Source organism: Malaclemys terrapin, chromosome 1, assembly GCF_027887155.1.
Source record: "Malaclemys terrapin pileata isolate rMalTer1 chromosome 1, rMalTer1.hap1, whole genome shotgun sequence".
Classification (NCBI taxonomy): domain Eukaryota; kingdom Metazoa; phylum Chordata; order Testudines; family Emydidae; genus Malaclemys; species Malaclemys terrapin.
In genome coordinates this window covers 13,476,671-14,049,249 of record NC_071505.1, presented here as the reverse complement: position 1 = coordinate 14,049,249, position 572,579 = coordinate 13,476,671, and the positions used below count along the sequence as shown (strand labels likewise).

The 572,579-nt window shown below is 42.1% G+C and overlaps 1 protein-coding gene across 11 annotated transcripts; it reads right to left on the bottom strand.

The window, feature by feature from the left end:
* Positions 1-125,276: 125,276 nt before the first annotated feature.
* On the bottom strand, positions 125,277-564,265 carry CELF2 (CUGBP Elav-like family member 2). 11 transcript variants are annotated; one of them, XM_054016397.1, is made up of 17 exons: positions 563,955-564,265; positions 482,233-482,268; positions 271,302-271,498; positions 233,501-233,583; positions 211,122-211,170; positions 202,235-202,369; positions 191,267-191,296; positions 189,332-189,411; positions 184,838-184,996; positions 183,135-183,198; positions 172,246-172,380; positions 169,356-169,487; positions 145,460-145,591; positions 138,491-138,688; positions 135,266-135,409; positions 130,900-131,071; positions 125,277-129,538 (listed from the first exon to the last, which is right to left on the bottom strand). In XM_054016397.1, the coding sequence occupies exons 1-16, from the start codon at positions 564,005-564,007 to the stop codon at positions 130,944-130,946; spliced, it is 1,755 nt and encodes a 584-aa protein (XP_053872372.1). In that variant the 5' UTR covers positions 564,008-564,265; the 3' UTR covers positions 125,277-129,538; positions 130,900-130,943. The 11 variants fall into 11 exon arrangements, with proteins under 11 accessions (XP_053872372.1, XP_053872365.1, XP_053872358.1 ...); XM_054016390.1 differs by lacking the exons at positions 482,233-482,268; positions 563,955-564,265 and adding an exon at positions 425,160-425,268 and having other exon boundaries at positions 138,491-138,670; XM_054016383.1 differs by lacking the exons at positions 482,233-482,268; positions 563,955-564,265 and adding an exon at positions 425,160-425,268 and having other exon boundaries at positions 145,472-145,591.
* Between the last annotated feature and the right edge of the window lie 8,314 nt (positions 564,266-572,579).

The window sequence follows — 572,579 nt, the reverse complement described above, 5'->3', positions numbered from 1 at the left end:
CCATCGAATGCCCACCTTTTCTTTTCCAGCAGTGTGCAGTCTGCTGCCAGTACTTCAGTGAGAAAAAGACCCTTTTTATAGTTCTGTAAACATGGCATGCTTATGAAGATCTGTGAATGTAGCATACTTAAAATTTAACAACATTTTAACCTCCGTAGTTTCTTAGCATTTTCCTTTTAGGGGATGTTAAGCCAACACAAATGCTTTTCAATACACTGTCACAACGAGGAGATAGCTAGATTAGTAACAAAAAATCTGAACCATGATGGCAGTAATTTGAACATGGCCTTTAAAATGGTTGCCACATCTATCAGGCATGAGGAAACTGTTTTGGGGCTTCTTGGTGCCAAAAGGAATTTTTTCCCGGAACAAAGAACCTGAGTTTCTTCGTCCCTCCACTGCCTAGCATTGACTAGTTTTGTTTGTACTTATATTGTAATGCATCAACAGAAAACCACTCATGCTTTTTACGGGTACAAAAACTAGAGAGTTTGAATCTTCTGAGAACCAACATTTCATCCTCTGGCTTTTGACACTGATTTTGAAATTGGTTTGTTCTGCTTATGTTATTTGGGTAGGTCGGAGAAAACTAAGCTGTGCTGTACTTCATTATTCTTTTCTCCCTTCATTCTGGTAACCTCCCTTGACCCCTTCTCTGGAGTTTCCTGAACAACTGTGTTCCATTCCTCCCCATCTACTGCTATTCATTGGTAATGGCTGTTAAGATGGTTAAGACAACAGAGGTTATCATGTGTCTCTTCAGCCTTTTCCAGACAATGTCCAAAGCAAAACTGTATTCTGTGCATTGAATGAAATTTATCCACAAGCTTTAATGGTAAAAGTTTACTTAGGGGCATGGTTACATATTATACATGTTCTAAGCCTCTTTGTTGTGGAAACTTTTTTTCAAGGGGGTTTTAAAGGCTTTCTTAAGTGTATGTGAGTAAGAGAGAGTGATATATTGGTGCTGATCTCTGAAGATACAGTTACACTTCAAGAATACAAAAGGGGTAGGGACAAATTCTTTCTTGGATATATATGCACATTTCCCTTCACCACTCCATTTATTGTCTGTCTCATCTTTTTGCCTTCCTCTCTCGCCACTTTAGCTCTGACTGAGATGCCGCTTTGTCTGCTTGCTTTGTCCAAGAACTCTTTTAGAACAGTGGCTAAAATGATGCTGCATAGGGAGACAACACATTAGAGCTGAGATTGGAGTTATGGAAACTGCTAAGGATATTATCTGAGTCTCTCCCGCCATATTTTGCAATGCAGGTGCAATTCAGAAGGAGAATCTACTAGATAAAAGGTATGTCAGCCTTCTTAATGGATATTAAGATATTCAGTATAGTCTGAATTTGCAACACCTTTTCTTTTGGGAAGATATGTGTTCAAGATAATTATGAACAGGTGTCTTCCCCACCATGCTCCAAATGCAGTCAACGCGACGGTTATTTTTATTCACAAAAATAACTCCAAATTCAATGAGACAAAATCCATGTCAAGCCCATGCTTGTGTATTCCTGGCGTTTCCTCCCAAGGGCTGTTCAGCCCACACCCTCGATCCTCTGTTTTAAGAGCCACATCCGCCTCTGCTAGCCGTTAATGAGCCATCTGCAATGGTTGAATCAGAAAACCACACTTCAACTTTTTCCATAATCATCACCACCACTACCTACTAGGTAGGGAGGGGCTTTGAGGCAAACAGCCACCCTGATATACAAACCTTGTAACGATTGATCCAGCACAAGCATCAGGGGAAGTGGACACTTAGTGAAGATTATGCCTGAGTACCTGCAATTATTTGAGTTCTGATCATAAGTTGTAAAGAAGATGGCCTGAATTTTCAAAAGTGACTAGCAATTCTTGGTTGCCTTCAATTTTTGGGAGCCCAACTGAAGACACCTTCTGGGGACTTGTTTTTCGTAACATGCTGAGCACCTACTCTCTGAAATCAGGCACCCTGATGTGCAGGATCATTCACTTAATAATAATAATAATAATTGGGCAGTGGGTCCATTTTGGAACCCATGGGAGTGTAAGAGCTTGTCTAAACTCAAAACACTTCAGTGGTGCCGCTGTAGCATTTCAGTGAAGACGCTACCTACACTGACAGAGGAGTTCTCCCATCAGCGTAGGTACTCCACCTCCCCTAAAGGCAGTACAGAATTCTCCCATTGACCTAGCACTGTCTACACCAGGGGTTAGTTGGCTTAATTGCATCACTCAGGAGTGTGGATTTTTCACACCCCTGAGTTGCATAGTTACACCAACCTAATTTCCTAGTGTAGACCAGGCTTAAGTCAGTAGTGTCTGGCCTAATAAATGTGTGCATAGTAAAGGTTTTCAATATCAAACTGAACACCATGGATTTTAACCTGAAAACCTATCAGCTCGAAGCTTCCTTGAAAGCTACAAATTAACTCCTCTGTAAAGAAACTAAGGGATTTTCTACACTACCGCGCAGGGTCAATCTGAGATACGCAACTTCAGCTACATGAATAACGTAGCTGAAGTTTGATGTACTTAAGTCTACTTACTGTGGTGTCTTCACTGCGGTAAATCGACAGCTGACGCTCTCCCATAGACTCCGCTTGCACTTCTCATTCTGGTGGCGTACCGGAGTCAAAGGGAGAGCACTCAGCAGTCGATTTATCGCATCTATACTAAATGTGATAACTGGCCCCCCCCCCCCCGGATCGATCGCTGTCCACCGATCCAGCGGGTAGTGTAGACAAGCCCTAATTGTGTTACAGCAGATTAACCTGACACCAACTAATTAGGCAAACACTCCAGACACTAGATTTAGTGCTTCCTTTCAAATTCAAGCTTCTTGTCCTAACCTTGAATGCCCTTCACAACTCTGCCCCTTTCAATGATTTGTCTGCCTGCCTTGTTCCATGAGTTCTGCCACTGCTGCCAGACCTGACCTGCCCACCTGTGTGTCACGCCAACAAATATCTTCTCTAGCTTCCGGATTATCACCTTTTCAATGATGTACCCTGCCTGCATTGAGCCTTACCTTGAAGCTCCTCTTCAAAACCCACTCCCACCACTGACTACAAGAAATCAGCCAATCTGCGACAGCTGGGCTGAAGGGCAATTGGGGAAAGTAAATCTCTTCAGGTGATTATCAAAAAACCCAAAATGTATACATGAATATAAACATGTATTAATGGCTGCTTGAAAATACATATAGCTAATGGTCACCATCTTCCCCACCTCTTCATGTGTTGCTTGTCATCAAAGGCCACAGATCTTGCAGAGACTCGGGCACCTGCTTGACTTTGTACACTGTGGGCAGTCCCATTGACTGACCTGCCTATGGTTTTGCATAATCAAGGCCTTGGGTTGTAAGATTTTTGGGTCGGAGACCTTGTCTACCTTTTTGTGTTTATATAGTAGCTGGCACAGTGACGGGGGGGGAGCAACTGTGACTCGGATAAACCGGGCACATTGCCACTGTGGAAATATTTAATAAGTAGCCGCAAGCTCAGCAGGCGATAAATAGCCTATTTTAGCTGTAGAATTAGCAAGCTCCCTGCTAGAGTAAGCAATTAATTTGCAATTAAGGGAGTTCGTCCACTCTTCATAATTGTACCTAAACCTTTGTTGCTATAAAACATGATATTGCTACATAGCACACTATTACAAAATGCGTTAATAGCAGCATCATCTGGTGCTCTTTCTTTGCAGCCAAACTACTAAGCTGGTAACTTTAAGTTCCACTTCCAGCAATTGTTTTACCAGGCTTGCCCAATGAGAGTTGAAAACACTATCTTCATAAACAATCAAATGAGTCCCTTGTCCCTTGTAAGCATTCATGGCTATTCAGATAGTAAATTTTCTTTTTTTATGGAAAGGCACAAAGAGGTATTCAATTTTAATCACTTCTTTCCTCCACCGCCCCTCCTTGGACAGTCCAAGTTTTGCCAAGGCATTAATGGGAAGGGTAAAACTGCTGTTGAATGCTGCATAATTCCTCCATTATTTTAACTTTCACGGGCTCTAAAATGGCTGAATCTGGTACCGTTCTGTTCTTCTGTGCCCCTCGTGGAATAAAATTCTGTCAGAAGGAATTGTGGAGAGGAAGAAAAGAATTTAGATTCTTAAATAACTTTATAAAAGAGCATGTATCGGATGAATCTTACAATCATAGAAATGTAGACGGGAAGGGACCTCAATAAGTCATCTAGTGCAGCCCCCGTGCACTGAGGCAGGGCTAAGTATTATCTAGACCATCCCTGACTGGTGTTTGTCCAACCTGTTGTTAAAAATCTTCCATGAGAGAGATTCCACAACCTCCCTAGGTAATTTTTTCCAGTGTTTAACTACCCTGACAGTTAGGAAGCTTTTCCTAATATCTAACCGAAATCTCCCTTGCTGCAAATTAAGTCCATTACTGCTTGTCCTGTCCTCAATGGAAAAGGAAAACCAATGTATCCTCCTCTTTCTAGCAACCTTTTCCGTACTTGAAGACTGTTGTCATGTCCCCCTCTCAGTCTTCTCTTCTCCACACTAAATAAACCAGTTAAAAAAAAAAAACTTTTCTCATCAGTCATGTGTTTTAGAACTTTAATCATTTTTGTTGCTCTCCTCTGGACTTCCTCCAATTTGTCCACATGTTTCCCGAAGTGTGGTGTCCAGAACTGGACACAATACTCCAGTTGAGGCCTTATCAGTGCCAAGTGGAGTAATTACTTCTTAATGTCTTGCTTACAACACTCCTGCTAGTATATCCCAGAACGTTGGCTTTTTGTGCAACAGTATCACATTGTTAACTCGTATTTAGTTTTTGATCCATTTTCATGTCCTTTTCTGCAGTACTCCTTTCTAGGCAGTCATTTCCAATTTTGTATTTGTGCAATTCATTATTCCTTCCTAAGTGCAGTATTTGGCATTTGTCCTTATTGAATTCCAGCCTATTTATTTCAGGCCATTTCTCCAGTTTGTCAAGATCATTTTGAATTCTAATTCTAGTCCCCCATTACCACCAAGTCCTGTGCTTTGGATGATTTTGTTAGTTGTTTCAAACAAGCCTCATCCACCTCTTCCTGAATAGGTGATGTATAGTAGACTCCAGCATAACATCACCCTTGTTTTTTACCCCTTTTATCCTTACCCAGAGACTTACAACAAGTCTGCCTCCCATTCCTATCTCAACCTCAACGCAAGTGTATACATCTGGTATATAAGGCAACACACGCTCCTTTTATCCTGCCTGTCCTTCCTGAACAAGCTGCTCCTTTCTATACCAATATTCCAGTCATGCGAATTACCCCACCAAGTCTTTGTGATGCCAATTATGTTGGGTACTTACTGTACACTGTGCACCCATTTAACTTCTTAAAAACTATGTCTGAAGTACTTTTTGAAATGCTTTCAAAAGTTATGACTTTGGGCACAAAAAAAAATGTAGCCTGGGGAGGGTATAAGCAGGTCACTTCCAATGTATGACTCTTATCCTTAATACTTTTTGTCATATATTTTTTCCCTTCTCATCTAAGGGGTTTCTTACAGAGGCCGTCAGCCTCCAAAATAACATTTTCAGCCCTGGTAATAACTTTAATATGACCTCTCTAAAGGTAGATTCACCCATCCTCTCTTTAGACATGAATCATGGTCTGGTATATAGAATCTCTCTAAATTGGGGCTTCATAATTTCCTTTTCACTTGGATTAATGGATCTCGAAGGAGGGGAGTCAAAAACTTCCAAAATTTGATTCATTCCTGATTGGAATGATGAAGGAAAAATCCTACCTACGAATGGAGTGCTGGATTAGTGGCCAGACTTATAGAAAGGAACACGCGTCATACGCAATTTGAACTACCCAATATTTTTAAGTCTCCCACGTTATGGAAGCTAAAGGCAGTTTTTGTTTGATTCATTAGGTTTTGATTTTATGTGCGGGGGGAGGGTGCCAATAGGACTATCTTTGATACCTTGGTCACTGAGCACACAGGAACTCAGGTGGAAGAGATAATGGAGGGAGGAACTGAGCTACCCAGGACCCCCTTCCCACTGCAGGCTGTAAGGCTGAGTCAAAGGTCATAGTAGTCGGTCTCTCCACAGGTTTCAGTGAGCTGTGGATTAAGCCCTAGGATGCGGAAGCTGGAATACTCCACAGTCTGTACTGCTATCCTGAAATTCCTCTCTTTACTGTTGAAAATATGTAAAATCAATTGTCATGGGTTTATAATTGCTTCTATCCACAGAGATAATGCTTTGCACTTACTGAGCACTTAACCAACATTAATGCTCACCACACCCCCATATGGTAGTTATGTATTATTATTCCTACTTTTAGTGTACCAATGACTAAAGGAGGTTAAAAAGGTTGTGTCTGATTTTTCAGAGAGCTGAGCACTCACAGCTTCTATTGACTTCAATAAAACGTGGGGGCTCAGCATTTCTGCAAATCAGGCTCTAAATGACTTACTAAGAGCAGAGAGAGAATCTTGGGTTTAAGATTCAGACGTTCCCGTGATGCTAAGAACCCCTCAACGCCAACTGGTAAAGGTTTCACTGTGTTGTAGCAGTACCTCCTGACAGGCCTGACAAACTCACCACACCCAACACATTGCTTTCATAGTGTTTATCCACAGCGAAGCAAGTGAGGCATCTAATAAAAGCTGATAGCGTATCAATTCTCATAATTGTTACGAGATGGATGGATGATATTTAAGGAGTTGTATATATGTACTATAATGTTTTAAAATCTGTATCCAGAGCAGAGCTGACAAACAGGTTTTGGGTCAGACAAAGGATGTTAATTCACCTATCTGTTGGCCATGTCAATTAAGAACTGTAGGCCAACACAGTGGAAGCTCCAAGTCAACAGGGGGATGGGAAGTCAACAGGAGATAAAACATGAGAGAATAAACCCTGGGGGGGAGGGGAAGGGGGATCATCCTCACTCTGGGAGATGAAACAATGCACTTTGGGGCTATAAAAAGAAGGTGAAAGGACACCGTTTTATCCTTTTCTGAGGAAACAAAAAGGCCGCTTTTAGCATTCAGGAAAGCGAGATCCCTACCACGTTGGTTGGAAATCCTTTAGGTGAGGGAAGCTGCTTTGGATAAAGGTTTTCAGCCTGTTAAAGTTAAGTTTAGAGGCTAAGAAGCTTTATGATTTTTGTGTTTTATATATAACCATTTCTGGTTCCATAATTATGCTTATTCATATTTTTATGCTTTCTTTTCACTGTAAATATATCTCAGTGCTGTGATGTTATCTTGGAGCGCATCCTCAGTTGAGCTAAACAAGCGGGTGTGTGTGTGCACTGTTCCTCTGGGGACAGTGTACCTGGTAATTTCCGAGTGTTCAGTGATGAAGGGCTGGACATTGCCAGGGTATGTGCTCTGAGGACGTGGGGATTGGTGTGTGTCTATCACTAGCCTGCATGGAGAGGGTGAGCTCTGCACATACCTGAGACCATACATGCTTGTGTGGCCCATGGCTGTTGGTTTCAGGGAGCTGAGCTACAGCAGGGGCAGACAACATTGCTTGTGCTACGGGCAGGTGGTGGTGAGGTACTTCGCAATCCAGGGGGGGCATCATAGTTCCTCGTACCTGGATCCCTGCTCAGACCAACAGAGATGCCCAACTTTATACTAGGCCATAGTTTTATTTTAGAATAATATATTTAACAAAGCCTCCTAATCTTGCATTTTCTAAATTATACTTCAATTGCAATGCAGTTTGTAATGAAAATCAGCTGGCACTTTATTATAACTTATGGTACAGCTTAAAACGTTATGGTAACTTCGTAAATGAATGGTAATAAGTTTAAGTGACAAAGGAGGAGTGGAATTTTCCCCTTCATTAGGAAAGTGATTGTTAGTGAGCTTAAAAGGACCCTGAAGAAATTTAACTTGCTTCCCCCAAAACTGTATTTTAACATTTTCATTCCAAAAATCCTCACTGCAGTGCTTCTTTTTGTCTAGCAGTATTTATCTCAAAATATTTCTCATTCCAATGCTTTTGATAAACTAGTTCTGCTCTTCTGTCTGCTTGTCTTTCTGGCTTGAGGTATATTCTTTTGTAGTTACTGGCCACCATGTTTCTCTATCAACTCAAATTGATATTTAAATATTAGATGTACAGTATATATTATTATAGGATCAGTTCTGAATGGCTCCCTTTGTTTGCCTTTTACCATTGTTAACTTTTCAACTAGTGCCAAAGATGGAAAAAATCAGTCTAACCTGGGGAGCAGAACAGATCTGTGTTAAAGTAGGAAAGACCACTGCAGGACAAACTTGAGAATGAACTCCCCAACCTCACTATTCCTAGCGTGTATATTGTCTTACACCATCATCCTGCAAATACACAGGACTTGACTTCAGTGGAACTACTTGCATGAGAAAAGGTAAGCACGTGTATTACAGTGCTTGAAGATTGAGTCCAATGGGAGTGAAGCTAGATATTTCCATCAGTGCTTGCAGGTTTGGGGCTGTAGTTTATAGACACCTGGGAGGTGTTCCTACCTCATCGTAAATCTCATGCAGTGTTGGCAACATACAAACAACTGTGTTTTTCTGCCCTCCCATTTAAAAAAAAAATATTTCTTGAATCTTCTATTTCATTCAGTTTATTCTGTTCTTAATTAAAAAAAAGGTGACGCTTTTGTGTCCATTTAAAAATGCAGGATCTGAGCTCTGGTTGATGCTGAGCATTCTTTATACATTCCCAAATATTTGGGTCTGCTTTAGTTGTCAGACAAACCTCTCGCTCTGTGCGCTCATTGTTAATCCATCCTGGAAAGCATTTTCTACTTTTTTTTTTTTTTTTTTGCAGTGGCTTTTCTTTCTTTAAAGATATTGTTTAAAAGATGCTGTTTGAAATGAAATTGCATTGTACATGCTACAGGATGCTCAAAAACCTCATAGCCTTGACATCTGAAGTCGTCCAGAACAAGTTAAGTGGGCTCCGTGTTTGAAGTGGCAATACAATGCTAAGATGTAGCAGAAGGGAAATGAATCACATGAATTCTAACAGACTTCAAGAAACTTACTGCAGCTCTGCAAGTTCTTTACAGCTTTGGTTCAGAGGTCCTTGGTATAAAGAAGTGTTGAAATCAAGGACAAAGATGCAGACAAAGACTGCTGGAATATGGAGGGTTTACGGCAGAACTTGTATGAAAGCTTCGTTGCTTCATTGTGACTTCTTTCAGAATTTAAAAAAAACCTTCAACAGCTCTGAACACAAAGGCTGAACAAGCGACACTGTCTTTGGCCTCTGAGACTAAATGGATTCTTCATTGATAATTACGTATAGCAATGGACCAATTGTGATACATGCTACAATCTTATCCCCAAGGTTAAATTTTATTTAAACTGGAATTTGGTAGGCTAGCAAACCCAGAAGTTACCAGCCTAAATTCAAAACCTAAGTTCGTTTAAAAACAACAACTAGACAGGTTTGGATGAAGAATTTTTTTTTTAAGCACTGTTCAGAATCACAGCCCTGGGGTGAAGAAGAGATGGCAAACATCCATCAGTAGGGATTATAGTTTTATACTTTAGCTCTAGGGATAGAAACAAACCAGTGGAACTTGGAAATTTTCCAACCACTTTTCTGACCCTAACATTACCAAGATCCATTGGTTTCCCTGGATCCTTTCAGCTAAAACTTTTCTTCAGACACACACCTCTACTATCTTAGTTGCTGCAAATTTCTTTTCTCTGGCCCCTTTGAAACTCATGTTGCCCTCTTCTAGTTTATTTTAAAAAAAGTTGCTAATTATCTTACTCACCCATCAGTCCAACCCCTCTCTTTGAAGCCCTCCTTGGGCTTCCCCCTATTCTCCAATGCATCAAGTTCAAACCTCTTGTCTTAACCTTGAAGTTCTGTGTACCTCTGCCTTTCCCAGCTTATCAGCTCTTCGCTTTTTTCACATTGCTTATCTTTAAGGCTCTCTTATTGGGTCCTCCCATAAGGACTCCATGCCTTCTTCCATGTCACCCATGTACATAGAACTCCGTTCTGCAAAGCCCATCATGCTGACCACTGTTCTCTTATTGTTTCCTTATACTCCTCCATCTGGGTGTGTCTGTCTATACCTCTGTTGTTTCCTGTCCTATGCTTAGATTCTGAGCTCTTGGGGTAGAGACTGTCTATTTGTACAGCACCTAGCACAATGGGGTCATGGTCCATGACCAGGGCTTTTAGGCACTATGGTAATACAAATAATTAATGGTGATAATGTATAAATTCCAGCTTCTCTTTAAAAGGAGTGATTCCAGATGGGCAGCACTGCAGACTTAGGCCAAGATTTTCAGAAGTGACCAATGATTTTGGGTGCCTCGGTTTCTGGACATGTGTACCGGAGGCACCTCAAAGGGGGCCTGACTTTCAGAAAGTGCAGAGCATCTGCCCTATGAAAATCAGACCCTTTGAGTTGCCTCCAACTGAGCATCCAAAATCACTGGTTACTCTGGATTTTCTTGGCTTGAAATCTTCTGCATCACCTTGATCTGCAGGGACAACCTCTAACAGTACCTTGAAGGTAAGTCTCTCTTTGCCCATTCAAAATATTTGTTTTTCTGCAAGAACTGCCAGTGAGGGTTTCAGTTGATTATTCCTGTCTAGAAAGAGTTGCACAGTGGGCAGCAGAACTCAGAACCTGAATTACTAAGGTAATATTTTCTTTCTTTAAACAGTACCGAGATGTGTTGTGGAACTAACATTGATCAGCAGCCTCATATATAACTGTGGGGCACATTCTTTTTTTTTTTTTTTCCTTCAGAGTTGCAAAAACCCCTCCATAGACAATGGCCTCTGAAACAGCACTGCAGAAAGGAACCATCCGTTTCTGCATTTGAATAAAAGGGATTTGACCCTAAGCACGTTGATCAACGTTTCAATGCAAACTGCATCACTGAATGTATTGTCTATCCATGTCCCTAGACACTCTCAGGCATTTGTTTTTTTTCTAAGTCGATATTGGCTGAAGCACTTAAAGTTAATTCCTCACTGTAGTTATTGCTCTGGTTACTTATAAACAACATTGATTTTGTATTTTCATGTAGACCGTTGTAGGCTTTCTCCTTTAGATAGTTCTGAAAACAACCCACTCAGCATTTATAAACATGGGATGGCTGGTGTTGAGCTCCTCTGTGCTTTGGCACAAAATGCAGTGCATTATATTCTGCTACTCTCCCTTTCTCCAATCCCCCGATCCATACAGTATTTACAAAGGAGAGCTATATTTATTGGCCATTTTAATACCCAGATAGATTTCACAATACTTGTAGTGGGTGTTTTTTCCCCAAACTTCCTCATGTTATTGCTGTCGGAGAAAAACTGAGTTCTCACTATTTGTTTAGGTATAGCAAGTCAGATGTTTTATTAACTCTCACATGTGCAGAGGGAGAGAGGTAAACAGGTCTCTCACTGATAACTAATTACAGCAAGCATTTATACCTTTCATTACAAAAATAATGAGGGACAGCAGCATTTTTGTTTATACATAGGCCATCTTGATATCTCATTTCCTCAGTTGTTTTGACTCTTGCCAACATACAATTATTTTCTATACCTTATCTACCCAAGGTCTTCTACACTTTATCTATGCTGAGGTCATCATAACTTCTTACACAGCTCTTTCTCACCCGCCTCACACAATCCTCGCTTCTACAAATCTCGCGTTATCAGGGTTACAGTTAGCCTGACTCTTGCTAACAAACGTCATGCATTACAGTTCCCTTCTGTCAGTTCTTTTCTCTGCTTCCACAACCCCCCCTTTTGTACTTCTAGTACAACAAACATTCTCAAATCTCTATTTGCATCAAGTCCTGGACTTCTGATTCTAAATCAGATGCTTCAACCTTAGGGGTTTTGATTGGATGCAATGACAATGCATGATTAGCATGAACATGAAAGGTATTACTATTATTACGTCTTTTACAACAACAATAACATAATCCTAAGCTAACTAATAACAATACAAGCAATAACATTCCCATAGCAATACTATAATGGGGTTGTTGTACAGCCTTTGTCATAAAGCACAATACATCATATTTAGTACATAAGGTAGCTACTCTATAAGCAGTGTGAAAGGCATACTTTTCTACTTGATATACATTTTGAAGCATGTGAATTTGCCCTTGTACCTCAGAGATTTTCTGAATCTCAGGTAACAATGAAAGCAAATTTTGAAATCTATCAGATAGTAAGCTAGTCCAATTAAAGGGTATCTGGAACCTAAGGGCTACTTGAAAAACTCTATCTGCAGGCCAATAAATGATATGATTGCCTGCAGTGGTAGTGAGATTAAAATGTATGTCTTGCAATGTAGTGGCTTTAACATACACACAGCTATCATTAGCTTAAAAAATAAGTGTCCTGTCAGGGTAGTTCCTTGTCCCCTACCCTCCCAGCAAATGTAGTCATGAAGAGTAACAACTTCTCCTGGCTTCAGTTTACGGATACACTGAAGCTGTGGGGGTTGTAACGGCCAAAATGTCCATTGTCTCCCTAACCCCACCCAAATGTCAGATGTAATCCCAGGAGCACTGACTAAAAATCGATTGGGCATACCAGGAGGTCTAATTTCCCAGATGTCTCGGTGAATTACCCAATCCCACATGCATCCTCCCCATGGACCCGGCAGGATTCGGTATGTGGGAGCCCACACCCCCTGAACCGGTCCATATGCTTGGAAGGAGCACTGAGAACGTCCACACTTCCACCCAGAAAGTTTCCAAGTATGTCTCCATGGCCACAGATCAGATGGTACTCCTAACGTGTCTGTAAGGGCAGTGGGCCAAGCCTGGTGCTCTAGATCATTCCGAATGGCCATTAGCTGGTCATTCAAGAAATCCTGAATCTCTGAGCATGCTAGATCCCACTGCAATGCCTTCCCAGCCTCAGTGATATTCAATACCATCTCTGTCAGCAACTTCTGGGTCATTGAACTAAGGGCAGAAATAACATGTAACTCACCAACTCCAGCCTGTACCTGGGTTAGTTGTGCTCCAGAAACAAGGCCTATGGCCTTCTCTAGTTGGCCCAATTTCTCATCATGTTCCTGGTTCTTAAAAATATTCCAGACTGCTACTGCATTATTGGCCCCATCCCACAGGGATCCGGTCAAGTCTCTCTTCTTTCTAGAAGAAATAACCCAAGCCCTCTGTTGTGCTAATCTAATGGCAGCCCCCTGTGAGCAATTTGGGTATGTAGAGGTAATCTGGAAACTGGATAAGGGTAATGAAAATTTAACAGTCCCTAGTGTAGTGTTAATCACAGTTCATTGATATCCTAATACATTTCTTTTTGGTGTAGTACTATACCACATTCCCAAGCATGGGTCCCACAAGTTTCTTCCTGCCAGTGTATAATTCTTTGTTTCTTCACCAGGGTCAGTTCTTAATGTCTCTTGTAGTCAGGAATCCCTGGACTTTGTGGTTTCAATGAAGCAAGTGTTCCTTCTTCTCTTTTCCTGAAACAGTGTGGTTTAGCATCATACAGGGGAGAGGTTACTAGCACATCACCCTGTAATGGTTTTGCTTCTTCTAGAAAAATCCAGAGGCACAGTAGGTCTGTCAGTGGACAAGGGAGAGGTTACTAGCACTTCACCTTGTCTTTTTTTTTTTCTTTCTTTCTTTTTCCTGCTGTCCAGAAGACACAGCAGAGCTAGAAGGAGAAATAGGCTTATCATCAGTCGGAGAGTCCTCCCGAGGTGGAGGGGTCTTTTTACAGTGAGAAGCATGGGTCCAGGCAGGTAGTCCTTGGCACTTCACAGTGGTGGTGGTGGTTAACAGGACTTGGAAAGGGCCTTTCCAGTGTGGAGCCAAAGCAGTCTTTCGTTGATAGACTTTACGTAGACTCAGTCTCCTTGTTTCAATGAATGGCAGGGCTGCTAGGGTCTTTGGGTAGCACTTCTTTTATCTGTGAGAAAAGAAACCTAACACATTTCATTAATGCCTGGCAGTGTTTTTCAGATCTCATAGTTGCTTGGGCACATTCAGGCCCCCCTTTTCTTGGCTATCAGCCAAGTCTTAGCTGTGGGCAGTGTCCTTGGATGGTGCCAGCATCTTATCTTTGGACTGAGCTTGCTAGCTATTTTTTTCTCAGTTAACTCATTCTGTTCTTTTTCCTTCTCCCCTTCTTGGCTTCTTTTAACCTACAAAGGAAACTTCCACTCTTCACTTATACACCTTTTCCCAACAATGAACACATACACATTGCCATTATACAGTACATTAGTCTTATTATTCAATGTATGCCATGTACACCCTTCCAGTAAAATAACTTTATTACAGAGCTTTGGACCAACAAACCAGGACAAGCACACCCACTTTTGAGGAGTCCACTCAGTACAACCTCAGGTGTCCAATAGCTTTCCTCCCTCCCCAGCCCTCTGGCTAGAAATCTGAGGTAGCCAGAAGGATCCCATGGGCAATATGGGGAGTGGGTTAACCTTCCATGTCCTTGCTTCCAAAGACTGTTGGTATGCAAATTTTAACAACAATTTTTTTCAATTAAAAAAAAATCTGGCCAATGAAGTTTTTTTTCTTACTTAAGCAACTGTATTACACTTTAGTATATCACATTTTCCTGATTTATCCAAACACTTTTTGTATTCCAAGTTGAATAAAACAAGTATCTGCTTTTTTTGATTTAACCCTTCTATTTAATTTTGAACTAGACTGTCTTATGAAAATATTAAACCCAACAATTCTGGCCACAAGACAAACACCACAAGACAGGACAAAGAACACAAAAATAATTCCTATTGTACCAGTAAATGCATGGTACATTGAATGCTGTTCAGCTGGCATCCGTTTTCTCTGATGATCTGAAAGACAAAAGAACAGAGGTCTACCCCTTCTGGGTAGTCAGTCATTGCTTAAAATATTTCCTTTATATACACACATACTCTTGTTGATTTTAGACAAAACAGAGGAATTACCCCATATTTCTTTGTATTTGTTTCATAGGCAGCCCAGGTTTCAGTGGCTTCTACCTTATTAGTTAGAAAATTGCATTAATACAGATGCTTTCTGGCTTGCTTCCAGATCCAAAGCTATCCACAGCTTAAAAATTCTTATGTAAAAAGTCACAATTAACTTTCCCAGACTTTTGATTGCCTTTTACTTCTAACTCCTGCTTTCAAACGCCCAGTGATCTGAAAAAGACAACACAACCTATATTGGTAGGTTTGCATTTCTTTTACCTCTGCTACAATATACACTGCACATGTTCTGGGGAAAATGCACATCCTATCCACAATTCAATTTCCACAACACTAGCCACATCAATTTCTACACAAGGTGTAACTGTTTCTTTTGTGCTTACAAAATCTCCATGCACCCCTAGTAAAGTGACAGTTCGACCACACCGAGCCAGGGGCACTGTCCTTCTCTCTCTTTTTACCAGATCTTTTATCTGCTATTTTGTTACCCAAAAACAAATTCAAATCTTTATTCTTTCCTGAACACCGGGTAAAGGCCATTTACTTAACATATAATCCAAAGGGCTATCCTTAGAGAGTTTTACCAGAGACCCACCCATCTGCCTGCTGACACTCTAACAGAGAATTACACAGAGAACAGAGGGAATTATGGCCTAATAGGATCCTATTACAGGAATTTCTACTAATACTGACCGCTACAGGGGACGGGACAGAAGGATCCCAATTCAACCTCAGAGCTTCATTGCACGCGATGGCTTCCACTCTGAGGAATTACGAATGAGAGGCTCAGTTCCATCCACACACCTAACACCTAAATGTATAAGACAGAAATTCATTAACCGGAGTCGCCATTAACTGTCACCAAAATATCGGGTCCACCTAGCTGAGAGCCAATAACAGCCAGACAGGGATAAGGAAGAGTTGCTTTATTCTGCAGAAGAAAGGAGAGCCTTGCACCTTGGTACAAAGACTCTGTCTTACACACATTTTACCATTTCAATTATTATCCTGGGGATTTGAAATCCCCATGCTTATAATTACTTACTCCTTTCCTTCCACTATGCCCTCAAAGTTTCCAACCTGTTCTCCAATCTCTCTATCTATTGCCTGCCCGCTTGGGCCCGATCCTGCTTTTCTCGCTGAACCGTCCCTTCCATGGGCACCAGCTTTTTCACTACCAATTTAGATAGGAGGGTGGGCTTCTTAACTAGCCCCCACCCTTCCTGGTCTCTTCTCTTTATCTTCTTACTCACAAGGCTACCCAAGTCCTCCCCCGTGAGGCTTGCCACTTGGGCAAAACGCATTGCCCATTGGCATTTAACTATTCAATTTTCTCTTGTGGCAAACACACTGCTCTTACAGCATATGCAAACACAAATGGTTAAATTCTGACAAGTCCCTGAAGGACCGGTACTTGCTTAGCCAGTGCTTCCTTTTCTGCCTGGAAGTCCTGTCTCAAGGCTTGCAACTTGCCCTGGGCGTAGGTTTGAGTTGCTGCCTGGTTCATGATCTATGCTCTTAATTGCTCAATTCTAGTTATCAAGTACACAACTCTTCCCTTTTCTCCAACTTCTCTGTTGCCCAGTCCTGCTACGACTGGGGTAGATCCACCTGACACCCTTCCCGGTCAGCCGGGGTGGAAAGAGGAATGCTAAATCCCTCTCCGGTTCTCAGACTTACTGCGGCTGAGAGTAGACACACTTTCATACTCACACACGTACGTCCAGACTGGCCACGTCTGTGTATAACGTTCAGAGAAGGTGCTGTGCAATCTCCAACTTGCTTCCTCTCTTGGGAGGGCAGTTCTTTTACACCCTGAGGTCTCCTGGGGCGTCTTTTCAGTGATTCCAGTCCAGGCCGGCTGCCTGTGGCTTCTTCAGCTTCCCCAAACCACGCCAGCTCCAGGGTCGCAAAGGCAGACTGTTGGATCTCACTGGACAGTTAAGCTTTGCAAATGTAATCTCAGCACTTTAACTTGTATTGCCTTTGGTTTGACTATGTCTATATTTTTTCACAGTCAGCTGGGGCCGAAAGCAGTTTTTCTTTATACTTAGTCTGGTCTGCATTGATTCTTGACCTTGAACGCAGATTAACTTTCTCTTTATCTCTGGACCAAGCTGAATTTCAAATTAACCCGTTCCTTTCCTCAATAGACAAATTGCTCCCATTTGTGTCAGAGGCTTTTTTGTGATTAAAAGCTCCTCTGAGATGTATGATCTTATCTAGATTGAAGGTACCTTCTAGTGGGCATTGTTTAGATGAATTTTCACGCGTGTAATGATTCCAATTCTCTAAATACCTGCAGGTTTTAGTACCATAATGTACGTACATGAAATAAGCTGGGGTACCCTTAGTGGGTGAGAGGGAATCCTTAGACTGTCCCCCACCCATTTTCCAATCACACACACAGGGAGGAGGATGCCCTGTCCGCGCTAGCGGCACATAAACTAAGGATCTCTCCCTACAGGGTATTCACACAGGAGAGACTAACGAGGATGGCCACGACCCTCCTACACCTCCCTTCAGCAAAGAGCGTCGGCTAGTCTCAGAGAGACGGCGCCGCTTACTCTGTTGCATCCAGTGAGATGATCAGACTGTCAGTGGCTCACACGGAGAGGAAAAGGGGAGGGAAGATGGGTTCACACACTCCTAGACCCAGGTAGCCTCCTCGCCGGACGATGCCAGGACGAGTTAGCCCACCGTGGGTCGGATCTCCTAAAAGATTCTCTAGTTACCGGGCTTGCATTAGAGTAGTTCTGGTCACGAGCCAAAAGACTTCGCAGAGTACTCTGGGCGTCTTCCGGTAACACTCAATTCACACTGGTGTACACACACACACAGACCACACACACACCAAGGCCTTATACCAGGTACTACTCCTGAGTACCTCCAGGTACTATTCCCAAGTACCTCGATGCATCACTTGAGGCGGTAAAAACCCCTCTTGAGGCGGTAACAACCCCTCAACACAGGTGCAAACCTTATGCACCTAGCATATGCATACAGGGGGCGGCAAACAATTCCCCTATTACGCCGCTCAGCATCTGACCTTGCTGCACAGTCAATAAGTTCGGATGGCGTGAGCCCAACAGGGGCAGACGGCCCCACGGACAGTCCTCCTCCGACACCCCAATAGAGATTTCAAAAGGTCTCCTACCTCTATTGTGGCGCCATGGGGTTCGAAGGGGAACGATCCGTAGCAGCTGCCGGTGCCTCTGCGGGCGTTGCCATCCCGGACGAGCCCCCAAATTGTCGGAGAAAAACTGAGTTCTCACTATTTGTTTAGGTATAGCAAGTCAGATGTTTTATTAACTCTCACATGTGCAGAGGGAGAGAGGTAAACAGGTCTCTCACTGATAACTAATTACAGCAAGCATTTATACCTTTCATTACAAAAATAATGAGGGACAGCAGCATTTTTGTTTATACATAGGCCATCTTGATATCTCATTTCCTCAGTTGTTTTGACTCTTGCCAACATACAATTATTTTCTATACCTTATCTACCCAAGGTCTTCTACACTTTATCTATGCTGAGGTCATCATAACTTCTTACACAGCTCTTTCTCACCCGCCTCACACAATCCTCGCTTCTACAAATCTCGCGTTATCAGGGTTACAGTTAGCCTGACTCTTGCTAACAAACGTCATGCATTACAGTTCCCTTCTGTCAGTTCTTTTCTCTGCTTCCACATTGCCAAAGGATTTGTGACCTCTTAAAAGTCTATAAGCTCTTGACTTCATTACAAGCGTTTACTGTCTGGAATTTGTTGCTGAGAGGAGCAATTCCTGACAGCGGCATTGTGGACTTTACTACTAATTGCAAAACTGCTAAATGTTTTTGGTGATTACTAGTTGTTGTTGTTGTTGTTGTTGGGGCGCTTTATGGCCCTTGTACAAGTACTATCTGCCGGGATCTAATGTACCCAATAATGGTGGACAGGGAAAGCTCTTCATTTATGTGATCTGTAATGTTGTTTGCTGGGTTTCATCAGTCGTTTCCCTCTTAATCGCTGTTACCTAGCAGCTCTGTGTTCTTGGGGAACCAAGGCGCAGTACCCAACCTGTCCAACTCACGAAACACCTTCCCCCCCCCGCCCCTCAGCTTCTGCTTGAACCAAATCTGCATCAGAAGAAAAACTTACAAAAAGCAATGAAAAGTCAGTGGGAGACACACCTAAACCTCTGGGATAAGGATGACAGGATTAAGGAAACTCCCCTAGCCTCATTTGCAGCGGAGATGGGACAAGGAGGCATCTCCATTAGCATACAGAATGGAGAACAGAGATTCCAAGGCAAGAACCACACTGAACTCTGGGACCTGAAAAGCAGGGAAGCACTGCATGATGGGGAAATCTCTGCTCCAGATGTTAATGAACCCACGCCTGCACACACCCAGCTCAGTAGTTATCAGACCAATTCTACTAATCAATCCTTTATTGGTATTCAAAATAGTGAAGCTGCCTAATTGCATTGTGAGCTCCTTCCAAGGAACTCTGCCCAAAGATCAGTTCCCATGGCCTAGTCTGAACAAAACAACTTTGGTATTCTCCCTTGTTTACACATAAACAAATCTAGTGTTCTCCCTTGAACCATTGTTGTTTCTCTACAAAGACTCCTATCCATGCTCAAATAACCATTCTGATGCCTGGATCCAAAATCTGCATCAGTTCCATTGGGACTTCATCTTCTCCTGACCGATCATACTGGGGGCTCTGCCTGTCTCCAGCACTCCGGACCCTCAGCTACCACCATCACCTGGGATCCCTGATCGATTCCAGCTTCATGGAGTGGTGAGAACCCAGCGCGCTCTCTTTCTAGGTATAGCCTTCTGACCCTGCCTTGTGTGATCAGTTATAGTTTTGTAAACCTGACTTTTATAATCAAATTTAAGTTAATTTAATATTATAACTGTTTTGTTTGTTTGGCTCCCCTTGTATGGTTATTACTGGCAATAAATAACTTTCATGATTAAGCTGGTTGCTGCTTCTCTCTCTCTCTCTCCCCGCCCCCACGTGGATGTTTTTTGGTTTCCTCATTCACTCTGCAGCAACGCTTCTTGTACCTAAGCTAAAAGATCCCTGCAGCGCCCAAAAATCCTGAGGGGTTTGCTCATCAAGTGGGTTACTACCAGAACAATTGTAATGTGTAATGGGAAATGGGATAGGGACGTGCTGAACCTGGGGCATATGAGGGTGGCAGATTGAAAGTGCTGCTCAACCCAGCCTGCTCAGGCGTGCTCTATTCTGGTGCGGTGCCCATGGCACATGAGGGTGACAGCTTGGAGGTGCTGTTCGACCCAGCCTGCTGAGTCCGCGGGCCTATGAGGGTGACAGCTTGGGAGTGCTGATTAACTCAGTCCTCTCAGACGCGCTCTGTTAGAGTGTGTGTGTGTGTGTTCGTCTGATTCTGGGGCTGGAAGAACCTAGCCCTGGGGAACCTAGGTCCTGCAGGATAGCTCTACTGGGAGGGAACTTGCAGCAGGGAGAAATAGAACTCCTTATGAGAACACAAGTGACACAAGCAGTACACTGATAGAAGTACAGAATCCCCCTCCATCCTCCCCCCCAGAAGAGTAACACTAATAAATAAGCGTACCCCAAAGTAATGGGCAAAGCTGGTAATATTGTTAAATGGTTTCATGCACCAGCCAAGGGATTTACGGTTTCAGGAAGAGAGAGACACTGCATCCGAAGGTCAGAGAGTCAGAAAAGCATCCTGCCCCCAGTACCACATTCACACTTCCCAGTTTGTTTCCAGCTCAGATATCGGCATTTAGCTGGGAGCTGGCAAAGCATTCTAAGGACACAAGTGTGAATGAAACCACAGAGCATTCCACTTTCTTTCGGAACTCCCTGTATCCCCATAGATGGAGCTTGTTAAAAAATGAAAATTTTTTGACCAATCTTTTAAACTGAAGCATAGTTTCCAGTCACGGATCCGCAGGTTCAGGGCTGTGGCCCCAGCTTTGGAACTGCCCTTAAGAGGAGCCCCTGCAATGTGCCAGACCACCTAGGGAAAGCCACTTCCTCCCAGGGAACGCCACACAGCTTCGCTGCCTCCTTAAACGGAACCTCTAGGTCTGCAGCACTCCTGCTTCACACCGTGAGCTCTGTTTAGCGAGTCCAACTGAGACAGACCCCGGATGAAGACTTGTACGCTCTCCGGGGGTTAATGCACCTCGCCAAGCCTTTGCAGTGACACTCACACAGCACTGTGGGGTCATTAGTCAGCTGGAACACAGCATAGGAAGTCTTTAGCTTAGCATGAGAAAAGAAAGTTAAAGCATAGTCCAATCTGATTAACCCAGAGCTGTGCCAAGCTGTAGTGAGCCCCTTGGTTCAAGCATAGTCTTTGGTGAGAGAGCTAGATTGCACTGGACCTGGGATAAGCAACTGGTCCTTTGAGACTGGGAGTAGCCTGAATAGTATTGTGATTTTTGGTGTATGGGGGCCATCTATCATAAAGGCAAGCTTGTCTAAGTGGCAAGATAGACCAGAGCAAGGCTTAAATTCTCATAGAGTATTTCCTGGAGCCCCCACCCCCATTCTCTGTGGGAGGCGCTGGGGCTTGGGGCTTCAGCCCTGTTGGGGAGGTGCTGGGGCTCGGGGCTTTAGCCCCATGGGGCCAAAATATTTAGCAGAGCTCTACTCCGGACAGCTCCAGCTGAATGTAAGCCCTGGACTGGAGTAGAGGAGACCTGTCTGTGACTCCATGTTAAGGCTATTACAATACTTGAGGAGTTCACACTTAATACTAGGTTGGTGAAATTTAATTATAGAACATACAACTAGTTTGGGGTTTGTGCCCTGGTTTGTAACACTCTGCCCTGAGCTGCTCCAGGGAGCTTGACAGTCGTTAGCGACTGGGAAGCAAGACTAGATTAGTACCTGTGTCTGCAGCAAGTACCTCCCACCTACCGGATGTAGCACTGTACGAATAATTGATTTTTTGATTCATTGGCCAAACTGAAAAATAAAAGTCATTTTGGATCAAGCTGTAATCAATAATTTTTGGTTTTCTTTGTGAAACAAAAAAGAGTGTGTGTGTGTGGGGGGGCGCATTTGTTTTGGATCAGACTAAACGTTCCATTTGACCTGAAACACAATGATTCATTTTAATTTAGGGCATTTAACTACTTTTTTTTTGTTAAGCAAAGGAAATTTGGAAATGCCTTTCACAAAGGAGGTGGTGGTGGTAGTGGTACTTGCCTGATGGATAGCAGGGATTTAAATTTGGGTCTCCCACATTGCAAGTGAGTGCCCTTAACAACTGGCCTATAGGGTATTCTGGGGTGGGTGTGTCTGTCTCCTGTTGAAGCTGCTCTACTTCCAGGGCCGGCTCTGGCTTTTTTGCTGCCCCAGGCAAAAAAGCCTCCGGCTGCCCACCCACCCACGGCAGGGGAGGGCGCACGGGGGCGGGGGGAGGGCGGAGGAGGGCGGCCGGAGCCCCGGGGGGAGGGCGGTGAGCCCCGGCCGGGGCTCTGCTCTCCCTGGCGGCCAGCCCCGGCCGGGGGGAGGGCAGCGAGCCCTGGCCGGGGCTCCGCTCTCCCTGGCAGCCGGGGGGAGGCGCTGCAGGGGGAGGGCAGCCGGAGCCCTGGGAGGAGGGTGGAGTGCCCGGACGGGGCTCCGCTCTCCCCGGCAGCCAGAGCGCCGCACCGCGCTGCCCCCCTCCAGGTGCCGCCCCAAGCACAAGCTTGGTGGGCTGGTGCCTGGAGCCGGCCCTGTCTACTTCATACAGATACTTAAATATTCATTGGTCCAGAGATGGAGAAAGAGTGAGCGTCTCTGTAGCCTGGGGGTTAGGGCACTCACTGGGAAGAGGCTTCAGTCCCTGCTTTAATCAATATTTAATTATTTAAACAAAGTGGAACAACATCAATAGGAGAGACCCACCCTGGAATACCCTATAGCCCAAGTTCAGAGCCCTGTTCCAAATCAGGCAGAGTGAGGACTTGAACCTGGGTTTTGTGCATCCAGGGTGAGTAGTCTAGCCATAGGATATAAGGGAGCCACTTTCACGTCCACTTCTTCCTCTATTTTGTGCATGGCACCCAAGTCCCTTTGTCAATCTAACCTGAATTTTTTTTCCGCAAAAAACTATTCAGCAGATTCACGAATAGCTTTGCTAGACCCCAAACTACATTTTTGCAGCAAATAAACTATTCATCTGAAAACGTTCACCAACTTCTGACTGGGAGATGCCCCCATTCCCATAGTTTGGCCTCCCAGCATTCTTTGCCTCTTCTCCAAAGCCAGGTCTTTCCTTAGAGAGACAAGGTGGGTGAGGTATATTTTTTATTGGACCAACTTCTGTTGGTGAGAGAGACAAGCTTTTGAGCTACACGGAGCTCTTCTTCAGGCCTGGAAAATGTACTTAGAGTGTCACAGCTAAATACAAGGTGGAACAGATTGTTTAGCATAAGTAGTTAACACACATTTCAATGGACCATTCAAGGGGAAGTGGTCATAGAAGGGAAGTTGGGGGTTAAATGGGTTTTACGTTGTTGTACTCAGCCATAAATCCAGTGTCTCCTTAGTCCATGATTTTTCATGTCTAGCAAAGTTATGATTTTAAGCTCCCAGGCTCGTCTTTTGAAAGTGTTGTGCAGGGTTCCTTTGAGGATGAGGACTGAGAGGTCAGATATAAAGTGATCGCACTGTGACAAGTGTTCACCCCCTGGTGATGTGGTGGTTTTCTTTTATCATTTTCCTGTGTGAGTTCATGCGCGAGCACAGTGATTGTCTGGCTTCACCTACACAGTTATTGGGGCATTGTGATGGGGTGCTCTCACCTCTCCGGAGGTGCATCCTGTTAGCTGAGTATGGTGCCGCAATTTTCTTTTTCTCCTGGCACCACTCTGTAGGGTGTTGGGCTCATTTGGCAGGTCTTCAGTGGCTCAGCCCTCTAAGTCATACAGTCCACAAAGGGTGAACCCCTTCTGGGGTAACAAAAGTTCTTCGTCACGTGCTTGTTCATGTCGATTCCAATCAGGTGTGCGCGTGCCCCATGCACGGTTGTCGGAAAGTTTTCCCTTAGCAGCTCCGGTCTGGTCGGCTGTGGAGCCCCCTGGAGTGGCGCCTTTATGGTGCTCAATATATGACCCTGCCGACCCGACCCCCTTCAGTGCTCACTTGCTCAGCATTGGTGTGCAACCTTAGCGCTCTTCTGTTAGTCACTCGAGTTCAAGCTAGTTTCATAGTTTAGTAGATGGGTTAGATAGGTCGGGAACAGGGTCTCTCCCCAATCCTTAACGCCCCGTTGGGCTCCAGGGCATGCCATGAGCCCAAGGCTTTAAGCCCTGCAGTGCTTGCAATAAGCCTATGGCCCTCGGTGACCCCCATGACTCTTGCTTAAAGTGTCTGGGGGAAGCGCACCGAACGGAGAGGTGCAAAATCTGCAGGGCTTTTTGGCCAAGGACCAAGAAGGAGTGTGATTTCCGCCTGAAATAACTTTTAACGGAATCCATTCTCCGCCCACAGCCGGCTGTGGACTGCCAGGACGTGGCACCGAGCGCATCAAAGTACGAAGCACTGCGGCATTGGTGCGCAACCTGGTGCCGAGGAAGGACTCTAATATAAGAGATCCTCGGCACTGGCGCTCCCCAGCACTGCAGCCAGGGACAGTGCCCTGGCACCGCTTGACGTTGCTGGCACCGCGTAAGCCCATAAGAAGGCCAATAGGGGGCGCTCACCTGCTAGAAAAGCCATGGGACTGTCAGGATGCACAGGAGCACCTCAGCACTGAATCAACACCAAAACAACACGAGCCCATGCTGTTGACTTTGGCTTCCCGGAAGGGACTATTGAGTCCGGCATGCAGTGATTTGCCACAAGGGCAGTGCTAGGTGGAGGAGTTTGAGCCATCCTCCATCTTGAACAGTTTTGAAGCCGCCAGAGACCTAATTGAAATGATGGCTTCACAGCCCCCAATTCTGAGGGACAAACCTCCAGTAGCAATACGTCCGGTACTGTCTAGGGGTAAGCCAGCCATGATGCGGTGCTCACAGTCCCCAGCTCAGCACCATCTGCGGCTCCGCTCCCCGGCACTGAGCATCAGAGCATCTCCGGCACCGGTGAGGTGCTCCCCTTCTCCAGCTCCGAGGGAGGAATGGCACCAATTCCCAGCACTGGAAGAGGACCGGCACACGGGACCGACATCGCGTCCTCGATTGCCAGCATTGGATACTTGCCAATCTATGACACCAGACTCCCAACACTGGTCTCCTTAGATTTTCAAGGGGGGCCTCAAAGGACCTGGTACACCTCATCACAAGCCTTTAGTGCACTGGGTGAGGTACACCACATGTAGTGATAGGTGTATGTAGGACCCATGGATCTTGAGGGGAGTGTTGGTCATTGCAGTGGTGGAAATATGTCTGTAGCTTTTGCATCTGTTGTTCTGGCAGGGTCTGGTGCTGCTTTGAGTTGGTTTGGCCTGCTCTGAAGGGAGCAGGCTTCTGATGTCGAGCTTAAAGAGGCTGGGTTGTTTGAAGACCAGGAGAGGGGGTTCGGGAAGGATTTCTTTCAGGATAGGGTCCTTTCCTTGTTTGTTAGCAAAAGGGACACTCATTGGTGCTTTGGCCCAGAGCGGTTCTGAGCGGGGAGGCAGTTTTTAAGGTATATGGGGAGTGTGCGGTTCTTTCACCAATTGCAGGGATGCCCTTTAGAAAAAGGTCAAACGGGTGGGAGGGGAAGTCTCATGGTAAGAGTGGTATTTGTCCTCAGTGTTCCCAGGATTCCAGATGGGGTACATATATGGATAAGATGTACATTGTATGAGGAATGCTGCAGCGCTCCAGGTCTCTATGCCAGCTGCTAAAATGGCTTGAAAAAGGCACCACCTTTATAAAGGGAAACTTAAAACTTGATGCTATTAGGTGATGAGCGCTCCCAGCACGTCTTGTGGGCTCAAGCCCAGAGGAGAGGTTTATAGCAGCTGGTTGGTGGGAAGAAACATTAAAAAGAACATTTAAAAAAAAGTGCGTATGGAGCGGAATGTAAGTTGCCCAGTGGCCATACCACGAGCTGCCAGCAAAACTAACTATTCAGAGAGAGCAACTTCACAGCAAGTAGAGGAGCAGAGTGTTAACAATCCCATCAGAAACCAGCTGAAGGCAAAGGTTGGCCAGGCTGGAAACTTCTGCCCAATAAAAGAGAACAAAGAAGCCTGAAATGGAAGGATCAGATGTGACAAAATAAAGAGAAACAAGGGGATTATAGTTTGCCTAGTAAGCCGGGCACTGCTGTTCTCAAGACCTTTGTAAAGGTTTTTGTTTAAGGATTAAAATAGCTTGTCCTACGGTATATACAGTATTCAATAGCCCCTTATTAATTTTTGATTATAATCATTCGCTGGACTCCAGGTGCTAGGAAGAGAGACTGTCCTGGTGTTGCTAGGCATGACGTTCACCATGGGTGGCAGGTATTGAAGGCCAGGGGAGGTTAAGCCTCCCCTAACCCATGCTGTGGTCCCACCCATGCTCCACCCCGAGGCCCCACCCTCAGTCCCCCTCTCCCCTGAAGCCGGCAGTCTGGAGCTCGGGGCTTGGGCTGATGGCACAGGCAGCTTGGGACAGGGCTTCTCCAGCCACAGGGGACTTGGGGTTCTGATTGCGGGGGGAGGGGAGACTTGGACGGAAGGTGCGGGGCAAGGGAGTTAGCATCCCCGAAGGGGGGTTCACCTGCCGCCCATGATGTTCACCTCTGAAGCATGGGCTGGCGCCAGCAGTGGCTATGGGCTGTGTCTGAAAGCAGCCTTTCCAGTCCTGTAAGACAATAGCTGTTGTCAGTGTTTTATTTTCTCCTTTATAGTGACCGATGAGAGTCCTATAGGTTTCCTGTGGTCATGCTGCCGGGGTTTTGAAGAGAGGCTTATGGTTGGTTCTCCCTGGGGAAGTAAATTAGGAGCATTTGACATTTTAAATTGTCCTCCAGGGAAAATTTCAGAATTAACACCCTACTGAGGAGGTATGGGGGGGGGGGGTTCTCTTCTCTTCTCTTTTCACTATTAGCCTAATTTTCCTCCTTGTGACTTTCCTCCAGGTATCTTAGCTTCTCCCCGGATCTTCTCTGTTCCTGTATAATACCGAGGACCAAAATGAGCAACATTACAGATATGAACATTCAAGTCTTTACATATTCAAATGTTGTTACAGTGGACTAGTGAATTATGCAAAGGCCTGGCTAGCAGAAATCACTTGAGTTCTAATTCCCAACCCTGGCCCAGGCTTACTGTGCATGCAGCCACAGGCAAATTATTTGAACTCTCCCTGTCTCAATTTTCCTGTCTATAAACTGCTACTAGCGACACTAGGTGATGTTGGGAGGTTTGTATATAAGTGCTAAGAATGACATCAGCATGTGCTGCGTTAGCGCGGCCAACTGGGAACCCTTCAATAAGTTGTGTTAAATATGCATCAATGGCAAAACATTTAGGACATTCCAGGCCTTTTGTCTCATTTTTTGGAAGTGACAAGGATAAATATGACAAATTATCATATGAAAGACCGTTTGAGATGAAGAGAAGTTTTTAGAGATTAGCGTATGCAGTCATTTTCTGTCACGAAACGTTAGTATTAAATTATCACCAGCATTCAGTCCAACATGGCTGCAATTCAGAACATCAGGGGTCCTTATCTCCCATTGCTCATGTAGAAATTATTGCATATATCATCGTCCAGCATAGACCAAATTGAGAAGCAGCTGTCACGCTCCTCACTTCAGCTGGAGGGATGCTATCGAGGGTGGGATGGTATGCTGTTTGCACAGTCGTGGTATTTGGTTTTTTTTTTTCGCCTTAGATATTTGAAAGGTTTTCTTTAAAAATAAATAAATAAAAATCCGTGGCAAGACTTCAGCACTCATTAATAGCAACCTTACAATAAAAAGCCAGTGTATATATGTGATGGAGAGGAAAGTTAGTAGGGAAATATTAAATTTTCAAGCTTCCAAGGGGTTGTTTATAAGCAACGTGAGTTGAATGATTTTTCTATTACTGATGTTTCCTTTGATTAACATTGCACCTTCCACGTGATGTCTTTACGCTCAGAAGGTAAGTCTTGTATCCAGTTTATCAATGAATAACATTTGGACATGCAGGGGTTTAGACCTGAAACTTGGATTTTAGTTTTTAAATGTGTGGACAAATCCTAATGTTAACCCAGTTGTTTCCGTGAGATATTTTTAAAATGCCAGCGAAAGGCAATGTTTTGTGTAGATGTAAGTATTCAGCTGAGCGGTGTTCTCAGCCAAGATATTGCAGCATTTGTGCCGGTGCATGAGCGCCAGAGGGTGAAACTGACTAGAGGAAAAAGCTGAAATTGCTTAGGGGGGCTCCTTTGCCTGTTCTGAGTGAAGTGCAGGATAAAGAATGAAAAGTAAGTTAGAAGTTTAAAGTACTTTTAATTAACACAAATTTTAAAACGTGTTTTTAACCAGATAGTGTCCCCTTTAGGGAGCAATGTCTAGGACTCTGGAAACCTGAGTTCTGTTCCTAACTCTGCCACAAACCTTTTTTGTCACACAAGGCCTAGTCCAAAGCCGATTCATATCAATGGGAATCTTTCTGTTGATGTCAGTGTGGTTTGGATCAACCCTTTAATTCCCCCGCAACTTGGTTCCCCGTCTGCAAAATGGGGATAATACTTCCCTGCCTCACAAGTGTATTGCAAGGATAAATTCATTAATGACTGTGACAGACACTATAGTGACGTGTGAGATAAGTACCTAGAGAGACCGATTTAAAGCCCTGATTCAGGAGAGCACTTAAGCACATGCTTAAATCATTGGCTTCAAAGGAATTTAAATCTGTTTTTTCAAGTTAAGCCTGTACTTAAGTGGTTTCCTGAATATGGATAATTTCCTGAATTGGGACCCAGGTGACTAGGCTGAGGACTCATAAACAGTCAACAGTGTGGCCAAGAATAGAACCTTAAGAGTTGTGACTCTCCAATCTCTCTAGCTGCTAGACTCCACAGCCTGTCAGCACCATCTTGACTAACTGTAGTGTTTGTGTGTGGTTCCCCCCACACATATGCTTCCTCAATAGAAATGTAACTTTTCCCTTTATGTGCATGAAAGATTGTTAATCTAGGAGGTGGTGCTTAATCTGAGCTGGGGCTGAGCCCTGGTGCTTCTAGGTTTAGCAGTTCATAGCCCTGGCGCCGCTGGGCTCCGACCACCTAGTTCTGAAGGCAGTGCCGCCACCAGCAGCAGCAGCGCAGAAGTAAGGGTGGCCATAGCATATCCTACCACCCTTACTTATCCATTCTGCAAGTTCTTTCGTGCGCAGAAGAGATTCAAGCACCAGCCGTGCAATGCTCCACCTCCACTCACACGCCACTCAGCTGCCAGAGGAACGTCCCTGGTGAGTAGCACTCGCGTCAGTGCTTCGCACGGTGAGCATCAGTTTTTGGTAATGGCAATAAAGTCATAAGTTTAAAAATTTAAATGAAATCATTGCTTGAGCCCCAGCACCTCGTTCATTACAAAGTAAGCACTGCTGGGAGGTGAGTGTTGGCCATGCTGTATAATGCTCTCTCGGTTTCTGAACATTTCAGCCGACTGATGAACATTCAAGGTTCTTGATTATTTCTTCTCCTGTTTTTCTCTCCAGAGCTGTTCATTTGAATAGGGGTAATTTATTGAAGAGTATATTAAAAGCCAATCACTCTAATGTCAGGAACATGAATTACCACAGCATGCACTGTCATTCGGTGGCTTTTTTAATGCCAGACATCAGCGTAATCTCAGGAGCCAGAGCGGGGGTGTTTTTTGTTGTGGTTCTTTCAATCTGTGAATGCTGTAATTAAACATTCGGTCTGCAAAAAAAAGAAGCTATTTTAAACTATTCTTCATAGAAGGTAAAACTGCAGTTTGTGATGAAGGCTTTTCAGATGAGCCATTGTTCAGATAAGGGTGCAGTTCATCCTGCATAGAAGGCCAAGCATAAGGACCTACCTACCACTTACGCCCTACTCTGAGAGCTAAGCGGTACATAGGTCCTTGTGCTGGCATCTGCACAGGGGAGAATTTCACCCTCCATGTACAAACTCATTTCAAAATTTTCCTCTGTTCCACACAATTGATACTACTGTCACCTGCTAGGAAACCCATTACATTGGAGATTACTAATGCAGTGTTTCTCTGTGGAGCAAGGGTCTGCCAGCAGCTAGTGGTCTCCAACTATGGCTCTACAAGAAAGGTTTTCTCTCTACAGGTCACCAATGCAGATTCTCTGCTAGGTCAGCTCTGACCTTCTCCTGGCAATTTCCGTGTGTCAAGTGATTGCACATTTGAACCACTGAATTTTTTCTGCAGGACGACCGTTGCCTGCAGGCATGCACTTGCACTGACTGCCTGGAGGAGTAAAGGTCAGTATTTTTCATATGGAACTATGTAGCCTCCTCTTTCTTTTCCCCCTTCCCCATAAAACTCTTTTTAAAGTTTTAAAATCTTTTAAAATTCACACACACTGCAGGCTGGCAGCTGTGCCTCTGAAAACGACAAGAAAGAGAAACTCCAAGGCAGCATCTGACAATCTTGCGAGAGAGAATTTTAATCTCATGGAATTTGTTTGTGTGCAAGGTGGGAACAGTCTGTGTCCCTGGAATGAAAAATTACAGGGTTGAAGCCAAATTCTATTTTGCAGGGTTTGAAGAACAAGCAGGAGTATGACTGAAGTAATTCTAAACTGTCTGTCTTAATCCATGTTTTAATCAACTCTCAAATGCTGGGTATGAGAGGAATCTCTGGTTCATACACAATGTGCATATACAACTCGCCCATGTTGACCTGATTCATATTGATATGAATATCAAGAATAGGTACTGGAGATTTACAATGATTCTCTTCCCCCTCCTGCTGTCTGGCCTCAATCCACTGCCTTTCCTGTCACCTGCAGATATCCATCACCTGCTCTTTGCCACCCATCCCTAGCCCCTGCCTGCCTTTTCTTTGGCTGTGCCTACACCCTACTGCCTACTCTGCTTCTTCCCTAACCCTGGCAGATGTCTTGAGGTCCCCTTCTCCTGCCTGGATTCCTCCACCTGCTGTCTCCGACTGCCTAGCATGCCTTCCATTACCTGACCCTTGCACCACCTTCACCCCATCTTTCTACTTCAGCTCCCTCCCAGTGCCCATATTCATAACCTCTATCTAGAGGATTCTAAAGGTCCACTACTCAACAAATTTGTGGGGAAAAGAGCATGCCGAATGCATCCTCCTCTTATTAAATACAGTTAGATACATTATAATACAGAGTATGATTTCTAAGCTCTGCTTACACCCAAATTGGTCTCATCCCAAACTGTGTGAGACAAGGCCCTCCCTGCTTAGATCTCACACAAGTAAAGTAACAACGGGGTCAGAAGTCCTTTCCAGATGGAATGCAGAAAATTCTTTAAAAAACAGCTTTCTGGTAAGCCAGGGGGATGGGGAACTTGGTTGATGTGAAAGCTCAATGCCCAGTTGCTAGAAGGTTGTTTTGTTGTTGCTTGTAACAATGTTTACTTGCACTATATTATTCAGCCTCTAGATGTCTCTGTGCAGCATAGAATTCTAGACAGGATGTAGTCCCTGGTAAACAAGAGGGATAAAGTTGGAACTTGAGCAGTGTGGAAACCTGTTTTTCTTTAATCAATGCCTCAAGTTTAAAAAGGACTTGGACTAAGTTCAAGTTGTGTTTTTACTGTTTTAATTAAATCTTTATAAAAAAAATCTTTCTTTCATTACAAACTGTTTTTTTTTTCTGGTTCAGCTGTCTCAATCCACCAGTGTTTACATAATGTTTGGTTCAGGCTACCTTGATTTAATGGTTAAGTCAATTTTAAAAGGGGTTTGATAAACGATGGGCAATTTTCCTTATCTTTTTAACAAATGACTGTGGAGCAATCTGATAATTGTACCAAAGAACTGAGGGTAGTTGGTGGAGAGAGGGTCTTTACATGGGGCACGAGATTGAAAGTTCTTAATTCATTTCACTTGTGACCAAAATCCAGGACTCTAGAGAAACAACCAGTCCCACTGTGACACTTGCTCTTCTTAGACCTAAGTGATAACAACACATGCACATACTGAATATCATTCTCTCTGGTCTTAAGAAGGACATGAGCCATCTTGGAAGCAAAGTTACACTAGAAAATTATGTGGAGAGAGAATATAAACTAGTAAATTCATTTGTTCCAAGTACATGAAGTCTGTCTATCCAGGTACTCATCTGGGCCCTATCTCAATAGTATCTGAGCACCTCACAAACAAAAATGAATTTATCCCCCCACTGCTTATGTGGTAGGAAATTGTCTATTCTACTGATGAGGAAAATGAGGCATAAAGAGATTAAATAACCTGTCCAAAGAGGCTCAGGTAGTCTATGCCAGAGATAGGGACCGAGGGCAGATCTCCTGGATTCAGATCTAATGCCTTAACAATCCATAATCCCTTAGCCCTGAGCTGCTTCCATGTAAATCTTGTGAAGACCCTCAACAGCCACTGTGTGCATGGACTTCTTTACTTTTTAATGGGCTTCTCCAAAATAATTCCAGTTTTTCTTGTAACACAGGTCAGCCCAAACCCTGTATTATAGAATCCATTTGAGTAGGGTTACCATCTGTCTGTATTTCCCCGGACATGTCTGGCTTTTGCATCTCTAAATTGCCGTCCGGGAGGAATTGGTAACAAGGTTAAAATGTCCGGGATTTTTTTCTTCCTCGCCTCCCTCCCTCCCTTCCATGCAGAGTACGGCTGCTGATTGGGGGGCTGGGCCAATTGAGCCGTTCCCATTGGCCTCCAGCAGCCAGAGCCCTCCCCTGCTCCCCCCTCCCTCTGTCTGCAGCCCTGTGTAACACACAAACCGACCCACTGGGCAGCGTGTTTTGCCTACACGTGGAGCCAGAATGGTAAGGGGAGTTGTGGGGGGGCAGTCAGGGAGCAGGGGAGTGTTGGACGGGTCCCCAGCCTCCACCTGCCATCTCCCCTCCCCGCGTCCCCCCTGTGAATCTCCCCCCCCCCCGCCTGCCTCTCCCTTGCCTGCTTGTACGGCCAGAGCCAGCAGCAACTGCTGTCTGCCGCCCCTGGGTCCTAGCATCCCCCATCCACCAATGGGAAGGCTGCCCTTACCCTGCCCTTCCACCCTAGCCCTGAGCCTCTCCAACGCCCCAAACCCCTCAGCCCCAGCCCTCATCCCCCCGCACCCTAATCCTCTGCTCCATCCCTGAGCCCCCTCCTGCATCAGGAACCCCTCATCCTCAGACCCACAACCCTCACTCCTGCATCCATCCTATCCCCAAACTCCCTCCCAACCCCGCAACCCCCTTCTCACACACCCCCTCCTGCCCTCAAACTCCCTCCCAAAGCCTGCACCCCTCCCTTTGCACCGCCTCCCACCCCCAAACTCTATCCCAGAGCCTGCACCCCTCCTGCACCCTAATCCCCAGCCCAGGACCTGCACCCCAGACCTCCTCCCCCCACCCAACTCCCCTCCCAGAGCCTTAGGCAGGTGTGTGTGTGTGTGTGTGGGGGGGGGGGGTTCTGGGCACCATCAAAATTTCTACATCCCTGCCACCTGTGCGAGTGGATAAGGGTCGGGGCAGTCAGGGGACAGGTAGGATCCTAGGGGGGCAGTTAGGGTGGGGGGTTCTCAGCAGGGGGCAGTCAGGGGACAAGAAGCAGGGGGGTTGGGGTTCTGAGGGAAGCAGTTGGGGTGGGAAGTGAGAGGGAGTGAATGGGGCGGGGGCAGGGCTAGGGCGGGGCTCCCCCCCAGTGTCCTCTTTTTTGATTGTGGAAATATGGTAACCCTACATTTGAGTGGTGACTCCACAGCACCACAGAGGATGGTGAAGAAGCACATGCTGTGCATTTCATTTAAATGAACCCACTCTCTCGGGTTGAAATTAGGTTTTGCAAAAATCAGACTTTATAATTTAGGTCTCCAGAGCCAAGAGGCTAATGTACCAACCCACTGTGCCACCTGGTCCTCCATCTTCCATAAAATCTCTTGCCGAATAACATTTCTCTTACCAATTGTTCCAGTAGAATACAGAGTGCAGTACAGGCAAAGGCTAATCTTTGTATATTCAATTCTTCATTTCAAGAGGTTCTTGCAAACAGCTTAGACTCAGACTGATGGAAGATAGTGGGGACATAAGAGAGAATTTGAAGGGAAAACTATATTTCTTCCCCCCTCCCCAGCAGCATTATGTTCAGTTTTTGTGTAGCTTGTAAATAACTGAACACACTGAATAAATGTTGGCTGTGAATTTTGATGAGACTAGATGGTCATGACTGAGCAGCCAACAGACCAAATCTGTCTCAGTAGAAGATGGACTGTGTTTAGTATCGCTGATGGGGATGTAGAAAAGGAAACATCAAACTCAGAAGCTAAGGATAGACACATGGGAAATCAACGAATGTTCACAGAAACCAATAATAAGCTGGAGGGGACCTGTGAAGGAACAAGATTTAGGTTTATGCCTCTTTTGACTCCTTTATGCTTTGTAGAATCAAAGGCCTAAAATGTTGTATTTAAAAAAAAAAGTATGTGTATGGGTGTGTGTGTGTGTGTATGGAGTGTGTATGGAGTGTGTATGGGGTGGGAGGTTGTATTTCTGTTTATTACATGAATAGATCATGTAAGGCTCCAGGAGGAGGACTGCAATAATCAAATCTGCTGCTCAAGCACAATGGAATCATCTGCTATAAGGGTAAAACTTGTTCTTCTTTGAGTGCTTGCTCATGTCCATTCCACATTAGAAAAGCAACAAGGAGTCCCAGAAGTGCGTTTTTCACCCACGAAAGCTTCTGCCCAAATAAATCTGTTAGTCTTTAAAGTGCCACCAGACTCTTCGTTGTTTTTGTGGATACAGACTAACATGGCTACCCACTGATACTTGATTCCACATTAGATGTGTGTGCTTGCCACATGCACCGGTGTTGGAAGTTACAGCAGTATCTGTAGGGGAGCGGCTCTTGAGTGGCACCCGCATGGCGTGGTATAATGGGCGCCGCTGGCTCCGCCAACCCTCAGTTCCTTGTTGCTGCCAGTGACGGTGCATGAAACATTGGCTGCTCTTACTAGCATTCTTGTAAAGTTGGTGTACATAGTTAGTAGTTGAGTTAGTTAGCTCTTAGCATTAGTTAGAGTTTTGTTAGTCCTGTTGGGAACTTAGCTGGGGGACGGTGCATGCCCCGGGTCCCAGGCTTTAAGCTCTGCAATTACTGCAAATGGCCCATGTCCATGAGCGATCCGCTTAGTAGCTGTCTAAGCTCGGTCTACACTATGAGTTTAGGTCGAATTTAGCAGCGTTAGATTGATTTAACCCTGCACCCGTCCACATGACGAAGCCATTTTTGTCGACTTAAAGGGCTCTTAAAATCTATTTCTGTACTCCTTCCCGCCGAGGGGATCAGGAGTACAGAAATAGATTTTAAGGGCCCTTAAATCGATCCTGCTGGGTCGAATTTGGGGTAGTGTGGATGCAATTCAACGGTATTGGCCTCCGAGAGCTATCCCAGAGTGCTCCATTGTGACCACTCTGGACAGCACTCTCAACTCAGATGCACTGGCCAGGTAGACGGGAAAAGTCCCGCGAACTTTTGAATTTCATTTCCTGTTTGGCCAGTGTGGCGAGCTGATCAGCACAGGTGACCATGGAGTCCCAGAATCGCAAAAGAGCTCCAGCATGGACCGAATGGGAGGTACTGGATCTGATCGCGGTATGGGGAGACAAATCCATGCTATCAGAACTCTGTTCCAAAAGATGAAATGCTGGAATATTTGAAAAAATCTCCAAGGCCATGAAGGACAGAGGCTATAACAGGGACCCGCAGCAGTGCCACGTGAAACTTAAGGAGCTCAGGCAAGCCTACCAGAGAGGCAAATGGCCACTCCGGGTCAGAGCCCCAGACATGCCGCTTCTATGTTAAGCTGCATGCCATTCTACAGCTACCCCACCCCTGTGCATGGACTCCGTCAATGGATTCTCATGCAACTGGAATGTGGATTTTGGGGGCGAGGAAGATGAGGAGGAGGAGGAGGTTGAAGATAGTGCATAGCAAGCAAGAAAGCAGATAAACGGTTTGCCCCGACAGCCAGGAACTGTTTATCACCCTGGAGCCAGTACCCTCCCAACCCACCCAAGGTGGGCTCCGGGACCTTGAAGGCAGAGAAGGGACCTCTGGTGAGTGTACCTTTGTAAATATAATGCATGGTTTAAAAGCAAGCATGTTTAATGATTAATTTGCCCTGAAGACTTGGGATTCATTGGCGGCCAGTACAGCTACTTGAAAAGTCTGTATGGGAATGGAGCAGAAATCCTCCAGGGACATCTCAGTGAAGCCCTCCTGGATGTACTCCCAGGGTCACCTCGTTGAAATAGGGGAATTTTATTAAGGGGGGGTTAGTTGGATTTGTGCTGCACTTGAACCCGAAAACTGCAGCCTCTCCTTTTAAATGGCCAACCCATTTTAAATGGCCAACCCAATGGGTACTTGGTATGGGAAATGAGAGCGCTGCTGTTGGAAATCATCTCCACATATTATGAAGGTTAAAGAAGCCAAAAGACATTGGCTTACCATGTCTGCCTGCAAGCCAAATTCTGTTGCCCGCTGGCCCTGCATGTGTGACCTCACACCAAACCGGCAGGCCCTCAATATAAGCGACCTTGTAAAGAAAGCACACGTGTTATGTAATGTTAACAGCTTGGTTCACCATGAAAGAGTCTACCCATTGTTCTCTAAAATGTCTTTTTAAATACTACTCTCCCTTTTTTTCCTCCCGCAGCTGCAAATTTTTCAATGCTCCCCGTATTATCTCCGTCCCAGAGGCTAGCGAAGATTAGAAGGTGAAAAAAACGTCCTCGCAACGAAATGTTCTCTGAGCTCATGCAGTCCTCCCATACTGAAAAAGCCCAGCAGAATGCCTGGAGGCAGACACTGTCAGAGTGCAGGAAAGCACAAAATGAACATGAGGCTAGGAGGCAGGAGCAAGAGGAGAGATGGCGGGATCAAGATGATCGGTGGCATCAGCGTGATGACAGGAGGCAGGAAGCAATGCTTAGGCTACTGGAGGATCAAGCTGATATTCTCCGGCGTATTGTTGAGGTGCAGGAAAGGCAGCAGGAGCACTGACCGCCACTGCATCCCCTGTGTAACCAACCGCCCTCCTCCCCAAATTCCATAGCCTCATCACCCAGACGCCCAAGAACGCAGTGGGGGGGCCTCCGGCCACCCAACCACTCCACCCCAGCGGACTGCCCAAGCAACAGAAAGCTGGCATTCAGTAAGTTTTGAAGTGCAGTGTGGCCTTTTCCTTCCCTCCTCCGCCACCCCACCCAGTGCTTCCATCCTCCCTCACCCCTCCCGGGCTACCTTGGCAGTTATCCCCCCATTTGTGTGATGAATTAATAAAGAATGACTTTATTGCCTCTGCAAGCGGAGATCAAAGGGGGAGGGGAGGGTGGTTGGCTTACAGGGAAGTAGAGTGAACCCCAAGGGGGCAGGTTTTCATCAAGGAGAAACAAACAGAACTTTCACGCTGTAGCCTGGCCAATCATGAAACTGATTTTTAAAGCTTCTCTGATGCGCAGCGCGCCCTGCTGTGCTCTTCTAATCTAATTGCAAACAGCCTGGTGTCTGGCTGCGCATAATCAGTGGCCAGGCAATTTGTCTCAACCTCCCACCCCACCATAAACGTCTCCCCCTTACTCTCAGATATTGTGGAGCATGCAGCAAGCAGTAATAACGATGGGAATATTGGTTTCGCTGAGGTCTAACTGAGTCAGTAAACTGCACCAGCGCGCTTTTAAACATCCAAATGCACATTCTACCACCATTCTGCACTTGCTCAGCCTATAGTTGAACAGCTCCTGACTACTGTCCAGGCTGCCTGTGTATGGCTTCATGAGCCATGGCATTAAAGGGTAGGCTGGGTCCCCAAGGATAACTATAGGCATTTCAACATTCCCAACGGTTATTTTCTGGTCTGGAAAGTAAGTCCCTTGCTGCAGCCATTCACACAGACCAGAGTTCCTAAAGATGCGAGCATCATGTACCTTTGCCAGGGCCCGTGCTTTGAGAGAACTCTGTGTCCATGTCCTCATCACTCTCATCACCGCGCTGCCATCGCCTCCTCGCCTGCTTTTGAAGTTTCTCATGCTGCATATACTGCAGGATAATGCGTGGTGTTTACAGTGCTCATAACTGCCTCGGTGATCTGAGCGGGCTCCATGCTTGCCGTTGTATGTCGTCTGCGGAAAAAGGCGCGAAACAATTGTCTGACATTGCTCTTATGGAGGGAGGGGCAACTCACAACATGGCTTACAGGGCTGGCTTACAGGGAATTAAAATCAACAAAGAGGGCGGGTTTGCATCAAGGAGAAAAACACACAACTGTTACACCGAAGCCTGGCCAGTCATGAAACTGGTTTTCAAAGCCTCTGTGATGCACAGTGCACCTTGCTGTGCTCTTCTAATCTAATCACAAACAGCCTAGTCAGCAAACAGCACCAGTGAGCTTTTAAACGTCCAAAGGCACATTCTACCACCATTCTGCACTTGTTCAGCCTATAGTTGAACTGCTCCTGACTACTGTCCAGGCTTCATTAACCATGGGAGCAAGGGGTAGGCGTGACCGCGCAGTGCTGCCGGCTGGGAGAGCAGAAGCCTTCAGCTGGCATGATATTCCAGGCAGGACTGAATCTTCATTAGATGAAACTTAAAGAAGAGAATGACCTGGAGTCATTCCCATTTTTGTCTAGGCGCCCCGACTGACCTCACCGAGGTCGGCCAGGAGCACCCATGTCTGCCCAGGCGCCCCCGACCAACATCACTGAGGTCGGCCAGGAGCAACCAGGATACAGCGGCAGATGGTGCAGTACGACTGCTAACGGTCTATGCTAACTTGCAAAGGCAAGGAGCTGCTGCTGCTGTGTAGCAATGCAGTACCGTGTCTGTCAGCAGCACCCAGGAGACGTACGGTGAGCTGAGCAGGCTCCATGCTTGCCATGGTATGTTGTCTGCACTGGTAACCCAGGAAAAAAGGCGAGAAACGATTTTTTGCCGTTGCTTTCGGGGAGGGAGGGAGGGGGGCCTGACGACATGTACCCAGAACCACCTGCGACAATGTTTTTGCCTTATCAGGCATTGGGAGCTCAACCCAGAATTCCAATGGGTGGCGGAGACTGCGGGAACTGTGGGATAACTACCCACAGTGCAATGCTCCGAAAGTGAAGAGAAGAATGAGGGGGGATTTGATAGCAGCCTTCAACTACCTGAAGGGGGGTTCCAAAGAGGATGGAGCTCGGCTGTTCTCAGTGGTGGCAAATGACAGAACAAGGAGCAATGGTCTCAAGTTGCAGTGGGGGAGGTCCAGGTTGGATATCAGGAAAAACTATTTCACTAGGAGGGTGGTGAAACACTGGAATGCATTACCTAGGGAGGTGGTGGAGTCTCCTTCCTTGGAGGTTATTAAGGCCCGGCTTGACAAAGCCCTGGCTGGGATGATTTAGCTGGGAATTGGTCCTGCTTTGAGCAGGGGGTTGGACTAGATGACCTCTTGAGGTCCCTTCCAACTCTGATATTCTATGATTCTATGATTCTAAGTCAACACTAGCCTCGGTACTGTGGATGCACTCTGCCGACTTAATGCGCTTAGTGGGGACACACACAATCGACTGTATAAAATCAATTTCTATAAAATTGACCTAATTTCGTAGTGTAGACACACCCTCAGGTGCCTTGATGAAGGGCACATAAGTGCTAAGAGTTGTATCTGCAAGTCCTTTAAACCTAGGACCAAGAAAGAGCGCGAGATCAGACTCAAAGCGCTCCTGATGGACTCTGTGCCCACTCCGGCCCCGGAGCAGAAGTTCCAACTCGGCACCCAGCACGCTGGCATTGACAAGCCAGCACCGATCCCCAGCCAAGAAGTCGAAGAAGACCAGTAGGGGAAGGTCTCCTACTCCCCACAAGGGGAAGGACAGGGCTGGGAGCAAGCTAAGACCCGTGCCGGGTGGCTCACCTCCCCCATCAGGAAGTTGGGCCTCAGCTCATGTCAAGCAATGCAGCCCATCCCATTCTTTGTCTGGGAGCCCAGACACAGAGGCGGGCCTTCGTCAGCTTCAGGTGCTGTCGATGCCTGACGTGCTCCAGGCTGTTCAGGAGATCCTGATGCTCCCGGTGCTGCCCACACTGGCCCGGCAGTGCCCAGACCTTGGGGTAAGCCCACCTTAGGACCTTTCCGTTCGCCATCGCGAGGGACGTCCCGCCATCGTTCACCCACTTGAAGTCGTCATGCATTGGAGTTAGGGAGGCAGACACATCGGAGCCCTCTACGTTCACTGGACAGCGGACCTTGCCGGTTACCTGGCACAGACCCATGGATGCACGCATTCCCCGGCAGGAATGTTGGGACCAGTCCTTTGTATCACCAGAAAGTTGTTACAGATCCCAGAAAAGACTGGAGCCATGGAAAGACCAGAGCTCTGGGCCCTGCCAATAATCCCTGAGATGGGTGTCACTGTATTCGGGGAGATCCCGCCAGCACCCAGCCTGCAATATCTCCAGGTCCCGCTCCTCATCCCTGTATCGGTCATGAAGCACGAGGCTTGGCTTGCCGGTCTTCTGTCATGGATCTGCCAAGTGCCGCTGGTCACTGAGGTCCCCATGCAGGTGCACGTCCTGCTCGGACAGGTCCTCCTCTATGTGCGACTGTGATTATCGCCAGGGCACAGAATCGTCGCTCCAGTGGATCCTGGTACTGGGTAGCAATCACTCCGGATATGGCTCCGGTATGGAACAAGGCTCCACATTGGTGGGGCAGCCTCCCAGATCCTCGGTGCTGTCTGCATCGTCGGTACTGAAATGTGCCCCAGGTCCAGTGGCCGGCCCCGTGGTATCCCAGGAACCTGTGGGAGTTCACCCAGCCCTCCCAGCCTGCCCTCTCAGTGTCGGGGGCCTCGGACAGGCCGGTGGCCTCAACAACCCAATTCCCTCCTGTTCCTGAGACCCCAGGGGATACGTCCATGTGGACCAAGGGGAACAGCCATCGAACCCACGGTACTGGCCTCCTCCTCATCGTCACCGGACAAGGCCATCACGGAGCCCCCTCACCCAGTTCCTCAGGATGATGCTAAAGTGCACCAGGAGCTGTTGAAGAGCGTTGTGTCCAACCTTGGCCTGCAGGCAGAGGAGTTGGAGGAGCAAGTGGACTCCCTGTTCGACGTCCTCTCCTCCACAGCCCCTGCTAGGGTGGCCCTTGTGGCAAACCCCCTCCTCTCTGCCCCCCATTTCCAAACGGGCAAAGTGTAAATACTTTGTCCCGACTAAGGGCCCAAATACCTTTACTCCCATTGTCATAAATATAGAGGAAAGAGTAACATAAAACACCTCCTTAGCACCTGTACTGAATTGCCTTACCTGTAAGAGGTTAAGCAGTTCAATACCCTAGTTGGCACCTGACCAGAAGGACCAATGAGGAAAGAAGATACTTTCAAATCTGGGGGGGGGGAGGTTTTGTTTGGGGTCTCTCTTCGTTGTTCCCTCTCCGGACAGAGGGAGAGACCAAGCAGGTACATCTCCTGAAAATATACCTGGAATAATAAATATAAAACCACAAAAATTGTAAGTAGACAAGGAAATGTATTAGGTTATCTTTTGTTTTAGCTTGTGAATTTTCCTGTGCTACGGGGTAGTTTTATTCCTGTTTTTGTAACTCTGAAGCTGAGCCTAGAGGGGAATCCTCTGTGTTTTAAATCTTTTTATTACCCTGTAAAGTTACCTTCCATCCTGATTTTGCAGGTGTGATTCTTTTACTTTTTCTTTAAATAAAGTTCTTCTTTTAAGAACCTGATTGACAGTGTCTGGTTTGTGCTCGCATTGATAACCAATTGGTTTATATATTATTCTCAAACCTCCCGGTGAAGGGGTTGGGGGAAAGATATTTTAGGGGGATAGGGATTCCAAGTGACCCTTCCCTGAATTTTTGTGTAAATCACTCGGTGGTGGTAGCAATACTGTCCAAAGATAAGGAAAGGAATTTGTCCCTTGGGGAAGCTTTTAAGCTAAGCTGGTAGAATATAAGCTTAGGGTGTCTTTCATGAGGGTCCCCACATCTATACCCCAGAGTTCAGAGTGAGTGTGTGTGTGTGTGTGTGTGTGTGTGGGATCTTGACACCTATCCTGCCCCAAATTCCCTGGTGGTTGAGGCAGTTAACCACAGGGAACGTCAGGGGCAACCTGGAGCTACCCCCAAAAATAAAGACTCTAGAAGACTGGACTTGTTTGGAAAATTTATTCCTCGTCTAGCTTACAGTTGAGGGTGGCCAACCACCAGGCCCTCCTTGGTTGCTACGACTTTAATATGTGGCAAACCGTGGCGAAGTTTGAGAATCCCCTCCCGGAAGGTTCCCGTAAAGAATTCCAGGCAATCCTCAACAAGGGCACGGCTGCTGCCAGGGATGCCCTTCAAGCGGCATCTGACGTGGCGTATTCCTCTGCCCGCACCATGGCATCTGCCGTCTCCATGCGGCGAGCGTCCTGGTTGCTCCTCTCTGGGTTGTTCTCCAAGACTCAGCAGTTGATTCAGGACCTCCCCTTCGATGGCCAGACCCTGTTTGCGGAGCAGACAGACAATAAATTACATGAGCTGAAGGACTTCCAAACCACCCTAAAAGCCCTGGGGCTCTATGTTCCGGGCCTGGCACGTAAGCGGTTCAAACCTCAACTACCTCAGGGGCAAGGGAGTCAGCCCCAGCAGGCAGGACCCACTGCACAAAACGCCCAAGGGCTATAGACAGCACACGAGCCACCCACCCCACCCTCCGCCTTTCCTTTTTCCTCCCAGCGTGGTCGGTGATAACTTTGGACTGCTGAGTCCTCAGTACAGTGGCACATGGCCAATTTATTTCCACCCCCCTCCCCGTCCCTCTTCAGGGACCCTTCTTATGAGAGTCTCCTCCAGCAGGAGGTCCAGGGTCTCTTACAGCTTGGGGTGGTGGAGGAGGTCCCGCTTCCTTACCAGAACAAGGGTTTCTATTCCTCGGTATTTTCTGATCCCAAAGGTCAAGGGTGGTCTGCAACCTATCCTGGACCTGCGAGACCTCAACAGCTACCTAAAGAAGCTAAAGTTTCACATGGTCTCCCTGGCCTCCATTATTCCCTCCCTGGATCCGGGAGACTGGTATGCCGCCCTCAACCTGAAAGACGTATACTTTCACACAGACGCTTTCTCCGTTTTCGGTGGGTTCAGCCCACTACCAGTTTGCAATCCTTCTGTTTGGCCTGGCTACAACACCAAGTGCATGGTGGTAGTCGCGGCCTACCTCAGGCGTGAGGGTATCCAGATTTACCTGTACCTCAATGACTGGCTGGTCAAAGGCAGCTCCAAGGCTCAGGTCCAACGCGATGTTGCTGTACTACAAGCCACGTGCTGCTCCTTGGAACTACTGGTCACCACAAAAAGTCCACCTTAGTTCCAGTTCAAAGGATAGAATTCATCGGGGACATGCTCGACTCGACCCGGACGAGAGCGTTCCTGCCATTAGACAGGTTTCAGGCCCTGATGGACCTCATTGCGGAAGTGTCTGTGTTTCCCCTGACAATGGCCAGGATGTGCCTGTGCCTGTTACGCCACATGTCAGCTTGCACATACATAGTCCGTCATGCTAGGCTCCACATGTGGCCCCTGCTGAAATGGCTGCCATCAACCTATTCCCAATCCAGGGACCACCTGGAGACGATTGTCACCATTCCCTCGGCGGTTCTCACCTCATTGCAGTGGTGGACTTATGGTGAGAAGATCCTGGAAGGAGTTCCATTCGACTGTCCTGCTCCATCCAGAGCTAGTGTCAGATGCTTTGGGCCTTGGTTGGGGGGCGCACCTCAGACATCTCTGGACCCAGGGGATGTGGTCCCTGGAGGAGGCAACGTTACACATAAATGTCATGCCGCTCAGAGCAGGCTGGCTGGCCTGCGGGGTCTTCCTGCCGCACCTGTCGGGCAAGGTAGTGAGAGTCCTGACAGACAATACAGCCTTGGTGTTCTACATCAACAGGCAAGGAGGAGGGTGCTCGTCGGCTCTCTGTCAAGAGGCTCTCTGTCTCTGGGACTTCTGCATTGGCCACAGCATCCATCTGGAAGCTGGTCACCTCCCCGGCATCAGGAATGCCCTAGCAGATCACCTCAGCAGGGACTTCTCCTCTCACCATGACTGGTCGCTCCACCCGGAGATGGCCTGCATGATCTTCCAGAGGTGGAGAACTCCCCAAGTAGATCTGTTTGCCAACTGGCGTAGATTGGCTGAGGCCCTGGAGGTTTTTCGCCTTCCTCCGCAGCATGGGGCAGGGATCGCTAACAGGAGGGTTCTCTGCCAATTGAAGTCACCAAGACACAGGATTTGGGGACTTCATAAGCAGAGTCAAGGGAAGGGTAGGAATGGTTTTGTGGCCTGCAGCATGCAGGGGGTCAGACCAGATGATCATAATGGTCCCTTCTGACCTTAAAGTCTATGAGTCTATGAAAGTGCCATCGGTTTTGTTCCCGGCAGGGCCTGAGCAAGGGCTCCCTCTCCGATGCCTTCCTCCTGTCATGGGCCGAGGGTCTGATGTATGAGTTCCGTCTGATCCCTCTGGTCAGCCGGGTCCTAGTAAAGATCAAGAGGGATAAAGCACAGGTTATCGTGATCATGCCTGTGTGGCCTCACCAGCACTGGTTCAGCATGCTCATGAACATGACAGTGGCCCCCCCTGGCCCCTTCCCTATTGTCTGGACCTGCTGTCACAGGATCACGGTCGGCTCCTACATCCCAACCTCGAGTCTCTACACCTCTCGGCATGGATGTTCTGTGGTTGAACCCGGGGGAGCGTACCTGCTCGGAGGAGGTCCAGCAGGTCGTCCTGGGAAGTAGGAAGCCATCCACGAGACTATCTTACCTGGCCCAGAGGGCAAGGTTTTCCCGCTGGGCATTGGAGCGTGGCATTTCTCCCTCATGTTCTTCAATGCAGTCCATCTTTGACCACTTACTGCAGTTCAGGAACCAGGGTCTGGCGCATTCTTCCATCAGAGTGCACTTGCAGCCATCTCCGCGTTCCACTAGCCGATCCAAGGTCAGACGGTGTTTTCTCATGACATGACTGTTCCTGGGGGTCCTCGAGAGGCTTTACCCACAGGTATGGGCCCCTGTCCTGCAGTGGGACCTTAACTTGGTCCTCTCCAGGCTCACCAGCCCTCCTTTAGAGCTGCTGGGCTCCTGCTCTTTTTCCTACTTGTCCTGGAAGGTCACTTTCCTGGTGGCAGTGACGTCGGCAAGATGAGTCTCAGAGATTAAGGCCTTGACCTTGGAACCGCCTTACACAGTGTCTTATAAAGATAAAGTCCAGCTGCGGCCCTACCCGGCCTTCCAACCGAAGGTGGTATCTTCCTTCCACATGAGCCAGAATGTATTCCTGCAGTGTTCTGTCCCAAGGCACAGGCATCTGCATGGGCGGGATGTCCGGAGAGCCTTGGCTTTTTACTTGGAGAGTACCAAGCCTTTCCATAAATCGACCCAGTTCTTCATCGCTACAGCTGATAGGATGAAGGGGCTTCTGTATCTTCGCAGAAGATTTCCAACTGGATCAGCTCTTGCATAAAGACCTATTACGAGTTAGCAAAGGTCCTGCAGCCACTGATTGTCAGGGCCCATTCGACTAGAGCACAGGCATCTTTGGCGGCCTTCCTGGCGCACATCTCGATCCAGGACTTCTGTAGAGCCATGACGTGTTCCTCTGTCCACACATTTACCACTCATTATGCCATCACTCAGCAGGCCAGAGATGACGCTGGGTTAGGCAGAGCTGTATTACAATCTGTGCAGCCGTGAACTCCTACCCGCCTCCACAGGAACTGCGTGGAGTCACATAATGTGGAATGGACATGAGCAAGTACTCGAATACCAGTTACGGAACAGGTAAATGTCTTTTCTTCTTTGAGGTGTGTTGCTCATGTACATTCGATGACCCGCCCTCCTTCCCCGTTGTTGCAGTTTCTGGCAGGAAGGAACATGTGGGCGCCACTTCTGAGGGCGCAAGAGCTGCTCCCCTACGGAGGGAAAGGAGGTAAAAACTTCCAGCACTGGTGCAATTGGCGAGCGCAGATACCTAATGTGGAATGGACATGAGCAACACATGTCGAAGAACACCAGTTATGGAACAGGTAACTGTCTTTTTGTGCAGGAGACAGTGCTTTCAGAGGAGGCAGGGCCAAGGCTCTATAACAGGGGTTGGCAACCTGCAGCACGTGTGCCAAAGGTGGCACGCTAAGCCGCTCAGCCCGCCGCCGGTCTGGGGTTCCTCTGCTGCCCCCACTGCCGGTCTGGGGTTCCCTCTGCTGGCCCCTGTAAATGTAAAATGTATTACTGGCACGCGAAACCTTTAAATCACAGTAAATAAATGAAGACTTAGCATACCACTTCTCAAAGGTTGCCGACCCCTGCTCTATAATAAACTACTGTGGAATTGAAAGACCACCATAAGGCTCTCACCTTCCTTTCTACGTCCATGATGCTTTTCTGTAACCTTGCCACTGCTAATATAAACAAACAGGTAGGGGTGTGTGTGCGTGTGTGTGTGTGTATTCTCAGCTAAAAGAATAAATCCCCATACAGTTTTCTCCTGGGGAGGAGAAAGGAAGAACTGCCTACAGCAGATGTTAGTCATGTCACTTAATGCTCAACTATTCTATATCATTTTTTGTACTCCAGTCATCACTTTATCTGAGCACTTTTGAGTAGTGCATTAAGCAACATGGCCACATGTCTGTTGTGTGTTGCTTGTTCTCTCCTCCTCTCCCCAGAGGGAGAAGTATATGCAGTGGAGTGTCTTGTTTTGGTTGGATGTCTTTCCCTCTCCCCCCATTGAATATAAATATGTCTGTGGCTATATATTTACATTGGAGAAGTCCTGGTCAAAAGAATGCACCTTGCACTTGGAATGAAATGTGGGGAGGTTTGTAATGGTCCTTAGTTCTGGGGAGGTGGAGTTCATCCCACAGTCTCTGCCCAGCCCTGGAGAAAGTTCCGTCTTCTTCACAAACTAACTTTACTCTTACTGTTGAGAGTTCCATTCTACCAGAGCAACATAGTTGTTGACCATGGTCTTCATCCTCGAGCTTTAGACAATCTTTTAGATAACCTAGAAGGTACTAAAGCACTAAGATGCTATGGGCATCGATGAGGGCAGTATACGAACATGAATGGAATAGAAGTTAGAATTTCAAGTCTTACTTACATTGTTTTTCCTGGGAGACACTATGATGGGGTGGAAGAGAGGTAGATAATGACATCAGAGAAATAATTCAAATAAAATATAATTGAAGAATGAAATGTGTTGGGTTTTTTAAATCAGATACTCAAAGGGGTATCTTTCTTAAGCCCCATTGAAAACAAAGGGTTGAAGGAAAAGCTCTTTTGTTCAATATTCAACACCCCTGCATTATCAGTTTAGACACACAAAGAGAAGCTTTCTTGAGTTTCCAATAAAATCCTCCAGCAAAGCAGGAAAGCTCAGAATTTAAACCACGTTCCTGATATTTCTCAGGTAACGCACACGTTTCAGGCCCTTGGTGTATATCCACGGAGAAGCAGAAAGAAATACAAACCCAAGTTTTTACCTTTACATGTCAGCTTTAACCATTTGAACAACAAGGCTGTCTTTCGATCTGATCCAAACATTTAGAAAGAAGCACTTTGAGGAAAAAAGTCAAAGGTTGAGTTGGTTTATTTTTCAAACTAAAACCATTCAGGCAGTCTCATTCTCAAGTGCTTAACTGTCAGGGAGGCTATATCAGTACAGTATTGATGATAACCTGCTGCTAGGATCTTGACTGAGACTATCAATGCATTTCACGCAAGCCTTCAAAAGAGCAGGAAGCGGCAGTGATATGACCAGGGTTGCACTTGAATCAACACTATAGAGGTGAAAGGCTTTGGGGCCCCACGAGCAATTCTTGTTGCCTTTCAGCTCCCTCAAAAGTGGACCTCTACTAAAATATTAGGAGCCATTTTTTTCAGAAGAGCTCTGGGATAGGCATCTAAATGACGTGGTCAAAAGTGTCAAGTGTTCAGGTCCGAACAACTCAGCTAAGCCAGCCTGATTACATGGCTGGAGCGTTGGAGTGGGAGTCAGGAGACCTGGGTTTTGTGCAATCTTGGGTAAGTTGCTTTACTTCTCTTTTTCCCACCCAACCTTTGTCTGCTTTGGCTGTTTAGGTTGGTAGATCTTTGGGACTGGGACTGTCTCTCACTCTGGCCATGTCTACACTACTCACTGGATCGGCGGGTAGTAATTGATCTATCGGGGATCAATTTATTGCGTCTCATCTAATTGCGATAAATCAATCCCCGAATTAACGCCAGTATCCCACCTCGGCAGGAGGAGTAAGCGGAGTCGACGGGGGAGCCGCAGCGGTCGACTTGCCACCGTGAGGACGCCCAGGTAAGTCGAACTAAGATACTTCGATTTCAGCTGCGCAAATAGCGTAGCTGAAGTTGCGTATCTTAGATTGATCCGCCCCGCCCACAGTGTAGACCAGCCCTTTGTGTTTGTTCAGTGTCTACCACAGTGGGGCTCCAATCTCACTTGAGGCCTCTTTTTTACTACTGTAATACAAATAATAAAAATCCTTCCTTCTTTTAATCTCGTTATGAGCTTGTGGCTGCTGTGCTCATTTGAAAATCGTGGCTCCACTTTCAAAAGTCTGCTCTACGTGTTGCTTTATTATTCCATATGTTCTATAGCTAGACTTGGCTAGAATCTTTGGCATATTTCTATTGGCTTTTGGTCCTGTTTACAACTTTTGCTCACAGTTTGAGTTGATAAATATCTTTAGAATGATCTTCTTTGTAATTTCCAAAGGATGGGGCCAAGAGGAAGCCAAAATGAAAAAAAAACAGAAGTTCTACAAAACTTTCAACAAACCCTGCAGATTTTGAAAAATTCCCCATGGCGCTGTCTTGTCCCCCTCATGTATTTTTGTATCAAATCATAATGGTATGACCATAATGAAACTTGGGAGAGGAAATCATTAAAGTAGTTTGCTTGATCAAATATTGCCATCCCTTGCACTTCTATATTATGTTTCTAATCCTCCTTGATTAACAGCTATGCAAATTATAACATGCTGAGCCTTGTCTATCTGTCTTTTTATTTACATTTTAAAAAATGTTTAATTTGAACAGCAACATTAGCAAGCCTTATTTAATTACACTCTTCCATTCATATTTCTAGTCATGTCAATCTAGAGAACATCTTATGGGGAGATTAAAAGCTTTTTCTTCCTCTCTCGCAGAGTGATTTTCATTTCTTTCACTATCAACAGTTAAACTATACAGTTGAATAGTTCAGCTTCCAAAGAAATGGCTTTGTTTTTTAAGGGCTTGTCTAAAATAGTGGGCTCTACAAGGGGTGTGATTTCTAAAGTGCACTAATGTGTTGACCATTAATTGGTCCAGGTAAACCCTAGTGCACTTTAAGGCAATGCAGTTTCAAGCCCTGAGCCCTGACAGTGACGTTAAAGCTGTCAGAAGACTCCACCTTGCTCTGACACTGACTTGCTGTGTGACCTTGGGCAAGTCAATTAATCTCTCTGTGCCTCAATTCTCTATTTGTATACTGTGGGCGATATTAGCCAGCATAAAAGGGTGGGGGTTGGGAATTCATGTTTGTATAGCTCCTCTGTGGTCCTTTGTTGGTAGTTGGTATATAAATTGTTATATTATTTCTTAATGACTAAGGCCCCAATCTAAGACAAAAATATGATTTTTCTGCCAACCTTGCAAAACTCAGCCTGTGATCTGCTTCTTCCTCACTCTCTCTCATATCATCACAATAAGGATTCTGCAATCACGATTTAGCCGACACTTCTGGTAATGATACAAGGTGGAATAGAATCCAGCTTAAACTTCCGTAGCTGCATGGACACTGCCGTGCTTAGCAGCACTAAAAACAAATTTTGGGCCGAATCCTCAGCTGGTGTAAACTGGCATAGCTCCAGTTTAGGATCTGGCTGCAGACAGGAACTAGGTCTCTTGAGAAAGGAGGAGCCATTTTTACACTCACTTTTAGGATTACACCTGCAGTTTAATTCTATTTATTATTTGTGTTACATGACCACCTAGAAGCCAGGGCCCCTTTGTATAACTGCACAGGCACTATGCACAGCTAGGAGTTGTATAATCACATAGTAAGCCAGTTCCCTTCCTGAAGAGCTCATGATCTAAATAGAACAGACACAGGGTGAGATGGGAAAGGGAGGGGTGAATTGGTTTGCAGAAGTTCATGCAGCAGGTGAGGGACTAGAAACCAGGTCTCTCAATTCCCAGTCTAGCACCTCATCCATTATTCCACACTGCCGCCCATGGTAAAAAGGCTATTGAAGCAGGGGGCTGCCTGAAAAATGTGATCAGCGAGCAAACTTCTGACAAGCAAGGGTTAGTGAAATGAAAAAAGAAAAAATAGCGATTCTGAACTAGTCTAGTAGCAGTAGCAGTGAGCCTGTTCCAAGACGATGCACGCAAGCTGTTCCACAGCCCCGCAAAGCCAAGAAGAGAACCAGCCAAGGCACCAGACAAGAAGCCAAACAAAGATCCAGATGCCACTGCTGGGGGGAAAAAAAAATACCAGCTCCTTCTCAGAGCTTGGCATTTGTGTCTTGCAGCCTAGCCAACTGCGCCCCATGAGAGAGCGCAGAGGTAGGCAATGCTCCTGAAGCAGACAGATAAAGAGGTTGTAAGGGGCCCACTTTCCACACAGCAATTAACAGGAAGAGACAGCACTGAGTGAATATTTCAATTGCATATACAGGAGGCACCAATATGTTTTGCCATTTTGTGATTGTGTTCTAGAGGCGGCAGCAGCGCGGTTACAGCGAAGGCTCTGTTCGCTTGGCATTTCCATTGTCATCCCAATTTTTGAAGAGGGTTATAATTCAGCTGTTTTAAATTAACAAGGGGATTAAAATTGGCACACAAGCTCTCAGGCTGCCTTGGTTGCTGTTTTTATGTTTTTTAAAACACTCTTTTAAGCCATTTTAACAGTCATTCTCTCTTTCCGGTTGTCTGTGCTAGCTTTAAATAGATAGAAATGAAATAAGGTTTGTCAGGTTTATGAGTTAGATCTGGAGAGGCCGCTGAAAAGTTACGTACCCCTAAGTAAGGACAATAGTAGCTATCTTTTGTGATCTAACGTTCAAGGCGTTTGTTACAAAAGCAGACGCTCCCCATGCACAAGATGGTTATATTAGCCATTAGCCTTTCATAGGTGTAATGCTAATAATGTGGATATAGTCCCACTGATTTTTATGAGGCCCAGATCCACAAAATGACTTAGGCACCTGACCCCCAGATTTAGGTGCTGTGATCCACTTGTAACCCCTGCCTGCTCGGTGTGGCACTCTGTTCCCCTCTAATGGTAGCTAGGCCAGCTGGACACTGTCTTTTAGCTCAGGCAGTGGAGGTTCATGCATTAAGCTCAAGAGGTTCAAGCTTTGATCCCCACTGCTGATGACTGAGGTGGTTGGTGTTACCAGTAGTGGCCCGTACGGGGAATTCAACTGGGACGTCTCTAAAACTCAAGACTGTGCTGCCCTGCCCAAGAGGAGAATGTAACCCCTGCCTATTTAGTGTGGCAATCCGTCCCCCTCTAGTGGAGGCTAGGGAAGTTAGAGATTGATAGGCCTGCTACAGCCTTGACTATGGGACATCTGTCTCTTAGCTCAGGCAGTGGAAGCTCATGCATCGAGCTCAAGGTTGTATCCCTACTGCTGATGACTGGGATGGTCAGTGTTTTGCCACAACCCCCAGTCAGCTCCTGCCTAAATGTGTAGGTGCCTACATTTCTGCTGTAAAAGTTCTATAGGGGCCTAGTTTTTTCTGTCTCTGAGCAGGTGTACTCTTGCCTCAGGCAGGAGTCTGGGCAGCTGTCTCATGCCTAAGCCCCAGCACAATCCTCAAACCAGGTGAAGATAGGTGTTGTCTCACCCATCTTGCCTGTGGGGCCCAATTCAGTAGGCATGTTCTTCCCATTCTCTTCTCTCTTGGAGTTAACTTTCCCCCAGCCATTAGGCTGTGATGGAAGCTGTGGGTATAGGGCGACAGAAATCTTTACGTTTTGCATGAGCCCACTTCTCTGCTATCCATCACGGCCAGCTTGTGGGTGATGGGTACCTATTAATGCATCAGCTTGGTGACAGGCCTCTCTGAAGTGGCAGGAGTGTGTGTGTATTAAACACCCAAGAAGGCAATAGAGATACTGCAGGGTCCATGCCTGATTTTGGCAGTGCAGATTCCACCCTTGGAACTCTCTTCATGCAATTCAATGTTGAGACAGCACCCAGAAGTCAAGCATTTTATGCAATAAGTCATGGCCTAGAACACTGGATTGGGATTTAGGAGACCTGGGTTTTATTCCCAGGTCTTCCAGTGGCCTGCTGGATGACCTTGCACAAGTCAGCTCACCCCTCTGTATCTCAGCTTCCCTATCTGTAAAATGGTGATAATGATTACTCCCTTTGTAAAGTGCTTTGAGATCTACTAATTTAAAAATTCTATATGAGAGCTAGTTGCTGGGTGGTGTTTGCCTCACCCTACGCTCTTGGTGGGAAACTCTGGGTGTTTCTCGGCCTATCTCTTTTGAAGGGCAGTTAGGCAGAAGAGTGGGGACGTGGCACTTTGGTACTTCATTGCCCACTCTGGCAATGGTTGAGGCGTTTTCCTTGTTCTGGGACTGAGACAGGCCATTTTCTCAGTAAGCATGGCAGTTTCCACTGGACTGGGTTTATTTTTCTCCTATGCCTTGTTTGCCCTTGGAGCAGTAAGTGCGCTCTTTGAAGGTGTTTGACAATCACTCTTCCTTGGTTTGCTGGGTTTGTCATTTTATGGTAGTGTGGAGGCTGGGGTATGTGTGTTTGTCAGTTGAAATTTTGCTGACCGTTTCCTTGACAGGCACAGGAATTGACATACATTTCCTGAGGAGATAGTTCCATATTCTCATTGTTCAAGTGGCTGTGACATTTCCCAACTCTGGTGGGCTAAGCCTCAGGTTTTAAGTACCTATGCTCCCTTGAACCATATCCCAACAGGGTTAATTTGACCCTTCCACCTTTCTGTGGTGGTTAAATTGAGGACTATGCAGTTTATTTACTGAGCAGAGGTCTTTCATCAGAACCGTAAAAGCTGAGGCCTACATCTTCAAAGTGGATGCCTCAGTTCCAATCCCACGCTTTCAAAAATCATGAGTCTAGTCTCTCAAAATCATCAGAATGGCATAAAACAAATGATCTACTTTTAAAATTAAAATGTCTGGTCCTTTTATTTGCCTTCTAGTGTCAGAATGTTTAGGGTTCATGTTTTTAAGCTTTTCTCTGCAACCACCTGGGCTGGAATCTTTTCTTTTTAAATGAAAGCTGAGAATTTCACATATTCACATGACTTCAGGAGCTGGGGCTGTCAGAAAAACACCAAATATTATGAGACTTATGACAAAATCATGACAGTTGGCCACAGTTGGTGTGATGTCCTATCCTTTTAACTGTTTGAGCACTCTCCCACTTCCTAGGGCAAAGCCTCATTTTTGGGTTAATTCCATTTTGCAGCCAAAACAGTAAAGCCACCACCAGAGCAAATCACTGTCTATCTCCTCCTCTGGCGGGTACAGAGAAAACATTTGACGCTGAAGGGTTTCTATCCCCTGGTGTTCAGTATTGCCTCTGCCTGAGGAAGGAAATGTAAGCAAATAATACCAGAGGCACCTGGAGGCACAAGGTGACAGACTGCCGCTTTTTGCTGCTGGGATGGCATGAACCTGCCAGCTAGAGAGGAAGGAGTAGGCAAATAAAAACAGAACAGGGGAATAGGCTGCTGCCCTGAGCTACTGCAAAAACAGCAGTGAGGGGGAAGTAAGCAGTCATATTGGTTGACCACCTGCAAGCAGGCAAAGGAGGAAAAGTTGCTTAGCCTGCACTGAAAGTCTATAGCCAGCAGAGGGAGGCCAAGAACAGCTAAAGGAAGAATTCTGCAGTCTGCAGTGTTGGCACGCAGCCAGAAGAGGCAGGCCAAGTGCAGATAGTTCAGTAACAAAAAAAAAAAAGACAGTTTTCCTGTGGCATAAAAGATGTTCTGGAAGTTGTGAAGTTCAACAGGAGAGCAGAGAAAATGGCAACTTTTGTGGCCCAGGTTGGTGAACTGAGAATCATGGGTAGTGTACCTCGAACGTTTTGAGCAATTTATGTCCTGCAACACCATCCAGATGGCGATAAGTTTCAACCTTTCTGAAAGCGATAGGACCAAAAGCATATGCGCTGCTGTGTGACCTATTGTCTCAAACTATGCCTGGAACGGTATGAATGCCACACCTACTGCAGTAATGCAGGAATATTTTTCTTCTAGCCCAACGATGAAATTTCCATGTGACCATTGTGCACAAACTATGCACTCTGACAAGGATTGCTGGGCACCCCAGATTATTTGCAGAAACTGTCAGAAGAAAGGACACATTACCAGGATCTGTTGCACAGTTCAGTGACCAGCAACACGGAGTAATCATTCAGCCAATTAGACACCTGTGAAGACTGAACCTAAGAGAGGATGGAAGTTGGGAATTCATAACTTGGAAAAAGACAAGAACTCTGACACTGACCAAAACCTAGCACTACATGTGTTATCAGAAACTGGAGTCAGAGATGGCCTCTGGGTCACACCTTTGATTGAAGGAGTTCCTACAAGAATGGTGCTTGATACTGGAGCATCTGCCTCTCAGCAGATGTCATCATAAGTTCCTCTGGAAGAGAGCTCCATGGTTTTGAAGACTTATACTGGAGAAAAGTTGGTCCCAAAGGGGATGCTCCAGGTGAAAGTTCAACTAGATGGACAATCAGGCATTTTACCCTGGTATGTGATGTAAGGAAAGTATCCACCCTTATTTAGCAGAGCTTGGGTTGAGAAATTCAAGGTGAATTGGACCGAGATCAAGGTGATCATGAAAGCATGTTGAAATCTTCAAGAAATACTGGACAGATACTCCAAAATTTTTGAACAAGAGCTTGGACAGATAACAGTGAACTTCACTAACACATTGCTTAAGTCTGAAAGCTAGCCAAAATATTGTAAGCCACAGTTTGGTGGAAGCTGATTTGGACTGATTAGTGAACATCAGAGTCTTGTCACCAATTTCACACAGTGAGTGGGCTGCAACCATCATACTAGTGATCAAGAAGGATGGCTCTGTCCAAATTTGTAGAGATTTCAAAGTGACACTGAATCCAATTATATGTGCAGACCAGTATCCACTACCTCATATTGGAGACTTGTTTACCACGGTTAGTGGAGGACAGTGTTTCAGTAAATTGGATTTGCTCAGTTCATACCTACAAATGGAGATTGATTTGGCATCTTGCAAATCTCTCACAATCAACCCACAAAAAGGCTTATTTTGTTACAACAGGTGCCTTTCAGTATCACATTGGTACCTGCCCTGTTCCAGAAAGCCTTGGAAGAGATTCTGAAGGGACTGAACAGAGTTCAGTGCTATTTGGACAACATCCTAGGATCAAGGAAAGGTTCAAGAGGATCATCTTTGAAATTTGGATGCTGTCTTGCAATGTTTGGAAAATGAGGGGCTCAGAGTACATTGAGACACGTGAGTTTTTCAAACCTTCTGTTGAATATCTTGGACTTGTTATTGATGCCACAGGCTTATGGAAATCGCCAGAGAAAGAAAAGGTGGGTCTTGAAGTGCCACCACCAGAAAACATATCACAATTACATTCATTCTTAGGACTGCTTAAGTATCTGGTGGCGGTATTGGCACTTTTACATGAACTGTTACAAGCGAAAAAAAATGGAAATGGACTAAAGAGTGGGAGTGTGCATTTAAGGAAGCAAAGAAACAGTTGACATCAGCTGAAGTTCTTATGCATTTTGATGCTTCACTGCCATTGCAATTGGCTTGTGATGCTTCGGAGTGGGAGCAGTTCTTTCCCACACTCTTTCAATGGCATGAAGAAACCAATTGTCTTTGCATCATGTACACTCATCACACCTGAGAAGAGCTATGCATAAATGGAATGAGACGTTCTTAGCATTATCTTTGGAATTCGGAAGCTCCATACCTATCTGCATTTTATGTTGCTGGTGGATCATTGCTTTCAATTTTTGGACTGAAACATGGAATTTCGTCATTAGCTGGTGCTTGCATGCAATGATGGGCATTTCTACTTTCAGCTCGTTCCTATACTATTCAGTTCTGTAAAGGGATTCAGCAAGGCAATGCTGATGGGCTGTCATGCCTGCCATGCCAGCTGTCATCAACCCAAAGAAACTTCAGATGAAGAGTTCTATCTCAATTTGATGGATAGGTTACCCATCACTAACACAGGCATTGACAAAGAAACTGCTAAGGATGATTTGCTTTCTCTTGTGAAGGGAATGGTACTACAAGGTACAGTGTTGGATCAACGGAATCCCCAGTTTGCACAATTCGTGTCAAGTCAATGTGAATTATCTGTGAATCATGGTTGCATCTTATGGTGAATGCAAGTGATCATTCCAAAATCACTTCAGGTTTTGGAAGCTCTTCACAAAGGTCATTTTGGCATTTTTCACACTCACACTCACACTCTTTAGTCCATTTCCAGATGAAGACCAGGGCCCAGAGTTGTGTCTGATGGTTGAGGACCAACAAAGATATTGAGAGGATAGTGAAGAACTGTACTACGGGTCAGGTAATTCAGCATGACCCTGGTCCATTTTGTCTATGCCCTTGGTACCAGATCCAGTTGATTCCATACCAGCCTGTTCAGGACACTGCTGCACCATCACCACCACCAAGAAAGTGTGAAATCCAGTTGGGTGCCTGAACTTCTAAATTGTCTAGTTAGTGAGTTGCTATTCTGGGGCAGAATAATACCTTGCAACTTGAGTCTGCAGTAGTCCACCCACAACTTTTAGTTAGGTTATATGTTTTATGTTAGCCATACAAACAATGTGAGAATATATTTTGGAAGTTTATTAAAGTAGGGTGGAGTAATGTGATGTCCTATCCCTTTAAATGTTTGAACCCTCTTCCCCTTAGCAGTGCAAAGTCTCACTTTTGGGTATAAGCAAATATGTGTTTTAATACAGCTAAATGTAAATGAATATATGAGGAATAAAAAATGTAGGCCATACCTACAGATAGGGGACTCTATCCTAGGAAGCAGTGACTCTAAAAAAGATTCAGAGGTTGTGGTGGATAATCAGTTGAACATGAACTCCAATGCGATGCTGTGGCCAAAAAAGTGAATGCAATCCTGGGATGAATACACACGGAAATCTCAAGTAGGAGAGGTTATCTTACCTCTATATTTGGCACTGGTGTGATCACTGCTGGAGTAGAGCATCCAGTTCTGGTGTCCACAGTTCAAGAAGGATGTTGATAAATGGGAGAAGGTTCAGAAAAGAGCAATGAGAATGATTTAAGGACTAGAAAACATGCCTTATAGTGATAGACTCAAAAGAACTCAATCTATTGAAGTTTCTATAGCCATATAAATAAGAAGAAAACAAAGAAAGAAGTGGGACCGCTAAACACTGAGGGTGGAGTGGAGGTTAAGGATAATTTAGGCATGGCCCAATATCTAAACAAATACTTTGCCTCAGTCTTTAATGAGGCTAATGAGGAGCTTAGGGATAATGGCAGGATGACAAATGGGAATGAGGATATGGAGGTAGATATTACCACATCCGATGTAGAAGCCAAACTCGAACAGCTTAATGGGACTAAATCGGGGGCCCCAGATAATCTTCATCCAAGAATATTAAAGGTACTGGCACATGAAATTGCAAGCCCATTAGCAAGAATTGAATCTGTAAACTCAGGGGTTGTACCGTATGACAGGAGAATTGCTAACATAGTTCCTATTGTTAATAAAGGAAAAAAAGGTGATCTGGGTAACTACAGGCCTGCTAGTTTGATATCTGTAATGTACAAGGTTTTAGAAACATTTTTGAAGGAGAAAGTAGTTAAGGACATTGAGGTCAATGGTAATTGGGACAAAATACAACATGGTTTTACAAAAGGTAGATCATGCCAAACCAACCTGATCTCCTCCTTTGAGAAGGTAACAGATTTTTTAGACAAAGGAAACACAGTGGATCTAATTTACCTTGATTTCAGTAAGGCATTTGATACAGTTCCATATAGGGAATTATTAGTTAAATTGGAAAAGATGGGGATCAATATGAAAATTGAAAGGTGGATAAGGGAACTGGTTAAAGGGGAGACTACAACGGGTCATACTGAAAGGTGAACTGTCAGGCTGGAGGGAGGTTACTAGTGGAGTTTCTCAGGGATCGGTTTTGGGACCAATCTTATTTAATCTTTTTATTACTGACATTGGCACAAAAAGTAGGAGTGTGCTAATAAAGTTTGCAGATGAGACAAAGCTGGGAGGTATTGCCAATACAGAGAAGGACCGGGATATCATACAGGAAGATCTGGATGACCTTGTAAACTGGAGTAATAATAATAGGATGAAACTTAATAGTGAAAAGTGCAAGGTCATGCATTTAGGGATTAATAACAAGAATTTTTGTTATAAGCTGGGGGCTCATCGTTGGAAGTAACAGAGGAGGAGAAGGACCTCAGAGTATTGGTTGATCACAGGATGACTATGAGCCGTCAATGTGATATGGCTGTGAAAAAAGCTAATGTGGTCTTGGGCTGCATCAGGCAAGGTATTTCCAGTAGAGATAAGGAGGTGTTAGTACCATTATACAAGGCACTGATGACGCCTCATTTGGAATACTGTGTGCAATTCTGGTCTCCCATGTTTAAGAAGGATGAATTCAAACTGGAACAGGTACAGAGAAGGGCTACTAGGATTATCCAAGGAATGGAAAACCTGTCTTATGAAAGGAGACTCAGAGCTTGGCTTGTTTAGCCTAACCAAAAGAAGGCTGAGAGGAGATATGATTGCTCTCTCTAAATATATCAGAGGGATAAATACCAGGGAGGGAGAGGAATTATTTAAGCTCAGTACCAATGTGGACACAAGAACAAATGGATATAAACTGGCCATCAGGAAGTTTAGACTTGAAATTAGATGAAGGTTTCTAACCATTAGAGGAGTGAAGTTCTGGAACAGCCTTCCAAGGGGAGTAGTCGGGGCAAAAGACAAATCTGGCTTCAAGACTAAGCTTGATAAGTTTATGGAGGGGATGGTACGATGGGATAGCCTAATTTGGGCAATTAATTGATCTTTGACTATTAATGGTAAATATTACCAATGGCCTGTGATGGGATGTTAGATGGGGTGGGATCTGAGTTACTACGGAGAATTCTTTCCTGGGTGTCTGGCTGGTGAGTCTTGCCCACATGCTCAGGGTTTAGCTGATTGCCATATTTGGGTTTGGGAAGGAATTTTCCTTGAGGAAAAGATTGGCAGAGGCGCTGGGGGTTTTTCCCCTTCCTCTGCAGCGTGGGGCACGGGTCACTTGCTGCAAGATTCTCTGCACCTTGAAGTCTTTAAACCATGATTTGAGGACTTTGCTGTGCAGGAGGTCAGACTAGACGATCATAATGGTCCCTTCTGACCTTAAAGTCTATGACTCGATTTAGCTTATCAGAGAGAAGATTAAGGGGTGATTTGATCACAGTCTATTGTTGTGGTTCCCGAGACCTCTTCCACTTGGTTCCCCAAGAATTCAGTCGGACTGCAGTCGTGTCAATCAGGTTCCTTCACTTGGCCTACAGCAAAACTACGCTGAGTGATCTGACTCAAGCAGCGGGGTGGGTACAAGGCATACCACACATCCAAGGTCACACAGGAAACCTCTTTCTTTATATACATTTACCCATTACATTGCATTTACTATACATTGCATCACACATTTTGGGTTTGGCTTGGTAACTTTGTAGGAACCAATCTCTGTACAGCACATGCTGTCTGTGCACAACTTACTCTTTTCTTCTTTTGCTCCAGGTCTATATTGTCCATTGTAAATGGTTCCCCGGCTGTTCCTCCTTATCTTAGCTAGTACAGACATTCTGTTTTCAGTCTGATGACCCATTTACCTCCCTAATCCTCTCTCCCAAGAAATGAGGCCTCACCCATGTCCAATTACTCATGTCAAGCCAGGCCTAAATTCCATTGCTTTTGTTTTTATATTAGCATTTGTTTCATTTGCATCATATTCCTGCTTTCTTTAAGTACACTATCCAGCAAGACCACTGTAGTTGTAATCATTTGAACCACCATGAATACTAGGCTCAAAGTATGAACCAGAGGGTGTAAGCTCACCTCCTCTGGTATAGCCCACCATGGTGTAATTTTGCATTATAAGTTTGCTTGGCCTTTAAAGCGTCTTTCTGTAATTTTAACTTTGCTTTTATTACATTATAAAAAACTGGCACAAAATATAAAAATCTTTCCATTTATCACCACAGGAAATTTAGGTGTGAAACAGAGCATAGGCCAATTAAAATAGCATTCCCTGGGTCCATACCAGAACTGGTCTTCTTCAGCCACCATACAATACATGTTATCACCAGCATAGGCAGTTTTTACTTTACCAGCATCCTAGCATCTCAATCATACTGTGCAATTTGGTGACTTCCCCCCCAGAGTGAACCTATGTGCCAGTAACACTTACTGTGAGACATTATACCTGCTCATGGAAGTGCCTTGCAGGTGCAAACCACAGTGCAAGTCTTTGGCTTTCCAGTATTAGAGGAGGGAAAACCAACTTCTTCCACATTGGGTTGCTGTGGGTTTCACCTTTAACTTCATAGTATTGGATCCTTGTTAATTTTCTTATCCTGCAACAACTGTCTCACCTGTTTTGTACCACATTTTTAACTTTTCTGTGGTGATAATACTTGCTCCATATCACTTAAGGTGGCTTTTACTTTGTATAGCATGTATCCTCCACATACTATGCATGTTATTATTAGAACACATTGACTTAATTTCATACTTCCTTAAAAGCAATTGCAACATTGTGTGTGTGCGCACGTGCACACACACACACACACACACATACACACACACACACACACACACACACAGAGTTAACAAAGCTTCATTAATGAGCCCTTGGTTATCCTCATTCTGTAGATGCAGTGCTTTTGCTGCTATGTTCTATTGAAATGCTTGGTCATGTTCCCACAGCATCTCTGTCAGCTATATACCAATTGCAAACAATTCAGTTCCTGTGCCAATCCTATTAAGTTTCTTTTGATGTGGTTGCCTCCTTGGCAGTTTTATGCATTCTCAAGTATACCTTTTGTACAGTAATTCCTTTCAACAGTTTTTAACTAGATTCTGCCAAATTTTAGTAGACACAATCCTTTAGGTAACTGCAGATTGGTAAAATTCAGTAACATTGACCCATAAATAAACTAAACATTTTGGTACAATCTTTCATGAATAGGTCTTAACCCTAATTCACTTGGACCTGTTTCCAGTCTAGGCGATTTTAGTCTTTTATTTATTTATTTTTTTAATTTACAAAACTCCACCATATAGTTTTTGTTTTTACTCCCTTAACATTTATTTTACACCACAGTTAAATGGAAATGTGGGATAAGCTGTCAGTGGTTGGAGCTTTTGTCATGTTTTTGAATGGCCATTGCACTATTCAAAGTAGCTCCACCATCCATAATTAATAACCTGTTTAAAGAAAACAAAATTTGGATGGCACTTTCGAATAGGATTTGGGTGGTTGGACTTCACCACTTATATTTACTGATTTATTCTCTTCCCTCCCCCCCCCCCCTGGTGCTGGGTTAGTTTCTATCTTCAAAGCGTGCAGACATCTGAAAAGAAAAATCACAACTTATTGTGGCTCCTTTGGAGTCTTTATAGGATTTGAATTAAGAACATGAGAACGGCCAGACTGGGTCAGACCAATTGTCCATCTAGCTCAGTGTCCTGTCTTCCGACAGTGGCCAGTGCCCAGTGCTTCAGAGGAAATGAACAGAACAGGGCCGTTATTGAGTGATCCATCCCCTGTCGTCCACTCCCAGCTTCTGGCAGTTAGAGGCTTAGGACGCCCAGAGCATGGGGTTGTATACCTGATCATCTTGGCTAATAGCCATCGATGGACCTATCCTCTGTGAACTTATCTAATTTTTTTTAACCCAGTTATAGTTTTGACCTTCACAGCATCCCTTGGCAAGTTCCAGAGGTTGATTGTGCATTGTGCGAAGTGCTTTTTTTTAAAATCTGCTGGCTATTAATTTCATTGGGCGACCCCGGGTTCTTGTATTATGTGATGGGGTAAATAAAACTTCTTTATTCACTTTCTCCACACCGTGTGTAACCCATGTGCCTAATAGGGAGGTATCTCTTTAAGAGACCCATTGGGGGGAGGTAGGAGTGAGTTGTGTCTGGGTCATTGTTGCTAGGCAGATTAAGAACTCCGCATCCAGAAGCTTCTGGAATTGCATGTGGTAGTTTTGGGGATGCTCCAGTAGGTTCCTTCTTGCTGGGGTCAGACTCCATGAGGGCAAGCAGTTAGGGCAGCTGCTTTGCAGGGGGCCAGGTGCCCTGGGTGAGTTGGGAGCAGAAAGCAGGCTGTTGTCCCTAACTCTGAAGCATTTTGTAGCAGGTTAGTGCTATTGTTACCCTCTAACGGAAGCGTGGGCAATGCTAATTATAGTAAGAGGACATTGGGAGGGAAAAATAACTTCTGTTTTAATTGTATGCTTTGAATGTTGTTTTGATTTTAGCCAAACTGTTCTAGTTACATTGTCTCAACTAGTCTGAGGCTGGGTCTACACTACCTGCCTGAATCGGCGGGTAGAAATCGACCTCTCGGGGATCAATTTATCGCATCCCATCGGGACGCGACAATCGATCCCCGAATCGACGCTCTTACTCCACCAGTGGAGGTGGGAGTAAGCGCCGTCGACGGGGAGCCGCAGAGGTCGATTTTGCCGCCGTCCTCACAGCGGGGTAAGTCGGCTGCGATACGTCGAATTCAGCTACGCTATTGGCGTAGCTGAATTTGCGTATCTTAAATCGACACCCCCCCCCCCCCCCCGTAGTGTAGATGTAGCCTTATTCACCAACGTTTCTTTAAATGTAGTACTGGGGAAAGAGTCATTTCTATTTTGCTATTCTCAGTTTTGTATTTTCTTATAACGGTTTTCTTTAAATTTCTACACTTAACTGAGTGATTGGCCAATCAGTCAGTTAAATCAGTCAGCTGTCTGGCTAGCAGGGATTTCAGCAAAGGAAAGGTCTGCATGGATTCCAACTGAAGATTCCTACAAGCAAGTGGAGGGAAGATGTCGTTTTAGACTCAGCAGACAGTCCAGATTTGGTGATGAAATACTCTGAGACTTAGGTGAACAAATCCTAAACTTCTGGGCATTTCTTTAGTTCCTTTTGGGACTTGAATGTGGGGAGGTTGATCCTGTGCAAGTCTTGCTGAAAATCCTTAAAGACTGAACTCTAGGTCTCCAGCTATTTTCTATGGCATTTGAGGTTTTTTTTTAAGGCACTGGAGATGGGAAATGAAGTGAACTGTAGTCCACCCACATGCATGATTTTACAGATTTCTATCATTACCCCCTTAGTCATCTCTTTTCAAAGCTGAAAAGATCTAGTCCTCTTAATTTCTCCTTGTGTGAAAGCTGTTCCACGCGCCTCGTTGTTTTTCTTGTCTTTCTCTGTACCTTTTCCACTTTTAATACATCTTTTTTGAGATGGCCTGTCTTGTCCATGGTTCCGTGGATATTCCCCCTTATTCTAGCTCTCTCCCAAAAAATGAGGCCTCACTCATGGTCAATTACTCATGTCAAGGCACGCCTACGTTCCACTGGTCTTGTTTTTCTTGTTTATATTTGTCTTGTTTACATTTCTTTAACTCCCTTTATTGTATACACTGCATGTTCTGAACAAATGCACACTCCTTTCACAATTAACTTCCACTTTTTAATAGGCTCTTCCCTCTAGCAGAGAAAGGTATATCACAATCCGATGGGTGGAAGTTGAAGCGAGACAAATTCAGAATGGAAATGAAGTGTACGTTTTTGATAGTGAGGGTAATTAAACTGGAACAATTTACTAAAGATAATGGTGGAGTCTCGATTTTTGACCATTTTAAAATCGAGTTTGGATGTTTTTCTAAAAGATCGGCTCTAGGAATTATCATGGGGAAGTTCTCTGACCTGTGTTATGCAGGAAGTCAGACTAGATGATCACAATGGTCCCTTGTGGCTTTGGAATCTATTAACCTAGACATTTTTGAACCATTTTTGTACCTAGTAATCTAGGGCCCAATATCCTTTCTGCTCTACCTGAATTTAAAGATCCCAGAGCACTTTTTGTAAGATTAGAGGTTTTGTCTTGGTCTCCTTGACCAAAATTTTACTTTCACCTACGTTGCTGTGCTAGTGAAACTGGAAAAGATGTTGTTGTCATTTGATGACTAAGCCTGATAAGTTTTTTAAAAATATATTTTTATTCCCCAAAGCTTACTGTTTAATCAGTAAGTTTGCTTCACTGAGAGTTTGCAAATGCAATAATTAATGAAGCAAAAACTACTGGCCATCCTGGGTAAACTGGACCATAAAATAAGACCCTGCCACTGTAGGGTATGGGCCTTTAAGGATGTCAGACTCTTGCCTCAGTTGCTGGCTGTGCTCACTCAGATGGGATCGTGGGAGAGGGAATAAGTGAAGATTCACCCTTGAATTTAGGGTGACCAGATAGCAAGGGTGAAAAATCGGGATGGAGGTCGGGGGTAATAGGCACCTATATAAGACAAAGCCCCAAATATCAGGACTGTCCCTATAAAATCAGGACATCTGGTCACCTTACTTGAACTCACACAGCATAATCTAGTAGTAAAGACAAAGCAGATTTTAAATCGCTAGAGACGAGAACTACGAGTGCAGTCTGTGGCCCTGTTCATACAAAATGTCAGAACAAACCAAGAGACCTAACTTGTCTGTGTATTATTACAGATCCAGCATCAAATGAATCCTTTGTGGAACTCCACTGAAGTCAATGGAGTTACACAAGGTATGCATTTGATTTCCAGGGCTTAGCTATCTTTAACCTAGAGAAGGCAAAGAATTTTGGGTGCTAATTTTATCAAGTAGTCAGTCCTCTGGAAAATGTGTCTAGGTCCAGTCTATGAGCTTTGGGCTGTAGGACAGTGCAGATTGATGTGTAGGCCCTTGATTTCCCTGCATAATTTCACAACCTGCTAATTGTTCCTTGTGGGGGGTTTCACTTTTTGGTGTTTGCCACTATGTCTTGAAAATCCATGCAGCTAAATGCAGGAGTGCGTATTCTGAGCTATGCAGAGATGTGAGCCATGTACCAGACACGAGAATCAGGCCTCCCATCTTTTCCTTTTAAAAAACATCTTTGAAGTATGCAGCAGCATTTATCAATGCAGCATGTGAATGGCTAATTGAACTTCCAGGGCATATTTCTCTCCTGCTCCAGTACAAATACATATATGACTTGTAGGCTGCAAATTGAATGCTTTTTTTGGCTCAGATACATTGAACTGAACAATCAGAAACTATTGGGTTTCTGTCCAAGCTGTTTTCAATTTTTGGTAGGCAGACCATTCGTCTAGTTTAAAGACAGACAGTCCTCTTTTTTTGATAAGATTTGTCCTTGTCTGGAACTGAGACAAAACCGGAAGTGATTTTATCTGGTATCATGGCTGGGAGACGCCATTTTGAAGAGCGTGCTGCCCGGTCCCCCTCTTGCACCCATGGTGTGGGCCAAGTCACGCCAGCAGGGAGCAAGGCAGTACACTTTTCAAAATGGCATCCTCCATGTGGTGTGACCTTGCATGCACTAAGCAGGTGAGGTCATGCCGATGGGGTCAGGGTCATGCTGTTCCCAGAAGTACCTGAATGTTCAGTATTCTGGGAATGTGGCAGTGGTCACTCTAGTCACTGGTAATTTTTAAAATGACATAATAATGAGGTTAGCTACTATGAAAAATACCGCCTACTCTGTAGAGATGGTCCCTTGTGGCCTTGAAATCTATGAATCTAGTCATTTTTGATAATTTGGGCCCCATGTCCTTTCCGCTCTACGAGAATCTTAAAGATCTGAGGGCACCTTTTGTAAGACTAGGGGTTTTGTTGTCGTCTCCTTGGGATCACTGTTCTTTACACACATGTGCTATTCACATCAACAAGATGGTCACATTAATGTTTTAATCATGTCTGTTTGGGAAATGTGGTTTTTTTCCTCCCAGGAAGAATTTCAATAAAAATATATAACATTGCGATTTTTTTCTCCAAAATTTTTTTGGGGAATGAGTTTCAGCAAAAAAATGTTTTTTTTTTGTTTTTTTTTTTTTTTTTACTTTTGGTAGCTGAAAACCAGCAAACTTCATCCAACTGGGCAAAACCTCTCCCACTCTCCAAACTGAAAAGTTTTACTCACTGGACAAAAATTTTCAGATGCTGAAAACAGAAAAAAATCTTTTCCAATGAAAAACCTGGAAACGTCTAGTTGAAATGGATATTTTCTGTGCAGACTTCTCATTTTTGACCAAATTTTGTTTTCACTTAAATAAAAGTTTTGATGAAGAATTTCATTCGCCTCTACATTTAACAAAAGTATCTTCAGCAGCATCCCATGCCTTGATTGGACTAATACGTAGATTTTTGGTTCTTTTAGGCTGTGCACCATGCATATGTGACCAAGGCTTTTCTCATAGGAATTGCCAGACCCCAGGTCCATCTGGTCCAGTATCCTCTCTCCGACACTGCTCAGCACCACTGGAATGTATAAAAACCTCACAATAGGCAGATGTGTGATAATCTAGCCCTCTGCCCCTATTATCCTTATCTCTAATAGTTTGGAGATTGGCTTAAGCCTTAAAGCACAAGGTTTAATATCTGTTGCAAAATGTATTATCCTTAAATATAAACAAGTGTGGATGTTCTTATCTAAATAAGCGTCCAATCCAATTTTGAGTCTTGCTAAATTTTTGTCCTTAACCAGTTCTTGTGGCAATGAGTTCCTAATTTTAACTTTGGCATGTGAAAAATATGACCGTTCATCAGTTTTCAGGTTACCACCTTTTACTTTAACTGAATATCTCCTTCTTGAGTTATGAGATAGGAAGAGCAGAAGTTCCTGTTCTACCTTCCCAATGACATTCATTATTTAATATGCTATTAACATGTCATTTCTTATTCATCTTCTTTCTAAGGTAAATAATTCCAATCATTTAATCTCTCTTCGTAGGAGTTTTTCCAGGCTCTTGAACATTCTTGTTGCCCTTCTCTGAACCACATCTAATTCTGCAATATCCTTTTGGAGGACAGGATGACCAAGAGTGCACACAATATTCCAGGTGAGGCCTCACCATTGATTTTATTATAAATAAATTATAATGCTCTCTGTATTATTATCCATTCAATGCCTTATGCATCCTAACTAGAGCTGAGTGAAGAACTGATTTTTCACTGGCAGTTCCAAAACATTGGGGGGGGGGGGAAATTAGTTTAGTTTGAACTGGATCTGAAAGGTCTGAAAAATGTTGACAAATCAAAAATGTCCATTTCGGGTCAAATGAACCATGTCATTTGACCCAAAACGTTTTGTTTCTGGGCTCTGGAGCAGGGATTTGAACAGGGGTTTAATCATCAGGCTGTTCTCTTTCTCAATCTGTAGCCCAAAGACTATTCAAGTATTTTACACACAGTGGAACAGCTTCAACAATAGAAAACAAGAAAGCCCTACTCAGAATAGCTTATAGCCTGGTGTTTAGGGCACTCACATGGGAGAGTTCAGATCCCTACACCACTGTGGGAATTCCAACATTTGTCTCCCACATCCCATGGGAGGGTCTTAACCACTCAGCTAAAAGTTATAAGGAGGGCACCTCCACCCACTCCTTCAGCCATTTTGTGAATGTAGCCCTCCTGACCCCAATGTTTCTGGCCAAAATTATTCAACACATTTGTGAATAGTCCTGGCTCCACCAATATTTCCTTTTGCGGCGAATAAAGTATTCATCCAAAAATGTTCATGCACCTCTAATCCTGACATCTTGTTAGTCTGTTTTTGACCACAGCTGCACATTGAGCAGAGGGTGTCATTGAACACTCTACAGCAGCAGTTCTCAACCCGCGGGCCGCATGCGGCCCAATTAGCACACAGCTGCGGCCCAGCTCAGCTGTGTGCTAAAGGCTGCCAGTGTGCTGGGGTCACCAGGTTCCCAGCTGCCTGGCATGGAGGGGTCAGGGCTGCCCAGTGGGGTCAGGGCTGCCGGCCTGCCCTGCATGACGGAAGTCTGGGGCTCCCGGCTCCGCGGGGTTGGGGCCCAGGGTCCAGGGCAGCCACGCGGTGGGGGTCTGGAGTCAGAGCAGTTGGCCAGCCCTGCGCGGCAGGGGTCCAAGGCTCACAGCTGAACCCCTGAACTCCGGGGCAGCCACCTAGCAGGGGTCTGGGTCAGTTGGCCAGCCCTGCACAGTGGGGGTCCAGGGCTCCCGCCCGGCACCATGAGGTCCAGGGCCCAGGCAGCCAACCTGCTGCACATGGTGGGGTCCGGGACTGCTGCCCAGCCCCACAAGCTCCGGGGCAACCAGCCCGCCCCATGTGGTGGGGTCTTGGGCAGCCGCCTTCTGTTCATGGCAGGGGTCTGGGATGGGGGTGTGGGCTGCCGCTGCCCTGCCACCTGGCTCCTGTGGCCCAGGTAACACATTGTGGGCTGTATATGCAGGGGCTCACAATGTGTAATAAGTTGAGAACCACTGGTCTCCAGTGATGCCCTGGTCCCTTTCCTGGGTTCATAGTTAATTTAGCACCTGGTAAGGTATACAAGTAGTTTAAATTTTTCTCTCCAATGTGCATTACTTTGCATTGATTGACATTGAATTTCAATACAGTGATGCCAATTCACCTAACTCCTTGAGTCTCTCTGAAGTTCTTCACAGTCATCTCTGGTCCTGAATAACCTAAATAATTTTGTGTCATCTGCAAATGTTGTTAGCTCACAACTTGCTCATTCTTTTCAGATCATTATAGGGAGGGCTGGTAGCACTGCCTGTTGTTAAGTTTGCTTGACACTTCACATTATCAGACCCTGTTTTCAGTTGCTTATAACTTTGCCAGACACATTTGGGCTGAACTTTTCTATTCTGGGGTCTGCCTCTGGCTGAATTGTTTTGAAAATTTGGAAAATAGGACTGGGAGAAACTGCCAGGGGTGGAGAAGAGACTGGACTGGACTAAGCACAGGTTCAAAGGACCGGGCAGCAGGAGTCATGCTTGGGCGGAAACAGGCAGACTAGTCTGTGCCCACTAGGAACCACTTCCCTCCAGACCCTGGGATGTCTCACCCCCATCAAGTGCTCAACAATACCGAGGATGACAACCTACTACTTTTATCAGTTACTCCACTAGTTTAAGTTGGAGATCTGTGTGGTGAACCTAAAGGTTCCCAACCCTGGTGACATACCATGTGGATGACAATATGCTACATGATGGGATTTCTGTGTTTTGCCTGCTTTTTTAAAACAGAGGAAATTAAACAGAAAAACCCACTTAAGCCAAGCTTTTCACAGTGGTTTTCCTCAATTTCTTGATGCCTGACTTGAGACCCTGAGGTCTGATTTGCAGAAGTGTTGAGCACCCACAGCTTCAACTGAAGTCAACCGGAGCTGTGCTTTGAACATGTAAAGGTCCTTAGTATCTCCAATAGGAACCCAAATGAGCAGATTCCTTTGACCTTAAATCTCTCTGTGCTTTAGCTTGCCATCTGTAAAATGGGGATAATACCTCTCAGCTCACAGGGGTGTTGTGAAGATTGATTAATGTTTAAGAAGCACTCAGATGTGATGAGCACCCTAAAAAAGCCCATGAGTAAATTAATAATTCTGTCTTCAGAGTGGGGTTTGAACAGTGTACAGTAAGTAAGGCCTGGGGCCACACACTGAAATGAGGAGAAACCAAATAATAAAAATTTGCTCCTTCAGCAAACACTGTCCATCATGTGCACTGAATGAGGTAAGGTCTTTAGAAAACATTCTATGTGATCGTGTAATTACAGACTATCATAATGCATAAGCACAGGAGGGTTGAGTTAAGGTTGCACGTGCTACCTAATGAATTCTGGGATTTCCTAACTTTTGAGTGCTTGACTTTGCAACCTTAATAATATTCTTTTAACTTAGTTTTTGAGAGTGTAATTAATAAATATATTAACATAACTGGACCTACATAAGGCACTTCACAGATAACCTTTTGCCATGATGAAAACTGACCATTACATTCTCTTCTTTTTCTGCCAGTTTTTGATCCATGACGGTACTTTGCCTTTCACTGTTCTCACAAGAACAATAATTCTAGCTTGTGTTTTCCATTTGAAATATTAGGTCTTGGTTTCCCGGGGTTTTCTAGAGGACTGTTGGCATTACAACATCACAAGAGACGGAATCATGGACAGGTGAAGGAGAAAGGGAATTTTGAGTCTGACTGATTAAAATCTTGGGCTCATTTTAACACCTGTTTAACTGAATTTGTTGGCAAACACTTTGAGAGGAAAGCTTTCTTTGGGTACATCTACACTACAGGGGGGAGTCGATTTAAGATACGCAAATTCAGCTACGTGAATAGCATAGCTGAATTCGACGTATCGCAGCCGACTTACCCCGTTGTGAGGACGGCGGCAAAATCGACTTCTGCGGCTTTCTGTCGGCGGCGCTTACTACCACCTCCGCTGGTGGAGTAAGAGCGCCGATTTGGGGATCGATTGTCGCGTCCCGACAGGACACGATAAATCGATCCCCGAGAGGTCGATTTCTACCCGCCGATTCAGGCAGGTAGTATAGACCTAGCCTTTGTGAAAGATCCAGACTCCTCCAATGCCTGTTAACTAGGGGATGAAAATGCTCCTTCTGCAGTCTTCTAGCAAACTCAGGGAAATCAAGATTTTATATTTCTGATAATTTTAAGATAACTAACAAACTACCAGAGGAAAAATCCTTATCTATAAACAAACAACTCTTTCAGGCCTTTATACATCATGAAGCAGAACCAAAGACAACCCTTTTTCCACAGGACCCCATTGGAGAGTCATTGGTTTATTGGCATGTTTCCTGAAGATGTGTAATTTAGGGCACTTGAACTGTGACAGTTACTGGCACTACTAGGTAGTTCACTCTGTTCACTGCTTAAATCTCTGTTCCTTCTGTTTAGTGGTCCTATAAATTAATGAGCAAATATTAGTTTTCTCCCTTCTTTCTTGTGAGTGTGTGAACACTGTTGAAGGTAAATATTGGAAGAAAAGGCACAAGTGGCTAAGAAATGTAAAAAGCCAAGTCCTTCACAAGTCCATTTTCATTACTTAGTATTTTCACTAATTCACCAATTGCCAACAAACAAAAATTTACATTTGGGACAAATGTTGCAGTTGTTTTCATTTCCAGGTGACTGAAATGGATGTGTGTATGTTTTGTGTTAATTTTCAGTATTTTGAAAACCAGTGATTGAAAAATAGTTCTAGACATTTTCCATTTACCGGAAACCTGAGTTTCTAGAACATTTGATAACATTTTCAAGAATTAATTTTGAAAAAAGGCACTACATTGTTCATTAAAACAATATTAATAAAATTTATTTAAAATTTCATTTGATAAAAGCCCTTTCTCAGCATAAAAAACATTGTGTTCGATAAATGACCAGTCCTGATAGGAATCTCTACTGGGTGTTTCTCAGAAGAACCATCTATGATTGGAGAAAAACGCCACTTTCCTTTTCCCATCTGAATGCCTGGATATAAAAGGAAGCGCTAAATATGCAAAATGGAATCTGACTCCCTGTCCTCCCAACTGCAAGAGATCACTTAATTATTCTGTTCCTGCCACTTCCAGGCTGCATGAGCCTGGTCAAACTGCTGAGCTCTGCTCTGACAGTGTCCCCATCTGTAAAATGGGGAAGAGGTTTCGCTTCCTCACAGGTCTTAATTAATTGTTTGCAAATGCCACCTGCCTCCCTTTAGGGTGGGGGGAAATTGATGATGAGGAGGGGAGGGAACACTTGCCAGGGACACCAGGTAGCACCTCCCTTTTTGGGAGTCTCTGGCATCCATTGTCCAGCTGGGGAAGAAGGATGCTGATTGGCCAGCATTCCCCAGCTCCCAGGATTTAACCAGAAGTGGGGGCCCTAAGGAGCCTCTTTTAGCTCTGTTCCAGCAGCAACAGGGCCTCACCATTCCAGCGGCAGCACCCACGGTGCAGAGGATGACAAGTCAGGAGTCCAGGGCCCCTCTCCCCAGGGGTAGAGGGTCCACTCTGGTGGGGGCGGGATGGAGAGGGAGGGTGTCTCTGCCCCATCATGGGGGGGGGTGTCACACCTCTGCCACCCTGCACGAGGGCTCTGCTTGCTGTCGGATATTAGGAGCCCCCTTAGGGAGGGATATCATGCTGGCTCCCCACATCCCTGCTTGAGTGGGAAGGGAGGCGGAAGACCACGTGGGAAAGCCACTGGGGCATCTGGGTCCCAAAACAGTGCACCCAGTTGGGCCTGGAACCACGGCCCCTCCACCTGGGGAGGATGCCCCGGTGTTCCTGGGTGGCCCTGTTGGGCCTGTGGCATCTGCTCCCACTTCCCTCTGCTCCTGGGGGGTGGGAAGCCAGGGATCACAGTGCCTCTACAACAGTAGAAAGGGACGCTGGGTCCCTGGGTGGCCCTGCTGGAGCTAAGCTTGTTGCTGCAGGCCCTCCCCTCCCCCATTACTCACTGGGGAGAAGGACAGGGGTCACGTAGTGCCACTGCATTGGCGGGGTGGGGGGCGGCTGTGTCCCTGGGTGGCCTTGCCGGAGCTGGGTCTGTTGCCTCAGCCCCACCACTCCCTGCTTGTGTCCTGCTCTACCCCCTCACTGCTGGCTTCTCGTGAAGGGAGAGGAAGGGCACCCGGTGCTTCAGCCCGGGGTACAGCTTGTGGGTGCCCACTCCAGCAGCTGCTTTGAGGGAGCCAGGCAGAATGCCCGGTCCCTTCCCACTCCTTGGAGCTAGGGGGCAGGAGTTGGGCTATAGGTCATGAGGGACCCAGCCCTGCCCTAATGGAGGCATTGAGAGTGGTGGCCTCACAGGTGGGCGAGGGTTCCTTTGGGCAGCTTGGCCAGGGGATTGTGGGGTTGTCCTGTGGGGAATGATGTGCTCAGTCTCCACAGGAATGGAAATCGGGCGAGGACCAGTGGCCCGCATGGGGAGAGTCACAAGACAAGGGGAGTGAGTAGCTACAAGGAAGCCAGGATCTCGGCAGGGAGAGTTCACTTTGTGGATGTTGGTGTGTTGGAAGAGTGCATTCCTCCTGGAGGGAGTCCTGAAGCCTTTATACAGAAGGTCCATGGGATAGATTCAGGGTTTGGTTTGAGGATAGGAAGGATCCAAGCCTCATTGAGGTGGTTGAGGATGATGAGAAGCTGGGGAGCAACACTGGGGCTGTGGCTACTCCTATACCTCACCAACAGGCATACTCGGGATATGACCAGCGGTGTTTTCCAGCAGTCCACAGATAACAAAGTGGGGAATTGCGAACCTTGGAGCTCAGGGGCAAGGTTGGCGGCCCAGGTCGCACTTCCATGTGACTATCTCTGGAGGGGGTTTTTGGGTGACATGGCAAAATTATTGGCACTGGTGGCTGCCTGACAAGAGTTGGCCCCTCTCAGATGAGTGAGTAAATCAGTTTCAGGTTTGGAGTGGGACGGATGTCCCGCAATGGAATGTGGAGCAATTAGGGAGGGACACTTCCCCCTCCCCCTGTCACCCAGTGGCAGCATTCCTAACAAAACACAGGCAGGAGACAAGGCAGCTAACACCCCTACAGATTGTGTGATCTGATGGCCCACTGAGGACGCATCTGTCTCAAGAGGTTAAGAAAAAGATTTGGAAAGGCGAATTTGTGAATTTTAGTTAACTTGCTGTTAAGGGAAGAAGAAACAGAGGAAGGGGGTGAAAAGGACAAAAAAGAAGAGGATAAATCCTGCAAACATAAGATACCTCAAACTCTTGAGAACTGGTCCACAGCCTTTTGCATTTGTGTGTGTATAATGTGTGAGAGGAACTGAGAGAGGTGTATTTTCTTGCTCAAGTATTAGGACTTTATAGCCAGGGCTCATTCTATGTATGGGAAGGCAGCATGACAGACAATTTAGACAGGGGGTGGCAGAGGAGTCCTGGGGTAAAATAGACCACGAACTATGGCTGCAGTATGAAACTCCTTATCACCCTGCTCAGGTGGCACCTTCAGACAGCAGGTTGCCAGTGCAAAACCTCATTTTCAAAATACAGATATAAAAGCCAACGTGCGCTTTTCATTCAACAGTGGGAAATGTTTTTGCTCTTGCGCTGGGAAGCAGGCTGCCAGCTGCCGTGTAGACCAACCCAGCTGCCGTGTATGAACACTGCTACAGGAGGCATAGGGGTCAGCAGAACGTACTTTCCTGTTATGGGGGTAAAGGGTGGTTTCAACAGGCCGGTAAAAAATGGAGTATGCAAGATCCCAGTGCTTCAGGAGATGCTACAGGGGAGGCAGTAACCATGAAAAAGGCTCCTTCTCCAATTAAGATACAGAACATAAGAACGGCCATACTGGGTCAGACCAAAGTGCCATCTAGCCCAGTATCCTGTCTTCCAACAGTGGCAAATGCCAGGTGCCCCAGAGGGAATCAACAGAACAGCTAAACATCAAATGATCCATCCCCTGTCGCCCATTTCCAGCTTCTGGCAAACAGGCTAGGGACACCATCCCTGCCCATCCTGGCTAATAGCCATTGATGGACCTATCCTCCATGAATTTATCTAGTTCTTTTTTGAATCCTGTTATAGTCTTGGCTTTCACAACATTCTCTGGCAAGGAGTTCCACAGGTTGACTGTGTGGTGTGAGAAAAAATACTTCTTTTTGTTTGTTTTAAATCTGCCTGTTAATTTAATTTGGTGACCCCTAGTTCTTGTGTTATGCAAAGGAGTAAATAACACTTCCTTATTTACTTTCTCCACACCAGTCATGAGTTTATAGACCTCTATCATATCCCCACCTTAGTCATCTCTTTTCCAGCTAAAGAGTCCCAGTCTTAATCTCTCTTCATATGGAAGCTGTTCCATACCCCTAATCATTTTTGTTGCACTTTTCTGAACCTTTTCCAATTCCAATATATCTTTTTTGAGATGGGGCAACCACATCTGCACACAATATTCAAGACGTGGGCATACCATGGATTTATATAGAGGCAATATGATATTTTCTGTCTTAACAGCTATACCTTTCTTAATTATTCCCAACGTTCTGTTTGCTTTTTTGACAGCCGCTGCACATTGAGTGGATGTTTTCAAAGAACTATCCACAATGACTCCAAGATCTCTTTCTTGAGTGGTAACAGCTAATTTAAACCCCATCATTTTATATGTATAGTTAGGATTATGCTTCCCAATGTGCATTACTTTGCATTTATCAACATTGAATTTTATCTGCCATTTTGTTGCCCAGTCACCCAGTTTTGAGAGATCCTTTTGTAGCTCTTCGCAGTCTGACTGGGTCTTAACTATCTTTAGTAATTTTGTATAATCTGCAAATTTTGCCACCTCACTGTTTACCCCTTTTTCCAGATCATTTATGAATATGTTGAATAGGACTGGGCCCAGTACAGACCCATGGGGAATACCACTATTTACCTCTTTCCATTCTGAAAACTTGACCATTTATTCCTACCCTTTGTTTCCTATCTTTTAACCAGTTACCAATCCATTAAAGGACCTTCCCTCTTATCCCATGACTGCTTTCTTTGCTTAATAGCCTTTGGTGAGGGACCTTGTTGAAGGCTTTCTGAAAATCTAAATACACTATATCCACTGGATCCCTTTTGTCCACATGCTTGTTGACCCCCTCAAAGAATTCTAGTAGATTGGTGAGGCATGATTTCCCTTTTCAAAGTCCCAGTTGAGGTGTTATGCAATTTGTTGTTGGACTACCCCAGAAAAAAAGACACAGCTTATTTATGGGATATATTGAAATCTCATATGAAGGAGTGAGGTACCACACTTGGGCAGAGAACTTTAAGTCCATTAAAGCCTTTGAGCATATAGTAAGGGAAAAGATCACCTCTGAGTTGGCAGCGGGGAGAGTAACAGGCCCCTTCCCATGCTTGCTGATGCCAGAATTGTGTGCATCTCCCCTGGGTGTGGTACCAAAGAAGACAAAGGGAATACAGGCTTATCCATCACCTGTTCTAGCTGCTAGGGCTCATTGGTAAATGACTATATTGACCCCTCGCTGTGTTCAGTGACATACTGCTCATTTGATGCTGGGTTTCACTTTGAAGGGCACTACTATTTTGATAAAGCCGTGCCCATGGGGTGCTCGGTGTCATGTGCTACTTTCGAAAGCTTCAACTCCACGTTGGAGTGGGTGATAGTGCACCGCACGACGCAGTCCGGCCTCTCGCACTAAATTACTTATTTTCAGGAAGATTGGGGACAGGCAACTGCGAGTACATGCTTCATGCATTTCAGATCCTAGCCAAGTGCCTCAGGGCCCTCCTCACCATGGGGAAAAAAACAGAAGGCCCTGCCCAAAGTTTAACATATCTGGGCTTCGAGCTAGACAAAGTTAGGGGTGTGTCTAGGTTACCTACAGAGAAGTTGGAATCAGTCAGGGCACAGATACAGGCTCTCAAAGGGGCAAAGAAAATTAAGCCAAGGGAGCTACAAGTGGTCATTGGGCACCTCAACTTTGTGTTCTGGGTGGCGGCTCCTGGTGGGGCATTTTGTGCCCATCTGGCGTCTGACTCCTCTGGAGTGCAAAACCCACCACCACCTTGTCAGAATGACAAAGCGCATTGCTACCCTTTGGGCTTGTCTTGGCAGAGATTTAGTGCATGGCAAGCTGTGTAAATCATGGTGTAAATCTACAGCGCACTAGCCTGCCATGCACTATGGCTAGGTCTAACTGCAGCTGCGAGCGTGCCTCCCATGGTGGGTAAACACATTTGTGTTAGCTCAGCTTGACCTACTGCACTACAAATAGTAACATGGATGGTGTGGCATGGGTGGCAACTTGGCCTCTCAAGCCCACCCAACCCCCTAGGTCCAAGCTTGCATGTCTAGCCAGAGCCTTCCCCGGTGCTGCAGTGTCCATGCTGCTATTTTTAGAGCACTAAGCTTGAGCCCAGCTAGCACAAGTCTCTCTTCTCGGGCTGGGAATCACGCTGCCAGCTGCACTGTGCCTGCTGCCATGCACTAAAAGTGCTGTGATATGTCAAAGTGCACTATGGAACTCTTCGTTTTCCGTAGTAGGGTCAACACAGCGACATACTGCGTGGCAGACTAGTGCATTGTATGTTCACCCCCAGGTTGCCATGTACTAATTCTCCATGTAGACAAGCCCTTTGACAGGTGCTTGGTAGCAAGTATTCTATGGCCAGAGTCACCAGGGGGCTCTGTTACAGAAAGCCTTACATATTATTTTTCTTTGTGTGCAAACAAGTGTTTAGTCTTTGAAGAAATGCTGTATTGTTGCTAGTTTTTTATGCAATAGAGCTTTGCTACCTGCAACAGCTTCTTTCAAAGGGTTTGCTTTCTGCTTTATGCTCTATATTTGGAGGCTATTCTTAAGATAGAGTAGCTTCCTGGTAACCAGGCCTGGGTGTATGGGCTGAGATCTCTGGAAGAGGGGGTTTCCTGTATGCCGTTTATGATGGCCTCTGTTGCATAACTGGTGCATGTGTGTAGATAGAGCAAGTTACCCTGAGAACATACCCAGATTCCATGTCCATAGATTTCTTCTCCACTAGAAGGCTGACTGCAAGGCCCCCAAATTCTGCTGTGACTCAGTGGAGGGGCAACAGTATTATTAATTCTTTGTCTTCAGCTGTGGGTTTCATGGGTAGGCTGGTGTGATTTTTTTTGTTTGATGTACATTGGGTTATTCTATTCCAGTCTATATAGATTTTTACATCACCTTGGTATCTGAGTATGTTTCAGCAGTGTATAAAGCGATATGACCAACATCTAGCATGCATAGTTCGTTCTTTCCTTTCTCTCATCCCAGGATAGGGTGACCAGATAGAAAGTGTGAAAAATCAGGACTTGGGGTTGGGGGGGTAACAGGCACCTAAATAAGAAAAAGCCCTGAATATTGGGACTGTCCCTATAAAATCGGGACATCTGGTCACCCTATCCCAGGAAGAGAATTGTGTTGATAGTATAGTACTTTGTTTTGGTTGGGTGTTTTTTAAATTTATTTTTAATGTACATGTGCTAAGTAAAATTTTACTAGCAGAAAAACATTCATGTCTCAATCTAGAAACTAAACATTTAAAAATAGTTGTAACCATTATTTTGTTAGATTCAAGTATTCTGCACCTTAACAGTTCAAACCTCCAATGCAGCTTTATGGGTTCATACTATCATACCATAGTCTCCGTGGTTCTCAACCTTTTCTGTACCAATGTTAGGACCCCTCTACCATTTATCCATATGGGAAGGTAGGGTGGTCATGACCCCCAAGATGAGCAACTTACTTATTGAATTGTTGTACCCAGATAGTTACTGTTTGGCTGCCGGACTGGATGGTGGAAGGTATGAAGAGTGAGACTTGGGAGGCTCTCTCTTCTAGGTGGCTAGCTTGAATTTAGCAAAAGTTGGTTGTGACCCAGAGCTGTTGCTAGGAACTGGCTCATTTTGTGGCCTATGTGCAATGAGCTGACGGGCCAATTTTCATGATGTGGACACCTGTAATGAAACACAACATCCTGAGTGTCACCAACTTGTTTTATTGTTGGCAGCTGGCTCAACGGAGACTTCAAAGAATGGGTAGGGATAAGGAATCCCATTCATCCATACACATGGTCCCTTCACTCGAGACTGAGGCCTGTTGGCTGGCCAGCACACAGGGGCTTCATGTTTGGATGATCTTTACCTTTTGTAAGTATGAAGAATAGCTAGCTTTTTAAACAGGACTTCAATGTGTTGGTGCTTCTAAGAGTCCTGTAATTGGGATTAAGGTAATCCATAGACTCATAGAACTGTAGGACTGGAAGGGATCTCGAGAGGTCATCTAGTCCAATATGGCTAGTGCATGGATATGCAATACCTTGGTACTAGATGGATTCTTTACTCTAGCAGAGAAAGGCACAAACAGAAATAATGGCTGGAAGTTTAAAGCTGGACAAATTCAAATTAGAAATAAGGCACGCATTGTGAGGTAATTAACCGTTACAATGAACTACCCCGGGAAGTGATGGATTATCCATCTCCTGAAAACTTCAGATCAAGACTGGATGTCTTCCTGGAAGATATGCTTTAGTCAAACACTACTTATTGGGCTTAATATAGGAGTAATAGGGTGAAATGTAATGGCCTGTTTTACACTGGAGGTCATACTAGATGATCTAACGGTCCCTTCTGGTCTTAAAATCTTTGAATATTGGGAGAATCCCTGGGTGGTGTACAGCTGGGTACATCTCCCTTGTGCAGCTGGGACAAGCAGTGTGGACAGAATGTTGCTACACTCCGGCTACTGGAAGCAGGGCCATAACCAGGGCAGGGCAAGTGGGGCAGCTGCCCAGGGTGCAAAGCCACAGGAGCAGAAAAATGAGGTGGAGAAATGACGAAAAAAATGGTAGGGGGCGCAAATATACTTGCTCGCCCCGGGTGCTAAAATGCCTAGTTATGGCCGGGCTGGAAGAATCACTTCAGTTTTACAGGCAGATGAGCACAAATCGGAGCCAACTTCAGGCTGCTAAAATTTACATCGGGTGCCAATCCACTTCCTGGAGGAACCCAGAGGAGAGGGAGCTGAAAGGTGACATAAAGCCACCTTTTCCCTCTTTACCCAATCCCTCATTGAGCAGAGCTTGGCTGGAACAGAGAACTGGGACCACGCTGTGGTTGAAAACAGACTGTGAGTTGCTTTTTTGATGTTTTGGATTTATCCAATGTTACTCCCCCAAAGTGTGCATATTATAAATAGATGAACTAGGATGAAAAACCTGGTATCTGTGTGAACTCCTGGCCCTCCCAACAAGGGCATAGCCCCTTTCTCAAGCCTAGACCTTCCTGAGCACTTGGAAGCTGTGAAAACGTTCCCTAGTTACTAACAAACTTACATTTACAGCTCATTAATGGCCCGATGAGTGACACAGGCGCTGCTTTGGCATTACATTTCGATGTTAGTGAAATGAATGCTGGAACTAGTGGATTAGCCCTAGCATAGTCACGTTGGGTGTGGAACCAAGACACTTGCTTTTGGCTCTGGAGAGGAATGGAGCAAGGTTATTTGGATAAAGGAGAGGCTGGAGATAAAAAGGGAGGGATGACATCACAGGGGGAAGGGTTAGGTGATAAATGATCAGGCTACCAGTGGAGAAGACAAAAGGGATTGCTGGATAAAAAGGCAATTATTTGATCAAAGGGGAAGGAGCCGTGTTCAGACACACAGGGGCACAATTTCAAGCAGCTGGGGAACAGATTAGAAAAACCAAGGTGGTGGTGGTGAACGGTTCCAAAGCAGAGGAAAATGACAAAATACATTAGTGGCAAAGACAGGAGGGAGGGGAGTAAATAACAGTGAGGACAACGGTCTCTCTGCTGCTATGTATTGCCCTGCATTCTGCTAAACCACACAGCCGTCCGCTAACCCGCGCCTAATCTCCTCGCACCACAACTGCCTAAAACGATTCCCCGTTATCTCCAAACTGGGCTCCTTACCCTTTGATTGACTAATTGGCTTTCTGTCCTTTTGATCTTTTCTTCTCCCCTCTCCCTGCTTAAGGCTTCTCTGCAGGGCCACTTGGCCCATTTTTTATTACACCCCCTCCCTTTTAACACACTCTCTTTTCAACCTTATTCTTTCTCCCCCTTTCATCTCTCTGCATAATGGCTCCCCATTTTCTCCACTGAACCTTGTTCTAGTTTTTTGCAGACCAAAGGGAAACGGAAAGGTGCAGGGTGACCTTTCCTTGTATGACTGAAAGTTCATCTCTGCTCTTATTTCCTGTGTCTGGCAAGAATATTGCGGACTTTTTTTTTTTTTTTTAAATGATGTGGTCAGCATTCTCGTATCTCCATCCAGCCTATATGGTAACCACTTGCTTTTAATAGCAGTTATATTTTACATGTCTGTTGTGCCTTTCATCCTCCGTGCTCTAGACCCTATATAATGATAACTCTTTGCATAGTGCCTTCTAGCCAAGGATCTCAGGGTGCTTTACAGTCATGAATGGATTTAGCTTGGCAGTACTCTTGTGGGCTAGGGAAGTTTCATGAACTCACACAGATGAAGGCCAAAACCTGGATGCCTTAAATTAGATACTCACAGTCCAGATCCTCAAAGGTGTTTAGGCACATAACTCCCACTGAAATTAATGCATTCGGCACCTAAATACCTTTGAGGATCTGGGCCTAAGGCCATTTAGACCCTTCAGTATATAAATAAATAAATTAATGGAGATATCCTATTTCCGAGAACTGGAAGGGACCTTGAAAGGTCATCAAATCCAGCCCCCTGCCTTCACTAGCAGGACCAAGTACTGATTTTGCCCCAGATCCCTAAGTGGCCTCCTCAAGGATTGAACTCACAACCCTGGGTTTAGCAGGCCAATGCTCAAACCACTGAGCTATCCCTCCCCTCACCCTGTTTCTTTTCAGATGTGAGCACCTATTCTCGCTGAATTCATCTGGCCCAGATTTCTGGTGTTGTGCCTTAACCATTCTCCTGTGGAGCACCACTGAACTACAGCCACATTTGGGACAGATGTTACCAGCAACTGCACAGCTGTGGGAATTGGGGTGTGTGTGTGGCAAAGCCCTCCTATTATATAAGGCCTCAAGGAATCTTCAATATTCATTAAAGGTGAAATTCACCCATGTGCAGAGGGCTAGTACAAATGTAACTCTTGTGGCCTGAAGCTCTGAGAGGTAAGGAGCTCTCTGTTCGATTGGTTTGTGAACAGTGGGAAGTATGACTAGAGAGCATGGCCGTCCCTAGGGAGGTGCGGGACCCAGGACAATCCCTCCCCCTCTGCCCCAAGCCCTGCCCCCACTCCACCCCTTCCACACCCCCACCCCGCCTCTTCCTGTCTTTTGTCTGGTGGAAAAAAAATTCCCTGGAACCAATTCTCCCCCCGCCCCATTTACATTAATTCTTATGGGGAAATTGGATTCTCTTAACATCGTTTCACTTAAAGTAGCATTTTTCAGAAACATAACTACAAAGTTAAGCAAGGAGTGAGTTACTCTCTTCATGGCTCCTATAAGCAATTGCTTTCCCTCCACTGAGCATCTTGCACTGTGGAGAGGATGCGTTGGTGAAGCCACAGAGAACAGCAGCAGAGCTGAGTGAATGCTGGTGAGACCCCTCTTACTTAGCCACTAAATAAAGCTAAAGTCACTGTGGCTTGGGTAGGCGATGGAGTCTGAGGACAGGAACAGGCAGCACTTCCCAAGGCACCGGCGACAGGCCTGCCTGAGTTCACTTCAGCGATCTGGGATGATGATACCCACTAACACCAGATTATGAGTGGGGTTTAGCAGATGTTGCAGGGGAAAGTGACTTGGTAAAGGAACATTTGTCTATGGACAGTCCACTGGCTGGTGGGGAGCAGAGTTAATGGACTCCTGCCCTAGGTAGCATGGGGGCATGTTTTATTTCACATTTATTTAGGTACATTGTTACTGTACTCACCCAAGAAGATGCTGTGTTTTCTTTCCCCCAGTAAAGTTTTCCTTGTTTTATACATAGACTCAGAACCTGCAAGTGGGGCAATATTGCCTATTAAATGTGCCCAGGGAAGATAGTTAATGATCCCAGACATTTTGGGGGGGGGGGGGCGGGGGTGAGCTCAGGCCAGTGGCATTAGTTTTCAGAGGGATCCCCTTTCTATTTGAGTGTGGCCGTTTTTGCTCTTGATGACAGCTGGCAGAAGGTTTATACAAGGTCTGTATAGCTTAAGCTCCAGCCCTTTGCACAGAGGTGAATTCCAGTGTAGAGCTGACAAAGCCTCTGGTCTTAAATCTCATCTTAAGCGCTCACACATTGTGTACTGCTGCATCTACCTATCTCAGAAAGATGGTTTGTCACTGTCTGTGGCAGGCATTTAAACGTGTAGTGCCAAGGGGTCTAGGCATGGCAAACCCAATGAGTAGATTACTAAGCTAACCACGGCTCCATATGTACCTGTGGGGAGGGGGAAAAAAAAAGTCCTCTGGATCCAAGACTTACACAATAGCCTCTACTGCTTTTATACCATGGAAGAAAAAAGTAATAGCCATTTTTTTTAAGTACATCAGAAGCAGGAAGCCAGCTAAACCACCAGTGGGGCCACTGGACGATCGAGGTGCTAAAGGAGCACTCAAGGACAATAAGGCCATTGCAGAGAAACTAAATGAACTATTTGCAATGGTCTTCATGCCTGAGGATGTGAGGTAGATTCCCAAACCAGAGCCATTCTTTTTAGGTGACAGATCTGGGGAACTGTCCCAGATTGAGGTATCATTAGAGGAGGTTTTGGAACAAATTGATAAATTAAACAGCAATAAGTCACCAGGACCAGATGGTATTCATCCAAGAGTTCTGAAGGAACTCAAATGTGAAATTGCAAAACTACTAACTGTAGTCTGTAACCTATCCTTTAAATCAGCTTTTGTACCAGATGACTGGAGGATAGCTAATGTGACGCCAATTTTTAAAAAGCTTCAGAGGTGATCCCAGCAATTACAGGCCTGTAAGCCTGACTTCAGTACCGGGCAAACTGGTTGAAACTATAATAAAGAACAGTATTGTCGGACATATAGATGAGCATAATTTGTTGAGGAAGAGTCAACATGGTTTTAGTAAAGGGAAATCATGCCTCACCAATCTACTAGAATTCTTTGAGGGGGTCAACAAACATGTGGACCAAGGGGATCCAGTGGATATAATGTACTTAGATTTTCAGAAAGCATTTGACAAGGTCCCTCACCAAAGGCTATTAAGCAAAGAAAGCAGTCATGGGGTAAGAGGGAAGGTGCTCGCATGGATTGGTACCTGGTTAAAAAGATAGGAAACAAAGGCTAGGTATAAATGGTCAATTCTCAGAATAGAGAGAGGTGAATAGTGGTGTCCGCCAGAGGTCTGTTCTAGGACTAGTCCTATTCAACATATTCATAAATGATCTGGAAAAAGGGGTAAACAGTGAGGTGGCAAAATTTGCAGATGATACAAAATTACTAAAGTTAAGACCCAGGCAGACTGCGAAGAGCTACAAAAGGATCTCTCAAAACTGGGTGACTGGGCATCAAAATGGCAGATTTTTGATAAATGCAATGTAATTCACATTGGACAGCATAATCCCAACTATACATATAAAATGACAGGGTCTAAATTAGCTGTTACCACTCAAGAAGAAGATCTTGGAGTCATTGTGGATAGTTCTCTGAAAACATCCACTCAATGTGCAGTGGCAGTCAAAAAAGCAAACAGAATGCTGGGAATAATTAAGGAAGGGATAGATAATAGGACAGAAAATATCATGTTGCCTCTCTATAAATCCACGTATCAGAGGGGTAGCCGTGTTAGTCTGAATCTGTAAAAAGCAACAGAGGGTCCTGTGGCACCTTTAAGACTAACAGAAGTATTGGGAGCATAAGCTTTCGTGGGTAAGAATCTCACTTCTTCAGATGCTAGTCTTAAAGGTGCCACAGGACCCTCTGTTGTTTTTTATAAGTCCACCGTACACCCACATCTTCAATACTGTGTGTAGATGTGGTTGCCCCATCTCCAAAAAGATATATTGGAATTGGAAAAGGTTCAGAAAAGGGCAACAAAAATGATTAGGGGTATGGAATGGCTTCCGTATGAGGAGAGATTAATAAGACTGGGATTTTTCAGCTTGGAAAAGAGACAGCTAAGAGAGATCTATAAAATCATGACTGGTGTAGAGAAAGTAGATACGAGAAGTAGTAAACAACACTTCCTTATAGCACAAGAACTAGGGGGTCACCAAATTAAATTAATAGGCAGCAGGTTTAAAACAAATAAAAGGAAGTATTTCTTCACACAATGCACAGTCAACCTGTGGAACTCCTTGCCAGAGGATGTTGTGAAGGCCAAGACCATAACAGGGTTCAAAAAAGCATTAGATAAATTCATGGAGGATAGGTCCATCAATGGCTATTAGCCAGGATGGGCAAGGATGGTGTCCCTACCCTCTGTTTGCCAGAAGCTGGGAATAAGCGCCAGGGGATGGATCACTTGGTGTTTACCTGTTCCGTTCATTCCCTCTGGGACACCTGGCATTGGCCACTGTCGGAAGACAGGATACTGGGCTAGATGGACCTTTGGTCTGACCCAATAAGGCCATTCTTATGTTCTTATGTCCTTTTTGCCAGGAAACACCATCCTGTATGAGATGAGGAATGCTGACTACATTAAGCACAGCTAATTTGCTCACTTGTTTTCATTGTAAAGTCAAGTCAGTTACAGTAGGAAGGGAGGTGAAAGACTGAAATGTCAGAAAGCCAAGCCCTGCCGTGATATTAAGCCTGACAGAGGGCCTGGAGAGGAGGCTCTGGTTTGGGATTGCAATAAAATCTGACCATGAGTGTCAGTAGAAAGGGCACAGGAGCAGTAGTCAGGAGACCTGGGCTCTTTTCCTGAGTTAGCTACTGTCCTACTTTGGGCAAGACTGTTCGCCACTATAGGCCTCTGTTTAGATTATAAGCTTTTTGTAGTCTGGACTGCCTCTGTGTGTCTGCAAAGCACATAGCATGAGGGCGGTGAGGGTGTCTCAATCTCAGTTGGAGCCTCTATGCGCTACTATAATACAAACATAAACCTATTGAACTAACGCTCCACCATGTTGTTATGGGATCCTTGGAGTGCCGGTTTTCCGAGGAGATGTAAAACAAAGGTCCTGATGACATGTGATCATTGCAAAATGGATCCCATGGCGTGGTGGGTTTTTTTGTTTTTTAAAGAATTGAGCTGTTGACTGTTGTGCCCTGGTCAAATGCCAACAACCTTCTGCCTACCTACAATTCCTCTTGGATATCATCTTCATTCTTCTTCGAGAGATGTCCCTGTGGGTGCTCCACTACAGGTGTTGGTGCGTCCCTGCGCCTTCGCCCGGAGATTTTTGCAGCAGTACTCATAGCGGCCAAAAAAAAAAAAAAAAAATTTTTCTGTCAGCCGCGGCTATGCCGGGCTCCACCGGTTTCAAGCGCTGTGCTATTTGTAAGGAAGCTATCCCATCATCGGACGGGCACTCAAAGTGTATAAAATGTTTGGGGGAAGCTCACATTCCCCAAAAATGTGCCCACTGCTGTAAACTCAGCTCCAGGGCACGGAAAGACAGGGAGCTTAAACTCAAACTGCTCCTGCTTCAAAAATCTATCGGGTCAGTTTCAGACCCAGGCATTGAAGCCGGCTCCGCCCGAGCAAGACTATGAGGCATAAAGTTTCTCCAGGCAGATCAACGATCTCTCTGCCTGTGATTCCTCGCCTCAGCAATTTCCATGAGCCAGGCTCCTCGGGAACCGCGCAAAAGCCGCCTGAGGCTTCAGCGCCGCCGAGAAGCTCCGGTGCCGAGGCATCAGGCTTCCAGTTGCCTGCCTCAGGGACGGAACCGTTCGGCACCGCGAATGAGACGGTGCCGACATTCTACAGCACGCCTCACCCGAGGCAGCCCGACATTTCTCGCCCGGCACCGACCGCGGCACCGACGCCTGCGGGGCATTCTGACACACAGATCACAGCCAGAAGCCCCGATCGCAGGAATGCTCTTGTGCAGCAGCCTCTGTCGGCTCAGCTTTCATCTCCCGCAGGAGCTGCTTTCACTCATTTTACCCAGACAGCTGATCTGCTAGTATCACCTACCTTGCAGTCTCCGCTCATGAATGCATATTCTGTTTCGATGCCTGAGTCAGGATCTGAGCAGTTTTCCTCCAGTGAGGAGGAAGCAGATCCACAGGGAGTTTTTTCCCCATATCATGACTCCCAGCCCCGGACCCAGAGCAATAAGGGCTATGGAAATACTACCTCATCCCACTCTCAGGACCCTGCCCCTTGGGGGATGAACCCCTGGATGGCACCACCTATGCCCTACCCGCCACCATGGCAATACTGGACACCATGGACATCATACCCTCGGGAACACATGCCCCGTGGCCATTCGACCAGGCGCAACACTGATCCAGTGCCGTCTCCTAATGCATATGCTAGTGACACGAGACGCCTGGCAACACAGCCACGTTCCCAGGATAAACCTAGCCCTTCTCCTGGTCCAACAGATCCGGAGTAAGCACCGGAGGAAGCATTACTTCCCCTTCCTCCCACTCCCTCTGATGAATATACAGAATTCCAGGACCTCTTTAAGAGAGTTGCTAGTGACCTGAACATTAACTTGGAAGTGGTTCCCGAACAACAGCATGAGCTAACGAACATCCTACAGCCCCCTTCTTCCTCCAGAGTGGCACTTCCAATTAACGCAGCCCTTTTAGAACCCGCTAAGTCCATCTGGCAGACTCCAGCGACAAGCCTACCTACCTGCAAGCAAGCGGACAAGAAGTATTTTATTTCTCCAAAGGACTCTGAATTCCTTTTTACCCACCCAGCACCAAACTCATTGGTAGTGGACGCTGCGAACCAGAGGGCCAGACAACAGTATTCTCGTTCTGCCCCACCTAACAAGGATAGCAAACGACTGGACCTGTTTGGTCGCAAGGTCTATGCATCCTCCACCCTCCAATTTCGCATAGCTAATTATACTGCAGTCCTGGCAAAATACGACCATAAAAACTATAATAAGTTAATGGACTTTATTGATGACATTCCAGAACAAAGAAAACAACAGTTCAGAGCTATAGTTTCTGAGGGCCAAGCCATTTCACGCACCGCTCTCCAAGCAGCCCTCGATGTAGCCAACACAGCGGCAAGATCTACCGCTACAGCGATAGTCATGCGACGGGGCTCATGGCTCTCCTCTTCCTTTTTTCCTCGCGAAGTTCAGAACACAATTGAAGATCTTCCCTTCGACGGTGACAAACTCTTTGCTGCTAACACGAATGAAGTGCTTCATTCAATGAAAGACTCCAGAACAACCCTCCGGTCTTTAGGTCTCCAGACACCTACGGCAAGAAGACGACAATATCGATACCAACCATACCACCGGCCACGTTATCCCGCATTTACACAACCTTCCCATAGACCGCAGGAACAGCAACAGCCGCAACGTCCACGACCAAGATTCCAGCGACGTCGCCCAAACTCTACAGGGGCGCCTCAACCCCCACCAGCTAATAGGCAGATTTGAAAACTTGGTCAAGGGTTTAGAAAGCAATGCCCTCACTTCAGCCGGCACACCAATCTTTGGACACCACCTACGACCTTTTTTCCAACAATGGAGGAAGATTACCTCCGACAAGTGGGTCTTAGAGGTAGTTACAATTGGATACGTCATCCCCTTCCTCTCCTTACTTCCCACCCACCCACCCTCCCCGTCCCTCTTCAGGGACCCTTCTCACGAGGAGCTACTCCTCCAAGAGGTGCAACATCTCCTTCATCTGGGAGCAGTAGAAATCGTGCCAGAGCGACACAGAGGGAAGGGTTTTTACTCCCATTATTTCTTAACGGAGAAGAAAAATGGGGGATGGCGACCAATCCTCGATCTCAGGCGGCTCAACAGATTCATCAAAAAGCAAAAGTTCAAGATGGTGACCCTCAATACCATAATCCCAGCGCTGGAGCAGGGCGACTGGTTTTCTGCCCTCGACCTACAAGATGCCTGTTTCCACGTCACTATACATCCGGCCCACAGACGTTTCCTCCGATTTACCCTTGGTTCCACACATTTCCAATACAGGGTACTCCCCTTCGGACTATCTACAGCCCCCCGTGCTTTTTCCAAACTTCTAGCTGTAGTCACTGCTCACCTCAGGAGACAAGGGGTAATAATATTTCCATACCTCGACGATTGCCTCCTCAAAGCTTCAACATTCGACGAGGCGCTCCGGTTCACACGACTCACAGTCGAGTGTTTTCTTTCTCTCGGCCTACAAATAAACAGAGACAAATCCACATTACGCCCCACCCAGCACCTTCAGTTCATAGGCGCAGACCTCGACTCTCGGACCGGGCTAGCATCGCTCCCACCCGATCGCTACAATTCCATAAAACAACTGACCACAACTATTCGCAACAGCCCTCAGGTAACTGCCCGAGACTGCCTGCAACTACTAGGTCACATGGCCTCGTGCACTTTTGTCATCCAGAATGCACGCCTACACATGAGGTGCTTCCAAGCGTGGCTGGCAACGGTTTACAAACCGAATATGCATTCTTTAAACAAGACTCTCTCCCTGCCTACTCCAGTCAAAGACTCACTACGTTGGTGGACCGTCCACTCCAACCTTTGTTCTGGAGTCCCGTTTCTTCAACAGGCTCCATCACGCATTCTGACCACCGATGCATCTATGACAGGGTGGGGTGCACATATGTCTCATCACACAGTACAGGGACTATGGTCACCAACCGAGACCTCCCTGCACATAAATGTACTAGAACTTCGAGCCATTCGCAACGCGTGCCGTCACTTCCTGCCACTAATCAAACATCATCACGTACGCATAATGACGGACAACATTGCTTGCATGTTTTACGTAAACAGGCAGGGCGGAGCTCGTTCCCATTCGCTGTGCACAGAGGCTATGAAGCTCTGGAATTGGTGCATTGTGAACAACATCCGGGTATCAGCTGCTTATCTTCCCGGAATCATGAACACCACAGTGGACGAACTGAGCAGACGCTTCCCATGGGACCACGAGTGGGAGATAGACGAGAAAACCATTCACAACGTATTCAGCATCTGGGGTTACCCAACAATAGACCTCTTTGCAACTGCAAAGAACAAGAAATGTCTCAATTTCTGCTCCAGAGCAGGACTGGGCAAACATTCCCTGGGGGACGCATTCATGATCTCATGGCACCGAAACCTATTCTATGCGTTTCCCCCGATACCAGTTCTCAACAGGGTTCTGATAAAAATACGAACAGATCGAGCCAAGGTGATCCTCATTGCCCCATCGTGGCCCAGACAACCATGGTTTCCCTTCCTCACCAGAATGTCAATCCAACCACCAATCTCCCTGCCGCTTATTCTGAACCTTCTATCTCAGCAGCACGGTCGTTTTCTCCACCCCAACCTGTCCATGCTTCACCTCAAGGCCTGGTTCCTACGTGGTTCTCCCAACGCGAATTAGATTGCTCCGAACAAGTTCAGGAGGTGCTCCTACATAGCAGAACGCAAGCTACTCGCAAGACCTATCTTCAAAAGTGGAAACGATTCACACATTGGTGTTCTGCCAAACATCTTTCTCCTACCTCGGTACCTCTTCCGTTTATATTGGACTATCTCTTGGGCCTTAAGCGATCCGGCCTTTCTTTCAGCTCCATCAGGGTCCATTTAGCTGCTATTACGACAAAATTGATGATACGTCTGTCTTTGCTCACGCTACTACGAAGCGTTTCCTCAAGGGCCTACAAACCTTATATCCAGACATTAAACAACCGACCACCCCCTGGGACCTTCATCTGGTACTGTCTGCCCTAACTCAGCAACCCTTCGAACCCCTAGCCACGTGCTCCCTTTTACACCTCTCCATGAAAACAGCGTTTCTAGTGGCAATTACTTCTGCCAGACGGGCAGGAGAAATAGCAGCTCTCATGGCTCATCCACCATATACGATATTTTTTAAAGACAAGGTTACCCTCAGATTGCATCCCAAATTTCTTCCAAAGGTTCACTCATCATTCCATATTAATGAACCCATACACCTCCCGACTTTTTTTTCCCGAAACCACATGCAAACTCCTTTGAAGCCTCAATGCATACACTAGATGTTCGCAGAGCCTTGTCATTCTATTTGGATAGAACCAAACCCTTTAGAACCTCCTCTAGACTTTTTGTCTCTGTTGCAGAGCGCTCCAAGGGCATGCCTATCTCTACCCAGAGACTCTCGAACTGGATCTCCCAGTGTATCCGACTGTGCTATCAGATGAAAGGGGTTGCACCTCCAGATGGCATTAGAACACACTCCACTAGATCTCTGGCTGCCTCCATCGCGTTCTTACGCAAAGTCCCCTTGGCTGACATTTGTAAAGCAGCCACCTGGTCATCTGACCATACTTTTGTTAAACACTATGCCCTTATTCAAGGCCCTTTATCTGACATACGCTTGGGCAGGGCGGTACTCTCGACGGCGTTCCTACCAGATCCGAAGTCCCTACCTCCTTAAGATACACTGCTTTTAAGTCACCTGTAGTGGAGCACCCACAGGGACATCTCTCGAAGAAGAAGAGGAGGTTACTCACCCTGTGCAGTAACTGACGTTCTTCGAGATGAGTGTCCCTGTGGGTGCTCCACTACCCACCCTCCTCCCCTCTACTTCGGAGTTGGGGGGCCTCCGTGGTAGAGAAGGAACTGAGGAGACCGGCCACGCATGCGTTCTATTACCCTAGAGTCACAGCGGGGGGGCAGATTCTGAGCATGCGTGGCCGCTATGAGTACTGCTGCAAAAATCTCCGGGCGAAGGCGCAGGGACGCACCAACACCTGTAGTGGAGCACCCACAGGGACACTCATCTCGAAGAACGTCAGTTACTGCACAGGGTGAGTAACCTCCTCTTCCCTGTTCTAAACTACTGCTTAATGTGGCTGTGAATAGCCGAACAGAAGCTATAGTCCACCCCTTGAGCTTGCTGAATTTTAGTGATTGAGTAAGAGCTCCCCAAGAGCCATTAAAGTCAACATTCATCTGCAATTATCACATAGTAGTAGCTCAGAGACTGCAGTTTTCAGTCCTAGAAGAGAAATCTGCAGAACCTGTGTATGTCTCTTGTCTATCACATGGGAGAGTGGTGGAGCTTTCCTTAATGTACGTGAATTGCTTACAGAGCATTGGAAGACTAGCATTATAGAAAAGCAAACTAATTTCAATATTACAAAGTTTAAAAAGTTCAAACCCACTGTAAAGTTCTGCTTCAGGATTAGAAACAGTACAGATATTGTTACATGAATCCCAACTGGGATAATGGAGCCAAAAGAGATGGACAGTCTCAGAAGCATTTTTATTTTAAGGAGGTTGTGGATCTGCTGCTGTTCGTGTGCGGTGAGAGGGAGGGAGAACAAATCACAGACTCTCTCTCTCAAATGAAGTCAATGTCATCTGAGAGATACCAGCAGATGTTTTCAACTATCTTACCATTAAAGCTGTCAAAGGCTGTGCTCTGGTCAAAGCTGACAAATTGCCAGCATCGTCTGTGGTCCATGCTCACCATCTTTGTTGTCAGCCCTCAGAGGTGTTGCTATGGTGCAACTGTGTGGGGAGACCAAAAACCCAATTAGCTGGCTGGACAGGCAATTGTGAAGCTAAGTTTTACAAGTGCCACTGTTTATATTTGAAAAAAAAAATCTGAATTTGATTAGGGTGCTAATAACTTCCCCACTCAGAGAATAATTCTTTGAGAAGTATTCTTAACAGTTCTGGAAAATAGCGGATGGTCAGGGAAACTGGTCAGTAATAGGACAAAGGGAAGCAGTACTATGGATGATTCATTATAATCAGGGCTGGCTCCAGGCACCAGCCTAGCAAGCAGATGCTTTGGGCGGCCACGGGGAAGGGGCGGCACGTTGGGCTGTTCAGCGGCAATTCAGCGGTGGGTCCCTCTCGGAGGGAAGCACCTGCTGCCGAATTCCCGCCGAAGAAGTGGCGCAGTGAAGCTGCCGCTTGGGGCGGCAAAAACCCTGGAGCCGGTCCTGATTATAATTCCAACATTGTTTCAAGTCATTCCTTATGTTATAGAGCAGGGTGCCTGGGATTTAGTGAGTGGGACGGGGAACATTGACAGTTTAGCAGGTGCAGCTTATAGCAAGATGCAGACATCTTGAAAATGGCCCCCGGGAGACAATTGGTCCCCTGCTGCAACGTTCCATCTTGGTCTAAACATCTGTTTACCCATGTCAAGATGGAGCATTATATGCATGGACTGTATCATGATAAGTGGAACTGGAGTCAGTGAGCCCATGTACCTGGAGGGACAATTATGGAGGGAAATGGAAAATGGGTGGAAGCAACTCGGCCACATGGACAGAGCAGTGCACAGGGATTACCTGCATATGGTGACAGCATCTGAGTGGTGAGTTCTCTGAAGTGCAGTGGCTGGCAGCATGAGCCATGGAATTCAGTCTGAAGCCCTGGATTTTACTAACACAAACTTACTCCAGCAGTGGATCTGGTGGAAGAAGCAGTTTGAGCTGTACATCGACTTGGCCAGGCAGGATGATGACAACAGCAGGACAGTAAAACTTATTTTATCTTATTGGTGAATAAGGCTCTGCACCCCTCCGCAGCTCACTACTGCCTCAAGAGTCACCAGAGGTGTCGATTTTTACTTTTCCCCAGGGTGCTCCAGCCCTGGAGCATCCACAGAGTCAGCGCTTCTGAGTCTCAGAAGCCCTATTTTCAAAGCAGGGCATAACTGTGGCGTGACACAGGTTTTTCATTTGGCCTAAGCTGAATGGGAGGGACCAGATCCCTATGTTAGTATCTTAAGCACATTGGCTACTACCCGTAATTTGGGGGACTTGACAGACTCCCTGATTCAGGACAGGATAATCTGTGGCACTTGGAATCACCACCAGTTGTGGCAGTGGCTGCTCCAGAAAGGTGATCTCACATTAGGCAGATGCTTAGACGAGCGGTGACTCAAGAGAGAGGATGAAAGTCCTAGGAGGTACAACAACCCAGAAGGACACATGCAGTGAAACAATAGCAAAGAAGAGCAGGTGGCCAGGGTGCTGTAGCCATAGTGAGATGAATTTTCTGTGTGAGACAGCCTGAACAGGTAAAGGAGAAGTGCCCGGCACTAGGACAGCATTGCTAGGGATGTGGCAAGTTGAACCATGTTAGCGGTGTGTACAAGAGCAGAGGAAGGACTCAGAAAGATTCATTCAGACTTGTTCAAGAAGGGGATGACATCATGACTCTCTCCTTGAGTCCAAGAGCATATCAGGTTCAGGCTGTCAGGACCGGAAAGCAACAAGGGACAATACCAACCTCAGTGCATGTAACACTTTTAATAGGGAAACAACTTGTGCAACTTCAGCTGGATAACAGGCCCCCCTGCAATGCAATGGCTTAGAATGAATTGGACCTGGACACACCTATTACAGACAGCAGGCATAATCTAATAATGTACAATGAGAGCACAATGCAGCCCATAGGAAAATGTGACTGCATAGCAACTAACCAGAAAAAAATAAGATGGTACCACTGAGTTTGTGGCGGTGAATGGCCAGAATCACACACCCCTCTTGGAGAATACAGCCACAATAACCCATGGATCTGATCAGGGTGCAGCTTCAGAGTTTTATAGCTGCAGTGCAAGAAATGAAAGGGGGAGTGCCATGGCCAATGGAGACAATTTCAAAACATACGGGGATGATTTCAAAGGTGACAGGTGCCTCCCAGGAAACCTGTGATTGGAAGTAGACCCAACAGTGGAACCCATGGCTTATCCTAAAGGAAAATCCCAGTGGCACTATATAATCTAGTATGCAAGACACTTGAAAGTCTGAAGATCAGAGGTACATTAGTTCCTCTAGAGGCCAGTACACATAGGCGCCGACTCCGTGAGTGCTCCGGGGCTGGAGCACCCACGGGGAAAAATTAGTGGTTACTCTGCACCCACTGGCAGCCAAGCTCCCCTCACCACAGCCACCTCTTCCTCCCCCCTCCCCAAGCATGCCGCATCCCCACTCCTCCACTTATCTCCCAGCGTTTCCTGCCTGGCCGCAGCCAAACAGCTGTTTGGTGACATTAGCATGCTCCAGGATGGAGAGGGAGGAGTGGGAACATGGTGTGCTCAGGGGAGGAGGCGGGGCTGGGGCGGGGATTTGGGGAAGGAGTTGGAATAGGGGCAGGGAGGGGGTGGAGTTGGGGCAGGGATTTTGGGGAAGGGGTTGGAATGGGGGCGTGGCAGGGGTGGGGCCTCGTGGAAGGGGTGGAGTGGGGTGGGGCCAGGGGAAAGCGGGGACGTCGGCGCCTATGCCAGTACAGCCTGCGTATGCAGCATGGTGGTGGTAAAGAAGCCAACAAGCAAGTTACACATCTGCATAGACCCAAAGCCACTGAACCAGGCTTTGAAAATATGCCACTAGCCATGGCCCACAATTGATAACTTCTTGCCAGAACTTTCCAAAGCCACAGTCTTTATGGTCTGTGATGTGAGGAATGACTTTTGGTTCATGAGCCTGAGTAAAGAGTCTAGCACGCTGACAACCTTTGTGACACCATTTGGTCACTACAGAGGCTGTGTGCGCCAATGGGCATAAGCCCAGCACCAGAGGTGTTCCAGAGAAGACTCACCCAAGCACTCGAAGGACTGCCTGGGCTGAAAATAATTGCAGACCATATCCTCATCATAGGTGAAGGGAGCCACAATATAGAAGCTGAACAACACCATGGCAGCGGTGCAGGGACAAGAACATAAAACTCAAACCAGAAAAAAATGCAACTCAACCAGTGTGAGGTGACGTACATTGGACATCTGCTCACAGCAGAGGGAATGAAAGCAGATCCCAATAAAATCAAGGCAGCCAAACATGCCAGCTCCAGTAGCTGAGAATGGGGTAAAAGCGCTTCATTGGAATGATACATTTTCTGTCCACACCTGGCTGCAGTAGCAATATGTCCGCTCATAAGGCATGTTGTTGAATGGGACTGGGCAGGTTCCCAATAGCAAGCATTGGACATGCTGAAACAAATGATAATGGATGCTCCTGTCCTGAAGTACTACCAGCCACAACGGCCACTGACACCCCAGTGTGATGCACCAGAGAAATGATTGGCTGTAGCTCTTTTCGGGAGCAGCTGGTTGCTTACGCCAGCAGAGCCCTGTCAGAGACTGAACAGGGGTACACCCGAATCGAAAAAGAGCTTCTGACTGTGGTATTTGGAGTGTAGTGAGTCTATCAATACACCCTGTGGCCAGCCAGTCATAGTCTTTAGGAGCTTGTGGTCTATTAAGGCAAAGCCCCTTCTAAGTGCTTCAAAAAAATTGCCGCTCATATTGATGTACCTCAAGCACTATCCGGTAGAGCTCAGATATTGTCCAGAGTGATTACTGGTGTGAACTGATGCCCTGAGCCAGCATCAGTGAATTGGGGGAAAGGGATGAGAACATTGAGTCCATTAACATTCTGCACTGTCTCCCAATTTCAATAGTGAAGCTGATGGAAAAGGACATCCAGCTACAGGCAGTCAAAAGTGATACTAGCAGGGTGGCCAGAAGACAAAAGCTAGGGGGAGCAGAACCATCCATCTGAGTGTGGACGAAGGAGTCATATTTTCAGGACAGAAAGCTGTCGTCCCCATTTCATTACGTAAGGATGTGATGCAAAAATACCTGCCTCACACCTAGGCATGGACAGCTGTCTTAGACAGGCTCAAGACTGTGTTGACTGGGTAGGAATTAATACACAACTCCATTTTTTGATAGAAAGATGACACATGCTGCTCGTGTGATAACCGCTAGCAGAAAGAGACTCGGGTATATCTCCATATATTTATTTTATAACAATCTCCTAGAACTGGTAGGGACCCCGAAAGGCCATCGAGTCCAGCCCCCTGCCTTCACTAGCAGGACCAAATACTGATTTTTGCCCCAGCTCCCTAAGTGCCCCCCTCAAGGATTGAACTCACAACCCTGGGTTTAGCAGGCCAATGCTCAAACCACTGAGCTATCCCTCCCCCCTGACCATAGGAGCTACCCACCTGACCATGGAAAAGCAGGACTTGATCACAGTGGACTACTATTCAAATCTTTGGAAGGTCAATGTCCTACCTGATGCAAGAAGCAAGCCAGTGACTGGCAAACCAAAGGCCCACCTTGGAAGATACGGCATTCCAGACACTGTGTTCATTGACAAACGGACCCAAGTTTGCCTCGGAAGAAGTCAAGGAATTTGCACACAAGTAGTAGTTTGGCCACTACACCTTCTCCTCCGCATACCCACAGAGTCATGGTAAGGTGGAGTCAGCTATGAAAAGAGCTAAGAGAATGTTACACAAGGCTGTTCCTTCTGGCTCAGACTTCTTGTTAGCATTTTTGCCACACAGGAAATAACCCATCTTAGGGGCACACCTGGGGAGGAGGGTGGGATGCCCCCATGTGTCCTAGTCTCCAAGCACCATAGACATATGGGTGGGGTGACCCACCATGATGCGGGGTAGAGTACTGATTTCTGTGGGTACAACTGAACCCATAAAATAAACCCTGCTAACGCTGCCCCTACTTTACACTTTATTTTTAGATTAAGGGTTTTTTTGTCAAGTTTCAGCTTCCAGCCATGAATTGCTGACCAATTCTTCCAACACTCTGTGTGCTTTTCAGCTTGCTCTATTAAAGACAGAAGCAGCTGCTAGGTGTATTGTAAAACTTGAAAGACTATGTTTGGTTTACTCCTAGTAGGGTTTAAGGCCAAGATTTTCAAAAGCCACTAGAGATTTTGAGTGTCTGGTTTGCAAGACCTCCAAAAGGGCCTGATTTTTCAAATTGCTGACCAGCCACCCTCTAAAAATCAGTCCCCTTTTGATTTGTCTCAAGTTGGAGACTCAAAATCCCTAGGCACGTCTGAAAAATCTAGAGCTAAGTGTTATGGCCTGATGGGTTAAACTCTGGTTTCTGTTTTTTTCTTACTGTTTCATGTGATTTTCAGGTCAGAGTTGGTAAAAGAAACAGCAAGAGCTTTGATCTATTGGAATCTCACAGGCACATTCTGTGTACCAGTGCTGCTCATGGTTGATGTAGTATAATGCTATTTTATGCTACTATTGTTAGTCAATACATATCTGCGATAGGCCTATTTGCATAGTACACATCAATATTGCATAATACCCAGCATGTGGGCAGTCAAATTGTCCAAATTATATTAGTCTTTCCCACAATGCTGTTCTCTTCTGCTCACTCTTGTCAAGGTATATATCCAACAGTCCCCTGCACAACTCAGCACTTGGCAAAGGCAGATATGAAACTTGTCGGAAACAAGACATATGAATGTTCTGCCCTGGTACAAGCTTGGGAGTTACCTTCACGGCCTCTAGCACTTGGAATGTGTTGTCCAAAACGAGAGATAAGGAAAGATACAGAAAAACAAATTAAGGTACCAGTGGGTTCAGTCTTAGGTAACATACAGAGTGCTTTGAGCTCCTAAATGGCTCTGATAGAAATAGATGTTGTTTTGCGGTCATACTTCAGAGCTTACCTTCTGTATAAGGTAAATGTATGCTGCAAGAAACAGCTTCCTGGAGACAGTGGTGGGGTACTACTTTGTTGGCTCAGTTTGGTGATTTGGTCTCTTGAACCTTTTTAATATCGAAAGTCAAGGGTAGTTAAAGCAACTGACTATACTGTTCGCTTGTGGTTTAGAAATACAGGTGCAAGTATGAACCTGAGAGTCATTTATAAAGAAACTCTTTTCTTTTACTTGGATGCTAATAAAATCCCATAGAAAGTGGTTAGCTGCAAGACCACTTGTCACTGAAGGAATAACAGTAGCTAGAGATCCATCATTCACATTCTAATCCTTATGCAGTTGGACCCACTTGACCAAACCAGGGTTGCTTACCTCCCAGCCCATGAAAGACAAAACCTAATTATTATGGATACCATACATTTGTACTCTTATTTACATAGGGTCACTCACTGTGACAAAACACAATGCACCCATAACCAAGATTTCTGGTTTGCTGGTTTTTTTAGCCAATTGCACAAATCAGTCTTCTCTGTTTTAATTCACTGCACAATACTAACACTGCATTAATTTTTTGCTGATCCTCAAGTTACTGTAGTACAGGCTTCGCCATAGTCTTTCCAATTCTTGAAGCAGCAAGAGCACGTTAAAGCACATTCTGCTCTGAAAAGGGTTTAAATAAATTGCACCCTGTCACTCAGCAGACATGTTCCTTGTGTGTATTCAGAGCTGTATATTCTGACTTTTAAAGAAAGGTGGTATGTTTCTACTACTGTCAGCCTTACTCCACCAACACAGGTTGAGGGAGAGTAAATTGGATTCTTTTCTGGTTTGTGCATCATCCACAGAGTTGATAACTAATTTCTATTTGTAGGGTCAACTATGCAACCCCATTGCCTTCAAACTGTTAAGCTCATGCAACCTCAAGGAACAACTTTTGGTGTTTATGGATGAGCCAGAAAGAACCCAGCTTAATGTTCAGATCCTTGGCCGCATTTACAGCACTGGAAGTTGGGGCTTGTGATGCCCTCTTATGTCCTCTGCTAGTTGGCACCCACGCAGAGGTGAAAGTAAGCCGGTCTGCTCCGGTATAGTATATCAGCAAGAGCCAGTATGCCGTGCTGGACCGTACCGGCTTCCGCGGCGGGGAGCCCAGAGCCCTTTAAATCCCACCCACAGCTTGGCGGCTGGGCTGGGGCTGGGATTTAAAGGGCTTGGAACTCCCCGCCGCTGCTTGGCGCCCAGGCCCTTTAAATCCCGGCCCCAGCCCAGCAAGGCTCGGGGCTCTCTGCCGCTGTGGGGAGCCCAGAGCCCTTTAAATCCTGCCCGCAGCTCCGGCAGCTCCCAGCCACAGCCAGTGCCCCAGGGCCTTTAAATCTTGAGAGGCCCCGCCTCTTCCGGTTGAGGCCACGCCTCTTCCAGTTGAGGCCACGCCCCCTCAGGACTCTGGCAGTACCGGTAAGTCCTGTAAGTTACTTTCACCCCTGCACCCATGGGTCTAGGTGTTGGGGAGTAAAACATTTTTACTAGTAAAATGATCAAATTAGCCCCCAATTAACCATTGAGACACTATGATCATGGAATCTCATGATGTTATTTTTACCAGGTCACTTTTCAGACTAAAAAAACCCAACCACACATCAAAGCTTCTGGAATTAAATCCTGAGTAAGCTGCAGACATCAGATTCCTCAGCTTAGTACAGGTCATATCTTCCATTTCTCCAATATCATTTTTTCCTTAGTGGGATTGTGTCGCTGTTGAATTTCTTCCTCTTGAAGGGTGCTTATGTGTGGTGGGCCTACTGTTTGCCAAAACAACGCAAGAGACCAGGAGCTAATGTTGAAGCTGAGTCTCTTTGAAGGAGATGTAGATGTAAAGGACTTACCTCTCGGACATTTGGCCACTTGAGCTGTAGTTATGTTAATATTTTTCAGTGTGCAGAAGGATTGTTTTTATGAAAGATTAGCCTTCCTGCTTTTCAAGGGTTATTGATTATAAAGTAAATTGTGTTGCAGCTGGCACTGGAATAGACTCATAACATTTTTTAAAAACAAAACTCGGGGATTGAGTGGATACTACATTATACCATTATTAGGGCTTCAATATTATTTTTCCTTTAACTGGAATTGCTTATTATGCATGAGTTGAAACATAAATGTGGAACAAATGACGCTGAGATATTAAATTAATGCGATCTGGTATCCCCTCTCCCCCTGTTTTGTTGCCATAACAATCTGACTCTTGAAGCAACAATAACATTAGAATTACATTAAAGGTGTTTACAGCGTGTACACTCTGTCTTCCATTATTATTTTTTCACTGTAATAAACATATTTAATATTTTGCTTTAGGACTGATCACTGCTCTTTGTTTTTTTCCTAGCCATTTCTCATGCTGCTTTCATCAACTGCTCAGGTTTTCGGAGGGGGGAAAAATACTTTTGAATTTTAAAACTGTCAGTGTCTTCTTTCCAGTTCTTAAAATCTTTACGTAGACCCTTGCGCTTAGAATGAAAGGTGATGTGGGTTTGCAAGGTGCATTTCTTTTACCTGGCCTTCTCTATCATAAACCTATAGCAAAGGAAGTGTGTGTCTGTGTGTGTTTATATTAGAAAAAACAAAATACAACAAAGCACTGCATTTCAAACACACACAGAGAGGCTGAGAGAACAAACACGTGCTGGATGTTAGTCACATTGTTTAATGCACTGCTGGAAGGTGCTTGGCTATTATGGCGATGAGCACAATGGACGAATCAAGATACAGTAAGACCAGTCTGTCTATTCTATTCTACCTCGACAGTGCTTGGTATTCTGGAACTCCTTAGCCATCCTTATGGCCAGTCTATCTCACTACTACTACTTGTACACACTTGCCATACCCTCTTTTTCCCGTGGAAATATTTATCTCATGATTTGTGATGAACTTCCCTTAAGAAAAATGGGAGTTTGTAAATATGTAGCACAATCACTTTATGCAGAGGCTGGAGCTGGGTCAAAATATCATGAGAGGATTTCCTGACCCATCCCCCAACCCTGGTGCTCTTACTCCCATTGATTTCTTTGCATTTTAGCATCTCTAAGGACTGTAGGAAACAACGATTCATGAATATTTTGTAGGATTTTTTGTCTTCAGTTGAACACAGGAGCAATAATGAAGTGTTCAAAATGAATAAATAATGACCAATAGGGCCGTGTTATTTATCCCTTCACCCAGTCCATGAACCAGGGTCACCTAATGAAATTAGTAGGCAGCAAGTTTAAAACAAACATAAGGAAATACTTCCTCACCCAATGCACAATCAACCTGTGGAACTCATTGCCAGGGGATGTTGTGAAGGCCAAAAGTATATAACTGGGTTAAAAAAAGAATTAGGAGGATAGGTACATCAATGGCTATTAGTCAAGATGGTCAGGGACACAAACCATAATTTTTTTGGGGGGGTGTCTCTAAACCTCTGACTATTAGAAGTTGGGACTGAATGACGCGGGACGGATCACTCGACAAAGTGTCATTTTCCGTTCACTCTCTCTGAAGCATCTGACACTGGCGGCAAGAATACTGTGGGAGACCGTATCAAAAGCTTTGCTAAAGTCAAGGAATAACACATCCACTGCTTTCCCCCCATCCACAGAGCCAGTTATCTCGTCATAGAAGGCAATTATGTTAGTCAGGTACGACTTCCCCTTGGTGAATCCATGCTGACTGTTCCTGATCACTTTCCTCTCCTCTAAGCAGGGCCGGCTCTGGCTTTTTTGCCGCCCCAGGCAAAAAAGCCGCCGGCCGCCCCCACCCCCCTGGGGGCGGGGAGGGTGGCTGGAGCCCCGGGGGGAGGGCGGTGAGCCTCGGCGGGGGCTCCGCTCTTCCCCCGGCGGCCGGAGCCCTGGGAGGAGGGCGGTGAGCCCCGGCGGGGGCTCCGCTCTCCCTCCGGCGGCCGCGGGGAGGGGGGCCGGAGCCCTGGAGCCCTGGGAGGGGGGCAGCTCCGCTCTCCCCCCGGCGGCTGCAGGGAAGGCGCGGGGGGGGGGGGAGGGCGGCCCGAGCCCTGGGAGGAGGGCGGTGAGCCTCGGCGGGGGCTCCGCTCTCCCCCCGGTGGCCAGGGGGAGAGCCCCAGCCAGGGCTCGCTGCTCTCCCCCCGGCAGCCGGGGGGAGGGCGCCGGGGCGGAGGGCAGCCAGAGCGCCGGGAGGAGGGCGGCGAGCTCCCCCGTGGCCCCGCTCTCCCCGGGGGCCGGAGCGCCGTGCCGCCCCAAGCACAAGCTTGGTGGGCTGGTGCCTGGAGCCGGCCCTGCCTCTAAGTGTTTCATAATTGATTCCTTGAGGACCTGCTCCATGATTTTTCCAGGGACTAAGGTGAGGCTGACTGGCCTGTAGTTCCCCGGATCCTCCTCCTTCCCTTTTTTAAAGATGGGCACTACATTAGCCTTTTTCCAGTCATCTGGGACCTCCCCCGATCGCCATGAGTTTTCAAAAATAATGGCTAATGGCTCTGCAATCTCATCCGCCAACTCCTTTAGCACCCTTGGATGCAGCGCATCCGGCCCTATGGACTTGTGCACGTCCAGTTTTTCTAAATAGTCCCGAACCACTTCTTTTTCCACAGAGGGCTGGTCACCTTCTCCCCATATTGTGCTGCCCAGTGCAGCAGTCTGGGAGCTGACCTTGTTTGTGAAGACAGAGGCAAAAAAAGCATTGAGTACATTAGCTTTTTCCACATCCTCGGTCACTAGGTTGCCTCCCTCATTCAGTAAGGGGCCCACACTTGCCGTGACTTTCTTCTTGTTGCTAACATACCTGAAGAAACCCTTCTTGATACTCTTAACATCTCTTGCTAGCTGCAACTCCAAGTGTGATTTGGCCTTCCTGATTTCACTCCTGCATGCCTGAGCAATATTTTTATACTCCTCCCTGGTCATTTGTCCAATCTTCCACTTCTTGTAAGCTTCTTTTTTGCGTTTAAGATCAGCAAGGATTTCACTGTTTAGCCAAGCTGGTTGCTTGCCATATTTACTATTCTTTCTACGCATCGGGATGGTTTGTTCCTGCAACCGCAATAAGGATTCTTTAAAATACAGCCAGCTCTCCTGGACCCCTTTGCCCTTCATGTTGTGAAGGCCAAGACTAGAACAGGATTAAAAAAAGAACTAGATTAAATTCATGGAGGATAGGTCCATCAGTGGCTATTAGCCAGGATGGACAGGGATGGTGTCCCTAGCCTCTGTTTGACAGAAGCTGGGAATGGGCGAGAGGGGATGGATCAGTTGATGATTACCTGTTCTGTTCATTCCCTCTGGGGCACATGGCATTGGCCACTGTCAGAAGACAGGATACTGGGCTAGATGGACCTTTGGTCTGACGAAGATGTCCGTTCTTATGTCTCAAAAGTGAGTCTAACAACTACTTGGCTCCTAGGCCCAGCGCCTCAAAGTTACTCACTGATTTCAATAGAAGTTAGGCATCTAAATGCCTTGGCGGCTCTGGGCCTTACTCTTGAAGGTGGTCTATCTGGATCAAGGCTAAGATAGAGGCAGTTTAGGGACACTTGCAGGGCTCCTGTTGCTTTTGTTGCAGATCTTTACCTAAATAAATGACTATCCCCCCTGGGGTTGTGAACCTGCCACCATTTACAGCATTTCACTACAAACATTTGCAGTTACTAACGAAAAAAATAGATGAGGTGAGTTGGACTATGAAAGGTTTGGAGTATAGGCCTTACTTTACATGCCCCCTGAGTAATAGGTGCTGGTTGACACACAAATATATCTTGTTCTACTTACAGGTGTCTTCAGGTGTCTCAGTGATACACAGAGCTGCTCTAAGGGTACCAGTGATTTATAACATGCTTTCTAGTTTAGGGCATGGATTTATCAAGTTACTATAAATGAATGATTAATAGTTGCCATAGGGATAATGAAGACTTGGTGTCCTTGTGCACTACAGAGTATAATACGGTTCGCAGCTTTGCTGTGAAACATTCACAGTGGGGTCTGATGCTTAGTTTTAGAAACAGAGAGGGGCAGAAGACAACTTCTAGTGCCATTTTACTGTTCTAGGGAGAGGACATCGAAAGGGAAACCTGCCTGAGCTTATTTCCATATAGGAAAGGAAAAGGCGTGCTATTCTGTAGCATTCAAACCTTTCCAGTACAAAAGACAAAATTTCAAACATTTTTTTCCAGCATGGAGGTGTTTAAAATGCAGCTGTCAGGTGCTACCTTTAGCTGAACAGCTGAGAATAAGTCCCAACCTTTTTAGGTGGACTGACATTATGCTATAGAAGAGGGGTCTATGTCCTCCCACAAAACCTGGTGCTTCTTGCCTACTTCCACTCTCCAGCAAGAAGCAACCCCAGACTTCATCCCTTGCCCACTGCAGCCATATCCCACTTATACCCTGCTAGTTAATGGGATGAGGAAGGACATCACTTAGAACCTGTGGGGAACACTGTGCATAGCAGAGAGTATTGGCGGGGTCCTGCTCCCTCCTCCCTTCAGTTCCCAGACACAGTTTGCCAGAAAATAGCAGTCCAGAGTCCAGTCTGCAGGCAATTTGATGGGTTTACTGGGGCTAAACAAGCAATCCTATTCCGAAGCCCTTCACACCAGTCGGGCTATCTCTAGATGCCGATAGAGTTTTCCTCTTCCCCTCCCTCTTCCGCTGTGATGTACGCTGATAGAACCCCGTTCTTCTCCTGACCCCTAGCTCTGCATGCCAACGGAGCCCCCCCCCGCCCCTGCTCTTCTTGGCAAACTTAATTATATTTGTAGTGTCCCTCCCTCCTTTGTACCACCCCTTCCCATATATGGTCATGTTCTGTTCTGGGGGGGTCTTGAGTCGGGGGTTGATAAGACCACCTCTTTTGTACCTGATGGGAGGGGTAAGGAGCAGGGTCACTTTCTTAGAGACTTGGCGTCTCCTCCTTACACCTTCCCGCTGCTCGATTAGCCCCTTATCTTCTCTTGTTACTGAAAGGCAAGGCTACCAGCTGGGGTGGCGGGTAGGGTGCAGCCTTGTGCTTTCACCTACATTCTCTTGCTTGCTTAGTCAGCCTGTTTAAGCTAAAAGCAAGGCCAGAAGCAAGATGATTATTGGTTACTCTCTGCCCTATTTACTTCACATTCTCCTAACAGAGAGTAGGAACATGGAGGGACCCAAAAAGGGAAGCAATAGCCAGAGATGCTTCTTACTCCCCACTGGGTCCTCTAAGAGGCCCTTCTTACCCAGACATGAGCTAGTGCCAGGCAAAAGTCACTAATCCGCTAATTTCCAAAAGGTTAAACCAGGCTTACTTTGCCATCTAGAGTCCTTTGTTGAAGAGCAGACTGGGCACTGGGGAGGCCGATTCCATCAGAAAGTGTTGCCTGGTTATGCCCGGTGGTTTGCACTGAATGATGCAGCAGATGGGTGTGATTATCAGGGGAATTTGTTGGCGGGGGGAAAGGTGTGTAAGGAGAGGGTAGAACCCAGGCCTAGCAGCTGACAAAGCTCAATTAGGCGCTTTAGTGTCGTAGGGCCAGGAAGTCCCAAGAAAATGGCAGAGCAGGGAGAAGAGAATCACTCCTCCCACACCCTGGTGCCGCCCACTGTGGGCAAAGGCTCTGTTTGCTGAGGCAATTCGCCTTAAAGGGAAAAATCAGCAGAAAGCAAATGGAAAGCTGGCACAGCGCCCCCCCCTCGAACCGGCCCTCCCCCAGAACGTTTATAAATGATACACTGATACCCAATGGGGAGAAATAGAGCAGACTGAGTGGCCATTAGCTACACTACAGAAGCTAATTAAATGAGCGTGAGTGAATTGTAAACCATCAGGACATCCTAAAGCTTTGTTTTGTTTGCTGGTATGCTGGGACATTCCAGCTGAGGAGCCAGAAGATGAAGTGATTGTGTTATCAAGCAGATTCGATAAAGCGCTGAGAAGGGAGGTCCTGTGCCAAGCTAACGCACCTGCACTATATCTTGTGGCATCAATGTACAGCTAATTGTAGCGGGGGGAGGCTCGGGGAGTAAATTAAGCGGTGAGAAACCTCCCTGCTGCTGCATTGTATTCAAGGGCTGTGTCTGGGAGTTGCGCTGAAGCATCAGTGCCCGTAGTGTAAAACTAGAGTAAAATTGTTTTTCTGCTACTTCAGCCTCGTTCGTTTGGCTGAATCGGCTGCAGCAGCAATTTTGTGGTGCTGCAGATTTGGAAGAAAAAAAAAATCTGCCTCAGCAAAAAGGGGGCAGATCAAACATTACCAAAAGCTCTGTGGTACACAAGAGGCCAGGAAAATGCACACACTGCCCGAGCTGGTGTTCCTTGTTGCTATTAGACCATTGCTCATTATTAACCAATCGGCCTCGTCTCGCCAGTGTGCGGCTGCTGTCCCCTGTTGCCGTGCAACCCCACTTTTCAAGTTCAATGGTGCCGTATCTTTGACTGCGAATTTGATGAGTCCCCAAAGAGGGCATGAGGCATTACCACAAGGAACTCAATGGGGCACCGGCCACTTTCACACAGAAAAAAGGCACACGGAGTGGTGACCTGTCAATGGCAAAGTTCATACCAATTAGGGGCACTATTTTAGCCATCACCGTGCAGCAGTAAGGTAGTGACTTCTGCAGAAAGAGCAGGGATCAGTGACAGGAATAGTAATCTACCTCTGGATGATTTACACGATCGTTCTACACTGGCGCAGGAGATCAAGTCTCCGTCAATTAACTGGCTCCACCAAAGATAACTAACCTAAATGCAGCATTTGACCTTGTTTTGTCCAAAGAAAGGCAGTAGGGAGAGGACATGGACTTTAGCCGGAATGCTGTCTCTGCACACATACAAAGTGCAGGGCAGGGCAACTCAGCTGGAAGGGGCTCAGTAAATCCACAACACGGGGTGGCAATGGCACAATCCACCTGGCACGTCACACCTTAGTCACTCTCTGAGACTTAAGACAATCCGAGTGCAAGGGCAGGGCTGGGGGAGGTTATAAATACAGGCATTGAAGCCAGTTCTGTGGACTCAAGGGCTGATCAATGCAGGACCAAAATGAATGTCTGTTGTGAGAGCTGGGTCCCAATTCCTGTACCACTTTGGGTACAGGTTACAGATTTCGCCAGCAACTGAGGACCAGTCAGCTATCAACCCCAGGGCTGGTACTCGCTCTTTGACATTGATTTGGAGCTAACAACATCTATTTATCAGGGTTTTATATATAGTAGCCCTGAAATTTTCCTCAGTGTAATCTGAAAAGCTAGCACCCTGGCTTGTGTTTCAGCAAAGAGTTAAATTGAGGTGCAGGAAGAAGGGGAGTGTGATTGTTATACAGAATATTGGCTCAGCACCCCCTATCTCCATTACAGTAGCACCCTGCTCATTGTTCATAGTTCAGTGAGTTTCTCCTTTAACTTAAGGCCCAGATCCTAGCTTTGCTGCTGTTTGTGGTGCATGTATGTTTATAGCCATAATGTGTTACACAGTTAGCTCCAACCCTCACTGTACCACAATGAGCACTGCATGTATAATTTCTGTGTAGGATATGAAACTTACAAAAGGAAAAATGGACAATTCTGTTTAGTAACAAGATGTTTTGGTTCAATCAATGTGACCTGATCTACTGTGAGGTGGGGGCCTTTAAATAACTCCCATAATTGTAGACCAGTGAATTCAAACTAAGAGGCTGATGGAAGACTCAGGGAAGACCCATCGAAGGTGGTCTCATTCTCTTCCTAGAGTCCACTTTGAGAAAGCCTCAGTTTCCTCAAAGTAAGACCGCCTTGGCAACCTCACATCCTGTCCTAGGTACCACTGAGGCTGCAGGATCTCTTAGTACTGACCCTGTGGGTGGGGCTCTGAGCTCCCCTAAGACTGATGGCACCAAACATGCCTTGGTACCGAGACCGTCCTCTGTACTGCAGAAGCAGGACACCACAGGGAAGGAGTCTAAGCACTCTACATCTAAAAAGGTGGTACCTACAACTCCCTTGGTCTTCTCAGTACCTTTGCTGACCACCGAGATGTCCTCTGTACGGGTGATATGCCACGCTTCCCATACTGTCTCAGTTCCTCCCAAGTTGTCTTCATTGATACAGTCTGCTTGTGTCAAACCAGACTTACCATAGGAACCTGTACCCTCGGATACTGACTGTGGAACATTGCCCTGTGTTACTACCGAGTAGGAGGTACTGGATGTCTATCAGTACCAAGAGTGACACAGTCACAGAGATTAATCTGTGTCACAGGACCAGACACAACAAATCCTGCATCTTTGCAAGGAGTTAGACTCATAGAACCATAGGGTTAGAAGGGACTGCAAGGGTCATCTAGTCCAGTGGTTCTCAAAGCCGGTCCGCTGCTTGTTCACGGAAAGCCCCTGGTGGGCCGGGCCGGTTTGTTTATCTACTGTGTCCGCAGGTTCGGCCGATCACGGCTCCCACTGGCCGCGGTTCGCCGCTCCAGGCCAATGGGGGCTGCGGGAAGGGTGGCCAGCACGTCCCTCGGCCCGCGCTGCTTCCCGCAGCCCCCATTGGCCTGGAGCAGCAAACCGCGGCCAGTGGGAGCTGCGATTGGCCAAGCCTGCGGATGCAGCAGGTAAACAAACCGGCCCGGTCTGCCAGGGGCTTTCCCTGAACAAGTGGCGAACGAGCTTGGAGAACCACTGATCTAGTCTATGTAAATTTAAGGGTATGTATACACTGCAAAAAAAGGCCTGCAGCAGTAACTCTCAGAGCCCAGGTCAACTGACTTGGGCTCACGGACTTGGCTACGGTGCTAAAAACAGCAGTGTAGATGTTTGGGCTCAGGCTGGAGCCCAGGCTCTGGAGACCTAGTGAGGGGGGTGGTTCCCAGAGCCCAAGCTCCAGCCTGAGCCCAAATGCCTACACGGATATTTTTATCCTATAGCATGAGCCTGAGCCAGTTGACCCAGGCTCTGAGACTGGCTGTTGTGGGACTTTTTTTGCCGCATGGATGTATCCTAGGAAACATAGCAACAGTCTTAGCATGAGCAGGAAATGGTCAAATGATAAGAAAACTGAGATAAAAGGCTGCAGTAGCATGGCAGATGGGTTTGTGATTGGACATTCAGTAATGAAAGGAGACAGCACAGCAAGGGAAAGAAGAAACCCCCTGATATTTCTCAGAGTCATATTAGGAATCATAGATGCATTCTTCTCAAATAACCTCATTTCAAGGGCTGTCGCTCATTTCAGTCCCAAAGTTACGTACCTGCTGTGCTAATTTGATGACTTCTCACTTTTGTTGTTGAAAATTAATTACATCAGAAGCAAAGAATCATGAAACTGAGGTTACAGACAGTGTTGTTTGCACTGAAAGAAAAAATCCCACAGCATTTTAAGTTTCCTGCATGAATAAATCTCTGTGTTCCTGATTTTGGAACTTGGTCACACGTTGTGTCCCACAATTGGGCCTAGAAATTAGAGATGGAACAGCCCTCTGGGGTTCTCTCTCCCTGTCCCTGCAGGACAGTTCCCTACAGTCCATTTTCAAAAGTCCTAAGGTTTGGGACTTCTAACACTTCCTCCTCAGAGTAACATCACAGTCTAACACATTTCACTATCGGGAAATATTTTCCTGTTCTTCGGCCTCAACTTTCTTTTTATTAATTCTTTCTCATTGCACCTAGCTTAGATCCCCCCTGTACCACCCTAAATAATTAATCTCCTGTGCTGGTTTCAGATACTTGTAGACTTGTAGGGACCAAGAATAAGCAAAAGAGAGCTATATCTGAATGTCTACTCTAGTCTATATAGGTTCTAAGACAGCACCCATCACTGTATCTGAGCTCCTTCCACTATGTCATTAAATAACATGACTAGGCATCTAGCACATGTAGTTTGGTCCCTCATCTTCTCCCTCGGGGAGAAGTGTGTGCAGTGGTGTCTCTTTTTTTGGCAGGGCTATAGATTTTTTTTTATTTTAATAAAATAGATTAGATAGGGGAAGGGAGGCTTTAGAAAGGTAATGCTCCGGTTAGGACACTTGGACACTGGCCTCACAAAGCTCAAAATGCGGATGAACAGTTAAAGAGATTCCATGGAGGCTGCTCTGTCCAAATTTTGACCTACATGACTCAGATTTGCATATTCCTTTGTAAAGTCAACATATACATCTTCATCTGTTTAAAACCACTCTCCCTGCAGAAAAAAGTATGCAGTCATGCTTGAAATACCAACATTACAGGGATTTACCTAACTGCCTAGGTACCGGAGTTTGAATTTTAGATCCACAAAACTACTGCTCAGCTGCTGTCTAATGACATAGGTGCCTAAATTTGCACTGGTAAAGTCCTCTAGGTGCCGAAATTTCTGCCAGTGGGCATATGCACAGCTACCTAAGTCCTGATGCCACCAAGCTCCTTAGCACCTCACCCCCTGTAGGTGTTTCTTCCCCTCCTATCTTGGCTGTGGGGTTCAATCTGATAGGTGTTCTCAGAAGCCTCCTAAGAGCATCCCTATGGGATTGGGCAATGCAAAAAAACACAGGTGCCAGTGGAGGAGGAGCCACTAGTGCTGCTGCCCTTATGCTCCCACTGTAAGGTTTGCTCATTTGGCACAGTTTCTTGACCCCGAGTCTCCCACTCCCAGATGAGTACCCTAACCCTGGGCAGGGCCAGATTAACCTTTTGTGGGCCCGGCGCCAAACATATTTGTGGGCCCCATGGAGGAAATGGAGCATGGTGCAGGGAGATCAGGCCCCGGACTGAGGGGCCAGCCAGAGGCAATGGGAAGCCCTGCTCCGCCCAATGTAAGGGCACTATTTACAAACCGGCAGTTGCCAGACGCACAGTGGCCTCCCTGACCCTGTGCTGCCAGCATGCCCCTTCCCCTTGGGGGCAGGCCCACGCCACACCACACAGCCCCCCCCGCCCAACATCCTCCCGACCCCCCCGACTCCCTATGGCCAGAGGCCCCCGGGCCCACCCACAAATACACAGCGCCCTGCACAACACCACCCCTGCACAACTGCCCAGCCCTGCCCCCCCACAAACCACCCCCACTCACAACACACACAGATCTTCCCCGCCCAGAACCCCCCCCAAACTACCCACTCACTGGCCCTTCTGGGAGGCAACTGTGTCTGTTGGGCTGAGCCAGCAGCACAGCCAGGGCTGCTCCCAGGGCCGGGAATCGCTCCGGCCCCTCAGGAGTGGCGCAATCAGCCAGGCCAGGACCTGGCCAGAGTCCCTCAAGATGCACTTGCCTGGAGGGGCCCAGCAAAGCCCTCCACACTGTTCCCACCCCACATACACTTGGCTGAGCCTGGCCAGGCTTCTGCACCAGTCCCAGGTGGCTCAGCGCCGGGGAGACAGGTGGGGCCCCCACAGGTGGTGGGAAGCACAGACTGCCCAGAGCCGGAGGTGCACTGGGGTCTGGTCAGGGGGCTGAGAGAAGCAGGGTCTGGGGCCAGGGAGCGAAGAGGAGCCCGTGGACAGACCAAGAGGAGCAAGTGGTGGGCAGGGGGAGCCAGCGGCGATCTCAGGGTGCAGTGCAAGCGGAGAGGCCAGGGTCCCTTCTGAGCATGGGCCTGGAACCACTGACACCATTGTAAACCTGGCACTGATCTTGGAGGGGGGGGGGGGGAATCTCTCCTGTTGACACCAATCCATTTTGTATAAAATAATGAAATATTCAGTCGGCCAGAACGCAAGCATGACTTGGGTCCAGTCCCTGCTGCAATGAACATTAAAGTGTTTTCTACACCATGGAACTGTATCAATAGAGGAGCTAAGGGTGCCCAACAGCTCTGTGCTGAGGCGACTTACCTGTAAGATGTGGGTCAAATCAATCGAGCAAAGTGAAGCCTTGCACCCAGGGACTCCACAGCCCACATGAGGGCTCTAACCCTCTACAGGGGGCAGGGGCGGCTCTATGTATTTTGCCGCCCCCACTCTCCCCCCCAAGCATGGCAGTCAGGTGGTTTTTGGCGGCATGCCTGCTGGAGGTCCACTGGTCCCGCACCTTCAGCGTACCCGCCGCCGAATTGCCGCCGAAGCCGTGGGGCCGGTGGCCCTCCCGCAGGCGTACTGCTGAAGGCAGCCTGACTGCCGCCCTCATGGTGACCGGCAGGCGCCCTCCTGCGGCTTGGCGCCCCAGGCACGCGCTTGGTGCGCTGGTGCCTGGAGCCGCCCCTGATAGGGGGATTGCTACTACCAGCTCCTGCTCAGTTTCTTATGAGAAAAGACTGACCTGGCTTGTGTGTCTAAAGTCTAGATGAGGGTTCACAGCTGTGACGCTCAAGTGGAAGATGGTCATTCCATCCAGCCCAGATTTAGCTGCCTAGCTCTCCAAGTGGCAGGGCTTAGGCCCCCACCCCTCTCTCCTTGGCATGCCCCATTGGATAGCTCAGGTGATTTGGCTTTTGTGACTACCATTCTTAGCTCCCTAGCTCCATCCTTATCTAGGGAGCCTGGCTGCTAGCTAGGGTGATGCCGAGCCTCAGTCCCCTTTGTGACTCTAGCTCCTGGCATGGGGGGCTTAGGTGGAGGTACAAGAGGGTCTGGGGCTGCGGCTTAGCGCACTCCGCACTCCCTCTCCGCCACTGTTGGGGTGATCATTGCGGCAGAGAGGCGGCAGCTGCACGGCAACATCCTGCACCTTGGGGCTGCTCTGTTCCCCCGGTGACAATGGCAGTAGCTGGCGCTGTGGTGGCCTCAGCTCCCTGTGCTCTCTCAGCCCACGCCTACCCCTACCCCGACCCGCAGCGCTACGTGCAGAGAAGGGGATGCCCAACTAGCTGGGGATGGGGCTGAGCTGACTGCACCACAGAGCCTGAGCCCCTCCTCCTCGACAGAGGGTCAGGATGAGAGAGGGGAGGAATGGGGGGACAGTTGGGAGGGGCCCTGGGAGAATGTGTGGGAACAGCCTCAACTGGGAAACTGGAGAGGTGGATACATCCTGGGGGGCTGGGGGAACTGAAGTGAGAGCAGAGTGGTGGAAAGAAGCTGCCGGGGCAGGGCGGGGGGGGGGGGGGGGGAGGTAATAGGGGAGAGAACCATTGGCTCTGGTAGGGGAGGACCTTGGAGAAGGGACCAGGGAAGAGTGGGGTGGGTTCAGCCTCCAGGAAGGAGCCTTGGCGAAGCGTGGGACAGCAACCTCAGGGCAGACCTTGAGACAGTGAGCTTGAGACAGTAGGAGGCGGCAATGGGACATTACACTACTGAAAATAGGCTCTGCTTGAGTGTGTACAGCGCCATATAGGGTATCTACTCTAAAGACTTGGCATGTCTTTCCTTGCCTAAGCCGTGCCTCACCAGACCCGCTGCCATTTCTATCCAGGTTAGCAGCACTGGCAGAGTCTGCACTCTATGCACTGCCGTAAGTATATGTAACCCACACACAGGGGTGAAAGTGGAAATAGGGACTTACTGGTCCAGGGCTGGGTTGGGGCCGGTTCTGGCCCCCAGAACGGGGGGGGGGGGGAGGGGGGCTCGGGCAGAAGGGGCGGGGATGGAGGAGCCTCAGAACCAGCCCTGACCCGCCCTGTACCAGTAAGTGCCCTCCCCTGTCAGGGTAGCAGCGGCAGCTGGGGGCTCTGGCAGCGGTTTAAAGGGCCCAGGGCTCGGCTGCTGCTACCGCCCCGTCCCTTTAAACCACTGCCGGAGCCCACTACCCCAGGGCTCCAGCAGTGGGGCTCTGGCGGCAATTTAAAGGGCCTGGGGCTCCAGCCGCTGCTGGGAGCCCCAGGCCCTTTAAATTTCTGCCCGGGGAAGCCTGGCTGCCCCGGTAGGGCACACCAGCTTTTGCCAGTACGCTGTACTGGGGTGTACTGGCTTACTTTCACCTCTGCCCATACACCTCCTGGGTGTGGTGTTCTGGCCCATCTAGTGGCATCAAGTCCACGTAGAGAGAGCGAGAAAGAAATGAGTCTGCTCTGCAGCTTTAGCTAAGAGTCAGTTGGCTTTTAGCTCATGCACTAAGCTCCAGAGGTCGTAGGTTTGATTCCACCTGCCGACAACCAGGCTCCGTCAGCATTACATCTAGACATAGCATGAGAGAGAAAGGCCATTTTTGTGATGTGATGGCTATATATGTGAACTGCCAGGGAGAAAGCCTCGACTCTGTTGCCTGGTTAGAGGAGCAACTGCTTCTTCTGTTTGTCTGCAATGTCTCCCTGTCCGTCTATTGTTATGGCCTCCCCCCCCCCCTAACTAGAGTAGTTAAGCATCTCGCACCCATAGATACACTTATCTTCACAGCACTCCTATGAGGTAAGGAAGTAGTGCTAGTGTCATATTACAGCTGGGACATTAATAGTATGGCTACACTACAGGGATGCACTACCCTGTGATAGCTAGGTTGCCTTAGCTATGCCAGCATAAGCCCATAGCATAGATGCCGCCTATCCCGCTGGAAGGCGTTTAGGAACACCACCTCCCCCAACAACGTTCGTCTGTTGACGTAGTGGCAGCTACACTGGGGGGCAAGGGATTAGGTTGGCATAGCTACAGTGCTCAGGGCTGTGGCGTTTTCATACCATTAACTGACATAGTAGCTACATTGACCTACATTTAAGTGTAGCCCAGGTCTCAGAGATTAAGGCCCAGAGCCTCAAAGGCGGTGGCTCTCAACCGTTCCAGACACTATACTCTGTTCAGGACGCTGATTCGTCTTGTGTACCCAAGTTTCACCTCACTTAAAAACTACTTGCTTACAAAATCAGACATACAAATACAAAAGTGTCACAGCACACCATTGCTGCGGTTCTCATCTTTACCAAGTAATTATAAACTAACTCAATGGGAATATAACTAGTGTATTTACATTTCAGTGTATAGTATATGGAGCAGTATAACCACGTCATTGAAATTTTAATTTGTACTGACTTTTGCTAGTGCTTTTTATGTAGCCTGTTGTAAAACTAGCCCCTCTCCCCCCCCCGGAAGACCTCTGTGTACCCCCAGGGGCACACACACCCCCCTTGTTGAGAACCACTGCTCAAAGGCACTTGCGTGTTGCACCCCCCCCCCTCACTTTTGCAATGCCTAGTCCCCTAGGTGGCCTGTTATCTAGTGGAATCCTTAGCTTGGCGTTAGGCTCCCCACACAATGCATGGGGAAAAGTAGGTGCCTAAAGGAATAATTTCCTGAAGCCAATCAGCTGGCTGGGGAGCCAATTAAACTAGCCAGGAGAGGCTAGGGACCACTGAGGCAAATGGCCAGGAAAGGAGATGTGCTGAGTAGCTGACCTGGGTGCACCTGGCTGACAGGTGCTTGTGATCATTAACTGTGACCCTTTCCCTAGAGTGAGGCAGCTAAGCCTGATCAGCCATAGCCTAGCAGCTGAAATCATCGCTCCCTCTTTCGATTGCTCTTGCTCACATTTTATACCGCTCTCATGCGTGCTGTACATGTCCCCAGTGGCTCTCTTTTAGATGGGTGTGTGCTGTTCCCCAACTTGTCAGTGGCCCCTGCATCTGGCTCGTCTGCTGCAGCTATCAGCTGTGCTCTGAGCACACCTATGGGCCTGAGCTCTGCTCGTGAGATTCCCATTTTGGGGGCTTTGAGTTGAATTAGGACGCTGAGCTCATTAGCTGTGGGGCAGCCTCAAGGCTTAGGTGGCTTTGCAAATGTCACCCGGTGGGGACTTTAGTCATCACTGCTCAGCTTCCACCTAACCCTGTAGGTGCCTAATATCTTTGAGGACCTGGGCCTTTGTGACCTGTCCGAGGTGTTACAGGAAATGTGTGGCAGAGCTGGGAAAGGAATGAACATCTCCTGAGTTTCAGACTGGCACCTTTACTACAAGGCCAGCTTTTCCTCCCAGCCTCCTATACACACTGCTGCTATTTGTCCACACTGGACCTCCTGCTGATCATTAATCTCCTCCTCAACGCAGGAAGCACATTCAGAGCAGACAGCTAGGGTATGGAGCTACAGTTCCTCCCTGACTCAGTTCTTAGAGTGTGACCACTCCATTGTTTCTGTTTTTCCTGCACTCAGAAGATTGGTCTGTCTCTTTCGCTCTCTGTCTGAAAGTAATTATTCCTCAAAGTAGCCATCATCTGTTCCAAACATCAGCTGAACTGAATGAGGAACAGGTTAGCAAGAAACACTGCTAGTCTTTTTAGATTCGGACTAATATTGCTTAGGGTTACCATACGTCCGGATTTCCCCAGACATGTCCGGCTTTTTGGTGCTCAAATCCCCGTCCGGGGGGAATTTCCAAAGAGCCGGACATGTCCGGGGAAATAGGGAGGCGTAAGCCAGGGTCCGCCCAGCACGATCCGCCGGGTCCGCAGCGCAGCCCAGCTGCCCCAGCTACAATGCTCAGGCGGGGAACGGGGAGGGCTCGGGCTTCCCTCGCGGGCGGGGGCCCCCCAGCCACTGGGGGACCCTTCCTGTGGCCCCATTGCCCCGCGCAGCTTGGAACCCGGCGCCGCGGGAGCTGTTTCCGGCGGGAACAGACAGGCCGGGGAACGTGCTCGGCGGCAGGAAGGAAGCTGCGGCTGGGACTGCAGGGACCCGCGCTGCCGAGCGTCTGAAGCCCTCAGCAGGCAGAGGCTGCCGGGGGAGCAGGGGCAGGGCAGGCAGGGGCATAGAGGCTGCAGGGCGAGTGGGGAGCTGGGGTCACAGAGGCTGCAGGGGCAGAGGGGGCGCAGGGGCAGGGTAGGCTGGGGGGTGCAGGGGCTGCAGGGTGAGTGGGGAGCAGGGGTCACAGAGGCCGCAGGGGCAGGGTAGGCTGGGGGGTGCAGGGGCTGCAGGGTGAGTGGGGAGCTGGGGTCACAGAGGCTGCAGGGGCAGGGGGGGCGCAGGGGCAGGGTAGGCTAGGGGGTGCAGGGGCTACAGGGTGAGTGGGGAGCAGGGGTCACAGAGGCCGCAGGGGCAGGGTAGGCTGGGGGGTGCAGGGGCTGCAGGGTGAGTGGGGAGCTGGGGTCACAGAGGCTGCAGGGGCAGGGGGGGTGCAGGGGCAGGGTAGGCTGGGGGGTGCAGGGGCTGCAGGGTGAGTGGGGAGCAGGGATCACAGAGGCTGCAGGGGCAGGCGGGTGGGGTTAGGGCGGGGCTGGGGTGGGGTGGTTAGGGTGGGGCTGGGGTAGGGAAGGAGTGTAGTTGGGGCAGGGCCAGGCCCCCGTGGAGTGTCCTCTTTTTTCAGTGTTGAAATATGGTCACCCTAATATTGCTAGCCAGGTTAACAAGCTTGTGGCAAGTCTAGAATATTTGCTATATCTTCTGACTCTCAACTTACAAGGCAGCTTATCTTGTCAGTCTCTCATGACGGAGGCTGCGTTGCAGCAAATTCTCTCATTAGACAAGCAGTCAGTTTCTTCTCAGCTGAGGTCGTGTGCCCAGGCTCTCTGTGCTTTATTAACTACCAAGGCTCTCAGAGGCTGGTTTGCAAGTTTAATGTCCAGGTTAGCATTTGGGGACATTGCCTCAAGAGCGTGCAACTGGTTTCAGCTCAGTTTGTATGACTCAGGTTTCTTCTGTTTTCCAAATGATGCTCTTTTCCAACATGTATTATATACCTGCACATTCTCCATCCCCCCAGGAAGGGTCACTGTTTTTCCACAGCCTGCTTTAAAGGAATGGATCCTTTAAACAGCACCATTAGAAATTTGTCTGATATCATTAAGTTAGGGGTGTGCTTATCCATACTAGGGTAAATGAAACCTTTGTGGTCTGCCTACCCCTGTTGATTTATACATGTGCATTCCCCTCAGAGAAATCACATGAAAGTTCAGCAGTTTAACATGAAATCAGATATAGCCATCTGTCCCAACAACAAAGTGACTTGTAAATGCTTTTAAGGGAGAGGAAGTGCTGACCCAAGCCAATATTTGATTCAGGCTCTTGTAATACACAACATTATAGTATCTGAGCTGCTTCCAGTGCTTTAAGATACGTGACTAGCAAGTGTCTACATGGTGGAAGGACTCATAGAAAATCTGAACAAAGCATATGCAACATTCACCATCCCAAGTCACTGGCAGGGTTTGAACCCCAGACTTTCATCACCAAAGCACAGAGCTTTGCCATGGGAGCATAAGGCCTTTGCTGCTTTACAGTATGCAATGTGTGCTAGAGAGTAAAACTATCAAAGTGATGAGGTGCTTTTGAAATTTTGAAAAGAGTGTGTTAATGGGGCTGTGTGCTGGTAATCAGAAATTACCAGTGTTGATTAGAAAGACTGAGAAAAATCTATTTTGGTCTCAGCAAAAATACCAACAAACCTTTGCACTAAGAGTTAATCAAAGGGTCCAGTCTCTCCAAGTTGATCTCACACGTTTCACCGATAACCCAGCAATTTACTCACATGCTGTACCTGAAGGTATTCCCAACAGCAGCGAGCTCAGACTAGGACATCACTCTCTGAAGTATTTCTTTCAAAAGGCAACAATGTCAGTTGGATGCCTGTTTGTTTCTATTACAAGGTCCACCAGACCTATAACCAACTTGTTTATGCGAAAGAGCATACTGCTATTAATGCTAATGGGGCTTGGGTGCATAAATCCCCGCTAATTGATATAGGAATGTATCCCAGAAGTGTTAACTTTACTGCTGATTTAGCTGAAGGATATAGATGTGTGTGAGAAGGAAATATTAGCATTCATGTAAAACAATTAGGCTATTAACCGTGGGCAAATGATTCAGAAAATGACTGCAACTTTCCAGATCCCTTTAGTAGAAAAAGAAAGTATGTTGATGAGAAAAATCAGAGGGAATATAAACTTGGGGTAATCACTGTTTAGGCCGAGCTGGTAGCACCACCTATTATTCAGGTTGCCTGACAATTCCCATTGTAACACCCTGTCTTCAGCTGCTTGTAACTTTGCCAGACTTTAATGTTTGGGCTGAAATTTTCCATGCTGTGCATATGCGCTTCAGGCTAAATTTTTTTGGAAAATGTCAGCCAAAGTAGTTCAGCTGTTTCTGAGAATGAGGCTAGGGAAAACTGCCTAAATTTCTGGCAACCTTTTTGTTGAACAGTTCTAGTGCACACATGCTTTGGAGCAGGGACTTGAAACATAGCCTTTGTATCATCCATGTGCCCTTTTGCCATCCCCATGAAAATCTGTCCAAATCTGACCAAGTTATCAGCCTTTCCTGCTCAGTAGAGACTTGCTAAAGCTTCACAGCTAAAAGCTCTGAAGATTTTTGTCCTCACTGAGCATGCTTGAACTTTTCACAGCTCATTGTACTGACCAGATTGCTCAGTCACCATCCCCTCACAACCCAGGGCTTCAGGGGCAAAGGCCAGAATTTCCCTGAAATGGCTACTCATGGCTTGGGGGATGGGCACTGAAACTGAGAACAGAGAGCCTACCCCTCTAGTGTTCTCAGTGTCCCCTCCCCTGGACCAGGAGGTGGGAAAGAAGTAGACTGACATAAGAACAGCCGTACTGGGTCAGACCAAAGGTCCATCTAGCCCAGTATCCTGTCTACCGACAGTGGCCAATGCCAGGTGCCCCAGGGGGAGTGGACCAACAGGCAATGATCAAGTGATCTCTCTCCTGCCATCCATCTCCATCCTCTGACAAACAGAGGCTAGGGACACCATTCCTTACCCATCCTGGCTAATAGCCATTAATAGACAACCACCATGAATTTATCGAGTTCTCTTTTAAATGCTGTTATAGTCCTAGCTTTCACAACCTCCTCAGGTAAGGCGTTCCACAAGTTGATTGTGCGCTGCGTGAAGAAGAACTTCCTTGTATTTGTTTCAAACCTGCTGCCTATTAATTTCATTTGGTGACCCCTAGTTCTTGTATTATGGGAATAAGTAAATAACTTTTCCTTATCCACTTTCTCCACATCACTCGTGATTTTATATACCTCTATCATATCCCCCCTTAGTCTCCTCTTTTCCAATCTGAAGAGTCCTAGCCTCTTTAATCTCTCCTCATATGGGACCTGTTCCAAACCCCTAATCATTTTAGTTGCCCTTTTCTGAACCTTTTCTAGTGCCAGTATATCTTTTTTTAGATGAGGAGACCACATCTGTACGCAGTATTCGAGATGTGGGCGTACCATTGATTTATATAAGGGCAATAATGTATTCTCAGTCTTATTCTCTATCCCCTTTTTAATGATCCCTAACATCCTGTTTGCTTTTTTGACCGCCTCTGCACACTGCATGGACATCTTCAGAGAACTATCCACGATTACTCCAAGATCTTTTTCCTGACTTGTTGTAGCTAAATTAGCCCCCATCATATTGTATGTATAGTTGGGGTTATTTTTTTCCCAATATGCATTACTTTACATTTATCCACATTAAATTTCATTTGCCATTTTGTTGCCCAATCACTTAGTTTTGAGAGATCTTTTTGAAGTTCATCACAGTCTGCTTTGGTCTTAACTATCTTGAGCAGTTTAGTATCATCTGCAAACTTTGCCACCTCACTGTTTAACCCTTTCTCCAGATAATTTATAAATAAGTTGAATAGGATTGATCCAAGGACTGACCCTTGGGGAACACCACTAGTTACCCCTCTCCATTCTGAGAATTTACCATTAATTCCTACCCTTTGTTCCCAGTCTTTTAACTGACAACAGGTCTGGTTAAACTGGGACTAGAGGAGGGGCAAGGGTGAGGGACTGGGATCTGAGAGTGAAGGGGAGAAGACTGGTAGCCAGTTGGTCGAGGGGGAACACCGAGATCGGATGAGGAGCTGGAGAGAAGAAACTAGGACTGGTTAGGCAAAAAGACTAGGAGAAGGGGCCAAGGAAGGGGGCAGAGGGGAGAATGAGTTTGGACAAGGGCCCAGAGAGCAAATCTAGGAGAGTCACTGAGGGGAGGAGAGAGGTAGATTGGATGAGGAGCAGGGCTTGTGAACAGGGACAGGCTGGGCATGGAGCCTAGGACTTGATGTGAAGTGGAGGCAGACTGAGACTTGAACAGCAAGACTGGAGGGGGAGATAGCACTTTATATGATCAAAGCACAGGTCCTATTGACTTCAGTTGCAGCTGTGAATGCTCAGCACTTCTGCAAAATCAGACCCTGGGGTTTCAAGTAGTATATCCAGAAAATGAGGCACACACAATTAGTGACCACTTGGTAAACGTTTGGTTTAAGTGACTTGCCCAACATCACACAAGAACTCTGTGGCAGAGGCAGAGAGAGAGACTAATTCTGCAGGGCAGCATTCAACTGCATTAACCATGAAACCACCATCCTTGCTCTTCCTGCAGTCCCCTGCCTCATTCCTGTCAGACCTTCCAACTTCTGCAACAAATGAAGCAAGGGGTTCTATAACAATCTCCTTTATTACACAACCCTGATTCATCCCCAGACAAGGTCTGTTCTGTGCACTGAATGAAGCAGAGGTCCTGTGGAAAAAATAGTATGTGGTCATGTAATCAAAGACTGTATCATAATGCACAGGCACGAGGGGGCAGAATTAAGGTTGCATGGGCAACTTTAAATCTGGCATTTCTTAACTTTTGACTGCTTGACTATGCACCTTGAATGTTCTCTTTGTGTAACGTTTGCATGGAATTTAATATCGATACTACATCAGTGCCCACGAAGCCCCACTGGGCTCAGGCTCACCTTGCTGAGTGTTGTGCAAACACAAAGACATGGGGTGCAGTCCTGATCTCATTGACGTCAACGCCCATTGACTTCAGTGGGGCCAGGATTTCATTCATGGTCTCTTCCCCAAAGGCCTGGGCACTGGATGTCGCTTCTTAAACTTACTTTGCTAATCACCTAGGACCATTTTCTAGGTGGAAACTATTAGATTGCCAGGAATTTTGATAATGATACTGGTGGATGTAAAATGAACCGAGTAATTCAGTTAAAATGAACATGCTCCTGGCTTTATCCTGCATAAAGGCTGAGATTGTTGTTAAGTTTACTAATCAGAACAAGTCTAGACATTTCCATAAATATAGGTATTCAGGTGGAGGGATTGTTTCAACTTTATGTCTTCATGCCAAATCTACTACCTTAGCGAATACACTTCTCAAAGCATTTTGCAGGGTTTTAGATGTGACTCCCATTAAAATCCATGCGAGTCACGCAGCTACAATTCCACAGAACGCTTTGAAAATTTACCCGTCATCTTTGATGATCAAATATTTCTTTTATTGCTTTTTTAAAGCTTGAATGCAGCAATATATATATGTCAAAAGACATATAAACCTGTAGAGCATTGCGTATATTTTACTTTTATATTTTACTATTTACTTGTGTATGTTTTTTTTTTAATTCTAAGCATATTCTATAGAATTATAGAGAAGAAAAGAGATCACATTCAGAAACATAATAGATTTATTAAGTGTATGGAAGGAATCTTACACTTTAACTGTTCTCTGAAGTCTGTAGCCACTGAGAACAATATTCTATTTTCTTTGATATAGTCTTAACATTGTAACAACCATATCTTGATAACAGTATTGGAAAGTGCTGACTTTTGATATTTTTTTGCTGCAAATCTCAGTGGGGATATGACTTTCCCCCAATTCCAGGAACCTACTTTTCTCTCAATTACTAAGGAATGATTAAGTATTTCGTACAATCAGTTTGCCTGGGTAGCTTTAAACTTTGTGTACCCAGTGAGATTTAATAAAACAAAAAACAAACCCTAGAAACACTTTTTTCCTTTTAATGCTCATAAAATGTTACAGACAACAGAATCCTTTCTTAATCTTTATTTAAGAAATCGATTACTATTATAGTTCAATATATATAAGACACATCCAGTATTGTGTTCCTGATAGCAAGTGCATAGATTTTGTTACGATATAATTTTTTCACTCAATAGCATGTTTCATGGTCACACGAAGGGATACTCCCAGTGATTTTGCTAGAGCATGAGAGAGAAAAACAGAACACAGCAAAGTAGTGAAACTACAACAGAGATGAGGAACAAAAACAGTCAAGCGAGCTAGTAGTACAGTCGATTCCTGATAAGTGAATAATCTGATTGCTTGGTCACAATGCTTTATTCACTTATCAGGAATGATTCACAGTACATTTTGTGGGTTAAATTGTTTTCCCTAGCCTAATACCTAAGAACCAAACTGGGCAAAGGCACACATACTCTGGCGGGGTATTTTTTCATCAGCAAGTCTTGTGACAGTTTGGTAATTTCCCATGGTGATACACATACAGCTAACAAAGAGACATTTTGCTAACACTGCAAGGTGCCTGACTTAATTGAAATTAAAAACATGCATTTAAGCAGGACAAACTGTACAGCTGCATGGCTTTACACAACTCATTTCCCCCCATTGTTGGTGTTTTTTTTTTTTTTTTTTTTTAAAGAACTGGGGATTTTTGTCCTCATGAGGGTTTTTTTTTTTTTTTAAACTGTAATATTGGATCTTTTTAATTAAATTGTGTTCAGAAGAAAAGATCTTGAACTCAACTTGATCTTCCTTACCAACAAACTGATGAGTTTCAAAAGAACCACCTATGATGACTTAAAAACAGAGGCCTCAATTCTGATCACACACTGGTGTAAATCAGGAGTTACTCAATTGAAACCACTGTTATCAGAACCAGCATCATAGACTCAAGAGATGTAAAACACCTATTAGGTCACCCAGAGTATCCTTCTGCTCCCAGTGCAGGATTGTCCCCTACAGGCTCCTGTAATTTTAGATTAAAATCAGAGCTGCATAGGAGGTGTTTGCTAGAAATTTGAACTCTGACAATGAAGCCTGTAGATGACGACTTCAGCTTGCTTGGGGCTCCAGAACTCATGCCCCACTTGCCTTTTATGCTCACAGAAGAAAGAAAAACAATGAGAAAGACAAATAAATTAAAAGCAAAACGAGGCCAACTCATGAGCCAGAAAATTTCAAAACTGTTCCAAGCACAGGAGCCAACATAGCTGCCAAAACCTTAAGGAAACACTCAGTGTGCCATGACCTTCTAATAGGATGTTCGTTTCGGGCGTGTTTGTGTGTGTGAGCCAAAGCCAGAGCATCAGAGAGACCGGAAAAGAGGATACAAGAGGGAGGAGTGTTGTTTGGGTCTCATAAGAGCACTTTTAAGTGGTCTTCGATTCCTGAGCATCAGAGAGAGAGTGGGACAAAGGGAAGGGGATGGGGGATATGGCTTGAGTTCCAGAGAACACTTCGGAGTGCTTTTTCCCCATCCCGTGGGATTATTTTACTCTCCAGATTTTAAAGTTTTATATCTGTGATCAGACAAAAGAGTGAAGAGAGACTTTGCGAACCATGACAGCATTTATTTTTCTTTGCAGATTTTATTTGATTTTATTAGACACGAGTCCAAGGGACAGTGGAGAGATTCTTGTGAGCCAATTCCTGCCCCCTGCTACCATATTTCTTTTTTGCATGGAGATTTGACGTTTTAATATGCAGCGCTGAGAAAGATCCACTTTGTAAGCACCCAAGGAAAACATTGCCCATTTGTGCACTTGGGGAAAATGTTTTACTTCTATTGCCTTTAATAGTTAAAAGCTCTGCTTGGGTGCACTTCGCTTTATTTTTATTTTTTGATATCTATACATATACTATATATAACAAGCTTGTTCACCTGGTAGATTTTTCTCAGTCTGTGATAACTCTAGTTAAATTGTGATTAGTTTTTAAGGAGTCTTTGATGAACACCAGATGCCACCAGATTACTGTACAGTTTGGAAGAAATCCCACGGCTATAGCCTCCTTTTCTTGTATGTTTCAGATGCCTCTGCAAAGCAGTAGCACAACCATTTTTTAAAAAAAATATCACTTGAATTGATCTCTGTAATCCACTTCTTCCAGACTGATTGAAACAGCAAAGCAAAAAAACTTTTCACATAGCCTCACATTTCTGTGTGTGTGTGTGTTTGTGTGTATCAGCTTTTGTGGTCAGAGGACTAACAAAAGCCATCTTTAATATGACTTTGCAGGCAGTCATTTAAAATGATCTCCTGCTCAGATTATCAAAGTGACAAAACCACTAGGGGAGGGGAAAAATGTAAAATAAACCAAAGACAGCTTAAGTGTGCAAGTCCTCTTTCACCCCCCAATCAGATATTCACTTAGGTGGAATCGACTGTATCTTTTGTACACAACAAATAGGAAAAAAATAAAAAAAAACAGGGACGTGAAACAGTGAGGTGTGTAGATGTATTACCAACACATAATGACCACCAACAATACAACACACGAAGAGAGAGACAAGTATTAGGAAAATGGTTTAATATTGGAGACAGAAGCAAAAAACTGCATCACACAATAACATACATTACAAAAATAAGTCTGACTGTTTCAACTACACGGTTATGTTCACAATGAGGACAGAAGAATCAGAAAAAACTTTGATCTAAACAGCAAAAAAGCAAACCCCTAAAGTTGTAACTAATACATTTATCCACGTAAAGTGACCGAGTACTCCTAATTCTAATTATCTTATTGTGTAACTGCACAATACAGAATAAAAAGTGAAACTTACCGCTTGTTTTTTTTAAAGACAAAATTCTAAACACTAGATATAAGCAAAAGGAAAAAAAGATAGCAAGCCAAAGTTTTTAATTCTCTAAACAAAACCAACTCTCTTTCTACCAACCAGAAATCAAACTCGAAAATCAGTCATGGTCAGGGGGCCCACAAGAGTAAGCCACAAAAAATTCCATTTGTTTTTTAATCTCCAGTATAAAAAGTTCCACTGGTACAAAATGCATAAGTACAATCAAGTTGTAGAAATAGGAAAGCCTGCTTTTTTTTTTTTTTGGCTCAAATTCCATCAAACAACAAAATCCAAATGCATCAATAAAACAGAAACAATACTCAAATGGTCTTACAGTTTCCACTAAGTTGCATTAACTTTGGCTTTTCTCAGACAATACTTAAAAATTAGTTTGTAATTCTAAACAAAATAATAGTATTGTTAATCTACAAACAACAATTCTCACAGCACGAAAAAAAAAAAAAAACCCCAAACCCAAACCCCAAAACAAAACACAAATACATAGGTTTTTTTGTATGACATTATCCAAAAGGTAATGAAACTACAGGTTTTTTTTCCTTTTGTTAATTAGCACTTAAGATAATAAAAACAGAAACAGTAATATGATTTCAGAGTAGCACAAGCCAAGGAACTGTAACCCCTATGGTGAAAGAAAGATGAACTTGTTAGTCATTTGAGGACTGCCATTTCATTGCAATTAGCTAATTTGTTTGAAAAACTACTAGTCTCTTCTTTTGATTAGAATTTTGGAAAGCAATTTCCATTGTTTTTCTTCCTTTCTTATTAGGCCCTTTGCAACCTTGCAGCTTTTTTCCTTTCAATATTTTGAAAGAGAACTGGGAGATAATTTGTCTCTAAGGAGATATAAGCTTTATTTTTATTATTATTTATAAAGGCAAACTTTTCCCCCAATGACCCACAGTCGTCACCTGGAAACACAGAAACATTCCCTGCTAAAAATGCTGGGCCAGATCCTCGGATGGTGTAAATCATGGGGGTGGGGTGGGGTGTCTTCTGAAGTCTATGAAGCCATGCCAGTTTACAGCAGCTGGCGTTCTAGGATATTAACTCTAATATTCTAACTGGACTCTAAACCTGCAGTTTGCACTGGGGCTGCTGCATTGAAGGGATCTGAAAAACCGTTGGAAATTTATATGGTGGATAAAATGAGAAGAATTAGTGAAACAGAAAAAAAAATCAGATTATATTCTCATATTATATATATATATATATATGTGTGCATATATATAATATAATGTGTGATGATACTTTGAATAAGCAAAATTGCTGCAAGAATTACAAAATAGCCCTCAAAGGGTGTAGGAAGGCCTCCGCAGTAGTAAAAACATATGAGAATAATATAGATCATTTAGTTATAAGTGCATGTGCTATAAGGAGGAAACTTTTTTGCATCACTAGAGGCTAGTCCTTTCCATCCCAGGGCTTCTACATAAACGAGCATTTAAGCAAAGTTGGGGACGAGAGACAGAGTGCACCACCTGTGTCTTTATGCTGTTCATATAGGGCTTCACTTTTCATTTTAGAGGCTTTGAATATAACCAAATAGGAATAGATAATGGAAGAAGATATGGCACTTAGTTATCAGAAGCAGGTACTGCTGCTCACATGCATTGAATTGGCAATGGAGTCTATTTTCCAGTAGTAAAGAACCAAATTTGGTCACTGGTGGCGACTCGTGCTGTAGACATGCAATCCAGTCAAATTTAAAAGGCAGTGAAAAGGCTACCAGCATCTCTTTTTGGGTTCCTTACATAGGACTCAATCCAACAAACAACCACTTAAGTCACATACATATTCTCATTGACTACTGGCACAAGTAAAGTTACTTGGGTGAGTGTCTGTAGGATTGGGCCCATATATTGTCAATACGAATAACGGCAGATAACACCAAGCATTACAGCATATGTAAACTTTATCCATAAAAAGTAGTTTAACTGCAGTACACATTGAATTTTCACCCAGGAAGATCTAGTGCATCTGATTTAAGCAAAAGTTCATTTATTTAATTACAAAAATATTGTTTTTTCTCCTCAATGTTTTCAAATGGTGGAATAACCACTCCAATCTGGGAGCGGCTCACACAATAGATAATTAAAGAATTGTTTTTTTTATTTTATTTTATTAATACTGAATAGCATATTCCAGCAGCATATTAAAAGCTCTTTAAGAAAAGACAAAAAACCCAAAATCTAAAAAGGAAAACCACAAGTTAATTACTGTTTTAAATAATTTTAGTTATAGATACAGAAGAAATTTAGACAGCAGTAAAATAATTTTTTGTCCTTCAGATCTGCCCTGTGCATTTTTCTGATTTCAACCATGTATTAAATAAACCACAAAAAACTAAGTATATATATATATATTTATATATATAGATATATATATAAAAATAAACAGCAAAATGGTGAATGTATAAAAGGTATTAACACTCAAGACAGCTCTGGGTGGAAAGGGTTAAAAGTTCAAAACTTTCTCACCTTAGAGGTTTCCATACATTATGAAGAAAATACATTGTGAGGTTTGCTTTCACAGCATTGATGTGCAGAGTGGTTAAAAAAGTGAAACATGGGCACTTATACAATGTTTTACAAAAAACATCAAAGAGAAATAACAAACAATAACAATTTCAGGCAACAAGACCACAGGATAGCAAGTTAACAAACTTTTTAACCTCTTTTTTTTCTTTAAATATTAGGGATTTATACAAAACACATAATAAAATACCCATGTTATCAAATTACTTCACACAAGAAACACACTGAAGCTCTAGGAAGAAAGTACCTTTGGAATTTGGCACTATATTTTCACTGATTTTTTTTTCTTTAAAAGAAAAACCGATCACATTTTGCTGAACACAAACACATCTAAATTGTCCACAATAAAAAAATGACATCAATGCGTCACAAGCCAACACAAACTTATTCTGGAATATTTTTTAATTTTTCACATGAAATTTTTTTTTTTTTTAAGCAAACAACTTTTTTTTAAACTCATTTTTCATTGTTGTTGTTGTTCAAGTAAACCAATTTCAAACTTGTCTTTTATAAACACAGAACACTTAAGACCATAAGACTCATGATGAAACCACAACTTAATTCACAGAAGCACCAACGTAACACATTTTACAGTAACCTTTCTCCTGTACATTGAAACAGTATAAAATATAGGTAATTTCATGTGCATTAAACCATGGATTGTCTAACTGTGAGTCAGTTCAGCAAAAGGTGACACAAATAGGTAGCATTTGCCCTAAAACAGGGTAAATATTTTCTTATACTAATCTACAAAAAGTGGTTCTATATATATATTTTAATGAGAAAGTGAGCCACCTAAAATGGCCTTATCAAAAAACTTTACACTGCCTGAAAAATGTAAAAACTATTACAGACCTCTAGAGACTTAAAATCAGACAGTTTTTTTTCTCAAACTGTTTTGGAAGTAGTCTGTTAGAAACCAACATTCTGTGCCTCTGGACACATATTGCTATTGTCACCAGTGACCAGGCAGAATGCCAATCCCTGTATAATACTTTCAAGTCTGTTATTTTATTTATTTATTTATTTATTTTTGGAAAAGGAAAAAAAAAAAAAAAGAGAGAAAGAAAAAAAAAAAAGAAAGCAAGCAAAAACATTTTTGCCACAGGTTTTTTTGTTTGTTTTTTTTTGTTGTTTTTTGTTTTGTTTTAAACCCTATCATTAATTTGTCTAATAATAAATTTCAGTCTTGCATGAATGCAGCAATGTTTTTTCACATTGACTTCCCAGAATTCATAGCTAGATGAGGTCACATGCAAATTTCAAAGGTCAAACTAGATCAAAGGTCAGTAGGAGAACCAAATATGATGTGAGGTCAGAAAGACATCAGAAACAATGACGGGACGATGAAACTTTTTTTTTTTTTTTTAGACGCCACAGGGACATGCTAGGCAAACGATGAACTAACGGGCATGGAGATGTCTAGGGAAAAAACAAGGAAGAGGAAAAAAGTTACATAGAATCTATGCAGCAGAAACAAAATCACTTTTATGGGTGCAGGAGAAAACTAATGCAAATCTTTCATCATTAGAGTCTATGAGCCATTCACATAATTTGCATTAACTTACAATACTCATCAACAACAGCACAATGAAACCCCAAAAGAATCCATCTGAAAAGAGTTAGAGAAGATGGATTCATCTTTGGGGAGAGGAGAGAAGAAAGAACTATTTTCAACAAATGTAACATAAGGGGTAGGGGGAAGAAAAAAGTCAGACAACTGAACTTTAAACTAGAAAATGGAAACTACAAACAAAATAACCAGACAAGTACAAACAAGAGGATAAAAGCATGAACTGTAAAGGGTGTAGGGTTCAACGGTGAAAAAGCGCCCATTCTTGGCACAATTACTCTAGAGACTACTTCAAAGGATCTAGCTAGCATAGAGAGCTGCTCTTTAGGTATCCAATAAGTTAACAATAGGCAATAAATAACTTCCATTATTTCTGAGGCAGTAAAAATTTTGTATAAAAATAGAAATGCTTTTTACAAATAAAATTTACAGGCCTGTGGCTTTCTTTTTTATTTATTATTATTATTATTAAATTTATCTCTCAAGAAACATCAAGTATCGTCACTCATTTTATTTTATTTTATTTTTATTTTAAACCCTGTAGCTTTAGAAACAGATCTCTAAATCTTTTTTACATTATTCCTTTCCAAAAAACTAAAGAAAACTAAAAAAAAAAAAAAAAAAAAAAGTGAAATATAAAGACGACCAGTGTAATATCAGACTAATAGAATGTTATGTTGATTTGAACCCCTAAACAAAAACAAAAAATAAAAATAAAAATCATTTTAAAAAACAAACCGATGTAGTGGAAAGACTTTTTGTTGTCATTGTCTCACAATAAGTGCTTCTGCTGGCATAAGACCATTATGTTTAACCTATAAACTGCTGGTGCCACCCTGATAAGATTGGGTCCATACATACAAAACAGCTTTTATTTCCCCTAAGTGTGCTAATGGCACCAGGGTTCACAGAGTTAAATTGCACCTTTTTTTTTTTTTTTGGTCGCTTTTAATTCTTAAGATATCATTTCTTTAAAAAAAAAAAAAAAGAAAAGAAAAAAACGGAGATAAATTATGTCGCAAAATAAAATACAGTAACACAACTCAGTAATTACTTGGCCCGGAAACAGCAGCCAAGTTTAATTGTGGTGAGTGGGGAGATGGAAGCGATAACTGTAAAAATAATTGTCTCTTGGTGAAGATTGGCAATATGTTCTTCCTTAGCCCCCCCTCCCCCCCCGCAGAAGGGCAGGTTTGCTCATGGGACTTACCCTAAGAAAGCTAAAACAAGAGCAGTGAGCATCTGGGGTTAAGATCAGTAAGGTTTGCTGTCGTTTTTGGAGCGTTTCAGCTGAACCTTCAAGCGTTTCATGCCAATCTGAAAGCCGTTCATAGCCTGGATAGCAGCTTGCGCAGAGACTGGATTGTCATAGCTAACAAAACCTACAAAATACAGAACGGAGGGGGAAAGAAAGTGAAGATAGGTTAGAACAAAAGAAGAGGGGACTGGCTAGATATACAGAAAAAAAGAGTTCGTTAGTACTTTTTCTTTTAAGTGACATGTTCATTTCACGACTTTCCTTCATTCCTTTGATTATGCTTCACATTCCTTCCCTCCTAATCCATCCCAACTCTCCCCTTATCTTGCTAGGGTTCAGCATTTTGCTACCTTACCACGTGCAGCTGGGACAGCAATCAAACAGCTGAGGTGTCCAAGAGCTGTATGACAAGGAGCAGTACAGTATCTCTCTCTCTGGTACTTAGATGGTCCCCCATCACTGCAGTGTCTGAGTGCCTCACAATCATTAATGTCTTTATCCTCACAACACACCTGGAGGTAGGGAAGTGCTATTATCCCCAGGTACAGAGAGGCTAAGTGATTTGTTCGAGGTCACTCAGGATGTCTGTGGCAGAGCAGGGATGAAACATGGGTTTCCCATGGCTCTAATAATAATGATACTTTGCACTTCTATAGCACTTGTCATCTCAGGATCCCAATGGACATTGCACACCTTAATTAATAAGTGTCATGGCCCTGGAATGGGGGTAGGCAAGTATAGAGGTTAAATGATAGGTCAATAGCAGAACTGGGAATAGAACCCCAGGTCTTCTGCCTCCCAGGCCTCAGCACTGACCTTTAGATAGTGTTCTTTTCCTGTACTGACTATGGCTGGTTTGGTTTAAATTTCTTGTCCCCTGGAGACTCAACGCACTCTTTTCATAATGCACTCTAATCTCCCTGAGCCTAGAAGCTTCAACTCATTTTCATATCTGGGCCTCCCACTCTTAATTGCAAAGCACTCCTGACTACCACTCTACCTCTGCTCTGGCTAATTACTGCATTGCAGCCTGGTATTATGCATCTACTTTGACATGCTCCCTTTAATTTCCACTTGAAATTGTCTTAATGAATTATTCTAGATTAGATTAAAGTGTGTATCCCTCTCTTACTCATCACCCTCTTTTCCTTCTCTCCTGGCACTGGCACTGAGGTTTTTCACCCACACTCTTCTGCTAACCCCTTCATCATATCCAGTTTGTGTTCACCCAGATAAAATGCTCACCCAGAGCCTCCCCGTCTCTTGTCTTGATTACTCAACTTCCTCCTCTCTGGCTTTCCTGACACTCACTTTTCCCTCTCAAGTCATTCAAAATGCAGCTGCTAAGATCATCTTCCTGATCATCGCCTCCCTCTTTGTGTCCCTTCACTAGCTTCCTTTTCTCCACCACATCAGATTCAAACTTTTACTTTTAGGGGGCCTTCCCACCTCTGACCCTCTCGTTTATTCACACTTGCATCTAATGAAATAGATCCAACCCCCTTCACTCTATTTGGTCAAGGAAGCTAGCCTTGCTCAATCATTTATTCACTTCTCCCACACGCACTTTCACAATTCCTGCATTCTGCCACTAGGCATGGAACATGGAACATTTTACCCAAATGTCTGTCAAATCGCTATCCTGTCCTCCTTCCAGTCCCGCATCAAGAACCATTTCTTTTATGTTGCCTGTGGGAATCTGGCCTCCCCTCTATTTTTTTCCTTTCCTTGTTGCATCTGTTTGTTACATCATGTCTTAAATTTAGACTGTAGGCTCTTCAGGGCAAGGACTTCCTCTTCCTATGCATTTGCAAAGAATTTAGTATGACGAGGCCCTGATCCTGATTTTTATCTCTGGGTGCTACTGTAACATAAATAATAAATATTTTAAATAATAATTAGTGCCAGTGCTTTTCTAGGGTTACCATACGTCCGGATTTTCCCGGACATGTCCGGCTTTTGGGGGCTCAAATCCCTGTCTGGGGGGAAATCCCGAAAAGCCGGGCATGTCCGGGAACATTGGGAGGGACGGAGGGAGGGCTCGGCTGGGGCCTCTTTGGCTGGGGCCGGTGCGGGGCTAGGCCGGGGTCGCGGGGCCGGGGGCATGGTGCCGGGCCGGGAGCCGGGCCGGGCGCGCGGTGCCGGGCCAGGGTCCAGGGGCGCAGTGCCGGGCAGGGGTCGCAGTGCTGGGCTGGGCACGGGGCCGGGCGGGGAGCCGGGGGCGCGGTGCCGGGCCGGGGTCTGGGCGCCGGGCCGCCGGGGGGTGCGCTGGGCCGCGGGACCGGGAGCCAGGGGGCCGGGCCGGGAGCCGGTCCGGGGTCGCGGGGCCGGGGGGTGCGCTGGGCCGCGGGGCCGGGCCACCAGGGGATGCGCTGGGCCGGGAGCCAGGGGGCCGGTCCGGGAGCCGGGGGGCCGGGCCGGGGGGCCGCGCCCGCGGGGCCGGGAGCCGGTCCGGGGTCGCGGGGCCGGGCCGCTGGGGGGTGCGCCGGGCCGCCGGGGGCCGGCAGTGCTGGGCGGGCCGGGGCCGGCACCCCAGGGCCCGAGCCGACCCAGGCTGGAGCCGCCGGGGGGCCAGCCTGGGCCGCGCCTCCTCCCTCCACACCCCCCCTTACCTGCTTCAGGCTTCCCGCGAATTAAATGTTCGCGGGAAGCAGGGGAGGGGGCGGAGACTTTGGGGAGGGGGCGGAGTTGGGGCGTGGGCGTGGCTGGGGGCGGGGCTGGGGCCCCATGGAGTGTCCTCCATTTGGAGGCACAAAATATGGTAACCCTAGCTTTTCCATCTCACATGGCAGACTTCACTTACCATTTCCCTGGTATTTCTCCCTCCCTCTTCCTTTTAGACTTTCTCACTTTTGTGAGATCAACAGCCTTGTAGACTGAAACCCTTTGGTTCATCTATACAGCAGGTGCTGCAGAGGCAGCTGCTATGAAAACTTCCTTATACCACCCCTGACCTGGAGGGACCTGTCTAGATATGAAAGGGTAGGTTCATCCTTATTCCCCTCAAATCTTGGAGCCTCTGCTGAGATGGACAACAAGAATGCAATTAGTGCCTGTGGCCACCTATCTGCTGAAAGTGGATTTTCTCTTTTTTGGAGGCAGCGTGTATCAAAGTTAGAGCACCAGACTGGGAGTCAGCACACCTGGGTTATGTTCCCAACTCAGCAAGTGATTCAGGGAGAGACCTGGGATGAGTCCCTTAGCCCCTCTATGCTTCAGTTTCTCCATCTAGAAAGGGCTTTCCCCCACCTTTATAAAATGTGGGAGATCTTCAGATTAAAAGGTGCTAGATGATTGCAAAGCATTATTACCATTACTGTTATCCCAAGTAACTCTATTCCATGCGTAATGACCAATTCTGACATGAGAGAAATGGGCTCATGAGACAGACAATCTCCGTTTTCAGGGAAAAAAGTGAGAACTCTCATTAAGAAACCCCAAACTGGCTTTTCTAAAGTCAAATAAGATGCCAAAAATGTAAAACGAAAGGGACATGCTTCTAAATAAAGCTGAGGGGCTGTGATATTTTATGTAAAACCAGCTTCTTTTGGAGACTGTCACCATCTCAGATCCTGATCATATCATTTACTTGATATATGAACTTAATACATTGATGCTGCAAACAGAGGTGTTTACTTACATTTTGTAATACAGTTTATCAAAGTATAGAGACAGGATATGTATGTAATCAAGGTATTGGTATGCATCTGATCAACCCTAGATCCTGTTTTATTTCAGAAGGGTTTAAGCATCAGACACACTTCTTCATGTGATCCTTAGTTATCTAATTTCCCTGCAGCTCAAGCATTCTACATGAAACCTGACACTGACTGTACCCCTCTTCATCCCCTGCCCTATCATAACGACAGATGCTACCTGTACAGTTGAACCTACTTGTAATACTCGTAGATGCACGTATAGACAGCAACTAGCTGTAACATATTCTGTGCTACATATGTGTACACGATACAAATACTAATTGCACAGTACTGTACTTAACCCAGAAGTACAAGTAATGGGTTAAACACAGAGAGTTTTAAAGAGGTTCGGCTATACAATAGAGGATAATTAGGTATCCATAATAAGGCAGCTTAATAGTATAGTAAATGGCATTCCCCCACACAGGGTGTAATTAGTTTCATGTACTTGACACATCCATAGTAGATGTCAGACTGGAAGGTTTTTTTTCAAATCCAGTTTTTAGTTTGAACGGCTTTGTCTGTGCATCTTTCTGTACTTTTGAGGATTACAAGCCATAGCTCTGGGATCAGGTTCACCATGTACAGTTTTACTTTTCAATTGATTAAATGTTGCTTACCAAAGCACTTGCTCAGATTGGTCTGTTTATCAATGAAGACTTTAGCAGAGATAACATTCCCAAAGGGCATGAACATCTGCAGAATGTCCTGGTCTCCAAACTCCTGGGGGAGGTGGTAAATAAAGAGGTTTGCCCCTTCTGGACCTTTAGAGACAGGAAAACCACACACACACACACACAAAAAAAAAAAAAAACACCAGTATGAAAAGAGCTATTAGAAGAGTTCTATTTCATCTATCTTTTTTGGTAATTTAGAAGGTGATGGGCAAACACAGTTCAGTTTCAGACTTTTTGAAGTAACAAAAACAAAGCAAATGGACAAAATAGCAGTGGCTTTTATAGATTTGTACTTGATACCTCTATTATAAGAGACACTGAACTGCAGCCTCCTTCCTAAACTCACGCAAGACTGCCAAGCTTGTCCTAAAGTAGGGTTATGGTTAGAAGAGTGGCTGCATGAAAGTGGCATGTCTTCTTACGACAACTCTGCTCTCTGCGTCTCTTCAAGCTGTCCAGCTCTGGAAGAGCGAGTTGAGTTCTATGCTGCCTCACACATCTTTTGTCAGCTAAACCAGAGACATCATTAGCGTAAGAGATAGAGCCCAGCTCAGTTCTAAAGATCCCATGTTTAAGCCTGCAGGGCAGGCAATTGGGGGCAGGAGGAAGTAAAACAAACCTTCCTTTGACTTACAAACTGAGCTGGCAAAATAAAATAAAATAAAAAAAAAACAACAACTGAGGGACAAAAAAAAAAAAAAAAAAGAAAAGAAAAGGAATGCTCATAATAAAATGTGTAGTCATTTTTCACAGTACACGTGTTGTTTTAACCACAAAGAATCCGGTTAGAAAGCCCTTACCACCTGGCAGGGAACTCTGTCAAAAGAAGAGCTGGTCAAGATTTTTAACTGATTTTTTTCCCCCAACAACAACAAAAATGAATTTTCCTTGAAATGGAAGTGTTTTGGAAAATCTTTTTGAGTTCTGTGAAATTTCATACGAAAATATCCATTTCGTTTTTAACTGGAATTTTTTTTCTTTCAAACTGAGTTTTGTATTGGTTTTTGAAAGCCAGTTAACAGAAATAAAATTGATTTTTTCACTGAGCTCTAGTCAGAAGTTTCTCATCATCAACTCTGCCTCCCTATTACCATAATAATCTGGAAATGAAAAGAAGAGACCAAAGAAGACTTTCCAGTGTGAAACTGGACATGTGGCCTTCCTAGTCACAGAGCATCACGGGGATTCTAAGATGCCACACGATTCTGGTACAGGCAGCTTCTGGAGTAGACTAAATGGATATTCCCTGGCTTGAGTGGAGACTAGATGTGTCTCAGATGTGCTGCATTTGATTACTGTCTAGTGGAGAAGAGGAAAGTGCAGGCCAGACACTTATGGAGTACCTTCTGCAGCAGATTCATGGAGCCACACTGGTGTTCACAATAGAGGAACCAGACTGCCTGCCCTCTCACAGCCTGAGGGGAGGGACTGCAATATTTGCCCTAGACAGGGGGTGCATGGGTTGGAAGAAAACAAAAAACAAAACAAAAAAACCAACAACAAAACAACAGGGTGAAAAAAAAAGAATTTTATAAAATGAAATGGAAAAAAAATCACCTGGCAATATGGAAGAGAAGTCAAATGAAGTTTCTTCTTACAAAAAAAAAAAAAAAAAAAAAAAAAAGTCCTCTCAACAAAATGAACTTTCTTAATCACTGAGCAAAACTGGTTTAACATAGATTGATAGCAGTATGCATAAAACAATTCACCCCATTTCATTTAACGTTTAATGCAATATTTTCCTCTGGTAGCTGGTTATCCTCCTCTAAATATTCCAGACTCCTAGCCATTCCATCAGAAGTCATATGTTGAAACACAAACACAGCCAGCAGAATTTAATAATGAAACTCGCTCACCTTAACAGTCCCCCACTGGAAAAGACAGCAAGATGACAAAGGCCTTTACTTTATAAGGGACACTGTCACATGGGGAATGATAAAAGGTACTATTGATAAAAATGCTTTTGTGAACTCAAAAACAATGAAGATAATTTAAAAAAAAATAAAAGCTAGTCCTACACTATTTGCCACCCAGTCACAACAGAGAATCAGCTTCGGTTTATGGTTTTATCCAATCTGAATGAAATGGAAATCAAAAACACAAAAAACAATCGAACAAAGCCAGGGAGCCAAAATAGTGAGAAAAATAAATGAATTTTAAAAAATTATTTCAACTTCAATCATCTAAATTGTTAATGGTAAGAAAATTATAAAATACATATTTATTTTAATTTGACAGTGTCCCTATTAAATCCCTAGCGTTGAGGGTTTCAACACTGTCTGCCTAAGAGACACCACGTTCCATAACGATTCAAGAGACTATTTTAAAAGAGGATAAAAAACTTCTTTTGATGCCATTCACTAGCCCTTGTTCCAGTGTATCTCTGGCAAGAACAGTAAGTATAATGACGACTCTTTCTTAGAAGGCATACAAAACTTTTCTAACTTCTAAAATTAGCGGAAAGTTAAGGGGGTGGGAATTAAAAACAAAACCCCAAGAAGGCTGCCGGGGGAGAGAAGAGAGAGAGGCTATCCTCATTTCGCTAAACATTTTGTGATTAGTATTAATTTATTCTTAGCGTTAACTTCCTGAGGTTTATTTTGCTCTGTTGGCACAGAAAGAGGGGCAACCAATCACTTACTTGCTTCCCCTCAAGACCCACAATTAAACAAAGAACCACTCGATGTAACGATGGATCTCGTCATTAACCTGAAAACTAAAATCTAATAGCAGCTAGATAATCATAGCATACATAGAAACCACAAGGAGGAGAGGAAAGGGGAGAGTTACCCACCTTCCAACAACACCACATTTATATATTTATATATATATAATTTAAAAAAATGCTTTTAGGATGGTTTTCATTAGCAGTGTCTTTTGTAAGCAGCAGCCAATGAGTACTTTTACATGAACAAACAATGGGTGGTAAAATACACCTTGAAGGATAGATGGCAAAAACTAAATTAAAGGATAAAACAAAAACAACACTGAACAGGAAAGAAGAAAAGGTTAAAAATCAGTGGTTAGGCTCATCACGTTTCTTCAGAAAGCATCTATGAAGAAATAAGCCAAACCCAACCAATGTAGAAAGGCTGAATTTAGCTTATCGTAAAATTGGATGTTGCTGCTTGAGACGTGTGCTTGGCGGCCCTAGCAGGTGCTGCTTACCTTCTTTCTGGCTGCCTGCAGCACTTTGTTGCTGTAACAAACTCTGACTGTACAATGTGGGCAGTGCTGTTGCAGCATACTGCTGAATTCCTGAGTAGGCCTGGGTGAGGGCGTCCATTGTGCCTGCTGTACCGTTCGTCAAGCCTGTTGCGCCAAGTCCTCCATTCAGGGCCGCCATACCTGAGAGCATTTGAGCAACTTTACAAAAAACCCAACAATAGAGAAAAGAAATTGCACTTGTTCATTAGTGCTTTCCAAAAGTAGTTGGCATTACATGACACCAACAATGACGGCAGTGCATGCAAGCCAGCACTTCACCAAATGGAACTGAAAACAACGAAACACAACTTCAGTAAAGATCACTTCGGCACAATGGTTTGATGACCAAATCTATTCACATGCAATCTGCTACTGGCAAGTACTGTAACACCATGTTTCTGAAATTCTGTTCTTCCACGTGCCCCAAGACACACACATCGGGCTACATGATCGTGAGGCTATCCAAAGACTGTAGAAAAAAATTCACTTGATCAAGGGTGGATTCCGTGTGGTATTGGCAATGGGACAGAGTGTTCACTGGGACACAGTTCAAATCAAGACTGGTCATTAGTGACTGGAAATTACTACCACATGAATGAAGTTTGCCAATTAATTTTACATAGGCCACCAATCTCAGTTACCCACATTCCAAAACCACCACCACTACAGTTGGCACCCTTCTGTGCATTGCAGAACATGGGCAAGGTAACTGAATGGGCATGGAGGCATGGCTATCCTCTCACTCCTGGTATCTCCTGATCAGGGCTGGGAAGCATTGGCGGTGTGGTGTAGGGTAGCTAGCAGTGCTGCAATCTAAGCTTTTCCTGTCTTGCTGATAAAGAGAAATCTTTGGTCTCTAGTGTTGTCATTCCCTCGCTTCTTATTGGCAGTAACATCACTTTATAAACACTGATCTGCACCCTGCTAAATAGCATATTAACTTAACTGGGATGACTGCCAGGGAGGACATTCAGGGCAAGGACTCTAAGCTATGGATAAATGGCACACCCAATCCATTTATATGGCACTGTCTGTGATGTGAGTTTTATATCTCTGAATTGATGGTTGACAGCAAAAACTTCTTGTGGCGCAGCCTTCTATGCCACTTCTTTTTCCTATTATAGTTGTTAAATGTGCCACCTGTGTCTTCAAGTGCTACAGTGAAAAGTTTTAATATTTTTTACAGCAATTCGTGGAATAAAAGTGAATTTTCTCCCTACATTTAGATATAGGCCCTGCAGTACTGGAAAGGGCAGCAGATTGGAACAAATTGAAAGAAGAGCAGTAAAACGATTAAAAGAACTAAGGGCTTGGATTTTCAGAAGAGCTGATGACCCATACTTCCAACCAAAGGCAATGGGAGCTGCAGGGACTCAGCAAAATTGAAAATCTGGCCAGATTTCAAAAGTGACTAGTGAACTTGTGTGCCTGAATTTATGGGTGCCTAACTTGAGGGAATTTCAATGGGACATGATTTTCAGAGAGTGCTGACCTGCCCTCTGAAAATCCTACCCCCTCTTTAAGGTATCTCCAGTTGGGCACATAAAAATGGAAACATCCAAAATCACTAGTTACTATAGAAAATTTAGGCTATGATGCGTAGATAGTAGCTTGGCAAAATGATGACTAAGGTGGGGCCGGGGGACATGTTAAATACCAACGGTGGCAAACCCAAAGGAAGGGAGAGAGGCATTATTTGGAGTGGGAATAAGGGGGCATGTATGTTGGAGAAAGGTGAGGAAGTTAAGCTGAGCACAATTTAGGGCAACGGTTTGAAAAAAATTAACCATTAAATCTATTAGATTGTGCAACAGTCTTCTCCAAGGAAAGTGGCAGAAACCCTATCATATGAGTAATTTAAAGATGGACTGGCACTAAGAAGTGTACTGTGGGAAGCAATCCTGCCTTGATAGAGAACGATGAAGAGGATTACTGAATAGCTCTTTTCCATCTCAACTGTATTGATCCTAGCACAGTGTATTCCTATGAGCTTCTGACAACCATGACCATTGTTCAAGTGGCACCTTCTTGCTTTTCTCTAGGGTCTATGCCAATTAGGAGGATTCTGCTATATAAATTATACCCTATGATATTAGCATAATTTGTGTAACATTAACACTGGACAGAGATGTGATATTCCGCCATCTCTGTTTAATAAAATGTCTTGCACTTGGAAGTTTTAGAACTGGGAGGGCGGCAGAGGGAGGAAAGGACGCTGATGTGGTGGGTGCCAACCCACCACATCACAAAAACGAAAGAGCCAAGCCTGTTTTGGAACACAAAATAGCCAGATTTTTTTTGGTAAGCGGTGCTGAATAAGTGTAAGAAAAACCTCATTATCAATAATGAGACACCAATATACCTCTATGAAATGTTTTCCATCCAAGAGGAAGAGCTTTTGAAAATAAGGATTCAGCACAGCAATTGTGTTAAAATAATGGGTTCGTGCTGGTTAATCAGTCCTGTCACTCCAGCCCCAATCAAGCCTGTCATAGGCAAAGTAGCTGTGAAGCCGGTATATAGTTGGGAACTGGTGGTGGGAAACCTTTTGAGAATAAAGAGCTCGGGTGTTACACCAGACTGAAATGTCCCTGACTCATTGAAGAGGGAGGCCCAGGGGCCAAATACTCACGGGCGCAGCATGAACCCCATTACAGTTTGGTATTGAAATCTAACTGCAACCCTACCAAGAGATCTGAATATTGTTTTCTGCCATTGCTTGTGTGTGTGTGTGTATGTGTGTGTGTGTGTGTGTGTGTGTGTGTCTGTGTGTTTGTTTTTGCAACACTGGTTGAATTAAATGACCCCAATAAACTACTTCTTGTCTCTGGCCCTTTTTGTACAGTGTTGAAATAACTTGATGATAGAGAAACTATTAAGATAACAAGTTATCTTCTATGAGTCATCAGCCCATTAACAAAACACTTTCTGTGTTACCAAACTCTGCTCTTGGCAAGTCCTCTTCACATCAACCTATAGCCTCTACCACCAGGCTATTTCAGATCATTAAACAGAAAGCCCTGTTTGACAGCACTGCTAGTGGGAAGGACACTGCTACCATCACTACAATAGACATGGCTAAATTTATTTCTACCTTGAGCAAAACAGATCTGAAGAAAGGCCTCTGATCCTTGATATTATTTACTCTCCTCTTCCATTGTTTTTATAAACTTTTCTATGGCCTAATAGCACTGGCTTGAGTTAAGCAGGGTATGGAGAGGCAAAGTGTAAATATCGTCACATAGCTCTACCAAAGCACCTCCACTTGTTCTGCGCTGTATAAAGTAATTATTCCATCCCGGGGTTTCTAATGAGCGGTCTTGAATTTTCCAAAGTGATGAATAAAAATAATAGATGATAATACTTAGCAGTTCCACTGCCCTCTGTCAAAGAATCTCAAAGAGCTTTACAAACATTATGATGTTAAATTTTCTCTCTGCCCCTGTGAGGTAGATCAATGCCATTTTCCGTGTTTTACACATGAGGAAACAGAGACAGAAAGGATAAATGACTTTACCCAGGATCACATGAAATGTCTGTGTCAGAGCCAGCAATAGTATTCAGATCTCTTCACTCTGAGTCTTCTTTCTAAATCACAAGACCATCTTTTCCCTCCTCCTCGCATTAGTGATTTCATTATTACACATCAGATTCTTTTCATTAGTAACTTTATTTGAATTTACTTCTTCAAAGGCCACAGTCTAACACATTATCCCACTGTGCCACCCAGTCTCCGTGAACTGGCTTTTTAGTTATCCAAAGATTTTGGGGTCTTCCAAGTTGCTGAATCTTCCTGTTCCCAGAAGAGAAACTTAATTGAAAGAAAGCCACTTCGGGATAGGTTGTGGCTGGCTGCACTTCCTAGTCCTTCCTGAAAGATTGCCTTTTACCATTGGCCACTTCAGATTCCACTTCTCAAACCTGTTTCCTTTCAGCTATAATCTCAACCATTTGTGTAAACAAATGATCAAATCTGCATTTGTCTTCAGCACCCTTTTCATTCATGGCGTGTACCTAGCTCCACTTGTGGCTTTAGAAGGCTAGCATTAATTCCACAAGCATGTATCATTGGTTCCAGCTTTTATGGGGAATTATACCATTTCACACGACTGAGAGCTTGGTTTTACTGGCCAATGATTCTATATCCCATTAAACTGCTCATGGTCTAGCCCTGCCATGGGACACAGAAGGTTCCCAACCAAATTTTCATGACTGCATGCTCCATGACAGGTTAGAGTGCAAACAACTGAATGGGAGATGGTTAGTGGGAGCATACCTGGGCCCAGAAACAGCATGTTGTCAATACAGATAGGGGATGCCTCTAGTTATAGTCTCAAAAGGGTTAACTACCATTAGTTCCACGAGTGCCAGAGGCTGATAATCAGTGTCATAGTATTTTCAAGAGAGAAAGAGGTGTCAATCACATCACAGCATATGAGAAAGCAGTGCACTTTCTGAATCTCACTGCAAAACATTTATTTCAAACTCACACACACACACACACACACACACTATTCCATGCCATCTGCAGAAACATTCACAAATAACGAGATTTTGAACCAAATCCACAGTGGTATAAGTCCATGGGAATCAAATTTAGTCCTTGGTTGTGTACTCATCAATAATACTTCAGATGTCACATGCAAATGGGATTTGTATTCATGTCATTTGAAAATACCTGTTAGGAAAATCTAAAGCCATCATCCATAATCTAGCAAGAATTGCTAAATGGCTGATGGTATGATTCCCACATGCTGTCAAGAGGTGAAACCACACAGGTGGCTTACTATGGATCAGTCTTGGTGAAGGGATGTTATCTTTCCGAGCGTGCCAATGTGCTTGGGTTCTTAGTACTTGTGAAAAGGGGTGGCATGCCACATTCTACCCTTGATGCTGTAATCTTATATGCCCTACATAACATACATTCAGTATTTACCAGGGATACGAATCTTAATATCAGCACATAGTGATTCCTTAGACATTGTTAATATCATTAATGAGACCAGATCTTTCATGAGTGCCATTTTCAGTGGCTCAGTTTGATAGAAACAAAAAGCATATGTTGCTTCAAAATCTGACAAGGGGCATTTCTGGATTTGCTTACTTTTGCTAAACTGCCCTTGAACCATATTTACTTTGAAGTTTTTTTTGTTTGGTTTTCTAGTATTTTTGTCCTTGCCAGAAGCAAGAACCGTCATACACAAGGCCCCATGCAAATGCTCACCACAATTTCACGGACATCAATGAACCCTCTCCACCCCGCAACTCCCATCAATGACAACCAGAGCTCACGTAACAAAATGACTGGATGAACAGCTAGATAACAGTGACAAAAAGGACATCATGCAGAGCATCAGAGTGAGCAAGTGATACTGAGGAGGACATCCATTCCTGCGGGTACATTATGATGGCTAATGAACTAGAGATTGGTGGTGACCAAATAGATTCCTTGCATTGTAGGGTAGATGCAAGGAACAGCAGAGCAGCTAAAAACAGCGAGGCAGGAGGGGAAAGATGCAGCCAGATGACTTTCCTCCAATGAAGGCAAAAGTGAAGTCATTGTAACAGAAAGAGCAGAAGGGATCATTGTTCTGCAGTAGAAGCTTGTGATTGGCTACTGTGGTTGATAATGAGGATGAAGGTTCTGATTAACGACTGACATCTTCCTTTTAGCTGGAAATGTCAGTGCTTGTTTTACATCACACGGGAGAAATTTACATGCTCTAGTGCTACAGATGACTGAGCCATCCTCACATACTTGCAAATTAAAAACCAAGAAATTGGTTTTAATTTTTAAGCAAATATGCAGCTCCCAAGTCAAAGGAGGTGTCCTATTCTGTCTCTATAACTAATAGAAAAGTTGTAGCAAATGGGTGTTTCTTAATAACCTAAATTCCTGAATTATATCTTGTGCTGAGGTGCTGTACCTGTTTTCACAGGTTTATGTTTTTGGTTTCTGAAATCAAAAGGAGCTTTTCATATAACCAAAACCAATCTCCAGAATTCATTCTGATCTAGCACAGGTCCTAAAATTATACGCCCTGCAAGTCTTTTCCACCCCCCAGGAACTCAACAGAATCCACCTAGGAGGGCAAGATTAATGAAACCTTAAGACTCCAGGGCTGTATATATGTAGGGCCCTACTAAATTCACAATCCATTTTGGTCAATTTCATGATCATAGGATTTTAAACATCGTAATTTTCATGATTTCAGATATTTTAATCTGAAATGTTATGGTGTTGTAATTGTAGGGGTCCTGACCCAAAAATGAGCTCTGTGTGTGTGTGTGTGGGGGGGGGGCCTTGCAATATTTGGGTGTGTGTGTTGCGGTACTATCCTTACTTCTGCGCTGCTTCAGGCGGCAGTGCTGCCTTCAGAGCTGGGCAGCTGGAGAGCAGCGGCTGCTGGCTGGGAGCCCGGCTCTGAAGGCAGAGCTGCCACCAGCAGTAGCACAGGAGGAAGAGTGGCATGGTGTGGTATTGTCACCCTTACTTCTGTGCTGCTGCTGGTGGGGTGCTGCTTTCAGAGATGGGCGCCTGGCCAACAGCCCCCGTTCTCCGGCCACCCAGCTCTAAAGGCAGTGCAGAAGTAAGGGTGGAAATACCACTACCCCACTAAAATAACCTTGCGACCCCGCTGCAACCCTTTTGGGTCAGGACCCCAATTTGAGAAACGCTGGTCTCCCCCCCGTGAAATCTGTATAGTATAGGGTAAAAGCACATTAAAGATCAGATTTCACAGGGGGAGACCAGATTTCATGGTCCGTGACGTGAATTTGGTAGGGCCCTATATATATGCCAAGAATGGAAGTTGATCAACTTTATCCGCTGTTTTGCATATTTATTAAAAGCAACAATCTGTTTATAATTGATAGTTTTCCTACAGTGATTACTGGGGAAGGCTGTCCACCACAGCAATAAATACTCACTGTTTACGGTACCTGCTAGTGCATTAATATTATTCAGTCCAACAGTGGCTCCAGCCAATCCTTGGAGAGTACCCAGAGAAGTCAAAGAATTCATGGCTGCACCAGCCGTGGAATTAGCAGTTGACGCAGCCACTAAAAGGGGAGAAAGTAGGGCAATATTAATTAAAGTAAACAGAACTTATTCATAGATTCATAGATTATAGGACTGGAAGGGACCTCGAGAGGTCATCGAGTCCAGTCCCCTGCCCGCATGGCAGGACCAAATACTGCCTAGACCATCCCTGATAGACATTTATCTAACCTACTCTTAAATATCTCCAGAGACGGAGATTCCACAACCTCCCTAGGCAATTTGTTCCAGTGTTTAACCACCCTGACAGTTAGGAACTTTTTCCTAATGTCCAACCTAGACCTCCCTTGCTGCAGTTTAAACCCATTGTTTCTGGTTCTATCCTTAGAGGCTAAGGTGAACAAGTTCTCTCCCTCCTCCTTATGACACCCTTTTAGATACCTGAAAACTGCTATCATGTCCCCTCTCAGTCTTCTCTTTTGCAAACTAAACAAACCCAGTTCTTTCAGCCTTCCTTCATAGGTCATGTTCTCAAGACCTTTAATCATTCTTGTTGCTCTTCTTTGGACCCTTTCCAATTTCTCCACATCTTTTTTAAAATGCGGCGCCCAGAACTGGACACAATACTCCAGCTGAGGCCTAACCAGAGCAGAGTAGAGCGGAAGAATGACTTCTCGTGTCTTGCTCACAACACACCTGTTAATGCATCCCAGAATCATGTTTGCTTTTTTTGCAACAGCATCACACTGTTGACTCATATTTAGCTTGTGGTCCACTATAACCCCTAGATCCCTTTCTGCCGTACTCCTTCCTAGACAGTCTCTTCCCATTCTGTATGTGTGAAACTGATTTTTCCTTCCTAAGTGGAGCACTTTGCATTTGTCTTTGTTAAACTTCATCCTGTTTAACTCAGACCATTTCTCCAATTTGTCCAGATCATTTTGAATTATGACCCTTTGCACTGTATCAATCACAAAACATCATGTACCGATTCTAATCTTAATAACTAGACTCCTTGCAAAAATGTAAGGAATCAGACCAACTTTCTCAATAAGTTCCCGTATTGGTTGCTGATGGAAAGCACTGCTGATTTTTTTAGTGGTGTGGATTTGATAGTGAAATTTAAGTAATTTGGCTTTCTTTGCAGAAATACTAAATCTGTGAACAGTTAAAAAACCTCTATCACATTCTCAAAAGTTTATCAATAAAGCACTAAGGGCTGATCAGCCAGATAGACTGCCAGAGAGGCTGCCCCTTCTTAACATGGCCATTAAGCAACCACATGTTACTCATAGGTCTTCGTATTGATATCTGAGGAGATCTGGTCTCATAAACAGTTCCTGTTCTGGGCTCAAGCAAAACCTGAATTGTTCTGTCTTAAGTGCGATACTGTCAAGGCATTGTATCTTTAGGGCACCATATAAATGGAGAATAAAACACTGAAACATGAACTTTTTTTAAAAAAAAAAAAACAAACGAAATACCAAATACAATTAATTTTTCTGTCAGCTTCCATTGTAGTATCTAGGTAGGTACTTCTGTGGCCCCATCAGCACAGTATCCAAGCACACTACAAATATGAGATGTATTTATCCCTGTTGAGGGAGGGAAGTATTATCACTGCAATTTCACAGAAGGGGAACTGAGGCACAGGAAGATTAAGGGACATGTTCAAGGCCACACATAGAATCTGTGGCAGACGTAGGATTTATAGCCATATCTCCTTAATCCCAGTATAGTGCATCTGTCTCAAGACCATCTTTCCTCTGTAGCAGCGTTATCTGAAATGCCAATATCTTATTTTAAAGTGAACGTTCTAGTTGGGCTGTGGTGAAAAGGGCATGAATGCTTTCTGTCCCTAATCCTCTTAATCCTTTCAGGGGCCGTCTCCTCCATCAGAGGCACCCCGTTGGGCAGTGAAAACCCAAGAAGTTAAAGTTTCTAGGCTGACAGGATGCAACAAAGAGAGCGGAAGACAATTTTATCAAAGACAAGGAGTTGCCTTAACAGAGTCCAAGGAAAGTGCAAGTAATTCCTCCTTACTTTAAACAAAGTCACACACACATCTATCTACCTACCTCCCCACAACTCCAAGACACCCTTAAACTTCCTTGCACCCTGCCCTAAAGGTCAACAAATTCCGAAGAGTCAACAAGCCTTCTGGCCTTTGCAATACAGACGCTGTTAGCTTGAGAGCCCTCACTGATCTTAAACCCTGCTGTCGTGTGTGCGTGTGGTGGAGACCAATGATTTCTCAGTCAGCCAGGATCCAAGGTACGTAATGCCTTGTAGGCTAAAGTCTAATTGTATCCAGAAGCAAATAAGGTGTCTGTACAGTGGCTAAATGAGTGGTGTAATAAGCTCCCTGTGGCTAATGCTATCCGGTGGACAGCTCCATGTTACATCAGCAATTCGTTTTATGAAGAACAAAACTAGAACAAATCATAAAATGTAAGATTAAAATTCTTCCTGTGTGAGAGATTAATGAGCAGATGGGTTGCTAACACATCCTTGTGAGTGAGGAAGGCAGTCCAAATCCATCTCCTCCGTAAGGTCCCAGGACCTCATTCTGGTTACTGGTGTCAGATCCACACAACTCAAATGCATGGTCAGTGACTGACCAAAATCTGGGCTAAATTTAAGTGCGTTTTCTTGGGTTCAAGTTTCGGTATTCTATCACAGTTAACACTGAGCAGGCTCCTCTGATTTTCTCATAATTTGAATTTAGAGCTCACATTATCCTAGTTTGACTGAATATTCAGGTAACTCAGAACTATTATAACATGCTATTGAGAGCAGTGAAGCAGCCCAGAAATCAGTGGTCTTGTGTTGCAATTATTTTTACTGCTTGGCAATGATATGCACTGCAAGCCTGATGGGAGGAATTAGCCATAAGACATGTCAGATACACTTGAGGGTCTTTCCTATTTTGCTGACTGCTACTTTGAGGGGCGTAGGATTGAAGATTTTACATGCACACAATATAATTTGAGCATGGAGTAAAGAGAGGGAAGGAGGACAGTCCAGTGGTCCAGGCACTAGCTTGGGACCTAGGAAACCCAGATTCAATTCCCTGCTCTGCCACAGACTTCCTGTGTGAGTCTGGGGCAACTCAGTCTCTGTGTCCCAGCTCCCCAGCTGTAAAATGGAGGTTAGAGTACTTGTGGACTTCAAAAGAGTGTTGTGGTGATAAATATACTAAAGATTGTGAGATACTACAGCAACAGGGACCACATAAGTACCATAGGTAGGTAAATAGCTGAAAAAATTTCCACAACACGCTCGACACCACCAGTAAATGAAACATGGTATTACTTACAGAACACAAAAATGTAAGAAAGGAAAAGGTAAAATACCATGGAAGCTTTATGTATAGAAGCCTGTTATCTAAACTCTTATTTCTCCTACCTGTGGTGTACACTGAAATCGGTCTCAAGCTAAGGATTACAGGAGCTTATCCTGTCTCTTCCCTCTTTTCCTTCAGTTGAAATGACCTTGCTTTAGAAACGTAATGTATGATGAATACACAGGAAAAAAAAAATTACACGGCTTGTGGTAAAGTTAGAATACTGTGCCATTCATTTGGGAAACCAGCAAAACTCTCTAGCATCAACCAAGCTCCTGGTCTCGGCAGCTGCTCTTACTAATGGCAACGGGAGCAGAACTCAGCGCCATCACAGCGTTATTTTATATTTATTGCTTTTAGTTGTCCAGGTGACAAATATCTATTGGATACCTACTGAATTTATAAATTGCTTTCTTCTGGAGCTCCCATGTCACCAAATTATAATAATAAAAAGTTTGGAACATTGCTGCTCTGAATTGAATTGCCTCACAGTAGTACCTCATAAGCAGTAGGTAGCAGTCTCCAGATTCTGAGAAAGCTTGATGTACTGATTTATAGCACTGTTAGGAAGGTTTTTCTTTATGCTGCCTTTCTACCAACATTTAGTCTAATTGTTCGAAAAACTGAAATGTACAAAACGTGCATAATGGCTTAGTCTTCCTTATGGAGTCTTGTATCCGTAGCAGTAAATTGATTATTCTTCACTTTGTACTGGGAATTTTATCCCTGCCTCCTTTAAAACCTAGACCCATTTGAGCTTCAATAAGCTACAAGGGCAGCATCAAGGAAGCTAGCTAGCTTCGCAGAGACAGATAAAAGGAACAAAGAAGCAGCTTGTGTTCTAGCCAGGTGAATATTGGGTGATTGTGAACTAATGGTAGGAGAATAGGGCTGCCCTCAGACTATGACTGAATTTTTTCACGTTTTTTTAAAGGGCTGGATCCATTTTATAACCATTTGTAACATGACAGACAAGATTCTATTCGCTTAGAAGCATTTCTACGGCACTCCCCACTAGAATACCAGTCATTGGAAAGATTGGATGTCTCTTTCTAGACGACATGCGCTAGCTCAGTGTTTCTCAATCTTTTTGATACCAGGGACTGACTTGCTGCCTTCCTAAACTGTGTCATGGAGATCTCAGGGACCTGTGCTGGACCATGGACCAGTCGTTGAGAAACACTGCACTAGCCTTCAGAAGTTATTGGGATCATTGCAGGAATTACGGGGTGAAATTTTATGGCCTGCTTTAGAGGCCAGATTACAACAGTATAATGGTGACTTCTGATCTTAAAAATTATGACCATATGAAAAACGATCTGAGCGACAAGCTGAAAGATCCAGTTGCACTTTCAAGACTAGGGGTTGCACTTGAATCCTGGGCCAAATTTTCCCCAATTCCCAATGCTGTACTCTGTTCCAGTTGTCTGCTGCCCTCTCTCCCAGAGGGGGTCTGCATTGCTCCTCTATAGAGAGTTTGTAGATCACTTTGGGACCTCTTTGGAATGAAAAGTTCTATATGTGAAAGATAAGAAGGTCAAGATGATTGTTCTCCGATTACAGCCTCTGCTCTTTAGTTCATACTGCCCCCACTGCACCTCATGCCTGGAACCATTTCTCTGATCCAGTATCTCATGCAACCACCTGGTCTGCCACCTATTACCTCCATTCCCACCCCCATTCTTTTCAATGGATACCCATGCAAATGAATAAAATCAAAGTTATCATGAAAGTGTGAACCAGGATGGGAGCATGTCATAACCAGACTAGATATGGGGTATGTGTGTACGCGCAGTCCAGACTAGAGAGGGCTTGTGTCACCATCTGCCATAATATTATTGACTAGTGAGTCATTAGTTTTCAAATGATATCGCACAAGGCATATTTTGTACAAAGAGTATTACAGTAGAGTGTAGGGTGGGAATATAGGGGTGCATTCAGTCACAGGGCATGTCACCAAAAGGAGTAACCTCATGACCGGATTGTCCCACCCTCACCTGCTGTTTTACCAGGACATATTGAATTTAAGACTTGGATCCTGTTCCCTTTGAAGTCAGTGGGAGATTTGCCATCAACTTCAGTGGGAATAGGATCTGGATCTCAGACTGCATGCTCTTTGGGCCAGGTCTATCTTTGAAGTGCAAGGCACCAGTCACACCTATAGCTGTATTCAAATAATGATGATTTCACAGAAGGCCAGAAGGAACCATTACATTTATCTAACCTGCTCTTCTGCATTAACACAGGCCACAGATTTCACCCAGTTGTTTCTGCGACAAGCTGAGCAACTGGTATTACCTCTTGGGGCTAGGATTTTTGAAGGAGCCTAAAGAATTAAAGTTTCAATGGAATCTGGGCACCTATCTCCAAATGCCAGCCTAGCAAGACATCCAATCCTGACGTAAAGACCCCGGACCATATTCTCAGATACTGTAAACTGGCGAAGCGCCGCTGAGGTCAATAGAGCGATGACAATTTACGTAAGGCTGACGCTCAGCGCTCAGGGATGGTGAGGTCTGTAGCTATGCAAGCGAAGTCAGTGATATGTGTAATATTACTTATACCCTGTTCTGCATTGTCTGAGCACTGCACAACCAGTCAGTGCTTTGGGCAAAGGGAGTACGGTAGTATGGAGCACAGAAAGAATGACAATGCTGCATGAAAACATATTAGGTAATCTTGCGGTGAAGTTACTGGACTCAAAGTCAAAAGATCTGGTGTCTTTTCCCAGCTCTGCCACAGATGTCCTGTGTGACCCTGGGCAAGTCACTTAATCTCTCTCAGTTCCCCATCTGTAAAATGGGGATACTAATATTTCCTTTCTCCTACCTTAGACTGTACTATCTTTGGGTTAGGGACTCTTTCTTCCTATGTATATTTTGTCATAGAGCCTAGAACAATGAGGCCATGATCTTGGCTGGGCCCTTACGAGTGACTGTGATACATGTGATAAAATTAGAACAATATTCCTGAGTCTGACACAGACTCATTTGGCATGCTCTTGTGCAACTCACAACGTCTTGTGCCCCAAGTTCCCCATCTATAAACTGGCTCCCGTTATCCACCTCAAAGGGCTGCGGTAAGAATCCGTTAATGCTCATAAAGCACTTTGCAATGAACTAAAGTGCTGTATAAATGCTAATTATTATCATTGTTGTTCTGGATGAAAGGACCCGTTAGATCATGCAGCCCACAACTGTGCACTGGCAGGAAGACCGACTAGATGATCTAATAGGCCTTTTCCATCTTCACTCTCTGTGATAAATGTCAGATTATAATTGTCTCCGATGACTTCTTAGTGAAGGCACATCCCACGGAAAAGTGGGACCCTAGGAAGCTGCATACCATATGCTTAAAGGTTGTCACTGGCGTCCCACCTTTTCTTGGGCAACGTGCTGGGTTCCAAAAGACTGGAGCAGATGTCTGATGACAGGACCACAAAAATAACACGATGTCGGCCTGGTCCAAGGCATAAAAAACAAATAGCAATATTCCAAATGGTGTTTTCTATGATTTGCAAGTGGGATTTATTTCTTTTTAACAATATTGTATTTGTTTTAGGTAACCCTATTTAACACCCCCGCCCCCCAGCCTTGGTTTAAAAGGAGCACAAGCGTTCCTTCTTGTTGTAAGTGGCAGAGTATGCAAGCAATGTAAGGGCAGAATTCTCCTCTCCAAGCCTCAGCAGGGGCCTCCTAGCTGCATGGAGGATCTCGCTATAGCACATTTTCGACTAGTTCCGCGTATCTGGGGAGAGCAAAATATAGGAGTCAAGATCCACTGGGCCAGATCCTGCTTTGTCCCAAGGCTGCTTTGTGATGCTCCAGTGTTTCAAAGCAACCACAATTCTGGTTTAGTTAGCAATTTAAGGATTCTTCCTACCCAAGAGATATATCAGCTCCTGCACCACCCTCAGCCCAGGACAGGGGCATGACCTGGGGCACGGCTTGGCCATCTCTATGTGCTGGTGATCTCTGATGGCTTGCAGTGATGGGCAGCTTGCATAAATTAGAGGAGCCTCTACATTATAGTGAATGGCCCCAAGATTGGTGCATCCACCCCTTCCTCGTCAGATGTGCTGAGCTCCACTCGTCCCCACTGTACAGTTCTGAAAGCAGTGCTTTGCCCCAAGAGATCCATCCATCCATCAGATGCACTGGGAAATAATTCTGATCTCATATTTAAAAAAAGGGTCTGTGGAACTGGTGTCTGTTTTGGTGCTTTCTTCATAAAGATTCATGTCAGTAACTGGGTTAAGAGCACTTGAATTCGCTGTGCACACAACCTTTCCCTTAGTGCTGTTTAGACAGTTCTCAGTTATGTTCCCCATGACTGCCCGTGTTTTACAAGTCAATACTGGTGTCGGAGACAGTTTGACACTGGTGATTTTATTTTCTGGATACTGCACCTTTGCCATGTCTAAGAATCCTGCCTGGAGACTGCAGCCAGTTTCCTCTCTCATCCTCTGCAGCAAGTTCCAGCTGGTGCTCACCAACAAACCCCCAGTGCTCACACATGGAGACTTCACTTTTGTTCTTTCTTGGTGTTTTTCTTAATGGAATGTTACTGAAATTTTAGGCTCAGCTTCCCCCTGCAAGCATGCACAGATTTCCAGCCAAGGCTCACTCTTGCTCTGGGAAAGTCTCCTCTTCTCAAAGCTACCAAGATAGACTTGTTTTTCTTCCCTTCTTGAGTCCTTGATCTTCCTCCCCAGGCAGCCCTCAACCACGAGTCTGTCTCTGACTCACCACTGCATCCACAGTCCCTTCTGACTTCAGGGAGCAGATTGCATGGGTCCTGCTTTAATCTGTTCCTGACTAAAAAAAGTGCAAGAACAGTGCAGTAATTTCCAGTTGAGTGCAAGTCATATATGAAGACCCCAGGAAAACATCAGAATGAGTGTGGGTTAGTGGTGTGCCTACTGGATTGGGAGTCTACAGACCTAGGTTCTGGTCTCAGCTCTGCCATTTATGTGCCAGGTAACCTTGGGCAAATCACTTCACCAAGCTGTGTGTCTGTTTCCATTCCTACCCTCTCCTTGGTTTGTCTATTTAGAGTGCCAGATTAGCTGGGCATGTCTTCACTGCAGCGTTGGCTTGAGTTATCTACTCACGCTAACCCGTCTCAAGACGGGCTGGCTAGAGTCAAAGATGCCACACCACAAAACAACACATGAGCAGCACAGAGTGATTAAGAACATAAGCAGTGCAAAGTATCTGAGTCCCCACTGCATTATTAGCTCAAGCACCAGCAGCACCTGAGTTTCAACCCACCCTCCCTAAAGGGCTAGGTAACTTGAGTTTAAAGCTCTGCTTAACTTGAGGCTAGAGATTTCTGTGTATGCACAGGAGTTGGGTTAGGGGCAACACTGGAGTTATACCTCGAGCTAACAACGCAGTGAAGACAAGCCCTCTGTATTTGTACAGCACCTCGCACAATGGGGTCCCAAGCTCGACTGAGGCTGCTAGGTGCTACTGTAGTGAAAATAAATAAGAATAATACAAAAGGATGTAGATGTCATTTTTCTAATAAAGTATCTAATAAAGACAGCTCCCCAGTCAGCGATAAAGAAGGAAGAGAAAATGTGCAGTGGGGTGGAAATAAGGACCAAAAGTTCTTTAAAAATCTAAGAAAGCTAATTCCGGGGAATGGAATTTACAAGTTCCCCCAGAAAGTCCCTTGAGTGAAAAAAAAAATCCTTTAATCTCTCGTTTGGTACAAGAGGGAGGACAAAGCGAAACGAGAGACTGGCTTTAAGGATAATCAAGTTAAGGCAGAGTTCTCCATTGTCATTTTATTGTTTAGCTTGTAAAACAATGGTAACTGGGTCTCTCTCTCTCAAATGTTATGTGAAGGTAATGAATTTTAGTGCTGGCAAAAGCGAGAGACTAAGGACATTGGCCAGAATTTTACATTGTTGGACAGACTCTAAACAAACCTTCCCACTCAGCTGTTATCAGCAACATACCCTGGTCTTTCAGTCCCAGCCCTCTCCTGAAGACAGAGACTAATTATTCTGAATTGTGGGCAGTTTCTTATGCAGCCTGGGACTTACACCATCCAGCTGGCGTTATTTAGGATCAGTCCTAGCTCTGACCTTAAGCATCCAAACCAACTCCCTCTCCATAGCCCCACCAACATAGCCACTGACAGGGACTGGCTGGTTTTCAAGAAGGTGTGACCAACAACGTCACTTCTAATGCATCTGTTAAACGTCTGCCATGTTACAATGAGCAGCTGAAGTGCAGTGATGCTGTGGTTTATTAAATAAAAATTATAAACATGGGGGTTGCGGGGAGGGGGAGAGGAGGAAACTGGTCGAGTCAATCAAACAGCCCACATAACACTGCATGGTGGGATTTGCGGTAATATTTCTGTCTGAAATGAGCACACATGACGGATTCTGACTGCATAAGGAACGTTCTAAAAGGGAAGAACAATTAAGCAATGACAGAGGCATCATCTTTATTAGATAATCACAACCCAGGGGCATTAGCCAACGTCGAGTGTCTCTTATCCCATGGGGTCTAATTATTCTGTGATAATAACCACACCTCCAAGTTTTAATTTATTCCTGTGAAGATTTTTTTTTTTTTTTGGTGGGGTGAAGCAAATGGGTATATTCAATATTTGTGCTGGAGGAAGATGCAATTGGCCTTTCAAAAGGGCTCATCAGTATTCTAATCTAACTAGCACATGCAACTGGCATTAAAACGTCTGCCCTTTATGGTGATCTCCAGCAAATCAGAAGATTCACTCCCATCCAAACTGGTGGTGCTATAGTCTGTGTCATGAGTATAGGTAGGCATGCAGAGATTCAATTCTGTGTCCTGGGGCAACTTTTGGCACAAAGGTTTTCTTGGGTTGGAGAGGCTGGCTTTCTGTCAGGCTGTCTAATTAACACGCCATTGACGGGCTGAAAGAAAACTAAAAACGTAAGACTGGTAGGCTGATTTCTGAAGTGCTGCCTGACAGCATGTCAAAGATCAAGATTTTAGTAAATGTAAGTGTTCTACCCACGCTCAGGATAGAACAAAGAGTGAGACAGACACCCCATGGGAAGGGGAACAAAGAGCAGGGGAGCAGTAGAGTCACATAGAAGCAGTGGAGTGACAACATAGGGAGGGGAGACAATGTAATAATAACTCGGGGATGACTCAGAGATACCAGGCCCTCCCTTTCATCGTCACATCCAGGCTGAGTGACTCCTGTAATGGCTGATCCAGGCTTGAGGAAAAAAGAGGCCAAGGATGTCTTGCAAGACAACCATCTCCTAGACAGGAGGAAGGGAAAGCAGTAATAGCTGCCACCTCAGCTTCAAATCTCCCATGTGCAAAGGAGACCAAGGAGGCCTTTTTCAGGCTGACCTTCCCAGCCCAACCCAAAGCTGTCTTAACATTTTAGCAGGAATGTCTCAATTTCTATCGGAGTTTAGCACAGCTCTTCTAAGGAGCTCTAATCAAAGCATTGCAAAGGGCTTTCCAAAGATTGATTAACATTTGGTGAGGTGCCGTGAGTACATGCTCTTATGCCCATTTTACAGATGGGAAAACGAAGCACAGAGGGGTGAAGTGACTTGCTCAAGGCTACACAGCAATTCAGTAACAGGGCTGGAAACAGTACCCAGGAGTCCAGAGCCAAAATTTTCAAAAAGCGGAGCCCAAAGTTAGACTCCTAAACAGCTGACCTGACTTTCAAAAGTGCAAATAGGATCTCCTGGGTGCTCAGCACCCCCACTCTGTGTTTGTCTTGTCTATTTAGACAATATTATCTCATTGTTTCCTTGTATTCCCCTGTCTGTCTGTATCCATCTGCTGTCTCTTGTCTTATACTTAGATTGGGGAGGGACTGGCTTTTTCTTCTGCATTTGTATAGTACCTAGCATAACGGGGACCTAGTTCATACCTGTGGATCCTAGGTGCTACAATAAATAATAATAATAATAATAATAATGGCCACTTACATAGCAGCTCAAATATGGATTTAGGAGCCAAACTTCTGGCTCCTATTTTTTTTTTAAAAGCATGGCCCTAGCTCCTAGCCCTGCAAGAGCATAATTCCTCACAGTACTCAAAGAAAAGAGGAGAAATCAGAGAACATCCAAGCTGTTGCAGAGATTGTGGAAACATGTACAAGGTGATTATTTTTTGTTGTTTTCTGTTTCACTGACATGTTTTTTCTACCACCATCGCTCTATCTACAGGAAGCCCACTCTGGTAGCAAATATATTGCGTTAAGGCCATGGGAGCCTGGGAGACTATGGAGAGGGAGAGACTGGGAAGAGCAGGTAACATATTGAGCAGGTCTGAAATTGTTACTTCTGTTCTGTTTGAACCGTACTGATCAGCAAAGATTGGCCTTCGCTGCTATAAGTTTCATTTTCCTTTCCTACCCTTTGCATAGCACTACATTGTACATGCTGTACAACGAAAACCTCGACTTTGGTCTTGCATGTACCATACATTTAAGACACCTAGTGGAATCACAAGTAGGGCACATGTACTAGCCTGGATGGAGCAATATCATTTCATGGCGTACAATAGTTCCAACTGTAATTGGGTAAAAAAAAAACCCCAAACCCAGAACAAAACAAACAAACAAACAAACAAACCCTACCATGCAAAGACAATGCTGAGCCAGTACTGAAACTTTACACGCCCAGCTTATTCAATGGGGACAAAGATTGTACCCTGCTTACTATGGGCCCTGCCTTAGGGCTTGTCTACTCGGTGAGTTAGTCCGCATGAAGGAGGGGCGTACATTTAATGTCACGCACTAAGCGGCCTGTATGGAGGATTCCCTGGTGCCCATTAACAAAGAGCTGTTTGAAAAGGGACTACATAAACATACACCAAGGAACTTCTAGTGTGTGCCAGCAGCGTCCACGCTGACCAGCTAATGCACGACATGCTAGTGTGGACTAAAATTCACACTCCTCCGTTGCGGACCACAGCACTGCATAGACAAGCCTTTAGCTAAGGTACCGGTGAGCTATACCCAACAATGGAGTTTTACCTTCTCCTTGCAGATGCAGGGTCGGCCAGAGGATTCAGGGGGTCTGGGGCAAAGCAGGGGAGCGGACATACCGGGCAGCGCTCCAAGTCTGCAGCGGCAGGTCCTTCAGTTGCTCCATGTCTTCGGCAGCACCGAAGGACCTGCTGCTGAAATGCCGCCGAAGACCCGGACCGCCGCCAGGTAAATAAAAAGGCGCCTCTGGCCAGGAAAGGGATTCTTGGCCAGGGCTCGCGGGGCTCCTGGGGGGCCCGGGGCAAATTGCCCCACTTGCTGCTTCCCCCCCAGCTCTGGGCGGCCCTGTGCAGATGTACCATTGGGCTTCTCCAATTATTTTTGTTATTTCAAACTCTTTTGACTTTGGTGGCGCTGCAGTTCAAGGATTTAGGCCTCAGTCTCACAATGAGCTCTACACAGACAGACCCCAACATACAGCCCCATTGAAGTCAATATCCGAAGTGCTTATGAGCTTAAGTCAATGCAGCTCTACTTGAGAAGGTCCATCTACATAAAGCTCTTTGTAGGAGCAAGGCCTTGGGTCATAAGGACTTCAGAGCAGGGACCTTTTCTGTGCTAAGCCATAATAATAAATGATGATCATCTTTCCATCATGAAGTGACAGTGTCCGGAGAGAGAGGCTAGACGGTGGTTTTAAGGTAAGCAATTGATGTACTTGCCACAAGAATGCTTTTCACTTATGAATGACAGGAGAGGTGGTCCCCATGATTGCAAATGAGAGGAGAGGTGTCCAGGAGACAGTGAGGTAGTCACACAATGAAAAAAATTGAGAACTCCTGGCTGATGTAATTACAATCCAGTCGGTGCAGCAGTCTGTGGATTGCGGAGTAGATTCTTGATTGAGCATGCATGGGCAGTGACATACCGGGGTGTATATCATTCACCTCTTTACTAGACAAAAAGTTGCAGAAAACTATTTGATTTGATGTAAAATTACACAACCGGTTCCCCTTGTATTGTATATAATTTTGTAAAATAATATATCAGTGCCAATTCAATATGACAATAACACTTTGCACTAACATAGCACATCTCTTCCAGAGATAGCAACGTGCCTTACAAACCTACAAAGGCAGATAAATATTTCACAGATGTGGCAAAGTCAGGAACAGAACCCAGGTTTCTTAGCACCATATTCAATCCACTAGGTCACAGTGGATAAAAAACTTTCCATGAACTTGTCCTGTAATATACCACAGACTATCAGGAGATCACAAGCAGCAGATCTTTGGGCACAAGGTAGAATTCCGGGCAGTGTGGGGCAAGCACTGGTGTGGTGAACCATTACTATTAAACTTCTTCCTGTGTGCAGGTTTTATCAAGATTTAAATTAATTCACGACAATTAGCAACTCCTGTTCTCAGTCAGAGCTTCTTGCAAAGCACGTGGTGTCTGAGGTTGAGTGTCCACCTTCTGTAGCCGAGGTGACAGCAGCACTTGATGATTCTTTGGCAGAAAATAAACCTGAACAAGCCAGCAATATAGTCATGGTTTGTGTCTTACGTGCAACTTGTACTGATGAGCTTTTTTTTTTATTTTTTAAATTGAATTTCTTGTGGCTGACCACAGCTGAAAATTATTACAGATTGTGTGGTAGAGACACACTGCCAAAATGTACTGTATTGCACAGTGTTAGGTGTACACAGCAGGAAACGTACAACCTGAAATGTGCTAACCCAATGGATTTAATACTTTAAGCAGAAGATAATGTACTATAGATCAAAAAACCCCAACATTTCTTGCGTTGAATTAGATCCTTCAAAACTAGGGTTCAGTTTAAGTTCTATACTCCGATTCCTAAAAAAATTATTTGTTTAACGAGCACAGTGCTATACTCTGAAAAAGACAAATGCATTTCTATCCTTTTTATAGCAGCTGGTATTTTTTAAATCTTGTTCCATGCATACAGTAGGACACTTCTGCTCTGGCTTAGTGTAAAGAAGAGTTATGCAACCCTGAGGAAACAGTCAGATTTTTCTGGGTCAAACCTCGTACAATCTTAATCGTCACTCTAAAAAGAGACAAGAAGTTCTGTAGAAAGACCCTTCCGAAAGTTTCAGGAAGAACTCAAACTTATTTATTGGCAAGTTCTGTTGATTTCATTCACACTACCACTAAATGGCATTTCAGCAACTGAACTTCTTTATGATCCTAGTGATGATGCTACAGCAATACGCCCTGCTCTGAGATGGAATATGCACTTTCTAGGAATATGTGCAAAGGAACTAATACATTTGAAGGGAGAATTATATTTTACAAACAGACCATTCTGGTTGATTGCTCGACAGCTCTTATGGGTTCCCCCCTTCACCCTTCAGGTCATTATTGTAGCTGTCATTCTCCCAGGTAAGGGAGATAGGCTGGGGACATCCTGACTTCAAAGTGGCTCCCTGCCGAGCTCACCACACAGCTCTTTGCAAGATGGGGGCTTTAGTTTCGGAGCTTCTCAGGCCACATTTCATTGGGAGAGGTGTAGCCTACTTTAGTGGTGCTATTAAAAACATTAAATATCGGCCAATATTCTCAAACCTGGGTGTCTAAACTTAGGTTCCTAAATCCATCCCCTAATTATCAGAGGTGTTAAGTGCCAATAAATCTCACTGAAGTCAACGTGAGTTGTTCGTGGCTTGCAGCCTTTGAGAATAAGGTCACTTAAGTGCCTAAATTATGGATTTAGGCATCAAAGAGTGAAAAAATACAGACACAAGTCTCACAGTTAAAGGGAATGTTTTGCAGACAAAAATTCTACTTGAAGCCATAGCCTCTTGTACGTTAGGAAAATCAAGACCCATTTGCCACTGTAACCCACTGGTCAATGTGTGTTGTGTGTTCACCTCTTCCTGATTCATGGAGTATCTAAGGGTATGTCTTCACTACCAGCTGGATTGGCGGGCAGCGATCGATCCAGCGGGGACGATTTATCATGTCTAGTCTAGATCGATCCCCCTCCCCCCATTGTAGACCAGGCCTCAGCATAGAGTCTTTGCTCTTTAACTCGAGCACCGCACGCTTTCAGCTGTAGAGGCCTCTAATTCAGCCCTTGGTGAGTGAACCAAGATGGCATCCACTGCTTGGTAATAAAATCTTCCCATTAATAAGTAACATAATTATGACTAACATTATTACATCACACATAGAAAGCGAACTGATTCTATGCAATGCCCATTATAGCAATAATTACACCAGGGATCAGCGCTCCCTATCAGTGAAATAATGACTTGCCTCAAAGTGTATCAACAACTGCAACACAAACATCATAATAGTATCAGAGGGGTAGCCGTGTTAGTCTGGATCTGTAAAAAGCGACAGAGTCTCCTGTGGCACCTTATAGACTAACAGACGTATTGGAACATAATCTTTTGTGGGTGAATGCCCACTTTGTCCACCACATGCGTCTGACAAAGTGGGTATTCACCCACGAAAGCTTATCCTAATAGTATTTAGCTCTTACATGGCACTTTTCAACTTCAAAGCTTTCACAAACATCAACTAAGACTCCAGAACACCCAATCAGCAAGTACATGTTATTCTTGTTTTACATATGGGTAAAGCTAGGCAGAGAGATTAAATGACTTGCAAAAGGCCAAATAAAGGGAGACAGTATCAGAGCTGGGATTAGAACAAAGAAGTTCCTGCCTCTCAGTCCCATGTTCAGACCACTAGATCATACCCTCTATCAGGATTTTTTCTCTCTCTTGTTTCTCTCAAATGTACAAGCCACAACCCAAACCTTACAAAAGAAATCAGTCTAGATTAAAATATATCATAAGAATTTATGTACTTTGGTTACATAAGTGCACAGAATATGCCTTTTAAAAACTACTTTATCTGTCAGATCATATTTTTGCCCTAAAAATAATAGCTTAACATTCAAGTGAGTTCCCGCCCCAAATGTAATGAATGGCTTTTTAAATGATAGTACAATATATTGTACTTGATCATGTTAATTCTATACCAAGACATGTAAGTGGTTAACTTGTATTGAAGTGGAAGAGAAAGCTGCTGCGTTTTAAACGGATTTGTTCCAGCGTGAACCATCTACCTTGATTCATTCTGTAGAAAACTGTCAGAGCTTCATATTCACCTACAGGTTTGGTTATTTTTGGATCATCCTGGAAGCAAATCATAGACAGCACAGTGGGTGCATTGGCCTATAACAAAATGTCACTGTGGCAGACGTGAACTGCTGATTGGAGAAATAGGTATTGTACTGAAGTGAATAAAAAGAGGAGCTTTTAAAAAGGTCTATTTGAACATTCTTTGCTGCGTCTCTGCTGAGGTATCTTAAATTTTCTGTAAAATGCCTAACGTTTCAACAATTGTGTTCCCAACTTGAATACTTTTAACTAACAAAGGCAATCTTTGTGCTATGTTATTGAGCAGATAAAATAATAAATGTCCTAAGAATCATTTTACTTCATCTTTAAGAAAAATGAACAGAGATGATGTTGGTGCAAATAAAGTTTTGACCAATGAACCACAGATACTAACTGTAAGTGACCACCCTGTACTTTTAAGAAGGGAAAGAACAGATTAATTGTAATGGGACTGACATCAACTGCCCTCATTAAATTGGGTAAGCATGTCTATTCTAACCCCCCATTTTCAGCTGCTTTATAACTTTCAGAAACTTCCTCCTTTGGGGATGAAATTTTCCAGTGTTGGCACCTGCCCAAAAGTAGCTTATTTTGAGTATGGGGATATATATAATTTATTTACTATTCTAATTAAAAATGTTTGCAGCTTTTTTATTTTATTTTTATAACAGCTCTACTGCTTAAAATGGATGGGAACAGAAAGTTGAACTTTGGCATGGAAAAAGCACAGTCAAATTTGGTTTTGATTTGAGTGTAATGACCTGTTGAAAATCATATTCTTTGCACACACAATATATTTTGCATAGACACTTCCTTCTAGATTCCAAGTATGCAGGCTGATAAAGCCATGTTACCTGAGCATGCAAGGCCAGCTTAGCTCTGTGGTGAGATGAACAGTGAATGAGACAGGGTTTTCAGGGAACTATGTCTCATTCACTACTCATCTTATATTGTAAAAGCTGCAAACTCCTGCAGAATAAAGTGCAAACTCTGTCAGAATAAAGAGGCTCCTTATAAGGTACAGGATCTGGGATAAGACATTCCAGTGTTGTTTAGCCAAGAAGTTCAACCTTTTGGATTTTACTTTTTGAAAATATATGCATCTTTAAGAAAAAAACAAAACAAAAACACATTTTAGAAAAATGTATTAAAAATGTATCTTAGAATACCCATTGACTTCCGTAAGCACTGAAACTGGCCTCCAGCGAGCATGGATAAGCACTCAAAAGTCAGGAAATGATCAAGTTAAGTTTGTATAGCATCCTTGTAAAGTGAGTGCATGTCATGTTCCCCTTTAGCAGTTAGTGCACATATAAAACTGCTATGGCTGGGAGCAAACAGAGTTACTCCCTTAGCTCAGGTAGTAGAGGTTTATGCTTTGGGGCTGAAAAGGTCCTGCATTCCAACCCTGTAAAATATCTTGTGGAGGGGTAATTACCTTTGCTATTCTAATTATCTGTGCCCCATATGTGCTTATAATACATTCTGTAACCACAGAATCACATACTCTTTCTTGAAAACATTCTATCAGAATTGTTTTCTACAAATTTCGATACAGATCGCTAGCATCCTGTAGTACTTTGTGTTACTGGTGTAAACTCACAGTCCATGAAGGTCATTTATATGCAACATACATAGTAAATTATTCTTACACAACATACTGCATATTTACTATAGCGACATAGGACAATTGTGAAAATGTGAGGGAATACAAAGGCTACTTATGTGCACTGCTAAATTAGCTTCTGAGTTAGCTACTTTATCCCCCATGGTACCAGAAAATTGCATTGTGGACATGTATGCAGGTACAATTTGCTGCCTCTTCCCTTCTCTTTGCAGTCACCTGGGAAGGCTGTGCTACTGGCTGTTGAAAAAAATGTATACCATATTATATTTAGGAAATAGTACAGGATCATGTGATTAAAAACTGTATTGTGATGCATATGTGCAAGAGGGCAGAATTAAAGGTGTATGTGAAATCATAAATTTTGTATTTCCTGACTTTTGTGTGCAGCCTAAATGTTCCCGTCTTGTAGTATATTTACTGGAATATAATATCAGTTTATATAATACTGGGGGCTCGTATACCATCTTTCACCAGAGATTTTAAAATGCTGTGTAAACATTAATTAAACCTAACATCAAGAATGTGAGGTAGGTGAACTATATTATCCCTAAGTTTACATGTGGGTAAATCAAGGCAAGCTAAGTGTCACACAGTGAATTGAAGGCAGAGTACCTGTTCTTGAACATACATTTGCTAGCGTACCCCCTAGCACCCATGTGGAGTCCTACTGACTTTCCTGGCATTTTGTGCAGGCACTGGGATCTGTGCTAGTGCATCTATTTATAAGATCTAGCCACAGTCTGGAAGAGAATCCAGGATTCCTGATTTCTAGTCCCAAGTTTTAACCATTATAAAATATTGCCTCTCTACACCGATATAGGGTTACCATATTTAAAAAATAAAAAACGAGGACACTCCATGGGGCCCTGGCCCCGCCCCTTTCCCAGCCCCGGCCCTGCCCCAACTCTGTCGCTTCCCCACCCCAACTCCACCCATTCCCCAAAGTCCCAGCCCTAACTCCCCCTCCTTCCTCCCAGCCACACGAAAAGGGCTGCCCCAGCGCTACCGGCTTCACGGTTTGCCGGGCAGCCCCCAGACCCCGCACCCCCAGCCGGCGCTTCCCCAGCACAGCTGGAGCCCGGGAGGGGAAGCGCCCAGGCCGGGGGTGCAGGATCCGGAAGCATGGGGGCTGTCCGAAGCCCGAGCGCTACCGGCTTCACGGTTTGCTGGGCAGCCCCCAGACCCCGCGCCCCCGGCCTGCGCTTCCCCAGCACAGCTGGAGCCCGGGAGGGGAAGCGCCCAGCCGGGCGCGCAGGGTCTGGAGGCTGCCCGGCAAACCGTGAAGCCGGTAGTGCTCTGGCTTCGGGCAGCCCCCTTGCCTCCGGACCCTGCGCTGCCGGAGCAGAGCAGCTGGAGCCCGGGAGGGGAAGTGCCCGGCCGCTATTTTTCCTGGACATGTTCAGCTTTTTGGCAATTCCCCCCCGACGGGGGTTTGATTACCAAAAAGCCGGACATGTCCGGGAAAAAACGGATGTCTGGTAACCCTACACTGATACAGAGTTCCAATCATTTAAAAAAGAAAAGTGTTCCAAACAAGTGGGGGGAAAAAAAGAGTGAAGAATTCATTAACTAAATAGGGGTGATTAAAGTAAATAAAAGAAACAATTATCATATCAAAATAAAAGACAAGAACGATAATTAAATGAGGCTTCTAAAGACCTGTGAGAAATTCATGGAAGAGTAATATGCATTTACCTGGTTTTTATTCTTTCATTTTTATCCACTACCATCTAATAATTGCAAAAAACAACAAAAAACCCCAACAAAAAACAAAAAAACCCCCAGTTACTCTATAATCATAGGCAATTTAAACTATTTTAATTTTTTTCCCAAGGCCACTAGACAAAAGAACCTATTTATTGCCTGAGGGGATTTTTTTTTCTAAAATGAAAGCTTAATCTTTCATATTTTTTTTTTAAGCAAAGGCTTTTAAAAATAATTTCTAACAATGCTGTAGGGAGAGACTTCCATGGATATGCAAAATTGAAAATATAAATTTACAATTATAAAAAAATTAATAGTTTTGGGGATTGCATTGTCTCTGTCCTTTCTGGATTAATATTGTCTGAAGCTTTAAAGAAAGTATTTAGAAAGAGAGAGAATACTTTAAAGTGTTCAGCACAGGGAAGGGAATGACTGTTCATAGAGTGGCGTCAAACCCATTTAGGAGTTGTGCTGGGCTGTGTTTATAGTAAAATGCAGGGTTTTATTTTGAAATATAAAACTGGCTGAACTTTGAAAGGAGGTGTTTCATATAAATTCAACAGTTAGTATTAGAGGGCCCAGGCCTGCAAGATGCTGATCACCTTTCAAGTCCTCTTAAGTCTTCTTGGGGGCCAGCCGCAAAATGTGGCATCCTCAAATATCAGGCAAGATTTTGGTTTGGTGTCATCTCTATTCTTGTGTCCCCATGAGGTGCTGAGTTGATCCAAGTGTGTCTGAGCACATGCAGAACTCAGTGCAAGTCCAGGGCACTCTGAACCTCATAGGACCAGGTCTAAAGAGGAGCCCTAATTGAAACACCCATCTTTTGAGGATACCAGATTTTACTGCTAGCTCCAATTTCTAGATGGAACCAAAACCCTGGATCTGAGCATGAAATGAACTTTGAAGGAATAGGGGATAAATCTGGATTTGAATTTTTGTGGTGTTGGACTATTATTAATGGCCTAGTTCAGAAAAGTATTTATGTGCATACCTATTCAGGACAGCACTTTGACATCAATGGGACTTAAATATCTGCTTAAAGTTAAGCTGTCCTGAATATGGGAGCTTTCCTGAATCAGGGCCTATTAATTTAATGCATTATCTAGAAAGACAGAAACATTTCTTCCTATGCTTACTCTGGGCTTTGTAATCGGACAGTATAATTTACTCCCACTAAACCCACCAAACTGGAGAAAATTAGACCCAAAGTACCCCCATTCCTCTGGAAAAAACCTCCAATACTGAAAGGCAGAGTCAAAAGTTTTCTGCCGATCTATTTCAAGTTTTAATGGAAATACTTTGTGCTACTATGAAATGCTTTATGGAACTAAATGTATTTTTCATAGAGCAGAGAAGAATCCATGAAGATATTGTTCAGGTTTACAAAATACGTAATAGGGTGAAGAATGTGGAACCAGATAAGAAAGGTTAACTTGAAGGACATTTTAACAATGGTTGGTTAGTTGTGGAGGGCATAAAGAGACTATTAAATATGCACTCAGTACCACAGTAAGCTTTCAAATGTTGAAAATGGTTTTCCTGTGGCTATTAACTCCAGCTAAGATTTTGAAAAGGGATTTGTGATTTGGGGGTGCCTAACCTGGGGGGTCGGGTGTTCAGCCCTTGTTGAAAATCATCAAAGTGTCACCCAAAATCATGAGTCATTTCTGAAAACCATGGTCTCTGCCACTAGGGGGCCACCACTCCCCCCCCATACTGGGTTGCCCCCTAGGAGGTATTTACTCATCCCATCTGAAACATCTGCCTCAGCGCATCCCATTCACCGTCATCATCTGAAAACATCTATTTTCCCAGGTGGATTTGCAAGTTCTAACTGTTGGGCCCTTTGCTTTTCAGTGATGGTACAAGTTTTGTTTTCTTACCGCTAACACTCTTTAGTATTTAGTTTTATTGTGTATTTGGGAGGTTTGCATAATACAAACAGCGTCCATACAGTACCCTCAGCTTTATACATGAAATTACGGTGAAATAAAAGGCCACCTCCAGCTTCTTCCAAAGCTTCCCCAGGTTTCATAGGGAAGTCTCTGAGCCAGGTGCTCAGCTGGTATAAAACACAACTGAAGCCAGTAAAGTTATGCTGATTTACACTCGCTGAGAAATGTCCAAACTTCACCTCCTTCCTGGGTGGAGTAATTACTCTGACGCTTAATTCAGGGCTTTAGCATCTGACTCAACAGAAGAGCCCTGCAATCCTATGTAAGGTCTTAAGTCTTCCACGCTTTTCAAGGGAAGTAGAGAAGAGTTAAGATATTTCTTGCCAGATCAGAGAAACTGGAAGGAATCAAAAAATGAAATTTTATCTCAAAAATGCAAAATCAACATAACTGGGGGAAATATAATCTAAAACACTGGCATATGACGCGGAGAGAGATAAATGGGAGGAGATGCTCACTACAGATGCTAAGATATAATTGGATAGCTATGTATGTATACGATTTTACAACGGGATATGCTGATCAATATATCCTGCATTATATGAAGCACAAGCACAACTATATAGGTTAGCCTATCTTCCTGTAGCATTGAATTAAATACATTAGCAACACTGCATGCTGTTGTGGGTGCCCCACTTCAATGAAGGCATAATTACATTGGAGAGGGTCCAGAAAAAGGTGATAAAGATGATTAAGATACTAGTAGAAGCCTGGATTTTTCAGACATTCAAAGCTAGTCTTCCCAACACAGCAGAAACCATGCAGTAGTGAACAATCCTTTGGTAGCAATATGGGCTAGATGTGGGGCTGGCTCTCGCTTTTTTGCCGCCCCAGGCAAAAAAGCCTCCTGCCTTGCCCCTTCCCCCCCCCCCCCGGAGCGCGGCAGGGGAGGGCACCGAGCCCACCGCGGCTCTGCTGGCAGCCGGAGCCCTGGGAGAATGGCAGAGAGCCTGGCCGGGGCTCCGCTCTCCGCGGCGGCGAGCCCAGTCGCGGCCCCGCTCTCCCCGGCGGCTGGAGCCGGAGCGCCATGCCGCCCCCGTACAGGTGCCTCCCCAAGCACAAGCTTGGTGAGCTGGTGCCTGGAGCCGGCCCTGGCTAGAGGGCCAAATAGGCCATCCCTAACTTTTAAAATGCTCTGATTGTGGGGGAAAGAATTATTTAGAGTGGCTAATGGAAAAGTGGGATGCAAGCAAATAATTAGGCTGGACACCAGAAAACATTTTCTAACAATAAGGTTAATTAGGCCATTAAATAATACTGGAAGGGAAGTGTAAATATTCCCATCTCTGGAGTTATTCAGGTTAAGCAACACTTGGAAATGTCCTTTAGAACAATCCTATGTTGGCAGCAGTTGGACTATTTGATCTAAGGAGTCTTTTTCATCTCCAAAATGTATAGTGTATAGAATCCTCAAGACAGCTGTTTGTACCACAGACCTCAAGGAGAGTCATTATAGAATTAACGTTGCCTCTGCAACCTTCATTCAGCCCCTTTATACATATGCATGATAATACAGTCTTTATTATATTATCACACTATTTTTTCCAGAGGACCCTGTCTCATTCAGTGCACAGGATGAATGGTGCTCACTGAATGAGCAGCTATTCAATATTTTGTTTTCTCCTCATTGTTCACTGTGTGGCCTCATTCCTTATTTACTGCACACTAGTCAAACCCTGCTCTAAATTCAGAATTATTCATTTCCTCACTGACTTCCCTACGGTACTCATCTGGATAGTATCTGAGGGCTTCACAAACATTAATTAATTTAGGTTCACAAAACCCCTGTTGAAGGGTGGTATTATCCCCATTTTACAGATGGGGAACTGATGTACAGAGAAATTAATGTCAAAAGTATCTACTAATTGTGGCATGATTTTTCAGAGCACTTAGTATTATATAACATTGTATCTTTTCAAAGCACAGATCCTATTGACTTCAGTTGCAGCTGTGAGTGCTCAGTGACTTGTGCATGTCAGACTCCAGGGTCTCAAGTTGAGCCCCCAGAACATGATGAAAATACAAATAGTGACCTCCTGTGAAAAGTTTGGTTAAGTGACTTGCCCAGCATCACGTAGTTTGGCAGGGCAGGGATAGAATCCAGTTCTCCAGGGCAGCATTCAACTGCCCTAACCATGAGACTGTCCTTCCTCTTCATGCAGTCCCCTGCCTCATGCACTACACAACTTCCAAGTTCTGCAACAAATAAGGCAAGGGTCCTCAGTATGGAATTTCCTAGCTTTTGAGTGCTTGACTTTGCAACCTTAATGTTCTTTTAACACAGTGTTTTGTTTGTTAATTCCTAGGTTTTTAAAAGAGCAAACTGAATCCCCTCCCCTCCCTCCCCCCGAAATTGCAGCATGTGGCATCATACAGATGCCCACATGGACCATCAGCAGGGTTGGAACCTTTAGATCCACAGCACAGATGTCTGCCAATTGCGCTAACAGCGTTTCTGACAGCAGCGTGAGACACACACTTTGCCAGTGCATTTCACAGATTTGATGACAGCAGAAAGAATAGCGAGACTCAGGAATCTTGGGTGCCATACCAGGAGGAGAGTGTGTTCCAGTAAGCATCACAGACCCTTCTGTCAGTTCCTCTAAGCTTGACTCCTTTCCCATCCCCTCTAACCCGTCTCTGTCCCAATCTTGTCTCTTCCCACCCCTTGGCTCCTCGTCCCAGGCCCAGGCCCACTCTCCTTGCCTCCCCAGTCTCACCTCAGACCCAGTCTTCCCTTCTAAGGTCCCCATTCAAGTCCCAGTCTTCCTATCCTTCCAATATCTTTCTTTCCCCACTCCCAGTTTCCTTGCCCAGCCAGTCTAAGTTCCTCCCCACCCCAACTCCTTGTCCAATCCCCACTGGCTCCCAGTCTTAATTTCCCCTCCCCACTCCCCGGTCTTTATCCAGCCAGTCCCTGTTGTCCCCCTCATCTTAGCTCCTGGTCAGATGTGTCTACTCACCTCCACTCATTCCCAGTCCCAGTTTCCTTGCCCAATCAGTCCCAGTCTCCCCCAAACTTCAAGTCACGGTTTCTCTCCCTTTCCCCACAGTCCCAGTCTCACCAGCCTCCTTGCCCCAATCTATGCCTCCCCTTCCCCCAGTCTAGCTCCTGCCTCCTCTGCATTTGAGTGAGGCGCCTTCCTCCTCCACACTGCCTGGGCTCCAGCAGGGGTGCCATCGAGAGCACAGGAGAGACAGGCTTTCTGCGGTCAGTTCCGATGCCCAACCCCATCCTGGCTGGGGAGTAGTAATTCAAGGGAAAGTCTTTCTAAGCCCCGGGTTGGATCGTGCTCAGTTGCTTTGTGGGAATGGTACATGTGCAGTCTGATGAGCCTAGGAGCTGTATGGGGAGGGAGCATGCTCAGGGAGGATGGAATCTTCAGAGATTTTAGCTGGGTATGTCTAGACTTCTGCTGGAGATGTAATTTATAGCTTGGGTAGTCATGAGTACATTAGCTTTGACCAAGTGCAGAAGTGGAGCCAGCATAGGCAGCAGGAGGGGTTAGCTTCACTGAGTACAATCTGACTTGGATCCTAGGTGCTTACTTGGGTGGCTAGTCCATCCCCCCACCTGTGCCACCATGGCTCCACTTCTATTTTTAGCGCACTAGCTCGAGTAAAGCTAGTGTGCATACTTCTATCTGAGCTATACCTCCAGCTCAAGTGATTAAACCTACCCTAACAAGTCTCTACTGGGCATGTCTGAACTGAGTTTTTTTTGAATACTTAAACTTGACCAAATTTGGGCAGATTTCCAGGGAAACAGAAACAGACAAATCTCTGACACAAAGGCCTCGCCCCTGACAAATTTCGAGTCCCCATTCCAAAGCCTGGTGTTCTAGAGCTTCCCAAAGTAAAGGTTGCAGATTTTCTTTTTTTAACATTGCAAAACGAAGTACTTCCCCCTAGCTTTATCCTTGGAAATGGCTGCACCCTTGTGTCTAACACATTCAGCCTGAGGCAGACACCCGGTATGGAAAAATTCAGTCCAATAGTCTGGTAAAAAGGTAAAAGCCACTGAAAACAGAGTCTTACAATGGAAGTGTTAATAATAATAGGTGGTGTTACATTCTCTGCCTATAACATATGTCAAAGATTGCCTCCCTTGTGGTTGAGCTCAAACCTTCTGCCACAGATTATTTTATCATGAGGGATGAATATACTTAGAAACAAGATTAAACACAAATGTTCTTTAGTGGCATCTAAAATGATATGAATGTTTTTAGAATCGCCATAAACACACTTCATGATGCAAATTACTACACCCTGAAGCCTTTATATAAAGATAAGGGGTCAGATTCTCAGCTCAGTTACACCAATGTAAATAACTCTAGCCTCCACTGGCTTTGGAGATGATGAGGAGTTATTGATTACTGAATTTACACCAGTGTATGGAGATCAGAATCCAGCAAGATTTTCAGTATGCATCTGGTCTTACTTCCATAATTGCCTCTCAGTTACCAGCAGGAGCAATCTCTGAAGGCACCATAGGAAGAAAAAGAAAAGGCAAGAAAAAAAAAAAAAGAAAAAAAAAAAAAAGAGGGAACAAATTCAGTTTGTCTTTTTTTCTAGCATGAGAGGACTTGACTCATGTTCTGGATTCTTTCTGAAACGTTAAATCTCACTGAGTTCCTCATGCAACTAGAGTTTTCTTGTGCCTGCTGGGTGTTGTAAGACTGCAACATGGGCCCTAACCCTGCAGTGAGCTGGGCAGAGCAGACCGATGTGCCCGCATGGAACAACTTGCAAAATCCAGGCTTTAGTTAGCTGCTTAAACACACTTTTTTAATTAAAACATTTTACTAAAAATATCCCCCCAAACCCTCCACACTTTTCACGTGCAAGTTGGTTGGTTTTGGAAGTGATAAACAGATACGGGATCACCATTCTGAGGCTCTCCTTCTAGTCTACTGTTACTGCAGAATCTGAATGGAAAGTAATCTACTCTTACCAGGACTTGTGAGCGCTCCCAGCGCACCAGTCGTTGTGGAGAGAGGATTTGCATTGGTGGTGGTAGCTGAGGTTTGGGCGGCGGCTGCTGCGGCTGCTAAAGTTGCCAAATTCTGTAACTGTAAAGCATTCATGCCTGTGCAGAGAACAAAATGCAGCTTCAGCAACAGGGTTAATTAAGAGATTTCCAGTTTAAAAGTTGTATTCATTTTAAAGGAATATAAGACTGGTAAAGGTTGCCAGATTGACAGTCCTACCAGTGATTTAAACCCTCCTTTCATTCCCAGAACAGCTACAGCCTGGGCAGTATAAGCTACCCCCCACTGGCCCCAGCCAATGTGCCTCATATCTGTCTTACAGGTGAGAGGGTGGATGGTTTTGTTGTTACAGCACAGGCTTGCAACTCAGGAAATTTGTGTTTAGTTCCCACCTCCGTCAACGAGTTGTGGTGTGACAAGTCACTTAATCTCTCTATGTGATAATAATACTTCCTGACCTCACCGTAGGTGGAGAGAAGGTAAATTAATTATTGCTTGAGAGGTACTCGGATCCTATCAAGTTCAGTCCCCAAGTCCCTTCTTCACTTCTCTACTTAGACTACCGCACAATAACAGCCAATTGTGAGAGCAATTTTTGCTTGAAATTCCTTCTGTCTATTTGGAACTGAATCGAGACCATCAAATTCAGCACGGAACAGCTATCAGACAGTAATGATTTCCAGTCACTATCATTTGGGGCCAGATTTGAACTGGGGACCTCTAGGCAGAATGTTCTGTATCATGTAAGCCATCCAGATTCTCAAAACCACTTGTTAGTTAGTTTATTCAGTACTTTACGAGATGTAGTGAAGGATACATCTACATTTCAGAATGATGTAAAGACCTTCAAGAGAGGGGTAAATTTAAAAAGCATTGCATTTAATTTAGATAAATATGAAATAGGACATCTATTGCAGACAAAGACTAAACAACACTCATACAAAATGGAAGAAGAATGATTAAAAAACAACAATGTGACAAAGAACCTGAAATCTCAATGGGATGCAGCTGCTCAAAGATGAAAATGGTGTACAGAGTGTTTATATATATGGGCATCACAACTATATACATAGGCATAATTTGTAGGACAAAAAGAAATAACGCCTCTTTCCCCCACCTTGGTTTGGCCACATGTGGGTGTTCTGCATATGCCGTATGAAAAGGACATTGATAAATTAGAGGAAATCCAGAGAAGAATGTCAAAGTAATTAAGCTATGACCATATGAGCAGGAGAACTTAATATGAACTTGGAGAAAATGAGAAGAGGGGATATCATAACACTCTACAAGTATTTGAGAGCTAATAAAATAAAAGAGCAGAAGGGACATTTTACAGAGACTGAGACCACATGGCATAATAAAGAGCAGCAATAGCTTGAAACTAACACAGGACAGAATTAGGTTAGATATTAGAAACCAGACTTGTAGAAATGCTCAGCACCCAGAAGTTTCCATTTATCTACCGTGAGAGCCTCTAAATGCTGAGAACTTCAATACAGTATCCAGATTTTCAGAAGTGTCTAATTGAGAATGGAGCTCTTCTGAAAATCGGCCCCAGTTGTGGATGTCAAGCACTTTTCAATAATGACTCTACCAAAAAAAAAAAAAAAAAAAAAGAAAAAGAAATAGGTGATGGATGATCTTACTAGTAATGTGGCTGAAGAACCATCACTTAGAGGAATCTGGAACCAACATCATATACTTTGAGGGACTAACAGAGGAAAACCTCTCTCATGACATCTCATAGAATTTAAGAACTATATAAACCATAAGGTTTTTCTCAATCCCCATCACCTATAATAGTTTACAAGGCACAATACAACATATAACTACTCTAATTACAAGGTACTAATAACCAAGGTAATTAGGTGTAACTACTGTATCCTGTAATCACAGGTCGTCATTGAGTTTGCTCAGCTTTTTAAGCTAGAGCTTTATCATGATTATACATAGCACTCATCACGTTCAAAGTGCTTTAGAAAAATACTTTAAAAACTCTGTAGTTTAATTACATGGAAACTTTATAATTACCAAAGAATTAGGGACGGGCAAACCTGTCTGAAAAAAATAAACAGCCTGAAACACAGCTCTCATCTTCAACCAAGTCTTCTTTTGAAACATGAAAGAATTTGGTGAACTTTTTGAAAAGGTTGAGCCTTGAACGTCTTCATTTCAGATGGGATAGGACAAGGAAATACTAAAGTATACCAAGACGGGCTTTCCTTGTAGTGTTTCCTCAGAGGCTAAAACTAGGGAATAATGGAAACTTCTTATGAGAGACGGCTCTTGTGAGCTTTCCAACCCAAAGTGGGTTGGCTAGGTACTTTTGAATGCATAGGTTTGATTAAGTGCGGATGCTTGGGGAAGCTTCACATTATTTTATGCTGATCCATGCCTTTAGGAGCTTGTCCATCACTAAATAATCTGAAATTTCTATGTATATGCTTTTAGGACATTATCCATAGCTGAATACTTGCTCATCAATTGCGGCAATGATAGTGAAGGGATGAATTGGGAGGTATGTTGTCCCTGCTGGAGGCAGGCGCAAGTCCTCTTGGAGAGCAGAGCCACTGTTTATAGTTTTTTACAGCCTTCAACAAACAAGTTGTGCTGTCTGGTATGGAGAAGGAAGTTAGCTATGGTTCCTCCCCATCCTCTACAGTTTCTGATACAGCTATGGTCCCTCCCCCATCTCCTAGCTCTCAGGAAGCACAAGAGTAAAGATTGTGCCTTGCCCTTATGCAGGGGCACAAAAGTAGGGGAGGAAAGAGAGAGAGAAACTTCTAGAATCCTCTTGCTCACACACTTGTGAACTCCTATAGACCACCCACAATCTGCCACTACATGAGGCGAGGTGTGTAAAGTACTTTCTACAATTCTGATTTATACAGAAAGCCTCCAGAGTAGTTCAGCCAGTGGATCACCAAATTTAGAGACAGAGGAGACCTATTAGTTTACTGACTCCATCTCTTTGCAAGGGCGGGAAACATTTTGAAAGATGGGGTGTGGGCTCAGGTTTCATTCTAGATTGCTCTTTGGCCCCAATGTGCCCTTCATAAAGTTTCAGGTCCACTAGAAGTCTACAGAGCTCAACACCAAGACTCCAGCAAACAATGCAAATCTTCATGGAGGCCACCGTTAATGCCATTCTGTGGTCTGGCTGGTAGAAATACGCAATAAAGCAGCCTCTCTCTCCACTGGACTGGCTGCCGATCAGAAGGAGGTTGCAGTTGAATTATATTTTCTGTGTGGTGATGCTTCCTGGTGGTACTTTTAAACAGTTCACAATTTAGACTGGCAAATAGCGGTGAACAAAGATGCACACAGCAATGCTGAAAAGAATTTTTGGAGATAGCTTCTGACTGGTGGAATCCCATCAATTTCTGCAACATGCACGCAGATTTCTCTGAAACTCGTTTGGTAAGCAAAAAGAATCGGAAACAATTCGCTATTGCTTTCTATTTCATGGCCAATGAAGAACTACATGGGTGCAAGGCTATGGGAGCTGAGAGACAGCATGTATGCAGTGCTCGAGGAAAACAAAACACAAAGAATTAGAGACAAGGCTAATCGGCAGCACCAAAAGCAACAGCTCGCCTTAGCCTGGGGAGCCAGTCTAGCTCCCAGGTGGAGGCAAAATGAATGCCCACCTCTCTTCATCTCACAAAACCTTTTTATAGCACAAAGAAGCAGGTAGACTAGCTTCCTGTGGAAGCAAAGGGAGATCTTCTCCACTAACAGAAGATTTTTTCAAACCCAAAAGAATGTTAAGAAGCAAGAAACATACATCAAAGAAGTCCTCTCCCCACCCTGCATGTGTCACTGGAAAAGTGACTACAACACACTGGCCACAAACCAGCTCTTCAGATGTTATGTGGTGTCAGCTATGGGGCCTCCAGAAAAGATCCGTTTCTTGTTGTCATAATGCATCAGAGAAGGAAACCAAAGAATTGAACTGAGTGGAACTCAAGAGTGTGAAAATGTTAATAACAGGCTGAGAACACACCCAGTGCCCAGGGTGCTGTAGAACTGATGAAATCAACAGGCGTATCTCCTCACTCCCATCCCAAAGGCTGACCGCTAAAATACACAAATAATCTATCCTCATCGTTACTATATTCCACTTCCTCCAGATGTTTTATCATTGCTGCTGCTCCCTGTTTATTGGCTTTTTCCCTTATGTGAAATGTGTCAACATCACAGCTTGCTAGCACAAACTCAGAACAGGGAACCAAGTACTGTTGATCCTCAGATCCGACAGCCGATTTGGTTACATGGTAGAAGTAGATTCCGGTTCAGTTAATCTCTAGCCAATGTATAGATTTGGGGATTATTCTGCTGTCTGGCACATTCTATCCTTTCACATGGTCTCCATTCGTGCAGTCCACGCTTTTCACATCACGTAGGTTTTTCAAAACAGCCCCAAACCCCGGACCAAACTTAGACAGAAAGTGATTCAATCCTTTTTATTTGAAACTGCGGCATACTCAGCAACCGTACCTCTCGCTGAAGAAATGCAAACCGCTTAACACTGCAAAACAGCCTCATAGGCATGTAAAAAAAAAAAAAAAAGAATGAAATTCCACCTGCAGGGAGAGAACTCCTGGGTAAGAAAGAACTCTTGATCTTCATGATGGAGAAAATGTTGGGAATTAAAGCAAAATGATTTATAAAGAGCTAGAACCACATTACAATTTGATTCAATTTTTAATAATGTGTATTTACCAATGTGCCATCAGCTTGGCAAATAGTCAGAACTACAAGGAACACAACTTTCATTTTGTTACTTGGCAAATTAAAAAAAAAACAATTAAATTATGTACAAAACAGATGCACAATATGCCTGCTTGAAACTTAAGATTTAAAAAAAAAATTATTTATAAGGATAGGGGCATGAAAATTTAATTTAATGTTCACCTTAGGTAATTTCGTGTCTTATTGTTCATGGCAATTACCATAAATCTACATATCAATAAGCAAGAACAGATGTCAGTTGTTACAAGTGCTTGCCAATCAGGCCTGTTAAAAAGTGACAGATGGATGGTTATAGAACATTCTCATAAGGCCCATTAGCACATTCGCAGGAAATTTTTGTAGTGCTGCGCAGTCACAGATGCGGTTCTGTGAAAACACGGGTAAATTTGAGAGCACAAGATTTACATTTGACAACTTCTTGTGCTACCTCCAATGCAAACTTTCATGCAATAAGGCAATTTGCCTTGCTTTAGTCACCATAGTTTTTCTCCTTGTGATAGATGCAAGTAGTAAGGATCAGGGGCTTGTTTGTATAGGACGTAGCAGAATCATGGGCCATTTTTAAAAGCTTTTTAGGCTTATTTAAGTTTTACATGCAAAGCATTTAGTAAGTATTAAAATAATTGAGGATCATTTGCGTCTTCACCTTGAAGAATTTCCTGCTTAAATCCTTCCTTTCTGGGAAAATATGCATTGGTTCAGAGCCCCGCCCTGGTCATCTTAAAGAGGCCTGATTTTCAGAGGATGGATTCTGAGCCCTTTCTGATCAGGTCCCTTTACAGTGTCTCAGCTTGGTCACCTCAACACAGCGGCATCCCACAATCGGTGCTATTGGCCCAATTATTTATTTACCTTTTTCTTTTTGCCTCGTTAGTTTCCCCAAACATTAGGGTTTATTCCCTTTACATTAAATCCTGACTGAAGTTTAAGAAACATGGACTAATGATCAAAGCAAGTACAGTTTATCATCTCTGATCAAAAAGTAAGTTACTTGTTAACACTGATGTTATCAGACACTCCAGATTTTATTTTAAAAAGTTGAATCAGATTTTCAAGGGCTTTACTTCAGATAGGGAGAGGTCCAGAATAGCGCTTTTGAAATTACAAGCACCAGGCAAGATGGATAGAATAGAAAATTCTGATTTCCAGCTCTATCAAATCACATATATTTTGAATCCATCTTTAGAACAGCTGTTTATTTAATACTTAGTACTTAACTTTTTTCTAATCACTGAGACCCTGATTCAGCAAAGCACTTAAGCACATGCTTAACTTTAAGCACATATTAAATTCATCCCTATTTAGCACAGCACTGAAGCACATCCTTAAGTCCCCTGAATTCAGTAACTTCCCATTGACCTCAATGGGATTTCAATACGTGCTGTAAAGTTAAGCATGTGCTTACGTGTTTTCCTGAATAGAAATGACATTAAGCACATGATTTAGTGGTTTGATGAGTCAAAGCTTTCCTGCTGCATTCTGCCTGGTCTTTATGTGAGTGCCCAATATGGGAGCGGGAATAAGGAGCCTCTTCCAGGTCTTTTGCAGTCAGTGTAAGGTTCAGGCAGACTTGCAGTTCCTTCCTTCAGACTCAACCTAACTCAAAGAGTCCATTTTGTATTCTCAAATCTCCCAGGCTACGGAGGGTTGGTGGTCTCCTCAATGTGTTCGTGCCACTCCTGTTTGCAAGAGTTTGTGTGTACTCTAACTAGAGAGCAAACCCTTTCCCTTCAATGGTGTACACTCCAAAAAGTCAACTAAAGCTTCATTGTGAAACCTAGAAAATGTGGATTGATTGGCTTTGATTAAATGGCATCTTCAGGGGAAGCGCAGTTGTTTGATCTCATTGCTTTTAGTCACTTAGCCCAACATTTTCAGTTGTGCATATGTAAGAAGCAGCCATGGCATGGCACTATTCCTGGAGTTGACAGAGATTCTCACTTTGAACAGGACACCCCTTTAAAGAGGCCCTACGGGCAATGCCCAGCAGGAGAAGCCCTTCCGGTATTCTTCCAGTGGAAAAAAGCTACGAAGGAGTGAGCCGCGGTAAAGGACCTTAGAGCCGATGCAAAAGCACAGCGCCTCTATGCAGAAGGTCCTGGCTTCTACACATTCCCCCAAGATCCTCCGAGCCAATGGCGTGATTAAGGGAAATACTCAGGAAGCAGAACTGTGTGGAATTTCTCTCACCCATCTGCTCCCATGGATTCAGAGGAAACCTAGCTCAGGTAAAAGGGAAAGGGTGAACCTAACTGAAGCAAAATCAGAACCAGTCTGAAGCTCAGCCCAAATCTCAAATCGAACCATGAGAGAATTTCAAAAGGATTAGGAACATACGTTAGAAAATAGAAAAAGGCCCAACTGTATGGCATTGATCAATCTGAAATCCAAAGAAGATAAATGCAAAAGTAGGGATCACTTTTTCCTATTTCAACCTATTTTTTCTTTTCACATATCCAACTGAATCAATATAACCCCTTTTGTGTGCGTGCGTGTGTGTGTGTGTATTTTGCATATGCACGTGTATACATACCTATCTATATGCATATATCTATTTACATTTATAACAAAAGATTTGAAATTAATTGTATTGATAATGGAAAACCTTCACGGGGAAAAAGAAAAATATTTTTTGACATCTCTTCTGAGTTATAATCCCCTGGCATTCTGTCACATAATGTAAAATTAGGGTGATCAGATGTCCCGATTTTATAGGGACAGTCCCGATATTTGGGGCTTTTTCTTATATAGGTGCCATTTACCTCCCACCCCCTGTCCCGATTTTTCACACTTGCTATCTGGTCACCCTATGTAAAATCTTATGTCATATCTTCAATGTACTTTTAAAACTAGTAGGTTAACTTAGCTCACCTAATGTAAATCAGTTTTTTAATGTCCGATCCAAAGCCTACTGAAGTTAATGGAAAGATCCAAGTGATTCACTGAGCTTTGCATCAGGCTGTCAATGCAACTTGAATACATTTGAAGAGGGGAACTTTCTGGCTTGAACCGTCATTAACTGTAGCTTGTATTTTTTTATTAGACAATCAAATCATGTGATCTACTTCACCCGTGTTACTGACATTCCCCACAAACAATGAGAAAGTACAATCCATACACTACAGCCTAATATTATGCATATAAGTAAAAGCAATGCCTTTAAATTATTAAGCATTACAGTAGTCAGTGGAAAAAAGACTACAGTATGACCGAGAGTAGTGACGTAAGTATGTGCATGTGTTATGTAAGAACAATAAAGCAGAGTTTGGCAAGACAATGATAACTCCTGTAATCAAGACTGCGATGCTATTAAAACAGCAAAAGGGATATTGACGACTCTTGTGATATTAAGTGTTTTCCTACTTTAATGGGCTTTAGACACATACTTAAATGCTCTGCAGAATTAGGTGCCCGATCTAAAGTCTACTTAAATTAATGGAAAGATGTCCATTGATTTCAATGGGCTTTAGATCCAATGAAGCCAAAGAGAAAACAGCCATTGACTTTAAAGGTGCAGGACTGAGCTAATTAAAATACTTTTGGGTGCTACATACATGTACAGGTAAATTTAAGATCCGATTTGGCCATCATTGCTCACGTTGAGTAGTACCTTACTCTTCCCACTCAAATCAACACAAGGAGGGGGGCAAAAGATCTGATTCTAAATGAACATTTTTTCACTCAAAAAACTTGCAAGGTCTAACCATGGAGCTTGTCTGGTATCTTAGCTGACTGCTTCTAGATTTTCTTCCTCTTTAAGAAAAACTAGTCCAGTATTAATACACAAGCTCCATATCAGCTGGAAATGAATATTATTATATTTATATGTGTAAGATGTGTGGATAGGATGTAATTAAAAATACATTTTGAAAAAAGGAACAAATCTAGCTCTTATGCTACATGAAGGTTGTGAGATCAATGCTCCAGCAATATTAACCCAATCATGTTGCACACACCTAGAATTTTTTATTCCTCTGTCTCTTGTAAACCTTAATAAATTACTCTTTATTATTAAAGTATACCATCAAATGTAGTGGATGTGCAATGTAAATTGGTTAATGCTACAGGAGAAACCTGAAATTTGGGAAAAATATACAACTTTTGAACTTTTAAAAACTTAACGATACAATTGTGCTAAGACTTTTGCCCTTTCGTGTTGAGTTGTAGCGTGGAGAGAAATTTAACATTGTGAAATTTGACCTTGGACATTGAGATTTAAGAGCCCGGCATTTCTGGAGAAGAAAAGGTAAACCCAGAAAAGCATTAAGTTCTGTTAATATGCACGTAAGAAAACCACCTTGTTAAAACATTCCAGGAGGCACATACAGTTCTTAAATTATTATCCAGTATATGGATCCATTAGAAATCTAGTCTTTGGCTGAGGAAGTACATTGTTCTAGTAAACATGACATGCCACTATGACCCCAGAAGATAATTTCCTTGGACTAAATGGCCTACTATGCATAACTGATTCATACATTGGATTGAGGGGCACCCTAGGGTTAATGTGAGGAAAATTCCTAATTTCAGTCCAGGTATGGTTCAGTTATTGGAGGTAAAACTAAACCTACAATAACTGTGAACAGACAATGGGAACCTACTTGGATACAAGTACAGTAGAGTATGCTATACAGAAAAATCTCCCTGAGTATTTTTTCCCCCTTGGGTCTCTCAATTTTTTCATTCTGTAGAGCTAACCAAATATGAAACATTAAACACAATCCTTGAGCTCAAAGCCAGCTCCAAAAATGCCAACTGTGAAAATGTTGCTGAATGACTCTGCTCTGTTTATCATATTAAGATATATTTTTTGATGAGAAAAATGCTAGATCATAAGTGTAACATAATAGAAACAGCAAGCACTGCCAGCAGGTCTGAGGAAGAGAAAATAATTCAGGGATATTGTCATCTGTAGGCCAATTTATATTGTCAGACAGCAGATTCACGTTAGTCTCTGATGCCATTGCAATAATGGCATAATGTAACGATTGAGCAGAGAATACCTATGGGGTATGGCTATATCATGTGGTATATCTATACTTGTTAAAAGTATTTCAAGATTCATTCAAAGGGAAGCCAGAAGAAGCTTGGATTAAAAAAAAAAAGTATTAAAAACGTTCCTAAAGACACATGAATATTTCAGCCATTGTTTTGTGATGGCAAAGCAAGTCCAATGCTACATTTCATTGATTCACTGAGATCATGATTAAAATAAACTAGCATACCTTTTTTTTTTTTTTTTTAAATCAAGCAAGGAAAAAAGGCTTTTTAACAGTTCCTCACGGCAGGCATAATGTGCATCTGTGGTCTGATTTACTGCACATGCTGCCTTCTCTAGCATCATGTTAAGTTAGGGTATCAGCATGGCAGGTCACACAGTGGGAGAGACCTTTTACTAATCACTACACATCACTTACTACTGGCACACAGCTCATTACCAAGAAATCCTCCAACTAGCTGGCTTTCAAATATGCTTACACTTTGATTTTCTTTCTCTCTCTCTTTTTTCCTTCAGAACAAAGATTATACTTTTACATAAAAGCTTCTGTTGTGTAATTTTGTCAACTAGGGTTCTGAAGTCAAAAAGGCACCCAGTTAATTTCCCATGATTATAAAAAGAAGACTGCAAGCTTGTATCAATGGTAGGCCTGTAATCTTGGGTTTCATTAAGAAGGTCAGAACATTTTTATTTGTCACCTATTATTAAAATGTTTGAGGGCTGCCATTAATTTGATTTTCAGGCCACAGAAATCTCACTGGAAATTAAAATGTAATCCTGCTGTTGCTTTATTGCTACTTTTAGTAGGTAGGATATAGCTGCAGGAACTAAGAGCTCTCCTGCAATTTACAATTGGTTACTCTGGACAAATGGCAGGTGACTAATGCAAGACAAACTGTTTGTACAACCGAGGAGCGGTTAGTTTAATTTCAGTTTCTGAAAGACGGACTGAATCTGAATCATGAGTTGCCCCCTGCTCATACACACAACACATTTTATATACAAAGACTAACATCATGTGATCATTACAGAAAACAGAATTTAAGAGCCTAAGAAAATAAAATATAATTGGACAAAATGAAATAATTTTTAACTCACCAGCCATTTGCTGAATGCCGCTGAAGGCACCCAAGTTACTGGAGGAAGTTGCTTGCTGCAGAAGCTGCAAATTAATAATAAGACGATCATTGTCATCTAAGTGATGTTACAAAAAAGCAACAAGATTAAAACAAAATTATCCATCAAATTAAAGTTATAGTTTCCTTTACTTTTATATTGTCTCTTGCTTCTGCCTATTGTTGGAATGAACATCCCCAGAGTTGATGCTGTAAATCCATATTAATGTCTAATCTCTATTAAGAAACACACAGACACTGGGGAAACTCAATAACATCGCTGCTTTAAAACAATTAATCAATTTACTCTTTTTAACAACCAGGTGTTGAATCTATTTAAACCAACATAGCGTGACTAATTATAACCCTCTGCAGTCTAGTAGTTACCATAACTCATCTCTGTCAATCATGGTCCATTCTCACCCAACCCCTTAAATTCAGGTTTCTTTCTTTATCATCCTTAGAACAAGGTACATCAAATGCACAGATATTCATTAGTTCATAGGCTGGCACTTAGCTGATATAACAGTCAAGATTCACTATTAACCCTTGATATACAGGGTATTTTTTTTTTTTAAAAAGACTGCCAGCTAAATGAATGTCTATGCAGATTTAGAACCACCCCACCCCACATATACACACAATTGATTTATGCAATCGACAGCTACAGAGAAACAAATCTCTGAGCACATGGGAACGTCCCAGTTGTCAATACGCCATATAGCGTGACCATTCACAACTTCACAGCGGCAAAAGGCAGAGACCCCTGACCACTTGAACAATAAGAGAATCTCTGTCATCAGTCTATGATTTATGACACACTCAAGCTGTTCCAGATTCCCCGCAGTAGAGGGCAGCTGTACAATGCAAGGTAGCGAGCTCATTTTTCTCTCCTAGCTTTCAAAGAGTCAAAGAAAATGTCATTTTAAAAATGCCCAAACGCTCATCAAATCTACCTTCTATAAAGTAATATGAACCTTGCACATTTAGTACCAATAAAAGAGCATTTAATTTACAGACTTTCACTAGTTAATGTGATAGCCATTTTCAAATATATTAAAAGATTAACTTGAATGAGCACAGGGAATATTTCCATGGGAAACTGATATGCAGAGTAGAATTAAATTCAAACATTGTGGATTCAAAAGACCATTCACAAACACAATTGAAGAAGGTTTTCAGATGTCTACCTGATCTCTGAAAGCTGAAGATTTTACTTTGATAAGAGAAAGCATCCAAAAAATGTATTCACATTTTTAAAAAAGCAGAATTTAATGTTCGGCAGAAACATCAGAATGAAGATGTATTTTCCAGCTGAAATAGAATTTAAATCTTCAGAAGACTGCAAGGCACTGAAATAACTTGAGACTTTCATTCTAAATCGCTGTTATTATTACAAAATGTTTTATATAGTGCCATAAATTTATGTGGTGCTTTCAGGAATAAGTCACATTATCTGCCCCTAAGTTAAAATGTAGGGAATTCCATTTTATCAGGGTTCACTATAATTAGCTTCCAGTGTGCTAAAATAAATCAGTTTAAGTCTAAATATGTGGTCACTAAAACAACGAGGAGTCCGGTGGCACCTTAAAGATTAACAGATTTATTTGGGCATAAGCTTTCGTGGGTAAAAAAACCCACTTCTTCAGATGCATCTTGTGGTCACGACATTTCACAAGAACTTACAGCTAGGTACTGTGGTGTGAGTCCTCCAAGGCCTGTGAGGTTCCCCCAAGTGGCAGTGTTGAGCTGTTGCATCTGTTGTGCCAACTGCTGTTGTAAACGCCTCTGCTCCTTATCCTTTTGGGTATCAGCAAACTTCACCACTATAGGCGAAGAGCAGCCCTATGATTGGACAGATTGGAAAAGAAATTCGTTAATATCACACACATTTACATGATTCTACCTTGACGTCTTCTTACCACCTTTAAATCCATTTGAAATAACCGGAAATTATTTCTGAAATTATGTTTATTAATTATTATTCAACTATTTTTAAAATGTGGCTCTTGAAAAATTATTAATTTCCTCTCTCTTTTCACTGAACTCCTTTCCTTCCAGATCTTTGTGGATGTTTAACTATCTGAGTGCCCCTGGAGAGACAACAGAATTTATCAATGCTCTTTAATTAAGCTTCACGGTTCATGTGTTTTAAAGATGGACTTGTCTCTTTCTTTTCTGTCTGTTTTCAAGTAATAGCCAAAGACACTGATGGACATAAACAGTGCCTCTATTTCTATGAATGAAAACAGATCCTCTATTTTTATCTAATGAAAACTGTTTGCTTTCAGATATAAACCTCAAGATTTTTTGTTTTAAATCTACAGAACAATGTAGCATCATAATGATTCCAGTTTACTTTTGGCAAATGGATTAGAACATTTCATGATTTGTAGAAACCATCTGTCTTTGAGTTTTATCCTGCTGCCCTTCGTCGTAGTGTCTGAGTCCCCCTCCATTCCCTACCCACTGTCATGCCGATTTCTCTTCTACCCTTCGACTCTTGGGTGCCTCAGATCCAGAAATACAGCAGGATTTTAGACACAGTTTACAGTGTGAAATGGTGGTTTATATCTAACCAAACTCATCCCATGGCTACTCTCACTACACTGTGAGCTTCTTCAGAAAAGTTCCTATTCTCTATTTCTGCAAAGAGTAGCCGTATCTTTTCTCTCTGAGAAACCTCACAATAGGACAATGATAGGAACATTCACAATCAACAGACAAAATGATGAAATAAGCCACGGTAATAATATCTTTTGTGTGAAGACCTCCCATCAATACCATTCCTTTAGAATTATCATCTTAGAAAATGATCACTTGAGATGTATTATTCCACCCCCAGCACCTTGCTTGTATATTTCATTGTAAAAATGTCTTTCAATTTTTCAGTGAATAAAAACTGAGATACACACTTCAGCAATTGAATAAAGATTATGGAGGCGTCCGCTTGGTATACAATTGTCTCTTCTCAGTGATTTTATACTAATATTAAAATCAAGCTCTTATTTAAAAAAAAAAAAAAATATTTTTCCAGTTTAGCTAATGAAAAAGGTAATAGCAAGCTTGTATCCCATTTCAGATTGGCTTTGGTGGTATTAGGCTAAGTATGGGGATAGTTTACTGCTTGCTACATACATGTACATACGTGAAACTCTTAGGTCTATTTCAAAGGGAATATAAATGAATTTCAAAACGAAGAAATAGTATATGGCTGTTCCAGTACTCAGCTCACCAGCTCAATACTCAATACAACAGCTGATATCATATATATGAATGCTGAAATGTCAGTAAATTGTATAAAAACAATCTCTCTGCAATTTAGGAGTCTATAATATTTTTTCCACTTTCTGCTCTTATTTCATCATTTTCAAAGGAGCAAACATTCTGAATATTGAAATTATACGTCGCAAAATGGCTCTATATGAGAAAACTGTTGCTATTTATTCCATGTTAACAAATTAGTGTCTCCTACTAACCCTCCATTTGAGTGATTTAAAAAAAAACCAAACACAAAAATGAGGTAGAAAAGCAGAAAATGAGGGCAGCAATTATGGCTTTAAAACTAAGTTGCTTAAACCAGGATAGAGAGTAAAAGGCAAAGAGCAATAGAAGCATTCATTATTTCCAGGAGACACTTGCTCTTCTGAACATGAACATTCTCATCATTTTGAGTCACTTTGAAAAATACGTTTTAGTCAATGATGTGTGCCAAAGAACTGAAAATAATGAAATCAGAAAAAATAACTTCAGTGGTTCAATTGAAACTTGACTGCATAATACATAATCTTCCATTTTAAAAATCCCCCCCACCCGCCAAAAAAACCATGAAATCAAAGTGCCCAGGGGCAATATTATTTCAGAGAGTGTCCAGATTTAATAGCGCCTCTCAAAAGTCAACTTTTTACCATCATAGCATTGACATTAATAACCAAGAGGCAGGAAATGCTTTTGAATGTTGACCAGAACAATACCTTCTTTTCTTCTTTCTGTCTGGAGAAGTACCCCCCCATTATGCAAGCATGTATGGGGTATCTCCTACCTCATTATTTTATGGCTGCTTTTTATCTCCCCTTCTCAATGGGAAGCACTGCCTGTGTACCTTTCCTTCTGCTGGCAAGATAGAACATGCAGACTCCTATTGGTACCATGCCATGAATTGGTGAGCTGGAAGGACTGCTCCACCTCCCACAAAAGAGTAAGCACATCAATTCTGCTCCAGACCTGAGCCCAGCTGACATCACGATGCTAAGATCCAGGATATTCTGACCCGTCCTGTCAGTTTGGGATCTTAAGTGTACCCTAATTATAGGTGCAGATTCTCCAACCTTTAAGGCTGCTGAGTAGTACTTCCCTCTGAGAGTAGTTATTTATATAGGGCTAAATTGTGATGCACTTCCTCACTTCAAACAATTGGATTACCTGTGGCATAAGGTACTATTCAACATAAGGAAGTACATCACAGTGGGGCTTGGTTTGAAGTACGGTACAATACTCAGCATATGAAAGGGAGAATCTGACCTTTAATGATTATTTCATTTTACAACATCCGCTGACATGAGGGTGATTCATGTGAGACTCATTACCCTAGACCAAAAATACATGGGAACACATGGAAAATACACATCAAAACCACAGCATTATTAACAACACTTCTGTTTTATGTGGAACCAAAAAGTAGCAAAAATATAGCGACCCAAATTAATGGGGCAGTACATGGCAGAAAAATAAAAAGAAGGATTATTCCAATGAACTAAAATGTCACTTTTTATTCCATATATAGTGTCATAGTGCACAGTAAAATATATTAGGTAATAGCAGCTTCCTAGTGAAGATAATTTCAATAATTCTGATTTTTCTCTGTGGAAGATTCTCATCTAACACTGTATGTTCAGGGTCTATAAAAATGCATTGCACTGAAAAGAAAACACATTGATTATAAAATAAACTTAACCAAAGTCAAATGTGATTTTTGGAAAGACAATAGCTTTGCAATGCCAATATCATTACTGGAAGAGTACAGAAAATAGTTGACATGCACTGTCTCTTTTTTTTCCTCTGTCTTTCCCTTCGCTCATTACACAAAGCAGCTCAACGACATGACGCAATAATGATTGTTTAGTACCCAGCATGCTTTGGGAGACTAGAGCATTGCAAAGAAAAATTACTTGAGAAAAAATTGAAAGGCCCTCGTTTAAAAAGAATAATAATTAAAAAAAAGAAAGAAAAGAAAAGATGAAACAAGTGCACATAACATCAAAATGCCACCTCCGAGAAAATCATCAGTACACAAAGATACGGTATACATAATACAGTATAACATGCACTCTCAAATGATTAAACTAGAAGATCCAGAATAAGTAAAGGCTTAGTACTCTTGTGAGACCTTTTGTGCAAAATTCGGAAAGACCATGACATAAATCACAGACTAAAAAAGCTGAGACCACCAGATGAGCTGTGACAATGCGATAACTATGCCGATAAGTGGCTCTTACCCTGAAACTGTAGTCGCACCAGGTAAGTAAAAGTTAAAGCTTCGTGTTGCTCATTATTAGAAAGCACGATGCCATTTTTAGGGAATAAAAGATTGCTGCTTGCACAGAGCCTGGCGTGGCAGTGCACTGCAGCTAGTCCAGCTCTTCAATGTGCTCTGACATAACTAGCATTTTTATTGGCTACATGAAGTAGGAGAAATTATATTAATTTAAAAAGAGATTCCATACGCAACCCCCCCCCTCAAATTCCCAAACACATGCACTAGGAACTTGGCATGGCCAGGTTAAAAATCTCTATTGAGCCTTTTCCCAGAGTATCACAAACTGCAATGTTTTAAAATCCATATAAATTGAGGCTTTATTATTATTATTATTTTTTTGGTTTAAGAAAAGGATAATTTAGTCCCCAGATATGTGTTATTTATTCATTTATGTTTATTTTCTATTGAATGCCACTGGATGCATTATAAAAGCAATGCTTGGGTTCAACCCAGAGATCTTTTTACTTGTGTTTCAAGATCATTCGGAAAAATAAATGTCACAAAAAGAGGTAGAGTGAGTTTTGTGAAAGTTTAAATCTGTGAGATTGTCATGTGTCTGATCTTCTTCAGGAGACCATGGCTTTACCATTCACAATCATTTGCACAAAGAAAACAAAGAAAGGGCAGATGATACAGTACTGTACCTCCATGGTCTGAGACTGGTGCATGGCTTTGATTGCATTCTGTGCCATTGCCCTTGTAGAAAATGTAACAAACGCACAGCCTGTGGGAACAAGGGGACAGGGAGCAGGAAAGACAAAAAACAACAAGACAAAAGGATTGGACGCTTGTTAAACCAACACAGTCTACGAGAACGGCCACAAGACGACACTGTTCTCAGTAGTACATAAAAGTAAACAACTCCTCTAATTTATTTATCAACAGTGCTGACTTGCTAATCTGACCATAGATGAAAGAAAAAAATTAGATTGGTGGGGGTGGGAGAAAAGGGTTTGGAGGTTTTTGTTTTGTTGTTGTTGAGCCACAGGGTTTGAAATGAGCAAAGCTTGTTCGTATGCTCTCAAATGTAAAGTTTGGATTGTATATTTTAATCCCTTCCAAAGCATGCATTAGCAGCTACCTGCTATTTCTTTTTATTTATGGTTGGTTTAAAATAAACTGCCGCATCACTGGCAATTAAGTACAAATTTAAAGAGCTCATAATGGCACTGGTAAATTTCATCAAGATGGTCTGAACACAAATAAGAATGAGGAAAACATGTATAAAATGCTTTGAAACCAAGTGCCAGAGGACCCAGTGATGCTGCCAGACCAAATTCAGTAATGCAGGGGGGAATTTAAATATTTTTTAAAAATGAATTTTTCAAATAAAAATCTTTACGAGTTTTGTTTTTTTGAAGTCCTGATACTTATGGGTACAAGCTTAATTCTTTGATCTACAAAAACTATGACCTCCTTCAAATATACTGGAGCTGTGTGTGTGTGTGAGAATAATTGAAAACCACTTTTTCCCTTTTAAATCATAGAAAAAAGAATAGCTCAGTGCCAGAGCTGTTTCCCCCTGCCAGCCTCCCCTTTATTGCTACTCATACCAATACTGGGCATGGTGTAGGTCAAGTTTAGTACTGCACGGCTCACTGCCCTTTTAACTAATAAAAACACGGCCTTTTGAAATTTACATTTTATTCTTCTTCATGCACCCTTGGGCATCTTAAAGAAAAAGACTGTGAAATTAATGCAGATTCAGGCTGATTTTGTAATAATACCATGGCACACTAAAAGCTTAGCTAAAGCAACACAGACTTATTTCACTTGTGATCTCTAATGACTTTAACAGTGCATTGATTTTCAGCTCCCTTAGCCTTGCACAGTTTGAACTTAGGTTTCAGAGAATAATTTAGTGTTCCACTCAATTTCCTCAAAACATTATTATTATTACTACTTAAAAGATTTCCAAATGAAGCAAATCTAAACACACAGAGGCTGAAGCATATTGTCATTTTAGAGCTAATACATGAAAGCTATGTTCTGGCACCAAAAATACAATATTGTTGCCCCTGTGGCCAATGGGCAAAATAAACCATTTTGCAATCCAGCAGGCAACAGATTGCTTGGTTTATGTAAATCAATTTGTGAGCCATAAAACATCTTTTCTCTTTTGATCTGTATGTACCTGGTAAGATTATCAAGTCAAGACTGTATTAACATTTTAATCAAACAACAGTAAGAGAAAGCAATGCCTGATCATTACCCAAAAGCACTACATCTAGTCATGAAAATAAAGTCAATGCATTTTTGCATCATGCGGTAATTTTTAAAAAAATATATAAAATCCCTTGATACAAGGGAAACTAATCCACTATGCATCTTACTGATAGATTAGCATTATAAATTTTAAAGTTAGAATTCTTTATGCAGATTTTACAGTAGTGTTGCGCTACTTTATATATTTCTCAGATAATAGAACAGCTGATGATGTTTTTATTATTTAGACACATTATGTTGCGACTACTGTTATCCAGAAAAAAATTTTTGTCAAAGAAAATAATTTCACAAACATCTTTCTATAAGGCATTCTAGACAAAATGTGTAGTAGAATGGTAAATAAGCTACAGTACCTCTGCTAGATTCCATATTGATGCTGTGCACTAAAATTAAAGAGGCCCAAATTTACCATCAGTCTCAAAGTAATCTCTCTTAAAAACATTATTCTTATTATTAATATAGGAAATAATACTAAGCGTTTTCATTTCTTATCTTGTGACTTCAATGGGGGGGGAGAGAACAAACTATTAGAGATACATTAGGGGGAAAACATACGGAGCCTTTGATAATATTGCTTTTAATGGTCAAGGAACCGTTTCATTCACTTCCCTTGCTCTTATTATCCAGAAGCTTGTACCATAGTTACAATTGCCAAGTGGAGGTTAAGAATGCAAAAGAAGCATGTAAAATGTCAACAAGAATCAATAAGACACAGTTTATGCATTTATCACCATTTCTACCCAGCAGTACAGCTGTAAGTAACTTACTGAGAGATGTTGCAATTAGCAGGTCTCAAAAGAAAATTGAAGCAGCAGACAATTAAGCTATGTGGCCATATAGCTGGAGCAGATTACGCCCCCCGCCCCACTCCCTTCCTGCTCATTCCCTTTTTAACCAGAAAGCTAAGTCACTGGGGGGCTTTCACTGCCAATATTATGGCATAACCTCCCTCTTCACCCCCAACCCAAGTTCATTTGAAAGGCCTCTAACTGTTATGTTCTGGCATGAAACGATTTTTATAACAGAAAATACCATACACTGAGCTATTTATTTAAAGGAAACTTGTTCCCTGTGAAGCCCATGACGAATGTGTGTGCACCCTTTGCTCTATTCCAAGATGCTCAAAATCATTCTATAGAGGAAGGGAGGCTGAATTACATTTTCATTATGGTCTGTGGGGTCAGGGTTACAAAATTAGGTCCATATTCAATCCACAGCAAATTTCCAACTGATAACCACTGGCCAGTTGCACACATGATTACCTGATTTGCACAAACAATTGTGGGCACAAATTAAGTGTGCAACTGCACTACTACATTATGTGAAAACCTGGCCTTTAAAGTGTCATTGTTAGAATCAGCACAACGTTGAGATGAATGAGTTCACAACTCTTTCTAACCATTATTTCAGGCTAAAAACAATGCTTTTATATATATCTATATCTCTATAAAAGCTTTCCTTCTGCAAAATCCAAATCTGCCATGCTTGGGAGGAGCGGTCAAATAAATACACTATTTAGGGCAGTTCTGGCCCACAGCTGTTGCACAACCCTCTTTACTCTTGAAATTAATAGGTAGTAGATGTTGAGTGAATGGTAGGAATTATTCCTTTTACATAGTGTACAATCAACCTGTAGAATTCATGGCCACAGGTGTTATTTGACATACATACAGACAGCTTTATAACCATTAATAACATTGTAGCTATGCATGTTAAGATAAGACTAATCAAATCTCATGCTTCAGGAAGGATTTCCACATCCCCTCACCTCATCATATAAAACACCGTATAATTGCCTAAGGCAAGGAGCATGCTTCCTCTGAAGCATCAGCTATCGGACATTGCCAAAGGCAGCATGGTTGGACCTGATGAACCAATTGTCTGATCTGCAATGGCAAGTCCTATGCTCCTTAGATGGCCAAACCCCTTGCCTCAGCAATTCTCTTACTACAAATAGGAGCAGTGGCGCTCAGTTGGGGGGTATGGGGGAAGGTAGGTGTGAGAGGAAAATATACTAACAAGAATATGAAGACACAACTTTTTGTTGCCAAGACAACATGGAAATTACTTCCCCTTAAATCACCAAGTGTGTAACAACAAAAATCATTTTGTAAATGTGGCCAACCTGTAATTCACCTTGCAATTATTTGTTATCTCTACTTTCAAAATGTCAGGGATCACTAACAGAAAAGAAAGGGGGTGAATTTCACTTATTTCTGTAAGGCTGCCTTCTAACCCGCTGGAACAGATAAACCATTGACTGGGGAAACGTTTTCCAAAGTAATTTCCTCCTATTGAGGGAATCGGAGAGAAGCAGGTTGCCCTACCACAGTAGAGATTTTGGAAACACATCTATTACACTGGTCTCCTCCGTTGAAAGGATATCTAAACTCATATGTTTTGTCTTTTCTCACAATTATAACAGATTTTAGAGAGAACTGGCAAACCTATCACCAATACATCTCTAATGCCTCTCCCCTCCCCTCCCCCCAAATCCCAGGAATCTCTGCTCCAGGATGATTTTCAAAAGTGCTAAGTCTTGGCCTAACCGTGCTCCCATTGAAGTCAATGATGCCCCATTTATTTAGGCCACCATTGATCTCCTTTGAAGCTGCCATCCCAGAAGCATATGCACAGTACTCCATAAGAACATCTGTACAACCTTGACAAGACTTGTGAACGACATAGGAAGCAGAACATTTTCAAACCTGATTTCACCTAAATAAACCTAGACTGTTTTTCAGAGAACCCACAACTCCCAATGAAGTCAATGCAAGCTGTAAGGACTACAGACATCTATGAATCAGGTCACTTTTACTTATGTGGCTAAAGTGGAGTTAAGAATGGAAGTTTGAAAAAACTGGCCTGAATGGATTTAAACATTAAATAAAGAATCAAATGTATTTAAAAATATCTCAATGGCTTTTTATCAATCTACTATTTCGTGACCTAGAAGAAAGATTTAAGAAGAAATTTTGAAAGCTAGATAAGAGACTGGGACGCTCAATTCCCATTAAATGTTGCTTTCAAAATCTCGGCCTCTGGCTATACAGGTTGTGGTCTGGTGATTGTGTTTTGCCTTTCCAAATTCCAAGTTCAACTGGATACAACATTCTTCTTCACTTCTTCTCCTAAATGATAGGGGTGTTGTGTCCAGTCGATCAGCTGCCACGTTTCTTCCCAGAGGTGAGTGTACATCAGTGACTGTTGAAGCGATGCCTGAGCGCAGCCTATTTAAATTTGTAAAGTGCTTTGGCGTCTCTGGGACGAAAGGCACTATAGAAATAGAAGACATTGTTAAAATGAAAACTTACAAGCAATTTGGAACAGGTCTATAAAAGGAAAGAATCTATTCATGTCCAATTATTTCTGGTTGAGTTTTCTGTGCCTAAGAATTCCTCTGGTTCACAAGTTAGTGTGTTTCATTAAAAGTAAAACTTGGGCAAGTAGTGTAGTGTAACCTGTACAAGGAGCCATCCTAATTAGGCAACCTTCCATCTTAAGAGACCACTCCAAAGTATCCCCAAATGTACTGAGTACAATTATGCTACATATTTATTGTAAGACAGAAAATAGTTTATGGCACAGATAAGCAGCTGGAAACGGGTGACAGGGGATGGATCACTTGATGATAACCTGGTCTGTTCATTCACTCTGAAGCAGCTGGCATTGGCCACTGTCAGAAGACAGAACACTGGGCTAGATGGACCATTGGTCTGACCTAATATGGCTGTTCTTATGTTCTTAGATGTGTGGTAGCCCCTGGGTGATTGCTTACTGGAGGGATTACTCTATGTTGTTTTCTACAGATCTGGTAGCCCGAAGCATAAGTGCAGAAAGCATGAGGAAGGATGGTGCAGTGATTAGGCAGTTAGCCTAGGACTTGAGAAATGGGGTGCCACTCCTTGCCCTACCACAGACTGTCTGTTTGACCTTGGGCAAGTCACTTAGCTGCTCTGTGCCTCAGTTCCCAGTCTGTAAAAACAGAACTGATAAGATTTCCCTGCCTCACAGGTGTGTTGTGAGGCTAAATATATTAAAGACTGTGAAGTGCTTTGAGATCCACAGATGAAAAGTTCTACATAAGAGCAAAGTAGTATTATTACTATCTCAGCTCATATGAAAGAAGGGTTTTGGTGAAAGATGTTGGACTGAGAGCCCTGGAAATTGAAGCCATCTGTTTATACATATCAGAGACACAGCAAGGTAACAGCAATGCACACTTCCCACAATGTGCTGGAATCTTGGCCTTGATTGGCTTTCTTCACCTAGAGGTCAGAAGACAGGTTCAATTTCTCATGCCCATTGTAATGTCAAAAGGAAAAAAAAAAATCCTTGGGAGAAAATCCTCTGAAAATAAGAGTTCATGAAGGTGTTTCAAAGTTGGATGCCCCAAATCACTAATGACGTTGGAAAATGTAGGCCCCAGTAGTTGGAATTTACATAGAATCAAACGAGAGTTAGACCCACACTGAAGACCACTTTCTATTGGCAACCCGAGTGACCCACTTTCTAGAAATGGAAAGTTTTGTCAGTTATTGTCCTGCTTCGAGCCAATCTTTCTAGGGAAAGAATATTGAGAAGATGTAATGTGGGAAAATCTGATACTTAGCTTTGTCATGGAGTGAGTCGAGAAAGAAGCTTGGAGTCTTGGTGTCTCAGTTCTATTCCCGCTCTACCACTGACTTCCTACACAGCCTTAAGGAGATCATCTAATATGACAGTGTGTTGAAAAAGACATTCCCCCCTCATGAAATATTTTGAACTCAAAATTGTTATTTGAAATCTTTCACGGGAAAAGTTTGATTAGAATTTTCAAGTTTGATTCAAATCAAACATATCTCTTGATTCAGTTTTTGATTTTTTTTTTTAAATTTCAAATTTTTGTTTTTGCCCTTCTCTCTTAATTTTCCGTTTTGACATTGAATGCGACAGCATGAATAATGTCTACTTTTTTTGGCCCCCATTCTCCACTCCCACATGCTTTTTTTTTAAAATTAAATTAAATTAAATTTTAATTTATCAAAACTTCTCCAACTTTTGAAAAGTTACATGGTGGCTAAAGGACAAATGAAACTGTAACCTTGCCATAGTTTTCAACAACCTGAAAAATGGCAGAGTGGCAAACCTGTAGTATAAAGGGCTTTGAGATCCTCCTATAAAAGGCATCATCAAAGTCTCCCTTCAAGAAGCTGAACATATAGTCTCGATAGTGTTGACTCCCACCCCATTTAGACTTAGGGTATGTCTACATTGTAATTAAAAACCTGCAGCTGTCCGAGGCCAACTGACTCAGGCTCGCAGGGCTCCGGCTAAAGGGCTGTTCAATTGCTGTGTAGACATTTGGGGTCAGGCTGGACCCTGGGATCTAGGACTCTGTGAGGGGAGGGTCCCAGAGCTCAGACTGCAGTCCAAGCCTGAACATTTACACCAAAACCAAACAGTACCTTAAGCCAGAGCCCAGTGAGCTCAAGTCAGCTAGCATGGGCCAAGCCATAGGTGTCTATCTGCAGTGTAGACATACCCTGAGGAGTGCCAGGCTAGCCACAAACCCAGATCACTTTCAGAGGTGGCACGTTACGTTACTTCAGCCTTGCAAAACTGCTCTGAATATCAGTCAGAAAATCTCCTGCTCCAGGCACAGAAACTAGTCACCTGTTCTTTACCATAAGTCAGGGGTGGCCAACCTGTGGCTCTGGAGTCTCCATGAGGCTCTTCAGAGGCTAATGTACATCTCCTTGGATAGGCGCTGACTCCAAGGCTGGAGCTACAGATGCTAACTTTCCAGTGTGCTCTGGTGTGCTCACTGCTCAACTCCCTGCTCTGTCCCAGGTCCTGCCACCACTCCACCCCTTCCCCCAAGGCCCCTGCCCCTTCCCCCGAGCCTGCCATGCCCTCGCTCCTCCCCCCTCCCCACCAGAGCCTCCTGCGCACTGCACAATAGCTGATTGCGGTGGGCGGGAGGCTTGGGGAGGGAGAGGGAGGCGCTGATTGGCGGGGCTGCCGGTGGGCAGGAGGTGCTGGGGGACTGCTGACGTATTACTGTGGCTCTTTGGCAATGTTCATTGGTAAATTGACTCCTTCTCAGGCTCAGGTTGGCCACCCCTGCCATAGGTGATAATGCAAAAAATGAATAATGATATTTTGCCTTTTTATTTTTAAACAAACAAATGAACAATCCCTACTTACTGCAGATGAATGGAATTTTGCAAAGCTGAATTTCTGCCTGATCGGGGGCTGATTCCCACACCATTCCTATCTGTTCTTTAAAACAGACATTCCCTATTACCAGATTTTTAACAGTACTCTAAACGTGCACTTGCCTGACTTGCTTAATACTGTCATGTTGAAATCAGACAAACAAGACTTTAAAAGCTGTGGCAATATGCATTTAGAGACCTTATCAAATGCACATTTTAGATCTAATTGTCTTTACACATACGTAGCAGGTTCGTTCAATGCTCTTGACTCAATTGACTACAGTGTCTGTTATATAAATCTGTACTTAGCAATACATCTCTGTAAGTTGCTATATGGAGCTTCTGTGATAAGGATAAGAGGATTTTATTATTATTACTGACTAATACTACTTAGCAGTAATATAGTGATTTTGACCTACTGATCTCAAAGCACTTTACAAAGGTACAGTAGACCCTCAGAGTTATGAATACCAGAGTTACAAACTGACCAGTCAACCACACACCTCATTTGGAACTGGAAGTACGCAATCAGGCAGCGGCACAGACAAAAACAAATACAGTACCATACTGTGTTAAATGTAAACTACTAAAAAATAAAGGAAATTTTTTTAAAAATTTGACACAATAAGGAAACTGTGCTTGTTTCATTTAAATTAAGGGTAAAAGCAACATTTTACTTCTGTGTAATAAAGTTTCAAAGCTGTATTAAGTCAATGTTCAGTTGTAAACTTTTGAAAGAACAACCATAAAGTTTTATTCAGAGTTGCAAACATTTCAGAGTAATGAACAACCTCCATTTCCAAGGCGTTCGTAACTTTGAGGTTCTACTGTAGATGGGAAAACTGAGGCACAAAAAGAGATTAAGTGAGTCACCTGGGGTCACACAGCAAGTCAGCAGCAGAGTTGGGATTCAAATTCAGGTTCTTTTGGCTACAATTTGCATGTTCCACCCACAAGCTCACAGCTGTCTGTGTTGGCAGCAGTGTTCTGGTAGACAGATCACAGGACTAGGAGCCAGGACATTGGGGTTCCTTTAAAAAGTTCCGAGATTTCTGGGAACCTTTTTCAATAAGTGATTTAAAATCTTAATCATCCCAGTCAGTTCACTTTTGCTTTGACATGACAATGGGGTGTAGTGCAGGACATCAACAATGGGAATTTTTAAAAAAGTGGTCTAAGCTGGAGGCTGAATCCCTCTACCCATAGAACAGATACAGGAAAGGCATTGGCAAGATTCTCTATGCAGTCACATGAACCTGAGTTGTAGTGGTGAGAGAATAGGACAGTCTCCATACCCTTCAGACCTCAGGTTCACTGCTTAGACAGTCAGTTGTGTTTTCTTATTCTTAAAACAGACATCCACCAATTGGGAACTGCTCCACATCAACTCACTAACTTCACAGGGGCTGTGAAACAGCCATCAGATGGTAATGACTTTTGGCCACTATCTACTCGCTGTACCTAGGTTGCAGCCAAACCAGGTAGAGATGGAAAAAACAAACCATTTTTCAGTTGCAGGAGCCAAGATCAGTGGGAATAAAGTGACTAAATGGAGACACTAGAAAGGTCATTTAAAATATATTGCTCCATCACTGAGACTTTGCATGATGTCTTTAGGCTACTTACACATGAGTTTCAAACAGCTGGCAATACAAATTTAGAGTGGAAATGCGGACGGACCTTTATCTACAGCGGCAGAATGGGTGTGAATTTATTAGAACCATATCTACTCTTGGCTTGAAACTACACTATCAACAACCAGTTCAATCTCTCTCTCTCTCCTTATCTAAGCACCTATATCACACTCATCACAGAGTGTTATATTTTCCTTCATCATTGTAGACAGGGATTCTTTTCCCTGTTCAAACTATGAGGTAGACTATAATCCTAGGTCTACCCTACAACGTTATAGTCTAACGTTGCTATACTAGCAACAAAAGTGTTGCTACTCTTCTGTGAACAGGTTCCAAAAGTTGACTGAAAGCTTTCATTCCTTACTAAGAGAAAAATAAGAGCACAAAACTGAACTGTTCTGCCTAGCACTCTAGTCAGTAGTTGTCCTTTGGAACTGAGAATTCACATCTGTTAATACTAACGATTCCTTCCCTAACACATTTTACATAGCTCCAAAGTTTGCATAAATATCAGTAAATGTGTTTTTTCATGCTCTTTATTTCTGAGGTATCATGATATGCTAATTATTAAGGCAAGCTGACTGAGAAGAAGATGAAATACTCAAGCAGAGCCTAGTGGATTGTATTTTCATTTTGCCGAGCTGTGAGGCTTGTGCACTCCCAAATGCCCATGTGCTGAGACGCCAGCATTCCCACAAGTATGTGACTAATCTTCATTCAATCTTCCTTTCTTTTTGTCAGAGGATGGAGATGGATGGCAGGAGAGAGATCACTTGATCACTGCCTGTTAGGCCCACTCCCTCTGGGGCACCTGGCATTGGCCACTGTCGGTAGACAGGATACTGGGCTAGATGCACCTTTGGTCGGACCCGGTACGGCCGTTCTTATGTTCTTTATAGGAACTTCCCATCTGGAAGCGTGGTTGAGCTGTGGGCTCTTACACATGAGAAGAAAGATGGTGTGGGGAATTTAACATACTGGAAATAGTAACGTGAATGAGAATCCATTTAAATGTTGGAACTTGTTGCAGGATTTAATTGTATTAATTTTCCTTCTATTTTTAAAGAACCTGATTTTGGTTCTATGCCACGCAAGATTCCTCCCACCCAAAGCTCTCCTGCAGCACTTCAGTTCAGTTCTTCAACACGCAGCACTTTCCCAGTGCTTGGTTTTCTCTCTTGATCTGGTGGTTTTGTGATGTTGACAAACATCTGCCTGGAAACTGGGCTGTAGCATGGGTGTAGAAAGCAAGTCAAGTTTAACAGGCAGGAAACAAAAGAGCCTGGTATTATATTATTGCGAGTGACTGTCAGAATAAACTCGAATATTAGAGAGGCTATAGCTCCACTAAGCCAATACATCCCAATATCTGTTTGAGTGTGACGTGCCTGGAACACGCTCTTCCATCTCCAAAGATGAAAGCCTTGCACATTAACCTTAAACTACCACAACATCTGCTCAACGGGCTACACTGCAATACTCAATCAATTTGTAACTGGCGATAGCAATTGCCACCTATTGAGGAATAAAAATACCCCCATCCTACCCTTTCCTGTAGGTTCTCGTGATCTGGGATTATGACGGAAAATCTCTATTGAACAAGACTTGGGGAATACTTGGATACCCACTATGTGGCTTCTGCTCCTGAATTATGCAGAGGAGTCAAATAACTCTTGTAAGACTCAAAAACTTGATTCTCTAGTTTATAATCTAGTCTAAATATTTAAATACACCTCTACCCAGATATAACGCTGTCCTTGGGAGCCAAAAAATCTTACTGCGTTATAGGTGAAACCATATTATATCGAACTTGCTTTGATCCATCGGAGTGCACAGCCCCTCCCCACCCCCGGAGCGCTGCTTTACCGCGTTATATCCGAATTCATGTTATATCAGGTTGCGTTATATCGGGGTAGAGGTGTAGTTATCCAGCAACTCCCCACTGCAGCTTTACTTTCCTGTGGCCAAGATTTAAAAAATAAATAAAAAGAATATCTAAAGTTAGACTCCTAAGCCAGGATCATGCAGCTTCTTGATGGTCAAGCAGCTGTGGGATCAGAGTCTAAGTCCATATAATTGTAGGCCCTGATTTTCCTCGGACAACGCTCACAAACAGAACATATGGTTTCCCATTAATCGACAGAGCATTTTTTCAGTGAGTGTTTTTTTATCCTTATTTACATGGAGATGGTACGGCCCCTGCTTTCCACCTTCACAGATGACCTACTGACACCCAGTTCCCAACCTATTCTGCTGGACTTTATATCCATTGTGGACAAACTGCTGCTCAGAATAATTAAAAAAAAAAAAAAAAAACACAAGTGGCTGCACATACAGAAACCAGAGTCTAAAAGAAACAATATGCTTCAGAAGTTAAAAAAAAAAAACACAACAACACATTTTTCTGTGTTTTGAAAATGTAATAAAATGCATAAACTGTGATTCCTATGTACTTTTTCATGTTTAGAGGGGGAAAAATATCCAAAACAGAATGATTGAGTTTTGCTTCTCCTTAATAAAATCAACAACCCCACATTTTAGAGTAGTTTTTACTCCCTGTCCCTTTAAATTATGGCAGCTGATATCATGGCACTGTTCCCCTAAGGCCGACAAGCTTGCCCTGATCCTCTTCCCAATTCAATTCCATATGTCATTAGCTAGTGGGAAGGATTGTTCTGTCTGAGTAATTCCAGGTCAATACAACAAAGGCTTAATATGCAGCAGGGGTCATTGATATAGATCTGCTTTTCTTATTATATATTTTCAAGAGCCTTTTCCAGGTACAAAATGCTATATGCTGCATATCTAAAAGGGTGGAGGAGGGGGGTGATCAGTTATCAAAGTCTGCATTGTACTTAATTTCCAACACAATAAAGTAGGAGTCTGGCATGTGGTCCAGAACTCGGGTCTTTCATATGACTGCACTATGCACTGCTGTTTGGCACACCTGCGCCGGCTCTAATTGGACATAGGGACTTGAGCTATGAAAGCTCCCTTCATGAATTCTGTCTGGGCAAAACTCTAGGCGTTAACCCCTTTATTCCAGAGGCAATACAGAGACACATTTTACATATGGTTACAAAGAATGTGGGAGTAGAGGGATACTATAGTATGGACCAGTTTGCATGGCCCTAGGTGCCATAAACCAGTCATTTGTTTTCCCTGGTACAAAATACATGTGTGGGGGGGGAGGGATCTTTGATTTTCTGGTAGGGAAAATAGGAGACGTCAGGGTTCAATGGTACCTTTTCAATCTGACAAACAGCGTGATAACACACGTTAATATGTTGGCACTGAGACCTTTCTGACATTTGAAATAAAAGGTGATAATTTCAGTCACTGTGAAAAGTTCATGTGGGTAACTCCGTCACGTGGGACATATTACAGTGTAACCTCTCGCTGCAGACAGTGGCTACATCTACCCTGACTGTGACATATAGCTCCAATTAGCACTTAAGGAAAGAGACTTTATAGACTGCACACTCACCTCGGCTCAGCCCGTCAGGTCCCCGAAGAATTCGGCATTCTTCTATCTGGCCGAATGGAGAAAACATCACCCTGATATCATTCTCATTACACTTCTTCGAAACCATTCCTATGAACAATTTTCTGTCTTCCACAGCTAGAAGATAAAAATAATGAATGAGCAAAGGCCATTTCATCTTTTTCCTGTGATCAATGCTTCATTACCACATCAAACCAAGCTCCAGTCATGTGAGTCTGGCTCTGCAACTGAAGACAAGTCCTAAGGCAAACACTTTATATTTTCAACCCTTCCCCCTCTTCCTCCCTGAATCTCTCTCTCTCTCTCTCTCTTTTTGTGGGTGCTATTGTCATATTAGTTGCATGAATAAGACATTTTTCATCCCCCTCCCCATCAGGATTTCTAAGAGAAGGAAGCAAACTCAAGATATTTTTGCATAGATTCTAATTTGAATATGTTCCCTCTCTCCCCCCCCCCCATCTCCCAAATGTATGAAAGGAAGCAAGACAGGCAGCGGGTGGCGGTGGTGATGCGGAGTGCACATAATAAAATGAGTTAATGAAAAATACTCTACAAAAACATTCTTATATGAAAAGGATCCTAGCTTTCCATTTCAACCAGCTGTAATGCATGGCACTCAGAAGCAGGTTTGTAGTGACTGCAATGTAAAGAATAATGCATTACATTTTCCTCTCTTTTCCCATAATGACCCAGTAGTCTCTCCAAACGGACACAATGTATGTTCCAGGGCAGCACTTCAACAAGGAGAGTGCATATTACTTTCCAAAAGCCAAATCTTTTGATTGGTAATGATGTTGAGTTTGCAAGAAATACAACAAGCACTTTGCCAAAGATATCGGTAGATTATCTCCTTTTTACATCGTCCACGCGGCCAGCGTAAAGTAGGTCGTTCTAGCTGGGTGTGTATGCTGGCTCTGAAGTTTAAAAGAAGCTCAAGTCATACACTGGTGATAAAGATGGAATAAACTGCAATAACCGAACTCCAATCTGGAAGACTTAATGCTAACTCACAATCTCCCTATATTTAAAAAAAAAAATCTAAGAGCTTATTATATGGTACGTACAATGCTCCTTTCTTCTGCTATTGAAATGGCATGCAAATCCAATTCACTGTTAATGAGCAGACCGCCAGAATTTTGCAGGAAGCAAACACAGACGGAAAGCTTTACTCCAGAGTATCTGTGGTGCACTTATTTATTTCTATTGTGCAAATTATTTTTCTAATGAAGTATTTTCATTTCTGGGCTTATAAAAAATGAATCTTCCTCTGCACCCCGACCCACCCTGCATGTATTAGCATGTGTTTGTCAAACAGAATAAATTGCAGCTGAGAAGGAAGAAACCTGTATATTTTCATGGGATTTTACTGGTATTGACACTTTTAGTGCCCTTAACATAATTTCAGAGATAAAAACCAAGGCTAATGTTTATTAAAGACAGAAGGGGTATTTGGAGTAATTTTTTTTTTAACTGGGTAATACTTCTTTACTGAATGGTTAAGAAAGGCATTCTGCTATTTTACACAAGCAAGCATAGGGAAAATGCATTTTCCAGAACCCCAAAAGCTAATGGAAATGCTTTAAAAAAAAAAAAAAAAGAATTTAGATGTAAGTTGGGTCCATGATAGTGCTTGATAGGGCACAGTTGTTTTACCATTTATTACATCTATGATTACATCTATTAATCATTTGTTCATCCTTTATAAACAGAACCATAACAAAGTGTGACCCATATTTTTTATAGGTATTTGTACTATTAAGACCCATTTTACAGATGCTGAAACTGAGACACAGAGAAGTCACGTGGCCTGTCTAGGGCCACATGGTGATTGAGCAGTAGAGCAGGGATCAGAACTCAAGAGTCCCTAGCTCCCAGCTCCTACAAACGACACTGCCTCAGCCAATTAAGCAACTGTACTCTAGCCCCAGAGGGTGTCCCATCTGCTCCTGCTTACAGGGAAGGGTGAAGACTTTTTATCTTCAAATGGAAGATAAAAAATAAGGGACCTTAATGGATGCAGGGGATCTCTTCTTCCAGCCTACAAAGAAAGGCGGAAGATGCTACTTTGCCAAAGTCAAATGCGAAGATGCTTTTTAATTTTCCAGACACTAGCAGATGACAAACTCCTCACTGACCTCCTTCACTTTCACTAGTAAATCTACAAATATGCCATTTAACTAAAACGATTTTGCAGGTTTTCAGCTGGAGGGTGATTTTATAGTAAATTAAACACCCAGCTCCTGTGTACTGCACATCTTCAAAATGCACATTTCAAGGAAAATGCTCAGTGTGCAGAAGACATATTGGTAGGATGCCGTGCCTCACAGCCAATGCTGTTTGGTACTGCTGATCAGTGGTAAACTTTAAGAAATTTGTAATTTTATCTTGGCTAAATGCCTAACCACACAGAATGTTTAAAGGAGCACTGCCAAGATAAAAACTGCATAGGCGCCTTACCTCTGTTGTAAGGCATGATGTCAATTTAAAGCAATAGAATATACTTTCATGCAGAGAAAGGCATGATCTATTCCTATCAGCATAGGATGTGAGCCACAAATTCCTGGGTTCTTACACTGATTATCTCTGTGTTCTTGGGCAAGTTACTTAACCTCTCTGCCTCGGTCTTTCCATTATAAACAAGAAGTGTTGTGGGGATTGATAGTTAAAGTGCTGTGAGGATTACAGGTCAAATACACCCAAACAATTTGGCAGGGGAGTGGGGGTCTCTACAGTAAAATGGAGGCAGCTCACAGATTTTGTCCATGTGGCTGGCAGTTTCACACTTTAACCAAGGGTTGCCAACTTTCTATTGGCACAAAACCAAACACCCTATCCCTGCCCCTTTCCCCGAGGCCCTGCCCCTGCTCTCTATATTCCCCCTCCCTCAGTGGCTTGCTCTCCCCCACCCTCACTCATTTTCAGTGGGCTGGGGCAGGGTTGTGGAAGGGGGTGAGGGCTCCAGCTGGGGATGAGGGGTTGGAGTGCAGGAGGGAGCTCCAGGCTGGGGAGTGGGGCTGAGAGACTCTGAATGTGGGAGAGGGCTGCAGGTTGAGGCAGTGGGGATTGGGGTGTGGGAAGGGTGAGGACTCTGGGCTGGAGGTGCTGGCTCTGGGGTGAGGCCGGGGATGAGGAGTTTGGGGTGCAGGAGTGGGGCCGAAGGATTCGGAGTACGGGAGGGGGCTGGGGTGTCGGAGGGGGTGAGAGCTCTGGGGTGGGGCTGGAGATGAGGGGTATGGGTTCAGGAGGGGGCTCCAGGTTTGGGGGGGCTCAGGGCTGGGGTACAGCGTTGGGGCGTGGGCTTACCTCAGGTGACTCCCGGTCAGCAATGCTAAGGCAGGCTGCCTGCCTGTCCTGGCTCCATGCTGCGCCCCGGAAGCGGCCAGCAGGTCCGGTTTTTAAGCAGGGCACCAGGGGCAGGAGGCTACACGGCGCGTGCGCCTCTCGCCCGCAGGCACCCCCCTGCCAGCTCAGAGACGGTGTTTGGGGCAGGGGCAGCATGTGGAGCCCGGTGGCCCCTCCACCTAGGAGCCGGACCTGCTGGCCGTTTCCGGGATGCAGCACGGTGCCCCAGGACAGCCACAGCACTGCTGACCAGGCAATTTAACGGCCTTGTCGGCAGTGCTGGCCGGAGCTGCCAGAGTCCCTTTTCGACCGGGTGTTCCAATCGAAAACTGGACACCTAGTCATCCCACTTTAACCATTAGAGGTTGCTGTGCCACATATGTTACAGGTCAGCATGTGCTCAGAGTTGAGCAGAGCCCCAGAAATGGTGCACACAGCAGGCAGGGCCGTAACGGGGAGGGAGGGGGGGGGGGACAAGTGAGGCAGCCGCCCAGGGCATAAAGCCCCAGGAGAGGAGAAATAACTAAAAAAAACCCCCCAAAAACGGTAGGCGGTGCAAATATGTTTGCTCACCCCAGGTGCTAAAATGTCTAGTTGCAGCACTGACCATGGGACCAGGCCTCCTTCCTCTGATCTTGACAGCAGTGGCCTCACTCCCACCACAGTGCAGGAAAGTGGAGAGTTAATGGAGAGAAGACCCCAGAGGAAGCCCCATCCCATGCAGGTTAGAGACGAGAGCCAGCTGTTGGAGCCTGGCCTGGGGGTTGGGGGAGGTTGGAATCTCAAAGCACTGTACAAAAGAGGTCAGCATCATTATCCCCATTTTATAGATGGGGAAACTGAGGCATGGGGAGGGGAAGTGATTTGCCCAAGGTCACCCAGCAAACCAGTGGCAGAGCCAGGAATGGAACCCAGGTTTCCTGAGGCTGAGTCCAGTGCCCTACCCTCTAGAGAACACTGTCTCCCATTTCTCAGATCTTATTTTCACCCTGTAATTGCCACCTACAGACATTTGGGGTGGACAGGAGCAGTTCAAAATTCAGAAAACAGATCAAAAAGCACGATTTATTTACTTATTTAAATCACTTTTTGCGGGGAGGAATTCGTCCTGGTGCATGGATTTTGGACTCAATACTGCTGTCCGGCTGCTTTGCACTATTTTGGCAATGTAAAGCAGACGCAACCTGATGTATAACCTGCTAGTTAACAAATGTACGGATGCTTTGCATTGCCGGAGCAGGACAAAGCAGCTAGAGTGTACCACTGAATCAAGCTCTGTAAATGTAGATTGGACCCAATCCTGAAGCTCTGTCTGCCTGGGTGGAGCCCTTGAGGAGTCCCACTGAAGTCGCTGCATTGCAGTAGAAAGGCATTAGTGTCTGATTTTTACACTTCACTCGGTTTGCTTGGACAGTGAAAATTGACTAATCTATTTTTCACTTCTCTATTCCCAGTCCATCATTTCAGTTATGGATTCTCATATGTTAAAACCAAGGGGCTGTGTTTGGGATCACAGCACTACAGGAGAATGTTTAAACAATTAAATAATGAAACAATGCTATTAAGGTTTGCTAAACTTCTCTCTTTCTTCCCAGAAGCTAAAATTCTATCGTGAAAATACATGGCAGTGTCCCCTTAAGTGACTGAAGCTATCATATTTAAATACGTCTAGAACACTATTTCCTGCTCAGAATAAGTTGTCCTCTCCTTTAAGCCAATCAAGTAACGGTTAATTATTTAAGTACAAATGTTTTTTCCCCCCTCGAGGGAAGGAAAAAAGATTTTTTATCCTTATTTGTAAGCTGGCGAAACACCCGAGTGTAAAATCTGTCAAAGTCACACCTGGATCTGGAACTGCCTGAATTAATTAACAACTTTTCTATGTGTTAGTGGTGACATATGGCATTTAATTACTGCTTCCAAATCTGCAAGTTTCTCCACTTAGGATTTCAAAACCATTTCTTCACCCTTTCAGTGAATCAGAAAAGAAGTCCAGGATAATGCAATGGAGAATTTTTCCCGAAGTCTTGGCATTTTATAAAAACGGGCATATGCTGTCCTCGGGATATCTGTCCTGAGGTCCATCATTAATGAGAGAGGACAGTATGTACGGATGTACAGGAGGACAGACTAGAAGATATAATGGTCTCTTCTGGCCTCAAACTCTATGCATTTATGAGCACCGTATACGGCATACTTTTCGAAGGAAGAACTTTTAGGGAGGGTAAGTTTATCAGATAATTATTTTAAGTATCCTCCAGTGAAAGAAATTCATTAGCACTAAGGATGCTGCTCCATTTGATCTAGCTGCAGAAGGCCCCGGGTACCATGAAACGGATTATAGTTTGCTGCATCTGAAGGCCAGTGTACTGTCATGCTCTGCAGAGGTCCACCTTCACCCTTCATACAGAGGGATGGAGAGCAAGTCTGGAGGCTGCTACCCATATTCACCAGCCATTCCACCCTGCATAGGGGGACACAAAGTCTGAGAATGCCCTCAGACTGTAGAAGTGGCGAGGTGCTGCTCCACTGCTATTCCATAACCAGGCATGTGCGGGAGAAGTCTGTACCACATCACTCCTATAGAGGTCCGTGACTCAAGCTTGGCTTCTGGAGGTTGATATGAGGATAAGTCAGCAGAGGATTGGCTCCTAAGTGACACATAAAGCACAAGGGGGTCATGGTTCAGGGCCACTTCATGCAAGTGCCCACAAGTCTGGTCGCTCATCCAAACCCTCTTGCATCTGGAAGTCTCACAAGAAGCATGTATGAGATTTACTGTGCTTTCTGCTTCCAATTGGGGCAGAAATTCCCTTCCAATAATATTTTGGCACTGCAAGTCAAGCCCTGGAATTCAAAAGCGAGCAATTTTTTGTTTGTTTGTTTAAAAAGACACTAAACAGAACATTGCAAAACCTTCACACAAATTTTAGTTTTGAGTCCAGAACTGGGCAAACCGTTGTCAAACCAGATCATCCAGCTTAATAGGATTTTCAACATTGTCACTCAGCAAATACTGAGTCTTAGAAATCCTGTAAAATTACCAAGGGAACTTCAGAGCTCATATCAAGCTTCATCGGTTCTCATCAGCCCTACAGAGAGGTTGGTAAACTCAAGAAAACTGCAGTCTGCGCTTGCTATAGTTCTCTTATGTCTATGAGCTACTTGGAACTTTTGGTCCACAGGCGTCTTCAAGCTCTTTGAACTTTTAGAAGTTCTAGTTACCAATAAAGCCTGGTGGGACCATTCAGTTCTGATGCATCGCTTCCCATGGTGAGAGAACAAAGGGTTTCAAGAACTCCCCACAAATGCTCAAACACTACCCATCACAAAGACCAACCACCTTGGTTAGCTCTTTAGCTCTTCCCCAGACCTCTCTCTCCTCCTCTAGAGCCCTTTTCACCCTGCGTCCCCTGCTGATGGCACACTATTTCCTTCCAGTGTGCCATTGGCACAGACACAGCCCTTCTTCAGCTGGTGGCACAGTGGCAGCTGGAAAACAGATACCAGCTGTTCTTCTGCATTGCACCACTCTGCTCCCCGTAGCTACCAAACCTCTAGCTTACCGCTCACACCCTGGCTCTGATCCCACTTCCTGTATCTCTAAGGTGCTACGCTACATTCATCACCGTAGCAGTAGCTTTTCTCTCCAGCGTCAAACAGCAAAGAGTTCTCAACGTTCTAAATGTGCATATGAAAATTAGACATCGTTTCCTTTTCTTCAGAAGATTAATCTAAAGGAGGCCATTCCACCTGCTTACTTTCCTTTGGTCAGTTGGGACTTCTGTGCCTTCTCCCCAAATCTGGAAAACTTTTGGAGGAAAAAAAAAAAGGAACTTAACTGTATTTAGTGCTGGTGAAAGGTTCTGGAGAATGCCGGGGAGAGCAAGGCACTTATGCATGGTACCGGTTGAGGCATTGCAAAATTCCCTACAGTGTTTCGCCAATGTGCTTGAGTCTTGTTCTGGGAGGACACGGTCTAGGGATGAGGGGGTAGTTCATTTTTGGTCAATTCTCTATTGCACTTCTATTCCGTCCATGAGATTTTAGAGTGAAATTTACCCTATGTAGAAGGGCCCATATAAGGCTTACGTTGGACTTAATTAGTTCATAGGGTTTTATGCAGTACCCTTGCAGAGGAGAAAAAAATCGGCCATTGAAAACATGATAAATACTTGGGGTGGAAACCTGGTCCCTGTGAAGTCAGTGACAAAACTCCCAGTGACTTCAATGGGGCTAGGATTTCACCCAGTCTGCATACTTAGATTACTTGGCCTTTCTGCTGAGCATCCAAACAAGGGTGACGACTTCGTGCTAGTGGTGAGTGCTTTTTTGGTTGATGTTATGTGAGCACCTCTCCAATAGAAGAGCAAGTTTCCCCATTTCCATTACCATAGGGGCCAGCCCAGTTCCACTGTGCACCTGGCCAGTTTTTAAAGCCGCCCGCAACGTGGAAAGGAGCACAGTACAAAGTTTTAAGTTCCTTCTAAACTTTAGTCTGTGGAGAAGGCTAAAAATGGGATGCAGTACAATTAGCAAAACCTTGCGGAGAGATTTAGAGCCCAATCATCATTTACATTTGCAGATATGTAGATCTCTAAGTGCATGGCTTCTGCCCTGATTACTAATTAATGAGGTGCAGAGATGCCTGTTGGAAGGCACCGGCTCTGATTATGTCAGCCTTATGGGGAAAAGAAGCTCTTGCAGTCTAAGAAGTAAGGTGATTTCTTTAACATATATTTTAGTAAATTATAGGAATGAATCAAGGGGGAAAAGATGTATAGATTTTTTTTTTTAAACCAAAACACACACAGGCAGCCCGACCATCAGATTGTCTAATGCCTGGAATATGCAGATCTGATGTATTTTATAGATTTAGCACACTGTATATTTTGCACATCATATATATTCCTTAAGTCAATAAGCTATATTTTGAATAGATATTATTGTCATAATATTTATTTGAGAGAGGTCTAGAGTACCCTACCTAAAACAAAAGTCAATATGGGTCTCATAATTAAGAGCAAAACATCCAGTTTGATCCTAAATTGATCCTAGAGTCAGAGAAGCATCCTTATTCAGGAAGGGTGTTTAGACACATGCTTAACTTGAAGAATATCCCTAAATCCAATTCAGACAGTGCTTAAATACTTTCCTGAATATCGGAATTTCTCTTTCCACTCCCATATTATTTTAATCTCAGATTGTTATCAGCATCAGGTGTTACTGATTGCTAAGAAACTCCACAACTACTGTCAGCAGGATGCCAACAAAAGACAAACACAACAAAACCATGACACAGAGAATGTATAAGGAAGAGAGGAAAGAACACTTCCTCCCTTCTTTAAACTGAAGATAAACGGGAGTTCAAAACAGGTCAACATTTTTCCAGACCTCTCCGCTATAGGGATACTTCCTTAAAGGGTTTTCACTATTTTAAGAGAAAAGCATAAGCTATACCTTGCATTTGTTTTTTAAATGAAAAGACACACACACACATTAAGTAGGAAATAGGATAATCACTTACCATTGGACTTTTCACTATCTGCAGGTTTCATCTGAATAGGATGATGCATCTAAAAATATAAATAAAAAGACAGTAAAGCAGGTTAGACAGTCACAAAGTCAAGCATTTTACTTTTATTGGCACTGCTGACTTTAGTTGCTCAGGGGGCTAAAACGATACACAATCAATATTAAACAGGCTGGCAAGTCAGAAAGATATAAATTTCAAATGATACCTTAATATTGGCTTTTAAATGAAAGTAAAATGTTAAAAGAGTATTTTATAACCAGCTAGTTTAAACCTCCACAATTTATTGGGCCCATAGGACTCATATAAACTTTAATTTGTTGTATTTAGTTTCAGAAGACCTCTCAAGTTACAGCCCTGGCTGGTTTATGGCATGCGTGATTTCTGTTTTACCAGCGTATAACTTTTCTTTTCTTGAGTTTGTTAACAACTAGCAGAACAGAGAAAAAATTCTAAAGTAAGCTAAGAACTGCCAGGCAGCAACTGAAACCTACACGTCTTGATTTGTTTGGTTTAACAAATGAACTTTGGTTCGTGATTAAGGAGTGTGTGACAACAACTCATCCAGTACCAAAGGGGAAAAGATCTGTGATTCCCATAGCTGTTGCTTGCTTAGTGACTGGCCTTCTCTTCAAAACATTTTAATCACTCATTCACCAAGCTGCCCTTAGGATGTGGCTACAATCCTGGTCTCATCAAAATTCCTAATGCACTTTTCTTTTTCAACCTGCTTCTAAACAATAAGCAAACTCCCATGTGTAGCCTTATATAGCAATTAACGCACTGTGTTGTACCCAAGGGCAATCTACAATCTCGCATTTGGAATGGCAGACTTTGCCTTTCAGAATGGGGCGCTGCCCCAGGTCACTCCCCTGCAGCTACAAGACTTTTGATCCGAAAACACATTACAAAACAGAGCCTTTTCTTTTTGTTTTTTTACACCTTCCCCCAAATCTCCACCATGCACTCTTTCTTAGCACAGTGCAAGCACATGACAGCTGTTCAGATGATCTCTCTGATGAGCTTGCAGAGCAATTTCAGTGTACAAATTCCCATTGCACCTCAGTGGTCATTTCTTATTGCTGCTCTCAAGCCTTAAGCACTGATCCTGAAAATTGTTCTGTGGGGAAAGACACCTGAGGTTGCCTAGAGATCTACTGACTTCAGTGGGGCTCTGCACATGTGCTGGGACCTTAAGATGCAGAGCCCATTGCAGGATTGGGGCCATAGACCTTTCTCCAATAATTCCTCCACATTTCACACAGGCATGTTGAATGGTCTGTACTATTATTGCACTCCATGAACGCAACAGGGTTTGCGCTGCCTGAAACCGTCAACTGCTATTCCAGCTTTATTTTAAAAAGATGCCAAATATGGAATTGGAAAAAAAAAATCAACAATTAAGCAGAAGATGGGAACCACACAATCATGTCAAATGTGTTTATAGCCAGAGAGGAAGAGAAAATGAGTAGCATGTGTGGTTTTTGGTAATGGTATTTAGTTTTCGATGTTGTACTTGCTGGATTCCTTGGATTCCTGAAGATTCCTGTGAATCTTCCATAGAATCTACTCAAAGTTCAGAATGTCCCACAAATCAATACACTCCTTACACTGCTTGCAAAACCTCTTCTGTTTCATTCTCTACAGTGTCTTAAGGAACAAGCAGAGCCATATGGTGCACGTAGTCACTGGGATGTGTAAAATACTTTATTTTAACAATCCCGTTTTCTTTGATCCATTTATTTCCCAACCGGACTCTAACAGCCCCGTGCCTGTCTGCCATCTTTCTGATTTTCATCTAATATCTAGGGAAGGGGAATGTCTTATGCTTTGTTTCCTTTACCTGATGTTTAATTGTTATCTTGACATCAGCAATATTAAGGGAGATTTAGGTTAGATATTATGAAAAACTTTCTAACTACAAGGATAGTGAAGCCCTGGAACAGGTTACCTGGGGAGGTTGTGGAAACCCCTTGGAAGTTTTTAAGAAAAAAGTTTGACAAACATCTGTCAGGGATGGTCAAAGTATACTTAATCCTGCCTCAATGTGGGGTGGGTCGTGGTGAAAGAGGTGGACTAGATGACCTTGTGAGGCCCCTTTCATTCCTACGTTTCTATGTGCACTGCAGGGGAATTTAAGTTCATGGGAAAGTGGGAAAGTGCATCGCCCCCATCAAGGGAAAAAAATCAAACAAGAAAAAAGTGGCATAACTCGCTAAAATGAGCCCATTATCTGCATTGCCTCTTTGCTAAGCATTTGAAAGATGAAGTCATCAATGAGCGAAAGGAATTGTTTAGGGTGATGCAAGAGGGTGTAACTAGGAGCAATGAGCAAAGGAAAATTTAGGCTGACTGTTCCAGATATATTGTTTGACATTAAGGTCTGTAATGTAGAACAGTCTCCTGAGGGAAGTGCTGGAATTAGCATTGCTTGGGTTATGTCAGATTGACAAAGCCCTGGAAAACATGAAGTCATGAAAAACCAACCCAACCCCCTATTACACTAGATGGGGAATCAAACTATCTTCCTGTCTTTATACAGCACTTAACACTACAGCATCTAAGCAGATAGATTTAGACCAGAGCTGGTTCCATCTGTAATTTCTACAACTTGATGGTTCTAAAGTGAAGCATCTTTTTAGTTCCATCCTAGAGAGGTTAGACATAGAGGTCAATTGTGGATCAAGCTCATAAGGAAAGTGTTCTTTGTAGCGGTTACCATCAAAAAGCCATAATCGTTTGGCATTTTATCACCCAAAGTAATGTTTTTTCAGGGAGCCCAGAACTATGAGTGGCCTTCTTACCCCTCTGCCTTAGCAACAGAGAGACTTGCTGGAGCTAAACTAAGGGCTTGTCTTCACTATCGGGGTAAGCCGACCCAAGTTACGCTACTACAGCTACGTGAATAACGTACCTGGAGTCGACGTAGCTTAGGTCGACTTACCGTGGTGTCTTCATTGCGTTGTGTCGACGGGAGATGCTCTGTGGTCGACTTATCTTATTCTTCTCAGAGAGGTGGAGTACCAGGATCGACCAGAGAGCGCTCTGCCGTCGATTTAGCGGGTCTTCACTAGACCCACTAAATCGACACCCGCTGCATCAATTGCAGCCGGTAGTGAAGACAAGCTGTGAGTGACAGCTCCCTGTCACCCCAGTCTGTTAGCCAACCATACAATTTCCTCTAAAGCTCTGCCAGCTTTTACTGTGCCTTGCAGATAACACTTGACGCAACTTAGTTCCCGAACATCCTGGAAATGGGTTCTTCACCAATATCCAGCCCGTTACTAGACACTCTCAGAAATTACCAAGTCTGCGGTCTCCAGAGCGAGAGTTATGCACACCAGCCTGCTAGCTGACCTGAGGAGTCACACTTTTGTATTAATACACTGAGAAGAACTTATAGTAAAACCAAGAATAAGTTTATGAATAGAGCAGAGAGATACTAAACAAAGAGAATAGAAACAGATATGGTTACAAATAAAACAAAATATATAAGTTCTAGTCTGGTAGAAGTAGGTTAACTCTAGCAAATTAATCTTCTCTGAAGCAGCCTTTTCCCTAAAACCTTTTCTGTAGAGCTTGCTGGTATTCGGTCTGGAGAAGAACTCTGTGTGGCTCAACAGAAGCTTGTCCAATAAAAGATAGTACCTCACCCACCTTGTAACTTTCCTCATGGCATAAATACCACTGATTTGCTATTAGGCTACTAGTTTGTCCTTTTTGCAAAAATAATTAACAGTGCTATTCATGACTCAGTTGTGACTGTGGTTTGCACTTAACTTCAAAATTTCTCAATCAAAACTGTGGGCCCAATTCTCTCCTCACCAAGCTGTAAATCAGGAGTAACTCCACTGTACTCAATAAAGTTACATTAGGGCCAACTAGCATGAGATCAGAATCAGGCCCCGTGAGAATAGCGGGCAGACTATCCACGGTAAGGTGGGTACAAAACACAAAAACAGGGCATCTGGAAAAAAAAAAGGGTGGTAAAAAACATTACCCTGTTAGTTTCCTTACATGAGCGGGCTCATGTTGAAGCTTGTTTAACCCTGGCCATCACCAATTGATAAGTTAGCAACCTTTAACACTAGATTCAATAAAACATGCCATTTATAACTTGAAATGGGTTTTACAGAGTCACTGGTTCGCATCTCATTATTAAACTCATTGCTGACCTCTAGAGACAGCTGCCGTGACAATACATATTATAAGCTCTCTACCCATAAAATATTTAAAAGTGTGTGAGTGTGGAGGGGGGAGATTGAATCTGGAAGAGGTGTGCAGTGAATAAGAAAATTAAAGGGGGCAGAGACGAGGGCTAAATAGGTACTTTCCGTTCCCTCTACAATGAGCAAAAGGGAAAATAATCGGAGCATTTTATATCTTGCTTGTATAACTGTAGGCTATAAAGTAATAAAACAGCTGCGCTTTCCCAGGTCCTCCAAAAGATTACAGATGATATAAACCTGTTTCAAATTAGATGCCACCCACTAGAATCATGTCATCTACTGAAATGAAGGATTTCATGTCTTATCAGAAAGCAGTTATTGTAGATATACATCAGAAAGCCATACACTTATGTATCTCCAGGTGAGTGATTTCTCAATATGTCATGCTTTCATAACTAAAAACAGTGGAGACGTTTTTCTGTGGCTTGAAGGAAGCATTGCTTATAAACGTGCAGTATTTATGAGAATGATTTTACAGTTAATAAATAGGGAAGAAATAAAGTAATGCAGGTAAAAAAATTTGCACATCAATGACACCCTGAATGCAGCTCAGATTCCATGGTAAAAGGAAACAACTGGTATTTTCTATCAGCGAGGTTGACTGTAGAACAACCTCCCAAGAGATCTGGTAGAAGCCCCAGGTCTCGAGCTCTTTGAAACCAGACTGGAGAATATACTGTAATAGAGAACTAGCCTGCATCGTCAAGGTTTTCTGTAGCTCCACTGATGTGCATGATGCTGTACAGACAACAACAATACCTAGCTCTTATGTAGTGCTTACAGAGGAAGTAAGCATCATTATCCCTATTTTTCAGATGAGGAAACTGAGGCACGGAGCGGTGAAGTGACTTGCCCAATGTCCGCCAGCAGCAGAGCCAGAAATAGAACCCAAGTCTCCTGAGTCCCCGTTCTGTATGCTACCCACTAAACCACACAAGGTTGCAGTGCAAGGTAGCGTAAAAACTAGGACCCCAATCTGACAAACAGATTCTAATGTGGGTCCACACGGGAATTGGACCAACTGCTTGCAAGACGTGCAATCCCACTTAAGTCGATAGGAATTTTACTGTTGGCTTTTCTGGGAGCAGGAGCAGACCCCAAGTCCTGGCCTATAAGTTAAAGATGACTAATTAGGTGTTTGTCATTGTTTTTTCTGAGCGGGTACAATCATACATAAATACAACTGTGCTGGAAAAACACTCTCAGCGGTACAGATCTTGTCTCGCTTTCAAGTCTCAAAGTCATCTTTTCAACAGTAATAACTCTACCTATTTACATTCTTGTCAAAACCATGTGACATCTGTAAGGGGGAAAAATAAGCAAGGTAAGAGTCTATTTCTGGCAAAAAATTTGCAAGGAAATTAGATTAACCTGGGTGGAATTCTATCTGGGAATTTGGAGTCTGTCGTGGTGATTAAGTCATCATTTCTGTCAGACTACTCTAATCGGCTGTCAAATACCATTCCACAGCCCCATCTGTAACTTGGCTTCCTAGTTATTCCGTGTATGTTACCTTCTGTATACAAAACAAATACCAAACAAGGTGGTGTGCACAGTTTAGCATTTAGAAGAGTCATTAGCTGTGATTATTATTGTGTGTTTTCACATCGCACAACAACATAAGCTTACAGCTTGTTTTATTTATTCAAAGAATATTAAAAAACAGGTGTAGTCAAACATGGAGCGCTAAAGGTGAATTGGAGAGAATTCTCAGCAGACATTGGTATGCATTCAGTATCTGCCACGCTAGCAGCAGTTGCTTAACCCTTTCTTCAATATTAGCACAGTTAGGGTGAGATATTATAAATTCACTGGGGATTTGGACACTTAATTCCCATTAACTTTGATGGGAATTGTGTATCCAAACCTTTAAAGCAGCCTAGACCCTTAAGCTCAGCCTTAATGTCGACATATACTACTGTCCCAGTGCCTAATAAATCCACCTGTCCTGCGGAACGGAGGTTTTTTGAATGTGTGTGTTTGTTTTAAAGAGGAGCCCAGTATCAGTCAATGGCATTCACCCCGAAAGCATGATTGTCCCTTCAGTGCTGGAAAAAGGGCTGCTGGGCCTGATTTTCGGAGGTGTGGAACTCCCTCCGTGGAATTTTTGTGAATTTCCATGCTTGATGATGGGGATCACCCACTTTCCAACCTGTCCTTATTGTTTCTGATTCAGAAGAAAACCACAAACCAAGCAGTCACCCACTTTCCAACCTGTCCTTATTGTTTCTGATTCAGAAGAAAACCACAAACCAAGCAGTCCCGTGTGTCCATGTTGATCATCCTTTGGCTTCAACCAGTTCAACACTTTGGTCGCTCACTGGCCCCCTACAATTCTGGGTGAAGGGAGGAGTTTCCTTCAGAGTTCAGCACAGTGTGACTCCAAGCAAGGGGCTTAGAAGAGCTCAGCATGCTGAGAGTGCCCCTCTATCTCTGTGGCTCTTAATATTGCTCACTCTCCAGCCCTTAATCCTTCCAAAATCCCCAACCCATCAATACCACTCATTTCTCTGGAGCTCTTAATCCCATTCTTCCCATTTCATGGTCTCTACTGTTACCTCTTCTCCTCTTGGCTCATCTGTCCCCCCTTCCCCACTGCTGTTTGTGTTTTACTATGCCCTCTCACCTCTCACATCTCCTTCTTCTGCAGGTCGCCTCTCAAGAAAATACGATGCAGCTCTTTGGACGATTAGGTCAAATGTTCTGGAGAAGCTTCAGAGAACTCCCCTAGGAGTTTACCAGAGTCACTATGTAAGTGAAAAGAACAGGAGTACTTGTGGCACCTTAGAGACTAACAAATTTATTAGAGCATAAGCTTTCGTGGGCTACAACCCACTTCTTCAGTGGGTTGTAGCCCACGAAAGCTTATGCTCTAATAAATTTGTTAGTCTCTAAGGTGCCACAAGTACTCCTGTTCTTTTTGAGGATACAGACTAACACGGCTGCTACCCTGAAACTATGTAAGCGGTTTCAGGGATGAAGAGGAGTTCAGATACCTCCACACACCCTGTGTTAACCAAGTCTGCCTATAAGGGAGACTTCCTGGGGAGGAGGGAAACAAAGGGACCATGGAAGAAGCAGGGGTAGTAGAGATTTGGCAATATGCTGCCAATATTGTAGCTATGACTCAAGAGCACCAGGCTCTACCGAGATGTACCTTCAGGGAAAGGTATACGTTAGTTACCATGCATCTGAAGAAGTGAGGTTTATATAATGAATTTGTAAGCTGTAGAATATTCTCTATATTAACTGCGGTAACCAACAATGACTAAAAAAGGTCTGTTTCAAAGCCCACTGAAGTCAGTGGAAAGACTCATATTGGCTTCAGTGGGTTTCCCTGATTAGAGAAGCATCGTTTAGTGGTTGGAGGAAGGACTCAAGGTTCCCAGCACTGGCTTGTTTAGGTAAGTCGCTTTTTCCTCACTTTACCCATCTGTAAAAGGAGTCTAATATGTTGCTACCACACTGGTGTGTTGTCAGGCTCAATCAATTAATATGTGTAATATGTTTATAAGAAATATCTTCCATTCACAAGTCCATAAACCAGGTTCTTTGTTCTGTATCTATACAGCAACCAACACAAAGGTCCCCAGGTCCATGACTGGGGCTGCTAGATGTTAATGCCATACGAATAAATAAAAGCATTAATATATCCATATATGTGAATAGGGTTGGTGCACAACAAATATAGTCCCTGTCACAATGCATAACATCATTATGTTCTATTAAGAACATATGGAACAAGCCAAGAGCTCATTTCAACAAGTTGTTTCTTTTATACGAGAACATTGACACTGCTGAAATTCAATGACTTTTGGAGGTTTTCCAAATCAGTCATCTGCAACACACTATATTCCATTTTTTAAAATTCAATTAACTTGAGCGACTTAAAATAATGTTGTGCTTTAAAATAAATGCATATCAAATTGAGATATATATTGAATGGTAAATACCATATGTCTCCCCAAACAATAGCTTGCATTTCTTTTGGTAAATATTCCTGACATCTTATTAAGCGTCTCGTAATCTACCTTGGATAAAAATACTACATACATGAGCACTGGTTTAAAGCTAACCTGCTAAATTAACAATTATTTTACTCAGCTGACCCCTGATGTAAAGGAGTAGTGTGGTCAAACCATCTGCAGACCTGAACTGAAATTCGTATTCTAATGATCCCTTCCACAGTTTACCTTCCGCATCCTGCAGGTCTGCCAGCTACATTTATAAAATTAGCATTTAATACTTTGTCTTCTTTAAAAATTATAACCTCATGCCCCCCATCCCCAGTCTGGTGGTTTTAGAAATGGCAACTTCATTTCATAATGTACGCTCCTGTTCATTGGATCCCCTCACTCCTTTCCACCCACCCATGTTGCTGTGACTTTGGGACATATGCAAGTCAGATAGAAGTACCTCCCCTTCCTTAACTTCGCTTTGACATTTTCCCTTCATAATCATCTGCAAACAAAAATGATTAACTATCTTTTCTTCAGACAAATGAGCCTTTACAAAACCCATTCAATCCTAAAAATAATATCAAGTTGGATTCTACATCTTGTTTGGAATAATGCCTTGGGGCTACTTTGTATTATCCGGGCTTAAAAAACAAACCCATTGAAACATCTGAGCAAAACACCAGATATTGTTTTAACAGTGATATTTATTCATCTCGTCTGTGGCAGCAATAACTTTTGTTGACATTTTGCCAATTGAAGTTTGCACTCCAATATTTTCTTCCTTCGTCACACTACTACGGCACCATCCAGCCAAAGATCACAGAGCGCTTCACTAATCATCGACTGAGCCCCACAGTTCGAGGTATGGTATGTAATCATCCATACTTCTGAAGAAAATGAAAATGAAGCACAATGAGGTGATGGCCAAGGTAATACAGTGAGTCATTGCCAAAGCATGAATTAGAACCCACGGCACCATTGCTCTGCCTATCTATGTTACTTATACAGCCCCTATCACCTTAGTATATAAATCCTTCACCATCTTTAATATATTGCTATTTAATGTATGAGGTAGAGTAGTGTAATTATCCCCATTTTACACATGGGGACTTGCGACACAGAGAGACTTGTATGTCTACACTGCATGATAAGCCCAGGTCTGTGGGACCTGGGCTTGTGGACTTGGTGTTAGTTAGCAAGCCCATGCTTGGGTGTCCACACTGCATGGTAAGTCGGGATTTATAATTGCTTGGCCTGCGTCTCACAGCCATGCTAATGCACCCAGACCTTCTGACTCAGGTCTGTGGCTTGATCTGCATCTACTCTGCAGAATGAGAAGGTTTGGACCCAAGTCACAGTAGAACTTGGACTCAGATCAACCCCACCTAGCAGTGTCCTAGGACCTGGGTGCTTGCTGACCCAAGTCAGAATGATTTGTGTGTGGACAGAAGGGCACTTGGGCTTAGTAAGCAGTGTAGCTCTACCCTCAGTGACTTGCCCAAGATCATACAGCTAACCAGTGGCAGAGCAGGGATGTGAACCCAGGTCTCTCAAATCTCAGAATCAGTGGGTCATCATTCCTACAATAACTATCACCACAAGGGCACCAGACCTCCTTACTGCCATGGGTAAAGTTTTCAAAGGTGCTTAAGTGACTTAGAATCCCAAGTCCCATTTCCAAAAGTGACTTAAGCACTTAGGAGCCTAAGTCTTATTGCATGCCACTCAGGTGCTTTGAAACTGTACCCTGTCACTCTCTCCGCATGGCTATTGTCTGTACCCGTTTGTGGATTCATTTCATTTTCTCCTCACTAGCTAGTTCGCATCCCTTTACCATAAAGAATACTAGCACCACGTGAGGAGAAGTGTCTCACAGAAAGGAAAAATACTGAACTTCACTAGAATCCAGAGACGAACAATTAAATGACTACAGGGTTGCGGTATGCAGTTGTGTGCATGCGCACTGCGATATCCTTATGTGCCACTTTCAGATGTGTACACAACTGCCTGTTTTGCATGAGGAAAAGCACAACTCCCGAGTAAAACCAGGAAACTTAGATCATAACACCACCCCCTAATTTTTTATTCTCAAGTTCCGACCAGCCTTTCAGGCTTTGGCCTGCATTCCAAATCAACGGCAAGGCTGCTGTTTTCAATGAAGACATTTTTGAATCATCTGAGTGCAAAAAGACCATGTTCTTGGATGGAAAACAGGGCTGGAGCAAAGCAATACAGGGGCCCCAGGTATACCATAATATAGGCCCCCCCACACGTCTCTGCTCCTGTAGCCCCCCAGAACGGCAGGAGAATGCAGTCCCTATGTCCTCCCCAGGAGTGGCAGTACTTATTCCAGCAGCAAGGCATATACACTTGAGTGAGTGGGACAAATCTGCTTGAAATAAAATTATTCTACTTAACTGCCAGGGGGCAAATTTGTCACATACACATGGGAGAAAGAAGAAGGGCAACATGCAGCGTTAGCTATGGATAGTCTTAACTCAGGAAGTTCCTTCGAGAGGAAATGTAGCCAAACTCCAAACCTGCAGACAGTGGAACTTTCTGTGCCTGCGTCCTGTAGATAACTAACTGCTTGGTTTGCAAATAACGCATGGGGGGAGGGAGGGCAAGTAGATGAACAATAAGGGGTCACAAGAGGGGCGGATATATGTAGCTTGCTAACTATGTATGGTAATGACAGCAAATTTTGGCCAAATATGGAGCAATAGATTATCATAAGTCAACTGCATACAATGCTTTGGTGTAAGTGTTTTCGGGGTTCTTGCTGACTTATGAGCTTGAACCCAATTGCAATTGAAATAAACAGATCGCCCCTCCCGGGGCTCCTTGCTTGATTAGTTGTGTCCGTCTCTCCTTATTCCTCAGCTGGAACGGACAGAAATTTCTACGACATGCTGCTCTCTTCTCCTTCCACATGCAGAGTCCTCTTCTGGATAGGTGTTGCGGGGGGCACCCCCATAGCCGTGGCTCTTGGCGCTAACACCCAACTGAGATTAACAGTTCTCCCTTCTCAGAGCTATCATTTCTGGCTCTGTGGACTCAGGAAGAGGATCCCCTACACTGCTTACACTGGGGGTCACGTTTTCAACATTTTCTTTGCAATCATGCTGGCTAAAACCTGATTTTCCCCTTGCTCCTTAAAGGAAAGCTGAGATTCCAGCCTTATCAGGTGACTGCAGGAGTTGAGGCAGTGCCTAGGCTTTAATCTGGTCCTGGGGAAAACCTCTCTTTCTTATGCTCCGAGTCCACAAAAACAGCTACATTTAATTTTACCAGTTTACCAAAGAGAATTCACTGTCAGGCTAGGAATAACATGAGAAATTTTTGGCCCAAATAAAAGCTTTTTAGACCCCCCCCTCCAAGAAAATAGTGACTTCTCTAATGAAAGCTCTTGCTAGGACTTAGAACATTCTTACTGTGACACAAAGATGCCTATCAAGTAGGAGCTTCATTTGACCATATCACTTTGTTTTGCACTTTTCTGCGTTAGCACCTTTGTAACCGGCATATGGGGAAATCATGATGCGATTACTGAAGTGCGATATATCCCATACCTCAAGCTGCATCACTGCAAAGATCAAACTAACACTTTAAAATGAACGACAGGTGGCAAAAATGTGAAAGGCAGCACCATTTTAGTAGGGCAAGAAAGTCTACCTCTAGGCTCCCTATTTTTCAGTGACAACACCCCAGATCCAGTTGTCTTCTCCTTCATTTGTGACTTCTCTAAGTCTCGGGGACACAGCCGTCTCCAATCACTCCTTCCGTTTTGCGCTATGGGGTTTCTGATAGACGTTTGTTCATCTTCCCAGCAAACCTTCTGCCTGATATGCTGTGCAGAATGAAAGGTCACCTTGGACCACTGGCTCACTTAGTCTTCTGTCAGAATGTGAAGTCTATTATTTGACTCAAAACTAAAATTCTAGCTTGTTTTTATAATATTATATATCTTTTAAAACATTCCTACTGGAAGTACTTAATACTTGCATTACAATATAACAGCAAGAACATCTTATATTTAAAGAATATGATCACGATAAGCCTAAAACAGGCAAAAATATAATGTCCATTGAAACGCTTCCTTTCAAATTAGAAAGGAGGGGATGAAGGTTCATAGAAAGTCTTAGTGGTCTTGATGTGGACCTTCTGCACTTTTCACTTAGAAAAGGCGAGGAAGAGCTTTGAACCAGGAAGGCATTTCTTTATTCACAATTCCCGTTTCTCCAGTGCAAATCAGTCAACCTTTCTCCCCATTACCAACTGAATACTAAGTCTCCTCCAGATTGCTTAGAAAGTGTTACATGGGCCCCCAAACTACCTTGGAATATGCAAGTTTATAAAACAATTTCAAGGACTAGCCACAGTATTTAGCCGAAAGGGGTTTCAAATGAATGACATGCCAGGGTTTCAAGTCTCCAGACTGGGGTATATTGAAAAACTCAGCTAGGAGTCATTACTAATAGCTCCCACATTCATGCAAATATCGGTTTATCAAGATGTCAGCTGAGACTTTTCTGATCAGCAGGGCTGGGCTATCAACAGCACCTTTCCTCTCAAAGTGTTTTACAAAGTAGGGACTCTGCTATTGACTTTACATGGAAGTTGTTCGGGTACTAGGGTGATGCTTGGTAGTATAACACTGACAATCAATTGCTTAATAGATAGATAGACAGGAGATGATTAGCCAGATTTGTACTGTTAAACCGTTCTCATTAACCAATAATATGTATTGTATTTGAAAATCTGACTAATAGAGGGCCAACATCAACTCCCCAGCAAGGAACTGCAGATATTTTATTTATGGATTTATCTGTCACCACTGAAGTTACCAAAGTTTCCCTACAATTTTCTCTTATCCTTGCCCGGGATTAAAACAGAATGGGGCCAAATCCTCAGATGGTGTAGATGGGCACAGCTCCATTGAAGCCAATGGCATTATGTCAGTTTATACCAACTGAGGATCTGATCCTTAGATTCTATTTAACACCCTACCATATCCAAAATGAGCTTAAGTTTGACTAATTCTCTTTAACTTCAAATACTGTGTCAAAATGAAAGTCATCAATATTAGTACAATACTCTACAATGGCAAAACATTTTGATATTCTATGAGGACAGGAATGTTACTGCATTCTTAAATGACACACATACACCAGAACACACCTGTAAAATGACATACAATTCACTGTGTAGGTATATAAAGTTACAAACAGCAGCAGCAAAAATGTGTACATTGAGTAGTCAAGTAATCTCATAACCTTCTGTTGTGTAAACCCATTCTCCTACTTCTTTGATATCTCTCTATCATATCTAATGCACTTTATCTGATCTTACTTTGTGGGAAGGAATGTTCATTTTACATGTCTTTAACATAGGGTTGCCAGGTGACTGGTTTTCGACCGGAATGCTCGGTCGAAAAGGGACCCTCATGGCTCTGGTCAGCATTGCTGATCGGGTCGTTAAGAGTCCGGTCGGCGGTGAACTGGGGCTAAGGCTGGCTCCCTGCCTGCCATGGCGCTGCACAGCTCCCGGAAGCAGTGGCATGCCCCCGCTCCAGCTCCTACACATAGGGGTAGCCTGCGGCCCTCCGTACATTGCCCCTGCACCAAGCATCGGCTCCGCAGCATCCACTGGTTGGGAACCACGGCCAATGGGAGCAGTGGGGGCAACGCCTGTGTTCGGGGAAGCATGCAGAGCCCCCTGGCTGCGCCTCTGCATAGGAGCCGGAAGGGGGACATGCCATTGCTTCCAAGAGCTGCTTGAGGTAAGTGCCACATGGAGCCTGCACCCCCCACTCCCGTGCCCCAACCCCCTGCCCCAGCCCTGATCCCACTCCTGCCCTCCGAACGCCTCGATTCCAGCACAGAGCCCCCTCCTGCATCCCAAACAACCTCATCCCCAGCCCCACTCCAGAGACTGCGCCCCCAGCCAGAGCCCTCACCCCCTTCCCAACCCCCTGCCCCAGCCCCAATCCCTCTCCTGTCCTCCTAACCCCTCAGTCCCAGGGGCTTTGATCCTGACTATGCTCCACATATGATATTCCCAAATACTGAGCCCTCTGATTTGCCTGAAAAATGTGTTCTGACTTTTTCTTATATACCACACATAACATATAGTATTCGCAAATACGTGTTTCCTTACCTATTCCTTATACAGGAAAACTCACTTATATTTCACTAGACTCTTTCCCTGAGCAAAGACTCTCTGTATTGTGTTTTATGGGGTAGATCCTCAGCTACAGCCAAAGAGCACAGGTCAAAGGATGCTTTGCAAAGGTGGCTTAAAGTTTAACTGGGCTGGGGAGGATATCCCCAGTATAAGCTTGATCTCTGGTGGCATAAAACCAACATCAGGGCTCGGACATTGTTCACCCTCCCTGCAGCCAGGTGTCACATTACTGGCTATGCACTGTCTTGAACCTGCAACTGCTTTGGGCGGGCTGTTTCCCCTGCACAAGGTTAAAGCAGCATCAGGGACACTGCAACTTATATCAGGCCTCCAGAGGTAGAATGAAAACACAGCCGAAGACTGTCGTGGTCCACAGCCATGACCTGCTTTTATCTAGCCACTCACTCTTTTGTTTGCCATACTGTCAGCAGGGAGGATGAGTGGCAAAAGAGCCTCTTTGTCAGCTCTACGCTACCAGTGCATCCCCCTTTACATTGGGGTAATCCTCCTTGGGTCAATAACATTTAGGGACAGATTACACCAGTAGTACTATGCAAAAGGGCCATACCACATGAGCTGGTGTTATAGCTTCATATCTGCAGCATGCATGGCAAACCCTACCAAAAGAAACCAGAATCACGTAATGGAGGAATTATTAATATAAACAAAGCATTTAAATACCTGGCCAATTTACAGTAGTTCTTAAATACCATCTTTTTTTTTTTCAACCATATTTATTTTTGCATATATGGTGAGTGAGGATCGTGCGTTCAAACAACCAGACCCATTTATTACCACATGAAGTGGAGATGGGAAAAATCTATTCAGTCATCTAGACTGTCCTCAAGCCAATGCAGGATTATTCCCTACAGTATGATTTCTAACATTTTCCCAATCCAGGTACCTCTAAGGGCTTTCGTCTCATTTCCTTTGGAAGACTGAACAGATCCCATTTTCCCCCGATAGTCACTCTAAATTTTCCTTCATGTAGTTTTATCCATATTTTATAATTTTATCCTCCCCTCTATGCATGATCAAAATAAATTCCTGTCCCTCTTTCTTGCCCTTACAGAAATCAACACACCATCTACACCTAGGCTGCTGTGAATGCTGTAGTTGCTGTCCCCCACAACAGCATTTTACCACTTTGTTTTTAACACAGTCTTTGACGTAAACACACCATACAATATTCCAGCACATTTTCCTCGGAGGTATTGTCATGATTTGGACACAAAATAACGTTAGTTGCTGTCTAGTGGATACCCACTCGAGCGATGGTCTAGAACACAAACACAAGCTACTTTCAGTCATTAAGATCATTGACACTTGAATGAAAATATATAAGGCATCGCATACCTTGACATTCTACATGAAGCTGTAATCCCATTGAGGGTTTCTAGTTACAGTGAGAACCACTAGAGTGTTTTGTTTATGTCCACAAGTGGAATTACTACCTTCATTTATCTAAATTTTGGAGGTTTTTTTTTTTAAATCATGATTAAAAACATCTCTCTTCTCCTGCTTAATGTCTTATCTTCTCCCCAATCTCATCTCCTATATCTCAGGTTCTGTAGTCCTGAATCAATAATAAGGATGGACACATGCTTTTAAAAGATCATTACAGACTCCCAAGTATTATTCCTTTCCTTGCAAAGCTTCTTTTTGCCCTATAAGAGTATTTTCCACCCAGTGAAACAGGCACCTATTTTTGCTGTAACTGGTGAGGGGTGGAGGGGGGGTGTCCGGTGTGTATGACAGAGGTAGATCTGCTTGTAAGATTCTCTGGCAGATTGTAAATTCTACTCGCAAATTGTTCTCTCAGAAGAAAAGTTGCTTCCCCCACCCACCATGATTAGAGATGGTACATCTCTGAGATACAGTGGAGCAAGAGCTGGGATTGATTGCAGGCTGGTTTAATGCCACTCCTAATGACAACTTGTGAAGATTAGGAAGTTGTCAGAATCCGATATCAGCAAAGGCATGGGATTGCTTTGTGAAGTCAGTTTGAATTAATTAATGGGTAGCTTCCCTTTGATATCACTTTGATATTTGGCTGTAGCTGGATAAAAATCAACCACAAAGGAAACTTCATTGTGTTTATCATTGCTTAGGACTCTGTTTAGCCAACTGTTTTCTATATCCAGTGGTTGCCTTTTTAATTGTCCTGGCATTGTGCACGAGAAACAGGCTTTTCTTAATAAATGGAGTTGTGGTGACATGCTTTTCCATGACTGCTCCTCTCCACTGCTGAAAATACTTACAGCATGCATCCTGGGAGCAAAGTCATTAAGAGATTCCAGCAGCGCTGCACGTGAAACGATGTACAGCTCCAGAATAAGACAAACGCCAGACTCGGCATTCAAATATATCCTCGTATTTCTATGTAGTGATAATGAGACGCGCACATTGATAACATAGCATATTGCGCTGGATCCTCAGCGTGTGCAAAATGGAGTTGTTTACAACAGAGCTACACTGGTTTATGTGTACTGAAGATCTAGACCCATCACCAAAACACTGAACTAAGCAATATTAAGTTACGTCCCCCAGTTGTTCTGAAACCTCAGATCTCCAGAAGTACATCTAGCTATATCCTCGGTTATGTTTTTGGGATGGGCACCCACAACACAGCCTTCTTATAGCTGGCAGGCCAACGCTGACATTTCTTTCAGATTTTCCTTTATCTGAAGGTTTTGGATGTCTACAGAGACCATCCTATAAACAGGGTTGTACTGCAGACAGACCCTTTCATCCAGAAAAATCATAAAAAGGGCTTTATAGACGGCATATGACATACAAGGATCACTTGACTGCCACTGAAGTATAGCAGGGTCACCAAACTCTGGGTGGAATGTAGCAGTCGTTCAGCACTAGCAACATTACACAAAGGTTTTTAGCAGTGGAAGTGAAAATTAAATTCTCCTACTGAATTTGGAGTGGGACTATTTCAGTAGGCATGCCAGAATTACCCAAATTGTAATTTAAAGCAGGCGCTCGGATTAACACTCTTGCTTTTTTCAGAATGTGCTATCTTTAAAGTGGGACCTTTGATGACTACTAAGTGGGCATGATCTAGGTTTTACTTCTTAGCCAGTGTATGGCATCTTCAAACAGCACTGTGCTCCCTAGCAGCCTGCTGTAGCACTGGTTCATTACGGGTTCAGATGGGAGAGTGCCAGCTACTGAATCACTAACACTACTAACATGCAGCACCCTGGATTGCCCCTGGAGGTCTCCCTCACAAGTAATAATCGGACCGTATTTTATGAGATCTGATGAGTGTACAGGGCACAGTGTCACAGCCAACGACCATATAGGACAAGGGTGGGCAAACTTTTTGGCCCAAGGGCCACATGTGGGTATGGAAATTGTATGGCGGGCCATGAATGCTCATGAAACTGGGGGTTGGAGTGTGGGAGGGGGTGCAGACTCTGGGGTGGGGCCAGAAATTAGGAGTTCAGGGTGTGGGAAGGAGCTCAGGACTGGGGCAGGGGGTTGGGGTGCGGGGGGGGGGGTGAGGGCTCCAGATGGGGTTGTGGGCTCTGGGGTGGGACGGGGGGTGCAGGAGGGTGCTCTGGGCTGGGACCAAGGGGCTCAGAGGGCAGGAGGGGGATCAGGGCTAGGGCAGAGGGTTGGGGTGCAGGAGGCGGTCAGTGGTTCAGACTCCTGGCGGCGCTTACCTCAAGTGCTCCCCGAAGCAGCGGTATGTCCCTCCTCAGCTCCTACGCATAGGGGCAGCCAGGGAGCTCTGCATGCTGCCCCATCCACAGGTGCTGTCCCTGCAGTTCCTATTGGCTGCAGTTCATGGCCAATGGGAGCTGCAGTGGTGGCGCTAGGGGCACGGGCAGTGTGTGGAGCCCCTGGCTGCCCCTACACATAGAAGCCGGAGGAGGGACATACCGCTGCTTCCGTGAGCTGCGCGGAGCCATGGCATGGAGCAGGGCAAGTCCCAGACCCCGCTCCCCAGCGAGAGCTTGAGGGCCAGATTAAAACATCTGAAGGGCTGGATGTGGCCCCCAGGCCGGAGTTTGCCCACCCCGATATAGGAGATGGACATGATATAGGGGAACCCTTTGAAATAAGGCAAATTGCCTGGCAGACCTGGTCACAATGACAAAAGTGTGTTGCACATACAATATAAAACCCCATTTGCAGTCTGGGGTGTGGCTGTGACCACTAGACCATGCTTCCCAACCAGACCCCGAGTGGGGACCATTACAGGGCCTAACAGACACTGCTACCAAAAGTTCTCCAATCAGACATACAGGGACGCAGCATGCCTACAGTGGAGCACCTATAGGGACACTACTCGAAGGAAGAATGAGGTTTTCTACTTTTTTTTTTAAACCAACACTTCCACATAGAAATAAATAACTTAAAAGTAATTAGAATTTTATAAATTGCATCCACTATGGTCTCTCTCCATGAACTAGACTAGTTTGTGATATAATTTCTAATATAACATTCATTCAGAAGTTCAGATTCATTGTTTAGAAGACCCAAATACTATTAGTAATGTTGACATCAAGACAGAGTAAGCAACAGAGGAGTTTATCTGTTTTGCTGATATGCACAGTATATCAACTTCAGCTTGTATTCCCTTGACACTGTTTTTTGTTCTCCGTCAAGAGAAGATACTATCCTGTAAATGGTACCTAAATACCTAAAAACACAAGTTTATTTGGATGATAAAAACTCCATTATATGACAAGGATTTTCATAGCTAAAGGAAAAATGATACTAATCAAGAGTAGAAAGAAGCTATTGGATCCTGGCTTATGCTGAAAATGTTTGACACAATTATATATATATATATATATATATATATATATATATATATATATATATATATAAAAGCTTTTACATGATTGCATCCTCCTGAATATGATTAAAACCAGAAAAGCCTTGAGAAGTCAGCTGGTGCTATGTTCTTCTTCAGCTTCCTTTTTTGTTGTTGCTGTTAAAAAAAAGTCTTGGAATACATCATTAACTTATTAATTTCATAATACAAAGGAAATTTGGTTAAAATAGTGATGCTGCAACTTTAAATTACAGAACTAGCTTGGTATTTAATGAGAGATTTAGCACAGCGGGGTTTCTGTTAAATTAAGTTGTGCCTTCACATCACAGTGGGAAAACAGGTGTATATTGGTTTAGAATTATGGAAATGTTGACTAATTCCAAGGCTTGTAATCAAACAGCAAGGCACCCTGCAATATTTTCTTCCAAGAATCTGCATTAATCATTTATGTCTGGTCCCATTTTCTTCATGTCCACTAAAAGGCTGAAACTCAAAGGAATACATACAACATCAATTTTTTCATCTCTCTGCTAAGGATGAGGTTTATCAGCTAAAAACTATAATAAAAAGAGCGGAGTACAGCGCATTGCCAAGATAAGTTGAAATGGACAGTGGAACATACAGCAAATGAATGTAAAACAAAGCCCAAGCATTAAGAAGCTTTTCTGGTTTTCATATGGGGCCCAATACAAAACCCACTGAAGTTGATCCGAGTCTTTCCACTGTGGCCTTTGGATCAGGCCCTCATTTAGAGGATGAGACATAGGAATCACAAAAGCAATTCAATTAATCCAAGAACCTAGAGATCCTTTTGGTTGCAGGAGATGTCTTTTACTACTGAACCACACACAAACAAAATCTAGTATTACAATGAAGCAGGATGAGGACGATGTCAAGCACATACTGGTCCCAATTCTCCCCTGGTGCAAATCTAGTTTGGTGCCCAATGGCAATGGGAGATGGTTTCTGTTTGTGCAGAAAGAGATTAGGTGCATGTTCAGCCATGAAATCTGTATGCTGATTCCTTCACATTCTGTAGAACCTGCTCATGTAGCCTGATCCAAAGACACTGACATTAATGAGATTTTTTTCATAATCTTCAGTGGGGGCTAGATCCGGCCTGCAGTGAAACTGGGCTGGATCTCCAATTAAAGGGAAGTAGAATCCAATGTTCTCAGTATGCAAATTGCAGCTCCAGACACAGTGAATCTTACTGACTTACAATGAATTTGTTTTGTGAAAACACTGCTTCAGTGTAACAAGGTGCTACAACCTCTATAAAATATTAGCATGCAGTGGGTACAGAATATAGTAGAATAATATGTGCATTCAACACTGGTGATGGAGCTATTCTTGGATTATTCCATATTCATTTAAGAATTAGGTGCAACTTGAAAGTAAAATCCAGTCTTGCCCCAGCACTTAGAATCATGTGATTATGTGATAGTCTCACCTTTCATTTTTTGAAAAAAAGATAAGTTTCTAACACTAAAAACTGCAGAGAAAAACTTGGAAGCGTGACCCCTAAAGGTTGAAAAAGTAGAAGACAAAATTAAAAAAGAACCCAAAATCTATTGTTTGAAAAATGTTTGTGCTTTCTGAGCCAGTCTGATGTTCTTTGAATGCTTGGCAACACTAGTAAAAAGCAGTCCAGACAACAACCCCACAATGACTGGTTACAAAGAAGTGGGAGATGCAAACTGCAGCATTTGGCTACTGGCCCAAATAAGGAGTCGTGCAGAGCTGAACCACACATGAGGAGCTCCATTTAGGGCATATTCTGGGCTTCCTCAAAAGCTGGGAGTGCAACTTTGACAGCCCTTCTGTGGGCTGCACAGAGAGAAAAAGGGCTTGACGGGGCAGTCTTTGGAGTCCTAGAGATGTTATAACAAGCAACAAAGCTTTTCATTTATTTCCCTGCATCTGGGCTAGAACTTAGAGGACTTTCTAGTGCCCTCTCCCTCAGCAGCTTCCATTTAAAGGAGGATATCCATTCCGCTATTGCAGGACGTGTGCACATTTAGATCATCAGATTGGCTTAAATATTTAGCTGTGACACCCTGAGTAAGTTTTCCAGACCCGGAGAAGAGCTCTGTGTAAGCTTGTCTCTCTCACCACAGAAGTTTGTCCAATAAAAGATATTACCTCACCCATGTTGTTCGCTATAGTTCATTTTCCCTGGTAAATTCCATGACTCTCCCACCTGTACAAGGTGCACCAGCCAGATCCTTATTTTTCAAACACATGGAGTTGAATTCACATGCAGCACATGGGAGCTAAAGAAGATGTTTTTTGTCACGTATCTGCTAGATCAAGTGGTGTGGAACCTATACTTATCAACAAGAGCTATATTTTTACTGTGCCTTTTGTCTTCACTTCTGTTTGAAACCTTACACTGCAAACAGGTACTTGAGTTTTTTATTCCACATATGACCAATACTCAGCTGGATCCAACAGAATGATGTAAAATATTAAATTGACTGATTGTTTAACTCCAAAGATTTGTGGCTATCAAGTTACTACCTTGAAATGTGATGATGATGACTGTAATTTAGAATGTAAAGATTACTTATTACATATTACACACATAAGCAACTGATCACTAGTACAACTGTATCTATAACAACTGTCAGCGTAATGTGTTAGTGGTTACAGATTGCTGAAAAACAAAACAAAATGGGAGAACATTTTGAATACAATTACATTATAATATTTTCTAATGTACATCAGTACACAGCCATCAAAGTAACTGCTGCATATTGTTTAGAAACCATTATGCCTATGCTAGCTACATTTTGTCCTTTTCCACCCTTCCCCCTCAAAAAACAAAACAAAACCAGACACTTAGGAAAAAAAGAAATCCTGGTGTGTGAGGTTTTGTTTTCCTATTTGCCTTTCCTCCCCCCCCAAAAAATCTGAATCCACCTTACACTTCAGTAGCTGCTGCTACCCAGCAGGGATCACTATTATTTCCAGCCAGGGGACATTCTATATAAGAGCACTTTTCTTCCAAGCTAATGCCATCGCTATTAGATTGGCCAATTGGCATGGCTACTGAACGTGAACTATCAGGTCAGCAACCCTCCTTCGAAAAGACCAAAGTCATTTCTGGCTCTAAGAGCCTATAACTAGCATCTTCAGAAAAGCGGCTATTTTGTAGCCATAAAGTGATTAGGTTCAAAAAGAAAATGTACTCACCCCAGGTAAAGTTTTAATATTGTGCAGTGCATTCTGTGCCTCAAGTGCAGCTTTTCTTGTATAAAATGTTACGAAACAACAACCTAAAGAGAGAAATGAAAAGAAATTACCGACAATAGTTCGCAAGACTACAATAGGGGGAAAAAATGATTGAATGATGCATTATGAAGGCTGAAAATGTGAAGTATAATGAGACTGCATGAATGCCGTGAATCAAAGGGAACTTGTATTGTTTAAAATAAAATAATAAAAAGCCACCCCCACATGTTGTATCTGTAGCACGCCTAAACCCTTAGCAGGCTGTAACCACTTTGAAATTAAGTTAACCAAAATTCAAGCGACCCCATAGCGTATTTTGTATAGGGTCTCCATTAAAGTAAGCTTGTAAGCAGCTTGAAAGCTCAGAGCCGTAGAAATTTACCAAAGCAACCCAGCTAGAAAAGTGGGCTTAAAAAGCAGGACCTTACTGAAAGAGACATATACAGGAACTAAGCTTTTCTGGTAAACTACAATCATGCTTCCTAAGGAGAGTTGGGGGTGGGGCACTGTGAAACATGTGATTAGAAGTGCCTCAGTTTAGAGAAGGAATTCAGTGTGCCTTTTTAGGGACATTGGAGCCTGCTGCTATCTGTGAACGCTGTTTGACAGTCCTTTAGCTGTATCTTTTCCCAGTCTTAGGTACAGGAATGGATTTGTGGGAAAACGTGGCTTAAAACCACCACAGTTCCCTACCCTTTCCCAGGGCTGCGAGTTCTGTGCTGTGCCTCCAAAAGGCAAAGCACAGAATCTCATCCCTAGATTCAATTCCCAGCTCTGCCACAAAACTTCATGTGTGGCCATGAGCTAGCCAGGTAAGTGTTGTGCTTCAGCTCCTCAGCTGAATTTGGATCAGTTTATGTATATATCTTATAGGGATCCATGGCGGGAGGGGGGCTTACAAAATTCTTTGAGATACTAGGATGAAAGGTGCTACTAAAGTGCAAATCATTATTTGTTTAGATCAAAATGCTATATATTTTACTAGAGTTTCAGAAGAGCATCAGCTATACACAGGCAGTTGCAGAGGGCTCAGAATCCTTTGGGTGGTGAATGAGGACTAGGATGTTTACTGCATCATACCCCCTGCTGCTTACCAAGATGCTGTGACACCCAGTATTCCAGTTTCCATTCAGTCATTCAGCATAGACACAAGTGGTAAGCAGGATGTGGACAGAGACAGAACAGAATACTAGTACAGAATCTTAATTAGTCTAGAAGGAAGGTTGGAATCTTCAGAATACTTCCTCCTGCCACCTCTCCCTTGGTTCAAGCTGCAGATTGTGTTTTGAGTGCTCTCTGGGGCTTTGCAGTTGGGCCAGCTACAAATGTTACCTTTATAACAAGCAAAGGTAATCTTGTTCCCAGCCAGAATACATGGGGGACCTTATCCCCTAACACAGAAATGCACTCACAGGCAATACAATATACTCACACAGGCAGGTAATGCAGACTTATCACAGTCAGGAGAAACACCATTCACAAATGAATGCCAGCAGATCCCCTTAAAATTTCACAGTTTACAAAAGAGCCCATTTGGTAATGATTTCAGTCATTTGTGGGTCATTCAGCAGGATCGTTCAATCAGTCAGCAATTGATTGTTAGCCGCTTGTGCTTTTTATAGGAGTTCAGAGTTTTAAAATCTTCCACTGAGGGCAATCCTTGTGATTTCAGATTATTTTACTCCAGAATTAAACCTGTATTTGTGCCACCAGTCAATAATACAACATAGAAATGCAGCAATGACCCCCCCCTATTTTACCAGCCAATTTTACATCACACTGTCAATCAGAGCCTCTTGGGTTAATTTTATTTGTTTAATACCTGGGCTCTCGACCTGGGGGGGGGGGTGTGAACAGATGCCAGGCGGTTCATGATTTCTATGTTACTTCCCATGTTGCTAGACGAGAATGGGGCCCAGCTTAAATCCCAGGTGGAAGGGAAGGGAATCCTGGGGTTAGCCAAGTGGGACAGAGTGCTAGGAGCCTACAGCTGATCCAGCATTCTGGTCACTAGGGCTACATCTACACTGCAAAAAAACCTCCAAGCCTATGGCCATGAATCTCAGAGCCCCTGTCAACTGACTTGGGCTTGTGTTACAGGGCCAAAAATAGCACTGTAGATGTTCAGAGTCGGGCTGGAGCCTGCGATCCGAGACCCTCCCTGCTCATTGGGTTTTAGAGCCCAGGCTCCAGCCTGAACATCTACACTGCTATTTTTAAGCTCATTAGTGCAAGCCCAAGTCAGTTGACCTGGGCACTGAGACTTGCTGCCATGAGTCTTTTCTTGCAGTGTAGACATATTCCACCCCCTGGAGTGGATTTAACTGGGGAATGGATGCTCAGAGAGCAATCATCCCGTCAGCTGGGAACACTAAGGGCAGGAAGGCAGGCTGACGGGATGCAGGATCTCAGGACAGTGAGATCTTTCCCTCTCTCTCCCTGGAGGGTGGGTCATGGGGGAAATTTAGGCCATGTCTACACTAGTGAGCTTATAGTGGCTCAGCTGTGCTGCTGTAAGAGCGCTTGGGTAACCGCTCTAAGTTGATGGGAGAGAGCTCTCTTGTTGACATAATTAATCCACCCCCAATGAGCGGTGGTAGTTATGTCAGTGGGAGAGCCTCCCCCACCACTGACATAGTGCTATCCACGCTGGTGCTTCTGTTGGTGTAACTTATGTCGCTCAGAAGGGTGTTTTTTCGCACCCCTGAGCGACGTAAATTATACCAACAAAAGTGCTAGTTTAGACATAGCCTTACTTCCAATTGCATTTTGCCGCATAAAGTTGTACTGGGTGGAGGGGACCCGATCAACAACACACTGGGGCTTATCAACTCAAAAGTATCCAGTCTGTTTGTGGTGGGCCAAAGGGCAGAGAAGGGAGCCTATTACACCAGGTATGGAAAAGTTCGCAACCCTTCAGAGTAGCATACTTGGCATTGGCCCAAAGAGTTTGCATCTGAAAGATGGACACAGCAAGACAGGACATATTGGGAAATTATCATGGGCTTCATGAAAGACAAGTGTTTTTAAGGGTACCTGTAAGAGGAGAGGATAGTGACTTTGCGAACAAAAAATGGGAGAATATAGCAGCGTAAGAGGCAGCACAGAAATGCGTTAGGTAGGACGTCAGATTATATGGTCACAACGGTCCCTTCTGGCCTTAAAATTTGTGGATCTAAAAAGGTCCAAAGATGAAATGCTTCAATTACTTACATCTATTTAAACTCATTTATTTTTTTTTATTAAAAAAATCATCTCTAATGGACAACTGAGAAGAGTTGGTGGTAGTTTGGGCAGAACTACCTCAGCTGACAATGATTGGGTCTGAATAGATCTGCTAAGGAGGGTGGGGCTGAAGAGAAAAACAGATTGCCAAAAGTCCACACACTCCCAGAGGAAACTTTACACTTCAGCTTAGGGAATTTTCAAGAGGAGTTCACCGATAAGTGGCCCCAACTTGAACTGCTGTAGTTCCACAGAGCAGACCTGGATTTGAACATGATTTCAGTGTAAAATTCCTGCATCTCAATGGTACATGAAGGATTGTACCTCAGTACCTAGCTCTGAAGTCAGCTCAGAGTCATGTGTGTTACCTGCAGATATCTAGGGAGGGATTAGACCTATCTAAAAGCAAGAGGGCACTTTGTAAGCCCCTCAAACTGAAACCCTCTGCATCCCAAGTAACTGGAAGCCTGAATGAAAATCCCTCAGGTTAGGGCAACTGTCAAGGTAAGTCCATTCTGGGGCTTGGCAACCTGGAAAGTATCTGATGTGGAAGGTACCATGACTGTCTACTACAGACCAACATTTAAGTAGTTTAACTCTGAGGAAAATCCAGGTGGATTGCATCTTCTTGATTGTAGAGAAACCGAACAATTGCTAATACATGAAAAATAAAAAGAATACTTTCACTACTTTGGTGCAACAGCTGTCTGAGCTCTATTGGGAATAGCTTTTACAGTAACACACGCACTATTGTTTACATACCAAGAAGAGACATTGAATGGAGCACAAAAGTCAACCTTCCCATGTCTGTAATGCCCTGGCTGTGGTGCCAGATGTTTTAACGAACAAAACAAAACTGCCATCACACCAGAAAGAGTACGATGGCAAACAACGAAATAGCCGAGAAATGGAGGACAAAAACTGAGAGAGGAAGCATCTCTATTTCCCCAAACTTCTGAGGGTGAAATGTTCAGATAAGTGCTCCAAAGTATGCAACACCAACACCTCAGCCTCATCAAAACAGGGTCTTATGTCAGATGCTTTTTCTTTTTCTTTAAAAGCAAATTTAGTGCTAGAAAAAGACCTCAAGGACCCCAGTTTCTAGGAGTGATAAGGTGGTTCATTCTCCATGACATACTCAATCTCTGGCCTTCGCTGAGGCTGCCAAAGGCACCAACTAGTGCCAATGGTGGAGGCTCTCTGTTTATTAGTAGGGATCTGCTCAGTGAGATTGGAGGGAAACACCTTTCTGCAAATCTAGGTAAACAGGACACCAGCGGAGTATATGGATTTATGTTGTAATGGCTGCATCTTCTGCATTTTTAAATGATAGTTTAAAAGTTTCAGAATATGCAAAATATAGAAAAAAAAAAAGACAGATCCCTAAAATCATAGGGCAAAGATTGGAAAGATTTTGCTGTTTTTCTGTTTGTTTGTTTAACAGCGAAACAAATGCAACTTTCTTCATGCACATTGTTACAGCAGCCAATTCAGAGCCCCAGTCTGGGATTTTCAAAAGCATCTAAGTAGCTTACTCGGCTAACTTTCAGTGAGACTTGTGCGCCTATGTCTGTTAGATACCTTTGAGAATCCCACCTGCACTCCAGTATGTGAAGAAAAAGATGCAGATCTGCTCGAAGATGCCACCAAAGGAGTGGGGGCTTCACTGGACTGCAAGTATCTCAGCAGATGTCCATGGAACATAGTTCAGGGTGATTTTTCAATCACTTCATTATTTTATCACTTTCTCCCAAATCAAACAAAGGCAAATTGCTCAGTGAGGACTATTTACAGGCCTAGTTTCAAACAGCTGAGTAGCCTGGCCTCCTTCACAAAGGAACTGTTTGGAGTTGTGTCTGACATCTTTCACGGCTTCCTTTAATGGCACTGTAATCTATGCAAGAGGCTTAATCACTATAGCGCGACAGGTGATCTCATGACATCTCTTTGCTACGGCAGCTGAAACTCTCTAGGAAAACAGTGCTGCTGGCCCTTTACCATGCACGGACAATCAGTGCAGCTTGGAAGCTGAAAATGACGCCCTTACAGTGTGGAAGTATTGGTGGGAACGAGACTCTAACACACTCAGGCTAACATTACAAACACCATAGTGGCCCAGCTGCAACTATGCTGCTGTAGTGTAGACGTTTCCTCCGCGAGCGGAAGGGGTTTTTCCATTGATGTAGTTTATTGCTGCCTCTCAAAGAGGTGAGTTAGGTCGACGGAAGAAATATTTTGTCAACCTAGCTGCATTTACACTGAGGGGGTTAAGTCAACCTATGGAGCTCAGGGTGCAACGTTTTTCACAGCCTTAAGTAACATTGCTAGGTCAATCTAATTTTTAAGAGTAGACCAGACCTAAGTAAATTCAGGAGTCCATCACTGCACTTGCTGGACCACTCTATGGCTCGATCTGAGTTACAAAAACCATGCATCGGATAGCTCCCTATACTGCGACCAGGGGTGCAGCATTGCAAAGAATAACTCACGTGGTGGAAGTTCCCAATCCAACATCTAGAGCGCAGTTTACAACACCTACCCTCCCTTGATACTGAGGTCATCCTCTGGTAACAGAATCTGGACATCAACCCCTGACATTTGCGCACAAAAGAGAATCACTACACCAGGAATTACATGCTCAAGTGAGGATGGAAATGTCTGTTTAGCTTTTGGTGTGAAAATGCTCTTTTAAGCTCTTGTTTATTCTTCCCCTTTAAACTGAGTTCATAGTTGCCATTCCATGGTTAATGGGGAGCTATGCCTGTGCAAGAAGAAGGGAAGATAACCCTTAGTTTTTGGCTGGAATTGCAAAATCTGTTTTCTTACAAGGGCTCTGTTGTAATGATTTGGCTCAGAGAAAACTAGTGCAGATTTTCCAGGCCCAAACAACTTTTTGGGTTAAAAGGGAAAAAAAATAGAAAAACAACAACATATTTCTTGGACTGATTTTTGAGCTTTTATAGTTTTGAACTGTCCAAAATTGTCAATTTGGAGCTTCACTGTGTTGTGAATATTATCACCTGCTGCCAGCATCTGAACCCTAGCCATAGGATATAGGAATACAAGCGCTTATCAGTGTGTCTTCAAAGCCTGCAAAAACTTAAAAGTATGAAATCTGCTTTACCTTCTAGACTAATAAAATAAACACTTCAAAACAGCTATAATGATTATCTGATGATTGAACTCTGTATTCTTTTAGCAAGTAACGGAATCCTAGCAGACGAATTCAATTCAAGATACATTCACATTCAGGACATCAACAAAGTCATCATGTTGTGAATTGAAAATTCCTTTAAAGACTGTGTTTGAATTCTAAGGGGCTACAGATCTAGGGACGGAAGGCCCTGGAAGGCTAAATGAGTGAAGTCCTGCTATATTTCTCTCTTTCTGTGAATGAAGCTCACTTTTGTAAGTGAATTAGCAAGCAGAACAGGTGCTGGCTTCACGCAAGCTTGGAATCTCAATGGGGACACTGGCTTCTTGTCAATCCGGCACAGTTCAAGCTAGATTAAGTCAAAGGAGGGTTTTCTCCAGGAGTTCTGATCTTGATTTCTGACTTCACCTCCCACCACACATTTTAAATATTACATTATGATTTAAAGGGGCTGCATTTATAGGGGTCTCTTGAATTCCAGCTGTTCCTCTGAAGAGTGTAATCGTGCTTCGTGAACCTCGAACAACTTCCTGAGCAGCATGACTTTCAACCAAACACACCATGACCCGCACTTTCATTTTCCAAAAGGCAATTAAGATATCAAAAAATCTTTCCATTAAAGCCACAGAGAAGACCTATTGCTACAGTAATTTAGGTATGTGCTTTGAGAACAGCAACTTTCAACTGCATTAGATGGGAGTTGGGTGGGTGGGTGGGTGGGGGAGTTATAAGGAGGCACTGCATTTATATTGTAATATGGATTATTATGCAGTTAAACTAAATTCTAGAGATGATGCCATTCCAATATTCTGAGAGATGCATGTATAACGCCGACAGACCCCCAGTCGTCGCGGGGTAGGATTGAACCTACGGCTTCTGGAGCTTAGTGCATGAGCCTCTACTACATGAGCTAAAAGCCAATGGCCTGTTAGCTAAGACTGTGTAGGAGCAGACTCATTTTATCTCTCTCTCTTTAAGTGGTCTCAGTGCCACTAGATGGGACAGAACACCACACCTAGTAGGCGTGTGGGTTACACGTGCAAGCCTTGGAGAGTTGCTTTGGTTACTTAATACTGTACCTCTAACCATGCCATACTGAACATAGGGCTTGGCTACACTCGGGACTTCACAGCGCTGCTGGGACAGCGCTGTGAAGCGCGAGTGTAGTCGCGCCGCCAGTGCTGTGAGAGAGCTCTCGCAGCGCTGTATGTACTCCACCTCTCCGAGGGGAATAACTTGCAGCGGTGCGAGCGAGCGTGCAGTGCAGCGGGCACTGATTACACTGGTGCTTTACAGCGCTGTACTCGCTGCGCTCAGGGGGGTGTTTTTTCACACCCCTGAGTGCAGCAAGTTGCAGCGCTGTACAGCACCAGTGTAGCCAAAGCCATAGAGGCATATAAGCGAGGGCTGAAAGGGAAAGATCGGTGATAGAAGCAAAGACCTGCACAGGAAAAAAAAAAAAACACATTCGGAAGGTGAAATCAAGCTGCGTCTCTGCCGTCACTTAACAGAAAAGGAAAAAAGGAAAGGTCATGGATGCATTATCGCATTATCCCTTAGTACCATGCTATTGCTCTATAATACATTGAGTAACTTGTGTGTAAGATGAGGCCTTTCATTTCAGGGGCAATCAAACAGATAGAATTGCCATATCCTGCAGAAATCAACCCTTTAACGATACCATATTCCAATTAGCTCAGTTTTATAGAGTTCGATATAATTGGCACCCTGATGGAAACCGTATTACCAATCCGGCCACCAGCCAAGAAGCAGAAAAGCCACTCACACTCAATTGTAATGGCAGCAGATTTTACAGTGCTGCCATTTATAATGTTAACATGCTATCTGGAGATGGGGAGTGCTACTATTCCAGCCAGGATGCATCAAATTCAACACTTGTGCTTTCTCTGCTCCCTTTTTTCTTCTGCTTATAACGTCCAGGATAGCGATGCCCTGAACACCCCTTAGCACATTACAGGACCAGTGCGCCTGGCCTGTAACAGCCTTGTAAATAGCCAGTGAAAAACAATCCCATGAAGCTCAATTTTTTTCTCTCCATTATGACTGCATTTCTGTTAATTGGCCACAAGTCCTAGTTTCCTGTCATCCTTCAGCTGCACTGGGGAGTTCTTTTGGAGGAGCCATTCCTGTACCCTTGTGAATACAAATGCTCTCTAAATGTCCTCTGCCTGGAAAATTGAGGTCTTTTTTTGACCTAGATTAAATCTGCTGCATTTTCAAGCCTTTTGGGAAAGCAACTAAGAACTAATGTGCACTGGTTCATGGGCCACAACACTTCCCCATCCATTATTATGTAAATTCTGACTAAAGTGCGACGCAGATGGAAAAGATATCAAGGACAAAATTGCTGGAATCTGCGTTTTTCTTGCTTTCTGAAATAAGCCTCTTACATTAAACAATTTTAAATGTCTAATGGCTGCAAAAGAAACGAAGGAATTTTAATGTAAATTTTTCATATAGGACAATCATTGCTTTTAGCAGATTCTTGAACTTTCTTGTGGTATGCATAATGAATAGAAAGTTTATGGCCAGTATGCTCGTGCAGCAAGACACCAGGGGTTGCTGTGGGAAGAAAGGGGGAAAGTTTGATTAGATTCAATTTCTGCAACTTGAAAATAACATTTGACATTCGCAGTGGATGGTAATAAGTAAACAAAAGGTTCAGAATTAGATTTTGGATATTGCCAGGCAGGGTGATAAATGCAGCTGTATGGGGACAGTTATCAACTTAAAGGAAAAAAAACAGATTGATAACAGCAGTTTCATGTAATTAATAACTATTCCAAGACTGAAGGCAGCCATCCACTTCCCCATGGGATGTGATCTTAGCAGCACTGTTTGCGGACAGGAGGCTTCCAAGGGGAAAAATAAAACCACACAAAGTGCGGCAGCAGTGTTGATAATTCAGTAGGCAGCTCTCTACCCTCGAGTCAGTGCAGAACCACTGCCCCTGCCCACTGTTAGGAGACAGAATGCTGCTGGAAGCATTCCATGCATAGGCAATGCGGCTCACCCAAGCTACTACCCTCTCAAATTCCTCCTAGAGACGCGCTGCTTTTGCGACACTTGCAGAAAGCGAGTCAATAATATTAATTGTTAAAAATCCAAATAATTTCCTCCAGTGAATATTGTCTAGTTTGTGTCTGTCCTGTTCAGAATTCTAGCTCTTTGAGGCAAAGAATACTGGTAATTTGGGTCTTAGCACTAAAAACGTCATCAGTGCTTGTAACAGAGAGGAATAATGATCTAGTGATTAAGCCATTGGGCAGGGAATGAGGAGATCTAGGTTTGAGTCCCAACTCTGCCATGGGCAGCCCATGTGATTTTGGGAAAGTCTCTTAATTCTTCTGTGCTTCATTTCCCCATGTGTAAAAATGGGGACAATCATATTTTATTTCTCCCATATTGTATCTGACTTCCTTATTTAGATTGTAAGCTGTTAGAGGCAGGGACTGTCTTTTATTACATGTATGTACAATATGTAGCACAATGAGCCCCTGTTCTCGCTCAAGGCATCTGTGTGCTAGTATAATACAAATAATATTATATAAACACATCATCTTTTGAAGGAGATATAAAACGGAGGCACTGAGCACTGCGGTTATTAAGTATTATATTTCTCTTATTTGTCCTCTCTTTTTCCTTTGTTTCACCCAATGAAATTAATAGGCAGCAAGGACATACTTCTTCACACAAGATACAGCCAACCTCTGGAACCCGTTGCCAAGGGATATTGTATAACTGGGTTAAAAAAAGAACTAGATAAGGTCAGAGAAGATAGGTTCATCAATGGCTATTAGCCAAGGTGGCCAGGGACTATGGGTCTCAAACATGGGTCCACAGAACTCTTAGGAGCTAGGAAGCTCCAACCTGCCACCTGCTAATAGTTGCTAGGGCAGAAGCTGAAACTATATAGTCCTGGAACCTGACAGACAGCATACTGGGCATCCTGATTGGTCTATCGCTCCTATATAGACCCAACACAGGAACAGGAAGTTGTCCATGCAACTGGGATCCATCCTGCTCTGGACTGTGTGCTTCCTGTTCCCCTGGCTTCACTTCCTGGTATCTTGACCCTGCCTGCCTCCTCCTGCTTGACTCTCAGTTTGCCCTCTGTCCTGTCTTGGATTTTGACCTCCCTGACCTGGCCTGCTTTGACCATTAGGTCAGACCACCCATGTCCTGGTTGTGACAGCATGTCCCAAAGCCTCTGACTGCCAGATGCTGGCAGTGGATCACTTGATAATTGCCATGTTCTGTTTATTCCCTCTAAAGCATCTAGCATTGGTCACTGTCAGAAGACAGGATACTGGGCTAAATGGACCATTGGTCTGACTCGGTATGGCCACTCTCATGTTCTCTTTTCTTCTGTCACATCCTCACTCCCAGGCCTCACACTGTGTCCCACCAGTACTGCCATTCCCCTTTCTCTCTAATAGGAGGTCACCTATTCAAGGTTCCCTTTCTATCTGCCCCAGGTAAGAAGTTGGGGGATTCTGTCTCTGAAATGAGTTAAAACCTTCTCAGCCCCTCTGCAGTCACCCTCAGAGGTCGCAAACCTGCCCCCTGCTAAATAAGTCTCTGGAAACTACAGGGAAACTAAGATTCAGAGTTCAAAATGTTTGAAAAATGAAACACTCCCTATTATCAATCAGTTCCTAAAATAGGTGTGGGGTAAAACTGTATCTTAATTCAATTCTCGTGAAAAGGGCCTAATCAAACGGTCTAGTAGCTGGTTCCCTCTTAAGTCTCCTTTAAAATAGCTGGCACTGGTCCATATCCAAAGTTCTATCTGATAAAGCAAATGATTAGAGGTATTGGAGATAAAATGATCTCAACCCTGTCCTCAAATTTTAAATGGGTAAGAAGCCCGTCTCACTGGTATGGAATTGCGTGTGGAATGTGAACACCTAGTGGGCCACTTTTGGTTAGCAGAACTCATGCTGTGGGGTGACCCAAATGTTAAGTATCAGCATTGAGAGCCTTAACCTATCAGACCCATAGACACACAGTAGTACTGAATGGAACTCCAGAGCACAGATCATAGAACTTCAGAATTCCCATGTTTGCTTTCTCCCACCTTAATGCTCTTAGGAGATAAAGGTAAGTCAGAGAAATGCCTGCTGCTTCTCGCTCACAACACCTCCAGACCGTTGATTTGTTTGATGACCCCACAATTCATAACAGAGTTCACTGTGGTCCCGGAGAAGCTGGTGCACAGTCCCAAATACCAGCTCAGCAGTGGGACAATTCTGGAGCGAGAAATACTCTGACTTAGAGCTGGGTGAAATTTTTCAGCTTAAAGTTTTTTTAGACAAAAATGCAGATTAACTGACGAAATTTTGTGAATTTGTGTCACTTTCATCAAATTGTTGGCGAAAAGAGCACAAAACAAATATCCAAAACAGTCAAAACATTTCGTTTCTACATTTTCAAACTGAAACATTTTGATTTTCTGATTCAAATGGCATTACTTCAATTTTATTTATAGCAGTCAAAATCTAAATGGAATGTTTAGTTTTATGCCAAACAAAAACCTAATGTTTGACCAGAAATTATTATTATTATTTTTTTTTTACTTTTCAGTTTGCCACTTTTTAAAAATAAAAATTCCTTCCAGGTCAAATAACAATTAATTTTCCTTCCCAATTTTTCAGAACGGCCAATAAACTAGAAAAGCCAGTTATTCGCACAGCTCTACTCTGAATATCACACATGCTGTAAAATAATCCTTGAATTCCTTCCCAGGAAGTTGCAAGGGGGCAAAATCAAAACCAAAAATAAAAAACTTCTATTTCAGAACTCAACCCTCCAATCCTTGACTATCCAGACAGCATGTAGCAGTTTGCAAATATACTGTCGCTATGAAAAACCTATGCATGTGTATTGGAATCTAATTTCTCTGGGGAAATAAGAACCAGGACATTTAGCATGCTAGTCAAAGATGCCTCACTAAACAAATATGACTTCTTTAGAGATATCTTGCTAACTCATTTAACTTTAATTGACAACATCAGGGATTTAACTGCTAAATTTGGTATGTTTTGTCATTGTATTGTATTGCCAGAGTGTCAGAACTGGTTCTCTCAAGAACTCTCTCAATAACTTGTTAATTTTATAGAAAGGGGAAAAAATAGCATTTGAATTCGCCCTCTCTGAGAGACTAAAACAGATCCAATATAACCTTAAAGTGTTCTATCTTGTCAAGCAAGCAAGGATCCAGAAGTCCGTGTTACACCCCGTTTTCAGAATTACGTTCAGAGGTTTGTGAATTAAAGGGTTGGAATTAATACACATTTCATTTAGTTACAGGTTTCTACAACACTGTCATATCCACTACAATATGGGACTTAGTTTAGATCCCAAATTCAGGCTTAGAAGTGCCTAAGTATGAAGACCATACAATTGCAGGCCACCTGCTTCCCATCACTGCACTGACAGTTCTGGAGCCTGGGCTTGCCTTCCGCAGAAAGCAGGCTTCAGAAGGAGGCCAGATCTAGCAGCATAAAGTGGTTAAGGAGACAAAATAAGGAGAGAAATAGACAGAGTGACACAAAAAAGTCAGAAGAAGAGCAGGGAAACAGTGCTGGAAATAAACAAACACTACCTTTTTGGAGCCTGCTCCTTACAAACAGTGTGAAGAAGATTAGTGCACCGGTTAAGGCACTAGTTTAGGATTTGGGAGACCGGGGTTTAATTCTGCCACAGGCTCTTTGTGTGACCTTGCACCATTCACTTATGGCCAAATTTTAGAGGTATTTAGGCATCTGAAGATGCCGATAGGTGCCCCATGGGAGTTAGATGTCTAGGTGCTTCTGAAAATCCTAGTAGGTGCTATCTATGTCTTTAGGTTTCTAAATACATTTAAAAACTGCCCATTAGCCTCTCTATTCCTTTGTACAATGTCAATAATGGCACTTTCCTGAGTCACAGAGGTGTGGTGAGGATAAATACATTAATGATTGTGAGGTGCCCATATACTAGAGTAATGGGGGTCAGATAATGTACTGTAGATAGAAAGATCATCATCACTATCTGAAAACTGTGCTTCTGCCTGAGAAAACACAAGCCCTGCAGAATTCCTCCAAAAGTTTGCATGTAGGAAGAGGAGGGATTTAATAGAACAAATACAGACCAGCTTCCAGGGCAACAGAAAGGGAAAAAAAGCCCAGGGGGAAAATAGTTCCTTCCATTGCCCTCAGCTTTGGCCAATGTACCACAATGATAAGTACTACCCCCCCCACACACACACACACTATTGCCCTCAGAGCCAGTTAAGGGGCCTTATCCTAAGCTGGTTAATCGAGCGACAAAGATTTACATCAGTGTGGTTGTGACCCAATATTTGTTATATACCCACTTCAATTAGCTGATCCTCATTTATTTGAGAATCCTTCTTCTTCAAAATGAGTTGAGGTTCCCCTATCTCTCAATTTATACTAAGAACTTCACCTCTCTCTGAACGTATGTTATGCTCCCTGTTCCATTTGCACAAATAAAACCAAACTGAAAAGTTACATTTATTCTTAACTTCAGTGATATAAACTCTCCCGTGTCTTTTGTTGATTTCAAGACATCTGCAGTTTCACTCTAGGAGGGTCATAGCATATGTCAAATCTATCCCTCTGTACTTGCACCTTCAAGCAACATTCGATCTAAAAAGATTCATTTCCCCCTAACTTGGTACCAGGGACACATTTATTCCTCTATTAAATCTTAAAACCAAAAACCCAAACAAAACAAAAATACCAAAACCTTTCCTGCTGGCTCTTGAAGCTTTCTACGTGGTTGGAACAGTTCTATGCAGATGGAGATGCAACATCATGGAACCTTTGAACGTTAAAGACCACTCTTTGCTTTGAGTTCTTGATGGTGCCCAAAGTCTTTCAAAGCAATAGAGTCTGCCTTTGGAAGCTTCAAATGGGGGAGGGAGGAGCAACTGAGTTGGAAAGAAGGGAGGGAAGAAGCCATTGTTAGGAAAACTCTGCAATAGATTTTTTTTTTATTGCTTGACGCTCCTGAAAAAAACAACAACTGAGTGATGTATCTGAAGAAGCATATTCAGCACTCAAGTGTTTTCCTAATTAATTGTCTAGATGAGTACTAAAATAAATGCAGCAGCAGCAAAGATAAACAAAACACTTTAGCAATAAAACCGTATATTTGTACATGCACACAAAAATAAATGGCAGTGCCTTATAAGGACTTGGTTTGGGAACAAAGAGCACAGAATCTTGAAGGCAGTGGTCAGTACTTGCCAGATGAAGCCCAACATGTTCGCTAGGCATTTGGTGATAGACTTTTGGCCCAACACATCTCAGGTGTTTTTCCAGCATCCCAGCTGTTGAGGCACCCCAGTTTTAAAAAGCGCAGGCAGATTAGCAGTGTAAAAACTGTTTTAATTAAAAAGTAGCAGCAGCTATTTCACACTGCCCCAGCAGCTAAGCCGGAGGAAGGACAGCATCAAGGAAGTTAACTCAAACTCAGTTTGCTTTTTATTTTCATTTGATGACTCAACTAATGTAAAATTGATGAAGTCAGATACTTGTGCACATAATACACACTGCTGAACAGATAGAAAGCCAAGATAATTCATGGAGTCTTGTGCTCGTGGTTGGGAAACGAACTAATAAAGCTGATAGTATAAATACCAGAGGGAAGTAATATTATCTTACTAATACACCTCTACCCCGATATAACAGTGACCCGATATAACACGAATTTGGATATAACGCGGTAAAGCAGCGCTCCGGGGGGGTGGGGCTGCGCACCCCGGCGGATCAAAGCAAGTTCGATATAACGTGGTAAGATTTTTTGGCTCCCGAGGACGGTGTTATATCGAGGTAGAGGTGTATATGAAAATAGTTTTTACAGAATCATAAAAATTAGAAATGGAAAAAGACAACAAAATCATCCAGTTCACTTCTCCCTGACAGCACAGATAGATTTGTACTTTTGAGTATAATTTTCCAAAGTTTTATCTAGTCTGGTTTAACATTTCCCAGTGTTGAGGTTTTCACCACTTCCCTTGGGAGACAATTCCACAATCTATTAGATTTCAGTGCTAGGAAATTGTTCCTGGTATTCAGGTTAAATTGTCCTTTGCTTAATTTCAACTCATTATTCATAGTTATACTGTACTGAACCACCCTGAATGCTACTATTTTGAAATTTCAATTTAAATGAGCATTTAATCACAGAGTTATATCAAAATTGCCTGTCAGGGTTCTTAAATTATTGATGATCTTTTTCTTGCAACAGGCAACCATGCAGAATTTGGAAACTTGTCTAGAAAAAAAAAAAAAAGAGGCTAAAAATGGATGCACCATATTGTATATGGGAAACGAATGTTCTAGGGGTGGAGAGATCATCTATCAGTTCAAGGTCCTTAACTAATACCAGACCCGACCAATCCAAGCTCAAGACAGTAAATGATATATAGGCCCTGCTGCACTCTAAGCCTTTGTATCTGATACTTGGCACCACTAATCAGATCAAGATATAAAATAAAGCTATGGCAGTCTGTTTCCAAGTTATGACAAGAGAAGTATTTGGCAAGAGACGACAAAGCTGTATGAAATGACTGGCACCTTATCAAGACAGGAAGAGAAAGAGGTAAGAGAATGATTGGCAACTTAATCAGGGAGAGAAAGACAAACAGAGAAAGGGAACAAAATGAGTGCCTAAACAGTTCTGTATTGGCTCCTGCTGGTTGTCAAAGGTGGCCTTGACTAGGCAGTGGCAGGAGGGCTTACACTGAAGCACGTCTGCGTAGCTGATGAAACTATTCAGCGTTCCTTGGCATCAACGGCATGAGGATCCTGAATATGTCTAATCACTTGCAGTATAGCATGATTTTCTACAGCATTCTGCCTGGGTCACTGGGGCAGCTGCAGGAATGAATCCAATGAGATGTCACAGATGTGCTTGTGTGAGTTTGTTTCACTACCAAAAATTTAGAGAGCTTTTGAAGAAGGTCTGTGCTCCTGAGGCAGAGGAGATAGAAAACACAAAAAAGCTCCTTTTACAGGATTTTTCCCTGTCTGATTTTTTTTTTGGGGGGGAGGGGGGAGGCCGATGAAGGGGTGTTTGCTTGTCTCACTGTCCATTTCCCAGGAAGAACAACACAAACAATTGCACTATTTTGCTAACAATATACCTTACTAAACTTACTAGCAAATTATGATTTTCATGTATACAGAATCTCTGGTCTGAGGACCTCAAAATGTTATAGAAATGTTTATATCTCAAAACATCCACGCAAAGTATGTAAATATGATGGGATCACCGTCACTGACGGAAAAACTGAGACCCACAAGGGTTAGAGTCCAGATTTTCAAATGAGCTCAGCGGCTCCCACTGGGAACACGCAGGGTTGAGCACTTTCACAAATCTGTCTGTAGATTCATACTATGAGTCAGCAGCAGAACTAGGAATACAACCCAGAGATCTGAAGTCCCTCACTCTATCGCGTAAGACTCTGCTTGTGCAAGGGATGAGAGACAGGGTTCTAGCAGGACTGGGACCTAAGACTTGGCTATGCTAAGTCTCGAGAAAGCAAAGTTTAAGGACATCTCCAAGCCAGGCAAAGCCCTCAGTGTGAATGCAGCATTTCCCCTGGGAGTGAAATTGTTTTAGCAATTGCATAATGCAGGCTTTCACTATATTGTATATCACAAGCTCTGATACACAGAGATAACTAAGCAATTACACGTCAACCGTTTTACATTTGATTGTCTTAAAATAATGGATGAAAGAGGTTTTCATGTGCAAAAGCAGGCCTCAGATTAGTCCTGCAGGGTTATCAAAAATGTGGAACTAAATATCAAATGAGCCCAGTTTAAGGTGATGAAACAATTGTGACCTCTGACACAGACTGATTTACAATACAAGGCTTGATACACAATAGGTTAAAATCCAGTCAGTCAGTTTTTTCATATTAAAATGGAGAGACATTTTCACAGATCACCCACAATCATTTTTTCCAAAGATTAAGATTCAACAGTAACTCGTAAAAAACGTTGTTAGTAGCTCTGTCGGAATAACATTTTACATTGGAAGGTATCCCCTACAGAAATTAATTACAGCCCCCAGAAAAAACAGACCAGTAAGCATTACACATTATGCTTTAGGGAATGGTCTCCACTGGCTGGGCTGTGGGTGGATAAGGAATAGTTTCCATCTCTAATTTCTATGACTTGCTATTGAAATTAATTGTGGGGGTTAACTAATTTACCTTATTGGTTCTCTTGCTTGTATGTGTAGAATAGAGATTTTTGGATACCATGAAGACTAATTTGAGGAGATCTACAATTTCCCCCTCTTTATTTTATGACAGCTGCTCCTGGGGAATTCCATTTGGCAAGATAATTTGTCCCAAATAGATAATTTGCCCTACTCTTATGGGGTTGAGATTGAAATGGCAACACAGCAGCCTTCTGTTGCTCAGGCCACTATGACAACATTCTGTGTGTTTCAGTAACTCTCTACATACTGACTCTCTGTTCTGAAGCTACTGGACAAATTCTGCTTTCAGTTACACCTGCGTAACTCTGTTGAGGCTGGTGGAGTTACTCTGGATTTACACTGGTGCAGAATTTGCCCCACCGATGACAGCACTAGGGCAGACTATTGAAATGTATGGGTTAACAGGATACAGCAAAAGGAACAAGATGAAGCCATTGACAAGACATTATTCCTTTCATTGGGCCTTCTTTTATGCAACACACATGAACAATGGAGTTTTAAATGAAAGTTCTGTTTTGCCATACTTAAGGGTATTAATATTTAGTATGACTGCATCTGTGAATGAAGACATTCAAAAAGCCATTATGTTTTCAACTTAGGTTAATAACAAGGCTATTTTTCCACCCACTCTTTGGCACAGCTGTAATGTTCTTGGCCTCAAGTGGGAGGCAATGTGGAACAAGGATTAGGAAGATAAATGATATGCAACATACAGTGCCAGTTCACATAAAATATGACCAGATTGGAAATGACTGTTCAGTGTCTCAGTGATTACATGACCACTTTTTTCCTTCCAGAGAACATACAGTATGCTGAGCTTCTCACTGCCAATAAAGCTTAGTGCATAGCACCTGGGTAATGACAAATTAATTTTTGAGCTAAGCCTGCTGAGGGGTCAGCCAAAAACTTAAGCAGAGTTTATCCCCTGTACTGTTTTACGCGACGGAAAGTGTAGCCCTGTCATTTATCAACATTAGCACGGAGTGTGGGTTACAAAACTATTAGGAAATAAATGGAGGCAAAAAAACACCCAATGAGATGCCAAAACCGCACGTGCTTACAGTGCAGCGAAAACATACCCAAGCTCTCAGGGGAAGCGCACGTTATATTCAAAAGTAAATTGGACAAAACATTTGAAAATGCACTGGGGGAACAACAGCATAGTTGGTAGGGAGATGGAATGGATGATTTAACGGGTCTTTTTCCTTTCTGACTTCCCTGGTTGATTCTACAATACCTAGAGGGCCCTGGTTCAGCATCCATTTACTTATGTGACTAGTCCCACTGATTGCCACAGGAGTTGTAGATGTAATGCTATGCTCCTGGGTGGGGTGTTAGCAGTGGGGAGGGGCCTCTGGTTCTTAGAGCACAAACTGAACTAAAATACCCCCATGCTCTATTAGCTAAGGACTTAGCACGCTAACCGACCTCTATTTTGTGTCTCAGACACCACTAGAGGAAAACAGAGTGCTACTCTGAGTGGATTACACTCATGATCCGCAGCTCTCATGATCTGGCCCTAAGGATGCTCAGGCACCACGTAGAGGAATGACTGCTGTCAACCATGTGAGCTTGTTACCCCGTGCTCCTCAATCCCCAAACTGTAATTGGTCCTTTCCTATAGTTCTTTTTAAATGACTGGTCAAGCCTCAGGTTCATTCAGCCCAGATAAGACAGAAACCTCCTCCAAACTTTATGTACCTGGCTGATTGCGGCCTGTAATAGATCTTATGCCACCACAAAATTAATACGAGATTTTCTGCATACTAAGAATCAATATTCAAGTTGTTTTGATTGCTGGTTACAGTAATTGCCAGATTATCAGCAATATTTCATAGCTGAAATATTTTTAATCTCTAATAATTTTATTGATGAATGTAACAGAGCAGCTGGGCTTTTCTGAGATGGTTAGCTTCTCTTCTCCCTAAGTTGCAGTGAACTTTGAAATGGCTGTTTTTAGAATCAAAGCAGCTCTGTATTCTTTTGAAACTATGCAGTTTGTTTATTGATTCAATAAAATATATAAACAGGATTAAGCCACGTTACAAATTCTAAGGATGTGCAGAATTCACTAAATGAGTCCTGCCTCCAAAAATTGTCCAGCTGCAATGAATGTTAATATTCAACCCTCCAAACAAACAAACAAACCCACCCTCAGTAACCTTTTAAAGGGGTAAAACACTCTGGTTACTTCAAGTAACATGCTAGGTAGTGTTTTGTTTTTCTTAATAGAGGCGGCATAGAGGCCAAAGGGATTATCTCTTTGTATGATGTTAATTTTTTCATGTTTGAATAGCCTAAGATAGCGAGCCAAGTTTTCAGACAGTCTCCCTCTTTTTGTCATTTCCAGTGTCTCAAAGTTTCCATGACTAGTGCATCCCATATTTGGGTCATCAAACCTTTAACATTGGGTTGTGCAGACTTTCCCCCCACCACCGAGCCTGGCTCTAATATTTGCGTTGGCCATCCGAACTTGGGATGTCACCTCCTTTCCCCATAAGCAGTTAGGTAATTCTAGGAGAAACACTGCAGAATGGCAAAGTTAAAGTACATGGACAGGAGATGTTTTCCTTTCCCTTATTCCTTCTTCAGTGATCATCATGATCTCATTTTGCATCTTGTCTAAAATTGACCCTGCAATTGAATTGGTGTGGGCAGACCCTTGCCTCAGCTGGGCTCTGGACAGGAACAAGGGACGTAGGATATTTTTTGCTTAGGGCACTGGTTGAGATTGCTGAGGATGTTGGTTCCATTCTACGCCCTGCCCATGGACTTCCTGTGTGATCTTGAGCAAGTCACTTCACCTCTTCGGGACTCCTACTTACTTGGTAGATTCTTAAAGGGAAGGGGCCATCTCTAACTATGTGTTTCTACAGCACATTTCACAATCTGATTTCATCTGTGCACTTCTATCACACAAATAATAAATAACTGTCTGATCCCAAGACTCTAAGCGCTTCTGGACAGAGATCTTGTTTTTATCCTCAGTACTGGGTGGCACCTGGGCATTTAACAAAACCCAGCAGAGAAGGTTGCATTTGTGTGATGCTGTCTATATATAATTTTTAATGGGTGCAACATGTAAAATATTATAAATTCCATCTGTGCAGAAAAAAGATGGGACAGAGTAATCTGTATTTCAGGGGAGATTTTCAAAGCCATAAAGTTAATGAAAGTCCATGAGAGTTGGGCACCTTTGTGTCCTTTGTGCCTTTGAAATCTCCCCTTTAAAACAGCAAAGTGATGAAAATTAGGGAAAATAAATGGAATAGCTTATACCACATGCTACCTTAATTTACCCCATCCAAAATAATACCGGGTGTTGATACACTTGTAGGTAATGTTTACCTTTATAAAAAAATCTCTACACTCTTACGAAGCAATAACCCCAAATGTTACTTCTTACCATAACCAAAACCACTGTAGTAACGTTATCACTATAGTAAATTTTTAATGAAGGTATTTCTGATATGTAGCAAATGCATCTAATCCTATTTTGGTGGATTGATATTGCACTATATCTCTTTGTAATATGGAATATTATACTTCTGCATTACATACTGGCATCTCTTTTATAAACAGATTTTATACATCTTTTAGCATTCGTCGCGTTAAAAAACAGATAGCCCCCCCCTTTTTTAAAAGAACACAATTCTTCCCCATAAACATTATTTGACTTTTGCAATTACTCAATATATATTTTTTAACAAAGAGCATACTGTAGCTCTTTGAATGGCATGCCTTATTGACTGTAACAGAACGCCAACAGCATGCATAAGCAAGGGTGGGTGAAATCAGGAGTGAAACATGGTTAGTTGAAATGTTGGATGCGTAGGTTAATAGCAGCTTTTGCCATTTGATTCAGCCAGCAATGAAGAAAGTCACTTCAGAAACTATTCCACTGTTTTTCAATTTCCATAAAAGATCAGTTTGTATTTGAAGAAAAAGCCTTCATTTAAAACATTGTCCTCCCCCCCACCACCCTTTTGGCATTTGGTCCAGTAAATGCAACACACAATTTTTTTTTAAAAATGTTTTTTAAAATGATACAACAAAACATACAAAGGAAAAATTAAACGGTATCAAACTACTCCTCTAAAACAAATCTACTCTTCAAGGGTTTATTTGGCACATTAATTTTCTTGGGGAAAATATTTTGAAGGGAATTAAATCATGGTCTTTACCTAGTGGTTAGAGAAGTGGACTGGAAGTCAGGAGAATGGGTTCTGTAGGTCGCTTTGCCATTGACTTGCTGCATATCCTTGAGAAAGACACTTTAACCCCTGTGCATCTAAGCATTCCCATTTATATAACGGGGACGTGGTAACATTACTTACCAGTATTTTTGCTTCCATGAATATCATGACAGATTGCATTTTTGTGCCTACCTATCTGAACCCAGGATTTTGGAATCATGCAGTGATAATTTCATGAAAAAGAGTACTAGTTGCTGACCTCTGTTAAGAGCTTTTAGATATCCATGGGAATCTCTATGTTAATCCTATTAGATATTGTTCATATTAGGCTTATGCCAGGGGTGACGGATTCTGCCTAAAAGTGGCCCTGCCTCTCCTCTTCCTCCCCGAGGTCCTGCCCCCTGGCCAAGTTGGAGCCGGGCCAGGGAGACTAGGTCCCTCCACCTGCCCAGAGTCGGGGGCCCCCCCGAGAGCAGCTCCGGCCCATGTTCCCGCCCCTGGACCGCCGCTCAGGGCAGGTGGAGGGTCCATGGCTCCCCACAGCGATCCACATAGCTCTTACGTGGACCCGACTCTGGCTTCTGGCGGGGCTGAAGAGCTGGAGCTGGGCCATGATAAGAGCTGCCTGGACTGCTGTGGGGAGCCACGGACCCTCCATCTGCCCTGGGTGGTGGGGGCCAAATGACAGGGACACGGGTCGGGGGCTGCTTTCGGGTCCATCGCCCCCAGGTAGGTGGAGGATCCGCGGCTCCCCAGGCTGACTCCGCTTCTGCCCTAGCCGGGGCCTTGGGGAAAAAGTGGACAGATCAGGCCCATCCTCTTTCAAAAAGTGGGAGGGTCATGGCCCCTTCCCCCACCACCTTGCCTGTTCCGGCGCCCCCGGCTTATGTAGCCCAAGGTCCAGCGTGCATCAGTAGCAGTGGTGGGAATTACAAACTGTGGCCTACAAACTGTGGCATGTCTGACCCAACTGTCCAGGAAATCAGGAAAACTCCCGTTGCATACACTGGCAGTTTGATCAGGTCCTAAATCAGTTCCTTTACTGCCCATGCTGCCAAAAGAAGATTTACTCTCCTTTGTAAAGTACTTTGAGAGCCTTGATCGATCGGTCCTTCAGCCCTCATATAGAGTGTGCAGACCCACAACACGTCTTCCATTCTTCTCTTATCCTGGCCTTCCTTCTCCATGTGCGGCCATGCCTTTTCACAATAAAATCTTCCCATCTCTTTCGAGATCGGCCGAGTGTCATTTCAGCTACCACAGGTACCACTCGGCGACAGCTGTAGTCCCAGCCCATCACATTTTGCTGTACCTGCTTTCAACAACGACGTCCTGCACTCCACTCTGCTGTCTGATCACTTCATTGGGGACGCGGTCGCGTATTGAAATCCCCAGAATTCTTCTTTCCATCGTCTTCTCTGTGATAGAGAGTTGTTGCTCCTCCCTCTTCGTCAGTGCCCGTGTTTTGCTGCCGTACAACATTGCCGACAGTACAGTTGAGTTGAAGAGGTTTTGAGAGCCACAGGTGAAAAAAGTGCAATATGGCCCCAGTTCAGCAAAGCATTTAAAAACGGGCTTAGGTTTCAACATTTGCTGATGTCATTGGGACTATGTATGTGCTTCAGTGTGTTGATGAACTGGGCTTTTAGGAGCTAAATATTGTTATTATTCTTAGTGGTAAGGAGAACTGGTAAAACACTGGGTGGAGCATTTAAAAGTAAGTAACATTAATTCAATTAAATCCTCTTGGACCAAAGTCTCTCCAGCTAATGCAGTTTACAGAGAAATTTTCTCCTGCACTCATTTAAACATAATTACTGCACTTATCTTGTCATGATGAAATTTCTGAAGGTTACTTGCACTGCGCACATGCAAACCTGAAAGTTATGCTGACCTTTGGTTGTAAGATTTTTTTAAGCTACTTTTATTTAGATTGCAGCATCAAACTTATAATAATTTCCTACTTTTATACAGCACCTTTCAACTCAGAAGATCCCAAACTGCAAACTAACAAGCAATGAAGCACAGGCAACCATGTTCGCACCACACAGCAATGCTAAACAACAATTTAGGACAGAGAATGAAGAAAAAGATTGTAGCCGAGTGAAACGACAGAGGATATTCAGGTAGGCAAAATATAGTTTCTAAAAACAGAATTTGGCCAGATCACCCTGCTGACTCGGGTCTGTCTCTTGAGCTGCGTCCACACTCAAAATAACAGGGCTTGGACATGAGTCATAGCAGGAACTGGGCTCTGACCAACCTCCCTAGTAGGGTCCTAGAACCCAGGTCCAGAGTGCATGCTGACCCAAGTCAGACTGATTTGTGTGTTGATGGAAGGGAGGTTTGGGCTTAAACCAGAGTCAGAACCCTGGCTTAGTGTGCAGTGTAGACATATCCTACAAGGGAAGACCAATCTTTCAGGCAACTTCACCTCTGTCTTGTGCTCAGTGGTGCTGGTGGGCACTGAAGGAAGTGCTGCCTAGCGCTCTGTGGCCAGGTGGAGGTTTGCCATGATGTGAGACCTTTGTGGGTAATCGTGAGAAACAAGTATTATGGAGATGAAGTGAGCACTGGAGAAGACTTATTAGGTCATCCAGGCCATTGCAAGATTGTTCCAGATAGTCATAAGTAAAAGGTATGGAGAATAGGACTCTTTCCCCACCTCTCTCCTCCTAAACAAACCAAATCACCCAGCACATTATTAAAGAACACCCAAGTGATTTATTACCATTCCTACTGGATGCACTAGCTGACATCAAGGGAGAATGCGGCGCCGCTAAGCATTTTAAACTGTTAAACAAAAGAATGGAATAGAGCAGAAGTAAAAGTTCTCCTCCCACAGAGAGTTCCTCACATGTTCGGATGAAGTGAATTAAAATTGACACTGAGAAAAATCTAATTGAACTAGAGACAACAAAACACTCTTCTCTATAGAAGCTAAAAACCCCAGTGGAATTGCTCAGGTTAACATAGCGCATTTTAAAACAACAATAGTTTTATATCCCATGATCTGCAAACACAAAAGGAAAGCGCTGGTTTAAAATTGATAGCATTAAATGGAGATGAAAATGGTAAGAGCAGGGAAATGGAAGTCAGAGCTCCTAGGTCTACTACACACTTGCTTTCTAATCCACGGCATATAACAGCCGCTCTGTGTGGTGTATTGAAATCATGCTAAAATTACAAGCTATCACACTTAAGTTTTGAAGAGTTTCCAGGTCCTGCTTGCAGGCTATGGTGCTCTGTAGGGCAGTGTGTGTTTAAAGACAGTTCTGCAGAGAGCCAGCCTAAAGCACGGAGGACTGAGTTGTGCCTCTGAGTTTTAGGGAGCAGTCTGCTTTTTTCTCTCTCTGTTTTTGGGTTTTTAATTCTAAGTTTTTATTTAACTTCTCTGTGTATATGCCACGAAAATAACACTCTAATTCCCCATCAGTCCCATTAAATAGATGGGGAAACTAACATAGGTGGTGTTAGTATTAATAAGTATTTGTGCAAGTAAAGTCCTTTGAGAGCCAGGGATGTAAGTGAGGGAGGCAGTGTAACCCAGGTGATAAGGCAATGGATCAGGAGAGACAGGGGTTCTTTTTCCGTTCTCAATCACTGTGTAACCTTGGGGAAGTCCGTCCACCTCCCCATGCCTCACTTTGCCTGTCTGTAAAATGGAGATAATGATACATACCTTTGTGAAGGATTATGAGATCTATGGATAACACCGCTAAGTATTATTATGATGATTATTTATGCTAAAAGTCATTATTATTAAAGCACAAAGAATCTTCATATTTAGGCTTGGCAGAATTGGATTTTTCTTTTTTTTTAATTTTGAGGATAAAATCAATATTTATTTCTAAGCATTACAGTAGAACCTCTGAGTTACAAACACCTTGGGTATGGCGGTTGTTCGTAACTCTGAAACGTTTATAACTGAACAAAAACGTTATGGTTGTTCTATCAATATTACAAGTGAACATTGACTTAATATATCTTTGAAACTTTATTATGCATAATGCTGCTTTCCCTTTTTTTTTTTTAGTAGTTTATGCTAAAACAGTATTGTACTGTATTTGCTTTTTATTTTATTTTTTTGGTCTCTGCTGCTGCCTGATTGTGTACTTCTGGTTCCAAATGAAGTGTGTGGTTGACTGGTCAGTTCATAATTCTGGTGCTCATAACTCTGAGATTTTACTGTATTTTCTGTTTTTATCAATTTAAATGTTCACAGTTGCAGGAAATTATGGAAGGGTCAAAATAATTATTTAATGACAGTAGATGTTGAGATTCAAAAAGCTAAACTTTATAACTGTTAAAACACATGTCAAAACGTACAAAGTAAATAGCCTTAAATCAAACTCTACTAAGTTGTCAAGTAGCATTTTTCTTACTTTGCCTCTCTGTAAATTTCGATTATCACCCATCGAAATATTTTTTCATTCGTTTGTGTGTATACGATGAAATTGATGGTTACTAATATTTACCGATAAAAATCTAATCCTTCCAAATCTACTCATATTATACATTACATGAATCAACCATACACTACCATACAGTTCACTCATTGGGCAGCTCCCTGAATGTGAAATTGGAAGCCTAACATCTTGATCTACTAAAACTGTTCAAAAAAAAGAAGAACAGGAGTACTTGTGGCACCTTAGAGACTAACAAATTTATTAGAGCATAAGCTTTCGTGGACTACAGCCCACTTCTTACTCTAAAACTGTTCAATTATTCTTTGAAATATAAATTCACCCAAATTCAGTTAGGCAAATAAGAGACATGGCTTATTATATATATAAGCATCTCCCTCAGCGGTTCATTTTATTCTTCTAAAGGAGTGTGTGATAACCACTATTTCTGAGTGTATTTTAAATTAAAACCATAGTGTAGTAGAGAATGGAGTTTCCCTCTCTTTCCAAATAATAATGAATTTATGCATCTGCAGAGTGAGAGTCTGCCATGTCCAACTTAAAACTGTGTGCTCATGGGCATAGATTAGACAGTAATTAGGCACAGTGAAAACCCCAAAAGATCTACTGGAAACATTCAGCTTTAATGTAGGCACCAGCTTTTCTCAAAGTGTTTTTATAAGAGATTAGAAAGACCTAGATTCTTTAAAATGCCTCATTCTCTGAGCGGGGTGACTCGGAATTAGTATGAGATAAGCAGCCATACCCCTATAGGTCGCTGCTTTGAAGTCAGCCCAACCAGCTTGTTGTCGAAAGGCAGACCATAGGAAGTTATTTGCTGGCCTCTGTGAAATAAGTGGATGGTTCTTGATTGGTTGGTAGGTAGGGGTTTGGGGGTCGATGGAGGTCCTAGTGTTGTGAATGTCATTCTTATGGTACAAAGGCATAGACATTATAGATATAGAGGCTCCATACAGTCTGAAGTACAGGCTCACTATTATTCTATAACACACTTCTTTTTTTTGTCCACTGAACATTTCTCAATATTTTCTTCCCCAGAGCCCAATGCCCAGCCAGACTGTGTAAAGATGACAATCTGGTCTCCACATCCTTCACAAATTTTGCTATTATGATGTTATGAGTGAATGACTCTCAGTGTTAGAGATAAAAATGAGAGATTTTTAAATTTGTGTTGCTAACAATACCTTAGATTATTACAGTTGAAATACATTTAAAAACGTAGGTCTCACGCTTGAACATCTAAGTTTTACTCACGAGTATTACATCATGTCTTACGTCCCTTATTTCCATTGACTAACTCAGATAAGCAAGTGCTTGCATCATCAGGGATTTATTACGCTTGTCACAAATTACAGAATCATAGAAATGTAGGGTTGGAAGGGATCTCGAGATGTGACCAAGTCCAGCTCCCTGCGCTGAGAGAGGACCAAGTAAACCTACAGCATCCCTGACAGGTGCTTGTGCAACTTGTTCTTAAAAATCTCCAATAATGGGGATTCTACAACCTCCCTTGGAAGCCCATTCCAGAGAATAATTACCTTTATAGTTACAAAGTTCTTCCTAAAAGCTAATCTAAATCTCCCTTGCTGCAGATTAAGACCATTACTTCTTGTCCTACCTTCAATGGACATGGAGAACAATTGATCTCCATCCTCTTTATACCAGCCCGTAACATATTTGAAGACTTATCTGCCTCAGCCTTCTCTTCTCAAGACTAAACATGCCCAGCCTTTTTTAACCTTTTCTCATAGGTCAGGTTTTTAAAAACTTTTTTTTTTAAATCATTTTTGTTGCTCTCCTCTGGACTCTCTCCAATTTGTCCACATCTTTCCTAAAGTGTGGTGCCCAGAACTGGACAATACTCCAGTTGAGGCTCCATTAGGTTCTGAGTAGAGCAGGACAATTACCTCCTGTGTCTTGCATACAACACTCTTGTTAATACATCCCAGAATTATATTAGCCTTTATTTGTAAGTGTATCACACTGTTGACTCATATGCAATCTGTGATCCACTATAACCCCCAGATCCTTTTCAGCAGTACTACCACCTAGCCAGTTATTCCCCATTTTGTAGCTGTGCATTTGATTTTTTTCCTTCCTAAGTGAAGTATTTTGCACTTATCGTTATTGAATTTTATCTTGTTGCATTCAGACCAATTCTCCAATCGGTCAAGTCATTTTGAATTCTAATCCTGTTCTCCAACATGCTTGCAACCCCTCCCAGCTTGGTGTCATCTGCAGATTTTATAAGCATACTCTCCACTCCATTATCCAAGTCATTAATGAAAATATTGAATAGAAGTGGACCCAGGACTAACCTCTATGGGACCGTACTTGATATGCTCTCCCAGTTTGACTGCAAACCACTGATTACTACTCTTTAAGTACAGTCTTTCAACCAGTTGTGCACCCACCTTATAGTAATTTTATCTAGACCACATTTCCCTGGTTGGCTGATGAGAATGTTACGTGGGACCTTGTCAAAAGTATTACTAAACATCAAGATATGTAGACTTGTCTACTCAGCCAGTAATGCTGTCAAAGAAGGGAATTAGGTTGGTTTGGCATGATTGGTTCTTGACAAATCCATGCTGGCTATATCTTATAACTCTATCATCATTGAGGTGCTCACAAATTGATTGTTTAATAATTTGTTCCAGGTAAGGTGGTTAGGCTGACTGGTCTAAAATTCCCCGGGTCCTCTTAGTACCCATCTTTAAAAATGGGAACAATGTTTTCCCTTCTCCAGTCCTCAGGAACCTCACCCATGCTCCATGAGTTCTCGAAAATAATTGCTAATGGTTCCAAGATTGTTTCATCCACTTCCTTACATATCCTAGGATGAATATCATCAGGCCCTGACGACTTGCCTTTATGGATATTTTTGCATTTTATTCAGCTTGGAAAATGAAACTAGACTGGTTGTTTTCATTCTTGTTTATATACAATTTCATATTTCTAGTCTTGTACCCTATATGATGATGTTAACTATTCTGTGTGTTTCCAACAGTGCAGGGCAATGCGTATACTAAATATATATGTTCACAGAGTTATCCTTTTACATTTATGAAAACATTTCTAATCATATTTGATTTTGTAAAGATATTACAAAATACTCCACAAATAAATGTTGGTCTTTTAATTACTTGACAAGATCTGTTCTAACTTCAAAGAGGATACTATTTATCTACTCAGTTTTCTTGATCAATATCAGTGCAATATGCTTTTTTCTCCCCAGAGCAATCTCAGTTGGGAGAAACGATCGTTTTAACATTTTAACTCTTCCCCCCCATTACCCTGCAATTGATTTGAAAGGTAATCTGCAAAGAATTTTTAAAAGAGGCTTTATGCCCATTTTCTTTTCTTTATAATAAATAAAATACTGAATTTCTGATTTTTTTTCTCCTCAGAAATATTCGGAGTGCTAAGTCTGACTTTCCCTACTTTTCCTGGGCTTACTGGAGGTCTCAGATATAGATTGGGATCTATCTCATCCTTGAATTGAAAAGGCAGGGACAATGATCCCTTAACATAACCTTCCTTTCTCCCAAGTGTTTCTTAGAGGTTAGAATTAAACAGTTGTTAACAAAAATCAAAGTTGCAAACAGTCTGACTGTCACAGGTTGGCTGACCCCTTCAAGGAGAGATGAACCTCATCCCCACCTGTGACAAGATCAGCTCACCTTCCCAAGTGATGAAAATGGAGAAGGTCATGTGACCATTGGGTCATGGAACTCAATCAGGCCTAGGGTATATATATAAAAAAGAGGCCTGTGCAAAGCCTGGGGAAGAGGCCTATGAAGAAGGCAGAGAGGTTCTTGGGTCCTCTCCAGGGTGAGAAGGCTAAACTCCTGGCAAGAAGTCCTGGGAGTCACTGCTGGGCGAGCAGGAAGACAGACCCACAGGGAGGATGGATTGTGGCAGCCTGAGAATGGGCTGAAGACTTTTTGTTTTGTTTTGAATTCCATTTATACCATGCTGTTGGCAGGACTTAATACATCGGACTCCAGTAGGGAAATCTTGTTTTGACTATCTTGGTCTGTGGTATGGAGTGCTGAAGGTGTCCTGTGGGCCGGGGAAACTGAAGCAGGTTACTCTGCAGAGCCACCCCAGGCTTTGAGGAGGTGCTCCGGAGGTGGCTGACCTGGTTACCTTGACTAAAAATCCCTTCTCTTCTAAGGGCTGGTCAACACACAGTTTTTCTACCAATTTAACCATGCTGTGTTAGAAACCAATACAGTTAAACAGGTGCAATCCTTTAGTGTGGATGCAGGTAAAGGTGCTTTTATCAGTATAGCCTATTTTGGGAGATTCCGGGAAAGTTTTCAATCAATATAGTTAAATCAGTACTAAAATAGTGTAGACAAGCTTGTGCAAACAAGCTGTTCTTTCCCTCTCTTGAGATGTATTCTTCTTTTGTGTTATGGTAGCACCTAGGAGCCCAAGTCCTGGACCAGGACTCCATTGTGCTAGGAGCTGTACAAACACAGAATGAAAAGGTTATTAAAGTTTTGCTTCTCCACTCATCCAGAGATACAAGGAGAACAAGAGCTAAATTTCTAATTTCTAAAAACAAGAAGAAAACATCTTTCCAGGCCTCCTCCACACACCAAGCAGCAGCAAAAAAAGGAAAAGTTCTCTTTTGCCCACCATTCCCCTTTATGGGTCATTTTAAATAACTCATTTTACAACATCTTCGTGAGCTGTGCTCATCAATGAAGTTGTCTCTGACTGTCAGTGGGCTTTGGGGGTTGGTTCTGATGCGGTTCCTTCTTTTGCAATAAACCATGACTGGATTTTACAATTAGGCAGATTCATGCAGACAAGTTCACAGTCACGTATGTGATGGGAAATTAGCCTCATCTGCCCCCACACCTCCAACCAATGCAAAAATATCATGGGTCACAAGAAGGCTCAGACATTCACCAAGCCGAATGCAGCTCACCAAGTGTCAGCTGGGCCCACAAAGGGCTTGCCATTCTATCCTGTTAGCTGCTTGAGTGAGGAAACCTTACCTTACCTGGTACCTGGTGGCAGTGCTCACGTTATGTGCTGCTCTGTGTATCAGAAGCAGCACTCTGAAATACTGGTGGAAGGAATAACTTTCTTGAGGAATATTCACTGATTCCCCTGGTGGAAGAACATCCTCTCTGCATGGAGGGAAAGGGGCAGAGTTTGGTTTAAACACTCTTTTTTTGCCTACTGTTTCTCTGTCTTAGAATCATAGAATCATAGGACTGGAAGGGACCTCAAGGGGTCATCTAGTCCAGTCCCCTGCACTCAAGGCAGGACTAAGTATTATCTAGACCATTCTTGACAGGTGTTTGTCCAACCTGCTTTTAAAAATCCCTAAGTCTATGCTGTATCATCCCAGGGTTTAATATTAATGGAAAGAGCGAATCTATTTCTACCCTCAAGTGCAATGCACTTCAGCACATTGCAAAACTTTCATCAGATTCCCCTATAACTTTTAATGTCCCAAAAGCCAAGTACAGTCCTGAATTTTTCTCTTCTCCACCTTCTTGTTAGTCAACCCTCCAAGCCCCTTTCAAGTTAACCCTTGTAGACCTTGCACCATATCTTAACCCTTCCAGACATGTTATGATTCATGCTACTCTCCTTTGGACTACTGCCCTTCATGATTTTCTATAGAATGGTTCTAAATATTAGGAACAGTAGTTAAAACATGATCTTTTTTAAAAAAATCCCTTTTTAAGTGTTACAGTATTTCCTTTTAAATTGTGTTCTTTGCTTTGCTTGCTCAGTGCCTCTTTGACCAGAGTCATACAATGCATCATGCTAGTCCTTTCATGGTTCTAGCTTTTATGACTCCTTAAAATCCTTCTCCTGCTCTTTAATCAGAATGTATTAGTTTAACATATATTATGACTCAAATCTCAAATTTATTCTTGTTATTCTTGGGTCATTTTATCCAGCCAGACTTCTTCATATCTGCTCCCTTTCTCCACGTTATTTGCTGGTTCTTCCCCCATCCAATCCATTTTGTATTATCCAAGAACTTGGATAATGTTAGTGGTACTTTCTTCAAAGTCATTTACATACAGAGTGAAAAAAATATTGATCTCCAATACCAATCCCTGTGGTTCTCCAATCTTCATCCCCTTTCTCCCTGACCCATAACCTTTCCCTGTTCAAATCTGCCCTCGATCACATAACCGGTTGCTTTCTCCATTTGAAAACGGCCCCTTCTCTGCTTTGCTAGCAACTTTGTGTATTAGTCTCCTGTTTGACACTGTGTGAACTGCCCCTGGGAAATCTAAGTAGATTATATACACAATTTCACACCTGTCCACTTTCTGAGAAACCTCTTTGAAAACTCCAGCAGATTTGTCAAATAAGAATTACCTTTTTTGAAATCAGCTCACATCTATACTATATTTTATACTGTCGTGTATATCCCATGCATAAGTCTGGAGTGAATGCTCTTTAAGTTTTAGAAACTGAGCATCCAAGAGTCAGAAATGCCAGTGTCGCAGTTGAAAATGCAACCTTAACTCTGCCCCCTTCTACTTGTGCCTAAAAACAAGATATCTTTTTATAGCATTATAAATTGGCATTTAATATATTATGAAATAGAAGTGTTTGCCTTTAAAAAACACCATTACCACACTGTGTAGAATAGTTGTTTCCTATAGGTATAAAAAGTTAACTTTTAAATGGTGATCACTACAATTTCTTATACAATGCTACATAGAATAAGTTACAGTACTATAAACGAAGTCTGAAGCCTGGAGTTTATTTAACTCTCAATGAGGTCTACAAAGCTTGCACACACGCACACACATGGCATCATTTAAGTTTGTAGAACTTACAATCTGTGGCATTTATTAGCTCAAGGGTACTACGGATAGCTCTATCTAGCATTAGCAGAACACATTAGAGCTGATAGCTAAAAGCTATTCCATAGACCGAGCATGTGGTATTAGACTACAGGGGAGTTACGGATAGGGAACAGGATACTTATGGCCAAATCAAGACGCTACAGTGCTGGAGAGGGGATCAGGTTCACCACTACACAGTTCCTCAGGAGTCTGCATGTTGCAGAAGCCAGGTGCAATCACACCACCTTCGGGGGCACTGGAGTGGAGCATTCTCACTGGCAGCCAATGACACCTGTTAGCCGTAGACTGCTTGCTGAGCTTCTCCGTGTCTGAGCAGCACACAGTAGAGGTGTATTTATGGGAGGAGCAGTGTGACATATCTGGGCACCCCCTTGTGCATGCCCCCTTTGGGCCATGCGGCCTGGGCTCCTCTTTTGCTCTGCCAGAGCGCAGATTGATGGCTAATGGGTGCACTGGGGAAGGAGGGAGAAGGGATGGCCCCTTTGTTTTCTATCCCGCTCAGACTCATGCATCTGCATCAGATTGGCAATAATTTAGCTCTTAGATAACAAAGAATGACAAATAGTTTTTGTACACGGCATGCTTTACTCATCCATCTCCCCACACCTGCACTCTTGTGTTATCAAAACCCACTGCCTGCCAGTAGACTCAAACTACCATGTGAAGTAGGATAATACATAGCACCAGCCTTTTACTAGAGCACCTTACTCACTACGAGGCAGCCTCTCTGCTTTCCAGAATATTCCTCTCCTCAGTAAAGGTGGATATAACCTAGAGAGTTCTAAGTAAATTCTGAGCCCCTGTCCCCCCACCCATCATATTCCAGAGGAAAAATGTAGTTCTGTCCAGCTTGTCTCTATTCTTGAGCAGCAAGGTAATGGCATAAAGGAAATTTTGAAAAGGAGAGGAAGAAGGGAAATCTTCACCGCATCTTACTTTGATCTGTAAAGGGTTGTGTCCATTTGTAGTGTTATAAAAATGCTCATTAATAAAAATGATAAGAAGTAGGGCATCTTTCCATCAAATATAAAGTACATGAAGTGCAAATACTTCATCAGGGAACAGATACGTTTGTTCTGCCCACATTTTGAACCCACTTGCATATGATAAGTTCAAAAGTTTAACTCAATCTTATTAACTCTCCATAGAACATTTTATATTTTTACTCTCTGAATTTCTCTTGTGGTGGAAAGCAACACATGGGTGAGTATAAGCTACAGGAGGAAAAAAAGGGTCATGTAGTCAAATGTTATGAACTCTTCAAGCCCCCAGAATAATATGGAGAGGTGCAAACCCTTCAAATGCTCCATCAGATTGGCACCTAAAGAAGGAACATCATGATTCCAAGCACTACAGCGGAGCTACCCCTGGGACAGAAGACATCAGCTGATTAACAATGCTTCACAAGAGGTTGAGGACAGAGAGTAGGGCTGAACATAATTTAAATCCAACTGAAGATATGAGAGAAATTTAGGTTAGTGGAATGTAGACAACCCTTGCTCTTTTAAAAAGTCCCATGGGATCTTTAATGGCCACAAGTGGTTAAGATGTAGCTTCTACATCTCATGTAATGAGAGCGCAACATGTACTCTAAAAGAGAAATAGGTACTTCTCTAAAGTGCGTAAAGTGCTGTCTTTCTACCTGTCTCCTCCAACTTCAGCTATGTAGAATTTGCAAGCAGAACAAAAAGCTAGGAGATGAGTGAACTAGGACATTCATGGTTAGAGGGTACAGAAGGCCATCTTAATGACAGCAGAGGAGAAAGAATCAGCGTTTGATTATTTTTGACAGAGTTGTAAAAGGCTCAGATTGCAGCCTGACAAACAGCTTATCAGAGAGATCCTATGCCCAAGCCAGAGAAATCTCTTTGGCCAAGCTAACAGAAATACAGGGCCCTAGTCTAGCAGGAGTGAAGGCTTTCTAAAACCAAACACTATTCAACATTTAGATTCAGAATGCTTAAAAACAGGTACTAATGCCAATGAGCATTTGCACTTTTGCAATTCGCATGCTGAAGAATGTAAAGAAGGAATCTCTTGATCTTGCCATGTCATGATGCTGCTGTATATGACACAAAACCATGACCTTGCAATGCAAAACAGGGAGTTGTTCTATTGCCATCCCAAGCTAAACTTACAAAACATGTTATCCCATAAAACTCTAGGGAATCCCAAGAAATTCTGGGTAGCCAGCAACCCTTATTTCAACCCATCTATCTCAAATAAGAATTGGTTTGAGTGGTTGAGTAGGCACTGATTTCGTGTACCCCTCAGAAACCTCTCAGAATAAACAATAAACTCTGTCCCTGCTTCTAAAATGGGGCAAAGTGTTTGTCGTGTGTTGTTGACACCGACAATATTAGAAACAGTCTTCAGTAAAAAGAGATTTTTTTCTGGTTATAACGCATATTTTTCTAATCTTCACTCGGGCAAACAGAAACTGTTGTATAACTGGGTTAAGAAAATCGAGGTCTTGTTCCTAGAGGAGAGGTGCCCAACCAGAAGCTGAAGAGGTGTCTACAGCACCCTCGCTGGCAGTCCCAGCAGAGCAAGGATTGAATGGGCTTGGGGCCATATTTCCATATGCCAGAGTTTCTACAGGAAGAGCTCACTGGTGGGGCAGCTTGCTGCTGTATCACCAGAATTTAAGTCTGCAGGTTTGTCTGGCTTTTTCTGGGACTAAACTCACTCAATATTTTAAAAAAAATGTAGTGGCACATAATTCTCCTGCTCCCCTGGCTGAGAACAGCCAAAAGAAAGACCAGCTTCTAGAGAAGCAATTGGTTGGGAGGGACTAATAAACTCTTGACAATTAGTCTATGAAGCCTTTTCATACCTTCAACTTGCCTGACAGACCTGTATTGAACAATGGGAATGTCAGAGAAATGGGCTTCCTCAGGCTCACTACAATGCCATCCTCACTTCATTTGCTGCTTAGTGGGGAAGCTTTTCTGAGAGTCAGGAATCAGCTCTTTCAATAAAGCCAGCCTCAAAGTCCAGCATTTTGGTGATTTAGACTAAGCAGGAGTTTGCTCATCCATAGCAGAATGGGCTGCAGTAAATCCAGTTGCCTGACCTCTTAATACTGTCTTCTATCCAGCGTGAGAGAAAAAGATACATAGTGAGAAAACTCTGCTACCATAGTAGGGGTCTGTGCACTAAGATACTTCATCTTCCGTTTGCTTAGAGAATATGTAAAACCAAGGGTGTGAGAACGGCACCAATGCTGCAAGAAGAAAATGCCTTCAGTTTTATGGGCACCAATCAAAGCTGCAGTTTCAATGCTAGAACTTGAAATTTATTAGTCGCATAAATTGTATGCTACGAACTCTTCCTATATGCCTACCTGATGCCTGGTGAGCAGATGTAATCTATGTAGGGTATCCGCAAAAGCACCAGTGGTACTCTAGAAAATATACAAGGACAGATTAAGTTGTCCTGATGAGTTATCAGGGATGGGGAGCAGCAAGGAAAAAGGTCAAAGAGAGCAGACCCTGTTACACCTATCAGTACCATAGCTGCAGGAGAGAAGAGAACATTCTGACCCAGCACAGATAGGTGAGCTTGCTACGAGACATGGGAACATCCAAAATTTTGGATCCTGACTCAGAGGATAGTGATCACCTCCAGCTGAATGGGAATCTTTACAGTCTTGGTCCGTTAATCAACTGCTGGCCTACAAAATCCCTTTCTGAGGTTCTCCCCAGAATGTGCGTTTTAAAGGTGTGGTCAGAAGAAACGAAGGATGAAAAATATCAAGTATTGCCAGGAACAGGCATGGGTGCACATCTGGAGGGATCCAATGCCTGAAGGCTAACACTCATTATTTGTAACACTGCTAAAAATTTAGCACACACGTTCTGGAGAAGATCAGAAAATGCCAAAAATATTAAACATAAAATTAAGGGGATTTTATCTGAGGAAAAGTATTCTGTGACACACAGATGGATACACAAAATATTGACATTTTATGTTTTATATATAAACACATATGCATGCATATACATATCTATCTATAGATACCTATATACATATTCAGAGAAATATAGAGGTAAGGATAAATATATTACATGTACATCAAAAATGAAGACAAAGGCAAGCTATCTTTTGGATAAGTAACCACAACTGAGTCAGTCCCTAATGTGACCGCAGGAGAGAAATTGGAAATCTGGAAATGAGGCAGGACTTCTTTTATTGCCTCCAGAGAGGTGATGTAGTAAGAGCCCAGCACTGCGCTCTCTCCTCCTAAAGCCCTCAAACTCTCTCAGCACCACAGGTGGGAATAATAAGTGAAAGGAAGTGGAACATTATATTTTTCACGAGCTAATCCAAGGAAACTGACCGCTCAGGTTTCCATTTCTTTCGGCAATAATAATTTACACTAGGGCTGCACTCTTTTGTTATTTTTTGCGCAGCCGGAATGGTCTCTTCAAGATAACAGATATTTAAACTGCAATTTACGAAGAGGAGGTAGCCAGTAATCTATAGGTATTCAGAAATTCTCGTCTCTTAGGTCTCTGGCTGGCTCAATACAGTATGCTTCAAAAACAGACATCCCTTAGGAAATCCTGAAGGCATGTACGAGAGTTTTGAAACAGAAAGTAAACAAACACAATCCTACTACTGTACCTTTGCTTTGGGGTGGGTTCTGACTCCTGTCTCGGAGAACATTAATCTGGTAGACAGCTCCGTAAGGCTCAAAAAGTTCTTTTAGCTCTTTTTCCGACCATGAACGTGGGATTTGTCCAACAAACATCTTAATGGCATCTGGGTCTGGTTGGTCTGAGTGATCCAAAGCTCCATTCATCTTGTTAGCTGTGCCGTTACTAAAAAGTGGAACAAAGAGATAAAAATAATAAGCATAGTTAGGAGACTGAGCATTTTTGATGTATAATAGATGCAGAAAAAGATGTCAACAGGGCACAATGGGGAAAAAACTGTGCTTAATTAACAGTATAAATGTTACGAACAAAAGCAATGCAAAAACGGCATTACATTTTTCATTGAGACTGGTTTTCACTGCAGGCTGCTGCTTAATACGGTTATATCAGAAAAGAGCTGGAAAATACAAGCCACGAGCCAGTACTTTTGCATCTTAAAGTGAAGGATAATTATGAATAAGTGGAGATTTCTATATACGGCTGCTGTAAACAGCACCAAACCAGCTACTGGCAGAAATAAGGCTGTGCCTGATTTGTGTGTGTGTGTGTGTGTGTGTGTGTGTATGCGCGTGTGTTTTGTAATAAGTCACATGAAAGGAATATGAAATGCTCGGCAATCTGTCAGATGACTAATGCAAGATGCCAGCGATGAATTTGCAGATTGTGTGAAGCATCCATGTGTGCATCAAATTAGGATAATATTGCCTAGAATGGAAAACACTCCAGCTATGCGGCTGGTTGCTGCCGATTAGTTGCCTACACTTTTAAAAAGGGAATGGGGGCACCCTGGAACAAAGAGCACAATTCAGAAGGGGAAGACGGCTACAGAATTGCCTGCTTTGTTCAGAAAATGAAAATACTGCTTCAAAAAGTTTAGCGCCATGTAAATAACATTACATGTTTCAAATCGTTCACACCCCATAAATTCCCTACCCTATCTAATTTCCAGATGTGCATTTACATTTGAAACAACTATGCATTTTGAAAAAAAAAATATTTTATTCTCGCTGATAATTTTGAACTTCTTGGAGTAGGAAAATTGCATATCACAGAGTACAACTTTTCCTGAATGTTAGGAAAACAAATTATTTTATATACCGAATAAAGGTAAAATGCATAAAACTCAAGTCACCACGGGTAATTAACAATAATCATTTCAAAACTCTTTTCTTGGACCAAGATTTCCTATAGTAACTAGTAGTGATTTTGGGTGACCAATTGGACACACCTTAAAGCGGCCTGGTTTTCAGAAAGTGCTGAGCACCCATCCTCTGAAACTCAGGCCTCTTTAAGGCATGTCAAAAGTTGATCAGCTAAAAATTGAGGCACCCAGAATTCCCCGTCACTTTTGAAAATCTTGGCTTTGGATCATAGGTTCTCTAGCTGATACCTGCCCAGAAGAGAACACCCATACCACTCAAGGGCTGGAGAATGCACAAAGACCAAGTCATATATTTTACCTTTGTTTATTTATTTTTTTAAAGCTCTGCATAATTTCTCTGCCTTAGGGCTAAGACAAATTATTCAGTTTTTGGTTCCTCTGAAGCATAGTGCACCTGGACACATTAATATGCCCATATTAACTTTTGAACTTTTCCTAGATATTGAAGGGAGGAGAAAAAGTTACATGAAAAGCACATTTCAAAACTGATGATGAAAAGTTCCATCATCAGTTTTGTCAAGTGTCTTTAACGTGGCTTAATGGGCAATAGAATAAATCTCACTCACTTATTAACCTTCAATGACTCATCTCTTTCCTGAATTACTACAGGAGCAAAACCTGCAAGTCTCTTCTCAGGCAAAATTCCTATGGATTCTAGTAGGATTTTGGCCTAAATAAGGGACAAAAGGATTTTGCTCATCCCTTTCTATTGTCTTTAATGTACAAATATTCTTGCCCGTCTTACACCCCTTCTTAGTTTCAAAGCTCTTTCACTGATCACAAGAACTCTAATGTGGCTCTTCAGATATTTGTGGGATCATTACCATCACCCATCCATTTCAGCATAATGAACGAGAGAGAAATAATGCAACAGAAAAACAAAGGCCCTAATCCTGCAAGTTACTCCATGCAAGCAGCCTTCCCCACCCATGCAGAGGCTCACTGACACCCCTGGGATTCCATGTGACGGCGTCACATGTCACAGTGACGCAGAGGTTCACCCATGCACAGCAGCTTGTAAGTTTGGGGCTTCAATACTTCACTTATCAGCAGCGTTAGATGTCGGGATCGCTCAATGAAATTCTATGGCCAATATTATGCAGCGGGTCAAACCTAATGATCATAATGATCCCTTCTGGCCCTGAGAACTGAAGAACCATATTTCACACTTACATAGTGCCTTTCCTTTGAAAGTAAAAAAACAAACAAACAAAAAAACCCCCCCAAAAACATCTGATCTATTCAGAGGAGATTTTTGAAGACATTAATGGCTATTAGACACCAAACTCCCCATCATTTAGATTCAGGCACTTAATTGCCATTTGAGCCTTTGAAAACCTCCCCCTTATGTATTTCATACCATTTTAGAAACACTGACTAGCTAAATTCTGCAATGTGCCCTTTGCTTTTATACTGGTTCATATATTTGGTTAGGAAGCAAGCCAAGATTACTTGCACTTTGATTTCTTCCTTATTTATGTTAATGTGCAATATTTTAGAAACATTAACAAACATAATTCATTATTAAAAGTTCTATTCTCTACTCCTTTACTCCTCCAGTCTGTACATTCAACATATACATACACAGGGATAGGGTCAAAATTATGCCACAAATTGCACTTGATGTGGGATAACAAGTGTACATATTGGTAGACTTGTTCTGGGTAGGAGGAAAAAACAATGGCAATGTGATGGCACCACTCTGTTTCTAACTAATGAAACAAGTGAAACTGACCTTTAGAAAACACATCAACACAAATAAACAAAATCAGTGTTCATTCCAATGAATCCCTGTCATCATTATGGGCCTGATTCAGCAAAGCCCTTAGTATATGATTAAATCCATCCCAATTCAACAAAGCAGCTAAGCACTTGCTTAACTTTAATGGAATTTAAGGGGGATTAAATTAAGCATGTTCTTAAATGCTTTACTGATTTTGTGTTTAAATTTCAGCCCTTGCTGAAGTGCTTTGCTGAAGCAGGACCTAAATGAATAACTGAATGATGGAATTTAAAACTCTTGGGTTTTTATTCTTGGTTTGCCACTGACTCACTGCATTATCTTGGGCAAGTGACTCAAACCTTTCTGTGACAATTTCTACCCTTTTCAACACCTGTGCAAGCCCAGTGACAGCAGGTGGATGAAGGAAGAACAAAATTTGTCCTTGTCCACGTAAACTTGAGCAACTGTTCAATGGGTTTATAATATTTTCCTATTTGCAACAGTGGTGTTGGGCGTAAAAGTATATTGACACCAACAGAAAAAGGGGGTAGGCAAATTATAGCCACATAAATAGAATGCGTTTCTGTGGGCATACATGGGCTACTCTTCAATGAGAAAGTTCAATGAGAATTGAGGCTAACACATCCCTTGGGCCCACAATCTATTTTAGGGTTTTACAATTGTGCCCATCACTGTAGGCGGCTAACGCATTAGGACCATTCATAAAGATAAATCAACTGGAAAAAAATAGGAAGGGGAAGAACTGTTTTTCATTAATCCAATTCCTACAGTTTACTCCGAGCATACGCTGAGAATCACAATCCTACAAACACCTGCATTAAGATTCAGCTATCACATTGTCTGTTTGGGGAAATACGTAATGTCCTTTTGAGTAGGATATGGTGAAGATGATGAGATGAATGGCATAATCTCCAAGCAACCCCCCAAAAAACTAAAAAAGGAAACCCCAACTAAAGGAGGAAAACCCCCTATGCCCTTAACTTTCTCTTGCCTAGAAAATATTTTGTATTAGGCTGAGACTTGTTAGTCATCAATGAGAAGGAGCCGTTTTGTCACTTGGCTTTGCTGATACACCGGAACTCAGTGGAAGTGGCTCTCTCCCATCTCATCCCCTTACTCAGGAAATAACAAGGAAAAAAAGAGAAACCACACACGAAACTTTATTTCCAAGAGGAAACAAACCAGTACACTGGAAAGCTTAAGGCCTCTACTATTTCTTGAAAGTGTGAGCACAAAAGGGAGCAGTGTCTAGGGGACACTAATGAGAGCAGAATCCCATGACAATTACGGTCAGTACCCAGATGATGATATATCGAAAAGAAAATGTAGGTTATGCGACCAGCTGCCTCTGCGCTGCAGTAAGCCTCCCTCTATGGCCAATTTAGTCCACTGGACTCACGGGTGACCCAGCACGTTATCCTAATCACTGACAAGGTGTCATCTATATTGTGGAGAGCAGCCTGAGGGCAGAGATTAAGCCAGTGAGTGGCTGACTGCTTATGGTTGCTGCCAGGGCATCCTTTCTCTCAATTTGTGCCAATTTTCCTTCTAATAATCTACCTATTGTTCCATCATTTCAGGAAGCTGACAGGGCCACTCTTTGAGGAGTGATAGATTGTTTTGCTATTACTTACATTTACTAGCAGCACCCCATTCTTGTTTTTAATCCCAGCAAATCTACTGGGAGTGAATTTATTACTAATTAGAGATGGGCCCTGGAACCACAGTGTTTGGGTCTGGATCTTAAGATTCCAGGCCAGACTCATTTCCATTCACAACAAGCCAATTGTTCAACAGTCAGTGGTAGTGACCAAAATAGTTTCGATTCAGGCCCGTTTCTTGGCCTGATGTGAACCTTTCTGACAGTATTATTTTGGTTAGCTCCTCTCCCCATCCCAAGCCTCACCCGACTCCAATTATTTTAATGTTTTGTCCAGATTTGCCTTTCCTTCTATGATCCAGTGCTACAAAACATGGGCTTAACTGTAAACAAATGATTAAGGCCCCCCTGCCGCTTAACAGTATTAATGCCCTATTGACGTAGAAAGGCTCGGAAATGTATAAGGAAAAAATAGGCTGCAGGTGAACGAACTATTAAATCCATCTTAATACAGAGGCACTTTAGTTTCATAGTAGTAAATATTTAGTGCCCGTAGGCCCCAACTGGGATTGGGGACCAATTGGGTTGGGTTCTGGGCACGCACCCAATCCCTGCCCTCAAATCCTTATAGTGTTAAAGCTGATGTGCTGAACATATAAATTACAGTATTATTGTAGGTTTAGAAGCCCTTTTACCTGGAAGGATTACAAGGTGCTTTACAAACTTGCCATATGCAGGAACGTCTTCATCCTCGGGTGACATGCAACAGCGGCATAACACCACACAGCAGTTTAGGCCAGAAAGTAAAGAACAATATCATATCCAATTGAAACTGTGAGGGGTGCGGGAGTTTATAGATGCAGAATGTAATTACCCAAATTGGATTTTGGCCAGGACACCAAAGGACACCGCCACGTGCCCAATAAAATAAAAAAGTGCCTTTGGGTTTTTAATAACCACACTTGATCAGGACAATGTGTCATGGAAAAGATGGCCCCTCCAGTAGCTTATTGTCCCATAAGCACTTCCCTGGAGCAGTTGTATAAAACTGACTCAGAGAGAAGAATGCTTCTTTGCAAATCATCACCATCTCTTGGTGTAACACCCTGTGCTCTCCTTAGCAGAACTCCTATAAACCACTATGTTTCATTATTCTAATTAAATTAAGTTCCATATGTATCCATAAAAGCGACTGCTGAAAAGATTTGACACCACAGCTCGTTAACACAACAGCGCACTGCAGGGCTTTCAATCCAGTGAATGCAATCATATTGTACACGAGTAATACAAGACGTATAATGCCCCTCTCTGCTTTGCAACCCCATTCATGCTGCCCTGGTGCTTGTATAACAAACTGGTATTTACATAGAATTGCAAGCTTGCCAGAAGCTGGAATGGGCGATAGGGGATGGATCACTTGATGATCACCTGTTCTGTTCATTCCTTCTGGGGCACCTGGCATTGGCCACTGTCGGAAGACAGGATACTGGGCTAGATGGACCAATGGTCTGACCCAGTATGGCCCTTCTTATGTTGTCACCATCTTCTGCATATCAAGGGCAGTTGGAACTTCACAGCAACACAGTAGGGAGAGAACTCTCATCCCTTCAGCCCCCGAATCATTGACCCTTACTCATTCTGTTAACAGATTATGGCTTATGACAAACAGCTGAGCGGTTCTGACTCCATCCAGTAGTCAATGGCACATACACAAACTATAGAGGGTCCTGTGGCACCTTTAAGACTAACAGAAGTATTGTGAGCATAAGCTTTCGTGGGTAAGAACCTCACTTCTTGCATCTGAAGAAGTGAGGTTCTTACCCATGAAAGCTTATGCTCACAATACTTCTGTTAGTCTTAAAGGTGTCACAGGACCCTCTGCTGCTTTTTACAGATTCAGACTAACACGGCTACCCCTCTGATACTTTACACAAACTATGATATTAACTATTTTGATCGCAATTTTAATTCCAGGCGTGCAATGCTCTGAGTGAGCCAGTTGATTACAATATTATGTTTTCCTTGCAAATGTCTAATAATAAGCAAGTAATTAGCAATGAACAATAAATGCAAAGATATTTTTCTCTGATGCCTTCATGGTTTGCAGAACATATTTGCAGCCATGTGAGTGCTTTAGAAAGACAATAGATGAGGGAATCCCTTTTACAGGGCCCGCAAATAGTTCAAAGTTCAAAAATGTAATTATTCACAAATAATTCATTTCTTCAGTGCAAGAAGCTGGGCTCTGCCAACACCTGATCTATTTGCTAAATCTCTGGCTATGTAATCTCACGCAAACCACTGTAACCAGTTGCTGTAATAGATGTTCTCTTGTTTCATCACTGAATCCAAATTTAGCATATGCAATGCCAGGCTTGGATATACATTATTATTATAGGAGCAGCTGAAGAGAAAAGGAAAATCCCAATAATCTCTGTCAATTGGACTTTAACTATTCAACTTGCTGTACATATTGGAGCAAATACGATCCTTTATTATGGGGATTTACAGCGTCATAAATTGGCTCTAGGAGTTCTACTGCCCAAGACAAACCTGTAAATGTCTGCCCCTACCAAATTACAGTCACCCATGCAGTTACTGGATGTTTAATTGCCCCAGGCCCTCAGCTGCTTAGCCAGCCCTGCTTATGTGTCTAGTCAAAACCGATTGATTTAAGGCCATGATTTCAGATTGAACTCTGAATGCCTTGTACTTTTGTCAAGTCAAACTACAGGGTAACTTTATCTTAATGTAATATTTTTGGAGAGTGACTGTTTCCTAAATTGTGCAGTCAAGTAACAATATTCCTGCAACCTTTGTGCATTTCCTGCATCAAACTTAAAAAAAAAAAAAGCTATGTTCAAATCAATGAATAAAATCAGAGAAACCTGTCGATCTTAACTCTTCCAGTTAACTGTGCCCGCACATTCTCTCTTAGAACAACTTGTAATGATTTATGGATGCACACATACTATACACAAACACCTAATTCACATCGTTACCCACATATATGCAGCACGGGGAATAAAATATATGCCTTTCAGTTCCAACAGACATAGGCTTCTACTTAGTAAGTTTATAACATAGCTTTGCTAGCTCAGCCAATAGCAGAAACAACTACACCTCTATCCCTATATAACGCTGTCCTCGGGTGCCAAAAAATCATACCGAGTTATAGGTGAAACCGCGTTATAGCGAACTTGCTTTGATCTGCTGGAGTGCGCAGCCCTCTCCCCGGAGCGCTGCTCTACCACGTTATATCCGAATTCGTGTTATATCGGGGTAGAGGTGTATATATACACACAACTGACCATATGTATCAACCTAGACAGGGTACCAACTCCTTCTGTTTAATGGTCTAGTCCTCTAAAATGGATTTTCAAAGGAGCCTAGAGATTTGGGTGTTTAACACCCTTAGGTTTTTTTTGTTTTTTTTTTTAAATCCTAGTCTATATATCATACAGCTATAGCTAAAGGAAAAGCTTAGAGTTCAGGTTGCAGAGCCCTGTGCTTTAGAAGCTGAAGGTTCAAAGTTCTGCTCCTTGATGTTTAGTGTGTGTAGATAGCGGATTACCATTATAACTGTGACTGTATGTATGTATGTAAATGTATCCAATCGCTGTGGAGCACTTAACACATGTCTTTAATTACTGACTGCCTTATTCTACCTTGCAGAGAGAAGTGATTCACATACACATAAAGCCGTGACATAACAACGTCCATTGTGGGAGCTTTACATTTGAATGTTCTTTACTTTCTGTTGACCTACTCAAAGACAGTTGCTTGCAAATATATTTGTCTCTGTGTTTTTCAATTGGACATTCTAGTTCTAAGGATACCAAGGTCTGTAAAAACCACTAACTTTATTCTTCTTCAAATCCTCTCTCAGAACGCACCTCTGCCACAATAAAACACTGGCAGCTGACCACACCTAGGATGGTGGTGAACAATGAACATTGCTTACTGTACACTTGTTTGTTTCACTCCTTCACATCTTTTCCAGTTGCGTCTTCACATGGGATTGTAAACTCTTTGGGGGCAGAGACCATGTCTTTGTTGCTTAAGAGCTTATATCATGTCTAGCATGAACAATGAGGCCCAACAAAGGCCTCTAGTTACTACAGCAATTCAGATAATCGGTGCAAGAGCTCATGTAGTTCTGCAGCCATAATTATGCACTTGGAACACTGATTTACATATTTTTTAAAAATGTAACTGATTTTGAGGTAGCTGACCACTTAATATTAATGAAAATGATTACTAATGTTGTGCTTTCCTAATTAGACACTTTTTACAATGAAGTGTATGTCTTTTCTGCGCAACAGGAGACATTTATTGGTGTTAACAGGTTTTTTTTTTTTTAAATTTGATTACACCAAAATGCTCACACACTTGTGACACGCCGGCAATTGAATTAGAATAGTGCCATGCGCTTAAATTTCAGATCACGTAGGAGCATCTGTTTTCTTGTCAACAACCTCAGCCTCTCCACAGATTCTAAACACTTATTGCTAAACATTTACTCAGTTATTACTCAGTTCCCTGCTTCCTTGGCTCAAAAGTCTTCAGACACCAAATATGAAAGGTTTTTTTTTGTTTTTAATGTTTTAAAAGGGGATAACTAACAACGTGCCAATTTTAGTGAGTTGTCTTTCCAGAATGGCATTTATCCACATGTTATTCTGAGGTTTACAAGGATTTTCTTAGTTGTAAATGGGACACAATGTCCAAGAGAGGGAAAAACATTTGTTTTGAAAAACAGTACCAGTTCCCTAGCAGAAAAGCCAAATGATTATTGCAGGAAGTACTTTAGACTAACAGGTTCCAAGACTGGCACAGACACACACATCCACCAGCTTACTGCTGAGGTTTACGAGACCCAAAATATTATTTTAATAGGGTCCAAATGCATATGTCAAAAAGGGAGAGGCCAACAACTCACATCCGATATTGCTGCTTTATCCAAGTAGCTTTCTTAAAAATGGAATGGAAGATCACAGCACTGCTCATATTAAGGATTTAGCCAGTTGCATTTAGCTGTGCTTATTTATGTGAAATACCTGAAATAGTCAAAGCAAGTTGTGACATTCAATTTTCTTATTTTTAAAAATAATATACTATCAGGCCTTCCTTTGTCTCCCATACCCACTTCAGAAATATCAATCAAAACAGAATTATTTCCCAAATTGTAATGTAATTGTAATTTCAAGTGGATGAGCATCATTATATCAAAATCCCCCTCAGCTGATTTTTTTTTTAAAGTAAAGTAATTTCTTCATTTTTTTGACACCACATCTGGCACATAGAATACAGATGATCATTTGTTTATATATCTGTCTAACGGCCTTTTCCAAACATAGCCAGATGGAGCCTTTCAAAATCAAATTAATTTCAGATTAATTCACTCTGGACCCACTCCAGTTTCATGACTCTATGCTTTGAGGCACTATCTAAATTGATTTAGAGTCGTGAACTTAAAGAGCTCAAGTCCTTAGGTATAAGAAAAAAAAATAGTACAAGATCTTTCTTGCATACTAAAAGGAAAAAAAAAAAATCCAGCAATCACAGGTTACTGCGGTTTCCAAAAAAAATTCTTTATAGTGTCATAATCAGCCATAAAGAATTTCATATTTAATCCAAAAAATGACAGTGAAATTTACATCTTCTGTGCTCTAATATCTCTTGATGAGTCCAATAAAATTATTCAACCTAATTCAACACCAGAATCAAAGATGTGGTAAACTTTTGCAATAAACAGCTGTCACAATAAGAGAGCAGACAGGTAATATTAAAAATCTCTAATGCAACAGATTTATCTAAGGAACTATAAAAAATGTAGCCTGCAAATATATCGGGCTTGCATGCTGTCAATCGCTATGGATGCCTTTATTATCTCACTTGTTTCAATTGCAATTTGGGTTTCCATGGAGATGTAACAGTCAATTCTGGAAAATTATAAGATAAATGTCAGGCAGTGATAACGCTGTTAATGAAGCTTCATTGACAAGCAGCACTATGCTTGCAATAATAGGCATAATTCTATTAGCATATGTATAACCTGTCCAGGAAAAAAATATAACAGGGGGAGAGAATATTAAAAAAATAAAAGTGCGTGTGTAACTATCTTTATTTGAAATGAAACTCTACAGTGAATTCCCAATGAATAGGAAAGATATTGGCTCTAAATGTAATTGCTTAATTCCTTTTGAAATTCTCACACTCTGCTATCACTCCAAAAGATCACTTTGCTGACAGGCGCAGCCACATTGTTGCGCAGTATGACACTTGTTTCCTTACAACATGTGGTTGGAATGATCTCTTTCACATGGCACTTAGGAGTGTGTTTTATAATGCATCAGTACAGCCGCTGAGAGGAGTTAGGCAGAAAGATGTGCACCTTGGAGGAGAATCCCCACCCCCATCCTCCACTAGTGCACCCCTTCCCAGATTTGTGCAGCTAGTCCACCTTGATGCAGAGCTCAAAGAGTTTAACATGGCACTGTCTGGTGCGACAGAGACTCTGCCAACAAGGTGCTCAACGACTCAGAGCTGAAAAAGTGCTTTCTGGGATGGGGACTAAGCCCTTACTTTCCCTGCTGAGTTCAGGGCATGATTTGCAGCTGAGGGACGGCACCAGAAAATCAGAGTTTTAAATTGAACAGGTTAATTATATGGAAATCTGGGTGGTGAGCTCAGGATGAGACAGGAAAAAGTTACAAGGCAGATACTCCAAGGCAGTGTGATCTAATGGAAAGACCCTGGATTTTGAATCAGGAGACCTGGGATATGTTCCCAGCTTTTCTCTCAGTGATCTGCTGTGTGTGACCTTGGGTAATTTGCTTCCGTTCCCTCTCCAACCTTTTGTCTGCCTGTTTAGATAGTAAACTCTTTGGGGTTAGGAAAGACTCTTAGTCTGTAAATAGTGCCTAGCTCGGTGGGTCCCTGCTCTCCATGCTCATGCTACTCAATGCTACTGTAATACAAACAAAAATGATGAAAATCAAATTCAGGGACTGGCTTGGTCCGCTGGGAGAGGAGGAGGAAATAGCATTTAAAACAGAAAATTCCATAGCCCCAACTGCCTCACGGACAGTAGGCAGGAAAATAAAGCCCCATTGCTTTTAGTTATCCACTCTTTGGGAGGTGCTCAGATACTGAAGTGGTGGATGCTGTTATAAAAGGTAGCTAAATTAGCCAGCGCTGTGCACAAGTTGGAAGAAATGTGGATCTTACAGTTTTTAAAAGAAGGGTGAGACTCGCCCCCCTCTCTCCTCTTCCATCTTTTTCCTATTTAATAATGAAAAACTTACTTGAATGATGCTGTTTCTGCATCAGTGGTCAACAAAGAAAACAATGATAACTCCCATGTAAACAGGGAGATAAATAACTAGCCTAAGATTTCACAGGAGCAAATACAACCCAATTGTTTTGCTGTGCACTGCCATGATCTAACCACTGGACAACACTGTGCAGGAGGGAATCTTGATAACAGCTGAGAGATTATAGTGACTCGTTATATTATCACTAAATGAAAACATTTTCAAAAGCACTTAAGGGATGTGAAAAGAACAAGTTCCATTGACTTTCAATGCACTCCTAAATCCCCTGGGTGCTTACGAAAATTCCATCCTTAGGGATGGATTCTGCCAGTACTTTGAACAGTACATCATGCCATGAGTAGTCCCATTGATTTTAATGGAGTTTGCCTATGGAGGAAGGTACTACTCAAAGTGAAGAAGAGTGGCAGGATCAGGCCCTTGTAGAGTGCAACCACTGAGGGGTTTACCTCAACTCAGCTCATCTTCAGTAACTCACTGGGAGGTTATGCAAGTCTCAATGCCCAGGTAGGCAACCATGATAAATGGGTTACAGCTGGGAAGGCTTTCATCTGTGAACCTCAAACGGTGAGATTTACTGCTGCAATTTTTAACAACAACAATGCTTGATTCAAATTTGCAAGACAGAAGCAAACTATTTGTGCTCATGTTGAAGTGAGTCGCTCTGTTTCCATGATGCGTATGTTAAGAACTGCATGTTCTACTGCAATGTGTTTTCTAAACCCTTTGTAAAGGACTAGTTTTCATTAGGCTTTTGGGTTGCCAAAGTTTCATGTTTTTACGATTGTGAAAATGTTGGTCACAGAAGAAACAAGATGGCACAAACTTAACCATCGAAGGATCTCAGCCTTTTAATGTAAACTGGAAGGTGTAGTTATTATGCTTGAAGTTGTGCTAGAGCATCTTTTATTTATCCTAATCTTGCAATTAAATTGTTTTACTCCACAGGACAATGTGGTTGCAATATTACTTTGAGGTTTGTGAAAAAACAAACACATACATCAATTTTTTTTTTTTAAATCAGCAACTGCCACTTTAAAGACATTTAAAAATGAACGCCTCACAAGAATTGGAGTATACCGCAATAAAAAACATATTACCATTAAAAAAAGCCCAGCAATCACGACCACCGCCCCCTAGTACCATTCCAAAATCATATGGCAGTGATTTAGGGAAACACTTTTGAGGTTAAAGTTAAACATCCATCTTTTGTTTTGTGTTTCCATGGTATTCTGTGCAAACGTATCCGTTGGAAAACATTAGAATGCAGCCATTTTGGAACTTTTGCCAATTGACAGGAAAATATGCCTGAAAATTTGACACTACTGTGTATTTTAAGGTCACAGTAAATACTTGTAGCTGGGGGAATGTAAAAGGATGAGGTAACTTCCTCATTATATATTTTGGGGAAGAGCTTATCTTGATGGCTTATTGTTTACCGTAGTGGTTTTATTAGCAGCTGAAAAAGGATTCCAGTCCTGGTGGATAGTTTAGTTTGACAGCTTTCCAGGAGAGAGACAGCTGGGGTACATGAGAGGTGAGAGGGGGAAAACCAAAAAAGATGAGACTACATGATGGGCCTTTGTAGCCACCACAAAGTGCAAAGCCTTTCCGTTTAAATTTGCACTGGGTAACAGAAAAGATTTTTCAGTATTTGTAGATATGTTTTTCGGCTCACTGCAATTTGCTAACCCGTGGAAGCAATGAGTCCAGGGCTTCCATCAGCAGTTACATTATTGTGAGATGTGTTGTGATTTATAGGAATCACCATTCTTCAAGCCACAGTTTCAAGAGAGTAGAAAAGGCTAATTTGTGATGACAAGTCTTTGGAGAACTTGAGGCTTTATAACAACACTCGACTCTTACAGCACCTAAGCCTGTTATAAACATTACTTCTTACATCCCCCTCCCTCGATGTATTATGATCATCTCCATTTTACAGATGGAGAAACCGAGGCACTGAGCGGTAAAATAACTAGCCCAAGGATGTGAAGAAAACTTGTGGAAGAGCCAACAAGGCAAGCAAGGATTCCTGGCTCCCAAGCCCCTGCTCCAGCCATCGGAACGCAATGTGCAGAAAGGAATTCACCCAGCAGATGAGTGATTACTGTACCTAAACATTTTTTAAAATTATTCAAGGCCCGATCCCGCAGAATTGAAATCAGTGGTCGTTTTGTTAGTGACTTTAAATGGAGCAGGATCAGAATGGCTAGAAAATGCTTTTGGCATTAGTCAGAGCTGTGTCAAGAAAGTGCAAGGTGAAGCTCGCTGAGGGTATAACTCAGGGAAGGTTATCCGCGCCTCACGCCCACACAAGCATTCATGATAAATGGCTTCCAGCTGGGAAGCAGTTAGTCTATGAACGCACAACGTGGAGATTTACTCAAGCAATTTCAAATTCACTAAGAGGGGTATTATGGACAGATTATTTTAAGTCACATTGGTGCTGTCAAAGGGGTTTGACATAACTGTTCTTGTGAGGTATAAGGTCACAGAGGAAAACGTGATGGATGAATACAAGGAGGAAGTATTCCTAGTGGTCAGAGCAATCGCCTGGAAGCCAAGAAACTTGGGATCGACTTCTGGCTCTGCCACAGACTCTTTGCTTGTTCTTGGGCATGCCACTTCACCTCTCTGTGTCTCAACTCTCCCTCCCTGTTAAATGTGTACAGTGATATTTTCCTGGTATTCTGAGATCCTTGGATGAAAAGCACCACATAAACATCAAAACTGTTATTATATTATTGAAGAGAAAAAACTTTTCATAATTATGTTTTTCTCTCAACTTTAAGAGTTTCTAATCGGTCTTTTAAGACAAATATTTGAAACCTAAGTAAATACAACAGCAGTAAAATGCTTTTCAAGAGCCAATAGCATTGTTTTCATTGTGGTAACACCTTGAGGCACCAATTATGGACCATGACCCCATTGTGCTGGGCAGTGTACAGGCATCTAACAAAAAGAGTGAACGAATTTTATTAGTAAAACCAGATGACTCCATAATGCAATCAAATGTTAAGAGACATGTTTCATACCCAGAAAAAGTTGATGTTAAAGAGATCCCAAATCAGGATGTACATTTGCCCTGCTTTTTTTGCCCTGATACATTATCTGCTTGCCAAGCCCATGTCCTGCATGTTTATAGACTCTCTTCTCCCAAATACATATACTCTAACTAAACCATTCTCTCAAACATATTGAAGCACATGTTTTCTCCCTCACCTATGTGATTGGCCTTAAATCCTAAGCAGCTGTCTCAATTTCCCAAACAATGCATTTTCTCAAGACATGGTTGGAGGAACTGGTTTCCCATTCCTAATGAGGTTTAGACTAGGGTTTGGAGGGTGGAGATGCTGAACCAGGGCCAGAAGTTTCTAGTTCAATGGCTATGAAATCTTGCAAGATGTTCTTGTGAGATGTCTGCCCAAAATGGCAGAAATCTCATCAAAATTAACTGCTCTTACAATTATATCTAGGAATGGTATCCAAACTGGATGAAGAAAGTGGGTCAATTTGGATCCATCCCAGAATTAAAGCTGCCTGGGCAGGTTTGGCTGTGGGGATTCAAATCCCAACCTACCCTGTGAAATTCCAAAGGGTGAGGGCATTCAGATCTGATGCTCCAGGTCAAGCCTTACTCTACTGTTTTTGGTCACTTGTCCAGTAGACCATCTGCTGTCTTGTAATATTTAATTATATGAACACTCTGGGATAGAGTTTGTACAGACACTCTATCAATAAATTTGCACTGTAATCTCATCAGCATTATAACAGCTAGCCTGTATGTGCAAGGGAAAATAACTTGGATAAGAAAGTCAATTTTCACTTTGTATGTGAAAAATATTATTATTAATTATTATTATTATTATATAAAAGTTTCACGCTTCTAAGAGCTTCTTATAAACAAGAAGTAACTATAACAACTATAAAATCTACCTTGACACAGTGTCCTTTTGATCGCTTTAATATTTCAGAAAGGAGAAGGTCCTCCTGGAGAAGAAAACAGACTACAACACACTTTCCCTTAGCCATATGGAACAATAAGAAGCTTAGAGAGTCAGCAAAAACATTCCTCTTATGAGTGCACAGAGGTACATGAGTGCTTGTGCTACTTATAGTTAAATCAAAACAGCACATCCTTGAGGGGTCATTAACTTTAAATTATAGCTTGTGATTTCTGATTTTATACCAAAAATGAGCCTGCGTTTCTTAACAGAAATATTGGTATAAGTGAGATTGCAACTTTAGGGCAACGATGGAAGAGGGTTTTTCTAAATCTATTCTTCTGTTGCTGAAGAACTTTATACACAGACTTACTAATGGCCTCATTTACGAGGAAAGGGCAACTCAGCGATGTTCTATATTTTTCTGTACTGAAAGGAAGGCCCCACAGCCAAACTGTCATTTTTAATCCTTGCATTGCTTGAGCATATTTAAAACGAACCACCGTGGTTTTTTTTAACGTTGCAGCAATCATGTAGTCCGTTAAATTACGAACCACATTTTCTATCATGTAGCCAGGTGACCTGAATAACATTTTTACCCAGTTTCATGAATGATCTATAGAGTAAAAAAGTTTTCACCTCATTAATGATTGAGTTGATTTTTATTTTGTTTTTTACACTGGTCTTTTTAGGTCATGGATCAAATGTGACCCACTTTCACATCAACTGTTTTTTCCCCAGTAGGCAGAGTAGAAATCCAATCGCTAAGAACACAGTACAAAACCACAGAATATTCTCTCCTGCCCATCCTCGTTCCCCTCCCCCCCCCGCCCTCGGCAACTGTTCTGAACAAGATCCTGCTTTACATTCAGAGAAGCTAACAACAGAACTGTTTATAAGGACAAGCTTAGCACAAGAACGGGATTTTCTAATGACTACAGAGGTTCCTGGGGCTCTTCCTGTTTAAAAAATATAAAGGAAGGAGTCTTGGCTTTTAACTACTCCTCATTTTAAATCTCATAGTCTTAAACACAAAAGCTTTTTCAACTTAAAAAAAAAGACGACACCAATTAGTACTAAGAGCTCCTATGCAACCTATTAGTCCTCTGGTGACATCGCTGTGTTTGCACTGTTATGATTTTCAAGGTTGACCAATGAGTCAGCAAAGCCAAAGCGACTTAAAAGCATTAAAGCATTGAATAGAAATGGCTTTATATACATTGCTGGATGGATCGCAATTAGCAAGGGGAATCAGTACAAGGCAAATATTGTAAGAAGAGAAAGAGACAAATAGGGATCCGATTTAAGTGAGATGGTGTTCCTTTCGGAATAAATGAGCTCCAGATGTTGAAGCTGTTCTGGCTGAATGCAGCCCTCTCACCAACCAGGTAGAAAATGTAATTCAAAAACAAAGTTCAGTTGCTGATGCTCAGTGGATACTAAATAAATACTCAATGGAGACCCCATTGATTTAATATGTAGCACTTTCCATCTTTATGCTGTGCCAATGTCCCTGCCTGGTAGAGGGATCCTCTGTGAAGTGGAAGGTGATGCCATTTGGTTAAAATGTAAAACTGAGGTCTGGTACGCTTGTCATTAAAATTCCATGGCACTTGTAAAAGAAAGGATATTATTTCCAGTGTCTTGGCTAAATCTAAATGTGGGTAATTATATTCTGCCTCCTTAAATTTCCACTGACGTTTCAGATTGCTACATTGTTCTTTTTAGCTCTTCTAAAATTATTGTGTATTGTTGTGCAGCACATTTATCCAACTATCAGAGGTGGTTGCCTTTCAGTGGTAGGTGAAGCAGATCCTATTATATAGTTTTTTAAAGTGTTTTGGGATCCGGGCTGTAAGAGATTGTAATATATTACTAGAATTAGACAAAAAAATAAGACTATAAATTAACAATCTTTTTGAAGGTTTTTTCTGTTTCACATGATTCAAAATAGACCCTTCTTAAAAAATATTCGAAACATTATACAAAACAGATATTGATGATAATGGTAGGCTCTTACATTCTAGACAGCTAGCCACTAAAGGATGAAATGATCACACACCTTAAACCAAAGGTGGGTGAGGTAATATCTTTTATTGGACCAAATTCTGTTGGTGAGAGAGACAAGATAATGCCTCACTCACCGTGTGTCTCTAATATCCTGGCACCAACACGGCTACAACTACACTGCATACTTTAGGTACATACAGTACTGCCACACAGCCCAAGCCACCTAGGCCCCAATCCTACAGTCAGCATGCGTGATTTTGTATTTGTGAGTAGTCTTACTGAATTCAGTGGAACTACTCATGTTAGTAAAATAACTCAGGAGCGGAAGTATTCAAAGAATACTTTAGAATACATTTTATTGGGAAAGCCTCATTTCTCCATCGTGCCCAATTACACAAAGTCTGTTCTATGCAGTTGCATGTTGGGGACTTTCAGCTAATGAAAAGGGTGGAGGAGAAGTGAGAAGGAGCTTCCTAATATTTTATTTTATTTATTTTTTTACATAGGGGAAAGAAAATGGTGGGGCCAATACATACGGGGGTGCTAAATAGAATGTAAAAGCTTTTGGGGGGGAAATGTGATTTGCTTAAGCGTTTAAAGCTACTCAATATGTTCTTTTTTAAAATGGCTTTCATCTGTATGATTCCCAACAATCCAGGCCTGATCTGAGCGGTGACTGTTCCATGCACATTCACACACATTCTATGCTGCAAATCTATTTCTCTTTCCTATTTTTGGTTATTTCCCTTCAGCATCTTTTATTCCTGATCTCATACAGCTACCATCTGGCTCTAGCTCCTGTGGTACAGCCCCACGGCACAGGGAGAAAAGGAAGTTAGAAATGGAAAAGACCTATTATCATCCAATCCTCCCCTTGGCCATTGTAGAATTGTCCCCTGCAGTACATTTACTAGTTCTTCTCTTGCTGTAGTCTAAAGAGAATCAACACACACACACCAGCCCTCTTTCCTCCAATGCCCAATAGTTGTTTAGCTACCACCTGAGCTTTTATCTGACTCAAACTAGCAACAGCTACATGTTTACATTCCCATTTTCTTGTATTTTGGAAGAGAGAAGGCAGTTAGTAGCATTCAACTGGATCCTATATTCAGACTAGCTCCCAGTTTGGACCTGATTCTCCACTGCCTTGAACTGTGTGTTGTGATAGGCTCAGATTCAAAGCCTATTTAAATGAATGGGAAGACTTTCATTGATTTAAGTGGACTTTAGGTCACGCCTTTACACGCATGCCAAGCAGTCGTGTTTTACACTGACTTTGCAAAGCACAAGACAATGAAGACTCAGACCCACTTGTCTCTCCCATCTTCACTCTGTTCACTTCAGTGTTATCTAGTCTGGGTAGAGTTGGGCGAATACTGCAAAACATTCTGTTAATATTCATTCCAAATTTTAACCATATTGTGTTTGTGCCCCTTTTGTGTTTCTTTCCCATTACTATTCTAGCAACTCACTTTACTGGCATATGGAAACAGAGAGAATTTTAAATACACATTACAGGAAATTCATGCAAAGTGGCTTTTTAATTAGTCATAAGGGTTTGCACCAGACTTCTGATTTTAAGTGTTCTACTCCAGGCTGTGAATCCAGACCCGCTGAATACAGACTAGATACAATGAACTACTCACGAACAAGCTACTGTCCAAGAATTAGTTGCAGATATTATTCAGCAACAATTTTTGAATAATAAATAAATTTGAGGAAATTGTGGTCTGTTCAATTAGAAGCAACATTCAAAGAATAAGTTATTCATTATGAACTATTTGCCCAGCTCTAATTATGTGTTGCATTTATTGACTTCTGCTCTACTCCATTAGCATTAGTTAAAATCCTTCATTTAAAAAAATACAGTGATATGATCTCTAGTTCAGTTAACTGTTTAGTCAGCACATCACATCCAGTAAAGTCCTTCTAAGCTTTGGCCAAAATGTTTAAAGCCATTATTGGTCTAAGTCAATTACCTCAAATTATATACAAGATAAAAAATATAGCCATGGGCGTACACAATACAATTACGGAATGCCAAAAGGAACTCTACTTTACAAGGATAAAGGATAAAATAGCAAATGTTTCTTTCCATTCATGGATTATGGTAAATACAATATTTATTTTTAAAGTTCCGACTCTCCAGGGATTGCAAAGGAAAGTGCTTAACACAGAGATTATCTTTCGCTCTTGCACTATAGGAATGAAGATTGTTTCATTTATGGGAGCATTCAGTCATATTCAAATACCATTACGCACTTGTCCTGAAAACAGAAGTTAACAGAGCAATGGGCTACTGCATAGCCCTATGTGGACTTGCAAGTAAATTTAGACTATTTTTGAATTTCTAAGTAAGGGATTCTCTGTCAGGGAATTTCTAGGTTTTCTTTTCTTCTGCTGCTAATACTTGATAATCTGTGCTTTGAGTGACAGGAAACACTAATGCTAGGGAAGGAGGGAAACAGACCACAGCTGCCATTCTACTATATGGAGCACATAACCCAATTACTTTAAAGTGCTAAAAAGACACACTTTCAAGGAACAATGTAAAAATAAAGTAATAATAAGAACAAAATCCTGCCCAATTGAAATCAGCAGGAGTTTTTCCATCGACTTCAGCGAGGACAGGATTTTATCCATAAAGCCTAACCCTGCGTGCACTGGGTTGGAGTGTCCTGCCATGACAAACTGCGTGAAGGAGAGACAAAGGACTGGCTAATATATTTTGTAGGACCAGTCATCTCCCTTAACTCAGACCCCGGGCCTGACTCTCAGCTGATATAAATCAGCATACACCCGAGTTAAAGCTGCTGAAAATTCGGGCCCCTGTAATTAAGGGTATGTCTACACTGCAATCAGAGGGGTGATTGCGGCATGTGTAGGGGCTTCAGCATGAGCTGTAGAAGCCCACACGGGACCCTGGGTACTTACTTGGGTGGCTAGCGCACACTGAAGCCCATGATGCTACTTCCTCAATGCTACTAATACTCATATTCGCTAAACCAAAGCTAGCTCGTGTATGTCTACATGCAGTGATGAGCTCCCAAAATCCTAAGAACCAGTTCCCTACCGGGTCCTTGGTGGTGCTTTGGCAGCGCAGTGAGTACAAGCCCCACGTGCCTGTCTCCCCCCCACCCCCTACCCTTCTGACCCCACATCCTGCCCCTGACTGCCCCCTTCAGAACCCATCAACCCCACCCGCTCCTTGTCCCCTGACCACCCCCCTCCCGAGACCCCCCGACCCTAACTGCCCCCCAGGACCCCACCCCCTACCCAACTCGTCCCGCTCCCTGTCCCCTGACTGCCCCGACCCCATCCACCACCACCCCGACAGACCCCTGGAACTCTCACGCCTACCAACCCCCCCCGTTCCCTGTCCCCGACCGCCACCCCCAGAGCCTCTGCCCCCTCCAAACGCTCCCTGCCCCTTATCCAACCCCTCCTCCCAGCCCCGGCTCAGCCCCCTTACCATGCTGCTGTGTAAGGATGCTGTGCGGCCGCTGGAGCTTGCAGCCCCACCCCCTTACCATGCCGCTCAAAGCGGCAGGAGCTGCCAAGCTGCCCAGAGCGCTGGCACCGGCAGCACGGCGTGCTGGGACTCTGCGAGGGAGGGAGCGGTCGAGGGGCTGGGGGAGCCTCCCCAGCTGGGAGTTCAGGGGGGCCGGATGTGGCCTGCAGACCGGAGTTTGCTCACCCGCCCGCCCCTTTAGGAACCGGTTCTACACCGGCTTCTAAATTTAACAACTGGTTCTTGCGAACCAGTTCCAGCTCACCACTGTCTACATGTGCTGTAATCACACCTCCGACTGCAGTGTAGACAAACCACATAGCACTTCAGTGACTTTCAAGCTGGAGCCCGAGCTCTGGGACTTCCCACCTCACAGCCCACGACTGGAAGTCTACACAGCAATGAAACAGCCCCACAACCTGAGCCCGAATCACCTGGCACTGGCTAGCTGCAGGTTTTTCTTTGCTTGTAAACATACCTGGTATCTCTAACATTCAATAGGTTTTTAGACAAATTTCAATAGAATCCTATTGGCTGTATCCTCATTACATTCGATAGGACTTTTCCAGAAGATTGTTGCCATGAGTACAAAAAAAATACCATTAACATAGAGGTTTCCTTTTGCATTCTTGTCCGTTTTATTCCTTATAAACAGGAGAACAATTACGTTAGCTTTGCATATTAGGTTTGCACTCATCAAAACTTTTAAAAGGGAATACTCTGAAGCATAAGTTTCACTCTGCTGAAGGCTCTTTGGCAAGACACAGCGTGCCTCGGTTTCCCCATCTATAAACTGGAAATAATACTCATATGCCTTTGTAAAGTGCCTTGAAATCTATGGATGAGAAATGCTGCTGTCATCATTTTGTGGAAGCATGGTCAAGTGGTTAGTGCACTGGCCTAGGACATAGGAGACACGGGGTCAATTCCAGGTTCCATTACAGACTTCCTGCATGAACAAATCCTGTATGGCAAATCAGTTAGCCTCTCTGGGCCTCAAGTCATCTATAAAACGAGGACTGTAATATTTCCTTAGCTCACAGGGCTGTTGTGAGTCTAAATACATTATGGATTGTGAAACGCTTGGTGCACTATTCAAGAGCTAGGTATTATTATTGATTGCAGCATTTTTTTGTACTGTTCATCTCCCAAATTCCTTAAACAATATTTTAGTTTAGACAGTTTGTAGAAGGCTTACGGGCTTGTCTTCCGTATGCAAATAGCCCCCTTGAAGGTCAGTCAGCGACGCTATTTACATCAATAAAGTGGACAGGATTTGGTTATTTCATGTGAGTCTTTGTGTGAGTCTTACACACAAACATTCTACTTCTTCACATACAGAGTAAAGAAAAAAAATATCCCACAACCTCAGCGTGATCCTAGTAATAAATTTTCATTATTTAAGCAATTGAGTCCGTCTACTGAGTTACTTATAATTATATTACACCATTACTTAGAATAAAAATGGCTAACTCTATATTCTAAAAAAATATTAACCCCATCAACTCAATCACATATAATTGCATTTAATGTCTTTTCTTTACATTGAATTTTATTAACATTCATAGGCTACCTTCACTGCCGCTTTAAATCACTGCTAATTATGAAACCAGGGGGGCAAAAAGGAAGGGTATTTTCACAATGTATTGGAGCAAAAGGCTAGTCACCCTCAGAAATTCATGTCAGCACTGGATGATTTAGTCCATAATTGTGTTTATAGACTTCATCTTTCATTAGCACAAAAAGTGTTGAGTGGATTTCCCTGCCGTTTTGAGCTCCTAGGAGAAAAACTTAATTTGATATTGAGCCTGCTTTCACCTACAACTAGCAAGAAAACAGTGCCATGCTCTTCAGATGAAAACCTGGCCACAGTCATAAATGTCTTTGTTACTTCAAGGATGTATTACTGCAGTGCTCACCACCTGGGGAAGACAGTGGGAAAGGCACAGAAATTGTAGCTAGTCCAGAATGCAGAACAGACAGATGTGACCGTATCACACTGATGCTCTGCCCCCCTACACTGGTTACCCAGGACCAATTCATAGTTCTGGGTCCTCATATTCCAAGTCCTCAGTAGTCTAGGGCTTGACTACAATCCCATGCCAAGCTAAACTGCTTATTTAACATTTCTCAAGCTGTTACCAAGCAGTTAGCTGGTTGTTTGACTTTTATCAAGCTGTCCTTAGCTCTCAGAGAGTCATTTATGTTTTCTCTAAGCTGTTGAAGTCAATGCTTAATAAATGTTGAGAAAGGCATTTCTTAAGCATTTCATTAACGCATGTCTTATTTTTAGATCTAAACAGCAACTACGCTTTAACTAAGCTTCTCACAAATAGTGGGAGTATTGCACAAGATTGAAACCTTATAGTTGGAAGGAACAGCTATTTCTCCAAATTCAAGTCATTCATAGGCGGATACTATTTTCAATTCCACTCAGACACATATTAATACCTTCTCAAACAATGCCACACTTAAGCCAATATGTTAAGTGCAACAATAACATCATGCAAAGAGGAAAGAATTAAAGTACTTATCCCGAAGTCTCACCCCTAGAATACTGTGATCAACAGCGACAAAGAGTCCTGTGGCACCTTATAGACTAACAGACTTATTGGAGCATAAGCTTTCGTGTCATGCGTCTGACGAAGTGGGTATTCACCCACGAAAGCTTATGCTCCAATATTTCTGTTAGTCTATAAGGTGCCACAGGACTCTGTCGCTTTTTACAGATCCAGACTAACGCGGCTACTCCTCTGATACTTGTGATCAACAGGTATGATATAGACGTTAGTACCCAGAATGATGCTCATGGGAACGGGAGATTCCCAACCTGCATTGTTGGTACAGGACACCTGGTTAGTGAAGCCTCTGCAGCAGAAAAGTTGGGATGAGCTCATTTCAGTGAGCCCTGAAGAGCTCAATACAAGTCTCATATATTTGTACTAGCTTTTCCTCAGTATAGGCAGTGGTACACAAACAGCATATGAATCTAGAATCCGCAGAGGTGGTGCGAACATCATAACCACGACAACATCAAAGCTTCAAATCTCCTGCATTTGGCATTTAGATACTATAGTGATTGGCGCTAGGTAGAAACAGGATATAGTCATGCCCTCCAGTAATGGCAAGACATTATGTATTATCTGTCACTGGTAAGAGAGGGAACAGCAAAGCAGAACTTCTGGGCTTTGTAACACACTCCATCTACCTTGGATAAGTTACATCCTCTCCGTTCCTCAATTTACCAATCTGTACCACGGATATAATACACAACTCCCAGTTGCCGGGAAAATTTAAGTAAATGTTTGTACTGCAATTTGAGGTTCTCAGATAAGAGATACTACAGCTGTATTTTTATTATAGAACTCCTGTAATATGTCATTATCTTTTAGTTGTAGAACAGTACAGAAGTACTGTAATAATTTCTCTAAGCTTAGCCATCCCATTGTTACTATTACTGTATTGATGTTTTAGGCATCATGAAAATATTATAAGCATATCCAGTTACCATTAGGTGTGGACTGTCAGATGCCATATTGTTCATGAAGCAGTTGCCAAGCTGCATATTAGTAATTTTGTCAAAGAAAATGGGAAAAGGATGCAATTTAAATTAAAGAATTCTTTAAAAGAAAACTAGATGGTGATATAAAACAATATTTGCAATTAAAATTATAGGTGTGTTCCCAGGGAGCAAAATTCTGAATCCAAATCTAAAGGCCAAAGATGGGTCTTTCTAGCTGAACCAGCTCAGACTTTGCTGGGAAGAACAAAATTGAACCAAAGATGGGACAAAAGCTTTTATTTGAACCTCTCTCCCTATGCCCTGAAACTGTGATTCAGATACAAATACAACTCTGATGCATCTCTGGTCTTCATGTTGCAAAAGCAAAATATGCCTTCTTTGACCTCTCTTTAAGATTTCAGTCATTCAACAATATTTCGCTTGAAATTATGAATGATCTTTAGTCTATGACTCTTCTGCCAAGCCCAAGCAGTTTATTAACTCTCATTCACCTCCTTTTTCCAGGGCGGTCCTCAAGCAGAAGCAAATCAAACAGCCAACAGAGGACTCAGTCTTTTGGGGCCACTGCATTATATTATAATTTCTGCAATTCATGGACCAAACCCTGATTTCCCCACCAGAAGTGGGACCAGACAGGAATACGTCTCCTGGCCTGATCCTCTATTCTAGCAGCATGAGACCCTGGAAAATCATCAGACTGGTTCTATTTGTCCTGTATGCAAACTAGGATGACCAGATGTCCCGATTTTACAGGGACAGTCGGGATTTTGGGTTGTTTTTGTTTTTAATATAGGCTCCTATTACCCCCCCACCCCGTCCCGATTTTTCACATTTGCTGTCTGGTCACCCTAATGCAAACCGATTAGCATTTAGATACATGAAAGATAAGCGGATTCCAAAAAGAATCATTTAAGAATCTGTATATATTCAATGCCAACAATAAATACCAAAAAGGAAAGTGAACAGGTAACTTTAAATCAAGGGCAGTAGTAACATATTTGCATTACTCCATGTTGTGTGAGCTTTAGAACCCTATTTAGTATGATATCCTATAAATAATGAATACTTATTACTCCAGTAATCCCTCTTTCCGATCTTGCTGAAGTTGCTCCTCACATACTCAAACATGTCTTGCAGAGAAGCAAGCTATAATGAGAGCCCCAGCATGTTTTATAATGCATTAAAATGAGGGATGGAAACCAATACAAATATCACATGCACAACCCAACAGGCTTGTGCAATTCTCTTGAAACATTTTGCTGTTCTTTTCCTGGTCCCTGGTTGCCTCTTTGGCAAATGTAAAGGGGGCGGGGAGGTAGAGCGGTAGGGGAAATAGTGAAGTTATATTTAGCAGTCTGTTTTTACTGCTTCTTTGCTCAGGGGAAAATGCAACATAATGGCTTCTGAAATTTAACTGAACAAGGAGCCCTGTGAATTCCAGCTGTTGCCCATGTGATCAGTTCTGCTGGTTGGTAAAAGCCGGTGTTTTCCCAAGCTCTAGTTTGATTTGCAGAAACCCTGTTCGTATGCCCACCTGCATTAGAGCAATGTAAGTTAAAACAATTCAATTCTGTAATCCATCTGGGAATTACCATCCTCTCCAACTCGACTATGGCATCAACATTATGGAAACCACCACCTAGGCAGTAAACATATTTAACTAGTCCTTAGACCCTATTTTGTGGTTGCATACAGGCAATAAAGGGTGCTGTCAGCTGAACAACTCACTGTTAAAAGCTGTGGGCCCCAGTCTTGTGGGGCATTTATATCACTTTATATCAGAGTCAACACCATGGTCCAAAGTCACTAAGCGGGCATATCTCCAATGACTTTGGGTTCTAATCAGTCTATTCTTGCCAACTCCTGTTTAATTGTATATACTCTAGCTGGTCACTCAAAACCTTATCTTGTGACTGTGGATGGCAGCTCTAGCACACAACTAAATCATTGTGAAATGGGCATAATAGGATCCAACAGAGGCTCGTGTCTAGGTTTAGGGGATGAGGAGGGATGTACAATACCAGTCATAATTCCCTGAAATACGAAGGTCAGTGACTGGGAACCATTTAGACTAAGATTTTCAAAAGTGACTAGGGCCTCCGTTTTTGGATGTCTAACTTGAAGGTGCCCGATTCTCATGAAGCGCTGAGCACCCCTTCTCTGAAAAACAGGCCCCTTTAAGGTATTCCTTATTGGGTTCCCAAAACTGAGGCACCCCAAATCACTAGTGATTTTTGAAAATCATGGCCCTTAAAATACATATTGAAGTATCAGTAAGTACAATCTCTGGAGGGTCTTAGAAAGATTTTTAAATGACTAAGTTCTTTATCCGGTCACGTTTGCTGGGCACTAGTACACTTAGCACAGTTTAATTTTTTTAAACTGTACTGTTTAATTAAATGTCCTGTACGTTAGTTCAGTGGAGTCGAGACACAATAAATGGATTTTTAATGGATGAGAGTTCAGTTCCTCTGGCAGAGGTGGCAGACAAGGAAAAGAGACACAATGCACAAATGATGCACTCAGTGCTGACTTTCGACCTCAACCATTTCTTGACAGGTATAAAAATTAAATATTAGAGAGAGATGGGGGGGGAGGGGAGAGAAAGACGCACGAGTGACACTCAAGCTACTAGTGAAATATCATACAAACCATTTGGAAGCAAAACCTGTTCTTGCAGCTTGAACAATGAGGCAGCCAAAATGACATGGCACGTACACTCTGAAGTCACAGAATTATGCTGTGCCCCACGAGGTTTTCCCTGACCTGCAGTGTGAATGCCATTGAACAACACTGATTTCCTGTAATCCCTTGCGCCTGCACAGCTGGAAGTTTAAAATGCCCAGTAAACAGTATGCTGGATATTTCAGTTAGAAGCAATCACAAGCCAGGTTTCTTTGTTTTCTCTTCACCCCCCCCCGCCCCCTGCAAAAACCATGTCTGCTTTACACACAGAGGAAAACCGATTAGAGTAATGCTCTTGGCCTCTCGCAAACCATTCCTTACTCTTCCATTTGAATGTTACTACTGCACTGTTATTTCTTTTGTCACTTGGCTTTACTGAGCAACATACCCTGTGGTATTAAGTTAAGTGAGGCATTAGGGAAAACAACCGCAATATTAATCTCTAAACTGGTGTGAAGGAATCTTTAGTAAAATATATGCAAATAATACAACATCACTCTGTTCAGTTCCTTTATTCACTAGGAAATTCATTCACCATTAAAAACACAGCCCAAAACAGGACCATAGAAACATCTGAGAGATCAATCTGTTGCTGTACACATTCATCAGGGCTTGCCCGAGTTATTCTTTTTCTGATTTTTAACAATGATTGAAAATTAAAGTTATATTCCACGTTATATATGAGGTGCTGAAAGACCTTTACAAGGATTATTTGAGCTCCCAGTGCTCTGTGAAGTAGGTAAATAACACTAAAATTAGAAAGTAGTTAAGAACCTAAACACTCATTATTCTTTTAGAATTAGATTTTAGATTTACCTTGTATAGTCATGTCCAGCTTAATCTGTCTGATCTTCTATCAGATGCACATTTCAGCTCCTTTAATAGTAGGTAACCGGACCCCAAGTACTCATTTTTGGTCGGTAGTTTGGGGCTAGAAAATGCTATTTTCAGTTCACCCAGAGAGGACCCCATTTAATGATCATTATTGACGCTTTTATTTAAAAATGTTCACATTAGCCATTACAGGAGAGATCTTCATACTGTCTCACCTTCTGTAAAATCAAGAGATACCTTTGTCTCCAAGCTCTATCTAGCAAGAGCTGCAGTGCTCCTTTTAGTCTTTGAACAGTACTTGTCCGAATAATTAATGAAATTCTTATCAACTGTGACACTGGCCTGCCTTTCTTCCTGATTCTGCCTGATACCACTGTTGCTTTTGATTCCATCGATCGTTGGTGGTACTTTTTAAGATTATTTGGAGTCACTGTCCATTTTAGTGGTGCTGCATTTAATTGGTTCTGTTTATATCCCTCCAGAGAAGGCTAATTTATTTTCAGCAAACGGGAAATCTCACATACACGCTCTCCGCACAGGTAGAGCCTGGGGTTCTATTTGTGGCCCTACTCTTTTGATTTATAGGCTACTCTTTGGTGAAGCCATTAGATGTGATTGTGTCAGTTTTCTCTCCCATCTATGCTGATAGCATTTAACATTGCTTTTCATTTAAACCTTTTGACGGTGGAGTGAATTCGCTGCTGTCAGAGTGCATTATGGATATTAGATCCTGAATGAGCTGTAACTTTCTGCAGTTGAACATTTATAACACAAAGACAATTTCATTGGGTCCTGTCATTGCTTAACACGTAATCCCTTGACTATTCAAGATCTTGCTGATTTGCATGCCCCTGCAATACAGTCCTAATGCCTCTGTCATTCATATTTGTTTAGTTACTACAGGGGACTATTTTCATTGCTTGATTATAATCTTTTGCAGATTTGACCGATACATCTTTAGTTTTTACATCCTAGCATAACTTCCTTGTCTGTTTAAAATTATTTATCCTAACTAGATTTCCATATACCCATGCATATAACATTCATTTATCAAACACATTAATTTGCATCACAAGTTGAATGGGTTATAATGGATCCCTATTACACAAAGGATTGATTTCAAATCCAGCTCTTAACTGAAAATTATTCACAATTAACGCCTATCTTTATGCAGTTGTCAAGTCATCTTTCTTCCATTAGAACCTGTAATCTGGGAGTCCTGGCTTTTGCGGCCAGCCAGGTGCAAAACAGCATCCCATTACCTGGACCAAGTCTTTCATTGTTGTATCCCAAGTTGAAACCTTCTCTCGATAAAGAAATAACAAAGCTAGTTTAGTGCTGAGATCCAGCTCCTTATACATAAACAGTATAGTGTTTTTCACCGCAGTCACCGTTACAGTTCATGACCAATATCCACTTTAAAAGCAGTATGTGAGTGAGAGAGATATTAAGGTATGTGAAAGATTCTGCAGAAGGTAAATGTCTTCAGGATTTGTTAGTATATTCCAGTCAATGGGAGTTTAATCCAAAATGATATTTATTTATTATTCATAGGTCTGTCTTTGAAGCTGCTAGTTTAAGTCTGGATCCACCTGGGACAATGAATGTAAAAGTTTGAACTGGACGGCAGAGGGTGGAAAAATGACCGTGGGCCTCATTCTATACTGCCCTGCACTTTGTTCAGTCATTTACACCTGTGCAAAGCACAGCCAGTCCGATTTGGTAGCATTTTACGTTCATGCCGCACAAGTGTAAGTGTCTCTACAAGATGCAAAGCAGTACAGAATCAGGCCCCATGCGTGTAAACTCCTGAATGAAACTTGAGGAATCAGAATCCTGCGTCTGCCTCCACAGCCACATGGTTTTATGGCATCAAATATCAGAAAGTTTGCCTTTGTTTAAAAGCTGTCCAAGGAGGAAACTGTCAAGTTTGTGTTTTCCCCTTCGTTCTCCATTGTTTCTCATCCTTTCTTTAAAGCATGAAAATATTTCCCGTCCCTATTCCATTGTCAGCCATTTTCCCCTCCTTTTTCACTCACCAAGTATTGATTTCTTTTTCAGAACTGTGAACGGAGCTGAAATTTATGAACCGTTTTGAATAATTAACTATCTCCAACTTATTAAGCAGTAAGGCCAAACCTGGAAATGAATTCAGAGGCTGGGTTTGGAGGGGTATTATCCAGACTTCTCTAATCATTGGACTGGATATCTCACAAGAACAGGTTTTCTTGTGTGTGTTTCAACCAGGTTTAAAAAAACCAATCAACCAACCAACCAGCCAAACAAACAAACCAATGCCAACTCTGCCTCTAATCTCTTGCAGTATTTCAGTACTTTTATGCAGGGACAAACTCCAGAAGAGCAGAGTTGCATAAGATGGAATAAAAAGAAGGTAAACAATATCATTCCTACTGAAAAAGGAACCTTCTTATTCCAACACACCTTAACTAGTGCCACAATCATCAGTAGGTGGCACACATTTTATTTGGAGGAGTAGGGCTATTAAAAAAATATTAGCCAAGAATTCTTTTTTTTTTTTTTTTTTTTTTTTTTTTTTTTAAGAAAATAGGAGTTTTAAGTCTAATTTGAGCTTAGAGGGAAAAAAGCCTTTTCTTTAAATGTTTCATATTAACAGTTAAAGATAAACTGAAAGTAAAAGCCACTCAGTCAAGAACTACAAACTGCTCCAACTCTTACTCATGATCCTCAATTGTTTCTGGTTGACTTAAGCTTAAGCTAAAGCCAATTTCCTTAGCTCTATATGCAGGTAGACCCTGACACCTCCATGGAAAATTACTGAAAAGGAGTTTTCTCCCCAACCCTTCTGGTGGCCAGACCCATTGCTTGCATGGAGTTCTCTTAGCTTCAAACTTCTTGGGGCAGAGACTTTATTGTCTTATTAATGATGGCACTTAATCAAATCCCCACCTCTGAGCCCCTCTGAACTTTGCTGAAATTTGGATTCAAGTTTGAACTTTGAGGCTTGAGCCCATCTCTACTCTTAAGTACTTGATAAGCGCCTCGTACTTGTACAGCAGTTGCCCTTAAACACAAGCTAGTTTTTGCCCCAATTAGATAATGCTGCATCAGTATTTCCTATACTTACCTAGGAAATAACGATGGGATATTAGTCAGTCATTTAAGGCAACCAGTTCATTTTCAAGGGTAACCACAGCATGTCAACTTTATTACTAACAGTACTAATGAAGAGCCGCTAATGATTAATTAGGGCAGATATTTATAACTGTCAGATGTCTCAGACAGCATGTCTGACTAAAGTGTGCATCCTGCCCTCTGCTAAACACCTGTCTAAGAGCGTTTTCAGTAACTGAATCATCTCTAGCTCTTCATTTGTTTACTTCCAACAAATATAAAGTTATATGTCGAGGATCAGAGGAGGAAAGTGTTTATTCAGTGGGGAAGCCCGCAGGGAATCCTGAACAGGAGAGGAATTTGGAGGCTGTTGTTGAAAAATCCTTGAAGCCATTAGCAGTGCCCAGCTGTATTTGCGGGTGGAAAGGGAAGCAAGCAGAATATTAGCATGCATCAACAGGGGATAGAAAATGTCGATAGGAGGTTATTAGACTACAAAGGCACTGGCTACATTTGGCCTAGCACATGCTGCATGGACGGCTTTGGTTAATGTAGGAAGGAGGTTGTTTCTCTAGATATAGTGTAATGTAAGACCAGTCAGAACACTGCTAGGATTCAAAAATATTTGCGAAATGGAAAGGCTGAAGAAATTGGGGGCAAATTGTCAGCTCTCTCCTGCTCCCTTTGTGCTACCTTGGTAGTGGAAAAGGAGTGGGAAAGCTTTCTGCAAGTCTCCGGTTGGGGAATTCCCCTAGCATGGAGTCCTTAGTGGATGTTGTGCGGTTGAAACCAGCTCCTGTACCTTCCTACCCACTGCTTCTACTGTAGGTAGGAAGGCATAGGAAGGGATGAGAAGGGGCATGGCAGGACTGCAGTGTACTCCAGTGATCTCCAGCTGGCTCCGGGTCCCTGACTGGTGTGGGGTGGAGCAGTCCTAAGGCTGCTCTATCTTGTGTCTTGGGCCAGGCTGAGAATTGGGCAGCCATAACTGGTTCCCCAACAAATCGCATTTTTCTTACACAGTAGAGAATTGTGCCTTTGAGTTTTTCCCACTGATGGAGAGAAAGATTTTGAGCGAGCCTAATAAAAACAATAAATTATAAGGGTTGGATAAAATGGAACGAGGATTTGAAAAAAAAACAACAGTTAAAACAAATAGGAGATAGAGTAAGCATGGAATTCATGAAGAATTATTTTGTCCAAAGAACAGTAAACATACAGAATAAGTTGCCCAATAAGCCCATCATATTGAGTAAAAGAGACAAGTAGACACTTATGGAGAAAAAAGGCAGACAGTGGATATTAGGAGATGGGGATCAGAAGCTAAAAAAAATGTTTGATTAAATTTAGGTATTGTCATTTAACAATGCTGTTTGTTTAAATTGTGTTAGATGTAGGGCCTGATTTTACAAATACTTACTACAGATGCAGCGCTCACTACCGTCACTAGCTCCATAGAAACCACAATTTTAGCAAACATTAACTGGATCATGAGAAATCAGGCAGCAGAGGGCTGGATGGCTAAAGTGATAATGGGATATAAATCCTTTCATTTTTTGGGTCACTACAGTGTTGACCCAGTCTGATGACTGTTCAAGGTCCTATGTGAAATGAGCTCTCTATTTAGGCCCTGGTTCTACAAGCTCACACACGGGACTGCGGGAGTGCACCCACACATGAAGGGCTGGGGCAATAGTTTGGAAAAGCTCACCAGTCACCACTGGGCCCTGTCACCAGAGGGGCCAAAAACTGAATGGCTCACAAAAACTGGTATTCTCTCCCCCATTCCGGTCAGGCCTAAAGCAGAATGGCCTAGTAGAGACTTGCATTGCTGCTACCATCATTTACCAGTCCAGTCCAGGGAGATAGGTGACTTTGGCTTCTAGAAATAGGAATCTGGCACTTTCCTTGTGCACTCAGTTTTTAAAAGGAAAAAAATAAGACAATTTATGAACTTTGCTGCTTTTCCAATTACACATCACTGCTCAGACCTTAATCAGAAATAATTCCTGAAGTGCTTTAAGCATCTTTCATGGTGTCATTTACCATTATGTTTAGCTTTATTCCTTTTGTCTCCAACTCCAAGGAGAGAAAAGGGCACGCACATCCAGAATGTTGTTATTAAAAGGGAATATATATAGATATAAATTCCACAACAGGCTTCAATTTCTACCCTTTTCAGTTAAGAGAAATTGAGTGGCAGGAAGTGGGACAAGTGTTACCTTTAGTTTAGCATCAGCAAAATGCAAGCAAAGACTGCTTCCCCAGAATGCTTTGCACTAGGAAATATTTGAATGAGAACTGGGGATATTGCTAAATATAAAATAAATACATTCTTCTCCTATCTCAAGGTTTAAAGCAGAGGGAATGAAATCTTTAACATCCCCACTTCCCGAAAGGTTTTATTTTCTCCAGCATCTAGTGTAGGATACTTGCTGGACTACCTACAACATCCAAAGCTCAGGAGTACATCTAAATCCGCTCTTTAGATCTGCTACCAGGAGGGTGATGGAAGAGCAGGTGCACATGGGAAATCCAATAAAGCAAACCAAACTCAGCACTTCTGAGATGCTCATATTCCCTGAAGCCCCACGGTATCTCCTCCACTTCCTGCATGGCAGGCTGGAGTATTTTAGCCATACCACCAGCCAGTGACAAGTCCGGATACAAAAGTGTGTGCTTTGAAATGCTATAAATTTCTTCCAAGTGTTTACAGGTAAATTCATCTCTGAGTTACAATAGAGAAAAGTATGATTGATGACAGAGTATTCTTCTAGCACAACTTCTGCCAATGACTTACTGAGATTAGAAGGTTATTGGAAAGGAATTTATGGAGGAGCTGCTTTCATAGAATCACAGAAAATTAGGGTTGGAAGGGACCTCAAGAGGTCATCTAGTCCAGTGGTTCTCAAACTGGGGCCGCCGCTTGCTCAGGGAAAGTCCCTGGCAGGCCAGGCCGGTTTGTTTACCTGCCGTGTCTGCAGGTTCAGCCGATTGCGCCTCCCACTGGCCACGCTTCGCCGCTCCAGGCCAATGGGGGCTGCAGGAAGGGTGGCCAGCACATCCCTTGGCCCGCGCCGCTTCCTGCGGCCAGGGCCGACTCTGGCTTTTTTGCTGCTCCAGGCAAAAAAGCCTCCGGCCACCCACCCACACACGGCAGGGGAGGGCGCGGGGGGAGGGTGGCCGGAGCGCCGGGGGGAGGGCGGAGTGCCCGGCCGGGGCTCCGCTCTCCCTGGCGGCCAGAGCGCCGCACCGCGCCGCCCCCCTCCAGGTGCCGCCCCAAGCACAAGCTTGGTGGGCTGGTGCCTGGAGCCGGCCCTGCCTGCAGCCCCCATTGTCCTGGAGTGGCGAACCGTGGCCAGTGGGAGCCGCGATCAGCCGAACCTGCGGACTTTCTAGTTTGAGAACCACTGACTTAGTCCAACCCCCTGCTCAAAGCAGGACCAAGCTCAACTAAATTATCCCAGCCACGACTTTGTGAAGCCGGGCCTTAAAAACCTCTAAGATAGAAATTCCACCACCTCCCTAGGTAACCCATTCCAGTGCTTCACCACCCTCCTAGTGAAATACTTTTTTCTAATATCCAACCTGGACCTCCCCCCACTTGAGACTATTGATCCTTGTTCTGTCATCTGCCACCACTGAGAACACCCTAGCTCCATCCTTTTTTGAACCCCTCTTCAGGTAGTTGAAGGCTGCTATCAAATCCCCCCCCCCACTCTTCTCTTCTGCAGACTAAATAAGCCCAGTTCCCTCAGCCTCTCTTCATAAGTCATGTGCCCCAGCCCCCTAGTCATTTTCGTTGCCCTCCACTGAACTCTTTCCAATTTTTCCACATCCCTTCTGTAGTGGGGGCCCCAAAACTGGACGCAATACTCCAGATGTGGTCTCATCAGTGCCAAATAGAGGAGAAAAATCACTTCCCTCGATCTGCTGGCAATGCTCCTACTAATGCAGCCCAAGATGCCGTAAGCCTTTTTGGCAACAAGGGCATACTTTCTGGAGTCATCCTGAATTAATAAATAATAGGTGGCTTTCTGAGATAGCTGTGTTTATAGAGGCATACATCTGGAAGAAAACTAGCACTAAGAGCCAATTTATTTACCTTTAGTTTCTTTTTTTCTTTTTTTTTTGTCTACCAGGCAATTTCTTAGCAGTATGACAGCCTCCTTAATTTGCCTCTGCACTGTGTAAAGCAGATGTCCTTGCTTACCAAACCGATTAGTAAGTGGTTTATATTATTCCAGTGGTTACCGGTGTTATTGCAGAAATGTTGAGTGAGGCTTAAAGCAAGGTTGCTTTTGAAATTGCCTGGGATGACAGGCTGTCTGATTCAGAAAAGATAGAGGTGCACAGTAGAGGCCTTGATGTAGAAATCAGCTTGGATAAACGTCCTTCCAAATATTAAGAAGCACTTTACATTTCAAAAAGGTTGTATGGGAACCATCAGTGGATACCCTGGTGATAAGAGTGGGGGTATAAACCTTTAATAGATTAGATACAGCACTGGACTGGGAATCAGGAGACCTGCGTTCAATCCCAAGTCTGCTGCTGACCAGCTGTGACACCTTGGGTAAGTCACTTCACCTCTCTGTTCCTCTATTTTCCCCCCACCATTTGTCCATCCTATCTGTTTACATTGTAAGCTGTCTCTTACTATGTGTTTGTGCAGTGCCAAGCACAATGGGTCATTGACCTTGGTTTGGGTTGCTAAGCACTACAGTATTACAAATTAATAATAGATTCACAGGTTAGATAGAGCTACTAGTCCTGGTCTGAAAAGCAACAGAAAGCCATGGGCATTTATCTGAACCTAATCATATCTGTCCCTTTGGTTCATCGCTACCTCCTTGGTTCCCTGGGTGCTCCAATGGCACAACCTCCTGTTCCCCATCTGATAACCTTTTAGCTAAATTTAGAACAAAACTGAAATAACTCTTTATTTTTGTGTCTTAAGAGTTGCGATCCACTATTTCTACCCTGCTGAAAATAGTGTCATAAACTGGCTGATGGGGACTGCTCAGAAGGATTCATTTATATATTTTTAAACAATTGTTGAAATGATTTAGCTACTTGATCATGGGACAGTATTACAGTACTTCTACCCTCATCCTCATTCCTCCTTTTGTCTGCAACGCTCTCTTTTTCCGTACGGTCTTAAATTAGATGGTGAACTCTTAGGGCATGGGTCATGTCTTCACATGTGACCTCGCTCCCACAAACAGGCATGTGTTTAACTCAATTCACATGGGTAGATAATGGACAAGTCACATGCTGAAAGTTACGCATGTGTGTAAGTGTTTGCAGCGCAGAGCCTGTGTTTGCACTGCATGTAGTGCAATCAGCTCAAATCACTACTGGGATCTCTAGGCACGGCCACCATGCCTCCTACTGGGTGGAATCAGAATTGCTCAACCCTTAATTAGCTCAAGTGGTTGGGGCTTTTTGGAGCAGGAAGATTTGAGGTCTATCTGCAATGTCAGCATGGAGATCTGTAGTGATAATCGGGCCTACACTTCAGGGCCGGCTCCAGGCACCCAAGCACATGCTTGGGGCGGCACCTGGTAAGGGGTGGCGGGGGGAGCATGGCGCGGCATTCCGCGGGGGGGGGGGCACTCCGGCGGCGCGGTGCTTGGTGGGGGGGGGCGGGCTCCGGCGGCGCGGGGGGGCAGTGCTCTGGGGGGGGGGGGTTCTGGCGGCACTTGGCGGGGGTGGGCTCCGGCGGCGCGGCGCTCGGCGGGGGGGGGCAGCGCGGGGCTCGGCGCTCGGGGGGGGGGTTCCGGCGGCGCTCAGCACGGGGGGGAGGGAGGCAGGCTCCGGCGCTCGGCGGGGGGGGCGGCGCTCTGGGGGGGTTCCGGCAGCGCTCAGCGGGGGTGCAGCGTGGTGCTCAGCTGAGGGGGGGGGGGGCGGTGCGGCGCTCGGTTGGTGGGCTCAGGGGGCAGCGCTTTTTTTTGCTGCTTGGGGCAGCAAAAAAGCTAGAGTCGGCCCTGCTACACATTTACCCTAATTGCGAGTTTAACTAGGGTTACCATGTGTCAGGATTTTCCCGGACATGTCCGGCTTTTTGGTCCTCAAATTCCCGTCCGGGAGGAATTTCCAAAAAGCTGGACATGTCCGGGAAAATAGGGAGGCATGGTAAGGGGACCGCCTCCTCCCCGGGCTCCAACTTTCCCTGCTCCCGCCGCTCTCCACCACGCACTGGGGCCGAAGCAACTTCCCCAGCGCAGCGGCAGCCGGAGCCTGGGAAGGAAGTGGCTGCGCGCTCGGATGCCGCCCACCGCCTCTGTGCCCCTTCAGATCGGAGTTGTTAGTTTTGCTGCAGCCACTTGCACTCGAGCAAAAGATGCTCGGGGGAACCCGCGTGTGAGTGGAGTGGCTGCAGCAAAACTAACAACTCCCCTGATCTGCAGGGGCAAAGAGGTGGCGGGCGGCATCCGAGCACGCAGCCACCTCCTCCCCGGGCTCCAACTTTCCCGGCTCCCGCCGCTCTCCACTGCGGCAGGGGCTGAAGCAACTTCCCCAGCGCAGCAGCAGCCGGGGGATGGGAGGAGGAGGCGGTGGAGTTGGGGCGGGGATTTTGTGGAAGGGGCGGAGTTGGGGCGGTGCCAGGGAAGGGGCGGAGTTGGGGCGGGGCCCTGTGGAATGTCCTCTTTTTGCAGTATTGAAATATGGTAACCCTAGTTTAACTTTAAAAAGCGAGTATAAGTTCTCTTTAAGGAATAGCCCTTCCCATCAGTATTTTGTCCACCCGTTGGGCCTAGTTTCCAACACACCAATTTCATTTCACTAATTTCCAGTTCCACACTCTTCTTGTTTACCGGGCACGAACTTAACACAGTGCTGGAGTTCTATGGTTGGACTAATTCAGTCTGTCTTTGTATCTTTTCCCACCAACATTTGTTGTGACATCGGATGACCTTTCACCTACTTTTTTACTGTTGCGATTACAATTAGGGTACATTTGTAGCCCCTATTATCAGAACAGATCCAAATGGGCACAGTGCGAAACAGAGTGACAACCATGATAACCCTAGAAAACCTCGGATTCATTACAATATATTATGGTATTCCATGTCAATCATGTAATGCACTACAATTTACCACGGTGCTTTGGGTCATTCGTGTAGCTTATGCTAATAGCTTCTTAAAGTGTTTTCATCTTCTGCTGCATGGATGATGTAATGATACTGACACACACGTTAAAAGCCCTTGTTAATCACCGGTTCAGTCAAGCTTGAGTCTATTGCTGCCAAGTCCCCATTCTCTCCTAGACTCTCACACAGCCTGATGTGGGTAACACGATGTTCAAGCAGCTGAACAAATGTTATTGAAGCCCCTGACGAAGCCCCGTGGAAATGTAGGAGAGCCTGAGATAGGCTAGAGTGTGCAAGTGCAAGGTTTGTGCCATTGCTGTTGGAATGAGCCCAGATCGACAGGGTTGGTAGGAGAAAGACTGTATGATGGCAGCAGAGACGAGCAGGCCAATTGAGAGGAAAGCATGGTCATTCCAAAAATGTTAGCCTTCTCTTCAAACCTTTAGAAGGGGAGGAATAGCTCAGTGGTTTGAGCATTGGCCTGCTAAACCCAGGGTTGTGAGTTCAATCCTTGAGGGGGCCATTTAGGGATCTGGGACAAAAATCTGTATGGGGATTGGTCCTGCTTTGAGCAGAGGGTTGGACTAGATGACCTTCTGAGGTCCCTTCCAACCCTGATATTCTATGACTGCTGGAGAACATTTCCAAAAAAACATGCCTGGTATTATTTTAAAATGCTGATCTGCTTGCCCCCAAATCTTATTTGATTATAGCCAAAGACACACACACACACACACATTCTTTCCTTTTTCGTCCCATTGGAAAACAATGTCATCAGTATGAATAATTCTCTTTTAAACTAATAGAAGGTGGGTGATTTCATCATTCACATTAGAAATGAGTCCCAAACCCGGGAATCTAAACCTCTCTTAACCTTTGGGGAGGTCTGAAATTATAAACCCAGATCTGAGTCCAATTTTTGCAACCAATCTCTAGTGCCCAAGGAGCACTGTTTACTGAGACTGTTTTCGCCCTCCCGCCATCTACATCTGGGCCGAAAGCTATGGCTGCTTCTCTCAGGCTACATCTGCCCTACAAGATAGGGGTGTAATTCCCAGCTCACTTACTCAGACCTGTGCTAGCTCGAGGAGAACTAGTGCAAGTATAAATAGTAACGTAGCCGCAGTAAGCCTGGCTTAGCCAGGGGGAGTACATACCCAGGGGAGTTATACCAGGCGGAGTACCTGCCCCCTGCTGCTTCTCATGCTACCATGGCTACACTTTATGACATGTGCTAGCTCTCATCGCACTGGTGCGAGTATGTATATGCGAGCTGGGAATTGCATCTGTTGCTCTTAATGTAGACGTAGCATCCAAGAATGAATCTGCAACTGGGATCCACGTGTCCCACCAAGATGAGACCACTGCAAAGCACTCCACACTTCAAATCCACTTAGAAAACAAAGCTGGTGTAGATGGTGGCAACCCGCTTATTCAATGATACCACAGCGCCCTGTCAGCTGCACTGTCCACTCGCCAGTTTCTGAATGGCATTTCAGGTGTTGGCTTTGACTTGTGGAGTGCTAAATAGCTTGGGACCTGTTTGGAGATCACCTGTTTCCTTAAGCCATGTTGCTACAGCTGTGGTTAGCACAGGTGCTTCCTCAGTATAAAGGGAGACTTAGTTCATGGAAGGGCCCCCCAGCATTGAATTCATCCTCCCCCCTTCCAAAATATCCAAATCTGTGGCAAAGTCCATCCCTTTTCTTAGCTTTAGGGATGGAATGGGCATGAAGGGTTGGTAGTTGCAGCTCGTGGGGTTTCAGGTGGTTATTTTCTGCATTTTTAGCTAGGTTTATCCTCGTTTGTGATGGTTTTCTCATGTCAAAAGAGCCCTGAGAGGTAACTTTTTAATGGGTCATATAAAGCAAAATAAATATATTCCTGCTTTCTGACTACCTTCAAGAGCACTGTTTACTGAATCTGATATACCTTATTAATTTTCTCTATTTTGTTTTGAAAATTACATTCAGAAGAAGAAGAGAAAATTATGTTCATATCCCTTTACTCATTAACTGAAGAGGCATAAATGTATTATTTGTCAGATTCTTTCTCAATTGTTTTTTTTTTTAATGTCTAATTTTGGTACACTGGATCATGCTACACAAATATATCTGAACTATTTCTATTTGCTATCTATACTACCATTGTTTGGAAGTAACACGACTCACTAAAATGACAAATCTCTTTTAAAAAAAAAAAGTGAGGCGCTTGGATGAAAACCTCTCTCTGTCTCTCTCACACACACACACAGAAATGTTTACACATAAACCTATATTGCATGCCTTCTTAGCAACTAGAGTTTAAGACTCTAACTGGAGCCAGTTTTATTTACAGACAGTTTTTACACATTTAAACATTGCTGCTTTAATTGCTTTTTATTATTAAAGAGAAACATAAAAACATTAAATATTTTTGATTACTGTTTTGTTTTCAAAAACACAAGAACTGGGAGTACACATTTAAGTGCAGTCATTAAAGTGGAATGCCTTTTGAGGCAGAATTCTATGAATGCACTCTGGCTTATAAAAAATGTATAAGATGATAGTGCTGAAAAAGGCTCTGAGGCGTGACATGGTCTATCATGTTGTGCATGCATGAGTTAGCTTTTACAAGATCAGAACTAAGGAGCTAAGATAAATGCCATTCATTGTGAGCCTAAAGCTCTAGAAGTTCAGTATCACATTGCTTGGGGTCAGTACTAGAGTGACTCAAAAGGTACATTCTCTAGAGGGTCATAAATTTTTGAAATGCTCAACAAACATGTCCACTCTTGATTCTTTATCACATGAAACTTCAGATCCAACAGACAACCGGCCATTTTCTGGTTTCCCCTACTCAAACAGCACAAATCACGTTAGATTCAATTTGTTCTCCATAATGTTATAAAAAAAGGTCAGCAGTGTTTTTGTTTCTGGAATTTAAAAGTCAAATATCACTGAATCAAAAAAGAAATAGTTTCACAATGGGTGTAAAAGGGAACAATTTGGGCAAAGGCTGAGCCACTTACTGTCAAAGAAAATTACATACTATTTACTATTTTGACATTCAGGAGCGTGTTCGTCACATTATTAGAGTTTGGAGGTCTTCAAGAGACAATTCAAATTAACATTAAACTACATGGATTTTCTTTGATGAAATAATGATAAACAACAACACAGATGACTTCGGTTGTTTGCAAAATAACTTATTTGTAGTTAGCTGTCCATATTGTTCTGAAACTATCTCAAGGCACAGGACAAACAATCTTTGAATCCTAGATGGTTTACACCTTGTCTCTCTTATATGGATAACAAAAACATTTATTATTCTTGGTTACATTCTACCCACCAAGTTCAATATACCCAAATATATTCTATTCAATACCAGGAAAATGTGCATTTAAATTTGTTTACTAAATTATTATTTTACTGACTCCAAGTAACAAAACATTCAGATTGACAATAGAAACAATTCAGCCATACCCCCACAAATGCATTTTCATCACATCTCTTTCTGTGTTTTGCCTTCTAAGCCGATTGTTCTTCTTTTGCACCAACGTGAAGTGTCAGCTGTGACTTTCTGAGTAGCTTTGAGTAATGGGATCAGCTAATGTTCTGTACATGAAGAAATTCCATATCATTCTCTTCTCTAAAAATACCGCTGGCTGCCACTAGAGCCAGTCAACAGTGATGAATAGCTAACGGGACAAGCAGGTCTCTAAATTTACTTCATATCTGACAGCACTTCAGCAGATATGGGTAAAGGATCCCACGAATTCCAAAACACTCCTTACATACTACAAGGCACTTTCTTGCCTCATGAATGTATTCACACAGTATGGGATTCTTAATGATCTAGTTTTTTTTCCTTCCCCATTAAACCAAGCAGATTACACATTAAAAGGCTGTTAGTAAATTCTGAAACATGTTACTAATTCAAACAAAAAGGCACATTTGGGTCTTAAAATGTGCCCCCAAACTTCCCTCCAAAAAGTCCCCTTAAAAAAAAAAAAGCTATACCTCAGAAGGTTTCAGTTCAAGGCATTTGCCTCAAGAGTCAAAAATGTTCACGTCTTATGAATATATACAGTGAATTATCAATATTTTAACTGGTTAACTAATTTAATATGTGACTGTGTCTGTCCCTGCTATATAGTATTACAGAACTTTATTTCCTGATGGTCATTTGATGACTTTATGCCAATATATTTGTGCATTTTTAATAAGGTCCCATTTTTGATTTAAAGGAAAAGGAGAATTTTATTGAAATGAGGGGTATTTACTGCACATCTACCGATCTCCGTATTGGCAATTATATCATAACTGCTTGTAAATTCTAAAAAGGGAGTGGGGAGATACAAGATAATTAAGTCATATAAACACTACCCAAATTGCATTTGCTTTGAGTTTTGTTTTGCACAATCTCAGTTTAATTGAATCATCTGTAATTCTTCTCACTTATATTTTCAGCCTGGAGGAAACTACAGAAGCCATTATGAATGAAGGTCTGGTTGGCAAATTTCTTGAGAGCACATATTCCAAATATCTATTGGATTTGCCATAAAAAAAGAGCAGAAGAGAATGTGGAAAAAAGGCCTCTGGCAAATTGATGTCTGTCAGCCAGTGAACCTTGATTTCACTATTAATATGTCTTGGTTCACTGCATGCAGGCTTTCAGTAAGCATCAGCCATGCTTCAAACACACACACACGTGCGTATACACACATACTAGTCGATTCCAGTCAAGCCAGGCTGTCATATTCGATGAATCACTCCAACAATGGATTGGGCAGAGTACTCTCCTAACTCAATTAGTGATGCAATTTTCAGTAATAATTGATTTGAGTAACATTTACTTCTTAGCTTCATAAGAGACACTTTTCACAAATGTAACTGGCTATGTTTAAGGACCAAACCAATTAGCTATCTGCAAAATGTAATATTTCCTGCATTAATATTATAGAAATTAGAGATGAAAAATGTGTACCCAGTACTGGCACCTAATCCATATCTATTCTGGTGCAGGATTGTGAATTTAACATTTTTATCTATGATCTGGAAGAAAACATAAAATCATCACTGATAAAGTTTGTAAATGACACACAAAATGGGGGAGTGAGAAATAATGAAGCCAGGTCATTAGAGAGAGATCTGATAATCTGGGCGCAAGAAAACAGCATGTGTTTTAATAAAGCTAAATGTAACTGTACACATCTAGGAACAAAGAATGTAGGCTATACTCACAGGATGGGTGACTCTATCCTGGGATGCAGTGACTGAAAAAGATTTGAGGGTCATGGTGGATAATCAGCCGAACATGAGCACCCAGTGCAATGCTACGGTCCAGAGGGCTAATGAGATCTTTGGCTATAAACAAGGGAATCTCGAGTAGGAGTAGAGAGAGATTAATTTTACCGTTCTATTTGGCATGGTGTGACTGCTGCTGGAATAGAGCGTCCAGCTATGGTGTTCCCAATTCAGGAAGGATGTTGATATATAGGGAAAGGTTCAGAGTAGAGCCACAAAAAAGAAAGACTGAAGGATTAGAAAACACAACAAATAGCTCAATCTATTTAGTTTAACAAAGAGAAGGTTAACAGGTGACTTGATTACAGGCTATAAATACCTACACCGGGAACAAATATTTCATAACGGGCTCTTCAATCTAGCAGAGAAAGGTAGAATACGATCCAGTGGCTCGAAGTTTTCTCTCTCCCCCTTTGCTGTGTACATCCTTCAAATATTGTATCTAGCTTTCATACCGATATGGCTCCCATCAATGCAGTATTTGAGCAACACACAATTGTGAATGTATTTATGCTGATGCCAGCCCTGTGAGGTATGTAAATTCTATTATCCACATTCACAGATGGGGAACTGAGGCACAGGAAGATTAAGTGATTTACCCAAAAATCACACAAGAAGTCTGTGGCAAAGCAGGAAATTGAACCCAAGTTCCTGCTTGCACCCTAACCACTGAACCATCTCTCCGCATCTCCCTCAGTTATGACTCTGCTAAAATGTACATATTTAGAATTTCATCTGTCTCTTTTCTCTCTATTCTGAAGACAGGCAGAGACAGAAACCTAGATCATACAAAGCACCTGCCCCTTCTTCCCCTCAAAAGCAAATCCCAAAGCCCTTAACATATTTGTAAAAGTAAAGACTTTCAAAATTTAAAGATTTGTATGAGGATTTTGCATATAGTTTGTTTACTTCAGTGTGCTTTCTACTCAGTGCCAAAGTTTGCTCTCATGTACACCAGCATAAATCTGGAGTGACTCCACAGATTTCAGAGGAGTTGCTCCAGAGTCACACAGGTGTAAATGAGAGAGGCTAATTTACCAGCACAGAGACCGGAGTGCTCACATCACAAATAGCTTTTGAGGCAAAGAGAAGTCTTTACTTCAGTGAAACGAGTAATGTTCAGGTCATTGTAGGACACGGCGCCAGAGACTAGTGGATAAGCCTTTTTGCCAGCGGGATGTACCTAATCAGAATTGTTTAGCAAAGAGAGAAGAAGAAGGTCCATTGCTTTAAGTGCAGATTCAACTTTGGCCTCTGCTCCCATCTGTTGATCTAGAACAACCTGATGAGAGAACCGATGGTGAACAGAACACGGAGTGAAGTCTAGAAACCTGTTAGGCAAAGCATGTATCAAATGGAGAGCAGCATTTGTCAAATGGCTGTAATAAAGTGTTACTGGAGCTCCTGGAATGGAATTTCATATGTGCTCAGCACACATAACTGGGGCCAGATTTTCAGAAGTGCTCAGCACCCAAATGCTTCCAATGAGAACAATGGGAGCGACTGGGTGCTGAACACTTTTCAACATTGTTCCACTCACTTAGGGCTTGACTACATTACATGCTGGATCGAAGGGCAGCGATTGATCCAGCGGTGGTCGATTTATCGCATCTACTCCACCAGGGCGAGCGGCACAGGCGGAGTCAACAGGAGAGCGTCAGCTGTTGACTTACAGCAGTGAAGACACCGCAGTAAGTAGATCTAAGTACGTCAACTTCAGCTACATTATTCACGTAGCTTAAGTTGCGTATCTTAGAGCGATCCCCCCCAGTGTAGACCAGGCCTTAGGATCTGTGCCAAACCCTTCTGTTAATCTGATTGCTTGTGTCCAGCTGCCTAACCCTTATAGAAAGCAATAGTTTGACACCCGGTTAGTAACAAAAGGAGACCCCCAAGCTGTAAGGTATACCTGCCCCTTTGTGATGTAACGTAGTAATGCATTATAAGCACCTCTGGGGTTGATTTGCACAGCTATCCCAAACGACCTAAAAACAATAGTAAAATGCCTGCCTCTCTCATAGATAAGTGCCCAGATTTAGGAGAGATTTCCCCCAAGTTACTGCACTCGCAAATATCCAGTCACAAATACTGATTTTTCTTTTCACGAACTAGCAAAATTTCCAAACACGGCACCGCCAACACTCTTGATCAGATGCACACGGCGGGTAAATGAGCTCTATGCAGGGAACAGCCACTGACGAGAACGAGAGTGGCATGTGTGGAGTGGCTGCAGAATAGGGCATTAAGTTAGGTCTACTGCAGTCAAAAAGAACAAAGGCTTTTTTGCCTCACTCTACTACACATTCCTAATATGACTAGATGTATTAAAGTCATTTCAGTCATTTGAAATCACGACCCTGCTAATTCGAGGCCATGTTGCTCCGTTAGTAACACTGAGAACACTCCAATCTTAAACAAGTGCTGATGTACTCTTCGACAATAGCAAATACATGAGCATTTTATTTAGCTTAATGATTTGTACAACGCCTATGGCTGTAGCAGTGAACGCATCTGATCTTTAGGGATGCTTTAGCCATGGCTCCCGCTGACTCTGAAACCAGTGCTCAGCACCTCATAAAATCAGGACCGAAGCACTTGTTTACAGACTTCCTAATCGCAATAGACATTTACAAGGCACATGCTGAAAGTGCTGTAAAATCATTAGCTAAATGACAAATGTTCACTCATCAAATGGCATTTAAATTACATATAAACGATCAAAGGAAACAAAATCTCAGAAAGAGATAAGATCGTGAGGGACGTGGAAATAGCTCTCAATCCCTCCAAAAGGATGAATGGCTTACTCCTCTTGTGGGAACATTAAATGAAGAATTGAGGTTTGAAACAGAACAGTAAAATGGCGAAGATGAGGCAGATACCCGGCACCACGTATCTAGAATGTCAAAACTACACAACGGAATGTAAAAGGGACGCTAGCCTGTAACTGGCTAAGTTAACATTTGCTTTTTCAGTGGGCTAAAGACAACACGGATATGGACTCCTAATGCTCTTAAATTGTCATTACATTAAAGCTAGTAGTAGGGAACGGGCTTAGTTTGATCACATCTTTGTAAGCTGCTAACGAAGTGTGTTGTAACTCCATCTTTGGGTGGTTTCATTTGTCAGTAAAAGTTATATTTAGAACAAATACTATGATAGGGGATAGGAATTAAACAAGTTAAGCCGAAGAGATACATCTTGCATCAGAACCTGGTAATGCAACACCCATACCAGTAAATTACAGTGACATGTCAAGGAGAGCATATCCCAAAGATGAAGTCCCTCAGCCAGCTGAGGAAGCTTTTCTGGCTCCAGGAACTGACAACAGGTGCTCCTTAGGGAATCTGAAATATCTATCTAGGATTACTGGGTTCTAAATCACTTATAGGCGTTTATAGGATAGCATTTATAGGATCATTTAATCACCAACATCTTGAGTTGCCCCCAGAAAAAAGAAAAGGAGGAGTCAGATTAGGAATATAACGGATTACAAGGTTAATAGTATCTAAACATTGATCCAGGGGAGAGTCGGTGTTGAGCAAGGGCCTAAACGTTGCTTGATCTATTTGGTGTGCAACCTGTCTTCCTGAAGAGAAGCACAAACAACCCTCCTCAATACCGAGCCCCTCTCTGCTGGCTTCCAATCATCCATCCAAGAATTGGGTGACTCTCACAGGTGTTTGCTCACAATCTTCTATAAATAAGAGATTCCTGATTTGACATCGAAGTCAGTTGATTTAAAAAAAGAAAGAAAATTAGAATATTGCTCATTTTCAAACCTGTTCCATCAAAATATCTTGCTGTTCATGAGGTAATTGAGAATATACAAAATGGCTTCCAAATTACAAGGCACCATTTACCCAAGATCTCAAAGAACTTTATATGTCTTAATGAAATGAACCTTATAACCGTATTTCCCTAGCTAGCTACATGTTCTCCATTGTTATAATTACCTCCTCCCACCAGTTATAAAAACAGAAAAGAAAACAAAACAAAAATGTTGGCGTGTCATTTTCCTCCCATTGCTGCAAAAGCTACTCTGTTTTATTTCATGTTATGTCCATGGCCATTCACTATCTTTGTGCTAAGAGTAAGGGAAGACACCATCTTGGATCCTGTTTTGGCACATTTTCACTCAATGCCATTACAAAAGTCTCTGGATGCCAACCTGACAAACCTGACTAGCCCCACAAGTAATTACCCAGGTTTCTGAGTGGGCTTTTACAGCCAGTGTTAAAGCGCGTGCTGCTGAAAGCTTCACTGCTCTGGTGCCCCAACTAGCTAGATGAAAGTTAGCTTGGGCATGTCTACGCAAGCTGTAATCACACCCAGGGACTGCAATATAGATATACCCAGAGTCTCCTGCAATTGAGTGAACATAGCACAATTCAAGGTATAGTCTGAATGTAACTGCACAGTTACCATCAGACAACTATTCAGTGGCCTATGTGAAATGAAATAGGTAGTCTCAGTGTAGGGCTCTATAGGCAAAAGTCCTCATCATAAGACCCACTACCACTGATCAATACCTAGAGAGCCCTGAAATTGTATGGGCTGTGGAAAATGAAGAGAAACCCTCCTCTATGTCAGGGTTGATGCACACTGATACATGGGTCTGGGGGACGTACACACTGCTGCTGCTTCCCACGCTATCTCTGTTCTATAGATACGCACAGAGCTTGAGTCTCCGGAGGGATCTGTCTGAAACCTGTCACCAATGCTCAATGCACATAAAAAAAAAAAAATTCTAAGGAAAGTTGTTGAGTAGTCTCTCATTGTAAGTGACTGCATTTTAAAAAACAATGCTGATGCTGTAAGGATCAGCAGATGTTTTAAATTACAGCATGAAAGAATTATAATTGTATTCTGAAATTCAGAGCTCCTAGAAATATAAAAGTACTTTGGGAATAGGTGGACACAAGTGAAATATCCTGGTTGGCAGGTAACTATGGCGTATTTATTATTTCATTAGCAATAAGGGATGCAGCGGCAGACAGCACTGTAGGATATAGATCTTTATCATGTATGCTGAGTATCCAGCATTGCATGTTCATGTGCTGAAGTTTTATGTGCAACAGCTTAGGCCCAAGCTTGAATTCCTACACCCCGACGGCCACACCAAACTAAATCCCCCTTGAAACCTGACCTGGTTTCTGCAGTTCCACTCTTTATAGTATACCTATGTTGCCACCCGTAAGTCATTCACCCATTTCTGTGCTTTCCCTGCTGTTGGCCAGGATAACATAACACACTAGGAGGAATAAACTGTTCTCTAAGCATTTCTGACCCAAACAAAACCAAAAAGCACCAGATTTACCAAAAAACTTGTATTTGTCAGATTCCCAGCCCCAATCTCCAGGCAACAGGCTTTATCAAAACAGACACCCAAACTTCTGATATTTGCCTGTTACAATAGGACACGACATTCCTGTTTTAGATCTCTAATATTACTAATATTTCTAACATCTACAACTTCACTCCTATCAACTCCACCGTTCTGCTGGAAAATGAGTTATGGGTTTCCTATTACTGATTTATTCTTTAGCCAGTTTAACTGATATTATTGTTTAGTCTCGGATATACGATATTTCTCATATCTCATGCATGTGATGTATAGCTGTTGTTTACAACACAATACAGCATTTCTCACTGGAAGCTGAATCTTAGGATTTGAAGAGTCTTGGCAGATTATGGTGGGTTATCTGTTTTCTGATTGATTGGCAGAAGATTATAATGGCTTGTAGCAATATACAAGATGCAATCAAATAAACGAGGAAGACTACTAAAATTAACCCCTCAGCTGTTGTCCATAATTCATGAAGTATCACATGCGACATTATCTGAACACAAAGATAGTCTCAGTGTACTTTGTTGGCTGTGACAGTCGAGATCAATATTGGAGATCAAATGCCAACAGTAAAAGGGCAATGTCAGTCAGTATTTCACTGACTAAACTGCCCTTATCTGAAACTCTCATGCTTCACTGGGTGAAAATACAGCCATTGATCTTAGTGTCACAACTCAAATTCTTCATACATCAAGTAGTTTTGTTTTCTTTTCAACTGAATTTCTGGACCACTATGTTTTTTTATGATCAATATTTCTATCACTCTCACATGAACTCAATTTTTATCATATTAACCTTTAAGTACAGTTTTTTAACATATCTCTTTGGTGTAAAGTCACAATTCTTTAACTCAACATCTGTTTTACACCTGTGTCAAAGCGCTGCATGAAGTGCAGATTTCTTTCAGCAACCATCACAAAGCTACTCAATGATTAGCACATAAGTCAACCCAAAATAGTACTCTCATGGTGTCTTTCATAGTTATGGCTTGCCAAAATTTCCATTGGTCTATTTTCCCTTTCCAGGAGTTCATATCCCAGCTGTAAAAAACTGTTGTATGAATATAAGAAGTCTCAGGGTAGGAGAGAGATTTTATGAGAAAAATTAATCTGGCTGCTTTTTGTTACAGAAGACTTTAAAGAGGAGAAAGTTAAATGTATAAAAATAATCTGTGTAAATGCTCTCATTTTTCTTCTGGAAGTGGTTGGCTGCTTAATAGAACAAAGCAAGGGAAAACCTGTGCTAAGAAAATGCTCAGTGAATTGAATACAGCACAGTGGAATGGTTATGGGGGACTGGAACAATTTAGTGATTACCACAGGGGACTGGCAATCAGGAGACCTGAGTTGTATTCCTGGCCGTACCAATGACATGCTGCATGACCTTGGGTGTGTCAGTTCAACTCTCTACATTTCAGTTTCTCCATCTATAAAATGGGGGTATTAAAGATAAGCCTCTCTTACAGAAACTAGGGCTGGAAAGGACCTCAGGTCATCTGGTCCATTGTTCCACACTGAGGCAAGATAGTCTATCCCTGACAAGTGTTTGCCTAACCTGTTCTTGTAATTTCTTTGAGATCTACAGATGAAAATCACTATATACTGGAAGTGTCAAGTATTATCACAGTTAGTAGTAATGCTATTTTATATCACATGCTTTGTGAGGTCTAATTAATTTAATAAAATGATTAAAGCAGTGCTTTGAGCTCCTGAGATAAAAGGCATTATATACAGTAAATTACATATGTACATGATAAAATGTAGTTATTATAAGGATTTAAAATTAAGTTTTTTTTAAGCTGAACACAATAAAAATCTATCTAGTGATTTGATGCAAACCAATTTATGCTACTCTGTTTATTTAAAAACTAATAAACTACAAAGAAAATTTGACCTCCCTGCATTTTGCCTGTAAATGATGTGCCAATATACAGCCCAATGTGAATTCCAGTGACTAAGGCACTAATCCTTAAACCGGATCTTTATGGGTAGATTCCTGTGACTGTATGAATACTATTGATTTCTGTGGGGCTCTGAATGCAGCCAGATGCTGTAACATGGCCTAAATTATAACCTTCAGCAAATAAGGGTTCATAATGGATATGCTTAAAGACAACTATCCCAGCCGCACCACACACCATTATAATTAGTACTGGCTTCCTTCTGAAAGATATTACCTTTAAAAATTTAATTTGTTCCATTTGGACTATAATTTTAATACAGGCATTGATTTCTCCCACAGGAAATTGCTTTAAACCAAAATGTTTCCTCAGTTATTGTGTTTCTCGATCATTATCCAAATTGTCAACAAAAGCAAAGACCATTATAATCCCACAGAAAGTAGGAAGTGGGTAATGGCAAACTGGCTGAGATCCCTACAGGACTATCTCAAGCAAAATTATTCCAGGCAAAGGGGAAATGAGGTTTTGTTCACATATCCGTGGAAGGAAAATTTCTCTCTTTGCTGCGACTCATTGACAGGAGCAAGCAAGAGAAACGGGGCCGACGGCTTGATGTGGGGAAATCAGGAGAGTGTACGCACAAGTCCACTTCGTTTATGTTATGTGACAAGAGTTTAATGGTAACAGGATTGATTGGAGCCAGACATGACAACAACAAGCCTTCATTTCTCCGAGACGGGGAGTTCTCGAAGTGAAGTGTATAACAGGGGAAAAAAAAGAGGCTTGTTTTTGTGTATAATTAACCTTTTGCTGTCAGTGGAGCTTTTTTTCCTGCCATTATAGCTTATGAATTCAGCATGTGCAGGTGGCATAAAAAAAACCCCAGCTCTTCACTAAAGGGTTAAAGACACAGGTTAGGAGATTTCCTTTCAAAAGATAGACGCCATTAAAATAGTGTCTTCAAGGAGTAATTTTTGCCTTACTGTTTTGCTGTTAACTATCTGCCAGAAGGTAGTGTAGGAATTCAGGCCTCAATTCCACAACTGATGAATAGTAAAAATATGGATTTAAATTGGGGAGGATGGGAAGGTGAGGGAGATTAGCATTAAGGGGCAAAAGCATTCCATGAAATAAATACCCATCAAAACTTTGACCTATGCATCAGGTAATAGGGTCATCACTAACCAGTAATACAGACAGCAGTTTAGAAGAGTCCTATTACATTTAGAATATTAAAAGATTTGAAAGGTGGCATGTAATCATTTTAACTGATCTAGGTATATAGAGAGGCAGCAGGGAACTGGGAGTCAAAGAGAGTCCTGGGTTTTATTCTTGGCTCTACTAGTGGGAGAATTACTTAACCTCTCTGTGCCTCACTTTAACTATCTGAAAATATGAACACGGTAATAGATAGGGGCTTAATTAATGTTTGCCGAGGGCTTTGAGATCCCTGAGTGAATGGCACAATCTAATACAATATTATTAAAATTAGTTTAGGAACACATTTTTCTAGGCAGTTTGAGTATGGACTGCATGCAGCTATGCAGGGGAGTCGCATCTTACGCAGGGGTTAGGTTCTGAAGTCAGCGCATAAGGCGAAAATTGCGTATAATCAAGTGCTCATTTTGTGGAGTGGCAGGCGGAATCACCCGCACTACAGGTACAGTATTTAAATTGTCATTTTTCTCTTTTTGTTTATTTGTTTTGCCGAGCGCGTATAGTTAAAATCGCATAAGTTAAATGCGCCTACGATGCAACTCCACTGTATACTACAGTTTCCTTGGAGTATTTCTAGCATGTTTATTGCTGTGTTAACATATTACTGAGATGCTCTCTTTTAAATATAAGGGATTCATTTAATCTTCATTAATTCAATTTGCCAGATTTTGGATTTTGAGCTACTGTTACCAATAACATACATTTTTTATCAGAGGGGTAGCCATGTTAGTCTGGATCTGTAAAAGCAGCAAAGAGTCCTGTAGCACCTTATAGACTAACAGTTTGGATGGCAGGCCAGTCCTCACCCACAGACAACCCGCCAACCTGAAGCATATTCTCACCAGTAACTACACACCGCACCGTAACTAACTCAGGAACCAATCTATGCAACAAACCTCGATGCCAACTCTGCCCACATATCTACACCAGTGACACCATCACAGGACCTAACCAGATCAGCCACACCATCACCGGTTCATTCACCTGCCCGTCCACCAATGTAATATACATCATCATATGCCAGCAATGCCCCCCTGCAATGTACATCGGTCAAATTGCACAGTCCCTACGTAAAAGGATAAATGGACACAAATCAGATATTAGGAATGGCAATATACAAAAACCTGTAGGAGAACACTTCAATCTCCCTGGACACACAATAGCAGATTTAAAGGTAGCCATCCTGCAGCAAAAAAACTTCAGGACCAGACTTTAAAGAGAAACTGCTGAGCTTCAGTTCATCTGCAAATTTGACACTATCAGCTCAGGATTAAACAAAGACTGTGAATGGCTAGCCAACTACAAAAGCAGTTTCTCCTCCCTTGGTGTTCACACCTCAACTGCTAGAAGAGGGCCTCATTGTCACTGATTGAACTAACCTCGTTATCTCTAGCCTGACTCACTCTTGCTTCCATATTTATACCTGCCTCTGGAAATTTCCACTACATTCATCTGACGAAGTGGGTATTCACCCACGAAATCTCATGCTCCAATACGTCTGTTAGTCTATAAGGTGCCACAGGACTCTTTGCTGCTTATACATTTTTTAAAACTTTTTTTGGTTGCTGCAATATCCCATGCTGCAGGAAGTCTCTAGATAAAATGAAATTTAAAAGGATTAAATTGATGGACACCAGTTTCTTAAATGTGCACTGCATTTCTGAAATCTGTCTGCCTCAACAGATATCTCTCCCCAACTCCCAGCCTCCTCATTCTTTTTCCTGAGCTCATATCCCAGATGACAAGCAGAGGACTTAAAGCTAGGATTATGGATAACATTCTGCTCTACATGTAAAATCCAACATCATCAATGGCCACATCAGTTCAGCAGACCACCTCATCTCCCATTATTGCTGACCTAGTAATAATCACATGTATACACATAATATGGAAAGTGCATGCGCATGTCTGTGCATGTGGAAAAGACCCGCTATTCTTTGTGATATAGAATCCTTCTGATCCAAAGAGGCCCAAAAAACACTGACATCATATATGACATCTGAGTGCAACAGGTTCTGCCAGAGTCTGAAGGACCCAAGGTGTGCAACAAATTGGTTGTTCTCCTTATTTCCTTTTCCTCAACATAATGTAGAAATTTACTTTCAGCACAGATATGGACCAAAACTAAAATCATTAACTTCCCCCTCTGCACCATGTTAGGAGAGAGAGAGAGAAAATGGAATCTAGCTCTGAACCATCCCAAGGTTTTGGCTTTACAAAACCAAGGCCATCTGAAATTAGAGCTCTCTTTACGTTCAAATGAATCATCCTCATCTTTAATTGGAGATAGCACTAAAACAAAAATCACAGATCCAAACCGCTCCGAGACTTTAGGAAAGTTTACAAATGTACTCTAGTTTCATTTTAATGGACTTTCTTAGAGGGGACTGTATGCATGCCACTGCCATCTGTTGGATGGAGTTAGAACCACACTATGCATCATAGGTTCTAAACTGCTAACAAATCCAGGAGATTCCTTTTTCTCTTAGGTGGTATAGGGTTGCGCTTTTGGATTAAGAGAATTTTCTGCCATGAAGAAGTTCTGAGAGGCCATGGTCTTATACGTAGCACACAGTGACCATCACTGAGACCTAGGTGGTTAAGCATGTGTTACCATACAGCTCTAAGGTCTTTTCTCTCTGTCTTTCAGGAATTATATACTGTGGGCAATTCCAAGAACTAATCGCCTGAAGTTAGTATCCTCCAAATAGCCCTTATGAATATATTTTAAAAGCCTGATCCATAAAGAACAAAACACCATCTACAGTATTTGTAAGCAGCTTCACACAATCCTTGCCTGTAATAGATTCAAATGAAAAAAAAAATACTGTAATGCATAAGGGCCGTTAGATATGTAGTTAAGATACGTAGATATGTAGAGAGGATGAAAACACAGATTACAAAATATCACTGAAATTAGAATGATGGTAATTACTGATGGGATTAACTCCCATAGTCAAACAGCAGCAGTAAAAGGCAAAACAGACATTCTTGTTACTAACAATTCTCAGCTGCACTCCCCAGATGAAATTTGCCACCCCTCCCATCTTTTCTGGCAGAAACATACACTTTGTATTAAAAGCGCTAAGGAATCAACCCTTAAGAAACTTCAAATTGAGAAATTAATGTTTCGGTGGTGTGCAGGACTGGGCCCCAGTTGCTAGGAAGAGACATTTTTTCTTTATTAAAAAAAAAAGAAATTTAAAAATTCCAAAATGTTTATACCATCTGACACAAGACAGTTTTATGTGGGCTCCACTGATTCTGAGTTACTGTTCTATAGGGCTAATGTGATGACACATGCTACCATTTTTCCTGATGAGCAGAGGAGATAGTCGTATAGGGCTTCTGAAAAAATGCGGTCAACAAAAATATTAGAAGGTACTTTAATTCAATATTCATTTTCTATTACCATGTTTTCATGAGTGTGCACTTTTTCCAGTCTGGTTAAAGGGCAGGCACATTATATTTAAAGAACTGAACTCGTCTTTGGTTACATGTCCTCTGGCTGATAGACAAAAGGGCAATAGCCTTTAGGGTCACTTGTCCAAGAAGGAATCTCAAGAGAGGGGTTTGATAAACCGCATGAGCGTATAGGTAGTTGATAAACCCTCCCACCCCATCTATTCCTACCATTCCCCAAAATCCTCCTGCAGCGAGAAAATATTGTATGAACCCATTTCTACATTTTGAGGCTATCAAAGGGTAAACAAAAATTTCTCTCATTAATTCTTGACTTGTGTTTGGAGTAACACATGGGCAGTAGTTTCAATTGTATTTTCTCTTAATGTTAGTACTTGTGAACACTTATGGTTCATTGACTGAGCCTCATTACCCCTGGAGATTGTTTGTTCATCTGTTTGTCAGAATTTAATTACTGGAGCACAACTACTGAAACACAAATGTTCAGACACAGCCTAATATTCCCCTCTTCTCTATCTCCTCTAGGTAGCTTTATTTCCTCTCTAGAAAATTACTCTTAATCAACTTGTCATTGTTTTAGAACAACAGATTTCATAACCAAGGAGGGAATAGCTCTTTTAGTGCTAGGAGTGCTTTTTAACACAACCACCCCTGAAATCGGTTTTCTCTACTGAATAGGTGAAAGCAAGAGAAACTTGCTTGGGCTTCTTAGTCAGAAATAGGAAGCCAAATTTTCATACTGTGCTTACTGAGGGATCGGTCTCTGCCACTATGCTGAAGAGTCTGCTTGGTGCAGTAGAATTCCACAGGGGCTGGGGAAAGGAAATCTTCCTAGCTCCAGAGTGACAGCTGAGTTGCACAGTGATCACAGAGCAGCTTCTCCAGGGGCTACTGGATGTACACAATGGGCAACGCACTAGATCTGCCACTGCTGCTCTTGCTGCAGCCGTCTCCCATGACCCCATTGTACAGGGCTATAGAGATAGTCCCTACAGAGTGGGACTGCGGGGGTTGCAGAGGGTACAGCAGATCTTTTGCATGGTCCATAAATCATGGCCACAGAATTAGACCTTTTAGCCACATCCAGACACTTCTGCAGCTGCGGAGGAGAAGTCAGCATTTGCCTCTGCAAGTTAAGTCAGTAGATTGAAGTAGCCGTGCATGTAAGTGCTCCCTGGTTCACAGGACTTGTCTCCATGCCAGGGTAGGGGTCTACAGTGTACTGGCTTGCTGTGCACTGACTCACCATTTGGACCCTGATACAGCACACTAACAGTTCTGCTGTGCGCTAGGATATATTACAGCAATATGTGCACTATGGCACTTTCAGTGCATGGAGGCAGGGTCCACCTGGCGACTTAGTGCGTGGCAAGCTAGTGCACTGTATAGGGTGACCAGATGTCCTGATTTTGTTGGGGCAGTCCCGATTTTGGGGTCTTTTTCTTATATAGGCTCCTATTACCCCCCCCCCCCACCCCGTCCTGATTTTTCACATTTGCTGTCTGGTCACCCTAGCACTGTAGATCCCCACTCTGTTTTGCTGCACACTAACTCACCAGTTTATTTAAAGGATTTGTTCTACTAATACAGTGAGAGTCACTCCACTGGGTAGATCACAAAACCCAGAGCAAAACCTGCGAGAGCTGGGGGCAAAACATTCTCAGGCGCGGAATTCCAGGTGTGGAAGAAACCTCCAGGAGAGATTAGGAAACTCCAGAGTCTGAAAAACCTCTCTCTTCAAAATGCCTTCCTGCAAATAGCAACTCCCAACATCGACATCCCCTTCTACCCAAACTGCCCCCACCAGTAACAAATCGACCAACTCCCCCCAGCCCCACCTTACAAGAAAATTAACAGTATTTTAAAAGCCAAAGACAAAAACCCTACACCAAGCAAAGTTTTTACCCTGAAAAAGCAGAAGAACCAGAGACTCCTGGAAGCCCACCAGCACCTCCGCTATTGCTATCCATTTTTATCTGGAAGGTGGTCAGACGCTGTAGTGATGGATGGCAATAGAAAACCCAAAAGGCAGGTAGATAGACCAGGTATAAGTTGACCATGAAATCATGAGGTAGGCAGTACCATTATATTAGTAGATCCATGGTAATTTTATTTTGAGACAGCTATATGTTCTGCTGCCCCCCTTATATCTTATACAATATACGGAGGCAGGGGCTATCTATTACTGTAGCCTAGCTTAGCACAATGGGGCTCCATTCTTGGTTGGCCCTTAGATACTACTGTAATAAACATGATTAATAATAAGCAATATACCATAGAAACATATTTAGCGAAAAATAAATCCAAACCAGCTTCTTGGCCTGATTTGACTGCCTCTGTAAATGGGACTAGTCTTCTAGTAGCTTCTGTTTTAATGTCCCTACTCAGCAGCATCCGAGGATGTATAGTAGAACTCGAGAGGGTGCAGATGCCATTTGAATGTCTAGTAAAGAAGAAAGCTTTTGAAGTTTATGAAGTTGTTTATGGGTAGTCTAGTGGTGACTGTTAAATTAACCACCTTAAAATGAAAAAGTGGAAACAGTGTTGTCAACTGTTGTGATTTTTAACATGAGTGTTACAATACTTGGTGTTTTTCTTAAAGTCATAACAACATGAGACTCTCAGCTTTCATTTTCGAACAAAAAGTTTCTTGCCCATCGGATTGCAGAAAAAAGCTTGACAACAGGAACTTTAAAGGCTCAAATATAAATAGGCAAATAAAAAGGACCCAATTAAAAAACATCTCTGTAGTTTGGGGTGGAGTACGCGTGATTTATGATTTTTTAAAAGCTTAAGATGGGCAATACTGACACCACTACTTCAACATCTTCCTGTTTTTCCTTGTATTCAAAATAGCAAAAAATTAACTCCTTAACTCTTACCAATATTGGACATCGGACTGCAAAAGATGTCCGCTTACTATCTGAATATTATTATATAGCAGTTTCATTTAAAGGTTTAAAATCACACTATTGACAGCCGCTCTACACAGAGTCCAGTTGCGTAGGTAAACAACCATTCATCAGCTCACTCAAGAGAAAGCAGACACAGAGATGAGGATTCAGAACGGCCAACAACTAAAGGGGAAGTGCTCCTTCCCATTGTAATAGGTTAACTGGCCTTAAGCCATACAACTACAAGACTGGGAATTTTACCTAACCCTCCATAGCCAAACACAGGAGTCAGCCCAGCTGCTGAATCTCACCACCTTCTCCTCATGAAGAGCAAGGTTACAGCTGTAACACCACCAAAGACCTCCTGTATCTAACTCAGCTCTGCCAATTACCTGCTCCGTGACCTTGAGCAGGTCACTTCACAGCACTGTGCCTCTATTTACCTTCCTAATCTTTGTCTTTTCTATGTAGCTTGTAAGCTCTTTGTGACAGGGACCGGGTTCTAACTATGGGTTTGTACTGCACCAAACACAACGGGGCCCCGATCTCAGTTAGTTCCTGTAAGGAAAATACACATAGATTCATAGATTCTAGGACTGGAAGGGACCTCGAGAGGTCATCGAGTCCAGTCCCCTGCCCGCATGGCAGGACCAAATACTGTCTAGACCATCCCTGATATATATTTATGTTAGATAAATGTCTAACACATAATAAACAACAACTCCTCCTCAAGTGCGTGTTAGCAGGATCTGGCCCCTAACATATAAATTACAACTAAGACCGACTATGAAGGAAGGAATAATCAAAACTTTATTAAAAAGTATCAGTAAAATAATTGTAATTCTGTAGGCTGTGGAAAGATATTCTATAGAAAATGTAGCAATTCAGCACATCATCTGCAATTTCAAATGCTCGTCTAATTGGCGGCAAAGTGACAGAAATCATTTTTAAAGAGATGTTAAAAGAATACAGAGCATGCAGTGACAGAAAGAAGCAGGTAGACCCACTGACAATTAGTTAACAGAAAAGAGTGCAATGAACAAAAAAGCTAGTTAGAAGAATAAATGATTGATGGCTACGATAAATTGCTTGAAGGATCAAAGCAGATCGAATTCAGTTATTACTCATGCAGAAATATCAAAATGTAATTATGCTCTTTTCACACATCATTATTTGCCATTTTCTGGAATACAAATGGACACATTAATAAATAAAAATATTCAATTTAAATAAAAGCATAGGCTACTTTTCAGCCTTTGCACAGATATATTTGTGAGGCTGTCTGCCTCCTCAGGAGGAGTTTGTACCCTGAGTTTTTGGTGCTTCTAATAGATTTACAAGGCTATGATGTTTATCTACCACACTGTCGGAGTGGTTCCTTCTGAGAGTTTTGGATCATTCTGGTAGACAGACTGTGGTTGGATATGTACTGCAGAAGGAGCCTTGCAGAGACCGTTTTAAGTACTCTCAATAATGAACCTTCCTTTAAAACACTGTTTAAAGATAAAAATCCTGTATTCGCCACTTGTTTTCCTCCTCCATCCTTCTACTATAAACCATCATTTTGATGGTTTTAGCTCTGTGGAACTGGCTCAGACCTATGTCTGTTAGTAATATTCAGCAGACCAAGTGAATTGGCTGGATGAACATTTCCAAGTGGGGTTAGACACAGAGCTAAGTTCAACTAAGAGACATCATCACCACAAAGTTATATACAATAATGAGCTGTACAGAAAAGATCATTCTGCGCTCCTGCTTATCCTCTTGCCATAACACTAACAAGGAAACAAGTCACAAAATTAAAAAGCAACAAATTTACAAACGGATTAAAAGAAGCCTTTTTAAAAAAAATATAGCAGATAATTAAGCCTGTAAAACTCACTGCCACAAGATATCACTGATGCCAAGAACTTACATGGATCCAAACAAGGATCAGCTATTTATATGACTAATATATAAATTCCACAGTTACATTAGATACAAATTTTTATCCTAAGAGATACAATCCCTCTTGCATCAGGGCATAAGCCAATCTCTTACTTCTTGGAAGTTAGAAAAGAACTTCTGCTACCAGAATGTTATTCCCTAATTGTCCACTAGGTGGGTTGTTGCACTTTCATTGGAAACATACTGGAGTAAATAGTCCATCGTCTTCTCTTAGTATGGCAATTCTTATGGTCCTAATAACAATGGGGGACTTTAATTTGATACTGCAAATTCACTATCATTTCTCAAAATGACTTGCACAAAAAAAGTTAAACCAACTCTATCTAAAGTCCTTGCAAATCTCTAAATACATTTTTCTGCCACTTACTGGTCCTATTTTCAAAAATCCCATTCCATATTTCTCACATTACTGTAATACTCTCTTCTTGTCATTAATATTGTGTTCAGTGCAATGCTAATATTTTTCAGTTCACTGTCAGAGAGCTAAATCTACAGCAAACTAATCTGCCATAAAGTCATGTTTTATACACATGACTACAAATTGAGTTTTACACTCCATGGAAAGCAATCTTCCATCTTTAAGGGTATCCTGAGACATGGAATTAGATCTATTCTTCTGGCATTACTAAATCATAAGATGAAATATAATTTGATGTGCAAATGATATTGTAAACCCAAGGCAATGAAGCACTGAGAATGTTTTTAGTACTAACTTACTTGTTTGCTTAGTATTAAGTGCCTTTTTGACAAAATTAGTCTCTATTTATAATGGAAACAGCATTATGTAAACTTTTTCCATAACACAGGTCCCATTCTAGTGACTAAAAGATTGTACATATTTATTCCCAAACTGGGCAGCTAACTTTAAACATACTTTTTAGGCCTTTGAATACAGTCCGTGTTCTAAGTGATTTGAGTGCATATCAACAATTTTTCAGATATTTAGAACAACATTTTGGGGGGTCAGCCATCATTCAGGATTAACTTTATTGTATTCATCAAGTTTCCAAACAACTTCCAAAATAAACGAGTTACCAGACTTTGCCATTTATACTGGCAACAGGTTTTTTGGTCTTGTCTAATATCATAAAGGAAGAAGGAATGGGTTGGATCCTTACCTAGTTAGCAGACCCCCCAGAGTAAAAACAAGGATACTATAGGAAATAGTGTTCAGGAGTATGGGCACACTTTTATCCAAGTTTGTTTTGAAGCAATGCCTCATTGGGGTATTAGGTGGTGCCACAGTTGCAATCTTTCTAATGAGAGGTAAAATCTAAGTCCTGATTGTTTGTATTGCGGTAGCATCTAGGAGCCCCAGTTATGGATCAGGATCCCATTGTGCTAGGCACTGTACAAACACAGAACAGAAACGGGGCCCTATCTCAAAGACCTTACAATCTAAGGGCTGGTCTACCCTACAAGTTAGGTCAGCTTAACTACATCACTTAAGGCTGTGAAAAATTAAGCCCACCTAAGCATTGGTACAGACACCACTGGGTTGAAAGAAGAATTCTTCTGTTGAGCTAGCTACCGCCTCTTGAAGAGATAGATTTATTACATTGACAGACAAATCCCTTTCATTGCTGCGGTAAGCATCTACACTGCAGTGCTGCTACAGTTATGCTGCTATAGCATTTCTAGTGTAGTCATGCTCTGAGTAACAATGTGTAATCATTAAAATACCATGGCACTTTTGGCAAATTTAGGCCAAATTTTGGCCTTGGGCTTTGGCCAGGCAGCTACAATCCAGTGGTGAGCAAAATAATGTATATATGTATATTGAAAATCCATTGGTAGAGTCTGCTTGGATGCTTACATATGAAAGATGCTGCACACATGAAAAACTGTGATCGCAAATTTAAGATGGTTGATCTTAAATCCATTATGGACTTGGGCCCAGATCCTCAAAGGTAGGCTAAATATAGCTTGAACTGAGTAAAAACTGACTGGAGCTAAACCAAAATCAGTTTCCACACAGCTTTTTGCACCACTTTACATACATTTAAAATTATTCAAGTTAAACTGGTGCAAATTTTGTGTGTAGACAAGACCTTTATTGACCACAAAAGATGCAACAAGGCAGTGGAAAATCAGGCCAAAAAAGATTTTCCTCATTTTTCTAGGCCGGCACAATTTTGTCTTTCAAGGACCTTCACAACCTGAGGTTCTTGTCTCCGTCTGTGCTTGTCTCTTTTCACTCCCCGAGTTGCCCATTCTAAATGACATACCCGACATGAGGACTTTCTCCTACTGTAGAGTCCTGGCTTTCCTGCATGCTGTTCCACATTCCTGGAACCAGCTTCCTAACCTGGTCTGCCAGATTTTCACCTTCTCTTCTAAAACACACTTCTTTTAGAAGTCCTATGAACCCTAGACCTTAAGTACTGTGCTGGCTAAAGACAGAAAAATCCCCCTTGGGACATGAAAATAAGTGGAACCTTAGTAAGAGTATGAGTATTTAAACCTACTTGTTAATCCAGTAGAGAGAGTATCATATTTTCCATCTAGCTGTTTTATTCTTTGGTGACTAACCACAAGTTTCAATCATTTTCTGAATAGGTGGATTTTTTTTATATTAATTCTTAGACAAAGAACTCCTGCATTTTGATCAACATGAGGGAGCAGGAAACTTTTCCCCCCCAAGATGATTGACAGTGGCATTATCTAGCGCTAGGTCCAAGCCCAAACCTCTGTTGCATCTTGATCTGAACGGCAAGGTTCAAGCTGATCTCCAGCATTAACTCCTTACTTTGTCAGAGAATCAGCACACCAACTGAAGCACAGCAATGGAAGGAGAACAATTACAAGTGACTGCACATCACTTTGCATCTATTGGCATGCTAATTCTCAGACAGAACAGGAAATTACAGCTGATGCCAATCACTAAACTGAGTTCAACTGCACACGTTGGCGTTGATGGGATTGTAGCACACAGCATTCAAATCACTGGCAAACATATTCCCGTTAATGGAGAGGTGAAAGAGAAAATAACATTGCAAATTGAGAGACGGACGCACCAAGTGGAGGAACAATGCTTGGCCCGTACAGTTCTTTCACGTTTATAGCGTGCATTTCTTCAATAAGAAGCTAGTCCCATCTTTCATTAAGGATGATACTTTGAACTTAAACTTGTTCCTTTCATCAGCATGTCATGGAGCATTTTACAAAGGAAAGTATTACCAGGATAGCTATAAAGGAGAACTGAGGAAGAGAGATTAAATGACTTGCCCAGGGTGTTACTGTTAGCCAGTAAAAAAGCTGGGAATAGAACCTATATCTCCTGACTCCCAGCCCAGGGTCAAACTATTAGGCAGTGCTGCCTACCAAAAGAATCAATAAAGTTCATGTGCTATTGTACAGTATCGTTACCACTGCAGGTTCTTTGCCAAGGTGACTATTTGCATCTATGGTGCTAAACACAAATGCTTACCAGCTAATGAAAATCTGTAAGATCTTGCATTTTCATGTTCCTAATTTTTCTCCCTTAGAGGATAGTTCCATTCACCACCCCCTGACAGGACAAGCAGGGCTCACTTACATCCTCACTTGAAAAAAGAAGAACAGGAGTACTTGTGGCACCTTCGAGACTAACAAATTTATTAGAGCATAAGCTTTCGTGGACTACAGCCCATGCATCCGAAGAAGTGGGCTGTAGTCCACGAAAGCTTATGCTCTAATAAATTTGTTAGTCTCGAAGGTGCCACAAGTACTCCTGTTCTTCTTTTTGCGGATACAGACTAACACGGCTGCTACTCTGAATCCTCACTTGAGATGCAATTGCCCCCAAAAGGACGCTGAAGCCAAATCAAATAAGTACTTTCGCCTGCACACTCAATCACGTCATGCTTTTGAATACCGTTAATGCATTAGATGTGCAGAAACTGTGGAGAGAGACGAGGCAGGTGTGCATAGTAGTGTCTTAAAGGAATATTGTGCTCTGTGGGTGTTCATTGTGTTGCTGCATAAAGGAATGTATGCAGCAATACTGATTACAAAAGAAAGATGTGCAAAAGGGGGCTGGTCCAAAGTTGAAATTGTTCCTGTTTTAATTCTAAAAGTTAATGCACTTTTCCTTTTGTTTTCTCGTCTATTAGATTTGACCAAAAATCCACCCTGACTGCTTGAAATGCAGAATGGGGGGGGGGGGGGCAGGGAGGGGTAGAGGGGAGAGAAAACTCTGTTTAAATGGTTCAGTTGCCTAATTCACCACTGTATTAAATCCATCCCACACACCCTGAGATGCTATCTTGGTGCCCCCAAGTCAGAGAGTCAAATACTGTGCTGTTTTTTTAAATCATCTGGAATATATATATGACATTTCATTTACGATTTTGCTGTCTAAGACAAGGGCAATCAAAGCTCATGGGTCAAGACAAACTGATCACCACAAGTATAACGAAGGAATTCTCACCAATGCATAGAGCACTGCACCATTGACTCTTTGCTTTATAGGAATTATATACCTTACTCTTAAGCACCAGGCATACATCAATGCACATGGAAAGATACTGGGCATGATGGACAAATGGTCTGATCTCATCTATCTTTCCTTCCCTCTTACACAGTGCACCGTATTTTATTTTTTTTAAAATACAACCAAGATATTGTATGCTGCAGCATGGTTTGTAATGGGATGCCAACTATGGGCATTTCATGGTATGTCTATTACTCATACCGAATGACTAATATAGAGTCAAATCCTATTGTAAATTTGATCGCTCTCATGGCAGATCTATTTTAATGTGCTGGTATATGGGGGGGAAGGAGGGGGAACATTGATGGATGGGTGCAGTCTGTTTTGAATCACAGCCATTACTCCCTTTGTTGACTTCGCCTCTTTTTGAAAGCATGACCCCTTTTAGAGGTAGGACTAGTACAATGGGGAGGGTGAACCTGTTGCCATAATGCAAGTTATAAATATTAAATTGCCTGAAATTCAGGCTATTTCTCAGTAGCTTCTATTTTTCCCTGGCTACATTCCTTAAACAACATGCACAGATGCTACAGCTGCAGACTCCTTTGTCTCCGTGGCCAAAACTCTTAGGAAGAAAATCCCAATTACTTTAGGCTATAAATGAATGAATTCCTTAATTAAAATAAAGAGATTTAAATGTAAACACCCTTCTCCCCCAAACCAAACAGTTGTCACATTCTTTCCCACAGCAGTCTCTGCACTCTGGATTTCTTTCCCCCACTTTGCCACAACTCAAAGAAAAGGCATAAAGGGCTCCACCCTTTCCCAGCAAATATTTAGCTTGCATTTGTCAAGACTTATATTTAAAAAATGAAATTCTATTTGTTTTTTCCCCCAACAGAGGAAGCTATTATATATACATTATCTTTATGTGCATGATTGGGAATAATAGATGATTTGTGAAGTTATCTATTACGGGGAATAATCAAGATTAATGAGCCCTGTGGCACTTGCTGAATGTCTCTAGAGATTTATTACTCAGGTTTGTTCGTTTTTCTTGTTGTGTTGGCACTGTCAAAAGTCCTATAACAAATGCAAACAGAAACGTGTATTAATTGCAAATGGAGACCGAGGCTACTGCGTTGTTACTAAATATTTGAAACCGTGCCGTCTGCAAGGCATCTTCATAAGCTGTGAGATTTAACAGCTGGCAAGTTTGTGATGAACTTGCCTGTCAATGGAAGTCACTAAGGCTACGTCTTGACTACCTGCCTGAATCGGCGGGTAGAAATCAATCTCTCGGGGATCGAAGTATCGTGTCTCGGCAGGACGCAACAATCGATCCCCGAATCAACACGCGTACTCCACCAGCGCAGATAGGAGTAAGTGTCATCGACGGGGGAGCCGCGGAGGTCAATTTGCCGCCGTCCTCACAGCTACGTAAATCGGCGTAGCTGAATTTGCATATCTTAAATCGACACCCCCCCCCCCCCATAGTGAAGATGTAGCCTAATTTTGGGTCCAATACAATGAGGTGATGAGCTTCTCCTACTAGTTCTCGGTGGCTTATAGGGATCAGACCCTTTCAAATTCACATAGAATATCAGGGTTGGAAGGGACCTCAGGAGGTCATCCAGTCCAACCCCTGCTCAAAGCAGGACCTAATCCCAACTAAATCATCCCAGCTAGGGCTTTGTCAAGCCTGACCTTAAAAACCTCTAAGGAAGGAGATTCCACCACCTCCGTAGGTAACCCATTCCAGTGCTTCACCAACCTCCTAGTGAAAAAGTTTTTCCTAATATCCAACCTAAACCTTCCCCACTGCAACTTGAGACCATTACTCCTTGTTCTGTCATCTGGTACCACTGAGAACAGTCTAGATCCATCCTCTTTGGAACCCCCTTTCAGGTAGTTGAAAGCAGCTATCAAATCCCCCCTCATTCTTCTCTTCTGCAGACTAAACAATCCCAAAATAATATATGGAGATATACCCATCTCCTAGAACTAGAAGGAACCCTGAAAGGTCATCGAGTCCAGCCCCCTGCCTTCACTAGCAGGACCAAGTACTGACTTTTTCCCTAGATCCCTAAGTGGCCCCCTCAAGGATTGAACTTGCAACCCTGGGTTTAGCAGGCCCAATGCTCAAACCACTGAACTATCCCTCCCTTCACTATAGATCCAGGGACTGCCCAAGTCACACCTGGGATTTCCTAATCACACTCACTCATGGACTCTGGTTCCCAATCCTAAATTATATGGTTTTGGAAAGCAGGGGCTGTGCTTAGCAGTGTAACAGATTCACAGAAATCAGGGAGAAGACATTGTGAAGTGCCTCGTAGGCCCCCTTAAGTCAGACCACAATGAAAATTATAAAATTCAGCTACAGCCAACCAGTGTTTGTGTTTTTCCCTATACCGGTCAGATCCTTGCCCAGCTATCCAGGGGCTCTAACAAGGAGGCAGAGATTGCAAAACCGGAAACTTCCTATGACACCTTGGGCACAGATGACTCCTTTTTATTCTCTGTTACAATTTTTAAATGTCGGAAGTAAACAGTGGGATGACTTCGTGCCCACAGTGTATGTCACAAAGACAATCGTGCACATTCGAGAGACAGTGACAGACTCAACTATGAATTTCCGGACCTTTAGCAGCTTGCGCCATAACCGGTGTGTTATTTAAAACCCAAGTCTGACTCTGGCCCATCTAATGTTTGTCCAATTAATCTAATTATTTGGGTGAATTTCAAAAAGAAAGGTTTTGCTTCCAAAAGCTGCAGTGTAAATACGTTTTTTTTAAAGACACACGTGAGCTTTGTATGTGCTTCTAAACCTGCCAAAGAGGCCACTATAACGTGCATCTGTCAAAATGATAATGGCGCTTTCATCAGCTCACATTCTTATTTTCCCACTGAGGTGTCAGCTGTCAACAGATTCAGTGGTATGAACAGGAGAGTCATTGTGACCTGTGACCCCACTGCTAGACAGATTAGGATGAAGTTATGTACTGAGGAATTGATGTACTCTGGGAGTTTTGGGTAGTCTTACTGCTCTGTATGAAGAAGGTCCAGGAAGAGTTTCTTGGTTTATTAAACATATTTTTCTGCATTGCATCTATTTGGCAATGCTTTCAAGCTGTACCTAGTGCTTAAAATGCCCCATACCATGCTGACAATATCCTAGCCTGCAGGATGAATTCCACTGAATCATTATAAACTCCTGGAAAAGGAAAGGGGAATTTTAGGTGCCAGGACTGTAAATATAATTTTCTTTTAAAAAAAGGAAGATATCAATGCTGCCTCTTAAATATCCCCGGCACTGAATCTTAAATCCAAGTTATGTAAGTAATGCTAACCCAACTTAATGACAAATCAGTTTAGGCATGCAGCTTGGCTATGCAGCACATGCATTCTAGTGTGTGGTAATGTCTGTGATTTACTCTTGAATAAGAACTACTGTGTTGGTTTCCCCCTTCACATACCATGATGTGGATATTTTAGGACTAGTGAACCCACTCACATGGAATGTATGGGAGACCCTATTCATAAGCACAGAAATATGTACAGTTCTTTCATGCTCACTGGCAATTCGGAAGGCGTGGAGGAGCAACTGACATATTTACATGCTTATGTGTGGAAATCCACTCCCAGCTCCGAGACACTTTTTTCTGATGCCACATATTGGCACAGGCACTTAATCTGTGTAATGCAATACTAATATAGTTCAGAAACAACATTAAACAGCAGTGCCTTGATTGTAATACTGGAGCGGCATTCAAAGATACCATTTAAATGTGGAGTTCCTTTTCTGAAAGCTGTACTATTTGGGGAGTGATGGAGTGATCTGTCAAATAGCCTTGTTGAAGGAAGCAGGTGCTTGGGGCGGCCAACGGAAAGGGGCGGCACGTCCGGGTCTTCGGCGGCGGGTCCCTCAGTCCCTCTCGTCCTCTTTGAGCTGCCGCTGAAGAGGAAGAGAGGGAGCAAAGGACCCGCCGCTGAACTGCCACAGAAGAATGAAGCGGTGCGACTGAGCTGCCGCCGAAGTGCCGCCGATCGGCCTTATTTTTTTATTTTTTTTCTCGCTTCGCCGCTTGGGGCGGCGAAAAAGCTGGAGCCGGCCCTGATTATATGTCTTATACTAAATTAAAGATGTCAGAGGGCCTTGGGGAAAATAGACTAATATGTTCTAAGAGAATAAAAGCAAGAGGGTAGGACATTCATATTTGCTGGAGCTGAAATCTAGAAGGAATGCCTGTTAACATACAAAATACTAATTTGTAGATCTATGCAAACCTATTATAGAGGAGGCAGTAAACATATCTTTAACCTTCACTCATGTCTGGAACAAAACCTGTTTTAAAGGATCCTAAATCTTTGGTTAAATTTTTTTCTTTCATGACCCTCTGCACTCAGGCATTCCAGCCCACAGCAGAACCCAAAAGTGAGGAAAGATGGGCTTGCATCCACGCTGAACAGTAGAACTGGAAATACTGAAAATCTGTTAAGAAAGTCAGTTTTTGTTATTTGGCCAAACAAACGCAGGAGGGTTCTGCAGAAGTTTGGTCTACACTGGGTCTGCAGCTTGTCATGGATTAGAACTACGCAGTTTGTCATGCAGTTCCTCGCAGAATTTGGATATGCACTGAAATTTTGGAGTGCCTATAAGAGCTGGACTTCCTAAACATTGGAGTGTCATTCATAACTAATAACTTGTAAGAATTTCTCTCTCCACATTATGCAGGAAATAAGAAATACTAGAAAAATGCAACAAGAATACAATGTTATGGTCCCAGCTGTTAAAAGGCCATTCAACTAGATATGTAAAGTACTGGTAGATTTTTTTTATTTTAATAGAATCCATGTTCTCAAGGCATTTGTGAACACCGGTGCATTTCTTTTTTGCCTTTGGGTGTTACACTGCTTTGCCTTGACATAAGTTTGTGTTTGGATGACTGCTACACAAATTCATAGAGCCTGTCTGATCTGCAAACAATTTTCCTGTTTCCTTATCAAATATTACTCTCTGCATCATAGTAATTCATATCACATTATACATTGCGTTAACATGAGATGCCCAATGGAGAGCAAAATCTGACATAACAAAGACAACCACACTTATTTTCAGATGTCAATGTTACCAATTTGGAAGTCGGCCATGTCTGCCTAGAAAAATGTAAACCAAAGCAGAACAGCCTGAAAACAAGACAGGTCTCACTCCAACAGTTGTTGGGCACTGAAATTTACCAACAAGTTGTGTAAGCACTATAGATTAAAATGAGGTGAGGCCACTCAAATTGTGACCTGCAATATGATAGCTAAAGTTTGAAAGGACATGTGATAGAGGCCATCCAACCCAAAAGGAAAGAATTGTTCAAGTTCACAAACACAGCCATATGTATCTGTATCTGACAGTATTTTTTTTTTAAATAAAATATTTCTCTTTCAATGTCTTCAAAGCACAAAAACTTAGCTTCATTAAGATAAAACAGTAAATACAGTTCCATTAATTATTTACTATCAGCAGTATCAGAACTTCAACTCATTTAAAAAAAAAACATTTGAAAATAGATAAGTTGGAATGCTGACATGCTATAAAAATTTAAACATCAGAAAGTCTGGAAATACTTGTTGATCCAATATTAACATTATCCCTATCCTCTTGTCCTCCAGCAGAATCCAATCTAATTTTTATGCTCTGAGGTTCACATCCTTAAAATTCCAAAGATAAACTTTAAATTGTGAACCACCCACAGTTAGAGGATAAGGACTGGGACCTCATCCCTATACGCCAGGGGTTGGCAACCTTCGGCACGCGGCCCATCGGGGTAATCTGCAGGTGGGTCATGAGACATTTTGTTTACGTCCACAGGCACAGCCCCCTGCAGCTTCCAGTGGCCGCAGTTCGCCGTTCCTGGCCAATGGGAGCTGCGGGAAGCAGCATGGGCCGCAGGGACATGCTGGCCGCTGCTTCCCGCAACTCCCATTAGCTGGGAATGGTGAACTGTGGCCACTGGGAGCTGTGGGAGGCCGTGCCTGCGGACAGTCAATGTAAACAAAATGTCTCACAGCCCGCCAGCGGATTACCCTGATGGGCCGCATGCTGAAGGTTGCTGAACCCTGCTGTACGCTTTAAAGAGCCACAAAAAAAAAAAAAAAAAAAATCAACAACATCTCAAACTTCACCCTTGTGAAACCTGTCCCACATCTGCCACATTATGGGCCACATTTTGCAGTCTTTACTCAATTAGGGATTGAAGATGTTGCCCTTTGACCTGGTTATGACATGCATACTGTAGATCAGTGTTTCTCAAACGGGGGTCCACAAGGGTACTCCAGGGGGTTTGTTAGGGGGCTTATTCCTTCACCCTCTCACTTCCCTGGTCCTTCTTGCATGAACAGAGAGCAACAATACCCGAAGTCCAAAGGTGCAAACAATTCAATGTTTATTGGGGTGAACTTCCAGCAAGCCTGATTCCAGTTTCCTTCATCAGTGTCCCCCTTCCCAGCTCTGATGCCACAGAGCCTTGCCTGTGTCCCTGTTCCCATTCCCCCACTTAGCAAAACAAGATCCCAATTCCCCCACACCCAGTCCCTATTCCCCCCCTTACTTCCTGATTGACTGCAGACTATATAGTAAAACTTGAGTTCTGCTTAGCTATACCTTAACCAATCATTTTACTGAAATTTAACTAACCAATCCTAACATACTGTAACATGGTTATTTAACCAATTATATCCCACCATCTTAATTGGTTTACACCCAACAAAATTAATTATACAGCAGGCAGAAACAATCACAGAACCAGACAGAGATTATACAGACAAACAATAGGGAAGTGGAGACTACAGTGATAGAACAATACAGAAATGAGGATTTCACATCCCAGCTATTGATAAGTGAGTTCTTGCCAGACAGTATGCTATCAAACTAAGTTTCCTTTTACATCTTCTAGGCTCTTCCCTTTCTCTGGAGGTGATAGGAATACAATCCTGTCCTGCTATTCCTAACAGCCCAATAGCACCTTATTTCAATGTGACTAGTTTGGAATGTGAGGATGGGACCATACACTTCCCAGTTTATGGCTGGCCTCTGCTGCTTAGCCGAAGGCCTTGGCCTAAGAACCAGGCCTCAGACTGTCCCAGTAAGAGAAGGCCCTTACACCGGCAGACACTGATTTTGATTCTTTCTTTTATACCTCTATAACTAGCTAAGTGATAAGAATACACCTAAATTCTTAAAGTATAGGCCTTTACAGACAGGCCTGAATATCTATATCCTAACAGGGTCCACTGGCCCCAGTGATCAACTACTTCCCCTCCTTCTCAGTGCCTCCTGCATGCTACGGAACAGCTGTTCAGGGGTGTGCAGGAGGCGCTGGGAGAGAGGGGAAGGAGTGGGAACAGGGCACACTTCGGGGAGGGGGCGGAAAGAGGCAGGGAGGGAATAGGAGGGGTGGGGCTTTGGGGGAAGGAGTGGAGTGGGGGCTGGGGCTGAGCAGAGGACTTGGGGGGTCTGAAAATTTTAGTCCTTGGATTTCTAAAGTTTGAGAACTGCTGCTCTAGATAGAGATTGGCGATCAACATTTTAAATACCTGTCCTCAACATATAAACCACAAAGCTCAATTCCCTGAACCTCCTGGCAAGATTGGCCTTAGATTCGGTGTTTGAAACAGAATGGAAGGCTCTATGTAGGTCAAAACATGATACAATCCACTCTAAGGGTACGTCTATACTTAGCTCCAGGTTCGGCGGTAAGCAATTGATCTTCTGGGATCGATTTATTGCATCTTGTCTAGACGCGATAAATCGATCCCGGAAGTGCTCGCCCTCGACACCGGTACTCCTGCTCCACAAGAGGAGTACGTGCAGTCGACCGGGGAGCCTGCCTGCCGCATGTGGACCCGCGGTAAGTACCTTGTATTTCGAACTAAGATACTTCGACTTCAGCTACGTTATTCACGTAGCTGAAGTTGCGTATCTTAGTTCGAACTGGGGGGTTAGTGTGGACCAGCCATAAGACCATACTATAGAGTATAGAAAAGGCAAGAAGAATTTTCCTGTATCAGCTGACATATTAAGGATATAAAGCCCTGAAAGCACAGATAAATAAATTAATATATTTAAAGTAACAAATTAAGACATTTGTTTAAGTACTTAAATATAAAGTAGCAGCGATTCCAGAGCTTTTAAGACTCACAGCAGTAGCTCTGAAGCTTCAAACCTCTGAAGCAGCTGAGAAAGTAGTAACAGTTTCTATGGAGTTTAGAAGCTCTGCAGCAGTAGGCATAGGGCTTTGAGGGGTTCATGGTGAGAACTCCTAAGCTCCATAACAATCATTTACAAATTGCAAAGTTTTATCTCAGTCAGGGGAATGCTTAGAGAGAGAGAAATAGATTGGTGCAATCTGGGCCTGTAGTAGGGAATCATTTTCAATCCAAGCAGCTTGAGTGACGGTTCCTGCAGAGTTTATAATTTCAGATGTTGAGTAGGTCAACTCCTGGAACCTACAAACTCTGCAAGATCTTTCAGCCCAGCCAGTTCAGCTCCAAAACTCACAAACTATATAGGTTTGGCTCCCGAAACTCAGCAGGAGAAATTCACTAACTCCTGAATTCTATCCATTTTTTTAAAATAAGATGCACTTTTCAGAAGTTCAGATATTCATAAGAAGTAACTCCAAAGAGCACTCCAAACCACTTGTCAATGAAGTCAAGGAGAAAGAAATTCAACACATTTGGATTTTCTCAACCTTGATGCCAAATACTTCCTATTTTATCATCTCCTCCCGCTTTTGACTGTCCAAATACTTGTTCCCTCACTGAATGGGACAAGTCTTGCAAAGTTAGATAGGAATGTGTAAAGTACAACTCATTGAACCATCTAAGTCCATTTCTATCCACAGAGAATTCATGCCAGTCCAAGGCAGTCTAAATTCTTGTATTTTTCCTTTACCTCCTCCTGCGCAGAATGGTTATTTATGGTTATTTGTCCGTGTTTCTCTGCTAATTGTGTGATTCATGCTAATAAGAAAATAAATATGGAAAAAAGTGGTTTGGGATGGGCTTATGAATCTTGCAGATTCCGTTCCATACTATATGGGTGATAGACTAGTGCAGCTCAACTCAGTAGAGCTCTCAGGATGTTCATGAAAGGTCACATTCCCTTTCTTATCTGCTATTCAACTCACTCACTCTCCTCATATTCATTCACTATGTGACTTAGCATGTGCTTCTGTCAGAACACAAAAGCTATACCTCATTTTTATGTTGCTGTATGGTGTAGACATGGGAACTTTTTCCTGTTACAATTTTATTTTTTTGTTATGTTCCATGGCCCGCCATGGAGGGAATGAGTCACTGTTCGGGAAACGTAGTGCTAAACCACACATTTTTGGACACACACCTTTCCGAACTGAGAAAACTCATCTTCCCAAATTTTTCTCCGGAATACCTTTTCTCATTAGCCTCAAACCTGGAACAAAAATAAATATCCTCCGGAAGAAGGTCAGACCTGCAAAATTGCAGGTGGAAAGGTTTTTGGAGTACCTAAGAATAAATACAAAATGGTATACTGGCAGAAAATTAAATAAAGGAAAATACACCTTAATCCTGCACTGGGATCCATTAGCACAGACTCTATACCTGCATGGAGTCCCTTTGATTTCAATGGCTTAGACTAGCAGAACCTGATACAAGATTGGTACCAGACATTGGGTGTCAGGAAAAAAAATCCTAACAGTGAGATTTATAAGGACAGGTCTTCACAGCACAGTTAACTTGAGTTATAACTCAAGCTTTACCCCAACTCCACTCCTGTCCACACACACAAGTCTCTAGCTTGCGTTACGTGGTGCTTTAAGCTTGAGCTCGATGTCCTATTAGGGTATGTCCACACTGCAGCCGGAAGCGACAGACTCGCGCTAACTCTGTTTGAGCTACTGTGCCAAATCTAGCAGTGTGGACATAGCGGCACAGGCAGCCGCTAGCAATAGTTGCCCAAGTACAAGTTCACCCGAGCCCAAGCTCAGGGGCTAGCCCAAGCTGATACATGCGCTGCCACAGCCACACTGCTAGTTTTAGTGCTGTAGCTTCAGCACAGCTAGCGTGTCTGTCTACTTGAGCTGGGAGCCACAGTCACAGCTGCAGTGAAGACATACTCTTTGGGGGGGGCAGGGGGAGGGTGAGACTTCAGTGAAGCTGATGCTCCAGCTACTAATGAAGTGGGGATGCAACAGCTCCTATTACGATGACTCATCAACAGTAACTCTGCTAATCCAATTGCTCTTCTACTAATGAAATGACTCAGTGTTGCTCTGAAGCGCGGATGTTCTCACTCGGGGTAGGCTAGCTTGACTGCAGTATCTCAAGTGCGCGAACTCGAGCTAGCTGTTGCAGTGAAGACAAGCTCTCTGACTGGAATAACCTCCCGGGGAAGTGGGGGAAAACCCACTGTTTAAAATTGAATTGGACAAAGCACTTCATTTTATGATTCTTTCCATTACATTTTCTCAGCTGGCTTTGGCTGCTCAACCCTCACTGGGAGTTCGATAACCAAAGCTTTGAGGAGCACTTTGGAAAAAAAATACACCTTGATTGTGCAAATAGATTAGGGTGACCAGACAGCAAATGTGAAAAATTGGGACAGGGGGTGGTGGGTAACAGGAGCCTATATAAGAAAAAGATCCAAAAATCGGGACTGTCCCTATAAAATCAGGACATCTGGTCACCCTAAAATGGATCTACATGGGTGCCTGGTTGAGAGCACTCAGCACCGGTGCAAGAGTCCACCCACATGCTTCCACTTGCAGAATCGGGGCCGTAATTCAGAGAAACTTCTTTATGACTTTTGAAATTCCGGAATACACACACAGTAGAATAGATGCACTGCATTGTCCTGAGCTCAGCAGAACTGAGTTTTGTCATTTGTTGCCTGTTTGCGCATACAGCGGTTGCTGTTAAGTATAGGGTGACCGGATGTCCCGATTTTATAGGTCCAGTCCCGATATTTGGGGCTTTTTCTTATATAGGCTCCTATTACCCCTACCCCCGTCCCGATTTTTCACACTTGCTATCTGGTCAGCCTAATTAAGTTGGCAACAGATTTGCCATAGAATGACTATACTGCTATATGGCACCTATTGAAGGCTGTTGATTGTTCAACAGTGCTTAATAAAACCATAATTTAGTTCTTCACACTAATAAATTGTATTAACTTGTAAAAAAAAAAATCTTTATACACAGAGGGTATAGCCAGCCAACATGTGCAGAGGGAATACATATGCAGATCAATCTTTATACCAATATTTACAAACCATAAAAATTGAAAGCTTTTTTCTCCCTTTGCAGTTCACATTAAAATAGGAGGAAATTATTTGTAAGATTAACTAGAACTGTCTATATGCCTTCTAGAGATGTGCTCCTACAAATGTTTTACATGAAATGGTATAGTTCACAGACAACTGTTACTAATTTCAGCTTTTGTTCTATACTTTTATGCTGTGTATACCAAAAAATTACAATTTTAAGAACAAATGTAACACTTATAGACTTATACTTTGTATTTTTATAGTGCCTTCCACCAGTGAATCCCATGCAATTTATAAACATGAAGAAATGTAGGCTCTCAGTACACTTGTAAGGTATTATTCACATTATAAAGGTATGAAAATTGAAGCACTGGGAAATCAAGTGTCTTGACCAAGGTCATGAAGCAACCAGTAGCAGACCTGGGAATTCCCCAGATTCCTTACTTCTAGCCCTCTACTCTAACCACTACACCATGATTTGTCTTATTTTAGCTTCTACATATAACTTTACTACATATCAATGGTACAACCAGGACTAAATGTTTTAAAAACTTATATTGAAAGCTCTTTATGGAAGAGACAGTCTTCTTTTATGTTTCTTAAGTACAAAAGAAGGCTTGGAAAGTGCTCGTTCCCTTTTGAGAGATGGGGGAAACAAAAATAACAAACGTAACAGCAATTAGACAGCTTTTGAAAAGATTTTGAAAATCTTGGCCAAAGTTAAGCACCTACGGCATTTAAATAAGGGGGTTGGTTTTCAGAATTGATGAGCATCGAGCAGCTCCCACTGAAAATCAGCCCTTTTCTTTAGATGCCTAAATGTGGTTTCGGGGGCCTAACTTTATGCATCTTATTTTGAAAATTTTGGCCACTGATTAAAACGCGAAAATCTATGCTTCATGTTCAGAATGTAAAATAGTGACAAGGAAGATTTTCTCTTTCTGACAGATGGCGTTAGTTGAACTATGGGGAAAGTTATATTTTTTGGAGAATATTGACTGCAACTATATATGTAATAGAACGAATTTGTTGGTAACCCAGACACACCCCCATATAGAAAACACGATAGGCTTTTTAAAAGTCATTCTGTAGGACTGAACATAGAGGGCTTTAACCTTTGAGTCTAGGGACTATAAGATGGTCAGAACTTTCTGAACTTGGTTTAGGTGTTTTTGGTGGGTTGGGTCTAGAATTGCACTGGTGATATGGTGAAATTGCAGTAGATGCTATCTACTGCAAGGGATTAAAGGGATGGAAAATGTTATAACCAAGAATGTTTCCAATGCCTGTGTCTGCTGAGAATTAGCTATTATGATTCAGGCTGTAAGCTGATTGTGACAGAGACCAAAACAGAATTCCAGCTCCTCCAACCTCCAGCCCTACAAAATTGGCTGGGGACCATTTTATGAAGTCTCAAATACTTGCTATTGCCATAGGCCGGAGACTAGACTGAATAAACCGGCTGAGCCCAATTTGGTGGTATAATTATATTCAGCACTTACACAGAGCTGTATTACACAAACATCAGCTGAATAATCCTCCTAATACCCCTCTGTCACCCTCCTTTTACAGATGAGTAAACTGAGGCACAGAAATGTGAAATGATTTCTCCAAAGCCATGGGGGAAGTTGCTGACAATGCCAAGATTTGAATTTAGGAGTCCCTGACTGGAGTCCGAAGACATTTCCCATGCCTCTATCTTGCCGATACATTGGTGTGACAAATCCTACATTCCTAACACCAGTTTATTCAAAACCAAACAAATCCCTCCCATGCCCTCCTAAAAATCCCACAGCAGCAAAGCATAAAGACCACTTATGAAGCTTTTATTCATTATCAAGATGAACACAATTCCAAGGCCAGATGCTGGAATCCTTGGGATCGAAACAGGGAAGTCAAGGCAACATGGAAGGTGGTAGTGTAACATATGCCTGCATGGTGTGGCACTCTGTCCCCCTGTAGTGGCTCCTAGCCCAACTAGAGATTGAGGAGTTTGCTATAGCCTTATTTAAGAGCCATGTGGCTTTTAGCTCATGCAGCAGACGGCTCATGCATTTAGCTCCAGAAGTCCCAGGTTCAATCCTGCCCGACAACGACAACCAGGCTCTGTCAGTGTTACAGCAGCACACCGCACAGCTGGTTGCTAACGGTCAGTAGTCCACCAGTTGGGTTAGGCAGTCTCAATAACAGGTGGTGGTGGTGGAAGAGAGAGTACTTAGGAGTGGGAGAAAAATAAGTGTCCATTATAGTGGAGTTAGGAGGGAGGGACAAGTGGTAGTTTGTCCAGCAGGAACAAATCCAAAGTATTGGAGGAGCAGGACTCTACTAGGATCAGTGTTCAAATCTACACCCACTATTGTTACACTACCACCTTCCATGTTGCCAAGATCCAATAGGGGTATGACCTCTGCCCCATATTCTTCATACCCCTATTGGATCTTGTCATTAACCTGAATTTTAAGCTCATTATGGCAGGGACTGTCTCTACTGCTTTTTTCCTACAGTTTTCCCATCGACAAAATGGAGCCCTGATCAGCCCCTCTCAGGGCTACTGTGATATAGACAGTAAAAGCAGTTTTAATCTGCCATATCTAGCCCTAACAAATGAAGCTTTTGAGAGTAATTTTTGCCTGTACTGCCACTGGATACTTCACAAAATGAAACAGAATCGCTACTTCCTTCAGGGCACCTGTTTTCAATTACTAGAAACATACGGCACCTTTGGATTTTGAGTCTTTTCAACATCTGTAGTTTGCAGGTATGTATCTGTTGCATTCAGATTACTGCTAAGCCTGCAGAATGCTATCTAGCTTTCAGTGGCATGCTTGAGAAACACTAGAGTTGGACAGTAAGTAATGGTATTCACAATCACTTTTTAAAGACTGATAAACCAGTCTGAATGAAATCCTTTAACTTGTTCAGAAACCTTACCCCGCTCCTGTTAGAAAGTTCATTCAGCAGCAGCTTGATTAGAAATTCAGCCTTTACTCTGAAGGGAATGAATGAACTGTGATGTTGCTATGCAGCCAAATGCACCAATCCCTTCCTCATCTTCTAGCAGGAACACTCTGAGTAATATATTTCAAAGCACTTATAACTGATCAGCAGAACTATCCAATCACAGCTGGTCTCTTTGCCCTGGTTTCAAAGTGGGCCAGAGCCTCATGGCTGGCTAGTTTGGAGAATGACTATAGGTGCAAAGTGAATTCCTTTTTTACCCTACATCTGTGAATTAATATGATCCAGTGTTTTACATTGTATAACCACCTGCTTTTCCTTCTGTGCATTATGCAGCTATGACAACTTTCTGCTCTCTATGCTCCAAAATACGACTGGGTGACTGATCCACACAAAATATATAAACACTTGAATAAACCCAAATCAGATTTCATCAAATAGCAAAGACCATCTACTGGTGCATGGCTGGCAGAAGACTGTAGGCGATATTTAAACCAAGAACTCTGTGCTGTCTGCCACCTACAATCCATCCTGGGACAGGCATTACTTCAACATCACCACATCGAGTTTGGAGTTTACAAATTTTATAAGCTAAAAGGTAGCTTATTTCTGGGTTTGTTTCACTGCTACTCCATGGATAGCTCTTGTTGTGCTTAGCAGTGGCACTTGGGAGCTATTGAAACCCAAACACACGGTTAGAAGAAGGAGAGAAAAAGTAACAGCAGCAGAGTTAAAAATAAATGCCACCATTAAGTACAGAAGGGAGATCCATGAATAGAACAATCCAATTTCTAGTTGCAAGAATGGGCATCCATGGATGCTTCTGCTAGAACCCAGGGCCTCTTGAGAAATGGCATGGAAGTTTTATTTGAACATTAGAGAATATTCTTTAATCCACAGGACCTGATAATATTCTACTGCTCAGGATGATCTGCCAATGTACTGCTTATTTCTGTGGAAATTATATTAAGTAAAACTGCATCTTATTCTTTCTACTTAAGATAAACTGTATTAGTTCCCCAATGGAATTTCACTAAACTCTTTTGAAGTCACTGGAGTTGTACCATGCAGGAATCTGGCCCTCAGTGGTTCTCTCCTTCTAGGTGTATCCCTAGCTCCACCATGGCACCTTTTTGTAATAGAAATCAAGAATATAGAATTGTGCCTAATTCTTCCAAATTACTGCCTATATTTGAAAAAATGCCTTACAAGAGGAGGAGGGAGTTTTAGATTGGAACATACTTGGAAGAGAAGAATAAGCAGTTTACTACACCCACCATTTTTTGTATTCTCTTTGCATTAATTTAGATACAGCAAAACCCATGTCAGCCTTCCCCAGGCCTAAAGGTCAGTAAAATTACGGTCTTGCTGAGTATTCTTCCATACTAATCACTCTGTGTTATGCAACCACCTCATACAAGAAACAGCCAGAAAATTAGCATGGTGGCCACTATTAGAAGATTTAATTTAAGGACAGTTCAAGCAATAAAACTCCAATCTGGACTCCAATGGTGCAGGATATTAAGTTCCAACAGTTCACTTTGGCATGTTGCAGAGACATGGAATAATTGTAAATCTGCATCCATCCTTGTGTTTACATTCCAAACACCTCATAGTTCATGGGTTTTGGTTCAGGACTGTCTCTAATTTAATTGTATTCGTACCTGGCTGTAAGATTAGTCAAACCCTGCTATTAACTCCCTCTTCTCTGTCCTGACGTGAAGCTCTAATCCCTGTATTTCATAGAATCATAAAAATATAGGGCTAGAAGGGACCTTGAGAGATCATCTAGTCCTGCCCCAGGCACTGAGACAGGATCAAGTAAACCTACAAAATCCCTCACAGGTTTTTGTATTACCTGTTCTTAAAAACCTCCAATGATGGGGATTCTACAATCTCCCTTGGAAGCCTGTTCCAGTACTTAACTGTCCTTAAAGTTAGAAAGTTTTCCTAAATCTAACCTAAGTCTCCCTTGCTGCAAATTAAGTCATTACTTCTTCAATGGACATGGAGAACAATTGTCCCCTGTGCTCTTTATAAGAGCCCTTCACATATTTGAAGACTTCTCAGGTTCCCCTCCCCGCCCCCCCTTCTTTTCTCAAGACTAAAACATGCCCAGTTTTTAAAACCTTTCCTCCTAGGTCAGATTTTCTAAACCTTATATAATTTGTGTTGCTGTCCTCTGGACTCTCTCTAATTTGTTCACATTTTTCTTAAAGTGTGGCACCCAAAACCAGACACCCTAATCCTGCTGAGACCTCCACAGCGCCAAGTACATTCATTCCAGCAGCATAGCATTTTTGTAGTGCATTTTTGATAAGTGTGTGTTCACATATTTTCATGACCAATTAGTGACTCCAAAGGCAACTCCAGGAATGCTTGATATAAATATTGTGTGTATATTTTCACAACAGATTCTCCTTACACGCTTCTTCAGCGCCACTGTGGTCTTACCTATAAGAGGTTTGCACTAACCATGATGCTCTATTAAATAAAAAGTATTTGATTAAAATATTATGTAGGACATATTTCTAGGACACAAAGAGCTCTGAAAAATAAATCGGTTTGTAAAAAATTGTTCAAACGTGTATTCACATCCATTTCAGCCTTGCAGGATTCTACTTGCCAACTTGACCGGGTTGAGTGATTCTTTTTTCAAAGGGGAACAAGATACCATTAGAGATGTTGCTTCATTCTGCTCAACATGTTCCCTAATTTTAAACCGATATGCGGCCACTCTCAGCAGATAATGTCACTTCCCTGACATGCTTTCATTTTCAATGCTTTAAGCTGTTAATAGCTAAGATAAGGAAGTTTGTTTGCAAGTAGCCTTTGCAAACTCCGATTTCTATTGTTTTTTAAAATAATTTCAATGGATAATATTGATGTTTATTTTTAAGCTTTTTTTTTTTCCAATTTTTATCCATTTAAATTTTCACAGTTATGGAAAATTAAAATTAAAAAGCATATTTTATTTTTAGTTATTTAAATGTCCTCAACTGTCGGAAATGATGTGCGTGAGGCTGTCAGACAATTATTTAATGGCAGTAGACACTGAGATTCAAAAAGTTAAAGCTTCGTAATCACCAAAACACAAACATCATGTCAAAATGTTAGTATTAAAATCAAACTTTAAGCTCTCAAGCAGCATTCTTCTTAGATTGGCTATCTGTAAATTTCAGTTATCACCAATGGAAATATTGTTTGTCCGTTTGTGTGTGGGTATGATGAAGTTAACACTTATCAGCATTTACCGAGACAAATCAAATCCTTCCAAGCTTATTTACAGTAAGTGACGATTTGCTTGATCTTGTCATTTTGCTTGAAATCTTATCAATTTAAAAACTGAATCTTTCTGCCAATTGTTGTGCCTTGACAACCTCTTTTTACAGTTAGCACCAGGAGAGGAGAAGAGAGAAAAACTTGTTTTAGGTGGGGCCTTCGCACAACACAAGAAACTGACTATACAAAGTGCAAAGTAAACCAAGTGAAAAAAAATTGGAACTCTTATTTCCCCCCGCCCCCCAATCTCTTTCAGTTTTAGTCATTTTAGGTGTAATTTGTAACAATGGATTTAAAAAAAAAAAAAAAGACAGATATGCAATTTTTTTTAAACTGACAGTGTTTAATTCGCCCAATGTACCAAAGCATGGCAGCTTCCCTAAACAAAAAATGATCTTACAAATGCTAGATACTGTACAAAACAATCATAATGAGGTGGATTAGTTGCTGAACCACAGACTTAACTCTAAATTCCCTTGCTTTTTGATTAGACCTTCCCCCCACCCCGCAAAAGTAGATTGTCACTGTGGCAACGTGCAATTAAAAACAAGACAAGCAAATCACCACCAAATCGGAGGGGGAAAAAACGAAAAAGGAAGATCATATGAATATGCATGTGTCTCTTTTAAATGCACTTTCATCTGGTAACAGAAGAGACCTTATAAACCATAATCCTTCTCTTTGAGGATGTAAAAACCTCGTGGCACTTTTTGGAAAAGTAGGCATTCACCCAGAGTCTCTGTACAAAATGTCCCTTTCCCTCTTCCAATTATGTGGATTACTCAGGGTGGCTGAATTTCGGAGGAACCGCACCTACGGCTTGATCTGACACAGCGCAGCAATTCCTAACTGCCTTTGAAAGGGCCCTTAGCTCCTCAAAGGATCAGACCCTCAGATCATTTCTATTAAAATATCTTTCAAGGCAATGCGACAAATAAGGTAATAAAATTGTTAAAATACCTCACAATCCCATAGATCTGGACGTGATGCCTGCTTCTCTGCACCTTTTCTCTTTATGAGCTTCCTGGTGTAGGTTTATATCAGACCTACAACCTTTCTCTGAGCTTCCTTTGTGGCTTGGTAATATAAAAAGTGTCATTTGATCATTATGCTAAACCACCCGTTCATTGGTAAACTTTTTTCCCCCCCCCAGTGAGCAAAATGCTTTGACTTTATTATTTTGAAACTGGGGAAGAGCGGGACAACTATCCTGTAGTTCAAACAAATGCAATAACCTGTAATAAAAATATGAATTTGCTGCAGAGTAGTTGGCAAGTGGGATTTATACGCACTAGATTCAGCTACGAAAAGCACCATTTTGTAGCTGTCGGAAGGAAGTGGTAAATACTGTGCAAGGGCTGTCTCCTCTTCATGGGAGGTTAGGTAGCTAAGCCCTGAACTGAGAGCAAACCTAAAATATAAATCACTTAATTGCTCATTTCATTTGATACTTAAGTACTTTAAGCTAATAAAATTAAGCATTAAGGATTACCAGGATAGTCTATGGGACAAATTATACACCCATCTCATAAAAGAAATATTACAGAAATAGAGACTGGATCTCAAAGCTCTCTCCATAATGTGCAGTGTCATCTAATTTAGATGATTCCACAGTCGCTGGAGAGTTTACAGTGTACGCGGGCAACCCAACTCAATCAACTGACTTATCTCTATGACTGCAGGTCACATTATCTCATGAATGAACTATCATATAGGTCGGTTATGTGTTGTCTTCTAATTGAATGCACGTTTTAGCCTTGGCGTTCATGCTCTAGATATCAAGATTTTAGAAAACTGGTGGAGAAAAACAAAATATCATAGAGGGAGCTGTGATCATTTGGCTTGCTTTGGACAAACAGTGCCAAAATAGATGTTAGTGGAAGCTCATATCAATACATTTTAATTTCTAACTGTATTTAATGCAGGTGTAAAGTGTGCGAGTGACAACTCTGTAGAGGGTGCTTTGTTTAGTCACAGCTCAAATGCCACCGGCAGTTGTACAATGTGAACTTGCCCCACCAACATAACTTGACCTGGAGGGGTGAAAGGTTAGTTTAGTTCCACAGGCCATCCAATTCCTGGCCTGTCTGCTGAGACATGTGACACATGTGGTTGTGGTTGCCTTGTCCACTTGGAGCAAGACTGAGACCACCAACTTGTTTCACACATGCCACTGGACAGCCATTAACCTGCAACACTTTCAATCACTACCAACCCAGGCTTTATAACAAATAGCAACAGAACTAACTGAAAACCCCTGTGTTTCATTCTTAATCTCCTGAGTCACGCTTTTTACTGATATGTTTTAAAGAGTCAAGCCTTCAGGGAGATTTCCACATATGGTTCATGAACCTTTTATCTACTCATTTGCTTATTTAACTTTATAATCACAAAACTGATGTAAAATATGCTACAACTGTAATACCAGTAATGTTTGGGTTTCAATATATGAACCAAAGTAATGCTGTTAAAGCTTTATTTCAACGTGCTGTTGGTCAAAATCTACCCTTAACTTACAACCTATGCAATCCTACTGAATTCAACAGGGTTCCACAGGGCAAAATCTGCCCGTGAAAGTCAATCATTATCTAATGCTATGTATCTTAGGGTTTTCTATAGCACCTATTCACCACAGTATCTAATGCTGCCCAGAGGAATGTTCTGAACAGCTGAGTAGTTAAAATCTGTTCAGTTGTTACCATTCAAGAGACAACTGACAATTGCAAGCTATGTAAAGTTTAACTTGAAATAAATAAAAACAAAATAACCAAGCAAGACAAATATTTTTCTTACCGTAAAGTTTATTACAAATACAGCTGGTCAAATTACTCATTGTGAATAATATGCTCAGTGAGTACAGCTTATTTTTTCTTTTTTGTGAACCATTTTTTTTTTAAACTTTAAGGGACCAGATCCTTAATTGAAGCTACACTGATCAGCATCAGCTGAGAAACCAGCCCTAACAAATTAAGGAATACAGCTGGGGTGACAAGAGTTAACTGTAAACAAAATGAATTGTTAATATATTGGAAGGATAAAGAATAGTCTTTTTCTTTATCCTTGGATTAAATAGAAAAAAAAAAAGGTACGATTTCTCTTTAACCTGGTTTAAACAGGTTTCTTGGACATGTTATGACTAGTTATGGGCAAACTTGAGCAGTCTGGATACTTCAGGCTTTTCTGAACTATCCAAGCCACTTAAGGCTGTAAATCTGGGACAGGAACATGAATTTTCACAACCCAGAAATGGATAAAAGAAAGCCATAGCGTGCGGGGCAGAGGGGAACAAAATTCACTGAAGACTTTCAAACCTCAGAAAAGGTTAGAGCAAATACCCTGGTTGGTTATTTATTTTAAGAGAATTGTCTATCAATTTAATGACTTCCAGGACAGCCCTAATATGCAGTGAAATCCTGACACCATTGAAGGCAATGGTAAAACTCCCTTTAGCTTCAGTGGCATTAGATTCTCTCATAAAATTTGAAAGAATTAGAAATAATAAATCAGATAAAAAGTAAATTAATTAAAATTTCAAACAGTGTACGGAACCAATGAGAAGTATGTGAAATAATCAACACAAATGATCTGCTCTCCTGACTACCTTCTTCTAGCCCAGGGGTTCTCAAACTTCATTGCACCACGACCCCCTTCTGACAAGAAAAATTACTACACGACCCCAGGATGGGGGACCGAAGCCTGAGCCCCCCCCCCAAGCCCTGCTGCCCTGGGTGGGGGGAGGGCAAAGCTGAAGCCCAAGGGCTACAGCCCACATGGGGGGCCTGTAACCTGAGCCCTGCCAACCAGGGCTGAAGCCCTCAAGCTTTGGCTTCGGCCCTGGGAGGTGGGGCTCGGTCTTCAGTTTTGGCCCGAGGCAGTGTGGCTTGGACTTCAGCCCCGGGCACCAACAAGTCTAACACCAGCTCTGGCGACCCATTATAATGGGGTCATCCACTTTGGGGTCCAGACCCACAGTTTGAAAACCGCTGTCCTAGAGGCTGTGCATTTACAGATATTTCCACTGTCACGCCGCTATCCCTGATGATCTGTTATTTTTCTTTTGTTCTTGAAATAATCTCAGGTCTGATCCTATGAATTCTTACTACTTATCATTTTGCTTTCCTACCGTTAGTATTAATGGGACTATTTGTGGTACAAAACCCTACATAAACGGGTATTAATGTGTTTGCAGGTTAGGGTCCAGTGATTTCCAACTCGAGACTATGGTTGAGACTCCTACTGAAAGTAATGTGGCTAAATCCTCTGGATGACTTTGAAAACATAAACCTTGCCTTTTTTATCTGCTTTGGAAGCACCACGTACACCCATACCACTATTTACACACAACTGCAGTTGTTGCCAACTCTTGCGATTTTCCCTGAGAGTCTTGTGATAGACGGTGTGTTTTATAAAGCTTTAGCTCCTGGGAGGCACGTGAATCTCACCTTCTATTTAAAAAACAAAAAAAATTACTTTCTAGCTCTGGCCCACATTGCTGCAGAGAAAAGCTTGGAAGTATGACTCTAGTGCACCCTAAAAGCTCAGAAACCAGCAGGCAAATATGAAAGACGATAAATGTATTTCTTTCTTTCTTTCTTTCTCTTTCTTTCAAGATCTTGTGATTTTAAGCCATATCACATGATTTTCAGAGGCCTGACTCCTTATTTTTGAGCTTGTGGGATTGGCAATACGGTAACTATTTTAACGAAGTGGAGGGAATTACTCTAGTTTTACTTTGGCAAAATTAGCATCAGAACCTGCCCCTTTGGTCTGATTTTTGTGTTTCTACAGTTGCCACGGAGAGACACACTCGGGTGAAGACACAGTGTACAGTGAATTAGATAAACTGCAGTCCATGAAGAGGAAGAACTTCAAGAACTCTTTGGCTTAGAGCCTACTACTTCGAAGATTTTCAATTTCTTGAGGCAATTATATATACCTCCAGCTCAGGGACTTTCATCCCTGAGCCATTTTGCACAAACCCATTTCTACCAGTTGGTAGAGAGCATATGAAGTTATAGCTTGAGATTAGATATTCTAATTTATATTTAAAGGGGAAATTGCAACTGACTAAAGTGTCTGTGGTCGTTCCCATCGGAGGAAACACACATGGTTCTTAATCAGATAAAAGCCGATCTATCTAAATGCAACATCTGTACTTTGGAGCCCTGATCCACACCAATATTAGCTGAATGAAAACCAGAATATTTTTAGACTTTTAATTTCCAAAAGCAACCTACAAAGAAATTTCTTTTTCACTTGAAAGTCCCTTGTAGTATTTTAAGAGTTAAAACTACTGAAGTGAAAGCACACTGCCTGAGGCCAAGTTTTCCTATAGCCTATATACTTCATTGCATTTTCATCTCCTGTGTCCTGACAGCTGTTATCGTGAAGTGTGCGGCTACATGCCTATTGCTGTTCCAGAAAGCTTTCTACTCAGCTCTGAGCTTGCTTTTCAAGGCTTTAAAACACTACTGCGGGGGGAGGGGGAGAGGGAGGGTAAGCAGCAGTCACATGGAAGATGTTTTTGTCATCGTATGCCCCACCTACTTCAAACACACACACAGTTTTAAACACTGCACTATCTAAATAAAGCACTTAAACCCTTCCCCCTCCCCAAAGCAGACAGATGAATTTCTTTCTCCCATACATTATGTCGTTCTTATTTGTAACAACAAATACTTTGCACTTATATAGTATGATTCCTTTGAGGATCTGAAAATAGAATCATAGAATATCAGGGTTGGAAGGGACCTCAGGAGGTCATCTAGTCCAACCCCCTGCTCAAAGCAGGACCAATCCCCAGACAGATTTTAGCCCCAAATCCCTAAATGGCCCCCTCAAGAACTAAGTCACAACCCTGGGTTTAATAGGCCAATGCTCAAACCACTGAGCTATCACAAACATCTGTCAATTAAGTCTCAATCTCAACATGAAGTAAGTAAATCTACTGATTTTATAGATGGGTATATTATGCCACATAGAGGTTAAAGAACTTGCCCAGGTGAGTAGCAGAGCCAGGATAGAACCCAGAAGTCCTAGTTTCCTTGTTCTGGCCATTAAATTGCATTGTTCTTAAAAATAAAGGCTATATCAGTGTGCCATATTTTGTATTTTTAAACTAAAAGCTTTCAAAGGCAAAATATTAACTTTCCAGGGAAAATTATATGTATGTGTGTGTGTGTGTATACACACACACACACACACACAAATAGATACTGCTGAATAAATTACATATAAGGGCCAATCTGCAAGAAAAACATTAATGTATTTTTAATGGCTGAGCTAAGGATAAGTATGTATACAGTATTTTAATTCTAGTACATTAGCATTGCATTTATACATTAGCAACTAATGTGATAATGTCAAACTCTCCAGTGGTTGTGGAATCATAATAAGGGTTGTATTAGCATTAAAAAAAAAAGACAAATGATTTAACCCCCTGAAACTACTCGGAGAATTTTTATACTGTCCCATTTATTTATTTTTTTTTGCATGCAAGATCAAAGCTGCAATGGGAAACCAACCAACAGATATGAAAAAAAATATATCTTTGGTAACGTACACAGTCAGTATTAAAAGCAGAAAGCAGTCTTCTCTCCCCCCCCCCTTTTTTTTTTTTGCAAATTAAATTTTTCCATGCTCCCCAACCTGTAAATGTCAGCTTCTTATGGAATGCAATAAATAACTTAATAATTGTAGCCAAAGTAAAATAAATCAATACATCTGAAGATAACCAGCCTCTTAAGCAGAAATGTTATTTTTTGATTGCTGAAAAACCACAAGTAATGGTCTGACAATCAGCATCGTTATGTTAGGCCTGTGCGGTTCAAAGGCAATTTCTAGTCATTCAGAAATAGTATTTCAAGGCGTTTGCTCTCAAATGCAGGCATTGTGTGTACCCACCAGAGGTGAAGCTCTCTCTTTGGATTAACACTTATTCCAATGAAATATTTCCCACAAGATCACACCTAGGGTTTCCTTTATAAGGGGTCCATGGTAAGTAGATTGTTTATCATGCTATTTAACTTGTTTTTCCTCTCTAGATTAACACATAGTGAAATGAACATTTCCTGCAGGTAATTACCTGGCTGCATTTCAAGGCAGTCATAAAAATTACAGTTCCCTTTGGCAAGAGATTATGCTGGGGGGTAACATAATAGGGTGGTAGATTTGGGATTCACTTCACTCCAATTACAAATGCAATTTGGAGCTCTCTGGCATAGCTTTAGCTGGAATTGACTTTCTTCTGACCAACATTCTCATCTTGATTTTACTAGCACATTTTCATTTGACCCACATAGTTTGTACTCTGGTGGGCCACAATATTCTGGTCTAGATCCTACATTCTTCAGTGGTTACATGCTGCCTTATGGATTGATTTTTTTCAAGCACCGTGGCTTGTATTTTCGCTGCTATGCAGATGATACTATGGTTTGCTTGGCTCGGCTGCTTCCTAATCACCACAGTGCAGATGCAGTTGTGGCTGATTGCCTCTGAAGACATTCAGTTGCAAAGGTCATGTAATTTCATTAAATTATATCCTAGTTAAAAAGGCAGAAGTTTTTATCTTTTGGAGGGGGAGCTTTGCCAGTGAAAATTCTGATTTTTTTTCTCCTGTCTCTTATATTTTGTCTTTCACAGGAGGTCCAATTCTCACAGATCTTCTCATTCTTGGGCCTGCTTCACCTCTGCATTATGCTAGTTTTACTCTGGTGTGACTTCATTGTATTGAGATTGTAAGCTCCTTGGGGCATGGGCTCTCTTTTGCAATTGCACCTAGGGCAATGTGGCCCTGATCTCATAGGTACTGACTCCGTGGGTGCTCTGGGGCTGGAGCATCCACGGGGAAAGCTCCCCGCCCCACCCCACCTCACCTCCGCCTCCTCCCCTGAGTGTGCCGCATCTCCGCTTCTCCTCCCAGCACTTGCCGCCGCAAAACAGCTGTTTCACGGAGTAACAAGCTCTGGGAGGGAGGGAGGGAGGGAGGAGCGAGAATGCGGCACGCTCAGCGGAGGAGGAGGGGAAGAGGCGGGGATTTGGGGAAGGGGTTGGAATGGGGGAGGGGGGGCGGGGAAGGGGCAGAGTCAGGGTGGGGCCGGGGGCAGAGGGGGGTCGAGCACCCACCAGTGCCAGCAGAAGTCGGCGCCTATGCCTGATCTTAATGGAGGCATTTAAGTGGAACTGTAATACAAACAACAACAATTTCATTGACAACTGGAGTAACAATGGGGGTGGGGGAAAGAGTACGAGAGCAGGATGGGTTGTTAATTAATTATTACTAATAATACCAACCGATGATACAGCGCTAAGTTTAACTCTTGTTAAGGCTACAAAAGCAAATCTATAACAAAACTAAGATTATGACTCAGGAATGCCTGACTTCCAGTGAGGTTCTTGAGGCCCTGGGCCAATATAACCATTCTAGGAATTATAGGATAGGCTGAAGTGATTCATTGTAAAGATGATTCTGTTTCAAAAACCAAAAGGCACTTCCAGGACTTATGACAGGTCTGCCCCTGGGTTTGCTTCTGATATAAAAATAAATTCCACCCTTAAATATCTTATGCACAGGTGGTGCAGGGAAGCGTTCAATAAGACACCGCAACAAAAACTAAACAGATCAGAGTGGGGAGTTAATTACCCAAAGAAATGTCCTACAAATATATTCCCCTCCTCCATGTTCATAAAGAGTGAGATGTTACAAATAGAAGCAAAGATTTTTGGCAAAGAGAGTAAAATCAATACCTACATACATAATTCAAGCCAAATTAAAAAGTATTAGCAGTCAAACTACAACAGAACTTATTTGAGTAAAACAAAACAAATAACCCAACAACCTCAAAACAATATCTGCTTGGAAATCCCTAAAGACAAACCAGTACATAAGACAATAAAATACTACTACCATTAGAAAGAAAATGACAGCTACCTGTAACATTCACATAGGGGAGGAACAGCAGACTTTATTTGGGAACTATTTAAACAGTCAAAGTTGGGATGCCACTTGTTTACTAGTGTCCAATTGCATCGCTGGCTACTGCCATGTTGGTTACCAACACATGATTTAACCATGAGTGTCATGATTTTGGGTGTATTTCTTAAAGCTCCGGCTGCTAGAATCAATAGATTGCATGATAATCTCAGTTGTTTTTTAAAGTAAGTTTTAACCCTCATGTTGGCAGAGAAAAGTTTGAAAAAACATGAAGCACTGAAGTCACAGAAACCAGAAGGCAAAGAAGGAGAACTTAAAAACAATCTCCTGGGTTTTAAACCAATGTAATGGGTTTTTTTTTTTATGGCCTGACTCATGACTGTTAAACCCTGAAGGCTGGCAATACATTCCAGTCTCGTAACTTTTTCTCTTTTACTGTATAAGACCATCAGTGCTTTGCATGGAATGAATGCAAGTATATTTGCTTGCTCTTTGCAATCTTCATCGAACTCATCTTGAAATCAGTGCAAAGACCCCTTATTGACCTCAGTGGGAGCTGGATAAGGCTCTGTGTGTCTTGCACAAGGGAAGGGAGGTGGTTAGGTCCTTCCCAGTCTTTTGCTCCAAAAGTGGAACCTGCTGCTTGCTCTTTTCCACTCTTGTGATTGGTTTACATGAAGGTATGCTCTTGAGGCTAGCTGCATGAGGGAAAGGGCTAGAAAGCTACTTGTTTTTCCCCTAGAGAAAGCTAAGGGTCCATCTCAATAGTCATTTTTTACTTTAAATCTCTAAAGACAGAGCACGTTCCACAGCTGTACAATTTCTGCAACATAACCTGGAGATCGTAAAATACGACCAGTTGAGTCATAATGGGCAGTACTAGAGTCATTTAGCAGAACCATGCGCAGAAAAGACACATAGGTCAGCAACTACTGAGCATCTGACTAATGTTGAAAAGAAAGGGAGACAACTAAGACTTCAGGGAAGGAATCACAAGAACAGGTGTCTGCGGGGAGGAAGCCAGGAAATTACAGACCCGTTTGTCTTAATTTTAATGGTAAGGAAAATCCTAGATGTCCCAATTCAGTCAATGGGCCTACTTTTGGGCTTAAAGTTACACATATGCTGAAGATATTTAGTGATGCGGGGCCAGAGACCAGCGTGATCTTAACTCAGATTAGAAAACTTGGGGTAAAATAGCGATGAACTTGGCTTTCAGCTCACATTACAGCAACTCAAATTCAACCCCTGGCTCCCCTAATAGACAAGCTATTAACCTGAGTTAAAATCTGAGTAGCTGTGTCTTCACTGCTCTTTTAATCGGAGTTAGCTAACCCAAGTTAAGAACACACTTTTTTTTTTTTTTTTTTGGTCGTGAAGACATACCTTAAACGTATGTCTACATTGCAGCTGGAGGTATAATTTGTACCTCAGGTAGAGGCACAGGCACCAGTTTTGTTCAAGCGAGTGCGTTAAAAATAGCAGTGTCTGAAACCCTAGGTACTTGGGACAGTTAGCCCATCTCGCTGTCCACACAGCTGCAGCTACCCTGCTATTTTGGCTACCAATGGCATGTCTGCCCGAGCTGGATATTATACCTCCAGCTCCAATGTAGACAGTCTTAGTACAAAGACAACCTAGCACTTCCAGAGAAACGATCACTCATAATAACTATGTGACTTTGTTTCACAAAAGGTAAAAAAAATCACGTTGAACACATCTGGTGGAATTGTTTGTGAGAACACAGAAAGCAGACAAGCAAAATAAGGGAAACAATCTATTTGGATTTCCAAAAGGCAATTAAACATAGCTCTGCACAGTACCCTGATACTTCAGATAAGGGCTGGGGGGGGGGGGGGGGGGGAGGAATGTCCAGAGGAAAGCACTAAAGATTATAACAAGGCTAAAAAAGTTAGCTCATGTGGAAAACTGGGACTGATCTCACTGCAGAAGAGACAGTTTTTTAGAGGGGAAATTGTGAAAAGCTTCAAGGTGCTCAAGGGGATACTGAAGGCTGACACAGACCAACTCTTAGAACAAGTGTGAAATTCATGGATTCGGGAACCCAATCAGAAAACAGTAGGTGGTATGGGAATGCAAGAGAAACTTTTTCTATGCAACAATGAACTTACCAAATGTCAGACCAAGGACAGCCAAAGAACGTTTAACTCTGCTTAAGAAGGGGCCTGAGATGAAAAACTGCTGATTATCTGACTGGGCCATAGAGTTGATTGAAGTCTCTTGGATTTCTAAGCTCTGTCTAATTATGCTCCTCTAGTAAGGCATCAGTTCCCACTTAAGGTTTTAAAAGTTGTATCCCTTTTTAAATATGAAATCTGAAAAAAAGTCTTTGATGTGGCTTTTTAAGATGGTATTTAATTTTTTAAGCTCCCTTGAATGATTTTGTGAAGGGCACAGATATTAATGCATTTTGCGTTGCATGATAATGGTGGTTCGTCAGAAAAAATGACATATTCGTCTCAGCACAACGATCAACGGTAGTAACAGCAAAAGAGCCACAAAAATCTTCTCTGGAGAAAAAAAATCAAACCAAAAACCCAACACACCTAAATCTGAGATTGAAATCCTGTTAGAAATGAATGAATTAGTAACAATTCTTACTCCTAGCTCAGGTCTTTAAATCTTTATATCTCATGATTTTTGAGGCCTGACAAAATTTTTGAAGGCTAGAGCTGCCATTACTGCTAATAGTGCCTGATTACTTGCAGTAAAAATTAAATTAGACTAAAATTAAATCAGACTAAATTCAAACACTGAAAACATTGAGAAATTGTTGAGTTTTTGAATTTTGAAAAACTGGCCAATTCCATAAAAAGCTGTTACCAGCTGGGTGGGTGGGTGTGTGTAAAACTGAATAATTTTTGAGTGATAATGGGTTCATATTTACTCAAAATATCTTTTTAAAGCATAAAATAAGATCCATTTGAAAAACTTAATTCAGACCAAAAAGAAAAGGGGGGAAAAAAACAAAAAAGACTTCCAGTGAAAAGATTTGAAATTATTAACTTTCAAGGTTTTGATGCCAAAGTAACCATTGTTCAGATGTTCTGGGGAAAAAAAGTGAGTTTTCTGGGCCACAAAAACAATGAAAATCGTACTGAAAAATATTCTGGTTATTTGTACAGAGCGCTGCTGATTGCTCTGTCTGTCTGAGCTGCACAAACAACATACAGTAGAAACCACAGGCAAGCTGTTATAAAGACTCAGACTGCATTGTACTCAGTTTCCACTCTGCTAATGGTACTTCCTGTATAAAGGTGAAACCTCTGCAGGCCGAGTTCAGGAGCCCAACTTAACATCATTCATCAATGCAAGGTGAATCCTCTTTTCCTGACTGAAATCTCTGACAGTTATTCCTTTCCACCCACCTATCCTATGCCTCCAAAACTAGGATCGCCTCGTCTCTGGTTATTTTGTTTCTTGATATGTAGAGCAGTAATCATTTCCTGTGCGGCAGACAACTGGAACAATTAGTATATAAAACACCCACCCAGAGGGAGCTGAGCTAGAATCATTAGAGGGCAACACTGTCCCACCTTCTCTTTACACCTCTCTCACTCCCACTCATTACATTACCACGTCGCCAACTTTTGCAGAGATATGTGAAGCCAGTGTAACCTTAAGGCTCAGAAATGAGAAGGGAAATAAAAGGAACCCATCTATTATTTTGTTTAAAAAAAAGTTTTGTGCTTTGTATCCCAATTTCGTGATTTTTGAATGCTTGGAGTAGGCCATCCTGACTGTAGAGTAAAGGGGTATGGATAAAGATCTGGGTGGGGATTTGCCTTAAAAGCTTTGGACTTATTTCTTTGGTGTAGGGACTCTGGCCTTAATTGAAAACACTTTAATGGTGACCTGATTTTCAGAGAGAGAGGGCACAGCTTTTTCTCAAAAGCAGGACCTTTCAAAAGAATGTCATTCAAAAAAAAAAAATAGAGACATCCTGAATCATGAGTCACTTTGGATAATTTAGACCTTACATCTATAAACACATTGCTAGGGCTGTATGAATAATAAATAGTGAGATACAGCTGGACTAGGTCACTATCAAGATGAAGCTTTAAGAGGATTACTTGTTCTGTCAGGGGTCCTGAGGGTTCAGTAGAACTAGCTGATCTAGCATGGAAAAGACAGTACTTACTATCCTATAGGCACATTTGCTGCATCACTAGTGAATTGCGGTTATGTTCTTCACTGTTAATGAAGTTTTGACCCGAGGCTCTTCTACTGCCTAACATCAGCTCTGGCTCAGAACCTCAAAAGGTATGTAGGTGCCGAACTGCCACTGATTTCAGGATCTGGATCTCTTTCTCTCATTTATAGTGTTAACAGCAGCAAATTTTAAAATGTAAGTATTCCAGCACAGTCCAGTTGGTTTTATACATTAATACCATGGTGTAACAGGGTGGAGTAAGCCTTCTGGAGGCCTTAGGGTCCTACCATATATTGTCCCTGGAAGGAGCAGAAGAAAAGTCCTCCAAGGGCCTAGAGTGGTTGTGGGGAAGCAGACAATGAGAGACGCTGCAGGGAGCAGCCAATCAGGGCCCAGCAAGGCCATATAAAAGGAGCTGTAGAACAGAGCAGCAGTCAGTCGCTGCTTGGAGATGGAGAAGAGAGGACTGTGTTCCTGGCTGGCTGAAAAAGCAGAAGGACCACAGACAGCTCAATGCTGGCAGGGACTGGGGGAGTGAGAGAGCTGCTGGCAGGCTGGCTGCTGGGACTGAACCCGGGGAGGGCTGCAAGAAGGTAGTCTCTCCATGAAGGAAGCCCTGAGAGTACGGCCCCCATACCAGGGCTGGGACTACTTAAAGACTGAGCCCATGGAGAGCTAGAGAGACACTAGCTAAGGGTTACTGAGATCGGCCCCTGGTGGACTGTATACTCCAGAAGGGGTTTGTTCTGTTTCACATACATACAGTGCTTGAGACTCAGCCGGACTGAGTCACCTGAGAAACCACTGACAGGGGTCACCATAAACTAAAGTGCACAGTCACACCCAAGTAGAAAGGGGCGCTTGTGCGAGGTGAGCACCACCCCAACATACATGGGTTTCAGGAAAGGCCAGTTTCAAACCCTGGAGGTAGGGGGAAGTTTGACCCAAGCAATATATGAAATACGTTACATCATTCAGTTTAATTGAAGAGACAGGAGCAAAAATGTAATGTGAGAAAATAAACATACACATCTATGAAGCATTTCTTTGCTAATGAACATAAAACTGTAGCCAGTTACCTAAAGCCAGTTATTCCATGCTCATCTCACTGTACAAAAGAATCTGAGAACTTGCCATCTCTAAGACCCACAATGTCATTGAGCCCATCCTTTTGCCTGGAACAGTTTGATAGTTAAGTAACTTAGCATACATCTGTTTAGGAGTTGTACTCAATACAAGCTAAGTTTAGACGCCTGCTCCCCGGGACACTAAGACGATGACACAATCCCTGGAATTTATAATTTTGTCAAATAATAAAATCTCAAGCTTTTAAAAAGAGACCGTCTACAGTGTTTCTTAAGAAAATGCAAGGAAACTAACAAGTAGTATTTCCTCCCTGCCAGCAATAATGGTAATAGGTTACACCCAGAATCCTATTGAACAGTTTACATAATTCACAGCTTCTCTGGTTAAATATTTTTGTAAAATACCACAGCCAGCTGGGAAAGTTACCTCACCTCATTGTCCTATTGCTACCGCTCAGTCTGAAACATACTGCCATTAGTTTAAAATCTATAGTGCACTTACTCTAATATAGTCATTTAACATTTACATCACACACACGTGCAAACAAAATGCTTCCTGTCACTGACTGAGAAAAAAAGAACAAAAAATACTGGCTGATGTGAAAACAGACGCTGCTCTCCGTTAGGTATTAAGTTTTATTTTTAGAGAACCTTGGAGGTGAAACCAGTGTGAGTAGGTGTTCTTAAATTCTACCTTGGATGTTTTAATAGTGCAGTTTTACAGCCGAATGGATCTTAACAATCACAAGGTGCTGTCAAATAAGAGACCTAATTAGTCCCAGAAGTTAATATTGCCACATTGTAAAATAAAATATATGGAACTGGAGATTTGTCTGGTAGGCATACGTATTGCAAACACTAAAAAAAAAAAAAAAAAAAAATCAAGCAGACTCAAAATGCAAAGCTATCTAGATTAACTGGATGCGCTGTGTTCTTTATTTCTGATCCTAAATGCCATCACCATTTATTTTGACATGAGTCCACCACTGAGACAATTAGGGCTAAAGACAATCAAATTTTTTTCAGAAGAGTATTGACTTTAATAGATCTATTTGCAATAAAATGAATTTTAATATACTGTTCTGCTACGGGCTCCATAATACAATACAGACAAATCAATTGCTCATTGACAAAAGGCATTGCAAACGTTCAAATGCCAGCCATGAGGATAATCTGCATCTATATACCTCCACCCATGTCATTTGACATTCACAGAGGAATTCATTCAGCCTCTGAGTAATACACAAACGTTTTGCAAAGCTCTAAGCACTCTTGTAACGCTTGGTAAATAATAACATACCCTGTATAGGTTATAGGGAGAAGCAACATAATCATAAATAATAATGCTTTACATTTATTACTTCTATCACACCAAAGAGGTGTTAGTTGCTTTACCTGAATATATTAAGATGCATCCTGAAATCTGAGGAATTTACAATTTAAATAGACAATGCAGAATCAAAGGAATAGGAGGAAAAGATGCACAACACAAGATGTAGTTAGCTCTTATATAGGACTTTTCATCCAGCATTCTCAAAGCACAATGCAAATATAAGTAGAATGGTCTCCATTTTACAGATAGAGAAAATGAGGTCAACTAAGGTAACAGAGAAAGTCAGTGGCATATCCACTGGAAAAAGCAGCCTCCCACATACAACACAGAGTATTACTAAAGGGAGAATAACTTTTCTAGACAGCATGGAAAGAAACATTTATAGTCTACACAAAAAATTATAATAATATACCTACATTTATTTAATTATGGGAGCAGGATGCCAAAAATACCATGCAGTTAATACAATGGGGGTCTACCACCCTTCATCCTTTGAGCATAAATCCCTAAGTTACAAGGAAGTTACACAAATACTTGAGAGGAATAACAGAAGTTATCTCAGATGAGGTCAATTTAAAAGGGAGTCAAAATGGAAACAAAAAAGGAGAGGTACTCTGCTCAAGCTCTGTCCCTGACTGAATGCTGCTTCTAAATACTATCAGCAGTGTGAAAGTTAATTTTGACACTTAAATAGTTATCATCAGCCTTCAAAGTATGCCCTTCTCAGATCTAGCCTTTCAATCTGACCATCTGCAGAGCTAGTAAAACAGCACATCCGTTTACATTCAGAAACTTCTTCACAACCATAAGAGCTAGAAAATAAAACTTAAAATTCCAGAGAAATTGATAGAGCTACCAAAAAATGCTGGGATGGTGGTCTGCTATTCCCTGGCTCAAACTTACTCCACTATTGTTTTTCAAAAAACTCCACAAATTATTTATATTGCCACTGTTAGCATGTGAATGCTTTGAGATTTAGGTTTCAGAGTAGCAGCCGTGTTAGTCTGTATCCGCAAAAAGAAGAACAGGAGTACTTGTGGCACCTTAGAGACTAACAAATTTATTAGAGCATAAGCTTTCGTGGACTTCCGCCGACAAAAAGCTTCCACCCCCAACGAGCGGCATTAGCTTTGTCGGCAGGACAGCGCTCTTGACGACAAAGCACTGTTCACACTGGTGTTTGTCGTCTGCAAAACTGTGTCTTTTGAGGGGGGTGGGGGGGTGTTTTTTTAACAGCTCTGAATGACAAAAGTTTTGTCTTTCACTCACCAGCGTACACAAAGCCTTAGAAAGAGAGGGGATGCTGAGCAGCTACTGTAACAGGATATACGGGGCTTTTGGACATCAGTTATTTGTCGATGAAGCCGTCTACCAATTTCCATTTACTGTAGTCTTTGTATGTTACTGAGAAGAGTACAACTGTTGTAAACACTTACACTGTATTACATTATTGTGTATATTACGAGTTTGACACTTATTTCCTCTGAGGAAAAGCAACACTGCCGATATGCTCTCTAGTGGACAAACAGCATTTTTACAAGGTCCCTCTTCTCCCCTCCTTTTGAAATTTGATCAAATATGATCTGAAAGGTTTTTATTCTGCCAGAATCCCAGTCCAAGGTTCTGTGTTTCTCTGGCAACAATGACATTACTAACTGAAGCCGGGCAGGGAGCAGCACACACTGCATTCCTTATGCAGTTTTAGGTGTTAGCAATGTCAGTGCTACAAAAACATAAGCAAAAGCTCTTTGGGTGGACCTTGGCAGGAGATAAAGGGGGAAAAAAAAGACTTCTCAATATTTTGATTTAAACTAATTTGGGTGGGTGGATGGGAAGGAGAAGTAGCTCAGGGTACATCTACACTACAGGGGGGAGTCGATTTAAGATATGCAAATTCAGCTACGTGAATAGCGTAGCTGAATTCGACGTATCGCAGCCGACTTACCCCGCTGTGAGGACGGCGGCAAAATCGACTTCTGCGGCTTTCTGTCGACGGCGCTTACTCCCACCTCCGCTGGTGGAGTAAGAGCGTCGATTCGGGGATCGGGACGCAATAAATCGATCCCCGAGAGGTCGATTTCTACCCGCCGATTCAGGCGGGTAGTGTAGACCTAGCCTCAGTGGCTAGAACATTGGCCTGCTAAACCCAGGGTTGTGAGCTCAATCCTTGAGGAGGCCACCTAGGGATCTGGGGCAAAATCAGTATTTGGCCCTGCTAGCGAAGGCAGGGGGCTGGACTTGATGACCTTTCAGGGTCCCTTCCAGCTCTATCAGATAGGTATATTTCCATATATTAATTTGTTTACACATGATATAAAATGTTGATATTAGTTTGGCAACCATTATTTGCTTAAAGAAATACTACTCAGTTTACCTTCAAAACTTAGGGAGAAATTCTGCAGAGGGATCTACAAATATGGCCATCCCAAGTGTTAGAAAATTCCAATTTGAACAGACTTTCAAACAAAAACAGCTTTTGAAGCTTCAGAAAGTGGCCATCTTGTAGGACTTCTCATGACATACAAATTTTAAGTTTGTGAAGGTGCTTAGATACTAGAGCTGGTCAGGAATTTTCCAACAAAATGTTTTGCCTCAGTAAATGCCAATTTGCGGAAACAAACTGTTTGCAGGAAAGGGTGGGTTCTGACCAATCTCACGATTGGAAAAAAAATGAAAAAAAGTGCAGAACTATGAAAACACCCCATTTTTATATTTTCAAAATGAAAAATGTTTCATTTTTCAGTTCAAAATGACGTTTGTTTCTAAATTTGGTTTAACAGATTCTTAAAAAAAGGGTAACGAATGAAAAAGGGCAAAATAGAAACTACACATTTCAAAATTATCAAAACAATTTTCTCTCTCTTTTGGACAATCAGTTGACATTTTTTTGAGATTTTCACTTTTCATCCCTGTGATGATTTAGGGGTATATCTTTATAACTTATGAATTCTATTGATATTGTGAAGTCTTATTATGAAAAACTGCTGTATCATGAATGCCTATAAGAATGTGGATGCAGCAGTGCGGCAGGGCCAGCTTTAGGCCAATTCCCCCGAATCAGGCCCCGCACCCAAGAGGCGCCAGGCCCAGTGGCAGGGCCGCCCAGAGTGGGGGGCAAGTGGCAGAGAATCCCTTCCCTGGCTAGAGGCGCCTTTTTAATATTTACTCACCCGGCGGCGCTCCGGGTCTTTGCACTTTGGCAGCGGGTCCTTCACTCACTCCGGGTCATTGGCGGCACTTTGGTGGTGAGTCCTTCAGTGCCGCCGAAGACCTGGAGCGAGTGAAGGACCCGCCGCCAAAGACTAGGAGCGCGGCCCGGTGAGTACAAGCCCCACGTGTTTTTTTTACGTGGTTTTTTTTTTAAGTCATCCCTTTCGGGGCCCCGTCGAAACTGTTCGAATCAGGCCCCACACTTCCTAAAGCCGACCCTGCAGTGCGGATAGGTCCTCTAGTTAGTCTAGTAGATGTACACAAGACAGGGATTATGGAAAATACTTAAGGTTAATGACTGTCCTTTGACCTAACAAAGCTTAGGCTAAAAAGTAGCTGCATCCTTAGAAAACCTGGTTTAGATGATTCCTCTGAAGGGAGTGGACAAGGCAGGAGCAGTGGAAACTCAGCAAGAATAGAACAAAAAGAGACCAAGTGACCAGCAGCTGATTAAACAATGAGCCAATCAAGAGGAGAGCAAGACAGAAGATGTGGGGCAGCAGACAGTAAGGTTACAAAAACTGGGTTATGGGCCATTTTTTTCTAGTCCATGAGGGACAGACTACTCACCACAAACACCATGCCTGCCTGCCTGCCATGGATGGTGAGGAAACTGGGGCAGGGACACGTGTTTAGTATTTCTTGTTTTATATGCTCTGTACTCTCCTGTGCTTTACATGATTAAGTATAAAAGAGCATAAAGGTGTTAGACTCTGAGCAAAGCATTTCTCCGTATTTGAACTGCTTCACAACTGCTGCACATCCTGGAGAGAGTTAAACTGTAAAAATCAGAAGCATCACACTTTTGGGATGGAGTTCTGGGAGACGGGTGTATTTAAGCAACTGGGATATTTTGGGTAACAGGTAGAGTCAGTGCCCAGGAAATCGGCCAGAGAGGCCACAGGAGAAACCAGTGCTGCAACCTTCTAAGGCTCCACGAGCTTAACACACCCCAGGGGATCTAGAGTACAGAGGCTTGGATTCCCCTTACAGAAATCCTAGTCAGTGGCCAAGAGGGGGTGCTCACTAGGATCTGTGCAGTCCCGACTGGAGATGGGAAATAAATTTTAAATCTTGAAAACTCTTGCAGACAGAAGAACCCAGCTCTATTAGATCTGACAGCGATAGGCACACTATAAATGACTGGGTGGATAACCTTTATTTTACCTTTAGAAAATCTTTGGTAAGGGACAAATAAACTATTTTAGAGGCATATTGCTGAGACAGAGTGGGAATTCGAGCTCTGCCATTATCCATGCTGTACCTTTTTGTGGATAAACTCAGACTTTCAGTCTCAAGGGTTGTCACCTTTCACCAGCATTAAATTAACTTTAAAAAAAAATGTCAGACAAGATGAAAGAATTTAGTTCTCTGTTCCTTTTTCATACAGGAATCACACAATCAAGTTGTGACACATTACCCTCTCAGCTGCAAGTGCAGAGACCGAAGGAGCCCATTCTCCTTTAAATTATGTGCATGCATCACCTTTATCTCTGTCTTAGGTATTTACCCTAGGCTCTTAGCACCTGGGTTGGTAGTATATTCTTAAGCGCCACATTCCCGAGAGTAACAGGAGTTACATGTCTGCTTGCAATGAGGGTTTTCTTAGAATTGGTATTATATAGGTCAATCATACTGTGGTTATGTCTACACAGCAGCGGGGATGTGTAATTCCCAGCTCAGGTAGGCACAGATGCACTAGGTCTGCTTGAAGTAGCATACTAAAAATAGCAGAGTGGCCGCAGCGACCCGAGCTGGCCAAGCTGCAGCTGTCCACGATCCTAGGTACATACTCAGGCAGCTGTCGTGGCCATACTGTGATTTTCAGCGTGCTCGTTTGATCAGCGCTAGTGCCTGTACATCTACCCAAGCTGTGAATTACACCTCCCAGCTGCAGTGTAGATATACCCTGTCAATTACTTTATGGTAAGGCTACTAATGCCTCTTTGTGTAAGCTTATTGGATAGAACTTTCTCTTTATCCTACTACTTAAAAATCAACCAAGTTTAATCACTTGAGAACAGGGTTCTGTTCATCTGTAAGCATTCCCCACCACTATGGAGCACATAATTAATTGCCAATCACGTCAACCTACTGTATTTTAAATGGATTTATTTTTATTGGGCACGGATGGTCTCTGTCAGCAGAGGAAGAGAGATGCTTTTCAAACCTGCCTATTGTAAGAAATTTGCACTCAAACATACAATAGATGGAACACCTTGAAAAAAAAAATCTCAGTCCATTTGGGACAGTTTTCTAGAACTCGTCAACTAAAGATGCCTACATGAGGCCCAGATGAAAGGCAGGAGATAGATCTACACACTGCCTCACCAATCCCTCTTCTCTTTGTCTCTTCTTTCCGTCTGCCTTTTTCCCCTCTTGACTTTGATAATCTTAATTTTTTTATAAGTGCCGTAAGAATCCATATGCTAGGAACACTGTGATTAATACACAGGAATCCAAGCTCTGTATAAATATCTTGGCCTTTTCTCATGTATAATATGTTTGTATTTGTGCTATATGTTGGCACCTAAAATCTGTTTGATTTATTATAAGAAAAAAAAAAAAAGAGTGAAGGAATTTACCGTAATATATGTAAACTCTGCTTACCAGAAATGGTGCTCTGTCCCCCTCTAGTGGTGGCAAGGCAAGCTAGTGATTGATGAGCCTACTACAGCCTTGGCTAAGAGAGAGATGTCTTTTAGCTCATGCAGAGCATCTCATGTATTTAGCTCCAGAGGTCCCAGGTTTGATCCTTGCTGCCAACAGCCCTGTGTGGGTCGCTGTTACATATAAATTAAGTAAGTAAATTTGCACTCAACGAAAAGTGCTCTCAGGTCACCCTAAAATCTCTTCTTTTCTAATAATAAACAAACACAATTCTCTTCATCTCTCCTCGTGTAATTTAGAAGATTCTTGACACGTGGGATAGCTTCTGCTGCACCCTCTCAGGCAATATCATCTTTGCAGTGCTGTACAGAATGAGTCACAGTCTCCTCTTGGTTATACTGGCATAAGCCTCAAGTGACATCTTTGAAGTCAATTGACTTGAAGGGAGAGTAGTTACTTCAGGTTTACACCAGTGTAACAGAGCTGAATGTGGCAGAGCATTGCTCAATGTCTGTTAAGTGCCGGAATCACCTGCTTTGTATTCTGTGTTTTTACTAACGCAGCCTATTATCTATTTCTTCTCTCCCCCTCCCTCCCAACTGCAGCTGTGAAGGAATGCTAGAAACAAGGATGCTGCAATGTGGCCTTCTCCCAAAAACAAAGATCAGCCTCCTTCCCCTTTACCTTTCATTACCTCTGTGTATTGGGATTCCACAGAACGTTCTGTTCGGTGCCACCTGATCTGAGTGCAGTAGTTAAGGCAGCAATGAAGCACCTGATTGCACAGGATGAATCAGCATTTTCCTCCACAAAAACAGGGCATTCTGGGATAGCTGTGGAAGTTACATAAGGTTGCAGCACCCTGGGAGGTGGGCATCAGTGGGAAGCAGCGCAGAGAAAGCTTGTCATGCAGCATGGTTAGTCCTGGGAGAGTACTCAGCAGGCAATCCTTCAGACTGAAATGCATGGGTTACTTTGAACCATAACTCAGGTTTCTTATTTTTGTACCATAGAGATCACATTATTGCTGGTCCTGCATGATGCACTAGAGGTATAGAGGACACAGGAGATTCCTTTCCTCACCATAAAGCACTATACAAGAAGCAACCATTACTACTAGTAATGGGAGGTACACAGGTTGGGAGGTGGCAGTCTAGTACTGGCAACCTATGATAAGGTACGACTGAGTTGATCGGGGTGGGTCATGTCCTTGACTTCTGTGCGCACTGACAAACACTGGTGGGAAATCAGGCTACACCTTGCCTACAGGAGCCACATTACTCCTTAATGCCTTCAGGGATGCTTATTATATCCACAGTCATTATGATTATCTCCAAAAAGGGGTGCACAAAGTTTTGTTTCTTACTTAGCACTCTAAGCTATAATTTGACCCTCTAGGCATCTTAGTGTTTGACTAGATCTATATATATATGGTTTAATTGAAAATATTATAAAATATTTTAAATTAAACCAGAAAGCTATCCCAGACTAGGTGTTTGTGTTCCACTCTCATGCTTCATGGTGACTTTCCCTTAATAACCCTGGAAGTAATCCTGAACCTGCCTAATGTTGTTTTCCATCTTTGGTGTTTATTTTTCTGATTGTCTCTCAGACTTGTATTGGATTCCCGAATTTACTAGCTAAATGTGTGGCCTGCACATTTGTACGTTAATGGAAGTCTCTTTCAAAAAGGTATTACTTGGGATCATCAATAAAGAAGAAAAAACGAATGAAACTTTAAGTAAATAGAAATCTATTTTTTTCAAAGTGACCAGAAACTCTGAAAGGAGACTGCCATTTTCTCATCTACCATTCTCTTCCCCTGTGTATCATGCCCTCCCTTGATCCTCCCCACCCGACACTTAAAATCCCCCCACTGACTCACCATTGTGCTCTCTATCAAGTTCTTTGTCCTTACCCTCAGCCCCAACCTATGTAAGAACATAAGAATGGCCATACTGTGTCAGACCAAAGATCCATCTAGCCTAGCATCCTGTCTTCCGACAGTGGCCAATGCCAGGTGCCCCAGAGGGAATGAACAGAACAGGTAATCATCAAGTGATCCATCACCTGTCACCCATTCCCAGCTTCTGGCAAAGAGGCTAGGGTCACCATCCCTATCCATCCTGGCTAATAGCCATTGATGGACCTATCCTCCATGAACTTATCTAGTTCTCTTTTGAACCCTGTTATAGTCTTGGCCTTCACAACAGCAAGGAGTTCCACAGGTTGACTGTGTGTTGTGTGAAAAATACTTCCTTTTGTTCGTTTTAAACCTCCAGCCATATCTCCTCTGCTGTTCCCTCCTTTTCACATTCTTTTGTTTCAGTCTTTCATTCATTAGACACAACAAATCCTGCATCTTGACAGGAGGTTAGACTAGATGACCTTGCGGTCCCTTCTAACCCTGTGATTCTATGATTTCCAACTCTGTGCAATCTTTCACACTGCTCCATATGCATGCAATACCCTAACCAAACTTGGTTGGCCTCATTCAAATCCCTCCAGAAAGCACACTTCTGCTGTATCACTTTCAAGAAAGGAGTCTCATAAATTGTGTGTGTATATACACGTGTGTGTGTGTTTTACATACATTCTAACTAATGGAACTATTAATAAACAACAGCAAAAGGATCTATCCAGAACTTTTTTTGGCAGGAAAATCTACCTACCAATATCTCATATGAACTGAGCATAGATTTCTGCATAAACAGAGACATGAATTAGCATACAGCACATAACCTACGTTGCCTGTTGAATGTGCAGAGATGCATGTAGCACTCATTTTATACTTTAGCTCTTTGTTCCAAGAATAATAATGTTAAACTTGTCTGCATTTGAATGTGTTTGTTGTCATCTACTGGCTCAATCACTTAAACTATACAAATCCTTTTTTATTCTTGTTGCATTGTTCCTTGTCATTAACTCTGCCTCCAATTTTAGTATCATTTGCAGTACAAACTGAGATGGAGAGCTTGTTTTCAGCATAGTCATCCATTCTGGAGTGTTTGTTTTATTTTTTTTAATATTACATACACAGGGCTCAATCATACAAATGCTGATCACCAAAGCATTTAAGCTTAACTCTGCTCTTAACTGTTAATGTGCTTAACTCTGAGCTAAATGGGATTCACATCCTTAACTCTGAAGTCTGTGGGACTCATGTCATTAAAGATAAAGCACATGTTTAAATGCTTTGCTGAATCGAGGCCAGAGTCCATGGCATCTTGAAGACTGAGCACAACACATCTTAAAACTGATCTTGGGTCGTGCTACTTCTAATTCCGGTTAAACCTGAAGTTTCTATCAAAGGTTCTTGAGCCAGTACCTAATTTGAACTCCTAATCTATGACCCTTTATCTTATTCAATGCTCTCTGAATATGGAATTTTGATATCTCCTTTTCAAAAAGAAGAAGTGAGTAACTATAATCACTGGTTCCCAGGAAACACAAGTATAAAATTAACTCCCCCCAAAATGATGGGGAAATACTGGAAAGTTGATAACTGAATGCCATTAAAAACCCAACAATCTAATAAAGAAATGCAAGGCAAAACATGTAAGTTATGATACTATGTTGTTAAAATGTATACAGACAGCAGCCTGGTAAAATATATAATTAGCTCAGGTACAAAATCTATTAATTTTACTAATGAACCCTACAGCTACAATTTTACTAATGATGATTATAATAGAGAACTAAAGACAATTCACTCAACTACTGGGCGGAAAAAACCCAACTCTCCCAGGTGAGGAAGCTAGCAGAATTTTGCAAGGCTGGTATACTGTAGAGCATTTTAATGGGCATGAATATTACATTACAAACTACAGGGTTTGCAAAAAGACCAAAGTCCAAATTAATCTGACTCTACTGCATTAATCTGACTCTACTGACCGTTTTTAGCATGCTACATTCTATATCACAAGGCAATTAAAGGTATTCAGCCAATGAGATTTCTGCTGGCTGAACATGGACTGGTTGAACATTCTCAACCTTATAACTTGGAATGGAGAGGATGCCTCATGCTGTGGAACTAATAACTGTGTTTATATTGTTCCATTTTAAAATGGCTGAACTGCTCCATTTGGAAGTTACATGGAAGGGAAAAATATTCTTAAATGGCAATAAAAGACATTTTATTTCAAGTTGCTTCATATTTCAGTGATTTATAATATATTTTTATGGTGCCTTGAGGATCCACATTTTTTGTATTATTTCTATCATTCAGAGTTTGTCTGGGACAGAACCATTTGGCTTCACTCTGCACTCCTATAGCCTGGAGTCAGAACATTTCATGGTGCACTACACTATAATATAAAGAGAGGTGACCTCAAGGCCCTGTATACATTATAACATATTTAAAGAATGAGATTATTTTCTGTGGTGTGGAAAGCTTGGAAGAAACCAGACAGTCACCGTACAGTGAAGACCATTGGAAAGCAGAGTCCACAAACTCATTACATTATAAATCCGTAGACCCCAAGGCCAGAAGGGACCACTGTGATCATCTAGTTTGACTTCCTGTATAACACAGGCCATAGAACTTCCCCAACATAATTCCTAGAGCATATTTTTTTTAGAAAAACATCCAGTCTCTATTTAAAATTCTCAATGATGTAAAATCCACCATGACCCTTGGTAAATTCCAATAGTTAATTGCCCTCACTGTCAAAAATGTAGTCTTTATTTCCGGTCTGCATTTGTCTAGCCTCAACTTCCAGCCACTGGATCGTATTATACCTTTCTCTGACAGATAGAAGAGCCCATTATTAAATATTTGTTCCCCATGTAGATACTAAGACTGTAATCACCCCTTAACCTTCTCTTTGTTAAATTAAATAGATTGAGCTCTTTGAATCTATCACTATAAGGCATGTTTTCTAAGCCGATAATCATTCCTGTGGCTCTTCGCTGAACTCTTTCCAATTCATTAACATCTGTCTTGAATTGTGGGTATCACAACTGGACTCAGTATTCCATCAGTGAAAAATACAGAGGTAAAAATCACATTTCTACTCCTACTCAAGATTCCTCTGTTTATGCATCTCAGGATTGCATTAGCTTTATAATGGGATGGTTCATGCAGTCGCTACCCCTCTTCATTATAAAGTGTCTAGAATACAATATTTTGTAGGGGTCTGCAGTGTGCGTGGAGCCACCAGTTTAGTGGCACCCAAACTGTTCACAAAACACACAGCTGCTAGGGAATAAAAAACAAACAGTGAATCAAATGTACGTGAATGCATAGGGATCTCTGGAGCTTCCGAGAACTCTAGACAGGACATGGTAAAGAATGGATAATGAACTCCCTGCCCCCCAAACACCCATATGCCTTCTTGCCCTCTGCCCCCTTCTTCTTACACAGGTCAGCAACCCACCTGCCCTCTGACTCATTTCCCCCTTTCAAAGGGATCTGTCTTTTTATGCTCAGTGGTATGCATTGACAAGCGAGATCAAGTGAGCAGAGATTCTAAAAGAAGAGGAGAGAATTTGGGGCACTTAGTGATCAGCCTGTTAGCCAATTGTGGCACTGCCTTAGGTATGGAGCCCCTAGACAGCTTCCGACTTACCCTATGCTTAAAGACATGCTTGGACATGGACACACAGTAATAGCAACAAATAGCTTCTCCCCTCCAGGCCATATGTGTTTGCAAGCTGTGCTGGGGCTCAGAGATGTTCAGAGATAAGAATTTTGCACTTAAAGGTAGAAATCACAAAATGAACCATTTGGCTGTCAGTTCAGGACTCTCTAAATTAATGAAGCATTTTAATTCCCAAATCAACATGAGCAAAGTTAATTTTGTGCAAGTGTGCTAGATTCCAAACCTATTACTATCACAACTAACTTAAACCTCATCTACATTCCTTAGGGAGCTGAAGAAGAGAATAAACAGAGGTGAAACCAGTCAAAAAATGTGAAGAGGTAGATTTTTTTTTTTGCTGTAGCTCCAGAATGTTTTGTATACTTATATGGTAGACACTCAATATTGCTAGTGCTGGTCCACAGATACCCCGTTTGTAGGTAATCCTATAATATGCCAACTTCTTTACATACCTTTTACTACCTACTTTCCACACTGATGCTGTTTGTTTTTGCAAAATTACACTTCCCAGAATTCTTATTTATTTATATTACTATAGCCCCTAGGGTCCCCAGGCTGGATCAGGGTCCAGTCGTGCTAAATGCTATGCAAAACACATAACAAAGAGACAATCCCTACCCAGACAAGCTTGCAATCGAATTGTAGGACAAGAAGCAACAGGTGGTTGCCCTGCCCCTTCCACAGGCAGTGGATGCCCTGCCCCTTCCACAGGCAGTGTCCTCGCAGCTCCCATTGGCCATGGTTCCTGGCCAATGGTTGCTGCAGAGCCGGCAGCTGGGGAGGGTGCAGTGTGCGGAGCCCTCTGGCTGCCCCTACGCATAGGAGCTGGAGTGGGGATGTGCCACTGCTTCCAGGAGCCATGTGGAGCCACGGCAAGGAGGGAGCCCACCTTAGCTCTGCTGCATCACTGACTGGACTTCGAACGACCGGGCTTTCCGGTCGAAAACGGGACACCTGGCAACCCTAGCCTGGACAAGCACACCACTTAGAATTGGCCTATAATAAGAAGCTGATTTGAGATGGGTTACTTACTATATATTCATTTATCTAAAGACAAACCTGAAAAAGGAAGACAATTTTGGTCTCAAAGCACTACAGAAGAGATGTCTTCTGGCAGGCTCTTCAGAAAGACAGGCTTAGTTCTCCGCAACTACCTGATGGGTCTGACCCCACTTCCAAACCTGCAGGCTTTATCAACCCCACTTGGGACACCAGCCGGTTTGAACCAGTAACCTTCTGAGCTAAAAGCATGAGCACCTACTGCTTGAGCAAAATGACTCATTCCTCCATTTACCAGCTGTAACAGAAGTATGTGGACCAGTCCCTAAAGGGAGACAAAGACCTGCTCTCTCTGAGCATGGGTTACAAAAGCAATGTAAAAACCCACCGTAAGACTTGTGAACTTGTTGCAAAACAAGAATGATCTATTTAATAAACTCAGTACTTTATGCACTTTCCTGCACCTTAATCACCCCTCTGATAAGATTAAACTCTTCAAGGCAGGGACTGTTTCATATTCGTGTGTACATATACACAGTGGATAGCACAATGAGGCCTTGATCTCAGCTGAAACCTCAGAGTGCTACCATAATAAAATTAATATTAATACTATACTTAGGTTTTGTTTTTCCATTGTATTTCTGAGGCGCAACTGTATTTTTTAATTATTTTATATTAGTATGATCAGCATACAGAAAGAGGTAAGATTTTTATACATTGTACGTATTTACAAATACCATTCTTATCCACAGTGTAGACTAGTGGTTACAGCATGGGCAAAGAGCTGGGAGCCCTTGGTTTTTTTCCTTCACTTTGCCGGTTACAGACTACATGACCATGCACAAATCACACACTCTGTGCTTTACTCTGCCTATTGGCAAAATGGGGATGATAAGACTGCCCTACTTTGCAGGGGCACTGAGACACAAAGAGTTGCAAAGGGCATTGAGATTCTCAGACAGAAAGCGCTACATCTGAGAAAAAGTACATGATTGTGGTTACTATTTGTATTAGAGAAAATGAATAGAAGACAAATCGAATGCATTTCTGTGCTTGTGAATAATATGCCTGAAAATCAGGCCCCTAATTTAGGTGCCTAATTTTAGGCACCCAAATTTGAAAATATGTTGGTCTTTGTACATCATCTGTCCTATTTAAAGCTGAATATTTTGGCCACACTGAAATACATAAAGCTCCTTTGCATCATTTCTTTGTCTGCCATCTTAAACTGTATGCTGTTTGATGCAAAGACTGGATCTTCTTCCTTTGTGCTTAAGAAAGCACCGAGGATCTTTTGGGGGCGACCACATCAAATCAACAACAAGAATCAGCAGCTTTCCCTTTATACTTCAGTGAATTTTGTTATTTAAGAAAAGTTCTGGATCACCAGACTTGTACTCATTAAAGTCCCACTAAGCAATATACCTGGACAATAAGAATCCAAAGCTTCCCAACATTGCTCTGACCCTGATCTAGATCACCTCTAAGGGTGAGGGTAGTTCATTTTTTCATGCTCTTTAATCCTTAGCCTTTATGATTAGACAAGGATGCTACTGAGAGCCAATTCTGTTGGTGGTTCTTGTGACATGGAGACTCTCTTGCTATAAACGGGACTTGGTCCACCAACTCATTTTATGCACTGAACAGCTGTCAGAGGCTGAAAAAAAGTCAGAGATTACCAATCAAATCTGGTATACCAGTGGTGAAAGATCCTGTATTTAAATACCATTCCTGCATGGAAGTATACAAAATGGTTTATTTTTAATTAAAACTTATTTTAGGTTATAGGAATACAACAAAATAATAATAAAAAACCCCAACCAAACCAAAGGCTGCATCCTTCCCCCCTGCCTCTTTAGCCTTTAAAGCAATAAAACCAATAGAGTTTTGATTAAAACACAAAATAACTGCTTCCACCCTGCAATGAGGTCTGTTAAGTTTCAAGCACAAGTACATTTTTACTGCTATGTAATAAAACACTACAATGGGGAAGTTTACAAGATGATACTGAAAGACCCTTTTACAATAGTGGCTCTGTAAGTGGCATGCCTATAATACATTTATGTTGGACTATAATATGTTAATAGGATTTATCATTATGATTTTCACAAATACAAAGCTATTTTGTATTGATTACATAATAAAGACAAGAGACAAAGTGTTGCAAACCGCTGCATTCGTGACTTTCACTATTATTTAGATATCACACCATTATCTCTGAATCATTCTGAATCAGAATAAACCATATCTATTTATGTTTGCTCAATAGGGTGAAATTGGAAGCAAGGAACTGTTTTGCTTGTACTTCCGTAGTGCTGTATGTTTAGCGAACTTTCCAGGAATACAATGGACTGAAATTGAGAACATTTGCATTTTCTTTGTACTTTTCTAGGGTTTTTATAGTCAATGAGGCTATTAGCAAAACAATAGTAATGTCCCATAAGTATTTTATTCTGTACAGCTTCTGTTCTATATGGTATTCTATACTCATCATGATGGGAGTTGAATGCCTTCCAGAAGCACATTTTGTTCTGTGTTTCTACACCATCTAGCGCAATGGGTCCTGGTTCATGACTGGGGCGCCTAGGCACTATCACAATACACATAAGTAATAAATAAATAGAAGTGACAGAGGTGCATTTGAAAAATGTATCCTAAGTGAGTTAGGAGCCCACATCCCATTTCCAGAAATGACTTAGGCGTCTAAGTCCTTTAGGCAGTGATAACAAGGAGTCTGGTGGCACCTTAAAGACTAACATTTATTTGGGCATAAGCTTTCGTGGGTAAAAACCTCACTTCTTCAGATGCATAGAGTGAAAGTTACAGATGCAGGCATTATATACTGACACATGGAGAGCAGGGAGTTACTTCGCAAGTGGAGAACCAGTGTTGACAAGGCCAATTCAATCAGGGTGGATGTAGTCCACTCCCAATAATAGATGAGGAGGTGTCAATTCCAGGAGAGGAAAAGCTGCTTCTGTAGTGAGCCAGCCACTCCCAGTCCCTATTCAACCCCAGATTAATGGTGTTAAATTTGCAAATGAATTTTAGTTGTTACTCTTTAAAGCTTGTTTCTGAAGTTTTTTTGTTCAATGATAGTGACTTTTAAATCTGTGATAGAATGACCAGGGAGATTGAAGTGTTCACTTACTGGCTTTTGTATGTTACCATTCCTGATGCCCGATTTGTGTCCATTTATTCTTTTGCGGAGGGACTGTCCGGTTTGGCTAATGTACATGACAGGGGCATTGCTGGCACATGATGGCATATATAACATTAGTAGATGTGCAGGTGAATGAGCCCTTGATGGTGTGGCTGATGTGGTTGGGTCCTCTGATGGTGTCGCCAGAGTAGATATGGGGACAGAGTAGGCAACGAGGTTCCTGGGTTGGTGTTTCTGTGGTGTGTAGTTGCTGGTGAGTATTTGCTTCAGGTTGGGGGGTTGTCTGTAAGGGAGGACTGGCCTGCCTCCCAAGGTCTGTGAGAGTGAGGGATCATTTAGGCAGTGATGTTACCCACAGCTAATGTGTCATGTGTTTTTTCTTCCTCCCGTCATTTTCCATGGGGAAATTGTGAGAGAACTTTTATAATGATATGTAAGCTGTGCTACATTTGTGTGTTAGCAAAGTCAAGGCAGAGGAAGTGTGCTTCCACTTCCACTTGGAATGGAAGTTTATCAGGTTTACAGTGGTCCTTAGATCCTGTTTCATTCCATAGTCTTGGGACTAGACCCCAGAAAGCCACATCTCCCGAATAGACAAGATTATTCCATCAGCTTCTCACATGAACACTGCTGTATCTTCTTCTATTTTGCCTCCTATGCATGGCACATCCTTCTTGACCTCATTTGCGAGGCCTGCCCTTTCCAAATTCAAGTCCTTCTTGAAGATCCACTTCTGCTATGATGAGTGGATGACATATATATTAAATAAAAAAAGAAAGAAAAAAAAAAAGCATGTGTCCCCTTCCTCCAAACCTCTACTTGTCTATGTGCCTGTTCTGAGACTGAGAGCTCCTTGGAGCAAGGTGTCTGGAAACTACCTGGCATATAGAGAGTGCTACCATAAACAACACAATAATAATTCATGGCAGAGGACTGGGATTTAGGAAACCTGGGTTGCACTGAAATCTGTGGCAAAACTTCCACTGGTTTTAATAGGGCCAGGATTTTTTCCATCATTCTGTTCTTGAAGCGCTTACAATCTAAGGGCCAGGTTTGGTACCTTTACTCATGTTGACTAGCACCTTATCCACCAATGGACCCATTTTTGGTACAAAATACTATTCAGTGTAATTAAGGCCCTACATTAAAACAGGACATTGAAAAAGGATGGGAAACTCTGAGGGGCTGGAAGGCCCACTGATCTGATATGCGTCCTTGGGCAAGTCTTCATCTCTGTGCCTGTTTCCCCACTCTTTGTCTTTCTTGTTTATTTAAATGACAAGCTCTTTGGGGCAGGGACTGGTCTTTTACTATGCTCATACGGCATCTAGCACGGTGGCCCCCAGTCGCTGCTGGGCTGTCTACGTCCTACTGTTACGTAAACAATACATGACCAGATTACTGCATTTCAATAATTCAATCCCCATTACCGTCTAAGGCGAAGATCAGAAAATAAAAAGAGATAAAGGAAAATCTTGCTCTCAGTCACAAGCATGCAGCTCCCACTGAAATCAAGTGGACATATATGGGGGCAGACTCTCTGATTCCCAGCGTGACAGGTTACGTTAAGCTTGGGGCTAAACAGAAGATGTTACAATCTAAAAACAAACTTTTCAGTCACATACTTATCTAAAACCTTGAACAGCACTTGCCAGGGTATTCAAAAGGGTTCCCACCCAGCAGTTCCCATTAATCTGGCCAAACATCTCACGCAAATATACATATTCTCTAGCAACACTATACCCATTTAGCATCCACTGCTGAATATTAGTCATTCTCCGCCTGTAATGATGACACAGCGCAGTTAAGTAAATATCACTACTGCAAGAGTGAGGCTCAATTTTAATACATTCAAATGAATTGAAATAGACATAAGCAGTTTTTGAAACAATGATAGAGTTGCCAAGCATCAAAAAAAGATTGAATTTAACCATTATTAAAATGACAAAACTTGGGATCACTGACTGTAAACAATTTTCACCCACTAATTAAACAGTCTGTTAGCATTTTCAATAGAAATACTTGGGGCTGGCCACTTGGAAAACTATTGACTTTGCAATGGTTTGTGCTCCATGTTAATGGAGTTGATTTCAAACAAGCACTTCCCCTATGTAATTCATTACAATTGTTTCAAATCCTTTTTGTAATACTGATCACTCTGAAATCAAAACATGTATGCAGATTGCCTAGCACGTGAGTACCGATTGCCTGCTGCTCCGTGGTACTAAACACTCTAAGCATGCACAGAGGAAAGAAAACATTCCTGTTTTGGGTGGTTGATGAGGATTATTTATGTGAAAAGTTATACATGCTGAAAAATGAGTCACAATAAGAAGGAACAAAATGTTTTGAATGAATATTCCAGGATAGCTGTAAATAATAAAAACAAGGGTCAAAGTTTTCTAACCTAGGTTCCCAACGTTAGCTTCTCAAGCCAAGTTAAGGCCCTACATAAAGTTATCTAAATAAAGATTTTCAGATGTGCTGAACACCTGCAGCTCCCCTAACACTTGGCAATTGTAAGTGCTCTCCAGGCTAAAAGACTCAAAGGGTTCTAATGAGCATTAAGCACTTCATAACATGGGTGCAAAGCAGGTAATTCTTATTCTACTTATTTTACAGGTGGGTAAATGAGAACAGAGCGCACTGAGTTATGGCACTGATCCAGCAAACAGATCTACTCAGGCAGATCCCTATGCCTGTGCAGAATGCCAGCGGTTAATGGGTCCCCATGTGGACGCTGTGTCTGTTAACATGGAACAGCTTCCAGGATCACGGCCAGTGCGACTTGCCCAAAATTACTCAATGGCAGACTCCCAGTCCATGGCCCCAGCCACAAATGCCACACGGAGCAAGGGTAGGCTGAAACCTGAATTAAGATGTTATAAGATTTCTCGGTTATCCAAGCAAAATGAAAAATTAAGGGTGGGTGAGCACTTGCTGAATTGTTTTAATCTTTGTAAGATATTGTTTAGAGCTAGCTTCTCTCTCTCTCTTAAATAGAACTGTACTCAAAATGTATTTGTTTATGTAGATTGGACATCTTCACACTATTTGAATTAGCAATATAAGTATATTCCATATCAGCACAGACATACTTGATGTATTTAATGTCAACACTGCTAGCAACGATGAAGATTGGAAATATTGCTCTGCTTGTTGGCCATGGAATAAATTTGCCAAACAGAATCAGTGTAGCTCTAGAGTTTAAATTAATGCAAGCAACATTGTTATCAGTAGTCTTTAGCCTGCCACTCTTAGCTTCTAACAGAAACATTTAGGAATAGGAAGCATTACATCTGGCTACAGCTGCATATTACATGGTCCATTGAGACTCAGATGCTGATGGCTGAACTGAATAACAAACAGCTGGGTATAAATGCAAAGATCAGGAAATCATAAGAAATGCTTGTACAGTATCTCTGAAGTCTCCAACACAATATTACCGTATTAGTGCTATTAGCTTTACAGACTAAAATAGCCTGAGGACTGGAGTTCAGTTCCCTAACATGGGGAACCAGGCACTTTAAAGCTGGTAACAGCAGATTATTTTCTGGCTGCTGTAATGTTTACTAGTCAAACAATTTTATAGAATGGTTAGAGTTTCACTGTCTGTGATATCAGGTGAAAATCAGCTAGCTTCATTCAGGCACACTTCAATTGTACCTTTCACAGCCTGACAAAGAGCATCTTTTAAAATTAATCATTTAATTTTAAATTCATTACTGTTTTTCACTGAATGCCAGACAGCTTGGTGCCTAGGAAAAGCTGAATATTATCTCGTTTAATAAGAAAAAATAAAAACAGACAACTTGGTGGGAAACAAGGTTTCCCCCCATAGTCTTCAAGACTACTGTGATGGTGGCCTGAATCCTCAGGCAATGAAACGAACTACACAGTGATCTCTCTTTCAAATGCTCTTCTAGGTGTTAAGGAAAATATAAAGTCCTGGATTGTTGAAGTTCAACCTGGTCTGCTGGATGAAAACATCCCCCCCCCTCCTCCCGGGCCTTTTTTTTTTTTTTTAAAAGGCATTAGTTAGTATTGTTCAATGGGATTCACCCTAGAGGAAGACATGTAGCTGTGACGGATACTAAATTCAACCAACTAGTCTACAGAGCGAACAATGCAGACTCACAGACTGCACTGAAACAATGGGAGAACATAGCCAAAAGCTGAGAATGATGGAAGGCAGGGAAGGAACTCTTCCGTAATTGGCATGACGAAAGCAAAATCAGTGCTGCTATATCAAACTAGGCTGCTAGCAAAAGTAAACGTGAGTAGTTTGGGGCTGTAAAGCTTAGAGGAGCCCAATTCCTAATATTATGGGGCTTCCGCTATCTGCCTATAATAGAAAATCCTGAGATTTTGTTGATTCCTGCCTCTCCTGGCTTGTTTTCTGTGAGTTGGTGAACTTTCTTTTTATAAATATGAAGATAATATATACCTAATCTCAACGAATGTGGGCAACTGATGAGAAGAACTCAAGAATTGTCCTCTTTGTGGCCTAGTTTGGTGGGGCCCATCTCATTATGGAAAACTGTTCTCATGGATATAGTGGCTGGAACTCAGTTCTCAGAGTACTGAGATTTTTAAGGCTGCCTAACATCTGGAGAAATCCCCCAAAGGCATGGGAAATCCCCCAAAAGCCTGTGGAGAGACAGGTTTGGCTCAGCAGAGAAGACAGACAATCTGAACCGGCTTGAAAATACATTATGGAGTCCGATGGGAAAACCAAACGCAGTAAGATCATCTCAGCAACATGATACTCCATAAAAAAAATCTGACTTATAGCAGAAATGTAGGATGACACTGCAAAAAGAGGAATACCTGCATGTCAACCCCCATCCACAGATCTAGGACCTGGGGGAAAGGCTGGTTTCCTCTCACTCTTAAAAGAGCTTTCCTTGAAAAGGAAATGGATGTAGCCACATGACATCTCTTGAAGCTCAGGAGCTGACATCATGGTGAAAGCAACTCTCTCTGGGAAGGCATCTGCAAAAAACTTAGAACTCAGGACTTCTAGACACAGAATTTTGACTAGCAAATATGCTAACAGTTACAGCTGGTTTTTACTGACCAGACCAGTCTGATAAATAGGCTGCAACATGCCAATGTGGTACCGGATACATTTTCAACAAAATTAAATTTTGTCAAAATATGCTACTTTGTTGGGAAGATTCAGGTCCAAGGCTCTCCAGTCATATGTGAGAGCGAGTCTCACTATAGCCTGGAGTTTAGGGAACTGGCCTGACAACCCAGGTTCAAGTCTCTTCTCTGTCAGATTCAAAGAGATCTGGGATGAAAATCTCTGCTTTGAACCCATCCTAGTCCAGTTCCCTACACAACAAGACTATAGAGAGAGTCTCAAACCTTCCCGAACCAAAAAGCTCAGGTTTCAAGAAGAAAATGCATATTTTGACACTATTTCATTGTTGCAGAAACACTTGGAAAGTTTTGTTTTCATTCCAATGCATTTTGAAAACTTCTGCAAGATGGAAGAGTCATCCTCTGGACAGCTCTACTTGACTTTGAAAATATATACCTCTGTTATTGTACTAAGGCCAGGTCTACACTAGAGCCGGGATCGACGCTCTGAAATCGATCCACCGGCTGTTGATTTAGTGGGTCTAGTAAAGACCTACTAAATCGACTGCAGATCACTCTCCAGTCGATCCCTGTACTCTACCCCTGACGAGAAGAGTAAGGTAAGTTGACGGGAGATTTTCTTCCATCGACCCCCAATGGTGTAGACCTCGCGGTAACTCGATCTAAGATACGTCGACTCCAGCCACATTATTCACGTAGCTGGAGTTGCGTAGCTTAGGTTAACTTACTGTGGTACTGTAGACATAGCCCTAGAGATGGGCAAGAAGTGAGTTTAACTTTCAGAGAGTATGTTTCATGAACTCCTGTAGTGGAAACATAACCTGCCTTTGCCAATGCTCACAGATAGCTCTGAGAATTTAGGAACATTAAGGAGGCTAATGTAATGTACTTTGGTTTTGTTCTAATTACTTTTTTTAATAAGTTTTGCTAGACCACTAAGAATAGATGCTATCCAGGGAACTCTTGCATTTAGTCACATTGGTACTTATGTGCATAACTTGCTCTAACCAGACTGTGGAACTTGGTTAAAGAATTATCAACTTAAGCAGGAAATGGATCAAGTGCATTAATCTAGCTTCACCTCTTGTCACTCTATAACATTCCCAGTTTTCTATTAAAATCTTGACTACAGTCCACTTCCTACAGATGGCAGACAACCATAAACAGAATATTAATCCCAGTTAGTATATTTTGTTACACACCATAAGAAGGTGTCCCTATCCAAAAGCGCCCTCCTGCCCCAGCCGGTGCCATGACAGGAATGCCTGCCTCAGTTTCCCCTCTCAGTTAACCAAAGGATTCTACACCAGGCTCTCTTACTTGAGTAATACCCCTCTTGGAGGCCACTTTGTTACAAAACATAGTGCAAACAGTCTGTCACAGAAGCCCCAAACATAGTCAATATCACCTCCTGTGCATGCAGAACTTAAAACCCTGCTCTTGCCAATGGGAACCAGCCCAAGCTCTCTGCTGGGAGTACATCCTCACCATACTCCAATGTCCTCCACTAGATCTAGGCTCCTCCTTGTTTGTCCCTCTGCCAAGACAATGACCCCAGCCCTTCCAGCTGGCGTGCAATCTTGGTCTTTCCAGCAGGAACCCCCATAGCCTTTCTGCTGGGAGGTCATTCTTACTAGGAGAGCATCCGTCACTCCTCCTCTTTTCCTGTGTGCTGATCTCCAGCATGGAGACATCAGTGGGTAAGCCTCTCAAGTGCTCTCCTGCCTTCAGCCCTCTGACTCTGGCTTGGGGCAGCCAGACAGCAAGCCCCTTTTGCTGCTGCTCCTGCCTTCAACCCTTTCCACCCATCCAGCCCTGGCTCTCTAGCTTGGGGCCATGTAGCCGTTCCTGCTCCCGGCCCCTCCACAAACACAGTCAGGGACCAACTGAAGTGCAGCACCCGTGTCCTTTTATTGTTTGTGTCCATTCCCACCACCTATTATTTACAGGTATTTACAGAGACCAACACTCTGGGAGACTACTAACTTCCCAGCCAGCAGGGATCTAGAGCCCATACTCCTTCCTCCCTCCCTTCCTTCCTTGCTTGCCTCTCCTCCTCCTCCCCCTGCTTCCTGTCTCTTAGCCAGCTTTATAGGGCAGGCTAGCTACCCAGGCCTGCAGGTGGATCCACTCTGGTAATTAGGGCGTAGCCCCTCAGCCAGCCCAACTAATACCCTTCTTCCTCTGGAACAGGGCTAACAGGAGCCTGGCTTGTTTCTCCTAGCCAGCACCCTGTTACAGGCCATCAGCCGGCAAACCTTTCCTACTGCTGCTCCTTGCCATCAGCCTTCCCCCACGAAACACCTTCTGGCTCTGGCAGCTCTCATCTCCAGCCAATCTCCTCCCAGGCAGCCCTGCCTCACCACAACTCTCTTCCTTCTAGGGCCCAGGTGCCCTCTTTTAAGCCCAAATTGGAGTGGGCTGATGAGGCACAAGCGCATTTGCCGGGCTCCCTCTTAAAGGGCCAGTGTCGCCTTGCAACGAACATTTTTAAGTAGCGTATTACCCACTCACATCAAGCACTGTTGTATTTTCAGCAACACAATAACTAGCGTAAATGAACTACAGTCACAATAAGGTTGCAAACACTTATTCTCATGAGTAATTTTACTCACATCAGTAATACTGACTGCATTCCCACACAAAAAGGTCACTCACATATGTAAGTGCTTGCAGCATCAAGCCTTGAATTATTTTCAAGCATTCATCATGCAACCATGAAAAATCTGTACACACAGTGAAAATAGCCATGTGATAGACCCCAGAGCCATCTCCCCCATTTGGCAGAAAGTGCAACATTGACCATTTCAGCTGCATTCTGCCCACTAATCCAGCTCCAAGGAGGCAGCCTCTAACATTCCAAACTTCAGAAAAGATTAAAATACCTCCAACTGGGAAACCAAAACAAAACCCTAACAGTAATATTTGTTCCCCGCCCCGGAAAATGGAGAAGTTCTACTCCCCAACATTATACTGGCCCAGTGACCCAAGGCTTGAGATGACCCAAATGTTCTATACTGGCAATATTTGGTGCCACACCAGAGGTTTAGTATCTCATGAGCTTTCAGGGCTAAAAATGACTGTTTATATCATTACAGAAGGCCAGGAATACCCCTTTCCACCAGGATAAGGCTTTTGTTTTTATCTCACTTACTGAACCTTAAAAATGCATCCATTTGTATGCCCTGAAATGGTATTTTAGGGTAAAAAAAATTGATTTTTCTACAATAGTCATTTGTTCGCCTCCTCCTAGTTCTATACAGTTGGATTAACTGTATTAGTTTGCAGATGAAGGCATGTGAAACACAATGAGAATAAAATTTTCAAAACCCTTTTCTACAAAATATATAGTTTATATAGAACACACTATGCTCTGGCATGAAGGTTTCATGATCAATCTACTGGGATGATATATCTAATTCACTTATAGCTTTGCCAGTCACCAATAATGCAGTAATCGCAAATTCATGACAATAAACCTTTATATATAACCTCTACATGTATGTAGTGTACTTGTAGTTGTGTTGGTCCCAGGATATTAGAGAGACAAGGTGGGTGAGGAGTAATATCTTTTACTGGACCATCCTCTGTTAGAGAGAGAAGAAACTTTCGAGCCACACAGAGTTACAGAGCTCTTCTTTAGATCTGGGAAAGGTACTCCCAGTATCAAGGCAAAATGCAAGGTGGAACAGATTTGGCATAAGTAGTTAGCACATACTGTAAGGGACCATTAAGGTACAGTGGCCCATTAGCACCGCTGCAATCATAGGACAAAAACCAGTCCTCGTCCTCAAAGGAAACCTGCACAAATACTTTCAAAAGAGGAGCCTGAGCGCTTAAATTCATTATTCTACTCAAAATCATGGAATGAACAGACATTGGATTTATGGCTTCTTAAAACAATCTGTTACCCACTCACCTTCTCTTTTTGTCCTATGGATGCACAGGTGTTAACGGGCCACTCTACCTTGAGTGGTCCCTTATAATAGGTACTAACTAATAATGCTAAACAATCTGTTTCACTTTGCAGTTTGCCACAAAGCCAGGAGTACCTTTTCCTGGCCTGAAGAAGAGCTCTGTGTGGCTTGAAAGCCTGTCTCTCTCCTTAATAGAAGTTGGTCCAATAAAAGCTATTACCTCACCCACCTTGTCTTCCCATGTTCTACAGTAATATATTGATGTGTGTGTGTGTGTGTGTGTGTGTGTGTACACACCTCCACATATTTGAAGGTAATACCCATGTGAGACATTAAAACCTCAGAATTCCACATGCACCAGGGACTTATTCTGCCATTCTAAACACCAGAGAAGTATCAACCTGCCGCCACACTATTAAAAAAATTAAAACAAGCCTTCTCAACCAAAATGTTCTCCCCTCCTCCCCATTTCCAAATTATGAGCCCAAGGCCTAGAATAGGTATGGTGTTGGGGGTTTAAACATAAAAATGTAAAGTTTTTCCAATGATGTAATGGCAAGATTGTGAGTTAAATGAGATCGTCCCAGCCCAGAAGGACTGGAGATAAAATTTTTAGGTAACTTAGGTTTTATGGCTCCCACTGATCCCAGTATAGTGCTACTGATGGTAAATAAGGTGCACAGCTTTATAGCAGGATGCATATGAACAGTAGTCCCAATACACATTTTTAAAACTGTAAAATATTTTTGGCAACCTATGTGATGAATATTTGATGGTCTAGTATAGTGTAAAGGATTTGAATTAATGGAGATATCCTATCTCCTAGAACTGGAAGGGACCTTGAAAGGTTATCGAGTCCAGCCCCCTGCCTTCACTAGCAGGACCAAGTACTGATATTTGCCCCAGATCCCTAAGTGGCCCCTTCAAGCATTGAACTCACAACCCTGGGTTTAGTAGACCAATGCTCAAACCACTGAGCTATCCCTCCCCCAGAAGGCCAGGAATACCCCTTTCCTGGCCTTCTGTTAGTGGCAGCCTTTATGAGATCCACATAACTCACTCATAGTTTCTCTCTCATCCCTAACTCAGACTGAGAAGAAGGAAACTTTTCTCTGGCAGGTGGATTTAAAAACTAAATGCCAGCTGTTTGGTTGAAGCTAATCATGGGGGTGTTAGGGTAAATCTTTCAAATAGATATATTTACATACTGTGACAGACCCAGACCAGAGGGGTACAGGAGTCTGGTAGAGGGCAAATATACTGGTCACTGGATGAGTAATTTTCTGTTCCCTGAGTGACCAGAGCAGGGGCTGCACTAGAGTAATCAGGAACCTGCTAGAACCAGTTAAGGCAGGCAGGCTAATTAGAACACCTGGAGCCAATTAAGAAGAAGCTTCTAGAATCAATTAAGGCAGGCTAATCAGGGCACCTGGGTTTTAAAAAGGAGCTCACTTCAGTTTGTGGTGTGAGTGTGAGGAGCTGGGAGCAAGGAGCTGAGTGAGAGGGTGTGCTGCTGGAGGACTGAGGAGCACAAGCGTTATCAGACACCAGGAGGAAGGTCCTGTGGTGAGAATAAGGAAGGTGTTGCAGGAGGCCATGGGGAAGTAGCCCAGGGAGTTGTAGCTGTCATGCAGCTATTACAGGAGGCACTATAGACAGCTGCAGTCCACAGGGCCCTGGGCTGGAACCCGGAGTAGAGGGCGGGCCCAGGTTCCCCCCAAACCTCCCAATTCACCTGAACTGTGGGTTCTTCCAGAGGGGAAGGTCTCTGGGCTGTTCCCCAACCCACGTGGTGAATCTCTGAGGCAAGAAAATCCGCCAATAAGCGCAGGACCCACCAAGATAGAGGAGGAACTTTGTCACAATACACACACACACGGCTTGGATTTTTTAAGACAACCCAAATCAAAAAGTATCAATGAATATCAGAAGAAAGAGGGCACCCAAATCCATGGGCCCATTTGAAAATTCCAGTCCTAGTGTACAAAAGTATTTTGAGTAGTAGGCAGTGGTGTGGTGTAGCATTTTGTAGTACAGCATACAACACATTTTTCGTGAACAAATTTTGCACTAAACTTTCCATACTCACAAAGAATTTGTCCCGCTAGCTGTGTTCTATCATGTACAATTCAATTCTGCATTTGCGTGCCCTAGGTGGTCCAACATTTTTTAATTACATTCCACACAATGGCGTCCTCCACCTGGTGTGACCTTGCATGTATGGTTCATGAAAGATCACACGGTAGATGCCATTTTGTTCTATAATCTGCGTATGGGGGTAGATGGAATCATCCCCTGGGCCAGATCCGATGCACAGGCCACCAGTTGGACCACGTTTTTTGAATTCTGGGGCACGCAATGGATGCATTCTATACACAGACAGCGCACCACTGATAATGGGAATATTGAAGGCAATCTGCAAGCTGTAAACTTCTGAGATGTTATCAGCTGTAACAAACAAAACTAGAAAATTGATTTTTTAAAAAATTCTAAAGAAGAGTTTAGTTTTTTGGAGGAAAGTTCAGATGTGGAACTCTAATCAGTAGCAATCTTTCTGGTCCTCTTTCTAACAACAGAAGTGACCATGACCTTGAATCTTGTGGCACAAACATGACAGTGTAAAAGTAATACAATTCACCCTCATTACAATATGATCTTTGAAAGGCCAGCGTTTAAAATGGAAAGGGTTCTAACATCAGTGAATTGCGCTGGTTTCATGTAAAAAGCAACAGGGTCCCGTGGCCCCTTTAAGGCTAACAGATGTATTGGAGCATAAGCTTTCGTGGGTGAATGCCCACTTCATCGGATGCATGCAATGGAAATTTCCAGGGGCAGATATAAATATGCTGGCAAGAATCAGTCTGGATTCAGTTGGCTACAGAAGCAGTTTCTCCTCCCTTGGTGTTCACACTTCAGCTGCTAGCAGACGACCTCACCCTCCCTGATTGAACTAACCTTGTTATCTCCAGACTGATTCTTGCCAGCATATTTATACCTGCCCCTGGAAATTTCCATTACATACATCCGATGAAGTGGGCATTCACCCATGAAAGCTTATGCTCCAATACATCTGTCAGTCTTAAAGGTGCCACAGGACTCTCTGTTGCTTTTTACAGATCCAGACTAACACGGCTACCCCTCTGATACTTGGTTTCATGTAGTTGAGAGCCATAGTATTGGGCCTTGTATTTTGATTTTTGAAAACCTTATAAATGATGGCAGAGAGGATATACATTCCATTCTGCATGGTGCATTTTTGTTCAGCAAAGACTGCAATTTTCAGTCTCTTGAAATCGTAATTATAGATAATGTTTGCATCAGTAGCAAGAACACAATGAACACATGGGGCATGAAAACTCCACTCAAATCATATCCTCTTAAGTTTTGTAACCTATCTCCTGCCAAGCGCAGAGGTATTTTGACAAGCTAATATTCAGTCTGAAATGGCTTGTGCGTTATACTAACCCATGCACAAATTCTACTTTTACTTTTTTTCCATAATTCTACTCTATGCATCAGGAATCTGAACATAAATCAGAACAAAGATGAACTCAAGATTCTTTGAAAACCTGATGCCTATAAAATTTTACAAGAAGGGAGGTCAGTTTACTCAGAGATGGAGTAACCAGGCGCTGCTTAACAGTGAGAGGAAAGTTGATGTCAGAGCTAATGGGGCCAGTTGTTTGCGTGACTATGAGAAGCAGAAATCAAAGCTTCAATTTGTCCTGTAGAGCCAAGCTCAGAATGAATAAGATTTTAAGGGAAAGAATGAAACTATCTCAAAAAAGAAATCCATATCGGAGGAGTTCAGCATCCTATAAATTAACTGTATCTTAAATAAAAATGTCTGGTATTTGTACATTCAAAGTAACAGCTCTACCGCCTCAATAGTAAACCAGAATCAGCCTGAGGCATAAGTGATCTTGATGCTGCTTTGGTGCCCCTTTCAAAAGATTGATCCCTCGGAGCGCTTTGAGCTCCTCAGAAATTAACCCAATCACACAATAAAGCGTACAATATGCACACAGGTTTTTACAGCCAAGCAAAGGGAGAAGGTGGACATTTTCACTTCAGAGCAAACAGGCATATGAGTCCTCAGTCTCAAAGGCAATTCAGGTGGTAAATCTTTCTTCAGACTAGAGCAGGGGTCGGCAACCTTTCAGAAGTGGTGTGCCGAGTCTTCATTTATTCACTCTAATTGAAGGTTTCGCTTGCCAGTAATACATTTTAATGTTTTTGGAAGGTCTCTTGCTATAAGTCTATATTATATAACTAAACTATTGTTGTATGTAAAGTAAATACGTTTTTTTTAAATGTTTAAGAGGCTTTATTTAAAATTAAATTAAAATGCAGAGCCCCCCGGACCAGTGTCCAGACAGTGTGAGTGCCACTGAAAGTCAGCTCGCGTGCCGCCTTTGGCACATGTGCCATAGGTTGCCTACCCCTGGACTAGAGAGTGGATAGACCTACACATACATGTAGAGTAGTGATCCCCGCACTTTTTACCTCATGCCTGCTCTTATCCATAATGGACACTCCCCTTTTTGGGAGCCTTGGTTGGGAGCCAGGGCCAGGAGCAGAGCCATGGTCAGGGCCGGAAACGAAGCGGCGGGTGGAGGCTGGTCTGTGACCAGGAGCAAAGCCGCAACTGGGACGCAATTGGGGGCTAAGGCTGGGGCCAAAGCTGGGAGTGGAGTTGCGGCTGGGCTACGATTGGGGGCTGAGGGCGGGGGAAGAGGCTGAGGCCACGGCTGGGAGCCAAGGCCACAGCCAGGTGCAGAGCCGTGGCCGGGCTGGGAGCTAGGGGCCGAGGCAGGAGCCGCAGCTGTGGATGGGGACAGGGGCGGAGCCAGGAGTGGAGCTGCAGCCAGGAGTGGGGTTGGAACAGAGCCAGGGGCAGAGTGGGGCTAGCTGGCACTCCCACCCTGCCCCCCCGTGGGGGCTGGCCCAGCTCTGCCACGCCCCCCCCCGAACATTCCTCCATGCCCCTCTAGGGGGTGCTCTCCACAGTTTGGAGACCATTGATGTAGAGCTTGAACCTGTACAACACATGTAAGGAATACTGCATGGATAAACATGGTGAGAAAAATACTGAGGATGATCAGTAAACCCAGAAGAATCCAGCATTACCAAGTCCTGCCGTATCTGATGTTTCACTTAAAAGCCCTAGCTCCTGGAGTCATGTGCTTACGGGAGCATCTCAGCTTTCATTTTATTTAAAAAAGTATGTTCCTTCCCATTGTGGTTGCAGATACATGATAAAAAATGGTGCTGCCCCAAAAAGGTCCTATGGATGTTCCTGGTGCATCTTAATTATAGGACCACATATATTAATTGTACTGGTGAAAACAAATATCGTACATGACAAAGGACTAACACAAACACCTTAATGTTTAAGCAATTGCTAATACAGAAAGCTTAATCAAGTATGTTAAAGTTTTGGAAATTCCATTATTAGTTGGAGCTGTAACGCATTTTACGAGATCTTGATATGGCCCTCTACACACCCAGCTGATCCTCCAGTTTAGCAGTTGGGGCCTGGGTGAAGGGATGTGTTACACAAATAAACAATGACTCACACTCAGATACAGGTGGTAGCAGGACAATTTCTGATTGCAGAGAAAATTAGCAGATTAGCAGCACTTTACAATGAAAATCTTCACAACAGGGGCAGTCATTTTCTCTTACTTTTCAAACTACTGCTCTGATGGAGCTGGGACAAATATCTTACTAGATTATGGCAAAAAACAACCTAACCATTTTAATTAAGATGCATTATATTTTGGCCAACAGGATTTCTATTACAACAATAAATTATTATTATTTCTATTAGTGCAGAAGAGCCCCAGTCATGCATCAGGATCCCATTGTGCTAGGCACTGTACAAACACAGAACAAAAAGAGGATTCCTGTCCCAAAGAGCTTACCAACTAAGGGCTGGTCTACACTGAAAAGTTATATTGGCACAGTTATGTTATTCAAGGATGTGAAAAATCCACACCCCTGAGTGCTGTAGTTAAGCCTGTCTAACCCCCAGTGCAGACAGGGCTAGCTCAACTGAAGAATTCTTCCACTGACATAGCTACTGCCTCTTGAGGAGGTGGATTACCTCTAGCGATGGGAGGGGTTTTCCCGTCACTGTAGAGTCTACACTGAAGTGCTAGAGTGGCGCAGCTGCAGTGCTGCAGCATTTTAAATGTAGACCTAAGCTCAGCACACAACAAGAGAAAACAGACAGATACAGTTAGGGGACCACAAGGAAACAATGAGACAATATTGCTCAGTGTCATAGGCAGTGGTCTTAGCACACCAGAGGCTAACTCTTGCCAAGTTTTTTGTAGGCTTCATAGCAAAGGAGAGTGCTAAGATGGGATTTGAAGGAGAACAACGAGGTAGCTTTGCAGATGTTTCCGGGGAGCTCCTCCCAAGCCAGAGGAGCAGCATGGGAGAAAGTACAAAGGTGCTTGTTTGAAAATTTAAGAAGTGGATGATGATGTCTAATGTCACTGGCCAATCAGAGGCAAGTGTCAACATCTTAATAGTGAATGAGAGACAATAGGGTAGATATAAGTGATAAAGGGCCTTGAAAGTCAAGATAAGTAGCTTGTTTGATGTGATAGAGAAGGGTGACCCCCTCCCCCGCCCCCCCCCCGTGAAGGATGAAAAGAGAGGTCGAAGGTAGGAAAATGAACTTTGTGGTAGCATTCTGAATGGTGCAAGATTAGCTCTCTCAAAGCCGGAGAAAAGGATGTTACAGAAATCACAACACAAGACCATGTGAGTCTAGATGACAGTTTTAGCTGTATGGATGGCATATTGAAGTAGAATCATAGAATATCAGGGTTGGAAGGGACCTCAGGAGGTTATCTAGTCCAACCCCCTGCTCAAAGCAGGACCCATCCCCAGACAGATTTTTACCCCAGTTCCCTATATGGCCCCCTCAAAGATTGAACTCACAACCCTGGCTTTAGCAGGCCAATGCTCAAACCACTGAGCTATCCCTCCCCCCTACTATATTCTAAATTTACTTTTTTTCCATTGGCTCTCTGAGAGTTTCTCATTATTTACAGTATGTTTTCAGATGGAAAGGGAATGTTGTTTGCTGGCTCTTGGATATTTTATTTTTTATCTTTAGTTATTTACAGATATATTTCTTTTTCAAATGCATTTTTGGTTTTGGTTATTTCCTACTAAGTTTTCACAAAGGACTTCAGGAGTCACACTGTAAATGCATCATCAGCATCATCATGACAGTTTTGCATATTCAGGGTTTGGGGATTTTTACTGTTTAAAAAAAAAACTATTTTTTCTTGCTTTTTACTGCAAATCACAACATTTAAAATTAGTATATATTGGAGCTCAAAATATTTTCTCTGCAATGTCTGCATCATTTCTAATGTTTATACTTTGAACACCCATATAAAGCACCTAGTACTCTTCCCTACTCACAGGGCAGCTCTCCCAAAACAAATATGTACCTTACACATAAACCCATGTCTGGCACAATACAGCCCCCCCCCCCCTTTTCCCATTCCCACATGCCAAGAACATCTGTCTATCCCACATACACTTGTCCTCTACCTGCACCCATCCCCATCCTGACCTCTTCATATCCAAGAGAGCAAACTAAGAGAAGAATTGATTGACTTGTGTCACCTACAGAGCTCTTCACTCCCTTTCTCGGAGAAATAAGGGATCTTTTTAAGGAGCTTCTGGCATCTCCTGTTCGCAAAGGGAGTTGAGGACCAAGGAAACCCGAAGATAGACAGGTGGCCAATGTGCTACAAGGGAAAAGGTCTGGCCCCCAGAGAACATCTCTCTCCAGGTGGCAGCCTCTGGTGCTCATTTGGGCCAAACTGAACTGCATCTTGCTAGATCCCCTGTATCTCTACAGCAATAAGTAGCTTCCTGTTCTCTCCCCAGATGCACATACCTGATGGTGGTACCCTGGGACCCCTGCCTGAGCTTAGGCTCAAGGCAAGTATCCTGCCCTCACAAGGGGTGCATGATCAGTCCCAAAGTACACAGATGTGCCCACTCTGCTTGCTCAAAGGAAAAAGCAAGGAAGAAGCAGTACCTAAGGATTCTGGAGTAACACATTATCCTGCAAACATAGACAGCAGTCAGTGTGCTAAATGACTTCACAGGCCCAATTAAGCCTCCTTTGCAATATGTATTGCCACATGTGTTCTAAAAGGATGGGTTTGCATGACCTGCTGAGGAGTTTTATTATGAATTATTGTATTACCCTAGTCAAGGACCAGGGCCCTACTGTGCTGTACAAAGACAGAACAGAAAGACAGTCCCTGTCCCAAGAGCTTTGTGCTTTGCAACGTAAGAAGAGTTTAAGCAGATTCAAGTGAGACCCTAAATACTGAAGTACTGAATAGCATAATAGACTCTGTGGCAAGAGCAGGCTTTTAAGCTGCTAGGGGGTAGTCCCATTCCAGTCACTCTTTACATATACAGATATCCTTTGCTCAGACCTCTAGCGTGTCAGAAGTTACTACATGACAGAGAGAACAGAGGGTAGAGGTCCTCCGTGTACAGTAACAACATCTGAGGCAGTGTTGCAAAGTTGCCACCCCAACACATTCCCTCCTGGCTGGATGTGGCATTGCTACACTGTTGCTTCACTTTCCTCCAGTGACAGTGTCCATAGGACATCTCTGGCTGTAAGAGTGACCTGGTTCTCCAACCAGACCACTTGGCAAGTCCTGCCACTTCCAGGGCCATAGAGTCCTTTACCCAAAGTCCAACAAAAAATGTATCCAAAACCAAACAAAGGGTAAAAGAGTGCTCCCCATAAAAGCAACCACAGTTGTATTTCCTTCACACTAAAATAAGTCAATATACTGGGATAGGCCACATTACACTGCCCATAATTTATCTGGGTTCAGGTCAATTCATTCCTTTTCAACAAGGGCAGCACACATGGAAGACTAATCTATAGTAAGGTAAAAGTTGAGTTAATGGCTCAAAGGGAAACTATAGCAAAAATATGTGTAATGTGTCAATGCATGGATCTGTACTTGGTACCAAGGCACAGGGAGCACAGGGCCAAATTCTGCATTCCTAACTCAAGAACTCCAAGAAAGTTCACCAGGAGTTTTGCCTGAAGACCAAAAAGATATGGCCCATAGTAAAACAGAGACAACACTGCTGCAGAAGTCCAGTCAAATCTCCCTATTAACTCTTCTTTTAACTCATTTCCTTCTTCCCATATTCTTTGTCTTCTGCAAATTAAACCTTAAAACTAATCACACTACTTGTTTTCTCTTCCTTCCTTGCCCCCCATTTAATTCCACAGGAAAGCTGGTAACTCAGATCCTGCTGGGAGTAAAACAACCAAAGCTAAGCTTCGGCTCACTAGGCATGTTTAGCACTGACCTACTTCAGTGCTCAAAGGAAAAAGATGAATCACACATCTCTGGTTTAGACTATGAGAATTGTGTTTGCTTCTTTCCATGCTGAGAGCATCTACCTGTGCCCATTCTATAATTAGGCATTCTGGTTTTGAGCTTAAGCTGGAAAAGGTCTATAAAACAGCCCCAACAGGAAGTTTTTAAGAATCAGCTGCAAAAAGTAACCCAGAAAATGGCCAGATTCCCTTCATGCTCTGTTCATCTTAGCTGACATAAATGACAGTCCATATCACTTCCTGTTCATGGACTCTACAGTTCATGCTTTGAACAGCAGTGTGATAAAGTGACATGTGTGTGCCTGGTTACATAAAGAGCGAATACACAGCACACAAACAATAAATAAAAACTGTTTTAAAAAGTAAAACATATGCATTTTTAAAAACATGTCTATATTTTTTGGCTAATGAAATGACCAAGTTGTGGTCACACTTATGTAAGTCTAATGCAAATGAACCTATAAAAAAAGTTTTCATAGAAGTGGCAAGGCAATCGAGCAGCTTAAAATAAATGTTGAAATGGAGGAAAAATGGAAACCAAAAACTAGAATCTTCATCTATAATGATGTGAAGTAAGAGCAGAGCCCAATGTAGCAGTAGGATAGAATATAGGTCATGGTTGCCATGCTCCAAAAAGCATATTTGATTAACTCCAAAATCTACTTGTGGTAAATTTGCAAGCAGGTTCTGTCAATAATCTGGTCACATTTCATTGTTGTTAACGATGGTCTGAAGGAAGGAGACCTGACAGACCTAAACAACTGAACGAGCCAGGAAAAGCATTAGGAGAATCCCTTGATTTTGCAGATTTTCAAAGACCACTGTCCTCAGCCACAAGTTAAAAGCTTTCAATTGCCTGAGACTATTTCAGGCAGAAGAAGCACACTTATCTGACACCAGGCTGTGCGTTTTCCGTGTCTTTCAACCAAGTGCCATGGAAGTCTGCAGTTGATCAGGCAACGAGTGGTGGGCTAAGTAAGTCACTGATTAGTTTTGTGTCTGCAAATCAGAGTTAGCAGGAAAATAGCGTAAAAAATTACCAGGGAAGAGCCAGGATTTAGCAGACAAGAAGAAACCATTATGACCTTGGGCGGGGACGCTGTTAGGATCTTCATTACTTATTAGAGTTGGGAGAGAAAGGATAGCTCTATTCAGCCAGGGTTCCCATTCAGTCTGGAGTTTCTCAAAGGACACACAGTGCCTACACAAAACAGTACAGTTCTTGATAGAGGAACTGTCTCCCTCCTTCCCCCCAACCTCTCTGGAAGCAATGAGCGAACACAGGCCTGCTAAAGATAGGCAGCGACCATTAACAGAGTTGAGATATTCATTCCTCATGCATCACTTACAATATTGTCTAAAAGTTACTTGTCACAGTATTTTAATGTCAATGCCTTGGAAAGCTGCAGCCTTAGTGCTGGGATGGTGAGTCTGTGAGAGTGAGAAGATTTGAGACCTTTTTGTCAAGGTTAAACTTTATTTATGGTAACATGGTGAACTAGAATCATGTTTCCTAATCTACAGGAAGAAATCCATAGCACCAGAGTCCACCAGTAGCTGTTTTTTGTGAATGAGACCACAGTCTTATCTGGAAGACCAAACCGATCAACCTCTAGCTCTCTATGCCGTATGTAGTGATGAGACTTCGATAAAACAATTATAATTTTGTTTTATAGTGACCAGTGTTAGGCATCCTTAGTATATGGGTTACTCCTACAATAGCAAACATCATAAGACTCTGCACCTCTCTAGCACCTAATATCTCCAAGTACTACACAAATATCAACAAAGGCCAAACTGTGCCTCTATTTCTGCAGTGGAGCAAGGAAGGAAGGGGTTGTAAGTGCCGCCTTCGTCCCCAGTTACGTCTGCATGGTGGCTAGCAGTGCAGGAAGGGAACCAGGCTCGGCATAGTTGGGCAAGGCAGGAAAGGGAAGGTTCCATTCCCCCTTTCAGCATTCCAGGCAACGTAGTGGTGCTGATGTACTTCTATATAGACCCAGCATAGCTTACTCCCGCTCGTGAGCTGCAGGGAAAATGAGTTACAATCTCCTTCTCAAGCTGCAACAATGTGCTGTCCCTTACACAAGGCAGTGGCTCATTATGTCACGTTGACTTGGCCCTCAATTAGGGGCCTGATGCAAAGGATTTGGAAGTTGATGGAAACATTTCCATCGACTTCCATGGAATTTTTAATCAGGCCCCAAGTCTCTCAACACTAGTATGAGATAAGTATTATTATCCCCATTTTACAAATGAGGACACTAGGGCAAAGATAAGTTAATTAAGCCTCTGGCACAGAAGGGAAGAGAACCAAGATATTTTGCCTTTCAGTCTTGTGGTTTGAAGGCAAGAGACCATCCTTGCTCCCTGTTAAATGTAAGCAATTGTTTGAATCCAAAGGCAAAATAAGCCAACAAGCACTGTTGGTACAGTATGTAACTCCTTTGTGAATTGGCTCATCTAGGCATTCATTTAAATACAGTAATTAAGATTTAACACAAAACAGAAGCTGCTTTCAGATGTCATTTTTGAAGGCCAGATATCTCTTCTTTATTAATGTTATAATTTTGACTATTGTCAGCTGATTTTCAAGAATCAAGCTGTGAGCAAGGAGAATACATCACTAAAGTGTCATATTTATGTAATATAGACTCACAGATAAGGAGAAATTGATTACAAATCTGTAACTCACTGGATGGATAAAACTGCATGAGTAAATCTCAGGAAGATTTATCTGGACCATAAGAATGAATTTATAGCTTCAGAATAATTCAGCATCTGCCATTCTCCTTTTACATTTACCACCACACGGAAAAAAACACAACACAACACAGCTTAAAGCTTTCCAAAAACATTTCTGAAAACCTTTACAAAGAAAGCCAGCAGCTTACTGAAAATGAAAAATGAAATCCTGGAGGGAAACAAGTGGTTCCATCACTTCACATCTGAATACAGAAGCACAGGAATGTGGGGTGAAGCAATTATACAATGATGATTCTAAAGGGGAATAATTATTTCACAATTACCTGAGAGCATCACATTTATTGCTCTAATTAGTTTTTATTTTCTAAATAGGCTTTCTAGTTCCTGCATTTTTCTTTTATCTATCAAGGGATTTTTTTCCAGTTTACCTCCTCCTCTTCCACCCCCACCCCCCGCAAGAAATAGCTTTGCCATAAGTAGCACTGAAGCTTTCTATATTCTGTGACCTTCGCTTGTTACCTAACCCCCACCATCAAAAAAAATCCTGCCAGAAGATAACACACACTTTCTGATTATACAAACAGAAAAATAATAATGCACTATAGGAAATGTGGGATTGCTGAAACAAAAAGACTTGTCCCTCCACACTGGACATAAAGAGTTTAGATGATATGCATGCACTGTAGCACATCAGTGACTTCTCTCATTCTCCAGAGGGTCATTTCTTGTTGAAATGCATTCCTTGCATTCCATGAATTTTTTAAAAGCTGAGATATTTTTGCATAATTTTCTCCTCTATCATTCCCATGCAATATTTTTAAACAACATTTGGGATTAATTATGAAACTTGATCTCCTTAGCCAAGATTACTATAAAATATCAAACAATTAACTGAAATATTTAGAATTATGAAACTTTTTTTAAACAATCAATAATTGGTGTTTAATTTGGATAACAAGAAGTAGAAACAAAAAACCTGTGCAACTTTTAATATGATGTGAGGGATCTTACTGGAAAAATATATTTTAATAAGACTTATCAGATACTGAACATTGTTAGTACAGGAAGGCTGCTAGAAAAATTGTAGGAGAAAAAATGTTAAGTGACCAAATAAAATCTTAATTATTGGGTTTTTATCTGAAGATCCTTTTTCCTTTCTGAAGCTTTTTATCTGCTCTTTCAAGGATATTTTTTCCTTTTCTTTGCTTTCCATCAATGGACACCAAAGTAATCTCAACTGAGCAAACTACAATTAAGTAGCAAGCCATAACAATTAAAATAATACCACTAACCAGATCAAAGGGGGAACTGTTCTCCAAGATACCAACACAGGGTAAGGTTACGGTCTGAGAGAATAGCTGATACCAACATACACGTTTCCAGTTGGCAATTCATGTTTTGATGTCTTACCATGAAATGAGCTAGCAAACAGATTACTTTTGGCTATAAGTGTCATTTCCAAATGGGGTATCATTTTTATTAAATTCACTTTAATATGGCATGCTACAGAATGGAGTTATCACTGAAGGTTATTTGTAATGTGTTTTGTGTATGTGCACGCGCATGCACATGCAAATATTCCACATGAATAATGAAATCTCTTATGAAATTCTGTCTAGCTAATGCCTTGTAAGGCAAAAATATAGTCTATGGAAAAATATATCCTCACTGGTTGGTTAATTAGTGTATTGTATGTATATATGAATTTGACTCATCCGGTCTATGGAAAAATGTATCCTCACTGGTTGCTTAATTAGTGTATTGTACGTATATATGAATTTGACACATCCTTGAGATGAGAAGACACAAATTCAAAGACTGTTTTTTAATGGATAATTTATGGCAGTTTGCTACAGAACCCAATCAGTTGCATGTGGCCCTATTCTAGATCCCTCTGACGACATCAGTATCATGTACTTTAATGACTTTATTCACAGCCATTGAAAGGGAAAGTTAACCCAAGTTTGTCCCTCTAGTCAGTAATAATAAATAATACTAATGTTAAGCTATCCCATGTAATTCAAATTTCACTACAGAAGTAAAAATCTTCGGTGGTGGTGTAGTAGCCAATGGAGCCTGATCTCTCTAAGAAATTCTCAGTAATCTGATCTTTACAGCAAGTCACTTTAGAATCCCAAATTGAATACGGAGGTATCTCACTAAGCAAGTTCAGTTAATGAACTATAATCTAGTAAATAAGTTAACAAATTTATTTTTCAAAATATTCATGTATATTTAGGCCTTCTCTTTGAAGAATAAAAGTTGCTCATTACATATAAATAAGCAACGCATGTGGACCATGAATAGGTTGTCATACAAGAGATCAGAAGGTGTTTGGCTATTGTGAGGTAGATCAATAACTAGTTGAAGTTCTTTCTTCAATCTGTTCATGATAGAAGTAATGTCCAACTTCCCAAACACTGCCCAAAACCAAGATATATTTGAACCTGAAATATCATTAATGAGGTCTTTAAAACCCCTTTTTCCTCCCCATGAGCGAATTTTTCAAATTCCTTAACAAAATTGATTCAGATTTAACTTATTTTGCAGGTTGTTTTGATTCTCTTAGTTAATTATTTAAAATACATCAAAGCAAGTAGGACCTTTTAGTTTACAGGTAAGCTCAGATACCAAATGTCATATTTTCCTTAAACCTCCCAAGTCAGGGAAAAAAATATTAAGTACTAAGAAAAAAGGCAGTATTTAAAAGTGGTAAGTTTTCTTACCTTGTTGGTTATTAAATACAGTAAATAACCCATAATTATCAAGTAGGTCAGCTAACTTTCAAATAAGCTACTAAAATGCATTGACAACTATTAAAATAAATGTGGTTCTCTCTGTTACTTGTTGAACTGAAGGATGAGATTGAGCGGTAGAAGGAAGAAATAAATTCTTTTATAGATACCTCTTAAGTACATAGATGTTCTGGAAGTGTAGGTGGTACTGTACTGTGCTGGTTTACTTTAAAAAAAACAAACACTAAAAGTTATGAATTTTTCAACTTTTTAAAAGGGATCAAGTGAATAAAAATGCCAATTTTTATCTGCTCATTGGTAGGTATTATTCTTTAAAATAGGAAATTCCTTCTTGCTAAGACCAAATTAAGATATGTTCTATAGGAAGGTCATCTGGCAAGGTTAAAAGTTTTGTTTAAAATGGTAACTTTGTGTATGCTCTCCAATACATTGTGCTAAAAGTTGAAACTGTTTTATACTCCGATGGTGTCACTCTGGATGTCTGGAACAGGCCATTTTAAGGGTAATATGCTTACATGACAAATGGCCCATCGTGTGCAATCAATCTCTAAAACTATGTGAAGCAAAGCCTCCATATTTCATTTATTTTAAAATTCTTTTAGGAATTTTTCTCCCTTAGCAGATACCAACTTAGTCTGAATATTTATGTATATGCGTGGCAAATGATCCCTTGAAATCATAAAACTTCACAGTTATTAGATCAGCAGCAAAGCAAAGGTTTCTTATTATGATGGAGCAACAGTTTGAGAATTTGTCATAATTTGGTCAATAAAATCTAGTAAATAAGTAAATTCTCCTCCCACAGGCAATACACAACAATACTTGCAACTTAGAGGACTAAAGTTTCCAAATAAAAGAACAGCATAAATAGCATAAAAAAAACTCCAAAAATTCTCCATCATTTAGACATGAGTTTTTGGAGATATGCTTAGAAAAGGGTGAAGTATGTCTAAAATAAGTTGTATTGTTTTGGACACGCAATAGGACCTGCATCTGCAGAATGATTATTCTGTTCAAGATGTTCTAAAATACAGGATAGGAGTTTCCTAGAGAAATGTACAAAGGCAGCTGCAGAAGGAACAGTTTGATATGGTACTCACCCTGCAAGGGGCAAGTAGAAGATAGATTTACATAAGCCTAAGTGACAACTGGGGCATCATCAAATTCAGTTAACAGACCCAGGGAGTTCAAATATGTTTATTAGCAATATCATTTCTGACTGACTGGAAGGAGAGCAGGTAGAAATATAATCAAGCTGAGATGATGAAAACAAGGTAATTCTTGGCTTTGACAGGTCTTCTCAAAAGACTGTTAGAGAAGCTATCTGAATGTTTAGGCTGCAACTTTGCACATTAACGTATGCTTACAAGGTAATTTATGTAAAAGGAGAGAAATATAGATCCTTTCAAATTAAACAGCAAGGGATTAGTGTTAACAAAGACAAGTTCTTAAAGAAAAATTTCAAAGAAGAAATTCATTATTTCAATTGAAGATTATCTGAATTGAGACACTGGACTTGGTCATTTATGCAAACACTTAGCCATTCATCACAGTGAATGAAATTACTGGAATGGTATCGGTCATCCACATGAAATATGTTTCCTCCCTCCCCCTTTTATTAAATCTCAGAGGCTTGAACAATTGGCTACTATAGAATACTTCTACTCAAAAAGCTTCTTACACTAGGGAAAGAACATAACACCTTACGAGAAAGTTTGTTGCCAGCAAAGTAAGTAATAAAACTCAGAATGGTCTTACAACAGGGTGCAATATACAAGATGATTTGGGAAAAGCAAGTTGTAGATGGCAGTCATTACTTCACATACATAGCTTTATTTACACTTTAAACTTAAGCACTGCTTCCATCGGAACAGATATGGTATATAGCCAACGGCAAAGCCTCTTACTTGATTCTAAAAGAACTCAACACGTTTAGCATTCTGACTACAAGAAAAAACATCAAAATAAAAGGCATTTTCGGAATGTTTAATACAATAACATGGTATTCCATTTTCATACATTCATCAATTGGTTACGTCTTTCTTTCTCTTTTTATTTTACATGCCCGGAGTACATGAAAATACTCACCACTTGACAATCCCTAACCGGATGATAATAGAAACTTTTAGATCAAGATTAATAGGACAGATATAAATTAGAGGGATACTTTTCTCTCTGAAATTCCAGCACTTCACATATTCCAATAAATCTTATTAGTGGTTCCACTACATATGAAACAACCATCCTCACATTAATTAACACTATATTTACCATAAAACCATTGGGACTAAGACAAAACTGCCTCTAATTTCTGCCCTATGCTACACCTAGCTATTTTTACACTTGATCATTAGTATTTCATTTGAATCGGAAAGGGAATTGCCGTTGCAAATCTGAAGCTGGATTAGTGGTTAATTTTTATAAGTGAATCTTTATTTATACTACTGAAGGGAATAAGTAACATGGCATACCAATACCAAATGTAAATGATACATGCAGAAGACAAAAATCCTGTATCGGAATTCCCACTGGGCATAAGAGTGCATTTATTTATGCGAGGTTTGGGTGCATTTTTCCATATTGCATCAGCAGAATATAAAAATCATACTTATCTTTCTCTTCCTCCTCCCTGAGCCATCGTTATCAGTCTGTCTCCTCAGAATACTAAATATCAAACATGCATCTGCTGCCTTTCTGGGGGGCCAGCAAACTACAAATCACAAAGCAATTTTAAGTGACCGGGGGAAAAAATCCTTACTCTCCCTTAAACACTCCTCACAGAGACTTCCAGCAGCAAGTCAGAGGCAAACCCAGTGCTTTGTTTATATGCCCAACCCTCTAAGAAATATGAATGTCAAAAAGCTCCGTTACTAGAGGCAGAGGAGCTCAATTTTATATCTGTACGCTGTCAGGCAACTGAATCTCTACTTACATTCTGTCAGAAACTAGCAAACGGCTATCAACCATCATCTCGGGAAGAAAATCCAGCTTGAATGAAGAAGTCATGTTCTTTCTGTGCACACCGTTCTGGTCTGGCAAATAAGAATGTTTCTATGCTTGTCTGATTCAACAACTGTGCTGGCCAAGAGACAGGCAGGGACAGGTGCGAGAGGCCTCCCCAAGGCAGCAGCCAGAGTCAGCAGTTGTCACATTCTCTCCCCCTCTTGTTTTCCTCCAATCCCCTCTGAAATCTACTGCTGAGGCAACTGTCTATAGAACACCAGGTGCTGAAATGGGAGGCGGAGCTTCTTTTCCACTGCAGCTAGAGTTTAACCCATGCACCTCTGTAGGTGTTCACAATGGGTTGGAAAATGCATGTTAAGAATGTAGGCAAGATAAAACCTTATAAAACGACTGGAAACTGAGAAAATCTGTATGTAGATTAATTGCACTCACTTCCTTTAATCTTTTACATTTTCAAACAGTAAGAGCAATTATGACATAAAATATAGTTCAGGAACTTGACTTCTTGTTGTTAAAATCTTAGGTCCACTTCCATTTAACACAGCATATAGTTTCATCTAACTAAACCTTAGAAAGTAAAATGCATTAACTCTGAAAAAGCCATTAAAATATTCAAACCAATATTCATTACATTGCTAATAGTTAATTTATTTGCCAATCGTATACAATTTAATGTTTTGGACATATATACATACACACACACACATAATTATATTACATCAGGATAATGCATGGTTCCATGTAAATACAAATCTCGATATTGTTATTGAGCCTCTTGTTAAAAATAATTCCACTTCTGAAATTTATAAAACATGCTAGTTAAAACACAAACAGCTCTCACAGTAAGAACATTAAATTGCCATTTACTGGTGGAAAGACAATTACTATATGAACCTGAAACCATTAGGAGCATTGAAACAATAGAAAGACAATTAGTTCCTCAGTAATGGTTTTATATATTCAAAATTCCCACAGCCAAGTCTTGGCTTCCATTAAGCTTAAACAGCCATTTCAGGTTTATGGTAGCAGCCCATAGAAATATGAAGGGTGAAAATATCTTCTCTGCTAACCATGATAAAAAGTAGTCAGTCTAAATAACAATGGCAATCATTTGATATATAAATCTGCCAAAATCCTTGCCCCCCACTGATATACTTGGGAGTTCAGCACAGCTGATATAGAAAACAAATAATCAAGACACACAGAAATTTATACACACTCACCCAATTACTAAAACCAAACAAAGTGAAAAGCTGTCTACATTTTCCTTTATGTCCTTATACTTGTTTGCTCCAATGCAATGCAGCTCTTGGCAAAATAATTGATGTTTACAAAGATTACTGGGTGATCTGAGGACTCTAGCTAGACAATTTTGTTATTTCTACTGTATTTTCTTCTCTTTCCGAGTCTCTTTTTTACATTTTGTAATTTTGGATATAACTGAGGGGAAAAAAAAATCAAACAAAATGAAGTAACAAAAGAGGACTACATGGGGAACATTTAATCTTTAGCATTTCAAATTTTACACTGAAATGTACTCCCGCTGATCAATACTAAACATGCTATAACTCGGGCCAACTGTCATTTACTGTTAATATCTGACAACAGGGGCTAATTTTAAAAAGTTTATTTCACTGCTTAAGACGTTTTATCATTCCAAATAGAAGAAAGAAAGAAAAACCCTCAGGCTGCTAGAATTTTTGCCTATTTTACAGCTCCAAAGAAAAAGGGCTCCCCTAAGCTGTTGCTCTGATCTGCCTAGGAGAGCCATAAACCTGAAGAAATAACTTCACAGTATTATTAAGCAGTTCTATATAGGTCCTTACACCACCTTCATCAGCATCCTGGGAGCAAACCCATAGAGTGGCAGAAGAATCAGTGTGAAACAGAAATGAAGGAAAGTCAGTACCACTTTCTCCGGCTGGCTGCAGCCACCTGTCTTTTGATCTGAGGCCTTCCTGGTGGTTAATCCAGCCTAGAGTAGAGCTGGATTAACTTTCAATTTCAAAATCTTGCAACTGGAGAAGAGGCAGATTTTAGCCCTGATGAAGCAGGCAGAGAGCTCAATGAGGATGAAGATATTCTTTAAAATAAGAAGTCTCCATCACTATTTGACCTTTTGGAGCCTCACCCATGCGCTTCCCGTCCCACAAAGTTTTATGGTACCTTCTAATTTCAGAGGAATACAGAGATTCCTGGCCCTCAAACTTTACATGGGTCATTTAGGAAGAAGACAGTCTTAATGAATAAAGAATTTCACCTTAAGTAAATCAGTTCTTTGCATCAAAGGGGGAAAAAAAAATCACAAATCATTTTGCTCAAAATCTGCATGTGAAATAAGGAGATCTGTATACATTTGTCCCTTTCTTAAGGTATGAATGCTTAAAAATGCTTCATTAAAACATATGTTCTTTTGAAATATTTATTTTCCTTTTAATTACATTTGAATTAGCTGGAAGAAGCTGTAGGGAAGCCCTCTTACTGACTTAAGCCTTCTCAGCAGTTTGTTAAATTCTAGCCTCAAATCCCTTGAGGGAATAGTGGATTCAAAGCAGCTTTTAATCATACTATAAGGAGGGTGAAGTAGTATGTAAGTAGGTCATAGCAAAAGCATTACAAGTGCATAGGTTATTGCTTTATTTAACAACTACAGTGTAACACACTTTTCAAAGCACATTTGCTTTTGCTATTTAAAAGTTAGAGGCAGGACCAGGGTCAAATACAAAAGGAAACCCACTCTGTAAAGGATACGGAGATTTTAATCAAGAAAAGCTTATTGGGGGAGGGAGAGAGAGAGCTGTATTGAGGAATTTAATTTCCAAATATAAATAATGTAGTGGCTGCATATGCACTTAATGTAGTACCCAGAGGGTAAGTGAAAAAAAATAAAATTCCTAGTGTTTCACACAGCAATATTACAACCACGGTTCTCTGTTACTTTTAATACTGACTCCATTTCTGTGATCAAAGCACATGCTCACGCAATACTTACTTTAAAAAAATATTAAGAAATACTATTGAGTTAGAGACAGAATGCTTTGGCAGAACTTATCGCTATCAAATACTGAAAAATATTGAAAAAAATGGAATGGTCCCTTTAATTTTCACAGCAATAGAAACAATAGATAGAAATCAAACAATAGATATAACATGGACTTTTGGAGCATCAGTTATTGGATGATTTAGTCTCTGTTGTGTTCAATTGGTATAGTTTATGTTAGTCTAGAGGAAGGCACCCAGGATTGGGAGTCAGAAACTCTTGGGTTCTAATCTCATCTATGCCACTGTGGTAGGCCCCCATCTAATGCCCACTGACTTCAGAGGAACAGGATCCGGCCCTGGCTGCCTTAGTAAAATCATTTAATCTTTCTGCCTCTGTTCCTCCATCTGTAAAATGGGGAGGATAATACTAATTTACCCCACAATGTTGTGGATTAGTCACTGTTTGTACAGTTCTTTGAACTATGTACTATGTCCATGGAAAGTATTCTAGAGCAGCTCGGCCATGTAAAAATCTGTCTTTATAGGAAAGACCCACACAAGAGAGCAAATTGGAAGAAAGGGGATTGCTAAGTATTGCATCACTTTCAAGGGTATGAGCTCATTCTGACATCATTGCCTTTGATTCTAATTCAGTCTGTGAGAAATCAAGCAGAGCCCCCTTGTAGCCCTTCAGTCAAGTCTGGCATAGTGCTCATGCTTCGCCACCCCTCTTCCCCCCCCCGCCCCCAACTGAATTGTCATTCTTTTAGTCAACTTCCCATCCATTTTTGAACACAGGAAATGCTACTATTGGAAGCACTTCAAGGGAAAGTTTCTGAATGACTTCATTACATAATGAGCCCACAAGGCAGTGTAGAGAATTCAAATATACTACTTTATTCCCCTCTAGGCCAGCGAGCCCTGCTCTAGCTTCAGCTGATCTTGGGCATCAGAGCAAACTTCTAACAGGAATCTAATCTCCCTAACAGTCGTGTAAATCTGGAGCAAACCCCCTTGACTTTAGTGGAGTGATTCCAGATTTACACCCCTGTACGTGAGATAAGAATCTGCCCAAGCAGCTCTATACTAGGCACGTAAAATGCTCACCATCTTTCACAAAGAAACACCCGTGCCACACAGACCACAGGCTAGAAAGTAGTAGTGTACACAGTAGCAGGTAATGAATTCTTTCGTTTCATGGTTCCCAGTGAGTAAGGGCTTAATTTTGTAGCAGATCTCTGGAGGGGCAGGAAGGGAGGGAAACAAGCGTTAAGATAAGGGATCTTTTTCTTTCTGTAAAATTAGTATAACTTCTACTCTATTCTCCCTACATGTTACTGAGAATCAACAACACTATTATAAATGCAGCTTGACAAAAGCTGCACGTTTATTTCTCTGTGTGGCATAATCAAAGGGTCTCTAAACCGTTACTCCTGAGAGTAATTCATTAATTTTCAGCGGATTCCTGAAGAGATTCAGGACTACTTTTGGGAGTGAGGTTGTATAACCACATCAGGCCCTAAACTTCATGTATGGGTTTTTTCTATGCCTCCACGGCTTGCTCTTCATCTTAAACCAGCATCAAAACACGTTTACCGCGTCACATTCTTAAATTAAAATGGTCTACAATGATTCTTGTTTTGTTTTTTAAAAAGTGCTTAGAGACGATTTGATCTTAAAAAAAAAAATAAAATCAATTTTTGGTTGGTCTAGTCAATGCAATTTAAATACCAATAAACATTAGGTACTTGAGAGATTTTGTCTGATTCTATGGTCTGTTCCCCCGTAATTAGTGATTCGCTGAAATGAATGTCATTTAAAATTAGTACAGTACCTTGAATTAAGCATTTCTAGAGCCTTCGCTTGAAAAAACAATGATATTATGTAAACTTGGTTGCTATAGTAAAACTTCCCACTCACGCTTGTTTTCCTGTTTTATACTGATGCAAAGGTGATTTCATCAGACTGTGGGTATAAGGCCTTTGTTCCATTTGTAGAGTAATAACTTTATCTTTTCTAAAGCAATTAGGCAAGATTTTATGACAAAAGGCAAACATTAACATCCCATTTTGCATTTTAAGGAGGTTTTTTAAAAGGTCTTTGGCTCTAAAATGGTTCCTACTCAGGCTTATGTTCTGCAAATATTGTCAACAGTCATCTGTACAAAGTACGGTCCCAATCCTGCAAACATTTACGACTGAATGTAGCGCTTAGTACCACAACTACAGTAGTTCCAGTGGCTTCATTGGGACCATGCCATGTAGGATTGGGCTCTAAAATCCCATTGCTAATTTATAGTGCTAGGAAAAAGCATTACTGCTGAAGTGTAGGTGCTACTTGTGTGTACTGCTGCATACCTCCGTGTGTGTGTGTGTGTGTGTGTGTGTGTGTGTGTGTGTGTGTGTGTGTGTGTGTGTGAGTGAGAGAGAGAGAGAGAATTTTTAAGACCTTGTTCTCTTTCACCCCCAGTCCTCCCATAACCCAGTTATTCATCAAGTCCTTTTATAACTGGCATATTCCCCACAGCACAAGTAGCACTGAATGATCCTAGCAACAGAGTGAATGGAACAGCCGTTGCTTATCCGGGAGAGAAATCTAGGATTCTGCTTGCACTGGGCAGTTCCGATTTCCTACTAAGTAACAGCTGCTCTATTCACTGAGCAAAAAAAAGCCTCTTTTCTAGACAGTGATGGAGAAGAAACATAGGATGGGACTTCATTATTGCTGAATTTGGGTATTAGTCCATTCCCAAGTGAAATGGAATAATATTATGGTGGCTGAGGTGGGAGGCAGTGCTTAATTTGTGCCAGGGTTTACCAGGGCTGAGCCCCGGCACCTTTAGGCTTGGCAGTTCATAGCCCCAGCATCTCTGGGCTTGCTGCATCAGTCAGAATGTAAAATAACTGCTTGAACACCAGCACCTAATTGCTTGAGCCCCGGCACCTCTTTCATTACAAATTAAGCACTGTTGGAAGGACTTGCAGATCTGGCTTTGTAAACTGGGCCACCCCTCCTCAACACGTGCAGAAGTCCCTGTCTCCCTTCAGAGGAGAGAAGTGGAGCTCCAGGATCACCTAGGATATGTTGGCTGCTTGGGATTCTGTGGGCTGTTTTGTGCAGTTGGGAGATTGACTGTTGGGGGTGGATGTGGGGGAGGCGAGAGTGAGTGAGTAGCTAGTGAGCAGGGACTGAATTAAACCGGTAGGCGTGTAGGGTGAGGGGTTGAACTCATCAATGAAAGAATGGGCAAAGGTAGGAGGGAAAATATGGGATGGAATCAAAAGGGGAAGATGGTGGGGGGGAGAAACATTAGACAAGAACATGGACCCAACTAGACTTTTTTTTTTTTTTGGGTACAAGATGCAAATAGGGTCGGGGATTTTATTTCAAGTGTTTATCTCTATTGTTAAACTACCAAGATGTCTGTGTAGCCCATCTGATTGGCTAGACAGACATGACTAATGTAACTTCCACCTTTCCTTCACCTCATTCTCTTTTCATCATTTGTTGCTGTTATTGGCTGTATCTTACCTTATTCTTAAACGGTGCGCTCTTTAGGACAGGGCATTCCATGGGTGTTTTTGGTTTGTGAATTATGTTTCACGCACCTGGGTGCTCAGAAATAAAAGTTACACTACTACTGATATATATAAAATCTATCTTCATTTGACACTGCTATTTCCAACAGACAAAGTCCACTAGAACAAGGCAACTGCAGTGAAAAGGAAGGGCAGTGCAAAAACTGCAAGACGTTCTAAGTGAAAGCTACACCCTTTTCCCTTGATTATTTTTCTAAACAGAGGATCTCACTTTAATTTTTCCTGAACTCCCATTTCCAATTAAAAACCTGTTGGTGATGAGACTCCTGGTACTGGAGATGGTCAACATTTGGGATTCCCATCTCATGGCAAATTTTGAGATTTTGACATTTTTTTTCCATCCCTTATCACGAAAAAAAGTCAAAATACTGGAATTTTTCATGGAGTATTTCATTTCAACTTTATAAAAATGTTTAGTTGTACTGGCTGTCAAAAGCTTTAGCTTTGATGTTTTGTTTTAATTTATCGTTATGTCATTTATATTATAATTCATAATATTAAATTGGAAACAACAGCGTGGAACGGAGATAGAAATGAAATATTTTGATAGTTTCCCATTAAACATTTTGACAAAATCCCACAAAACGTTTCAATTTCGACAAATCAGCATTTTCCCATCAGGAAATTTTCGGCCAGCTCTGACTGGTACATTTTAGGATCTCACTAAATAATAAAATGTGCATATATCAACTTTTCACAGAGAAGTCTCTCTGTATGATTCACTTGAACAGCACTGCAGGGGAAAACCTGACGCTGCTGCTGCAGTCCAGGGACTGCTCGTATCTGTGATTTTTAAAAGGAGTTATATAACTCTCTCATTAAAATTAAATGTGGGCTGAAATGCTGCAGACAAGTTTCCAAGCTCTAGAGTGAGCTTTTCCTCATATTTTGGTTGAAAATACGTCCGTCATGTTTAGTTAGGAAAAAGGCTAAAATAAAACCAAAGGTCTTTTATAGATGAAACAAGGTCGGTAAGAATGAATACATAAAATCTTAGATTTTTCTGATCACTCACAGAATTTCCTTTCTGCAGGGGTCTGATTCTGCAGATGCAGACTGAGCATGGCTGCCGGATCAGGCCTTAAATTCAGTAACCTAACATCCACATCTCTTTATAATGTGTGCAGCTATTCACATGTGCAAGCGGCATCGTTGTCTTAATGGTCTTCTTCAGGTTGCTGCAGCTTTATCCTCTCTTCTCAATTAGTTAGGTGGGATAAGAAGTTTCCACACCCTTTATTTCTTTCTCCAGTTATCCCCATTTCTATTCACCAGTGGCAGGCTACTGTCTAGCAATATGCTGAAAGGCTTCTCTTGAAGATGACCTGCTGATTTGCTATCATGGGAATGTTCCAGAATGAGTGCAGTATTTACTCCTCACCCACCTAGAAGTCAGACAAGACAGTTCAGGGGTGCAAGCACCAACTAGTGGCTGAATGGCAGAAGTTGTCCCTAGAATGCTTCTGAAATTTTGGAGGGCAGGCAGAGGGATAGGGCTGAAATAATAGCTATGCATTCACTCAGGTATCCTGTCCCTAAGAGAAGCAATTTCTGAATGACTCGGAAGAAGATGAAAAAGTACAATAGTGACTACAGGCATATGTATTTAAAAAGAAAAAGGTGCCCATGCCCTTGGATCACAAAGTTGAATGGGGACTAAAACTGAAAGTTATTGCCAGAGCCAAATAGTGATGTATTTAGCTGACTGCCCAGGTGTTTTGCATGTAGAAATAAACAAAACTAGAACTTGGTTACACTGAAATGCAAGCAGCATATTCACATGGGTACATCCTTGCAGAGCAGCTAGTGACCCACTGTCTCAATCTCTTCAGCATACTGGAAGGTTCACACAAGCAGAAGACTCAGAGGATAAACCGGGTAATCCAAATAATGTGTTTTTTAGGTTTCATATTTTATGAACTAGGTAGAAACTGTAAACATCATGGGCAAGCAAAAAACTGTGAGCACCAGCTTTTCTAAAGTGTATACCATGAGTCCCAGCACTAATGGAACATCGGATATCAGACCTTTAAATGGTCACCTGACTCTCACACCAGACAAAGACATTTACTAGATGTTACTCATAGACTGGGCCAGTTCCTGGATAGTCACTCTCAGTAAACACCAATAAAAAAATAAAGACGTGGCTGAACCTCCCAAATTCAAATCCAGATCCCAGCTTTTCTAACACTTGGGAGTGCTCCAATGTGGGGTTTCAATCATTCCGGCTCCATCTAATAGAGATAGGTAACCTTGGCACAATGTTTAGCTTGCCAAGGACGGCATTAAAATGAGCTTAACTGAGACATTTGCTTTAGCTGCAGGATTAAATAAGCAAAAGCAAAACAAAAAGCTGGGGGTTATTTTGCCACGACAATAGTGTTAGAGGAAAATTTCAGTTTTGATTTCCTCTGTGGGAATGCCAGCAGTCCTGTTCCATAAACTCTAGTGATTCATCACTATCCCAGGCAGCCAATCATTCGACAGGTCAAGTAGAAATGGGCTGTAGTGCCAGCAGCTCATGCTGCCCTGATAATGCATGTCATTCCAGGCATGGCGACATGCTTTCTCAACAGCTGCCATTTTCAGTTACCTTTTATACAGCTGACATACAAGTAAATGTGTTGGAAGCAGTAAAACAGTCATAGGAAAGCAAAGATAAATAGCATCTGTACTAGATAATCTCTCTAATGTCATTAGAGAGCGGAGAATGATATGTTTTGAGAAAGAATTTCTGCCTTTCAAAACAACACTTTACTAGTGGGCTTTTTTGACAGTGTGTTCAAATAAACACAGGGATTCATTTGGACTGTAATCTTAACAGATATGACCATAGGGGGAAAAAAACCCCAAACTTCTCACCGTCCACTTGTGAGAAAAGCTTTTATATATCTTGAATTCAATGATGTTCACTTTAAGAAACACAATTGTTCTGTGAAGTGTGGGAATCCCAAAACACTCATGAAGAAAATTTTCTTTTTCCCTTTCAGCCTTTATTCCATATCACATACCTTAAAGTCACAAATAGGTAATTTAATAACTGTCCTTTTAATTAAGAGAAGCTGAATACATTTCTACAGAACAAATGTGACTGGTATCTTAGAGGGCAGAGCAGACAAAAAGCAATGATTTTTTTTAAGTTGTGTAACCATACAGTAAAAAGACCCAAATAATAAACTGGTAAAGTGATACCCAATAAAGCTGCTGAAACAAGATTTCAGATGTATAGGGTAATCTATATTAATGTCTAGGTAATCTACAAATGAAGGTTACACTGAGACTTTCTGGTTACCTAAAAGGCATCCAATTAGAAACTATTACAGAAAGCTCTTCAAGAGAGACTCAGTTGCATCTTCTCATTTCCTCTATAGATATAAAATCAAAACATCTATGTTTTCTTATTTGAAAGAACCAGCCCCTCAAATGCCAAACGAAAGCCAAACTACTCTCGATATAAAGTCCTCTTAGGCATCTTGCTTTCAGATTTCATCAACTTAGGAGTTTTCAGGGCTGAAAGCAATGAACTTTCCATCAGCAGCATCTTCAGCTAATTAACCCTCCTGATTACAATAATTAGTATTGATTCACTCCTGAGTGACTTCTTAAGTATTCAAGCATAATCTACACTTGCAGTAAAAGTTCTAGATATGAATATTAACTGAACGTTGTCCTTTGTTTTTCAGCCACAAAGGTACAGTTTGCAATCTTACGTACTTACATTTGATAAACACTTCAGCTTTATTTTAATTTAACAAAGAGAATATTAACACATTTGACGTTAGAGATGGTAGTTCATGAATCTGAAGAAAACAGACAGACTACAGACTAATAAATATCTACATTTCAGCTACCATCTTCTTACGGCACTCTGATAAGCCATTTCCCAGGTTCACACACAAGCTAGTCTTGCTCTGCTAGATTGGTCTAAGAACTGTAATTCCTTCTGGCATTACACTTGGTCATTGCAGAAACAAACAACTACTTACTTCAGTGTCTGAATTAGCTATCTTGTCACTGTTCTGGGAAGAGATGTTGACAAGTTTACCAACTTCAGGGTGCCACATTGGTCTTTGAATCTCACCCATTCACAACCGGTTAAAGCTAAAGACACCTGAAGTATTACTGCCGGAGACCTCTACCTGAAAATTCTTCTGAAACTAGGAACCTGTTTCACAATCAGAGCTGATAAAATAATTAAATACACGACTAAAAGAGCAATGACCCAGTAAATATCCACACAAGAATAAGGATAATATTTTAGGAGTTTTGTTTGTATTGCAAGTTTTAATTTAATCTGAATAAAGTATTATATGATGCCACTGGAGTATTCTGGACAAGATGAACACTGATTAGATAGAATATTTTCCTCTGCGTTTTATCAATTACCCTAATCTCAAAATATGCAAAACAATATACTAGTGGCAGTGTGGTATGAACTCATTATGAAGCATGGGTTTAGAAACAGGTTTGGTAATCGAAATCCCCCAACAAAGGAAGCTGGATATGTTGTACAGGTGACATGTTAGTGACTTGTAAAGTTGGAGAATTGCCATTCTGCCATTAGCACCCAGCTTTGGTGATTATTAATGGAGTATTTACATTAAATCTGAAGCAGGCTATCACATACTTTCTTGCCTGATAATCTCAAGGGACCATGATAAGAGCAGCTGCTAGAATGCACTGCCTACGTGAGGGTAACTCGACAAAAGATACCTCACCCCAGCTGCACAGTCCTGGGCAGAAAAGAACTGGCCCTGTAGGGACTAGTTAACACTTCTCTGGAAGGAAAAAGTTCTTCTAAGGTACGGGGGGGAGGGGGAAGGAAGAAAGTGACTATAGCAGGCTTTGAGCATGATCTCATCATGTTAAACACCATGCCTAACTTTTATGGTGATTGAGTGCAGTATATGTCCTGCCAGCAAAAGTTTTCTATGTTATAACCTCTATTTTAAGTTAAACACATGCACTTTTCATGACTTGTCATTTTATCTGTTCACCTTGTTTTATCTCTAAATGGAAAAAAACCACCGTAAGCACAAGGGACTCTGAATGGCTTCAGTAAAATAATTTTGTTTAAATGTATGCTGCTGAGCTCTCTCTCAGCAATATATCCTTATTTAAGAAATCATTTACTCTCCTCAAAACATCGGTATGATTTCATAAAACTAACACAAGGGAATGCAGTAAACAAAAACAAGCCCTTTAAAGTAACTGTTCTAAACAAAAGCCAAACAACACAGCTGCATATCAATCTTTTCTATTAGTAAATCCAATCAGTGATTACATTTTTATTATATTAACAAGGCCAGTGATATAGTTAATTAATCTGTAAACTATTTAAAGACTTCAAGAGTTGTGGAAACTCTAGACTATTGACAACTCAATAACCCATTTAAAGTATATGCAGTTGTCCTGAGAAATGATTTAAAGATTTTGGAAAGCTTGGTAAATGAGTTTCTTTTTATAACACTGTATTTTACGAGACTATAAGAGTACGTCCAAATGCAAAAACAAAAATTTCTTCAACACTCTAATCCTAAACAAGGTCTTTCCAAATAAATAGATGGATAATTCAAAAAATGTTATATGTAATAATTTGTTAGATTTTAGGACAGGAATCATCCATGTAAATTATTCTGCTTGACCTTAAAAATCCTAACGTAATACTAACAGTTGGATTCCAAAAATGATATATATCTCTGTCTGCTTTATCATTTTTGTAGCTAGTTTTCATTACCAAAAACAAAATGTAAAAATAGTGGACATCAACATAGCAGTCAAAGTTAAAATGATCAGACATAAAATATTGTAAAACACATGTCCAGTAACCTTGTAGTTGCCAGATGGACATCAGTTTTGTAAGCATTCAGAATCAGTAAGTTTTCTCTCTACAGTTAAAGGAGAAGATAGCAATAAATCTCCAACTTAATGCAACAGACATAATTACAAGATGCAAAACCCCCACTATTAACAGTGGATATCAAATTTTAAAAACCCACAAACAAGTAATACTACAACGCTTCGTATTATACAGCTATACAAATAAAAAATAAAAAAAGGGCTAAGAAAAAAAAAAAAAAAAAGCCCCAGACATGCATTAAGCTAGTTTGACAGCTCCATTGTTCAGCTGTCCCATTGTCAGACCAAAAGATGCATTCAATGCTACCATGTCTGCTAGCAAATAAACAAAAGACTACATTTTTCAAAGCAGGCTGCCAATTCTAGCATAATTCTGTCTCTCTCCCTCTGAAAAAGGTAGCCGCCTCTTGCTCTCCACTACACTATGGTACGTTAAGAATACACACACACATACGTACATGTATATATACACATTTTTTGAACAGCTTCAAGTGATCCGGATGAGGTAGAGCATTCATGACTATTTATGTAGACTAAGTGAAAATTAAAAGTGGTACTTAGGGCACTAGCTCTAATATGGAGTATCTTTCCATATTTATTCCATACCCAATGCATAATAACGAATCAGGCAGAAATATTGCAAAGGAGATGATAAAAGAAGAACCAGCTTTCAGCTGTTTTTATATTTGTTGCCTGCTTTTCTTAATACCTCGGTCATCAGACACGTTAAATGCAATTGTAACTAGTGGAAATGCTGCTTGCACACAGCAATGCCCATCTGTCTTTTTTTTTATTATTTTTAAATAGGGAAACTACTTAATACAGAGCATGATTATGGTTGCAGCGGGCCCAGGCAACTAGAAAGCACACATTAAACAAAGGAGACAACATACCTTAAAAGCAGCTCCTCATTTCTCATAGTAACAGCAGATTTGGGACAGCGCATGCTTTCTGCACCGATATTCTCAACAAAAGCCAGTTCAGAAGTGCGCTCAAACATCAATGCCACAGTTGCTACTCACTAATGGCTACTCTTTCTCTCTCTAGTCAGACGCTGAGTGGTGGAGCAAAGGGGCCCCTGCAGATTCACTAAGCAGAAATAATCCTCTCTGACAAGTTATGTTGTCTGGGCATATTTTACATTAATGCACTCTGCTGCCTATAGGGGTCTTGTTTGTGTTCACTATTGCCTGGCTGGTGTTAGCTCTCCTAATTACCATAAAAAAATTAGTAATTCCCCCCCCCTTCAAAAAAAATAAATTAATGAGTTTCCTATTCTGTTTGGTGAAATGAAAACATGAAGTGCATCTTTTGTTTGCCTTGTGAATGATCAATAACGCGGCACACAGAGGCTGTGGCTGGATAGGCTTTAAGGGATTTTGCTTAGGCTCTCGTTCTGGGGCTTTGGATACACAGTAGGATTTCTCACTCTCCCCCTCATTCCCCACCCTGTTCGAGGCGGAGTGGCTTTATAGGACCTACTAGCCCTGATCAGAGAAACGGAGGATTGTTGATTTGAGAGTTTAGGGACCTTTGGAGAGTTTTCAGTTTGCTTTTGCCATTTCCTGCTGGACACAACTCCTCTGAAGCCTTAGCAAATGACCTAGTTCACTCTCACCGGTGACTATGTGGATGTGCGGCTTTTACAAACATCGCTGCACAGCCATTAGGGGTTGCATTTATTCACTTTCAATCCGTGAAAGAGACCACAGAGTCACATCTGTAAAGCAATTAGGGCCAAAGGCTATTTACATTGAAGTCAATGGGACCCTCGCTATTGACTTCAATAGAAACAGTGGCCCTTAATCACTAGTCTCCAATGGGGTCAAAATGAAGTGTACTTTCACGTCTGGACTCATTCATGCCATCGCTGGAGAAACCGCTATACCTCATCTCTATCTCATGTATTTAAGGTCTTCACCAGATATGTAGATAAGTGGGTTTTTCCCCCTCAGCCTGCTAAAACACCAAGAGACTGATGCTCATTCACTCTATGGCCTCTTTACACCACTCTGGCAGTGTAAATAGATCTTAAAGTGGGCACCAATTCCATGAGGTCCCCTTTATGCTACCAGAGTGGCGCGAAGAGCTATTGGGGTAAATGAGAATCAGACCTCAAATACAGAATTATTTGAAGGGCCCGATGTATGCCTTGCACACTAAGCTAAAGACAGACTTGAATCTCAAAATTTCCCAAAATTCAGGTGTGTTTTGATTTACAATTTTTCCTGGGAGTCCCCCTTTTTATGCCACACATCGGTATCTTGTATGAACTATTCACTAGCGTATCTCTGTTTGCAGCTGAACAGAATTTCACAGTTGGAGGATTCCCTTACTGAGTTTGGTGTTACTGGTTAGGTTTGGTCTCATTGGTGGGTGGGAGAGGAGATTGAGGGCCCTGGGGAAGCAGTCACCAACCCAGCAAATACGATGGTGGGTTCTCACCTTCAGTGAAAGGAGACCATGATACTACAGTGGGCAAAGGTTTGTCCTTAGATTTGTACGTAGGGCTAGTCTACAGGGCAAGATACTGCACAGCAAGCTGGGGTGCTGTAGATTCATACCCTGGCTTGTCAGGCAGTAACTTGCTGTGTAGAAAAGCCCTTACACATTGTAAACTGATTGTGGCAGTGGCCGTCTTTTTGTTCTGTGTTTGCACAATCGGGTCCGGTCTACGACTGAGGCTTCTAGGCACTACTGCAAAACAAATAGCGCATTTTCATTGTTAAAAGTACGTACTCCAAAGTGCACTAAAAGGCATTGCGCATTTAGCTTTTACTGAAAATCCATGCAGCAGTCATGAGAATTGGCCGGGAAAATGCTATGCCACCATGACAAGTCCTGCAACTCAACCCCCAAATACTAAATCCTAAAATACTAGCTCCAGTACTGCCATTTCAGGCTGTGGTGATTGGTGCTTTAGATTCACTGGCATCTTAGATTCTCTCTCTCCCCCGCTGAAGGTGAAGTTCTGGGCTCTGTATTGGTGCACCAATGCTTTCCATTTCCAAATCACTTTTGCCTGCTGTAACCTGTCAAGATGATTGGGTTGGTCCAGACCAGTCTCAGACTCATAAGATTGATGTTTGGAGCACTACAAGCTCTGGGGTATGTGAGAGAATGTACAGCGGAATGGTGAATGTCAGGCACTGGCTAATAAACTGCTACAATTGTCCAAAAACACGGGAGGAATCACCATCTTAAGACACTACCAGTTGAAAGTACAGTGGTTTCTTTTCAGGACTGAGTAAAATGGCTTCGGAGAGTCTTTTGGGCCTAGTTATGGAATCAACGCAGCTTGCGTTGGGTAGCTGACTGAACCTAGTTCTGCTCCTACATGGAAGGAAAAGTAGCAGTTATGGAAAATGAAGTCTAAGGATTTTGAAAGGGCTCATCCACAGTGTAAAGAAAGCAAAGCAAAAACCACTAAGTGGTAACACTAAAAGATAAAAAACAACCCATTTTTCTATCATAGAAAATGAAATGACTGACCTAGCAACATCTGCAGTGGGATCACAGCTGCTGAGGATGAGTGGAATGTGTGATGCCTATTACCTTTCCATTGCATGACATACTAAACAGGAGTGCCTTTAAAATAATATGGCTTAAGGGAAGATTAAACCAGATGCACCGGGCTATCTGGTTTCTGTCAGGATGAAATCCCAGGTATAGAATTTAAGGTAAATACAACACTTAACACTAACATCATAAGAACGGCCATACTGGGTCTGACCAAAGGTCCATCCAGCCCAGCATCCTGTCTACCGACAGTGACCAATGCCAGGTGTCCCAGAGGGAGTGAACCTAACAGGTAATGATCAAGTGATCTCTCTCCTGCCATCCATCTCCACTCTCTGACAAACACAGGCTAGGGACACCATTCCTTACCCATCCTGGCTAATAGCCATTAATGGACACATCAGATCACACATATATAACTTCTACATATATACTGTAGATTCTTATACACAAATATATGCAGTGGTAGCCATTAAAAGCTTTATAACTCCTTTAGCTAGTATTTAATGCAACTACAGGACTCCTAGAAATTATGTAAGCATTTCCCATACTAATTATACTGTGCTGCATAAACTGAATGCTGTGGCAATGTTAATTACTTGCAAAGGCTTCATGGCGACCAGCCTAAAGGCAATGGAGCAAGGACGATTTATACCAGCTGAGGGACTGGCCTATATTCTGTAACTTCCCCTTGGATTATTTTTAATCATTCAGATTGCTTAAGAAAACAACAGACTTATCATATGTCCAAAACAAACTGTGCTACTTCCCTATAAAGAGACAAAATAGCATGCGGAGGGCACCAATCTACACCTGGTCACATACAGAGGAAAGATGGTCCAGTGGTTAGAATATCAGCCTAAGATTTAGGACACCAGGATTCAAGTCCCCATTCCACCACAAATTGCCCCCGTGGTCTTGAGCAAGTCACTTAGCTTCTCCATGCCTCAGTTTCCTATATGTAACATGAGGCTAATAATAGCACTGCCCTACCTCAACGGGTGTTGTAAGGTAGAGCATTAAAGACTGTGAAGTCATCAGCTACTATAATAATGGAATAAGCCAGATCAGTGCCTAAGATAGACAGAACACTATCTAACACCTTCCCACAAGAGGAACCTACAACGCCAGCCAAGGCCAGATTGTGCGCTGTCTTGTGTTGTCATTTACTTCTGTGCAAAATGAACACAATGATACTGTAAAGAGCTAGAATTCTGATGCGACAGCATTTTACACCCACTTTGCACTAGTTGAAGTCACTACACAAGGTTTCAGGCAGCAGGTAATCAACATCCCACTCAAAAGAGTGACATGGCTGTCCTTTCTGGCATCTCTCTGGGGAGAGGAGTTGGATGGTTCACCCGGGTTCTACCACCACCAAGAGCAGCCAATTGCTTCCTCTGAAATCTCCCACTGATAGGAGCCACTCTGACGGCCTGAAGTCTTTGTGCCAATAAGAACTTTAGGGTAGAGCTGGCTGAACATTTTTGGCATAAAAACAAAATGGAGATTTGGGGTGACTACAACATTTCAGAAATTTTGCCAAATTGTTTTGGTTAAAAAAAAAAAAAAACGCATTTCAGTTTGGGGGGGGAATTATTATTTTTTCAATTCAAAATCGAAATGAAAGGTTTCATTTGACGCAAAAAAAAAAAAAAATCAAATCTCTCTCCAGCTTTTTGGTTTCCCAAAATCTCTTTGGAAAAATTTTTGTTTTGAGTTCACCTGAAGCTATTTTTTCCCCTAATTTTTTGGGACTGCCAGAAAACTGAAAAACCTGCTCTTTGCACCACTATACTTCAGAGCAGAGGGATTGATTCTGCCAGCACTGAACTCAGTGGGATTTTTCTGTACGTCCTCACTGGGAGAGGAACCACAATGTTTTCTTTGTGGAAGTCTTTATGTGCCAATATTTTGTAAAAAAAAAAAAAAAAAAAATCCAAATCATGAATGATGGGAGGCAACATAGCCCAGTAGATAGGACAATGAGTTGGAAGTCATGAGACCTGCATTCTATTCCTGGCTCTGCAACTGACCTGTGTGCGACCTTGGGCAACTCAATTTGTCTCTCAATGCCTCAGTTTCTCCTCCCACATTTTGTTTATACAGTCCATTTAGGTTGGAAGCTCTATGGCACATGGATGGTCTCTTCTTGTATGTTTCTACAGAACTAAGGTGACCAGACAGCAAATGTGAAAAATCGGGACGGGGGGAGGGGTAATAGGAGCGTATATAAGAAAAAGACCCAAAAGTCGGGACTGTCCCTTTAATATTGGGACATCTGGTCACCCCCTATCCAGCAGAATGGGGCCCTGATTTCAGCTGGGGTCTCTTTCTACTGCTGTGTACAAAAAATAAATACTAATAATCCATTTTTTTCTTGGGGACAATAACAGAAAAAATTGCTCTCCAATTAAAACCTTTGCTATCAGGCAACATATCCCAACCTCAGAAGTTACTTTTATCCTAGGGCAATTTTTTCTGGTATTGTAATCCAAGACAATCACTACATCTATTATGCACACGCCCACAAGTTGATACCTTTCTTCAATCCTACCAGAAACAATCAGAACATTGCAATGCAAAGACATACTTCCTAATCAAGGCATTTCTGGATACAATTTCACAATGAAAACATCTAAACTGTATTCCTTTTACAGCACTTGCAGGACATAAGCTCATCTCATAAATCCATGGAACTCCACCCTGAAAATAACGGAGCATGCACAAGAGAGAAAATGTACTGGTGCATTGTGCAAACTATACATGCCTGCAGTTGCTAGGGTTGCCATCTTTATGCTAAGATGAAACACCCCAGCTGAAGAAGGCACATTTTCAAACTCCTGTGGTAAAAATGAAGCAAAGGGAAAGAGGACCATGGTCCTCTAGTGTAAAAACACAGGACAGAGGAATGGAAACTTCCCAGTCTCAGATTTGGCATTAACTTTTTAGGGCCTTGGGTAAGAGTTTTAGCTTCTCTGTCTACTTTTCCTATCTAAAGAATGGAAGTGACAAAATGCAGGTCAGACTGGGTGATGTACGAAATTTTTGCTAGCCTTACTGTATGTGTATGAGCGTCACATGGGGTGTGGTGAAGATAAAATAATGTACGTAAAGCATTTGGGAGATGTAAAGTGCTGTGTAAATTATAAGAATAATTATTAAGGCGCTAGGAGAAGATGATTTGTTTTAAGTTTCCTACCACAGCTGGTGCCAGTGGTCCTGCTGCAGCTCTGCCTCTCTGTTTGTGAGGAGAAGCATTCTCCCATTCGACAGAGCTGACGCAGTGTATCTCAGCAGCTGGAGGACAGAGGCACCAGAAGGAACTAAAAAAAGGTTTCTTAAATCATGTGCTTCAGTACTCCTTTTGCACCAGTTTAAAAAAATAAGGTGAAGTCATGGCAAATCACCATTTTGAACATGATAAATCAGCACATTTTAAAGAAAATTCTTGACTTGAAACAGATAATAACTGGCTATGCTGTGATTTCAGACGTCCCCCCTCTGCAAAGTAAATAATTTATTTGGAAGGGTCTACCTATCATAATAGCATCCAACCAGCAGCTAAAAAAAAGTAGAAGAAAGCAGATCAAAGGCAGAGAGAGAAATAGGTGGGACAAACAGATACATCTGAGAGATGACAACTTCCAGTTACAGTTTGTGACTTAAAATAGAAAATAAGGTAAACTGTCTTGGATATAAATAGAACACTGCACATCCTAAACTAGGGTGTCTTTATTTTTAACTGTTTGCAGCTCTTATGTTGGCACTTTTGGCTCTGCCATGTATGACATCATAGAACATTAGGGTTAGAAGGGACCTCGGGAGGTCATCTAGTCCAACCCCCTGCTCAAAGCAGGACCAGCCCCAGACAGATTTTTACCCCAGTTCCCTAAATGGCCCCCTCAAGGATTGAACTCACAACCCTGGGGGTTTAGCAGGCCAATGCTCGAACCACTGAGCTATCCCTCCCCTATAAACCATAGGACATAGTGTGATCAGTGTACTTAAATATGTATCTACTCAGATTAATGTTTAATACTGTATACTTGGTGGAATGGATGGCACACATGTGGGCAATAATGTGTATGAGAGTTTTATGATTTCTCATCAATTTAGATTGAAAAGAGAAATGAAACAATAATACATTCTACTCTTCTATTGTTCCTGTAATCTGGAATGATCATTCTCTCTCTCTCTTACTATGGTAGTAACTAAGGACCAACTAAGAATGAAGCCCCAGTGTGTTAGGCGCTGTGCAGAGTAGTAGACAGTCCCTGCCCTGAAGAGCTTACAGTATGAATAGGCAAGGGTGGGGGAAGGGATATAATGCACAAGCAAAGTGAACAATGTGATGGAAGCAAATGACATGTTAGCTCCAGAGATCTACATACAAATGAAAAAGACTGAAGGCTCCTACTGACTTGGGGAAGCTGATGGCTAGCTGAGGACTCGAATAAAGAACTGCTATAATTCTAGGATATAAGACTTTGAAGGAGGAAGATGAAAGTTTTCAGACATACGGTATATTACATACTATACATGTACTGAAAGACTAAAAAAAAAAGGAAAAATGATCAATTTCTAGACACAGTTACCATAAAACAAAAACTGATTAAGAACTACAAGATAAACTACAAATTTCATAATCAAGCAACTATAAAACACTTGTTTCAGTACTTTCATCTTTGACTAATTAATTACACTACATGCTATAAAATAATAATCATTCACTTTTGCAATTCTTTAAATACTATACATATATATTTTTAAAAGCATTAGGATTGATTAAATAAAAGATTGCCTGGTATATAAATCTTCAGTTTGATTTCAAGTGCCTCTCTCCTGCTATCATATAGTTAATAGTTTTGTCCAAACCTAAATTTGGCTAGCATTTTCAAAAGTGGCTAATGATTTTGAATGCCTCCATATTTTTTGGTGCTCAACCTGAGTCATATTAAAGGGACTGGATTTTCAGCTATTAGGTGCTCAGCATGTTTTGAAAATATCATGCCCCTTTTAAGGTGTCTAAAGTCAGACACCCCAAAAATGGAGGTTTCAGAGTAGCAGCTGTGTTAGTCTGTATCCGCAAAAAGAACAGGAGTACTTGTGGCATCCGAAGAAGTGGGCTGTAGTCCACGAAAACTTATGCTCTAATAAATTTGTTAGTCTCTAAGGTGCCACAAGTACTCCTGTTCTTTTTGCCAAAAAATGGAGACATTTAAAATCATTAATCACTGTTGAAATTCTTGGCCAAATTTAGGTTTTATTGTGTTCCTTGATCTATCAGAGCACAGGTTTTTAAACCACAAAGATCCCAATGTCAAATGTGCTACTATGAGCTCTGACATATCATTCAAAGATGAACAACAGGTTCAATTTGTATATATAACAAGGGAAAATATTGCTCAAGACATGAAGGGGCCAAGCTCTTGAGCATGTGTAAATTGGTGTTGTTCCATTGATAATGGAGTTAAGCCCAAATACACCAGCTGAAGATTTGGCCCCAAATCATAAACAAACTGTGATCTTGATTCTACGAGATGCTGCATGTCCTCATCTCTGACTGGTGTTATCTGATGCCAAGGGCCATCAGCACTGTCCAACACTTACAGACTTGATCCTTCCCCAAGGATTTGTCTCCTTGTGATGCTATAGCTGTGGAGACTTTGGGGGGGCCTTCTAGGAACTGGCCGTATAGTTTTGCTCAAGGTTTCCCCCCCTTCCAAGGCTATTGGGCTCATCAGTAGGACATAAGGAAATAAGCTTAGCATGTCCGCAAAGGTCTTGAGGAGAGGAACAGGTTGTTTGTTCTCTGGCAAGGAGAACATGTGCTTCAGGCTGCACATCTCCAAGGCCAATTCCTCTGAAATGCAGTTCGGTCAGGGGCATAAAGAAATGACATACACCCTCCCCAGGAATTCTGCCAGCTCACTCAAGGACTGTAGAATATTCCTTTATCTCTCCCCATTTTCCATAGTGCACATACATTCCCTGTGGGCAGGTACCATTGCGAGAAGCTCCAGAAAAGGACCTACATCTATAGAAGGAGTGTGGCTCTGGAGTAAAAACCCATGATGTCAGAAAAGGAAGACAACAATCTAAACAGAGAGTTTACAAGAGAAACTAGTCATTTACACAAGCTCCTTCCACATCAAAGGTGTGCAAGACACTGCTGTGGATCTGGAAGAAGGGATGTACTTTCCAGCTGCATACCTAATCTCTTGAATCAGTTAATCCACTGCATAGTCACTATCTGCAGCCTTCTGGGGCCTCTACATTGCAGAAGACAGCATGTACGTTCAGCTGGACAGAGCCCTTAGGTGTTAGCAATGTTACCATCTGCTGCAGGGAAAACAACACCTGCAAGGTCTTAACAAGGAAAAGGCAAGGGTTCTGTTAAAAATCTCTTAATTTAATATATAAATGCCTTAAGTGATTTCTAACTACACCATACTGATTTGTGCCTTAAACATTTCCTAATCCTGCCCCACCACTTTTCTATTCTCCTTTAAGAGCCCAATCCTGAAAGCTGCTCAGCATCTTCAATTCCATCTCAGCGCCCTCCAGGAACAGCCTCCTGTAAATTGTTATATGTGGAAAATCCACACCAAGTTAATTTCTTGCTGACCCTGTGCTGATTAATGCAAATTAAATTTCATGCTAATTGGCTGAAGTGGCTCACATGAAGACCAGAAATGCTGCTTTTTTGCTGTGGTGTTGAAATATACTCCTGCTATTTGTTCAATAGTTTTAGGGAAATCATTATTAGTTTTATAGCATCCTCATAAAAGCAAATCAGCATAGAACATCTTATACAAACAACGAGGAAAAATAAGCATTCCAAAATGGCATTTTCCACTTCTGATCCAACATTGCAAAAACCCTACTTCCACCTCACGGGATGAATTTTATGGCTCATTTAGAGCCCAAGTTCCCAGATGCATTTTATAAAACCTTGAGCCAGTTTTGTTATCGCCTTCATTCCTTCACATCCTAGTTCTTGTCAGAGGAGCATGGAGTCACCGGATTTCTGACATCTGACTTGATAAGGGGGGTATGGTAAATAGGGCTGGATATTTTAGATCCTACAATGCTCTTTACAACCAGAAGATAAAATGAGCAATTATTTCATCTAGTGATGCCAGGCAGAGGACTCTTACAAGGGGCTGGGTATCAATTTCCAGGATAGAAATGTGACTGTGGCATTATGAGTGTCAGTAGGTCCAAATCCCAGATATGAGTCCTGACACTATAATGGCTCACTGTGGTTTTGTCTGACAATTGGCTTAGTATCAAATGGACCAGCAGGTATTGCTCAGCCTTACGGGAGCATCTGCAGTGTCTGACATTTGAAGTATGAATGCATTCACATTCAGCATCAGGGAGAAGATTTGACTCGTATCATGAAGCTAAAATCATTACAATGCCCAAGGAACAGTTTCTTCTTCTTTTCTCTGCATTCAAGTAGCACATTTCATCTGAAGATCTTGAAACACTTTACAAAAAATTAAGTAATTAAGCCTTGCAACATGCCCCTCTGGGCTGGTAAATATGATTCTCTCCATTTTACAGAAGGAGAAGCTGTGGCATGGAAAAGTTATACGAGTTGTTCAAGGTGTCTCTCTCTCTCTCTCACACACACACACACACACACACACACACACACACACACACACACACAGTGTCAGAGCTGAGAATAATCTCTCAAATATTCATCTCATTCAGATAACATTCTGCTACTGATCTGTACTTGGTCACTCCCCATTGTCACATCCATCCTAATCATTCCAAAACAACAGACATACTGATACAAACACCATTGATATAATGTATATGGCTTACTTACTGCTGTCACCCGTCAGCACCCAATGCCCCATCTCCATGGTATTCCCTTGTATATCGGACACACTTGCTTTTAACACTTGTGTACTGCCAAGAATTCTGCTCAACTTAAACAAAATGTTAGTAACTAAATTAAAAAAAAAAACCTAAGTCAATGTAACACCATAGCTCAAATATTGGTTACTCTAAATGAGCTGCTGCCTAAAGAAGACTCTTTCCTTGAGTTGTATCTCCCTCACCACCATTCCTCCATTATGAGTTGGTGTCTACCCCGCTTACATCACTGTAATGTCTGTTTCAATGAGATTCTAAATACCTTCAGAGTAGGGACCTCATCTTAATTTTGACTTCTACAGAATCAAGCATACAAATAGCATTGCTACAAACCATAAACAAGAAAGCTGCAAGAGTCCGAACTCCCAATCTAACTGAATCACAGGGCATCAATCCCTCCTGCTTTAAATAGGGATTCTACACCAGTGCGTAGGAGGGTTAAGAATCTGTGCCCGAAAGCACAGATTTTCCAGGTTAGACACATAAGTGCACCCGTTGACCATGTGAGAAAGGAATGACCTTAAGGGCCTGCTCTGTGGTATAATAGCTGAATACCTTCCCCTTCCCTTCCCTCCCCGCAGCCTCTCTCAAACAGAGATTCTTCTGTCACATTCTGTTAAATGCTGTGTGATGATTCTGTCATTAGGATTACTCTGTAGGACAGACAGCTTGGAGACTGCCAAATTCATTAAAGATCTTCAGTTGGACTTCATGGGGCCTTTCACATACCCTGAGCAAACAAACACCCTTTGTGCTCAAGAACAAAGGGAGTTTTGGCCCTTTTGTTTGATGTCAATCACAATCAGAGATTAATGATGCTGTTTCATATATGCCCAAGTTACACACACACACACACACACCCCCAACGCCAGATTCTCAGTGTTCACAGTACACGTCAAAAAGGCATACAGCGAAAACCAATGTTAATAACAAATCAGCCTCAGAAAAGAAAGAAGTTCTTGGCACGTGAGTGCATTTTACTCATACAGCTGAAGAAACCACCACCACAGAGATAACATATGCTGGGACAGTATTTTCTTAGTTACTGTTTTGCCTTGTAAGTGCTGGTTACGCGGAGTGGCTGTGTATCCTGTACAGTACAGTAAATGTCTGTTCATGAATTGGAGCATTGCAGGCATTGCCCCATTCAGAATCAAAGGAAAAATAAATGCAGCTTCATCCCAACTGAATGCGATATTCACAGCTGCTTATGTAAACCAAGTGCCTCCATTCTCTTGGTGGAGGCTCTATGTGGAGGCACTTACACTAACACTGCAGCAGACACAATCCTGCATTCCCTACAGCCTCCCAGCTCCTATGGGGGAGCTTCAGGGAGTACAGGATTAAGTTCCCATAGTGTGTGGTGCAAATTCCAGAAGGGGGCTCCAAAGCTGTAGCAAGAGGACTTCATGGAAGACGGACACTGCAGTCAACAGCTCAGAAACAACAGAGTGCTCTTAATTAACGAGTGCACAATAAGCTAAGCAAGGCTTACTCTGTGCTTCCTGAAGTTTTGACCAGGAGTTGTCAATGGATGGCTGACCCTGTATGAATAAAATATCCCCACCCTGCTAGATTTTCACAGACCATAAGAATAAGAAGAGAAGGAAAGGCGTTGTAGCACAACTCAGTACATGATGATGGAATGAGTGGCATCATGGCAGCCGTTTGGAAAGGAAAGGTTAGTGTCTGGGCTGTGAGTCTGATTTTCACAAAGTGAGTTGTGTTTTCCTCTGTAAGCCAGTTATGTGCAAATACCACAAGCCATAACCTTCTCTTTGACAGATGGCTTGAATTACCATTGTGCTATTTAGTCTTTTATTCCAACACCTATTGTAATCTTTCGGTAGGACAAGAGAGTTTTACATTTCTCATTTAACATAATAGACTTTAATAAAGGACATGGTTCCTCTTGATAATTTGCAAATCATTGCTGCGTACGGAATATGATGCTAGGTCGCCGTTAGAGTTTCCACAGGGTATCAAAAGAAAACGAAGTCCCTTCATAGAAGAAACGCTACAACACGTCACATTAATTTGGGAGTCTACTGCACCACATGACAGAGCATGTCACACCTATAGCAAGAGATAGAAACACCAGGGGGGCACCAGGGAGAAGTTTGTGAAATTCAGTAGCAACCTGAATCTCACCCAACCCAAGGTTAATTTACACACATGTGCATTTATTTTGCATTTAGGCCCCTGTCTGTTCCAGTCAGAACAGAAGTGCTGAAATACTTTGGAAAATGCTGCTCTCATGGTATTTCAGAGCCTAGAAAGCTCCTACAAAACACATGGTCTCATGAGATATTCTCTGCAATTTTGCAGACCCAAGAGATTTGGATAAGCTTCAGATAAGGTGCTCAGATATCACAGCCATGGACACAGTGTAAGAACCTGAACCTTGAAGCAGAAGAAGGCTGGTCCAAAGCCCACTGAAGTCAATGGCCATCCTTGCACTGACCTGTGGGCTTCGGGTCAGGACCTGAGTGACGATGCTGGTGCTTTAGTAATAGCAGAAACAAGTTTCTTAAAAGAGATGAGATTCACAAGGCTACATATGATCATCATCTAAATTGATCATTGCTAAATACTGTACCTTTTCCTGAGGGTTAGTGCCCCACTCACTTATGATAGCATGATACTCAGTCACAGCAGATGAATGTTGGCATCCAAGAATCAAAACTGAGCATCTTTAAACACCGAAGTTTGGATTTCCACTCAAGAGTGACCAGTAGACTACCACTGGGGCATATGTGCTTATCATTTAATGAAGCTCTGGGTTGGATTAACTGTCAGAACTAAAACGAAAAGCTTACCAATGTTAAAATACAACTGCACTCCAGTCAGAGATGTGATTACAGCGCGGGTAGGCACCCGTGCTAGCTTTAATCTAGGTAGCATGGCTAAAAATAGCAGCCAAGACACAGTGGCACAGGCTTCAGTATGGGATGTAAAGGCGTTTGGTTACATACGGACGTTGCTAGCCAGTACTGAAGCATCCATGTACCCAAGCTACAGTCACACCTCCAGCTGCAGCGTAAACATACCTGTAAGTCACCTTGTCTGAGGCAGAGTGCTGGGAAATAGTTAAACAATAGGCATTATTAATGAAAGCTCAGTGGTCTGCCTCTTTGTTAAACAGGCCAAAACCACTCCACAGACCTTCCCAGAGCCTTACAGTTTTATTTATATAGTATGAACCATTTGGCAAAGCCCTGTTCAAAGAGCTTTTGCCTACAGACAGGGTTTCATAGAGCATTTATAAGAACAGAGCATTATTTCATATTCTTCCCAGCACAGTTCAACTTCACTCCATTTAAAAGTTCTTTGAAGCCCTTGATCTCTGCTATTCTGAAACATAAGGCCAGGAAAACCTATTTTTGACTCCGGTTATGATATTCCGCTGCTCCCAGAAAATTCTCTATGCAGCATGAGTAGATCAAATTATTTTCATTACATCTTTTGGTTGCAAAGAATAGCGAGACATAATTAGGCAGCTAAATAGCAACAGTTTCCTTCTGGTAAATTTGCCACAGCTAATTTTGATAATAAGACCCATAATTGTTTTATGCTCATTCAATATGCTAAGTTTACCGAATACAAAAACCCATCAGAACCTTTACATGAATTTTTGTTTTGTTTCTAGAGGAATCAATATCATTAATCAGAAGAGGAATGCAGAATCAGAAGATGATAAATCTCCTTTGGATTTATTTGACTTTCATATTTATGGTTTGGATAAGGTTATTATTAAGGAATTTTCAAGCTGTGATTGAGAGAGGGCAAGAAATGGGCTGGGAAGCACTGCATTCAAAAAGACCATGCTATTGTGGATTTCTGCAGAATTTATGTAAATTCTTTAGGTTCTGCAGACTTAAATATGGTAAGGGTGCTCTAAATAGACGCATAACCCCCAATCGCCAGACTACTGACCTCTAATCTCTAGATTATCAAACGAATACTTTTGAGAACATGGTTAAAATAAAAAAATACGGGGCATAGAGCTGATGGGATTTTATATGTTTGCTTCTGAAGCATCAGAGTAACATTCATGCAGACTACAGTTGTCTGTTGTATATCTAGCTGCCCTGCAAAACACAGAATACAGTAGCTATTTGAGCTACAATTCTACAACTCAGTATATGGTAACCGGTGAAATGTCCTACATAAATAAAAAAGTGTCCAATTTTTACAAAGCCAGTGTTGCCCACATTGCTTCTTACACTTTTTGATGGGATAAGGTCAATGCCCATTGGCTACATAAGAATTCCATCAGTGTGGCTATTGTCATAGTAACGTTTATACTAAGCTTTGCAACCAGGCATTCATTGGTCACTATGCAGAGAGAGCAAGCAGTGTGAATTAGTCATTTAAATTTCAGCCTACCACATTTTACATTTTTACTTTCCAGAGAAAGTGTACAGTATATTACTCTGAAATCCAGTTAAAAGATGGCATTGTTTACCCCTCTTCAGAATGCCTTATAATAAAATAGACTAACAAAAATCTCAGCACTACATAACCCTGAACTTTGAGGGTTCTTGAAATCCAGATTCGATCTTTTTAGTTGTTATCTCTCACTCTTCCGCACTGCACGTACATATATATGATCTATAAAACACATGCACAATTTCTTATCAGAATCATACATTGTCAAATACTCAACAAAAAATTGTTTTGAATGGTTTTCCATTACATGTATACATATTGTTTACTGAGATAATGTATATATGATATGAACAATTAAAACAAGAATAGCTTTAATGCAGGTCTTACAAAGATGTCCTTTGTCTTTTCTTGTGCCTTTTAAAAGACAAACCTATCAGGAGAAAATGTTATGATAATGTATTACCATGCTGAGTTAATTGTCAATTGCAAGTTACTTAAGTGTATTTTAATGATATGTATAAAGCCTTATTTTCAACTCTAATAGCTATTAATGCAAGGGAGAGAAAATGAAACCAATTTTCTCCAAGTTAAAGTGGAGCTCTATTATGAATAAATGTACAAAATTCTAAATATAACCCAATCTTTAGGTTCTGCAGATAGTGGGAGCCCACACTTTAATATTTTATTGTAGCTTCAGACTACCTTTCAGGTAACCCTTTTGTAATCTCATATGGTATACAGTACATGATCAAGGGCAGGGGTGGACAAACTCCGGCCTGGGGGCCACATCCGGCCCTTCAGGTGTTTTAATCCAGCCCTCAAGCTCCCACTGGGGAGTGGGATCCGGCTCACGGAAGCAGCAGCATGTCCCTCCTCTGGCTCCTATGCATGGGGCAACCAGATAGCTCTGCACGCTGCCCTGTCCGCAGGTGCTGTCCCTGCAGTTCCCATTGGCCACAGTTCCTGGCTGCCCCATGCATAGGAGCTGGAGGAGGGACATGCCGCTGCTTCGGGCAGCTGCTTGAGGTAAGTGCCACCAGGAGCCTGCATCTCTGACCCCCTCCTGTGCCCCAATCCCCTGCCATAATCTCCTTCCTGCCCTCTGAGGCCCTTGGTCCAGCCCAGAGTACCCTCCTGCACCCCCAACTCCTCATTCCCAGCCCAACCCCACACCCCAAGCTGGAGCCCTCACCTGCCCCCTCGCACCCCAACCCCCTGTCCCAGTTCAGAGCCCCTTCCCACACCCTGAACTCCTAATTTCTGGCCCCATCCCAGAGCCCACACCCCCGTCCCACACTCCAACCCCCAATTTCATGAGCATTCATGGCCCGCCATACAATTTCCATAACCAGATGCGGCCCTTGGGCCAAAAAGTTTGCCCACCCCTGATCTAGGGTGGCATTAGACTGTACTTTTAAACTTAGTCTTTGTGGAAAATTTTTCAAATGGTAAGAAATAATTCCCAAGGATAGATAATGAATGAACTGCAGAGGAAGGCCAGTGGTATGGGAAGTCTGGGGAACCAAACTGAAGACTTCAGCGACTACTTCATTACTTCACAGACGGTTCTTCAAGGACTGTGGAACTAGTGGAGTTTACTGCACACAGAGTTTAGGAGAGCCCCAGCCAAAGTGCCACTCATCTATCATTCTACACCCCTACAGTCAAGCTCTGGGGTATGTCTCTCATCTTTGGGTAAGACTGTTTCAATAAAGGTGTTCAGACACCTCCTGAGTCCATTTCCATGTACCCCAGTGCCCACATCACTGCTCTTCTGCATGACTCAACACACTGTGTCCTCTTTCCTCCAGAGAGGAGTGGTCTTTGCTAGGTCCACAAGACTCCAAGAGATGTTGCACGTTCAAAGTCTTTCTGAAGCACGACCTAGGGGAGAGTAGAATCCCACACCCTAGACGGCATTCGACCTAGGAAACTTCATGGGTTTGGACAAATAATTTCCCAGGCATCTTCAACTGTCCTGCAGGCTTTTCTAGAAGGGAATATGGTGTATAGTTTCTTCTTTATGGATGATAGAAGTGCCTTCTGTGTACAGGCTTCATCATAAGATGACAGTACTACATCTCCTACACTTTCCCCACTGACCTTTAAATACATTAATAAAATTTCCATGTTTAAATGTCAAATAATTTAATAATAAAGTTTCTAGAAAGTTTGTTTCAATGTGGAAAAATAAAGTGACCATTGTCAGACATTACATGTTTAACAACTCTCCTTTATCTGCAGGAGAAACTATGCTTTCATTATCACTGTACCTTTTGCATTAGCACTTCTGAAATGGGTCTATGAAATGTTCTTCCTTCCTATTCCATTTTCATTAAGAAAAAAAATTGCAAATCCTCTTCTGTACCTGGGGAACAATGTGCTTATTAGGAAAGACTGCTTTGTTCAATCATCGGGTTTCAATAATGCCCAAATTGAGTCACTCCTAAGTCTTAAAACTATACATTTTACTCTAGCAAAGCCACTCAGGAAAGGGAGATTTTTAATTCCAGAGACACTGCAATTTTAAACATCCTTTGTGACTAATTTATTTTGAAAGATATCAGTAGCTGACTATGAACCTGCCAAATGTCAACAAGGTCTTCTTACTGATGGATATTTAATGCTAAAAATCTTTCTTGCTTTTGAAGTAGTTGGAAGTAACCTTCATACAGCATCAGATGTGCTTCATTAGCAAATGTCTTTGTGTGTACGTATCTGAAATAAAAGAGGTTTAGTTTTCCTGCTCCCTCTAAACAAAAATAGGATTTTGCAGTACAATTGGCACGCCACAGAACGTCCAGTTAGGATTTCCCACACTCAGATCCTCTCACTAGACTCATGCATAATAGCACATGCTGGAGGCAATTCGGTGTCTGGATGAAATATTAATGATGAACATTCGTTTTTTATTATTATTATTTGAATTGCAGGAGAGCCCAGTAGCTTCAGGTCCTTGGGCATAGCCCAATTGTGCTAGGCACTGCACAAACTCCCAACAAGTCAGTACTTGTCAGTTTTGACAAAATTTGCCAGATTTGAGACTCTTTAAACATCAAACCAAAAGGAAAAGGATACAAAATAGATGTATACATTTCCAAAGAGAAGATGTTAGTCTATAGTACAAATCAACACGAAACCGTGAGCCTGGAATCCTGAGTCTGACCCAGCTTCTTCCAGTCACCAACCTTAAAACACTGGACTCTTTGCCCACCAGTGGTAGATTCACATCATTGGAAGAGAAATTAGCGTGACAGGCCTAAGGTATTTTCTAGGGTAATTTGTTTATTTGCACAATGTACACAAATCCAGGTTTACAGTCCAGCACGGACGCTCAAGCGTGGGCTTGGAAACAGTGAATCTACAAGCCCTGGACCCAGATTTACAATGCAGTGCACTCATACCCTTACGTGTCTTGGAAAATTTTGCCCTAGGCTGTTGGATGTGTCTCAGCTTGTGACCCTGCTAGATGTCATAACTAAGTAGGGCTAGGCCTGATCAGAACTTAGAAAGAAGACCCCTCAATGCTGCACAAAGTGTTGTCTAATTTCAAAACTATAATGAATAAAAATGATAATAATGTAATAACTTCCTGATTGAGGCTATATATGCCACCTACTCAGAACAGTGACTTTGTTGAAGTAAAGGAGAATAATAAGATTGGTTATTATTCAGACTTAAAAGGCATCAAAATCAACATTTCCTGATAACACACTAACAAAAACTTCTTGAAAGACCAAATCTGTTTCCCATGACTCAAAGCTACAGTCCTATAGCCGACCGTCTTCTCTTTCTCCCATTACTATTCTCAAATTACCAAAAGGTCACGTTCAGCATATGTTCCTGGAAAACAATTTGGGAAAACTAAAATGCATAAACAATTTTTTTAGTTATTATCCCCAGAAATAAAGAGGTTAGATGTAGAAAACTGTTGTGCATAACAAGATGACATCATAGAAAAAGGGACTTTTCTGTAAATCCAGCTAACCAATAAGTTCCACCCCAAAAAGGCTGGAAGTGAATTTCAGCGGATCACAATTAATCCCTTTCCACTTCCCTCTCCTCTCACCAAAAATGTCATTCACTTAAAAACCAAAACCAAACCCTCTCTCCCCCCAAAAACAAAAAAACCCACCCAGCCAGCCACCCACAACACAAAAACAAACCCCACCACCTTCTACATCTTCAAACAAAGCAACAAAGAATATCTGGGAATAATTCAGGTTTTCCTTTCCCCAGTGTCACCTAATTTGTTATCATTTATTACATCCCCACCTGCCTGAGAGATTTTCAGAACTTCTGAGCATGCACACCAGTTGAAGTCGATGGAAGCTACATGCACTTAGAAGGTCTTAAAATCAGGACGAGTTTGACCCCAAAATGAGACACCCATGATTAGTGGACACTTATGAAAGGCTGGGATATTCAAAGGGATGTTGGGTGCTTAAATCTCATCTCTGTGGCTCAGTTACCTCACCTGTAAGAAGGGGAAAATATTGCTTATCCCCACTGGAAATCTCACAGTATCATTACTACGAGATGTGTAATACTTGTATGTCCTTTTTTATGTAATGTGACATTTGTTATAGATTTTCCAAGCAGCCCCATGAGGCACAAAAACGGAAAGAGACCGGCCACATTAAAAAAACCTATCCTATTAGAAAATGTTGTTAAAAGAAATATTTGCCTGATCTAGGTGGATATATTTACAAAAGGGCTGAACAGTGGGCACAAATCTGAGTCTACACCCCTCTAGCTACCCGATGTGCACCTGCAGCCTGGTAGCTACAGGCACAAGTACTCAGATTTGCACCTGCAATATTATTATTATTTATTTGCATCAATGTTCTGGGGGCCCTGGAGCAAAAAGCCAGTCCCAGTTACAGGAAAAAACATCAAACTGACCACTCCTTGTGCCTTATGATTCAAATATTGTGCATATTTCAACTATGACTTTGTGCTCAGCTCTTGTATGTTATGCTTTTTTATGGATTTTTGCTTAGAGTAAACATTCACGACCTGGGTGTAAAACATTATAGTAATACCTGGTTTTAGAGCCATGTAGGCACATTCCAGGACACAACTTGCACGTGGATGCTTCAGGGCAATCAGACTTAAAATCATGCTTAGGAACCTAATTCTCACTTACACCAATGTCCCTTTAAAGCAATTTTAAAGTGGATGTAAGTGTAATTTAGCACTATTTTAAGGCTTCTTTACCTACGTAAATCGTGCAAAGGTCCTAGGTGGAAAAGAGAATCAGGGTCATATGGGCACGTGCATACAGAACATACACAATTACTATATACCTGTTCCAAATCAAGAACAGTGAACAAATGTGTAAAGGGTTCATATCCTACTTTTTATTGGCCTCTCTTTCATCTCACAGCAATTTTCACCACCACTGATTTCAATGGAGATATTCCTTATTTACACTGCTGTTTACTGCACATAGCCAGTGTCAATACTGGTAACTTTCCAAGTAGTTTAGCAAATTGCAATACTATTTTTTAAGTTTCACAGATTTTAATACTCTAGTTTCAAGTCTTTTCTCCTTATGTATGCATCTTATTATGTAGTGAATGGATTACCACACATCAATTACAGCAGTAGATTTTTCATTCATCTTTGTTAAAAACACCAACCAACCAACGAATGAGAACAAACACAAAACACCTCAATGTTCTGACCTAAGTTGAGTACATCATGTGCCTAGTACATTCTTTAACATTCATCCAAGTATCAAAAGATTTTACTGATGATAATACCATTAGGAAATTATAAAGCATTTGACTTCATAGTTATTGCAATTTGACATTGAGATGCTCTTTACCTCAAATTCAGATCTCTGTTATTTGGGATAACTCCACTAGATCCATTGGATTTACAGCACTCTGGATTTATAGTGATATAAACTAAGAGCAGAGTCTGTCTCAAGTTGAGCCACTATAAAATACTTTCCTGCTAATTCAAGGTGAACCACGCTCTGTATACCAATATTGTTTTGGTAAATTAAATTGCTTTCTAGTTATATGGACTCCGTTTTTATTTTTACTAATTTAGCTGGATCTAAACAATTAGGTAGTAGTTAGCCATTTCTATTCCTAAATATTCAGACTTCTCTTAAAACCATGGGGAGTGTAGATTTTGATTTTTTTTTTTTAAATAGCAACTGCAAGATGGAATAAACAGAATACAAATACTACATTGTCATGCCTGGTGGTTTATTTCATGAATCAATTAATTACCTTTGATTTTCATGTAATAAAATAAAATAAAAACAAACCATCCTGTTGGAAATTCCCTTTAGTTAGTAAGTGAATCTCCCATCCCACTGTCAATGGTTGTTACCCTGGCCACCCCCTTCCTCACCCCCTTTTTAGCGATGTAAAGCAAGGAGGCCCTTGTTAATCTCATTCAGGCATCACTTACTGCAGGCTCACATAATTGCATTCTGGACAAGTTGAAAGGTTTTTTTTTTTTTTTTAGTCCAAAAGTCATCAATAGCTCATTTTTATCCAAAGCTCCAGGCATCAGGAGACTGCATCGCTACCCATGACTAATATTATCACCTTCATTGGCAATAACATTTTGGCCTTTGGTCTATACAGGAACCCTTCTTTAGAGAGAGGTGGGATATTCATTGCAGGTATCATATAGGTACCTGGAAACTGAGCCCTTATTAAACAGTAACAAAAAAATTGACACCTTTATTTCAAAATATAGATTACTAGGGATTATTTTAGGACCAAAACCAGCACTCGGATGGTGTTTATGTAATGCAATTGTACTATAATAAATAAATCCAGTTTTTCAGAAACTTAATGGGAAGTTTTCTATCCAGCCCAACAACACTCTACAATTAAGTTCCTGTCAAATGTTGCATTTTGTAAAGTCACACATTGTAAAAACCAATCTGTACAAAAACCAAAACAACCAGGCCCCACCACAACCACCACCAATGAATTAAAAAGATGGGGTTTTTTTTGTTTTTTGTTTTTTTTTAAAAAACGGGAGTTTTATTTATTGTTTCCTTCATCTTCCTTTTTCCTCCAGCCACCACTGCATGGAGCAGAAGGGAAATTTTCGATGAAACAGATTTTCAGTGGAAAATGTCAATTTGTCAAAGATGAAACTTTTTGTGGGAATGTTCCAATTTTAGCAAAACTTGGAAAGGTTTCTGAAACCCACAATGGAATTTTGGGGGACGGGGCAGGAAAGGAATAGAGAGAAACCCATGCCAGAATAGCATGGGCACTAATCTGAGATGTACAAGGTCAAAGTTCAAGTTCCTGCTCTGCCATTTTTTATTTTTATTTTTTCCAAATTCCAGGCGAGTGCCCTAACCAGCAGACTACTGGCTATTCTAGGGAGGATCACTCTCAATTTCTCCCATTAGAGCTGTTCCATTTTGTAGAAAATAAATATTAATTAGAGAACAAACCTGATTCTTCCACATCTCAGGTGAGTATCCTAACCCCTGGCCTACAAGTCAGTCTCTTGCTCTCTCTGGCACAGTGAATATTTAATTTCTGGAACAGCTCTAAGAAGAGAGAGCTAGAAAGAGAGACAGTGGTTATAGGTTATAGCCCAGTGGGTAGGGCAGACACCTGGGATGTGGAAGATCAAGGTTTAAGTCGCTGTACTGAAACATGCAGAGTAGAGACCAGAACCTGGGTTTCCCACATCCCAGGGGACTGCCCTAACCACAGGCTATTGGTTATTTTAGGATGGGTTTCTCTTTTTCATTTTTCAATGAAAAACTTGAAAAGGTCTCAGGTTTGCCCCAGTGTGGAATGGGAAAATGTGTGGAAATTCAAAAAGTTTTTCAATACAGGAAAACCTTTTCATGGCCAGCTCTGATTGTATGCCATTATCATTCACTGTGATGTGCCTTACTTAGGCTTCAATCCTGGAGGGATCTCCCAGCACCAAGACTGATCGACTTTGTAAGACTAGGGCTTCACCAATCCTGCAAACATTTACACATGTGTAACTTTAGTGTTGTTAAACACTTTTTTAAGTGCTTACAGGGTTGGATCTTTAGACTGTAAACTCATTAGGGAAGGACCACATTTACTTAAAATCCAGTAAAGCACCATGCAAATGTACGGCACTGTATAAATAATGTCTGCAAGCACTTTTAAGGTAAAAAAATTACATACATGCTCAGTATTAATATCAAGTCTTCCACAGAATTTTGAAAACAGTCTTTATTTGGTAATATACTTGATCTTAGTTTGGGAGAATGCAAGGTAAAATGATCATCAATGCAATGTAATTTTTAATATTCAATTTCTAAATCTATCATTTAGATAAAAAAACACAACAACTTATAATGGCCTAACCTTACTTTTCTTATGTGTATATTTTAATCCTGCCCTGAAGTCAATACTGGGAAACTGCTACACATAATAAAATTACTCCTTAGTCTTAATATGGCAATTGTCTTTTCTCATCTCACCTTCAAAAAACTTCAGCATTTATGCTGCAGATGTGTTTATTTGTGCATATTAATCTATATTAATATCTGTAGAGCAGCAGGAATGCAAGAGAAACAAGTTGAAGGCAAAATGTTCACTCAGTTCAAATAAGCATCACATCGTGTTACATATAGAAATGTGCTTCTTTAAAATGCACCATAGAAAATCTGAAGGCTTCAATGTTTTCTTCATTTGACATATGTTCCTAATAAAACCCAAATCCTCACTTTGGTCACAGAGTGATATTTAAAAAGGACATTGTCACTATACATGTCAAATATTTTTGCAGGTTGAGGGATGTGCTGTTAATTCAATACCTTGTCATTTGTGCAATTGAACAGCCAGACAAACAGAATCTGCACCCAAGTAACAAGAAGCAACTTGTTATAAAAAGCAACAAAATGCCATCCAATTACTGATCAAATAAAACCAAGTAACATAATTGCTTCCACATACGAACTCAGGCCTCTGTTTAGCCAAGCACTTTAAGATGCTGCCTAATTCTCACAGTCAATGGGACGCAAGCACGTACTCAAGTGCTTCCCTGAACCACGGCCTTAATTATTGGAAGCCAGTGCTCTAGTTTTAAAAACATTATTAAGATTCAACACCTTTTGAGATAAGTAATTATTGTGCCCACTTTATGGATAGATAAGATGACGCACAGAAAAGTTAAAAGACTTGCCCAAGGTCACGCAGTGGGCCAAGAATAAGAACGCAGTGGGCCAAGAATAAGAACCCAGGAGTCCTGACTCTTAAATCTTCTGCCCTAACAGGTTAAACAGCCTCCTTTATAAAGTTTAACTGTACAAATTAAGATTAAATAATTCTGTCAAAATAAATCTATATATATTTTAAATACAAATTTTTTTTGTCCCTTTCCATTGTTTGGAAGAGGATTCTTGTGGGAATCAAAGGACTATGTCCACTTTTTAATCAAATTCAAACTCAGTACATGGCCTAACCTCACTACTGCTCTGTACTATGTTGTTTCTAATCTCATAGCATGGTTGGATTGCTAGATTCTGTGCTAGCCAGAGTTAAATTGCTGATTACTGCAACTCAACCAGGAGTGATTTTTTCCACATACTAGGGGGATGAGTGTGAGATAAATATCTATGGTGGGATTTTCAAAAGCATTCAAAAAAGCTGGCCTAATTCTGTTTCCATTGAACTCAATAGTAAAATTCCCACTGACTTCAATGGGAGCAGTTAGGAGAATTCAGAGTGCTTTTGAAAATTCAGTCTAGATTAATAAAACAGAAAGAAAGAATCACCTTTTCCCCTATCCTCCCACATTCCTTCCTTCCTCTCTATATCCCAGGGCTTTCACTAAATGCACTCCCTTTTAAAAGAAAAATATTTCTATAAACCTTCATTAAATTCGTATTCTCTGTGAAATGAGTGAGTCCTTGGAAAAGTCTGAGAGTTAATTAACATTGCCTAACCAATACTCCATAGCACAGCCTGATTTATTTTTTCAGCGCTACTCTTAATTAGGCAGGCTCAATCTTCACATTTTTGAACTTAAAAAGGTTGGGTTACAGGAAATAACATGAAGAAATTTCACACAGTATATGGTATTACTTCACTGAATATCACTGCACCTTTTATCTGAATGCCAAAGGGTAGTTTAAAAAATATATATATGTTAAATGCAGGTGTCAGATGCTTAGCAAGTGTAAATCCATATAACTGTGTTCATTTTAACAGAACAGTATAAATTTACAAAATCTGACAATCTGGCATCCTTCACACAAATTATTTTATTTGGCTTCAACCAGCTGTAATGGCTACAAGTACATCTGGCTAACAGGGAACCATAATATTACAGTAGCCTAAATTAATCAGTAGATTTGCTAATGTGAACTGGAAATGAGCTACTTGAAATCTCTACAGTCATTGATGAGATCTTTTAAGACAGCATAAAAATCAGGGCACTTTGATAAATAGTACCTAAGTTAGAGGAGAGACAACTCCTCAGTGTAATTCTGAGAACATGTTTTGCAACTAGCTACATTTAAACACATTCAAGCCAGAAACCTTTTAAAATCTAGGCAGATTCAGAAATCCAAATCTAGGGAAATTAAATATTTAAAACCAGGATATCCAGCTTTGAAACATCACTACAGAAGATAAGTCAGAAGCCACATAAATTGATCACACCTCAGTACTGCAGTGAATTACTCTTGCAGTCAGGTTTTGGATTTACCCAGTGCCAATCCACGAGAACCTTCAGACCCTGGCATCTTGTACAGTTTATGTTTTAAACACATCAAGGGATTAAGCAGCCCCCACTTTTGATGATCAAAACTCCGGCAGCCCATTAAGGTTGTCGTTTTTAACTGCATCAGTTTAAGTATGAAATGTTAGAAAAAATGGTTACACTGTTGACTACAGTAGACAGAAATACTTACAAGGAGAGCTAATCCATTCGACCTGCCAAGGCTGTATTTCACATTTGATTAAAAACATGCCATTGTACTTACACCAAAAAGTCTGCAACCCAACGGTGTTGGCCCACCCCTGCTCTAGCCAATTGTTTTTGTGATCTTGCTGGGGGGCTGGCAGGATCATTAATCTTTCTTCCATCCCCCTCCCTCTACTATTAAATCAGCAGCTAGGAAAACATTCTCTTTCACAAAACCTATAGGGAATATGTCCCTGCTGAGACAGTATAAAAGACTCTTAAATGAGAGCTAGCACACTAGCCTGTATGGGTCCATCAGTGGCTCATATCCAGAAAAACAATCTTATAGTCTGTTGATCTGTGAAAGACTCCTCTACAGATTGTAAGCAATGAGAGTGCAGCCAGCCTAGTCCCTATTGAAAAAAAAAAACACCTTTACAGAATAAACATTGTTAGGTTTTGCAGCTATAGTTTACTGGATTCTATTATCGCTGTGATCATAGTGAGTTAAAAAAAGTACTGTAGAAAAAGATTTTTCTATGCCATGTACATTCTTAATTCTCTGTTCAGTTCTGCAGTCTTGTAAGACACTAAATGTACTGGAAATTTAAATGGGCATCCAGCATCCAAATCAGTGAAAGAAGTGCAGCCGACTAGAAAATGAAAGGAGAAGTCAAAAAGGAAAAAATCTAAGCACAGGTGCGGGCATATACCTCCCTTTCCCTCCATCCCCCGGTTTTGCAAGTCATGCTATTTTCTAATTATTCAAGGAAAGAAATTAACCTGTAACAGAACATCACACACTCACCTCGACACAACAGAGTTTTATATCATACATTTTAAATTTGCTAAAGCAGAACCCAATATCATAATTTATAAATACGCAGTGAGTTCACTCACTAATATAATGGGGGCAAATTTCTTTTAGTGTAAAATTTCCCAAGCACAGGGACCTATTTTACAGAGGCTTACAGAGACTTTCCTGAACTGGTAAAATTCAGACTTTTTTTTTCCCAATGGAGCGTAGCTGGAGGTCATCGCACAATTTAACCCTCAAAAGGTCTTTATAATGCATGCAATTCTCTTTACGTCCACTACACAGGGCTAACTTGCGTGGCTCTGAAGAGACAGGAAGAGTTATCAGTTAATTTAAGCTATCCCATTCCTACATGACACGTATGCATCCTAAAAATCTACAACTTGTTTAGCGTTGATTGGCACCCAGGCTGGCAGTATCAAAAAAGAAGCCAAGGTCTTAATGGTCCATCAAGGCTAAGCTACTTTCTCACTTCTGAAGGTGGTCCCACCAGTTTGGAATAGAATTGGCAGGACAGTGTGGAGAATATTTGTCCTGCCTGTGACTTATCTTCATGGCTGTAAATCCAGCACCTTTGGAGGAGCCAAATTCTACCATGATATACATATACATGCTCACTTCCCAATGCGGTTAATGGGATTTATACATGTATATATGAGGGAAGCATTTGGCTCAAGAATCCTAAATGCAAATAAAAATGTTCCCTATTCATCCTTTGCTACTCAGTAAGTGTTGGATTTTCATTGATTCTAGGATACAGAATAGTTTGGAGCAGAATTGTTTACAGCATCCTTCTTTACTCCCCATCCTCCCCCAACTTTACTTATTTGATTAGGCAAACACTATCAACAGAGTAAAGAAAGGAGTGTGTAGGGAGTCTCACACACACACACGTAAAACACACTTTAGAACTGCAAAAATATTTCCATCACAGATTGAGAACTAAAAGCACAGAGTCCTACCATAAAACAATACTGAAAAAGTCAACATATTTGAGAGAGACACACAAAATAAAACACTTCTGCATTAAACAACAAGCTATAAAGGCCCATCTATTTTGCTACAAAATCATCTCCTGTAGAAGTCAATGTAAAATAAATCGGACAATTTCATCGCAGAAGATAGACTGAAAAGGACTACTTGGTCATCCAGTCTGATTGCTGTTCTTGGGTAGTTCAGGATTGATCCCACTGGTATACGGTCCAGTGTAGTGAGTCTCAACCTTTTCCATACCCAGACCCCATGGTACAGCCAGAAAGTAAAGTAGTTTTGGGACATGGCCACCTCCCTTTCCAATTAGCCATAAAGAAATGGAGGGGGGTTGTGATGCCCCAGTTGAGATCAAATGGTCTATGGTCAACTTTTCAAAAAGCTTGCAAGTCCTGTTTTCAAAAGTGTCCTAGGTACATAGAAACCTATGCCTCAGTCATTCAGGCTCCCAAATGCTTATATCCCATTTGAAAATGTCTCCCGCTAGTCTAACTCAAAAGTCCTGAGTGAAAAGGCTCCCTCTACATCCTGTGGGATGTCTTTCCCAGTGTCTCAATTGCTTATTAAAGCCATTCTGAGAAAACAGGCAGTTCAACACAATGGCTTGGTTTAGAACAGTGCTGAGTAAGACTCCCTTGATTTCAATGGCTGTATATCTAGGAATCAGTGGAAATTTTAAACATTTTTAATGTTTATTAAATATTATTTTATTAATATACACTATGGCCAAAATTTGCTACATACACATTATTTAGAATATACAGTAAAGAATATGGAAGGGTATGGCAAAAAAAGCAGTTAGAAACTCAATGCAAGAGTCTGCCCTTTTTCATCTGAACCTGAAAGAAAAAAAATTAAGCTCAAATGCAAACCTGTAACAAAGGTTTGCACGAATACCTGCAAACCAAAATCAAATTTAAGCAGTTCTAAGAATACACAACAAATACAATGCTGGGAAATTATTATTGTGTATCAAAGACTGATAACATTTTAGTGTGCTCAATTTTTGTAAATCAAAATATAAAATTAAAGTTTCATTTGAACGCAAAATGGTTAGGAGGTTGCAAACTGCTTTACAACGTTTTGAGGGATTAGCAGAATCTAGATGCGTGGCTCTTTGAACTACTAAATTTCATTCAATGCCCCAGTGGATAGAAACACATCATTGCCTTCTCTCTTTTACAGCTGACTTTCATTTATTAATAACATCTTAATTTTATCAGTTACCAATACTCAAGGATATTGCAACGTGTGTTATCATTGAGTAACTATTTTTTCTTTCAAGTAGTTACAATTACCTAATGAACCATTGTAGACCATTTTACCCTAACTTGTAAAGATGACCCAGGCATTTATATTTCAATAATTCTGTCTTGCTGAGCTATATGGAGTTTAATTTTAGTTTCTTTGAAATCAGCCTTGTGATAACTGTTTGATCATAAAAAGCTAATTAGTAAAGATTTTCTGTGTTAATGAAGTGCAATTGATTATAGCTTGAGGATGCAGACACACACTAACCATTCCTTCCATAACGAGTGTAGCATTTCATCCTTTACATGCTATGCAACAAGGCAAAGGTAATGACATTTTTATGACATGTTTATATGGTGGAGTAATCAGTACCAGCTATCCATTTTCTGTATTTCCTAACATCTGCTTGTAATAACACCCTACTCAAGCCCTCTGAGAAGTAACAGTCAATTTCAGATGCCTGGAAACGTAAACGAGGATTTTGCTCTCCCAATGAGCATTAATGACATATAGCCTCATAACAGGAACATTAGCTGGGACTTTGACTTATCCCTATCATCCATATCCCAGATAGTTATAAAATGACCTGCTAAATACATTGAAGACAAAGCAGAAAACAAAGTCTGTCCTAGACTAAGTACATTTATATCTTCCATTATTTTCTAATACAATGGGGACTTTGGCAACCTGAAAAAGTTGGTTTCTGTGGTTTGTACGCCAAGTTGCCCCATCTTTCACCATGCTTGTGTCACTGCCAATCTACCAGCTTCCCAGAAACACTCCAGAAAGGAAGAACACAAGAAGAGGAGTATCCCAATCAGAACTAATGTTGCAGATCTCAAGGGCACTTTAAGCAGATAACAACAACCTGACTCCCTATCCACTTCTCCTGAAGAAAAAAGCACCTAGTGATGCAAAGTTTCTCACCACACTTCCTATAGAATATTATGGTCCCTCTTTAACCCAGGCACCCAAATGATCCTGTAATAGGGTACCAACACTGCCCTGGCCTTCATTCATAAACACATCTGCATAGACTGAACCTGAACACTTCAGAAAGCATCTTCGTTTTCAGTTCAGAAACCTCTGAGACACTTCATTAACCATCAAGTGACTCCTAGGCCTTGTCTACACTACGAGAGTAGTTCGATTTTACTTAAATCGAATTTTTGGAATCGATATTGCAAAGTCGAACGTGTGTGTCCACACTAAGGACAGTAATTCGACTTTGTGAGTCCACACTAACGGGGAAAGCGTCGACATTGGAAGTGGTGCACTGTGGTCAGCTATCCCACAGTTCCCGGAGTCCCCGCTGCCCATTGGAATTCTGGGTGGAGCCGCAAATGCCTTCTGGGTAAAAAAAAAGTGTCCAGGGTGCTTTTGGGTAACTGTCGTCATCCGTCCATCACTCCCGCCCTCCCTCCCTGAAAGCGCCGGCGGGAAATCAGTTCGCGCACTTTTCTAGTCAGTGACAGCGCGGACGCCACAGCACTGCGAGCATGGAGCCTGCTGCAACCATCACTGCAGTTGTGGCCGCTCTCAACGCCTCGCAACTTATCATACACCTTTCCCTGAGGCAGATGCAGAAAAGTCAGGCGAGGAGGCTACGTCAACGCGGTGATGGCCTGAAGTCTGAGAGTAGCACAGACCTCTCAGAAAGCAGGGGACCCAGCGCCGAGAACATCACGGTGGCAATGGGTCATGTTGATGCCGTCGAAAGGAGATTCTGGGCACGGGAAACAAGCACTGAGTGGTGGGACCGCATAGTGCTGCAGGTCTGGGATGAATCCCAGTGGCTGCGAAACTTTCGCATGCGGAAGGGAACTTTCCTGGAACTTTGTGAGTTGCTGTCCCCTGCCCTGAAGCGCAATGACACCCGGATGCGAGCAGCCCTGACTGTCCAGAAGCGAGTGGCCATAGCCCTGTGGAAGCTTGCAACGCCAGACAGCTACCGGTCAGTCGCGAACCAGTTTGGGGTGGGCAAATCTACCGTGGGGGTTGTTGTGATGCAAGTAGCCAAGGCAATCGTTGATGTACTGCTGCCAAAGGTAGTCACCCTGGGAAACGTGGAGGCGATCATAGATGGCTTCGCAGCGATGGGATTCCCAAACTGCGGTGGGGCCATAGATGGAACTCACATCCCTATCCTGGCACCGGAACACCAGGCCAGCCAGTACATTAACAGAAAGGGCTACTTTTCCATGGTGCTGCAAGCACTGGTGGACCACAGGGGACGTTTTACCAACATCTACGTGGGATGGCCGGGCAAGGTTCATGATGCTCGTGTTTTCAGGAACTCTGGTCTGTTTAGACGGCTGCAGCAAGGTATTTACTTCCCGGACCACAAAATAACTCTTGGGGATGTGGAGATGCCTATAGTCATCCTCGGGGACCCAGCCTACCCGCTAATGCCCTGGCTCATGAAGCCCTATACTGGCGCCCTGGACACTGAAAAAGAACTCTTCAACTACCGGCTGAGCAAGTGCAGAATGGTGGTGGAGTGTGCTTTTGGCCGTCTCAAGGGGAGATGGAGAAGCTTACTGACTCGCTGTGATCTCAGCGAAACCAATATCCCCATTGTTATTGCAGCTTGCTGTGTGCTCCACAATCTCTGTGAGAGCAAGGGGGAGACCTTTATGGCGGGGTGGGAGGTTGAGGAAAATAGCCTGGCTGCTGATTACTCACAGCCAGACAGCCGGGCGATTAGAAGAGACCAGCGGGAAGCGCTGTGCATCCGGAAGGCTTTGAAAGCAAAGTTCCTGAGTGAGCAGGGTAACCTGTGACTTTAAAGTTTGTGTATTGAGAAGCTAAACCTGCCCCCGTTTCTTTGCCCAGTTAATGTTGACTATCCTATCCAGTTACATACCCCCTTCACCCCACTTCCAACACACGTTTCAAAATAAAAATAGTTCTACTTTGTTAAAGCACACCGTTTTCTTTAATACTGTATTCGCGGGAATTTTTTAAAACTGGGACGCAGACTGTGGTGCGGAGCGGGTGTACTGTAGTGGCGCGAATGCAGCTTCTAAACTCAAGGATTGACAGGCTCCGCTGCGGTGGGATGGTTGTTTCAACGGAGCCTGTCACCCCTCCTGATAGGGACTGTGTGTATGGGGGGGTCTATGTGACTTTGTGGCAGGGGGAGGACGGTTACAGATCCCCTGCTGTGTGGCTCTGTGATCCTGCCTAAGGACCGCCGCTTAAGATCTGTAACCGCCCTCCCCTGCCACAAAGTCACAGAGCAACCCACCCCCCACCACATAACATGAAAACAACCTCCCAGACTAACCAGGGTAACTAGTCACTGCATCACTGCACTATGTATGTGCCCTGCTGCTGTGCCTGCCCCCGACTATATACCCTGCCAAAGGTGACTGTCCTGTCGAATTACCAACCCCCTATCCCCCCCTCCTCCAAAAGAACATGATGGAAACAGTAGTTAACAGAAACGTATTTTTTATTATCAACCAAACATGGAACTGGGAAAGTGAAACTTGGACGGGGGCTTGTGTCAGGCGGGAAGGAAAGAACTTGTCAAATTTTGGGGAATGAGAGCCTTCTGCTGCTCGAGCTCTCTGCAGGGGTGGAGTGAGAGTTAGCAGGGACTCTGCCGCCTCTCCTTCTGTGCACTTTGGGTGAGGGGAGTATGGGACTTGGTGGCGGGGGAGGGCAGTTAGAGATGGACTGCAGCGGGGCTCTGTCCTCCTGCCTCCGTTCCTGCAGAACATCCACAAGGCGCCGGAGCGTGTCCGTTTGCTCCCTCATTAGTCCAAGCAGGGTTTGAGTCGCCTGCTGGTCTTCCTGACGCCACCTCTCCTCCCGATCCATGTTGGCTTGGTGCATTCGGGTCAAGTTCTCCCGCCACTGGGTCTGCTGTGCTGCCTGGGCTCTGGAGCAGGCTATAAGCTCCGAGAACATGTCCTCCCGTGTCCTCTTCTTCTTATGCCTAATCCGCGCTAGCCTCTGGGAGTGTGATGACAGGCTAGGTTGTGAGACAGTCGCAGATGGGGCTGTGGGAATGGGAAAAAGGGAGTGAATTCCTCAGAAAGATAAATGTAGTTGTGAACAAAGAACATAGTCTTTCTCTGTTAACAAGACCATGCACAGCACCTATCACATGCGCACTCAGCACAAGGTCGAATTCTCGGCCTTCGCATTCAGTGCCTGGGGTCTTCTACAGCACATTTGAGAAGCCTCTCAGGAGAACGGAATTTCTGTTGCAGGCAGACATGGTAAGCCGTAGACTTGTGGCAGCTTAAAACTTTAATATTAGCAATGGCCTCATTTCACATTGAAATCAATGTCGGTCCCTGCTGCCAGCAATTCGGCAAGCAGGAAGTCTGCTCCTGTCCCACACCCTCGCGGCTGTCCCCGGGAACGATCCCTTTCGGCTGCCCCTCTCCCGCCTCCACCGCGTGGCTGCAAACCAGCGGTTACAGTTCTGTAAAGGAACGGCAAAGCAGTCCCAACACTAACATTCCCCTACCTCATTCAAAGCAGGTCATCATGAGCGACATCACCCTCATGAGGATCTCTGACAGCGAGAAAGAGAGAATGCTCCGGGAAAGCCTGCAAAGACCAGGGCCGTATGCCGCCATGCTGTGCAGAGCAATGATTCCAGAGTACTTGATAGTCTCGTGGCGTGGCAACGTGTCCTACTACGGAGGACCCAATAAGGCCGCTCTCCCCAAGAACCTAATGCAGCGGATTTCCAATTACCTCCAGGAGAGCTTCCTCGAGATGTCACAGGAGGATTTCTGCTCCATCCCCGGACATATAGACCGCATTTTACTGTAGCTGCTGTAGCAGTGACTAACCAGTAGAGCGGCTTGGGCAGGACAATCATGCAAAACCGGACATTGCTAGATTTTTTTTCAATAGTTGCACTGCCCATGACTGAACCGTTAAGCTAATCAAACTAATCATGAGAAACCCATTTTTTAAATTGTTAATATTCCTGTTCTGTTACAAATAAATGTTTAGATTTTTACAACACTTACTGGCTGATCCTTCCCCAGATTCTGTGTCCGGGGTAACGGCTGGGGAGGGTTGGTAGGGGATCTCTGTAAGGGTGATGAAGAGATCCTGGCTGTCGGGGAAATCAGCGTTGTGAGCGCTGTCGACTGCCTCGTCCTCCTCATCTCCTTCCTCATCTTCCCCGTCCGCTAACATGTCCGAGGATCCAGCCGTGGACACTATCCCATCCTCAGAGTCCACGGTCACTGGTGGGGTAGTGGTGGCGGCCGCACCGAGGATGGAATGCAGTGCCTCGTAGAAACGGGATGTCTGGGGATGGGATCCGGAGCGTCCGTTTGCCTCTTTGGTCTTCTGGTAGCCTTGTCTCAGCTCCTTGATTTTCACGCGGCACTGCGTTACATCCCGGCTGTATCCTCTCTCTGCCATGTCTTTAGAGATCTTCTCGTAGATCTTTGCATTCCGTCTTTTGGATCGCAGCTCGGAAAGCACGGACTCATCGCCCCACACAGCGATGAGATCCAAGACTTCCCGATCAGTCCATGCTGGGGCCCTCTTTCTATTCTGAGATTGCACGGCCATCACTGCTGGAGAGCTCTGCATCGTTGCCAGTGCTGCTGAGCTCGCCACGATGTCCAGACAGGAAATGAGATTCAAACTGGCCAGACAGGAAAAGGAATTCAAATTCAAATTTTCCCGGGGCTTTTCCTGTGTGGCAGTTCAGAGCATCCGAGCTCGTACTGCTGTCCAGAGCGTCAACAGAGTGGTGCACTGTGGGATAGCTCCCGGAGCTATTAGCGTCGATTTCCATCCACACCTAGCCTAATTCGACATGGCCATGTCGAATTTAGCGCTACTCCCCTCGTCGGGGAGGAGTACAGAAGTCGAATTAAAGAGACCTCTATGTCGAACTAAATACCTTCGCGGTGTGGACGGGTGCAGGGTTAATTCGATGTAACGGCGCTAACTTCGACATAAACGCCTAGTGTAGACCAGGCCCTACATTGCTTGCAATTGATTTTTATTATGTAGCATTAGCAAAGTGCTGACGGTGTTCTACAGGGACAGGTAAAATGTGAAGAAAAGGCTCCTGTATTCCACAGAGATGGTATGTTGTCTATCTAGATGGCAAACAAAGCAGAGTATAAAGGGTAGCAAAGAGCGAGCACGGTAGAATCATAGAATCATAATGCTGGAAGGGACCTTTAGAGGTCATCTTGTCCAGTCCCTGGCACTGAGGCAGCACTAAGTATTATCTCTAGACCATCCCTGACAGGTGTTTGTCTAACCTGCTCTTAAAAATCTCTAATGATGGAGATTCTACAACCTTCCTAGGTAATTTATTCCAGTGCTTAACCACTCTGACAGGAAGTTTTTCTCAATGTCCAACTTAAACCATCCTTGCTGCAATTTAAGCCCATTGCTTCTTGTCCTATCCTCACAGGTTAAGAACAACAATTCTTCTCCCTCCTCCTTGTAACAACCTTTTATGTACTTGAAAACTGTTATGTCCTCTCTCAGTCTTCTCTTTTCCAGACTAAACAAACCCAATTTTTTCCAATCTTCCCTCATAGGCCATGTTTTCTAGACCTTTAATCATTTGTGTTGCTCCAATTTGTCCACATCCTTCCTGAAATGTGGCGCCCAGAACTGGATACAATTCTCCAGTTGAGGCCTAATCAGCGCGGAGTAGTAATTGAATGATGAATTTAAGCATGCTTTTTTTTTTTTTTTTTTTTTTTTTTTTAACAGTGTGGTTTTTTGTTTGTTTTCTTCCTGATTTACTGAATTTAGAGTTCATGCCGTCTGTTAGCGAATGTATGACTGTCCTGTTGTGGTTTGTCTGGATGAGGAAATTAGGTTAGGGTTAGGTTGCAAATTAGGAAAAATGTTTTTATTTAATTGAGGCAGCTTTGAAACACCACTTTGCACCCAGTGTTTAATACCTTTACAATTGAGCCAGCTGATAGAGCATTGGTCCTAGGAAATTATTTATCCCACAAATGAAGGAATGAAAGCTTTCACAAACAATATAATTGGAAATCCAGTATACTCAAATTGAGTTCATTTGGAGTCATGTCTCATTCATAGTCCTCTACAACATCTCTATTGAAATCAGAGGTCATACTAGGGTGCAATGATAATTTCTGTTTTCTGTTCTCAAAAAAACCATACAAAACCACAATTTTTTTTTAAAGCATCTGCACCTCCAACCTCAAACTGATCTTTAATATCATAAGAGGTTACAACTACAGGTGCATAGCTGACATTCTCCAGAGACACAATATCCTACGCTTTAAAAAAATGACTAGTCATTTTGGATGCCTCCAATTTTAGATGCTTCCAATTTTAGGCATCATAAAAGGGCTCGGATTTTTAGAAGTGCTGAGCACCTCCCCTGGACTGGAAAAAATCAGTCCCCTTTAAGGTGTCAAGCTGGGCAAAATTCAACACACCCCAAATAATTAGTCCCTTTTGAAAATTTAAGCCGATAATTTTTTCTCTGCCATTAAAACAACTGCCTGGAGATCTCATCCAAAAATATACTAACCATTTAAAACACTTAACACCTGCACCTTACCAGAAACTGATTTCTGACAACAAAATGGCAGACTATAAAACACCCTTTATTCTAGTAAAGAACCAATGTGTAATAACATCTCAACTAGTGCTCCCTGGGAAACATAAACCAAGAAACTTTATAGCCTTCACAGGTGCCAGAATCAATACAGATCCTTTTCAATGCCTAAGTGACAAACACTCCCATAAAGGCCTACTTGAGAAAAATATGAAGGTGGCTCCAAAGTCTGAGACTTGTGAAATACATAATTACAAGGAAATTAATGAAGACAATGTCAACACATGATAAAATCAGGGAAATTTCAAAGTCTAAAACATACTTTGAAAATGGGTAGCTTACACATGAAATTCATTTTGAGTTCTCATTGTTTCAGGCCAATTAGCACAAATTGATATTTAGCTATAATGATTAGCTCTTTGGCGTACAGAACTGGATATCAGAAATGTCAAACAATTAGGGGGAAAATTGTACATTGGTACTGTGCAGAAATATTTTGAGTATGATTTTTTCTGCCATTACAGTACACAGTGAAACCCATTTAAAATGGTCTTCTCCAGTAGGGCCATCAAGAAATGATTGCTGGGCAGCAGTGGAAGGAAGTTCTGCCAGAAGTCTCCTAGGGATTTCTCTAAGGTGCTGATATGGTCATATACCAATATGTACACTGTAAACTCTTCAGGGCAACAACCATGTCTAGCTACCACAATGAGACCCTGATTCCAGTTGGGGACTTTAGGCACTGCAGCAATATAAATATTAAAAAGTGAGTATTGATAATAAAATATGCACTTTCTAGCTCCTTATGTATATTCAGTGTCCTCAAACCACAAAATGAGACTTTTTATCAGTAACTTTCTTCCTGTTAGCACAGAATTCTATTCTGCTGGTGCATCCCCAACAGAATCTTCATTACTGGCTGACAAAAGAAAAACATATTCTTTCAGATTACATTCCATTAGCAGGGATGGAAGGGTGAAACAATGGTTGAGATTATCAAAGCTGTGTAGAGGATTTAGCCATCTTCCATTTTAAAGGAAGATTGTTTTGAAAATCATAACCAATGTCTTTTTACTTGTAAACTAAAAGCAATTTTTCTAGAAGTCATTGAGACACAATAAGCACAGAAACCAATTAGGCCAGTTTTAGAGAAATTTTTAAGAGCATGACTCCAATTTAAGACAAGGGTTTGTGTTCCAGAAGATATTGTTTTATGTATTATTTGTCTTACATTAGCCCCTACAGGCCCTAACTCCGATAGTGCCCTATTGTGTTAGGCACTCTGTACACACATAATAAGACAGCACTCACCCTGAGGAGAGCTTACAATCTTAACAGACAAGACAAGGGGTGGAATGGAGAAGAGATGCTCAAAGCGATGACGTGACTTGCCAAGGTCACAAACAGCCGGATTCAGATTTTTTTTTTAAACTTTCATTTTTACTGGAACATGCTAATTGTGTGAGAGTGGCAGAGCTTCAAAGTACGAATCAAGTGCTTGTGTTAAGACTTGGTTCTTTATTCTGAATCCCTAGGAAGACAGAACTCTCTCCCCTTCCTCAGCACACAGCAATTGCACATTATTATGCTGTGACATTTCAGAGAGTCCATGGCTATTCCATCACGCTTCTGCGGACACAACATCAATGGGCCTAAACGGTGCTGTAATTCCCAAACCAAAAACGAGCCATACCAGTTGAACGATTTAAATTCTCCTTCTGTTTTCTGCATTCTTTAACATGTTAGAGCCAAACGCCTTTGCTTTTTTTAAAAGAAATGTGCTCAGGCACTAAGGGCTACACCTGTAGCCAGACTCTGAATGTGTGAGACAGTTGCAAGACCCTGATGTCAAGCCCTGGAATCTATTACTTCCAGTTGTCGCACATCAGTCAGTCTGAACCTACTGTCTGGTTTCTTGGCTGGCTCTTATGTGCATTGCCCCAGGGACTAATTAATGTCACCTTAGTGAGTCAAATTAATTTATTTAATACCCTTGTGAAAAGGTCTTTCACTAAGATTTGGGTGCAAGGTCCTCTCAATGGAAAAAAATAAAATAGAGCTGTTACACCCTAAATTTAAATCCAGAAATGTTCAAGTAGTTTTTGCAACCATCCCCACTTTATCCAAGCTACATCCATAAGCGAAAAATCAGATACCTAAGGTGTTTGGCCCTCTTAGACAATACAAATTAAGTTAATATTTGTTCTGTTTTTTGTCTTATCCATAGCATTTTGTTTTCATATTTTGGTAAGTGATTTATATTAATGGAAATTTAGCAGCTGGAAGATTCCCCCCCCTCCCCTTTTAAGGGAAGGAAAGAACTTGCAAACAAGCTCCCTTCTCCGTTTTGGAAAACCACTTCAGAGAGCATATGGCTTTATTCTTCAGCAATAACGAGCTCTTTCACTTTGGGCAGTGAGTTCCACCTAGCCTTCAGGAGTAATTCTGGATCCAGTTTCACTTGGATTTGGAGCTCACTTCCATCCGTTTTGCACAGGTGCAACTGCACTGATTCCTAATCTACACCAATGTAAGCAGGATTAGAATCAGTTCTACAGAGTTTTACGGCAGCGATCAAAGTAGATCATCTCTGACTTTCCGCAACGTCCCTCCCCATGAAGTCAAAGATGGACTGTCCCATGGTAGCAGAGATTAAACAGGCGCACGGTAATATGCACAACAGAACTCACTGAAGGTGAAGTTCACCACAGTGCCGAGAGCCCACACAAAGACCCTATGCACCACTTTAGTGAAAGTCACCCAGGGCAAGTCCACAGATATGCTAGGAGGTTGGCTAGATAGAAAAAAAAAATACTGTTCCCTGGACCACAGTGAGCGTGTGGCTCTCTCCTAAACATTGTCCCCCACTCAACTGTAGGCAATTGGACTCACTGACCGGAGCTGCTCTTGAGCCAGCAATTTCCCCATCCCCAGCCATGGGAAAGGAGGTCACGTCTAAAAAAAGGAAAAAAAACAGACTAAACAAAGGAGTAGAAGTTCTCTAGACAGTAGCTGGTAAGATCAATTCAGCTGACCAACCAGGCTTTCCGTCCAGTTCATCCATTTTTGAGCTGGATGACTATTATTGCTTTACAATGCCTCTGTGGTCCTGTAAAGCCTTGTTAAACGAGGCAGTGAGCTGCTCTGGGATATAAAGTCACTTACATCAACTCTCCACTCCACTCCACAGCTTGACCCAGGCCCATCCAACACCGAAGAGAAGACAGGAAACTGACTGAAGCAGATGCAGAAGCAGATCTCCAATGCTTTCTACTCATCTTCATGAGTGGACTGATTGAGAGAGAGACTCCCCACTCCCCTCAAATAGATACTTTAGCTTCGTCAACTGTATGGTAATAACCAATATTGTATTTTAGGACTTTCTGCAAATGTTAACATGTCAACTTTAAACCAAAAACAGAACAACCCTCCCCCCCCTTCGCCCCCCCCCCCCCCAACAGCTGCACCAAGCTAATTTTATTCCTATTTATACTTTATGGACCTTTAATTGAGCAAATTCTGAGAGGTGCAATTTTTAACTTTCCAACTGTCCTTCCGCACACCCCAAGCAATATAAAGGAATCATAGCTGCTTATCAAGAAACTAATCATTTGTATTAACATTCAAGATGTCCATTTTCAAAACAACAAAACCGGGTTTGCCTGAGCTCCACAAAGGTAAGCAAACACACAGCCATTCATAGTGTAGGTGCCTAATGGATAGAACACTGGACGGGGACTCAGGAAACCAGAGTTCTACTCCCTGCTCAGCTACTGGCCTGCTGAGTGACCTTGGGCAAGTCACTTCAACAATCTGTGCCTCAGTTTCTCCATCTGTCAAATGTGGATAAGGAAACTGACTTCCATTGTAAAGTGTTTTGGGATCTATTGATGTAAACAGTTATATAAGAACTAGGTATTAAGTGCTGAAGGATACAACACATTTTATTCTTAACAGAGCATGTTCTTCATTCTGACTGTTCTGATTGACAAGCATAATGTCTCTTCTTTCAACATATACAGCATTTATCAATAGTCACTACATAGTGACACCCGAGATCTTACACTTTCCCCCACAATAAATATAGGAAATAAGGGCCCCATTGCAAACCCACTGTAGAGCAACTGATTTCTCCAATTTTGGATCAAGTCCTAATGGTATGGTAAACGGTTAGCAACTGTTGGCTTTTTAAAAGCAAGAAGAGTTGAAAAATTCTGTCAACTGTTTTTCAGCAAGAAGTTGATTTTTTGACTGAACAACATTTTTCATAAGTAGTGTTCGCTTTCCACAGAAAATTTTGACTTCTTGTAAAAAAAACAAAAAACAAATGAACCACAAAACTCCTGAAAACAAAAAAACGTCTTTGGGTATGAGTTTAATACTGAAGATTTTCCAATTGCAAATGCCTTATAGGAGTTGTAGTTAAAGTGCCTCATGCCTTCATTCTCCTTTGGGGTCTCCAGGCCGATTACAACTCCCATAATGCTTTACAGTGGCTCAGCAAGAGGGGAGATGTATTCTGGCCAGGTAGAATGAAAAGAATGGGGACCTAAGGCATGCGAACTACAACTCTCATGAGGAAACTGAATTTATTTGTATTCAGGCTGAAGTTTTCTGGTAAACATTTCTGATTTTTTCTCAGGGAAGTTGAAAATTCCTGTTTATCAAAGTCTGATCAAAACAATTTTGTTTTCATTTTTATTTAAATTTCACAGGAGGAAAAAAAAATTCTGTAAGCAGTGTCGACAGCAACCACTGTACCTATCCAGATGGATAAACACAATATTAATTTAGTCTGCAGAAGAGAAGAGTGAGCCTTCAATTGATATCAGCCTTCAATTACCTGAAGGGGGGTTCCAAAGAGGATGGAGCTCGGCTGTTCTCAGTGGTGGCAAATGACAGAACAAGAAGCAATGGTCTCAAGTTGCAGTAGGGGGAGATCTAGGTTGGATACTAGGAAAAACTATTTAATGAGGAGACTGGAATGGTTTACCTAGGGAAGTAGTAGAATCTCCATCCGTAGAGGTTTTTAAGGCCCAGCTTGACAAAGCCCTGGCTGGGATGATTTAGTAGGGGTTGGTCCTGCTGTGAACAAGGGGTTGGACTAGAGGACTTCCTGAGGTCTCTTCCAACCCTAATCTTCTATGATTTTATATCATCCTCTACATACATTCTCACAATTGTCTATTAATATTAACAAGAGTGCATTCAATCAGTGAGAAATAAATAAATATATGGGCTTCATTCATGCTTATTTTTTTCCTTCTGATGTACAATTCAATCTTTTCTGCACTTCTATAAATCTCCATCACTACATTTGAAACTCCCATCAGCTAAAATCCATTATAGTGGCATCTATTTCCTGTGTGACAGTCACAATGCTATAATTTACAGAGTTCTATTGTTAATCTAAGTAATTTTTATTCATTGGACGCCTTTTCAATTTATGCAAGATTACAATCCAGTTCAGTCTTTAAGGGCAAATTCTGTGAAAAAGAAAACAACCTCTAAGTAAATCCTGCATTTTACATCACTCAAGTATACACTCATGAGTGTACCATGTACTCTGTTTATTCATTCTTTATCAAACCAGCAACACTTTGATTTTGACATATTGCCTGCAAATAAAATACACAGTTTAATAGTCTCATTACAAATTTGTTAAGCATTTCTGATACCTTCCTTCATCCTCTCTTTTGTAATAGCTGCTATCACTGTGACAGATCATCTGCAGCTGGGACGATAGGTTAGGTAGAATTTCTAGAATCAAGTTACTTAATGGATAAGTAAGGAGTGGAGATTAAATGCAGAAGCTACAGTTCAGAGTCACCCTCCCTTAGCCACGCACTCCTACTTCTTGTGGTGGATTTGAACATGTTACTTCAGCATTTTCCTTTCACAGGTTACAAAAGATTAATGTAATAATCTGTCATGATCTAAAATGAAACATTTTTTGACAACCACAAAGCTGAGTTGGCATATGCATTTGAAAGATGTGTGTCAATTAAGCTCTTACATTAAAAAAAATTATCTGAAAGGAATAAAGAGGGTGTAGAAAGGAGGTTTTTGATGCAGAAGCCTTCAAATCTCCTGCATGTATTCTCATATCGGCTATTTATATTAGCTTAAGATGGATTTGAATAGAACTTGGGCATCGCATCATTGCGTTTTACCTATTTGACGTTTTTTCTGAATCTGGAGCCAAGGTTCAGGAATGGGCTTAAACTGCAGCAAGGGAGGTTTAGGTTGGAAATTAGGAAAAAGTTCTTAACTGTCAGGGTGGTTAAACACTGTAATAAACTGCCCAGGGAGATTGTGGAATCTCCATCTCTGGAGATATTTAAGAGTAGGTTAGATAAATGTCTATCAGGGATGGTCTAGACAGTATTTGGTCCTGCCATGCGGGCAGGGGACTGGACTCGATGACCTCTCGAGGTCCCTTCCAGGCCTAGAATCTATGAATCTATGTTCATCTCTAGAGTCTCGGTTTAGGCCTATGAAACATGAAGAGTTAGGTGGGGACATAAGCAGAGAGGAATTTCAAGAAAGAAGTGGGACTCAAGGAGGCTGTGGGGGAGGGAAGAGAGAGAGAGAGGTGTAGGTTGATGTTTGGGGAGTGGAAGGCTGTTCCAAGCATAGAGGGTGAAAGAAGAGCAAGGCTGGGAGTGGGAGAAGGATACAGAAAGAGTCATTCTGAGAGGAACATAAGGAGCATCAGAGTGTGTAGGATGAGATGAGAGCAGAGATGTAGATTTTAGAAGAAGTTTAAAGCAATTACAGGTTTTACCAGGGGAGGTTCTATTTGAATAGATCAGAGTGCTTGTTTTCTTGTTACATGCCTTTAATTGATGCATTCTCTGTGTGAGCAGGTTAGCTCTATTCCATACTTTCAATTACACTTTATTTAAATCCTTTAGATGGATTCTAGATGGATTTAAATCCTCTGGATGGAGGATAAAATAATTTAGACATCACAGTCACACCTGCATTCCTCCTACATGGGCGACAACATAACCTTCAAGCATGGATCCCTCCATGGATCAACAATAGCCCCTTTTACCAGAAGCCAAGTGCTATGGAATTCCCCCATCTAGGTAGCTGAAATGGTTACAAACTTTACTGAGAGCAGAGGAGCAGTCAAACATTATCTCAGATCAGGCAATAGCAGTTGCTTTTTATAATATGGCCAGGCCTCAACTTGATCTATCATTAGGGACCATGTTAATATAGGTGTGTAGTTTTCAATCATAACTTCCAAGTTATCTTCAGGACCCATGAATTCGCACTCCTACATTATTTTATTTTTAATATTGTTTTCTGTTCAAAAATAAGAAAATGTTAATACACTCACTGGGAATAGAGCACAATATGTCAATAGCTTTCTACAGTACATTTGCATGCTTCCCTCGGGGGTTTTTCATTATAAAAATCCTATTTCAGTTATCAAGTTTCAGTATCCCAAAATGTGTATTGAATAGCTGATAAACAAGGGAATGATGTCTCACAAGGAAAGGAGGAGATTTGTTGTTGCTGTGTTTTGGGAGAGCATGTTGGGGAGAATTTATGAACGCAAAGGACTAAGAGGAAAATTCTACTCCCATAACAATATGGACCCTCCCATCTTTGATAGCAGGCTCTCTTTCTAACAGAAGTGGGAGCTCTGTCCATGTAGGAAGATGAGACACTCAAATCCACTGCATGGATCTGAGAAGAGAATTTTGTGGAAAGTGAGCAAAGCACCTTTGACACGACCACGCATATCTGAGAACAGTGCTAATCCCCTATGGAAAAATCTGTGTATTATGTGCCTGAAATGTACTGTGCAGTGTTCACCACTGTAGTGTCTAACTGCCAGATGCAGCAAGATTTGCATGGGGATGTCCATAGTGAATTAGATAGAGTCTACTCTTCATCTCTCCCAGTCTCAGCACATTTTACATCCTGGGGACAAGACTGTGGCTTGCTTAAGTGGTGTTTTTTTCGTTTGTTCAGAGTTAGCTTTGACAGCATCTCCCAACCTTTCCACAGGGTTTTGTGTGTGTAGGTGGGAAGGGAGCCACCAGCACTGATCCTGTGGAAGTCTGGATGGTAGAGTTCTCGGGGATGAGGAGCAGCTGCGCATCAGAAATCTTTAGCTCCTGTTTGGGAGGCATGATTGATGACATCATAGTCCAGTACTGCACCATCTACTATGGTTATATAGACTGCAAGCCCCCTGAAGTGTCTTCTTCTATGTACTGTATACTGCAAAATGATTCCACATTGATGTCCCAGTAAGTATATTGAGAGGTGGTGCAGGAATATTCTCTGACAGGACATTACTATAGTTCTATATTTTAGAAATAAAAACACTTTAAAAGCTCCACAGGTTTTTGAGAGTTTAAATAAATAAATAAAATAAAACCAACCAACCCTCCCCCCCAAACCAAACTAGTATAAAAAGTGTAGCAGAAAAACAGGTTAAAGGTTTCCCTCTCCTTAAGAAGTTCAATTTTTTTTTCTTCTTTGTGCCATCAAAAAGATAAATATCAGCATTTATTTTGGATTATCTTTTTATTCAATTTTTGTTTCAGCATGGGCCATCTGCATTTCTGGACAATACTCCTCACAATGATCAATGCTCAGTCAATGACATGTTTAAATACAAACATGTAAAGGTCACCATGTGTGTGACTCTAGTAGCAGACAGGGACAGGCAAATGTATTCAAGAAGCACAAAGAATCATTGCCAATTTCAAGAAATGGTCAAAAAATTTAGTTTCTTGAAGGCTGTAGATATTAAGTTACTATTTGATTTTTAATATGAAGAATTGGACCCAAGCACACACTTCAAGTCCAAATCGATACTCAATGGAAACTCTGCGAGATTCTGATCTGATTTTTGATCAGCTCACTTCAGAAGTAAATCCGGCAGTGAAGTTCAGAACCTCATCAGAACTGCAAAGTTCAGAGGTGTTTGTGTGTTCTTTTTTGTCATTATTTTACATTTGTACCAGTCCAGGTTCTCTATGACAGCAGAATCAGAAATGCCAACCCCCTCAATAAATAATACAATTTTTTGTTTTCTCATGAGATTTTCAGCAGACTCTTAAGGTGTGGTTAATGCCATGAAAGAAGCAGGTCACAGTGCCAATGCTAGGAGAAAGGAGGATGGGCAACATACTGTTTTTTTAACGTGTACCAATTAAAATGGTCCAAAGTACATCAGTGGCTGGTGATCAGACTCCCAGCCATCTTCTGACTCTAAAGAATACCCTTCAGCATGCTTTAGCCCATTACATATATAGCCCAGCAGAACAATTCTGTTTAACTAAAAACCTTACCAGCGGTATGTGCAGCAGACTCCATGGTGTAATGGAAGAGGCATGTCCCACCAGCTTGGGAATACCCCTGGCCAACATCAGTGCAGTGACAGCCTGTGCAGGATATTGCTAGCCTCACTTGCTGCAACACAGAAACTCTAGGGCTGAAGTTAATATGGCCTGAATGTGCGTTACTTTGTCAGGATTTTTACTCTAGGTATGGATGTCACAATACTGTATTTCCCTATGTCACCATTTACATATACACAACGTACACGAGTTAACCTTACGCAGTCCCCAAAGTATGCTTCCCCCTGCCTCTCATTGAAACTTTCCCTCTGTGACCCTCACTCCCTTTTCAGACACATTATCACATGCTTATGATGGCTCTATAAAATTGAGATACTGAAGAGAGAATGGAATCGTGAGCCGAGTTTATGCAGAATTTAGAGATAATCAATGTCAGCTTTAAACCACAGCAATCGTCCCCACCTCTCAATTTTTGAGAAAACAGATGCATAACTTGATTGAAGGCCTCTCTATTACAGAATTTCCTCCCCGACTTCTGCATGTCTACTACCCCTTTGGGAGCATATTTGCTTTTTGCTCTAAACAGAGGACTGTTAAGCTTCCTTTGACAATTTCCATATTATAATAGAGGAAAAATATCAACATTGAAACATTTAAATAAGAGCTTCATCATGCCTTGAATTCTTTAACTAAGACGACCTGAGCCTTAAAATGCTGATTAAAAGTCTCAGCAACTGTCCATTCACACTGATTTCACATACACTTTGGCAATGTTCACCAGATTTACAAGACAGAGCTTTAAAGGAGAACTCCAAAAAGTGAGAACTCAAATGCCTCAGCAAATAGATCTGAATAGGAGAGGTTAATGATAAAAGAGCCTTATTTATTGATTTTATCTTTATTCAGCCAGTAGGACAATTGCACATGAACTTTCTTTGACGGGAGCACAAATCCACATTTCCCCTCCATTGCTGCAGTTTAGGTGGCATGCTGTGCTCCAATGGCATGAGGTACCATTCCCCCTGGGCTGGCTGTGTTTTGACAGAGCTATAGGTTCCTTGAGATGGAAGGTGCGATCGCTATTCTATTATTAGAGAAATGGTTCAGTGTGATTTAACAATTTAGCAATCCAGGCATATATGCTGGATTCACAGTACATCAGGTGCCATACAAGTAATTCTTTAACTATTTCACTCCCTAGTGGTAAGGACCATGATGAGCAGTTTTAGACGTGTTAGTGTGCATCATTTCACTTATTATTAAATCTAATAAAAGTTTATTTCCCTGCGTTTAATCAGATACTTCTTAGGGTCAGAAGCTTCCCTTTTCTGCTATTTTTTAAAATCAATATTTTGGACATAAAATCCAAGAAAGTCAACAGGTGGCCTTTTGCTAAAGCAATTATTTTTATTATTACATTCTGGTTATTCAGTGTTAAACAGCAATCTCTTTCTCTTGCGTGCCTTTCCAAATTCTATTGTTACATCAAGGATACCTCTATTTATTTCAGCTTGGGTGGGAGCGGGTAGAAGAAATGCTATTTCTGTAATTTTTATTTTATTTATTCTGCATGAAAATGAAAAGCCCTTTTTACAGCTGCACAGCCTGTAACGTCAGTTCCTAGTAACCAGCTAAAAAGCCCCAGCCCCTTTACAGGTTCAAAAAAAAAAAAACCCAAACCAATTCATGCTGTCATAGTCTATCTAGTGTCATTGTCCACAGTCATTGATACAGAATGAGAACATCTGGGGACTCAATTATTCATGACATGAATAATAATATTTCATTTCTGTTAAATAAAACTTCCTAGTAGCAAAACTTCTGTTCTCTCATATCATGTGATCCTGAAATGAAACTCAGCATTGAGTGAGACAAAAGTCATTGCTGATGTAAGCACCTGCCTAGGATAGCAGCAAATTACATCAACCGAGATTTTTTAAAAAGTGGATGCCTAAAGTCAGGCTCCTGGAGCCAAACCTGCTGGGGGATTCTCAAAAGTGCAACTGGCAGTTGGGCCATTTAACTCACATTTGTGCCCAGCAATCTCCTAAATTAACGGCCTGGCTTTCAGAAGCGCTGAGCGTTTGCAATGGCCATTGACTTTAGTTGAAGCCGCTGGTGCTCACGACTTTTGAAAAAAATCAAACCCCTTTTGTGGGTTTTTAAATACAGACTCGGGAGCCTAATTTTAGTCAGACATTTTAAAAAAAAATCCCAGCCAGTATCTTTCAAAGGACACTGTCAAATCAAATATGGCCTAATATTTAGTATATTGCTTTACAATACTACTGACTAGAACGAGATGTCCATTGAAAGAAAGGTCTGACTACTAATTAAGTCACAATGCTAAAAGCATTCATGCACATGCTTAATTTTACTGACATGAGTAGTAACAGATGTCAATTAAGCATGTAAGTGTTTGCGGGTTTGGGATCTAAAAGTCCAGATAGTATTTTATTTCTCTCTCCCAATCTCAAGACGTGAATGTTGAGCGGAGGCCAGAGTAAGGTTGGATGGTAAAGTCTTTGTTCTCATATGAGATATGAGCCCTTCCCCTCCATGTCTCGTGCCTCTTCCTCAGCAAACTCCCATGAACTTCAGAATAACTAAAACAAATGTAACTCAGACCTGATCAAAGCAGCTTAACTCATGTGCTGACAAATAAGTATTCCCAACAGGAAGCTACACTAATTTTGTAAAGAGTCCAACGTCTGGATGAAAAATATCATCCATGATAGCCCAACTAATCTAATTGCAAAGTTTTAATTTTGCTGTGGTAGAAACGCTGTGAGCGCCACATCTTGCAAAGCCTAATGGGAGTCGCAGGAAACTTTAGGAAAAATTGGCCAGATCTTCAAGTGGTTTAAAGTGGCATGGTGCCATTACAGTCACCAGTGCTACACCACCAGCTGTGGATCTGGCCTCGCATGTGTGCGTTTTAGCCCCATTAAAACCTTGTTTCGTTTTATTTGCTTTGTTACCTTGCTCTTGTGGAGATATCTAAGGACCCAATCCTGGCAACCCTTACTCATGTGAGTATTCTCATTGACCCCAAGAAGTATCTCAAATTGGTATCCAAAAACTGAAACATGCAAAAAAAAAAAATCACTAATTTTTGCTTTGAAACTTTGTCCCTGGTTTTGCATTCAGTTCCATTATGATCATTGTCTCCTAAAAACATTTAACATTTATAGACTCCAATAAAAATGTTTTTAATATAATGTAGATGAAATATAAACTGTTAACCTTGAACGCTGGGGAGAAGTATTACATTTTTGATCTTTTAAATATTTTATTTAGAATTCTTAAAGACTTGTACATAATTCATTGCAGGATCTTTTGGAATTAAAATAATTGTTACATCGCTCCTCTAATTATTAGACTTTATAAATAAAATTGATTTGTGTACATTAAAACGAGCAAAAGCACTGCTGAGAAAAAGAGGCTAGATTGAAGTCTCATGTTTATCTACTACACAAGGAGCAGCAATGCAAACTTCTTCACTTTGTCCATCAACAATTGTTAGGTGATGGGAGTGTAAATAAATGGACTGATGTCACCAACTCATTTCAAATAGGTTGTCAAACAGCCATCAGTTGGTATCAACTCTTACCAGGGATAGATTAGAAATAGTGACCTAGAAATGAAAGGTTCTCTACATTTTGTCATACTAACTAACCCTCTCCTTGACCTAAATTGCTAGCCTTCTTTCCTGCCCCAACCTCGGATATTCACCTTATTATTTAGTTTCCAAATCTAGATCTAGATCTGAAATTATTCCCAAAATTACTCACACAAGGCCCATCATCAGCACCAAGTTTCTAAAGGATACTATTCTGGGTGAGCTTGAGCACTAGGGCCCTGATTCAGCAAAGTGCTTAACCATGTATCTAACTTTAAGCACAAGCATTTCTATTGATCTCATTGACCCTGCTGAATGGGGGCCTAGTTGGAGAGAGCAAGGATTGACCCTTCACTTTCCACATCTTCTTCTATGCTGTTCCCTACGCATGGAATGACTTTCCAAATCCCACTCTGCCAGGCCTCCTTCCCTCTCCTCATTCAGCCTTTTTGAAAAGGCTCCCTTGTTGTGTGAAGCCAAGAAATATGAATCCCATGTCCATTAAAATTTGTCCCCGGCCCAGTGTACATTTAAGTTAACAAAGTAAAGTAAAAGTGGTACCATTAAGAAGCATAGATAAGTAACCACTCAGTCTTCTTATTTTAACCCTCTCAAACATTCTCTTTTCTTCTCTCCCTGGTTTTTAGTGTTCACATTCATAGTGCCTTCCCTTAAAATTAGGCTACAAGGCCTCTTGGAAAAAAGGACAATGTATTCTATAAAGCACTTCACTCTCTTTAGGCACTGTACAAATAAAATCATCATCTTGGGATTCACCCTCAGGAATGTGAATCAGCTGAGTTCTTTTCATTTCTACCACAGAAAGCACTGGACATCTTTGGATTGCTATAGTTTTAAACATAAGTTTAAGAAGTACCTAGGAGTTTGGGACAGATGAATAAAAATGAATGCAACTCTGGCTTCCTAAGTGTAAAATGTGGATAAAACCTACCAGACTCTTGGAAATGATGCAAAACCAAATTCATTCAAGTATTCTGACAGTCATTGGCAGGCGGCGAAAGTAGTTGTTGATTCAAATGATGGATAATTTAATGGAGTAACTCTCTCTCTTACTAAAGTTAGAGGCTGTGGGTCAGAAGACTTTTGAAGATGGAAGGTAAAATTTTCAAGTGGGTTGGGAGGCTAAGTGCCAGATTTTAAAATGTATATAGGGGAGTTAGGCATCTTTAAGCATCTAAAATTGGCTCTAAGTGACTTTGGCACTTTTGAAAATGTTACCTGGAATGATCACTAGAAAATTTACCTGGACAGTAAATCGCCCTCCGGCCTTTTTATTTTAATCTGCAAACAGTTCGTAGATTTTAAAAATCCTCTTCAGAAATGAATCAGATCCTACACAACATTAGGAATTATGAACAATACTATTTTTTCCTCCATGGAAAACTGTCTGTTTTCATTACAAAAATGGTGAATTTCATAGAAAACATAAATCAATGTGTTTCAGGACTATCGTCATCTGAAAAAATAGTTTTGAATGGAGATACAATTGTTTCCGTATGTACCTGAAGAAACAAATATTCAACTCACTTGTTAGGGTTGTTGGAGTTTTACTTGAAAAATTTCAGAAAATTAACTGATAACTTTGGTATAATTTGTTCAAAAGCACAGTACATTTCCAATAAATCAACTTAAGTGTTCTGCCATAGCAAAGAATTACTATGTATTATTTGTATTATAGTAGTGCCTGGAGACCCCAAACAAATCAGGGCTTCGTTGTGCCATTTAAATCCACAGTAATAGACAGTCTCTTCCCTAAATCTAACTAAACAAGACAAAGGAAGTATCCATTCACAAATGGGGAACTTAAGCATTGAAAGATTAGGGCCAAGATTTCCAAAAGTGATTAGTGATTTTGGAAGCCTCCATTTTTGGATGCCCAATTTGAGAGATCTTAAAAGGATCTGATTTTCACAAAGTGCAGAGCACCCTCCCTCTGAAAACCCTGCATTTATAATGTGTCACAAATTGAGCATCTTAAAATTGAAAAGGTGGTTTGAAACAAGACACAAAAAGTGAGTATGAACAAACAGTAGGAAGGTAGTGGGGGGGAGGACAAAGACTAATATGGGCACAACTGAAAGGATAATTTGAAATAAAAATAATGATCAATATCAGCTATTCCCAATTGCCACCCAACCTAGAGATCTTTAGTTGACCTATTCTTTCTAGGTATCAGAGTGGAAGTGCATCTTGAGAAGGGATTTGCAGGAGGAAAAGGAAACTGACTAGTTAATGGATTTTAAAGGCATCATGTGTATCTAGTCCAAGCTCCTGCATTACACAGGCTATAGAATTTTACCAGTAATTACTGTATTGAGCCCAATAACTGGTGAGACAACTTCTGTACAGGGTTTCATGGGTAATGGCAGAGTAGAAGAAAGCAGAGAGATATATATGGAAGAAGCGGACAATGGGTGTTCAAGACTGGTATCACTGGCAGGACAGGGTGTCTCGATAAGAGACATGAATGGCAAAGAAGTTCAGAGTTGTGGACGCTCTTGAATTTAAAGAAAAGAAGATTGAACTTGATGCTGTTTAACAATCAGTGGAAAAATTTAAAGCGAGGGGATGGTGGCACAATTGGAGTGACACGCAATGAAGATGATCCTATAAACTGGATTTTGTATGGATTAATGGAAGCGAGGCAATATGAATCTCAAGGAGGCCTTTAATCAACTCTCTGCAACTACTATTACAAATGTTCCTTTTTATGATTATATTTTCATTAAAATCTTCATGGATATTTTATTAACTAATTTGAAATAGCCACACAGATTTTATAATTCACCCAGAATTTACAAGCAATTACTTGGATTATGTCTGTCAAGGCAGTAATGTTTCAAAATCTTGTATACTTAGCTCCTTGGAAGACAGATCATTCCATAACACAATGGTATCATAAAAATGGCTGTCAGTTAGCGATCAAGAGATTTCACTTTGCCTGTCATATGGTGGGTTGTCAATTTTATTTTTCCCTTTAGATAAAAGCTTAACTGTATTATATTTCAACAAAAGTGAAGTTGTGTATAAAATTTTCAAAAGCCTCCTTCAGCTGAAGCATACTTCGAGACTACATTCCATTGTCAAAGTGACTTAGGCACTTAGTAACCTATATCCCATTGGTTCTCTGTGAGACTTTGTGCCTAAATGAGCAAGTCTCTTTTGAAAATGGGACTTGTGCACCTTTGGAAATTTTACACACAAATCCCACATGCATGCCAAGTCATAATGTACTGTAAACCTTGACCTTAGCTGATAACATATACACCGCTACCTCGATATAACGCGACCCGATAGAACACGAATTCGGATATAACGCAGTAAAGCAGTGCTCTGGGCAGGAGGGCTGTGCACTCCGGTGGATCAAAGCAAGTTCGATATAACACGGTTTAACCTATAACGTGGTAAGATTTTTTGGCTCCTGAGGACAGCGTTATATCAAGGTAGAGGTGTATTGTTTAAACACACATACAGTCACAGAACTCAAATAAAGACTATTAGCCTGTATTTTAATATGTCCCTGTCTTCTTTTGGTGCTTTGTATTTTAACATCTATTGTATTTTTAATGCAGATGTTAGTTTTGCTCTTTTTTCCCCCCACCTTCTTTTCTCTTTCTTCTTTATCTTTTTTTTTTTTTTTTTTTTTTTTTTTTTTTAAGAGGCCAATTAATAGCACACAGTGTAGTTAAAAAACCTTACCCGAATTTTGATCAAATTTCAATAAAAACTCTTGGCTCTATTGTTACTTTTATTTACACAGGCATTTTACACATTTCCCTGGAGTTCTGGAAATGCAAACAACAGCCCTGGGTTAGTTAGTACAGGAAGTGACCAGTTCACTTCATTCTCCCAAGTACTGATGAATGAAATGCAAAATGAAGCCAGCAGCACAACACATAGCAAGTAAATAAGAATTTTCTTAAATTTTCTTTTAGTGGTAATAACCTAAGATGTTATTAGTAGAATAGTAAAGAGATAAATATTTAAAATATAGGACTGTATACAGATTATTTCTCTTTAAATGTATATACAAAAAAAATCATGGAAGGTTAGAAAACATGTTTTATTTACCCTAGAAACTGGAATGGCTCCTTAGATGTGGAAGCCAAGTATTCTTCTTTATTCCTTGGCTGTGCTGTCTTGTCTCTTTGACCCCCTCATGGAGTGCAATTTATGCTCTGAGAATAGGCAGTCTACATTGCAAAATAATATTCTGCCTCTTTTGCTTGATACGTTCTAAGGACAACGCAAATGTTACCAAAACAAGATGAAGCCCGATTTTCTACTGCTACAAATTCAGGAACTGCAGGTTTTATGAGACGAGTCTGATTGATCAGCTATACTGTATCATGCTTAAATAACAGATTTCTCAAGTCAAGATAAACATGCTTTTAAGAACTATATTTTGATCTGTTATTTCAGGCAACATGTAGATAATATAGATCTACAAAAGTAGCTTTAGAACAAGATTGGCACAGCAGCTCTAGAAAACCTAAAAGGAAAAAATGAGGCCAGACCTTTATTAAATTTTAAAATATGCCTTTGCTACACTCTTGTAAAGAGCCAAATAGGGTATTCAAGTCTCCGGAGATCACCAGTATAATTTCTTTATCATGTTCCATTTAAAATTTAATTATGTAGTCTACAACAAGAAGAATCTGAGTACTCTAAATAGGTCATGCAATGAACAACCTAACAATATTATGAAGTTTTCCTTATGAAGATCTTTTCTTTGATGTGCTGTTATACATAGAAAACCTTTCTTCGAAAAACAAAAATCCATGGCCTCATACATATATAATAATGAAGTTGAATCTATTGCATTATAAGTTTAAAATCAATTCTCTCTCTATTCTGTATTATCTAAACATATCAACAGAAATAAGCCAGTAAAGAAAAAGACACATTGTATAAAACCTAGTTATCAAGTTCTTGCAGTTAAACCTGTCATGTATTTGTTTCTAATTTATCTCGCTCTACAAACACAAACATTATCCATTAAATTTCCTTCTAACAGAAGTTTACAAAACTCAATTTTTCATTTTTTCCCCCCATCTTGACCCTAAGCACTGATGAAATCTGTTGGTGAATCTTTTGGCTAAGTAAATCAGGAGAAAATGTGTCTTCCTATTTAAAATGATTATTTAGAAAATGCTCAACAGCATTTGATGGCTGATGCCAACATGAAAAAAAACCCCAAAACAACTCTCCTGTGTTTTAAGAGGGATTCTTTTCTTACCTTTACTTTCTGAACACACACTTATGAGTGAGTCTCTTAATTAGGACAGGCGAGAAAGAAAACCTGTTTCCTAATTTATAAACTCTTTTCTGGGAAATTGGAGCACCCACTTTTTCTTAATATATATAATCCAATTAATCGGTGTACACATTTGGAAAGAAATATTTATTTTTATTATGTTGACAAAGCCAGAAAACCCCCGGAGGCACCATTAACCCTGAAAACGCTGACATCCTTCAGATGAGCAGACAAATACATAGCGTACATTCTGAAGGGTTAAAGAAGAGATTCTTTTGGGCAAGTTTACTAATGAAGGAAAGGATTTGAGCAATTTATGCCACGTATATGCTTATGACTATTTGTAAACAGATAAAAGTCATTATGTTTAGTTACATAGATAAGATTTAATATTCAGAACTGCGGCAGAGTGCCCTTTTTTGTTTGTCTTTGTCTCATTAAGCAAATGTGTGGATAGCACAGCATCTACAAAAGAAGTTATTTCTTTTCTATTCTGAAAATCCCAATACCTAAATTGTGTCTATTGAAATGAACCATTTTGGGAAGAAAATCAGCACCGACAGAAGAAAAAAATTCTTGGATTTGGTTCTAAATTTAGAACCGTTAATATCAAAAGTATTCATTTGCAGTTTGAACAAAAAAAATATAAAAAACTAATCAATAAAGAGTAAATCAAAAAAGTCTACTACTGAAACAAAAGCAACGACAGGTCACACCAGAGAAAAGCTTGAAGACTAGTAGAAGAATGCCAACACTCACACAGCTGTAAACATTTGTTTTAATCTAGACAAGATCATTGGCTTTAATATTTATAATACAATTACAATGCCTCATGCACATTGCTCATATAATCTAATTTCTGCTTGTGACATATTACCACCAGACTTTAATTTCAGCTGTGGCAAGAATTCAAACACACAGTTAGGTTTCCATTAGCAATGAGATAGAAACTGGATGCTTACTCAAGCTCCTACTGTAGATTTCTCATTTTAACTTCAAAGCATTTAAAACTACCAGGGTAGAATTCACTTCTGCTGTACAAAGGTTTCATATTTTCACTATATATTGTCAACTAATGCCAAGTCAATGTTAAGTTAATGACATGCAGTGCAATCAGATTGGAAATATTCTATCCTTAAAACTAGTGAAAATGACAACTAAATTATGAAACATAGTAAATACTAATGTCTTCAAGAAAGGATTAAACTAGTCAGCTGCTGTTGAATCTCTATTTTCTTTTTTCCCAGATGCAGAATTGTAAGCATTCCTTTACGACTACAAAGAATAAAAATCCCTAAGTGTCATGTACCACACAGATCATTAGCCAGAGAATAAACAGAATTTCAGATGCCTTGTTAAATTGCACCAACATATTTCATTGCACATTTGAAAATAAAAAGGACAGGAAACCTAAAAAGAGAATGATAGCAGAAAGACCTAGCTGTATTCAACTAGGTTGTACCTGCAAACATTCCTGGAAAACAACCAAAGAAAAATATCCGTCAAATGAAGGAAAAATACACCTTGTTACTGTTGGAATTAAGTCCGGCCATGATTCTCACCATAAACAAATGTGGTTCGCCTACTTTTCCAATGAACGAACATTTGGATCTCACATGACCCTCCAAAAAAGTGAAGCAGATTTTTTTAAGCTGCCTTCAAATGAGAAATAGCTGATGTGTCAAATATCTTTACCGCCATGTTGTTTAAAAAATTGGTATTATACCTGCAATGAAGATGTCATGGCTTACATTTTACACATTTTCATTATGAATATGTGTCAAAACTACAATATAATATTCACTGAAAAATAACTACCACATTAAAACCCCCCACACAATTCAATAATAAAGAATCTGGGGTGAAATGGGATGCAAAGGGATCACATGCATTGTTCCTTGATAGAATGTAATCTGTCACTTAATAGAATTCAGGATGCCACTCCGTATTTTTTCAGTTGTTTGATTAATTTTCATCTCCAGGATTACAGCCTTATATTTGTCTCCTCTGACCACAAGGAGGTTCTCTTTGAAAGGCTGGAAGATCAGATCTATCTGGTTCTTCTGCTTTCCCAAGGAAAGAACATTTGGATTTTCACAATCGACTTTTCCCTCACCGTTAAAATGTAAGGCAACGTCGAAACCACCTACAATGTACGTAGTTTGAACGTGGCAGGAGACCAAATCTGGGATGCTTTTCTTCAGGTGGTAGCCAACTGAGCTGAACCTCAAAGCAGTTTAAACATGTTGATTTAAAATGATCTGTTCTTGGGGGCCACAGCACTTTACAGCCATTCTACTGGGTATGGCAAACAAATCAAAATGTTTTCTCCATATATCCATGTTGCCTCCCCACACCCTGACAGGCTTCTTTCAGCTACCAGAAGCAGATATACAGATTAGTTTAGAACAGCTTGCTTACCTTGGTAATGTTCCAGCTAACTCTGCGGCAGTCTCTCTGCAAGATATACAGAAGGGAAAATTGGTTAGTGTTTGCAGAGGTTATAACATTTTAAAAGGCAAAGATCGCGCACAGCCCATATGTGGAGCTGATGTCCATGCGATAATATGCACAAGCATGTAATAAACTGGAAACACATCATGGTGGAGAGCAATACAAAAGATTTTATTAGTGTGAGTTTCTGACTGTTACATTATCCAGTTGTAGTTTTTCTATACATAAAATTATATTGCTGTTTTAAATTCCAACCCTGCAGCTTCCTCCAGGGCTAGAACCAAGCAGTAGGCCCATTTCACAATGGCAAAAAGCTCCCATTTTCTATCTCTACACCAGCTACTGGACACCACTGATTCAGGACTGAATCTTCCCATTCTAGGCCTTGGACAGTGGTAATTTTTAAGGAGGAAGTACAATATTTGGGAGATGAAGCAGCATTTTACTGGCAGACAGATGTGATTAAAAAAAAGGGGATCTGCTCGAAGCTGTTCTTGGGTTGGTAATACATTTCAGGGGAAATGGATTGGTGAGCAGAAGGCAGGGAGGGTAGGCTAAGGTGGATGATTTATCACAATTCATCCCATGACTATCACCTCCACACAAGTGGTGTATATATAAATTTATCACTATACTACTACACCTGCTCTCCACCTACTAAATCCATCTGGCCTGGATTTATTCCAGCATCCAACCCCATAAAATAGCTTCAAACCATTCACTGAATTTTGGAATTTTTAACTATTTCCCCCCCCCCCCCGCCCTCTGTGTAAAACCCTAAAACCAAAAAAACATAGGGACTGTTATACGGGACCACACCAATGGTCCACCTCGCTTAGCACCTTGCCTTCTAAGGCATCCACTACCAGATTTTCAAACAGCCACATAAACCTACACCATGGAGAAAAACAACAATACGTTTTTTTCTAACTTCTGTTGATATTCCAAAACAGAGGTTCCCAAACTATGGCCTATGAACACTTGTCTGCAGAGAGGCCACTGGTTACATGATGCGGTCTCCTCATTTCCAGACATTGCAAGACAGCCTACGCTTTCCTAACATTACATTGAAAGACATTACATGCTTTCCTAACAGTAGTTTTCCATGTCCACAATTGCTGTAACTGTCATGTGGAATCACAAATGAGAGGGCATCTGGCTCACAAGCAATCCTTGGCCTTAAAAGGCAGTCCACACAGTGAAAAATATAGGAACCCTTGCCATCATAAAGCATGATGGAAGATCTCATAGATTTCTACCCTGTCTGCTACAGCTGCTATATTCTTAACATAAATTTATATCAATAATCCTTTTTGAATCCTGCTAAACTCTTGGCCTCAATAACATGTTGTGGTAGCAAAGGTCACATTGATTATGCTTTGTACAAAAAGCTTGATCAGTTTTAAATTTGTTGCCTTTTCTTTTCATTGGGTGTAGCTTTGGCTCTTGTATTATGACAATGGTTAAATCTGATCTACCTTCTATATGCTATTCACTATCACACACACACACACACACACACACACCCCCCTTTTTTTTTTTCTGCCCTACTTTAAATAGTCCTAATCTTTTTAATTTCTTTTCATACAGAAGATTTTTGTTGCCTCTAATAGTTTTCATTGCTCTCCTCTGAGGCCTGTTTTTTGCGATATGCTTTCTGAGATAGGGTGACCAGAGGTGTACGGGATATTAAAAAAAAGCATGCTAATGGCATTACAATATTGTAAGGATTTTTCTTCATCCTTTCCATAATACACCTCTACCCCGATATAACGCGACCCGATATAACATGAATTTGGATATCACGCGGTAAAGCAGCAGTCCCGGGGGGGGCGGGGCTGCACACTCCGGCGGATCAATGCAAGTTCGATATAATGCGGTTTCACCTATAACACAATAAGATTTTTTGGCTCCCGAGGACAGCGTTATATCGGGGTAGAGGTGTACAATTTGACATCTTTGGATACTGCTGCACATTGAGCGGTGGTTTTCCTAGAGCAGCCCACAATGATACCAGTATATTTTTCCTCAGTGGTTACAGTGCTCTTCTGGACACTGAATTTCATTTCTTTTTGTATTACCCAGCTGTGGTCTTCACTGAGTCATACAGGCACATCCAGTAGGCTGGGGTCAGTGTGGAGCCAGAAAGACTTCTGGGAGGTTCAGGTGGAGTTCTGGCTCAGAGAGAAGCTCACCTATGCTTAGAGATGCATGTGGGTTGCTACACCCTTTTCCTCCTCAATGTGTGCACAACCAGTCCTGTTAGCTGGTTCACTGGAGTAGAACCTTGGCACCTCCTCAGACCTCATTATCCGCTTTGGAGTGCTTTGCTCCAGGAAATACAGGGACTGCATTCAATTGCTGTGCAGGGGCATAGGGGCAACTTACACTCTCCACCCTACCACACACACTTGCAGGCGAGCCAGGCACCATCTGGCCCTACTGAAGGTCTTAGTTAGGGGTATACTGCCATTAAATTCAACCCCAGTGGTATCAATCAGCTAAGTATTTAGCTATTCTCTATCTCAGACACCTATTATTAAAAGTGCAATAGTACTAGTGACCTGGGAGGATGTAAAAGGGTGGGTGGGTGGGTGGAAGGGGAATAGAGTGAGGAGAAGAAATAAAGGGAACTAAACTGGGGCAGCACATATTTCGGTTTGATTCTGTGTAGAGTTTTTGAGTAGCTATAATTCTTAGACATTTTATTTCCATTAGGATCTACTGAGCATTGGTTTCAAGAGATTAGATTTCCCAAGTTTAACCCACAATTTATATACTTCAAAGTCACTAATGCATTAAGCTTTCTGTAACATTAACAGGGTCATTTAAGGTTTCAGTACTAACCATTTTCTAATACATTGTAATCCCCACTCTTTCCCCTTCTACAGAAGAACTTTTAAGAAATCTCCTGAGGTGGGAGAGGAGATAGCAATTCCTTTTCCCAAAGGGACTGCCTAGTTTTTAAATCACAAGAGGTGATGATATGATCAAACCCAGAATTTTACAAACCCCAACCTAACATGTGGCCCAGTAGGCTGACCACATGCTTGTACTTTAAAGAGCAAAGTTTATGCCCTGAGAAATGACAAGGTGAAGGAATGATAATTAAAAAGAAGTGTAATGCTAGAATGTGGAGTCCTGAATATAGCAAAGAGTAAAGACGTTAGACCTATAAAAGCAACCTTTTAATTTTAAATTAATTTCAAATTATTAATTTAAAATAATCGACTTGCATATCTCTGCAGCATAAACTTTTTATGGGATTAATTGCATTGTCAATTTCACATTTTGGTAGATCAATTTTTTATTTTAACAAGATGATATGTTTTTAAAATCATGATCAAATCCAAAATATAACTCCCCAACAAAAGCTTTATAGAGAAACATGATTTCCCAGCTATCTGAAGATTTTTGTCATGCAGTGCGAACTTGGGTAAGCAAATATTTAGCCCTATTAAAAATAAATTAAGACCTAGCAAAAGCAACCCTTTAACTTAGTAAGCAACACATGACATTCCTACAAAATAAACCTGGGTTTCCCCTGTTAAAAATAAATCCTTGCAATGAGTGCCAATAAAAACTGAATATTTACTGTCTGCAGTTCTTACGTTTACCACAGTAAATATCCTGCTGTGAGTATTGGGAATAGTACTAATACTGGTCTAAAAGTAAATTCCTGGTGCAGTAAAGAACCACTCTTTATGGTGCAGATCACTTATCTAGCAATACCCAAAAAAGGTTTATTTCAAAAACAAATGGAAACCCAGGCTACAATGTTTCAAGAAACAGAACATAGATTTATATAACTCATTTTCATATTCCGACTAACCCCAAGTCACAAACACAGTAAATCATCATTTGTGTTTATTGAATCTGTAGCAAAAATAAAAGTTTATTAAAAAAAAAAGAAGTCAGTCTTGGATATATCAAGAAGAGCAAGAAAATACACTCCAGGGAAAAACCTACATAACAGCATGTTGTAAGATCCTGCCAAAAGTTTGGGAGGACCTTGAAAATCCAACGTAAAAGAAACAGGGCTGATTAACACTGCATACAACCTCACTGAAGTCAAGGAGGGTGGAAAGGGTGTAAACCAGAGCATGATTTTACCAATGCTATAAAATTAGGTTATAGCCTCTTAAATTGTCAGCTATCAGATCAGAGAGTTAATGCGCATACTGCTCCATTTGGGAAGGTACAATCTAAATTGAACTGAGCATTTTTCCTTCTTTGACATGGCATGTATAAATCAAGACTTCTCTATGTAACCCACTTGCTTATACTGCAGCATTAGATTTTTCTTCAGTCCCAAGGAGGTATGGTTGACTGAGGATGACTGGCAGCTGTTACTACCACCTACATTCAGGGGGTTGTATTTCACGGTTCAAAAGGTTTTAACTCTACGGGCTGCTTTTTTTCTGGAAGTCCTGAAAGGACAGAATTCAGGTCTGTGCTTCTGCCAAGAGATAAACTGAGATGCAGGAAAGAGAGGAGCCTTGAGTTATACATATTGCCTCAAGATCCCTTTATATCCACATTAGGAGATTTATCAAGAGTAGATTTCAAACCATGTTAGTCAGAACCATGCTTAGAAATGGTTCTCGCTTCTCTAAAATGGGGCTTTAACACTGTTGTAAAACCCAGTAAAAGGCAGCATGTGATCAGGTTATAAAATGGCTTTTGGAACCATATTATTACCTGGCCACTGGGATTTAGAAAATTATTACAGCCTCTTTCCAGTAAGACCGGTGGGTATTTAAAAAAAAAAAAGTAAATATACTGATTTGAACACAATATATAGCTATAAATGGGGGAAAAAACCACACAAACACACACACACAGTTGGACTGTTACTCTAATTCCCTCTTGATCTCCATCTGTGTTCTCTTCTATATTACAAAAAAGATCAATTCTTCCACTACCATATTAAACTCTTCATGGCCAATTCCTCAACTGGCATAAATCAGTGTGACACTATTTAAATCAATGGCACTCTGTCGATTCACTACAGCTGTGGATCTAGCTCTTTGGTTTTGTCATTAATCATATAATTAAGAGGCTCATTAAGAAGCTGAAACCCAAGACCTTTTCCATCTTCCAAGGATCAGTCTTTGCACCATCAAAGACAACTGTGTGATAGTGCAGATGGGATCAGCTGAGGGTACCTGAATAACAGGCCCTGGTTTAAACAGGAGAGTTGCAGAGGGTGTTTTTGGTTCCCACTTCTTGACTACAGAATTCACTTGACTTGCTCATTGACCAAAGCTGAAATTGGTTAATCCTCAGGTCATATTACAGGGATAGAGCAATTTGTAGAGGAGCAAGAGTTGGAAAGGGTTTTCATTTTGGTGACAATTCACAGCTGTGTCATTATCAGGTCCTGTAGCTTTCTAAAGATTGTAGAAGTACCATAGCCCCAGAAAGGAGCCTTTTTACAAATGGAAATAAAGGAATAAAATAGAAGTAGAATTTAAAAAAGAAAATAATCCTATTTGACCATTTGAGTCTTTATGTATTTCTCCAGGAATATCTGCCATAGGCATGATGTAACACACAAAAGAAAGCATCCTGTAATATTGTGGATAATGATAATAATAATTTAGATTTGTAATTTCCAGTTCCTGTCAAAAGTATTCCATAACCTAGAGGCTGATCCTATTGACTTCAATTGGGTTTGAACCAGACCCGTAACAAACAGCTTTCCAGACTCCACATATATACATGAACTAGTTCACCCACTACTGAAATGCATGACCTAAGAGATGCAAAGACAGTGACTATTCAACAGTGCAAAGCAAAATTGCACAGTAATTTACAACAGGAAATGAAGAATTGTCCAATTAAAACCGAAGGGATATTTAAGGCAGGAAGAATGTGACTATCTAAACTGGAATTTAACCAGGACATTGGAGTTAATGCTTCTACTCTTGCAGAAATGTGCCAAGGGATCTTTCATAACCACAAATGGTCAAGCCATTGATTTTACATCTCAGCTGAAAAATGGCATCCTCAAAGACACTGTCTTGTGTCTCCTCATCTCAGCACTGCAGGGGGATTGGTTCAATATTGACTTAAGGGAATGAATAGCACCTACTGAAACTCCATTTTGAGATGAGAGATCTTTCTGATCTGAATATGGACACTTCCTTGGTTTGGGGAGAGGGGGGATTTCATCACCATAAACAAACAATTTCAATAAAGTATGTACACCTCTACCTCGATATAACGCTGTCCTTGGGAGCCAAAAAAACTTCCCGCGTTATAGGTGAAACCTCGTTATATCAAACTTGCTTTGATCCACCGGAGTGCGCAGCCCTACCCCCCCCCCCCAGAGCACTGCTTTACCGCATTATATCCAAATTTGTGTTATATCGGGTCATGTTATATCGGGATAGAGGTGTAGTTTGAGTTTTCGTCTAAAACTTTGAAAAATAAAAAAAACTTTTGTATCGTAGTGGCTTAGACTTCTACAGGAGGGCTATTCTCTCTTCTATGGATTCATTCACCCATTATTTTGTTTACTTCTACAATGCCCCCTCTTCAGAATTAATAAGCAAACTGATCAAACAATCAAAATGGTTACAAATTATTTTATATTTAAAAAGTTAACCAAAAGTTCTTCAAAGGGGTTTTCCTTTTATTGATCACGAACATAAAAATGGCCATATTGGGTCAGACCAATGGTCCCTCTAGCCCAGTATCCAGTCTTCTGACAGTGGCTAGTACCAAGGCCTCAGGGGGGAGTGTACAGAACAGGGAAATTTTGGAGAGATTCACCCGTCTTCCCCTGCTGGCTTCTGGCAGTCAGAGGTCTAGGGGTTACCAGGGCCGGCACTAACATTTTTGCCGCCCCCCAAGCAAAAAAAAAAAAAAGCCCCGCCATAAACACCCCTCCGAGCGCCGCCCTGCCGAACCAAAAACAAAAAAACCTCAGTGCTGCCCCGCCAAACCAAAAACTACCCCCCCGAGCGCCGCCCCGCTGAACCAAAAAACAACAACAAAAAAAACCCCGAGCACCGCCCTGCCACCCCAAGCTTGGCCGCCCCTTACAAGGGGCCGCCCCAAGCACGTGCTTGGTCGGCTGGTGCCTGGAGCCGGCCCTGGGGGTTACAGCCGTATCCATCTTGGTTAATAGCCACTGATGGACCTACTCTCCAAGATCAAGGATTTCCATGGTGTGAAGGTTAAAAAGTATTAATATCTGTCCTGATTATTGAACACATACATGCACTTAATTATGATAGAGTCAGCTATCAAATGGGTATAATAATTAGGCATGGAAGGATTAGATTTTTAATTGGTAAATGTTGGTAAACATTGATTTCACCATACACACACACAGAGATGAAAAAATATATTTCTTTAAATTTTTATCATCAATGGATTGAAAAAGAAAGAAAAATATTGCTTGAGAATTTATGAGTCAAAATCCTGTGATTTCGACTTTTGAATTAGGCTAGTTACCAATGGATTATCTAATGAATAGTAAAAATAGGTGTGACTTGTTGATTTAAGGACATTTACTTTGTATATTTTGAAATGTGATGTTGACAATTTTAATGGGTTATAAAGATTTAACTTTCTGGATCTCAACATCTACGGTCATTAAATAATTATCTGACTCCCCCATAATTTCCTGCAACTGTGAAAATTTAAATAGATAAAAATTGGGGAAAAAGTGCATAAATCCCATAATTCTACGCAACTTCAAATTAAAAAAAACAAAAAAACCCAATAAAAATCGAAAAGTTTGCTTAAAAACAGACCGATGTCAGTGAAAATTATAAAGAAATAGAAATAGAATTCCACGAAGGCTACTGATAATGTTTGCAATAGTATTTGCACAGACTGCTGCTGAGTTTGATGTTCAAGCACAATATGAACACTCTTCTTAGGAAGTGAGGTAGCAAGTTCACATGGACAGTCTATTTCTGTACAGGCTGACACTTTGCAAAATTAGCTGACTGTGATAAGACAGAGGACATGTGCAGACGTGCTTCTGATTTGCCCCAGGATGATTTTTAAAGGCAGTTGTTTCCGTTATTATAACTTTGCTACTCCAGCATTTCTGACTTGCATATATTACTAAGTTTTAAATGCTTGCACTACGTAACAATATATTTGCCCTCAATGCAATATACATTCCGATAGACTGATACCATATTTTCCGTATCCTTCTAAACATGAATATTTTTATTTATTTTATTTTCTAAAATTCTGGCTGCGTTAAAGAAACAACTATTGAAGAAATGTGCTATAGGTTAGAAGGCTTTTTATAAAGTACCCTATAGGGAAAACCTCTGATGCCTTATGATTTGTATTACAGTAGAATGGAGAGGCTAGGGTGACCAGATGTCCCGATTTTATAGGGACAGTCCCGATATTCAGAGCCTGGTCTTATACAGGAGTACTTGTGGCACCTTAGAGACTAACAAATTTATTAGAGCATAAGCTTTCGTGGACTACAGCCCACTTCTTGCTCTAATAAATTTGTTAGTCTCTAAGGTGCCACAAGTACTCCTGTTCTTTTTGCGGATACAGACTAACACGGCTGCTACTCTGAAAACTGGTCTTATACAGACACCTATTACCCTCCACCTCGGTGCTGATATTTCACACTTATTATCTGGTCACCCCATGAGAGGCCCAACTAGTTCCTTGTACTAGGTACTGACCAAACATGTATTTTCAGACAATCCTCACCCCAAAGAGCTTATGATCTATATAGAGAAGAGCCAGACAAAAAGGGTGGGAGAAAGGCAGTATTACCCTCATTTTGCAGATGGATTATGGAGGCACAGAGATTATGTAAATTACTCAGGAAGATATAAGAAGTCTGTGGCAGAGGTGGGAATTGAATCCAGTGCCTTAGCTGCAAGACCTTCCTTCTTTGTGTATGTGCAGGCTCTACTGGTGTGGTTTCTGTGAGCAAGGCTGACAACAGGACTCAAAGGAAAAAGGCTGGGAGATCACCACAGGCAAAGTGCAGTATTCAGCTCCCTGGGGACACAGGAGGGATGGTAGAGAGGAGCATGCAGGAGAATTTGCTCTTTCGGGGATCCCCCCTATCCTCTTTCTACCCACGTAGAGAGAAAACTGGGGCTGAGATGCTCCAGAAGCCTCAGGGGTCTGTAATTGCTCCATGGATAGTGGTAGTGGTGGTGGTGACATTCCTCTCCTCCAGAGCAGATTATTATTTCCCTACTGTGGTAGGCAGGGAGAATTCCCACTAGTGTTAGCTACACACGTCTTTGTAGAAAGTTTGAGGGTGTGACCCTCACCAGATGTCAGATATAGATGGAATTAAGAAATTATGACAATAGCCCTGCACCCTGTGTTGCCACTTGGAGGTAAAATGCTAGTAAATCAGATTGCACAGGTGTAAGTGACAACAAGACAGTTGAGAATTAAGCCCTAGATCTTAATAATGGTTTGGGGTCAGACTGTGCCTCAAAGGCACAGCTGTATAACGAAGGCAGAATTTGGCTCTCAATATGTCAGTATTAACACCTCACATGACGTCTAATCATTGTGATATATGAAGTAATACTGCAACAAGTGGGCATACCTACGCAGAAGAATGGAGTATAACCTATTATGGTCTTTTCCATCTCTGATTGCGAAGGTTCTGTATAAAATCTGGACGTGTATCTTCTGGTACTGAAGACAGGCTTTTATTATATTGTAAATAGTCGTTCTTGAATGTGTAATCTGTACAGTCATTTAAAAAAAAAAGATTTACACTTTATTGGATAAGATACGCAGAATGTTGTGCACATTTCAGTTTAATCATGAACTTGTTTCCTTTTTTCTTTTAATTTAGATTTGGGTTAAATCAATGGATTTTGCGGGATTTTACACATTGTAATAGCCTAAAACCTGTGGGATTTCATGGGATTGGACATTTTCACTAACCCACACTGATTTGGCACCACTGAGGGAGCTTTGAGCTTAGTCAAGTGGTGTAATTTTGGAAAGGTAACCCTTGATTTTCCTCCTGTGCCAAGTTTAAAGAAGTTTATTTTTGCCTCTGATCTAGAGAAATATCATTGGACTGAAACGATTACATTAAAATTACTGATGGGCAAACCGTAATGTTTAGAGATTTGTTTAAGTGCCTATAAGTTCAAATGCTGATTGGAACCTTATTCAAAGGAAAGGTGGGCACATGCATGAACTCTGGATATTTGAACACACCCTTTAAATTCAGGGGAGTTTGGATCTAGATTAGATTAGATTACCAATGGGAGCAGTACGTTAGGAGTACCTAAACTAGATTAGTTAGTAGATCTGAGGGGACACTTTGGGGGTCTCTCTGATTTAATATGCACACTTCTTGGTTCTGCAAAACACAAGACAATAGGCTCAATATTCTTGCCACTTCCTGCTTCTAATTCGGAGAGCAGCTACTTTCACTGCACAGAAACGAGAAAGTACCTGAAATCTCATGAGAAAATCTGTTCTTATGGCCCCATTGCATTGTCTCTGGGGCAAAGATGATTGAACAGTTTGGGAGAAACAACCCAAACTCAATGAAGATAATAGGACACTAAAATAATATGACTGTGTAAATAATACCTTGTATTCCAATTATTAACATATTAAAACATTTGTCCATTTGTTGTGATAGTTCTTGTGTGTATCCCTTATTGATTAAATCAAGAACAAAACCATTATACACAATCACCAATTAATTCTTTTATTCCTGATATTATTCCCCCCACACTCTTACCCCATGAGGGGGGGGGGGGGGGAAGAGAGAGAGAGAGAGAGAGAGAGGTGAGCTAGATGTTCTGTGGCCTACAACATGCAGGGTATCAGACTGGATGATCATTATGGTCCCTTCTGACGTTAAAGTCTATGAGGTGATGGAGATAGTGAATAAGGTTAACATTTTTGCTAGGGTTATTTTTATTATTATTTGTTATGGACAACAAACAAAAATTCATGGAAGCCCATGACCTGTCCATGACTTTCACTAAAGATAACTAACAAAAATGGGGCTGAGTGGGGGAGGAGAGCTCCAGCACTTGCATGATTTTCGTACGTATGCTGAAGTCTATCCCTTTGGATTGAGTTACGCGATTCTCCCATGACTCACCACATACCACTATTTTTTGGCTATCTACAACTGCTTTGGGTTTTTTTGGTCTCCCCTCGTCCCCCAACCAGAACCATTTAAAACAATACGGTTAAATTCTGCCCTCACTAACTAAATTCTGCCACTGCACAGAAATGGAGTACGAATGGACGAGAATGTGGCTAGAATCTGGCCTATTGGGTCATTCTGCCTGCATGGGGGGGGGAAAAAAATAAATAAACTAAGAGTTTCTGCAGTGTTGCTGTAGCTGTGCAAGTCCCAGAATAATAGAGAGACAAGGTAGGTGAGGTAATACCTTTTATTAGACTAATTTCTTCTGGTGAGACAAGCTTTCGAGCTCCATGGAACTCTTCTTCAGCTCTAAATAAAGAGTAAATCTGCTGACCAAGCCTCTTGGGGAAGCCAAAGTGCATAAGTACTACTTTTCTCTCACAAGTTTATTAATGGTTTTATGGATTTTTTTTAAATGCCATCAGGACATACATCTAAGCTAGGCCTTTTCTCCCACATGAACCTCCAAACAATAGTATGTTCTTAAGACAGTTTGTGCCATTAAGGAACTATTAGGCTGCAATACATAGCAGGTACATCTATTAATCATCAGACCATTTATGGTCTGTAATTCTACCACAGTTAAATACCACGGACTACTAAGTACCTGAATCAGCTATTAGCAAGCATTCCTGCTCATTAAAACTCACTTATTTAGACTTTAGCAATGGTAAATGTAACCAGCCCTGGAGGAGTGTCATAGTGCTTGGAAATGGCACATTAAGCTTCATTTACCCAGCTACATTCAGACGAAAAGAGGAGGGGGGGTGTGTGTGTGGAAAAAGTGAAGCCACACAGCAAAGCTTAAGAGCTTTTTGAAGCTGCATTAGGAAAATGACAAATCTTACAAAGAGAGCTATAAAGCTTCCTCAAGTACAACAGTTCTGCAAACAGCTATTTATCATAGTTTGTTGAAAAGACTCCTACATTTAATACTATTGGACTGTGAGAGCTGATTATTAAATGTAATTACAGAAGTAGCACAGAAATAATATTTTATTGGAGAGCACAAGCAATGCTATGTATTAACAAAGAGGACTGGTGAACATGTTTTGCATTCAGAATTATATTATTAGCTTTTCCAGGGACACATACACAAATGTATACACAGTTAATTCCACATTAAGTAGCTTCCACTAACTAGCACTATCCTTCAAGATGTTCAGATCAGGGTCAATCCATCCATCTATACTTAATGTCAGAATGATAAAACTGTATCCAAATTGGATGCTATTTGGATTTCAGCCTTTATATATTTTCTGTTTAACGAAGAGGCATAAAAAAAAAAAAAAACACACCTGCTGTCAAGAAATATTACTCAGATTGGCTCATTAGGAGCCCTGTAACAGTTATGCTAACGCTATAGTGCGGCCATTTGAAATGAGCTCTTTCATTCAGAGTCTGCCAGTTGTCATGACTGCTCTCCCTCGATTCTCTCTTTACTAATTCTTCTGCAACAAGTTCAAAAATTTTATGCTTAACTCCAAAAATAGCTTCACCCATACCTTCAGCTTTACTCCCATTCATTCCTTACCTGACTATTCACTAACCACCCCTATTTACCGCCTTTGCCCCCCTACAGTCTTTAGAGATCTTGTGCATCATGCCTTAGACCTGGAACCCTTTTCCAACTCCTTGTGCATCAACCTACTACTCATCTTGATTGAATTATTCTCTTAAGAACATGCAGTATTTCTACAAAACCTTTGAATGATTGATTATCTCCCAAACATATCTCCGTCTCTTCAAGAATTGACATTTGCCCTGTGTCCCCAAACTACAATGCAGTGTGATTTAGACGGACAGCTCCTTGGATCTGGGACTATAATTTCCCTTTGTACATGCATTAAGCAAGCTGATGGCATGCAAAAAATAAATGAAACCGGATGGTTCCAAAACTATACAGCACTTATTTCTGGTCTTAAGATTAGTGACCTATTAGATCTGAAACCTGCTACAGTCCAAGACTGAATATTGCCAATTCCGCACAAACAATTTAGAAGGAAGGCAGATCACACTTTTGTGGCAGGTTGTCTTTTTAAAAGAGAAACAATATGAAGAGGTTGAGAGGTTTGAAATATTAGAAGCAATCCTGGCACAGGAAGATCGAGCTGGCAGAGTCCATCCAGGGCCAGCTCCAGGCACCAGCTTGTCAAGCAGGTGCTTGGGGCGGCTGCTCCGGAGGGGGGTGGCACGTCCAGGTATTCGGTGGCAATTCGGCGTACGGTCCCTCACTCCGCCTGGGAGCGAAGGACCTCCCGCTGAATTGCCGCCGCAGATCACAATCACGGCTTTTGTGTGTGTGTGTGTGTGTTTTGGCTGCTTGGGACCGCCAAAACCCTGGAGTCGGCCCTGAGTCCATCTGAAGCGCTCAAAGATGTACAAGAATGGACATCAAAGACATGTGTACAATGATGAATAATAGTGTTAGTGTACATAAGCACATGCCCCTCTAACCTGATATTAGAAATGACCAATTTTATAAGTAAAATATCAATGTCAATATTTTCAGAACCTGGTGTCTTATCCATATTTAGGCACCCAATAAGAGCTGCGTGATGTTTTAGAAGATCTGAGTTTCATTGAAGTTAACAGGAGCTGCATGTACCCTTTTAAAAAAAAAAAAACTAGGGCACTCTTATTTAGGTGAATAATACGGAAATCACCACCTAACTAAGTACCCAAGTTCATGGATTTTGGCCCAAGAACACTTTTCCTGAAAGTTAATGACTTGAACCATTAATTCATAGGTACTTAGGCACCTGAAGATGCAGATGGGTACCAAGTAGGGTTTTCAAAAGCACCTAAGCAGGTTGAAATCTATGGGAGTTAGGCTCTTTCCCACATCTATAGGTGCCTAAATACCTTTGAAAATCTGGCCCGTGTAGGTCCAAGCACCGTTTTTTTTAATTGAAAAACGGTGACAGTTTCCTTTGGAACATGATAATTTTGACTCAACTGCAGAGGATAACTCACGGCGGCAGAACCTCCCCATTGGCAATTATCTCCCTACAATAACCATGAAAACCAAAATCAAATCAACAAATATGGAATCAAAAGTAAAAGAGCTAAATTATACATAACAGCATTCATAAAACGCTCTCTCTTCTCTTGAAGTTGCTTGTGCACACACACTATATATAGTGTGCCAGGATTTCTTAATCTACGGCTGATGTGCTGCATATTGCAATTGTGTGCAATTACAGTTAACTATAATTAAGAACAATTACAGCTTTTATTTCTCCACTTGTTCTTTAAAAAGCACATTTGTAATAATTTTCCCCCCTTTCTTTTTTAAAAGGTGAATATAATTATACATCCCTATAACATCTCCAATAATTAGTTTGACTCAAGTTGCTTCTGGAACAATTTTCATTTTAACTGTCAGATCTGCCAGCTATAGTCAATAGAACACTCTATAAAAAAATTTATCATTAACCTGTTTCACCCCATAAATCTGTAAAGGAACTTGAACAAATTGAAGGCTTCATTGCTTAAATGCTTCAAGGCCAAATTCAGCTTGGAAAATGCTTTTTTTTTAAAAAGTAACATTTGAAACATTGTGTTTGGATGTTACAGTCAGCTTGCTTTTTTATTATCATTATTAAATTAAGGTTGGTATAAAAGGTACGTTGTGTGTCTGTATTTTATAGACTACTTTCCCATCACTTCCCATTCATTAAAGGATAGCAACTAAATCTTTGTTTAGAAGCTGCCCCGATTAGTAACCATGCAAGCTGCAGGGGAATGTAATTAAATTTAATAGAAGCCACCCTCATTTTTGAAGCTGCCCTCAATTTTAAGCCACAGAGGAGCAGCAATTAAATTTAATGTATGCCACAGCTTCTTCTACATGAAGATGTCACGTGAAATTCTCCAGGTGAGTAATGCATCATTTGCTAATGCTACAAAACAAATTCATGTCCTGACAAACAGATACCAAATTACACGTGCTGGATCATACTGGTGAGCCTTTCCAGTCCCATTTATCTTCCACAGGATGGAGCCCTTTGGATACTTAGATAGCATGGGCTAGTGGATTGGAAATCAGGAAATCTGGGATTTTATTCTTGGCCTTGCCCACTTGACCTGCTGTAGGAACTTGGAAAAGCCACTTTGTCTCGGTGCACCTCTGTTTTCCCACCCAACGTTTGATCACATGCTTGTAGAACATGTAGCCCAAGTAGGGCCAACCTTCGTTGAGGCATTGTAAGCAATGCTGTAATACTGGAAGATATTATGAAAGTAACCCATCCGCTTATTACTTTGTGAAATTAAAGGAATGCCTTAAAAGCCCAAACCAGGAACACCCCCTCTCTCTGGTATTCTTGAAATCTTAAATAAAACCACATCAACCAACCAAAAATCCACTTTATCCTAGGCTTGGCAACATTTATCATTTAACTCCTTTCCACAGACTTAACAACTATGACAGAGGCCAGTGAAACACATATGATCTCTTGCAATCATGTATATGCATTTAGCTGATGAAGCATTACATGGTAACTAAAGTAACCATTGCCTATATTTCTATGTGCAGATGAAGCAGACTTGACTTGCTGGATAGAGCTAGTTTTCCCACAGAGTCAGATGGATTTAACTGATTAACGGTCTTTTAAAATTAGTTGGCATTATGGACGTGAATACCCCTGCAAGAATGAGATAATGTGCTCTGGGCAAAGAGAATGTGTTAGTTTTTTTTTGTTTTTGTTTTTTTGGTGGTGAGATTCATGCACAATAGTCTTCTAGGTAGTGGGTTTGCAGAGGTTCTCTTAAAAAAAAAAAACTAAGGACCTCCTTCCCACCACCAATCTTCTAGGCTCTTATTCCAAAACTGGGACCTGAATTTTCCATAAAGGTTGAACAAAAGTTTTGTAATTAAACTTGAGACGAGGCCTACAAAGCCAAAAAATTTTGGCCAGGTATGCCAAAAGACTTCATAAAGTTAGAAGTTTTCAGGGCTGCAATTCTGGTGAAATTGGGGGCCAATGCAGCACAAAGTAAATCTCAGTGAGAAACATTTGAATCCTCCTCCCAAAGTGCAAATCATGCTCTCTGTCTTGTAGATGATTACCTTTACCTTAAAAGAAAAGAAAATATAAAATACCCATGAGAAAGAAAAGCAGAGGATCTCTTTAATTCTTAGATCCTCCATGTTTAATCCCTCCATATCAGAGAGAGAGACAGGCATTGTTCATGCAATGCACAGAAGTCAGGATCATAGCTACAAAGAAAGTCATAGCAACATAAAATATATTACATGGCATATATCATGGAAAGTGGGGCAGGATGAAGAGGCAAGATAAAAAACCAACACCACATAAAACAGAAATAAGATTCACTCAACTGACGTGAAGCTGAGCCACAAGTTTCATGTGACTAGTTTGTACCCAGAATCACTGCAAACAAACAGAAACATTCATAACAGTAAACAAGAAGTAACTAGAATCATGGACATTTGGCTGTTGCCCTGAACCAAAGCCCCAGACCCAAACATCCACAGACTTTAGGTGTGTTTAAAATCTAGGCTGAAAATGTTTAGCCTCGAGCCCATTGCCAATGTAAATTGTAAGCGATTTGGGAAAAAGAGCAAGTAGGCCTGTTTAGTTAGTTAAAAGAGAGTGGCCGTTTGTTTGTAGTTTCACAACAAGCGTCCTTGTTCAGTTTGAAAAGTAACAAAATGGAGACTAAATTGCAGTTGAAATTCTAATTTTAGTGAACTTTATTTTAGTATTTATGTTACCATTTTAAAATTAACACACGCCAGATGCTGGAACTAAATCCATCTTCTATATTGAGCAAAATGTTTTTGCTATATTTAAAACTAAAGCCATGAGCTGCGTAACATTTCAACGTTTACAAAAAGAGAAATGTCCTTTCCAATGCCAGGAGAAGTAGAAGCTCAGATTCTATTGCATACGACGGACCTTGATACTTGACACAAGGAAGGGGGGAAAAAAGGTCTCTCTAACAATGATGTTAAGGATACTTGCTTTGCAAATGTCATAGTATTAAAACACAATGTCCCCGTAAGTGAGGTTGCGGAGAGCTCCGGCGTGGGTGTGCGTGCAGGGCGGTGGGGAAGGGGGGGGGGGGATATCAATGTTCAGATGGGCCCCAACCAAAACTTTGAAGTGGGAGATAAACCTAGGGAACTATAAGTGTCTCCTCCCCATCCACTTACTCTAAATATCTATTCTAATCCAAACTACCTGCTGCTTATGCCCCCAATTCCATCCTTGGAAGCCCTGTCCTTTTCCTTACTCTTCCCATCCTCAGTGTTCTCCCTCTCACCATCCCTCACCCACTATCATGTCTGCTTGCTAATGCTGATGGCTAGGAAAAGAGGTTGCTTATTGCTCTCCTGGGGTAGCTGCCTTCCATCAGGTGCTGCAGCAGTAGATGTATTGGATTTAAAGGAATAGCCAGCCATTTTCCTCAGCTCCCATCAACACAGGGAGCTTCCAGCAGGGATTAATGTCTGTAACCTTTACTAGTCCTCTACACGACACTTTAGTGGCCCTCATCAGCTTCTCTCTGACAAGGGACTCAGAGATAGAGGTCAACCTTTGGACCCCAAGAGTTCTCTCTGTGGAAGAAATAGTTGCTCCTCTGGGCCCCCTCTGGAATTATGGGACCCAGGTTACACCCATGCCCCAGAACTGTAAGATCCCCCACTACAGAGACATGCCACTCAGCTAAAGAAAGAAGGACAGATGGAATGGTAAATTTTTCAAACAAAAGCTACAAAATTCTGAAGCACACATGTCAGCTGTAACCACCCACAGTTGCCTCCCACGGAATAAAAATGCTGAAGGGAAACTGTTCTCCACAAAAGAACAAGTAAAGAAAGGGGACATAAAAGAAAGAACTAAAATCGAACAGTAAGTGAAGGAAATTAAAGCCTCAGGGTATTTCCTGTAAAAATTTATCCAAAAAGGGATGGGAATTTTATAAGATACCACAGAACAAAATAAGCTGCTTGTAAGACACCTGGAAACCAATGATGCTGAAGCAGATACATTAACTTTCACTAAAGGCTGTGTAGTTCATTCATCTCTTATTGGGCAAAGAAGTTTTAAAGAGAGGAGATGAAATACTATGGGGATGGGCGGGGGGAGAGGGGAATGGGGAGGGCACTATGAAAGACCACCTCTTCTTTCCATTATTAAAAATAACCCAAACTAGACAAACACCTAGATAAGCTCAGTTACCAAATTCTCCCTGGTCTCTAAAGACTTCAGAAAGAATAGTAAGACAGAATTCAATATGGGACTGGTGTACAAAAGAGCTGAACATTCTGAAATGTTCTTGAAGGATAAAAAAAAAAATAAAAGGAAAACTGCATGCTATGGAATTCACAGCACTCATTCAGCTCCATGGATAAAAAACAGCATATCCTATTGATGCCGATGTGTTTGGTCCATCAGCAGGACATTCTGTTGTAAATATCAGATCTGAAGTCATTTCTTTAATGTTTTCAAAGGTAAGGAAGAATTTCACACTTTTTTCTGAGTGCCACTCAGCTGCAGGTGAATGTTACAACTTCTGGAAGTGCAAATTAAAGACAATTATGCTCTTGCTGACCTGCCTTCTCATTAAAATACTTGGTAAAATTCTCTCCTCTCTCTTTGTGAGATGGAAATTTGCTTCCTTGTACTTGTCCAAATGGGGAAGTCATTGTTTTAAGGCTCCGGGTGTGCTGATTGTTCAGATTAAAGCAAGCATGACTGCAGAAGGCTATCACATTGTGATATAAGTGTAGGAATAGGCCACTGCATTATCCATAATCTTTTTCAGTTACAGAGATAATCCAAATAAGTGTTGTCCAAATCAAGCCTTCCAACAAGATTCCAGTGTGTACATTAAGTAAGTAATTCACATCCTAAGTGCTGATTTTTCATAATGTACTGGTGAAAAACTGTTCATGTGAAAAACTAGGAATTGTGAGGGACACTGCATAGGGAGACAGCCATGCCGGGAATCAGAGAATAATGTTTTGAGATTTCAAACAATGGTAATTATTGAATAGTCATTTTAGTCAATAAAGGATAATTGTTGAATAGTCACTGTACAATGGCATATATGAACATGCAGCCAAGGATCTCAAAGCACAACACAAGCACTAAGAGCAGGCTAATGTTTTCATGCTGGGTACCAATATTTCCCATGCACCAAGACTTGACTTGATCTGCACAATTCCAAAATGGTTGGAAAGTAGGTGAAGCTACAAATGTGTGCACAAGTAATTGGGCAGTGAGGAGAAAATTCTTTTTTATTTAAATATGTGAGGACAGTTGCTGTTCTAGATAACTTCAGACAAATGAAAAAACTCAACTAAAGGAATTCAGCTGGTCTATAGTGGACATTTGTGAGAGTTTGTTTCAAACTGGTGGAATCTCAGGAGTAAAAGCCCTACTTACATTGGCAACTCTTTGGGGGAAGGGACTGGGTTCTGGTTTGTACAGCACCTAGCACAATGGGGTCGTGCTTCACGGCTAGGGCATCTGAGCACTACAACACTACAAATAAACAACAATATAATACACCCGTGCAGCACATCTATCCTGGAAGTTTACTCCTATGTAAATTAGTATTCCCACCTCTAGGGCTTTGTACTGCAAGGATGAGGAGCCTTCGCAACTAGTTGGAGATACCAGATTTCAGTGCTACAGTTCATACCTCTGGAATGGGAGTGATATCAGAGCAGTCATACATTGCTGCAATGCCATTCTGGTGTTACTAATTTGAAGGGCCATGGGTGATATTCTCAAAAATACTGGGGTGTGGAGAGGGGAGGAGGAAATGGAAAATCAAAATCTGGAGAAAAATAAGGTGGACAAAATGTCCACTCTGCCTGCTACCCTTTTGATGCCCTTATGTTCAAAGGTAGCCACATTCCTCTAACTGTGTGGACCAGATTAGGAACTGTAAAGTTCAGAAGAATATACAAAAATAAAAATGCATGTGGTTCATTAAAACCTGACCTTTTAATCTCAGGAAATACACGTCAACCTAAATCTCATCAGTTCGACCCCATTCTGTCCTTTTACTTGCATCTATGGAGCTCTTTAAAGCAACCAAACTTCCTCAGGCTAAGATCTCGTCAGATCTCATAAGCTAAACAGGGTCAGGGTTGGTCAGTACTTGGAGAGAAACCACCAAGGAAACCCAAGATGCTCCAGGAGGTAGTAGTCGGTGACTCAAATAAGCAGCATTATTTCCTTTGAGTCAGTATTGAATCGATGCCTCGGAATGATGCTAGGGGGAGTTGTGCTGCTGGAAGTGCCATATTTCAGATGAGATATAGATCAGAGAGATCCCGACCACCTATTAAAGACCACACGGCACTTCAAATTCAAATTTCAGCTTCTGACTTCATCTAAAGGAACTGAAGGGAGGAGTTCTATAGGAGTGGATTTATCTTCCTGCATGCTGTCTGCAAAAGAGCTTAACACCCTTTTCAAAAAGGAGATGGACAGATCTGCCATGATCTCCTTTATCCCACTCTAGCATGTTCTGCTCTCTCTCCTCTGTGGTGGATACCCAGATTTCTCATTTATTCTCCACCACTAATCCCCCGGCAAGCCCGAGTGGCCCCCAGTTACTTTCCTCCACTACCTGCACCTCCATATTAGTGTTACTCTTACTTTCTCCTATAGATACAATCATGCCCTGACCTCCCTTGTCCTCAAAAAGTCTACCCTTGACTCCAACTCTTCCCATTCTCCCTCAGTTCTCTACCTTCACCAAAAGTTCCTTTTATAACCATAGATCCAGTTTCCTTTCATAGAACCATAGACCCGTAAGGCTAGACATGACCTCAAGGAGGTCACCTAGTCCACATCCTCCCACACACCAAGGCAGGACCAAGTATACCCTAAACCATCCCTGATGGGTTTGTGTCTAGCCTGTTCTTAAAAACCCCTAATGGGAGGGATTCCACACCCCCATTAGAACCATATTCCAGTGCTTAATTACCCTTATATTTAGAAAGCTGTTTTTCTAAAATCTTATCTAAATCTCCCTTGCTGGAGATTCAACCCATTACTTCTTTTTCCTTCCTTTAGTGGATATGGAGAACTAATGATCACAGTCCTTGTTATAACATATTTGAAGACTTATTAGCCCCCCCCCCAATCTTCTTTTCTCAAGATTGAATATACCCACTTTTTAAAAAAAAATTTTGCTCATAGATTATGTTTTCTAAATCTTTGAATTATTTTTGTTGCTGTACTCTGGACTCCCTCCAATTTGTCCACATCTTTCCCAAAGTGTGGTGTCCAGAACTGGTCACAGAACTCCAGGTGTGGCCTCACCAGTGCCGTGTAGAGCAGGACCATTACCTCCCGTGTTTTACATAGGACATTCCTGTTAATACACTCCACAATGATACCGGCCTTTTTTACAACTGCATCATATTGTTGGCTCATTCAATCTGTGATCTACTAAAACCCCCACAGCCTTTTCAGCAGTGCTACCATCTAGATCAGCGGTGGGCAACCTGCAGCCCGCAGGCAGCCCATCAGGGTAATCTGCTAGCGGGCCGCAAGAGAGTGTGTTTACATCGACCGTCCGCAGGCACGGCCGGCCCCTTATCCTTTCTGATTTTATTCCTATGTGCTTGTGTTATTCTTTTGTACACCTCTTTAGCAACATGTTTCCACTGTTTGTAGGTTTTATCATCATAATAAAGAGCTCCTGATGGAGCCATATTGGCCTCTCACTATTCTTCCTATCATTCCTTCACATCAGGATAGTTTTCTGTTGCAACTTTAATATTGTCTGTTTGAGAAACTTCCAGCTCTCCTGAATCCGTTTTTTTCCTTAGATTTTCTTCCAATAGGACCTCCTCTACCTATTCTCCGAGTTTGTTAATGTCTGCCTTTTTTTTTTTTTTTTTTTTTTTTTTTTTTAATTCAGTTGTTCTTATTCTGCTTCTGTCACTCCTTTTCCTTAGGATCATGATCATTTCATGATCACTTTCACCCAATTTGCCTTCCACCTTCAGATTTGCAGCTGCTTCCTCCCCGTTAGTGAGAGCCAAGTCTAAAATGGCTGTCCCCCTGGTTACTTCCTTCACCTTCTGAAACAAAAAGTTTCAGTTCATTAGAAGAATTTCCTGGACATTTTGTGTTTTGCCGTATTACTTTTCCAACACATGTCTGGATAGTTAAAATCCCTCTTTACTACCAGGTCTTGTGTTTTGGGTATTTCTGTTATGGGTTCTAGACATGCATCATCTGCCTCTTCCTCCCAATTTGGTGGTATATAGTAGACCCCTATAATGACATTCCTCGTGTTTTTCCCTTTTATCTTCACCCAGAGACTTTTAAAAGGCCAGTATATCCCTGTTACACATCCTGATTTGGGATGAAAACAAAATCCACATCAGGATGGAAAGTCCTGTTTTTGACCAGCTCTATTATTTTATCACTTCATTTTACTGAATTTTCACAGTTTGCTTTACATACTTTCCAACCCCCCCCTTTGGACTAGCATACAGCACCTGCATTTTCCCGGTTTTCTTTATCATATGTTTACTATTACATTTGCTGCCTTATATTTCTGGTTATAATTTCCCCAAGTTATGAACTCTATCTTGCTAGGTTACCCATTTACAAAGGAAATCAAGATGAAGTTGGATGTATTCTTTAGTAGTAGCATGTCCTCTTTTGAATAGCTATCATTTGGAAGACTAGACCTAAATAGCTACGGGTTAATTTTCATAGCACTGCATAGGACTTATAAAGTCTTCTATGTGGTTTTGAAATATTCCCTCTTTAATGAATGGAATAAAAATGATACAGCTATTTGTTATCAAATGGTATAAGAAACTGAACATTACAGCTAGATGGCAAACTGTTTTCCCATCCTATGAAATTTTGAAATTTCAAAAAATTGTTCTCGATTGTGCTTGGAGACAAAACAGATCTTTCAAACATTTTCACAGAGTGACACTCACACCAGAATAGCCACTATCCCCGTGGTTATAGAACTCCTGGGGATGTCCCATGTCTTGAATCCAGACAGCTACTGCATCCTGGAATCCACTCAAGGTCTGCTGAAATCTGGTGGGCCAAGAAGATAGTAGAACTAGAGCTTCAGACAAGGCACCACCCACAAGAGCCCTGGCTGGAGGATCGCTTGGCTCCCCCAGTTGCTCCAACTAGGCTATTTAAAGTCAGAAGGAGGCACAAGAAGTTTGTCTGAGCAACAAGGTTAGTTTCTGTTGGGGCTGCATCAGACCCTGCTTGTGCCTGCCTCCTGCACCCAACCTTGTTCCTGGTCCACTCTTGGCTCACCCATCTTCGCTTCTGTTCTCACCTCAGTATAGGATTTCGCTGAAACTTCATTCTGTATAGATTAACACCTACAAACAAACAGTCTCCATCTCGTGGAATTACAGCCAAGAGTAATGAACAATAAGAAAGCAAATCCAGGGATTTCAAACTCAAAATCCCTTTGGCTTAGTTTCTTCTCTCTGTTGAATCCACACACATGAACATTTTATATGTTTGGATTTTAAATTTTACATCCTGTGTCATCCTTTCCCCTGCTATCTTACAGCTAGTACATGGAGATTTTACACTGTGATTAGAAACTGACAATATATACACAAATAAATCACGCTTTTACCATCTGCTGTGCTTTTACTGGGTTCATAAACCGTAATATAAGAGTAAAGAATCTACACAGTACCTCTACTGTCCAGTTTCATCATCCATTGAATACATTATTGAATAGCCACTAACAGCAATCATGGTAAGCACTAGAAACTACACGTGCACCCAAAGCATTGTGCTGAGTAATGCTTGATTTCCACTACTCTCTCCCACCAAGTCACAAAGAAAATACAATCAATAGTATGTGTACACATATGACGACGAGGATCAAGGCAAGTCCAGTCTACTCCACGTAACTATTTACCCAAATGCATAACTACCTTAGGCATGTAGCAGGTGTGTGGTCATTTCCTGTCCCCATTAGATTAAATGGGGGCACCACTATATTTAGTCAGCCCAGTGAATATGTAACAGCTAAGCATGCTTACTTGCATACCAAATAATGCTACAAATGTTGCTCTATACCAGCGATACTCAGACTGATGCGTGCGAGACGCAAGTGGCTCTTTAATGCGTCTCCTGCAGCTCTTTACAGCACAACAGTGTGCGATTTAATTATTAACCAGTCTAAATTATTAACCAATCAGGACGTTTTTACTATGTTATTAACAAATTGTAGTTGATAAAATACTAATACTTGGTCATTTTGCTGTCATATTGTTTAAATATGAATATATAGTACCATAGTAAATGAAACAATGAATTCACACTACTGTGGTTCTGGGTTTTGGGTAATGCGGATCATTAATTTGGCCCCTGAACCACTGAGGCCTGAGTATCATTGCTCTATACTATAGTATCTATGGACAAGTGAACAGCTAGAATGTGTGTTTGGCAATACAAAGAATGAGCAAAACTCAGTGGAGTTTTGGTTTTGCGATTCTCTCCAGATTTTTTTTTTTTTCAGCTTCCAGCAGTGTTCAAAAAGTTATTTTTAAGTCTCAATCTTTTCCTGACATGGAAAAACCTGGAGTTTAAGTTAAGGTTAAGTATTTTAAAATGTTCTAGGTCAGTGATTAGCTACGCTTTCCACACTGTGACCTTGTGCTACAACAGAAAATGGTTTGAGGAGCTATGAGCAATAGCTCAGCCACAGTAGCTGAACACCTCACATGAATGTATCCTCATCATCCCTGCGAGGCAGGGAGGTGCTCTCATTCCACTGTACAGATGAGGAGTGGAGGCAGAGAGAGACTAAGCCCTGGTCTACACTGGTGGGGGAGGGGGAGAGAGGGAGGAATCGATCTAAGTTACGCAACTACGTGAATAACGTAGCTGAAGTCGACATATTTGGATCAACTTACCGTGGTGTCTTCACCGTGGTGAGTCAACTGCTGCCACTCCCCCCTCGACTCTGCCCGTGCCTCTCGCAGGGCTGGAGTACAGGAGTCGATGGGAGAGCGCTCAGGGGTCGATTTATCGCGTCTAGACTAGCCACAATAAATCGATCCCCGCTGGATCAATCGCTGCCCGCCGATCCGGAGGGTAGTGAAGACATATCCTTAGTGACTAGTCCAATGTCACAAGGAAGAGAAGCTGGGAACTGAACCCAAGGCTCAGTCACAGTCTAGTGCTCTATCCATTAGACCATCCTTCCCACATTTTTCTCTGGTCTCAGTCCCAAGGCTGAGAACCCATGTTTCAGGTAAAGACAAGCCCATGCTATGTACTGGGAAGAAGAGAACGTCTGCCCGCCCTACCTCCTCTGCCCGAAAACCCAGCTAGGCTGGAACTTATCTATGCCCCATGTATGATATATCCACTGTAGCCTCTTCCCCGAGTCTCTCCAGTGGAATGTAAACCCAAAAAAATTTCAATATTTCAACCCGCTATATGCCGATGGGTGTAAAATTAAGCAAAACTTGTCCACATGTTCCTAAATGATACAGCTATTAGTATGTACAAAGAAAAATGCAGACTAGATTTCACTGTCACAGAGAAGATTTTACATGATCATAATACTCAAAAGAGCATGCCAAATATTTAGTTTTACAATGAGTGGAAATACTAAAGAAATGCCAAAAGATTCCAGATGCAGAGTACCAGAGCCAGATCTAAAATGCTACTGTAAAGATTCTTGAGTAGCAGGTAGACAACTTTAAGAGGAAGGATGGCTCAGTGGATTTGGCCACTAGCCTGGGACTCAGGAGTCCCACATATCTCCTCTATCATAGACTTCCTGTGTGATCTTGGGCAAGTCATTTTGTTTCTCTGTGCTTCAGTTCCTCATCTAAGAAAAATGGGGATAACAATATTTTGTTGCCTCACTGGGGTGTTGTAAGGATAAATACATTAAAGATTGTGAGATGCTCCAGATACTATGGTAATAACATATGTAAGATAAATAATGACCATGTGGCAAGAGGGTATAAAACCTTAGTGGAAACAACTGTAAAGGAACACAGCTCCTATGAATGGAAAATGGAAACAGAACCCTAGATTCAGGGTGGTTGGGGAAGAAGAGCACCTGGAAGAAAATGTCTTAAGTTCACTTTTGTTGGGAAATCATGGTCAAATTTGCTGCATTTAGGCTCCGATCCAGCAAAGCGCTTAAACACATGACTAGTCGAACTGAAGTCAAAGAAATTGCTCATGTGTTTAAAGCTAACCTGGGACTTAATCACCTAGCTGTATTTGGGCCCTTGTAAGGAAACAGAGAAAAGAAAGAAGAAGAAAAAATGAAGATTCATAGGTTAAACTGCATTTATTCATAAATGCAAAATGTGTTGTATATTCCACCACAAGGCTGGGATGGATATAGAAATCACCTCAATATTAATGTAAATATATATATGCAAAATAGGTGCAGCCCTAAGACATTTGGCAATTTGCTCTTATAGACCTCTGATATACCAAATCTGTATACCATGCATTTAAACCCCAAGGAAGGTTTAATCTCTATGTGTAAATGCCATAAACCCCCTCCTAATCAGAAGAATTCTTAGGAGCAAGATAGGGGCACCACGATTTTTCACCATGAGCAGGAATGTGAAAGAGCTTTGCTTACATTATAGAGTAAGAAATTATCCCACAAAGAAGTGCAAAACATTCCAACTCTGAGATCTGACCCAGATCAGAGAAAGCCAGAAGAATTTACCCCAATTTCAAAAGGATTTGCTGAGCAGAATGTTGAAGCCCCAATTTTATTTCTTGTAGACTCGGCCAGGCCAAAGTGTGCCATCCGCTTTTAAACAGAACTCACTGAAGTCAATGGGAGTTCTGCTTAAAAAGTGACAGCATAATGTGGCCTGAAGTCCTCTAAAAAAACCAAACAAACAGTGCCTACATTTTTAATAAACATGGTTTCAGCTAATCATTTGATGTAAAAAGGATAAAGACAACCAAGTGACTGGATCCAACACAGAAGAACTCTGAATGCATTATTGTGTCATTAAGAGTTCGGTTATTTTGCAGTAGCTTCAACCAATCCACATATACAGCTATCATTTTGTATCAGCATCCTTTCCATGTGTCTTACTGGGCACTATCCTCCACTCTTCTCATGAATGGAGAACAATGATTCAGGTGTACTATTGAATAGAAAAAAAGTAAGATGTGCACTCACAGAGCTAAGCTTGTTTCAGCAATTTATGCTGTTTGTGCCAATCATTTGTCCTTACAGATCTGAGATCCACAGTTAATGCTGTATTGCTGTGACTAATAAGCAGTTAAAAGAACATAAGAACTGCAGCACCAATACAGATTCTATCTCTGAGAATAATCAATGTTGATTGCTTCTAAAGGTGTTCAATTCTGTACCAAGAGAGAGTGTGGAAATTCTTTTTGCTCCCTCATGAAGTATAGGAAGGTAGAAATTCTGTTTAACTTTTTTTTAAAGTGTGTATTTTAATTGGTCCTTTTACCTTTTAATAAATGGTTTATCAATAATGCAACACCTTTTTATACATGCCACCATCCTGCCTTCAAGGTCAACCAAAAGGCAAATAGAGCAAATAAAACAATCCATTAACATTTAATTAATACAAATCCTAAACTGGGAGACCATGCTTTAAACTTCTCTGTTTCCAAATAAATTTCAGAAAGATTAATCCAGACCATTTAATTTTTAATCTAGTCAATGTAAATACAGATGCTATTCTCAGGTTGGATCAATTTATAAAATGTATTTTAATATTGTTTAAAATTAAATATTTCTGTAAATTCTAGTTCTACAATACACCGTGAGATGCTTTACCAAAGCATAATGAATGTCAGGGCTGAATTCTTTGTACTTCTGATTGTGCAATTTTGAGTTAGACTAGACCAAGTCGGCAACCTTTCAGAACTGGTGTGCCGAGTCTTCATTTATTCACTCTAATGTAAAGGTTTCACGTGCCAGTAATGCATTTTAAAGTTTTTAGAAGGTCTCTTTCTATAAGTCTATAATATATAACTAAACTATTGTTGTATGCAAAGTAAATAAGGTTTTTAAAATGTTTAAAGAAGCTTAATTTCAAATTAAATTAAAATGCAGAGCCCCCCGAACCAGTGGCCAGGACCCAGACATTATGAGTGCCACTGAAAATCAGCTCGCCTGCCACCATTGGCACGCGTGCCATAGGTTGCCTACTCCTGGACTAGACCGTTCATTTCTTTTATTGCTTTTCTTTCTTCTCTAGACTTGCAGACCATTCAACTGACATGAGCGTTGTAATATTACACAGACCAGCAATCAAAATATTCTAACGACATACACTAATTGTCCACATGCTATCACTGTTTACTATTCTCAATGCACAAAGTGCTGGCAAAATCAGTAGTTTGAGCCCCTTATGAAATTCAAATGGACTCTGCAAACTACTGTAGTGTAATAATCGTATGCGTTGATGGTTTCTAAATTGCTTAGAACAACAACATCACATAAGATGTAACAGCAACTGCATTTTTCCTACTATGCAAAGTCCCAGTGAAGTTAATGGTGAAATTGTTTTATTAAACACAGCTGAACTTGGTGTGCTAGCAATGATACATAGTAAAGAGGATGAAGATAAAAGGATGCACAGTGACACAACTGTCACAAATGTTTACAGGCTGATGTTCTTGTCATATCGGGTGCCTTAGCAACTTTAATTGGTATACGTCTTACCTTGGTAACAACCAAACTTTATTTTCACCAACAATTGGTAGAAGAAAAAATAAAAAAATGTTGGGGGGGGGGGGTTGGACTTTGGGTTTCATGCTGCTGAAAAAGTAGCTGGAACTACAGCTCTAGAGTCTGAAGTCTTCTCTCAAGCTACAACAGCAGTATTTGGATAGAAGCAGTGCAGGTACTTCAACCCTGCCCAGTAGGGACTTGTTTAGGTGTGAGGAGTATTTCTCCTCCACACCCTTTCTAATTCTGGCCTATTGTATATAATCATTGGCCATAGATTTGCATGGTGATTCAAAGAGAGAACAAAGACACTGTCCCAAGGGGCATACAATCACCTTATATTAGAGGACAGAACATGATGCGAGAGAGGATGTAAGGTAAAGGACTGAGATGTCCAACAAAAGAGCCAGTTGTTCGGTAACTTCGGAAAGCACCTAAGGAACTTAAACTCTTAAGTAACCAGTTAGCTGTTCTGTAGATTCTTACTCACAATACAATATCATGCTGTCAACACAAAGTGTCACTGAAAATATGCGAGCAGTCTAATTTCTTTCTAGGTACTCAGAGACCTCCTCACCTTCCGAGTCCCTAATCTCACTTGGATATAGAAATGTATTAAAATCAGAAATGAATGCTAGCATTGAGCAAGCAGATTTGGAACAAAAAAAGAAGAATTTATGATCAAAACCTCAAATTAAACCTTTTTGGGTCATTAGCTGAACTGAACCTCGGCCCTGATCCAGCAAGGCACTTGAACATGTGCCTAACTTTCAAAGTAACTGGGATTATTCACATATTTAAAGTCTGTACTTAAAATCTTTGTTGGATCAGAGCTGCAGTGGAGGTTAGGCATTTGGGTAGGATAAAATTGCCTTCAGGTAATTATTTTTTTCATAGACTTCTCTTTTGCCTTTGTGTGATTAGAAATCAGTAACAACAGACAGTAGTGATTCCACCTCCATTTAGAAGAGGAGGAGGCAAAAGAGTTATCAGTCAAGGATGGTATTGTATGTAAGTACCAGCCTACCCACTTTCTATCAATCAGATACAACTGGTAAAGCAATAAAGGAAGAGTGAGATAAGAAGAAAAAAAACAAAAAAACAAAAAAAAAAAAACATCAACCAACAAGCATCTCCAGACCAGGAGAAAGGAAGAATGTAGTATAGGAGGAGAACAGGGTAATTTTTTTTTTAACCAGTCAGTAATTTTTTGCTTATTGTATGCCCCTTCTCCCAGCCTATAGATAGAAATCAGTCAACAGATATCAGAGGAAGAGAGTTCATTTAAGGTGCTGCTTGAAGAACTTTCTGGCTGCAAAAATTTCTTAGAGGAGGACAGACGGAGCCGGTAATGTCACACAGGAGTCCAAGGGATGACCTATTGGCCACTTTACAAATTTCCTAGTCAGTTTTTCTTACAACTTCACATGCTTTGAGTGGCAACAGCCAGGGCCTGAGTGTGGCCACTGGAGAACTAACTCCCCCTTTTCCTATCTGATCTTTCCGATAACCTTAGGAATTAGTGGAAAAATCCAGGAAAGAAGCATCCTATTGCAGTTCCTTCCCCCAAACCCAAGAGAAAGCATCAAAATTTGGAGTGCTCAAGAGATGGAAAACCTCAAGCAGTGATGGGGAAGGTTTTCAAGCTGACTTGAGGTGAATCACCTATGCCCAGCGTTTCCTACCAAAGACAAAAGTTGCAGTGCAATTTGGTTTGAAAACGTCAACGTAGTTGTCACTTGTATGCCCCAACCTCACTATTCTAAATCCCAAGTAAACCCAGGTTTATAATGGAAAAATCAACAGCCTTTAAAATTGGAGGGAGGGATAGCTCAGTGGTTTGCGCATTGGCCTACTAAACCCAGGATTGTAAGTTCAATCCTTGAAGGGGCCACTTAGGGAACTGGGGCAAAATCAGTACTTGGTCCTGCTAGTGAAGGCAGGGGGCTGGACTCGATGACCTTTCAGGGTCCCTTCCAGTTCTAGGAGATAGGATATCTCCATATATTATATTTTTATTAGTAGTAGTACAAACACATATACTTTTAGAGCCTGATCCCAAGCCCAGGGAGGTCAATGGAAGTCTTTTCTTTGAACTCAGTGGGTTTTGGATTAGGCCTTATGTATTGCTAATGCCCTCAGAGTATTTATCAGCTCCTCAGTGAAAGAGGCAGAGACTCTTATCAAAATTGGTCTCAGTATGCACTGTCAGGGGTAGAAAATGGAGAGAGAGAAGGCTAGGTTCCTCATATTATATAGTGTTTTGAACTGAATATGTTGGGCTTGGAATTTTTAAGAGCATTAATGCCAACCATTGGAAAGCCTACTACAGCTTGTGGCCACGCTTGACAAACCATTATATTTCAAGATTCAGGGTTTGCAAAACCTTCTCCTCTAGTATTTTCATAACTAGTGCCAATGAACAGAGTATAACTGATTGTGTGTGTGTGTGTTATATACACACACACACACACACACACACACTCACTCTTAAAATTTTCAAAAACAATTTATTCAAAGTACCTTTACCGGCATGATAGGCCATACAAGCCATACATGTCAAGCGATATTGCTGCACTGTAAAAGGACAGGCACCATGGATATTTGTCAGACAATTGTCTTATAGAAGGGGTTTCCCAGTAGTCCTTGGGATTTTAATCACCTCTACTGATTTGTCATCATTTCCATTTCTGATTTGGTGGCAGGCTACTACCTAAGGAAATATTCCTGCTGCCCATTACCTTTCCCCTAGCATTCTAAGCAGTTTTTACTCAATAATTTATCCAATCATAAACAAGAATAAACTTGCATTAAGTTCCTGTTTGTAGCCAGACTGGAAATAGCATGAGACCAGCCTCCCTTGAAAAACTTTACTTCTGCATCTGGCCCTTGCTAAAACCAGGAAGTGCAGCAATAGTGAAAAAGAAAAAAAAAACTTGATATAAATATATATATAAAATGAAGCTTTTTTGAGATGCTTAAAAAGTGTTTGGTTTGAGATGTGGATGATAGTTCAGGTGGGGCTTTATTTTAATCTCACTCAATCTATTCATGCATGCATATCAATGGACAAGTTGTGAATGAATTAGAGAAGAGGGAGGTTTCTTGCTTCTGTTTCTGTGCAGATACTTTGGAAATCATCGGTAATGGTAAGGAAGCAAAATATAGTAGTAGTTAGGGAAAAAAATATTTACGTAAGCTAAGAATTGTCTTGAACCTTTGCTCATCCCTTGCAGAACTGGAGTTCCAAGTTCAGTAAGGTCTGATTCTAACTCCTCTCTCTCTCAAATCACATTTACCCTCTTTTGGGTAGGCAGGACTGCAGTTTGCCAACACTTGCTAATTTTACTGAGAATCTCAGTATTTTTCTTAAGGCCTCAGATCCTGGAGTCATGTGATTAGACCCCAGCTTTCAATTAAAAATAATAAGTTTCTAGCCCTTATGAATACAAAAAAGCTGGAAAACATGAACCCTAAAGCTCCCACACCAAAAGTGATATAAATAGACCCTACGTTTATTTATTTTTATTTTAAAAATGATTTTCTGGGGCCTGTTTTGTAATTTTTGAACACTTGGGGTTGGCAATGCTGGGATGGACAGTCCACTCTATTCATCCAGTATGTGCCAACATTCCCCCTCTTCCTCCCCCGATTTAAACTGTGGCAGCAGCTGGGTAGGAGATAGTATTTTCTCTGCTGTGCTACTGCAGCGTCTTTCAGCTTAGTAGAACTCCGGGGTTTCCCTAGGACTTGACCACATTTGCTTCTCAAATCACAAACTTCTCACATCAAGCACCATGCTGTAAACTGCAAGTTCTAGGAAGATTTAAGAGCGCTGCTAAGATTGAAGTGATGCAGCACAGGGGCCCAACTGCTTCCAGCAGCTAGTGGTTGATACTTTAGGGTGTTGCAGGGAGAAAACTACCAGCTGCTCCTTAAACATCTAGCCCTCGAAAAGGAAATTTGTACCAGAGGTAAAATGCTTCAATATTCACACACCACCAGTCTCAACAGTTCTGCAATTTCCTTTCTCTGAGATGGTGGTTCGGCAATAGAAATGGCCAACAAGAGTGCCCCAAAATAAAATAAAGGAACAGTATTACAATAAATGTGGCAGATGAGATCCAGGTTCACTGGGTCTTTCATCTAGCATTCAACTGAGCTATGGAGAGCAGCAGTGTTTATTTTCCACTAGGAGCAAGTGCATAGCTGTGCATGCAAGGAATTCATTGCTTTCATTGGATTACATCAACCGCTGACCACATCAGCATTGTTTTTCTCTTTCAATGTAAACAAGAAAGGAATTGAAGGCCTAATGTGGATCCAGATATAAAACAAAGGAAGAGGACAATACCTATACCACCACCACAACTCCACCCAGTCTCATTTTCTCTAGACACCTAGGATACAGATTTTAAACTTTTAGAACAAAAGACAATGCCATTGCGAACTGGGGGGGGGGGGGTGGAGGAGAAGGGGGACTCAGTTACCATTTCTTCATCACCTGCAGCATGTCCAGAGCATAGGGTTGCCAACTTTCTAATAGCAGAAAACCGAACATCCTTACCCCACCCCTTCCCCGAGGCCTTGCACCTGCTTGAAGGCCCCGCCTCTGCTCACTCCATCCCCCCTCCCTCCGTTGCTCACTGTCCCCCACCCTCACTCACTCATTCATTTTCACCGGGCTGGGGCAAGGGGTTGGGGTGCTGGAGGGGGTGAGGGCTCTAGCCAGTAGTGCGGGCTCTGTAGTGTGGCTGTGGGATTTGGTGTGCAAGGGGGGCTCCGGGCTGGGTGGGTGCAGGCTCTGGGGTGGGGCCAGAAATGAGGGGTTCAGGGTGCGGGAAGAGGCTCCAGGCTGGGACAGGGAGTTGGGGGGGGGGGCGGTGAGGGCTCCAGCTGGGGGTGTAGGAGGGGGCTCAGAGCTGGGGGGTGTGGTATGGGAGGGGGCTTGGGGTGCGGGTTCCAGCAAGGTGGCGCTTACCTCAGGCAGCTCCCAGCATGTCTGGCCAGCTTGTAGGAAAAGGGATGGCCACAGTTGCATACTTCCCTCGCCTACAGGCGCCATCCCCATAGCTCCTATTGGCCGTGAGCCAGCATTTGGGATGGAGGCAGCGCACGTGGCCCCATGGCCATCCCTGTGCTTAGGAGATGGACATGCTGGCCACTTCCAGGAGCTGCACGGACACAGTTGCCAACTTTCATGCGGTAAATAAGCACTCTGACTTTCACAATAAGCCAGAAGTCAAGCCAATCCCATTTCAAAACAAGGCCAAAACAAACCAGTCCCTAAGAACCCCAGCACTCTGTGACTAGATCCCCCCGGCGTGTAGTCTGGGACTGTGATGGGCCCACTGTGCACCCCTGACTCTCTCCCCCCCAGCCATGCCCCTGCTTGCCCCCCCCGCCCCTGCTTGCTGGGAGTTGATTTAAAAAACAATGAGCTACAAGCCAAAAACTACCCAACAAGCAACGCACAAGCCAATGAAGCCAAAAACAAGCCCAATTTCTGCGTTTTTCCCCCCACAGTTTTGGCATGTCTGCGCACGGAGTCAGGTAGGGAGCCTGCCGGCCCCACTGTGCCAGCAGCACTGCCAACAACGACCCGGTAGTGCTGACTGGAGCCACCAGGGTCCTTTTTCGACCGGGTGTTCTGGTCAAAAACCAGACACCTGGCAACCCTACCGAAGCATGACGGAAACATAAGAAAATTGCAGGAAGGATGGCTGTCATTGCTTGTGTATTCCCAGAGAAACAGCACACAAGTTCAACCATGAGCAGGTTGCTGAGAGCACTTCCAAGCCCGATCCAACCTCTCTTTTAAACAGCTGTTGGAAGCCTTATAAAAGAGATGGTGACTGTATATTATACAAGGCAGAGCAGAGTGTGATAAACTTGTGGACTTGTCAAACTTTTACAGAGAAATCACTTTAGGGCCCTAACTACCATAAATAACACACTGCTTCCTCTGGGAGCAATAGCTCTAAGAGATTGTATATGCTGACCATGAAACATGGTCACTGCAACAAGGCAGAGATGCACATCGGAGTGCAGGTAAGAAATTCAACTTCATGTATTGGCTCTAGTCATCTGACCTGTCATGCAGACAAATTAATGGCAGGTTTGAAAGGCTGTTTAATACCCTACTTCTGAAGATTTTACACAGAACTCAGAGGCAATTCAATGTTGGATAGAAATTTTATTTTTAAAGTCCAAGTAGACTTTAGTGAAATAAGGTCACACACAGATATTCCTGATCATACACTAAGTAACTGTCCATTCATTGGTCAACAAAGGAACTGGCAGAATTTTTGAAGTTCTATTCAATGGGACAGCCATGCAAAATTCACAGACACTACTTGCATGGGGCAAAAAAAAAACACCCCTAAATCTTCTAACACAGATTGGGTAACAACGTGCAAACATTTAAAGACAGGGTTTGCTTCTTGTACTGCCTCATATATAGACATCCTGGTTTCACAAGAACCAACCAGATGGTTTTCTGACAACCTCGCAGTGCCTTATCTAATCTGGGTCTCAATTAGAGTTACCACCTTTGAAATGGAAAAAAAAAAAAAAGCCAGCACTCCCCCCCCCCAACCCCGCCTAAGGCAAGCCTGCTGCAACTCCCAACCACAAGGCAACTCCAGAACCCCCCCGCACCTCCCAACAGCCATTTATAGTACTAGTGAGATAACACCTATAGATAAGACGGATAACATCATTTTCTTACTTCAGTCATGTTTCTCTGAGGCCTTGGCTACACTCGGGGCTTCACAGCACTGCCGCGCACAAGTGTAATCGCGCCACCAGCGCTGCGCAGCGCTGTAAGTACTCCTGATTACATTGGCGCTTTACAGCGCTGTGCTCGCTGCACTCGGGGGGGGGGGGGGTTGTTCACCCCCCTGAGCACAGCAAGTTGCAGCGCTGTACAGAGCCAGTGTAGCCAAGGCCACAGCTGTTTTGTTTGTGTGTCTTCACTGAGATTATTTTTCCCCAAACTGTATTGGTTCTATACTTTAACTATATACTTGAATGTGAATGTTTTTGAATTTGATACAGAAAGAAAATCCATTGAGCCTATTTCTTGAATTTATATTTATCATTTGATTGACATTTTCCAGCAATTTCTTATTTTTAAAAGGCAACAATGTAGTATCTTTAGGTGCAGCAAAGAGTCCTGTGGCACCTTATAGAATAACAGAAGTATTGGAGCACGTGCTGTCGTGGGTGAATACCCACTTCGTCGGATGCAAGATCAGACGATATCTTTAGGTGGACACTCAAACTTTTAGCATTAGATATCCCAGTGCGCTGTGATAATAATAAAAATCTTTAGACCCATGTAAAAAAAAACACCAACGCAAATTAAATTATTTTTTCTGGCAACTGTCAAATCCATAAAAAGCCAGTGAGGCGGGTGAAATACTGGCCAGGTGGTAAACCTAGCCTGAATGTGTCCCCTTTGGTTGTTCCCTCTATGAAATGGGTCTGCTACCATAGGCACAGACTACTAGATTTCGCCGGGGGCAGGTCACCCGTGCCCCAAGGCTCGGCCCCCATGCTGCCCTTTCCCCCAAAGCCCCACCCTTTCTCCGCCTCTTCCTGCCCCCACTCTGCTACCTCCCCCAAAGCCCCCACCCTCAACTCTACACCCTCCCCCAAACCCTTCCCTGAACCACCAAACAGCTGATTGGTGATGGCGCCACCAAACAGCTGTGGCTGGTGGGTGCAGAACACTCACTATTTTTTTTCCCCATGGGTGCTCCATTCCCAGAGCATCCAGAGAGTCAGCGCCTATGTCTGCTACCAGGTGTGTGATCTGGCTTATTGGTGTGTGATCCAAGATGCGTTGTTGCATTGTAGCATGGGAAGTTCAATGATAAAGCAATACTATTCATCTGGACCTAGTACCATTTACAGCTTTGGCCCAACAGCATGAGTCAACGAAGCCGCTCCAGGGTTTAGCAAAGGCAGCTGGGCACCCAGTGTACTTAAAACAGGGTAAAAATGGTGGAGGGACATGCAAGGAGTGTGAGGCTACAGACAAGGGAGGACTGGAAGTGTAGTTTGGAATGCAGAAAAGCAGCAGATCTTTCTACCCCAGCTGTCAAATGCAGCAGGCCAGCTCTCTACCCACCCCACAGCAACAGTTTGGCATTAGAGTGTCTTGTCACCCTGATTTTCAGAAAGGTTCAAATAGTTTTTATGTAACCCACACACCTCCTGGGTGTGGTGTTCTGTCCCATCTGGTGGCACCGAGACCACTTAAGGAGAGTGAGTTAAAGGAGTCTGTTCTACAGCTGTAGCTAAAAGCCAGTTGGCTTCATGCTGTTGAGGCTCATGCACTGAGCTCCCATGGTCCCCGGTTCGATCCTGCCCGCTGACGACCAGGGTTTGTCAGCATTACATTTACACTCCATAAGACGTTGGGGGTCAAAGTAATTGCGAGATTTCATCCACCACCAGCAGACAGCTGTGAAATGCAATTGCATTTAATGCTACCCCTCTGGACTGTCCAGGTAACTATAACACTGCATGAAAGTGGTATTTATGATCCCTCTTTGTAGGTTTTTCCTCTTGCCGTGTTTAAGTTTCTGCAGAATATCAATGAAGTATGCAGGCTAGCCTGGAAGCGCAAAGAAAGGCTGCTGTGCTCAGTGGAGAGAGCTTTCCTCACTGCAGTCTGCCAGACACGGGGTGCCCAGGCGGCTACAATGTGGACAGTCTGCCAAGGGATGGTTGTCAATCACAATTCACTCCCAACTTCATTAGCAAGAGAAGCTTCTTGCCCTTTGGATTACAAATCAGGGATGGGCAAAGAGGAAGAGCATAACCTTGTGCTGATCGATGCAGGATCTCCAAGTGATTTGTAAAAGTATTACCTCCATTGTTCCAGTGAGGAAACTAAGGCATAGAGGAGTTGGTTTATTTGAATGCCACTGCAAATCAGCGGCACAGCCAAGACTGGAGGAGGAGAATGGATGTCACTGAATAAAGTATGGTTTAGACCTTAATTCAGTCTTGTATAAATGAGATAACTGCAGATCGGCAGCATGTGCCATTCTTCTTCCGCAGTTTACTGCCCTGCCATAACGTTGCAGGTAGTCTGTTCACTCAAAACCAATACATAATATGGATGAATTGACTTTATGACTTGAGAGTCCAGTCATAGCTGCAGGAAAGATTTGTGACGTACACAGCAAGCCAGAGATAGGGCAGATGGGTGATGGCTTGTGCTCTGGCCAATCTACTACACACAAATTGTTGCAAACATAGCTGGTGCTTTACATCATAGTCTCACTCACCCAAACTTCCCTCCATTCACGTTCATGGCTGATGTAGTCAACTGAAAAGTTAAAACTTCAGGTAAATCAAAACTGAGCTGGAACCACTAGGTTTCTCCCCACCCATTTTCACGTGTCTGCGTTTCCTGGGTCTGTCTGGGGATGGAAGACCCCAACTCATATTCTACCCCGGTCTCATAAATATGAAGCCACTCAATAATTCTGAAAAGTATGGTTCAATGCAGGGAACTCACAGCTCAAACTTGGCTTATAAGGGTCAAGTGACAGGTCAGCAAGTCAACCAATTATTTCCTGGGAGGACAAGAGCAGCAAGCAGGCAGTTGATTAGATGGAGCTGAGTCCAGTTAAACGATTTACCTTTGATGAGCCGGTAAGTTAGTATTTGCAAATCTCTTCATCCTGACCAGTCAGGAAACAAACTTTTGTTGTTGTTGTTGTTGTTGACTAGCCTGTGGAACATTAGGCTCAGAGCAAACAACAACAAGTTACACCTTTGAAACTCAGAGCTGGAAGAGAAATTTCCAGTTCCTTCTGTGAGAAGGTATTCAGAATCTATAAACACAATATAGCATTAAGTGTAATCTACTGGCCAGTGTGTGTTACAGGTCCTCCTTGATGCAGATCCACAGAGGATAGGAGTTGTTGCAGCCCCCGGCTACAGAGGCTTGGCCTTTTTTTTTTTTTTTTTTTAAAAACACTCTGGAGGGCCAAATTGAATCCCAAGTGTGTCAACCAAAATGGTGACTGTCACATCAGTGGTCTGTGTATTATGTATTTTTAAAAATACACACATGTGCACACACTCCCACAAGAATCCTCAAAGCAGGTATGTATTACAGCCACTATATACATGGGTAAACTGAGGCACAAGGAGTTAAGTGACTTCTCCAAGACCACACTAAGTCTAGAACAGTGTCAAAAACGGACCACTTCTCTAATGACTAAACACATTACCCTTCCCCTTAAAAAAAAGGCTATTCTCAGTATTTGTGACTCAAACAGAATCAAGACTTTCAGGGAATATCATTTTTCTAAAGATTTTTAGTCTCCTTTCTAGACCTGAAGACCTTGGGTATGTCTCTGACCATGTGAGCATTTATTTGAACTGAACCTCCTCATCTTTGGAAGTTCAACCATCAGTAACAGAAAATATTACTGTAGATAGCGGACTTAAGCTTACAGTCTCTGTATGTCTTTAATGTCTGCTAAAGTCAGGTTTGCATAGACAACAATTGCAAGTTTGAACCAATACATACAAAATGACAGAGGGAGAGACGAGAAAGGACTGTCCCACGGTGAAATCAAATATAACAATTATAGTGCGTAAAAGAAAAGCTAATGATTAATGACTGCATTTTACTTTTCCTAAAGAGTGGAACCAGCGATCGTATGTGCGTATCAATTTTTACAATCTGTTTTTAATGTGGAAAGATAATAACTGTGAAAAAATGGAGCAGACTGTATAAAAATTCTCTCTGCAAATGTGATTACACATAAAACCCATAAAATTGTACAAAGTGATAGATGAACCACAACTGAACAGCTGTACTTTTTCATTATTTTGGAACTGAGCAAAAAGAGTATAGGTAGAGAAAATGATTTCAGTTTTTTTTTAATCTTCTGGACTTAATTGAATTATACATCTACTGGGAATTTAAAATTTCAGAAGGAATATCACATTTCTGGTAAATTGAATTCTATATTGCTGAAATGAAGAACTGTCTGTGAAATATTAGCAATAAGGTTGATAGATTTCAATAAAGTGCTGTAGAAAATAATATGGTACAGTTATAGAAAAGTTATTACTACTAAAATCCTTGGTAATCTCAAGTCATTTTTGGCCCAAAGTACATATTAAATAAGAATGTTCTTTTAGGTCTAGTTTAGAGATAATCTTAGACAAAATAAATGAATGACAACCATTTCATGCTGCTTTAGCACTCAATGTGCAGCTATACTTTGCTCTGGTCTATGTTACAAACCTATGTCGGTATAACTACATCACTCAGGGGTGTAGGGGTGTGGACAATCCACACCCCTAAGTGACGCAGCTATACCAACTGAACTTCCAGTGTAGACAGCACTACGTCCACAGGAGGGCTTCTCCTGTTGACATAGCTATCACCTCTTTGCACAGGCGCCAACTTTTCATTGTGCTGGGGGGTACTTGACCCCTGGCTCTGTCTTAGGCCCCGCTCCAACTCCTCCCCTTCCCTTAAAGCCACACCCCCACCCCACCTCTTCCCACCCCCGCTCCACCCTCACCCCGCATCTTACCGCCCCATTCCACCCCCCTCCCCAGAGTGCACCGCATCCTCGCTCCTCCCCTCTCCCCCACCCTCAGCCTCCTACACGCCGTGAAACAGCTGATTGTGGCGGGGGGGGGAAGTGCTGGAGGCTCTGGGGGGGAGAGTTAGGTGCGGATGGGGGCTTCCAGTGGGTGCTCAGCATCCACCATTTTCCCCCCGTGGGTATTCCAGCCCCAGAGCACCCACAGAGTCGGTGCTTATGCCTCTTTGGGAGGTGGAATAACTAGGCCGCTGTATAAATAGCGTCTTCATTAAGCGCTTCAGCAGCACAGCTGCACTGGTGCAGTGCTGTAAGTGGAGACAAGACCTTTGTCTCTATCTAGCAAGCTGGTTACATTCCTAGTGCCTTCAGAAGAACATTACTGGAAGAGCTTTGAGGAGGATGGACATTCCATTTCATAATAGATTTCAAAATTCAGCTTTGTTCTGAATTAAAAAACAAAACCTGAACATTTCAAATTCTCTGCACAGGAAAATTACGAACAAAATGTTTTGGGTGATTCAAACCTTTCGTTTTGATGTCAACTTCTATACTTGTGTGTCATCATGCATAATCCACACAAAATAAAAAAAAGTTTTCAAAAACACAAAACCATTTCTAAATGAAACATCAAAATATTTCATTCAGAAAATGTCAAAATGGGACATTTCAACATGGTCAGAACTTTTTTATCCAGTTTTATTCCAAAACAAAATTCCAGAGAAGTCTACCCAATTTCCCAAATGTTTTGATAGAACCTCATGTTCTAAAATAATATTCTGGTCAAGTTTCTCTTGAAGCTTTATCATCTGGTACACCCCCCCTCAGTCAACAGGTGAAGATGAAATGATATACCCATACATTTTATGTGCAAAAACTTCAGCTACCATATAAACTATTAACCAGAGGTGCAGGAACACTTTTTATAGTGTCAGTGTTGAAAGCCAGTGAAAGTGTAAAGCAGAGGTCCCCAAGCTTTTTACCTCATGCCCAACCCCGTCCGCACCCTAAAGCTGGGGCAGGGAGCAGGGCCGTGTCTCTGGGAGTGGGCGGGACGCGAACAGGGGTAAGGGGGCTGAGGCTGGGGCTGGCAGCCCCGGATGCGGGGCTAGCAGCCACAGGTAAAACCTGGGGGTGCTGAAGCAGCCCCCGCACCCCTGGTTCCCACGCCTATGTTCTTAACACATTAACATTTTGTTAGATTCAGAAGACTGCTCAGCAAGGTTTTAGTGCCTTACAGTAAATTCACATTATACCAAAATAGCCTTTTCTTGAAACATATATTTTAATCATGACACTATCTACTTTTATTTAAGAGGCACATGCCATAGGAAAATGGAAGATTAAACCACACCAAGATTAGTTAATGAGCTCCTTTAGTGACAGAAAAAAATGTTGGACATCCAATTTAATCAAAAGATGGTCTGTTATGGCCATAACACTATCTGCAGCTGTCTGCTTTTAATCACAGTTGGTCAGAGATTCATATCATGCAGACCTCAAGGCTAACATTTTTCATGCTATCTTGATCAAACTGCCCATAAACAGACCTGACTTGAGTTGTAACAGTGCACTTAAATTATTGCTGGTAAGCGGCACGATCCTGCAAACAGTTATGCCACAAATAACTTTAATCACGAGTGGTTCTCTTGACATCAATAGGACTCCTCACACTTGGGTTGCCAATCGCATAACACCGAACACCTAGCCCTGCCCCCTTCCCCGAGACCCTGCCCACCGCTGACTACATTTCCCCCCTCCCTCGGTGGCTCACTCTCCCCCACCCTCACTCACTTTCACTGGGCTGGGGGTTGGGGTGTGGGAGGGGGTGAGGGCTCTAACTGGGGATGCAGGCTCCAGGGTGGGGCCAGAAATGAGGGCTTCAGGGTACGGAAAGGGGCTCCAGGCTGGGACGGGGGTTGGGGTACAGCAGGGGGTGAGGGTTCCAGCTGGGGTTCAGGATGTGGGAGGTGGCTCTGGGCTAGGGCAGGAGGTGAGGGCTCTGTCTGGGAGTGCAGGCTCTGGGGTGGGGCTGGGAATGAAGGGGTTTGGGGTGGAGGAGGGGGCTCCAGGCTGGGGAAAAGGTGTTCAGGGTGTGGGAGGGGGCTCTGGGCTGGGGCAGTGGTGTGTGTGTGGGGGAGTAAGGGCTATGCCTCAGGGTGCAGGCTCTGGAGTGGGGCTGGGGATGAGGGGTTGTGTGTGTAGGAGGGGGCTCCTGGTTTGGGGGGGCTCAGAGCTGGGGTAGGGGCTCATGGTTGGGGCATGGGCTTACCTCCAGCAGCTCCTGGTCAGCAGTGCAGTGGGGGTGTTAAAGCAGGCTGCCTGCCTAGCCTGACTCTGCAATGGAAGCGGCCAGCAGGTCCAGCTCCTAGGCAGAGACGCGGCAGGCAGCTCTGCACACTGCTCTCGCCCACAGACACCGTCCCCACAGCTTCCATTAGCCATGGTTCCCAGCCAATGGGAGTGTAGAGCAGGTGCTCAGGGTGGGGGCAGCATGCAGAGCCCCATGGACCCCCCCCCACCTAGGGGCCAGACCTGCTGGCCGCTTCTGGGGCGCAGCATGGAGCCAGGACAGGTAGGGATTAGCCTGCCTTAGCCCCCGCAGCACAGACTCTTTATGGCCCATTTGGCAGTGCTGACCAGAGCCGCCAGGGTCCCTTTTCGACGGGGTGTTCCTGTCAAAAACCGGACACCTGGTCACCGTACCTCACACGTGAATTTGTGATTGGGCTCTTAGGCCCCGATTCAACAGGAACAGGAGTAGTCCTATTAAAGATTGGCACTCAGGCCTATACAGGGGAGGGAGGGAAAAAGATATGTCTCGCGAGTTATCAAGTTGCCCATTATTTCTTTGAATTGCTACTTATTACAAATCTTGACAAACTCATATTAAACATTCTTGTCTTCGATCCCTCTGGATATAATAGACCAGATATTGGGAGCACTAACGTGCCTACTGTAACCAGTGCAAACTGCAATTTATCTCACTTAAACACCTTGGACAAAACCCAGCTTTCTTGTCATGTAACATGTTTAAATAAAAGATGTCACTAAAAGAGCCCTGTTTACTTGCTGAAGCAAAAGGCAACCAATTAGTAGAAGCATGACTAATACAATTGCAGTATGTGCCATAATTGTTTTAAAAAGAGCTAGCTACATTTTATTGCTAAACATACATTCCTCTTCCCCCCAAAAAGTGAAGGCTGCTATTACAACAGAGCAACTTAATTAATAAACATTGATTTTGCTCATTGACTGCTGAAAATTTTTATTAAATATTAACAACAACATTTTGTATATTTTATATTACTCATGAAAGTTTTATACCTTTGCCCTACAGCAGCCATAGATTTTATGTAAGCTTGCAACCTAAGTGACAAACTATTAAACAGCACAGAGCTCTTCCATCAATACTGACTATGCATACATGTGCTTAATGATATAAATAGACAAATGCACATACATATCTACATGAGGGAGAAAATATCTTTGAAAGCAAATATACTTGAAAAGCAGTAAAACCTTAGTAAAGCAGCCAAGAAAAATCCTAAGTGCCAACAAAGCATTTAAAAAGTTGAGTAGAGCCTAACCTCAGAACCCATAAAAATAACATCCTCACTTCGTATTTGTATAACAAACCACCAAAAACACCACATGTACTGTGCAGGGTTCGTATGGGAAAATAGAAGCAGTGGTACTCCCCTAAGCTCCACCCACCAGCCAAGCTCCACCTCCTGCAGAGACAAAATTCAACCACCACATTCAAATTACGTCTGCAAGGGATATCAAGCAGGCCGGATTCTCCTTCAGTGGGATCTGCACACATCCTTGGGAGATTCAGATAAAGGCACAGGCACATGACTAGGTCCCCAGCTCCCAGAGTCATGTGATTACACTGGAATCTAAGCTTTCATTAAAAAACGTTTCTAGCCCTCATGTTTGGAAACAAAGGCTTGAAAACCTGCCCTAAGCGTAACTGAAGCAGAAATATTTTCCTGAGTCTGCAGACAGCCTCCGGCAGATGGAAGAGCAACAGTCACTAAAAATCAGGGAAGAATCCTTTTGGCCCAGCATTCAGCCCCGGCCTCTACTATATGAACATGGAGGTGGGGGTGGGAGGCGAGTTGGAGGAAAAACTGGAAGCTCTCACTGGATTCTGAAATTAGAGCCTCCTTGATGGAGTACACAGGTCAAGCTGGGAAGAATATAAAGAGGTGATATTCTCCCACATTCCATCCTCTTACTATACCAACATGAGAAACCACTCTCGGTAGACTGAGCAGATCTGGGATTCTCCCTTTCCCTTCCTAAATGTGATGATCAGCAGTGAAACAGTTAACATCATTTAAATGATCCATCACTGGGCATCAGAGTTAACATCCCATCCCAGGGAGCTGAAGGAGGCAGGTCATACCTCTCAGAACTATTGATTCAGGCCGTCTGCAGACATCTTTGCATTGGTTACTGCTCTCTTCAGTTTTGAAAGTTTTCTGCACCACCATGAGGACTAGAGACCTTTTTTAAAGGGGAAAAAAAAAAAAAAGCCCCGAAAGCGGAGATTCTGTAGAACAAATTTACCACCTCAAATCACAGCATAGAGTCAGCAACCCAGCCAAATTTGAGCCATGGGACTGTCTATTAAAAGGATATCTAAAAACCTTCAAAGGCCGGAAAATTCAAAGAAAACCATGAATTTATATAGTGACTCCCGATCTGAAAGTTTAAAAAAAGCTGCAGCGCTATTTATTCATACAGCAGCATTGAAGTGCGTCTTTCTCTGGAGAGGAACTTAACAGCTGTTTAACAGTGCACAGTGACACTACATAAAACAGTTTACAGCAGCAAGTGTAGAAAAGTACTGTATTCAATCAAAAGTGCAAAGGGAATTTAGATAGGGAAAATAATTGCCCAGGTTGGAATATGGCCAGGAATCTGGGGATTTAAATTCCCCACTATTGTGAAAAGAGCAAAGGAATCTCTCTAATGATCACAGGTGATCAGGGCCTTTTACTAGTTTTACAAAGACAGATCGTTAAATGGAACTTCTATGGTTCTATTATATCATTGCCTTTTATTAATAACAAGGAGTCTTTTATTAATGGCAGCAGTTGACAAGTGGAGTTGTCAACATGTTTTAGGGGCTGGAGCTCCAATCGGTTAATGGACACAACAAAAATGAACCCAGGTTGTGTGAATCGTTCTGAAAAAGCAGTTTAGGATGTGGGGTTTCTTCACATGAGGATGTCTCAATTAAGGACTCCCTCAGTAAAGGGCTCTATGTTTAGCTCCATTTTTCCTTTCTTTCTCTCTCCACCTACTTTTTCCTAATCCTCCTCCGTCCCCCGGAGAATCAAGACAGTCCAGTAATCCTTACTCAAGCAAAACCGCGCAACTGTTTGAACTAAAGGCTACGGAATCAGACAGTAAAGGCAAAAAATAAAGTGAATGCAATATAAACCCAGAAACCACAGATGTAAATCAGAATATTCCAAAAATTAAGGGGGTAAAAATCTTAGGCCCTTTGGAGTCATTGGGAGTTTAGTTATTGACTTCACTAGAATCAGGATTTCACCCCAGGTTTCTAAGCACAACATTTAAGTGGCCACGTGTTCTCTGTTGAGGTTTGCTTTAAGTGTAATACACCACCATTTATGGGACAACACTACTGATTTTGGGTCCCTCGATTTTTAGTTGCCCAACGTGGGACACTTTAACAGAGCCTGGTTTTCAGTAGGTTGAGTGCTCAGTACTTCTGAAAGTCAGGCCCCGATAAGTATCAAGCTGGGCACCTAAAATCACAAATCGCCTTTAAAAATTTTGGCTGTGATATTTATTGTGCCCCATGATATACACAGAATGAATGAGGTCACTGTGATAATTTTTGTTGTGCGTTTAAATTTTAACTTCCCTGCGCTCAGTTTCACAATCTTATTAACATTTAATAACAAACCACTAAAACAAAAGTTAATGTAGGTACTAGTGATGTAGCATCTGTAGTAGGAACAACTGAGCCCTAACCTCAGATTTTGGCATATATAAAGCTTTCCAGATCACCTTTAAATTAGGCCATGCCATTTCACAGGAAAACAAGAAACCAGAGCCAGTCAAGTGGGGTTTCCTCCCACTACACCACCAACAAAAAAATCCTTATACATTTCTGCTACAATAAATATGATTCATTATGTCTTTCCAGGAAAGTATTGGAAAAATATATTACTCCCTGCTGCTTGAGAACTGAAGGGGAACTGTTTCATATAAGCACATGTAACAGACCAGAGGATATGCTTATTCTCTGCAGGGAATCTGACAGATTCAGTAAACTATTTATGTACCAATACGCTATATCTCCAACCACAGACAGTGAACCGAATCGATGCAGCCATCTTTACTCCTGGCCTGTCAGTAAATTAAATCTACATCTTGACCATGTTGCCTGGAAGAGGTTATTCAATTATTTACAGGGCAATAACAGGTTGCTGCACTTTACAGCAATTTGGGAGCAGCTACTGTATAGCTTCTAACAGAGAAAATATGGACTGAGGCAACCAGGTTATATTAAAAAAAGATAAATCACATTCTCAATGACTGGTCTCCCCTCCAAGGCCTTCCCCCACATCCCAACATACACAGTTTGTGGTGACTTGCCGCCTCACCCATTCAGAGAAGTGCATCACAGTCTTCAGTAAATGCCACTTTCTCTCCTACTAGTTTTCGGACTGACTTAAGAATTGCTCTCCTCTCTTTTTAAAAAGTGCTCGGTCATTGCCCCAGATTACCTCACTGTGCCCATTCAACCAGCACGGACCTCCTCTTTGTCCTTGCACACAGGCTGGCACCTATTGGTACAAGAGGCTTCTCCTCTGTATTGATACTTCGGCCACGTGGAAGGGCCTTCCTGTACGTCTCTGCTTCCTCAGATCTCCACCTGGAAATATCTTTTCTCCCTATATCTCATGATTGCCTTTCGCCCTCCTCTGCTTTACTATTTAACCCTGTAAAACATATTGGAATATGGCCTGTACGAAAGACATTTGTTCTACATAAACTTTATTATATCATTCTTTACACACCACACACACACACACTCACTATCTCTCTCTCCCCCCTCCCCACCTGACAAACCAATGCACCTCCATGGGTGATTTTGCATGGAAGATAGAGACAGTAGCATAGGTGCTGGAACCACATCCCCTGGCTTGAAGTGGATTCAATTATATCCAGGGTTTACAGTTTGGTTCAATGGCTCTCAGCACCCCCACTATACAAATTGTTCCAGCCCCCTTGGACAGTGGCCATATCCAGCTAACACAGAATAATACCTAGGATTTGCAAAGTGTTTTGAAGATGAAAATATTAAAACCCTTGCATAATAGACAAGTATTCGTACCATTTTACAGCTTATGAAACCGAGGTTAAGCAAAGCCACAGAGGAAGTTAATATCTATTTCTGGTTCCCAGCCCTGTGCTCAGAACAGGAGACTGCCCCACTAACATGATTAGCACAACGCTTGCTGACTTGACAAGTGGTAAAAATTCTTTTCCATTCATCTAGGGCTGGGTCTGCTGCTAATAGTCAGAGCAGAATTAACATGCAGGAAGGATACAATGAGTCCTGCTGCTGGATTTGGACTCCACTAATTAGACATGCCCCTCACAGTATGTGACCACCAGCTGGCAATCACAGTGCTGTGCTTATTACAGCCCTCTGCCTCGCATGCAATGAAGGCTGACCTGTACTTGGTTGTCATAGACTTGCTCAGTTCTGAACCTTCATGTTTTTGGCTTCCCCACCATATAATCCAGCGAGTGCAAACAATTGGTGCGAACTGTGGCTCTAGTTCCGATCACAGCAGACTCAGCCTCGCACATCAAGTCACCTGCCAGCCCTTCATAGCATTCTTAATTAAGGGACATTGTACAGAGCTGAAAGTTAAATTTGCCCTAATTGCACATCAAAATAAAAAAAAAAATTGTGCTCATTGAGAGAAATCAATGTAGAAGCCCTTTCTCTGAAGGGTGAACATGGGCATGGGGCTAAATCTTGGGGCTCATTTATTTCAATCAAGAAGAGAAATGGCTGTTAGACAAAGTTCTCAAAGTTAATTTTCTTAGCTTCAAGGGAATAAGGTTTTCTTGTTGCTGGAAGAGAGCATGCAAAGGGGCTTACATTTTTCAGCATCAGGTTTCCTTGTGGGTTTAGTTGCTCTTCACAGAAAGTTATCATTGGCAAGGAATTGATAATTTATTGCTTGAGAAAAAAGACCTTACATTCCCTCATGTTGCATGGAAAAGAAAAAAAATATACGTTGCAAAAAACAATACACAAAAAACTTCAACGTATTAAAAAAACTAACCTAGAAAAAGAAGAGCTCAGCTCCATAAGCCCCAATGCAGAAACCGTTTAAGCACATGCTTAATTTTAGGCCCCCGCTGTAGTCCCACTAACCCCAGCAATGCTAAAGATCCAGCTTATGCTTCAACAAGGCATTTAATCAGGACCAGGGAGATATTAGCTAGAATATGGGCAGAAGAAAGAAAAAAAGTTTGGCTTAACTTGGTTGCCTGTTAATAAGGGGGAGCTCTGAATTAGGATGACCAAGGAGCCAACTGTGTCCCATTTAACTTGAGCTGTGAGAGTTTCATCCTGAAAGGTGCTGTGAGCCCTCAATCCCCACAGATTTCAGTGAGAGTTGACAGGTCTCAAATCCTCAGAGGAGTAGTCAGTACTTGAGCCCTTACAGAGCAAACCATTTGGTGCTTTTATAGATTTTCATGTATGCTGGTGGAATTTTGCTTTTTGATATTTAATTTTGATGTGCTATATTAAGGATCAAATACTATAGCTTTCTTCCCCTATTGGTTTTAGAAAAGGGTGAGAATTGATCTAGCATCCCATGGGTTAAACAAATTAAATAGAGTGTAGCAGGGCTGCCTTACCCAATCTGGTTTCAGGCTAGCCATTTCCTCAGTTTCCCCTCAGTTCCAGGGGCTGATCGCCTGCCTGCATTCTTTCCCATGTGTAGGTTGCTGACCTGTCTCCCCATCCCACGAAGCACTCATGGCCGTGCCTAGTCTTTTTCTAGGCAGTTTCATTCTCCAAATGTACAACTTAGGCAAAACATCCACACAAAGACAGTTTCTTGGCCCAGCCCGGACTATAGCTCCTAGAAGCTTCCCCCCTTTGCCTCTCCCACTTCCTCTGGCTTCAGGGCCTCACTGCGGGAGACAGTCTCCCTCCAGTAGCTCCTTTTGCCGAGTGCTCTCAGTCCTTTATAGGGATCACCTGACTCTTTCCTAGCTAGGGCCGATAACTTATCGGGGCTGGCTGGCCCTAGGCCCTCAGTCCCTTGAAAGGGACAGGCCACCCTGTTATAGAGTTTTAAAAAAATAAAAGATGGTCCCAAACAAAAAAAAACAAACAAAAACCAACCCTCAGATTTACAGACACCCCCGCCCCTGCCAAAACGTAGAATGTGTCCTCTTACCTGTGTCGAGTTCAATTGGGCACTGTTCCTGATGGATGCCCATGGGCACTACCACAAGACAAGTAATTATATCATTCCCTATTATTAAGATTCCCTAACACTTCCCATTATAGCTCCCTGTTTCTAATTGCTTTGTACTTTGCCAAACTTTCAACCACTCAACCTGAAGTTTTCCACCATTGGTCTCTGCATCCGGCAGAATATTTTTGGAAAGGCCCATAAACAGCAATTATAATTTGATCTCTATATCTTTGAAATAGGAAGCAGAAACTTTATCTAACAGGCTGAACAGCAGTTTTGAGGGAGTGCTTGGGCCAGTAAAAGACTGCACTAAAACCGAATGAATTATGGAATATGACTAAACTAATAAAAGATAGGGTAATAAGGCTCTGAAGTTCAAAGTGCTTTATACAAAGAACTATACATTTATGAAACAGTTCATGAAAACTAAACTGCATCATGTGCTTTGCATCTCCAATGTAAAGAATGGCTAAATATATTCATTTTTCATCTAAGTATCCTATTTACCAAAACATATTCATTTTAATCATACTATCCAGGCAAGGCCCACTGTAGAGAGGTGAATTTCACTCTCAATTTAAAATATTTGGGGATTTGAAGAGAACTGAGTGTTGAAGACACAGTAATGGATTGGACACAGAAGATAAAAGAAAATGCACAGCCACCAGATTTGAACTTGGTATCTTTGAAATAATAAAACTACTTTATCTACTAGGCTACACGGTATTTGGTTAACAGCCAGATGGGCTTACAGGTGTTAAACTAGCCACTGGCAGGCTCACTTTTTTTCTGAATATAAAAGGAAACATTCTCTAGTTCACAGCAAGAGTTGAATGCATGAAAAATCTCATGCAAATTGGCTTTATTTAACTCTGTATTTTGCATCTTGAGTGAACACATGGAAAGATGATGATTAAGAAAACAAGTTTCCCTAAGATTTTCACTATACATTGCTCCATAGTGTCAGGCTCCTATTAAAATGGATCTCTGAGTGAGAGTGATTTTATATTATATATCGAGTGATTAGATCTATGAAGCACACACAAATAATTCGGTTTCAGGGCTTGATATTATCAGGGTAATTCAGATTCCACATCAGCTTTATTCCCATATAGATAGTAATGATAGTAGAGAATCATACCAAGTTAGAAAAAGAACACTGTTGTGTCTCTTCATAACTCACATATACATGAAAGTAACATTAGCAGTCGGTCTTGAACCCAGAAGAGACAGGAAGCTCAGAGGGAAAGGACAAGACTCCACATGTGTTCCCAGTTCACTTATCAGAGGGGTAGCCATGTTAGTCTGAATCTGTAAAAAGCAACAGAGGGTCCTGTGGCACCTTTAAGACTAACAGAGGTATTGGAGCATAAGCTTTCGTGGGTGAATGCCCATTTCATCAGACGCAAGTAATGGAAATGTCCAGAGGCAGGTATATATTAGTGTGGAGATAACGAGGTTAGTTCAATCAGGGAGGGTGAGGTGCTCCGCTAGCAGTAGAGATGTGAACACCAAGGGAGGAGAAACTGCTTCTGTAGTTGGATAGCCATTCACAGACTTTGTTTAATCCTGATCTGATGGTGTCAAATTTGCAAAAGAACTGGAGCTCAGCAGTTTCTCTTTGGAGTCTGGTCCTGAAGTTCTTTTACTGTAAGATGGCTACCTTAAATCGGCTATTGTGTGGCCAGGGAGGTTGAAGTGTTCTCCTACAGGTTTTTGTGTATTGCCATTCCTGATATCTGACTTGTGTCCATTTATCCTCTTGCGTAGTGACTGTCCAGTTTGGCCAATGTACATAGCAGAGGGGCATTGCTGGCACATGATGGCATACATAACATTGGTGGACGTGCAGGTGAATGAGCCGGTGTTGTTGTAGCTGATCTGGTTAGGTCCTGTGATGGTGTTGCTGGTGTAGATATGTGGGCAGAGTTGGCATCGAGGTTTGTTGCATGGGTTGGTTCCTGAGTTACAGTTGTTATGGTGCAGTGCGTGGTTGCTGGTGAGAATATGCTTAAGGTTGGCAGGTTGTCTGTGGGAGAGGACTGGCCTGCCTCCCAAGGTCTGTGAAAGTGAGGGATCATTGTCCAGGATGGGTTGTAGATCACTGATGATGCATTGGAGAGGTTTAAGCTGAGGACTGTAGGCGATGGCCAGTGGAGTTCTGTTGGTTTCTTTTTCGGGCCTGTCTTGTAGCAGGAGGTTTCTGGGTACACGTCTGGCTCTGCTGATTTGTTTCTTTATTTCCTTGTGTGGGTATCGTAGTTTGGAGAATGCTTGGTGAAGATCTTGTAGGTGTTGGTCTCTGTCTGAGGGGTTGGAACAGATGCGGTTGTATCTCAGTGCTTGGCTGTAGACGATGGATCGTGTGGTGTGTCCGGGGTGGAAGCTGGAGGCATGAAGGTAGGCGTAGCGGTCGGTGGGTTTTTGGTATAGGGTGGTGTTCAGTGAGAGTCCTTCAATGAGAGTGCCAATGCCCGAGATGATGGGGCGTCCAGGATTTCCAGGTTTGTGGATCTTGGGTAGTAGATAGAATAATCAGTTCACTTAGGGTCTATGCCTGTTGTCCGGATTGAGGAATCTCTCCCTCAAATATTCAGACACACTAATCCCTATTATGAAATAAGGTTTGTGAAATAGGAGTTTTTAAAAGCAGCTATTAAATATGAAGACTGTGTAGAAGTACAATCATTTTTAAATCTTCTCATAAAAATAATCATGAATTTTTTAAAATAGAGCAAAAAAAGTTTCTCCTATCACAACATTTTAAATGGCAGGGATTTTATGGCTCAATTTTAAAACCTCCCCCAAACTTTGCCTTATTGGTAAAATCTCTTTCACCTAATTCATTTTGCAGTCACTTAGCCAGTCCCTTCTTATCCATATTAGCATCACTGCCTTGCATGCTCTCCTCTCTGTCAACGATAAAGCAAGCCTGGCTGTTCTTTGCTGCATGGATCCTTCCCACTTATTAATGGAATACCATCCCCCAAACTAGTCAATAAAGCCACTAACCTGTCCTACTACAAACAGGGCCGGCTCTGGCTTTTTTGCCGCCCCAGGCAAAAAAGCCTCCGGCCGTGCCCCCCTCCCCCAGCGCGGCAGGAGCCCCGGGGCTCCGCTCTCCCTGGCGGCCAGAGAGCTGGGGGGAGGGCGGCGAGCGCCAGCTGGGGCCCCCGCTCTCCCCGGCGGCCAGAGCCGGAGCACCGCGCCGCCCCCCTCCAGGTGCTGCCCCAAGCACAAGCTTGGTGGGCTGGTGCCTGGAGCCGGCCCTGACTACAAATCTCTCAACATCCATTTCTACTGTGATGCCAATGGGAAACCACCAATTGATAATATCCAGGTAGAGGGCCAGTATGAATCTCTGATATTAACCTTATTTATTCATCTAGGTCTTACAGTTTATTTTAAAAAGACTCAAAAATGCCCACCAGTGCTCACAGCTATTCTATGTGAACACACATGATCATTATTGATTCTCAAATCCTCATTTGTTGCATCTTGTCAATTACTCTGCAAGCTCTTTGGAACATCGACTGTACAGTAACTCCTAGCTTAATATTGTAGTTATGTTCCTGAAAAATGCAATTTTAAGCGAAACGATGTTAAGTGAATCCAATTTCCCCATAAGAATTAATGTAAATGGGAGGGTGTTTAGGGTCCAGGGAAATTTTTTTCACCAGAAAAAAAAAAAAAAAAAATCATCATCTACACACACACACACACACACACACAGTATAAGTTTTAAACAAACAATTTAATACTGTACACAGCAATAATGATTGTGAAGCTTGGTTGAGGTGGTGAAGTCAGAGGGTGGAATTGGATGGGATATTTCCCAGGGAACATCTTACTGCTAAATGATAAACGAGCATTTGGCTGAGCCCTCAAGGGTTAACACATTTGTTGTTAATGTAGCCTCACACTCTACAAGGCAGCAGGAATGGAGGGAGGGGAAACAGCATGGCAGACAGAGACACACACCCTGTGAGTGGGGGGAGAGCGGGAAGAGAGAGAGAGGTGCATTGCCCCTTTAAGTATGCTGACCCAACTCAGTACATTGCCTTTAAAAAAACCAAATATCAGGAAGTTGAGACAGCAGCTGCGGCCAGCAAGCTCTCTGGGTCCTGAGTCTGTCCTGTCCCAATCCTGCTCTATATGGAGAAGGGACAAGCGGGGGGGGGGGCAGGAGCAGGGGGGAGGGGAACATCCTGACATTAGCCCTCCTCTTCCCCCTCCCCCACACAGCAAGCAGGATGCTCCTGGGAGCAGCTCCAAGGCAGAGGGCAGGAGCAGCACATGGCAATGGGGAGAGGGACAGATGAACTGCTGGCAATTGGTAGCCTGCTGGGCGGCTGCTGCATAGGGAACTTAGGGGAGCAGGGAGCTGACGGGGGGCTGCCGGTCCACCCTGATTACAAACTCCTACCAGCTAGCTACAACGGGCTGCTCTTCCTGCAAGCAGTGGACAAAGCAGGCGGCTGCCAAACAACGTTATAAGGGAGCATTGCGCAACTTTAAACGAGCACGTTCCCTAATTGATCAGCAACAAAACAGCGTTAACCAGGATGACTAAGTGAGGAGTTACTGTATTTTATTCTGTGTTTGCAGTGCCTCGCACAATAGGACCCAGCTCTGATAGAGGCTTCTAACAACAACAAAAAACAGCTAGACTCGTGCAAGAATGGGACGCTCCATTCATATTTCCTCTATCATTGTTCTCCTTTGGAGATCCTGAAGCAAAAAAGAGAGGGTCACAGAAAATGTGTTTCTTTTTAAGTTATGGAAAAGCTAACATTTTGATATAAAATAGAACCTACCAAAACAGCCTTTGTGTATTGAACGGTATACAAGATAACCATGTTAGGGATTTTGATGAAGCCATTTCACTGCCATTAATATACTGTACTTCAATCCAGGTATGGTTTCCCCCACATGCCCTTTGATTTTCATGCAATTTTACTGAAAATGTAGCATGTTAAAGTTCTACAACACTGGTATCCCCAAGGTCTTGCACAAAGAAGCCTGGACATAGATGTGCTTGAGACCAGCAGAATAGTTTGCCATTTGATTGAATATTGGCAAACCAGAAAGTTATACCCACCTGCTGGAAGCTGACTTATCTAGACAGCAGAATCACAGATACTATGGTTAAGGGAGCTGAGTACCTCCCAGAATTAACAAATTTCATTCTCATAAGACTCCTGTGAGGTAGGGAATTATTATCCCAATTTTTCAGCTGAGGCATTGAGGCCTAAAGACTTGTCCAAGGTCCCACAGGAAATCTGTGGCAAAACTGGGAATAGGAGATCTGAGTCTCACTCCAGTGTCTTAATCTTCAAAAGGGGAGGATAGCTGGCTTTCTGTTTAAGCATCCATGCACATTTACCCCTTCATTACATGAATACTGGGGCTGTCAGGCAATTAAAAAAATTAAATTGTGCGATTAATTGCGCTGTTAAACAATACTATTTATATAAACATTTTTGGGGTGTTTTCCACATTTTCAAATATATTGATTTCAATTACAACACAGAATACAAAGTGTACAGCGCTCACTTTATATTTATTTTTATTATAAATATTTGCACTGTACAAATAAAAATAGTATTTTTCAATTTACTTAATACAAGTACTGTAGTGCAATCTCTATCATGAAAGTTGAACTTAGAAATGTAGAATTATGTATAAAAAAATAACTGCATTCAAAAATAAAACAATGTAAGACTTTAGAGCCTACAAGTCCACTCAATCCTACTTCTTGTTCAGCCAATTCCTCAGAAAAACAAGTTTGTTTACATTTGCAGGAGATAATGCTACCCACTTCTTGTTTACAATGTTACCTGAAAGTGTGAACAGGAGTTCACATGGAACTGTTGTAGCCGGCGTTGCAAGGTATTTACGTGTCCGATGCGCTAAAGATTCATATGTCCCTTCATGCTTCAACCACCATTCCAAAGGACATATGTCCATGCTGATGATGGGTTCTACTCGATAACAATCCAAAGCAGTGAAAACTGACGCATGTTCATTTTCATCACCCGAGTCAGATACCACCAGCAGAAAGTTGATTTTCTTTTTTGGTGGTTCAGGTTTTTTAGTTTCAGAATCGGAGTGTTGCTCTTTTAAGACTTCTGAAAGCATGCTCCACACCCTGTCCCAATCAGATTTTGGAAAAGCACTTCAGATTCTTAAATCTTGGATTGAGTGCTGTAGCTGTGTTTAGAAATCTTACGTTGGTACCTTCTTTGCGTTTTGTCAAATCTGCAGTGAAAATGTGCTTAGAACGAAGAACATGCTGGGTCATCATCCAAGACTGCTACAACATGAAATATATGGCAGAATGCAGGTAAAACACAGAGCAGGAGACATACAGTTCTTCCCCAAGGAGTTCAGTCAAATTAAATTAACTTTAAAAAAAAAAAATAAATAAAAAAAAAAAGGTCATCAGCATGGAAGCTGTCCTCTGGAACGGTGGCCAAAGCAGGAAGGGGCACACGAACGTTTAGCATATCTGGCACGTAAATACCTTGTAATGCCCGCTACAAAAGTGCCATGCGAACATCTGTTCTCACTTGCAGGTGACACTGTAAATACGAAGTGGGCAGCATTATCTCCCCTAAATGTAAACAAATTTGTTTTTTAGTGATCAGCTGAACAAGAAGTAGGACTTAGTGGACTTGTAGATGGATGCTAAAGTTTTGCATTGTTTGGTTTCTGAGTGCAGTTATGTAACAAAAAACATTTATACATTTGTAAGTTGTGTTTTCACAATAAAGAGATTGCACTATGGTACTTGTATGAGATGAACTGAAAAATACTATTTCTTTTTGTTTATCATTTTCACAGTGCAAATATTTGTAATATATGTGGAGTGATGTGAACAGCTTTTCAATTGTTCATTGTCTGAACAAACACCCTGACCCAGCAAAACTACAATTATGGTTGGAATTTTGCACCATGTCCTTGGATTCAATTTTTAATCACAGTGCTCTGTTTGATTAGGGTGTTCTGAACTATAGTTCTTTGGATCTTCTGGATTCCTACACTTAATCTCTTATTTAATTACTTTAGAATTCGAGAGAGAATTTAATGTGCAACAGAAGCTGGGGACAATCTGAAAGTGGGCAGACAAACCTAACAGAGTATTAAACTGTTTGCTAAGTTGTGTTCCTTTTCTCTGTTGCTTTCCTTTTATTTTATTTCCCCTCCCCCCCCCACACACACTCACTCCAGGAGCTTTGTACAGACCACTGAAAAATAGCACGGGCACCTGCTTAGTTTGGACCAGTAGCCTTGGAGCATGCAATCAGTTAACATAGCTGTAGACGAGACCTAATTTGATTTTGCTTCCCATTGGATTTTCAAGGTTAATTGAAAGCTAGTGAAAGATACTAGACTAACAGCTTTATAGTCTGAAGCCATGGACCACTGCTGGTACATCACAAGCAACGTGGCAAGCTTCATATTTACCAATGTGCCTCATCCTTGACTGTAGAATAGAGGGCATAGTTCCATCAAAAACCCTCTGTGGCACGGATATTATCCCTAGAAAAAGGCCATACTAGACTATGGAATAGAATCTCAGTCTATACAACTAAAATCCAGGCATCCTACCGAACTATTTCAGGAGTCTGCTCAATTTTCTGCTAAATGTCAAAAAAGGAGAGCTTCTTTATTTTTTTCACCCTCCAAAGCCTGATCCTGATTCACTACAAGCAAAATTCACCTAAAGTGACTTTATATAATTTTGAAAAACAGTAATCAAACCAGGAGCTGGTTTAGCAATGATACATTCCCTGGCTTGACCATACATGGACATAGAAAGCAGCACTGGACAAAACAGCAGTTTCATGATCAACACATGGTGTTGCTTAGTTCATGAAAAGATGTTATGCCCCTTTCTAGCTGGTAAGCCAGTGTCACTAGGGCATAGGTGCCAGTGGGTTTTATAAGAGCAGCCTGTGCAAGGCTGCAGGAGGTGCCATCTTGACTGCTGGAAGTCCATCCTCTGTGACAGCTATGTCACTTTAGTGCCATCTGCCTCTTTACACCTGATCACACTTGTTGACACGTGCCAAAACAAAGCATCTGAACAGGACTGGAAAGGAAGCCACCGAGTTCCCAGATAGACAAGGCTGCCAAACTGACATGTTGTATTGCAGCAGGGGCCCAAGAAACCTTTAACAAACACCAGACACGTCCCAAGGATAAAATAAATATGTGATACACCCACAGGCAGGTTCTGCGTAGAAGTACATGGTTGACAATGGCACCTGCGGATCAACTCTGTCACTGCCAAGAGTCAAGGTTACAGAGTTCACTTCACCTTCTGAAGTGGCCAAGTAACCAAATGCGCACAGCCTCAGTTTGGTTCTGTTTGCTGTTTTACACCCTCTTTGTGAGGGTTAAAGGCAAAGGAGGAGGAGATTTTCCTGTACGACGTCATTCCCTTTATGCTCGTTACACTGGATAAGAGACAAGAGTCATAGAACATCCAACAGCTGCAACAGAATACAGAAGCTTTGGCTAGGTCTACACTGCCCCACAGTTTGGAATACCGGGGGGGGGGGTAAGGGGGTGGGGGGAAAGAGGGGCTGAGCTATATCTATCCCAGGTGGACACTGTGGGAGCAAACTAAAAGGCTCTCTTTTGCATTAATATAATCCTTGTCAAAGAGGATTACATTAATACAAATTAGGAACTTTTAGTTTGCACCCACAGCATCCACACGGGGAAGATACAGAGCAGCACTGTGGTGCACGCTGCTAGGCACCCCCCACAGTCTGCACTACAGGGCAGTGTAGACAAGCCCTTCATTACCAATGATCCATGAGAAGGAAAGAGCCCATCTTGACATTCACATCTTAGGCTGAATTTGCAAAGCTGGCAATTAGAAGAAACAAAATGGTTCTTTCCTCGTAAATTAAGCAGAGTTTGTGGCGGAGTCACTGTAACACAAGAAAAAGAGAACAATGATGCCATTTTCACAGTGCCACTTTCCAGAGTACCTCAAGGGACAGCAGCGCCGAGACAATGACATGCTAGCATCACTGAAATCACAGTTTGAGTGCAAAGTAAAATGTTGTGGTGCCCGTATTTCATTGTTAGCACTGCATTCATATATTGCCCCGACCATCTTTTAAAAACGGATTGCTCTCTGATATGAAACATAAAAAAATTAACCACAGGCTTCATTGGTTTTTAGCAGTTTCAGATTCCTTTACTAATCCCAAATGTAATCTTAATTCCAACCTTGCTTCCCCTGGAGAATGACCAAAGACTTTTTTGGCCAATAAAATACAGCCAACTTCAATTTCGTCAAGCCATCATCCTCCTCTGACTCCCATCCCCAGGCACAATGTAATAATACTAGACCCAAAAATAATCCTCAATTTTGCTCATTATCTGGTACTAATTTTCTCGCCTGTGCTGTAGACATTAAATAAAGCCAACTACAGGCATTTGACATACAAGCAGAGTTATTTTAAACATCTTCTTGAAAAGCAGACCTTCATAGCCTCGCTGTTTTCACAGCAATAAAGAGGTAGTTGATAAGATTAAATAAAAAAAGCTTTTTATCTAAAATGTACTTGTTTAAAAGGGCAATTTTATATAGAAAGAGGAAATGAAATTTGCTCAAAAAGGATTTAATCTGAAAAGATATGCACAGTATATAGCAGGAAATTGAAGTCCTCAGATATCTGATGGACTGATACCTCCAGGGTACAAAAACAAAAAACAAAACAAACCCCCAAAACAAACAAACCACCTCCCAAAAAACCACCAACCAACCCATACAGCACTGAGTATATGCTGAAGTTTTCAAAATGCTCCTACAGTTTTAAGTTAAATTGCTGAGAATATTTACTTAAAAAAATACTCAATTTCCATAAAACTATACTTTAAGGCACTACCTTAACCTACAAAAATAATAGCAGGGCTTGACATTAATCTAATCTTGTTTTAACAACATGTAGGTTGGCAATAGAACCTAATTCTCATTTTATTTCAGTAGAGAAGAGAGTGTCATCAGATTAGAAAGGAATCTTACTTCAGTAAAATATGGCTTGACATCAGGATCCATATACACAGCTTTCAATGCTTCCTATTATCAAGTCTCTCTGCTTTGCTTTAAATGGAACCTCAGGGTACAAGACGATACAACACAAAAATAATGGTGCCATTTTATGATTCTCTGAAAGCTGCGCAACTTTAAAAGCACAACTCAACAAATTGGGATGATAAAAATGACTTTATTACAAACATTTTTAAGATTGTGGGGTTTTTGTTGTTTTTAGTTCACATCCTTGTGATGAAAGAACTAATGAAGAGATGAAAGGAAAATCAGAGATTATTCGGAGAGAATTAAAATGTTCAGCATGGCCTAAAGATGGCGATAACATAAAATGTTACTCCCAATAATTTAGTAAATTCACTTTAACTGGCCAGAATCTTCATGAACAGAGACAATTTCTTTCAGTATCAGGTAGGTGGGCTACATGGTCTCACAATGACCAAAGAAATACAAACAAGGAGCTGCTTTGTAATTTCATGGGAAGTATAAGCAAGTGCTACCTCCATTTTACTTGCTGCAACATTCTCAGAATCGTGCAAAAAAGGAACCTTTTCTGCCACAAATTATCCAGCCAGCTTTTAAGTTTTATTTACTTTTACACACAAGCGCAAAAAAAAAAATGTAAATAAATTTCTCATATTATATTATATATATATAAACTAGCATTTGAGCTTCCTGCTGGTTAAGAGTGACCATGTTTTGTGACACCAGTTGTATATAGAAGAGCAATGTCAGCGGATACCTTCTGCCCTTCTACTTTATTATTAATGGTTAAGAAATGGACTATTAAATATTAAAACACAACTTTTAAAGAGTAAACAGAAAGGTCCTTTCTTCTCCACCCCATATTTTAAATCTTTGGGCAGACAGCAAGGAAAGTGGTCAAGGGTTTGGAGAAATTTAGAATTTGAAGAGGAAGGAAAGCCTTAGGGGCTTGCACTCTGAAAATCTGGGTTCGATTCCCAGAACTGCCACAGATTTCCTGTGTAACCTTGGGAAAGTGCCTCTCTGTGCTTCAGTACCCCATCTGTAAAATAGGAATATTTCCTTTCCCCGACATTTTATTTAGACTGTAAACTCGTTGAGGGAAGGGCAATACCTTAATAGGCACATGCACAGTGCCAAGCACAATGATGGCTAAGTTGTATAGGTAGAACATTAACACAAATATTCAATAAGATAAATCTTGAACTTCCTCCAAAATTGAATATTTTTGTGGATACTGTATATTTATGTAGACCCCAGCCAAGCAAGGACAAGAAGAGCTGAACTTCTGTTGGCAGGTTTTTCCTGTAGTATTTCACAACCTTGGAAAGACGAAGCATCAGAAACCAACCACACACACAATCCCCATCACCAGTTCTTGGGAGAATTCCAGCTTCTAGATCCAGACTCAAATTCCTGATTGAATTTAGGGTCCTTGCTATGGATTTACAAAGCTGACAGCCAAATAGTCCATAGTTCTCATCATTAGCTTACCATTTCCTGGCAGTAGGCTAGGAATACCAGTGTCACACATGGCATCACTTTCATCAATATGTTGGTCAGGGATTGGAATGGAGGAACAAGTGGTAGTTGTACCCATAATGCCAAGCTCCACCCCACAATTTCAAAATACATGTGATCATAATTAGATTTCAGAGTTAATGGCCATTGAGGAGAAGGGGAGGGAGAACCTCACATCTCAAAAAAGTCTGGTTTCTGAATGGCTGCAGAATTTTCCGATCAGCATGTTAACCTGCAACAGTACACATTTGAAAAGCTCTCCCCAAACACAAAGCTAAAAACATCATTGGTGCCGCATGGCTTCTGATGGTGAAGACACCTAGAAGGCCTAAGAAATGTCACTTCCAATATCAGAAAGCTAGGATAAGCAGCTTCTTCTCTCTCTGCCTTAGAAAGGGATAAAGTACGTTAGAGCTTCTGAAAGGTGCCATGGAAGATGAAGCCCAGCCACAGAATTCAGGCAGCAGCTAGGCAAAGCTTCCCCTCTCTGTCTAAATCACAATGTGGAGAGACCATCTCTAGGGGTGAGATGGAAGTGTTCCCTCCATCTTAGTTTGGTGATGGGTGATTGCATAAAACCCTATCTGAAGGCCTTTCATGTAAGAAAAGCAAAACCAAAAGCCAAAACAACCCAATAGCAATAATAGCAAAAGCCCTAGTGGACATCATGGAGTCTCCAGCATTTCTCCTTTTTCAGTTTCTAAGCTCTGCTTGGGGTCGAGGTTTGGGAATAGAAAGGGCTGTTCATATTGTGAGTGTCACTACTGGTGGAAAAGGTTTAATCAAAAAAGAGGAAGGTTTTGCAACGTAAAAGATGGTCAGACTCCAATTTCATCAGATTGCCTCTGGAAGATCACCATGGCCCTTTCGAGTCTTTAGCGGCTCTCCTGCTTGTCCATTCATAGCATGCCAATTGGCTCTGGTTTCTAGGCTATGGACACGGAGAAACTAACTTATACCATGCCATATTCCTTTAAATTCTACACACTAAACATATTAACTTAATCAGCACTCACACAAACACGGCGTTATAGGATAGAACATAACCATGCGTCTCTACAGAGGTCCTATGTCCATTTATCAATAATTTGCAACTTTAACTACATAAAGGATCCCAATTCTCCCTGTTCCACTTGGGATGAAATTGTTCAAAAAGAATTTGATCAAATTCAGACCCGATAAAAGAGGCTATTCTGCCTTTACTAGCACAATCCTCGGTGTTGTTTAAATTGAAACAACTTAGATTTTGCTTCTTACAATTTTATTCTAAGAGAAGCCAGCAAGAGAATCATTGTTTTGGCCTCAAGGCATTCATCAAGCGCTCTTATTTCTTTCTTGAGTTCAGCAAGAGTAGCTGCTTTATCTGGTATACACTTGGATAGATTTTTTTTCCCCAGGAAGGTACTTCATTTTAGTGTACATAGAAACTGAGGGAAAACAGAAGCTAGAAACTAAAAATCTACCTGCTAAGGAACATTTACTCAAAGACAACCACAAGGCTCAAACTAATTGACAATTTCTGCTCGGGGCCCATGATTAGAATACCAGGGTTGCTGCAGGTAAGAGTGGGAAAGTACTAGCATAGCCATTGGCAAGAACTTGCACAATGCCTGTCATGACCTGCAGTTATCACCAATTTGGAAGCTCTTAAACTAGTCAAGTTGTACAGAAAAAGGAAATAAAAACCAAAAGGAGGCCTTGCTCTGGAAAAAGAAGAAGTTCAGGAGGCAATGACCATGATTTTAATTATTAAATGCGTATTCTAATCATGCCACAAGGAATATGCATTGGATCAGTTCTGAAGAAGTGAGGTTCTTACGAAAGCTAATGCTCCCAATACTTCTGTTAGTCTTAAAGATGCCACAGGACCCTCTGTTGCATTGGATCATGTTAACCAACACAGAAATACACTTGTAGGACTTATTGTTTTGTATGGCCTTTTACGGCTATAAGAGACGGTGCACAAATTTCTAGCGGTGTCTGGACACCATTGTGTAGGGCAGTGGTGGGCAATGGGAACAGCGAACTGCAGCCACTTGGAGCTATGGGGGGAGGGCAGTGCCTGCAGACGGTCAACATTAGCAAAATGTCTCACGGCCCACAATCAGATTACCCTGATGGGCTGCATGCGGCCCACCACTGGTTTAGGGCATAAGGAACACATAGGGGGCACATAGCTTTAAAACAGACTATGACTTTCTCAATTAATTGATCATCATCAGTTGGGGTTAACACCAACCAATGTGAAGTGACCCATTTTTGCACTGGGATGAAATATTTTGAGACCCAGGCAGTTGGGGATTGCAGAGTTGGGATGATGCTCCATGAAAGAATCTTTTTCCTTACAAAGTGACCCACAGAGCAGAGATGGTGGAAAATGACCACACTAGTATAGAAACACAAAAATGATCCAAGAGATGATGAAAAAAAAAATCATAAATAAGTAGTATGATATTCACATATTACTGACATCGCCCTTCAGCATGTCACACGAGCTGCAATATTAGCCATGCTGGACAGACGGCTAATAAGATTAAATTTCTTAGTTCCATGATAATGGTGGGGATTTTGATTAAAATAGAAGAAGTATTTGCATACTTGGTGCCAAATTAGGAAGGATTCAGTCATAAACTCATAGACTTTAACGTCACAGAATCACAGGGTTAAAAGGGACCGCCAGGGTCATCTAGTCTAACCCCCTGCCAAGATGCAGGATTGTTGTGTCTAAACAATTGAAGACAGATGGCTCTCCAGCGTGCTTTTGAAAACCTCCAGCGAAGGAGCTTCCACAACCTCCCTAGGCGTCTGTTCCATTGTCCTACTGTTCCTAATGATCATCTAGTCTGACCTCCTGCACATTACTTGCCCGTATCTTATTTAAGTATGAGGTCTTTTTAGAAAAATGCATATCCATAACGATCAACAAAATACTAAGATGTAGCATATTAGGCCAAGCAGCTTTAATTTGTCAGGAAAACTGCCATTCATCGTACATTATCTGGCCAACTGAATTACACAGGTGCCTAGGTTCCCCATGTTTGCTACTATATGACAGAAGTTACTAACAGACACGACATGGAAATATTTGCAAGTACACAGTAGCCATATCTGACCTATTCTAATAAGACACCTTTTTGAAAGGTTGATGCACGTACTCTAAATGCAACCTAGCGGAGTCTGACTCAAATCCAATTTTGGCCCATTCCTAACTGAGGTACAGGTCTAATGATGTCAGAAGGAGAGGAAGAAAAAGTTACAGGACAGTTGTGCAGCGAAAAGCACAAATGGGAGATAACCTCCTAAATCCCATTGAAATTCAATGTGATTTCAGCCCCAACTCCCTTACGGCTCCTTTGAAAGTCCCAGTCGATCAAAGAAACTGAACCTGAAACAAAATAAGCTTGTTTTTTATCCCCTACTTTGACAATATTAAAGAATCATTGAAGAATCAGAAATAGAATGACTCGATAGTTCAGTGTTTAGGGTACCCACCTGGCAGATGGGATCCCCAGGATCCCCAATTCTTTCTGCTCCAATGACTATTTATCCATCCACAGTGGAACAGCTTTAAACAGGAGAGTCTGAGGGAGCCCCACATCAGAATATCCCGTAGCTCAGGGGTGTTTCCCATCTCCCTCAGATATGGGAGACACCTATTCAAATCCTTTCTTTCCTTCAAGTGGGTGGGGGTGTCTTGAACCTGGGTCTCCCAGGATAAAGAAATTATAGAGCACTCACCTGGGCTGTAGGAGACCTGGGTTTAAGTACCCCCCTCTGACTGAAGGGAGAAGGGAAGCCCCCCGTTCAAATCCTTTCTCAGGAGTGTTCTAACCACTGGGACAGAAGTTATAAGTGGGCATAACTATCTCCTTTCTCTCCCTCCTTAGTTTTCTGTGGAGCAAGGCAGGCTAGGCCTGGGTCACCACCCAGCATGCTGGGTTTTGTGGAATGCATTCTAAGCCCTTTACTGTGGATTAATTAAAGTGACTGGAGCAGTCACCTCCTAACTGGATGCCCTACCCACGCGACTACCGATTTGTTCTCACTCTCTGGCCTAATGACTGCTGGCTTTTGTGGATGGTATTTTGAGGCACCTATCTCTCCCCATTTATTGTATAGGGAGCCAAGGCACCTAGTCCCTTTGTGGATGCGGGTTTCAGACACTACAGCAATGGACAGCAGTACGGAACTGAAAAGGAAGCCACTTGGGTTTTACTCCTGGCTCTCCCACTGATTTTGTGTGTGACCTTAGTCAAGACACTTCAAAACTGGTGGGCCAAAAAAAAAAAAAAAAAAAAAAACCACACCACACCCACCTATAGATATACAGCAGAAACTCACTGAGTTCACCCACTGCTACCATCCTTCTACTGGCTGCCTTCCCACTGCTACCAAGCACCCATCCTAGTTTTGGGTAATTTTTGAGAAGATACAGAAGTATAGGAGAGAAAGTTAAAAACTGATTATATGCGTGTTTGTAGACTTGCACATACGAATGGGCGTGAATTAGTTTGCATAATATAAAATGATCTCTTCAAGGACCTAAATGAAGAGACAAAAAAGGGAAATGATTAAGTTTGGCCACTCTTCACAGATTAACAGTTAATTTAATGTCACGTTCTATTTTATACTTTTGGACAGACTGGCACTGAAGTGACATCTACAACCACTACTGTAAAATACCTATGATTACACTTCTACTCACAGCCCAACAATCCACTATAAATACTGTTTAGCTTCTTACTATAATTCCATAGGATCTTAGAGTGTGCAGGTTTTTCTTTTATCTATTCAATTTAATAGCCAGTATTTGTATTGTGCTTTGAAAAGTGCTACCTCACATCACCTAAACAAGTGCCCGTACATATCCAGGGGTGGGCATCTGTTACATTAAAGCAGGACTTTTATGAAAAATAGGCTGTGTACTTCTGAACAGAAATTATGTCCTGCTTAGATTAGATGTAATGCAATGGCTTTCAAAAGGGAAGAAAAAGGAAATCAATACCTTCTGGAATATTAACAGAATTGTTGAAAAGAAACAAATAGAACTTCTCCCACAGTGCATCTTCCTGGAATACTTTGGCACTTTTTTCAGGAAATGTAATTCTGTTATACAAGATTTTAGAATTTTGAAAGCTAAAGTGATATTTTAAATAGCATTTCAAGCATTCCAAACTATCACAGACTGCACTGATTAAAACAGGGTAATAAAAAGTGTTTCCTAAATAGGTTTATGAATCAGATTGTTTGAAGATGCCATAAAAATTATATACATTTATTTCCCCTCCCCTAAAATGCCTTGTTGCAAAGTCACCTGATTTGAAATGGTCCAGAAGTCTTGTGTGTATAAATATGTACATTGATTCTGATAAAATACATGAACACTCAGTGAAAAAACTATGTTGCTCTCTGTAATATTTCTTCAAAGTATAAAGGACAGGCGCTAGTCTCTTGATTTGTGTGTGTCAGTATTATGGATTAAAATGTTCCCTCTGTCAGATAACCTGTTGAGTCCATGCTACATTTCATAAGAATCCCAATGAGCAGCAAACATAACTCATAAGCTAGTTACATCCACATCCACCCTTCCCCCAAAACACCAAACATTTAATCATGCCCTGAAATATTAGCTTTAACCTTATGTAAGCTGCATATGAAAACACAAATCTTACTATCACCTGTTTAAAATGTTGGCAAGATTCCCAAGTAAAGAACAATTTGGGAGAAGACCAGGAAACTTTAAGCAAAGCATTCAAACCAAGCCTGCTCCAAATAAGCAAACATGATCATCTGCCAACTAAAATATCACATTTGTGTTAAAAGTACAAGAAAGATATATACAGAACAAGAGATTAGCCTCAATCAAAAGCCCCACAATCTAAATATCCCAGAACTAGGGTAAATTTAGTTATGGTTCCAAACATTCTGACTGACTTCTATCTCTACAGGCGAGGTCAAGGGTATGACCCCTTATGGGTCACAGTATCAGCAATTCTAATTAAAAAGTTAATGGTAGTTAAGGACAGGCAGCAGTAGAGGTGGGTAAATAACTGATTTTTCTTTTTGCTGGGAATTCTGGGAAACAAAATAAAGACAAAAATTTGGTTCAGGTCCAATCACCTCCCCACCCACACCCCTCACTTTGTGAATGGTACCCACGTACCCATGTGAATCTAGCAAGAAAAAAAAAAGTGGTTTTTGCCAAAATTATTTGGCACATCTGTGTCAAACTCATGACTAGTTTTGAGTCGAGTTGGCATGTTGTAGGATGTGTTCAGGACCAGACTGAGCCTTAATCCCCCAGCACCATAAACCTTGCAACTTTGGGCAGTTCTCATCCAAAAGATGAGAGTCACGTTTGGCTCATTATGTAGATTATCGGCCTGATTGTCATGGATCCAGATAGTAGGAGATAATTGGTGTGTAGCACTTTTGAATGTATGGACAACTATCTGAACTGAGTCTCAGAAACTTCCAATTTATACTACTTCCGTTGCCTCATGGAAGTTGATAGGTGTGGAGCTCATTTGAAAACTTGGCCCTGAAAATTATAATTTTTGTACTTGTGTTTTAAAAAAAAAAAATACATGACTTTTGTACAGCACTGTCTCCAGGACAAACAAAACCAAACAGAAAGGACTCCACCCAGCATTCTGTGATTACACAAGCCTTGGCTTGGTTTAGATTCTTCTTGGACAAACAAAAGCACAAATACAGTGTCTCAGAGTATAGTCATGAGGATAAGAATATTGGATAGTTAATTGTTTTTGAAAAGCTCCTTTGTGAACAATGTCTTTGAATTCATTCTCTTTAACTGTGTTTTTATATTTATTGCCAGCACAAATCATACTTTTTTAAAGATGACCTTCATTCTTTCCTAAGCACATTTGCAGCTCATCAATCAGCACAGCCTAAACATCTCTGACATCTTTTGCTGAAGTTAGGTAGCAATTTTTGCTTCACGTCTCTGTATGCACTTCAAAATTCTTTACTATGAAACTTTGGGTCAACAAAAAGGCAGATGCTTCTATTCAGGTTTAAGAAATGTTACTTTGGATCACAAGTGATTATTATGTAGAGGGAAAAATAAAAATACCACAACGGAAGTAGCGTAAATCAGAAGTTTCTGAGACTCAGTTCAGATAGTTGTCCAATCCAAACTACCTCTCCAAACTTAATGGGGCTGGAAATCTTGTGTGAAGTGGGTCTCTTGCAAGATTACATTATTTCCTATTTCTGCCTCAACCTGAAATGCTACATTAACAGTCCAGAACTGACCACTTCTAATGTTCAAAAATTATGAGTCAGGCAGCAAAAATCATGAGATTTTTATTAACATTTTGGGTTCTTTGTATTCAGGGTGTACTTGAGTCACATTTTCAAACTTCTCTCTGCACCCACAATGCCTAAAAAGTTACTAAACAAGAAAGATTCCAACATAGTCACTTGTCTCTGGGATCTGGGGCTGTAACCACAACATCAAATCTTGAAAGACTAAAATCATGAGACTTGCCAACACTGCAGTATATTTGGTTCTTCCTCTCCCAACTAGAAAGAGGAAGTGTGTGGCGGGATGGTGGAGGGGGAAAAACAACTTAAAATGAAATTCTCCAAACATCATAAAAAAGTTTGGACTCACTTCCAGTTGGGGGCTGGTGGAGGTTTGGAGTCTGTTCTATTTTCTTCAAGCTGGTTTGTCCATCTCCAACATTTGTAGAAATGAGACATGATTTCCAGAGCTAGATCTAGAAGACTTTCTTCAAACTTCAGGGCTAGGGGTTTTAGTCCATTTAGCACAGGAATGGGAGCTAGTTACAAAGCTGCTATCCAGACTTTGATCCTAATGTATCAAGACTCACTGAAGTTTAGAGGTGTGTATTTAGGCTTATCTAGAAACCTGAGAAAGTCAGTTTGGCTGCATTATGCCTTTCTAATGTGGTGAGAGGGGGGGAAAGAATCACATGAAAAGGAAAACAACCTAGTATTTTCAAAAGAAAATTCTCCCTGCAAGAAATTCTGCCTGGATATATGGGTCTTTCAGGGACTGCCTCACACTAGAACAAACAGGAGCCAAAAGTGGGCCAACAACAGACATTTCAAGGTAATCTGTGCACACACTGCAATTTTTAACTTATATATTTTCAACACACACCCAAGGGGAAAAGCTGGGTCTTATGGATTGGGAAAGTTTGTGTTGCAACCATAGAAAAGGTTGTGTGATCTTGAAAGCTCCAATACCCAACCTCAGGGCTATGCTGTGAAATTATCTATGACCAGCACTGCATCAGAGATCAAACTCCCAGAAATGAAATAAGAATTCTATTTATGAACAACTTTGTTGTAATATATCAACTATGTGCAAGCTGTTGGTATGGCTAGCTGCCACCCAATCAAGGTTAAAAATGAACAGCCTTGCAGCTGAAATATAACTAACGCTACATTATTCTACCAGATTTTGTTAGGTTGGCAAATTTGTAACAGAGATTTACGCAGTGTCATCATAAAGTGCAGAAGTAATATTTTCTTCTATGTAGATTTAATAAAGAAGAAAAAGTTTCACCAATGTAAATATCCCCCACAACAAGGGACAAATTCCTAAATGTTAAAAAAGTGTTATTTACCTACCTGAGAGCACTTGTAGTTCAAAGAAAATTGAAGTTAAAATGGCTACAGGGAATGATGCTTTAATGCAATTTAAAATTAATCTGTGGAACTCACTGCCACAGGATATGTTGAGACATTACTTTAAAAACAGAAATTTATTTACTAGGAATGTCATCTTCACTAACACAAGGTAAGACAAATGTTGTTAGTGCGCTCTCTCTTCATAGCATAAACTGATCACGGGCTGGCATCAAGAAGAAATCTCCCTTCATATTATATTGTACAATTACGTTAAGTTTGTATGGTTTTAGTCCCATCATAGGAATGTAGGAATTGCCATATATGACCAGACCAATGATTTATCTAAACTGATATTCCCAGGGCTGGCTCCAGGCATCAGTGCAGGAAACAGGTGCTTGGGACAGCCAATAGAAAGGGGCGGCACGTCTCGGTCTTCAGCGGCGGATCCCTCAGTCCCTCTTGGAGGGAAGGACCGGCCGCCGAATTGTGGCCGAAGAATGAAGCGGCGCAGCAGAGCTGCCGACGAAGTGCCGCCAATCGCGGCTTTATTTTTTTTTTTCCCCCTTCGCCGCTTGGGGCAGCAAAAAAGCTGGAGCCAGCCCTGGATATTCCAGTATCTAACACGTACCAGGAAAGTGTTATAATGGTCAAGTTATGGGTAACCTACCAAATATGGGAAGTTTCTTCCTAACCTCAAAAAGTTAGTGGCTGGTTAAAGCAATGAGAGCTTATATCCCTTCCAATTATTTTGTATCCTGTCTAGTGTAACTGTGGATGTTTTCATTAGCCATATAAATCCTTTCTTAAAAATCCTTAGCATCAATGGTATCTACTGCCACTGTATTCCATGGACTAATTGGCCTGTGACCATAAACAGTATTTTCTTTATCAGTTTTAAATCTGTTGCATATCTCCTTGTCCTTGCATTATTACCAAGTGTGAACAATACAGTGTCCATTATTTTATATCCTTTTCCCTTTAAACTAAACTGTCCTAACCTTTCACTATCTCCTCATATGGAAGTCTTTCCATGCTTCTAATCATCAACCAACCATCTTTGGAAGCCTTCTGTTAAAAGTCGCTCTCTATTATCTTTCTGAAGGCATTCAGAATTGGCCTATACCAGAGACAGAACGCCACACTCCCATATATGGAAAATTGGTTTGTTACAGTACAGCAGCTTTTACATTTTTAGGATTTACTAAGCAGCCATCAGACAGACTTTAGTGTCTGAACTTCCTCTCTTAAAGGCACGTTTTAGTCAAACTTAACAGTCTAATCTTCTAGCTTCTGGAGAATCTTTAAAAATACCCTGCCCCCACAACACCCTATTGCTGAACTAGTTCTACTTCCTCTTCCCACTTTCACCGTATAGGGTAGATACGTGCAAACATCCTGTGTGGCCTGACTGTGGCTGCAGAAGGCAGGAACAGATACAAAACAAAATATGGAGAACTAGTCCTTTCTTTCCTCCAGTTTGTCATGTGTTTTAATTATACTGAAATCCAAACTCCAACATTATCTCACCTCCCAATCATAGACTGGGTTATGTATATGGCTCATTTTAATCAATGAAGCTTAATCTTTCCTGTTGCTATACTCTTTATTTTCATAGTATCAGCTTTGTTTAATCCATAACCCGAAGCTCAAATATTCTAGACCCAATCTTGTAATACGCAGAGTTTAATAGGAAAACAAGGCAGTGAATTAGTTGAAACAGGATTGGTCTGAGTACTTAGTATATCCATGTTAGGTTTTTCTGTACAGTACTTTTTTGTTGTTGTTCACTATCACCGTACATGTGCACTTCACTGGTTAACTGTCAGTTTACTCAAGTCCCTCCTTTGGAGACTCATTTCTTCCACAATGCCTGCAAGTAAAGATGTGTAATTATAACACAATTCCAAACTAATATTACCGTTATGATGTGCATGTATCTAACCTAAGTTACTGAATGATATTATGGCTGTAACTTTTTTCTTTTCTCAGCCTGTTCCTGCCTATTGTGATTGAGTGGGGGTAATAAACCTCATGTCAACAAATTATATTGTAAACTCTTCCACACAGTGTCCATTTTTTTGTTTGTTCTGTAACGTGCCTAGCACACTTTCAGTGCTATAAAATATAGCAATTGTGTTGCTGTGCAATTTCCAGAATCTCTTCCTCAGCTATACAACACGTGTGTGTGTGTGTGTGTGTGTGTGTGTGTGTGTGTGTGTGTGTGTGTGTGTGTGTGAGAGAGAGAGAGAATCGCACCCCCTCTCACTATTGAAGTAAAAGGAATGGAATAATTAAATACATTGTTTTCAAAACACTTGTTACCCTAGAAACATTTTGATTGCTATCACTAGGCAGGATTACTGTTGCCGAGAGTACTTTTGGGGGTATGTAGAACTGTTAGAAGTCAAAGTAAGCATCTTACTTTTCTTGTACAAGATTGCATCCAATTAATTCTTCTGATCAAAATATATCAAGAAAAGTCCCAAAGATCTCCAGGTAAAGCAGTGGTCTGCCTGACATTAAAGCATTGTGCAACAACCCTCTAGAGTCTCACTTGTTTTAACTGCTCACAGAGTCTAAACTCTCATTAGCAAGAGGTTTTATGGATCAAGATGGCTAGCGGAGCAGCTCACTGCCTACACATGTAGTTTCAATTCTCACTGTACGGTTGTGGGATCAGAGTTCTGAGTTACTGCAATCCCAGAGCTGTGTGGGAGAACACAGTTACTGTAGGTTAAACTAATGTACTATTTTTGTGCAGGGGGAAAATAAATAGTGGTTGCAAAATCATGACAATCACCACTCAAATGGGTGTAAAACACTTTAAAAAAATATTTCACACACTATGAAAATATCACGTCAAGGACTTCAAATTCTGTTTCTCCAGTTTCCAATATTTGCAGTTATATGCAGTTTGTGTAGCTACCATCCCAGTCTAACGAGCCCAGGATGATCAGTGGATTATGCTGATTTTGTGAGTCTATTTGAAAGATGACCCAGAGAGCACAAGCAGAAGACAGGTTCATCTATTTTTACCCCAGTTTTTAAATAAGAAAAACTATTTAACTAATGAATTAAAGCTTAATGTAGCTTTATCTCCAGGAGAGTTTTGGTGTCCAGATTGCAAAGGAGATGCAGCATAAAACTGGACATCAACAGGCTTGAAATAGTTTATGTAATAAGTGCTCTGGCTACAGTTTCCTCCACCCTTAGATACAGACCCTTCCTGTATTAAAAGAAAGATACACAGTTCTTTTTAAAAACATTATCTCAGGTGGTGTAGCAAGTCAACATAGCTTCACTGATGTCATTGGAACTTTGCCAGCTTACACCAGCTGAGCAGCTAAGCCCAGCAATGCTTTCACATGAAAAATTCCCCATGGACTTCAACGGGCGTGTAACAAGTCCTCTGCCCGGCCTTCTTCCTGGGGCCCACTGGCTGCCCCAATAAAGCACAGAGAGGCTTTTCCTTCTGCAGCACCCGTGGCTTTATTTACAGACTTCTCCCACCACCAGTGATATACTATATACAGTTTGCAGGCCTTACAATCTCTACTTCCACCCAGCGCCTGCTCTCAGCCCGGAGACTGACCTTCCCCTGGCCATCCCCCCTTCCTTCTGGCTGCCAGCCAGCCTTTATAGCCCTTAAACCCTCAGGCCCACAGGTGCAGCCAGTTCTAAAGGCCAGGCACCAGACTTCTCCCCAGCCCCAATCTATTTCCCCTGACTGGGGCTGGCTGAGCAGGGGCTAATTAGGTGCCTCTGCACCAGCACCCTGCTACAGGGAGTTACATGTGCATGAACGCGGTGGGATCAGCACCTAATGCCACCCCTCTGCACAGTGCAAGCCTCATGGCCCTTCCTTTCTTCCCTTTCCCACCCAAATAAATTCCTCCCTGGCTTCTGACACTCCTCAGGTCCATATGAACCCTTTAATTTTAAAGATCAATTGGAGTGTTCGGCCGAGTTCTGACTGTAATTGCCAAAATTGTAAACTGGTGCTGGGGACAATTTTCTATATTGAAGCCCCAGCGGCTGCTAGACCTTTAGTAATGAACAGTGCCGGTTTTTGGCGCACGCTCTCAAAGCCTGCAGGACCAGTTTCAAAAACTAAGGCTGTTCTTTAGGGCAGTAAACAGGGACCATTAGCAAATATGCCTGACACCTCCACTTCCAGTGCAATCTCAAAATGCATAATAAAGTTAATTTATGCAGCCCTTCTCCTGCTAAAGGTGCTACCAATTGGAATACAAACTATGTTAATCCACCAATGACATGCAACCCCCGCTGGGTGAAATGTAGCAACTATTTGCTTGCTTAGAGCAGTAAGACACAAGAGTCTGGGACAGGAAATGATGTTAACATCATCCTATTAAAACTTACAGGGGAATTTAGGTACAGGTGGTAGAATGTGATCACCCAGATTGGAATTCATCCAGGATTCATGCTCCTCTTGCAATATAAATGCCATGGGAAGTAGATTGTTGGGGTGCCATGTAACATTGCATTGTCTGTGCAAGTTATAAACCTGTTGTGTGTGCAGACAGAACACAAATCCATGTGCATTAGCTGCAAACTAGAGAATGACCTTCCACCATTCCTCACTTAGAAACAAAAGTTCCTCTCTAGAGCCTGTAAGACTGAGAATTCTCTTAATTTAACTTATACAGAAAGGCAGATGAAAAGTTATTTTAAAAGCCTTTTCTTCCTAAGAATGTATACCAAAACCAGAACAATTCAAGATCAAATTTAGAGTTTCAATCAAAATTAAATCTTTCATTCAAAACTATTTACACCAACATGCCATCTTAACAGTTAAACAGGTGACCTGGAGAGTCGGATCTTTCAGATCTCAAAACGTGAATGAGAAGATAACGTTAAATCATGAGAATCCTGTCCTCTATTGACAGTCAAAAGCATGCCAGGCAATGATGTGCTACCGATGTTTTATAAAAGGTGACTTCCCAGTCCACCCCCCGCCTTTATTCTATGACTCAATGTGCTAGCATGAATATGCTTGTACAGAAGAGGTAGAAGAACTGTGGAATCCATTCACTTGGTTTTCCCACTCATAACAAAAGATGCTTTGTCACAGCCAAGGAAACGGCACTTAAAAGTTATATTAAGTACAATTCACAGGAAACATTTTGTTCCTGGAAAATACAGTGCATACTGATAGTCTAGCAGAGAGTGTTCAACTGGGGGAGTTTGAAATGAAGCTTGGAAGGAGTTAAGAACTTGTAGGGTGCATTGGGGTTATACTGCACATGGAAATATTTTTTTAAACACCCGATACTTGGGGTATTTTTAGGTGCCCCAGAGGCAGTGATAGCATGAACTCTATTGGGAGCCAAGATCCAATTTCCCTTTCAAATTGCTGGTGCAATCTTGATGACTGGCCATTAAATAAAAGAAATAGGTTATTCTCTATGTAAACATGGATAAAATCAGATGCACCTAGACAGTAAGGGTCGACTCCCGCTCCTATTGGAATCAATGGCAAAACTCCCATTAACTTTAGGGCTTGATCCCGCACCATTAAATGGTGTTTCTTTTTCAGCACATGTAGAGCGGAAGCGAAGGATTCCTGCTCCATAGTTGGGGATGGTAACAGACTCACATCTTCTATGGATCAGGCAAAGAGAGGGAGAGGTAAACACCCTGACCAGCGGATAATAGTACCAATGATTTGGAGAGGGTTCAAAAGGGGGTATGAATATCAAGTTCATGGATGACAAAGCAAGGAGAGATCTCACGAAAGATAGGATTAAAATGCAATACAGAGGAAAAATGGGTTGGAGTTTAGAAAATGCGGAACAATAAGTATAAGCGCAGAGAGATCCACATAGGAAGGAATAATTCAAATACACACATATAGAACCAGGGAATAATAACTAGGCAGAATAGGATGGCTATGCAATAAAGAAGGAACTTGGGTTACACAGTAGCTGATAAAGTGTCAGAGTCAAGAATGTAACTGAGGTTGCAAAAAGCTACATTGAGGTTGCAAAATGTTATACTGAGTTGTACGAAACAGGAGGATTACAGGAAAAACAAGCAAGGCAATTCACCATTGGTTAAGCCACAATTGCAGCATTCAGTTCCAGGCACGGCACTTTAGAACAGAAGGTTCTACGAACCTCAAATTACAGAGTTCAACCAACCAAAATTCTAGGAAACTCCAAGGATGTCCAGTCTAAAGACAAGACACTGGAATAAGAAAAAAGATGTTATAAATGAGCCAGAGATGACTTGTCCTCACTAGGGCTACATTTTGATCCCATTGAAATAAATTAATTATTTGTATTATGGTAGCACCTAGAGGCCCCAAACCAAGACTTTGGTCCCCACTGTGCGAGGTGGTGTACAAACTCAGGGAGACAGGTGCGCTGAAGAGCTTACAATCTACATCAGTGGTTTTCCATTGTTTTTTCATTTGTGGACCCATAAAAAAAAAAATTTCAAATGGAGGTGCAGACCCCTTTGGAAATCTTACACATAGTCTGCGGCCCCCCAGGTTGAAAACCACTGATATAAATAGACAAGACAGGCTATTATTATCCTTGTTTTTATAGATGGGGAACCGTGACACAGCGAGATTAAGTGACTTAACTGAAGTCACATATGAAGTCTAAAACAACCCGCAAATTGAAACCCTCTCTTCCTGAGTCCCAGTCTCCTGCCTAAACTACAAGACTATACTTCCTTTCCATAGTAAAACTCCTAAGGACTTCAGGGGGACCAGGAGCCAGTAAATTAGAAAGTGCAGAACCAGACCAAGTTTAATTTCAGGTTTAAGAACAATTTTACAACATTTGGGCAGTGAACAGACTGCTGACAAACATGGTAGAATTGCCTTCGATGGGAGATCAGGTTATTAATTGGAGTCACGTGGCTAAATCCTCAATGCAGCACTTTGAAAATTTAGCAACTTGTGTCCAAGTGAACAAGGCGCACAGTGAGTTTTGTCAGCAACCTTGATACAAAAAAATCAAGGAAGATTTCTTATAAGACTGTGGAAATGGTGGAAGCCCCATTTAAAGATAGACTAAGCAAGTTTGAAAAAAAATATAATGTATGAACAAATCCTGCACTGACAGAGAAATGGACTAAATGATTTAATTGGTTTAATCTGTCTCCAACACCTACATTGATCTATTTGCTAGTGTACCATTTTGCACTTAATATATTCTTTGAAATACTCTATTCTGTCTTTACTTCTGCCTGGAACCCAAACATGGGAACACTAACTCAAACTGCTCTGCCAGTATTTTCGGCTGTGATTTTAGGGCACATCTGGAGAAATATGTCAGGTATGTGAAATGAATACAGACCCCACCCTTTCCCACTAAATGGATGAAGGAAACCTACTTACACATAGCAAGGAACTTAGTCTTTACCCTTGATGCATATACTAGCCATTTTAATTGGCTTGAGCCAGTTCTGTGTTGTATTGTTGAAAAGTAGCCCCTAGATGTTGAACCTGGCCCTGGTTGCCTGCTGCCAGCTCCACCTGGCAGAAGGGTTACAGAGAAGAAACCCAGTTGTATTTTGCTAACCTACTTATTTTAAAATGAAACCCCAGAGAACTCTTGTGCAGAAATTCTAACTTCCTCCCAGCATCAATCATTTGTGTAACCAACTCTGACCTTCACAGGCCTCCCTTGACTTTAGTGTATTATATGATCTGTATTTTTGAATGGGTTAACTGGAAAGCAATTTCCTCAATGTGTTTTCAGTCAACATCAAATGTACATGCCTTCTCCTCACATATTTATTTTTTGCCTAACAAACATATTGTGACTATTAAAAGGGAAATTGGATTCTCTATTAACGTCCAAATTCCATTATCTGTATTTCAGAGTAGTGACAGAATCCAGGATTGTGTTTCATAGTCAGGCCTCTTTTAAGGGGGTTGGAGGAGGTTCCCTAAGGCCTCAGAGTAAAATATAGCTTATAAAATTCTTTTCCAAAAGCTGTTACATGTTGGGTGACCATATAGCAATGAAATGGTCTATCTACATCCTGGAGAGGGTACAGCAGCCCTGGCCACCATGCTCATTAGTACCAATGAGATACAGTGGCAGAAGTAAAATAATCAGTAACTACCATCCATTTCCCCATTAATCAAAGCTATCTCTGTTTATTACTCATTTATGTAGATGGTTTCATTCTGGCAGATTATTAGGTAGAGTACGCATCACACAGTAATACTTCTGCTGTTTCAGTTAAATGATAAAGAAAACAAAATCCAGGAAAGTCCCATGCTAGCAACTGAAACTGGCATCCAAACATACCATGGTCCAACCCTCTTTTCCCATTCTATAAGCAGAAAAACATGCAGCAACCAGATCTATCTTAATACATGGGCAATCAACCTGGGGGGAAAATACTGTAGAGAACTGTTGGTGTTGCACTCACAAATAGCATGATTCCAGTCTGTTGTTTTGGTTTTTCCCTGGTTTTTCACTAGCCAAATATAAATCTTCCTAAGTTTTAAAAATTTTATCCCTGAACCCCATTTACAATGAGATTTGGACACTGTGTGGAGGGGAAAGCCTTTTGGCAAAGTCGGTCTTCACCGCTGTTAAATTGTGAAGGGTGGGGATCCGCTGCTTTAGGGAAAAAAGGGTTCAGTACTGCAGGAGAGATTGAAAAAGGTTACAAATCACATGAAAGCCTCATCTTCACTCCAAAAACAAGTATATTCTGAACTTGAACTAACTCCCATTAAAATCCTGCAGAATTCAAGGCAGTTTGTAGTTTTCACACGTGTCAAAGACAAAGCTCTCCTATAGACTTTAATTCAGACTGCTTACTTGTGTGAAAAAATCACAAACTGCCTTGTCTTCTCTAGGATTTCACTGCAAAATAATCTAATAAATTAAGGACACTCCTTTTATTCATAGTGAAGAGAAGGTCCAAAAGGTGGATCCAAACTCAGTTGGTCCGTGCAGCGCGGAAGGCATTCAAAGGGGTACTGGTGTCTACATGTGTATATAGACAGGTACCTCTCTGACTCGCTCTACTAGCTCTTTTGGTTCCACCTTGTAAAGTTGAAGGCTTGCAGAAAATTCTTGAAGGCCCTAACTCTTTCCCTTCCTTATGTCTTACTATATTGTCTCTACCGCTCTCGACCAATCCTGGCTTCATTGCCCCATTGGTCTGCTTCTTCCATAACTGTGTGTGTTCCTGCATGCTACTTTTGCTCATAGAAGGTAATGATGAGCTGGTCTCAAGCCACTCCCCTCGCCACATTTAAATCTGTCCCAAAGACTCACTTTTCTTGGCACCACAATGACTACAAGAAATGGGCCGACTAACTAATCTACTTATTTCCTTAAATACCACAAGTAAGCTTCACAGTTATATGAAAGGAGAGACTTCAGTGTTGAATGGGAAGGGCACTGAAGCTTAAGTTGGAAATTGGTATGAGGAAGATGAGAGGCTGAAATGTTAGGGGAAAGGGGAGATGGATATAGTATGTTTAACTTAATCAAGTAGGACTAGCCAACAAATAAACATGTAACTAATAAGCTTTATCATTTTATCCCTCTGATAAAGGGATTCAGCATACAAAGTTACCTATCTGGGTCATCTTTAGTTGTGTTTTCTCTGTTTGGAAAATATTTTAGCATGCACATGCACCACAATCTAAATTACAGGTGATATCCGTGCGAGAAATCGCACAAGCATAATATAAATTATCATGCGCCTTTGACCTTCTCACTTGCCCTCTGTCCACCAGTCCATCGGCCCTGTGACTTAGGCAAACTTTCCAAAGCACTGGGCACCTTCAAACAGTCATCATTTAAAAAACAACAACAATTTGCCAAAGAAACATTTCTTCCACTCATCAGGCACGCTTCAGGCCTAGGTCAATGGCATTCTCTCTGTGCTGAAGTTCATTGTCTCATGGCCCAGTTCAATCTGGCTTTACTAGCATAGGGATACAAAAGTAGTCCCAGTAAAATTTACTCTCCGAAACTTTCCTGAAAGAGCTTTCCTGTAATGCGTGTGACATACAGAGATACTATGGTGTTACAGCTAAAAGTTTACCGGCACTCATTTGGGATGTCGTGCATAAACCACTCATTGTTTCATCCCCTTGCAAGTAACATGGTCATCCAAAACCCATGCCAATAAAATCTTTATGCTGCACCCATAACATACTCTTATTTTATGCATACACTGTATATCCAATATTACTATTGCTGTAAGTAAGCACACAGCAACGCTGAATTAAAATAAAATATTTTAAAAAAGGAATTGTGGCATTTTGCTTAGTGGAAAAATAAGTTGAAGCTTTCCAAATACTGACAATCCCAGATGTTAGAAAAGCAAACTTGCTGTAAATCCGGCTATGCCCTATAGCCCCAGACCCAGACGAGGACCAAAGAAACATTTCATTTTTGATAATGCACAGCACCTTGCAAATAGGAGAGAAAAGATTCAGGGAAGCAATACATTTAAGATAGATACTACGTTTGTTCATTTTTTTGAATTTCTTCTGCAGCGTTAAATAGAACATCACTAATCTAAGCACTTTAAAATGTATATGCCAAGAAGATAAAATATACCTGACTGCCACATTTGTATAAGGAACACAGCACAGATATGTTTGACACACATCCAGGAGTGTTATGTGCTACCTCTGAGTATTGGGATAGTGTAAAAAAGTTAGGAAACAAACTTGTCAGTGAGATTTAATTTAGTCTGATATCACCAACTATTTTCTTAAAAGGTAAGTTACTGTAAAACTTCCAACTTTTATAATTCCATACTCTTAAAGGACAAGACATGCAGTTAGAATATCAGTAAGCCTGATCAGTTAGTACCTCAGGGCTTTCAAATGAATGTTTTGCAACATCTGCATCAGGTAATAAAGAGAAGGATTAGATACAATCTTGGTCACTTTTAGCTTAAGTTTTCTATGTGTTTCAGTATTATTTTAAAATAAATTTCAGGGATAAAGCAACAATCTCTAGCAATTTTCAAATGTCAAATTTATGAATTAGAGATTACCTAAAGATTCAACAGCCCAAAATACGTAACAACAGCCCAAAATACGTAACAACAGCCCACTTCTGTTTCTTTTCCCTAAAAGAATATTTATCCTTTACTGATCAGCTCTTACCCTCTCTTTAACTATTCAGAAGTTTCCTAAATGTTCCCCTAGGAAGCAACACGATGCAAACAAAGAGTTAATTCTTTTGCAGTATCAACTGGTGTTAGACTTACTATTAAATTTAATTTACAGAGTAATCTCCATTTAAAAAAAAAAAAAAGATCAGTACTTCCTTGCTGCACTGTAACACCGAGAAGTATATTTTAAATGCTCCCTGGAGTCTCTCTAAACATCTGCTTAAAGGGTTTCTGTATCTTAAAGGGATCTAATTACTAGAAACTCCTCCGTTACTTAAGCCCAGGGCTCACGTTTCAATTATAACTCAAGTTCCAGTTAATTTGGGGTGAACCACTGTACCAAAAGGAAGAAAACACAGGCCTACCTTAAAACTTTCCAGCCTTTCAGTGGATCCAGTTCAGAGATTATAGAAACCATTGTATTTAAATAATAATAAAAACACTGAAGAGAAGGCTAACCACAAAAAGCAGCAGTGTACTCTACTCAGCGTGGGAATGAAAACAGCCCCAGCACAGCTCTTCCTACTTCTCAAGCTGATAAGCACTTGTCCCAGCTTCTCTCCACCCCCAAAATCAATCTTGTGCTATATTGCTTCACGGTCCCAGTTTCATTTCTCCACCACTACCTTTTAAAGCCCTTGTAATCTGCTCCAACTGATCAAATTTGACCTTTTTGTAGCCCACTTTATTCCAAGCACTGCTCTGAGTTAAATCTCTCTTTATTAACACCGTCCTCCTTGGCTTTCTTTTTGGAACAAACACAGATCAAGCTTGAAGCCTCTAGACTTTGCCAGCAATCATTTACAGATTACTGCAAGCTGCAGTCTTCTCCTTCTGTGTATTTCTTCTGCCTCTGAGGTTTCATATTCTCTTCTGAAGATTGTTTAGGATCTCTGCTTTCCCCCTTATTTTGTGCAGTTTAGATTTTCTGACACTTTAAAGCGGGGACTTTTTAAAAGTAACTTTCTCCCTCCCCCTTCAAGCTGTTCAGAACCTTTACAAATTTGGCTTAGTTTTGTTTTTAAATCTCTAACAGATTTGTTAACTTAAGCTACAATTCAAAGCAGCCTGATTTCTGGTAAGGCTGCTGTTCTTGTAGAATAAAAAGCAAACTCGGATGTATCCCCTCAGAAGCTTGAATGGGGAAAAGGTGTCTGTTTAATTCCTTCAAAGCCATTTCTTCTTTTTGTTGCTTCTAAAAAAGAAAAACCCACCACTACTACAGCGTAGTATTGTAAAGACAGTGCTCTGGGCCAATGTGTAGTAACTTAAAAAACCTAAGGGGTTGCTTCCTTTGTACTTTTGATTAAAATTTTTAGCACTGGTTCCAGTGCATTTGAATATGTCTGTGTTAAGTTTTTCTCCTTTTAATGTCCCCCATTCAAAGAAAGGCATTATAAAAATGATTGTCCTCTCCCTTTCATGTCCACTGATTGGCTGGATGGAAGATGTTCCTGGGAGCCCACCTCCTTCTTAAAATTCTGCCACAAGCAAGCATCTTCAGAGCAAACTTTTGGAAGGGATCAGAGCATCCAAGGTTACACAGGAAGTCTGTAACAGAGCAGTAAGTTGAACCCTCATCTCCCAAGTCCCAAGCTAGTACCCTAACCTCTGGACCATCCTTCCTCAGAACTGTTCTTCACTCCTCCTGAGAATTTGTTGAAACTCTAGAAAAGAACAGAATTATCAGTCACATAGATGAACCCAATATGTTGAGGAAGAGTCAACCCAGATTTTGTAAAGGGAAATGATGCCTCACCCATCTATTAGAATTCTTTGAGGGGGGTCAACAAGCATGTGGACAAGGGTGATACAGTTGATACAGTGAACTTGGACTTTCAGAAAGCTTTGACAAGGTCCCTGCTCTTAAGCAAAGTAAGCAGTCATGGGATAAAAGGGAATGTCCTCTCATGGAGCAGTAATTGATTAAAAGAAAGGAAACAAAGGTCGAAATAAATGGTCAGTTTTCACAGTGGAAAGAGTTAAATAGCAAGATCCCTCATTTATCTGTATGGGGATCAGCGTTGTTCAACATATTCATAAGTGATCTGGAAGAAGGGGAAAATTTTGCAGCAGGTACAAAATTACTCAAGATAGTGACGTCCAAAGCTGACTGCAAAAAGTTACAAAGAGATCTCACAAAACTGAGGGACTGTGTAACAAAAAGGGGGAGATGAAATTCAATGTTGATCAATGCAAAGTAACTCACCTTGGAAAACATAATATCAGCTATACATACAACACTATGGGGTCTAAATTAGCTGTTACCACTCAAGAAAGAAATTTTGTAGTCAGTGTGGATAGCTCTCTGAAAACATTTGCTCAATGTGCAGTGGCAGTCAAAAAAGTTAACGGAGTATTAGAAACTACTAAGAAAGGGATAGATAAGACAGAAAATATCATATATCACTATATATTTCCATCCTATGCCCACACCTTGAGCACTGCATACAGTTCTGGTCTCCCCATCTCAAAAAAAGATATATTAGAATTGGAAAAAAAAAACAGTGATGGGCAACAAAAATGATTAGGGGCATGGAAACACCTTCCATATGAGGAGAGATTAAGAAGACTGGACTGGTCAGCTTTGAAAAGAGGCACTGAAGGGGAGATATGATACAGGTCTATAAAATCATGACTAGTGTGGAAAAGTGAATAAGGAAGTGTTATTTATTCCTTCACGTAACACAAGAACCAGGGATCACCCAATGAAATTAATAAGCAGCAAGTTTAAAACAAATAAAAGGAAGTACTTCTTCACACAACATACAGTTGACCTGTAAAAGTCATTGCCAGGGGATGTTGTGAAGGCCAAAAGAATAACAGGGTTCAAAGAAGAACTAAATAAGTTCATGGAGGACAGGTCCATCAGTGGCTATTAGCCAGGATGGTTAGGGAAGCAACCCCATGCTCTGGGTGTCCCTAAACTTCTGACTGCCAGAAGCTGGGACTGGGTGACAAGGGGATAGATCTCAATAATTGCCTCTGAAATATTTGGCACTGCCCACTGTCAGCAAATGAATGTTGGTCTGACGCAGTCTAGCCGCTCTTATGTGATCACATCGTGATTTGAAGGGAAGAGTAGTGCTGAGAATGATGGTCCAGTAGTTAGGGCTCTAACCTGGGACTTGGAAGATTCTGGTTCAATTCTATGCTCTGTTATAGACTACCTGTATGCCCTTGTGTCAGTTACTTTGTCTCTTTCTGCCTCAGTTCCCCATCCATACAATGGGGATAATAGCACTTCCCTACCTCACAGGAGTGTTATGACAAACATTAAAGAGTGTGAAGAGCTCGGCTATCACAATACTGGGGGCCATGTAGATAGCTTTCCAATGAAGGGTGCCCAGTTTAAGTTCAGTTGCCACTTGTTGCTTTCTTCTTTGGCTATGGTGATGAGAAAACCTTTATGTTTAAATGGGGTTAACAAATGAACAGAATGCACAGTCTTTCCTTCTTGCTGCAAGAACAGGAACTCGTGACTGAGGAGAAAAGTTTAGTGGGAGTGTCTTGTTAAAATATAGACAGTGAATATTTTTCCTTCTCTCTCCACTCACTTCTAGGTATGTCATTTGTTTTAAAGCCAGGTTTACATCTTAGCCCACACAAACCTCTCACTGTTTAATTCATGTTCATTACCAAGATCAAAAGGGCAAAACTGAAGCTATGTTTTAACACATCAAAAATAAAATAAAATGTCCCATTGTCTCAAGCTTCCTCTGTTTTAATTCTATTGCAACTATACCACTGGCCTTTCCGTGTTGAAAATGATGAGTGTTGCACAGCCTAGGCTGGGAGGAGTGAGAGCTGTTGTCTTTTTATATTCTGTTTTAGGGATATAACCCTTTTCATTACTTGAAATGGAGATATCCATCTCCTAGAACTGGAAGGGACCTTGAAAGGTCATTGAGTCCAGCCCCCTGCCTTCACTAGCAGGACCAAGTACTGATTTTGCCCCAGATCCCCAAGTGGCCCCCCTCAAGGATTGAGCTTACAACCCTGGGTTTAGCAGGCCAATGCTCAAACCACTGAGCTATCCCTCCCCCCCCTCACATAATAGAGATGGGCCTGAGCCAAATCACACTCTAAAGGCACTTTGCACTTATCAAGCACACTTCCTCAAAGAGCTATACACAGAGGAGTGAAAGTATCACTATTCCCCATTTTTACAGATGGGGAAACTGAGGCCCAGAATAGTTACGTGACTTGCCCAAAGTCACACAGCAGGATAGTGTTAAAACCTGCAGAGGACTCAAACCTAGACCCAACTGATTTCACTAGTCTACAAAGCTTCAGCTGTGGCAGAGATCAAAATCTAGCTCCTTGTGAAGAATTTTATTTCTAGTATGTATACTTTATGATTTACATCCATTCATTTTTGCATAATTTTTGGCTCTCCCTCAGAAAGCATCCCACTACTGTTTTTCCAATGGTTCTCTATTAAAAGAATACATTTACAATAAAGATAGATAGTTCTCTCCCCATTAGAATTATTTTCATTTGTTATTATTATTACTTCTGCTTCAACTTTACCCCTCTGGAAATAAAGCCAATTGCTTCTTTCTCCTGACCTGGCTGACATTATTTCAACTTCTCCACAGCACTGAATAAACCAACTATAAACTTTCTAAAAATAAAATGTAGAAGGTTAAGTTTAGCATAGAGAAACTTGCAACAGGCAATGGATTTTCCAAAACAGACTCATGTAGTTTAGGTAACATATTTAGCTGTGGGAGGGAATGCAAACCAAACCAAAAAGCACTTGATAAAATGACTTGCTTTTCATACGTTCACAGTTGCCCCTTTTAGCCAAATTGTTTTGTTGTTGTGGTTTCTGACTTTACCCCTCAAAGCTGCCTTTTTTTTTTTTTAAATATCTTGTTTGCCAAGAAAGGGACGAAGACATCTGTAAAATATTACTAAGTAAATTTACTACAGTTAGCCAGGAGGCAATGGAGCTGAAAGTTTCCTCTACCCGTTAAAGAATTCCAGCCTACTTATCATATAATTCAGGTCTGTCTTGTTGTAATGTGAACTGAACGCACCAGCAATTAGAGATTCACACTTTTCCATTCATATGATTAACATGCACATGGACCTCATCCAAGATTTTCCTCAATGTTAGACTTTTTTTTAAAAAAAAAACCTCTCAAAATAACACACACACACACACACACACACCCTCTCTAGCAAAATAACCATCTCTCGTTTAGACAGCTGGCTATGCTGTGAGCAGTTAAAAAAGTCCTAGATCAGTTAGCTACAAGCATTTGCAGGTCAAGTACAGGACACAGCGTTAAACTTTTTTTTTTTTAATAAATCAAGATAGCCACTGAGCATATCGAAGGCTGTTTTTGTGTCACAATGTGATTTTTTTTTCAGATGCTTGTACATCAGAAGCCTGTTGAGCTGAGGATTTGAGAGAGAGGAAAGTAGAGCAAATTTCGTTCAGCTATTTAATTCTTTTGCAAGGGTGGCATCTTGTCCAAGAGATTTGAGGGAGTCAGGAAAAGTCCTCCAAAGGAATCATTTTCAGCCAGGATGACCAATCATCAGCTTATAAGGCAGCAGTTGGGAGGAGTATATGCTTTTCTAGCACCCTCCACCCCATAAGCATGTCCCTCCACAGCCCCCCTCCACCCCATAAGCATGTCCCTCCACGCACACATGGAAATATTAAGTTATTTGGAAGAAACACAGGTCTCCTTTTACCATTAAACCCCCTCTCTCCCAAGGGAGCCAACTGCTAAACAAAAGCTTATCTCTATTCAAAAATGGCCTCAAACTCAGCTGCTGTCTGTTGTGGTCTGATAAAGGCTCTTCTTCTGTCTGCCTCCTGCTGTCTCTCCCCTCCCATGTTACCAACCCCCATCTTCTCCCCACAGTGCCTAATGCCTCTTCTTTTAAGCAATGTCATGACTAATTGAAAATGCATTTTCCTTTCCTCTTGACCAGACAAATGTTTTATCGTTGGCAAGACATTGCTTAAACTTGGGAACCCAGGCACTTGTTCTTGGCCCACTTGAGGGATAAAATCCTGCCCAGTTTTTATCATTCTGTTGCAATCAAAACACACCAATATTAATAGTTCTGTGAGCGAATCCAAAGCCTTCAGAATCTTAAAAACAATTCCGGGCTCTCTCAGTTAAATACACAATTTGCTTTCGCCACAACGGGAAGCCGTAAGCTTAACAGATGCACAAGGACACGCACAAATATAGTATGCATCCGAAGAAGTGGGCTGTAGTCCACGAAAGCTTATGCTCTAATAAATTTGTTAGTCTCTAAGGTGCCACAAGTACTCCTGTTCTTTTTGCGGATACAGACTAACACAGCTGCTACTCTGAAACCTGGCACAAATATAGAAGAATTTCGAAAAAAGCAGCATTATCCAAATACAAGAATTCAGTAAATTCTAAAGACAGTTTCCTCTTTTAGGGTGGAATTATTTACTGTGGTTGAGCACCAATGAGACAATTAGCGATCACTTATAGCCACAGATACTCTATAGCCAAATCATCTGAAATTCAGTGCATCTTATCACACAAAACAACTCAGAAGCTGACTTTAACCAACAACTCCAGAGTTAAGTGTTTCATTTCTTAGATCAGCAGCCGGCATAATTGTGCGAGACCTGCACTTTAACAGTTAACCATTCATCTTAAATTACATAAATGTGTCTCATACATATTGACTTTTCACTTTAACAAAGTCTACAGAGACAAACTTTCAAGGAGATGGCATTTTTATATGTGAATGTGATTTTAATGGAATTTCAAGTACTTTCAGGTTTTGCTCATGATGACAACTGCCACAATAAAAAACTTATGAACAAAGATGTGGTTTTATGCCTATTCACCTAGCAGAGAGCGACTTTTACAGTATACTTTGTCATCAGAGAAATCTTTGCAGTGTCTCTGAAAAGACAATCACCTTAACACCCCCTAAAATATTCGCAGCTCACCATGTACAGTCTATGTACCAAATATTTGAATCCCATGCTACTGGCCAAGAAGAAAGTGATTTAATTTTGTGGCTTTGGCAGAGGATAAGCACTTCCGAGGCTTCCAATACATGGGTTCCCCCTTCCCAACTCAAAAGAAAGAAAGAAAGAAAGAAAGAATGGAGAAAATAAAGGCTCCTTGTATTTGCCAAACATTTTCAGAAAGTGCTGGTCGCACCCCACAACCTGTTTCTTTTCATTCCATTCAGGGAAGTCAGGGGTCAATTTTGGAACACTCAAAAACATCGCAGCTGTTAACCCCTCCACTGCCACATTGGAAAGAGATGCCAAAGCCGCATATTGTTCTGTCTTTTCATTTCCATCCATTTCGTGTCAGGTCACACAGTGTATGCCCAGAGGGCCTTATGAATAGCCAATGAAAAGCTCATTGTTCAGGCGGCCTCCATTATGTCGCCCAGGGAATAAAAAACTTAGATAATGACCTTAACCATCACTTTGGTGTGAATGTCATGTTTTCAAACCACTGAGCTGCATTCACGTGCTAAGAAGGAGACTCCCATCACATGAGCTATTAAAATATAAATCTGAGCTCAGGAAAGACGAATTAAATTATGTGGTGTCCAAATGGCATAATATTTTAGGGGGAGATTTCCAAAGGCACTTAGGCACCCAACTCTGTCCTTTCAAATCAGTTCCTTGAAATAGGCACCTCTATCCATTATAGGTGTTGAATGGAAAGGATGGCTGCTGGTTAAGGAAGGCTCTAGACAGGTCATGTTGGGTCAGTTTCTGCCACAATCTTCCTGCATAACTTTAAGCAAGTCATGTCGTATTTCTGGTGACCTACTTCCCTATCTGGGAAGGAGGGATAACACTCATTCACAAAAACAGTGGAAACCTAGAATAATGCGAAACACCCTTCAGTGAGGGAAAGCTACCAAAGTTGACAATTTTGTGGCACTCAATCTTTCCAAAAAAAAAAAAAACAAAATATGACAAATTTATATGGAAACTAAAGGTTCCTTAGGTGCAAATAAACGGAAATACCATCTGTTTCCCCACTCGCTGTAATAAAATTCATACGGCCTGTATGCTGTAATCTCTTTAGATAGAGGGCTGCTACCAGTGTGGAAAATTTGGGACTCATTATATATAAAAGAAAATCCAAGACATTAATGATGACCCTCCAGGCACACATAATGATTAAAACTTAAAACAATTAAGGAGGTTTCAGAATTAAACCTGTATGCTCACTAGACATAAATTGTTGTATAAAGTTGCCCGAACAGCTAAGGTTCTGTCTTCACTGCAGAGTTAGCCTGGGCTCTTATCTGGGTGTTGCACCTAACCCCACTCCTGTCCACACAGAAAACCACTCACCCAGTTTAGTGGCGCTTTACACCCAAGCTAGTTGGCCCAGCTCGAGCTGTGGGTTGAAACTTGAGTTCCATTTAGGCTTCTAATCCACTCCCTTTGCAGTGAGGATACAGGCTAAACCCATTGAGTGGTGATAGTCCTCCCATACTTCCCACAATTCTCCCCATGTGCCCAGAAGAACAGACAAACGGTCCCACAATTCACTGTAAAGAATCATAGAGCTGCTCAGCTTACTGTAGCACAGAGAACCATGCGGTGTATTCTAGCAGTGAACATGAGGGAGTGAAACAGCAGTGAGGACCCAGTAACTTGGCTATGGCTTTACAGACTGCCTGTCCACACCTGGGCAAGGCTGACCCAGCTGCTCAGACCTGGGTGTAGATCACCCAGGCTCATGCTACTGTGAAGACATACCCTGAGTTCGAGGCCCAACTCTCACTGGTTAAACCCAGCTTTACAAGGGAGGACTGGCTTTCTGAGAGCTCTGCTCTACTGCGGTACAATAGTGATTCTTATATGCTTGTTTCACTAGTGTAGTTGAAGATCAGCATCAACGAGGAGACCAGAGCCAAAAAAGCCCTTAGTTCAAGATTAATAAAAACCAGGAGCCTTGAATAAATCCATATTTCAGCTCCTAAATAACTGGGTT

What these genes read in the sequence shown, in the direction of transcription:
- CELF2 (XM_054016383.1), bottom strand. Translation starts at nt 425,266, where the DNA reads ATGTTTGAGCGCACTTCTGAACTGGCTTTTGTTGAGAATATCGGTGCA. An exon ending in ACCTGACGGGCTGAGCCGAG is followed by an intron (nt 191,297 to 202,234) that starts GTGAGTGTGCAG and finishes CTTTAATTTTAG; the next exon opens with TGCACAGCATCAATATGGAA. An exon ending in CAATCTGAGCAAGTGCTTTG is followed by an intron (nt 131,072 to 135,265) that starts GTAAGCAACATT and finishes TGTATTTTGTAG; the next exon opens with GTTTTGTTAGCTATGACAAT.